The sequence below is a fragment of the Halichoerus grypus genome, chromosome 1 (genome assembly GCF_964656455.1).
Source record: "Halichoerus grypus chromosome 1, mHalGry1.hap1.1, whole genome shotgun sequence".
Lineage (NCBI taxonomy): Eukaryota > Metazoa > Chordata > Mammalia > Carnivora > Phocidae > Halichoerus > Halichoerus grypus.
The window spans coordinates 80,348,019-80,904,901 of record NC_135712.1 but is presented as its reverse complement, the minus strand read 5'-3'; the positions used below and the strand labels follow the sequence as shown (position 1 = coordinate 80,904,901).

The 556,883-nt window shown below is 43.0% G+C and overlaps 3 protein-coding genes across 9 annotated transcripts; 1 reads left to right on the top strand and 2 right to left on the bottom strand.

Moving 5' to 3' along the window:
- The first annotated feature begins 96,527 nt into the window (after positions 1 to 96,527).
- Positions 96,528 to 442,634, top strand: VPS8 (VPS8 subunit of CORVET complex). Of its 7 annotated transcripts, XM_078068205.1 has the most exons (48): positions 96,528 to 96,709; positions 143,928 to 143,982; positions 204,874 to 205,118; positions 206,058 to 206,126; positions 212,748 to 212,878; positions 218,442 to 218,535; positions 222,084 to 222,116; positions 223,078 to 223,132; positions 231,677 to 231,801; positions 233,819 to 233,905; positions 236,250 to 236,317; positions 237,552 to 237,705; positions 237,812 to 237,871; positions 239,146 to 239,253; positions 243,028 to 243,108; positions 246,169 to 246,339; positions 252,791 to 252,865; positions 253,960 to 253,995; positions 255,098 to 255,188; positions 255,630 to 255,676; positions 256,629 to 256,718; positions 276,764 to 276,810; positions 285,791 to 286,013; positions 289,759 to 289,848; positions 292,804 to 292,855; positions 305,900 to 305,942; positions 307,373 to 307,445; positions 307,738 to 307,857; positions 321,402 to 321,473; positions 324,494 to 324,613; positions 325,885 to 325,941; positions 329,183 to 329,265; positions 329,994 to 330,078; positions 330,842 to 330,940; positions 344,076 to 344,165; positions 347,430 to 347,476; positions 362,735 to 362,882; positions 366,820 to 366,909; positions 370,185 to 370,227; positions 373,911 to 374,014; positions 378,849 to 378,930; positions 379,291 to 379,373; positions 389,766 to 389,846; positions 391,505 to 391,674; positions 393,908 to 394,073; positions 411,106 to 411,156; positions 439,411 to 439,491; positions 441,925 to 442,634. In XM_078068205.1, the coding sequence occupies exons 3-48, from the start codon at positions 204,966 to 204,968 to the stop codon at positions 442,072 to 442,074; spliced, it is 4,278 nt and encodes a 1,425-aa protein (XP_077924331.1). In that variant the 5' UTR covers positions 96,528 to 96,709; positions 143,928 to 143,982; positions 204,874 to 204,965; the 3' UTR covers positions 442,075 to 442,634. The 7 variants fall into 7 exon arrangements, with proteins under 7 accessions (XP_077924331.1, XP_077924330.1, XP_077924334.1 ...); XM_078068204.1 differs by lacking the exons at positions 96,528 to 96,709; positions 143,928 to 143,982 and adding an exon at positions 192,971 to 193,048; XM_078068206.1 differs by lacking the exons at positions 96,528 to 96,709; positions 143,928 to 143,982 and adding an exon at positions 203,507 to 203,528.
- On the bottom strand, positions 107,069 to 108,839 carry MAGEF1 (MAGE family member F1). The gene has a single exon (XM_036122534.2). It carries the CDS (start codon positions 108,571 to 108,573, stop codon positions 107,599 to 107,601), a length of 975 nt encoding a protein of 324 aa, XP_035978427.1. The 5' UTR covers positions 108,574 to 108,839; the 3' UTR covers positions 107,069 to 107,598.
- A 16,096-nt stretch (positions 442,635 to 458,730) lies between the features above and the next one.
- C1H3orf70 (chromosome 1 C3orf70 homolog) lies at positions 458,731 to 544,795 on the bottom strand. The gene is made up of 2 exons (XM_036070002.2): positions 544,354 to 544,795; positions 458,731 to 463,674 (listed from the first exon to the last, which is right to left on the bottom strand). The coding sequence occupies exons 1-2, from the start codon at positions 544,547 to 544,549 to the stop codon at positions 463,118 to 463,120; spliced, it is 753 nt and encodes a 250-aa protein (XP_035925895.2). The 5' UTR covers positions 544,550 to 544,795; the 3' UTR covers positions 458,731 to 463,117.
- Between the last annotated feature and the right edge of the window lie 12,088 nt (positions 544,796 to 556,883).

Here is a 556,883-nt window from a genome sequence, read left to right as displayed (position 1 = left end):
CCAGGTAGGCAGAGTAGTCCCTCCCTCAGGAACTGGAGGAGGGGACTCCGGGAATGGGGAAATGTGACACCCCATCCTGAAGCCAGCTGGCACCTCCAGTTTGCACAGGGACTTGTTCTGGGGGCTGAGGGCCCTGCCCCACCCCCACCCTTGGTGCTGTCATAAAAGGGCAGGCAGGGGCAGGCTGAGGAGTAGCCCCTTGCCCCCCAGAGACTGACTCTCAGAGCCAGAGTTTGGATGTGTATGTGAGTGTGTTCGTGTGTGTGTGTGTGCGCGCGCGTGTGTGTCTGTGCATGCACTGGCCTGCACAGAGAGCATGGGTGAGCGTGTAAAAGCTTGGCCCTGTGCCCTGCAGTGGGGCGAGCTGGGCCGTCAGCGGAATAAAGGCAATAAGATGATTCTCTTGCCCCTTCTGTTTGCACCTCCCGAGGTGGGATTCCCTCATGCCCTCAGATTCACAGTCACTCAGTGCCGGCCCTCTTCAGAATTCCCTGGAGTCTTTTGGAGACCAGACTTACTGCATCTAACTTACTGCATCTTGCGCTTCAGCCTTATTGCATCGAACCTCTGGGAAGTGGGCAGTAACAGGAGAGCAAACTGCCCCGGAGTGCCTTCCTGCTAAGGCCCAGGTGTTCCTGGGGTCAGGACAGACACTTCCCAGTCGCCTGGTGTTTTACAGAGTCCTTTCACACCCATTGTCTCTGAGGGAGCTGAAGGTGTAGGGGCCAAGTGACCTTGGGACACAGAGGGCAAGAGCCTACACTGGCGTTCGTATAAAGAGGCTAGCTCCTTTCAGCAAACATCAGCCCAGAAGTGCAGCTACTCTTTACTGAGCGCTTACTACACTCCAGGCACTGGGCGAAAATGCTCCATTTATACATGGATCTTATTTAATCTCACAACAACCAGCCAGGGACGGAAGTATTTTTATCTCTTCTTTACAGAGGAGGAAAGGGAGAGGTTAAGTAACTTGCCCAAAGTCGCTGAGCCAGTAAGTGAGGCCTGGGGCTGGGATTCCCACCCAGAGACTGCCTGCACACTTGAAAGGTTCAGAGGATAAATAACAAGAACCAGGAAGAGGATTAGGAAAACAGCTTCTGGAAATGTCAAAGGAGAAATTGTGGGGGGCGCTCAGAGGCCCCTTGGATACAGAAAGAGACCCGATTGGGGGGGGGGGCAAATGCAGTCCTTTTTCCCAGTGTCAGGAGGGACCCTCCAGGCAGTAAACCTTTTCTGGGCGTGGAACACGTTTCCAAGGTACACGCAAACCCTAAATTAGAGGGTCTCGACCAGACCCGGGAGGGGGAGGGGCGTGGGCAAAGCCTCGTAGATCTCGGGGTTCACGCCTCGCGGGCCCGCACATCTCCCAGACGTCTGGCAGGGCAGAGTTCTCGGTGGGGCAGGTAGCGCGGGGTGGGGCAGCCGCAGGCCCGGAGGCGCGGGGCAGCTACTTCAGGCGCAGAGCAGCAGGCCTGCGAGGCGGCCGAGCGCGGAGGCTGCGGCTTCGTGCAGCGCCGGGGCGGCTGGGCGGCGGCCTGCGAGCCGGGAGCGGGGGCAGGGGAGCGGACGGCGCGCGGGGCGGACTCCCGGCCCGCTCCCCTGCCCTGCGGCTGCGCGCTCCCGCGCTCCGCTGCTCCCGCCGCGCCCGCTCCTTAGTATTCCCCCCACGGAGCCGAGCGCCGCGCTGCAGCGGCTGGCCCGGGGGAGGGGCGCCCTGCCAGGCTCTGCCCGCGGCGGGGCGGGGGTGGGGGGGAGTTCGGGAGGGAGGTGGGCACGGAGCTCCAACGCCGAGCCCTCCAGCCCCGGCTGGGGACTGCTGAGAAGGGAGTGGGGGTGTGTGTGGGGGGGTCCGAGGTCGCCTTGGGCCCAGGCGCCGGAGCTGTCAACGGCGCGAGGTGTCGCGGGCGGCCAGGGGAGGGGACGCGGAGCTGAGTGGCGTCCTGCACACCCCGCGCCGCATTCCCGGGCTGAGGGTTCAGATAAAGAGGAGGGGCGCCCCCAGCGCCTGCTCAAGTGTCCACTTCCTGGTCCTGAGGCTCCGAGGTGAGAGAGGGCCGGCGGCCCATGTGTCCTGGACTGCCCCCCTCAGCGCCCTACCCATCACTTTAACAGTCTTAGCGGGAGTCTGGGACGGGGGCTCCGCCCGCAGAGGTAAGGTATCGCCCCCTACTGGGTCCGCGAGGAGGGCGGGCTGGTGGACGTTGAGCGCCGGGGGCGGAGTGGGGGCCAGGAGCGGCACAGAGGCGGCACTTGGGTGTGTGCGCCCCAGGCGGAAGATTCCGAGGGAGGTCTTGAATCCAGAAATCCGGGGTAGGTAAGGTATTGTGTTGGATGTGCCCTGTGCAGCCCACCGCACACACCTCCCTCCAAGTGTGTTCAGATTTGTACTCCCCTGCATACACACCTCTCTCCTTTCACTTAACCCCTGAAACAGCAGACAGGGCCACGCTGCACTTACCCAAGCCATACCCACAGCAGGTCCCCAAGTCACCGCCTTTATTCAGGTTCACAGATTCACACGTCCTCAGTGGCAGACCTTCCCGTCCCAACCATCCAACCTACACAGGCTAGAGCTTCCATGACCGAGAAGGGGTGGGAGAAGGGATGCAAAGACCAGAAGCGCTAAAGCCACCCCCCTCTTGAAGGCACCTGCTTTGGTGCATTCCTACCTGGGCGGCCTAACCCAGCCAGCCTGTGTGTCACGGGGTGGTGGTGGGGGGGGGGGTGTTGGGATGAGTCCTCAAGATCTCAGAGCAGGAGTGCAAGGAGGGGTGGGGAGTGGTTAGTGCAGAGAAAGAATGAGGGTACTCACGAGGGGTCTGTCTGGCTTTTCTGGCAGCAGATAAGGAATGAGAGGTAGTGAGGTCTTACTCTGCCCAGTCTTAATTACACACTCCTGGGGGCAGAAAATTAGATCTTCCAAGTTAGTGCTTGAAGAGGGAAGCCAGTAGGGGGGCGGGGGGAGGTATTGAGGCTGGGGGAGGGGCAGCTCTGGCGAACCTGCCTTATCCCATCTGCCTCAGAGGGGCAGTTGCGGCCCAAATGACCCATTTCATGCCCCTCGCTGTGCCTAACCTCAGAGTACAGACAGGTAGGGAAAGTAAGGTGCTCTAGGCTGTACTCAGCCCTTGACAGTATCCCCCTCCTCCAGGGTGGCCCCAGGGAGAGGGACCTGCACAGCAGCCCCTAGATCTAAGCCTGCGTGGCCAGACCGTGAATTAGCACCTGGAAAGCTGGGGTGACTGTGGGGTAGTGAGTGGGAAGGGCTGCAGACTTAGAGTCAAAGCCCAGCTTCCTAGTCTGTGACCTTGGGCAGATTGACTTCTCTGTGCCTCAGTGCCCTCATCTGTAAAAAGGTATAGTAATCCGTCCAACTTCATGAGATGGTTACAAACATTCAGTCAGTGAATAAACGTAAAGGGTGTGCCAAGATCATAGGATGTACTAAAAAATATCAGCTAATATTTTTATTGGTAGTTTAAAAGTTAAAATTAGAAGTTTAAATAAAATATAGGAAAAGATAGGAAAATGCTGACTAGTGCTTGATGCATACATAGCAGGCACGGAATAAAGCAAGGCCCTTGGGGAAATCCACTAAGCCCCTCTACTCACAGGGTGCCGGACACTGTGCTGCAGGCTTAGGCCAGGCCCTGGCCCACTTCCCGGGGTAGGGCTGCTGGGGCCTGGGTGGTTGGAAGGCAGGGAGGGTACAGGACCTTAGGAAGGGGTAGAGAATGCACGTTGTGAAGGGAACGTGGTTTCTGCATTTCTCCCCTTAGCACACTGTTCCCGGATCTGGCTTGGGGTGGAGGGCTCCTTCTCTCCAATATTCATTCATTCTTCAAATATTTGCCGGATATCTACTATGGACCAGGTGTTGTGCTGGGCACTAGGAGTTGGTGATGAGCAAAAATAGAGACAGCCGCTGCTTCAAAGAGCTCAGTCTAATGGGGACATGGATGCTATTCAAATAATCGTACGAAGAAAGGAATAAAATTACAAGTCAATGTAAATATTAATGGGTGTGGGACCAAATCACAGCTCTAGAGACCTGACATAGTCTTGGGCAAGGCTGAGGGTCCTCTAACCAGTTATCTGGTTCCCAGGAGGGGGAGCCGGGGCCCCCATTACCAACCAACTCCCCTTAACCTTTCAGTATCTGACCCTGAGTATATCTTCATTCACTCCCTCCCTCCCTCATTCATTTATTCAGTTGGGCCCTTCCATATGCCAGTCCCAGTATATGGAGTTGAGGATATGGAGGTGAACCAGCTACAGCTCCTACTCTTTGGAGGTACCCACAGCTCAGAGGGGATCACTGATCTCTAAATCAGCCGATGCAATGTGGTGTGGTACGTTCTACAGTGAGGTAAGCACCAGGCACTGCAAAGAAGGGACCCAGGCTGGAAATTCTGTCAAAGAAGGCTGCTTGAAAAGATGACCTAAGTTAAGCCTTGGGGGCTGTTAGCAGTTAGCAGGAAGGAGAAGGAAACATATGCAAAAATCCTGGGGCTTGTACGAGTAGGGCAGTCTAGGGGCACAGAGGCTGTCCTAACTCAGAGGATGAGGAAGGAAGAGGGTCAGGGACATACAATGTTGACTAAGCCTTCCCCTCCTTGTAATTCATCCCCAGCTAAGCCGGCAGCTTCTCAAAGCCCAGAGGGCCAGTCTTGGGCACCTAGAACCAGTATTCTAGGACTCCACTCCTTCTGTAGCCCTCTGCTCTACCTCTTCCCCGCTGCGAGGCGTATTTGTCCACAAGCGTTTCTGAGTACACGATGCGTTCTATCCCTGTTTCTACAGAAGAACTCAGAAAGATTACATGGCTTGCCTGAGGTCACAGAGCCAGTCAATGGCAAAGCCAAGATCTGAATTGGACCTAAGCTGTCTACTGTTCTGTGCTCTTCCCACTGCATCAGGATACCTTGGGAGAGGCCCTAGGGGAACCTCGGAGCACTGCATCTGGATGGCACACCCAGGCCCTTCCTGGGCCACTTCAAAATGACACTCTGCTCACCAAGGAGGGGGCTCTGCACACACGGGCAAGGGCTACCTAAGCTTTCCTTTTTCAGAGAGGGAAGGAGAGAGAGGAGAGCCGGGCCCCAGGCACTAAAGGCATTTGTCAGGAGCACAGTCCAGGAATACATAGGGTTGCAGCTTCGGGGTGGGGGCACAGGTTTGACAGGCAAGCAGCTCTGTCCCTCCACTGTTCCTCCCTGCCCCTCTCTGTTTCTCATTAGTTATTCCCGTCTCATGGAGCAGGAATGAAAACAGACTCGGGATCTGGCTGAAGGCCTGCTGTGACATCAGCCCATAGGTGGCTGCCTTGACCCTGACTACTGGGGGCTGGGGAAGACCCTGTTCCCCACTTTGTCCTGCCATGACAGGGAGAAGGAGAGGCAGGAAACAATTCTCCTGAACCCCTGTCCCTTCTCTGGGCACTGAACGTGGGGCAGGGGAGAGAGGTGGTACTGGCCTGGAGGGACCAGGCAAGGGTGTGTCTGCAGGAATGTGAGGGGTACAGAAACTGGCTTTCCCCAGACACCACGGCCTCCCACACACCCTGCCCCTCCTGCCTGTACCGCTCCCCTGTACTGTTCCCCCAGTTTCCTCTCTGCTTACCTTTGAAGGCACCTCCACTGCTGAATCTTCCCTTAGGCTCCCTTTGACCCATCTTCACCTCCTTCGTTTTTCCTGAGCTCACGTTCATAGTCAGGCTTCTTCTGGGACTTGGTACCTGGCCCACCAGCTTCTTCTCAGCTCTAGCTTGACTTCTCACCTCCAGTGATCTTTATCATCTTCTTCTTCTTCTTCTTCTTTTTTAAAGTAGGCTCCATGCCCAACATAGGTCTTGAATCACGACCCAAGATCAAGGGTGGCATACTCTACTGACTGAGCCAGCCAGGCACCCCCTCCAGTGATGTTCATTCCCAATTGGCTTCCAACATCACATTGAGCTACACATGGACCCTTGTTATCATCTAGCCATCTCCAAGATTGGAAGTCTGATGCCCCAGGCTCCCACCACTTCCTCCTGTCTGCCCAGTTTTGAAATCTCTGGTCCCCAGACCCCTTTTTCTCCCCACCTGGAGGCCTTCTGGGGTACACTTCTCTCCCTACCCAAGTTGGGCTATTCTCACTCCCAGACATTGCCACCGTGACCTCTGTGACCCATCCTTTTCTTGTTTTGCTAATTTTTAACAAAATTCTCTGATAGCAGCTGGTGCACTTTCCTATACTACTCGAGAGCCCCCAGTTGCACCTTCTTCCATTCTCACCTCCTACTTTACTAAAATAACACATCCTCTCAACAAACACCTGTTGAGATTTCCTCTTTGCCAGGCACTGAGCCTCAGGCAATGGAGATAAGTGAGCTGCCCTCAAGAAGCCTGCAGTCCGGTGGAAGAGAAAGACAAGTGACAGGGTGACATAGAAATATTCCAGGCGTCACTGTTGGATTTTGAGTGACATCATGAGAACAGTGTCTTGGGAAGTGAGGTGAGACAGGTGTGGGATGCACGGGAGGACACAGAGATGGCAGCAGGAAGGCAGGGAGGAGGCCACAGTGTAGGTGAAGGGTAATAAGGCCCTACGTGGAGATGGGGTGAGGAGGAGGTGCTGTAGAGATGACAAGGAGGAGGCAGGTGTAAGGGATCTTGCAGAGGTAAGAAGCAACATGCTTAGTGACTGCCAGGATGTGGGAGGGGAGAGGCAGAAGTCTGAGCCTGGGTGATTCTAAACATTGGGCATTTAGGTGTACTTTGGCACCATTTATAGATTCAGAAAGTACAGGAAGAAGACAGTGTGAAGGCGAACAATGGGTTTGGTTTGAAGCTTTCCAGGAGAGATGCCCAGTAAGCCACTGTATATGTGGATCTAGAGCTCAGGAATGAGGTCTGGGCATGGAGGCCAGGGATGAAGTTCAGAGAGTGGGTGAGATGGCCTACAAGAGCTATAGAGCGAAGAGACCAGGCCGAGGTGTGTGTGTGGGGAATGCCCCCTCACTGCTCCTATGGGCATCCTTCATGCCTCTCTGAGAGTTCTCATCACACTACATTGTAAATGTTCCTGTTTGCCTTCTCTGCCTTGCTGTGTGCTCCTTGAAGGACTACCACATCTTTATGATGCATGTTCCCCAGGAAGATGGGCCTGGGTCTGGCGCAAGATAGGGGCTCAGTAATGCCTGGGGGAATGAAAGGATAGTAATAGTTATGTGTTGAGGGCTTACTGTGTGGGGGCACCATTCTGAGTGTTTTACGTTTAGTAATTCATTTACTCCTTAGGACAGCTCTCCATTTCCAGTTCTCAGTTGAAATGTACTCTTATCATTTCCATTTTACAGACGGGAAAGCTTGGTTAAGAGAAGTTAAGTAACTTGTCCAAGGTCACAGAACCAGTAAGTGACAGAGCCAAGATTTGAATCCAGGTAGTCTAGCTTCAGAGCTGATGCTTTCTACTCCCACACTATTCTGCTTCTCAAATAAAATCTTAAAATAAGAACGTCTGCTATGATTACCATTATTGAATGTTTACTGTGTTGGGCACTGTGCTGAGAACCTTATTAGATTATTTAATTTAATTCCACATAAATAAGTTAATAGATGAATGTATTGATGGGTGGAGTAAAATGTGTATGTACATACGTAGGTATATATGGGCAAGTGGATGAATGGATGGGTGAATGAATGGGTAGATGAGAAAGTAAATGGAAGGATAGATGGAAAGATGAATAGATAAGTGAATGTTTATACAAATGAAGAATAGTTGGGTGAATGAGTGATGGGTAGGTGAATGGATATGTGGCTGGATGGGTGGCTGGATGAAAGGATATGCAAGCAGGTGTATGGGTGAGAAAATGCATGGATGAATACATGAATAGATGGAAGAATAGGTGAATGGATGAGTAGATAGAAGGATGAATAGAGAGATGGAAAGACTAATGGATACACAAGCATAGATGAGAAGATGGATAACTAGATGAATGGGGTGATAGATGGATGAGTAGATAAATGAAGGTGAATGGAAAGATGGATGAATGGTAGGATCAATGAATGGATAGACAATGGATATATGGATGAAAGGATGAATGAATGGAAGACAACTCGATGATTAGATGGCTGAATGATTAGATGAATGGATGGTTGGATGGATGAGTGGATGTTTAGGTGGTCGAATGGATAGAGGAAAGAACTCCTATATTTAGGGCTATAAAAGAGAATAAGAAATGCACAAATTATGGCCCCTACCTTTTCCCTTAGATACATCTATGCCTTCTCCTGACCATTTCTTCCACATTGGTATATAGAATCTGTCCTGCCCTACCCACCACTCCCCTAATCCCTAACCAGGCACCAAAGCCTGGTCCTCACCTATCTACCATCACCCCCAAGTACAGAGACATTCTGGAATGGATTCCAGCCATCCTGTTTCTTTTCCTGCTCTTCTGTCTTGATGTCCAGGGAAATGACCAGCCAGAGAAAAGGCAAGTGGTGATTGTGAGGGCTCCTCCCTCTATCCCCTGGTGTGTCTTTAATAGGCCTAACCCTGGAGCCCCAGGACCCAAGCAAGATGCCAGGGTTGGAAGGTTGTGATTAGAGTGGGAAATTAACAGGCATCGCAGAAAGTGTTAGGGGCACAGTGTCAGGGGGAGGTGTGTTCTGTGGGGCTGGCAGGCCAGCTATATCTATTCTCAGGCAGAGAAGGGGTTTTTGGAAGAAGGAGCATTCAGGCAGACTGGAGGGAATAAGACCTTGCTGAGTCTGAAGACAGTATCCACTTCTGAAGGCATCCAATTTTAAGTCCTCAGCTCTATTACGTGGGAACTGTGTGACCTTGGACAATTCACTTAGCCTTTCTGAGTCTCCTTATCTGCAAAATGAACTAATAACATCCACCTCCCATGACCACTGAGAAGATGAAACAAGATGATGCAAAGAGAGTGTGTGGCACATAGTAGGCCATTAATAAAATGCTTTCAAGAGGTAATAAAGTATGTAGATTTCATTTTGTTTTCTGGAAAGATAAACTCAGGAACCTCTGTTCTGTGTCTGTTTAGGAAGAAGTGTGCGTTTGGGGGGATGATTACATCATGGGTCTAGGGTCCCCATGGCTTCTGGGTACCAGCATAGCCTCATGGGAAACTCCTTGAGAAGCCGTGTCCTGTTTCCTGTCCCCACAAGCTTGGAAATTTCCAAGGCCTGAGGAGAAAGAAATAGTGTCAGGGTGCAGGTGGGAGTGGGAGCTCGTCTTGGAACCCCTGAAGAGGGTAGACCCTCCCCAGAGCTCCTGACCCTCCTTTTCTGGGCCAGGCGCCAGCAGGCAGGGCACCCAGCTCGGTGCTTAACAAAAAAGAGCTGCTTGTTGTGGAGGATGAGTCATGGAGACCCTAGAATGGCCTTGGGACGAAAGAGGGGGAGAGGGTTCCTCCCCAACCCAGGAAAGGGCCTTCTCCCACAGCCAGATCTCGGTGTGGGGCATGGGGATTAAAGGAAGCCAGAAACTTGTATTTGTACCCTTCCCTTCCCACTGCTTTATTTCACTTCTCTTGTCTCATTTTAGCTCTACCGTGTTTATGTTTTCAGATGGAAGAACAGAGGCTGGGACTCTTGCCTTGGGTTTCAGAGATGTCTGTGATATTGAATAGCTGGACTTTTGACTCTGCTGGAGATACTTTTGCCTCCTAAACTGGGCTTGTACTAGGCTTCAGCACAGGATATATGAAGGGAGGAGAAGGGAATGAGTAGGTCTTGTATTAGACTTTTTATGTAGTTTCATCCCCATAGCAACCCTATGAGGTTGTAAGGAAGACAGTATTGCCCCATTTTACAGATAAGGAAACCGAGGCCCAGAGAAAGAGCATATCCAAGGTCACATGCCTAGTAACAGAGCCTTTGTTGAGCCCAGGCTGCCTGAGACTTGATAAGAGTGGTTGGTACCTTAGAGAGGGGACCTTGATGACAGGAAACCCACAGGGTCCTAGAAGAGGAGGTGAGGCTGTAGGGGCTCGGGGAGGAGCCGGGTGCTGTTCTGTTTGACTCGGCACCAGGGCTCCTGGCTCCACGTGCGGCTCCCTGCCGGGAGCCCCGTTCTGCGTGCATGAAATGAAGATGCTGAACAGGTGCCAACAGGACCATACCCAAGCCCAGCCCCCACCCGAGGGCTCAGGAAATGACACACCTGAACTGCAGAACAGATTGTTGGACCCATCTCCAGGATCACCTCCCGGGGGAGGGGTTTGCAGATGGTTGCTCAGCTGCCCCCGGGAAGGAGGAGGGATGAGGAGTGCCCTCCAGGCTGACCCAGACGTGGCAGCGTGGGGTGGTGGACGTGGCAGCGCAGGGTGGTGGACGTGGCAGCCTGCGGGCCAGGGGGCTGCCGCTCACGTCCTGCTGAGTGATCTTAGACAATTTGCTAAATATCTCTGGGCCTCCTACCCCTCTTTGGTAAACAAAGGGAGACATTTTCTTCTGCCTACCTTCCGGGCAGAGGGCCTGGAGGAAGAGACCTCCTACCCCAAGGGGCTCTGACTCTGGGTCAGAACAGAGCCTCCAGAAGGAGGTCAGGGAATAGAATCTCCGCCTGATCTCTCTGTTGGTAAGAAGTGAAAGAAGAATGGAACAGCACCCTGGGGGCTGCCTGTAATTTTTTTTTTTCACAAGTCTGGCTGTGCATAAGGGGCAGCTTCCTCTTGACACCCTTTCTCTGGTATCTGAAACAGAGCTTTTCCTGTTCTTGGGGGCTGGAGAATATGTTCAGGGGCAGGCAGGGAGGGTTAGTAGGATGGCATTCACTCTATTTTGGCAACTAAACTCTATTGCAGGCAGGGCTGAGCTCTGGGCTCAGATCTAGAACATCATCTGCTCCTGGCACAGGTAGGGTGACTGAGGCCCCAGAGGAGACAGCCAGCAGAGCCTGAGCTCCCACATTCTCAGGCCTGAGACAGAGCTCGGAGCGGCCAGCCTGTGGGGCCTCCTGTTTGGGCTTGAAAGCTGTGTGGAGGCCCGGAGTGCCCAGAGGGGAAGTGGGGATGGCCTGTGTCATTTCAGATGGGGGGCCTCCCTTCTCCTTCCACACCAACCTTGGCTGAGGCAGCAGCTCGGGCAGCAGGGAGGCTGGGGGATGGGAGGGCAGAGCTTTGTAAAGGAGGAGGAAGGAATTCTGGTTGGAAATCATTCAAATGAGGCTATGAAACCAGAACCCAGTCTCAGAACAAATTGGCCAGATTTGGCCTGGGGGGAGGGGGCTAACAAGGGGAGTGGAGGATGCTGGGCCCAGGCTGAGGGGGAGGGGCTGGACAGGACTCCCGTTGTGTGTTCCCAAGAGACTAGGCTGTGATGGGTAGAGGGAGCAACCGACCCCCTGCCGTCCCCTGGGCTGCCTGCCGAGACATAGGAGGGAGAAGTCAGGTGCCCCCGCTGCCCTTCTGGCCTGTCCTGGGGGGAAGCTGTCCAGTCCCTCAGAGACACTCTCTAGGGCTGCCCAGCTCTAACCCAGCGACGCCCCTCCCCTGTCCCTGTTCCTGCCCTACCTCTGAAGCAGAGAGGCCCCTGGGACTCCCCATCTTACCAAGTCCTCACTGAAAATTTTCTATTTCCCTTTTAAGTCCCCTGTGTTGTGCTAAGCCCAGGATGCAAGGATGCACTCAACAGAGGGCAAGGTGGGAAGGAGTCCATTGCTGAGCCTTTGAGGTGTGACTTACAAAATGGATTTTCATTCCTTGTCCTAACTAGGGAGGTGTCTGGGGGCGGGGGGTGCCCTGGGCAGCCTGGGGAATGCCTCTCCTTCCCAGGCAGAGCTAGGGATAGCCATGGGTCGGAAATGAGGGGAGGGTGAGCCGGGGGGGGGGGGGGGGGTTCACTGCGGGGCCAGACAGGGGCTCGCAGCAGAGGAAAACCGAAGCCTTCAGAGACTCATCAAAGGAGCTGCTGTGTGAAAGGGGCAAACTTGGAGGGGTCACCCAGGTTCACGCAGCCTGGAGAGGGATGAAGGCCTAGTCCGATGGGGGGAGGGGGAGGTGCCTGGGGCTGAGAGAGGGAGTGGCAAAGCACAGGACAGTAGGCTCCTCGTCCAGGGCTAGCTGCGGGCAGAGGTTCGTCAAGCTCTGTTCTCAGGAGAAACTTCGTGTCTGCCTGTCGTGGTCTGGGTGTCTGGGCCCCTTCTTAGGGAGGGAACAGGGTCCCTCAGTCACCCCACCCCCATACCTCCATATCTCTATGCCTCCTCAAGGGCCAAAATCAAGTCTCAGAGCCAGCTGGAAGCAGGACTCAGACACAAGCCATGACCCCCCTTCCCACCCTCCTTCTGCCCGGATCCTTCCCTGCTCTGACCCCAGCCCTGGGGTCTGTCTGGCTTGCTCCTCCTCCAACACTATCCCGCCATCATGCAAGAGTCTGTCTTTGTCCTACCTTCTGTGCCCACCTCCTCCTTTGTGACTCAAGTCCCTCTCCATGGAGAGGGACCTGGAGACTGATTGGGACCCCCTTTCCCACTTCTCCCTGAGCCCACTAGCCAACGGGAAAACCTGTTCCCACCTACCTCCAGTGTGGGGGTCTCAGAGGCCTCTCTGCCCTTCTCCCTCCTAGAGTCCTCTCTGCTTACCCTCACTATGGATTCCCAAGGGTCTTCACCAACCTACCCCCTTAGAGTGTGGGTCTCAAGTCTTGTTCACTACTCTGGACACCCCCACCCACCTCACCGAGCTCTCAGAATTCTCTCTGTCCTCCCCTCACCCCAGTGTGGATTTGCAAGTTCTGGTCTGTGCACTCCCCAATGGGGGCCCTAGAAGAAAGACACTTCTGAGGGAGGGAAGGGGGGGCAATCAAGGCTCAGGATGGGAGGGACCTCGGCTTCTGGCCCCTCCTTAGGGATCAGGCTGGGCCTGGACCTCTACTCTCAACGCCTCCTCTCGACTGAGGGGCCACTGTGGCGGGTAAGTGAGCTGGAGGGGGATAGGAGGGGCAGGGGAGGTGGGGGAACCGGTCTTGTGTTGTTCTTGGCTTGGAGCCCCCAGCCCCAGGGAAATCCTGACTCTGTGGAAAACTGAGCAGGCAGTCAGTCAGGGGAGGAGGAGTTGGAAGAGGAAGAGGAGGAGAAGGGGGAGGAGGACCAAGGGCTCAGGGTGAGGTGGGGGTAGGGGCTCCTCTCATAAATCAATCCCACCAGCTCTCAGGCCTGACAAAAACCAGAGACCCAGGGTCCCTTGGGGGCTGCAGCAGCGGAGGGGGGCACAGACCATCCGATGGGCTGTGCAGGAGGGAAGGCTGAAATGAGGGGCAGCATCCTGCTCAGAGAGCCCTGCCTCAAGCCCCCCAAAACAACAGGTGTGTGTGTGTGGCAGGGGGAGGGGTCCGAGAAAACAACTTCACAACTCCAGGAGCTGAACTAGGGTGGCTGTGACAGATTGATGGGGGCAGTGGGCAGCGGGGAGGGGGGGAGGGCTCTGCTCAGCAATTCAGAGCACTTTTATTGCCCTGAATTCTGGCCTGGTTCAACTCCCGAGAAGCCCTGTGACTTGAGACGCGTTGTTTCACTTCTCTAGGCCTCAGTCACCTCAGGGGTATGAGGGTGTGGGCTTGGTCCAGTCCCCTGACACCACACTACAGCCTTTCTCAGTGCTTGGCGGAGGAAGGAATGTCGCTCTAGAGCTGGCAGGACGGTGGTTAGGTGTCTAGGCTCTGCCCTTTATTACCTTTGGCCTTGGGCGGGCACATAAGCTTTCCTATCCTCAGTTTCTGCATCTGTCAAATGGGCATAATCATGCCTCCCTGGCCGGACTGTGATGAGAGTGAAGGAGATAATGTATGTTAAGTGCCTGGCAGGGCAGATTCTCAGTCAAAGGCTGTTGATTTTGTGTCTGCCTCTTGGGTATTTGCAAGTCTCTCAGGCTTCCAAAGGACCGCTTCTCTCCTTTATTACTCAAGTATTCATAATGATCAAGTGGCCCCAGCTCCCAAACACAGAAGCCCTCACAGACCCACCCCCTCCGTATGTGCCACCACTCTGCTCCCACTCATCCTTCCTGCCATGGCTGCTGTTTTCCTGAGCTGTAGTCCCACTTGGCCACCACCCCGATAGGGACACCTGAACTCTGGGCTCGTGCCTTGTGGGCCATCACCAAAGGTCTGGGCTGTGGAAGGAGGACGCAGCCAGCGCAGTGTGGCCAGCCATGTGCACCAGAAGATCGGCCACCCTGCCCTAACGGCCTAGTCCTGCCAGCCATGGGCCTCTTCCTGCAGGCGTCCAGTACGGCCTTTTCTCGGCCTTCCCCTCTGGGTCCTCCTCACAATGTCCCATTCCTGCCTCCCACTGCATCCCCATCCAGATTCCCGTGGCTTCTGTCAGAGCCCCTCAGCATCCCCTGCTGGACCTGGGCCTCATCCCCTTTCAACCAGATCCCCATGATGATACAACTAGATATTTCAACCAGCAAAAGGGGTTGACTTTTTTTTTTTTTAAGATTTTATTTATTTTTTTGGCAGAAATAGAGAGCACAAGCAGGGGGAGGGGCAGAGGCAGAGGGAGAAGCAGGGTCCTCACAGAGCAGGGGGCCTGACTCTGGGATCATGACCTGAGCCGAAGGCAGACGCTTAACCAACTGAGCCACCCAGACACCCCTAGAAAATGTTTTCCTTGCAACTACATTATATTATTATTTCCCAGGAAACTATCTTTGACTAACCCAAATTCTGCACTAAGCTCCCCTGGTCCACTCCCAGAATCACCTCCTTTTCTAGGCCTCAGGAATCTCTGGAGGGCAGATGTGGTTTGTTAGGGAGTGGACAGGCATTATATGGGCTACTTCAGGTCTCTACTCTGGAGTCTGAACAGACCCACTGGGTTGGGCCATGCCAAGGGCACAGCTTGGGGTGAGTTGGGAGGGGGCTGGTCTGATCCCCCTTGAAACCTCTAGCTGGGGTTCCCCTTTCCCAGGAGGCCTTGCTTTCCTCTGGAATTTCATACCCTGATGCAGCGTCAAGGGACTGTGTCCCAAGATGCACAGGACAGTGGAATCAGAGGCCGAAGAGGGCCTGGAACTTGCTGGGTGGCTCTGGTGGGGACCAGACTACTGTTGTCTGAGGTGTGGGCTCCCCATGGTGAAGGAAGTGTGAGAAGCTGGAGGAGAGCAGAGGGGATGGCTGCTGGGTATCCTTGTCAAGTTTAGAGTACCTTCACAAATCTGTCTCCTCTACTAGATGCCAGCCCCCTGGGCCCCCTGCTGTTATGAGGCCTCATCGTCACTTGGGTCACCCCAAGGCTGTGAGGAGATCAGCCAGGTCCACCGGGACTGTCTAGAGAGATCATTTCTCAGACAACAAGTTCCTCACTCTGCAACCTCCCTGGCAGGTGATCATGCAGTCTCTGCTTGACCAATCCCAGGGATGGGGCACTCATTACCTCACAAGGCAGCCCCCTCTAGGTTGGGTAGCTGAGATGATTGAAAATGGAGAATCCAGCAAGTATTTACTGCCAGTCCTCCTGGGGGAGTGAAGAGGAGGTCAGGGAGCCAGCTGTGGATGTCTCCATGAGGGAGGGAGGTAAGGCAGGGTTGCCTATTTGGGGTGAGGCCTAGGGTCGTGGAGAAAAGGCTCAGGCCTAGGAAGCAAGAGATGGGGTTTAAGTCTTTGTTCTGCCATTAACTCACTGTTTGGCCTTGAGGGAGTCCCTCCCTTCCCTGGGCCTCAGTTTCCATAACTGTAATCTTCATGGGGCTGGGCTTGGGGACTTCTAAGGGCCCTGCCCCTGGCGACGGATGCTCTTCCGTAAGTCTATGAATAGCTGGCACAGAGGGATCAGGTCTTGGTCCATGGGGGCCAGGCTGGCCCAAGAGTGCTCAGAGAATGGGCCCTGTGTGGGACAGGACAAGGTTCCCTTTCATTTCATGAGGTCTTGGCAGCTGCCCAGGGCCCACAGACTCTCCCTCCTGCCAAGGTCAACCCAACCCTGACCTGGGGGGCACAACTCCCTGGGGCAGTTGAGGTCAGGAGCTCGTAACTTGGGAGAGGGAGCCCAGCGCAGAGGTTCAGACTCCTGTCCTCTGACTGGGGTGAGGGTCTCTGGGAGCCTCGTGTTCCTGACAGGGACCCAGAGTCCTACCCCACCCCCCTGCAGTCTTGGTGGTCCCTGGAGAGACTTCTGCTGGCCTTGACGTCAGACAAGCCTGGTATAGAATCTAGACCTGCCACTTACTAGCCCAGTGGCCTTGGGCAAGTCACTGGCCCTCCTCACCTAGAAGTCAGGGATTCTCATTTCTAGCCTGCACGGTTGCTGAGAAGATAAGGCTCATGAGGCGACAGCATGCGCTCCACGCAGCATGGCGTGATGACCAGTATCAGAGGCCCAGCTAAGCAGAGATGGTCACAAGGGTCAGGACGAGACCGGACTCTCTCCCTGCTGCCTCAACCCTCTGTCTTTTCGTCTGTTTGTCCATCAGGGAATGGGGGACTTCCAATTCTCAGGCCCTAAAATCTGTACAATTTGAAGCAGTCAAAAAAATTCTTCACTCTATTTGTGCCAAGAGGACACAAGGGCCTGGCCAGGCCTAATGGATTCCAGGTGCCCTCGGTGCCCTGCAGAGGCTGAACCTGCGCACTGGCTGTGGCTATGACTTCCCCGGCAGGCTGGGAAGGCTTGATAGGCCAGACCTCTCCAGTCCCTCCAGCCTCTGAAGTGTGGAGAGCTGGGACAGTGTAGCATGGAGAGCTCCCCACGAGGGTGGGCCAGCCGGCCCCGTGGTCAGAGAGCCTGAGCTGCAAAGGCGGGAGGCGCTGTGCCCACCCCCAGCAGCACACATGGGGGTTTCCAGGCTTTTCTTCCCCACCTCGGCCCACCTACCCCAGTCAGTTCTGAATACCTACTGTGTGTCTTGTCTGGACCTCAAGAGGTTCTGGGGTTGCTGGGACAATTTTCACAGACTAGTCAAACTCCTTCTCACAGGAGGCCAACTGTGAGTGACCTCCCAGAGAGGCTCAGGAAACCAGGTGGGAGCCCTGAGGGCATGAGGGAGGTTTCTTTTATTACCGTTATATATTAATTATCGGGTTATATAATCAAAGTGACAGCCGTCCTTTATTAATGGTGAACCTTGGGCTGGGTACCGTATTCAGTGCTTCTCCGTACCTGAGTTCATCAAATCCTCACAGCCCTCCATGGCAGAGGCTCACTCAAAGAACAGAGAGGGGACAGGAGGCTCAGGGATACCAAGAGCCCTGCCTGAGGTCACCCGGTCAGAAACTGGCTGACGTGGGATTTGAGGGCAAGGCTGTCTGACCTCAAGACCAGACCTGTCCAGCTCTACTGTGCTTTTTGCAGGCTGGTCCTGCCCTTCCCTAAAGAGTCAGGGACAGCGCACGTGTCTAAGTGTGAGTGTGTATGGGAGGACCAGGTCAGAAGGCAGAGCAGCAGCGATTTTTCCCTGGGGCCATGCCAGAGGCTCTCACACTCATCAGTGAGGCACACTGTCCCTTCTCCCCCAGTACTCCCAGTCGCAAGCCTCAGCCCTGACTTGCTACCCGGGCAAACACCCTCACTCCCAGCCTCCTCTCCACCTCTGGATTGGGCCCTCCCCAATCCTGAGCTGGCTAGCAGAGGGGACTGTTGGCATTGGGGCCACCATCTAATCACCCCACTCCCACCCACATCATCAGCTGGACCCTCTGGGACAGGCTGGGCGGTCACCATTGGGGAAGGACTGGAGACCCACTATAGAATTAAAGGTGGTGTGAAGGCATGATTGCAAGTGGGCAGTTGCCTCAGCCTGCCTGTTTGGGTAATTATTAGTGATAATTTTTAGCCTCTCTTGTCTTAATGATCATCCCATACATACAAACTTCTTATTGCTGTAACCAATTTGTGTTTTTTTCAAGATTTTATTTATTTATTTGACAGAGAGAGACACAGCGAGAGAGGGAACACAAGCAGGGGGAGTGGGAGAGGGAGAAGCAGGCCTCCTGCCGAGCAAGGAGCCCGATGTGGGGTTCGATCCCAGGACTCTGGGATCATGACCTGAGCTGAAGGCAGACGCTTAACGACTGAGCCACCCAGGTGCCCCCACAACATCAATTTGTAATGATAAATTTATTTACATCTATTTAGTTAAATCTGTCTTCCTGCTGGACCGCAAGCTCCAAAGGGGCAGTCTGCTTTCTGGTGGATCCCCAGGGCCGGGCACAATGTTGCCACATAGCAGGTAGTTGACAAATCTTTGTTGAACACCTTTGTGGACGATGAGTGTAATAGAGTCAGTAGGAAGCTAAGAAAAGATAGGTCAGGACCATGGAAGGAGGCCAAGAAGGGGACGAGGTATAGAGATGAAGCTTTTGGAGTCTGTCTCTGGAGCTGGGGTGGGACTGCCCCCCTGAAGCCAGGTGTGGCTGGGCTCGGGCCCCTAAGCCTTAGGGCCTGTTCCCCTTCTGAGCTGAACCTCAGGAAGGCAATCAGAGGGAGCCCGTGGACTCAGGCCTCTCTTGCATCTCCAGACCCTCACAACCGAGAAGGACCACTAACCACCTTGTTTTGCCCTCCCACTGACCCTCTAAGAAGGGAGTTTGAGAAGGACCTCAATATTTGGGCCACTTTAGGGAGGGCATGGAGAGCTGGTCTAGACTAAAGCTGAGGATGGGACTTTTCCCAGCCTATGTCCCTGTCACCTCATCACCTCATGTCTCTAGAGCTGTTGAACACGTGACACATTCTCCATCCCTCAAACTCCACTCTTAGCCCCAATATTCAGGGGGCACAGAAAGGGAAGATGTTAGGAAGATCTGAGTTCAAAGCCAGCTCTACTACCACTTTCTCACTGGGAGACCTCCGGCACACACAGCTTCTCCAAGCCTCCAAGCCTCTAGAATGGAGATGCTAATCTCCACCTTGCCGTGTTGCTGCAGGGTTAAACACGATCACGTGTGCGGGGCTCGTCCGGTGCGGACCACTAAGTGGGCACCCAACGAAGGCCTGGGCTCATTCCTGCTCGGCCACCAACTAGCTCTGTCACCTTGGGGAGGATGCCACACTGCTCTGGGGCTCAGCTTCATTTGTCAAACAAGAGGGTTGGATCAGATCATCTTGAAGGCCCCTTCCAGCTCGGACTTGCTTGGTTCTATTCTGAGCAGGGAGCCCCACCTCTGGGGCAGGGGCAACATGAACATTCTTTCAGCTCAGATTCAACCCAGGCACATGCTTGCCCGGCCCCATCCCGCACATTTAGCCAGTAGCGGTTGCCACACTGGCCACGCCCTTGGCACCCCGCTGTTCCCCCACGCCCACCCCCACCCCACTTGCCAGGGCCACAGGTGGGTGGATCCCTTCTTGTGGGCGGAAGGAGCCTGGGAGGATAGAGGAAGAGAATTGGAAAGGAGAGGGAATGGGAGAGGGGTTGGAGGAGAGTAGCAAGGGGAAAGAGCAGGGCAGGACCTCGAGCCCTGGGGAATCCCAGTTCTGCCACTTTCTAGCTAGCGGTGTGTGTCCTTGGGCAAGCGACTTTAACCTTTTAGAAGCCTGTTTCCTCATCTATGGACTAATAATAATAACAGCAATTTAAAATCCCATTGGGTTTTTGTGAAGGATAAATGAAATAATACGTATCAAGTGCCTGGCATTCTACAGTTTCGTTCCCTGGGAGTGGTTGGGACAAACACCCTTCCCCGGCCTCCGGGGAGGGGCAAGTTCCATGAAGGCCCTGTGGGGGCGCTTGGGCAACTTTCCCGCAGGCCTGCGGTCCTCCGCTCGCAGCCGGAGCCTCCTCCCCCTGAGCTGGCAGCCTGGGGTCCTTGGCGGGGGAGCCCCAGCCCGCAGAGCAGGGGGAAGGCTGAGGCCCGAGCCAGGCCCCCGCCCCCAGCCGCACCGCCTTTGCCTCGGTACCAGCGTCTTTGATCTGCAACCTTCAGGGGGATTAAGAGTCTGAGAGCCCCTCTCCCCGGGGTCCCCCGCTCCCAGCCGCCCTCCCTCCGGGCTGACCTCCCAGTCGGCGGCCGGGGCTGGGGGCTGGCTCCGCCGCCGGTGGTCCCCGCCGCGCCTCCGGGCAGGCCACTTGGATTACAAGGGCAGCAGCGGCGGCTGGCGGCTTCGGGGAGCCGGGGGTGGGGGGGTGGGGGTGGGGTGGGGGGTGGGGTAGGGGGCCGGGGCCCCAGGGGGCGGGGCGAGGGGAGGGGCTGGGGGCGGGGAGGGGCTGCGGCGGGGGTGGCGGGGGGACCCGGCGCCTCCCGGCCATTTTGGCCGGGGAATCTGTGCAAAGTGTGTAAAAAGAAAAACTCTCCGGAGGAGGACGTAACCTTTTCTTAACATCTGGGGCTCAATTAGCTAATGACAGCAAAGCCTTCTCCGGTGTCGCTGACCCCTGGGCAGCAGCCCCGCTCCCCCACCCCCGGTATTTATACAGCTGCGGCCCCTCGCTGGGACGCGGGGCAGGGGGCTTGGCTGGGTTATCTCAGCGGAGATCCGCCGCCCACCCCAAAAAGAGAAAGAAAAGGCTTAGCACACGGTCCCACCCACCGGCCCCGCAGCCCTCCGCGTCGAGCTCACTGTCTCCCTCTCCCTCTCCCGGCGCTTCCCGTGGCCTCACCGCCCCCCGCCCGCGTCTCCTCTCCCACTCCTTCTTACCCCCCTCCTGCCCTCCTTCCTTTCTCCTCTCCTCTCCTCTTTTTGTTGCCTCTCCCTCTCTCCTCTCCTTCTCCCTTTTTCTCCTCTCTTTTGTCTCCTTTCTGCCCATCTTTGTCACTCCTTCACTCTCCCCCTCTGCTCTTTGTCTCCTCCCTTTCTTGCCCACCACCCCTTTGCCCGTCTGTCTGTCTGTCTTTTCTCTCCCCAGCGGCCTCCCCTCTCTAACTCTGAATAGCTCCCTTGTTCCTCCTCTGGGTTCCTGCCTCTCCCTCTCATACCAGTGCTTCCTCCCCACCTTTGTCTCTCCCTGTCTCAACCCCTGAATGCCTCTCTGTCTGTCCTCCCAGAGGTGCATCCTGCCCGCCCTCGCTGCCAGGCAGATATCCCCAAGGGGAGCAAGCGTAGTGCTGGGCCACCTCTGGGCCAAGCATCCTTCCCACTGCAGGGCTGGGCAGGCCTGGGGCTGGGCACTTGCCGACTGACCTGGATCTCCAGTGTGGGAAGTGTGGGAGAGCTGTGTTTGAGTCACCAACTCTTCATGGTTAGAGCCAGAGGGGATCCCAGGGGCTTCTCTAAATGTCCTGCCACTCCAGCTCCTGGGATCTCTACTTCCCTGCCACTCTGCCCACTCCACTCCACCCCACCCCAGCACCCTGCCTGGTATCTTGAGCCCAGATGCAATGCAGACACACACTTTCCCTTTTGTCTTCTTTCAGCACAGTTAAAACAGGCCGGAGTCTTTTTTTTTTTTTTTTTTTTAATTCACCAATACTTAGGAAAAAAGTGATAAATGCAGAAACTATAAATAGCACAAAATAGTCATGTCCAAAGACATTATAGAGGAGCAAAGAGCACAGGATTTGGAATGCGGAGCTGTGTTCAACTTGGAACTCCGTTGTTTAAACACCTCTGTAATCTCGAGAAATCACTTGAGCCTCAGTGGCCTCTCTGTAAAATGGGGATGACAGTAGCTATTAAACAATAATGAGATTTATTGCCCGTAAGACGGCAGCCCCAGAGAAAGGGGAAGTTCTCTCAGTATCCCCTTTTGTTTTCCTGGAGAAAATCTTGGAGTCTAGTATTTTTCTAGGATAGTTCTGTGTTCCAAAATCCTACCTCTTTTCTTCCAAATACACCTGAAAGTCTCACGACCCTACTCCTCTACTCTTCCACTCCCTCTACAAGCGACCCCTCGCAGAGTCCCTTTCGCAGAAACCCGCGGAGAGCTAACATTTGCAAACAATGGAGGTGGGAGGAGGTCCCAGAGTTCAGGGGTTGAAGCTGGGTAGGAGCCTAGGCTCACTCTACTGGGGCTGCGGCGGCCGCCTGGCATGCGGATCGTGAATCCTCACGAGAAGCAAACGCAGAGGGTACTACGGCCCCTGATTTACACCTGGGGAAACGGAGACGCAATTGTTCAAGTACCGCGGCTACCTGCGGGCAGAACCGGGACTGGAACCCAGGGGTCTCCCCTTCAGAGCCCAGGAGGGTTTCTCCGCACGGGTAACGGGTACAAGAGGGACAGGATGCTCGAGGAGAGAGGCACAGCTGCCCCACTTTCTGGGAGCTGGGGTAGGTGGGCTCCACCCTCCGACCCCGAGTGCAGGCGGGAGGAGGCGGGGACCGAGGGTGGGGTGCGGGGCGCCGGCCCCTCCGCCGCCCCCGGGACTGGCTCCCCGCGCGCCGGGCTAGCTGCCGGCACCGGATGGAGAGTCCCGAGAAGGCTTAATTTGCAGGAAGACATTCTCATCAGATCTCGTCTCCGGCGGCCGAGCGCTGCTGCCGGGGGTCGGGCCGGGCTCCTCCCAGCACCCCTCCCCCCGGGCCCTGGCGGGACGAGAAACAGAGATGGTGGCAGCAGAAACCGGAGCCCCCGCGCCGGAGCGGCCGCGAGGGGCCGGGGCCTTTGAGGGCTTCGCTGCCTCTTGCCAAGGTCATCCAACCCCTCCCACGCTCGGGCCGTGCGCGCCGCGTGCTCCCGGCAGCCGGGGGCGACGGGCCGGAGGTGGGAGTCCCGGGCCGGGCAGGCCGGGGTGGGGCAGGGGCCGGGCCTCAGCGCCCGCTGCCAGTCCCGTCCCAGGGCAGGTGCTCGGAGACTCCTGGGCTCCGGGGAGGCTGGGAAGGGGTGCTGGGGCCAGAGGCTGGGACCCAGGCGGCGGGGTTGACTCACGCGGGCGGAAATGGGAGACTAATTAGGGACGTCTTTATGCTAATATGCACCTGGCTGCGCTTCTCTAGGGCCGAGAAAGGGGGTAGAAAAGAAGGGAAGAAGTTCCGGCGAGCCGGAAACTTCCGGAAGCACTTGATTCCAAGATAAAAGAGTACTCGGCTCTACTGCTCACCCGCTGTGTGGCTTTGGGGAAGTTAGTTGGGGACCTCTGAAAAACAAGGAACGCAGGGCACGTCTTTTCCCAAGCTCATTCAGCAAAGAGGTGGAAGTCTGGCCCTCAGGTTGCTCTCGGAGGATAGAGGGGAGATGGGTTGCAGGAGGGGTGAGGAGGAGGTGTGTATCAGAAGGAAGAATCCTGGCCGATGCAGAGCGTCCGAGTTGCAGAAGACAGGAGCACGTTTCCAAGGGCCTGTGCCTGTCTCCACCGTTGCCCAGAGGTCAAAGTGAGGGGGCTGGGGGAGGGAGGCTGAGCAGAGGTGCCCAGAGAGATGGCAGGAGGATCAGAGGGAGGTGGCTTGGTGGTAAAAGAAGACGGGAGCTGGGGTGGGGAGCAGGGTAGAGAAGTGGGTGTTCAATGGTGGCACGCACCTGAGCTTAATCATAAGGTTGGGATGGCAGGGAGGACTGGGTTAAAGATGCCGAACGGAAGGGGAGATGACTGATGGGGTCGTGTCCTGAACAAGGGTGAGGGCTGAGAGCTAGGGCACAGGTAGGAAGGAACGAGAGACACACTGGGGTGGGGGAAGGAAGAGGACATTTTGACCTGGAGGGAACACTCCTCATGGAGCTTAGTCAGCTCAGTGTTGGGGGAGGACTCAGTGTTGTCACTGAGTGAGGAGTAAGTGAACCTGGGAAGAGTCTGCTACGGACACCCTGTCAGGAGGAGGGTAGGGATGATGGAAGGGCTGATGAGCAGAGTTGCAGCTGAGGCTGGATTACAGGAATTTGAAAGCAACGTAAAGGAAACATTTGTGGGGATGGGAGAGGGCCTGGCCGTTCCTGCCACGGTCTTGCACCTTTCTATACATTGTCTCATTTAATGCTCGTCACAGAGCGCAGCAGGTGTTATCATCCCATTTTACAGATGGGGAAATGTAGGCTCAGAGTGGTGAGGAACCTTGCCCGAAGTCGCTCAGCTGGTGACGGTTGAAGGCATGATTTGAACCCAGGGCTGTCTGCCTCAGAATGGAGGCTGCTTCCAGTGTGCTCCGCTGGGCAAGAGACCTGACCCCGGGGTCTCAGCAGTGCTTCCTTCCCCAGGTGTGGCCATCCTGGGCACTGACCCATTTGGCTGGAAGGAAGAGGCTGGGCTTTTGACCCAGTGCAGCCTGTCCTGAGCCAGCCTGAACTTAGCAGGAAGCCTCCACCCAGCTGAGAGGAGGGGGAAAGGGTGGACTTTTTTTTTTTCTTTCCCTAAATGAGATCAAACCATATATGTCATTCTGCAACATGCTATTTTTTCTCTTAATATTTCCATGCTTATGTATGTATATGTCTATTCAATTTTTTAAAGTTGTATAGTACTCCTTTATTCCCCTCCCTCTGGACATTTGTATTGTCTCCAAAGTTTTGCAGTCACAAACAGTGCTTACGTGCACATCCATCCTTGTAAGGATATCTTTGTGCAACCAAGGGTATTTCTAGAGGATAAATTCCAAGAAGTGACATCACTGGGTCAAGAATATGCTCATTTTAAATTCTTATTGTTAGTACTGAACTTCCCTCCAATGAGGCAATGTCAATTTACACTCCCTCCATCAAAATAGGAGTGTGCTCATCCTTTCACATCCCTGCCACCAGGTATCATGTAGTATATACATGCTTGCGATCTAGTGAAACAAAAAGTTTTACACTTTTGTTTTCATTTTGGTTTTTCTGAGTCAGTACAGCTCAGCCAAAGGCCCCTTAGCTGAAGAAAGCATCATTTGTGAAGACCTGAAGAAGAGCTCAAGAATGAGTAGCAGATTCAGGGCAGCTCCGAGGAAGGACTTAATGCCAGGCTATCAGGACCTAGGCAAGGGGGCGCAGCATTCTGTTCTCTGGGCACGTTCCTATGCTCTGGTGGATCAGGCACTCTCAGAGCTCTGAGTGAGGGCTGGCTACGTAGGGTCTCCTGGCCAGCAGCCAGATACCCACTGGTGAAGCCTGGTTCTGCACAGGTTACAGGAACAAACTAACAGGCTGTCTGGGGCACAGGAGGGCAGGTTCGAGGGAGGGTGCAGGGAAGAGGAGGCTCACCAGGATCTAGGTGCTAAATGAAAACTGGGAGAGCCATAGGCTGGAGAGGTGAATAATGGGAAGAGAATGGGACTCCAGACTCTGCTTAGCAAAGGTGCCGGGTGGGAGTACCCTCCCCTGACCCATATATACTTCTGTCCACAGCCTGTTCATAATACCATAGCTGATATTTTTTTGAGTGCTTATTATGTAATAAGGCAGTGCTCTAAGCATTTCAATTTATCGAATAATTGGATCCTTGCAACAGTTCTACAAGATAGGTATAATTATTATCCCCATTTTATAGATGAGGACACAGAGGCATAGAGTTAGGTTGCTTACCCAAGGTCACACAGCTAAAAAGTGGCTAAGCTGGAATTTGAACTCAGGCCACAGGGCTTCAGAGTCCATGCTTCCAGCCATCACCATGCATGACTTCCTATGGCCTTCCTTAGCTAATATAATAATAACTACCATGAATTGAGAGCAGACCAGGCACATTATGTTTTTGTCTCTGATGCTTACAGCAAGCCTATGTAATAGTAAGTGTTACCCTTAATTTGAAGATGAGAAAGTAAAGTTCGGAAAAGCTGAATACCTTGGCTAAGATCATGCAGCTAAAAAGAATTTGAGCTAGATCTGAATGAATCAGAAGCCCTGCCCCTTCCACATCATCCCAGGGCCTTTTACAACATAAGGAGAGGAGAACTCACACAACCACAGAATGGTCAGGGCTGGAAGGATCTCTGAAACCATCTAACTGCAATCTCTCATCATAGATGGAGAGATGGAGGGTCAGAGAGGGTACTTGCCCAAGGTTACACGGCTGATCTCAGAACAATAGCACATCTCCTGGGCTCCTGGTCTTCTCTGGGGATGAAAGGCTTTGCGTCATTTTTGTAGAGAGGAGAGCACATGTGAGTGCAGCTTGGAGGGAGAATCTGTGTGTGTGTGCGTGCTTGCTTGGCAGGTATGAGCAGGGAGCTGTAGGCAGTGCTTGGGAAAGCCCTCCCTCATCAGCCGGGCCGACTGGGATGCAGAGGGGCAGTTTGGAAGGGGAATCTGGGGGTGCCATTCTTTTCCTATAATTAGAACCTGGAAACTTTCCCCTTCCCCTTTCCCCTTTTTACCCCCTTCCCACCGACCCCCAATATACATGACCAACCTGCATAAAGCATAAACTGGTGTCCTGGACAGAGCTTTTGAAGGGTTCTAAGAGCCTCCCACCATCCTGGGTGACCCAAAGACTGCCATTTCATCTTATTGGGCCACATGGTAAGTTACCCATTGCCCTTCCCAAGGGTACATGTAAAAATGCCAAGTACCCTGGGACCTAGCAACATAGTGAAGAGGACATAGCAATCATTCACACCTTCCTGTGAATTAATTTGTTAGCTAGGACAGCGTGTCTCAAACGAGGTTATCTATCCTCAGAATTCCTAAGTTCTCTGAATACTTTCAAAATTTGGATCCCACTGGTATTAAAATATCTTAGCAGTTGTAAGGACAGGACTCTGAGGTTAAACGTTTTCATGGACGAAGATTTCAGTTCCTTAAGTTGTTGCACCAACGTGGGCCTGGGAGCCACTGGGAGCTCCCAGATGGGATCTATGAGAATACCTTTCCTTGCGAGAGGTCTGTTCCTATGCAAGTTTGGGAGGCTCTGTGCAAGGATCATGGTGGCGCAAGCTCTGTTGCAGGGGGCCTTTTAGCCCTGGCATCATGTCTGCCACTGTGCTGGGGCCCAGAAATCTGGGTTCTAGTCTCAGTCCTGGGGTCACTTGGGGTCTCAGCTTCTTCAGGTGGAAAATTCACTCGCTCTTCACTTGGTGGAGTATCCTGGGTGTCAGACCCGTGCTGGTTCCCGAGAGGGATAGGAGATGAGTGAGGTTTAAGCCTATGAGCTCCAGACAAGCTGCTGAGGGCACTGAGCCTGACACCCTCCCGTCTGATGGTTCAAGGCAGAGGGTAGACAAAGCCTAGCGGTCTAACTTGTGCTTTCTGGGCACAGGGGGGCTTTGTGACAGAAGTGGCTTTGAGGGGCACCTGGCTGGCTCAGCCAGTAGAGCACGTGCCTCTTGATCTCGGGGTCGTGAGTTTAAGCCCCACATTGAGAGGAGAGCTTACTTAAAAAAAAAAAAGTGGCAGTGGCTTTGAGCTGGGCCTTGAGTGGGTTGGTGGGGTGGGCTTGTGGACAGAGCCGAGGTGTGAAGTACATTTAGGGGACCACCTATAGGACCTTGGGGATTAGCTCATCCAGCTCTCTAGGGTACATGAGAACATCATGAGGCCCAGATTGGTTCAAGGGCTTTCCCAAGGTCACATGGCCAGTTGGGACCATGCAGACAGCAAGGAGGTAGGCAAGAATGTGTTCAATCTGGAGCCGAGTTTACAGCCTCAAGAATGTTTTCAGGAAGTCCAGCCCATGCTGGCGACCCCCTCTTACACCACACACTCCATGAAGCCCACAGGGGACTCCAGCAACCCACCCCTCTGCGGCCTCCAGGGCTCTGGAGGCCCACTGGCCCACAGACCTGGGGGTATTTTAATTTTATTTCCACTCAACAAAACAGCCACATCCTGGCAGAAACCAAAGTGGAGGGAGGTCTTTAGCCCACTATTCCCAACCCCTAGTCTTTGCAATAATAGAACTCAGATTGGAAAAAGGTGTGAAAGTCAGAACCCGCAAAAGTCCTGCCCAGACCCCTCACTTGCACAGCTTCCTGGGTGGGGGGGCTCCCAGGGCCTTCAGCTAATGGGGGCTCTTGACGGCCTGTCCCCACTTGGCCCTGGGAGTCTTTCCTCTCCTTGGCTGGGGAGGGGGTGCTCTCAGACTGTGCCCACCCCTTTGGGCTGGAGGAAATCCTCCTCTTGCACAGGCCTCTGGGGGTCCATAGCCTTCCATCCTATCTGGGCAGAGGGGGCTCATTGTCCCAGGACTAACAGGATAATGGTAAGGCAGTCAGAATGGGGCTGAACGCAGAATGGTCTGGAGTCGTGCCAACTTCTCTCAGCAAAGATGTGGAAAGAAGAGGCTAGTGTGGGTGTCCATCAAGGATGTCCAAAAGCATGGCTGTGAAACCCGGATTTACCATGTCCTGTCTAGGTTTGGTTGCTGCTGCCATGACCACGGCCACCATCACCACCTCCACCTCCAGAAACATCTCCACCATTATCACCACCCCTCACCCCCACCCTTCACCTCCCCTAATCCTTCTGTCGCCTGCTGCCGCCCACCCCTACGGCTGCCCAGTGTGATCCATCTACACTACATAGAATATAAAGGAACTGCTATTTGGGTTAATCCTCCAACCCCTCTTCATTTGTCCAACCCCAGAAAGGCCCAACTATAGACCCCATTTCCCCAGTTTTGCTTTTGAGACTTCTCATAGAAGACAAAATTAAATGCCGTGCTCTTTAAGTTAAGGAAGATTATGTGTCTCTTGCCGTTCCTGATTTACCAGGCCCATCATTCTGTCCTGGAAGGAAATTGGATTACTCTGACAGAATGTGTTCTTTGGAAAGCAGTGCTGGTTATTACCTAATTCCTTATGACCTAGTGTTTGCAGATTGATTTTTTGACGACGTGTCCCAGTAGTTTTCTATTATAGCAGCTCGGCTGATGGGCCCAGCACTTCCAGAGGCATCTGCTTTCTCCCCCAGGTTTAAAAAGAGGCAAGGACAGGCTGCCTGGGTCTCCCTCTGTCTCCAGGCTCCTCACCAGTTCTCCATAAATCCCCTCAGAGTGAGAGCTAGGGATCTGACTCCACCTTGGGCCAATTCCTTAAGTACCTAAGCATGTAAGTCATCAGGGCCTGTGGATGTGAATACACAAGTTCTTTCCTCATTCCCTCTTGGCTTCCTGCCTTCTCATGATCCCATGCAGTGCCTCTTTCAGTTTTCAGATCACAGCTGACCTTTTTAGGCTAAGAAAAAAATAAAAGCCTCTGCTTTTTTAGTGTCCTTGCTTATGGGCTTTCTCTCCCCACTCAAAAGGAGCCAGCAATCTCCTTATCCCCTTTCGTTGGCCTGTTATAGTTAGAAAATGTTTTTCTCATTCTTTTGCCGCCTTGTGCAAGTTGTATCTCATTTCTTTCCCTGAACGACTCTTCTGATTTTATCTCCACAGCCTTTTGTTATTTTTCTGTATGTACCCCTCCTTCGTAACCTGGCCTGATTTCCACTTTCTTTGGCACGGCCATTTTCATTTTAGTTCTCTGGGAAGCTTTCTGCATAACTAGCAAGTAATCTCCGGACCTCTTTTAGCTGTTTTATGCATCAGGAGAGTTTCACTCTCTTCTCCTAATTTTGTTGCCTTATGTGGAAATGTCCAATTCTCCTTAGAGAGAGCCTCTACTGGTTCCTCAGCTCAGTATTTATGCTTTTCATCTTGGTTCCCAAAGTTGGTGCGGAAAGCTTTTAGAAGGGGCCAATTTCTGGATCTTGTCTGAGTTCCTGCTTTTTCTTCCCTTTCTCTCGGGTGGCGGTCACCTTTCTCATGTGCTCTTCCATCCTCCAGCAGCGTTAGTGTGTGTCACACCTAGTTGGCCCCTGCTCCCCAGGACACATACTGGGGTAAGCACAGGGGACAGGGACTAGCACCTGGATGCTGTCGCTGGTGCCGAGTTTGGGTGTGGGCACTTACCAGGAATGTTTGGTTACCATGGAGGGCTCTCTGTGCGCAGGGACCCATTTGTTCATTCTCAGACTCCCTCGTTCCCTCTAGCACTTCTGTTTTTGTCTCGCGCCCTGCCAGCTGCAGGCTCACAGGGTGGATGGGTCTTCCCGAGACTCAGGGTGAGGACGACCTGGAGGAGTGCACTGCCCGAGTATGGCACACAGACCTGAAATCAGACTAATTACAGGGAAGTGGCCATTGCCGGGCGTGAAGACAATGGTGTGTGCGTGATGTGCTCTGCTTCTGTACTGGGGGAGGTTTCTCCAAGAAAACCACACTAGAGCAAGGTCTTTAAAGTTAGGAAGGCATTCGCCAGGAAGGGGGATATAGAAGGGCATCCCAGGCGGAACAAGTTGACACAGAGGCAGAGAGGACGACTGGGACTGGCCATGTGGGGCGGGCAGAGCCTCTGTACTCCATGAGGGCCCGTGGTCTTCCCGGCTCCCCGCCATCTGGGCGGATCTTGTCAGGATGGCCCTGCCGAGGCCCCTTTCCTGTGCCTCCCCAGGGGCCCAGTGCTCCCAGTCGTCTGCCATTGTCTTCAAACTTGCCTCCTCAGTGAAGACTTTCTCCACCCAGCCTGGCCGACCAGTGTCCCTGCATCCCTGAGAGGAGACTCAGGACCTTATCCCTTCCCTCTTGTAATGGCTGTGACAGTGGGACCTCCACGAACCCTTCTTGAATCCCTCCCCTGACAAGACAGGGCTGTACTCTCCCAGGATCCAGCTAAGCATCCTCTACACTCTAGATTAAATTTTTAAAAAAGATTTTATTTATTTATTAGAGAGAAAGCGGGAACACGAGCGGGGGCGGGGAGGGGCAGAGGGAGAAGCAGACAGACTCCCCGCTGAGCAGGGAGCCTGATGACAAGAACGTTGACAACAACGTCCCAGGACCCCGGGATCATGACCTGAGCCAAAGGCAGACGCTCAACTGACTGAGCCACCAGGTGCCTTTGGATTCAATTTTTTTTTTATGTCTAGAAAACATGGAAAATACAGATTAGCAAACATTTAAAAATAGTTTCAAAAATCACACATAATCCCACCATTCAGAGTTAACCTTGTTGACATTTTGATGTATATCCTCCCAGGTGTGTAATTTCCTTTAACAAAACATGTAGTCAGCAATATGGGCCTCTGTCAGAAGTACATGCAGGTCCCCCTCTTATTTTAAACTGCTACATAGTACTCCACTGCTTGTGAACCACTGTTTATTTAAACCTGGAAGCTTGACAAATGGTGCGGGCCGGCTGAAAAAAACAAAACCAAAACAACCTTCCTCCCCTCCCCCCCCACCCCCAGCCATTGTAGACTCTCCTGCATTTTCTTTCTTTTTTTGATTTTATTTGTAAGTAATTTCCCCACCCAATGCGTGGCTCAAACCCACAACCCTGGGATCAAGAGTCAAATGCTCCACTGACTGAGCCAGCCAGGTGCCCCGATTCTCCTGCATTTTCCATGTTCTTTCGGAGCCCAGTGATTCAAAGGCTATGGAAAGCCCTGGTTCCAGCGTCAGGAGATGGGAGTTTGAACATAGCCTCTTTTCATCCATGTGTGTGGGTCTCGGGTCAATCCACACATCTCTCTGAGCCTATTTAACATTTTGGAAGCATTTAACACAACTGACCACTCTCCCCTCCTTGACCTCCTTCCTCCCTCTGGCCCCTGTGATGACACCTGCCACCTCAACTCTTCTCTTGTGTTTTACCTTTCCTTCATAGTTTCCTGAACTAGAAGCTTTCCTTCTGACTAGCATTTAGATGTTGGTACTCCCCAGGGCTCTCTCCTTCCTGTCTCTTCCCATACAGGTTGGTCCTTTCAGATGACCCATGTTCCATACGTCTGAGGACCACACTCTCTCTGGCTCACCCTCTTCCCGGAAATCTAGATCCACATAGTCAATGGCCTGAAGACAATGGAGACCATCACAAACTCAGTGTTTCCACGTCTGAGCTCAGTCCTCCTTACTCTCAACCTTTATGTTCTCTTGGAGTCTTTGTCTCAGTGACTGATGCTATTCTTCCTAGTGAGAAGCCAGAATAATGAGATGGGAAACGTCTTTCCCTCCCAGGCCCCTCTCAAATCCATTGCCTCAAACAGCCTTGTTCCTGCCCTCAGCCCTGTCCCTCCTCAGTTCCCGCTCTCTGCCTCAGTGAAGGCCCTGGGATCTTCCTCCCGGACTGTGCCCACAGCCTTCTCACTGGTTCCCCACTTCCAGATTCTCCTAGAACCCACCCACCAGGATACTTTTTACCAATCCTTTTTTTAAAGTTGAGGTATAATTTACACATAATAAAATGCACATATTTTCAGTGTACAATTTGACACTTAACATCTGTGTAACCAGTACTCTGATAAAGATGCAGAAAAATTCTATCATCCCTTCAAGTTTCTTGTGATCCATTTCAGCCAAATCCTCTCCCCCGGGCCATCACTCCACAGACTGCTTTCATCAGAGATTAGTTTTGACTATTCTATAGAACTTCATATAAATGAAATTATATAGTTTGTATTCTTTGCTTAGCAAAATGTATTCGAGATCCCTTCAGGTTGTCATGTGATCACTTAAAAGTGAATATTTTGGGGCACCTGGGTGGCTCAGTCGGTTAAACATCTGCCTTCAGCTCAGGTCATGATCCTGGGATCCTGGGATTGATCCCCGCCTCAGGCTCCCTGCTCAGCGGGGAGTCTGCTTCTCCCTCTCCCCGCCCTCACCCCCACCCCCGCTCGTGCTCTCTCTCTCAAATAAATAAATAAAATCTTTTTTTAAAAAAGTGAATATTTATTTAAGTCAGTCTCCTGCTTAAAACTTCAGTGGCTCCTCACTATCCACATTCCCGGCCGCTGCATGATCTGGCCTCATCTTACACACTGCCCGTTCTTTAACTTTAACCTTTAAGAATACTGAACCATTTGTTCACCTGCACAAACATAGCTTTTCATGGGCTGAGTCTGCTCATCTCCAAGTCCGTTTGCCTAGTGAACGCCTACTCATCTGGCAGTGCTCTGTTCAGACATAGATTCTGTGAGGGTTTCTCTGACCTGTTCCCACCCCCAGGACAGAGTCTGTCAGCTCCACTGTAATGGACTGTGTCCACTACTCTAGTCACCCCTGAACCCCCGCCCTTCATTGATTGAATGGATTCCTTTCTTAAGCCTGACTCCTGTGTCATGTACATTAGTTATCGTTGTTCCCATTACACTATATGTGTTTATGTAATTGTGCAACCCCTTGGTTATGCTCAGAAGGATAGAAAGATTCATTCTGTTTCTAGAAATTCTTCCTGTGGAAGATACTCCCGTTGCCTACTCAAGACCTATTCCTTGCGGTCTTCGTTGCTAACAGACCTTGATCTTGTTCAGGCAGACATGCGCCCAGAAGTACGTTTGCCAGTGATTGGTTGAGGCGTGGTCTAGTTCTGACCAATGAGACATGAAGGACTAGTCTTTAGAGGGCTTCTGGGACAGGTTTTTCTCCCTGAAAAGAAGAAATGAGAGGTAAATAGCCCCTTGTATACCTCACCCTTTCCTCTTGTTTGGGACACTATTTCGTGAGGGCATGATGTTTGGAGCTGTGGCATCCATCTTGCAACCATGAGACAAAGGTCAAGAGAAGCACAGAGACATGGATTCAGCACTGCGGCATTATGGAGGAACTAAACAAACCCGACATCCCCGACTTCTTGTTGTGTGAGGTAATTAAATGACTTGGTTGCTTAAGACACAATTAGTTGGATCTTTTGATATTTGCAGCTGAAGGCATTCTTAACTGATACATCTTGTGAATGAACTTTTTGTTTTGAGATAAAAGTTTGAAATATTATAGAACCTATATATATATATATATATTTTTTTTTTTTTTTTTTTTTTGAGAAAGAGAGCATGTGTGTGTGCAGGGGGAGGGGCAGAGGGCGGCAGGGAGCCTGATGCGGGGCTAGAACCTATGCAGTTTTATGAGATTATGAAGCACTTAGTATCCAGATGGTGAAGAACAATTTGTACTTTCCCCCTCCAGTGACGGTACCACCTCTATGTGTACCTTGCGTGAGCCTCAGGGAGGCTTTCCTTTCTATCCTTGTTTCTCAGTCTTTCGACCTCTTGACCCTCCCTTAGGAAAAAGGAAGAAGCTTCCCCTTCTGGGCCTCTGACCTAGGCTCTCATTCACTTAGTTACATCTAGTTTTCCCACAGTAGAGCTGGGGAGAGAGGGTTTCAGGCCCCAGGTTATCTTCTTAGCAACCCACCAAAAAAGGTTTTGTTGCCCTATTTTGTAGGAAAGTTGAAAGTCAGATGAGTGAAACCTGACTGTGGTCACGCAGTTAGAAAACGGAGGAGCCCCACAGGGAGGTCTGTCCAAGCTCCTCGTCTTTCTGCCTTGACACCCAGCCTCTCCTGGGCTTAAATCGTGTCAGAATCTAGAAGGGGGTAGTGCCACGTTGCTTTGGGGGGCAGCCATGAAAGTGCCCCGCTCAGGTCTTCTGCTGCAGGGAGTTTAATTGACCAAGGGCCCCAGCTGCTGTGCCTTGGGCGGAAGCCACGCTTCCCATGGGCCACCCCCCGCCCGCCATCGCTGAGCACAGCAGGGGCACTAAAGATGGGCCCATTCCTGAGAGATGCAGGCCTCCTCCAGGGACGACTTTAGCTCAAGGACTCCTGTTGGCTTGGCTGAATCCTCCTTAGAACCGTGCTGCAGCCTGAGACTCTGTCCATCTGACCGTCCGTCCTTCCCTCTCTCCCTCACAGACATCAGACCCACGGCACGCTTTGACAGTTCCATGCTTCTCTGGCTCGCTTCTCTTTTTCTTTTATAGATATTTCCACAAATAAATCTCTTGCATATACCTAATCCCACCTCAGGGCCTGGCTTCTTAGAGGACCTGCACTAAAGCGCTTTGGTTTTTTTAAACCCCTAAAACTCAACCTGGCAACGTCTACAGAAAGCACCTGGCACGTGCTGGGCCGTTCCTCTTCTCTCTTCCTCAGTGTGGGAAGGTGTTAATGGTGGCTATGCCGTGAGGCTGTTCCCGTTTCCGCTGGGAGCAAAACGGACCACCCCATGACCAGGAGAATTTGTGCATACCTGGAAACCATACAGCCCGAGTTCAGAGAGCCTGAGGCACTCACCTAAGGAAACACAGCTCACGGGCAGGTGCTGCATGTGTTCACAATGGTGTCTGGAGTGGGGCGACAGGCAGAAGGCGTGAGGAGAGCAGCCCCTTCCTGCCCCTCCCAGCTGACTTCCCACGGCTTCTCCGTGTGTTTTGGTGCCATGGCAACTGGTGGTGAGGGCTGCATGTGGAAAGTGAAGCTTAACCTTAGGACACTGGGGAACTAGATGGGTCTAGAAGATACTAGGTCCATGACCTTCTGGCCTCCCAGCCTTGCTCCAGCCTGGAGACACCACCCAGTCTAGCCAAGCCTTTAGTCATCGACATGTGCCTTTCTCTGTTCACACTCACTGACTATCCAGCCAGATGGTTTCACCTGATTGGCCATCTTAGCTCTGATTCTGGAATGCTCTGTTCTCTTATGTTTGTCTAAATCTTCTACATCTCTCAGGGCCAAGTTCCAATCTCACCTCTGCCTGGCAGCGCTCCCTGATTTCCCTGGCCCACAGACTCCTTTTCTTCCTCTGAACTTGTCTAGCACTTATTGTACTACCTGTAGCATTCACATTATGACATTTGGACTTTGTCCCGATCTAATTCGACAAGCTCCTAATATGTGCTAGATACTGGGCTAAGTGCTGAAGGCCCACCTGTGTATCTTGGGGCTAAGTCTGGCCCCTGCTCGTTAGATTTCAGACAGGACAGTAGCGGGACCATCTAGCTGCTCTGGCTTGATGACCAGGAAACTGGGCAGGACAGAGGGTGTGGGTTGCCGCTTAGTAGAGCTTTGTTTCTGAGTCCAGACAGGTCACTGTCCAAGTCTCAGCTTTCTCCGCAATAAAAAGTTGATAGTACTTACCTCACGGGCTTGTTTTGAGGAGAAATGAGGTAATATATGTAAAGTACCTAACACAGTGATTGACAGTTTGGTTCTTTGACCCTCTCTCCATGCCAACCTTCTACCCCGTACCCCCGTAATCTACTGAAATGAAAACATTGCGTTCTCCTCTTCCTCTTAGAACTGTTCAAAGAACTTACTGTCCTGAGTTGTCGACTTAAATAAGGTGCTCACGATCCGGTGTTTTCACACACTTGCTCTCAGTCAATCCTCCGTCAGCCCTGGGACAGGAAGTAGTATTCCTACTGCAAACATGTCAGAGCCACAACTCGGAGGCTGAGCCCCACCCAGAGCACAGCGCTAGGAAGCAGCTGAGTTCGGAGTTGGTCTCAGAATCAGACCTGAGACCGAAAAGCAGCCCTAAGTAGAGAGCCTTTGGGTGAGAACATGTGATACTGTGAAGATGTCACTTCTGCCCAAGGAATTCTATAAATGCGACATAATGCCAATCAAAATCACAACAGGATTTGTGTGTGTGAAATGTAACAAGCCAATTCTAAAACTAATCTGGAAGAATAACTGTTGGAATAGCCAAGAAATATTTGAAAAAGAAGGACAATGAGGGAGACATGCCCTACAGATAACAAAACACCGCCCAGCTGTACTAATTACAGTGGTGGTGTGCTGGCATGGGACAAGACACACGGATCAAGGTCACAGAACAGAGAGTTTGTACAAAGAGGAATTCAGTGTGTGGTAAAGTGGCATTTAAAAGCAGTAGGGAAAGGATGCGCTCTTTGATCAATACTGTAGGGACAATTGGCTATCCTTGTGAAAAAGCAGAAAGTTGATTCCGGCTTCATACTATTCACTAAATAAATTCCAGATGGATTGGAGAGCTAAATGTGAAAAAACAAAGCTATAAAACTATTAAAAGAAAATATAGGAGAATTCACTTATAACCTTGGGGTAGGAAAGGCTTTCTTTAGCAAGACATAAAACACAGAAACCATAAAGGAAAAGACTGCTAACATTGATTATGTCCAAATCTAAAACTGCTGCATGACAAAAGACACCATAAATACTGTTAAAAGACAAGTGACATCTGCAACATATGCAACTGGAAGGATTACCATTCAGGGTATAGAATGAATGCCTGCAAAGAAAGTAAAAGATAAACCACCCTAGAAAAAATGAGTGATCGTTGGGAACACATAGCTCACCTCAGAGGAGCTGCAGATGGCCAATTAAATGTCTAACGGGCTCCGCCGCTCTAGTCATCCAAGGAATGCAAGTCAAACAACACTGAGTTAACATTTTTCACTCACCTGAGCTGCAGAATTTTTCAAAGATTCTCAATAGCTACCGCTGGCAACAATTTCAGGGCAACAAACACCCTTTTCACCGTTGGTAAGAATGGAATTGGTCTGGTGTTTGTGGAGCTGGGTCTTGCAGCGCCTTTGAAAAGGTAAAATGTCCCAACTCTTTGCCACTGCAGTTCCACATCTCTGCCTGGAGACATGCTCCAGCCACACAAAAGAGGCCCGGTCAGGGGGGCCAGGACGGCAGTGGCGGAAGTGTGGACAATCAGAAACGACCCAAACGCTCATTCATAGAGAAAGAGCTAACTCCCTTTCTGAATATCCGCATTAGCGATGGTTTTCTAAGGTCCAAACAGATGAAGTAGACCTCTGCATCCTTCAGTGAAAAGGTCTCATTAGGAGAGAGGAGCAAGTCACAGAACAGTCTGGCTCTATCTATGTAAACACAGACTTTGAAACTGTGTGCATGAGGAAGAAGATTCTGGAAGGGTACGTACCAAGCAGACAATCCTTGGGGAGGCGAGTAGGATGGTGTAGGAGCCAAGGTGGGCTTTATCTGAAATATTTTAATTTTTTTTACAGTAAGCATGTGTACATGTATTACTTAAATAATAATAAATTTAAAATAACTATAAAGACTGACTCTTATTCAGTGCCCAGCAGTTTGTGTCCCTAGTTTTCAAGCCTGAACCTGCTGGTGCCCCCCTGTTGCTTGGATCGTATGCCTGGTTCCTAATTGCACACATCACCTACCCTTCACCACCTCTATCACACTGGGTTCCTCGTCTGGGTTCTCAACCTGTGCCACTTGGTCTATCATAGTCAGGAACAAAGGGGGATTGCTCATGGCCCTTGCTCCAGAAAAGCACATGGTCCAGCAAAATAAGAACTTCAGGGGCGCCTGGGTGGCTCAGTCATTAAGCATCTGCCTTCGGCTCAGGTCATGGTCCCAGGGTCCTGGGATCGAGCCCCACAACCGGGTTCCCTGCTCTGCAGGAAGCCTGCTTCTCCCTCTCCCACTCCCCCTGCTTGTGTTCCCTCTCTCGCTGTGTCTCTCTCTGTCAAATAAATAAATAAAATCTTAAAAAAAAAAAACAGGAACTTCAGAAAAGGTGTCTTGGGAAAAACCAAGGAAGCCTTCCTAGAGGAGGTGGCATTTGAACTGAGGCTTGAAAGATGGGTCATATTTTTTTCCAACCCTGCCCCACCACACACATTATGTTACAAACTACATAACACTGTTACAGAAATTTTGAATGACAGAAAGAAAAAACACCACCCATAATCCCATCACCCTAAGCCAATAACTTTTGTGAATTCCCTTCAAGTCTCTGTCCACAGGGCAGGCATATGGTAAGTATTGCTACGGACCGAATTGTGTTCTACAAAATTCATATGTTGAAGCCCTAAACCCAAATGTGGTACTATTTGGAGATGGGGTCTTTGGGAGATAAAATTAAATTTAGATGAAGTCATGAGTGTGGGGCCCTCATAGTGGGATTAGTGCCTTCTAAGAAGGGGAAGAGACACCAGAACTCTCTGTGCATACACCTAGGAAAGGCCATGTGAGGACATAGTGAGGAGACAGCCATCTGCAAACCAAAGAGAGATCCCACCGGGCATGGGCCCTGGGGCAACTTGACCTCTTGGACTTTTAGTCTCCGGAACTGTGAGAAATAAACTGCAGTTGCTTAAACCACCCAATCTATGGTATTTTGTTATAGAAGCCTGGGCTGACTAAGACAAGTATGCAGTTTGAATCATGCATTTGATTATATATATATATATTAAAGTTTATTTATCTATATATTTTTTTAAAGTAATCTCTATACCAAACATGGGGCTCAAACTCATGACCCCGAGATCAAGAGTCACATACTCTTCCAACTGAGCCAGCCAGGTGCCCCCATATGTTCTGTTTTTTTAATATAACTTTATATCATAGCCCTTTTTATATTATTAAGTGAAATTTATAACAATCACTTTTAATGGCTGTGCAATATACCATCCCGTGAGTGTACTATGATTTAACTGCTCATTCCCCTACTGTTGGATCTTTAGGTTGTTTCTTATTTCTAAAGCTGCAGTGAACATCCTGGAGCATGTAGCTCCTCCCACCCCTTGGGTTATTTCCTTGGAACAAATAAATTCTCAGAAGTGGAAATACTGGGTCAAAATTTATGAACATTTTTATGGCCCTTGATACATGTTGCCAAATTGCTTCTAAAAGTATAGTTCCAGAATACACTGAGGGCTTTGTTAGGCAAATATGAGAGGTATAGAAATGGGATGAGGGTCCCAATTCCAGGAAACAGCCTGTGTGAAGGTGCATGGACCAGGACTTCTGTGATTTATCCCTTGAATGCCATGACCTGGCTAAGATGGAGAATTCTGTGGCAGATTCTGTTGGTGGCAAACTCAATTAGCTATTCTCAATCACCTTCTTGCTTGTTATTCTCTCACCTAGAAGGTAACAGCCAGATAATCTGCTTCCCAGCTTCTTTTTCAGCTAAAAGTGACAACATGACTCCATTCTGTCCAAAAAGATATAAGGAAAGGCTTTGAGAAGAATTCCTTCCTTCCTTCCTTCCTTCCTTCCTTCCTTCCTTCCTTCCTTCCTTCCACATTTTCAACCTGCTTATCAAATCTTTCAACTGGGAAGTTGAAGGCTTCTGATTTCTTGATTAAGGGGGAAAATGCCATTGGTACCGTCTCTCCTTTCTTCTTGCCATGAATGCAGATGTAATGGCTGGAGCTGCAGCAGCCACATTAATATCATAAGGCTAGACAAGCATGAGGACAAAAAGCCAACCTACTGAGGGTGGCAGAAAGGCAAGACAGAAACTGGATCCTTGATACTACTATTTAAGTGGCTGAATCAATACCACAATCACCTTCTCTAATTTCCTGTTTTGTGGGAGTAACAACCCCTTATTTGACTGAACCATTGTTAGTCAGATTTTCTGTTGCTTGTGGTCAAATGCTTCCTAACAGATATAGGACTCTACCACCATGCCCTATCTCCTCAGACAGTACCCGGGATTCAGATTCTAGTCCCATTCCACTAGAGTTTAATGCTGTCTTGGAACCGGAGAGTTGGATTTCTGCAGCCTGGTACATTTACTGCCTGCCCACCCACAGTCTGGGTGGTGTCCCTTTTCTAGCTCAAGATATTCCCAGCAGGCCTCCAAGTCTGAGGCTTGCTCCTACAGTCTCTGAGCCCTGTTTGTTTTTTCAGGAGCAGCCACCAGGCCAGGACCTTGTGCTCAGGGTATGCCAGTCACTGGCTCCCTTTGAGGTCTCAAGAGAATCCTGAGCCAAGAGTCTTGGATTCTGGATCTTTCCCTTATAGTCCTATGGTCTTGGTCAAGTCAGTCTCTCTGAGCAAAAATCTCTTCATCTTCTTCTGTAAAATAGGGATGATTGGGGTTGCTGGCAAGATTTAGAATTGCAGGGGTGCCTGGGTGGTTCAGTCATGATCCCAGGGTCCTGGAATCGAGCCCCACATCGGGCTCCCCGCTCCAAGGGAAGCCTGCTTCTTCCTCTCCCACTCCCTGCTTGTGTTCCCTCTCTCGCTGTCTCTCTCTCTCTCTGTCAAATCAATAAATAAAATCTTAAAAAAAAAAAAAGATTTAGAATTGCAAGTCTGTAACATGGTGGGTGCCTGAGAAATGTCTTCCATGTGAAGACAACCAAAGCTCAGAGAAGAACATCAAGGAGCCTAAATCACGTAGCAGAGCCGAGGAGAGACTCAGCATGCCGAGTCTCCATCAAGGTGCGAACCCGTAGCCACGTGGCCTCCTCTGTGGAGGCCTGGTGCCTGGAGTGATGGGTGCTCTTCCCTCCTCACTCAGAACAGAAACTACAGCCGAGGTTTGTCCCTGGGTGGCAATCCAGTGTGCGCCGAGGGTGGTGTTTACCCCCTTCCACAACAGTCTCGAGAGAAGGGAGCCTCCCCTTCTGGGCCACGGGGCCTGCAAGGCCTGCTGAGACCTTGGGAGGCTGGGTGCTGTCCCCAGGCCCCCAGGGTGAAACCAGAGCCCCCCTGCTTCCCGCCCAGCGGCCGGCATCAGTTGGGCCTGCTCACCTCCCTTTGCACCAGGTCTGCAAAACTGCCCCCACATCTCTCCTGCACATTCCCAGCTGACAATTTGAGGACTACATTCCCTAAGCCAAAATTAGGACATGGCTCTGTCAGAGGATTCTTTCCATGGCTGAATGTATTTATTTGAAAGTTCTTATCAAGGAATAAAAATGAACTCTGCCAGAGGTTTAATGAATCACCTTAATTGGAAGGCACACAAATATGTACAACAGGGCTGTCTTTGCCACACTAATGATGTCAGGAGAGCTTTCTTTCTCAACAGCTAAGGGCTTGAAGTCTTGGGCCCAGGGATAGAAGTGGAGAGGTAGATGGGGGTGGCCACGGGCAGAAGTCACCTCGAACAAATTCTCCCAAACTAGCAACTTTTCCACAGTTTTTAAGGGGAATATAGAGGCAGGATGATTAGTGAAAGCAGCGTGAAAAGATATAAGTAGATGCAGTATGAGAGCAAGTCCTGGGCCACAGGAGCAGGGGATCAAAGGGCTAGCATTGTCGTTTTATTGACCCCCCCCCCCCCCCCCCGCCAAGCTTGCTAGCCATTCAGGTCCTGTACCCACGCCCACCCCGGACTGGCCTCTGCACTAGGGGGAGACCAGGTTCCAGCCCCCATAGGCAGAGTTTCCATCTACCTTCAAAGTCGCCTGCAGCCTAAGGGAAGGTGGGCTAGAGGGGAAGGGAGGGCTGTGAGGCCCAGGATGAAGGCTCTTCTCACGGCAACATAGCAAGGTTATTCTGCTGGAGTGGCCACCGTCCCAGGAGAAGGGTGGAATTCCCTGTAAGTCTGCTCATCCGCACACCCGACTTAGGGGACACACAACTCATCCTCCCTCCCCAGTCTTTCCCACTCACCAGCCTCTCTGAGAAAGCCGTGTGTTTGGGAGAGAGACACCTGCATTCCGGGCCTGACTACACCCCTGCGTCCTGTGGGGAGGAGCCCATCAAGGGATGCTTGTCACCTGAGGCCAGGGGAAGACATGGGGCCCTGGGTACAAATCCCTGTTCTGCGTCTTTCTGTGTGACCTTGGTCAAGGTACTTAACCTCAGTGAGCAACAGTCTCCTCATCTGTAATATGGACCTAATGACTTCCTTTTTTTTTAAAGATTTTATTTATTCATTTGAGAGAGAGAGAGTGAGAGAGAGAGCACAAGCCAGGGGGAGAGGGAGAGGGAGAAGCAGGCTTCCCGCGGAGCAGGGAGCCCAATGCGGGGCTCGATCCCAGGACCCTGGGACCATGACCTGAGCTGGAGGCAGCCGCTTAACCGACTGAGCCACCCAGGCGCTCTGGACCTAATGACTTCTACCTTAGATGCCTGATCACATGTGCAGAGCACCCATTTCATTGTCTGGCACATAGTAGGTCATCCATAAAGAGTGATTATTAATGTGTAAAACCATTAAGACACATAAAAGTATAAGGGATACCAACCCTAATAATAATTATACTAATTATCCCATTCCTCTTGTTCCCTGAGGCAGAAGGAGTCAAGGAGAGAGGACCGTCACAGCCCTTCCGGCCCTGATGCGAGCCCTCCCCATCCCTCCTCCGGCCCCGCCCGGCCTGTTGTCCGCAATGCACACCAGCCGTGGCAGCGATGTCGTGCGCGCCCACAGGGAGACCCGGCAAAAAGCCCTGCTTCCGGCTCATCGTCTGCACTGGCTCCACATGAGCCAGGCTGGGCAGGCGGGGACCCCTGCTAGATGTCCTCAGCCGGGCCTAGCCTCGCAGCCAGACCCCTCTGTCCTCCCCCCACCTCCTCCAGCCTGGGGAGGGGATGGGGGGGCGGGGGGGAGCACGAGGGGAACATCTTAATTTCTCCTGCTTCTAATCAGCACAGCTGGGAGAACCAGCAGGCAAGGGCAGGAGGAGGTGAAAGGCCATGGGCCTAATCTACAAGCCCCCCAGTCCCCAGAGCCCAGCTTCCCTCCTAACAAGCCATGCCGCAAACAAATTATCTTTGCTGTTCCTGGGAAATCTGCAAGTACTTACGCGTGTAATTAGCGTCTGTGCCCGACGCCGGCAGTTCAGGTGAACAGGCCACGGCTACCCAGTGCCAGGCCGCCTGTCATCAAAACCAAAGCGGCCGCCAGGGTGCTCTCGGGTGAAGACGATGTCAAACTCAATCGGGCCCTCTCCTGGGATGGGGTCCCCAGGAGCTGGCGCACCCTGGGGCCTCTGAAATGCAAGAAAGGGGCGGGAGGTGGGCAGAGCCCAGCCTTTTCCACATGCGTCTGGCATCCTGAAGCCAGGGCACCTGGAGGGCCTGAGGCCTGACCTACTGATGCTGAGGCCCGGGGCCTGGGGATCTGCATTTTAAGCAGCTTTCCAGGTGATCTGATGGACAGCCAAAGTTGGGTAAACAATGGATGATCTCCAAATCCCCTCTCTCGGTGGAGTAGCGAGAAGCGTCATTTCCTGAATGCTTTCTAGGTGCAAGGCCTTTATATAGGAATAGGTTATTTCATTTAATTTTTCATATCTGCAAGAAAGGTATGACCCTCCCTTCTCACACAGAGAGAGTAACTAATTTGCCCCGAGTCACATGGTGGCCGGCCTGAGTCAAACTGAGGTACGCCCGTCTCCAAACCCTGTTCCGGGCCCCCCGCCCCCACCCCGGAGTGATTTCCCACTTGAAGCTACTTGCTCCGTGCAACAGGGAGGTTAAGTGGAGTCTCCCCGACACGGCATATGGAGTGGCAGTTCCCTCTGTCAGAGGGGACAGCGAGGTGTGACACGGAAGGCGCTGAGGTGTCTTTTTGTTCCTACCAGATGGGGGAATCTGTTCTCTGCTTTCTGCTCAGCTCGGGGAGTCACACGCAGCTCTCTACGGGGCACCTGTTTGCAGAGCAAGAAGGAAGGTCCAGAACAGGCAAACATCTCGTGCTGGGAACAGGACAGAGAGCAGAGGCTTAGCAAGGAGCCCGCAGAGGGAGAGGACCCCCCCGCCGTGGCCGCAGGCTGCTGGCGATTTCGGGGAGAATGGACAGCTGAAGCAGCCCTCCTGAGTGCAACCGACAGAGCTCGCCCTTAAATTAACCCGGAGCGTGCGCACCCTTGGAGGCTGTGGGGCAAGGCAAGGCTCCAGAGCAGCCAGCGAGGCTGCGGGGTTGGGGGGGAGGGGAGAGGAAGGAGCGGGGGGGCGGGGGCGGCGCAGCAGAGAGTTTGGGTGGACAGTGTGCAACGAGGTTGCTTCTCGCCTGGATAGCGCAGAGACTGGGTTTTCATCAGTTGCTCGGTGAAGAGGAAATCGGAAATTAATATCAAAATCCCACTGAGTAGCGTCCATAGTTTCCATATGTAATCATGCTTGGCTTAGCCAGGTAGTAAAATGTTTATGATTTTCTTTCCAAGGTTGAGTTTAGTCATTCTCAATGAACCATTTAGTTGGTTTCATAAAGTCCTGTATTAAAGAACCCATCTAGGTGATGTTCCAGACAGATGGATACCTGGGCTAGGTGGACCCTCCTGGCTGCTGAAAGCAAGGCCTGGGGCCCAGACCTGGAGGGTTCTGGGAAGACGCCATCCTCCCAGACGGCTGCTTGGACAAGGCTGGGGCGCCGCACACGACACGACCCACCGCTTGACAAAGAAGACACCGTACATCTGTTTGGGGAACCTCTCATGGCACTTGTGACTCACATACAGGAATTCCAGTGTATGCCCCCTCTCCCAACACGTGCTTTCGGTAAACTGAGGCATCGCTGCACTGCCAACTAGCACCTGCAGTGGAGGTGGGTGGGCGAGGTCCTCAAGGTCAGCAAACGCTGGTGGTTGTTCTTCCTGCTCCGTCCTGGAAAGGGCAGGAAGGGCAGCAGCCTGTTGGTGCCCCCCCCCCCCCGCCGCCCAGCCCCCATCTTCAGCGCACTCTCCGCTGGAAATGCCGAGGCGGATTTAAAGACCCACACGCACAATCTCCTCACCATCTGCTGGGAGCTGGAGGCGATGGGCGCAGTTGGGCAGGCTGAGGGCCTGAGGATCCCATCATCTGTCTCTAGAACACACACACACTCACAGACACACATTCATGTGCATACACATACACACTCACATGCAGACATACACATTCATACACGAGACTCATATGCAGACCATGCACACACAAAAACAGACATGTACGCAAACTTATATACAGAGAGACACATTCTAACACACGCTTGTGAGGACATACAGGTACACGGACCCTAACACACAAGTCACGCCCTTATATGAAACACACACACTCCATATCCTCAGACACACCCGTGTGCACACACACATTCCCTCCTTCGGAGGGGACAAGGCAGCCTCTGAACTGCCCTGCGTGTGGCCGCTTCATGGTTCCAGGCAGAGGGAGGCCTACCCCCCCCCACCCCCCCCACCTTGGCCGCTCACCCACGCCGGGACCCAGCCTCCCCCTGCCTGTCCCGTCTGCCCTCCCACACACCAGCAGCCTCTCTCACAGCAGCATGCTCCCCGCCCCCGGCCCCTCCAGCCTCTAACCGCCCCCCCCCCCCCCCCCGCCCACTCACACAGAGCACACAGAGCATGCTCTCTCTCTCTCCCTCTCTGCTGGCTCGCTGTCGCACAGGGCTGCTCTGTCTCCCGCCTCCCCCAGGCACATCCCAGCCTGTCAGCTTGGCCCCCGGCCCCGGCTCGGTCCCCGTCTCAGGCAGAAGCACACACGGCCCTGTGCAGACACTCTGTGCCTGTCTGTCTGTCTCCCGCACACGCGGGACAGCCTGAGCCCTGGCAAGTGGAAGAGGGTGCCGGGCCTGATGGAAGCTGTTATTCTTAGTCCTGTCACTGAACACTCCCACCCCTCCCCGACTCCGTCCCTGCCCTGCCTGTCACCCTCCCCACGAGACAGAGCCAAACCTGAGGCCAGTGGAATCCCGCATCTGTGGAGAGGGAGGGAAGCTAGTAGGGGATTGTAGCCCAGCGCTGAAAGGGAGCAGAAAATGGGATTTATTTTTGCTGCCCCCCCACACGTACACTCTGCCCCCAGCTGCTCAGAGAGCAGTTGTGTGGGGACTGTGGAAGGGAATTTGCATTTGAGAATTCTTGTTGGTTGGCCTGAAACATTTAGTGTGTTGCTGATCCAGTGTGTGTGTGTGTGTGTGTGTGTGTGTGTGTGTGTAGGGTGCAGCCATGTAGGGGGCATGAGTAAGAAGACACAGAGGAAGCAGTACTCAAGACAGGGCACCAGGCAAAGTTTCCTAAGCCGTTTCTTACCCCTTTCTTGCTTTGGAGCTGGAACCAGCCATAAATAGATCAGACCCACGCTCAGCTTCTGCTCAGTCCCCAGGGTTGCCAACTCCCAGCCCCCTCTGTGCCACCTGGGTCCTCTCTAGGCTTTCGTACCTGCCAGGAGTTGAAGAGGGGCCCAGGAGAAGAGAGCTCTACCCCCAGGAAGTCCCATAGGTATGTCAAACCCAAAGTACCTGGTTTTTTTCCTCTAAATGCCACCTCTTCTCCTGTGTCCCCTTTATTGGAAACTTCAAACATCCCCACCTCCTTCCCTGCCTTCCCCTTTCTGGCTGGGTGTCAAAATTCTACCACAGCCAGTGTCCTCCAAGTGTTCTCTTGTCCCCACTCCCAGGAGCACAGCCCTGGTCGGCCCTTCTTTAGCTTTTGCCCGGACGATTGCAGTAGCTCTTAGCTGATCTCTTACGCTTAGTCTCCCTCCTTGTCAGTCCATCCTCCAAACAGCTGCCAGTGATGTGTTAAAAAGTAAAAACCAATAAAACCTGACAATGTCACTCTCCTGCTCAAAACCCTTCCCTGGTAGCCAGCAGGTAGAGGAGAGACCCCTCGGGTGGCCCGCCAGGCTCCTCGTTCTGTGCCTTGTCCCTCACAGCTCCGTTCCCCTCCACACAGGGCCGGTTCCTGCCTGAGCACAGCAGGCCCTTCCGTGCCTCTCTGCCGGGCCACATACCCCGCAATGCTTTTCCCCTCTTCTTCATCCCTGGTGAAAACCCTGCCTCCCTCCACCTACCAGCACACGGATGGTTTTTAATCTTCTCGCTGCCGTCAGATGCTTACACAAACCTTAATTCTGGCCCGTACACTACTGCCCTTCCCGGGTCCCTTACTTATTCCCACCTCCGTGCCTTTGCCGGTTCGGGCCTCTCCTCTGAACGCCCTCTCCACGTGACTCAGTCCTGTCCGGCACGAGCCTGACCTCTCCGACATAGACTCCCGCCTCCCCCAGGCCCACACCAGGTCTCAGATTCTTATGCCCTGTGTTGTGCTTCCCGTGTATGAGAGTGGAGCCGCCTCAGCTGGCCTGCCGGGGAGCCCCCGCGGAGCTCTGAGTGGCGCTGGGCTCACAGCCAGGGCTCCGGGACTCAAAGGGGGCTGGGAGGGGTGTGTGTGTGTGTGTGTGTGTGTGCGCGTGCGCTGAGTTCAAGTCCGGGAGAGGGGGAGAAAGGCGCCCTCAGTGGGTGCTGAGTGAATTTGGGCTGCAGCCCCCTGCGACCCCAGCTCAGGCGGCAGGGCTAGAGTTCACAAGGGCTGCTCTCACCTGGCAACTGCTGGTAAAGCCTGTCCCCAGCCATGACACCAGAGGTAGGGGTCTCTGGCCAGGCTCTGGCTCTGACATTGGCCTGCTGAGAGTCCAGGAGAGTGAGAGGCTCAGAGGGGGAGAGGCAGAGGCAGAGGCTGGGAGGCCTAGGAAGGGACTGTGGGTGAGACAGACAGACGCATGGTGACAGAGAGAGGGACAGGGCGAAAAAGAGAGGGAGATAGATACACAGACACCAAAAGAGAGACCAATAGACTCAGAGACAGACTGAGAGACACCGAAAAAGGCTTAGAGACACCCAGATAAATATAGAAACAGAGGCACAGAAAGGAAGAGCAAGTTCGAGAGATAAATAGAGGAGACAGGAGCGCCTGGGTGGCTCAGTCGGTTAAGTGTCCAACTCTTGATTTTGGCTCAGGTCATGATCTCAGGGAGTTTGCTTGGGATTCTCTCTCTCCCTGTGCCCCTCCCTACCCCTCTAAAAAAAAAAGAAGAAGAAGGGACAAAAAGGGAGATAGGCAAAGAGGGCAGGAAGATGCAGCCAGAGGGCAGGGGACGGTGTCGGGAGAGACGCACACAGACAGACAGACAGATGCAGGGTGCGGGAGAATCTGAGAGAAGGTGGACAAACCCATGGATGCATATAATGGAGGAAGCCAGGAAGTCACCTAAAGGGACAGAGAAGGCGTTGAGGGGAGAAGGCTCCAGCCTGATGCTTGGAGGGGCCGGGGCTGGTGTGGGGGCACTAGGAGGCCAGACCCTGTCAGTGAGGCTCCTCTCCTTGGCTGGGAGCTGGGGGTGCAGAGCAGGCTGAAGAGGCAGGCCTGAAAGCAGGGCTGGCTGGAAGTCAGAGGAGAGCCTGGGGCCAGCCTTGGCCCCTTCAGGATCTAGAGCTGCCCCTGCAGGGGCCCCAGGACAGGGGACCCAAAACGGAAAATGTCAGGGGGCGAGAACCCCCCTGAAGGCTTGCCTTGAAGTCAGATGGCCCAGTGGCTGCTGGGTCCAGAGGAGCTTCCTGAGCATGGAGCCTCTCAGCTCAGCAGGGAGGGAGCTTCTGGGGAAGCAGGGGGCTGAGCCCCTTGGAGACTCTCGCAAGGATGGGGCCCATGTCTGTGCCTAAGCCCCGGGGAGACTCCCCAGGGCCTTGGCCTTGCATCCCACTATTCCACCACTCAATACAGAGAGCCCATTGGAAGTCCTCCCTGCTGTCTAATTCAGATACCTCCCACTCTAAATGCAGCCCACTCAACTCTTTAAGAGGCTTAAAAAAAAAAAAAACACAACAACAACAAAAAAAACAACTCTACTGAAATTCTGAAATGCCACAGAGTGCTAAGACAAAGACCCCTTTCTATACAGTTCCACCCCTCCTACACCTCTTCCCCCCTCCCCACCCCCTTCCTTACTGCGGGCTAAATTGGCAGTGGAGAGGTTTTGAGTCAACAAAGCAGCGGGCTGGGGAAGGGAGCCCTGAAGGGGATTCCTGTCTCGGAGACATTTGCTGACAGCAGTTACTGTGACAACAAGGAGGGCCTGCCACAGACCCCCAGGCAGCCCCTGCTTCCTGCCAGTGGCCCCTGCCCAATTCCAGCTTCCTGGGCACTGCCCCCCATCCCACTGCACCCGCTTATTCACTCCTTTATTCTGTCATTTACTCCACAATCTTTGGATACCAACCATGTGTCCGGCACCTGCTTGGCTGTCTCATTCAGTCCTCACTGCAACCCAGGAAGTGGTCTGTTGTTCTCCCTTTAACAAAGTAGAAAGCTGAAACCCCAGAAAAGTGAAGTGACTTGCCCAAGGTCACACAGATGATAGAGCTGGGATTTGAACCCAGGTCTGTCTGAATTCCCAAATCAGTGTGTGGCCAGAAAGCCAGGTGCCAGGTGGTGAGCTCCTTGAAATCTGAGACTTCACCATCTTTAAGCTCTATATCCCTAGACTGTGCCCGGGGCCTGCACACAGTAGGAGCTTGGTACATGCTTGTGGCATGAACGTTAGGTTATTGAGGGGGGGTGGCAGGAGTCAGCAAAGGTAGGAGCCTTCAGAAGAGTGGGCCTTCCGGTTTGGAAGCAGCCACACCCAGATCCTGCAATCCATGTGCTTCTGGGCATGCACAGAGGGCCTACTGTGCGCCAGGCACTGTATTAGGACCCCTGGATACGAAGATTTAAAAAACTCATGTGTGCTTTGCCCTAAAGGAGGTCTTTGTTTAGCTGGGGAGACAGACACATAAACAGATGGAGTTAGCGGTGCTGGAGAAATAAGTATGAGGTGCTGTGGGATTCCAGGTGGAACAGGGGCCTCCATGTGAAAAGCAAAAACAATAAAGGCTTTTATAAGACAATGTAGAAAAATATCTCCATGACCCCAGGGTAGGGAAAGATTTCTCAAACAACACCCTAAAATAACACTAACCATAAAGGGAAAGATTGGTACATTTGAGTGCATTAAAATCAAGAAATTCTGTTCTTCAAAAGACACCGCTGAGAGAGAAAAGGGAAGTCCCAGTGGGGAAGAGATTTGCAACACATTCAGCCACCAAAGGGCTCATCTCCAGAAGGTGTCAAGACCTCCCACAGAGGATGATGCGGGAGACTGACGACCCAGTGGAAAAACTGGACTGCGGAATTGAACATCGAAGGGGCCAATAAATATGTGAGAAGGTGTCTGACCTGATTAGTAATCAAGAACATGCTAATTCAAATCCCAGTGAGACTGCATTACGTACTCGCCAGATGAGCACGCATGGAAAAGTCTGCTCAAACCCAGTCCTGGTGAAGCTGTGCAACGAGGAGTCCGATACCTCTTCGGTAGCAGCCTGTCCGTGTGTAAGGCGACAGGTCCAAGATGGCACGCCTCAAAGGCGAATGCGTGTAGAAGAGTGTTCCTGGCAGGCGTGGTTCACGAAGGCCCCAAACAGGAACCAAGACACAGCATAGCCTGGGTAGCCAAGTACAGGCGAAGGGAGGGAAGAGCACGGTGGATTCCGCCTGAGGGGCTGGGGTATCTGGGAAGGTGACCTCTGAATGAGCTCTTGGAGGGTGAGGTTTCCTAGTCAAGGAAGAGGGAGGGAGAGCGTTCTAGACAGAAGCGTCCCCGAATGCACAGGCGGGGTTTCCCAGCAGTTCCCGTGGGTCCTGGAGGCAGCGGGTTGGGGTGGCAGGCAGGGAGGCAGGAAAGGCGAGCGGAGAGGGCTTGGACTTGTCCATGTCGAGGCCTCTGTGAGCCATCACAGGGTGTTTGGCTTAAATACAGAAGCGGGAGTGAGTGAGGAGCAGGGAGCCCTTGGAGGGGGGGAGACTAGTTGGAGGCCATTGCAGAAGATGGTACAGACCGGAGAAGAGAGTGGCTGCGTGCCGGGTGGGTCTGGGCACCATCTCTGAGACGGATGGATGGGATGTGGTGACCGGGGATGGGGGATGGGGAAGGAGCTGAGGTGACTCCCTGGTCTCTGGCTTGGGGCGCTGGGTGCATGGGGATGCCCCAACGGAACATCCAGGGCCCGAGGAAGGAGCGAGGGAGGGGTTGGAGGTTTGAGGGAGGAGCTAAGAGCCCTAGCTGGGGACATGTGGCTTTGCTGTTGCTACAGGATAGAGAGGTGTCCGGGACAGCAGGACAAGCTTGGACACGGAGCTCCAGATAGCAGAGCCATCGGAGCAAGAAGCCATGCGTTCAGATGAGAAAATTCAGGGGTACAGGAGCCAGGGCAAGACAAGCGGTCATAGGGGGAGTCCTGGGAACCAAACACAGAGGCAGTGGGCAGAGGAGGAGAAGTGAGCGGCAGAGACAGGGAAGGGGCGCTCAGAAAGTAGGAGGTTTGGAAGAGGGCGCTGGTGTCCCAGCAGGCTGAGAGAGGGCTGGGGGTCTGCGGTGTGAAAGCAGGGTATTGCAAATGGGGGGTTGGGTCTGGATTAAGCCCAAGGGAGGAGCAGAGGGAAGTTGGGGGGGGCTCTGGTCTGAGGATCTCTGTTTTCTCTGATAAGTCTGTGTGAGGGAGGGGCAGGCCGGAAGCCTGGGAGAGTGGTGAAGGCTTAGAACGGGAGCTGACCATCAGGGGCCCAGCAGCCTGGAGGGCCAGGCTGACGTCAGGGACCATAAATCTGGAGTGGCACCAGTTTGCACGGTTGGGTGATTTTCCTATGCGTTCTCGCAGCCTGGGAATCCTGATGGGGAAAGCAGATGACTGGAATCCCCCAGGGCTGGGAAAGGCAGGGCCAGGGGGTGTGGGAATCGAGGGTGCCAGGGGGAATGAATGATGTGGCCGATCACAGGCAGGTCGATAGGGGAGGAAGAGAGTCAGGAAGGAGCTGACAGCCTGGCAGAGTGCCTCGTTCATAGCCAGTGCTCTGGTCCCATAGTTGAATGAGCAAGACAGAATGGCGGAATTGGAGAAATCTCAGTGAAAGGAGACCAGGTTTGATGGGAAGAAAAGAAAGAAGTTGTGGTCCGAGAGGGGGATATTGAAGTTTAAGATTTTATAGGAGACATTCCAGGTGGTATGTGGGTGGCTGAGGTGAGGAAAAGAAGGTCACTGAGGATGGGGAGGCAGGGGAGCCAAGATGTGAGGAAGTTGGGGTGTCCATGTGGACATTCAAGTTACCCGGGATGATGGCAGAGGATACAGAGGAAGACTATGAGCCAGTGACCAAGTCCTCAAAAGTTGTCGGGTGACCTCTGGGTGGATAGGTGCTATCGGCCGGGTTGGGTGAAGAGTATAATGGCTGGATGGTGGGACCCTGGAGGTCTGATTTTGAGTGGGAGAGGAAGTATAATGGAGGAAGGTGGGAGAATGCCGACTCTTACCCCAGCCCGGCTGGCTGCCTCTTGCAGGCTCACCTGCTCCCTCTCTTCTTGGCCTTCATTGTTCTTTGAGTCTGAAGGACTCCACTTAATCCTTGCGTATATACAACTCCAATACTTGCTTTTCTCCCCTCAAAATGGTAGGGCAGGACTTTGCCTGTAGAGTGGATTGTGGGCCCAGTCATATTCTGAGAAATGGGCCATGTACGCAGCACAAAGGGGCCTGGACGCTACAGCTTGGGCTATTGATGGTGGAGCTATTCTGGATCAAGCTACGCCACCTGCCAGGCTTCTCTGCCTCTTCCCCATCTCCTTGGGACATGCAGAACTTTTCTACCCTTCAACTCCCACATGGAAAATGAAGCCAGGACAAAGAAGTGCTGAGTGTTAGGGCACGAGCTAAGGTGCGGGGATATCAAGCGTCATGGTGGCTCACTCTGTCTAAAATGCCTCAGCTCCTGTAGCCCCTATTAAGATCCTGCTTGACCTTCAAGGCCCCGCCAGGAGGTGTCACCTCCTTTCTGATCTCCCCTTCTCAATGTCAGTCACTTTGATAACAAGATTCTTGGTCCTTCCATTTTGCATTTGTGTCCACCAGTCTTAAAGTTGGTCGCTAAGAGTGTATTTTCTATACAACTTCATTCTTGAAGGCAAGACTTCTGAAGGGGCCATGGGGACAATTAAGGCACAGCCTTTGTGGGAAGGAGCTTGCATTCTGGTCATACAGTCAATGAATTCTGATTGATTTCTGGTTCTGAAGGGCTAGGACTTGCAAATAGAAGGCTGGGAGAAGGGTGGGTAGAAATTACCCTGAAACCATGTGGAGAACCTTTCAAGGTTAGAGGCTACACCCAGGGATCTGGATGCGGCCGTTAGGGGGCAAGGGTCAGGACTTCTGAATTTTTAGACACCTCAGGTGGTTCTGAATCTTACTTCTAGCTGGGAACCTCTATCAGGGAAATATAGTTAAACATGCTGGGGACTGACAAAGGAAGAAGAGAAAAACTACATTCAGACTGGCCACATAATGGTGACAGTCATTCATGAGCCCTGCGCACAACAAAAAACTCATCACTGTGAAGCATAATAACAATTGGGCACGTCGTTCGAAGGTCCCAGCTCATTTTTTTTTATGTAGGTGACATTAGCTTATGGCTCTCAACTTCTCGGGACTGGCCTGGCTATTGTTGCCCAAAGCACCATGCGTTAATCACAGCATCTCTCTCACTGGTTCTCCTCCCGACTCGGTCTTTCAATCTTTTGGCTTCCAGAGCGGGGTACCCAGGAAGAAGAAAATTAACGCACACCGAGCTCCTACCATATGCCAGGCACTTGAAACACTTATCTCTTTTCATCCCCAGAGCTTCTATGTTGGGGAGCACCGTAGGGAAAAAAAATGGTTCAGAGCAGTGACCTCTGCTGAGCCAGGTTCAAGCTGAGGCCCTGAGGTTCACCAGCGTGAACTTGGAGCAGTCTCTTCCCCTCCACAGCCTCAGGGTCTTTCTCTGTAAAATGGGGCTAAGTCAGTTTACCTGGTCGGGCGCATGGTGAACGTGTGACACATTACAGCTCGTTCTTGCCATTTCCTCCATTTTACAGGTGAATGAGCCGAAGCCCAGTAGCTATCCGTACTGGCACGCAGGTCTGCTGGCTGGTCCAGGCTCTTCCCTCCACCGCGCCACCTCAGGGCAGCATGGCCACCTAGGGAATGTGTGCCACCGAGGGGAGCTGGGGGTGGGGGCGGGGAGGAGCACCTGTGGCCGTTAGGACTGGCTTTTATGAGCGCCTTCCACCAACTGGCTCCCTCCCCCAGGTCTGCAGCACGGTGAAGTTCTTCCTGTTTGCTCCCAAGCAGATGGTGCTGGAATCTCTCTACACCAACTCCCATTCATAAATCACGGCCATTCCCCTGGTGCTGGAGCAACCGTTCTAATTACAGTGGGGGAGGTGTGCGTGTGTGTGAGTGTGTGTGTGTGAGTGTGAGTGTGTGTGTATATGAAGAGACTTAGACACTGCTGGCCAGAAGATGCACTTCTTTCCCATTGTGGGTACAGCATTCCCCCCTCTCCGCCCCTCCCAGTCCCCCCTGCTTTATGAGGGAAGCTGGAGGTCTGAGGCCTGAGAGGGGAGGCCCTGGTGGGAGTGTTTCCTGCTTTGGGTGGTACCCCCTCCCCCACCAGAAGGGACCCTAGGACCAGGCAGCCATTTTTACCTCACACTTCCTGGCCCCAGGTACTGGGCATGATGGTAGGGCAAGGGGGAGGGTAACTTGGCAGAGCCCCTAGTGTGTCCCTGGTGTCCTGACAGGTACTTGAGAGGTTGTAAGGGGAATGGGGGTTGGAGATAGGGATGGAGACTTGGTCCCAGTCAGGTCAACTCTTATCTGCCAGAGCTGAGAGTGAGTGGAGGGCTGGGAAGACAATGACAAGCTTGAAGGAAGCCAGGCTGGGGACCCTTGCTGGGCACCATAGCTTAGACCCCAGTGCTCTCTGGGTCCCTTATCTCAGGCCCCCAGGGCTGTGTGTGAACATTATTTCCATACATAGTCATACACTGAATGGGCAAGTGAATTTGGATACTGTTGTGGATCTGGGGCCTCGTGCTTTTGTGCGTCTGAGCAGTCTGTAAATGCTAAATCATCGTATGTGGCGTCCATACTAGTGTGTGAGTAGGAATGGGCCCGTGTGGGTGGGGTAGAGATCTGATTGTGTGTTTGGGTAGAGAGAAGAGGGTCGTAGGGAGGGGGTGTCTGTGTTTAGGGTGGGAGTGGAGGGGCTGTGTGTGTTAGAGACCAGGTGAGCAGGTGTGGGGTCTGTTGTTTGTCCAGCCTGCACGTTTTGGGACAGTGTGATGCTGCATGCCCAAGTCCCGGTTCCCTCTACCCCTTCCATTCTGAGCACCTGACTATGGAGGCTTGTCCATGGGTTTGGATTCTCTCCCTAGTCCCTGGGGCTTCACTTACAAATCTGAGGCTTGAACTGGCCCCTTGCAGTTTGCCATGACAGATGGAGGTGGGGAGGGGACAAGGGCATCTCCCCAACTGGGGCAGGCCAGGAGGGGGCATTCAGTCCCCAAACACCCCCACCCAGAGACAGTGGCTGCCCTGGGGGCTCAGGGCCGACCCTCAGTGTCTCTTCTCCCCAAATCCTTCCCTTTGTCAAGGGACCCCAGTAAACGTGATAAATGTGATTCTGCCTAGGACCCTTCTCTGGGTGAGTCTACCTTTCAGGGGGTCCTCTTTTTCCTTCTCCTGCTCCCAGAGAAATCTGAGACTTCACCTGCCTGTGTTCCCTCACCTGCCTCTAGCCCTCACCCCAGTGTTAGGTGGCACATGGAGGGGAGAGGGGTACAGTCACCAAAACAGAGGGTCCTGAGAGGGAATGCTTTATTTGCCCTGCCCTCTTCCTTCCCCGCTGCTCACCTTCATCCCTCAGCACTCCCCTAAGCACCTCCAAGCTGTCCCAACAGAATACAAGTGACACACTTGCCACTTGCCTGCTGTGTCTCCAGCCACACGGTCATTGTACTTCTCTAAGACTCAGTTTCTTCATCTGTAAAACGGGGATTAAAGTATTATTGTAAGGACTGATGGAGGTAATGCATATGAAAGTGGCTAGAAATGATGAAAGGCTATATTCATGCATGTGCCAGCTATTATTACTGCTGGTTTTTCTTTTAACTAACCAGCACTATCCATTTCACGGATGAAAAGACTTGACCCTGTGTTGCTCCCAGGCTTTTTGCCAGGAGCCCAGCACTCGTTCGTTACCCAGCCCTCATCCCAGTCCTTAGCAAAGAAGAGGCCCCCCTTGCTATGACTTCCTCCACCTGCCCCACCTTGCCTACTTTGAAAACTCTTAAGTATCTTTCAGGCAACAGCTCAAAGGGCACCTCCTCTGGGAAGACTTCCCTGATCCCGAGCGAGTTGGAGTCTCCTCTGCCAGGCTCCCCGGCCCTATGAGCACATCTTGTGGTGGCTCTTATCAGCCGGTCTGTAATTGTTTGTTTTCCCAACACTGTTTCACAATTACCATGCAATTTACAAACACTGACGGTGCAGTGTGATCTAGCTGCTATAGCTACTGTTGAGGTCCCGCCCAGGTTCTAGTTCCTGCGGGGTCAGCCCTTCCAAGGTAGAGCCGCCCCTTCCCCCAGCTCTTACCTGTGACCTCCCCCATCCCAGGGTCTGACCTAGAACCTGGCTCCAGGAGGCTCTTGGTAAATGGTTATTGACTGAAGAAACACATGAATGAGGGAAGGAGTAGAGACGCGGAACAAGACAGAAGGAAAGAGATGCTTCTCGTTAACATCTCTTCATAAAAGCCAGCGAGTTCCTATATCCAGCTGGTGTCTGAATTGGGGCTGATCATAAAACAGGGAGGCCCCTGAGGCTGAGGGCGGCTGGCTGGCCAGTGGGCTTTATAGGGCGGTTTTATGGACTCAGCTGAGATGTGGTGATGAGAAGCCAAACTTTAAACATCCTCTTAAAGTTCGCTTTCACTCCCTTGGGGTCTGCGAGCTGAACAGTATTGAGGAGAGGCCTGTTGAGGAGGTGCCAGTGGAGGGATGAGGAAGATAGCATCATCCACAGGGACCAAAAGGAAGTAGGCAGGAATCACAGCAGGCAGGGTGTCGGTTAGACACGAGGAAGGACTTCCTTCTGGGGCTGGGATGCAAAGAGCAGGTGCACGTGATGCGGAGGGGAGCAGGTGGGCTGACTTGCTACTCTTCAATTTAAGGGGTCCTTTCGTGTTTCCTTGCTGCAGCTTCCCTGATCTCTGCTCCCAATCTCACCCTGCTGTCTCCTGACCTCTCCCATTTCTGAACCAGACAGAAGTTTCCAGAAGGAAAGAGGAACCCAGGTAAGTACCAGGATCTGCTCATAGACCATGAGCCTGGGTGAGCCCCATGCCAGCCAGGCCCGTGAGTGCAGGGCCCATGGCTCCCCACCTCTGTTGTTCACCTTGTGGGAAGGAGAAAAGCAACCAGCCTGAGCAACTGAAGAAAGTGCTGGGGAGGGAATTAGAGCTGGAAAAAGGTCAAAGAGACAAGGAAAGAGAAAAATCCAAGAGAGGAAATAGTGGAAAAGAAATGCAGGAAGGGGATTAGCATTCAGAGAGCCCACAAGGCAGGCTTCACTGAATTTATGCTGTTTGTCTAAATGGAATTGGAAATATAGCAGAAGAGTTTGTCTCTTGGAAGTTCTGGCCAATTTGGTCCACTCTCTGCCATCTCTGCTCATTTTGAGTTATTGTGCTCATTGTGTCAAGTATTCATTCCCCAAAAGTTTATTGAGCATCTACTGTAGGCCATTCTACAGTCTTGCCACTAACATTTGCAGGACTCAGCACAAGAGTACTAACAGAGACTCACATGCCATGTGTCTAAATGCCTAAGATTTATAAATCAAGCTGGCTACTTCCCATAATGAGATGGGCCTTGCACACATGCACTGAATACTAACTTACACATCCAAGCGCATCCACAGTTTCCAAAATCAGGTGGCACTGCACCATTCTTCGGCCTCCTGATCTCCAAACGGGGATAGAAGCCTATGCTAGCCCTACAAGTAGGCTCAGGAGCGGGGCCTTTCGGGCCTGGGTCTAAGGGTGGTACAGCCAGGAACCATACAGGGGCATCTATCCAAGGCTACAGTTTTCCACTGTGCATTCTGAGTGTATCATTCTGCTAAAATATCACCACTTTTCATTGTCAACTCAGCAAAGGCCCAACTCCTTACTCTGATCTGGCTTTAAGCTTTCATACCTGATAGCAAACTTTTCCATTTACAGTGTTAAAAAGACTGTAAAGCCCACTGGGTGGGGCACTTGGGTGGCTCAGTGGGTTAAGCCTCTGACTCTTGGTTTTGGCTCAGGTCATGATCTCATGGGTCATGAGATGGAACCCCTGGGGAGCCTGCTAGAATATTCTCTCCCTCTGCCCCTCCCCCCACCCTCGGGCTTCCTGCCCTGCAGGGAGCCTGCTTCTCTCTCTCCCTCTGCTGGTCCCCCTGCTTGTGCTCTTTCTCTCTGTGTGTCAAATAAATAAATAAATAAAATCTTAAAAAAAAAGAAAAAGGAAAAGAAAAAGAAAACCACAGGCCCCAAATAGTGTCACTTGGGCCAAGTCACCAAACCAGGGCTTAATACAGGAGGATGACCTGGCCAAGCTTCCCCATCCTTAGAGGAGTGTTGGCGTTTTTGTTTTTGTTTTTTTTAAAGATTTTATTTATTTATTTGACACACACACACACACACAGAGCACAAGCAGGGGGAGCAGGAGAGGGAAAAGCAGGCTCCCCGCTGAGAAGGTCCCTGGGATCATGACCTGAGCTGAAGGCAGATGCTTAACCAACTGAGACACCCAGGTGCCCCAGGAGTGATAACATTTTAAAGGTGGGCAACCTCCACTCGGAGGGGTTCCACGCTGGCCTGGGGTTCCCCAGCTGGCGAAAGCCTTGAACCCAGGACTGGCTGATTCAAGCCCAAGGCAGGTTCTAGGCCCTGGAGAATGCAGGGCTCTCACCTACTGGCGCTGGGGCAGAGGTTCCTGGCTTGGTCCATGTGAGCTCAAGTAGCCCGGGTTGTCCCCAGGGCCTGGTGTCCTTGTGGCCAGTCTTCCCTGGACCTGCTTTCAGAGGCTCGGCTTGTGGCTAGCCGGTTTGCTGGCAGGACTGATGGCTATCTCTTAGGGAATGGAGAAGTCAGAACCCAATTAAAGGCTTTTCAACTCCTGCCAGAGTCCTCAGCCACAGAGAGGGCGCCCCTGGCTTTGGGGGCCCGAGGCTCATTCTCTGGAAGCCGCTAGTCGTAGCGGGACTGAGCAGCCCCCTGCATGCCGAGCTCCTACCGGCCAGCAACGATCAAGGTCAGGTCAGGAGGGGCACCACTCTGCCGCCCCTCTGCCACCTCTGTGGCCTGGCCCTGCAGGGGCTGGAGGGGCTGGAGGGGAGATGGAGAGGCCCTGGACGTGGGAACGGGGCCCCACAGGACTCCACCCCATCCACACCCAGCTGAGTGGGTGAGTGCCTGGGTGAGGTGGGGGGAAGGGGGGCTGTTCCTCCTTCCTCGGCTTGGCCTCGCTTGATTCCCTGGTGCAGGAAAAAGAGGGAAAGGGAAAGAACAGCGATTGAGCACCTATCCTGAGCCAGAAGCTTTACATACATTAGCACATTTAATCCTCCAGCAACCCCGAAGGGAGGATTATTATCCTCATTTTACAAGTGACAAAAATGAAGTTCAGAGAGGTTAGATGTCCCACTCAGGCCCACACAGCCAGTGAACGGTGGAGCATGGATTCAGACGTGGGTCTGCCTGACTCCCAGCCATGCTCTCTCGCTCTGGGGGAGGATGGCTTGACCACCGCCCCCCCCCCCCCCCCGAACTTCCAGGCCCGGGGTGTTCCCAGGCACACTCCATGTGTGCATATGGCCTCTGGAGGCCTAAGCCTCCTGACTCTAACAAAGGCCCTTCAGACATTTCCGGACACTTCCCACCCCTGCTCTGGGGTCCTTGGGAAAACCAGGTTGCCTTTGAAGGGGCCCCCCAGGCCCATCAGCATCTCTACTATTTCACACTTTCCCTTCAGGATCATCAGATGAGGAACAGCTGGGCCTGCAGATTTATTAGGGTTTTGCAAGTGATTCTATCCGTTCTTCCGTCCCCAGCTAAGCTCCACCCCCGCTCCCATTAGTAGCCTCTGGAAAGCCAAGAGAACTCCTTTGTCAATGCCCCAAACCCACAAAGCTGGTGTAATTCTTGCCTCTCTCACTCCTCGCACCCGGCGGGAACCGGCCATACATCTCCCCAGAAACACCAGAGAAAAAGAGAGAAGAGAGAAAAAAAGCAGAGCGATTGGGGAGGGTGGGGATGGAGAGGGAGAGAGAAAATTCTACCTCTCTGTTTCAGAAAACAGAACACAGGACAGCCCTGGCTGGAGAGACAGGAGACCCAGATTTTCCTCCTGGTTCCATCAGCTGGGTGGCTGGAGTCAAGTCATGTGATCTCTCTGGGCTTCAGTTTCCTCTCTGTCAATGCGGGACAGTATCCACCCTGAGTACCTAGAGGGGGAGGATATGAATGTGAAGGCCAGGGCTTTGCAATCTCAGAAGGCCTGTCCCAGGCCCTTCTCGTCTCCAGCCGGCACCCGGAAGCAGTAGGTGCTACGCTAATGTGTGAACCCCTCAGGGTGGCCCAGCCTCATACACTGAACATACAATGTGACCATGGAGTTTTCCCACTCACAGCCTTCAGAAACATTGAGCATTTCTCATTTTTCCCCCACTGACCTACACCTGTGTGACATGCATGTGTGGGAGCCTGTGACGGTCATGTGACACGAGGAGAGCCAAGGGGAGGAGGCACAGGAAGCGGTGGGCGCTGGGGCACAATATGAACATTCAGCGCCAAACAAAAAACAAAAGGCCGCAGCTACCCCAGGGGTCAGGGTTCCACGTGTAACCAGTTGTCACAGGTACCACTTGCAAAAGCTGGCCAAAGCCCTCAGGGAGTTGAGCGGAGGCCCAGACTGATGATGATATTTTAATAATGAATCATTATTAATCATTCTAATTATTAAATAAAATATATTAATATTTGATTAACTATTAAGGTACTAATGATGGTGCTTATGAATTAGTAGCTCCGAATGATTGCGATAATCATTGCAATAACGCTATGCTGAAGGAATTTTTTTGCCAATAGACAAATCAGAAAGCAATCAAGGTATATACCTGGGATTGCAGGGCTGATAGGTAATGACAACAAAAAGTAAGTAGACAGGCGTCCTAGGGCCGACTGTCAGCCTTGACCACCAAGCATGGCCAAAGGGCTCCGTCACAAGAAGGCTTTGTGCAGCCCTGGCCCAGCCTCTGGAGCCCACAACAGCCGAGGCAGGAAGGCGGCCAGGGCCTGGGAGCGGCTGAGCCTTGAGAGTGGGCGCTGAGATGCTAGTGAAGGAACTGGGGGAGTAGGGCCAGCGCAGTGACTGCGGAGAGCAGAAGTGCGAGCCAGCAGAGGGTGATGTGATGAGAGATGGGGGGTGAGAAGCACGCTGAGAATTGGCAGCAGAAGAGCTCTCCTGAGCTTTGTGCCAATCCTGCAGCCAAGTATTGCAATATAATCACCAGGTATAAAGAAAATAGAAATAGGGTCTCCAGGCACCTGGCAACATGGCAGGTGAGGAAGGCAGAAACTGACAACATGGAGAGATGACTGAGGTCCAGGGGCAGCGTGAGGCGCACCTACCCCTGCCTGCAGGAGCAGGGATGGGCCGCTAGAACCAGAAAGACAACCATGCCTTACCCCTGTAATTAGGCAAAATGCTTACTTTAGTTGTTTAGTGAAGTTGTAGTTGACTCTTTGGGTGATTTGGCTATTCACCAGGAATTCTGTAATTCCTTTGTTTTAAAGTCCCCACTTAAGAACTTCAACCGGGACTGGGGTGCCTGGCTGGCTCAGTCTGTAGAATATGCAACTCTTGATCTTGGGGTTGTGGGTTCAAGCCCCACATTGGATGTAGAGCTTAGTTTGAATAAATAAATAAAACTATTAAAAAAAAACCTTCAACCAGGATAGACCTGCCTACAGTTGTGTCCAGGCAGAACCATTCATGCTGTAGAGTCCAAAAAGGGACATCCTGATCAATGGATCCTGACCAGGGACCTTGCTGAGTTTGGAATTCCCCAATAGGGGTGAGCAATCCAAAAGTTAGGATAAGCCCTGCTGTCTCTTGTATTGGGCAGAGAAGCAGGGTCACCTGATAGAACTGGGTAGTTACACAGCCAAGAAAGAACTCAGCACTTTTGTTGACCAGCCAAGAAATCAGGAGATGGAAGAGGAAGATTTGGGGTGATGGCCCTGATTCCCCTGCTAGAGATGGCTTTTAGGAGTTATTCAAACCTGCTCTGAATTCTTCCAAGATCCAGTTTGTCCAGGTCTTTAACCTACTAGAAATGGCTGTCAGCTTGGATGTAGGCAATCTAGATGGATTAGACTGGAAGGAGAGGGCATTTTCCAATATTCAGACATTGCCTGTTGTGGGAGGGGGCTGGGATCGGGGTTCACACTCTTCTTGGCTTGAATCCCCAGAAACCTAACGGAAGGCTTTGCCCTGTCTTTTTGTAATCGTGCTTACCGTGTGGTGTTAGAAGAAAGGTGAATGCACAGAGGAGGCCGCCATTCTTTGTTGTAAAATGGGAAAATGCCTATGACCTAAATATCCCCCAGGGCCCCGAGTCTGTCAGTGAGTTCTAGTGGTGCCCTCCACTGGGGCCAGCTTGCCAGGAGGATGTGCACACAGTAGGTTCTCATGAGCACGGGTGCCCTCCCCTCGTCCTCCTAGCCTGAGCCCAAATAACCCATTTAAGGTTATTGAAACAGGTCAAGGCTCACTGGCAGATTTGCTTAACCTCACACCATGTTGGGTATACACATTCCTTACTCTAAATAACGGTCACTCGTTCTCCCCCTGCCTTGAAACAACAGGCATTTCATTCACCTCAGCTGGCAGCGCCCGGCAGACTGGCTAGCTGGCTCACACAGGTTGAAAAATGCTGTGGCTTGTTCCTGCTCGGTCTCTCCTCCTCCTCAGCTCTTCTACCAGCCACATACAAAAATCTGCCCCATTACTCGATTATCACATTTCATATGAAATTAGGTATTGCAGGTCTCCTGTTATTCACTTAGCTCGGCACAGGCTGAGGGCATGACTCAGAGGCACTCCCAGTTTCACCTCTTTCTAGTCATGGCCTCCTCCTTTATCCTGACCCTGGGGAGACCCTGTCTTGTCAGGACACCCTTCTTCCCCCCGAGGCTTGGGTTAAAATACACTCTCAGGTCCCTTGGTTCCAGAACAAAGGGCCTTTTCTGACCAGCTCCAGTTCCACCCCTGTGAACCCTCCCTCCCCAGTGTCTCCTGGAAGTACCCAGATGAATGACCTCCATTTGCCTCCCTCATGGTGTGGCCTGGAGCCCTGTGGAACAGCCCTGTGCTTACCCTGGCTCTGGCGGCTTTTTCATTCTTCTCCCTGTCACGAGACTAATGGTTTCTCTAAAAAGCCTCAGCACTCCGGGCTGCAGTGTCAGCAGCTCTGGGTGGCCCAGCACATACTTCCTCCAGGTACACGTGAGCATGCTGAAAATCCTGGTCCCACCCGCACATCCCCGCCCGGTAGCCTCCCCCTGTTCTACTTTGCAGCCTTCACATTCTCAACTCCCACATTTACATTTCATTGGAGTCAACCCCAGGCTCTCTGGGATCCCCTCATCAATCCACAGTGATGTTTTTGGCTATACCCCCTGCCCCTGGAAATGATTTCCCACCACTCCAGATGCAGACACGTGGACCTCCTTCTCTTCCCAGCACACTTTCCCTTCTGTGCCCAACTGTCCTCAGAGGTGCCAGGAAATGCATTTGGGGTTCATTTGCTCATTCAGCAAAGTTGTCTAAGTACCTACTATGCATAAGACCACATCCCTTACCTTCAGGGTTTATAATCTAAGAGGAGAGGAGGAGAGATGAGAAAAAACCCATAACTATAACATAGGAGAATAATAATAACACAGGAGTAATAACATGGGAGGAAGTGCCTCTTTTGAGGGACAGGATGCTGGTGAGGCTTCATCAGCATATCACTCTGGGAATTCTGGGTTATCATGTCTAAATGCCAAGGACTCCTAAGAAATTTTAGAGAAAACTTTGTGTCTGATAATCAGGTCTCTTGTCTTAAAGACAAGAATAAGGATGAATCAATTGTGGTTCTGCCCTGTGGACCTGGAACTCACCATCAGCTAGAGGGGAGTGAAGGAATATTGAAAACTCCAAGTCCCTTTTGATAAGAATAAGCTGAATCAACTTCCTAAGAAAGCCTCTTCTAATTTTGAGGTTCCCTTTGGCAATGAGCCCTCTTAATGGCTCTGAAGTCCATGAGACTATTTGAAGCAAAAATTATAACATTGTCTTGTGGGTTTTATAATGTATGTAGATGAAATACATATGATAACTATAGCATAAAGGATGGGGGTAGAGAGTAACGGACCTTTGTGGTTGCAAGGTTTCTACATTTTACTTGAAATAGTAACTCTAAGTGGACTGTGAAAAGTTAAGGATGTATATTATAATCCCTGGGGCAATCATCAAAAAATTAATGCAAAGAGGTATAGCTACAAATCCAATAGATAAATTTAAATGGAATTCTAAAAATCCAAAAGAAGGCAGGGAAGGAAGAACAGAGAAATAGAAAACAGAGGGGGCAAATAAAACTAAATGTAACCATACCAATAATTACATTAAATGTTAATGGACTAAACATTCCAATTAAAAGGCAGAGATTGTCAGAATAGATAAAAAAGAAAAAAGACCTATTTGTAGTCTACAAGAGATACTTTAAATATAAAGACACAGATATGTTGCAAATAAATGGATGAAAAATGATATACATTCAAAAGCTGGAGAAACTATATTAATATTAGGTAGAATAGACTCAAGCCAAAGGATATTACCAGAGATAAAGAGGGATATTTTACAATGGTAGAAGGGTCAATTCTTCAGGAAGGAAAAACATAACTATGTATGCAACTAATAACAGTGCTTCACTCACACAGTGAAGCACACATTGACAGAATTAAAGGGAGACACAGACAGTACCATAATCAGAGGTGGAGATTTCATCAGTAAGGGTGGAGTTGTCTGATTGCACATCTGGGACCAATGGGTTTGGGAGGCCATCCTCTAGGCCAGGGCTGGGCTGTGGGCTGTGGACTGTGGTGAAATGCCTGAAGGAAGAGGCCGGGAGAGAGTTAAGCAGCAGTTCAGCAACAAAGCCTGGAGAGATTCTTTGAGGATGCAACATTAATGGTTCCAGGTGATTTTTATGGACACCCTATGGCTCAGGCCCCACTTGAGGTGGGGAAGAGGTGGTTGAAGGTATTGAAGCTGGTTCTGAAGATAGTGGTAATAAAGCCCATGTGGCCATGGTCACTCTGTTGGCTGTTCCAGAACAGGATGCCAAGTAGTAGAGTGGAAAGCAACAACGGAAGCCAAAACAAGCTTCACTCATTTCATTATTAGCTGCTCAGGATCCCTTTATAATATACCTGATGATGCGGGCTCAGGTGTCAAAGACTACAGCAAGAGCTAACCTTATCCGTAACTGTTACCAAGACTGATGGGGTCTGGAGAAGCCAGAGGTAGCCCAGTATTTCTCACGCTGAGTATGCATCAGAATCCCCCGAAGGGCTTGTTAAAACAGATTGCTGGACCCATACCCAGAGTTTCTGATTGAGCAGGTATGAGGTGGGATCTGAGGCTGCTGCTGCTGGTCTGGAGATATTCTTGGAGAACCACTAAGGTAAACAAAGTGCCAAGGGGGCCCAGAAGAGGGAATAGGCCTTTGGCACACTGAGTCAGCATAAAAAGTCATAGTTGGAGGTCAGGGTGAGGGGCCTGCCAGCTAGAGGAGAGTCGAGAAGATGGTGCATTTCTGGGGCTGAACTGGAATGTCCATAGAAAGAGCAAAGTGGAGAAGCCTGGTAAGGTGGACCTGACTTAGCAAGGAACAATACAGGTTCAGAAATCAGATACGTAATTGCAAATCCTGATTCTGATACAAATTTGTGGCATTACCTAAAAGGGGTTACCTAGTCTCGCAGAGCCTCAGTTCCACAATCTGCCAAGTGGGGCCAATGCTAACGGGTACTGTCCGGATGGTTAGTGAGGGAGCGCACGTAAACGCCCGGCATAGGGTAAGAGCTCAGTTAATCAACGCCGGGCTGTTGCTGAATACAAGACTAAGGATTTGCAGGCAGCAGAGAGAACATGGCTGACCCATCTGTGGGCTGACATTGAATCAGGCCTGGGCTTCAGCCAGCTAGTCAGTAGTTTGTGAAGCCCTTCCTGAGGACACGGGTCTTTTGGCTCAAAGAGTTCTGGGCCTCCTGCTCAAGTTCGGTCACTTTCCTCTAAGTCAGGTTGCCCCTCACCTCTGCCCTGCTCCATCCTTCCTGAGCCCCTTGGCAACCAGGCCGGGGAGCTGAGGCCGCTCCACCGGGGGCCCAAGCAGAGAAGCTGCAAGCCACCTAGCCTCCAGATTTATTCTCCTGGCTTTGAGTTAGCGGGCATCCAACAGAGCAAACAGCAGCAGCTTTGGGATTTCTTTTTTTAGAGTAAGAAGCGAAGGGGATTTAGTCCATCTGCATTAAGGAAAGGGAATTCATTCCTCCCCACCCCCCCCCCCAGCCCCACCCTGTGTTCTGAGATAAAATGGTTCATTTCCATGAAAATTGAAACTCAGAGAAGCATCCTTGCTGCAGTGCCTTTTGGACTGTGAGCTTAAAGGGGGGTGGAGCCCTGTGCCCCGGACAGAGAACCGTGCTTCTTCCTTATCTTCTCTGGGTACCACTGAAGGCCCCAGTGCATGGGCACTGGCTTCTGAGTGGCCCTTGGGTTGTTCTGAGCCTCGGTGCTGGCGGCTCTGCAGGAATGTAGGGGCTGGCTTAGATCAGAATGAGGTTTCCATAACCCTTTGGAAATTGCATTCAGGCTCCTTTCCCCATCTTCCGTGGGAGCCAGCTTATTCCCTGGGCCACTACCCCTCGCCCCAACCCCATATAATTCAAGCTTACTTTTCTGCTTCTTACCAATCCACCACTACGGCCTTTGCATGTCTCATGACCATGTCCTTTTGGGGTCTTCCCATGGAGAATGGACAGGGACAGAGTGGGCAGGCACTGATCCCCAGTGGCTAGAATCTCCCACCCTGGGACTCATCCACAAGCAATTCTGACCCCTTAATAAGGGTGCCTGGGCCCCCAATACCATCTCAGTTAATCCCCATCCCCCCCACCCCGCTTTCTGTCTTTGTGGTTTGAATGGAGCTCAGGATAAAGCCAAGCTTGGTCATCTCGGGGAAGCATTGTTCGTGGTTGGAAATCATGAGTAAATTTTGAAAAATAGTCAAAGAAAATCCTGCTTAGGGAAGCAAGTTTCCCAGCAGGGGGAAAAAAAGCCAACTGGCAAAGTCCAACAGGAATAATCAGAAATAGTCTCTGGATTATTCACCTTTGGTATCACCCACCCCCTCCCCATCCTTCCCTGAAGCATGGGTAACTGAGAGATACCCACATTAAGGTGATTGTTTAGGAAGAATCAACTTGGACTTGAGGCCAAATTCCTGAGCAGTTTCCACTGCAGTCCAGATTCGCTCACACTGCCTTCTCCAACTCCTTCTTCATCCAAATGCAGTTCACATTATGCATCTGCTACCTGGGGGCTGTTGGCCCTGGCAGATGTTTGCAGCAGAACCCTGGGACCGATCCAAGGGTTAGACCTTCTGGGCCCTGCGTGGGGAGGTACAGCTTAAAGGTGTAGGTGGATTTATCTCATCGGCCAAGTATTGCCTGAGTGAGTGTCTGCATGCACAAAAGGGCAGTGAACTCCTCTCACTTAGCCTTGCAAATCAGTCCCCCAACTTTCCCAGCCCATGTGGGGGTATTTCCCTCCCTTGGGGCTGAGTAGAATAAATGAGGCAGCAGCTCAGGTGGGAGGCGGGGGACCTGGTTCTGAACTGGCTGAGTCATCCCGCTGGTCCTCCCCCCTCTCCCCACCCTCTGCCATAGCTTTCCTTTGGCTCCATCTTCCCTTGCCCCAAGTAGGCATCAGCCTCCCTGTCTCCACTCTCCATAGAGACGCCTTCTTCAAAAGCAAATCTGAGCATGCAAATGGCTTGGGATTTGCACACAGGGACAATCAGGTACAGAGCTTTGCAGAGGCCTGGAAAGGAGATTGTAAGGGAAGGCTCAGCCCGGATTAGGCCCCGTTCTTAGTCTAGGGGGGGCCAGGGGGCTTTCTATCTGCAAGTATGGGTTGGTCCCTGCTGGTCCAGGTTGTGGTCTGGGGGAGACGCCTCGCCCTTAGAGAATGTTAGCACCAGAACCACATGAAGTACTTAAGCCCCATGCTTCCTTTACCACCCTGGGGGGAGGAGGGTGCTCCTTTTGGAACCCCTTCAGTGTGCACTCTGCTCAGTGGGGCGTGGTCCTCCAAGGATGCTTGTGGAATGACTCTGGGGCATCTGGAATGCAGCAGGGCATGGGGGTGAAGGTGGTTCACGGTCCTTTCGCAAGCCCTCCTCCACCTCCTTGGGACCCAGGAGTGGCAGGGTTTTTGAGGTTTGACAGGCTTATTTTTAGTCCGGATTCTAGCTCACAAGCCCAGTTGCTTTTCAGTTTTGCCTAATTTGGGCCAGGTTGTGGTGGTGTCTCCTAGGACCCTGGCTTGGGCTGTTGAAGGTCTGAAGGACATGAGCTGTCGGGCAGGGAAGTCCCAGCAGCTTCCGGTCCTAGGGCATGGGCAGAATACAGCCTCATCAGCCACCCTGGGGCCTGGGCCGGCCGCTCCAGTTGGAAGGGGAAGGAACCTGGGCCTCCCAGCACTGAGCCTTTGGTGATTTGGGGTGGGAGGGGTGTAGACTTAACATCCTGTTTAAATTTGGCACTCTGTCACATTTTTAACAGGGGTTACGACCCACCCTCCTCCCTTTCCCAGGCCTATCCTTACATGTTCCTCTAATCAATTTTTCACTTCTGGCTCTAATTCGGCTCTTCACCTTGGAGCTTTGGGCCTGACCAAGGGAGGAGCAGTGTGATGATCAGTGTGATTTCTTGAATGCTGCCTCTGAACAGAGCTGACCACGGAGAGACCTCCCGTGGAGGGAAGCCCAGCAGCCGCTGGGGCGGGGTGGGGGGGACACGAAGATGGGCCCTAGGAGAGAGGTGTAGAGGAGGGTGATAGAGAGGAGAGGAGAGTCAGGGTGGGGCTGCGTTTGGGAGGGCACTGTGTTGTCGCCCGTGTTGGGGCTAGAGTGGTGGTACAGGAGGTCTGGGAGGCAAGGCCAGGAGAGAGGGGAAAATGCCTAATGACAGCCAGCCCCAACCGCCCATGAGCCCGGGTCCCCGGCCCACCGGCCATGTGGCAGAGGCTCTGCCGAGCAAACACCCAGCCCCTCTGTGACTCCCGGGCGGAGGAGCCCACATTCCTGCCCAGCAAAGGCCGCTTTAATCAAGGCTCCAGATCCTTCCTGCAGCCGCCTGGGGGGGACTGTAACGCTAAACACATTAGTGTGTGAGATTGAAAGGTAACACATTCTCATGGAAGCCCCCGGAACAATGGGCCTCGGGTCTGGGTTTCATTTGGAGGAACTGTGCGGTGGGAATTTCTCTAATCAAATAAAAGGAAAAATGAAAAACTCTATCGTTCGCAAACTTTAATGCTCTTAATTGCATTAATTTGAAAAACATACAAGGTCTTTCTGAGCGTGGTGTTGGAGCCCGATAGGAGAGGAAGCTCAGGGGCTGGCTGGGGAGAGGCATGGGTCTGATGGCAGCAAAGGGTGCCTGGGAGAGGTGGCTCACCCCCCTGTCGCCCCTCCCAGCCCTGGTATTTCCGGGGCCTCAGAGGTGGCTGAAGAGCCCTGAGAGCCCCATCAGGCCACTTGGCTTGGACCTGCTGCTGTCACTCACTCTTCATCTGCCCAAACCTGAGGGGGGAGGGCAGATCCTCTCTGTTCTGTCAGCACCCACGGCCCAGGGCCAGCTGCTCATCCTGCAACACACCCCACCCTGGATGCTTCCAGAAGCCCAAATCCCAGTCTGCCCTTTCATTTCCATTTTCCCCTGTAGGACCTACAGGAGTTCACCAGCCTTTCCCTCTGTCTCCGTGGAGGATGGAACAGAAAGAAACCACCTGCATGAGGGCCCTGAGTCTGTCAAGATGTGGTTTGAGTTCCCTGAAGCCTGAAGGAGTCCGAGCGTTCGCTTTGCTGCCGGGCCTGGCGCTGTAGGCGTCAGTCCGGCCGCATTTCTCACGTGGAGTTCAAGGGCCTCTCTGGTGTGGCAGCTGAGGGACGATGAACCGGGCCCTGCGGAGGGTTGTGGAGCTGAGGCACGGCCCTCCTTGAGAAGCTGATGAGAGCTGGAGGCTGCTCCTCAGAAAAGTGCAGATTTGTGCATGTGTGTACACACACGCACACACACACGAACGGGCTTGCACACGACTTCAGAGGTTTCACAAACACCTGTAACCCGTATCCGTGTGGGAAGAACCAGTTTACACCCTGCTCCTGAGTCTTGGCAAGGACACTGGCTTGCTGGAAGTCCTTCTGCGGGGAGTGGGATTCCAGGACCGAACCGAGGGGTGAGGATGGCTCTCTGGAGTTGAGGAGGACCTGAAAGGCTGATGTTGAGGCATGTGACTCACAGAGAGATGGACCAGGCTCTGGGCATGTGGAGCTTTAACCCCAAGCCCTCCATTCTCAACCTGCGTGACCTTGAGGCAATGAACCTTCTTCTGTAGGAACAACGTCAAGCCCACCAGGGCTGTGGGGAGTAGTAAATGAGGTACGCTGCATGCAGGGCAAGCAGGAGGAGCTTCGTAAATGTTGGTTCCCCTCAGGCCCTCGGTCTTTAGGTGACAGTGGGTGGAGTGAAGACTGTGTGTCCATGGAAGTTACAGGGTTTTGTGTTTAGTGGCCACCAGAAAGGGTCCTCTATCCATCCCACAGTTTTCTCCCTGAATCACTGTTGTCTTATGGCTCCTTCAACCTGAGATTCCTGTCTCATCATTGAACTTGTAGTGAGATCATCTCTTCTCTCAAGTGTCACCTCCTCTGTGAAACCCTGAAAAATCCCTGGGAGGACTGATTTCCCCCGGGGGAGCTAGGCTGGGGATGTTATTGTTCCTATTCTCCAGAAAACTGAGCCTCTGAGAGGTTTGTTGACTTGTCCAAGGTCACACAGTGGCAGAATCAGGACCCTTATACCCGATGCTGGCCCCCATTAGCTAGCACCGTGCTAGCGGTGAGCCCAGCATGAGCCCAGCACCGTGCTAGTCACTTTGGATATGTGTGCCTGTTACATTTTATAGAACCCAAGTGTCTTGGCTCCAGGTCCACATTCTTTCTTAGCACCACACTGCCTCCCAAAGACAAGGATGGAAAACCAGGAGGCTCCCAATGTTCTTTTTAAATCTTCCTTTGCGAAGAATTCTGTCAGCCATCAGCCAACACCACTTACTCAGGGCTCTGGGTGTGGACTAATGAGGGACACAGTTCTTGCCCAGGTGGAATGCAGGCTCCCAGGGAGGCCAGACCTGTAGCCCTCCAGGGGGAAACGAGAGAGAGAGGACAATCTGTGTCCCCTAAGCATCCCACTCTCATTTCTGCCACTAACCAGCTGTGTGATGATGAGGAAGGACAAACCTCAGTTTCCCTGTTTGTACCACAGGGAGTGGGAAGCATAAGGCCTTCGAGGACATTCCCAACCGTAGGACTCCAGGATTCTGTGACTTCTGAGAGCACGTGGGCTAGCAACGTCCGGGTGCAGGGAAGCTGCGAGCAGCTGGCGTTCTCACCAAGGTGCCTTGGTCTGCTCTAATCTTGCAGTCTCATTGTCTGCCCGAGCTCAGACTCAGGAGGAAGGGCTCATTGGGGATAAGGGGAGCCCTGGCTGAAGATGATTTTCAAAAGCAAGGATGTGCTCAGGTTAAGGGGGCCTAATGGTGTGCTAGGGAGCAGGCAGATGTGCTCCCTAAGCTGGCAGATGTGATTTTTAAAGAACTTCTGAAGGCAGAGTCCTGGGGGAGAGAATCTTGTGGCCTCATCTCTTCTGTGCCCCAGCACATGCTCAGTGACTTATGAACATGACCTGATTTAATTCTCCCGCCCGATCTATTGGGAAAGAATATTGCGCTCCTCCCCCCACCGCCTTCTCCAGCTCCCTCCTTCAGAGCAACTCAGAGGCCAAAGCAGCCTAGGAGGTGTGGAAGGTTATCTGGCTGGGAAGCCACAGAGCAGAGATTCAAACCCAGGCCCGGCTGGTGCCAATGCCTAGGCCCTGTCCACCCCACCATGTCACCCTGCGTCTCATCTCCATCGGGCAGGAGCGCAAATGACACAGCTGGCCACTAAATTTCAACCCCGAGGATACTCAGAGAAGAAAACCTCAAATGAAAGGGTTGCAAACTGAATGCTCGTGAGCCTCGGTCTAAGCAAATCTAGTATACCCAAATCTAAAAATAGCTCCTTATATTGGAACTCTTTCCCATATGAATTCATTCCCATATGAAAAAGAATCACTGGTTCTTTTCTTCAAGAAGCCAACTCCATTAGTGCATTAAAAATACGACTCCAGTTGCCAAATGTGATTTCATATGCAATCCCCTCTCCCCACCCCCAGTCCCAACACACTTCTCACTCCTGATCCCAAAGGAATACTCCGCCTTGCCTAAAGAGAGGTTCGCCTCCAGTGAGGGGGGCTGGTAATCAACATGGCAAACACATGTCCTGGATTTTCTGAGACTGGCTCACTTTCTAATATTAGGTTTCCATTGTCCCATGAGAACGCTTGGAACGATCAGGCCTTGGGGACTGATGCTTTGGTTCATAAAACGTGGAGGACACTGTCCTAGCAAACCCATTTTCTAGCCTGGCAGGGCTGAAGGACAGGCCTGGTCAGAGAGGGGGTGATGTGGGGAGTCCAGAGAACTAGCCTATGTGGTGGGCTGGCTATGGGGTGAGTCAGCTGAGAGGCAGCCCCCTGGGTTCCTGGGATCTATTAGTGAGCATGCCATGCAAAACACGCAGGCTGCAAATATCCTGGGCTCCCTCACAGGCGCTCCTCTGCCTGGGAAGTGGGCGGGCAGGACCTGGAAGGTAGCCAGGGAAGAGCAGCTCCATGATTAAAGGGTTGGAGACCAGGACTTTTGAAGCAAGACTGGGATGGCTGGTTATTTATGCATTCAGCTCTGGGCCTTGCCTCCAACCGACCCCACCCACCACCCAGCAACTCTGACCCGCAACCCAACTCTGGGCTGCACGCTGGGCTCTGGGAGAGTGGCAGGGAGGGCAAGGATTTCCAAAACCTTGACTTGAGGACTTGGAGTATGTTGGCAGGGGCTTTAATGTTAACACATGCATCATGACTCTTCCCAAAGAGCCCTTGGGGTAGGAGTCACTAGCCCCATTTTGGAGTGGAGACACTTGAGTTTAAAATGCTTTGCTCAAGGTCACATGGCCAAGTAGAGCCTGCACCCAGGTCTTTTTTAAGTTTTCATTTTAATTCCAGTTAGTTAACATGCAGTGTTATAGTAGTTTCTGGTGTACAATATAGTGATTCAGCAGTTCTATACATCACCTGTGCTCATCACAACAACACAACGAGTGCCCTCCTTGATCCCCATCACCTTTTAACCCATCCCCCACCTACCTTCCCTCTGATACTCAGCAGTTTGTTCTTTGTAGTTAAGAGTCTGTTTCTTGGTTTATGTCTCTTTCTCTCTCTTTTTTAAGGACCCAGCTCTTTGGATTCCCTTTCATCTCAGCAAAAACAGACATGGCAAAGGGTGAGATAGAGAAATCTGACTAAATCCCTCCAATGACTGGGTTGTTGCCCCAGCATTGTCTGTGTGTGAAAATAAGAGTCCTTAAAATAGTAATGAGAAGGAGGTTGATGTTACGTACCACTTATTGAACAGCTACTACATGCTCAAGATCACAGTATGTGATCCTTACCACAATTTCCAAGGTAGGTATTATAATCCTTGTTTTGCCGATGAGGAAACTGAGGCTCCAAGCATTACCTGAATTGCTCATGGTTGCAGAACCAGTAAAAGTCAGAACCAGGATTTCAACCTTCACTGTTTGGTCTTCAAAGCCCACAATCCTTCCATCCCCCCATGCTCCACACGAGACCGATGTCATGGTTGCTGGTACTGCTGTATCATTGGAAAGAAAGCGTGGGGCGTGACTGCAGAGCATTCTGGGAGCATTCTTAAAGCCAGGGCGGGTTATCCCAGGCGCTGCTGGCTGACCAGCTATTTTCTAGAGCCCTACACTAGCTCATTCCCATGCTTGGGCTCATTCTGTTTCCTTCCTGCATTAAAAATCTTTTGTGTGGTTCTAGGGGTGCCTGGGTGGCTCAGTCCATTAAGCGTCTGACTCTTGATCTCTCCTCAGGTCTTGATCTCAGGGTCATGTGTTTGAGCCCCATGCTGGGCTCCGTGCTGGGCATGGAGCCTACTTAGAAAATAAATAAATAGGGGCACCCAGGAGGCTCAGTTGGTTAAATGTCCGACTCTTGATTTCTGCTCAGGTCGTGATCTCAGGGTTATGGAATAGAGCCCCAGTCAGTCTCCGCACTCAGCAGCGAGTCTGCTTCTCTTCCTCTCCCTCTGCCACCCTCCCCGCAACTTGTGCCCGTGCAGGCGCATGCTCTCTCTCTAATAAATAAATAAATAAAATCTTTAAAACAAAAAACAAAACAAAAAAACTATTACAAAAAGAAAGAACTCAGGACTAGGAGTCCCATAGGCTGGGTTTTGGTAGCCTTGGTCTATGGATGCCTGTGTGACCTTGGACAAGTCAGCGGCCCTCTCTGGGCCTCGGAACTGGCCAGTGGGTTTTCCACTGGATTCAGGAAATACAAGGGTCATTAACAGAGGGTCTCTGACCTCCAGGAGTTCCTGTCTAGAGAGGAATGTAGTCAGGTAAGTAGATCATTGTAAGCAAGACGGTTACTTCTTTAGAAGGATGGATAGCGCATTGAGGGGAAAGAGGAAAGAACAGAGAAGACGGTGACCAACCCTGCCTGGGGGAGGCAGGGAAGATCTTACAGAAGAGGTGACATCTGAATAAGGATTTGAAGGATGAGGCAGTTTGTCAGACAGAAGAGTGGATGGAGGTACCCTACTTTGGGGTTTGGTGGCCTGGATTCATCACCTCACCTCTACCTCTATTCCTGAATTCCGATAATGATGTGCCCTGGGTCGCTACTTGGCTGAAGGTATCCTGGCACACTTTAAGAAACCTCAACTCAGCCACCATTTAAATCCTGGCAAAACTCAGTGTGAGAGCAGCTCGCAAAGGAAATGGGTGGTAAGATTGGAGCAGAAACCAGAGAAGCAGGCCAGAGGAAAGGGTTTTAAGAAGTAAATATTCAAAAACACTAAGAGCTATGGGATCAGGAAAGATGAGGATGGTGAAAAGTAAGAAAATCATTGGAATAAAGAAAAAAGACTGGAAGGAAGTATGCCAAAATGTCCATAGTAGTTTCCTCGTGGGGGTGGGATCACGTATAGGTAATCTTTTTTCTGCTCCTCCCTACAACTCTGTAACTTACCAGTTTTTTTCTACAATGAAGCATTTATTTGATAACCAAGAACAAGAACGATTGAAACTTGTTTAGAAAAGAAGTCACTGGTGACCTTGGCAAGAGTAGCTTCAGTAGAGTTTGCCGCCAAGCCAGATTGCAGGGCATTAAGAAAGTGGCAGGGGGTGAGGGAGCGGAAGAAGCATGCGAGGAACACTCAGAGCAGTTTGGCAGTAGATGGAAGGACAGGGATGATACCTGGAGGCAGCAGGGCCAAGCAAAGATGTTTGTTCTTTATTCAGTGTGGGAGGGACTTTTTAATGGTAATGAAATGTCCTGAGTTAAAAAAAAAAAAAATCAAGATCTTATAAAGGACTTTTGTGTCTCTTCTGGAGGTAAGAGACAGAGGGAGAAAATTTATTGGAATTTCTGGGACTTTTTTTTGTGGCTTGTGGGGACAACAGAAAAAAAATAATATGAAACTAGGATTATCTCGAAACATGTAGGCTTTGTGGCTGCTGAATGTTGGGTGGGTTTGGTTTCCAACTGGGAAGGAAAGAACAAAGGAAGGTGAAGATAAAGAGGATGCAAAGAAGTGGGGGGACACCCAAGCTTACAGCAGCATCATTTACAAGAGACAAAAGCTGGAAGCAGCCCAAGTGTCCGCTGATGGGGGGAATAGTTAAAATGTGGTGTGTACATGTGATGGAATATTATTCAGCCTTAAAGAGGATGGAAATTCTGAAACATGTTATAACATGGATGAACCTTGAAGACATGATGCTAAGTGAAATACGCCAGTCACAAAAGGACACCTGCTCTCTGATTCCACATGTACAAGCTTCTTGGAGTTGTCAGACTCAGAGAGACAGAAAGTAGGGTGGTGGTTGCCAGGGCCTGGGGGGGAGGGAGGAATGAGGTGTTATTGTTTAATGAGCGCAGAGTTTCAGTTTTGGAAAATGAAAAACATTCTGCGGGTGGAGGGTGGTGATGGTTGCACAACGTCGTGAATGTACTTCATGCCAAAGAACTGTGTGCACAAAAATGGTTAAAGTGGTAAATTGTATGTGATGCATATTTTACCACAATCTTTTAAAGTTAAAAATACGTAAATAAGAAGAATTACGAAAGCAGAAAGAGGAGGAGGAGCAGAGTCAGGGGAGGTGGGGAGATGTAGGACTCCTGGAAGGCAGAACTGGGGGCCTGGTGTCCCAGAGGGGATGCTTTTGGAGAAGTGCAAAGGACATTTTGTATTCAGAGCAGAATGAGTGGGAAGAGTGGGCGGAGAAATGGAAAGAAGTGTGATGGAGTAGGGAATGGGATCAGGTACCCAGAAGGATAGTCTGCCCCCATGTGCTGTGATGGCTAAGGTTTAGAGAGCAGGTTAGAATCATTCATGCATTCATTTGCTTGGTGAGGTGTGACTCTCGCACAAACAGGACCATCAGCATATACCCAGCGCCTTCATGTGAATGAGAGAAAAAGCACTCCACCTCCTTCCTGGCCAGACACGGCCTCGAGGGCGCAGGGCTTAGGAAGTAGACAGTACCTCTGAGGGAGTGGGGATCTCAACCCCTACCTGGCCGCTCAGCCGAATGTCTTTACACTGCAAACAACGTACTCAAATGTACCCAACGGCCTGTGTACCAGGCACTGTGCTGGACCCTGTAGAGTTCCCTGAGCTATGGAAGTCCCCGCCCGTGGTGCCCTGAAGTATCCAGTGTTGTGAGGATTGAGGGAGCAGAAGAAGAGAGGAGAGGCAATCAGTTGGACAGCATGGCCTTGAACTCCATGCACTTCGCTTCTGGGGGCCTCTGAGGGCAGGAAGCGGAGATGCAGAAGATGACAGGAGTGAGTGGGGCTGGGGCGCCGGTACCGCAGACCCTCTGCAGGTCACAGGCACAGGGACGTGGGAAGGACCACACTGAAGTAGCTGATCTGAGGTCTAGGCTTGGGAGGCAGCCTGGTCCGACTGGGGAGGAGGGCCCCGAGGAGAGCAAGTATGTGTGAGGTGTTTAGTCTACTTATCCCCCGGAGGAACCGGCGGGTAACAGTGGGCGCCCTGGGGCAGCGCCGCCTCTCCGTACCAAGCTTGGTCCGCAGGGATGCATGGTCAGCAGCACTGACTGCTTCTGGATCATCCCTAGGGCAGGATGCCTACAACCAATTTTAACGAGAGGTTGTCTCACCTGCCCATTGTATCTGGTATGATCTGCCTTTTTCACTATCAGCACAAGATAATGATCTTCAGCCTATATGTGTCCTGGGGTAATAGATTTTTGGGGTTGGGGAGACCAGGGTTCAAATCCCAGCTTTCAGCTCTACAATTTATAAGCTATATAACCCCGTATAAATTCAATTATACCATGCCCCAGGAGCTATAAAGATTGAATGTACAGCACCTAGCACAAGGACTATAGAAGTTAATAAATGCTCGGTAGATGTCATTTCATATGTGCGTGTGGGCATGCGCACACATACTCTTTTTGGAATGTCTACATCAGTAAGACCAATGGGCCAAGGTAACTGTTGGGCTGGCTCAAGCTTCTCTCTGTGGTTGTACAGAACCCCATTCTGTTTGATTTGTCTTAGGTCTCTTTTCTCCCTTCTGGTTTCCTCTCCAAATCCAGTGAGCTTAGAGATAGGGTTGCCTCTGCTGATCATGGCGGGGCCTTTCAGAGCTTTAACACCACAACTTGTACTTCTATGGTATTTGTGGTGAAGTATGAGGTAGAATGCTGACTGGTACACTGTAGTGAGGTAGGGAGTACTGTAGAGAGGTGAGGGACCTGCGCCGAGGTGGGGTGCACCGGGGGAGGTGAGGGACCTGCGCCGAGGTGGGGTGCACCGGGGAGGTGAGGGACCTGCGATGAGGTGGGGTGCACCGGGGAGGTGAGGGACCTGCGATGAGGTGGGGTGCACCGGGGGAGGTGAGGGACCTGCGATGAGGTGGGGTGCACCGGGGGAGGTGAGGGACCTGCGATGAGGTGGGGTGCACCGGGGGAGGTGAGGGACCTGTGATGAGGTGGGGTGCACCGGGGAGGTGAGGGACCTGTGATGAGGTGGAGTAAACTGGGGGAGCTGATGGCCACTGAGACGAAATGGGTACAGTGGTAAACTGAGGCCAGCTGTGGGGAGGAGAAATGCTCTGGTAGGGAAGTGTGGCCCTCCACAGTCCTATTTGTTTTTCCAAGTCTACTCTTCCACTCTTAAATTAGACTTCTCCTGGACAGGCTCCCTTCCCTAATGGACCTAAAAATACCGCTCTCCAACAGACACCACCCTAAGAAGAGCCCCGTGACCTCGTGCCCCTGCCCCTCCCTGCCAGCCCTCCTTGCTGCAGGACAGTGGTTCACTTTGTACGGAGCCCACTTCACCAGGTGTGGCCCTGGCACTGAACATGGTCTGACAGATGGACGAGCCCAGTAACGAGCACACACGAGTCGATTCAGCACACATGCACCGAAACCTCCCAGGTGTCACCTGCTGTGCTAATCTCTGGGGTTGCAGAGCTGAATAAAGGCTGGTCTCCACTCAAGGAGCTCAGTGTGGTAGGGGACATAGACCTCCTGGATTCACGGGGGCTTAGAGTGAGGCTTGAACCACATACTCAAAGCACAGAACAGACAACTAGCTCTGCCTGGGAAAGTCTGGTAAGGCTTCCCAGAGGTGGTGACCTCTAAGGTGGGTTTTGAAGGGGGAGTAGGAGTAGAGAGCCCGGGACCAGGCATTCTAGGTTAGCTCTCAGTGGTTCTGGAAGGTTCTGACCAGTGTAGGTGTGTGTGTGTGAACCTCTAGAGGTTCTCAGGGACCTACGGTGCCATTCCAATTTGCTGAAACCCATGGGGACCTCACCAGGGTGATAGGGGCTACAGTGGGGTTTAGCTGTTTTTATTTAGAGGGAGGCAGGAGAGGGTTGGTCCGAGAACGCGGCCATACCCATCTCTCCCAGTTGTAATCAATTCATTGCCAGTCAAGGGAGGAGGAAGGGACGGAGAGAGGGGAGGAGCTGGGTGGGCTGGGCTGGACTGGCCTGGTCCTGGAAGGACTGGCCGTTGGGAGGATGATGTTTATTTGACTATGGTGTATATTTAAAGGTCTCAGTTACAATGGGCCCCGGGCGCTCTTTAACAAGCTGCAGCTGTCCGGTTGCTCATTCACTTTCCTGACATCTTCTCTGAGCGGTTCCTGGGGAAGCGGCCCGGGGGCCTCGGAAGGCTGACAGCTTGCCCCGAGCGCCGGAGCCATCGTGATGAATGGTGCTGCTGCCCCATGCAGGCGCACGTCTTCCTGGAACAAGGCCTGTTTGTGTAAGACAAACAATCCCGATCAGCTCCGGAGAAGGCCCCTGGTGGAGGCCCCGGCCTCACCTGCCACCACCTGCCACCACCTGCCACCGTCGGCCCCTCTGCCTCCCTTGCTGGGAAAAGTCACTTCCAGGCCAGTGGCTCTAGGCACTGTCCTCAGATGGGGACAGAGCGGGATTTCTAAGGCAGCATGTCTTCGGAGAGAGAGAATTAACCCGCCACAGGGAAGCGGCTAAGCAGGCAGGCGCCACGGGAGAGCAGGGACTTCGGTGGCCGGTGTCTGTTCTCCGCTGCTCTCTACATGTGTCTCTGCTCATGTTACACCTCTCTTGGCCTTAAGTCCCTCAAAGATAGAAAAGGCCAGTTTGTCAGATCGACGGTTCTCAACCCTAGCTGCACACTGGGGCCACTTGAGGAACTCTTAAGAAATATGCCCAGGCCCTGCTCCCAGAGATCTGCTTAAAGTGGGTTTCAGAAAACTCCATTCCCTCCCCCACCCTGCCAAGTCTTCACGTGATTGTAATATGCAGCCGGGGTTCCAAGCCATTGCTTCGGGTGGTTCCCAAGGTCTGACTCCAGGGCTTATTAGGCCTTCCTTGAACATCCCCGGTTCCTAGCAACCACCTCCAGGAAGCCATTAATCTGCAGAATGTGAGCCCCCAGATGTCCCTCCTCTAGGACTTCCTCCTGAACAAACCCGCTTGGACTGGAGTAGGAAGGGACCTCAGAACTCAACTGGTCCAAATTGGCTTGAGCAATGGCAAAACCGAGGAATCCTCTGTGCAAGCAAACCTAGCCCCCATGGAAAGGGGTTCGTATCTGCAAAGCAACAAGGTGGGAGATTATTCTCATCTGTAATGAGGATGAAGAACAAGACGGGAGCACTGGGATTATAACTTCGCCCTGTCTTCCCACCTAGATTGCAAGACCCTTAAGAACAGGCGTCAGATCTCCTGGTTTGGTTTTGTTATCCTCCTCCTGACTTAGCATTCCGTGACTGTGTGGATGGACCAACAGACAGCTGCACAGACGGATGGATGGGATGAAGATGGAGCCATCCTTGTTTGTAGATTTGACTGTGGGTCCCCTGGCCTGCCATCACCACTGTCCCTGCTGTGAATAATGGCAGGACAGGGACTGAGGGAGGCACTGAAGGAACCTGCTGGCCTTGGGACTAGGGAGAGGGCCGGTAATAAGGAGTAAGCATCCTAATCTGGTCTTTACAGACTTGCTGCAAATGGCAAAGCCAGATTACATGCCTGTGATACTCCGCTGTGAATTCACAACACCCCAAGCCCAGCGGAGCACAGCCAGGAGTTTCCCTGTCCTCAGAGGTCATTTGGCCTAAAAAGCCATTTCTGCCAAAGGAAGAATGTGGTTCTGCACATATTGGATGGGGAGGAGAGGGGCCCAGTGGGGGATGAGGACAAGACTTAGAGCCATGCACTGGGTCTGAGGAACCCACAAACTCTTAGTTCCTCAAAATACTGCTCTCCACTCAACCCGCCACCTGTTGTGGAGCCCACCCTTTGTTGAGGGTGCAGAGGGCGAAGAGAAAGCCCCTGCCCCCAAGGAACTGACAGTCAAGGAGTGGAGACCATTAGGCAAAGAGCCAAGTGCTAGTGAACCCCCGAGGAGAAAATGCTGGCAGGTTGGGGACATCAGGGATGGCTGCACAGTGAAGAGGACATTTCCGCTCAGTGGGAGTTCTTCAGGGTAGGTCCCAGGAATCTGAATTCTTTTTGAAAATTCACCAGGGCATTCTGTTGTGCAGATAGGCATAGGAATCTTTTGGTTCGTGATGGTGGGGAAGTCATCACAGATAGAGGGGGCTGCATGTGCAAAGGGAGGGAGGTGACCCAGGGGCCACACAGGAAACGGCAACTGGTCAAATGTGTCTGGAAGCCAGTTTATTTGGGGGAGAGAAGGAGATGTGACTAGGGTGGGAGGATGGACTCCAAGTGCCTTTTTGTTAAAATAGTCTAAAATAATTCCCCCAGGAAGCAGTAATCCATTTCAATCCTCCTCCTGCGGTGCTGATTTGCCCAAGTTGCAGGGAGATCTGGTGCCGATTACCAGGTCTCGGTGCATTAAGTAATGCAACAATAAAATTTGGGTCATTGCAGCACAAAGTCCCCTTTATTTTGACAAGTGTAGTTTTTACTCTGAAGTGTTATCATAAATAATTAAATTAAACCAGTAAATGGCTTGTAGTATGCTTTGCTGAAGTAACAGAGTCTCTGTAACCCCAGATACTGAGCCACTCCTTTGGGGGCTGCTTGGCTCAGAAACGTTTGGGAATTTGTCAGAGCTCAAGGGTATTTGAACGAGTCAAGGGAGAGGGTAGAGCAGAAGGCTCATCTCATTTCCCTGCTGGCCCCCTTTCCCATTGGTGCGGGTTCAGCTGTGCCCCCCGCCTGTCATCTGACCTGCGGTGGCTTGACTCCTGAGAGGAGCTGCTCCCTAGCCCTGAACTGGCCTGGGCTGGAGGGGCCAGGGGGCCTAGTACACAAACTGGCCAGTCCTTTATTTTTCTTTCTTTTCATAACCTTGCCCATGCACCAGGACATCGATAAGTAGATGCTTTAGATTTTAGTAGGGAGGGCTTGCAGGGACTATCAAGACCATATAACTCCCCACCCCTACCTGTTATTCCCTTATAGACAAGGAAACAGAGGCTCAGGGAAGGGAGGTGACTTGCTCTAGTGTTTGTTGGCTGATGGATAGGGACAAGCAACATGCAGAGTGAGTGGAGAAGCCTCAGACCCAGAAGGACGATGTGCTAGAGGGACAGGGGCTGGAGCGCAGAAGGCAGGGAGAAACAAGTGGCCGTGAGGTTTGTGGGAGGGTGGGAGCTTTGAGCCACGTTCTCGGGGGGCATCAGGATGAGACCCTGAGGAATGATTGCCAGAGTCCTCAAGCATCCAGACTTCTGCCCACTGCATCTAGACAGTTCTTACATAAAGCAAGGGAGAAGCCAGATCTTTCCAGTAGAGAGGGAAAAAAGGTGCTGGAGAGAATACCCAGAGGCAGCACATGTTGGTTAAAAGCAGGGAGAAGTTTCCAGACCCTCCTCAAAGTAAGCAGATGGCCTTTCTCCTCTTTTCCACCCACTCCGCCCCCCTACCCATACTAGGCCAACATCCTGCCTGTGGGACATTCAAGCATCCGTTTCCCTCGTCCTCCCCAGGGTCTTCAAGAAGGTGGCAGCTGGTAGCTGGTTTGGAGAGGGGTGCATTCCCATCACCCCCTCCTTTGGTGGTCTCCTAGACCTGTAGGACTCCATGCAGGGACGCTCCATTCTTAGAGCCAGAACTCCCAGCAAGAGTTCCATTACCTGGGCTCCCTCAGAGTCCCAGGCCTCTTCCAGGAACTCCCAGCCTTGGGGCCGAGCCAGCTCTGAGGCAAGCATCGCAGACGGCTATTCTGGATGGAGGAGCCCATCAGAATGAGGTGCCTGACAGCACATGTGGCCTTTCCGCCCCGCCCCCCACCCTCCCCAGACCGGGTGTTTTTCATGGCGCCTTTGGTGGAAAGGAAAGCATGTTGTTCTAACTCCATGGAACACTGAGCTATGTAAACAGTAGACCTGGAACTTGGAGCAAAAATTACCTACAGGGCAGGCAGAATCACACCAGAAATCCCAAAGAGGAGGCGGCAGAGGCCCCAAGGTTCCAAGGTGGCGTTTACCAGGATACACACTCAGACGTTGGTGAGGTGTTGGGTGGTGTGGACTTTTGCCCTGGGGCTGTGGAAGAAGGGTGGTGGAGGCCTGGCAGCCTGAATGGTGGCCCCTTCTCTCTCCCTGCCGTGCAAGACATCCTTCAGAAGGCTAGGGACAGGGGAGGGGCAGTGAGCTTGGCTGACCTGGAAACCTTGTCAGCTGCTGCCCGGCTCACTGGCACTAGGCCACCTCTTGGGCAGTGGTGGCAGAACAGGGGTGGAGAAGGAAAGGTGACCTGCACACCAGCTGGGGTCTGACACTGCCCCTAGAAATCCACCACCAAGCTGGGTCCTCAGGGAACTTCTGAACTGTCCTCCCCTCCGAGAGCCTCTCCCTCTTCAGAGTCTCCATCTATTCGGGAAGCTGGCTCTGAGCCCCGAGGCCCAGCTGGGGACCCTCTTCTGCACCCCACTGTACCCTGTCACGCTCAGACCTTATCATCTCACGTCTATCTGCTTAAGACAATTTGCACTGGACTGTAACTGATTTGTCTCTGTGCCCACCGCCATACATAGTAGGTGGTTAATAAATGCTTGTTGAACAGAACAGGGCCTCTCTAAACCAGGCCTGATACATGGGGCCTTGGCCCGGAGGGAGCAGTTCGGGGAGAGGCCAGGGAGGTCCGAGCCCCGTGCACTGCCCTCAGCCCAGCCCGGTCACCCATCTGTCCCCTGTCACAGTCAGAGCCTGTCTCCTCTTCACTGAGTAGGTCTGCAGCTACTGCGTTCCCTCCCTGTCGACAGGGTGCGGATGTGTGTGGCCAGGTTGGGGGTGGCCCACGGCCCCAGTCAGTGCCAGGGCTCACCACACCCTCCTTCTTCCCCCTCCCACCCCAGAGGTGGCTTGCTGGGCCATGTGACAAGGAGCCAGCAGAATTCATTTAGTGAGAAAGGATTTGCTGCTTCACCTCCCGCTCCTCCACCCAGGCCAGAGAGTGCCTGGGTGCCCCTCCTGCTCTCTCTCCCCTTGGGCCTTTCACCCTCTGATCCACGGAGTGGGGAGCGGTCACGTGGACCCCCAGCTCTCGACAGGAAGCTATCGGCACCACTGGCTCGTAGGGCCAGCTCCCTCACCGCCTGGAAGGCAGGCTGCCTTCCCCCAGCCCAGCTCACTGAAACCCAACCCCTCTTCCCAGCTGCAGCACGAAAGAGCCCCAGGCCCGGCCTTCCCGGGGGACCCTGCAGCCTGCCGATCTCACGGTCAGGGAATTTTCCCCTGTGCAGTGTTCCAAGCCAGCAGAGCCTCCAGCACAAAGAGCAGGGAGAGACAGCAACCGTCTTCCTCGCTTCACCAACCTCTTCCCCCCAGTCCGGAGGCAGGGGAGACCCAGAGGACAGAGACCGTCCTTTCTGGGGAGGCTGGAGCCTTGGGAAGCCATCCCTGGAGGGGCCCCAGCCCAGATCAGTTTACAGCAGTTCCCATTTCTTCCAGCTCTTCCCCCCAACCCCGCCAACCCTGGCCCTGACATCCCAGTGGCCACGCTTGGCGGGCAGCCTGTGTCATCGTCAAGCCTGCTCAAAAAGGCCTCCCATGATCCAGACAGAAGGGGACTGCCCCTGGGCAGTGGGAAGCCGCTGGTTCCAGAACTCATCAATCCCCTTACCTGGATAAAAATCTATGTACGAAAGAAAAATTGGGTTTTTTATTGTTGTTCCTAAAAACAGACTCTTTCTCAAACTCTGCTAATAAACTGCTGTCAAGCAACAATCCTGAGAACAGTCCAGAGACGACCCCTCAACCCTGATGTTGCTTTCTGCAGTTTTCCGTTAGCCACGGTCAGCCGTGGCCAGTTTGGAAGCAGATGACCCTCCTGACGACCCTCGGAAAGTCAGAAGTAGCCTAACACTAGGTCACAATGCCTACAGTGCCCGGATGTCCTTCATCTTGCTTCATCTCATCACGTAGGCATGTTACCACCTCCCATCACCACAGGAACAAGGGTGAGTATAGTCCCAGAAGATATTTAGAGAGAGAGAGAGAGACCACCTTCACATAACTTGTTACAGTAAAATTGTTCTATTATTACTTAATGCTGTTCATCTCTCACTGCGCTTAATTTAGAAGCTAAACTTTATTTATTTATTTTTTTTAAAGATTTTATTTATTTTTATTTGACACAGAGAGAGAGAGATAGTGAGAGTGAGAGCACAAGCAGGGGGAGCGGCAGGCAGAGGCAGAGGGAGAAGCAGGCTGCCTGCTGAGCAAGGAGCCCGATGCGGGGCTCAATCCCAGGACCCTGGGATCATGACCTGAGCCGAAGGCAGACGCTTAACTGACTGAGCCACCCAGGCGCCCCATAGAAGCTAAACTTTATTATAAGGATGTCTGAACAGGAAAAACATAGGATCTATAGGGTCTGGTACAATCTGCAGTTTCAGGCATCCATGGGGGTCTTGGAATGGATCCCCTGCAGATAAGGGGGAGGGGGGACTACTGTATAATAGAGAAGAAAGATCCAGAAAGCAAGGAATGGTTCAAACCCCAATTTTACCACTTACTACCCAGCTGTAGGGACACACCAAGTTACAGTATACACAAAACTGAGCCTCATTTCTCTCTCTTGTAATACGGGACTACTATCGTTTGCCTCCATTCACCTAGCAACCATGAAGAGCCTACTATGTGCCAAGCCTTAAGTCAGTTGCTGGAGACGGAAAAATAACAGGATCTCCACCCAAGGGCGTCACATCAAATAATGTGTATGAAGGTGCTTGGATAACTGAAATGTTGAAATAAATAGATGAGGGCCAGCTGTAATTATCTCATTAACGGTCTGTGAATGAGGCTGCTAAAGCGATTCTTACAGTTCTTAAAAACAGTTTTAAGTAAACCAGACTTGCCTCTGTAAACTGGCCTGCACTATTTATTTGCTTAGCAAACCATTTCTTCATAGATAGTGCAAAAGGAAAGATTTCAGACCAGCCTGAGGCTGACTTTATCCCAAATTCAGAGTCAGTGGGGTCTGAATTAATTAGGTCTTTCTGTAGCTTAATGTATAAACCTGGGCTCAGGAAATTTGGCCTTTAAAGCAGGTGCCCTTTCAAATGAGGTGGGTTTCATGTGACTATTTTAACTTCAGCTCCATTACCCTTTATGGGCTGCAGCGGGGAGGGGGGGATGGATCTGGTGTAAGTCTGCTCCCGTGAGTGGGAAACCAAACCAAAAGAGCGGTAAAACAGTGTTTCTCAACCTGTAAATTCACACTTGCAGCCATTGCCTGGGGTCTCCTCCAGCCCCTTGTGGGCAGGGGCCAAGGTTCCCCATCCTACTTACGGGGCTAGTCGCCTGCTGGGGTCTCCTTCTTCTTTGGACTTTTTCCCCAGCCCAGCTTTATTGAGGTATGATGGACAAATAAAATTGTATATATTTAAAGTGTACAACACAATGATCTGATATACATATGTATACATTGTGAAATGATTACCACAATCAAGTTAATCAACACATCCATCACCCCACATTGTTTCTTACCTTTTATGGGGTGAGAAGGCCTAAAATTTACTTTCTTAGCAAATTTCAAGTATACAGTACAGTATTATTAACTATAATCTCCATGCTGTACATTAGATCCCCAGGACCTACTCATCTTATAACTAAAGGTTTGTACCCTTTGACCAATACTTCCCATTTCTTCTACCTCCTAGCTCTTGGCAACCATCATTCTACTATTTCTAGGAGGTTGACTTTTTTTGGATTCCACCTATGAGTGATACCATAAGTGTTTGTCTTTGTCTGACTTATTTCTCTTAGTATAATGCCCTCTACTTTCATTCATGTTATTGCAAATAATAGGATTTCCTTCTTTTTTATGGCTGAATAACAGTCCATTGTGTATATATATCATATATTATGTATATCTGAAGTGTATATATATCTATACGTATACATATGTCACATGTTCCCTATCCATTCATCTGTCAATGGACACTTTATACCTTGGCTATTGTGAATGATGCTGCAATGAACATGGCAGTGAAGCTTTCTCTTCGATGTAGTGATTTCATTTCCTTTGGATATATACCCAGAAGTGGGATAACTGGATCAAATGGTAGTTCTAGTTTTAATTTTGCGAGCAACCTCCATACTGTTTTCCATGATGGTTGTACCAATTTACATTCCCACCAACAGTGCACAAGGATTCCCTTTCCGTCACGTCCTGACAACACCTGTTATCTCTGTCTTTGATAATAGACATCCTAACGGTTGTGAGCTGATATCTCATTGTGGGTTTTATTTTTCCTTAAGATTTTATGTTTAAATAATCTCTACACCCAACGCAGGGCTCCAACTTACAAACCTGAGATCAAGAGTTGCATGCTCTACCTACTGAGCCAGCCGGGCGCCCTTATTGTGGTTTTGATTTGCATCTCCCAGATGATTAGTGATTAGTGAGGGTTGAGTATCTTTTTACATAACTGTTGGTTATTTGTATGTCTTTGAAAAAAATATCTAGGTCCTTTGCCCATTTTTTAATTGGGTTACTCTTTTTTTTTGCTATTGAGTTGTGAGAGTTCCGTGTATATTTTGGATATTGACTCCTTTCTGGATTTATGACTTTCAAATATTTTGTCCTATTCCATAGGTTGCCCTTTCATTTTATTCCTTGTTTCCTTTGCTGCGCAGAAACTTTTTAGTTTGATGTTGTCCCTCATTTGTTTATTTTTGCTTTTGTTGCCTGTAATTTTGGTGTCAGCTCCAGAAATGAATTGCCAGGACCGATGTCAAGGAGGTTTTCTTCTAGGAGTTTTACAGATTCAGGTTTTGTGTTTAAGTCTTTAATCCATTTTGAGTTGATCTTTGTGCATGGTGTCATAACATAAGGGTCCCACATCATTCTTTTGCATGTGGCTGTCCAGTCAGACTTCTTCTGGCTGGTGGGTCATCTCCAAACTCCCTAGCCATCAGGGTCATCTCGGCCACTGGGTCACAGGTCACTCTCTCGCTTAGGAACCTCTTGGCTAATCCTGAAACTCCTCAACCCGCCCCCACCCATAGGTCTTTCCCACCGCCTCTTACTATCTGCCCAGGGGGATTCCAGGTCAACTGTCCCTTCAGCTAGTCCAATACTGTAGCCACCAGCCACATGTTGAGCCCTTGTGACCAGTCCAAACTGAGATGTGCGGGAAGGTGTAAAATACCAGATTTGGAAGACTCAGTCTGAAAAAAGTCATGTAAAATATCTCATTCATAATTTTTATTTTTGATTACATGTTGAAATAATAATATTTTGGATATATTGGGTTAAATAAAACACACTATTAAAATTAATTTCACCTGTTTCTTTTAATTTTTTTAACATGGCTACTAGAAAATTTGAAATGGCCCCTATTCATGGCTCCCTTTATATCTCTGTTGGACAGTGCTGTTCTAGGGCATCATGCGTAAAAATTGCCTAGGCAGATTTCAGTGGCCTTTCTAAACCTCTCCTTCCCTTTGCTTCAAATGGAATCCAATGTACCTCCTTCCGATGATTCTTGGGAGAACCTGGATGAGCTGAATTGTGCGAGCACCTAGCATATCCAAGTTAACTCAATGCATGCTGGGTTCCTTACCTTTCCCTTCCAAATCTCATTTCAAACACCTCCTAGAACAGGGGTTCTCAACTCCGAATGCACACAGATTCTCCTGGGCAGCGTTTTAAAAATACACCCAGCCCTGGGCCTCATTCTGGCTTTATTGGCCTGAGTGGGGCCTGGGCATTTACATAATTTCAAAGCCTCCCCACCCCCACCCCGCCCCATCATTCTTATGCATAGCCAGGGTTGAGAAACTTCTGCTCTGGAAGAACTCACTCCATCACCCCTCAATGCTCTGACCCCCTTGCTTTATGTAGCGCCCCTGTCGCATCTTACATGTGTTTTGTGCTACTTTAATTATAACCAACATTTCTGAAAGCCTACCAAATGTCTGGCACTTTCCATATATTGTCTCTAATCCTTACCACAACTCTGCAAGGTAAATTAGATTAACCCCATTCTGCAGATGAGGAAGCTGGGGCTTAGAAAGGTTAGAGTAACTTACTTGTTCAATAAGTGGAGGGGAGCCATGGGGAAGCCTTCAACCCTGCTAAGTCTGACTCCAGACTGCGAGCCATTGACCACCTGCCTACACTGACTTCATTTTAAATTCTTCAGTAACGAGAATATAAACTTCCGGGTGCAGGGATGGTTTCTTCCTGCTTGCAACAGGACTTATGATTCATTCAGCACCCCTTGATAAGTACTGAATAAACCTCAGGGTGTCTGTTTGAGAGCAGCCCTGAGCAGACTGCTGGGCTGGACCCCAAAGTGGGGATGATTGGGGTCTGTGCTGCACTCTAAGCAGTGGGCCATGGCGTTTGGGGGGTACCCTCCCAGGCAGGCCCCTAACAAGGGCAGGAAGGCTCTGGAAAGGACAGCAGGCCCAGGGGCCTGATTTTTGTGCTTCCTGGGTTGCTGGCAGGTGACCCAGCCCCACCCCCCACGGTACCTCCCCTGCTAAAAGGACCCCTCCCCAGTCTGCCACAACCAAGGGCTGCCTGGATTTTCTGGACCACCTCTGAGTCCATATAATTTTATTCTTTTCAAAATAGGTGGTTTATGAAAGGCTTGGCTAAATGTGATTCAAGCTTTCTACTTTCGTAAGACTTCAAATACAAGCATGCTTAAATCAGACGGTGAAAGCCTTTGTCTTCACTCACAGGACAGACTCACATGCAGCCGTGCAGAGGACAGGCCAACTGCAGGTGACATGGGAAGAAAATTGTAGTATCATGACAAGTGGTGGGAAAATCCAGATGCACATTCTGGAAATGGCATAATTACAATTATTAAAAGCTTTAAAAATAAAAAAGAGGTGGGAGATCAGGGAAGGAACTACGCGAGAATGTTACCAGGGGTTGTGTAGTGGTGGTGAAATTACAGATAAGTCTTTTTCTTCTATGTGCCAGATTTTCGGCAATACGTCTATATGGCTTTTATAATAAATGGAAGGAAAAATTCCTTTGGGGTGACCCATCCCAACACAAACCATAAGTCTGATCTGCACTGCTTCATCCTCTCCCTCAGTCCAGGCCACCTCATCCCTACTCCTTCCTGGGGGATGACGCCAACAGAGCTGGGGATGCGCAGCAGGCCACCCTGGGGAGCTGGCCAGCCCCTTCCCTGGCATGAGGACTTGGACACCTTTTTCCACAGCCAGTCTGGGAGTGGAAGCCTGAAGGGCTGTGTCCTCCTCTTCGAGAGCAGGGTCCTTTGGCCTCCATAATCCGATTCCTATTGTTCTGCAGGAAGGGATGTGGGAAGGCCTCCTTCCGGAACTCCCCAGTGCCCCCCCAACATTTGGAGACAAGTCACCCTGGACATTTGTCGCAGTCGGGCACAAGGGCAGGGCCACCTTGTGGTCCGAGCCTGGTGTGTGCAGGGTACGCCAGTGTCCAGAGGTGCAGTTCCTGAGAGCAAACCATCTTCCTTTCCTCTTAGGTTCTCTCTCTCCATGGGGCGCCTGGGGACCCCACCCAGAAGCTAGCCCAGCCCACCCTGCCATGTTTGGGCCAGCCCACAGAGAAGCAGCCAGTGGGTAGAGTGGTTCTGAGCTTTGGGCCCAATCAGACCTTGTTCAAATCTTTTTTTTTTTTAATTTTTTTATTGTTATGTTAATCCCCATACATTACATCATTAGTTTTAGATATAGTGTTCCATGATTCATTGTTTGTGCATAACACCCAGTGCTCCATGCAGAACGTGCCCTCCTCAATACCCATCACCAGGCTAACCCATCCTCCCAACCCCCTCCCCTCTAGAACCCTCAGTTTGTTTTTCAGAGTCCATCGTCTCTCATGGTTCTTCTAGACCTTGTTCAAATCTTGACCGGTTTGGCCACTAACTAAATGAGCAATCTCAGGAAAATGACATCTGATCAGAGCCTCCTCTGAAAAATGACGCCCTGTCTGGTGGGGCTATGATTAGGGTCAAATGAGAAAAAATGGACAGAAGGCAACTAGCACAGGCTTTACCAGCAACAGCTATCGTTGGGATTTCTGTCACCCTGGGCCCTCCCGAACTGGGCTCCTGGGGTTTGGGGAGGACCTTGGGGTTGGCCCCCCTTTTGGTGCTTTGCTCTTAGGGCCCTGCCTGTGGGGCTGGCTTTGGGGAAGTCACGTGACTTCAGGTTGGCTACCTACCCCTCCTTTTCTCCCTTTCTGTATGTCTACTTGGCTCTGGAGGAGTGAGGTAGGCCCTGAGGGAGAGCACCTCACTCTTCTTTAGGGGGTTATAATCCCTGTCCTCTTGCTGGAGGGTGGATGATAATGGTGCCAGGGCTACCCTCACCCTGCCCCATCCTGACCACCCCCAGGCCCACCCTGGCCACCCCCCACTGCAGGATCAGGCAGCAAGAGACAGAGACTCCAGTCTAGAAACATACACAGGCTTTGTGGGGGGACTTCTGAGGGACAGTGGCTGTTTTTATAGCACTTGCAGTTCTGTAATACTCATCATAATAATTATCATTATTGTGTGGTGCTCTGTAGTTTACAAAAGCACTTTGTCATACCTCATCCTGTTTCCTCCTCTCCACAAACAACCTTGTGGGGTGATATTGTTATCTTCATTTCACAAATGAGCCGGCTGAGGCTCAAAAAGAGTAAATGATGAGGATAGATAGGTGATAAAGTGATGTCTCCTGACCGAGAATCCTGGAAAGTAAACATGGTAAATGGGGTGGAGGGCGGTGTTCAATGACAAGTCTCTCGGGGCCTCTCCCTTTGTTTTGAGACCTGCACACACCAAAAGGAGGTCCTTTCTGTTCTCCCTTCAGTAGAGAAAGTGTGAATCTGATTTACGTGGAGGTGGGGAAAACAGAGGGGGAGGGGAGGTAATTTTCCCCAGGTGCTGGGTTTGAAATTAATAAGCTGAGAAGGCAGATGCCTCCCTGCCGTGGGTGGCGCTTCAAGCATGGGGGGGTTTGCTGGCCCCACACCCGGGCCCTGTTAGGTGGCCCCCACCAGGACATGACCCGGGCCTTCCCACAATGCGGCCACATTCCTGGAAGAGAACAAAGTTCTCCTTTCTGGTGCACCGCTGGCCCTGGGGGCAGAGAAATCTCTGGAAAGGCTTTCCAGAGAGCAAGACCCCCCACAGTGCGCAGAGGGGTAGGAAAGGAATCCCTTCTTCCAGTTGTCCCGGCGCCTGGGTCAAGGCCCGTGTCATCTACCTGCCAGGATGGAGGCGATGGGGGCAGACTCGCTAAGAGCAGGCGAGAGCTGCTTGCAGATGGCCAGTCCTCATTTCCCCGCCTGCGCTGCGGCGAGAGTGCTGGCCCAGGGTCCCCCACCACCTGTGAGGCCCAAACCCAGTGACAAACACTCGCTTCAAGAGCCTTTGACTTCCACGTTGCTGTGGGGTGCCTGGGGGGGGGCGGAATTGGGGGAGGAAAGGAACACCTGGACAAAGTGTCCCAAACCAGCCGTCACTCACTTTGGCCACTGCCTGTCCCTCTGCCTTTGTGGCTGGGCCGGGCCGTGTGGTGGGACTATTTATGGCATGCACAGCAGGGGCCCAAATGTCCCCTGCAGCCGGCCAGCTTCCCAACGTGAAACCCTAGCCCCGAGGCCCCGGGCCCCTTCCCGGGACGGCAGGCAGGCAGGGCCTCACACTGGTTCCTGGAAACGTTATGGCCCTGCTCCCAGCTCTGCTTCGTGCCTCTCCCAGGGATTGCTCGAATCATAAAATAAGGCATTATAATAACAGTTATCATTTATTGATCACCTACCGTAAGCCAGGCACTGTGTGAGGCGTGTCATTTCTATCATCTCATTAGTCACCACCTTGCCCCGTTTGTTCGATACCCTGCTTTAGACAGAGGTATGCTATGTAGAGAGCAGGTATATTGTTTCTCATTCGTTAAATTTGTTGCTGATGGATTTGTCTATACATCTATTAGTCTCTATCATTTTCAAGGGAAAAATTTATATTGTTTGGCTTTGCGGCAAACTTTCAGAAGCCTCCGTCTGAGCCAGGCTGCTGGTGCCCACAGTGGGCAGGACCTCTGCAGACATGTCATCTACAATTCATAAGCATCTTTCCAGTTTCCAGATGATTCTTTGCATCAAGGAGGCTGTATTTTAGATGTTTCTCTAGCCTGTCTTTCCCTTGCTCAACAACCGAGGCCTTTCCTATCAGAACTGGGGGGGGGGGGGGGGGTGTGGACGTTCTGAGTCCAGCTACAGATTGGTGGGTCATGGTGGCCTTGGCTAGCCCTCCTCCCAGCCACTGGGGTCCTGGGACGCTGCCCCTGCCGGAGCTGCCAGGAGAGCGGAGGGTTTGCGGGGAGGGCTGTTGGTGAAGGGTGGGAATGGGGAAAATTCCTCCAGCTGGTGGCAGGAGCTGGCTAGCCAGAGGCCTTTTTCACGGCCCAGTGCAGTGCGGCTCTTGTGTTTATGAGCTTTGTGAGAGTTAGATCGCTCTGTATTAGCCACAGGTTTTTTGGGGTCACATCAAAGGTTAGAAAGCCGTGGAAAAAGTTCTTTCCCCATGAATCACACTTCCCAAAAATGTAATTCTCTGAGAGGAGCCAGCTTGCTTTATAGAGCTGACAGGAGAAAGGGGATAGCAGGGGCTCCTGGGGGAGTTTTCCCGAAGAAACCTTCTCTGAAAGGCTGGACAAAGGAATTCTCAGAGAGGAGGGGAGTCAGAGGAAAAGAAAACCTCACTGGGATCAGGTTGACGGACTAGCCTTTGGGGATCGGGGTGAGGTGGCACAAGGGCCTCAGATGCTGCTGGCCTGGAAGGGCTGGGGCCCTGCATCGCTTAACTCCAGGGAGCGCCCTGGCTTGTACAGTGCACAACCTGCACAGCCATGCAGGACAATCCTATCTTGCCTTGTTCCCTCCTAGATGGATTGGTTATCTTTTTAATGGGCTGCCATAGAATCCTCTAGATGGTCATAGAGTATAATTATCTATGTTCTTTCCTGCACCCCAGCCCCAGCCACTTCATAGTTAGGCTTCTGAGGACAGGGCCCATATCTTCTTAGCTTTTGCTTTCCAATCTGGCATATAGTATATGCTCATTAAATGTGTGTGGACCAAATAAATAAACATTGTTAAAAGAGTTCTTCTAGCATTTGGGGACTGGGATGGCTAACTCAGAAGAGCTTTGATTTCTTTGAAGAAAAAGTACTATCCAAATATACCCACTCCTTCAAGACCCAGATGGACTACTACCTGGTTTAGGAAGCCCCCGTGAGGAATTTTTGTTCACTTAGTCCCTCTTTCATTTCTCAAACACTTATCAGCCCCTCTCTCAGGCACCATGAGGGGCTGCCCTTGAGAAACCCAGTCGTGGTGGGATGACAGATATGCATGCTGGTCGTTAGAGTAGGGTGGTCAAAACTGTCAGAAAGGCCCATATGAGGCGTGGGCAGGGGCTACAGGGCACAAGGAAGGCAGGGGCTCATCACTGTCAGAATGGCAGGCTCTACAGAGGGGTGAGGGGCAGGGCTTGGAGGAGGGGCTGGTGAGCAGACATGGAGGGAAACGGTCTTTGCTCTGCTCCTATCTAGGCTTTGGTTCTCTTGAGCACAGAGATGTTAAGGGTCTACTCCAGGGTCACATAGCTAGTAAGTGGGTCTCAAACCTGATTCTTTGGTTCCATATCTTGTGACATACCACCATCTCGCTTTCTGTGCTGGAGCCTAGGCCTTAATAAGGCATCCATCCAAAAGCCTTTGTAGTCTCCCAGAGCATTTGATGTAGGATGAGTCCTCACCAATGGGCATGGAGTTTATTCCTGCACCATCCTAGGGACCTATGCGGGCCTCCTTTTATCTGTGGTTGCCCTGTTAACAATCCAGCTTGTTCCCAGCTCCTCACCTGTCTCGCTCAACAGTTTGATGCTCTGCTGACCTACTTAGCAGCTCTCATACTTCCTGCTTTGTTCCCCAGGACCTGCCTGGCTATCTCTCTCATGGTGGATTATTTCGGTTTTGAACCCTTGGGCACTTCACCTCCAGCTTGTCATGGGGCCCTGGGGGCTTCAGTTCCTCCAGGTCTGGGCACCTCACTCCACCAAGCCTCCTGCAGTGGCCAACCCCAAACAGCGTACCAGCCCCCTCTCCCCGCATCCCCCTCCCCCGCTGCCAAATACCCCCAGCCGTCTCCTCTGCCAGGACTCCTTCTCCTCCCTCAGCTTACCAACTGTGACGCTGCCCATCCCTGCCCACTGCATTGCAACAGCCAGACAGCCTTGATTCCAGTCCTGCATCTGCAGGTCTTCAGAAGTTCCTTAACTTTCCTGAGCCTTGTTTTCCCATCTGTAGAATGGGAATAATACCTCACAGAAATATATGGACACTAGTCCTGTACCTGGTACATGACTTAGGAGTGAGAGTTGATAGCAGCTACTGCTTATAAAAGCTTTTCTTTTCTTTCTTTCTTTTTTTTTTTTAAAGATTTTATTTATTTGACAGAGACACAGAGAGAGAGAGGGAACACAAGCAGGGGGAGTGGGAGAGGCAGAAGCAGGCTTCCCGGCGAGCAGGGAGCCCGATGTGGGGCTCGATCCCAGGACTCTGGGATCATGACCTGAGCCGAAGGCAGACGCTTAACGACTGAGCCACTCAGGCGCCCCTAAAAGCTTTTCAACAGCTTTTCATTTCGGCTTCGTCTCTCTTAAGCAGAGTGAGGTTAGGTGTCTACTCCAAGGTCTCCTGGCTAGTAAGTAGGTCTCAAACCTGATTCTTCACCTCCAGATATTGTGACATACCACCATCTCCCTTTCTGTGCTGGAGCCAAGCCTTGATAACTTGTCCATCCATTGGTCCCGTTTGACCCTGAGGTGTGCAGAGAAAGCTTGAATTCACCTATTTTACAGGGAGGCAGTTTGGGCCCTGTGCAGATAAGCGAGTTGCCCACATTTGCACTGCTCATCAGGAGGGACCCAGGTGGGAGCCTGTTTTGATTCTGCATTCTGTGGCCTCAAACTACATCTTCCCACCTCTTTTCCTCCACTGTCAGAGCATCCCAGCCCTCTCCTGAGAAAGTCCTCTCTCCCCATGCGCAGAGTATCAGTGAGGCTGGTCTGGCTCTCTCCATGGCCCGGAGCAGAGAGCGGCGAAAAGGACCCTCTAGATAGGTCTCGAATGCCGGCGCTTTGGGAACTGAAGAACACAGCGCCTGGAGCCCTGGGAAGGAGGACGCTGCTGCTTGAGATCCCCTCTTCATGCCCGTGAGTCAGCCCAGACTGCTCTCCCCGCACCCACACCCCGGCCCCTGGCCAGAGCAGCCCTGTGGCCGGTTGGCGGCTGTCGCCCAGCCCCCAGCCCCCCCCGCCCCCCCTCCCCGGCCGCCAAGGTTGGCAGCCTCGTGGCCACGCTGCTCGACTCTGCGCCTCTCCTTCTCAGTTTATTCCTTCCAGATACACAGTTGCTGCTTTTTATTTGGATCACTTTCCTGCGTTATGGTATTTCGGTTGTTTTTCCAATGCCCCCCCCCCCCCCCGCCCCCCGCCTTTCCCCCCGTGGCAGGATTCCTAAGAAGACTAGTTTCTGGAGAGAGCGGCGAGCACATCTGCTCCGTAGCTGCAGCATTCCAGCAGGGCCCCGTCAGGGGCTCGGGGCTCGGGGCTCGGGAGCCGGGCGGCGGAGGCGGGCGCGCAGGGCCCAGGGCGCCGGGCAGTTGAGGCCGGTAGCGGGCACGAGCACTGCGGCAGGCAGGGCCGAGCCTCAGGGCCCGTGGGCGCTGCCAGGGCCCGTGGGCGCTGCCAGAGCCCTGCAGCCGCGCTTCGCCAACGGCCCGGCCCCTGTGGCTGCTGGCTCCCTCGGCTCAGGTCTGTGCGTGCCAGCCTTGCGCCGGGACAGAAAGCGGGAGCCTTCGAAAATACCCTGGCCTCAATCTTTAAAAAAAAAAAAAAAAAAAAGAAAAGAAAATACCCTGGCCTCGTCTCCTCTTGTCAGCAGCTCTGAGGGCTGCGGGTCCCACGTGTGGCGGGTGTGGGAGTCCGCGGGGAGTGTGGCGGCGCACGTGCGTGTCCCAGAAAGAGTGCGCTGGTGGCACGCAGGCTTGGGCGTCACGGGGCGTGGGTTCGAGTCCTGTCTTCCCCACCTACAGCTGCGTCCGCTCGGGCACGTTAGTGTGAAGGCGGGAACTCGTCCCTCACAGCAGTGTGAGGGTTAACGGGCCGATACATGCAAATGCCTCCTGGTACATAGTAAGTGCTCAGTAAATGTTTTCGTTATTATTATACCTGCATGCGGATAGGTGTGGAATTTAGTAGATTTGGGGTGTGCTTCTTGGACTCTGGAGTGTGAGAATTACCCCCGGAGCTTGTTAAAAGTGCTGGATTCTGGGCCTCACCTGCAGAGATTCTGATTTAGCAGGGCTTGGGCAGGCTCAGAATTTACTTTTTTTTTTTTTTTTTTTAAGATTTATTTATTTATTTGAGAGAGAGAGAGAGAACGAGCAAGAGAAGGGGAAAGGGAGAGAGAGAATCTCAAGCAGACTCCTTGCTGAGCTAGGTGCCGGACATGGGGCTTGATCTTAAGACCCTGAGATCAGGACCTTAGCCAAAATCAAGAGTCAGATGCTCAACCGATTGAGCCACCCACGGGCCCCCAGAATTTACATTTTAATTCAGAGGCCCTGGTGATGCTGATGCACTAGTCTGGGGTCTGATCTGGAATCGTCTGAGGTATCTGGGTCAGTCGGTCCTTGAAATCCTGGGCTCTGGTACATCCATCAGAACAGCTCTGTCAATGTGACTGGAGACTGGGTGAAGGGGTAGAATGGGATGAGGCCAAGAGGTGGGCAGGAGCCACCCCAGGTAGAGCCTCAAGGCTCTAAGGAATTAGGGTTGTTGGGGTTTTAATCAAGGGATTGACAAAGTCCTACTGAGTAATTTGGGTTGGGCCAGCCTGGTTTACAAACCCAGGGCACAGCAGATGGCAAGGAGGGTGTAAAATTGCAGTTTGCTCAAGGCCAGTGTGGCGGAGGGTCTATGCCCTGAAAGCAGAAGAAGCAGTATCTGGAGAGAGAGAGAGAATCCTCCAGATTGAGCAGCTGCGCCAACCGCCTCCTCCCTGAGGCCCAGCATCGGAGCTGTTGGCAGAGCATCCAAGCAGGGCCCGGGCTCCGTGAGCCGAGTGCCTCAGCGGCCGAGCCAGGCCGGGGCCGGACTGGAGGGCATGGCTTAGGATAAGCTGGCTGTGTCAGCTCATCCACTCAGGAGCTTGCAGTTTCTTGATTTATTTTTCTCTGCTTTCTCTCTTAGTAAAGATCTTTCAGAAGAATTCTTTGTTTTGACTGAGCTGGGAAAGAAGGAGGTGGGCTGTGCTGAAGCCAGTTGCCCGCTGCAGGGAGGAGGCTGGGAGAGCAGCTGTGGGCCCATGAGGCTGAGGTCTGGGCAGCTCTGAGAGCTGGGTCCCTCTCCCCTGGGATCTCCTTTCAGGTGGTGAATTTGATATGTCTGTAAGTGCATGTGAAGGTGAGTGAATGAGTGTGTGTGTGTGTGTGTGTGCATAGATTAGTGTTATATACGTGTGTATTCCTTCAATTCATTTAATAGTGGCCACAAAATATTTACTGAGTGTGTCCTCTGTGCCAGACATTGTTCCAGATGCCTGGGATACATCAGTGAGCAAAATGAAGATCCCTGCCCTCAAGGAGCTTACGTTCTATGGGGATTTTGTACATCCAGAGGGGATGGATGGGCTTGTGTGTGTGTCTGTTGCGCATTCATAGGTGAAGAATGAGGAAGAATACATGAGTACACAGGCAGACCTGGGTCAGGAACCATCTGCCATTTTCCAAGCATATGATCCTGGGCCAAATACTTAATTTTTCTGAGCCTTAGTTTTCTATGAAATGGGAAAATAATGTCTTTGTCTGACAGTTGTTGTGAAACTAAAGGTAAAAATACCTGGAGAGCTCTAGGCAAAGTGCCTGGTCTATGAGAGTTGCCAAGTGATATTTTTTCTTCATGTCTTCCATGGAGTCGGAGGAGATATATCTACGTGTGTGTGCCAAGTTCATGTTTGTGTCTGGGTGAGGTCTGAACATGTGGGTTCTCCCCAAGTGAGAACCTCTGGTCCTCGGAGTATATCTTGTGCTGTGGAGATGTCTCAGGTCCGATTAAAGGTGTGGTGTTGCCAGGAAAGTTCCTTTCTAAACAAGAAGGTCTACTGGAAAGCAGGGAGAGAAAGGTTACTAAGTCTGGAATCCCATGCATTGGCCCATTTAAGCCTTGGCTTGGGTCTGTCATAGTCCTTCCAGCTGCAGTGTGACTCTGTTGTTTGAAGTTCTGTTTTTAACGCACATGGAGAATCTTGGCCAACCCTTACTTGACACCCAGCTGCAACAAACTGCAGCTTCTCTTTCCCCAGTTTCGTGACCCCCTGGCCATGCCGAGACCTTCTTCTTAGCCCCCCCAGATCATTCATAGAAGTAAATCTAGAAGATGGATCCAGAACCAGGACCCAAAAGACAACTGTGGGGGCAGGACTGCATTTCTGTGTAATCTGTTGGGACTTTGAAGCTCCTTGCTTTCTCCCACATGGCCAGGAGAGAGGTGGGTCGAGTTCCTGTTCCCCTCCTCTAGACACTTTCCCACTCAGAAAGTCCATGGTTTGGGCCATGTGCTCTAAGAGGCTGACTCAGAGCATCTACCTGCAGCCTCAGTGTCCCTCCTCTGTTCCATCTCTAAGTGTCCATAGGATGTCCAGCTGAGGAGTCGAGACTCAATGTGCCTGAAGCCATATCCATCTCTTGATCCCAAGCCAGCTCCCTCTGGGCGTTCAGCTGTTCTGATGAACAACTCCAGTTTCTTCCAATCACTCCAGCTTGAAATTGCTGAGTCATGCTTCATATGTCTTTCGGTTGCATTTCCCACAGCTAATCGGTTATCAAATCATTTCAAGTTAGTCCCCCAACCAGGCCTTTGCCACTCCCATTCCTGCTGGTCAGACTGTCATCAGCTCCTATTTGGTCTCCCCCTTGGCCTCCCTGCCCCCAGCTTCTCTCTGCTGACCAGCCAGTCCACCTTCCTAGAGCACCGCCATGTGTTCGGTGCCCACCTCCGCCACTGCCCCCCACTGCTCCCTTCAGCCCCAGCGCCCTCTCCTCTCCTCCACAGACTCCACTCCAACCTTCTGGTCCCTGGACACTGTGCACACTCCTGCTACCCTACCTTTGCTGGAATTGTTTCCCTTGCCTGCAATCCTTTTCCCCATTCCAACATTTTGCCTAAATCCTAGCCATCCCTAACACTATATAACTCTCCTGGTTTTGGAAACATTCTGAGCAGGGGCACCTGGGTGGCTCAGTCGTTAAGCATCTGCCTTCGGCTCAGGTCATGGTCCCAGGGTCCTGGGATCAAGCCGAGGGTCGGGCTCCCTGCTCAGCCGGGAGACTGCTTTTTCTCTCTTCCTCTTCCTCTAGCCCCCACCCTCAGCTCATGCACTCTCTCTCTCTCAAACAAATAAATAAAATCTTAAAAAAAAAAAAAAGAAAAAGAAAAAAGACAACATGCTGAGCAGGTGGGAAAAGAGGGGAGGAGAGAACTATAGTTGCTAGCAGTTTGCTAGAGGGAGAGCATTTAGTTCAGGTTTGGGGTAGCCTTTTCTTTGGGGAAAAGCAACATAAGCCTGAAAACATGTAGTCACTGTCAGCCTGAATGCAGATGTTCACTGTTCTGGTTCAGCAACGTAAGTAGCCATGCCTTGGAAGAGAGGGACTGCCTTTGCGTTCCTATTTCTCCTAAGGTTTGAGGAGAGGAATTGCGGAGGAGGGGGAAGCCTGGACTGGTCCCTGTACAGGAGACTTGACTATTTTCAGCTCAAGTTTGGAGAGTTACTTGCAGGAGATGGCAAGCATAGATAAGCAGGCTTCCAGAGGAGGTTGGAGAGGGTCTGGCACTGTTGCTTTGGGACCCAGGGGACATACCTTGGCACAGAGTGGGGGAGCAAGATACTCTGTCCACCCCTACAAAGATGCAGCAGCTCTCTAGAATCCTGGGGGCATCACAAGAGGTAGCAGTCATGGATATGGCGGGGGCGGGCACCCCACAAGGAGCATCTCCAGCAGAGGTTCCTTTCATGGGCTTCCGTGAGCCCTGCATGGTGACTGCTGTGGGTAGACGAATTTGTGACATCATTGGAGATGCCCCATTGGGAGCTCCCAGAAATATTTGAGGGAAATATTGCAAGGAATGGGGCTCACTGTCATTGTAACTCATTGTTAAAGTAGCAACAAATCATTTATACCCTCAGCAGGTGAAAACGAAATACACTAGCGATAGATATAAAAACCATGCTGCACCATTAGCCATGATTGCCTCTGGGTGCCAGTATCCCCGAGAGTTCATATTCGTCTTTATATTTTTACGGAACTTTCCAAATGTCCCACTACAAGCATTTGTAATTAAAAAAACAAAAGCCATGAAGAAAGAATATTTTCTCTTTCCTTCCCCTTCTGGGCCCAAAGGCAGCCTCAGCCAGGCCTAAGGCCAAAGGCCACTGTGGTTTCTTCCCCTGCTAGACTCCTACAGCGATTCTTGGGTGCAGACTCGCATCCATTCATTGTTTTAGGCCCTTGAGCCCGCTCCTTCGGGGCAAGGAACGCATGGCCTTCTCCTTGACCCCTGCCGCTCGGCTCACTCTGCTTTTGGGAGCTATTTCTCAGCACCCGCTCGGCCCTCACACTTGCTGTGCCGTCTGCCGGCACCCCCTCTTCTGCAGTCCCCCCAGACAGCTTGTGGGCCCCCTGCTTATCACCTTCAGTTTTGACTCGGATATCACTTCTCAGTGAGGCTTTCCCTAGCCAGGCAATTTTATTATTTTATTTATTTATTTTTAAAGATTTTATTTATTTATTAGAGAGAGAGAGGGTACAAGCAGGGGGAACGGCAGGCAGAGGGAGAAGCAGGCTCCTTGCTGAGCAGGGAGCCTGATGCGGGACTCGATCCCAGGACCCTGGGATCATGACCTGAGCCGATGGTAGATGCTTAACCCACTGAGCCACCCAGGGGCCCCAACCAAGCAATTTTAAATTGCACACCCTGCCGGTACCCTTTCCCTGGTCCGGCTTCATCTCTTCCTATGACACAGATCTCCACCTGCCATGCTATGTGTTATACTTTTATCCTTTATTACCTGTCCCCTTATACTAGTATGTAAGCTCTGGGAGCGCAAGGATTGTTGTCCCTTTTGTTCTCTGCTGTAATTTCACTACCTAGTATGTACAGAAGATGGACTCTGAGAAACAGACTGAGGGTTCTAGAGGGGAGAGGGGTGGGGGATGGGTTAGCCTAGTGATGGGTATTAAAGAGGGCGCGTTCTGCACGGAGCACTGGGTGTTATACGCAAACAATGAATCATGGAACACTACATCAAAAACTAATGATGTAATGTATGGTGATTAACATAACATAATAAAAAAAAAAAGATGCTCAAACAGTATTTGTTGAATGAGTGAATACATTTTATGATACTGATAGTTACCACGTACCAGATACTGTGGTAGGCGCTTGTAATCCCGTCATTCAGTTTTCACAGATTTTGAGGTAGGTAGCATTCTCTCTGTTTTAAAGATGAGAAAACCAAAGCTCAGAGAGGTTGGGTAGCTCCGCGGGAGCCGCATGCTATCACGCGGCAGGGAGTGGGACTAGAATGCAGGTTTGTCTGCTCCAGGGGCCAGGAGCTTTCCATTTCAGCTCTCCTCTGTCCCCCTGGTTCAGGTAATGTGGCTGTCCCTCACCGTGTTCGACACCCAGTAGGGCTCCTGAATATTCTCAGGCTGAGGCTGCTGCTTCCCTTGCACGAATTCCCTCACTGCTGGGACCACAGAGCTGCTGCTTAGAGGTGTCTTTGCTCAAAAATGGGCTCCTCTCCCTTCTTGTGACAAAAGACCCATAACCCTACAACCAGAGAAGCCAACGTGCCCCTCTCCCTCATCACTGCCTCTACTCTCTAGCCTGCGAGCTCTAGGTTACCGTATAAATGAGCAGGATGAGAGCTTTTCTTTCCTTCTCTCTCGGCCCCATTGTCCCAAAGGGAGGTTGGTCGCTCCCCTAAGAGCCTTCTGAAGACCGGAAGGGTGGAATGCCCATAGGAACCCAGAAGAATTAAGTTCAAGTTCTATATCTGCCGCTCACTAGCTATGTCATGAGCTTGGGCAAGTCATTTAACGTGTGCACTGACAGAATGGAAGGAATTCTTCTTTCCTGCTGGTTTCCCTATTGCATTGTAATATTGGCCAGTGTAGGACCTGCCTCCCGAGGCTGTTGTGCAGATGCGTGAGACAGTGCAGTTGTCACGCTTAGCACCATGCCTGACACATAAGGCTTAGGAAATGCGGGCTGTTATTGTTACCGGTCATGACTGGCTTGGGAACTGGGTGGGGTCTGCATTGCATTCAGTCGGTAGAATGTGGTGTGGGCTGCGGATTATAGCTGACCACTACTTCAATCACCCATTAAACTTTCTCCTAGAGTTTCACACTTCTGAGTTTGGAATTCCTTGTTCAAAGTCACATAGTCATGACTTTTAAAAGGCCTTGATTAGGACGCTTGTCAGAATACCTAACCTCCCTAGGCAGTACACTGTGTTTCTGCTGGGAGGTGATTGTTACCATCTCTGCCGGGCTGCACGGTTTGAGGAATAATTTGTACAAGCATCAGTTGCCATCATGACCAAGGCAAGGAGCATAATTATCTCAAGTGGGAACTGTGATTGAGCCTGTGAATTGCGGCCTGATTTACAGGGGCTATAAATGAGCTGCCTGCCACCTCAGGCTCCATGCGGGCTCCATGCTGGGGCTGTAATCAACCTGAGCCTGTTTCCAAACACCCATTCTCCAAGTTCCGGTGGGTCCAAAGTCCCCACCCTGGTAAGTGTCAGGATCTCTGCGGAAGCTGTGGCTGAACTGAGAACTTCCCATTGGCCGTTTTCAAGGGAATTTCCTTTCCTGGCATTGCTTCCCAGTTGTCGTATAATAATAATAAGTACGGTTTGAAGTCATCCATCTGCCCCCACTCTCCGAACAGCAATGCCCTGCTCTCCTCACCCGGTGTTTCACCCGACACACACTAGTTCTGCTTGTGCCTGAAGGAGGGCGAGAGAGGGGATCCGGGCCATTCTTCTCCCTCGTGTGAATGACCATAAGCAACAGGAGGCGTTCGTCATCTCTTGCCCTCGCCCTGGCCAATGTCTGCTCTACACATGGGCCCAGAGGCCAGACTTTTAGTACTTCTGAGAAGCCGATGATGACATTTGTGACATGGGAGGTCTTTCATGCTGAGGCAAGGGTACGAGTTCTGGCAGCCCTTTGAGCCATGTGCAAACAACGCTGGGAATCATATTCGCAGGCCCGCAAATGTTATTTGATTGTTCCATGGCATGGAAGTCTTAATTTGAGGCTTAGCGGAGAGAACAGACTAAAGTAGACTGAGGCAACATGGCCTCTAAAGGGCAAAACATGCTGAGTTTGAGCAAAGAGACACATTCTACACGTAGTCAGCACTCTGAGCACACTGGGGAGAGAGTAAGCAGAGCTGGAATCCGTTCGCAGATAATTCTTCAACTTTATTTTAGCTTCCTTTTTACCCTCCTGCAGGCCAGCGTCTTGTCATAATTAGCCTGGCTACGCAATAGTTGTTTGTATCTCCAGAGAGACGGCAGTGTTTAAAGAAAGAACGTGAGTCCAGAGACAGATGACCCAAGTCTGGAAGGACTCCCACAAAAAAGGAAATGTAAAATAGTGAAAGTCAAGTTTTTGACTCAGACTTTAGTTCTAATCCTTATTATACACTATCTGTGAGACCTTTCCGGCTTTTCTGACTCTCTTTGCTTAGTGCAAAATGGAACAGATATGTACCCTGTAAAATTGTAATAAAAATCATCAAAAGATATGTAAAGCATAAAAAAGCTGGCTTCCCTTAGGTATTAAATAAATGGCAAGAATTACCGTCTTGAACATCTACAAAATGGAGGTGTTTAGTAGTACCTCCTTTGCAATGTGGTTGTGAAAAGCAGGGGGGGAAATGCCTTTGGTCTATAGTAGATGTTTAATAAGTGGTACTGTTATTAGTCCTGTCCTTGCTAGGTGTTAGCACATCCAAATTTCAGCAGAGTCACATCTGGTACAGGTAAAACGGGGGAGGGGGGGCGTATTTCTATGCTATTTCACTGCCATAAGGACTGCAATGGGAACTGAAGATAATTCTACAGGCCCTGCTTGTGTTTTGGAATTGTGAGAACTAAAATCACACACAACATACCGGAAGCCAGGAATGGGGAACAATGTGCTAAAATGAAACACATTAGACTGGGGGGCCAGGGACTTGTGACCTTAGGCAAATCACCAAGTAATCTGACCCTCAGGTGCACACACTGCTGGTGAGAAAATACAAATGCGAGAAAATATCACTGTTATTGTTCTTTGCAGGTAAAGCCAGTCTTCCCACGTTAATCTCTGGAACCCAGCAAAGTCCTTGGCATATAGTGAACACTCAGTTATTTGTTTGTTTAATGAATTATAAACTGCCCAGAAGTCATCTTTTCATTCATTAGTAAACTTTTTTGCCCATAAGCTTATAGTTTCGATCTCAGTCTGGTTTGCTGGATCCCTGAGCCTGTGTCCCAAAGTATTTATTTGTATTCCACACCAACCTTAACATAGTCAGAAATGTTATTTGAACACAGCTGAAAGCAGGAAAAAACTGCCAGTAAAGTGCAGAAAAGCGGCTCTTCTGTATATGGCAGCTGCGGGGGTGGGGTAGCTTCACAGCCCCCTCTACACCCATCTCTGGTTTGGTTACCACTTTCCCTATTATTCTCTGTATCTTTTCCACAGGATGTATCCCCAGAGTGAAAGTGGCAGGCATTGCAGAGGCTTGAGCGGCCATGTGGATGGCCCTTCATGGCTAGTTAAGAATGAGAGCAATGCCTTACTAGTCTCCTCCAAACGGGAGGTGGCAGGTGGAAAGCAGCACGTAGAAACAGGGATGAGGGCCCTAGGCTGCCTAGTGCCAGGGGAAAAATCTTGAAGTGGAACTTCTCGATAGTAAGGGACATCACATGTACCCTCCACCCACAGGACACACCGTTCCTGAATTGTTACAGTATTTGGTTTGTGACAGCTTTGATAGAAAGCTGTTGAGAGAACGGAGATGGAGGGACCACAACACTAACAGTCATCACTATGCACTGGAATGAGTTGTTCTGGAACAAGAGCCCTGGCAAAGGTAGGGTGTTTTCCAGCTCCACCATGAATCAGGTCTTCTTCCCATGTTATTGAGGGGCACCTGTGCCCTTCAGTTATTCCCAATACCATCTCCCACCCCTAACTTCTGCTTTCCCTTTCCCTCCCCTCCACATGCCCCATCCTTCCCCCTCAATCCCCAAAGTCTGACTAAAGGTAATTTCAGGCAAGCCTCACCCAATCAGCCCAGCTGGGTTAGGGGTCCCTCTGCAGCCTTCAACTCGCTGCTCTGTAATTTCTGGTTTATTTTCTTAATCTCCCATTCCAAAATGTAGGACTTTTATCTTGTTCAGCATTCTATCCCCAAATGCCCCAAACACCACACAAAAGAAGATGCTCAGCAAATGTTTAATTTATTAAGTGTACCAGGGTATAGTTCTAATTTATTGTATTTTCATTTTTCTCTAGATACTGTAATAGCTAACAAATAGAGGTACAGGTCAGTCTTTTTTCTTTATACAATATAGACAAAAAGCACTGGGAAGCTAGCCACCAATCAGCTATTTTTTTCGTGGTACCAGATGATCACACTGCTGAGTTCCTTGAAACCATTAATGTACAGCGTTACAATGCTGCGTCATTTGTTCAAGATCACAAAACAAAAATGTAAAGTTTTCGATCCATTTTACAAAACCAGCCAAACGACAACAAAATCCTACAGGAAAAAGTAGACCAATCTCATTTATAAATACCAATTTAACAGTATGTAAAATATAACAAAACATAGCAAGATACAAAACCTAAATCCTAGTTACACAAATACAACTTCTAATTAACGACCTACCCCCAACGATACTGCTTATGACTCCGACAGTAGCTTTTTCATAACCACGAGGACCCCGCTGGCCACCTTTCCACCAGCCCTCACCACGGGCAGATACCAGCCCTATCACTGGCCCTGGCCCTGGCCCTAGCCCTAGCTCTCATACTGGCCTCAGCTCTGGCCTTGGCTCTGGCCCTGTCAGCCTCGTCTGCCAGGGCCTCACGGTACTGCACTGGCCAGTGCTGGGGTTCTTTCTTATGGAGTTTGGCCACGAACCCCAGGACTTTCATCTTGCTGATTTCCAGGTTGCTCCGGGGACCCCAAGAGAATTCACATTCCGGCGGATCGGTGTGAGGCACCTGCCTGTAATTGAGGTATCGCTGCTGCACAAAATCTTCCATAATCAGCCTCTTTGGGTACCCGAAGAGGAAGTGATACTTTGAGGGGCGTACCCCCAAACGACGTAGCATCTCCCAGACCTGTGTCTCCCTGGCACTATTACCTTTCATGTAGATAAGGCCCAAGATCATTATTAAGAGACCCAATCTGGGGCCATCTCCTCCCAGATCCTCCTCCTCCTCCTCCTCCTCCTCCAGAGCTTTTAGTTTGTTGATCAGGATGTAAGTGTGGTGCTTGCGGCCAAACTGTTTCAGCTCGAAACCAAAGACATACCGCAGATGCTCTGCGGCCCTTGCGATGATCTCAGGGAACAGATCCTTCAAGTCTCCGATTACGTATTTCACCATCTCGGAGCGAGTGATGGGACTCTTCTTCTTGTCCTTCACCAGTAGGAACTGCACCAGCTCGGCCACCGTCCGATCCAGACGGCGGTAGGCCCTGCGCCGGGCCAAGGCTTTGGCTGCCAAGGTCCTTGCGCCTTTTGGGGTGATGGCTGAGTCCGCAGCCCCCTCCTCCCTCCGGGCGCCAAGATCCTCCATGGGGGTCTCTTGCAGGAGGGGGCTCGGGACCTCTTTCTGAGAGGCGGTCAGGGCCTGGGTCTCACCGTCACGGCCGCCATCCTTCTCCCCCTCGGCCTGAGGGATGGGGAGAGCCCCGTTCTCGGGTTTCAGCAACATGTTTCAGGCAGGCAGGTGCAGAGCGCGTACACGGGCCAAGGGGTGTGCAAGCCGCTGCGCAAATCCCGGCGGAGGGGGGAGACAGAGCCTGCGGCAGCGGGAGGAGGACCAGGAGAGAGGTCAGAGAGGGCTTTCGGGATGCCGGGCTGCACTGCAGAAGACTCGGGACCCTTGCCGCAACGCCGCCGGCGCCGAAGACCTGTGCGCCGCCCCGGCGCAGCCTCAGTGTGCACCCGCGCGCCGGTTCGCCGGGCCACTTCCGGCCAGCTCAGCCAAGATGGTGGCCCCGGGGCCACGCGAAGCCCCGCCCCTTCCGGCTCCCTACGGGTTTGGGTTTGCACGCAGGGGCGGTGGGAGGTGTGCCCTCAGCGCTGCCTTTTAGGCTCCAGAGCTGGAGGAAGGTAATCAGTGCTTTCTCGTCCAGGGCATGCAGAATGGAAAATGTTTCCATGGACAATGTTGAAATAGGGATGGCGTTCTAGCCACGTCTTTTCAGCAAATGCTTATTTTAAGTGTGTGTATCTGGGATTTTGAGTGATTTTACTGGCTCAAGTGCAGAGTGCAGGGAGATAGGGCTGTGAGGGCCAATCAGGGAAGAACTTTGCACAGGATACTAGGGAGATTGAAATTTATTCTAAACATGATGGGAAGCTACTACTGGGAGTTTAAGCAAGGGAGCGTCCGGACCAGATCTCTATCTTTACAGTCTCTCTGATGGCAATGTGGAGGATGGTTTGGAAGTAGGGACGACCAAAAGCTAGGAATCCAGCTTGGAGTCTTTTTATAGTGCAGAATAGGAACTGAGACTTGGTTTGTCTTGTTCATTGGTGTATCCCCAGCGCCTAGAACAGTGCCTGGCACCTACAGGCTCTCCATAAATATTGTAAAATGTAGGATGAGGTGGCAACGATAGCAGATTCTACAGGGGTGAAAGGAAAATACAGCTGGCAGAAATACTGACTGATTGGAGGAAAGGGGAGATTCTTTGACCTAATCAAACGTAACTACTCCCATTACTTTTTATCTTTTTGCATACCCCCAGTTCTTTCCTCTCTCCTCACTTTCTCTCCCACCCTCCTTTTTCCTCCCTCCCTCCCTTCTTCCCTTCCTTCCTCCCTCCCTCCCTCCCTTTCTCTCTGCTCTCTCTCTTTTATTTCAGGGCTCAGCTTAAATGTCACTATTCCAAAGCCTTCCTTAATCTCCATGCATGGAAGTTATTTACTGCCATCTCTGAATCACCATAGCAATTTACATTTATTTAGCATCCACTTATATAGCCCTTATTATATCCTAGGCTCTGTTCTAACACTTTTCAAATATTAGTTTGTTTAATTCTCATTGAGGTACTGTTATCATCATCCCCATTTTATAGATCTGTCTTTCCTATGGCATTTGCTATTTGCTCGCTATGTAATCTTGGGCAAGTTACCTAAATTCCCTGCCCCTCAGTTACCTTTTCAGTAAAATGGATATAATAGCAGTAACAACATTATGGAGATTAGGAAGTAATGCATATAAAGTATTTAACGCAGTGCTCAGCACATATTGAGTGTTCAATAAATGTTAGCTGTTATTTTATTGTATATTTTTAATGTGCTGATACTGTGCTAAGTGTTTACATGTATTAACTCATCTAGTCATAACAGCCCTGCTAGATAAGTGGTATTATTACCCCATTTTATAAGTGAAGTAACACAGAAAGAGGTTAAGTAACTTCCTCAACATCACATGACAGATTTGAACCCTATAGTATGACTCAAAAGACGATGCTCTTAACCACGATATTAATAGATGTTAATTATTATTATTGACCATACTCTGCTTTGTATTATAATTATTTTTGTGCTTATCTTATTACCCTCCAAAACCAAACATCCTAAAAGCTAAGGCTATGTCTTTAACTCTTGAAGAACCCCTCAGAGTCAGCACTCAGTATATAATTGTCACTGAATAAATGACGAAAGGCTTTTTTTTTTTTGACAGGAAATAACATTTATTTTAAGTAAATATCTGACAGTCAGATTTTTCTAGATGTAATCATGAGCTCTTCACTTTAAAAACCTCTGAAAATGTATACCCATAAGTATCTGATTTAGAAAAACTGCAAGTGTGTGAATGAAGCAGAAGGATGTTTATTACGGTCTAGCTTGAGGCTGTTACTAGTTTTCATAGTGCCAAACATCCTGTGTACAATATAATTTCATCCTCACAAATCCCTATTAAGAAGGTATTTTTACCCTCATTTTACCAATGGGGAAATAGTCACAGAAATCACCTGCCTCAAACCAATCATCTGTTAAGAGCCGGACTGGAGACGAGAACCTAGAGCTCTCTCTTCTGAAGACTGTACTCATGACTGTCTTCACGTACTCATGCTGGACTGCCTGGTTATCGGTTTCTCCTGAAGGTAGAGAGAATCGCTCCTACCTAGAAGGACGTGCTAGAGATAAAAGAGTTCATTTACGTATTCTCTCAATCCAAGCATTGTCAAGAAGATATGCAGGAGATAGATGCATGGGAATGAGCATACAAGAGATACACTGAATGGAAAGAATTTTGAGGGACAAATTTGCAGTAATATGACTGGATTTTAGAAACTGAATGAATAATGTAATACTACACATCAAAAAAAAAGGAACTACTGATACAACATGGATGAGTCTGGCAGACATTACGTTGAGTGAAAGAAGAAAGATACAAAAGATTACGTACAATAGGATTCCATTTAATTGGATGTTCAAGACAGGTTAAACTAATCTATGGTGATAGAAATTAGAACAGTGGCGGTCTGGAGTGGGGTTGACTGGAAAGGGGTATGTAGGAACTTTCTGGGAGTGCTGAAATGTTCTGTGTCTTGATTTGGGTGTAGGTATTCGTCAAAACGTGTCAAACTGTACCCTTAATATCTATGCATCTCACAATATATAAATTATACCTCAAAATTATTTTTAAAAGATTTTTAAAATACTAAATGAATAGGCCTTTGGGTATAAGAGGTGGGGGGGGCGGCATAAAAGGTGAATGACTTTGTTTTTACCATTTGCCAATCCCTGGATGCTACAGTGTTCTACCGGAAGGGACCTAGACAATCATTTTTACCGTTCTGATCCTGCCTACCTTATACAGGACCAGCAGACTTTGGAAACAACCCTTACTTAAGCTATTAGAAGGGAGGCAATGCATACCTCTTTGTCTGGGGAGCGAAGCAGCAAAACAAACACTTTGATGACTATTGCTTGAAACCTTCCTGAGGGAGGATCTTTCATAGCCCAGAGTAGTCTTTGAAAGCCCACAGTGCTTAGCCCCTTTTAGTCTGCAGAAAGGGATAAGGGAGTTACACTGGAAAGGCAGAATTGCAGGATGAATTATCCTGGAAATGTCCAGCACTCTGTGGGTGTAGAAGAGGTGTGTCCCAGAACAAAGCCCTGAACTGGGTCAGAAGTCCTGAGCTCTGGTGTCCCTCCTCACCCACTCATTTGGTGACACTCAACCTCTTTGGGCTACTGTTTCCTCATCTGTAGGCCTCCTTGCTTGGCCTGTCCCCACAGAATTATTTTGAGGTTAAGTAAGATTATAAATGTAAACATACTTTTAAAGTGCTCTACATTAAGAAATATAAAATGTTACAGACTTTTTTTTTTTAAAAGATAAGTGGTAGAAAAATCTCAGTAATGAGTGTGACTCGTCTCTCATGCAGACGTTTTGGAACGAGTTTACACATTCCTGGTTGAAAAAACCGTCTGGCCAAAAAAGATTAAATAAAGAAATGTCAAGTCCTGACACTCCTTCTAAGGCCAGTGAACGCTTTGGTGGGGAGCCAGGGTTATCTTGTTGGATTCCTTCTAAACTTGGCACTAGAGTCCTCCAAACTCTTGAGTGCCTTCTTCACAGAGATGCTGAGTAACATGTCACCCCAGATTTGAGTGAGTCCCCGTCTGCACAGGTGCCCGCGCCTTCGCTATTTCTGCCGACAGTTTTGACAGCCATGCAAGCTGATCCGGCTCAAAGAAGGGATCAGAGGAAGAGCTTTGTCCCGCATTCCTGGGCCAGGGTGGGGGGAAAAGGAGCTCAATTCTGTTACAGCGGAATGGGCAGAGCGTGAAGCCGTGGGTCCTGGAGGAGCGGCTGGGACTGAGGCAGGATGGCTGGGCGGATGATTCGACCTGACTTGGGTAATGAAAATTGTTTGTTACTGTTTGAAGAGCAATTGTGCAAGCAGCAGTGCTTCTGTGTTCGGCCGCCTGTGACCACCGGTATCTGTAACCTAACACCCAACGCAGAGGAGGAGCAGAGCCTGGCCGGCGGGGGGAGGAGAGAGATGCGGGGGGGGGGGGATGGCGTGCACAGGGCCCCCTTCTCCCTCCTCCACCGTCCCACCCCCTCTCTAAACCTCGAAGGAGAGTTGGCGAGAAGGCATGTGCCACCTGGACACAATGAGACCCAGTGCGAGGGGCAGGCGTGAGGCTGGCTGCGAGCCAGGGCCCTGGTCTGAATGGCCGTCGCCAAGGGACTGCCAACAGCCCATCTCTATCCCTGAGGGGCCAGGCGGGGGCCCTCAACCCCCAGCCCCGAGGCCCAACTCACGCCATTCGCTGGCCGTGATCAGAATGCGCGGGACCCACGGGCTTTGAGCAGCTGAACAGAGCCGTTTCCCCTCGGCGGGCCGCCGGTTCGTTTGGATTAGAGCAGGCTCTCCGGAGTCCCTTTGTTGGCTGCTTGTTATTCCGCACGCACGGAGCCCTGTGCATTCATCTTTATTAGTTCTAATTGCTTCCCTATTCTAATGGGATCTTGATATTCCCATACAATTGAAAGGAAATGTATTCATTAAAATAATTCTTCTCCTAACTGCCGCTTCAAGCTGCTCCTCTAAGTGACATTGTCTCTCTAGCCGTAGCCTGCTGAGGCCTCTTATTAAGACTCTAGTCAAAAGCCAACTTTGGGCAGCAAACTTTCCTTGCAGGAGTTTCCAGACACTGAAGAGAGGGCACTTTTTAATCGGCTCACACACTGAAGTTGGAGGCCAGCTGGTATAATTGGGGGTGCTGCTCTGGGGGGCTGGGGGGAGAAGGGCTCGCCTACAGCTCTGCCTCCCATAACAATGACCCCTTTCTGCACACCAACCGGCTAATTTCGAGGGCTACCCACACCCCCCCGTCATCTGTGTGAAACTTCTTGTTTATGCCACAAGCAGTTACTAGGTGTGTTCTAAGTGCGAGGCGCTGAGTAAGGTGCCGTGAGAAGTGTGAAGACCGAGCCGTAGTCTCAAGGTGTTTATGGTCTCCGTGGGTGGCTCCCAAGTCCCGGTCCCTAAAGTGAGGCAGGAGAGGAAAGGCTGGGACCGCTCTCTGTATTCAAAAAAGCTTAATAGGATAGAGAACTTAGACAAGCCGGCTGCTATTCCATAAATGTGTTTGGTTTCATAACCAAAATCTTTCAAGCCGTGAGATCAGGGGGGTAATACAAGAAGCTTCTTTGGGACATTGGGAGCCATTGATCCATCTGTGGGGGAAAGAAACCATTATACAAAAGAATGCGTAAACCTATGTTCTTCCCACGAGTGATGCAAATAACATGCTGGAGGAGTTGGGAGGAGGGGAAGGGAGCATGTGCTGGGTCCTACATTGTTGTCCGGATGGGATTTTATCCCTGTAACAGCCCTGCCAGAGAAGCGCGATTATTCCCCATTTTACAAATGAGATCGAAGAGGAATTAGGTGCTTTGTCTCGTGTCAAGAGCTGGAGGTTCCAAAGCACAGGCTGTTTTCAGGGCATCGCGTGATCTGCCCCGTTGTATCTGTCAGGAGCACACCGGGCAAGAGCCGTCAGAGTTCAGTGTGGAAGGTGGCGTTTGCGTCCCCTTGAGGCCTTTGGGGGTGCAGTCAGCGCACAGAGTGGGGTGCATGGGAAGCAAACGTCTGAGGAGCACAGAGGCCGGGAAGAAGCTGGAATATCGGGAGATGACGAGAGTCCAGGTGGCCCAGTGACTGGGGAGCGTGCGCCAGAGCAGTGGGAAGGAGGCAGAGAGGCGGGCGAGGGCCGAATTGTCAGGGGCCTAGCCTGTCGGGAGTTTGGATTTTAGGCTACAGGTACTTCTCCAAGGAGGACCCCTGAGCCTCCAGATAAACACAGTATCTCTTCCAGGAGCGCCAATGCTCCTTGAGGTGAATAATTTTAAGCATCTTCATATTAAAGGAGATTCAGATACATCATGGAATAGAATGTGCAATTCTCATGAGTTTTTAAGAGGAAACAGAAGCCTTCAAAGAGCGCTTGGGTGTGCCGGCAGGGGCTTCGGGCTGCGCGGTCCCCTGGGGGCACTGAGGGCATTGCTGTCGTCTGCTGTTGGTGTACTTCAGCGGGAAAGTTCGAGAACTACTGACTTGGGATAAAATGTTTTGGTTCCAGGAATAAAATAATTAGCTATATTTTCAGAAGGGTGGCAGGGGCTTGGAAGATAGATTGGACAGGGCAGGGACTGAGGGCAGGAGTCCAGTGAAGAGAATGTTGTGGTTAACTCTCAGGAGACAGGAAGGGCCCAGAGGGCTGCCCGGGGCCTCAGAGCCCGCCTCTCTGCCTTGGCCTTTCTGGAGGGGGGCCATCCAAAAGAGCCCACCTCCCCCCACAAGCCTCTCGTTCCTCTTGAGGGGCTCAGCGATTAGGAGGCTGTAGCAGAAGCAGCCAAAGGAGGGCCTGGGCCAGGAGCGGCCCCTCGCAGACGACCTTCGTGCCCTGGTCACGTCACCCACCACACTGCCCGCCAACCACCTCGCAGCCCGGCAGGTTTGCAGCTTTAACTGCCCCTCTCCTTTTGGAGGGGTGACATTTTTTAGATGGTTTAGAATTTGTCTTTTTTTTTTAATTTTATTTATTCATTTGAGACACAGAGGTAGAGATTGAGAGAAAGAGAGAGAGAGAATGAGCAGGGGGAGAGGCAGAGGAAGAGGGAGAAGCAGGCTCCCCACTGAGCAGGGAGCCCGATGCGGGGCTCCATCTGAGGACCCTGAGCCAAAGGCAGACGCTTAACCATCTGAGCCACCCAGGCACCCCTAGAATTTGTCTTTTAAAGCATTATTTTTTTAAGCATTAAAAAGTTTCTTAGTGCTTTATTTTTTCTCATTTTAGAAGGGATTGTTTATTGTAGAGCACTGAAAAAACCTTGAACATCCAAAAGAATAAAGCAAAAAATACCTATAATTCCACTACTCAGGGGTAACCACAGTTAACAAATACCTTGTTGTGTATCCTTCCCCAGTTTTTCTAAGCATATACATTTTAATTTTTTAGTGGAGTTATCTAGTATATGCTGCTTTATATACATATGCTATATATTTCTTTACATACTGTGCATCTTTCACACTAATAAATATTTTTCTGTAACAGTGATTTGTGATTGAAAATATTCCACAGACTCCCTGTTACCTTTATTTATTTTTATTTTTTTAAGATTTTATTCATTTATTTGACAGAGAGAGAGCGAGCACAAGCAGGGGGAGCAGCAGGCAGAGGGAGAGGGAGAAGCAGGCTCCCTGGTACGCAGGGACCCCGATGTGGGGCTCGATCCCAGGACCCCTGGAGCATGACCTGAGCTGAAGGCCGATGCTCAACTGACTGAGCCACCCGGGCACCCCTCCCTGTTACCTTTAAAGCCTATTTTTACGTACTTAAGTTGTTTTAAGTTTTTCTTTATTACATACAATGTGATGAACTCACTTGTGGCTAAATCTTTCACAAGGCAATATTACAAATAGTATTTCCTTTTATTTTATATTATACAAATAACCACTTCATTGCAGAGAAATGGAAGTTAAGAAAAAAAGTAAGCACCTGTCTTCCTACCATTCAGACATCATACCTATTTACCTTTCAGAGCCTATCCTTACAGATTTTATTCTATGCACGTATTTATATCTGTACCCAAATACATGCACCCAGTAAAGTCTGTAAGTCTAGTATAAATATATTTTTATGAAAATAACACTGTTTGCCAACCTGCTCTTCCTTCTTACTATATAATGATTATCCTTGTCATTTGGCAGTGTTCAGTATTACTTTATTGCTTTCTAATAACACATTGTATAAGTATACAAACATTTCTTTGTCCTGTGGTTCCTCATTTGAATTTTTTCCGCAGCATTCTTTTTTATTTTTTTGAGAGAATTCTTTAAATATTCAGGATGTTAAATTTTTGGTCATTTTGCAAATTTTTCCTGGGTTATTTATTTTCCCTTGAGGCTTGTTTAAGGCAAGTGTTTTTCTCTTTATTTTGTGATTATAGAAATAAAACATGGTCATTGTACAAAAGTTAAAAAATATAGATAAAAAGAAAAATAATTAAAATTAAATAACCCTAAATCCTCCTAACTGGAGATAACCACTATTAATATTTTAGAATGTATCTTTCTAGGTTTTCCTTTTCCCCGATATATATAAGAAAATGGCCATATAGATATGATTTTTTTAAAAAGACAAAATTCTTCTATATATATTTCTGTGATCTACTTTATGCACTAAATCCGTTTTGAAAATCTCTCATGTCAACACAAATGAATCTGAACCATCATAGATTAAATTAAGTTTATTTTAAAAATAGACAATACTTGGGGTGCCTGCCTTGTTCAGTCGCTAGAGCATGTGACTTTTGATCTTGGGCCCATGTTGGGCAGAGAGATTACTTAATGGAAAAATTTTTTTTAATAAAAAATAAGATAGACAATATCTTAGTTCAAAAATAGTTCAAAAATCAAAACAATATAAAAAAGTAGATATTGTGGGGTGCCTGGGTGGCTCAGTCGGTTGGGTGTCTGCCTTCAGCTTGGGTCATGATCCCAGGGTCCTGGGATGGAGCCCCTCGTCAGGCTCCCCACTAGGTGGAAAGTCTGCTTCTCCCTCTGCCTGCTGATGCCCCGGCTTGTGCTCTCTCTCTGTCAAATAAATAAATAAAATCTTAAAAAAAAAAAAGTAGACACTGAGAATTCTTGCTTCCATGCATGTCCTGCTTCACCTGGTTTTCTTTTTTTTAAACAGACAGGGTTTTATTACTTTCAGGTGTACAATATAGTGATTCAACAATTCCATACATTACCTGGTGCTCATCACTAACAAGTGCACTCCTTAATCCCCATCCCCTATTTCACCTGGTTTTCTGATTTCCCCTCCCACAGGTCACCGCTTTTAATAGTTATAATGTTCTTTTTTGAAAATACAAGCAAATGCAATTATGTATGCCCCATCCTTTCTTACACAGAAGTTAGCACACTATATGCATTATTAGGCACCTAAACAAAACAAAACAAAACAAAAACCTAATAGTATACAGTGGAGACTTTTTCTTATCACTACATAGAGAGTTTCCTGTTATAACATGGTGTAGATGGACCATAATATCTAACCAATTTCATATAGTTGGGCATTGTGGTTATTTTCAAACTTTCAGTATTACAAACAATGCTATAATACATGCAAATTGTAATTTTTGTATGTGTGCTAATATATTTGCAGGAAAAATTCTGAAGGTGAAATTGATGAGTCAAGGGGTAAATATATAAATAGCATTAATAGAAAATGTCAAATTGGACTTCATAGGAGTATACCATTTTGTATTCCTACAGCATTGTATGAGGACGCGTGTTTCCCTACAACTTCCTCCCATCGGTGTATTTTGGATATGTACAAATCTGATAGGTGAAAAATGGGTATATCATTGCAACTACAATTTACACTTTCTTCTTATTAACGAAGTTGAACATTCTTTCATGTGCTTAAAAGCCATCTGTTTTTTTTGTTTTTTTCCCTGAAAACAGGTATTTTTTCTATTTGGTTATTGGTTTCCTTGATTTACATAAATAAATTATATATTATAGTGATTGACCCTTTGTGAAATGATTTGTGATTTCTTTTCCTCCAGTTAGTCATATACTTTTTTTAAAAAAATTATGGTGCTTTTATCATACAGGAATTTTAAGACTTTTATACAGCTGTACTTATCAGTCTTTTATTTCATGATTTCTGGATTTTTAATCAATTAAAAAGGTCTTTGGGGCGCCTGGGTGGCTCAGTCGTTAAGCGCCTGCCTTCGGCTCAGGTCATGATCCCAGGGTCCTGGGATCGAGCCCCGCATCGGGCTCCCTGCTCTGCAGGAAGCCTGCTTCTCCCTCTCCCACTCCCCCTGCTTGTGTTCCCTCTCTCGCTGTGTCTCTCTCTGTCAAATAAATGGATAAAATCTTAAAAAAAAAAAAGAAATAAAAAAATTTTTTAAAAAGTCTTCACCATAAGATTATAAAGGAGTTCTATTATTCTAGTAATTTTTAAAAATAATTTTTAAAAATTTGAGTATAGGTGACACACAATGTTACATTATTTTCAGGTGTACAACATAGTGATTCAATCTTCTGGTAATTTTATGGGTTTTTTTTGTGCATTTAAGTCTTGGATCTAGCTGATGCTTATCCTGGGGTACTGTGTAAAAAACTGGCCCAGTCTCTCTATCTTTTTTCCAGTTAGCGAAACACCATTTATTAAAAAGTCTGTCTTTGCCTCACTGATTTGATATTTAGCATATATCAAATTTTCATATATGTTTCTGTCCCATTGGCCTATTTGTGTATATAGCATCCTTTTTGGTAGCTGCATGGTATTGCTTCTTATGTATATAAAATACTTTATTTGACAAATTCATTTTTATTAAACATCTAGGTTGCTTCCAATTTTTCAAATTCCATGGAGTGCCTCAGTGAATAAAATCCTTGCACACATTTTATGTATGCCTTTGTGTTTAAGTGGATCAATTCTTTCCCTTGGATAAATTTTATACATGGAATTACTGGGTCAAAAGGTATGTGCCTTCTTAGGCTTTTTTCATACATCTTGCCAAAATGCCTTCTAGAAAGATTGTACCAATTTACACTCCCTCCAACAATGTATAAGTGCTGATTTCCCCTCACCCATGCCAACTCTCAGTATTATCATTCTTTTTAATCATTGCCAATCTGATCAGCAAAAGAGAAAAAAGTTCTCTCATTGCTGTTTTAATTTGCTTTCTTTGAATGCTAGTGAGGTTGAATATTTTTTCAATTTATGGTGGTTTTTGATGTACAGAAGTTTTTAATTTTTTATGTAGTCAAATCTATCAATCTTTTCCTCTATGGTTTCTGCTTTTGTTGACATATTTAGAAAGTTCTTCCCCATCTTAAGATTATAAAATATTCACTTATTATTTTCTTCTAGTACCTTTATGGTTTCATTTCCATCTTTATCCATCTGGTATTAATTTTGATGAATGGTGTGAGCTGGGAAATAACTTGTATTCTTTATTTATTTATTTCCCAAATGGATACCCTGTTCTTTCATCACTGTTAAAAAGCATATATTTGTGTGTGTGTGTGTGTGTGTGTGTGTGTAACTATTCCTAAAATGAACATCTTGAACAGCTGGATACTGAGGGTAATCCAGCTCTAGGCTTTGGGTCATCATTAGAAATATCAGTTATCATACTAAACAGGCACATACTGCGCTTTCCAACATATGTGGGCTTTTGAGCCAAACTGACCAACATTTGACATTCAAATTCCAGCATTGCATCTCCATGCTTGGGCAACTTTGAGCAAGCTCATAATCCTCCTTGAGTCTCCATTTCTTCATCTGTAAAATGGGGTCATAATACTTATCTCCTAGGGCTGTGATGAGAATTCAATGAAGTAATGTGTGTAGCAACTGTCAACATATGCCAACATGTCACAGACAGTCGACGCGCATCACTTGTCTTTCCCAGCCCCCCCCGCCCCCGCCCCCGCCCCCGCCATCTCATGATCCCCTGAGGCTCTTACTGTAAATAGGATACGCTGGAGAGGGAAGGAGTTGAGTGCTGTGTTTGCTTTTTATAGGCTTTCTATCTTTACACTTGTGATCAGACTCTCATTTGTTATGTCTTGCTGCTTTTAGTGTTGTTTCATTAGCAGCCTTTCTCTCCCCTTCTAAATATGCTGCTTTTCATTTTCTACCAGCTAGGAAACCAGACAACTGGATTGTTAGAAGTGTATATAAATTAAGAGTAACTGGGATCCGAGTGAGGGCCTGAGGGCCTCTGCTGTTGTATAATGTAGTGGTTCCCAAGTCTGACAGCACATTCAGATCACCTGGAGAGCTTTTAAAGCATAGCCACGCCTGGGTCCTATCCCAGACCAATTAAATCAGCATCTCGGGTGGTGGGGCCCAGGCCTGGGTGTGTTTAAAAAGCTCTGCAGGTGATTCTCACTTGCAAGTGGGGCTGAGAACCCCTGGCTGAGTGCACTGGCTTTGTGAGATCTGTATTCACACCTAGTGGTCTCCCATTCTGGCTCTTTCCCAAAATGTGCCTCAAGTTGGGGGGGTGGGGTTTGCTATGGAGCAGAAAAGGCCAGCTTGTGGAGATGTTAGGGATGTTCTGGAGGCTGCTGCTTGCTGAAGAGAGCAGCTCCAGTTCTCACGACTCCGTCGCCCAGAAAGTCACGTTCCTCTGGACGTTCGGAAATGATGTTGGCAATTTCTCTTAAAAAAAACAGAGCTGTCCCAGTCTCCTCCCTGATGCCTCCCGCCTCTAGGGGCTTCCTGGGACCACCATGGTTTTGACTCCTGAGGAGAGTAGGAGGCGATGAGAAACGAATCTTGAGAAGATACCTTGAGGTTTATTTCTATTTTGTTTATTTGCTTACATGTTCCCTTTTTCTCTTGGGCCCTTCTCTGTCCCCCAAAACACATGTAGGTGACACATGTCAAGCCTGATTGATTCCCAGCTTCAGTGGATCCATTGTATCCATGGCTGGAGCCACCCTCTCCCAAAGGCAGGCTCACCCCCACCAACTGTTGGTGGACCTACTCTGTTACCTGGTGAAACAGATACAAGTGTGCTCGATATGGCCCACGGGATGCCTTAACATCAAGTCTCTTTGCTATGAGATCAGCCTTCATCTCCTCTCATGCTCCAGTTTTGAAAACCTGACTGTGGGCTTAGCCCATGGGCTTGAGTCTCCTTCTAGGTCTCTCCCTGGTTCCACCAGACCCAGTGGGAAGGAGTCACCGCCTTTCCTAATGAATTAAAATCAACTCCTCCGAGCTTAGCAGTGAAGGGAGAATCTCTGTGGAGAGAGGTGCCTGGAATTTTCCCTTGGGGTTTCTCACTCCTCACTGACAACTAGTTGTGTCCCCACCTCTAATATACACATACACACACAGGGAAGCCATAGACTAGGCTGGATCCTTCAGACCAGCCTTTATTGCAAGTTGGTGATAACAAAAGAGAAATAAACAGAGAGTAACATGACTTCATATAATCTCACTGACAAGATATGACTTGATCATGAGAGCGCAGGGCCTGCCTCCTCCTCTTGAGGGGGCTGCCTCCGCGTGGTGAGTACCACCACAGCAGCCCTGGCCTCGGGGCAGAAGCCTGGACAGCTGCCCCTTTGACAGCTGCCCCTTTGAATGTTCACATGGATCCACCAAAAGAATGAAGCCAAGAAGCAGATGAGAGTTCCCCTTCTGCCTGGTGCCACCATCTGAATTTAGTTTCCTGTCTGGGGAGCTGCCTCTTCCTGGGAGGGTTGACATGATTGCATCTTTTTTGTGAGAAATGGGACCTTGGATTCAAGTAAGGCCTTCTGGACCATCAAGACTGTATGCAGGAAGGAATGGAGTGGACACACGGCAGCTCACCTAACCGCCTTGACTGCTACAAGTGTGGCTTTTTTTCTTTCCTAAGGTACGTTCAGTCGAGAGGCATAATGTCCCAACGCTGTGAAATACTCTGTGGTGTTGATTCACCATGGAGCCGTAGGTGAGCAAACCAGTGGTTATTTAGAGAGTGCTGATGATACACTTTCCGAAGAGGTCCAATAGTTGTCTAGAGGGAGGAAGATACAAGTGTCTGGCAGTTTGCTGAGACTTTTCCTCTACCTGGAAGTCCGGGTGACATAGATCTGCCTATTTGGGTGCTGATTTCTTCTTTACACCCAAGAGAGACCTTGTCCCCATGCACTGGGGAATGGCCTTAGCCTACAACCCCAACCAAACAAACAGGACACAACAAAAGACTGGGGCCAGAGTGCAATGTGCTCACCCACTTACCTAATGCTGTCTGTCTGGTTTGTGTTCCTGGAGGTTGTATGGCTATCATTCTTTGTTCCTTATCAGTCCGATAACCCTATAAACTCTGGCCCAGTGATCCTCCGTGGAGTCAGCGCTGCCCCCTAGAGGCATTTTAGAAATGCATGCTGTATTTCTGTTGGATTTGTTGACGGTGTACTACTTGGGGAAGGCAGAGGGAATCGGACTTCTTGCCTTAGGTGGGCCCGTTTTGTACAGTGAAGATTTGTCCTGCACTTCAAATGACCCTTGAATGCTCCACCAGACATTCATGTAGGTAGAAAATCTCCTTACATTGGTCTGAGCCTAGAATGTAATTCCATTTTGCATGTAAACACAAAGTACTTTTTGCAGTTTTAATATACATTGACTTTTTCAAAATGCGAACGTCATATAAATCAGAGAATACTGTGTTTTAGGTTTACCGAGAGTTGTTCGCCCTTTCAGGAAAGCACAATACCAACAGCAAAATGCTCATGGTATTTGAGTTGCCAAAAGAGCACACCTCTGTTCATCTGTGTTCATACAGATCTGTATGAATATATAGTACTTACTTAGTCTTGTTTCAGAACATCAAATCTAAAGGAGTACCCATAATGTTCCAGTCAATATTTTTTACTTCTCTTAAATTCAAACGTATTCATGATAAGTGGGTATAATCGTCTTCTATCTTCTGGTGTAGTTACACTCAAACATTTACAGATTAAAATGTATTATTTTAGTCTAAATTATTTCCCTTTAGTTCTGTATCCTATAGTTATAGCAGTATATTGATTCTTTTAAAAATTATGTGTGTAGGTGGGTTCTATTATCTCTAACTTTCATTTCAGACAGTAAAGTTGGCCTCGTTTGCTATAAAATATTCGCTGTAAGCAAGGAGTATCGGGTGTGCTGGGATTGGGCCTCGCCGCTCTAGGCAGCCTCCTGGAGGGTGTTTTGTTTTATCTAATTTTCACAATAGCTCCGTGAATAGCTCTGTTCCTACAATGACCACCATTTTGCACAGGAGGAAACTGAGTCACAGAGACATGAGGTAAGTTGCTGCAGGTCACCTATCTGGAAAAGGTGGGGAGCCAGGCCAGAGAGCCTAGAACCCTCTCACGATACCAGGTCACTCTTCTGCCTTTCACCCACTAGATCGGCCCCATCTCCCTTGATTTGTCCAGGTGCCCAGGGCCTTTCTACCTGGAAGCCCATTCTCTGGCCTTGCCAGGCCTCTTACAGGGCTCAGCAGGGACTCAGACTGGAAGAAAAAAATGACTTTTCTCCTTTGGGTAGAAGCTCAGCAGAGTAAATCCAAGGGAAGTGTCTGGCATCGAGCAGACCACTAATAAACTCTGTGGAGTGAATGAAGGACTGAGTGATTCGGTTGTGTTCTAGGGAGAGTGGAGCTGGGTCCTTCAGAACAGCCACTGGGCTTTTAATAATTTATTTCAGTAAATTGATGTGAGCTTTCCAGGGGTTGACACTAGGATCAGAGGGTTCCCAGCTCAAGGATGGACACTTCCATTGTCTCCCCAGGGGCTGTGGGAGGCTGGCCACTCTTTTTTTTCCCCCCAGGAAGCACAGCTGTTGAAATAGGAACCAGCACATGTTTCTCACTCTTTCCCCATACTCACTGACATGGGTTCCAGGCCCTGGAGGTGGGTGTTTTGTAAATAACAGCCCTTCTTTGGGCCCTTTGGTCTGGAATCTGACTCTGGCCCCGAGATACCAGCTCCTAGATTAGGCAACCTGAAAAGGGATGCTGCTCTGTGTTTCTTATGCATCTTTGGCAGGGTCTCACTTGGAGCTGCTGCTTCTTTCCTTCATTCAGCAAATATTTTCTGAGCTCTTGCTTTGTGCCAGATACTGGGGTGCAGGAATGAGCCACAACACATGGTCCCCACCCTCCAGAAACTCAGATTTAGGACAGAGGACTGACTTTCGCAGCAAAGTGCAGAAAGAGTGGTGACAAAGGAATATATGGAGGCTCTGGGAACCCAGGTCCGACCCAGACTGGGAAGAAAAGGGAAGCCTACCTGGGGGGGTGGGTGGGGTGTCGACTGTGCTTAGTCCCAAGGGAAGGTTATGATTTAGCAAAGACAAAACATATTAGGATCCCAACAGAGAAGGAAGACACAGTTAAGTTGGGATAATGTGAGGAAGGTTTGTGTACAGAGGTGTTATTTGCAAAGGTGTGGGTAGCCGGCTGGGGGGGGGGGCGGGAGTGGGGGGGATGCTTTTGGACTCTGGGAGGAAAGTCATATAAGTACAGGCCACCTTGATAGGAGTGACCTCCCATCTGGGACCTGCCAGCCTGATACAACCTCACAGGGAGGGATTACATACCCTATCCTCACTCTTTCCTATCCTTGACTCTCTGCTGGTGCTCCCTATTGGCCAAACCTAACCAGAAGCCCGAGAGCACTGGGGTTTGTGGATGTGATCCTACAGGGCAGTCTCTGGGGCATGGAGCTGGGCAGGGAGTGCATCTGAGAGGCAAGCAGAAGACATTGCACACACTCGCTTGGGGAAGGCATCCCCTTGCAGAGAACTGTTTGTGAAGTCCCAGAGGTGGGGGAGAGGCTACCAGTTGGGGAAATGCATTCTTTAAAGCTCTGGCGCGGCCTAGGGGGGCTGTGAGAGTTGTCCATCAGGAAAGGCCTTCTATGGCCTTCTGAGCAATTTGGAAATTTAACCCAAAGGCAAGGGGTTCGCTAAAGAGTTTAGGCAGGAGGTGATGTGATTAGATTGGGGTTTTAAAATGGCCACTCAGCCCCTGGCGTGCAGCTGATCTGGAGGCATCACTTTGGACTAGAGACGGCGAGGCCTGAACCAAGACAGTGGCAGGGGAGAGAAAAAGAGGTGGATGGATTTTGAGAAACTTGTAGGAAGTAGGCTCAAGAGGTGATGAAGAATTGGATGTGGTGGTTGAGAAAAAGGGAGGTGTCAGGGCAGTGCCCTGGTTTTTCCCCTTGGAGCTCAGGCAGGGGAGGGAGCAGTCTGGCTGTCCAGCTGTCACCTCGTGGGCTTTCCTTTCTGGATTCAGAAGAAGGTTTAGATGGGCCCTCATTAGCAGGACCTTTGCTTTCACGGGAGATTTGCAGGGGCTCGCTCGTCACGCCACAGGTTGGCCTCACTTCACCTGTTCTGGGAGCAAACCGGCGCAGAGAGCAGAAGACCCCCCTCTGCTGCCACCCTGGGGTCTCCTGAGCCGGGACCTGCTCCCCTCCAAACTCCTGCCCTTCCCATCTGGAGAGAGGATGTGTTTTCTTTTAATGTGCTTCATTGCAGGGGCAAATGAGGTCCAGCTGAGGGGAGGGAGCAGCACTGCGGGCAGAGTACCGCTCGGGGGAGCTGAGGCGAGCACTCGGGCCGTCAGCCCTAGTTTCCTTCCCCGTTCTTCTGAAGGCCCTGTCCCCAGAGGTTCCTCGGTCCTGGCCAGCAACTCCGAGGAACCTGCTCCGCGGTAACAGGTCCCATTCCTTGGAGTTCTCTGCCCAGGAACCTGGAATAATTTTCTTTTGTTTTAGAGGGAAGTGCTGAGGTAGTTCTTTCGTGTTCTGAGAACTTGGGTAGTCATGGCAACACAGAAGGGTGGGGTGGGTGAGGTGGGGGCATTTCGTTTCAAATGCCAGATTAAAGGAAAAACTTCTTGGGAGTTTGCCTCATTAAGACACAGCTGGATGCAGGCTTGCCAGAGGATTTTCTGGTTCAGGATTTTGCCCGTTATATTTTGCCTACATTTTCTCACCTGATGGGCAGTCTTCTGGGTCTTCTCCCTGAGAGTTTTGGCTCAAAGACTTCTCCAGGAATTTCAGCCCATTCCTGGCAGGAGAGTTGGTGGGAGTGTTTCTTTTGTTCCTGTCTGGGGCCCTGTCCTGTAAGCCCTTGTTTTACAATGGGACCTCAGCTTAAAAAGGAAAAAAAAGGTAACGTGTTTACTGAGGTTTTTGTTCCGCCTGTGAACGGAAGGATGTTCACTGAGCAGCCGGTTTTGCTCTGCTCTCCCCTTTGGGTCCAGGATCTTTCTCCCAGAGTTTCACCTGGCCCAAGGACCACGTGGAGTCCAACGCTGGCCCTGGCTCTGGGGTCCTACAGGGGATCCCTCCCAACTGCTGTCTGAGGGAATCTAGGAGAAAATGAAGGTGGAAACGTTTAACCCAGAGACAGAACTCAAGTGTTTTTTTTCCTGAACTGCACTGTATATCCTGACTTGAGGCGACTTCAGCATTCTCCTTTGCTGGGACTGGACTCCCCACTCCACCTCAGTCCAAGCCTTCTTTCCCAGCAGGGAATTTCAGTTCCAACCCCAGAAGATACTCAATCACGTGGCAGTTGTCCAAATGTTAGCTCAACTCTTTCCCCGCACCCAGTCACCAAGTCTTGTCATTTATTCCTGCAAAGTCTCTCCTAGGTTCACCGTGTTATTAATGCTCTTATTAACAACAGCCCCAATTATTGAACACTTACTGAGAGCCAGGATTTCGACGTGTCACCTAATTTAATGGTCACCCAAAACCCTGCGAGGCAGGTACTATTATTCTCATCTTACAGAGAAGGGAGCTGAAGACCCAGAATGCTAATTTGTCTGGAGCCCATTAGCTGCTAAGCGGTCGGGCGGCGTCTGTCTGTCTGATGCACACCCGTGTCCTTTCCACCACGGCAGAGCGTGTATCCTGGGCCACCACCCCGGCTTTCCTCCCCTCCCACAGATCATGGCTAGCTCTCTGCACAGGCCCCACACCTCATTTCCTCCCTGCTCCAGCCCAGCCAGCATGGAGCCTCTGCAAGGTCTTCCTCGGGCTCCTTTCATTGCTCCCCTACTGGGCTCAGTTTCGCGGGTACAGAGACCACAGCTGTTTTGTTCGCCGCGGTGTCTATGGAACTTAGTCCATAGAAAGTAAGCAGTATATTTACTTACTTTCTGAGTCAATAGAAAAGGCCTCTTTCTTCCACCAGCCCTTCCCTTATTTTCTGTTTTTGGGTCCTGCCCGGCTGGAGCCGCTGCTACCCTCCACCATCGGACGTGGCTTACCTGGTTCCTGAGCCAATCCTGTCCGGGCGGCTGGGAGCCTATCAGAGCATGCGGGCGCCTTAGCAGGGCCGTTCCTGTGGAGCTCCCACAGCTCTGGACGCTTCTAAGTCTGCGGGGGGAAAGGTTTTCTGCCGTGAGAGACCCAAGATCTGGGGTACAGGGGGTGAGTCCTGGGCCCCGATATGCCCCCGGATCCCATCCTTCCTCACCTCCCTCACATATCAGCCTCGTCTATAGAGTAGCCATTTATTAAGCACCTACTGGGTCGGACACTTCACATACATTATCTCCTTTAATTGTCATAAAAACCTCAAAAGATAGATACTAGCAACTCCATGTTATGCCTGAGGAAACTCAGGTTTGAAGAGATTGCATCACTTGCTAGGGGATTCACAGATAGGCAGAGGTGGACGGGCCTCTGAGCAGGGGCTTATCTGAGGTTGGAACCTTTGTGATTTTCCTTCACTGCCCTTCCTCCCGGGGCGGGCAGGGCTTCTGGGGCATTCTACCCATCAAACCTCTAAATCCCTCTCCATTTCCTGGGAAGCCGACAATCTCAGGAGCTAACAATCATAGTTAGAACAGGTACAATTTTGTGGGCATCTGTATATGCCAGAAGCCCCACAAAGGACCTTATTTAATCTTCAGCCCTATGAAGTGCTTGCAAGGAAACAGAGAGACGGTAAGTGCTGCCTCCCATGTTGCATGTCCACGCAGGTGAGGGAGCGGGGATGCAAACCAGGGCTGTTGGAGTCCAAAGCTCCTGCTCTTTACTACTCTTGCAAAAGCTGGCGGATGGTGCTTTCCTCTCCTCGCTGCACCCCACTTCTAGCTGAGGCCCCGCTGCCCAAAACCAGGTTGCCCCTGCCTTTCAGCCTCTGGACTCCTGCTGCCTATCCCACCTGCCTAACGGACCAGCCTTCCAGCTCAACCCGGACCGCGGCACGTTGGCTTGGCCCTCTGGCCGACCTGGCAGGCAAGCCAATTCCTTTGGCCTTGCTTCCTCCACAGCCCAAACTCTGCCCTTGCCTGTGTGCAGTGGTCCCTGTGTGATTCTCACCACCCGCCACCTCGACGGGCTAGGAGAAGCTGCTCCGACACCTCATGGCTTTCCAGGGTGGTTTGAGTGTGTCCAAACTCTTCTGCTTGGCTTCCTGGGCATCGTGGAGCTCCCCGCTTCTATCCACCACTGACAAGCCTTCCCTGTGGCTCTGGGACCCCACATTCTGGGGCCAGTCCCTGTCCTCAGCAGAGCCTGGCTCAGGGCTTTCTTGGGGGCTCCCAGCTCCCTTGTGACCGGCTGAATGCTGATTCTGCCCCATCTGCCATTCAATGCCTGCCTGAGTCCCCCTGCATTGACTCCTGCACCCTGCCTCCCTCAGCCTCCCCAAAGGAGGGCCCTAAATCTCAGCATGTCCCCACAAGCCCGGGTCCTGCCTCCCGACCCTTGTCCGGCCACTTCTCTTGCCTCACCTGGTGGGATATCATCCAGCCTTTTTTTCCTCAACATCTGCCAACTTGGACTCTGCCCCACCTAGAGAAGAATCAATCACTCAGCGAACAGTCTGTGCTTTGGGCCCACGTGCAAGACGTGGTATGGGGCACTGAGACCTCCCAGCTGCCTCCTCCTCCCAGACCCGCTGCCATTTGTGCCTGGTTTTTGCTGTTCTACTAGATTGCACCACAGCAGATCCCCCTCCTCTCTCCCCACCTCACCAAAGGCCTCCTAGGCTCTGAAGCCTGCTCTGAGGCTGTAAGGCAGGGCTTTCCAGGGTTCTTTGCACACCAAGAAAAGGGTACTATTTGTGTGGCAAACTGGGGTAAATGGAGGAACGGCTGACAGCCTAGGAAGAGCTAGCTGGGAGGTCCAGACACCTCAGGCTTGGCTCCCGGGGCTACAGGGATGGATGAGTCTCTGCTCACCTGGAACCCATTCTCCTGAGAAGCTCTCCTCTAAGCCATGGCAATAAAAAGAGTAACTCCTTTTTATCGAGTGATTCGAATGTGGCAGGGGGTACGGTGGGCATTTATACTGCCTCTGGTCAGCTCGGGTAGGTCATCATTACATATGAGGACCCAGGCTCAGAGCCTCTCAGCAGCTTGCCCAAGCTGAGCCTCTCTGATGTGCTTCAAGTCGGAGTCATGGGATTAACCCTACGGCATTCCTTGTTTCCCCTAGAGGGGCCCATCTTGCAATGAAAGAGCTCTTGGAAAGCAAAGCTGTGTCTGATTCCTATCTGCATCCGCACCCTGCCTAACACACGGCAGGTGCTCCGTGCTCCCTATTCTCCGGGTCCTTCTGGGAAGGCCAAGGTTCTTCAGGTGCAGCTCTCGCTTTGATCCCAAAGGAGTCAATACAAATGCCTTCCCCGAGGCAGGCCAGACCCCTTATCTGGGGAGGCTGTTTGGGAAGAGGGGCTGAGCTGCCACCAAGTGGCTTGGCGGCTGTGGCCCTATGGAGTAGAGTGTTCCCAGGTTAGAGGCCGTAGGAGTCCCTACCTCTTTGCTCCTCCTCAGTGAGGTCTCTCCACACACTAATGTGCCTGATCATGGCCTCAAGGACTCTTTCCCACTTTAGGTATTGAGAAATCTTAGGTGTCTCTATCTATAAAGCTAATCCTGTCTTTATACCCAACTCCTCATGGCAACCCACGACAATCTTGAGAGAGGGAGAGGGTGGGGGAACTGAGAAGTGGGTCCTGTTCCCACACTCCTGCCTCTTCTATCGCGTATAATAGACAGTGTGAGGTCAATGTCGCCCTAGGAATTGCTGAGCTGGTCCCATTTCTCCATGTATACATGGTGAAGCCAAGGCCAGGAAAGAGGAAGCGTGTCCTGCAGGGTCACACAGGGAGAAGAGGCAGAAATACCTTGACTCCCCATCCCGTGCTCTGCCCATAGATCTGGTTGCCTCAGCACCAACTCTGTTCCCAAAGCACTGCCACCCAGTTTGGGGTTCTGGAGTTTGCTGATTTTTCTCAGTTGCTTCTTGGTTGGAGGATTCGGCCCCTCGCCTCTGGGAGTGGGCATTGGCGGGTAAGAGGACTTCAGGGCAAAAATTCAAAGGTGCCCGTGGGTCCTTGTTGGCCCTCGCAACCTCACCAAATGGCAGTTGGCGCCCATGTGGCTCACACTCCCTCCGTTCCCATGGTCTGGAAGCCCAGTGGGGGGACACTTGCCTCTACTTTGAGGACTGTAGTTGCTATGGGCCCATTAGTGGCGCAGACTTTCCATCAAGTAGAGGTCTGGGCTCTTTGGCCAAGCCGAGAGCCTGGCCTGTTCTTCAGCCTGACGGGACCAGTAGGGTTAACCAGGAGTTGCTCTCCTCTTTGTCGACACCATTTCTTCCAGAGGGAAGGAGCAAGCTTTCTGCCATCTACATATTTTCAGCTGAGTTATATTTTGCATAAAGTAAACTTAGCAAACAGAGAACACAGTGAGAATATATTTGGCTTTGAAACGTCAGTGCTCTGACAGGCATTTCCTATTAGCTATCTCTGAGCCGACCAGCCGGGCTGGGTTTTGCTTAAGTGGCATAATTCTCCAGCAGTGGAGACAGCTCATTCATTAGTCATTCCAAAAGCCAAATACAAAATATCCTTCTCTAAGCCAACTCCACCAACCAGCTCTGCAGCCGGGCGGAACAATGAAACTATCTTGCTTCCCGGGCCTGGCAAAGGTCAGCCCGAGAGCCACCTGTCTGCCTAGCTTTGGAGGATGGCTTTGGCTTGGGTTCTTCCTTCCCTTTGGAACAGGAAGGACCCATCTTCCTCTGGTTGGCAGAGGCCCGGGGAGCCTTTCAAAGGGTGGGCTCCATCCCATTTCACTACTGAGTCATTTGCAACAGCTTAAAGCTCTGATTGAATGCATTCCCTTTTGTTTATGTTTGTTTGTTCCCCGCCCCCCCCCCCCCCCCCCAGGTCCTAGAAGCTAAAGGTACCGGTTCTAAAAGGAAGCAAAGGAATGTGTCCCTTCCTGCTTGGGTCTCTCAGCTGAACTTAGCCCTTCCTTGATTGGCACCTTGCGTGTTATCTCTTTTAATCCCTGTGCAGTGAGGGCTGATGTCCCCATTTTACAGATGAGGAAACAGGAGCTCAGAGAAGTGAAATGATTTGTCAAAGGTCACACAGCCAGTGTTCAAAACTGTCAGGCTCCAAAATGAATCCTCTGTCCTCTCTTTCAGGAAGCTTCCTTTGGGATGATTATCTGAATTTAAAATGAAAATATATGTGGGGGTGAGGGTCTCCTCTCGACTTCGGAAGAACTAAGCCTGCCATGGTGTCCAGGCACCCAGGGTAGGGTGCATTGAAAAGCCAACCAGGAAGAAAGCCAGGAAGGCATGTTGCTCTAAAAGGAAGATTGAAAACACCCTGGGGTGGGAGTTGGGGTGGGTAGTTTTGATGGGGGCAGAGCTTGGTTTGAGGTAGGCCAAGAGCTGGGACCAGAACAGGGACAGAAAAGGGGTACTTGTGGTTCTGTGGGCCAGCTGGGGATTCCACACATGCCCCACTGAATGGGCCATCTGACCAAGCCTGACCAAGCAGAATGCCAAGGGATAAAGACTCTACTAACATCCAGTAACCAGGGGGAACACCAGAGCAATACCGAGAAAGTTCCTGCGCAGAGGTGAAGAGCCGGAGGTTGTGACCACAGCTGGGGGTTGGTGTCGGACTCCCCGGAGGGTCTAATTAGCACTCCAGGTGCAGAGCCCGAATAATGACAAACACATTCACAGGTGCCCAGGCCAATGTGGGGGGGGGAGGGGGAGACAGGTCAAATCAGAGGTAAAATATATATACATAAGTTAGGAGTGAGAATTCCCAGAGTCCTTCCAAAGCAGACATCCAAAGCTAAAACTCTTAAGTGGTGCCCTCCTCAGCCAGGCATTAAGACCTTCCTCAGGCTGGCCTCAACTCACCTCTGTAGTATCATTTCCCATCCTCCTCTTTCTGTCTCAAACTATTTGTTTTTTTCCAAACACACGTAGCACTTTTACTCTATAGCTCTTCCACACGCTATTTTCTCTACATGAACGTCATCTCTTCCATCCATAGCCCTACCTAGCAAACTCCTACTCACCCTTCAAAACCCTGCCTAAATGTACCCAGAAGCCTCCTCCATCTTCCCAGGATAACTTTTGTCTGTGTTCCTGACCCTTTGTCTATAACTTTAGTAAACTGTCAGAGACCCTGTCCAATTTTATCCCTGGATTCCCAGGACCCAGGGGAGCGATGGCATTTAGAAAATACTCAAATCAGTTGATAAAGCAGTGCAGCCTGAATGGCTATGAATTTGAAAACATGTGCCACAGAATCATTGTGCCTCAGACCTGGAAGAAAATCTATGGTTGATCCAAGTGAACCATATCTCTGATGTTTGAACCCTTCATCTGTATTCCTAGCCTGATGTAAGGTACACAAACCACCTAATCTAGTAACTGGCATATATTGGATGCTTAGCGAATGGTAGCTGTTGTTGTTTCTCAGGGACTCAAAATGGACCTAGGTGAGTCCAGAGAAAAAATACTGACTCTGGAGTCAGGGCTACCTCTAAGCTCTGCCTCTAAGACCCCAGATACTTTGGACAAGTCATTTCAGCCTTTCGAGATTTCAGTTTTCTCATATAAAGAGTAAGGAATCTAACTAGGGGTGCCTGGGTGGCTCAGTTGGTTGAATGTCCAACTCTTGATTTCGGCTCAGGTCATGATCTCAGGGTCATGGGACTGAGTTCTAAGTTGGGCTCCATGCTCAGCGGGGAGTCTGCTTGAGATTCTTTCTCCCTTCCCCTCTGCTCCTCTCCCTGCTTGTGTGTGTGTGTACGCCCGCGCTCTCTCTCTCTCAAATAAAGAAAATCTTAAAAAAAAAAAAAAAAAAGAGCGAGGGATATAACTAGATGTCCTATAATTGGGTCCCTTCCAGCTTTAAAACCAAACCAAAACCAAAGCCAACATCACCAATAGAACTTAGGGACTCCAGCTCTGGTCTTCCTGGTGTGATCTCTGATCAGAAACCAGGGGATCAACCCTGACCTTCCTGGACTTCTGGGGGGTCTGCTCTTCCCACAGGCAGTGCCAATCCTCCGGGAGACAGAAACTGCTCCTTGTCCCAACTCCTGGCCAGTCATACCTTCTTTAACATTCTGGAGCGGGAGGGAGACAGTCTGGCATGGAGCTTGTGGCAAACTCCCTCTTTCTCCCCAAAACACCAGCTATGATTAGCTGCATCTTCACCATGAAACTGCAGGGGTGTGTGCGGGCGAGTCACAGATGTTCAGTTCACATTTATAGAGTGCTTGCAGGGTGGGGGGGGGTGCTTTGTGGCTGTCAGAAGCACCCCAGTTCCCTTTCCCTACCCCAGCAATTGTTGAGATTTTAGGACCCAAGTACTTGGGTTACAGCTTTTAAGAACCTTCCTCTGATGACTCCTAGCTCCTAGACAGCTCCTTCAGCCAGATCTCTGTCGTTTCTGGCAGGTCCCCTGGAGGTGGACAGGGACTTGCCCCTCCTCCTATCACGTCCCCACCCCTCCCAGGAGGCCTGTCACAGGGTCAGACCCAGGCCTGAACGCTCTCTCTCTTGAACCCCTCTCTCCCTGGTCCCTACCATCCCTGGGGCTACTGCAAAGGGATCAGGAGATCTCTCTAGGAGCGGTGGGTTTGAACCTTGCCACCTTTAGGGGCCCCTGTTCCTACCACCCGTCCATACCCTAGGCTCATTCTGTGACTGCTGATGGCAGGCAGGGCTGCAGCCAGTGGCGCAGGAGTCCCCGCCCCTCTGAGCTGGGCACTCTATTCCCAAAGGTCCCCCCCACGCTGCCTTCCCATCCCGAGATGGAGGACCCTGAGCTGCCATCAGGAGCTGGGAAAGAGGTGGAGGCCTCTTAGGTGGAGGCATCCTGGCAGGCAGGCAAGTCCCAACAGGCGGCCCAGGGCTGTGGCATGCAGACAGTGAGTCACCTGGGTCCCCGCTGCTTACTGGACAGAGCCCGAATAATGACAATAATAACAGAGACCCAGGGTGCTGTTATTAACTCCCACCTCTCCTCCCAGGGTGGTATCTCCTCCATCCATCTGACAACCCTCAGGGGCAGGGAGGAGCTGAGGGCAGAGATTTTGTGGCCCTGTCTCAAACAGGGGGAAACTGAAGCCAGAGTTATTCTCCACTGAACCTGGGTAGTCCTGAGAAAAAGACTCTCCTGACGTCAGGAGAGTCCTGCGTGGGCCCACAGTTAGTGGTCCTCCGCACGGGCAAAGCTCTGGGCTCGGAGGGGGAAAGAACCTCCCCCCGCTTTTAGTTCTGCAGTCTATCCTCTAACCCTTACTTATAACATCCCTAGGGGGTAGGGATGCTTATTATCCCCATTTTAAGGATGAGGTGCCTGAAGTTCAGAGAGGTTAGGTAACTCTCCCGTGGTCATGCAGCAAAAGAGTGGCAGAGTCAGGATTGGAACCCAGGTTGGTCTGACTGTGCCTTCTCGGCCTCCTGTGCGGCTGTGCATCCACAGTCAATAATCCCAGGGTCTCCAAGGCTGGCCTCCTAGACCTTTGGGCCTGGCCTTTCTCCATGGCCTTCCCCTTCTGGACTCACTCTATCTCAAGATTAGGGCTCTTCCCAGGGATCCCTGGAGGTCAGCTTTCATTTTCATCTTTGAGCAGCCGTGGAAAAGTAAAGACTCAACACTTTAATTTTGGGGTCTTAGTAATTATCTGGTATCCACCGCCCACTCAACTCTACCCACTACTTATTATAATAACAACAATAATAATTTAGAAAAGCAGTGATGATGCTCACAGCATTCACAGATCCCCCTTCGGAGGCTGGACGCACACACAGAGAGCCTCACCCTTTTGAAATTTCAGAATGCCCCTGGATTTGGGAGTCAGGACTATTGGATTCTAGCCTTAGTTCTGGCAAGGAGGCCCAAACATCATACGGCTGTGCGAGCCCCTAACTCCCTCTGTGCCTTTGTTTTCCTCTCCGTACAATGGGTTAATAATCTCTCGAGACGATGTGCTTTAAGCTTCTTGAAAGAATGTCGTGGTCAGAATCTTTTCTTTAAGCATCGCCACCCCGTATTTGCCATCCAAAAGGACCCAGGAGTCCGATGCCTCCGTGAGGCATGCTCTTCCTGTTCTGGTCTCTCCCTGCTCTGGCCGCCCACCCCGTGGAAAGGGTGCGGGGTCAGGGCTGGGTGGCGGCCGGGGGCAGGGGCTGATCCCCTGGCTGCAGCGGGAGTCTCGCTCTTCCAGCCCTCATCCTCCACAGCTGCCTCTGCCAAGGCCCTGGAGCTAGAAGGAGCGAGGCCATTGCCTGAGTGCAATAAATGCTTTTATTAGTCCTTTTATTAATGATGGTTGGTATTTGTCGAGAAGCTGGGACAATAGTTATTCCAGTAAGAGGATATTAAGCTCCCGCGGACAGACCCTGTACATCTGATGTGCCCTGGCCCCCACTGTCCCCAGGCACTGCTTTATTACAATGCAGCACACCCCTGGCCTTCTAGCAAGTCCAGGGGAGAGGAGTGGGGGGAGGTAGGGGTAAGCTGGCGTCATTAAACACACAGGCCTTTTCAGAGGTTACCGTAAGCCAATAGCAGGAAGGTTTTCTTCCCCCCTGAGAGCTTAGGGAGACTGTGATTTTTGTATTCTTTTTTTTTTTTTTTTGCCACCTCTGGGCTCTTGGCTATTTTATAGCTGGAGCTGCTCATGATGAGTCCGTAGAGGAGGAGGACATCCTTGAACCATTTGTTAAATTTGAGACCACTCCTGTTTTTTGTTTTCAGCCATTTTGTATTACCTTTTTTTTCCATTTTTTTTTTTTAAAGATTTTATTTATTTATTTGAGAGAGAGAGAATGAGAGAGAGCACATGAGAGGGGGGAGGGTCAGAGGGAGAAGCAGACTCCCTGCCAAGCAGGGAGCCTGATGTGGGACTCGATCCAGGGACTCCAGGATCATGACCTGAGCCGAAGGCAGTCGCTTAACCAACTGAGCCACCCAGGCGCCCTACTTTTTTTTTCTAAAAAGACACACTTACAGTACTTACTATATGCAGGCAGGGTTCTGAGTGCCTCTCAAATACGGCTTTATTTACTCCTCATGATGTTCCTATGAGGCAGGTATCCCTATTTCATGGATGAGGAAATTGAGGCCCAGAGAAGTTAAGTGTCGTGCCCAAGGTCACACAGCTAAGTAACAGAGCCAGGTTTGAACCCACAGGCAGTTGTCTCCAGAGTCTGTGCTCTTTATCTGAAATTTTAAAACTGAGTCTGAAAAGAACTGGGAGATGTTTCCAAAATTCATCAGCTTTATTGTGTTAACAGAGGGAATTCGCCATTTTCCTGTAGGGGATAGTATAAGTTATAATAGCAACCCCCAGAACCAGAGTAGCTGTGAATTGAAAGGATCTGATCTACTCCCCTGGCGAATACAACAATTCTCTCTGCAGCATCCCTCATCTGTGATCCTCCAGCTTCTGACGGAATACCTCTAGTCATGGGGAATCATTCATTCATCCGGCACACCATTCTAGCTTTGGACGATTCTCATGGTTAGGAGAGAAAGTTCTTCCTCGGGCTGGACCAGAATTTAGCTCCCTGGAACTTATTCTCATGGACCTACTTTTGTCTTCTAGAGTTAGGGGCAGAGAAGCTTTATCTCTTGTGTACAGATTGGTCCTTAAAGTCCTTGAAAACAGCTTTCATAACCCCTTAAATCTTTTCCCTCTTTGGGGTTACACTTCCTTAGTTCTTTCATAGTCCTTGTTTGTTACAATTTCTAGATTCTTTATCTTCCTGTTTCTACTCCTCTGATGCACGAGAGTTTGTCAGTGTTCATCCTAGAGTGGTGTCAGAAGGAAACACAACACATCAGGGGTGGTCCAGCAGAGCCAAGGAGAACAGCATCATCACCTCCTTCTTTTGTGCTTTACATTTCCAGGGATGCAGCCTGAACTTGCTTTAGGTTTTTTGAGAGTCACATTACACCCTTGACTCCTCTTGAGCTTGCAATGCATGTGGAGCTCTGTTAGCTCCATCTTCCAAATTCTGAAATTCTACAGCCGTCTTGTTTTCTTGAACCCGAGAGTGGGCCTTTACGTTGACCACTAGTACATGTCATCGTGTTGAACTCAGTTCCTTGTTTCAAGCTATGAAAGTGGACGTGGAACCTTACTCTTTTACCTTATTTAGTGATTCCATTTTGTATCATCTGACATTCTGATAAATATGCTCTCTGCGTTCCCATTCAGGTTATCACCAATTTTTTTTAAAGCCGAATAAGAGATTTTCCAGGGTTGGGTGGAGAAAGATGAGGCAAAGCTGGAGTGACGTCAAAGGGATGTTTTCTGTTTGGATCAACGTGAGTGACCAGCACTGTGCACTTTCTGGGGAGGTGAGCGGAGTAACCAGGTAAAGACTCGTACAGCATCACTTCTGCGTCAGAGCCTGTGAGCCATGACGAGGCAGGAAGGCAAATATTGATAGCTTGGTTCATAGATCTGATTGTTTCCTACATGTCTATCCTCTGCTGACAAGGACTGAGAGTTGAAATGGAGGGTGTATGAAGTGGAAGCAAGGCCCTTTGTAAGGAGACGGACACAACTCCCAGACCAGAAAAAGCCAGGTGATTGCTGTGAGTGTTAAGACCTCCAGAAGTAAAAAAGAAGACCTTCTTGGAGCAGAGACAGAGCTAACAAAAAAAGAGCTTTAGCAATGCTGCATGGACTTTGAATACATTTTTCTCAGCTCAAAAAACCATTCCCTTCTGTCATTCCTTAGAGGTCACACCTAAAAGCCAAAAGAATCAGACTGAGGCCACATCATTGGGGTTCACAGCGGGGGCTCTCTGCTTATGCCAAAGGGTGTTGGAAATCAATTTAATGTTTCAATCTCGCTGCCAGGAGCCCTTTAAAGAACCCAGCCCACTCACACCACGCACCGCAGGAGTATATTTTTAACTCTCTTCCTAATTGTCACCCAAACTGTTCTCCTCCTTGCCCATTTTGACCCAGTCTTTTTATTCTCTAACTCCCACCCTTTCTTCCCCACAGGCCCCCTCCCCACCCCCACCAGGAGTCTGGCACACTGTGGTGTCCCAGGCACCTAAGTTGGATATAGGGACTGTGGTAGATTTTGGTGCTTAGGGGATGATTGTTGGTGGCTGAGGTTATGGGATTTCCAAGACAGTCATGAAGCAGAAGTGGAGCCAGGCTGCCAAGTCCAGGTAGGACAAGGCTAGAAGGCTGAACTGGGAGAGAGCATGGGACCAAGTGGGAGCCAATGGCTGGGGCAGAACAGAGCTGCGGACACTGAAGAACTGATGAGTGGGCAGGGCTTTTATGGGGCTCCTGTGGCCCAGGCAGAGGCAAGCTTCTTGGGGTCAAGGCCCAGGCTAGGGGAGAACCTCCCTAGCTCTGTGACTCCCTGTTATACACTCCAGCCCTCATACCCAGCTCAGACTCTTTCTTGCTCCCATAATGCACTGAGACTCTGTCTTAGTCTGTTTGAGCTGCTATAACAAAAATACCATAAACTGGGTGGCTTAAGCAACAGTGATTTCTCATAGTTCTGGAGGCTGGGAAATCCAAAATCAAAGCCCCAGCTGATTCCGTGTCTGGTGAGATCTTGTTTCCTCGTCCAAGATGGCTGTCTTCTCTCTGTGACTTCATATGGTAGAAGGGGGCAAGAGAGCTCTCCAGGGCCCCTTTTCTAAGGGCACTAATCCCATTCACGAGGGCTCCATCCTCATGACCCAGTCATCTTCCAAAGGCCCCACCTCCTGATACCATCACACTGGGGATTAGATTTCAACCTATGAATGGGGGGTGGGGCGCACATAGAATTTAGTCCATAATAGATTTTATTTCTTTATTTGAGAGAAAGAGAGAGAAAGAGAGAGAGAGCATGAGCGGGGGTGGGGCGGGGTGTGGAGAAGGGCAGAGGGGGAGGGAGAGGCAGACTCTCCACTGAGCAGGGAACCCAACGCGGGGCTTGATCCCAGGACCCTGGGATCATGACCTGAGCCGAAGGCAGATGCCTCACCAACTGAGCCACCCAGGCACCCTGAATTTAGTCCATAATAGACCTCTTGGTCAGTTTGCTGAACTTGACGTGCTTGATCCATTCTCAACTGGGTAGGTACATCCCTTCCTCTCAAAGGGCTCATAATTGTGGTAAGAGAAGTTCCTGCCTCAGCTCACTGGAGCCCCACTAGGTGGACCACCCGGCCTGGCCTCTCTGCTTGGCCCCGGGGGATGGCAGGGCTGGGGGTGGGGGTTGAGTGGGGGTGTGGCTGGGGGGGACACTTCCTGGCATCAGGCACTGTGCCCAATAAGATCTGAGCTCAGACAAACAGGGAGGCCAGCCTCAAAAGGATGGAGACTACTTATCTGCACAGAGCCAACATTTCCATTAACTTAGTAAACTGAGACCTTTGTTCAGTTAAGTCATTAAAAAGAGGATGAAAGTAAATGGCATGTGTCCTTTGGTCATACACATGGAGGGGGCCCACAAACGAAAAAAAAACCCTACAGTTTGCCTGGATGGAGTATTTCACTTTACAACGTGCCTTTCTGTCACACCGGTCTGGTCTCTGTCAGACCAGAGGCCTTATTTGTCATTATGATTATTTGCTATTATTAGGCACATTCTTACTTGCCTGTGGTCTTCTTCTTTCAGGTCCAGGCTTGTGGGCCTATGTTAATTTGCAGGGTTGAGTTATTTACATTGTATTATAATCTAGTCTATCAATTTCCTACACTTTCCTCCTCAAGATGATCACTAATTTAAAATGAATTAAATTCCTAAAGGCAGGGGTGGGGGGAGAGGGGGCAGAATCGGATTTGAGAAGAACTGTAGGCTTCTCTCTGTATTTTGCCTCAGCGTCCTAGACCCCAGCGGTAGGAGCAAGTGGGCATTCCCACTCTCGGCTCACTCCAGCTCGGAAGCAGAGAGAAACGGGAAGATAACACAGATAAAAACACCAACTCCACCCAAGTGACTCAAATGAAGGCGCGTCTCTGAGTCTTTGTGTTTTCCTGAAACTCGAGGTCTGAACATAGATGAGAACTGTCCAGCTACCTGTGCTCCAACGGGAGCCCCAGAAGTCTCCAGAAAGCCTCTGACCCGTTCCCTTCCCGCTCTGGCTCTGTTTCCTTCTTTGCTGAGGGTCCCTATTTGTCAGAGCAGAAGAGGATTGCATCAGTCAGTTTTGAATCAGACGACACAAAAAATAAGTGACAGCCCTCCTTGGAAAGGAAAAAAATAGTGGTGAATTTTTTTTTTTTAACCACCCCTGGCTTGTTAGGCCACACAAAGTATGTTACGGAAGGGGGCCGGTATTTCAGGTATATAAAGGGACAGCAATGTGATCACTGAATGGGATGGGGGTTGGGTAGGAAAGCAAGGGCTGGATTCAGCCTCACGGTTCCCCTTCTCCCCCTGCAGGTGAGAAGAGACACAGCAGAGACAGCAGTAGAGCGGTGTAGGGAGGGGTGGGGAGGCGGAGGGACGCAGGGGTGTGTGGGGGGGGTGCAGGTGTGCCCCTGAGCACACTGCTACAAGGAGGAAGCAGAGAAAGGCGCCCAGGATAAGAAAAGAAAAAGGGATGGAAGCTGAACCAGAAAATACTCTGGGCAATAATGTGAGAAGCATATGCTGCATTCGTCCACTCCATACGTATTTATGGGCTGCTGCTCTGCGCCGGGCATGTTCTAGGCTCTGAGGTTACAGCAATAAGTGAAATCCAGCCCTTGCCTTCAGGGAGCTTAGGTGCTAATGTAATACATGGCAGGCACTAACAGACATCATCGCATTTATCGACCCTGCAAGGTGGTTACTACCATCCCCCTTCTATAAATGATGAAACGGAGGCAAAAAGAAGCGGTAAATACTTGCTGAATCTCACAGTAGAGCCAAAATTTGAACTCAGGTCCATCTGAGTCCAGAGCCCCTGCTTTGAACCACTGGAACGCGATAGATGCACCTAGTAGGGAGTCCTGAGCGAAAGCCCATGGGCCCTGCCTTAGTTGTTAGATCTCATTGGACAGACCAGTTTTCCTCCTCGAACCTCAGACTCGCCTTCTGTAAAAAAAGAGGGGTTGGATTAGCTGATCTCTGAAATCGCTTCTCGCTCTGCTCTAGTGTTCTGTTATTACGGGGGAAAAAAATTCTATATTGGTACCCTCCCCCCTCCCAGGTACCTCTTGCGGAGGTAAGCAGAAGCTCAGTAGATGTTCCAAAAGAGGTGGACACCCAAATAATGTTTCCTACGCTGGGTTCCAAGGGTTTCTTTCTAGGGATTCTGGAGTTTTCCGTGAGAATTTTGCTTTTGTGAATCAGATTCCTTGAGGGAGAGAGAAGCTCCAGAGAGAAACAGCTCTGGGGTTGCCCTCCAGGCCAGCAGAAGAGGGAGAGAAAGGGGGTGGGAGGGAAGATGGGGAGGAGGGCCCGCTGGAGGTCTGGGGTTCTTTTTTTGTTTGTTTTTTAATACCTAGCCAGTCGATACCTTGCACAGGTCCATCCCACCTGAGGCTGGGTGAGGTGGAAGGCAGTGGGCCCATCTGAGACCCAAGGCTCAGAGCCTGGGAGGGTAGGTGTGGTTCAGGATCTGCGAGGTTCAGGATCTGCGAGGATCCAGCTAGCCTGTTTGAGGGAGGAGGGACGTGTTGCCAAATGGTAACATGTGACCGAGCAAGGTGAGCCGGGTCCCAGTTCTTCACCTTAACCCTGCCTCACCTCGCCTGACCGGTCAACCGCTCTAATGTGAGCTTTGTTGGCTGGGAAAGTGAGGCGGCAGGAGTCTGGCTCGCCCAGTGGCTGAATGCAGCCCAGGTCCCCCTGATAAGCTTAGTCAACTTATTAAATTACACAGGAAAAATCGAGATGGAATATTAATTCTGCACACCTCTCCTCTCTGCCTGGGGAAGCTGCCTTCCTGGGTTTCACTTTTCAAAGGCTGAAACAGATACGGAGATTTCGCGCTGAATTAAAGGCGAAGGGTGCTCACTTCAAGTCTTTTCAACACCGTTTTGGTTCTGAGCCTTGTGGAGCCAGTGGAGACCCAGTCGCCATCTGGCATGAGAGGCGTTAACTTGGAGTCTCTGGTCAACTCTAGACATCAGATTCAGAAACAAAGAGAATTAATTTCAGAGGCCCCCTTAGACAGCCCCTCCCCCCGCCCCAGCCTGTAATTTGAGAGCCCATGTAGTGACTTGCTAGGTATTAAAAAGTTAGGTCTGGGAGGTCACCTGCAATGCAGAACGCCAGGTGCCAGGGCTCACCCCACAGGGCAGGATTATCTTATCAGCCAGGCTGATAAAACCGGGAAAGTCTGGCCATAAGGAACAAATATTTATAAGCCCAACACCTTTCAGTCCCTAACAGATTAGGCACAGACTGTGAACAGGAGCAGAGGGTGAGTTAGCAATGTACCATGGGCATCAAAGCCTGGTTCCTGATCAGAAACCTCCTGGGCTCGTCCCGTCTCATTAAGAAAGCCCGTTGAATGTCAAACTGTTGGGGAGGCATTTTCACCTCCCTCCCCTGAGCCTCCTGACAGCCTGGTGAGAGCTATTATGACCCCATTTTACAGTTGAGGAGACTGAGGTGCAGGGGTTAAGTGATTTGCCCATTGGCCCGGCTCGCAGGTGGGACTTGAACTCAAGTCTTGTGAGTCTAGATCCTGTGTGCTTTCCACGCTGCTGCTGCCCTGGTGGCCTTGACTGGTTCTCACCTGGTCGCAGACCCTGCTCACTTGCAGATGAGACAGACCAGAATCACATGGAAAGGTAGAAGGAGACGGCCCCCCTATGACAATGCTCCAGGTTGCTATTAAATAGCTCTGGGCCCCAAATATGTAATCCTTCCTGGTCTCTCCCAGGGCTTGGAATTCATTCTTTTGGGTCCCCAAGTCTTTTCTGTTTATTCATTCTCCCTGGGAGAAGTGATTAAATGATTAAATGCAAATGAATTAGCATGAGAGGCCCTTGGTGTCAGAGTAGGAGTCACTGATTGGAGGGGTCACTGATTTGTCCTAGTGTGGAGAAGGGCGGGGGGGGGGGTGTGGACCCGGAGGAAGCCCCCTCCCTTGGGATTCCAGGTTTCTTCTCTGCCAAAGACAAAGTCAGACTAGATGATCTCGGACAACCCTACTGTTTGGACCTCTCAGGCGAATTCTTTGGGAATCAGGAGCCCCTTAACACTCTTTTCTTTGCATCCTCAGCCACGAGAGTGGGAGTGTTCGAGAGGAAGCAACTTCTAAGCTAAGAGGAGAAGAGGTGAGTGGCTGGGGTCAGGACCGGCCGTGCAGAGGCCTGAAGGTGAACACAAATGTGTGTGTGTGTGTGTGTGTGTGTGTGTGTGTGTGTGTGTAACCACGGGCCTGAAGCTTGGGTTACAAGAGGGTGAGAGGCAAGCCTCGAGAGAGAAGCAGGAGTCTTGTAAAACCGTGTCAGGGAGCTTGGGCTTTATCCTAACAGCGGTAGGGAGTCAGGAAGGGTTTAAAGCCAGGAAGTGGCATGACATTTGTGTCTTAGAAACTGGTGCAAATGTGCAGACTAGATTGAAGTGGGGGCCCAGAGAAAGCAGATGGGGGGGAGCCCAGGAGGAAGGGCAGTGGGAGAAAGGCTCCAGGTGGACTTATTTCTGCTTCCCACCCCTCTTCGTCTGCCCCAGGCTGGACTGGTGGTCATAGCCGTATTTGTGAGAGTGGTACTAACGGCTACCATCTACAGAGAGATGCTTCCCCTGTGCCAGGTGCCGTGTGGGGTGCTCTGCTTGCTTTGTCTGATTTAATCCTCATAATAACCCGAAGAGGTAGGAAGTCATACCACCCATATGTTACAGATGAGAAAACTAGGCTCCGAGAGGCCAGGTGCCTTGCCCTGGGTCACACGGCTGGTAATTGTAGCAGCAGGACACAGGCAGAGATGCAGCTCATTCCAAAGCTCTGGCTTTTAACTACTGGATGTCCTGGCCCCTGCCGTTGGTCTGCACTCGCCGATGGCAGGATGGAGGCCTCCTGGCCAGCTTTCTGCGGCAGAGGAGAACTCAAGCAGTCATCGTGGGTACAAATGCCACTTGCTGTGGATCTTCTGTAACGCAACTGTGGGTTGTGTCTGCAGAGGGTGTGGGGTCTTTGGGAGTGTTTGGGCTCCCAAGGCTAGTTCGCCTTTGCCTTCAGGGGAGAAATGGAGCCGGGAGTGGGGCCGACTCTGGTGCTCATGACTCTGCCCTTCATCCCCCTTTTGTATGAAGGGGACTCTCAGAAGCCATGGAGCTTCGGGAACTATTTCCCAATCCAGAGGGGAACCAAGAAGTCACACTTCCCAGAGGCTGGAGAACATAGAGGGAGAACGGCCACCACCTCTGTCACATGCTGCCTCTTCCTAAAGGGGAGCAGAGCTCCGTGTCTGGGTCAGGGAAGCCTGAAGGGCCCCCCAAGGTGGGTAGAGCCGGGCAGTGCCCCCAAAGGCCTGGGTGGAGAAGGTCAGATGGTCATCCCTGATCCCTCAAAGTCCCTGGAGGCCCTCAAATGAAGTGATGAAATTCACCCACTTCTAGCCAGTGCTAAGGAGCAGGGAGGCTACTTGCTGAGAGCTTGAAGTGCAGGCTTCTGGACCCTATCATAAGGAGCTGCGTAACCGTGGAAAACTTCCTCCCCTGCTCCCTGCACCTCCATTTTCCCCCCTGGATGAGGTAAACCCTATATCCACCCTTCCCCCAGCTCTGGAGTCTGTGTATCCAGGGCCTGGATGATGAGGCTGTGGTCCACGCTGGCTGGCTTCACCACCCTCTCTAGCCATCAGAGTCTCTCGGGGCCACTCTGGAGCCAGGCTGGACAGCAGGCTGCCCCTTGGGCCCTCCACAGCCCGGGGGACCCCTGCCTGCCCACCGTAGGCCAGCATCCTGCCGGTGCCCTGCTCTCCACCCCACTACCCCGTAAGGAAACCAGCCCAGCGGGATTTGCTCTGGCAGTTGGAAGACAGGGCTGGCTTACACCTGCAGCAGGGCACACTGATTAATTTATTTTGCATCATTTTGCATTACCTGGCTCCAGGGCCTCCAGCTTGACGTACAGATTTATGTAAAAGAGACCCGTCATGCAAATGAGCCAGGGCTGCCACTTGTTTTAGTAACAGGCAGGCCTGCCCGCATCACTGGTTCCAGCCCGGCTGTTCTTCCCATGGCCCACTGGTTCGCACGGGCCGAGGAGGTCCATCCCCCCACCGTGCAGCCCCTGTTCTGCTCACAGCCCCGGCCAGATGAGGAGGCAGCTTGACAGCGAGGTTAGAAGGAGGAGGCTAGAAACCCCGCTTCCCTGAGGAGTTCCTGGCTGAGCTCCTCGTTAAGAGACGGGAGATGGAGGGATGAGCACAGGAAACAGAGAGAGGCAGACAGGGATTTGGAGGGGCCCAGAGACAGAGCTGCGCCTAAAGCAAGCACAGAGAGGGACAGACAGATGGACAAAGAGCGCACAGAGAAAGCACGGGGTCGGAGAGGGTGAAAAGCCAAGAGAAGCAGAGGCAAGAGACAGAAGAGGTGGGACACGAGGAGGGGGATGCTAATGGGGGGGCGGACGCCAAGAAAGGAACAGATTTCGGAGTTGCTGTGGAGGAAGAAGTGAGGAGATAGCAGCAGCCTGGCTGGGGGGAGGAGAAGCCAGGGAGGAGATGGTGACGTGGCCATGACGGCTTGATGTGGGGAGCTGGGGAAAGGAGTCCCGGGCGGAAGGGGCAGGAGAGACCTGCAGGGAGAGACATGGGAGCCGCCCTCTTAGAAGCAGGCAGAAAGCGTCGCTGCCACCTCGTAAGCCCTTGATTTGCATCCGTCCATCTCTATTTATACGCATGGAGCTATAGACACAGACGGATATAAACCACACGGGCACACATGGGCCAGGAGAACGCACTCGAGAGCCGTGTCAGGCTCTAGAAGCGAGTCTGGGAGGTTATCTCGGACAGCAGTGTGCAGTCCTAGAACAGAGGAAGGTTCTCTCCTTCTCAGAGGGCCTGGAGGAGAGTTCGCACCCCCCACCACCTCCCAGCCACCCTATGTAGCCCCCAGCACCCCCCGGTGCCAGAATGCTCCCTCCGTGCCTGTCTGGGCCAGGCTCCCCGGCTCTGTCCTTTGAATGCGCTCCATCTGAGCATGAAAGCAAGTGAGCAAGTGGACAAGTCAAAAAGGAAAGAGGAGACCGTCTTGTTCCCGCAGCCTGTTTGGCGGGAAATTGGCTGTGTGGCAACCAAGGGCTGTGTGTAGGCCCTGGGTGGGTGGTCTTGAAGCACAGTGGAGAAGGCTGGGAAAGCGCCCTGTGGCTCCTGAATAATCTCCACTTGCCCCACCCAAGATCTCCAGGATGGAGACAGGAGGGGGTACGTCTTCAGTTTCCAAGAGGGCAGCCCTGAAGGTGTCCTCAGGGACCCAGCAGCCCCACATCGTCTTTTCCCGGGAGAGGGAACTCTGACCCAGAAAGGTCCAACAGCTTGGTCGGTGCAGAGGTAGGCGAGGGGGATTTTGCTAAGCAGCTGTCTTTCCTCCAAATTGTCCCCCTGGCATTGGTGATCTTCCCCTCTTTTTCTGTAATTCCTCTGACTCGCCCACGTCAGTGCTGGACACGCTCACAGCCCCCTGAAGAGTGGACGCTACTTTTACTTGGAGACAGATGAACTTTGTGCGTGTTGTGAAAGTTCTGGGTGCACTTCTCACCGAAGCCCCAGGAAGACATAAGGCTCAGCTTAGTACCAGCTGTACTTGCTGGTCCCACAGCAAAGCCAACAGACAGCTCAGCCCAGTAAAAGTGTGTCACGTGCACCCCTGGATTTCACCTGCAGAGATCAGCTTTCAGATGGGGTCTCCCAGCACCCAGCGCATCTCTGGGAACCCCTCCATCCCCCATCCCTCCACATTCACACAGAAGTGAAGGTCAGCTCCTCGGACTCACTGCCTGAGCCTGATCCAGTCCACCTGGTTCAGCCACGGAACATCCAGCTCCACTCTGGCCCAGTCCTTTGGGTCACCCTAGCCAGCGTCAAGTGTCACCTTCATGTTAATCTCTAGTTCGTTGGTTTTTCACCTCGTGGGGTGAGAGATCGTTTTGAGAATCTTATTAAAGCCATGGAGGGTTTTTTTTTTTGTTTTTGGGGGTTTTTTAAAGATTTTATGTTATTTGATAGAGAGAGACACAGCGAGAGAGGGAACACAAGCATGGGGAGCGGGAGAGGGAGAAGCAGACTCCCCGCTGAGCAGGGAGCCCAGATGCAGAGCTCTATCCCGGGACCCCGGGATCATGACCCAAGCCGAAGGCAGACGCTTAACCAACTGAGCCACCCAGACATCCCTGGAGGTGCTTCTTACAATAATGTCCATATTCCCAAGATTTTGCATAGTGTCAAGGGATTCATGCACTCTCTGAAGACTGACGGAAGAGTCCTCCTGGCATCTTCAGGCCTTAGGGAGCCAGTGTCCATGGGTGGAAGTCCCAGGACCCCACTCGTTTCGGAGGGAAGGTATAGACAGCCCTGACAAGGTGGCATTCTTGGACACTTTCCACAGAATATCTTCTTTTCCTCTTTCTGTCTCAGAGATTCCCTTCTGGGCAACTATTTCTTGCATGTCAAAAGTCAGACCTAAGCTACACTATCCCCTAGTTACATATCAGAGAAGCTCAAATGACACATAATCCAAAACTCATTTCTACTTTCCACTGGACTCTCTCTCTCCCCTCCCAATGACCCCCTTCTCACTCAGTCTGTGACCCTGACTCCATTTTGCCAGGGCTCAGCTGAGCACCAGATCCTGAGGTGGCTCCAGAAGATGAGCAGAGTAGGTGACGCATTTGCAGAGTTGAAAGCTGGTACGTCTTGTCCCCTCATCAGCCAAGGGAGACCGTGGATGGCCACATTCTCAGAGAAAGGGCCTCTGAGGTCAAGAGTGGGTGGGAAGAGCAGAGAAGCCAGAGGAGAAACTGGTGGAGGAGGGGGCTACCGAAGTGAGGTTTCTTTCTGCAGATTCCAGCCTCTGAGCACTGTCCCGCCCCCCACCCCCACCCCAACCCCACTCCTTTCCCAAGAGCTGGTGAGAGGAGGTGGTGGGCTGCAGGCCTTAGGCCCAGGCAGGAGGAGCTGAGAGGCCTCTGCATAGAGGGGGAATGATGGGAGGGCTGGAGTCTCTGGGGGGCCAGGGCAGGGTAGGGGCATGGGAAGTTCCTTGTAGAAGGCCCAGGACTCAGGGTGGGCTGGGGCTCAGAAGAGTGAGAGCAGGCCCCTCGCTGAGGGGGTCTAGCCAGGATGTGGGGTGGCCCAGGCATCCAAAGAGCCTTTAGATGGAGAAAGCTGCTTAATCTTCCCCTGGAAATCAGGAAGTTGGAACCCACACAGCTGATTAGGGGGCCAGAGGAGCAATTTCAGAAAAAAGATGAACAGAATTAAAGTCGGCTCAGAGGGGAGTAGAAGAGAGGGAGCCTGGGGCAGGTGGGGGCGGAGGGGGTGGTCTCAAAGCCCCCCGCCCCACACCCTGAACCCAGCTAGGAGGGCTTTTGGGGAGGAGGTGGGGAGCCTTGCTGGGGTGGAGTGTCCGAGTGAGAGTCAGGCCTGTCGTCCAGGTGGGATTCCGAGGGGGTGAGGGTCAGAGTAGATGGGGACTACTCTGGGGTTCCGAAGATCATGAACGAGCTCGGAGAGGGGGTAGCAAGAGGCCAGGAATGGAGCCCAAGTCCAATTTCCATTCCAAGCAGGGCCATTGTGGGGGCAACTCTGCGGTGGGTGCCTGGTCCTCTCAAATGTCCCTTTCCTCCAGGACTAGAAACTCCAGCCCCAGCTCTTCTGGCTAAGAGGGCAAGAAAGGGTATGGTGGGTGGGTTATTACGAGCAGAATGTGTCCCCCAGGCCATCCGGGGGCTACTGTCCCAGGAGACCCTAGGTGGAAGGACAAGGACAGTCCTGGGCAATGGTCTTGTCCTGCTTCAGGTCTAGACAGGTGCTCCTGGGACCGGGGGACAGCCAGGTTCAGGCAGAGACTCTGGAGACTGCCCTGCTCTGCTGCTTGCTGCCCTGCTCACGTGCTCATGCATAGACTGCCCCCCCAGCCATACTAGCTCGCATAGTCCCTCCCCGCCCCCCTACGCATGCACACTTAAACATACATTTAAATAACTTGCAGACGTATATTAGCAAAAACATTCCATCTGGGCTGGGATTTCTCTCATTGCTTTGAATTCCCCTGGGTTTTAACTTGAAAAAAAAAAAAAAAAGGAAGAGGCAAAGATTTGACTAATGTTGGGTTAAGGTTTTTTTCTTACCCCTTTCTTTCTTGGTTACTGACTGCCAAGAATTTATGTTTGTAAAAGGAAAAGAATTAACTGTGTTGATTAAGAGGCAAACTCCCTGGAAATGTTCTTTCTTAACCCTTTGGTACCTTCTCAGTGAGAGATCCTGGGGTTCCCTGGGGCAGGGCATGAAGTCCATCCCCGGGCTGGAGGCCCAAAACCTTTTGAGGGACTAGTCCTCCCCAAGGAGGGAGGCGAGCCGTGCCCTTCTCGTGTTTGAGTGTGAGTGTGTGTGTCTATGAGCAGATGCGTGGTAGGTGCTGGGAGAGTCTGTGTGTGAGTGTGGCTTCCCTGAGTTTGCGTGCAGGAGAGGAATGTGTGCTCGTGTGTGAGGGTGTGCGGGCAGTAACTGTGAGTGCGTGTCCCTCAGCAGGTGTGAGGTGTGCTGGGAGCTTCTGTGGCCTGCTGGCTGTGTAGTAAGACCCAGGCAAGTGAGGGGACATTCACTTTGACCACATGAGCAGGAACTGATTTGTCAGGAGCAGGGGCCTGAAGGGCCCAAACACAGAGCGGGGAGGCAGAGGGCTGGGGGTGCCGAGGCTTCGACTAAGGAAGCAGGTTCTTTCTTGCTATCTAGCAGCTGTTACCATGGGCTAACCACAACTCAAGGCTAACCCTGGCCATTTGTCAGTGTCCTTGCGTAGGGAGCAGGGGGTGGGGACTTTGATCCCTTTCCAGCTCAGCCTGAGCACCCACGAAGGGTCGACCCCACTCCCTTTTCCCTTTGGCAGCTTCCCAGGCTCTTAGGAAGAGCCTAGGTTGCATGACTCCCAAGAGGGTTGAAGCCTCTGGGAAAAGGGGGAGATGGACCTGGGGCTGTAGGGTCTGACCAGAGATAGGATGTTGCGGGGAAAAAGAGAACAGAGAAGAGCTTGCTAGAAGCTCAGAGCCTCATGCATTTGCATCCAGCATTACAGAACACTTTGGAGGTCCCTGAACCCTCTACCTGGCCTCACTCCTCCTGGACTTTGCACAGGCTGTTTCTCTCCATCTGGACGAACCTTCCGTCTGTCCTTTTTTTTTTTTTAAGATTTTATTTATTTATTTGACAGAGAGAGACACAGCGAGAGAGGGAACACAAGCAGGGGGAATGGGAGAGGGAGAAGCAGGCTTCCCGTGGAGCAAGGAGCCCGATGCGGGGCTCGATCCCAGGACCCTGGGATCATGACCTGAGCCGAAGGCAGACGCTTAACGACTGAGCCACCCAGGCGCCCCCCGTCTGTCCTTTGTTTAGCCAATTCCTACTTGTCCTTCAAGACTTAGATGCCACCTCCTCTAGGAAGTCTTCTTTGCTGCATAACTTAGCTGTCCCCCTCTTACATAACAACACCCTGGGCACACAGGCACTTTCCATATGGTGTAATCCTTACATCTTCTTGTCTGTCTCCCCCACTGGACCCGACCCTCCTTGAGGATAGAGACCCTGTCTTCTTCATGCCGAATCCCCGGTGCCCAGCACCGTGCCTGGCACACAACCTGGGCTCAGTCAATGCTCGCCAAGTTAGATTTAAGGCCCTTGACTGCTGAAATCGGTGTCAGTCCCTCCATAGGCTGTGATCTAGAGAACAGACACAGGGTGAGCTAATCGCTGAGGGCTGGAGGACAGAGAAGAGAAGGTACTCTCAGAGCGGGGTGGAGAGGACAGAAGGCAAACGTGTATTAGGCACGCACTGCATGTCAGCACTGCCCCCCAGCACTGCACCAGGCATCGGGGGGTTGCTGTTTCACTTTATCCTCTCCTGCACCCTGTGACGGAGGTGCACCCACCTCATCTGACAGATCAGGAAATTGAGACTAAGAGAGGTGAGGTGCCTTGCCCAAGGTCATACGGCTGGTATAGGCCGTACTGGTCTGTTGAGCCCAGAGCTTATGCTTCTCTGAAACACTGTGCCATGTTTCATGAAGGTCATGAGTTTTGAGCAGAGTTTTGAAAGATGAGAGGAGGGCCTGGCTGAGAGTACTTTCGGGAGTACTCAGATTCATAGAGAAGGATCTCAAGCTCAGGCAGGTGGAGAACGGAGGGTTCCCAAAGAGGATGAATGGGGGCCAGCTTGTCCCATGAGCTCACATAAGCTACTATGTGACCACGAAGCCAGGAGGAAACCAACATGGCAAGGGACAGTGCCACTGTGGAGGAAGGCACAGAACAGAGAGCAAAGAGGGGCTTCCAAAAATTAGATCGGAAGCCCCGTCTTGAAAGGGCAATGGGGGGCAATTTTCAAAAGGAGCCAACGCAGAGTGCTTACTGGGGGACAAGCCCTGTGCTGAGCCCTTTAATGCATTTAATTCTTAAAACAAGGGTTTGAGGTGGGTTCTACTATTATCCCCAAATACCGATGAGTTAGTGGAGGCCCAGAAAGGTTAAGTAAGCTGCCTAAGTTCCCATAGCTGGTTAGCGATAGACCTGGGATTTGAACCCAGACAGTCTGATTCCCGAGTTCATGCTCATGGCCACCCACCAAGGAAGGAGATCATGGCTGTGGAGGGTCCTTAACATAGAGGGTCAGGCTGGCAGTCTGGGAGTGTGATCGGATCTGGTCTGAGGGATAGGAGCTGTCGAGCTAAATACTTAAACTCCAGTCTGATGAGTTAGGAAATCACTTGAGGCTGGGGAACACTTCAGAGTCAGAGGCAGGGACAGAGTCTCTGATGGTCCAAACTTTCTCTGTGCATTGGAAAATTTGTCTTTGCTTCGGGGACTTTGGGGGTCACCACTCCATGAACCCTGTCCTACCCCCCATGAGGAAGCCCCAAAAGGTTCCTTTTAGGCTACTTCTCCTGGAGAGCACTAACCTATTTCCTCTCCCTCCCCAGCCCACCTGTGAGGAGGGGATCCAAGCCAGAGACAGCAAGCAGGCCCTGCCTCTGGTCTTGCCCTTATTCCTGCTGGACGCTTGCTGCCCTGGGAGGACTGGGCACTTTGCTGCTGGGGACACCTCCCTTTCTCCATTGAGGCAGATCCCCCTGGGAAGGGGACTTGCAGCCTCTTGGTAGCTCAGCTCTGACCTCTCCCTAATTAGATGGAGACTGCCATCTCCCAGTCATGCTCCTTTGTGGTCTGGGTGAGTGGGTGTCACTGTCCCTGGCCAGCCCCATGCCTCTGTCCAGAGAGTCCATCCAACCCATGGGGTGACTCCCATACTGTCCTGGTCTTGTGGTTTGGGGTTTTGGGGATTTTTTTTGTGGAATTGCTTTCTATCAGGACACCAAGAGAGATTCTCTTGGACACCCATATTCAAGAGACACTTTCTACCCAACTTTGGAACTATGGGTCTGGAGGGAACTGACATTCTGGGATCCCCACAGCTTCTCTCATAGTCTCTAGCCATCATCCCCCCATGAGGCAACAAATCATCTTATAACATAGCCTTGAAAAATCCCCTTAAATTGCCCTTTACTTTGTTACAACACGTTATAGTCCCCAAGCATCCTTGCATCCTCAGCCCAGGGGACCCTCTTCACATCAGCCCTGTAAGGGAGATAGCTCAGAGATGATCAGACCCATTTTACAAATGAGGAAAATTAGGTCACATGGTTGCTGAGTCACATTGGCTACACCGTTAGATTTCATGGACTTGGGGGTGGCCTCTGGGTCGGTGCACTCAAAGAGACGGAGGAATCTGAGGGATGAGTGATCATAGTTTCTCTGTGCCCAGAATGTCCCACCTTGAGTCACCTGCTTTTCCCTGACCCTGACCAAGACACCAGCAGCTTCCCTGCTGAGTGGTGGTGACTCATCTCCCTTTTGCCACCTCCCCAAAGTACTCTCAGCCAGGCCCTCCTCCTGGCTTTCGCAGGATCTGACTCAAGGTCCGTTTCAGGCAGGCAATATCTGTGGAGCCTTCTGGTGTAAGGCCCACATTGAAAAAAGAGGAGGCATTTGAGAATTATTCATGAAAAGCAGAACGCCATGAGCAGCATTTGGACTCTTCAGGGAAAAAAGAGATAGGGCTACAGGGCTGGGGGCAATTACATAACAGCATCGTCAATTACATCCTTGTGTGTCTTTAGCATCTGCTTCCAAAGAGCTTTAAGTACCTTTAGGTTTATTAGGCTATTTGATCTCATAAAAGTCCCACAAATAGGTGGTGATGGTTATTATCATCATTTTATAGACAAGGAAACTGAGGCCCAGAAAGGTGTTAGGTGATTTGCCCAAGGCCTTACAACAAGGGAATGAGGAATAAGGCTGGGTCTGTCCTATTTCTGGAAGTTTCTCTAGGTGTTTCATGCATGGGACTCCCTTTTTGGTGTCTACATTCCTATGAGGTAAGGTGTGGACGCAGGAGGTAATTGGCAGCAGGTTCGGAGAGTTCTGCACAAGGTCACTCAGAAACAGTGAGTCAGGCACCATTATATTGAAGTCAGTTTCCTCTTTCACTTCCCCAAACAATTGTTGGGGAGCGAGCTCACTTGTTGCCTATTCAAAGATCAGGAGTTATTTGCACAGTCGCCCCTGAAGGTTTTAATAGTAGTGGTGATCTAAAAAAGAGGTCAGCGCTCCTACCCTGGGACTCCTGCCCTCTTGCCCCACCAATGCCCCCGCCAGATGGGGGATGTCCCCGCTAGCCCTGTCTGTTGTCACAGCCTCTGCACTGATTTCCTGTCCTCTGGTGTCATTCTCACTCAGTCCTCTCCACGACTGGTTTTCCGAAAGCTCTTCTCACCTCTCATAAATAGTGGAACCCCATTACTTCCAGCCTCGGCTTGGCATTCAAGGCCCCACCCAATCAGGTCCCAAACTATCTTCCCAGGCATGGATCCTCCCCTTCGTCCTCCTCTTCAAAACTCTGTCTTCAGCCAAGACTGTAGGACTTGCCCGGGCATGCATTGTGTTTCCCCAACTCCACAGTTGACCGCCACATCATTCTCTTGGCCTAGAAATCTGCTTCCACCCTCTTTGCCTGCTGGATTTCTATTCATCCTTCAAAACCTATGACAAATGTGACTTCGTTTATGAGGACCTCTTGATTCTACCACCGGGAAATGATCTTTCCTTCCTGGGATGTCTCATTTGTTTATATAGGTCTCTACATAAGCAATTCTTAGATTGTGTGTGTTGTGGTGATGGTACAAAGCCTTGGGTGTTTGTAAAGCTTCAAAGATTGCAGAATTCTGCAATCTTGTGTGTGTGTGTGTGTGTGTTTATGTTTTGGTATGAAGGGTGAGCACAGCTATGCAGAACACTTGAACACAAAGAAGGGACTGGACATTTACTGGGTGTGGAATGTGTCAATCACTTCTGCTCTGCCAATGAACATAGAGCCAGATGTCTCCCTCAGAGGAGAGAGAATGCTCATTATAAAACGTATAAACACACTTGGAGGAAGAAAGAGTAGAGAGAGGAAGGAAGTGAGTAAGTGTGTATGGATCATTCACTATATTCCAGGCACTATGTTAGAGAGGAAATTTCATGTGAACCATGAGCTCACTTAACCCTTACAATGGCGCTGCAAGGTAGGGATTATTGCCCCCATTTTGTGGATGTGTCATTTGAGAGTCATGTTCCTTTGGAAATAGGCTTTGAGAGGAAGACCTGAATGCAGAAGATTACTTGGAGAATGCTCATGGAAGAACCTCCGTAAGGGGGTCATGGGAGCAGGACTGGGCAGAGGGAGAGGTTATATGGCAGTGGGGCTGCCCAGAAGCCTCAGCTGCTCCCATAGGGCATGCTAAAGCTTGGGTGGTCCTTCAAAGATGTCCCCATTGAGGTAATGGGACACCTATAGGGCATGCTAAAGTTTGGATGGTCCTTCAAAGATGTCCCCATCGAGGTAATGGGGCTGGGTCATTGTACCCCCTGGAAAGGGGCATAAATTAGGCAAGACAGTTAGCTCTTTTCAGCTGAGGGCAATTCCTAGGAGGACAGCACACACTGCACATACACCTCCAGACCTGAGAGGTGCCTGTCCGGCACATACAGAACCCTGCTGGCCAGTGGAGGGTTAGGGACTGATGTCAGGACTATCTTGGTCTTGAGGCACTGGGTGCCTTTCAATTCATCTCAGAAGACAGCCTGGCCACCCTGTGCCCAAGATGCATCTGCAGAAGGCCATGCCCAGAAAGTTCACAGTGGAAATCGCCCCACGAAGAAAAAGGTCTCCCGTTTTTATGAAAGACTTTGGGTGGATCCGGTGTCAGATATCGCATGAGAAGGCAGGTTTTGCTCAATCTAGTTACTGATGTTTTCTGTTACTGTCTAGTTCCTCCTCTTTGGAAACTTTGATGGTGGAATCCAAGCATGACATTCAAAATATTTAACAACAAGTAACACAACCTGGACAGCTGGAGTGGGTGCTGGCAGTGTGTATCCCAGCTGAATCCGAATCAGACCTCGTAGCTGCTGGAGGACAAGGCTGCCTCTCCCCGTTGAGTGCCACGCACTGAGGAAGAACCTGGGAAGGGCTTTCTGCCAAAAACAGAGGGATGTGGGTCTACCGATTATACTGGGCATTTGGTCCAAGATGGAAGTATTAATTTATGCTGTAAGCTTCTCCGTTTTGTAAGGACTGTGTCTTATTCAGCTCTGTATTCCCCCATACCTAGCAGAGTAAAATTTGTTCCATGAAATCTGTATGACTCTGGGCAAGGCACCATCCTGCTCTGTGCCTCAATGTTTCCATAAGATGAGAGGTTTCCAAACCCTGTTGCTCCTTGATCAGGAGAATCTGGAGAAGCCCCTTCTGGAGAAGGGAGGTGAGTGGGCCAGGCTCAGGGCCTCTTGTCCTGCTTTAACCAGAACAACTCGCCTTGTATTTGTTTATGCTTCCATACGGTTTCACTTAAACCAGCATTCCTCAGCTAAAAACAAAGCCTGGGAACCACTCGGCTGCATATGATATCTGAGGTCCTTACACAGAGCTCTGACGTGCTCAGATGTGAGTGAGCGGATAGACAAATGGACAAATGAACAAACAGATGAATGGATGGATGAATGAATGAATGAATGACTGAACGGACGAACGAACAAACGCTGTGCACCTAGCTAAAGCAGGCCGGTCCTTGGTTACACCGCTCTGGCCGGCAGATGGCCGGTGTCCCGGATGGCTGGGAATTTACACGGGGCTAGATCAGAGCTCTCCCCATACCCTGTCAGTTGCAGGTTTCTGGGTCCACTGCAGCCACAGATGAGGCGTCCTCCCTCCAGGCGCCTTGGATGCCACTGGATCTGACGGGCACTTGTCTTCTTTGACTTCCGCATACGCTGACTCAGCTGAAAGATATACTGACAACAGCAGCACAGGCCACTGGCAGGTTTGGCAACAGACTCACTGGCTTTTCTCGGTGTGCGTCCCGGGGTGGGGCACCAGGTCTGGCTTGCTTTGGTTCCCTTCCATCCCAGGAAAAGGACTCCCGATTTGGCCTTGCCTTCCCTCCCTCCCTCTCCTTCCTTTCATTCCTCTAAGGCAGTGGTTCTCCACCTGGGCTACACATTGAAACTGCCTAGGGAGACGTAAAGATTACAGGCGCCCAGAGATTCTGGTTTCTTGGCGTGGGGTGTGGCCTTGGCAATAGGATTTGGAAAAAGCTCCTCGGGTGATTCTAATATGCAGCCAAGGTTGAGGACCACTGGTCTGAGAACATGGAGGAGACATCCAACTCCGGCCTAAACCATTTCTAGCTGCGGGATTCAGATATGTCTGCTAGACTGGGGGAAGCCTGGGGCACGGGCATTTATTAGCGGTGTGGGGAAGGAAAGGGAAATGGAGGGAGATACACTCACTGCACCCCTGCCTCTCCCTACCCCAGCATCTCAGCCCTGCGGAGACAGAGGCCTCAGAAGCAGCCAAGGGGGGGGGGGGGTTCACAGGGGCTCCTGTAAGACTCAGAGAAGGCAGCCTTGTTTGGTGTCCAGGTGACAGGGTGTGACAGAAGGGGAAGGGCACGGGACCCCCTGAGGTTCCAGTGCGCCAAGGATACCAGGTGGGCAACACCACCCTTTTGGGGAGCTTTGAGACAAGGTGCCAGGCATGGGCGGTGGCCTTCTGAAGGGCATGCCAGCAGAAAGTGACCATGGGCCGCATGGCGTCAGAGAGCAAAGGGGGGGGACAGGGAACACTTGGTAAGACGTGGCATCCACTCTTGATGGCGTCCTTTTCACAAGCACATGTGGGGCGCCCCCAAGGAGTCCTGCACATCACGGGGTAAGCCTACGGCAGATGGGGGCAAGCGGCCCCCGGACTTATGAGATGGTGAGGCCTGTAAACACGTGGGTCCCAGACACAAGCCACAATCATGACACCGGGAGTGACGGTGCGGTGGTAAGATACTCCCAGAGGTGTAGCAGAGAAGCCGATGTTTGCCAGGATGCTGTGAGATTGCCCCCGCCGGGTCAGCGCCCCCGAACAGCCCTCGTGCCATGTGCTCACTGTCCAACCGGGGTCCTTGCAGCTCAAGGCTTCTCTGCATGTGTGTTCTCGAAGTGAATTATTTGCCTTACTTCCTGTGCAAGCTCTTGCTCTCTCTCCTTTTAAATCACATTTTCTCCTAAATTAGAAAACCTCTTTAATTGTTAGCAGGAGCTGGGGTTCTGCTCCTTGCATGGACAATATCATTAAACATTGGAAAATAAACAAACTGGGGAAGTTTAAGACACTTTCAAACCCTTTGCTTCCCAGAGGGCGTCTGGGGCCCCGGGCAGGACAAGGTTCTGCTGGCCTGGGTTTATACTGTGTTGATGACTTGACCCCTCCAGCTGTGAGAAGCCAAACTGACAGCGGGGTTGTTTTTCCTGAACTTCGAAGGATCGCAAACTTGATTTGGGAGGCATTTGCGCTGATCTGCGCCGAGGTCTCCAGCGGCTGCACGGTGCTTCCTCCTCGGGCAGAGTGCATGACGGGAGTGGGCCGGTGGCTCTCCGAGCCAACAGCTGTTGTAAACCATCTCTGTCCTCCCGAGTTCTTCCACAGGGCTGGGGGAGGAGAGGAGAGCCGTGGGAGGGGGTGATGTGTGAGAACATTTCTTTCCATCTTGCTGAAATGTGAGTCTAATGAAATGATAATGAGGTTGTGGCCTTTAAGCTCCATTGAGCTTCTTGCGCATTGTGATTTTACCCAGAGTGGGGCTAGTTTTTGAAATGATTAAAACTATGGATTCCTAGGCCTGTGTGGCTTGAATTGGAATTCATTAGAGGCCCAGAGGTGAGGGATAAACATTTCTCCCTAGTTCAGCCAGGAAACAGACCCTATCTTGTGGGACCCTCCGGCCAGCCCACCCACCTCCCCAGCAGGACCCCTGGCAGCACGACCGGCTGGTGTGGGAACGGCAAGACAATAAATAGCACCCAGCATCCACAGGGCGACGGGTTCTGAAGGTCCCAGCAACACATCCCAGCCCATTTTCCGGGGACGTCTCCCTCATGTGGGAGAAGGGAAGTTCTGAGTGTTTAGTCTTGGTCCTATTTTCTTACAGGCATGTTAAGTGAAATGTCTTCTCTGTGAAAAGAAACACACAGAAACACACTCCAAAGTGTGACCCAGAAGAATGCTGGAAGGAGGAACTCCAGCTGGGAGCGGCGGCTGACACCGTGGCCTGAACTTGGATCTCTTGAGCTCCAACTTTCTTGGGAGAGAAGAAAACCTTGCCTCTGATTTTTGTTGTCACCACTGTGCTGGCTCCCAAGAGCACAAGATCACTCCTTTCAGGTTCTAGTGCTGGTTCTCTAGAGCAGAGATAGGCTGCCATCTTTAAAAGTAACTCTACCTTAAGAACGGTAGGGAGGTTCCTCAAAAAATTAGAAACAGAACTACCAGCAATTCTACTTCTGAGTATTTACCTGAAGGAAATGAGAAAAATAGCTCAAAAAGATGTCTGCACTCTCATGTTCATTGCACCATTATTTACTATAGCCAAGGCATGGAAGGAACCTATGTTTATTAATGGATGATAAATAAAATGTGAGATTATATATATAAAATATGGTATGCACACATACAGAGGAATATTATTCAGCCATCGAAAAGAAGGTAAACTTGCCACGTGTAACAACATGGATGGACCTTGAGGGCATTATGCTAAGTGAAATAAGTGAGAGAAAGACAAATACCATGTGATCTCACTTATATATGCAATCTAAAAAACAACCACCCCCTACCCCCCGCAGCGCAAGAAACCCGAAACAAAACAAAAACAGAACTGAGTAAAGGGGGTCAAAAGGTACAAACTTCTAGTTATAAAATAAATAAGTTAGGGGATATATATGGTAACTAATTAAAATATTGAATTTCATGTTCAAAAAGTTGGTAAGAGAGCAGATCTTAAAGGTTCTCATTGCAAGGAAAAAATTGTAACTGTGGTGATGGATGTTAACTAGACTTATTATGGTGATCATTTCACAATATACACAAATATTGAAAGATGTATATCTGAAACTAATATAATGTTATGTCAATTATATCTCAAAGAAGAAAACCCTTACTTCATATCAAAGGAGGCCAAAAAGAAAATAATTACAGAAAATGTCGACGGCATAAGGATGGGCATGTTTCCAAAATATGGGTGTCCTGTTCTACCTTACGCTGTTTTTAACTCTTTTCTTGCCTTAAAGGGCTAAAGCAATTTATATACACTTGGCTGGGCCCCCTGCCTGTGTTCCTGTGGAAGCCACCGTCTTAAAACTGGTCAATCTCCCATCTTAATATCTTCTCTAACAAGCCCAAAGGATGGCATTCTAACAACTCACCTGGGGCTTCCTATTCACATGGAAGTTCTGGTCTGAAGAGCAGGCTTTATCCACAGCAGACTGGGAGTAGTGTAAATGACTTAAGGAGACAGGGTGCTGTCCTCCAAATGGGGAAAGCAGCCAGGCAAAAGTCCCCATTGACCTCCATCCCCTCCTTCTTTTATAGCCTCACTGGGCAATCGTGGTCATAAAACGTGCACAGCAATAGTTATATTCAAACTGGAGCATCAAGGTCCGCCTTCAAGGTCACATGCACCACGATCATGTCCACGTTTTGGAAATGATGTGCTATATCTCTAATTTTCCTGCTCACCTTTTTACAAGTCAGCTCAGGCATCACCATCCTGAAGCCCTCCCTAAACAACACGAGTGGGGTACCTTTCCTCCCGCTTTCCAAAGCTCTCTGGGCATCTAGAGAGCTCGTACCACACTGTGTCATTATTCACGTCTATTTCTCTTTGTGGCTCCCACTAGACTGGGGGCTCCTTGAAGGCAGGGCTTACATTTTATTCCTTTTTCTATCTCATTACCCAGCACAACATCTGGCCCATAACATATCTGGGCGGATGACTGCTGGGTGAGGGAATGAAGGAAGGAAAGGATCCATGATGGATGTCATTTGATTCTCAGGACAACTTTGGGAGCCGGGGTGGGGGTGGGGGGGCAGGAAATGAGCTCTGATTTCCTGGGGGGGTGGGGTGGGGTGGAAGAAAGAAACAAGAAAAGGAAAAAGAAAAGAGAAAAGAAAAGAAGCGGAGCCTCCAGGAGGGTAGGGGACTGAGGCAGGGGCCGGAGGTGTGCATTTGGCGGCGCGCGCCTGCGCAGATTCTCTTCAGGCACTAGGCTGTTGGAGAGTCTCCCCCGAGGTGCTCCTCCTACGCAGGTGGTTCCCGAGCGGTTCCTATCAAGGTCCCTTTTATTACCCCCCACCCCCAGCACCTGGGCTTTGAAAGATTTGGCCTAGCAAATGAACGGCAATTATGCAGTAATAATGACTCCATTTTCTCGTTTTTATTAATAAAAGACATATGCGACACGCCACTCAGCGCTTGCCGTTGAGAGAAAACGAGTTTCCCCCACTAGGTGAACAGAATTGCGCCCGGAGGCAGACAGCGCGCAAACCACCTTGCCTGGCTCGGGCTGGGAATGTCGGGGCTGCACTTGACAGCGGGCGCTCGGTTCAGCCCCCAGCCGGCCGCCTGCGCTGCGTCTCTGAACTTCGAGGAGACAGGGGCCCTTTCAGCTGCTCCCAGCTTGCCTTCCCGTGGCTGCTGGAATCAGCAGACCCTGACTTCTGGAGAAGCGTCACTGCGATGTGTCAGCTGCTCTGGGAAAGCCCGGAGGGATGTATTCCAAGACCTGTCAGGAGAAGGGGTTTACGGTCAGTTAGGAACTGTAAACTCCTTCCCATGGAATTGTCGGTGGAATTTTAATACTCTGTCTCCCTCCGTCTGGGCGCTTCCTTCCACTCTTGGCCGGCTCCGCCATGCATATGGAGCAAGGCTCATGTTTGAGGGTCCCCAGGGATGGCACACGGCTTCACTCGGTCCAAGTGTCACAGCTGAGTACAGGAGGTGAAGCTCAGACAGGAGCCTTCCCAACCGCCGCCCGCCGGTCCGTGGGCCTTGGCAGGCCTCCCTGCCGTTCAGTTCATTTTGCGGGGCTCCTTCCCTGTCGAAGCAGCCCTGAGGCCCTGCACGGGCCTGAAGGGAGGGGGCAGAGGGAACGCTAGCCTGGCTTTCTTCAGGCAGCAAACACTGAGGGCCTCTGTACCGAAGGCCCACTATGTGCTAGGCAGCGAGCTCGGAGCTGGGAAACAAGAGGGACACTGTTCCTGTCCTCAGGGTGCCCCTTCCTGCTCCTATGCAGTTCTGATCACCTCACAGACGGTAAATAACAAACAGGAAAAAGGGGAAAGGGGGGGAAGGAAGAGAGAGGAGCTGGCCGGGAGGAAGGGTTGTGGTCAGGAACGACCTCGGGAGAGAATGAAACAGAAAATCCGCCTCTCTGAATGATTTGGGAGCCCACGTCACCCCCCTTCCTGCAACATGGCTCTCAGTCCTCCTCTTGGTTCTCCAGGTGACTTGTCCCCCACATCGACGCTGATTACTCCAAAGCCCCTATTTCTTGCCCAAACTTCACTTGTGAGTGTCAGAGCCCCCATATCCAACTAACTTTACCTGGAGGTCCCAGAGGCAAACCATCCATGACCAAACTCACCATCCTCCGTCAGTTACTTAATTATAATCTCTGATTTCCTCCTCCTCCACCAGATCATGAGCAATCTGAGGCTAGGCCCGTGTCTTGGTTACCTCTGTGGCCCCAGCGCCCAGTATAGCCCCTGGCACATGGTGGGCGTCCAGGAAAATTTGTTGAAAATGACCAATACCACTTCACAGAAGAGGCAGCACCTATAGGATCAGCTTCCCTCCTCTCCCCCTGACTCTCCTCTCATCCGTTTCCCAAGGAATTACCATCCCATGACTGCAACTCTCAAGACTGTTTTTTTAGTAGAATTAAAATGGAACCCGTGTGGTATCTTCATCCCACAGGGAATCCTTTGACCAATTTTGGGTTGGAAGGGGGCTGTGAAGATTTGCCTTTCCATCCTAAGTCATCACGCACAGGGCTGGATTTGCATATGTTAATATAGAGAACTGTAGCGATTTAATGAGAAGCAGTGGGCCATGTGGGTGAGCAGAATTCCTCAGAGTATTTTTTTCAGATGTCTTAATTCACTCTCTTTGTTGTATTGCGGCAGATCCAGGTGTTTGGATTGAGTTGGTCCTGGTCCCCACTCCCCTCCCCCAAATCTCTGAAACCACAGATCTTTCTAGATGCCAGACTCAGCTTTCTGTCCCGAGGGTGATGGGGGGAGCATTCTGCCCACCTGGGAACACCCGCCCCCCGCAAGGAGATGGCCCCAAGGAGCCGGCCCCAGGCCACAGAGCCCAAGCCCAAGGGTTGGGGGTGAGGGGTGTTCCTGTGGGGGTGGGGAGGAGAGGATAGAATTCCAGAGACAAGAACCCTCTATGGAGACAGCCCGCTGGGCTTCCAGCCCTCCATCTGGGTTCCACTAAAAACACATTTTGCGTGTTTCTGTTGTTCCTAAGTCTGGGTTTATTTCAAGGGGAAAATTATAAAGAAACATCTCTGCCTTTATTTCAACAGCAGCTTGTGCTTGGGTAGATTTTCATCTGTCTGGCCTGTCCTGCCTGAAGGTAAGAGGAGGGACTAGGGTGGGGTCCCAGAGAAAACAGACCCCAAGAGGCTCCTCTCCAGAGACTGAAGCTCTAGGTTCTGCTTGCTGTCAGTGTCCCAGACCAGTGGGTCCATCACCGATTCTCACCTGTCCAGCTGTTAGCAACATCCACGGCAGAGGAGAGCCTGGTGGTTTGTGAGAATGAGAGGTGAGAACAGGGAGGCACAGAGCAAGGAGAGAGATGCTGCGGCTGTCCCACCTGGGAAATCTCCACAGACAAAGGCAAGTGACAGTGTCCCCACAGGTATTCGAAAGGCTTCCTCTTTGAGCCCAGGGCAGCGTTTGGCAGGTGACCACCCAGGCGAGTCTGAGTTTTGCCCTGAGAGGAAGCCAGAGGTGGTAGAGGCCCATTTCAAGGATTCAGGTTCTAACCCAGTCTGAGTAGCCCGAAGGCTACCCAGTGTTCCTGAACCTGAATCAGCCGGCACGTCAGAGAGAAGAAGGATGAATGTTATAGCTAGAAAGGCCCTTAGCCACCTGGCCCAATGCTTTCATCTCACTGATGAGGAGGCAGGGCCCACGGAGGGGAAGCTACTTGCTCAGGCCACACGGCGGGTCAGCGAGTGGGCCAGACTCCATCCCAGGCTTTGGTGCTGTCTGGCACTTCTCTGCCATGCTTAGTGGGCTAAATGGACGGCCAGATCTCCACGGGCGGCGGGGGCTGTGGGCAAGAGCTCTTATAACCATGCCATGCATGGGCTTACACGTCCATGTGCACACAGCACGCACACGGTCCCTCGGACTTTGTCAGCAGAGCTCATCAGTACGCACCCCTCCAGAACAACCTGGTCCTCTCCTCTCGGACACTCAGGCTCCAGGCAGACATGGGAACTCAGAACACTATGGTACATACGGTCCTGTCTTTGCACCGAGCTGGTGTCAGACACAAAGGGGGAATTCTCAGCCCAGGCCCTAGGCCCTGGCCTTCACCCACCAGAGAGCTATTCTTGCAGAGCTCGCTCTCCCTCCGAGAAGGGCCGCTGCAAGGACTCAAGTCGACCTGCTTAGGAAGGATTTGATTGCCCCCTGGTGGCCATGTGTGGCATCTTCGGCCCCTGCTCCTCAGTGCCTCAGTCTGTCTATTCATTCATCAAACAGGCAATGAGTTCCCCGCTGTGGGCTAGGGAAAGGAGTGGCCAGTAGACTGTGGGAGATTGATATGCAAAGCAACAGTTACAATGAAGCTTGATTAATGCCATTATAGAGGTAAGCTTAGAGTACAATAGAAGCTAAGAAAGAAGTGGGTAGGTCGGTGTCATCCCAGCTTCCAGGCAAGGAACCAAAGATTCCTCAAGGGGTGTGGGAGGATCTGCTTCCCAGGCTGTGCATAAGCAATCCATAATTAACATTCATTTGCCCAGGAGTTCACAGGTCACCAAAAATTTGCACTTGCATTTTCTAGTTTATCTTACTGATAGTCTAATGAGGTATATATAATTGTCCCCATTTTACAGATGAAGACACTGAGGCTCAGAGCTGCTAAGTAATTTATTCCAAGTCATTTGTAATTCAATCTTACTTGATTAGTACAGTTTCCAAGCTACTCCAACCGGACCAGACAGCCCATGGGGAAGAGGGTACACCAGGCAAAGTTTGAGGGTGGGGGTTGACCAGTTCTGCCACAAAAAGATTGGTAAGTTAAGGGTTTGAACAGCTAAGTGGGCCCTCTCCCATCCCTCAGGAAGCCGGGTTCTCTTTTCCCAGAGCTGCACAGTGATGCCTGGTGGGCCTCACCGGGCAAATGCAAACTGGAGAGTCCTGGGCCGGGTGGCTACATCACATGCTCCTCACATACCTAGAAGTGATGGACATGGGAGAGGGACAGTTGGTTTCCTCTTCACGGCCACTGGGCATGTGGTGGGATCAGAGCTTGGGAGCCCAGGATGAGCACCAGAGGCCCTGCTGGAACCGTGGTAAGGTTGGCCGGCTTCGGGCTGGGGCGCAAAACCCTAGGAGGAGCCTCACGGCCCTCCGCTGCCAATTACCTGCCGCAGGTCCCACTGGACTCCCTATTGAGTCCCGTTTCATCCCCACCACAGACCTATAAGGCAAGGAGACTCAGAGAGGTTAAGTAAAAGTAAAAGAAGAAGGAACAATTCGGGGCAGCTATTTAAAAGCAGGTGGAGTAAAATGGCCAACAGCGGTAGGGGGAAATCATCCACCCCTGTCAGCGCTGGAGACCGACCTTACATTCCTGGCTGAGGGGGTTGTGGGTCCACTTAGGCTCCCCTCTCCTCCTCATGCCCCAGAGCCAGGTCCTCAAGGGGTCTTGCTGACTCCATCCCCAGAACCTTCAACAACCCCGCTGTGGACCTGGGCCCAAATCCTGTCACTCTCTGCTTGGAAATCGTCCGATTCCCAATCGTTCACTCTCTCCTCCACACAGCCTCCCTTGACAGGGCAGGACCACTCTCGGTCCCATCCGCTGGAGTCCCTTAGGATGGGTCTGGACTCCAGGATGTACAGACAGGTCTCGGTGTTGGAGTGCCTCTGGGAAGAGGCAGTTAAAGGCTGCGGAGAAAGAGCAGGACCAGAGAGGGGTGAAGAGCCCCCCAGTGTGGTAAAGCACCGCCGTGGCCTTGAGTGTGAGCGGCCAGGCAGACCGACAAGGTGAGCCATGGCGCGTGCCAACATTTAGGTGGGAGATGACGTGAAGTCCCTGCTGGGGCTCCGAGTGACTTGCACTTCCCCCACGATTCTAGGCCTGTGTGTTTTCTAGTGAGCTATAAAATGGCCATCCTAGGAAGCCATATATTCCAAGGGTGGGACTCAATGAAGAAGGTCCTTTGGACCAAAGAAATTGGCAGGGGGATGAAGGATCTAGATTCAATGAACCTTCACTGGGACAGCCGACTATGGATTCAACACCGTGATAGGCACTTGCTCATATTGAGTCCCATTTCATCCCCACCACAGACCTATAAGGCAAGGAGACTCAGAGAGGTTAAGTAACTGGCCCAAGGGCACAAAGCAGTAAGTGACAGCCTGAAGATTCAAGCCCAGACTGGCTCATTCCCACGCGGTTTGTTACAAGAGCATCTTCGGACTTTGCTAATTTTGGGGCATGCTGTGGAGACTTCCACGAAAGAGTCAAATATTTGGGAAGCCGAACGTTCAAGGGAGGGAGTGCCAGGTATTTTTATGTAAGCAGATTGCCCCTGCCACGGCGTCTAATTTCCCTGCCAGCTCGGCCCTATCCCAGGACGCGTCTTCTCTGGCACGCATCTGGTTTTGCCAGTGCTCTGTGGAACAGCATTTTCAAGGACTCCAGCGCTCCCCAGGCATACAAATGTCTCTCCTTCATTTTTCCTGTTAAGCAGATTTAAAGAATGAACTAAGAATCTTGGTCACCATTAATTTCACAGCCTACAATTATTTGCATCCTTTTTTTGCTTGAGTCATTTTAAAAAGCCCTTATGATTCTTTTAATCCCCTTTGGTAGAGCGATTCCATTCTGTTCTCTCTTAACCTCCTCTCTCCTGAATGTCCCCCACCCCCCACCCCCACCATGGAAAGCTTTAAATAATGCAGCAAATTCTTGTTTCATTTCCTTTTCTCTGTTTCCAGATGGATTTTTCTCCCCAGAGCATCCCTGGGAATCATTTCTGTCAGATGCTTCACTGGGTGTCCCTTGGTTTTTACACTCATCTGTCCCCTTCCACCCTCCCCCCACACCACCCCCAGCCCGAAATTGCAATTTGCTATTTTAATTATAGCCTCTCTTGCCACACTTGAGGGTTTTTTCTCTTTGCAGTCCTCTACCTCGCTTAGATTTTAATCCTTTCTTCCAGTGCAGAGAATTCATTAAGATTTCTAGATTCCTCCAAATTGCCTTTCTTGACTGTGAATAATTCTTCTTAGTCTATGCGTGATTCTGATTGTTCAGATGCTGAATTAAGGTGCTGAGCAGTGGGGTCAGGGTTGCCTGCATGAATTAGTGGCCCCATTCAAGTGCAGATTGAATCACCGTCCCGAAGATGAGGTGTCCCTGGGTCTGTCTGGTCCTTGTAGTTCTGGGGCTGACCTTCTCCAAGACCTGACAGTGGCCCTAGGGCAGCTGGCCACATGCCTCTGCCTCCCTGGCCAGCTGGTGAGAGCTCCTGGGACTGTCTTTGGGTTCCATGAGTCTCTGCTTGTTGGCTGGACTGGGCTGGCCTGGACCGCAAGCCATCCGGGTCACCTGCCGCTGTTTCCCAGGTGCCGGCTGGGCCCGTGAGCTGAGGCTGCAGCTGGAAATGAGTCTGGGCAGGAAGTGAATGGGGAGATAGCCTATGTCACTAGGAAGCTGATGAGGGGAGGACCGGAAAGCAGTTCTCCAACACATTCCAGGCATAGAAGCTGAGCTACTCACCGTGAAGAGGAACCACTCGAAAGCTACCACCCATCCTGTTTGGGCTCACAAACCTGTCCCTGTTCTGTCCTTTAAGCAAGTATGTAGGTCGGTACGAGTGAAGGTCATTTACTGTGGGAGCCTGTAAACCTCAGTTTTGAGCCTGGCTCAATCGGAAACATGGGGCCCTCCAAGGTGGCCTAAAAGCCCCTAGGGAAGGGTGGTACTCCTACAGCTGCGTCACCTCAGGGCTGATGTGATGCAATGGCTGTGAAAGGCCACTGAAGGGCAACGGTGATATCATTACACAGGTGAGGACACGAGAGAGATGTCATTCTCTCGTTTGCTCATTTCCGACCTCGTTCTAAAAGGGATCGGAGGCCAAGGACCCCAGCTGGAAAATGGACCAAGGAAAAATGCTGTTGAGATCCTAACGTGTAAGATAATGTCTGAGATTGTCTCCAGTGGGGGTAAAGGAAGTGAATAGGAGGGTGGCCCTGTAAGGCCAGGTGAGTAGGGAGAACACAGAGGTGGAAGCCCTAAAGGGCCTGGTGCAGGATCATCAGGAGGAGCAGAAGGAGCAGGTGGGGCCGTGCATTCCTAGGGAACTAGTCCTAGAGAGTTGCTGCGTTGGGAAAGAGCAGGCACAGACCTTCCAAGACATCTGGAATACCAAATAAGATGGCAGAAAATGAGGCAAATAAATGGTTCCAAAAGCTGGGATCATATCATTCTGCAACCAGTGCTGATGGTGCTAGGTACGCTTTGCATCTAATGCTTTTAGGTATGAAGGATTTGTTTGTATGTCTCTTATATTTCCTTTAATAGTTCAAAGGCAGTAGCTGTGCCAAAGAGCGACTTGGAAAGGTATGTTTTGCCCTCCTCATCTTCATTAGTCACTCCCTCAAGAAACACTAACTTAAGATAATGCTTTTTGGACATAGGCAGTCAATGTCTTCTTCATCTTATGTAAAATGTGACTACAAGCGCCATTAGAAATGTTGTTGTTTTTATTGATCTGTAAAGAATCAGCTGAATGCCCACCACAGCTCTGAGACAAGTCCCCAGTTCCGGCTACCAACCAGACTGCTGTTTCTAACTCTCTCTAAGGCAGGAAGCCTGGTCTCCACTCCGGGGGCGTTCCACAATGCATCTGCTGAAAGGAGAAGCTCAGAGTGGCCTGGGGCCATGCAGGATGAGTTCATAGCATAGTAGAGATTTTAGCCAGGCTGGATGCAGAAGAGGCTCAGGTACACTTCCCTGGGGAGGAGGGCAAAGATGGAGGTGGGGGAGAGTCTGGCTGTTCAGGGAAATGTAGGGGTTGGTCTGTCAGAAGGGAAGATATCTGGGGCAGAGAAGTAGAAGATGAGGTTGGACAGATCGTGGTACCAGATCCGAGGAGGCCTCGCATGCTGGGTGAAGGAGATAGGTCCGTGTCCTTGAGCAGGGCCCTCCAAGCTGGAGTGAAAATCAGATGTTAGGAACATTGGTCACATGGAGGATACACTGGAGGGTGGGACTGGCCAGGGAGGTCCATAGGGAGGCATTGGCTCTGAGTCCAAGGGCCTGGACTAGAGTGTATGGCATGGAGATGAAAGGATAAAAAAAACAAGTGAACTGGAAAGGAAATGACAATAGGAGAGGACAGCCCCAGAGTGAGAGGATTGGAAAGTTACAAAGAGAAAAATGCCCAGGAGCAGGCCCCAGGGGTACTTGATCATCCCAGATGACTTCCCGGCAGGGGCTGGTTAGTTAGGCTAGTTACTGCTGTCCATCCCTTGTTAATGTGTGCACAAGAAGAGCCAAGAGGCTTTCCACAAGCCTCCCCCAGGAAAATGGCCCATTGAGGCAAGTAGGGGTTAATGTGGTCTGCAAATACACTGAAGATGAATCCTCAAAATACTTTAGTGCGGGGTAAAATGTGATCAATTATTCACATCGGAGAGTGTAATAAACAGGTTGAATCTGTGGCACTAGGCCTCTTGAGCTGTATTTTACACTTAGGTCCTCCTTTTATTCCTCTTATTTAATCATTTTCAGAACACCTGACTTAAATAGATGCTTCAGGTCCCATTTTTCCCCCTGCAAAAATAAATTATATCATACATTCATCTCATGACATTCTGACATTTACCATAGTCTTACATTAAAATAAAGATGATTAGAAAGCAAAGAGCTTGGTAATGAGGCACAGGAGGAAGTTGAAACACACTTATCCTAAGGTTACCCCTTCCAGCCTTCATGGAAGAAGGTCTGTTCTATAGAGAGTCTTCAGAAAGCTCGTTTGCATATGGGATACTCCCCATTTATGGTTAATCTGAGGGAGTTAAATCTGTTCCTTTAGAGCTGACAGGGATGCTCTCTCCTGCAGAGTGGGGTGTCTGGGTAGAGGTTCTCATAGCCCTCTAGGTGTCTGTAAAATGTATAATGAATGGGGCTTTTGTAGCCAAGAGCCTCCCACTCATGGGCAACCTTTCAATGGCTCCAGTCCATGATGGCTAATCACCCTGAACAATGGTGGATTTGCTTTACCTTCCTCAGGCAGTCTCCCCAAAGAGGCACAAGCCTCTATGAGTAGAAGGTTCTTGGGGAGAGACCATTTCCATCATAGTTCCACTGTTTGGAACTTAAAGTGGGTGGGAAAGTGCTAAGAGACCGCAGGAGCAAGAGGGTAAACTAAGGTGTGGCTGAAGGATGGGGAAGAGAGCGTAGAGGGGAAGAGCGGGGAGCTGGCCAGGAAGTGGCAGACTGAAGAATTAAGCCCAAGGAGAGAAATGACCCCTGGAAAAAGGCAAGCTGAGGTGGAAGGAGAGGAGCAGGGAACAGCAGGGTGGGAATGAACTTTGGGAGAGAGAATTAGGCTTGCAGAAAGCAAAAGGAGCCAGAAAGGAGGGACATGGGAAGGGATCAACAAGAGAAAGCACCGGGAACAGTGTGGGAGTCAGCGTCCATCCCCAGCCATTCTGAGGAACCAAGTGAAGGGTCATGAGTTGTCATCTATTCTTCTCCCAAATCTGCTTCTTCCTGCATGAAGCCGGATGCAGACACACACGTAGGAATAGTTTCTGATTTCTTCATTGCATTACTCTCTATAAAGTACTTGGCAAACTCAAACTGCTTCCTTCCTTCCCTACTCTGATGTTCGGGGTATGCTCCTCTCCTCCACTGCAATAGCCAGGCTGAGCAGGGCATTGTTGATGTTTAAGTATAAATATGAGACAGATGGAAACTAATGGGGTCTGCAAATGCTAACGAAGTGGTGGTCTCTCTGTGTGTTGAAAATGGGGTTTCGGTGCCCTGGGCAGCCCATTCAGCACACCCTGCGAGATGTGACAGGGCCTCTGACCAGGACTTGTTTCAGAGGGAAGGGATGGCATGGATTGCAGTGGTTGGGGCAGAGCACTGGGAGCCTTTTCTTGCAGAGGAAGAACTGTCAGCAAATATTTAGAAGCATGTTTCTTCTGGACATGCAGCAATGACTACAGAAATTCCAGATTTGGGGGCGGGGGGCATTGTTCGTATGTACTATATTATGTAAGAAATCAGAGAGAGAGAAACGCAGCCCACATTTCCCAATGGCTATGCAATGTGAAAAGACCAATTTTTTTTTTTTTACCACTGAGGTGAGAGGTACCTGATGTCCAGTAGAGGTACGTACCAAGGCAGTGGGAATGACAGACCGAAGTAACCCAGCATGCCTTTCGGGAGGCTGGCTGGCAAGCCCGGGGCAAGGAAACATCGAGCTGCAGCCCATGCCACCGAAGCTGCTCAAAGAAGGAGGGTGTAGCTGTCTGTGGGCTCCGGGCGTGGAACCCCCCACAGTCCTGCTCCCAGCCTCCCAAGCAGGTTCATCAGAGCTTCCCTATGAGCGGTCCTCACGCTAGATGGTGAGCCTGGACGTCAGACTCCCCCGGGGCAAGACGGTGCTGAGGACAGCCAGGGCCAGAGTGGAAGCCTGACATGGGCACCCTTAGCCACGCAGGCAGAGGGCCGCCAGGCCACCTTGGAGCACAGTCCAGTGCAGCAGAGCCATGAACTGGAAGAAAGAAGTTTCCAGCGCTCCCTCTCTGCAGAGCCCTTCTCAGTGTCTCACTTAAGGTTCGTCTTTAATTTCATTTGAAATGAGGTCCATTTTTACTGAGCCTACATTTATTTCTTTTTTAAGATTTATTTATTTGAGAGGAGAGAGACAAAGATAGCAAGTGGAGAGGGAGGGGGAGAAGCAGGCTCCCTGCTGAGCAGGGAGCCCAAAGCGGGGCTCGATCCCGGGACTTGATCCCAGGACCCTGGGATCGTGACCTGAGCTGAATGCAGATGCTTAACAGACTGAGCCATCCAGGCACCCCCTTAGCCTACATTTAAAGACTGGCCCTCCAGGAGCTCCCAGTCCAGTGAGTCCTGTCTGAGGGACAGATGAGCGATCTAGTCATCTCTCATTGAGATTAATGCGTGATGGCCATTTGGGCAAGGTATGGAAGTGGCACAGAAGAGGGAAGAAATGGTTTACTTGGGGGATAAATAATTAAAAGCCAGCAAGCATTTATTAAGTATTCACCAGGCTCCAGACACAGTGCTAGAGTCTTCCATCGATTAACTCCCTTAACGATCAGAAAAACCCAATGAGGCAGGTCCTATTGGTATTCTTGTTTGACAGAAAAGAAAACAAAGGCACAGAGGGTTTAGAAAAGTGACCCAAGTTTACATAGATAGTCCGTGGGAAAGCAGGACTTGAAGCCACTGCATTCAGCTGACCTCCTAAGATATCAAATGAAAAAGGAGTTTGCCTGGGAGAGAAGGCAGGGGAAAGCATTGCAGGCAGAGGGAAGAGCATGCACAAAGCAGGAGGGCATGAGGTCCCATGGCATGTCCTAGGAATCGTAGGCAGCTTGCTTTTGCAGGGGCATGGAGGGTAAGAGCAAGGAGGGGTGGAATGTGGGGCTGGAGAGGCAAGCAGGGGCCAGACCATGTGGGTCTGAGAGCTTAGGCTTCACTCTCTTGTCGTGAGGCATCCTTGGAGGGTCACTGGGTCAGATACACTCTTAACAAAGACCACTCTGGCTTCTGGATGATTTGAGTGTTGTGAGTGGAGAACAGTTGGGAGGTTGTTGTAACAGTGAATAAGTAAGACAATGAGGAACTGAATGAAGGTAGTAAAGGGGCCAGTTTTTTGAGAATTCGTTTAGAAGATTGAGTCAACAGGCCTTGGTGGCTGATTGAGAGAGAGAGAGAGAGAGAGAGAGAGAGAGTGTGTGTGTGTGTGTGTGTGTGTGTGTGTGTGGCGGGGCGGTGGTGTGTGTTAGAGGAGTGAGGAGTGGTGAGGATGAGCCCTAGGTTTCTGGCTTGGGAACTGCTCTGGCCACCAGTTGAGACAGAAAGAGCAGATTTGTGGGAGGGTGAAGGTAGGGAGCCAATAAGTTCAATTTTGGACACGCTGCTTTGGGGGTGCCAAGGGACTCCCAGGTGTGTAGAGAGCAGCGGGCAATTGGATACAGGGATCTGGATGGCCTTGGCCACTGTTGCATCTTCTCGGCCCCATCCTGCAGACAGCTCCTCCTCGGGAGCACAATGACAGGAAACATGAGACAATAGGATGTGGAGCTGTCACGGCTGAGTGTGATTAACGCGGAAGAAATGGAGTCAGTATTGGATGGCCACAAAGTGCTCTGTTAGCCACAGCAGAAAGCCATCAAAGAGGACAGGATAAAGGTGGTAATGGGTGCTCAGAATATTCACTCCACCAGACAGTGGGAATCCGTAAGTGGTGCGGAGAGAGAATTCAATAAAGGCGTGATTATCTTTAATTTTTAGTGCCAATTTTAACTCAATGCAATGAAAATTTGTTGAACCATCATCATTTTCATTGGTTCAGCATGTATTGAGCACCAACAGTGTGCCAGGTGCCTTGATGAGAGCTGGGGATATAGCAGTGAAGAAAACAGACAAAAATCCCGCCTCGTGGAGCTTACCTTCTGGTGAGAGAGGGTGCGGAGACAAATGATAAAAAAAAAAAAAAAGAAATAAAATAGATAATATTCGGGTATCCGCTAGCTTATACAGCATTTTCATGCAAATTAAGGGAAGGCCACTCCTCTGGGTTGAGGCAACTCTGTGCCCGGGGACACAGCTTAGGGAGCAGAGCTTGGGCCCACTCTTTCTCCCTCAGCCAGGTACCAAACTCACATGCCTTTTATGTGGCAGCCCTATAAAGAATGCCAGTCATACGATGGAGATATTGAAAATAGGGGAGACCGGTGGTAAAGGGGAAGGGATGCTGCAATTTCAAAAATGAGAAAGCCTCCATGAAAAGATGACATTTGAACAGAGACTTGCAGGGGATGAGTAAGCAAGCTGTGTGACTCTTTGGGGGAAGAGCATTCCCAGGCAGGGGCAACAGACAGTGCAAAGGCTTGAGACAGGAGCATGCCTGGCATATCTGAGGAGCAGCGGGGGGGGGGGGTGCGGGGGGTGCTCGGACAGCAAGGAGCTGGCTGGAGCAGGGAGAGCAAGGGGGGGAAAGCAGGCAGACGGGATCAGAAAGGCAGCTGGGGGCCAGATATTGCCACGTAGGGCCATTGTAAGGACTTTGGCTTTCACTCCGAGTGACATGGGAAGCCTTTGAAGGGTTTTGAACAGAGGAGGGACATGCTTTGACTTATTTTTAATGAGCTCCATCTGGATGCTGGGCTGCAAACACAGTACAGGAGGGAAGAGCAGAAGCAGGGCACTGTGGAGGAAGCTACTACAGTGGCCAAGGTGAGAAAAGATGGCGCCTTGGACCAGGGTGGGGCAGCGGACGAGGTGAGGACGAGGTGAGGATTCTGGACGTATTTCATGAAGCCAACAGAATTCGCTGGTGGACTGGATGGGAGGGAGGGTGGCCGGCGGGCGGGGAGGAAGAGAATGACTCCAAGGTTTCTGACCTGAGCAATGGAAGAACAGAGTTGCCATGCCTTGAGAAAGAGAAGGCTGTAGGAGGCCACACGATGGGGCCAAATGTCAAAACTTTTCATTCGAGCACTGATGGGAATGTGCAAACGGCCCTCCCCTGTAACGGGTCCTGACCCTTGCAACAAGCCCACATTACCCAGGACAAAACCGAGACCCAGAAAAACTTGCCTGCACCTTGCCTAGCTAGGAGGAGACAGAACTAGGATTCAGAGGGATCTGTGTGACTGATGCCATGCTCTTCAGCCCATACCACATTATCTCAGAGAATCTCTTCCCCATGTGGTGGTGGTAGGGGGGGTGTGTGCAGACAGGAGCCAGACCTAGCTGCTCAGGAGCCAGGGAGGTTGTGTCTCATTCACCTGCCATATCCCTGGCACCGGGATTCAGTTGGAGGAACCAGTAAACAGCACTCCCCTTCTCAACTCGGTTTGGGACCTGTTGAGAGTCATGCAGATAAAAAAATCAGCTTTATCTTTGGTAAACTTAAGGTAGAAAATGAGGCTGAATGCGTGGCCATGGTGGACTTCCTGATGTTGCTCCCCTGAGCTGAGCTGGTGGAACTTGGACACTGCAGGCCTCTTCTGGAACCATCACCTAAAGGAGCAATCCAAATGCAGGTGTTCTGCAGACGGATTGGCTCCAAGAGAGAGAGAGGGAGAGGAATGGGTCGAACTTGGCATGCTCAGGTCTTTCTCCCAAACTTGCTCTTAAATAAATCTCTGCACCTCTCATAAGGAGCATGGAAATGAGGTACCCACTCCCCAAATCTGGTACACAGTAGGTGCTCAGCAAGTGTTTGTGCCTTTTTTTTGGTATAGCTAAAATACAAGCAAGCACTTAGTATCTTGCAAAGACTGTAGAAGGCAACTTGCATACACATTTACTCCTCGTCATAAACCTCTGAGGTAGGCACTAGTTTTGTTTCCATTTATTAAATGAGAAAATGGAAGCATTGAAAGGTTAAGTACTTAACCTAGTACTTAAACCAGGCAGTTTGTCCCAGAGTCAGAGCATGGAATGAGCACACTGACTCCCCTCATGTGCTGGTAAAGATCCCACGTGATAAGGGTGTTATTAGACCTTAGTCTAAAGTGTGCTGGGAAGCAGATGACCGAGCAGTTAATTCTGCCTGGAGTTAGTGTGGGAGGCAGAGGGGGTCATGAACAGTCACAGAAAGAAGGTGCCAGCTGACATGGGTCTTGAAAGACAAGTAGGGATTTGTCAAAGGGACAAGATTAGGGGAGGGAAGAAATGATGTTCTGGCTGGAGGGAACAGTGTGGGCAAAGATCCTGAGCCTTGAGCTATATATGGTGTGTTTGGGGAATAAGGAGTGGACCAGATGGCTCAAAATAGAGATCACAAAATGGCAGCACACCCCCCAAATTCAAACTGAATTTATATATATATATAACACACATATATATAATATATATAACATGTCAGCTGTCACCTTCTTGTATTTTGTGTATATATATATAGATGTATCTATATCTATATATATCTTTGAATTGTCCAAACACTTTAAAAATGGGTGATTTTGCAGAAAACTCTGGACTTTTGACTTTTTTTGGAAAAACCAGAAGATAACCCCAGGTTTCCTTTCACATATGGCCACCTTTGTCAGGAGCTGGGAAGCGGCTGCCTCCTTCAGGTGCACATGGGTGCCTTAGGTTCGTGACATCCTTACCACTCCCTCGCACTCCTGGGCCCTGGCCTGCTTCACCCATTTATTTAAGTAAGCTACCTGGTTCCTTCGGGCTTTTGAGCTTGCAACCCTTGGGCTAGATGCTCGGACTTCATTTTGAAGGGCCTAGAGTGCTATGCCAGGACTTTAAATTTTACCCTAAAGGCAACCAATCCCAAGTCTTTGAAGGTTATTAAGCAGAGGAGCACAAGATCAGAGGACTACAAAAGACAGGGTGGATGGGAGAAAGATGGAGGCCATGTTGAAATCATTAGGCGCAGGGGTCCCAGCGGATTCTTCTGGAGAATTCCTCTTCTGACTGAAGCAGCCCTTGCTCCAGGAGAGTTGTTGCTGTGGGCGCTGGACTTGGAGTCAGAGGGCTTGAAGTGAAAAAGAAGATCATCCTTTCAAACACCGTTACCCCCACTTCTGTGGTAAATCCTGTCTGCTTAGTAAAGAAGAAGAAAACAAGCACACACCTGGGTCCAAATCCTGGCTTTGCCATTCGCTCCCTGGGTACCTACCTCTGGCAAGCCACTTAACTTCCGTGAACCTCAGTCTGCTCAACTCTAAGCCAGGAATCGCATTACCCGATTGGCAGAATGACCGTGAGCATGGAGTGAAGAAAGATGTTTGAACATGTGTGTAGATGGTAGAGGTCCCAAGGAGAGTGGAGGCTCAGTGGGATTGAGATCATAGGAAGACCCCACGTGTGGGGGTTGGCTCTGAGAATGTCAGATGTCTAGAGGCGGCCCAAACGCCCGAGTAACAGGGTTTCTCTCATCTTGGGGCTTTCAGGAAAGATAGGCCACCTCGAGCTGCATGAACGAAAATATAGGCATAAGGACTTATATCCTCTGCCTCTCCCCACCCCCCAACACACACACACAGACACACACACACACACACACACAGACACACACACACACAGGAAGTTTGGTACAAGAGCAAAAACCCAGCATATGGTTTGATCTGGATTTGGTTTCTTGGGTGGAGGGTGGGGTACCCAAACGGCCTGTGTCCTGCCCCAGCATCTCAATGACTTTGGAGGTGGCGAGACCAGCTTGGTCCCAGCCTCTCCCTTCCTCTTGCCCTTCTCTGCCCCGCAGCTCCCTCCCTCCCCTCCCCCACACCATCTCCAGCCCTGCAATTCATCACAGCTCTGTGTCCGCGCCCTTTGTGACCGCGTTTCTCTGCAGCACCACTTTTGCATTTTGATGTTCAAACAATATTTTAGCCAATGCGTGGCAGCACTTGGAGGCTGTGCGAAGGCCTTTTACATCTGTTACTTCATTTGATCCTCACCAGGTCACTGTCAGGTAGGCAGGGAAGATATTATTAGCAGGTGATCGTCAAACTATTTAGCAACCAATATACTCGGGGCCCAACCAATTGGAATGGATGCAGGCCATAGGGCTAGGAGAGTGTCCTCCCTTGGTGGAGGGAGGTCCAGGAAAGGGAAGGGTCCCAGAGTTGGGACCAGGAACGGGGAGGCGAAGCGGGTCGGATCTGAAGCACTCAGGGAAATGGCTTTCTGCCCAGCAGTCTGGAAGCATCTCTGTCTCTCAAGCATCTGTAACCGCACCCATGCTTACGACTGCCTGTGACTATCAGTCCAATCGTGCTGATGTGGGAATTGAGGTCCAGGCGCGGGGACAAATAAGTGGCCCAGGGTTAGAGGTGAAAAGAAGACCAGAAGTTAGGTCCCCTGACTGCACGGGCAGAGGTTTCTCTACCACCTCAGAGTGCAGGCTGAATGCAAGAGCTTTTGTTTGCCTCTCGGCCTCCCGGATGACAGCACAGCAGCCTGGAACACGGGCGATTGCTGCTCTTGAAATATGACCTCTGACCCCACGCTTCTCTTCACATGTCTGTCACCACACCTTATCTACTCACCATCTCCTCTGTCTCACCCTTGAGTGTGTCATGATTCTACCCCTGAATTCCCTCACTTGACTGTCGCATGGATAGTCTTTGCTGATCCCCATACCACCTGCTATTTATCGGGCTCAGAACAATTGCCCAGAGACTCCCTGAGGCCCTCATTCCTCTCCTGGGCTGCCCAGGGGACGTCTCCCTGAGGCGTCCTCCTAGCTACCCCCCCTCTACGTACCCCCGAGTGGTCTCACCACCTTCTCCTCCCAAACTTGCTGTCAGTGTCTATAGACCATAGAGGAGTCACCTGGCAGAAGACCCACGGGCAAGTGCCCCTTGACGGCCATCCTCCTGCCGTCACCTGATGCTCTCAGAAACCCCAAGTGAAGGTCAATTCAGAAGTCAAGGCTGAGGCTGGGGTCTGATCCCCCCAGCTCTTGTCCCACCCTGAGATCACGATCCTATTTGCCTTTGCACTGGCCCGGTGACTTTTAGGTGAAAGTCATTTTAATTTTCATTAAACGAATACAATGTTTAAAAAGTCCTGCTTTAAAAAGGCGAAAACAGTCCTACTAAGTAGGTACCGCAAAACAAATTGCTCCTTGCTTCATTCTCCCCACCTCTGATTCCTGCTTCTCAGAGGTAATTGCTTTCAACATTTATTGCTGTTTCTATTCTGTTACCTCCATTTTCCTAATAGTGGTAAATGCTTACATTGTAATTTTAGGTTTTTCCACGTTAGACATTATCTATTGACTTCTGTCTCAGACGCTCTCAGTGCCCCACCTGTACCCCTTAGACCTTCCCATGAAGCAGTCTTCCTTACTCCCAACCTGCATGCCTGTGCCCGAAGGCCTTGGGGCTCTGTCCCCAGGAGCGGCAGGCTGACATTCTAGGAAATGAATATGCCATCTCCCCCACCTCCAGCAGCCCTCAGCTAAAGACTCTCAGGGTCTGGTGTATAAATACTTCAGCTCCCTCCGCCTCGGGTGGAATAATTCTGAGGTGTGTGTTTTGCCTCATTTCCCAGAGTCTTCCCAGTGGGAATAAGATGCAATCACTCACAGTGGTGTCGGGCCTAATCCCACACTCCTTATTGCTTGTTTTGCCTTCCCTGTGTCACCTTCTCTAAGTGTCCCCTGCACTTCCCAAATAAACTGCTTCCAGCAAATCCTTGTCTCAGGGTCTGCGTCTGCGGAAATCCAAACTAAGACAACTTCCATCGGAAGATGGGGACTTACCTTTTTTATAGGCCCTTTCCCTGACACACACACACACACACACACACACACACACACACACACACTCCTCTCTCTCTCTCTCTCCCTCCCAATATTGTTGAGGATTTTTAGTTGAATCAACGCTCAGTGTTTACATTATTATGACTAGGTAAATATTGCTCATAGCTGAGTGACATAATAAACTATGTATGATTACATTTCTTTTTTTTTAATAGTATTTTTCTCCTAAGGTTGATAATTGCTTTTTTTTTCTTTGCTTAGTTTTCTATGTACTTATCACTAATTCATTCTTAATCTTTCTTATAGGCTAGAACTCTATATAGTTAAATAAATCATTTCTATAAACATGTTGCATTATTTTCTTGGAAACTTCACTCCTGAAGCCTGAGGTTTTCCTGTTTCAATCTGGATTGGTTGCTTTCTGGGGTTTGCTGCACGACTGTCATTCTGGAACTTCCTTCATCATCTTTCTAGAAAGTTCTTCAGTCTTTCTCCTATATTAGATTCTCTCCTTTTCTTGGGTTTTATGTCTTCTTTCTTGGTTTATTCCTCATTATATCCTTTAATAGCTTTATGAGAATGGATACATCAGAGATATTTTTTGAAACCTGGCATGTCTGCAAATAACTTTGTTCATGTTTTATTGACAGTTTGACTGGCTAGAAAAATCTAGATATAAAATAACTTTCTTTCAAAATTTGGAAGAAATTGCTCTATTGTCTTCCAGCTTCCATCCAGCATTGCTTTTGTTTGTTTTTGTTTTACTTTATGTAGTAATTTATTTGAATGATATGTTTAATATTTATACATGGGTTGTTTTAGTAGCTGTTTTATAATATGCTTATACATTTTTGTATTTTAAGTGCCTTATATATTAACTCCACATTTTTTATTTTATGAATTCTTTTTTTTGGTAATATTATTGAGATACATTTTTGGATTTATAAAATTTACCCATTTCAACTGTACAACTTAATGATTTTTACCAAATTTACCAAGTTGTACAACCATCATCACAAACCAGTTTTAGAATACTTTCTAAATGTATATTTTCTAGAACAACCCATGAAGATCTCTCATGCCCTTTCAGCATTGCTTTTGAGAAGTCTGATATATTCTGAACCCCAATCCTCTGTATGTGGCCTGATATTTCTCTCTGAAAGCTTTGAGGATCTGCTCTTTATTTCTGATGTCTGAAATATCACAGTGATGTGCCTTAATATGATTTTTTAAAACTGTCCTAGAAAAAAATTTAAATTATTTCTTTGGCAATTATTTCCCCAAACTTTTCTCAATTTCCTCTTTCTGGAACTCCTGTTCTAGTAGTGAGCCTTCTGGAATAATCCTTTAGTGTTTTTTTCTTTTTTCTCTTACGAGTTCTTTTTTAAAAAAAATCTTTAAGTGTTTTACTTTTGGGAAACTTCCTCAAATTTTTTCTTCTAAACTTATACAACTAAAAAATTTTAAAATCTTAAAAAAAAAATTTAGCTATCTTTATTTCCAAGAGTCTTTGAAAAAAACAAAAACCTCTAAAGTTTCTTTTTTCTATAGCTCCCTGATCTTGTTTCATATGTGCAATGGGTTTCTTTCCCCCTAAGGATATTAATTTTGCTGTTAATTTTTTTAAAAATTCTCCTTAAATTGTCTTTTTCTTCTGAGTACATTGAAATCTCTTTGTGTGTGTGCAAGGCTGGTTGAGTGGTGGACCACACTGCAGGCTTATCTGGTAGGCCGATGATCTTTTTACTGGACACAGCTCCCCACCCCCAACCAGATGTCAGTATCTGGGTCATTCTATTGGGTCAGTTGGCTTACCTAGTAGACCCTTCCGCAACCACTTTCCTCTAGAATGTAAGCCAGGCTTCCAGCGTTCTGGGAGCCCAACACTGGAAGAGGTGGGTGGTCACATTGTTCAGGATGGAGATTCCCACTTAATGCTCCTGTTTTCAGTATGGTGACTTAGCTCTTCCATCTGCCTTGCCTGGTGTCTTCCACAAGACCAGAGCCTCTCTCCTTTGGCCTCTCCAGAGAGTATACCTCCGTATTTTGCTGGGGTGAATAGAGAAAGCCATGTGGATACAGGGCTGGGAGAAAGAAATCAGACTTTCAACTCATACTTTTGTTTTCAGCCCAACTCCATCCCATCGGCTGTCAGGTTACCTGGCACCTCTATTTTCTAAATGCTCCTATTTGGTTTTTTTGTTTGTTTTTAAAGATTTTATTTATTTATTTGAAGAGAGAGACACAGCGAGAGAGGGAACACAAGCAGGGGGAGTGGGAGAGGGAGAAGCAGGCTTCCCGCCGAGCAGGGAGCCCGATGCAGGGCTCGATGCGGGGCTCGATGCGGGGCTCGATCCCAGGACCCTGGGATCATGACCTGAGCTGAAGGCAGACGCTTAACGACTGAGCCACCCAGGCGCCCCTGTTTTTGTTTTTCATATCAAGTTGGCTTCCTTCTTGAAAACTTCTCTACCCCCTGCCTGCCCTGTAGGCGGCTTTCTTGTCTTTACTAAGTCAGTCAATACTCATCCAACCACTATTCATTGTCTAAATTTTTTTGACATCTTCCATCAGCCATTGTCTCTTCTCTGTTCCTAGAGTTCTTGTGGGTTAACACTTTATTCATTTACTGTCATTTTAGGAACGGAGTCAAATGCATACATAGAATGTGCCAAGTCTAACCAGAAATTCCCTTCCTGTTCTGCTGCCACACTCTTAAGCCTGACTCACACTTCCAGTCTGAACTGCTTACTATTCCCCAAACAGGCTCACTCTTTCTGGCCCCCTTACCTTTGCTAATAAAGTTTATAGAACGCTCTCCTCACCTTCCTTGTGTCCTTCAATATCGTATCCATGAAAACTTCTCCAATTGCTACTGCTAGAAAAACATCTTGCCCCGCTAATGCCCATCACGTCTCACCTCTCCCAAAGGCACCTCCTACCAAATGGTATGTATGCCCATCACCTCTCCGATATAGGTTCCTTGAGGGAAGCAACAATGTCCTAGCATCTTAAGTCCCTTTCAACCAGCACACTATCCTTGAGTAACAAGAACCATAATAATCAAATGTCTGCCCTCCTGTGCACATTTTTTTAATGTGCCTTTTAACCATATTGGCTTCTAATATGGTAATTCTGCATGGTAGAGTATTAGCTTCAATTTTTAGATTGAGGAACCTGATGCTCTGAGATGTTAAACAATTTGCCCGAGGTCTAAAAAGAGGCAGAATCAGAATTCAAATACTGTTCTCTCCTTTTCTAAAGTCCAAATCCCACCTGCTGTGTTTGAGTTATCTTTATCTTTTTTAATTTTGTAAGTTACCTTCATTTTATGAACTTGGGTAATTAACATTTTTATTCCAACTGTGGGCAATTCCCACCACTCTGGAAGTATAGGTGCATTGTGGTTATCTTTTTCTTCCAAACCTTGTCCCTCAAGCTAAAGTCTGCTCTCTTCCAAACAACTAGTGATAACTAAGGGTAAGGGCATGGGCTCTGAAGACAGATTTAAGCCCAGACTCCTTCACTTATAGCTATGAGTGTGGTGGGCAAGTTACAACCTATCTGTGCTTCAGTTTCTTCCTCTGTAAAATGGACTTTTATAGTAATAAGGTTATGTGAGATATTAAATATTATGGATTATGTGTAAAATAATGAATACCTAATGATCCATAATGATTAAATCATTTAAGTTAAATATTAAATATTATGTATTAAGTGAATTAAATACATGTAAATTCCTTAGACAAGTATGTACTCATTAATGCTACTATTCTTTTCATGTATTTTATCTCATTTAACTTAATTTCAAACCAACTTTATCAGGTAGAAATTATTATCCTACCTTTGCAGTGAGGAGCCTGCTATACAGATAAAAATTAACGTCTGACTCTAAAATCATGTTCCTAATGACTATGCTACACAGCCAGAGATAGATGATATTTGTGGACATTTTTCAGGCTTTTAAAACTTGGTAAATCTGTGAACAAGAAGACAGTGGACACCTTTGGTCTCCAATGCAAGTCTAGAGAGAACGTGAGAGTATCATTACTATGTTGGGATATGAGCTACCCTGGGCTGAGAGTCAAGAAACCTGGTCTCCAGCCCTCATTGCTGTGAGACACCTCCCTCCCTCCCCCCCACACCCTCCCCTGGTCCCAGTTCTCTCCTCTGTAGGATGAGGGGGTTACACCGGCCAACACCAAGAGCCCTTCGGGGTTCTCTTGCATAGGCTCCCAGCAAAGCCAGGGTGTTATCTGCTGAATGCCAGCACCATCTGGTGGCCACGGGCCATAACCCAAGCCCATTACCTCCCACTGCCACCTGGTGGCCACCGATGCCACATTAAGTTTGCCTGGCATTTCAAATTAAATAAATAAATAAATAATCAGTATGTTCACACACGTTATCTTTATAGCAACCAGTTAAGATAGGTAAGACAGGTGTTAGTACTGACTTTTACTGACAGGGAGCTCGTGCTGGAAGAAGTGAGATGATGAAAATGGAGTCATACAATGAGCTGGTTGGTCGGCAGAGCCTGGCTTAAAAGTTTCTGGGAGATTAAGCTACCTCTGAAACAGATTTAGCAGATAATTATTGAGAACCTACCAAGTGCAAAATGCTTCCCGTAGGTCATTTCATTTAGTTGGAACATACAAATGAGACTCAATGTGGTTAATTCACTCAGCATATGCTGTGGCAGAGGTAGGATTTGAACTCCGAGTCTATAATTCTACCCAGCCATATTTATCCTCCTCCTCAATGCCTGGGGCTGGTGCCTGAAATAACGAAGACTTTTACTCTCCAGAAATCTGTAATTCCTCTTCAGGATTGAGTCCCTAATTTTTAGCTGGGCTGATAGTCCCCCAGAATAAAGACTACATTTCCCAGCCTCCCTTGCAGCTAGATGAGGACAGGCCTGGTAAAGGCAATTTCAGGTAAGAGTCTTTGAAGGGAGGGGGCATAATTTCCTTTGCTGGCAGCTTCTAAAATGGCTCCCAGTGATCCCACTTCCTGGCAGTCATACTCTTGTATAATCCCCTCCCCTTGTGTGTGGGCTGGAGCTAGTGCTTCTAACAAATAGGATGTAGCAAAAAATGATGGGACATCACTTTCAAGATCAGCTTATCTGTGACTTTCATCTTGCTCACATTCTTGATGGCTCTTCTTGTTTGCCTACTTGGATGAAACAAGCTATTATGGTGTGGGTTGCCTTATTAAAGAAAAACACAAGTGACAATGAACTGAGGGCATCTCTGGCCAACAACCAGTGGGAACTGAGGCCTTCAGTCCAATGGCCTGCAGGAAGCAAATCCTGCTGATAAGCATGTGAGCTTGGAAGTAGATCCTTCCCAATTTGAGCCTTGAGATGTCTGCAGCCTGAGCCACCACCTTGATTGCAAACTTATGGGAGATTCTAAGGCGAAAGACCCAGCTAGCCACATCTAGATTCCTGATACAAAAACTATAAGATAATACCTGTTACTGTTTTTTGTTTTTTTTTAAGATTTATGTATATATTTGAGATAGAGACAGTATGGGAGTGCTGGGGGAAGGGCAGAGGGAGAGGGAGAATCTCAAGCAGACTCTGCACTGAGCATGGAGCCCACTGTGGGGTTCGATATTACAACCCTGAGATCATGACCTGAGCCAAAATCAAGAAACTAAGAGTAGGACTCCTAACTGACTGAGCCACCTAGGTGCCCCATACAAGTTACTGTTTTAAGCCTGGTATTTTTAGAGTAGTTATACAACAATAGATAATTATATACCTTCTCCTCCTTTTCTCTTCCTGGACAGTTGGAAGGTGAATGCAATGGTTGGAATGGATGTCTTGGACTATGAGATAGACTTGGGAATTGAGGCCCTCCATTGTGCAACAGTGAGACAGGAGTCTGGGTCCTGATGCACTGGAACTTTGCTATCATTTTGAATTTTCTTTCAGTTGAGCCCAACTCTTCCTTTTTTGTGTTAAAGAGGTAGTGTGTATCCTTCTATGTAAACAAGGCTATCCTCATGCAAAATGGTGAAATAGGTAAAATTTGCCTTTGATGCTTTTGTTGTTTCTGCATCTCCTCTACTCCTTTCCTTGCTCTTTCCCTGCTTTAATGCCCAGTCCTCTTCAGTGCCTGCCTAGGATCCCCTTTACAGCCCAGGTCCCAGACCTGGACTTCCCTCTCCATCCATTTTTTTGTTCCTGAGTTCCAGCAGGACTCCTGTGATGCTTATCCTCAGTTCAAAAGGCTGATCAATGCTGTACTTAGTTTTTGCAAAAGTATGGGTGGGGCTGGAAGACAAAATACTCTAAGCAGATTTCAAATGATGGCATTTCTGGAATTGTGAAATTATTAGAAGGAGAAATGCTTTTATTTTTTTTATTTTCTTTTAAAGGTTTTATTTATTTGACAGAGAGAGAGACACAGCGAGAGAGGGAACACAAGCAGGGGGAGTGGGAGAGGGAGAAGCAGGCTTCCCACGGAGCAGGGAGCCCGATGCGGGGCTCGATCCCAGGACCCCAGGATCATGACCTGAGCCGAAGGCAGACGTTTAACAACTGAGCCACCCAGGTGCCCCAGAGAAATGCTTTTAAATAGTGAGATCTCCAAGTGTCTCTGAATGGAATGCACATGGGCTGCTACATACTCTAAGGCTGAAGGGAAGAAGGATATGGGAAGGCACTAGACTGAATGGGTGACAACTTGTTGTCAAGAATACAAAATGGCAGAAAATATAGATATTATTTATTTTATGACTTTGGGAAGTAATTTATGACTCCTGAATCCCCTACCCCTTCCCCCCACCCACTGCTTCTTTTTTTGTTGTTGCTATTCTAGAAATGTTGGGATACAAAATCTGATTCTTGCTAAAGGTCAGAAGAATTTGGCCTTTGAGCTCCCATAATTTATTTCTATTATGGGTCTTAATAAGTATTGCATTTTCATTGTTTCTTGCTGGCTAGAAATCAGGGGCTATTTCTCATATCTGTGTTCGTGGCACCAAGCACGGTGTCTGGCACATAGTGGATACCAGATACATGCTTGTGTATGCTGTAAGGGGGTACTTTATTCCTCAAGAAGCATCCTCAGGTCCGTGACACCCTGTGTGACACCCCTTCCACATACAAATATAGACATTGCAGAATTCATTCATTTATTTAATAAAAAATTATGGAGCTCCAACCATATGCCAAGTACTGTTCTAGATGCTAGGGATAAAACCATAAATGAAGCAGACAAAAATGATAAATTTTCATAATGCCTGTGTACCAGTCGAAAAGACAGAAACTTAGTGGATGAATAAGATATATAGTATGTTGGACTACAGTGAATACTATAGAGAAAAATGAAGTTTAAAAGGGCAGCAAGGGAATGCTAGGAGAGGGAAGGGTGGTCAGGGGAGACCTCATGGAGATGATCATGGGAGGGGCTGTGTGTGCTGTGCAGATATTCTGAGGGCTCCCCTACACTTCTTGGCCTCCCTTGTAGTAAAGCAGGGCCAGGTAGCTGGTGCTGGCCAATGGACTATGAGCAGAAGGGGCACATGTCACTTCTTGGCCAATGCATTGAGAGCTAAGGGGCCTTTTCCATCCCCCTGCCTTGGAGAAGTTGGAGGCCATGTTTTCAGCTGAGAGAGTCACCCGATGGAAAGAACCTGGGTCCCTGAGACTTGGATGGAGAATACTCCTCCACCATTTACCTTGTATTTATTGCCCTGACTAATGCAGTGGCATTTGAGCAAAGCCCCAAAGAAGGTGAGGGAGTGAGCCACGTGGTTATCTTGGACCGGGTGCCGGGGGGGGGGGGGGGGGGCAGGTATTCCAGGCAGAGGGAACCTAAGAATGACATCGGAATGAGCTTGAGTAACTTACAGATACCCAATTTCACTTCTCTTGGATATTTTGACTCCATTAAGAACTTTGTATATCAGGTTCCTTATTAAAAGAGGCCAATTTATCTTGTGATTGTGAGCAAAGAAAAAAAATGACACACTAACCCATCTCCCAGTCTCTGAGCCTTGTTCCCAGGTACCAGCCATTTATTCCTTCAGGACAGATGTGGCTTACTCACGATGCAATGTTAGTAGCAATGTCTGGACCATGCTGTCCATCCTCCCTGCTGTGGGGAGAGCTGGAGGAGAAGGACTGTGTATGGGGACATCATCCAACAGCAACAGTCCTTGGGTGCCGCTCCCCGTCTAGTTCTTGGCCCTCAGAACAGCCAGCCCTCGCTGACTCCCATGCTCCCAGGCTCCTACATCGCATGAGGCTTTTTTCTCATCAGTTAAATTTCTCCTAAGACCAGTTCACAGAAGTTCCATTTTAATTACTATCTGTTCAATGGCTATGTCTTACTTAAAAAGAGAAGTTTAATAAATCCAAACATTCTCCTGTCTAGGTCTTACTGACCTGTACAAAGTTAACTTTGACGAATGGGACATTTTAAGCCAAAACATACTCTCTGAACCCTAAACATAGTATAACTTTTGGTACTCTTTCCAAAGGCGAGAAAATTATCACAACGTTCTGCATAAAAAAAATTCCAATATAGAAGCTGGCACCATTTTTACCTTTTTATTTTTTATGTGAACATACAGTGTTATAATTATTACCTTTTTAAGAAAAATTCCACTGCCTATGTTTAGATAATTACAAATGAAACTTTAAGAAACCTCATATATCAACGTTGCTCAAACTTAAATAATGCTCAGCTTCCTTGTAAGGGAGAAAGATTCTCATAGATCTCTAAAGTCGGATTATCTTGTATGATGTTGCATACATATACAATTATATGTATATGTATGCATATATATATTTCCATATGTATGCATATATATATATTTCCATATATATATAAATATTTGGAAACACAAAACTAAGGGAAAGACCCCTTATTTTTTTAAAAGATTTTATTTATTTATTTGTCAGAGAGAGAGGGAGAGAGAGCGTACAAGCAGGGCGGGTGGGAGAGGGAGAAGCAGACTCCCCGCTGAGCAGGGAGCCCGATGCGGGACTTGATCCCAGGACCCTGGATCATGACCTGAGCCAAAGACAGACGCTTAACCCAATGAGCCACCCAGGCGCCCCCAAAGACCCCTTATTTTTACAGATTTTTGTGTATCTATTGAACCAAAACAAATTGATAAATTAAATACAGACAAGGGGCACCTGGCGGGCTCAGTCGGCAGAGCATGCGACTCTGGATCTCCAGGTTGTGAGTTCAAGCTGCATGTTGGGCTTACTTAAAAAAACCAACAAAACAAAACTATCAAATGAGGAAACTAAAATGTATAATGTTGATTTAATGTAAGGAATGATATATTGCTAAAACCAAATTGCCCCTCACAACATATTTTACCGATTGCAAGAGCACAGATATATTTAACCACATAACTCGTGAGGACTCAGTTTTCCTAATAACTTTTGTTTGTACAGTACACCAAAATATAATCTGGCTATAACTTGGTATGACCACATAATTTATTTTTAAAGTCCCTCTCTGTTGTTGTTTTTTTTCTCATAAGTCTGCAACAATTCACTTAGTTCTATTTGCTAATCACATATCCAAACATAGACAGTGAAATTGCATTCCCAGAATAACTATAAAGGGTTGATAAATTTATAAAGATATTCCATCTTACTAGTAATTCAATACAAATTAAAATGAGAGGCATTTCCTCTATCAAATTGGGAAAGCTTTTTTAAAAAGATAAAATAAATGCTGATGGGTATATGCGATGGGCACCCTTGAGCTCTTCTGGTGAGAAAGAAAACTGGCCTGACCTTTCTGGAAAGCAATTTGGCAGAAGGTATTCACAGGCTGAAAAGCTTTCAAAGCCTTTGAGTCAGTAATTTCACTTAAAGGTTTCTATCCTAAGGAAATAATTTTTAAATGTGGGCAAAGATCTCTGTATAAGGATGTCAATGTTCTTGGTAGCAGGAAAAATATAGGTAACCCCCTAGATGTCGAGAAATAGAGAAATAAACTATATTATCAACAATTATGTAGCCATTACAAATAATACTTGTGTCAACTTTTAATAACAGTGGCTAGTGCTCAAGATATAACACTGAACAAAAAAACAAAAACAAAAAAGTATATAGAACTATATATTCATATAGTTCTCTTATGTCAAAAAATATAAATGTGTAAAGAAAAAGGCTCAATGAAAATAAGCCAAAATGATGAGTGCTGTTTCCTGAAATGTGGGTAATTTATACTTCACTTTTTGTATTTCCTGAATTTTCCAAACTTCATGTAATAAGCATACAATATTTTCATTTTTTAATTAATGCAAAGTCTTGTAAATAATAACATGTCAGCTTAGACTGTCTTAAAATAATTCTTATTGTGAGTTGTAATCACTTTCCTACAACATCCAGCAAGGGTCCTAGATTTACTTCCTAGAGTTACACAGAATATGTCTATAACTGCTGTACAGATAATTTAAAAAGGTCAGTGAGCAACCTTCCCCCACCTCCCATCATCATAACCCAGCCCCCCCATTTCTGCCAATTTCCTTTCTGCCTAACACTTTTAACAGTTCCCTGTTAGACACAGTTTCTGATCTCACCAGCCTGCTTACTCTGTTCAGCCAGGCTCCTGTTAAATAGTTTTCCTCTAAAAATATGATACTGAGAACGGAAGGCAGGTCTTCAGACTTCTAAAGCACAGCTATAGTCATGCCATTCCTCTGCTTAAGAACCTCCAGAGCCTCTTACCAGAAGAGCAGACACCCCCAGCTTGGCGTTCAATGTCCTCCTGGATCTGGTCCCAGTCTTTCCAGCCTCATATCCTATTGTACCTTTAACACATTCTAAGCCGTGCTTTCAAACTATGGGTTGTTATGCATTAGTGAGTTGTGAAATCAATTTAGCAAGCAGCATTAAAAAAAATAGAATAAAATATAAAATGCCAAGTTACATTGCATATACTAAAGGCAATTACTGACTAGGATTTACACACAAACACATACACATGCTGTGTGTGTATGTGTATACATATATGTATATACATATATATGTGTGTATATAAATATTATAAAATATATAAAAAGTATAATATATATTATATATGTATATAAAACTGTGTATATTGTTAACCTGAAAAACAAAAGTTATTTTACCAGCAAAAAATGGGTCTATTAGGGAATAACCAAGAATTGTAGTTCCAGACAAGAAAGCTATGGTAAAACTATAGGCAAGTCCAACAAACCCAAGGAACTTATTTGATGGAGAAGAAGGAGGAAGTTGGGAGGGATTATTTTGAAGGAAAGTCCATTGGTGAAAAACAGGAGTTCAGGTTTTTCATTGGCTCAGTTTCAGGGGTAGTCGATTTCTTGTAGGAAATGCAATGTACATCTTTCCCTGTTGGGTCCTATAATTAATGATTCTCTCCTGTTGAATAGTCTTCTTTTTGGGTCTGTATGTAATTGACAATTCTTCCTGTAATTAACATTGAGTAGTAGTTGGCTCCCCCTTCCAACCTCCCCTTTTAGCCTCTTGAGTCCAATTTAGTGAAGTTTCTTTTCTTTTCTTTTTTTTTTTTGAGAAAGAGAGCAAGCAAGAATGGGGTGGGAGGGTGAGAGTAGGGGAAAAGGGAGAGAGGGAGAGAGAATCTTAAGCAGGCTCTCGAGTATGTGGGGCTTGATCTCATTACCCTGAGATCACTACCTGAGCAGAAATCAAGAGTCAGACACTTAACCAACTGAACCACCCAGGCGCCCCTAGTGAAGTTTCCCTATATTACTCTCTCTGTATAGTGAGCATGTGTTTGGATATATATATATATATATATAGTCATAGCTGAAATGTATTTCTTACTATAATGATCAAAAAAGTTTGAAAGCCACTGCCCACGCCACAGCCACATCAAGCAGCAGCTAGTCCTCAATCTTGATTTGTACTGTCTTTGATCCCATTGTTCCCGCAGCTAGGCATTCTCCCTGCTCTCTGTCTACTGAAATTCTTTGGGGGCCCTAATAAGATACCACCTCCTCCCTGAAGTGTTCCATCATATTTCCTCATCTGTGATCCTAAAGTGATGGTCTCATACCTCTCTTATACCACTCAAAGCAGCCTGCCTTGCATTGTAGCTATGTCTATATACGGAGTGCTTAGACAGAGAGTGTCAGAGGGGCAGGGCTGTGTCTTACTCACTTCTGGGTCCTTTGAAGGCCCAGAAGTATAGTGAGCCTAGCTGATGTGCAATAAATATCTGCCCAACTGAGTATTTTCTAAATGGCCTTCCAGGGGCAACTTCTGTTCTTCCTCCATCCATTTTCTTGACTAAGGCCCCAGCAGGCATAAGATCTATGCCTTGGGCCTAGTGTTATCTACAGTGGTGGCTCTAAAATCCAGGCTGTCCTGAAAGCTTTCATCTTTCTTCAGGAGGAATAAGAGAAATAAACATACATTTTTATCCCTTTAAAAGATATCTCCTTTATTTGAGCGTGTGTCTTTCCTATATTTTTGGTGTTAAGATGTATTTTTTGTGGATCAATGTTGATGATAAGTTAGAAAATAATAGTTGGTTTTTAGTGCGTATTTATTGTCCTTATTTGGCAAAATGAAAAGCTGGCAATTCTATGTCTGTCTTTAAAAAGATTAAGTAAAAATCTACTGGTTGCCAATTCCAAAATCTGGGAATCAACTGTCCTTTCTGGGCTGGCTGAAGGTAGGTTCACTTTCTTAAAGGTCAGATGAATTCATTGACCTGGGGCTGGAGGAGAGTTTCTCTTCCCATTTCAAAGACTGCTGTTTATTCGTCTGTGCTTCCATTCTCCTATTCCCCAAGATGTTAATCACCCATTAAATCCCTGGCGTGAGACATTGTATCTCTGGCCCTTTAAATAGGGGCGTGGTATAGAGGGGCGGACCAGGGTGCGGGGAGGAAAGCGGAAGCGTGGCCATCAGTGGTATATACTGCGCGTGCGTGAGGCTACAGCAGGGGGCGGGGTCACGTGGGCCGGGGGTCCTGGGCTGGAATGGCTGCAAGCGCAGGTAACGAATCTCCCGGGAGCAGGCCAACGGGGTGGGGACAGTAGTGAGCCGCTGTCCCCCAGGCGGGAGGAGGACGCACGCCGGGTTCCTGAGCCTCGGCCCTTTCCCCCGTGCGGCGGCGCGGCCTCGGAGTGGCTGACGGAGCGGCCCCAGGCGGACTAACTGGACCGGGGCTCAAGGGCCGGGTGGGGTTGACTTTGGGGCGGAGAGGCGTGTCCTGCGTTTGGCCTGCAGTTGGGTCAGGAGGTTTCCACTTGTTCATAACGAATGTGGGGCTGAGGACAGGTGCACCCGCTTCCCTGATTGTGAGACTAGGAGGTGGATGATCACTCTCCTCCCCAGGACCGAACAAGTGTGCAACCCGCCTTTCGGGCCCGGCGCACAGGTGTGGGCTCGTCTGTCCCTCAAAGACTGGGATGAGTGTGCTCCCCAAGTGTGAGGCCGAGGCCTAGATCAGGTGTCCACCTCTTAGGATTGGTGCGCACCCTGTGAGGCTGGTTCCAGTTTGTCTCTGCCTGCAAGCTGTGCTCCAGAGTGAGAGCAGGAGGACAGGGGGGTCTCTAAAGTTTGAGGCCACTCCTGTGTCCTGGTTAGTTCTCCCAAGTGTGGTACCCGGGAAAAGAGGGAGACAGAGCTGCCTAAAGTGTTTGGGTTTGCTTCAAAGGGAGGTTAGGGTGGGATGAAGTAGGGTCAGCCCGGGAGGTTCCATGGCTATGGGTTATCAGGATCAGCTGGGAGCCTTCTTCAACTAGGCATGCCCCCTCCATAACCTCCTAATATTAGACTCATATAGAATGGACCAGAAGTCTTGCGTCCTCTGCATGCCCACCCTCTACCACACAACCCCCCCCCAAAAAAAAAGAAAACACAAAACAATCATGGATGTTGACTTGTGGCCCCAACTCCAGATGTCTGTGATTGGGAGGTAATTACATGTCAGGTGTGTGGCACCAACTCCGGATGTCTGTGATTGGGAGGTAATTACATGTCAGGTCTGTGTGTTTGAAGTCTAATACAAATGGGGATGGAGAATCTACCTGTGTTTGTGTAAGACATGGGTTTGCTCATGGTTAAATTTAAGCAGAGAAGAGATACTGAATCCTCTGGTAAAGCTGGCCTGTTCCATAGAAAGCAGAGTAAAGATAGGTGGGGGAAAAATTCTGGTTGAACTATAGGCTTTATATGTCAAAGAGAAATAGTTATATGTGAAAAAATTCTTTCCAGAGCTCTAAGATAATAGTATGTTGATTATCCTTTATTTTCTTTGTATCTGGACCAGCATCAGTGGTTGGATGTTTTTTGTCTTCATGAGGCATCATGGCACTTTTTAGCTATATCTCACTCTTTCATAAAGATGTCAACCATTGTGATACAAAATGTCAGTTATGTATGTGAACGAAAAGTGAGACGTTTTGAACTTAAGGAAGTATGTTTAACTTTCGATCTGTTTATAGTTGTCACAGAGGTTAGATTGCCTCTTGAGCCACAGCTTCAGGTGTAATCTGTATATATTTGTCAGATCAAACTGTTCTAGTCTTTTTTTTTTTTTTTTTTAAAGATTTTATTTATTTATTTGACAGAGAGAGACACAGCGAGAGAGGAACACAAGCAGGGGGAGTGGGAGAGGGAGAAGCAGTCTTCCCGCCAAGCAGGGAGCCCGATGAGGGGCTCGATCCCAGGACCCTAGGATCATGACCTGAGCCGAAGGCAGATGCTTAACGACTGAGCCACTCAGGCACCCCCAAACTGTTCTAGTCTTAACTGAATCTTGAATTTATGTTTGCATTATCTTCATTCTATTAGCCCCTGTGTTAACATCTTCCCAGAAGAGAAAACTCCTCTACCTTCAGTAGTTACAAATTCCAGGGAAGGACAATGATTGGCCAAATGGATACAAGAATGTCCTGTGCCTACTTTTCTGGCTAGGTAGATAGGATATTTGATTGGCAGCACAACTAAAATTACTTGTTTGGTAATGTGGAGGAGGAGCAGTTTTCCAAAGGAAAAATGGTGAAGGAATGTTTTAACTGTAATCAAATTTGTTTTTCCTAGCAGTTGAGCAAGAAGTTTCCTTTTGCTCTTTACAAAAAAAAAAAAACCTCTTGTGACTACGTCCTTCTTGACACCTAACCAAGAGAAATTGAGGTGACAATTAATTGGAAGTTAATTAAGATGAGTTGGAAAGCCACCATGTACTCAACCTACAACTGAATGGAATCCTGTCTTGTGTGCATTTAACTTAAAGAATTCACTCATACCAATTTAGTGAAGAAGAAGGGGAGTATATGTCAGCCTACACAAGGCCCATGTGCTTCTTAGGAGAAGTTCTCTGAGGGGTGGGTGGATCTTTGAAGAGTGATTCTTTTTTTTTTTTAATTTTTAATTTTTTAAAAAATATTTTATTTATTTATTTGACAGAGACACAGAGAGGGAACACAAGCAGGGGGAGCGGGAGAGGGAGAAGCAGGCTTCCGGCCGAGCAGGGAGCCCGATGCGGGGCTCGATCCCAGATCCTGAGATCATGACCTGAGCCCAAGGCAGACACTCAGCTGACTGAGCCACCCAGGCGCCCCTGAAGAGTGATTCTTATAATAGTAGGGACTTACTGAAAGCTGGAAAGAAGTGATTTTTTTTTTTCTCTTTCATTCATTTTACTTATACACATATAAAACTGATGAATAATATTAGGCTTTATGCATAACAGATACTCGTAGACCTAGTTCTTACTATTGTTTTGTATGTTGTCGTAGGGGATTAGTTTTTTCTTTTTTAGATTGTGGCTGAAGGTTGTGCCTGACAATTCGTAATAATAACTTAGTAACATAATAGTAACAGCATCATGCGACCAGACCGGCAGGTCTTAGGTACTCTTCTTTTCCTCCACTTTTCTTTTTAACATTTGTTGTTCTATATGCACTTCCTGAATTTTAAATGATTACTCTTCTTATTTAGACATTTGCTAAGAGAAAGAGAAAGAGAAACAGAGGTTTGGGCTTTTTCATAGTGGCAGCTCTGAGCATTGTGGGCCTAAATGTGCCTATTCTTGGAAAGAAACTCAGGGGCCAAGTGTGCATCTCATCCAAGTACGTAGTAGCATTGTTACCTAACACATGGTCTGTTTCTGAAGTCCATGAGTAAGGTGAAACTTGAGTACCCCTGAAAAGTACCTGGGAAGGAGTCATGGTGGAGACTGACCTATCTCTCAGGATGTGCAACACAGCCGGGTTTTGCTCTGTGTTGCAACAGCGTACTATTTGTTATTTTAAGCACAGGTGAAATGGATAATTATGTATGAGGCATTCAAGAACTGAGACTGACCAAAAGGACAGCAGATACCAATCTCCTATCCCATGCTCACCCTGAAATGTATAGTATTGAGTGTGGAATGGTGTGCAGAGTCCCCATTTCTGTGTGAATCATTTCTTTTTTTCTCTTTACCTTTGCTGAAGATAAATTGAATTCCTGTAAATGGAATGGACATATGATACATTTCCACTGTTTCATCTTGACTTTGTAGGCTGAATTAATGTAAAAGAACACAAAACATCTGAAATTGTGGAGTTTGTGTCATGTTATACATGAACTAAATGATCATTAAAAAAATCAGTGTTAAGGATTGTAAAAAATCTCATCTAGGTGCAAAGAATGGAACTTGCAAGGTGGTAGGCTTTTGGGGGTAGAATGACTAACCCTATCTTATTTTGAATGACCAGAACTGTTATTTGAAGCCCTCGAAGCCAGTGATTCAGTGTTGCTTGGCTGCTTATGGGGGGAGGAAGGGAGGGATTGGTGAGTTGATTAGCACTAGGAATACAGTGGTGAACAAGACAGATCTGGTCTTTGCTCTCCTGGAACCTTATTACTTTCCTTCCTGAGGGAAGGCAGTGGTGGTCCAGACACTGAAAAAATGATTGCAATGTGACAAGTTTAGTGAAGAAGGAGAACGATGTTATAAGTGCATATTAACAGGGAACCTAGTTCAGTTGAGCAGGACAAAAAAAGGCTTTTTGAGGAAGCAGAGTTTTAGCTGATATCTGAGGGATGAATATGATCAACAGTAGTTGACAAGCCTGATTACATAAAGGTAGAGCTCAATTATAACTTGGCTTACTATGGCATAGATTCCTATAGGCTGTGAGTCAAATAATATCCTATGAAGCTTAACAATTACAGGTAATAAAACTGACCCATTTAATTTGCAACACAGGTGTTAGTCCTGTCTTCCAATTCTTGTGTTAATCAGTAAATATTTATTGAACGTTACACACCTATGCAAGTCAGTGAGCCCAGTGATGTGCAGTATACAAAGAAGCATGGCTACATTTTTCTTTCTTTTTTTTTTAAGATTCTGTTTGTTTATTTGAGAGAGTGAGAGAGAGAGAACATGAGCAGGGTAAGGGGCACAGGGAGAAGCAGACTTCCCACCAAGCAGGAAGCCTGACACGGGGCTTGATCTCCCCAGGACTCCAGGACCATGACCCAAAGCGAAGGCAGACGCACAACCAACTGAGCCACGCAGGTGCTCCACATGGCTGCATTTGTATTGTATAGTTGGGGACGAGAGACATAGTCACATGGTGAGTTAACTAATGAATCAATATGAGGAAAGCGCCAAGGCACTGTTATAAAGAAGACATGCATTCTAGATTCAGAGGATGCTTAGGGAAGGAAGGTGCCTGGAAGGAAGGAAGGAAAGAAGGAACTTAGATAAATGGAGAGGAAAAGGAAAGGGAAGGTGAACTAGTGTGAGCAGACATGGATAGAAAGGGGAAGCTCTTCTTGAAGGATTTTGAATACAGGTTAATAAGTTTAGTTGTAAAGGAAGGTAAGGTCAGCTCATGTGATATCTGGAATCCTAGGCTTAGAATTTGGAATTTTATTATTATTTTTTTCTTTCAAATTTTTATTTCAATTCTAGTTGGTTAACATAGAGTGTAATATTGGTTTCAGGAGTAGAATTCAGTGATTCATTACTTACATACAACACCCAGTGTTCATCATAACAAATGCCCTCCTTAATATCCATCACCCATTTAGCCCATCCTCTGCCCACCTCCCTCCATCAACCCTCAGTTTGTTCTCTGTTGTTAAGAGTCCCTTATGGTTTGGTTCCCCCCGCCCTCTCTTTTTTTCCCCTTCCCATATGGTCATCTGTGTTGTTTCTTAAATTCCACATGAGTGAAATCATATGGTATTTGTCTTTGACTGACTTATTTCACTTAGCATAATACACTCCATCTCTGTCCACGTCATTGCAATGGCAAGATTTTGTTCTTTTTAATGACTAATATTCCATTATATGTATGTGTGTGTGTATACAGACGCCACATCTTTATCCATTCATCAGTCAATGGACATTTGGGCTCTTTCCATAATTTGGCTATTGTTGATAATGCTCCTATAAACAATGGGGTGCATGTACCCCTTCGAATCAGTATTTTTGTATCCTTTGGGTAAATACTCAGTAGTGCAATTTCTGGGTCATAAAGTAGTTCTATTTTTAACTTTTTGAGGAACCTCTTTACTGTTTTCCAGAGTGGCTGCACCAGTTTGCATTCCCACCAACATGTAAGAGGGTTTCCCTTTCTCTGCATCCTTGCCAACATCTGTTGTTTCCTGTGTTGTTAATTTTAGCCATTTGTGGTGGTATCCTATCATGGTTTTGATTTGTATTTCCCTGATGATGATTGATATTGAGCATCTTTTCATGTGTCTGTTAGCCATCTGGATTTCTTCTTTGGAGAAATGTCTGTTCATGTCTTCTGCCCATTTCTTAACTAGATTATTTGTTTTTTGGGTATTGAGTTTGATAAGTTCTTTATAGATTTTGGATACTAACCCTTTATCAGATATGTCATTTGTAAATATCGTCTCACATTCCGTAGGTTGCCTTTTAGTTTTGTTGATTGTTTCCTTCACTGTGAAGAAACTTTTTATTTTGATGAAGTCCCAAGAGTTTATTTTTGCTTTTCCAAGGTCAAAGAGGTTTCTGCTTGTGTTCTCCTCTAGGATTTTGATGGTTTCCTGTCTCACAGTTAGGTCTTTCATCCATTTTGAATTTATTTTTGTGTATGGTATAAGAAAATGGTCCAGTTTCACTCTTCTGCGTCTAGCTGTCCAGTTTTCCCAACACCATTGTTGAAGAGACTGTCTTTTTTCCATTGGATATTCTTTCCTGCTTTGTCGAAGATTAGTTGACCAAATAGTTGTAGGTAGAATTTGGAATTTTACACTGTAGGCATGGGGATCTGTTCAAAATGAGTCCATTTACTAGAGAAAGAGAATAGAAAACAAATAGAGGTTAATCATCTGTTGTATTTTTCTTCACAAAACAAACCACGAGAAGACCAAACAAGACAAAGAAATGGAAGAAGAGAAATACTTGATTGGGAAAGCTGGAAACAAAGTGGGAATGTAATATTCTTTCCGTATCATGATTTCATGATACCTTTTTGGGGATACAGTAAGTGAAAAAAACAAAATTTGATTCGACTCACCATACTGTGAAAGGTGTCTCATATGACACTTTTAGGAGGAAAAGAATGCCAGTGAATTAAATAGGATCCTGGAATTTGAGCATGGTAGGGAAGGTCTGCCAAGGTAAAAACAAAACAACTACTACAACAAAAAATTGGTAGAAGAGTTCTGTATTAACCCAGCCTAATACAGGTCACATTCTGGAGTTCTTATTCCGTTCATCCGTGTTAAAATGGGGTCATTGATGTTTATATCATACATATATTTATTTTTAAATGGTCCTTGAATCTATTACTAATTGGTTGGGAATAACCTTATTAAGAGGGAATAGCCTTCAGAACTGTCAAGATGTCAGATAATCTTAAATCAGAACTATTAAAATATTAGTTTATCAGTGCTCAGAAGAGGACAACATACTGGGTAATCCTGATTCTATGACCTACATTTTTCTGTCGGAATAATGTGATTTCATTCTGGGAGAGACTAAGAAACCATTGATTTTAACGATTGTGTCGTCTGCAGGTACTGTCCAGCTTGGCATCCGCCATAGGAACACTAGATTGCAGGATGGTCGGGTGGAGAACTAGTTGTAGAATTTAGTCTTCAGAGGAAATTATCAGTAGTTTATTGCCAACCTTTGTCCTGGGATAGCACTTAAGTGGTATCTGAAAGTAGTGTCTGCATCATGTGTAATAGAAGTGTCCTATATTAAGCAGTTCATCATTGGTCTGTGTATTGGAATGAAGAACTTGCTCAATAAATATTTGGGCAACACCAAGTGATGAGGGAAGGATTAGTATTTCAGAATGTTGGCAATGGGTCCAGAGACAAATTAATTGAAGTTTGTTAGTGTAGTCATTTCCTATTCCTGCTGTAACAAATTACCACAAATGTAGTAGGTTAAAAAAAAATACAGATTTATCATTTTACAGTTCTTTAGTTCACTAGTGCACTAGACTAGCACTGGTCTTACTAGGTTAAAATCAAGCTGTGGCAGGGCTGGGGTCCTTCTAGAGGCTTAAGGAGAGGATCCTATTCCTTGCCTTTTGCAGCTTCTAGAGACTGCCTAAATTCCTTGGCTCCTGGCATCCTTCCTCCTTCAAAGCCTGCAATGTAGCATCTCTCTGACACTGCTTCTTCTTTTTTTTTTTTTTTAAAGAATTTATTTATTTATTTGTTAGCACAAGCAGGGGGAATGGCAGGCAGGGGGAGAAGCAGGCTCCTGCTGAGCAAGGAGCCCAATGCAGGACTGGATCCCAGGGCCCTGGGATCATGACCCGAGCCGAAGGTAGATGCTTAACCAACTGAGCCACCCAGGCGTCCCTGTGACCCTGCTTCTGTTGTCCTATCTCTTCTCTGACACTCTCTTTTGCCTCCCTCTTCCACATTTTAAGACCCTTGTGATTATATTGAGCCAACATGGATAATCTCTGCAACTCCAGATCCTAATTTAATCACACATGTGAAGTTCCTTTGGACATGTGAGGTAACCCAGTCACAGGTCCTGAAGATCAGGACAGACATCCTTGGGCACTACTATCTTGCCTACCACAGGCAGGTTCAGGCACAGCCCAATTTCTAAAAAATGTGGAGACACTGCTCCAGTGAACTCTCCTTTTCAAAAAATACCTGAGTGTGGTATCTTTTGATTCCTAGGTCTATTTGGGTTGAATAAATTTGCTGAGTAACAGAAAGGTATAATTGCTGGTAAGTGATAAAAGAGGAAGTTGATGCGAAAGCACAATTTTAGAATGACTTGTAGTATATCAGACTTATTTTCATAATTAGACTTTTTTTCTAAGGCGTCTCTGATGCTTTGCTGGGGGCTGTACTAGTCTTAGATAAAACCCCTACATTTAACTGATGAAGAAACTTCTAATCTGAGAGCAGAAGTAAGTATATCCTTCCAATAAGGTATCCTTATGATATGCTTAGAACTAGCTAGACCTTTACAAAAGTACTCGATCTTGTTTCAGGATCTTTAACTTGGAAGAATGTGGAAATCTTGAGGAAATTTTAAATGATAATAGCAAATATTTCTTGAAAACCAAATCTGTGTCCAGGCATTATTCTAAATGCTTTACAGTCATTATGTTGTTTATTCCTCACAGTAGCTCTGCAAATAGGTAGTTGCATTCTAAGACGCAGGACTCTCCGTTTTAAGTGATTTAAAAAAAGAGAGAGCGAGCGAGCGAGTGTGTTGGGAGAGGATGCTGGCGTAGGTAGCCAAATTGCCAGAATGCTGCGGCCAGAGCGAACGTCAGAAGACTAGAACATGGGGTCCTGAGTGGTATCAGGGTACTCTGACCTCTTTGGTTCTGTTTGTAGGTTGATTTTATTCTTGCTAGAGAATCTGTTCCTAGAATGTAAAATCTGTTCGTAGAGGTGGATCTCCAGTGACAAGTATAGTAGGTGTTTAGGTGTTTAGTTGATATATATTGAATAAATGACCTCCTTTTCTGCAGAACAGGGTCGGGTGGAGGGTGGGGGTGCTGCTCGCCCTTACTATTCGTTGTTTAGAGAACAGTGGAAGCAGCTTTTCCTCACCAGTTCCATTTTAATGAATCCCAGTGAAGCACTCTGGCTACATTATGCACTCTCTGTTAGTAGGGGATTTTTGATTGGCAGCCTCCACAAGAACCACATGGTTTGAAGGAGCCCTGCCCCCAGCAAGAGGTGCTGCTCTGGGCAAACAACACAAATGGCCACAATATTTCATCTTAAAAGGTGTAGAAATAGAGGGGCTCAGAAAGGTAGACAAATTGGCCAAGGTCACAGATAGGAACTGGTAAAGCCCAGATTAAAACCTCATTTTAATGACTCTGGCTTATGTTCTTTGCACTTTGCCAGCATATCACAATAATAGGAGCTCAGTGAAGTGGAGGCTGGAAATGGAGTAGGGTAGCATGGCAAGATGGTGCTCTTTCTTCAGGGGATGCTCGATCACATAAAACTTCTCGAATGTGGTATTGGTGTTCACAGATGCTGAGCTGCCCTGAGAACCTCTTAAGTAACACCAGATAGGAGGTATAAAAAGCCAGAAAAAAATTGTTTTACTTCCTGAGTTATTTTGCAAAGACCAATGTGAAGAATGAAATGTTTTCAGTTATTAAGTCATTTAAGTAAAAGTGGGGTTTTTTTGAGGTGTGGCTATTGTGGTCTTTTCCATTATTCTTTTTTTAATGTGTAAGAATAAAAATAACTGTCCTCAAGAATCACTGAATGTGAATTAGATTATGCTTGTTTGCAAACATTCCTTGACTAATTGTAATCATTTTTCCTAAGTGGTACAAATAAGAGAATTTTATTAAGAAGGAAATTGTCATGAGTCTTCTTTGAAGAAAGGCATATAAGCTCATATTGCTTCTGCCCTTGGCTCACTGCAAAAGGAGAAGTACATTTAGTACCTGAGGTTGGAAAGCTACTTTCAAATGTTGCCGGAAACAGAGTGCCCTCAGTTACGTCTTCTAGGAATGTATTTGACTATCATGTGTTTGTAGGACGGAGCCTTGGAGTCTATTTCTGTAACATGTGAAAGAAATTAGTCTGTATTTGGTAATATACCAAATGTACTAGCTAGAAAAATTGGTTTCAGCTCTTTAAAAATAAGTCTTCATAGTCTACATGTCTTACATATAATAGATGCTCATTTCTTTTAATCTGATAAAAATGAAACTTTGCACAAAGTGAAATTCATCATAAATACTAAAAAAAGGAGCCTAATTGGATAAAATTGTCAGTGAATTTTGGGCATTTTTTTTTTAAACAATACCAGCAACTAATTTTCAACTCCTTTTTATTTCTTTCTTTCTTTCTTTTTTAAAGATTTTATTTATTTATTTGACAGAGAGAGACACAGCGAGAGAGGGAATACAAGCAGGGGGAATGGGAGAGGGAGAAGCAGGCTTCCTGCGGAGCAGGGAGCCCCATGCGGGGCTCGATCCCAGGACCCTGGGATCATGACCTGAGCCGAAGGCAGACGCTTAACAACTGAGCCACCCAGGTGCCCCTTTCAACTCCTTTTTAAACAGTTAATTCTTTCAGTGGCTTAGTTGTCAGCCTTTCCTTTGCCTTCACTTCATTAAGGAGTGGGATTGAGAGAAGTTCATATGGTGGGCCGTGGACAGTATGTAGTTTGAAAAAGCTTCCCATAGAGAGTTACTGCATGTGGCTGGGTACTTTTTTCCCCATTGATTTGACAGTAATAAGTTTTTGTGACCAGGAGAATATTCAGTCACAATTTGCTTGACCTAATCACTTCTCACCATAATTTATGAAATAACTAAGAAATGCAATGTCAGACCTTTGTATATTGCTTATGACCTCATATATTGTTTTGTATATTGCTAGTCTAGAAAACAAAATGACCTTTGTTTTTACTGTCATTATTACTATGGCGTTATTTCTGTTTTCATATTTTTATTTCTTTATTTCTAAACAGGCAGAGCTCAGGGAGGGACTTCTAAAAATTTGGCCACTTGTAGCCTAATTAGAACACAAACTAAAAACACTTAAGAACAAATTTAATCATTAAACTTATAATTATTTTTTCCTGAATATGTTTTTAGTTTTCTAGAGATTTTGCAGGCAGTTGTTTTCTCTTTTGCAAGTAAACAAAACTCTTTTTGATACGGCATTGTATCCTTTAGAGCTATGAAATATATAAAACATTTGCATACTTTTTTTTAGTATTTCAGTTTTCTCTGCGAATGTCCATGTTTTTCTATGACTAGCTTTCTTCCTAGAAATCCTAGAAATCCCTAGTTGGCTGCGGTCTTACTTTATTCTGGCATCATTGTTGTCTCCCGTAATCTGAACGCTTAGGTTTGCTAGTGTCATATTAAGTGGCTAGCTATCTGTCCTGGGTCCTCTGTGTCTACACAAGCTCCCTGAGACATCTGTGGCCCTGGATGGATGCCAACGGCAAAACTGATTTGTATGCTTTTCTCCAGGGGAACTGGAGATCTACTCTGAGGTTTGGGAGTATGAGGGAGGGGTTAATTGCAGTTCTTGGCACCAATTTACCCTCATGCTGCTAAAACATAAATCTGGATGGTACCAAGTCTAGTGGCTGACTAGACTTGGCTTACCGCAAGTCTGTCACTATCACCAGACTTAATGACTTTGGGTGGTGGGCGACTTCCCAGACTCCTGAATTAGATGTTCCTCCTTTGTGCTCCCATAGAAACTCTCCCCCAATATCATACCTCAGACCATACTGATTTCTCTTTGCCTTACAATCAGATGATTGATGAACAATCAGTTTCCACAAAAGTCTGACCACGTAAGTCTTTGGAATGTCCAATTGAGGAAATCTAAATAATGTATATTTTTTCTTTTTTGAGAAGAGATCATTCAGGTCATCATGATCTAAGGCCAAAAATCAAAACAAAACAAAAAAAGACTTGCTTGGATTGACTGAATTATAATTATTATAAATATGGAAAATGAACCAGACCATGAAAATGTGGAACAGAGCCTCAGTGCCAAGACTACTGAAGAAGAGCTGAATAAGTCTTTCAATCTTGAAGCTTCACTTTCAAAATTCTCTTACATAGATCTGGACAAGGAACTGGAGTTCAAAAATGATCTGGTAAAAATGCAGCTTTTGTTAAGATGGTTAGAGCTATGACCTAAAGACTCAATCTGTCATTTTTGCATGAATTAATAGAAGTCTGTGTGCAGTTTTATGGGATAATATCACTCTTCATTTGTGTATGTCATTACCATTTATGAAGCACTTTAACGTACGTTCTCATCTGAGCCTCACATACTCTGATAATCCATTTTAAAGAGGAAGAAGCCAAAGTGCAGCTGGCTATGTTAAATGATGCTCAAGATCATAGAGCTAGTGCTAGGTTTAGAAATCTTGTGCAGTGATTCTTAAAAAATATTTTATTTATTCTTTGAAAGTAGGCTCCACACCCGGCATGGGGCGCGAACTCATGACCCCAAGATCAAGTCGCATGCTCTACTGACTGAGCCAGTGAGGCGTCCCATGTGCAGTGATTTTTTTTTCCCATTGATTTGATAGTAATAAATTTTTGTGACCAGGAGGATATTTAATCACAATTTGCTTGACCTAATCACTTCTCACCGTAATTTATGAAATAACTAAGAAATGCAACGTCAGACCTTTGTATATTGCTTATGACCTCGTATATTGTTTTGTATACTGCTTTCTACACTTAGAAAATTGGGGCTTGTCATGAGACATGCTGTGTTGTCCTGTTTAGAATGCACATGTCAGAGTTCATGAACAAAAGCTTTCTAGACAGGGCTGTCAAGATGGTGCCGTCAGTGTATATTTGTCTTTGATAATCAATGAATATGTGGATAGGATAAGAAACAATTCTGTAGTCTTTTGACCTGATCCTTACTACCATGGATCATCGAGTTGGCTCTCTGCATGATCAGTTTGGTGATATGTTTGTCTCTTAATTGGTAATGGTTCTAATAAATTTAAACACCCTCACAATATTCTAAGAGGGAAAGCAGCGTTATATGAAAATAATTTCTTTTCTCTATTTAGATTGATGACAAAGAGTTTGATATTCCTCAAGTTGATACTCCTCCAACACTGGAAAGCATACTCAATGAGGTAAGTGTATATTAATGATCACGGTCATTTTATGGAATTGATTTTAATGCTTTTGGGTTAATTATAGCGTATGTATCTAGATCTGCACCGTCCAGTATGGGAGCCACTAGTCACATGTGGCAATTTTAATGTAAATTAATAATAGTTAAGTAAAGATTAAAATTTCAGTCTCTCAGTTGTACAGGTGCATTTTAAGTTCTCAGGTGAAATGCGGCCAGTGGCTAGTCCAGTGGATAGCACAGGTGCAGAGTATTTCCATTGTTGCAGAAAGTACCTTTGGACAGCACTCATCTAGGCTGTGAACTTCTCAAGGGCGGAAGCCATGTGTTGTTCATGTCTGTGCCCAGTACAATGCCTTATACTTGGTAGATTTGAGAAAACATTTTAGTAAGCAAGTTGAAATATTAAATTCACGTCACTTTTGAGATTTGTATTATGTTTCAATAATGTCATCTCTACCAGTGATACTCAGATAGCTCATCCTCTGATACTAGAGAGCAGCTGCAACCTTGAAATGCACCTCATCATCCTTCTGTGTAAAGGGAAAACCTCCACAGGGTATCTTATGAGTACCATCTTTGTTAAAAAGTTTCTCAGAGTTTTGAAATGATGTTATTCTTTTCTGAATTAGCAGGTCAGAAAGGCTTTATAAAGGAATTTTGTGGAAGTAACATGTTGGTGAAGTATGGGAGCTTTTATGTACCTGGCATCTGCTGACAATTCTTCAACTCAGTCTTCTTGATCTTTTAAAAATTTGCTTAAGACTCCTTTTGGAAGTTTTAGCTTCAAATTTGAGAAAGATTTTTAAATGCGTGAATCTGTTTTGGATCCATAGTTTTCTAAAAGATAATGATGCAGAGGTTCTCCAAAAGAAATGCCCGCTGAATGAGTTGGGTCTTGGTCTTTATTACTTTTACCCCTATACTTTGGGGGTTGTAGCCAACACTTTATAGGATGCAAACTACTTCTCTTTGTGAATTGTATCTTTTACTATTCTTGTATGACTTTGATTTCTGTTTTTATATCCATTTGATGTTGCTGTTACTTTTAATATATTTTAACTTAGAAAATGTGTGATCTGTGTTAAGATGTAGCATTTTAAATTTTGACACAGAAGGCTTTGGTCAATGAAAGAATAACTGGTTACAGTGATACTTATTTACTGCTTTCTAATAGAGAAGAAATCTTTCATTTAGAGATGAAGAGATTAATTTTAGTCAGTTTTGTTAATGTCTTAATCATATCCTCATTTCAATTATTTTACTAAGTGTGAAATAAAAGTAAGCTTAGAAGGTTGTATATAAAGCCATATTTGAACATATTTGTATAAAAATGGCAAAGGGCCCCTGGGTGGCTCAGTCAGTTGAGCATCTGACTCTTGATTTCAGCTCAGGTCATGATCTAAGGTTCATGGGATCCAGCCCTGCTTGGGCTCCACGCTCAGCGGGCAGTTTGCTTGAGATTTTCCCTCTCCCTTTACCCCTCCCTCCAACCCCCCCCAAATAAATAAATAAATCTTCAAAAAAAATGGCAAAGAAAGTGGTCATATGAATGAAACTAGTTCATAGTGAAGAAAAACCATCTTTGCACAATTTAGTTATCTATGAGTAATAGTAAGTATGGTCATTAGTGGTTTACTGAGAAGATAATAATAATTCTATCTGAGAAGATAATACCATCCTCACTAGTAATTTGCATGTCTCACATATTTGCTCATAGTGTTAGATGCTGGGATTATAAAATGCTGTATGACTGTCTCTGACTTTGAGAGAGAAATAGGACTGGACATTGGCCAGCCTTCCCATCTCCAAGGAGCTAGGCAGGTGGATAAGTGAAAGCAAAAATGAAATTTAAGTTGTAGAACCGTATGAAGGCTATTGGGGGAAAAGTATTAAAATGATTTTAAAAAAGAAAAAAACAATGGAAAGGGCAGAAGTACAAAATGTGAATAAGCACTTGTTCCGGGATATGTGGGTGCACATATCGTATAATGTTCATTAATAGGAATCTGCCGAGAGGTTGGGAAGAAATGGACATCCAAGATGTTTTATAGACTGGAAAGCTAGAGATTACGGAGACATCATGAATCTCAGAATTTAGGGCATGAAATAATGGCAATAGGCCTTGTCCTTGTCTGAAACTGTGCTACCTCTGAGGTTTTTAATTGTGAAGTTCCATTCTCTAACCATATTCACCCCCTTGCCTCCCATTTTCTTACTTCCTTAAACCTGTTCTTTGACCTAATCAAGACCGAGTGTCTTGTTTCTTCCTAGTCTCCCAGTCTGGGTAGTTCCTGCTTCACTTCATTTCTACTGTGCAGCCAGATACTTATTTTGAACTTTTTACTCAAGTGTAGCATACATAGAGGAAAAGTACACAAATTGTGTGTAGCTTGGTGAATTTTCACAAACTGAATGCACTGTGCAACCAGAATCCATATGAAGAAATAAAACATTACTAATATCCCAGAACTTCTTCGTGTGCCCCTTTAGTACCTAACCCCAGGATAATCACAATCCTAACTTCTACTAGCATTGATCAGCTTTCTTGCTTTGAACTTCATATAAATGGAATGATAGAGTATGTACTTTTGTGTGTCTGACTTGTTTACCTCAATATTATGTTTTTAGATTCATTCATATTTTTGTATGTAATTGTTCATTCCCATACATAAAAAAACTTTTTTTAAAATTATTTATTTATTTATTTTTAAAGATTTTATTTATTTATTTGACAGAGACCGAGACAGCGAGAGCAGGAACACAAGCGGGGGAGTGGGACAGGGAGAAGCAGGCTTCCTGCTGAGCAGGGAGCCCGATGTGGGACTCGATCCCAGGACTCTGGGATCATGACCTGAGCCGAAGGCAGCCGCTTAACTACTGAGCCACCCAGGCACCCAAAAACTTTTTTTTTTTTAAAGATTTTATTTATTTGTCAGAGAGAGAGAGCACAAGCAGGGGGAGCGACAGGCAGAGCAGGCAGAGGGAGACGCAGGCTTCCTGCTGAGCAGGGGGCCTGATGCAGGGCTCAATCCCAGGACCCTGGGATCATGACCTGAGCTGAAGGCAGCCACTTAACCAGCTGAGCCACCCAGGCATCCCCCCATACATAAAATTCTTTATGTGTATACCATTATTTATTCATTTTACTTTTGATGGGCATTTGTGTAATTTCCAATTTCTGATTACTATGAAAAGTTGCTGTGAGGGGTGCCTGGGTGGCTCAGTCGTTAAGCGTCTGCCTTCGGCTCAGGTCATGATCCCAGGGTCCTGGGATCAAGCCCTGCATCGGGCTCCCTGCTCCGTGGGAAGCCTGCTTCTCCCTCTCCCACTCCCCCTGCTTGTGTTCCTTCTTTCACTGTGTTTCTCTCTGTCAAATAAATAAAAATCTTGAAAAAAAAAGTTGCTGTGAATATTCTTATTCACATCTATATATGTATGCATATACATATACACACACACATTTCTGTTGGTTTTATACTTGGAATAGGAGTAGAATTGCTAGGTCATGAGATACGGGTATGTTCAGCCTTAGTAGATACTGCCACAGGTTTTTTAACGTGGTCAGAATAATACATACTTCCAGCAGCCCAATATGGGAGTTCTGAATACCATATGCTCATCAACTTTTGAATTTTCTCCTTTTCACTTTATCCATTCAGTTCTTATAGGTGTGTAGTGATACCACATCATAGTTTAATCTGAATTTCCCTGAAAACTGATGAAATTGGGTGCCTTGACATAGGGTTGGGCCATTTGGATGTCTCTTCCGTGAATTGCCTTTTCATGTCTTTTGCTCACTTTTTTAAAAAAACTTATTTATGGGAATTCTTTATATGTGATGTATATAAACCCCCTTTTTTTTTTTTTTTTAAGATTTTATTTATTTATTTGACAGAGAGAGACACAGCGAGAGAGGGAACACAAGCAGGGGGAGTGGGAGAGGGAGAAGCAGGCTTCCCGCTGAGCAGAGAGCCTGATGTGAGGCTCGATCCCAGGACCCTGGGATCATGACCTGAGCCGAAGGCAGACGCTTAACGACTGAGCCACCCAGGCGCCCTAAACCCTTTATTAGATATATGTATTGCAAATATCTTCTTCCATTCTGTGGGTTACTTTTTCACTCTATTAATGGTTTATTTTGATGAGCAGAAGTTCTTAATGTAGTTCAGCTTATTTTGTTTTTCCATTATGGTTAGTTTTTTTGTGTGTCTTATTTTAAGAAAATTTTGAAAATTCCAAGGTCATGATGATGCTATCTTATTTTGTTTTAAAATCTTTCTTTTTTCTGCCTTTCAAACTTAGATCTGCAATTCATTTGGATTTTTTTGTATATGATGGTGTGAGGTATGAGCCAGCACCATTTACTGAAAAAAAAAAAAAAGTGATGTCACTTTTGTTTTAAATCAGGTGATGATATATGTGTGGGTCTGATTCCATTGGTCTTTCTACACTTGCTCCAATATCACATTCCAATGTTTGATATAATGGGTTTTGATATCTAATAGTCTCAGATCTTTGTTGTTGCTCTTCAAGATTGCCTTGGTTATTCCTGGTCTTTTGCATTTCCATGTAAGTTTTAGAATCACTTTATTAGTTTACATACAATGACACATACACACACTGAAATTTGATAGGATTATGTAGATTTTACATATCAGTGCAGGAAAATTGATATCTCTGCTGTGTAGATAGTAATTTTAAATTCAGCCTTATTGATAGGCTTCAATTCTCTTCTTTCCTTCACTTTTTCTTTCATGTATTCTGTAAGCCCTCAACCCTGGCTTAGTTTAACTGATCTGTTTTCTTTAATTACATCCCAAGGCTGCTTAAGAAAATCAAATAAGATTCTGATTGGCCCTCTTGCTTAAGCCCTTGGTGCTGCAGTTCTGATTTCTAGATTATTTCCTTTCCCTTTTCCCTACAGTAGTTGTTCCACTCTACAGCTCTCAAGAGACAATCTCTCCTTGTTAATTCTAGCCTTTTTCTTAGCAGACGTGTGTGTGTAGATACCTGAAAAGCAGTTGGAAATACGGGCCTAAACCTCAAGAGAAATGTTGATACTGAAGTTTGGAGTCATTAGCATGACATGGGACTTGAAGCTATAGGTATGGATTAGCTCCATATAGGAAGTTTATGAACTTGGAAGAGACGAGAGCTAAGAATATAATTCCAGGGAATAGCATCAATCAGAGGTTGGGCTGAGGAGAAAATAGAGAACATGACTAGTAGAAGAGGCCTCATAAGTTGGGAGGAGTAGCAGGAAAGAGATGTACTGGAAACCAAGGGAAGAGAAAGTTTCAAGACTTAGGGAATGGTCAGTAGTGTTAAATGATGCCGAGAGGACAAGGGCGTGCTGACTGAAGATAGGCCAGTGGATTTGGCTAGTACCTTCAGCAGAGGTGGTAGTCAGTAGCTAGCAATGGTGGAGAGTACAGATAATGAGTTGAAATTGCTCTCATATAGGCATCGATGGAAATGGTAAGGCAGAATGCAGTCCAACCGAAAGAGGAGTATGCTCAGAGCATTTTTCTTTAATGTCTGTTGCTCGGAATCACCCTGTTCAAAGCTAAACTCCTCATTCTGCTTTATCTGCCATTCTGCTTTCTTAGCTCACAAGTATCATCTTTTGCCTGGTTGTTCAAGCTAGAAACCTTGAAATCCTCTTTGATTTTTCCCTTACCTCCCCACCTCCCAGCCCCCACCTTTTAAATGGTAACCAGGGACCTTGGGTTTTCTCATAATGTCTCTTTCATTTTTCCTTCTCTTGACCTCTTCTGCCACATCCCTAGCCTCCACTCTCCTCTTTTTCCTTGACAATGCCTTATCTTCTTAATGGTTCTTAATAGTTTCCTTGCCTCAGTCTCCCCCAGTACCCTCACCCATCTTCCTACTGCCCCATTTATCCTTGTAAAAGGTGGTTCCCATCATGTGTGTCTACTTCTTAAACATCTTAGTTGCCTTCCTGCTGTCTACTATATATAGTACCCTAGTTCATTAAAAGTGATACATGTCTGGCATTGAACTGGGCACTAGGGAATATAGTGGTAGACAAGGAGGACATGGGCCCTGCTGTCACCTGGCTTAATGGAATATAAGGCTTTTTACAGTTTGGGTCCCAGCTGATCTTTCTAGGATCACCTCTAACTCCTGCTCATATATTTGAGGACTATGTCCTTTTCCATGAGCAAAATCCATTTTATGAAATCACTGTGCAGATGCTCTTTCAAGCCCAGGATGCCTTTCTTCTGTTTGTCTATTTCTCACGGCATACTTTTGTAGTAAGGTGGTATTTGTTTTCTTCTAATTAGCCACTGGCTGTTAGTTAACTCGTAAAGCATCTATAGAGGTTTGAATTTTAAAAAGTATTCTGCTAACAATAATTTGCATAACTGCTTCTTCCTGCTACAAGGAAGAAATTTTTGGAGTGAACTCTTTATAGAGACAAAGATCTATCTAGATTAATTTTCTCTTCTATGCCTCTCTGATCAATAATAATGCATGGAAAAGAGATAAAAAAGCAGAAATAAGCACGAGTGTTTTCGAGAAACACGTTAATGCCTGTCTGCCTTATAGGGTATTTGGAATTGTGAATTTATTGATCCATATTCTTCCAATTTAGACTGATGATGAAGATGAGTCTTTTGTTCTTGAGGATCCTACACTGTTAAACATTGATACTATTGATTCTCACTCCTATGATACTTCGTCTGTGGCAAGTTCAGATAGTGGTGACAGGACCAACTTAAAAAGGTAAGTATTCACTTAAATCACACTTGCATATGGTTGCAGTATTGATCATTTAAAATGTAAATATGTCTTTATGCTACAGTGTGGTCTGCTGAAGCCCTGCATAGGGAATAGAAGGCCCACTTGGGTGGAAATAATATGCTTATTAGATCCTAAAGATTTGGGCACTGTTGAGGGGAGAAGCTAAAAAGGTGGATGCCATGGGGCACCTGGGTGGCTCAGTTGGTTAAGCGACTGCCTTCGGCTCAGGTCATGATCCTGGAGTCCCTGGATCGAGTCCCGCATCGGGCTCCCTGCTCGGCAGGCAGTCTGCTTCTCCCTCTGACCCTCCCCCCCTCATGTGCTCTCTCTCTCATTCTCTCTCTCTCAAATAAATAAAGTCTTTAAAAAAAAATAAATAAAAATAAAAAGGTGGAGGGTGCCTGGGTGGCTCAGTTGGTTAAGCGACTGCCTTCGGCTCAGGTCATGATCCTGGAGTCCTGGGATCGAGTCCCACATCAGGCTCCCTGCTTAGCAGAGAGTCTGCTTCTCCCTCTGACCCTCCCCCGTCTCATGCTCTCTCTATCTCATTCTCTCTCTCAAATAAATAAATAAAATCTTTAAAAAATAAAAAAAATTTAAAAAAAATAAAAAGGTGGATGCCATGACCACTGTCCTCTGCACCCCCAGTAGGAAGCCCTAATAGCAGCCAGGGGCCCCCCGGAAGCAGTAGAGCCCTAGGAGGGAGCACGAGTCCAATTTGGCACAAATTGGACTCGTGGTAGAGTCCAATTGGTAGTGGACTCGTGGACTGTGGTAGAAACATGGAGTTTGTTCACCTCGCCACCCTTATGCTCTCTGCACTCCCCATCCCCTTCCTCCCACTCTCTAAGGTCAGATCCAGCATTCCTTCATTCCCTTGGAATGGGTTCAGAGAAGAATCACAAAATGATTAAAGATTTGGGAAAAGGACTTCTAACCCTAAATAACTTCATTTTGGCTGCTTTTCACCTCCCAAATTCTTGGAGAGCACATGAAAAGGAAAGCGAAGTGGAGGAAGCGTAATGTAAATACTTTATTGAATTCATGTGTAACTTTAATGTTGATAAAGTCATGTGTATTTTTTCTTTCTTAAATTTTGCCTGTATTAGTGCTGTCTTCTTTAGCATGTCAAGTCTTGTGGGATAGGGACCATTGCTGGATATATTAACCTGTTCATCACTATCTCCTACAAGTAGATAAATATGTTTTTTCCCTCAGCTTTATTGAGATATAACTGACATATAACATTAGGCAAATGTAATGTGTACAGTGTGATTCTTTGATACACTATTTATTGTGAAATCATTACCACAATAGGGTTAGTTAACACCTTCATCACCTCACATAATTACCATTTCTGTTTTGGTAAGAACATTTAAGATCTACTCTTTTAGTAACTTTCAAGTGTATAACACATTATTGTCAGCTATAGTCCTCATGCTGTACATTAGATCCCCAGAACTTATTCATCCTACAAGTTGAAGTTTGTACTCTTTGACCAACATCTCCACATTTCCCTCACTCCTCAGCCCCTGATAGTACTGTTCTTTAGTCTTTTTTTAAATTCCACATGTAAGTTAGATCATAGAGTATTTGTCTTTTTCTGTGTGACTTACTTCATGTAGCATAATGCCCTCAAGGTCCATTCATGTTGTCACAAATGGCAGGATTTCCTTCTTTATCATGGCTCAATAATACTCCTGTGTGTGTGTGTGTGTGTGTGACCTCTTACCTTTACCCATTTGAAGATATTTCCATTATCTTGGCTATTGTGAATAATGTTGTAATGAACGTGGCAGTGCTGATATCTCTTTGAGATAGTGATTTTGTTTTCTTTGGATATATACCCAGAAGTGGGATTGTTGGATCATATGGTAGTTCTATTTTTAATATTTGGGGGGGACTTCCATACTGTTTTCCACAGTGGCTGCACCAGTTTATATTCCCACCCACCAGTGCACAGGGATTCCCTTTTCTCCACATCCTCACCAACACTTGTCATCTCTTGGCTTTTTTTTTTTTTTTTTTTTTTTAAGATTTTACCTATTCATTTGAGAGAGAGAGTGAGAAAGAGAGAGAGAGCGAGAGAGAGCATGAGTGGGGGCAGGGAGAGGGAGAAGCAGACTCCCTGCTGAGCAAGGAGCCCAATGCAGGGCTCGATCCCAGGACCCTGGGATCATGACGTGAGCCGAAGGCAGACGCCCAACTGACTGAGCCACCCAGGCGCCCCTCTTGTCTTTTTGATAATAGCCATTCCAATAGGCGATATCTCGTTGTGGTTTTGATTTGCATTTCCCTGGTGATTAGTGATGCTAAACAGTTTTCCATGTACTTATTGGCCATGTGTATGTCCTCTTTGGAAAAATGTTCAGATCCTCTGCGTATTTTTTACTCAAATTGTTTGGTTTTTTTTTTTTTTTTTTTTTTTTTTTTGCTATTGAGACAGTAGTCTCCCTTTTCCACAGGGGATACATTCCAAGACCTCCAGTGGATGCATAAGACTTGCAGATAGTACTGAATCCTATATAAACTATGTTTTTTCCTGTATATACCTACAATAAAGTTTAATTTATAAATTAGGTAGGTAAGAGATTAACAACAACAATAATAAAATAGAACAATTATAGGAATATACTATAATAGAAGTTATGTGAAAGTGGTCTCTCAAATATTTTATTGTACTATACCTACCCTTCTTATAATGTCTTGAGATAATAAAATGCCTATGTGATGAGATGAAGTTAAGTGAATGACATATGCATGACACTGAGTTAGGCTACACTATTGACCTCCTGACAGTACCTCAGAAGGAGGATCATCTGCTTCTGGATTGTGGTTGACCACAAGTAACTGAAACCATGCAGATAAGGGAGGATTGCTGTATTTTTTGGATATTAACCCCTTATCAGATAAACAGTTTACAAATATTTTCTACTATCCCATAGGTTGTCTTTTCATTTTGTTGATTTTCTTTTGTTGTGCAAAAGTTTTTTAGTTTGATATAGTCTAATTTATTTATACTTGCTTTTGTTACTTGTGCTTTTGATGACCTATACAAAAAATCCATTGCCACGACCAATGTCAAGGAGCTTTTTCCCTGTGTTTTCTTCTAGGAGTTCTATGGCTTAGGTCTTATAGTTAAGTCTTTAATCCATCTAATCCCTATAATTTTTGTGAGCGGTGTAAGATAAGGGTACAGTTTCATCTGCATGTGATTATCCAGTTTTCCCAACACCACTTTATTAGAGACTGTATTCTCTCCCCATTGAGTGCTTTTGATTTCATTGTCAGATATTAGTTGAGTGTATATGCAACTGTTTATTTCTGGGCTCTCAGTTTTGTTCCACTGGTCTCTCTGTCAGTGTTTATGCCAGTACCATACTGATTTTTGTTTTGTTTTTTTGTTTCATACTGTTGATTACAGCTTTGTAATATAGTTTGAAATCAGAAAGTGTGATGCCTCCAGCTTTGTTCTTCTTTCTCAAGATTGCTTTGGCTAATTGGGGTCAGTTGTGTTTCTAAACACTAACAATGAAATATCTGAAAAAGGAATAAAATAATTTATAGTAGCATCCAAAACGATGAAATACTTACGAATAAGTTTAACCCAGGAAGTGAAAGAGCTGTACGCTGGAAATTATAAGACATTGATGAAAGATATTGGGGACACAAATAAATGGAAAAATATCCCACGTTCATGGATTAATATTGTTAAAATGTCCATACTCCCCCAAACCATCTGTAGATTCAGTGCAGTCTCTATCAAAATCCCAATGGGATTTTTCACAAAAGTAGAAAATCCTAAAATTTGTATGGAACCATGATAACTTAAATGATTTTGACCATCTGGTCTCTACCTGCTTCAAAGATATGATGTCTTTTAATGAATCAGTCACAGGAATAAAAGGCACAACATAAGGAATACAATCAGTGATACTGTAATAGTGATGTAACGGGACAGCTGGTCGCTGCACTTGCGGTGAGCATAACATAACGTATAAACTTGTCAAGTCACTAAGCTGTACACCTGAAACTAATGTGTGTCAACTGTACTCAAATTAAAAAAACATATATGGTGTCTTTTTTTCTTTTTTTTGCCTTATTTAATGTCAGAACTCTTTTGCATAGCATCATTCTGGTCCCTGCTTACCATTTTGACCTAATCTCTAAGCACCCCTACTCCCATCCTCCTGGTCCATGCCTTTTGTGTACTTACACTCCCCTCACACACTGTGCACATTTACATCTTCATATTTCTGTTTGTGCTTTTTTGTTGCCTGCCAGACTCCTACTAGTTATCCATCAAGGCCAGGTCAGACATCTTTTTTTCTGTAGCTGTCCCTGATATCCCCCTAATAAATAAGATGAAACTCCTCTTTATTTCATCTCTGTAGTGCTTTACCCATGTTCTTTCCTAACATTTATCTTTTAAGATTAAATTACTTATGGGGCGCCTGGGTGGCTCAGTCGGTTAAGTGTCGGTGTTCAGCTCAGGTCGTGATCCTAGAGTCCCGGAATCGAGCCCCGAGTCGCGTTGGGCTCCCTGCTCAGTGGAGAGTCTGCTTCTCCCTCTGCCCCTCCCCCTGCTCCTCTGCTTGCTCTCTCTCTCTCTCTCTCTCGCTCGCTCGCTCTCAAATAAATAAAATCTTAAAAAAAAAAAAAAAAAAGATTAAGTTACTTATTAGTCCCTGTAGTAGGCTGCAAGGTTCTTGAGACTAGGAAACTTGACTTACTTATTTTTGTATCCCCAGAGCATACTTTTAGTCACATAGAAGAGGTGCTCAGTGTTTGGTAGAAAATTAAAAATTATTTTTTGTACGATGATGAGTTGGGTAAGTGAAAGGAGCTGTTAGTAGGAGCAGCAGAGATAGAATAATGAGTGGGGAATTTGAGGTGCTTGGTGGAAGAATGAGAGAGGGCAGTTAAAGATTGGAAGGCAAGAAAGATGGGCAAGGTTGGACAGTAGGTAGAGGTAATGTAGACATGCAGGGCGGGATAGGCCACCTTCTGGTGAGTAGTAGAACCTCTTGCCATAGTTTAAGGTGAGCGAGGAACAGTTTGAATCAGTGAAAAAGGAATGGTGGCTTTATTCATTTCCCTGCTTGTGCTTCTCTGAGGTTTAAGGTGGGTTTAGTACAATATCTTAATGTAGGACGGTTAGACTCTATACCTCATTGCAAACAGAGCTAACAAATTACAGTCAGTGTTTTCTACTTTTCTTTTTTTTTTTTTTTTTAAGATTTTATTTATTTATTTGACAGAGAGAGAGAGGGAGAGCAGGAACACAAGCAGGGGGAGTGGAAGAGGGAGAAGCAGGCTTCCCACCAAGCAGGGAGCCCAATGCAGGGCTCGATTCCAGGACCCCGGGATCATGACCTGAGCCGAAGGCAGACGCTTAACGACTGAGCCACCCAGGCGCCCCTCTACTTTTCTTATTTTTATATGTGTTTTGGACTTTCAAAGCTTTGAGACCCTGCTTTTTCAAAAAATTTTTTTATGTTCTTCAACATTTTCTTTCTTTCTTTCTTTTTTTTTTTTTTTTTAGGAAGAAGAAATTACCTGATTCTTTTTCACTCCATGGGTCAGTTATGCGACATTCACTTTTGAAGGGAATTTCTGCCCAGATAGTGTCTGCAGCTGTAAGTATTTTGTTCTCTTCCCCAGATTTGTAACCTGCAATGGCATAATGAAGTAGGAATGAGCATAAAACAAAGCACAGCACTTCTCTTGGCCCGAGGCTTAAAAAAAAAAAATAGAATCTGGCTTTCATGGGTCTTGTGTGATTGTTTTTGACTCATAAGACATGGCTACACATCTTGACGTAGAAATTAGTGCAGCCATGAAATAAAGGTCTGCTCAGAGTCTCTGGTGTGCCTAAGTGAAATATGGCAGCAAGCCTAAAAGGAACACTATCTGCCTTTTCTTTAAATTCGTTTTCAGTTTAGTTGCCATCTTGTGTATTTGGTTGAGTTAGAATGCTTGTTTTCTTTAGTCTTTTCATATGGAGACATGATTGATCAGAATCTTTTACAACTGAGTGATTTTCTTGTAATTCCCAAAACTCTTTTCATGTACCTTATTTATTCTTAGAACTTTGAAAGTAAGGAAAGCCATATCCTGTTTTACAAATGAGAAGAGAGGCTCAGAGAGGTGATATATTAACTTGTCTTACATCATTAGGTTAGGAGATAGCAGAACAATTACTCCAAATTGGAGTTTCTGGCTCTGCTGTAGTGCTGCTTTGTTGTGAAATGGAGGTAGTATTGGTGAATGTGGCCAGTGTGTAATGGCTGGAACAGAGTATCTGTGGTCTTCTTTGAAAATTTTTTTAGAGCACTGAGTTGATGAAAAAATTTTAATAGATCACCAAGACAATAGGTGCTGATTCTGGTATGTTTTATCAAATTTTCAAAGCCTATAATTCTATGTGGTCTTTCAGTTTTAGTTTTCTGAATTCATTGTGTAGATCTTATGTATAATAATGATGATGATGACAAAGATGACATATTCATATCCCAGGAACTTTGACTTTTTAAATGTTTTCATAGAGCTTAATTGGTATTTTGCATATTCAGTTTGGACAAAGTTTTAATTTTCCAGAAGGGTAAGAGCTTGATATAGGAATGGCATCACGACATCGTAACCACATTACAGTTGTCAGATTTATCCAAGAAGACTTCTGTTGCAGAAACCAAACCAAACCAAACAAACAAGGCAAAATGGAAAGAAAGTGTTCTCTATGGGCAGTTGGTATACCCTGACCCAGCTTATATATCATGAAGTCAATTTAAATAGAGAGATAGTCAAACCATGGAGGGAACCTGGGCAATTGTCCTTCCTCTTTTAGGTGGAGAGTAACTCAGATTTGCTAGAATGGGAACCACCTGTTGAGGATTACATTTCCATGACGTTTTCTGAATTTAATCCTTATGTAGGTGATGAAATTCATTCCTTTCAAGATCAAGATGAACCAGAACAGTCATTTGACCCACCTGTGCAGTTTTAAAAATATTTTGAATAATGGAGACTGAACTAAAACTCAGACACTGAACATTGATTAGATAAATCTGTTATTTAAAAGGGTTTCTTCTCCCTCTTGAAGAGGAGGGAAAAATTCTAATAAATCCCAGAGTGTTTGCATTCTATTCTTATTTCATTGCTATGGCTGAGCTCCTTTGGTCTGTTAAAATGAAAACTGCTTTTCCTGTGACAGTGCTCATACTCTGCTTTCCTAATGTTGGATTACCAGCTCAATTTAAATTGTATGCTTTTCTGTGATGGTTGGTTTATTAACATGTAAAGCTAGTTATATTTTGGGGTATTTCTCCTGAATAGTTGTTCAATGATACCTTCAGCCATGTGGATAGTGATAGCGATGTTAGTAGGGTTGCCTGGGGCCTTGCTCATCATGGCTTTGTAGTCCATGCGTGGATGACACTTAGGAGAGATGAAACTTTTGGAGTTGTGAATGAAGGTCATAGCTCATTCACAGATAAAAGTACTATGACAGATGACTATATTTTAAACTAATTCAAATTAATTTTAAAGGGTATTTATCACTTTGATGATCACCTAAGATAGTAGAGATACCCTAGCACAATGTCCCAAAATGTGTCCACTATATAAGAAGCTCCTGACATGCCGATTAAAATGCAGATTCCTGGGCACCGCCCCAGACCTACTGAATTGGCATCTTTAGTAGTATAGCATAAGGATCTGCATTTTAACAGGTATCTTAGATGATTTTAATATAGCCTGGCTTTTGAGAATCACTACTCTAAGATGTTGCAACACCAGTACTAAATTTCTATAATCTCTAAAGTGCTTCCCACATCTCTGGTTTTGTAGCTTTTATTTTTTATATATTTTTTTTATTATTTTTGTTTGTTTGTTTTTGAGCTTTTAAAGTAAGCTGACTTCTTAATGAAATCAGAAGTTACTTTATGTTCTTCATCTGCTCTCTCATTCTTTTTCCCTATCCAGGACACAAATCAATCATTCATCAAATATTTATTGCATGCATCTTCATTGTCAAGCATGTAAACTTAGGTATACTTTATACACACATATCCATACAAGGTTGGGTATATCCTGCTATCCAGAACATTGAACATGGCAGCCTTGTGATTGCTCTTCCTTATATTCCTGTGCACTGAAATAAGTTTCTTGAGTTAGTTCCCAGGAAGCTCTATAAAGTTGTATAAAATAGATTCTGCCTTCTGAGAGATTCTAATAACTAGTTGACCACATTGACAGGGACAGACAGAAAAGAAATGTAGAAGTGATATTAAAGGGCCTGGCCTGGGAACTGAAGCTGAGTTTGAGACACAGTTCTTAACGCTTCTTGAATAATCTTGGGCAAGTCAGTTAAGTTCTTTAAAACTTCTATTTTCTTAATCTGGAAAGTCAGAATAATACATGTTTTATCTGTCTCTTGCAGTTTGAGAATCAAATAGTGTAATATATGTATGTGAAAGCTCTTTGCTACTAGTGCTAATCATTGTAAGCTCTTATTATTCAAAGTTATAAAAGCATCAAATAGATACCTTTACGTTTATATGATACTTTACCTTTAATTTGATCCTCAAGACAACTCACTGAGGTATATAGGGCAGTATTTGCTATTTCCTTTAACAAATGAGGAGACTAATTACCAGAGGGTTAGAGAGGGTTAGGTGACTTTTCCAAGGTCATGCAGTTACTGTACAGAGTTAATTTTTTATTTTCTTATGCTTGAGGACTGACTGAATACACCCTACTTGGGTTTAATTGAGGGGTTATTGGATAATCGGCTGGATAGGAAGCTTAGAGGAAGAATATTTTAGCGAGTTTCCCTTTTCTAAAATCTTTAGGTACTGCTATCATTTTAACTTATAGTGCTTAGAGTTTATTCACATTATTGAAAATGGAACTTCTTTCCTCTCTTTTTCTTTGTTTTCATTTATAATCAGTATCTTTCCTAAAGCATTTGTTAACAGTTAGTAGAATAAAATAATCCACTCTTGTGCTCTTTATATTTTGTTGTTATGTGCAACTTTTGTGGTTTCTCTTAGTTGGGGCCAAAAATGAAGGTTCCATCTTTTGTCTGAATTGATTTGGATCAAAGTATATGTAAAGAGAGGGGCTTATATCATTTTCTGTTTAAAAATGAGAATATCTTTTCAAATACTCTTTTAATTTCGCTTAGGACAAAGTGGATGCTGGCTTGCCTACAGCAATTGTAAGTACACTTTAAATAATCCTTTAAAGGTAAGCTTGGGTTTGATTGGGTTTTCTTAGATTTATTCTTCTAATGTTCAAAGTTATTGCGTAAATTATTATAATAAAATCATAGGTCATTTACTGTTAGTAATCAGATTTAAAATTTTTCCGTATTGAATGTTCTCTTCCTTTCTAGTGTATTGTTATTCTTCAGGCTTTTGTTTGAGAAGCATATAATGGAATAATGATTAGCCTTTTCCAGGTTTATTTATATGTGGTCTTCCCATGCCCAAGTGAATTTGCTCCTTCTGTAATTTGGCCTCCCTTTGGTTATAAGGGAGTGGAAAACCGCATTTGGTGAAATCACTTCGTGGTAAATAGTACATTTAATAGTTCTGAACTCCCTTGCCAAGCCTGCCAAATAGTAAATCTGCGGTGCGATTATAGAGAACTGGGGGATATTGAAAGCACACTAGTGCCTTCTTTGCTTGAACACTTCCAGCTGCCTCCTGTAGCTTTCTTATTAGTTAGTCAGTTGGTGAGGAAGTGGGCTGAATTTTGAATATTTCTGGTGCCTTTTGGCTCCTGTGAATAAACTGAAGGGCTTTCTCACCCCTTTCCCACACCTCATAGCTGGCTTTTGGTGGGGAGCATAAGTGCCTCTTACTTTGTCTGGACCCCTGAATTTTTGGTTTTTTTAAAATTGCTTTAGAGGACGCTAAGTGGTGTGTTTTTGCCTATAATGTTGAACATATGATATTTTGATATTGTTACCCTTGGAGTAAATTTAGAGGGATTCCCAGAAATAAAACGTCCTGAGTTTCATTTCCCGTTTTGCCTCCTAGATGAAATTCTCCGTATTTATAATAGTTGGTATGTCATCTGGTGCCTAAAGGAAAGAAGACCAACAAATTCAACATGGATTGTTTCAAGATCCTTGATGTAATATTTCAAAATGTAATCTTCCCTTTTGTTCTCAGGCAGTGTCCAGTCTGATAGCTGTGGGTACATCTCATGGATTGGCTTTAATATTTGGTAAATTTTCTAAGTACTTTCCTTACTGTAGATATTAAGTATCCTTTTGGATTTTATATCTTTTAATAGTTGTAAACTGTTCCTTGTGGAAAAAATCAGAAAAACTTGAAAAGTAGCAGTCAGTAGGTTTTTTAAAAAATTTATTTATTTATTGTCAGAGTGAAGGAGCACGCATGCGCATGCTTGTGCACAAGCAGGGGGAGTGGCAGGCAGAGGGAGAAGCACGCTCCCCGCTGAGCGTGGAGCTGGTATGGGATTCGATCCCAGGACCCCGGGATCATGACCGGAGCTGAAGGCAGACGCTTAACCGACTGAGCCACCCAGGTGCCCCAGTCAGTAGTTTTGTAGTTAAAATTACTTGACCCAAGTTCATTCTGTTGCTCATTGCAAGTTTTTCTCCTCCATGAATTTATAAGTTATCACATCCTATCTTTTGACTCTGCAGACCTAGACAGAAGGAATATAAAGTTGAAAGGGACCTTGGGTTGTCCTCTTGTTTGCCTCAGTTTGTGGTGGTGGTGATTTTTGATTCTAAATCATATCCTAGCAGGTATTCTGAAAGATCTTCAGGAAAAGAGATTCACAGGCTTTCTCAGTAATTTTTTTGTAACTCAAACTGATAATAAGTTCTTTTTCATTTACGTTTTAAATCCCTCTAACCTTAAAAATTTCTATCCTGTAATCACATTCATTTACTGGTTGAGAAGAAAACTTAACATTCATTTGTATAGTAGATGGATAGTCTTAAGTATTTTCTCTCTTTTTTTCTGCATGAGACTAAATAGTCCTAGTTGCATTATTCTTTGCATTACTTTTGAATTCAGTACTATGAGCAGAACATCTTCTGTTTTTTTATTTAAAAACTATTAGATACATTTTTCCATCATTTTTAATGTTCTGCATCTTCAGTCTTCTGCATCTCTCTTAAATGGAATTCCCAATAAGAGTGTATTTTAGTAAGGAATCTACAGTGTATTATATAAGGATTACCTGGGGACACTTTAACACATAGTACTACATACATAGTACTACATAGTACTACATACATAGTACTACATAGTACTGCATACATAGTACTACATAGTACTACAGTGCAACAACTTAATCTCTGTTGGCCTTGCATCATTATTTACCATATGAATGAAAAAGTGGTTATTTTCCCTTGTTTTTGAACAATTTGAATTCTTTTTTATAAATATGCTAAAAATCTTAATTATCATGTGATTTTAACACTTAGTCTTTTAAGAGGTGATTGATTTAAATAATAGAGTTTTATTGTTTGGGAGTTGGGAAGAATGAACACAAAATATAATTCTCTTGAGAGAACTTTAGAATGGATTCTTTGAATAATAATTTTTTTCTTATTTCATAATTGATATGTGTTCATAGTAGAAAATTTCGATGAACAAACGGTTGAAGATATAAAATAACAAACTCTACCATCCAGGAATAATCCCTAACATTTCTGTATGGCCCTCTAATCTTTTTTTTTTTGTACGTGTGTGTGTATATGTACACATCCAAAATGGAATCATGTTAATTTGTAACTGGCTTTTTCATCATAATGAACATCTTTGCATGTAATTATTCATCTGTAACATCATTTTTAATGGCTACATAGTATTCTTTTAAATGGATTCACCATAATTTACTTAACCATTTTCTACACTAAGACATTTGGGTTGTTTCTTAAAAAACAGTATAGCAATGAACATCTTTGTAACTGCATTTTTGTGCACGTGATTACTTCTTTAGAACAAATTCCCAAAGGTGGGGTTGCTTAAGGACAGTTGCTTATAAACATTTTGTTTTTTATTTTTATTTTTTCCATGTTTCATAATTAAATAGGAACATTTTAAACACTTCTGATAGAATCTAATCGCTTCTAGGAAGTTTTACCAGCCTCCTTTCCTATCAGATGTAAGAATGATTATTTTCCTGGGGAGGCATAATTGGTGTTAGATTGAAAGGATTTGGGGAAAGGATCTTAAAAGGACCTTCAGTTTAGTGTCCTTATTTTACAATGAGGTGATTGAGAACTAGAGAGATTAAGAGAGATACACAGAGCCAAGTTCAGAATCAAGAAATATTGAATCCTAGGTCAGTGCATTTTCACCATTCTCAATAATTCTGTCCTCAGAGAAAAGGAGGCAGATTCCAAGATATATGAAGAAAAGAATAGAAGAACTAAGATGAATGAGAATCGAGTATAATGTATATGTTTATCTGTCAGAAGAATGTATGTTGAGTTTTTGTTCCCACTTAACCAGTGTTCACTTTTCCTCAGCTCCATCCTCTTTAACATCCCTTCCTTACCACAGGGTTATAGGAATATGTGTCTGTTTATAATCAAACCCATGTAGAGCTACTGCAACAAATTAAATGAATACTTTAAAAATAAAAACCCAGGGCGCCTGGGTGGCTCAGTTGGTTAAGCAACTGCCTTCAGTCAGGTCATGATCCTGGAGTCCCTGGATCGAGTCCCGCATCGGGCTCCCTGCTTGGCGGGGAGTCTGCTTCGCCCTCTGACCCTCTTCCCTCTCATGTGTTCTTTCTCTCTCATTCTCTCTCAAATAAATAAAATCTTAAAAAAAAATAAAAATAAATAAATAAAAAAATAAAAACCCAACAGAGGAGAACAGTACATTGTCTTTTGCTACTGTCTTCTGCTACTGTCTTCTTAATTTCCTTGGGCCTGCTTCTTAATTTTTTCAGGTCTCAACAGCTTTGTTGTAGATATGATGAAATGGTAATCTTTCATTACAGTCTCATGGAAAAGGAAGTATGCCAAAGTGAACATTTTGAGAAAGAATCATAATTACCTGTTTTGCTTTGGGTTTGTTTTTTTTTTTTTTAGGATTTTATTTATTATTTGACAGAGATAGAGAGAGCGAGCACAAATAGGCAGAGCGGCAGGGAGAGGGAGAAGTAGGCTCCCCGCTGGGCAGGGAGCCCAATGTGGGGGATCATGACCTGAGCCGAAAGCAGACGCTTAACCGACTGAGCTACCCAGGTGCCTGCTTTGGGTTTTTAATCATGCAGTTAGTAACTTTTACTCAATATTTTTTGTGGGAATCTGATTATTTGGACAGTGAGTTTTAACAAATGGATTAAAATTTGCCTGAATGACAGTAACAAATGGCAAAGTGATGATACTATGAAGTGTCTAGATTAGAAGTCTGGGTTAAATCTGATCTCATTTAAATATCTTTGTTGATCATAGGAAAAGTGTAGCAGGAAGAATTGTACTTGTTTTAAGTCAACATTAGATTCTTTTTGGAATAGAGGCCTGGGTCATTAAAATAGTGATCATTGTAAGCTTCTTTTTTTTTTTTTTTTTAAAGATTTTATTTATTTATTTGACAGAGAGAGACACAGCGAGAGAGGGAACACAAGCAGGGGGAGAGGGAGAGGGAGAAGCAGGCTTCCCGCCAAGCAGGGAGCCCGATGTGGGGCTCGATCCCAGGACCCCGGGATCATGACCTGAGCCGAAGGCAGACGCTTAACGACTGAGCCACCCAGGCGCCCCTGTAAGCTTCTTAAAGGTGATGTATATTGCCTATTTTAATGGACTATAGGTATGTGATTATTATTATGTATCTTGGTTTTTTTTTCCTATAATATAGGATCTCAAAATTCAGATCTTCGGGCGCCTGGGTGGCTCAGTTGTTAAGCAACTGCCTTCGGCTCAGGTCATGGTCCCAGGGTCCTGGGATCGAGTCCCATATCGGGCTCTCTGCTCCGCGGGAAGCCTGCTTCTCCCTCTCCCACTCCCCCTTGCTTGTGTTCCCTCTCTCACTGTGTCTCTCTCTGTCAAATAAATAAATAAAATCTTTAAAAAAAAAAAAAAATTCAGATCTTCATAAAGATGTGTCCCTATTCCAAGGCCCTTAGTTTCCTATTTTTTTTGGGTTGTTGGTATACTTAAGTAGATTATCTTTTTGAAGTTACTTTTATTTCTATCAAACTTCCTGGACTTGGAATTATTTACTGTGCTATGATTTGGATATTATGCATTTTCTCTTTCAATAATCAATACCTGAATATAATCATAAATTGGTTAATCACATTTAGTATCATTCTCAGAGATAACTAAAGGTTGTCACTTATACTTTTGAAATTTTACCTGTCTTTTCTCTGAACTTTTGAACTGATTTCTTGCTTTTCTCTTTCTTTTGATCTTTTCTCCATGGATTCAAAGGAAAAGGTATAGTAATTTTGGTTTGCATGAGTGACTGTTTTTCTTTTGACCTTTTTAGTGTTGAAAGAGAATGCTGTCAATTACAGTTGATGCCTTCTTATGAAATGCTTACTGAAAAAAAAAACAGCTAATTGAAACTGGTTAAAGCAGGGAATGTTAAAAATTATAAATATTTGCATACTTTCAATGTTTTATTTTGATTGAAAATATACAAATACTGATTTTCTCCTTAATCTTTTGATACAGTACAAAGCCTTTTCTTTGAGTTTGTATCTGCCAGTTGGAGGTCAGCAGCTCTTTTTTTGTAATAAACTGCATCAGTAATGCATCACAAAGAATTTGCACTTTTAATTAAAAAGAAAAAAAGGTAGAAGCTTAGGCACCTGTGAGTCAATTGAGGAGTACAAAATTGTAGATTTTTTTTTTTTTTCAAAATTGTGGATTTTTATCAAACAGCTCTTCAATCTTTGACCGTTATCTTGTCCACATCTTATTTCATGACAGGTTTTCAAAGAAACACCTTTACCAAGTTTTTCATGAGCATTCATTTAGTTTTCATGGAAACAATAGCTCTTTCTTTTTCACTCTATTTCATCAGTTCACCTATTGTTTAATTAAGTTTTTAAAGTCCAGTAACATTACAGTGGCATGAGCAGGTTTAGAAAAAAAATGAGCAGGTTTAGAACACAGCTAGCTTACTGTAAGCATCAGCATTCTAGATGATAGCCAGTTAGCCATGGGAATTCACTGTGTCCCAGGCTTCCGTCAGTGAGCTTTATAGAGGGGATGAGGACTTTAATTCTGTGTGTTGGGTGGAGGTCAGGTAAAGGGCTTCTACTGTTTCATGATCTTTAATGAAAAATGTTTTGTACTACCTCTTTTCTTCTTTTCTTTTGGTCTTATAGAATAATATGTACAAAGGGTAAGAAAAGAGTAGTATTGAAGAATGATGAATGCTGGCAATAAGAGAGCTCTATACACACGATTAAATTTGATTTCTTCTAGGATCTAGTTATTTCCTTCTTTGAAGGTCTTTGGGAACTAGTTAAAACAAATTAGGGATGAAGAAGTAGAGGATTGGGTTAATTTTGGTATATAGAAAGAGCAGAAATTCTCTTGAAGTATGTTCAGATTTAGATTTTATGGCTATTATAGATTTATACATTACTTCTGGCTTTTCTTTCCTATTTAGCACATTACTCTTAAGCTCAGAATATGCTGAGGAGATCTGCCCTAAGCAAAGTATACTTTGAAAGATAGACTAATAAAAGAAATAGGTATAATTCATTGCAGTGTTTGTGATAACTAGGCTTCAAGTTGTCTTAATTGGTAAGCTATTATTAATAATTCCTTGCATTTTTGTAACATTTGATAGTTTTCACATTTTTCATAGGCATTTTCTTATTTAAGCTCTGTGCCAACTCTGTGAAGTTTATAGGAAAGCTGATAGTCTCATTTCATATTTCTTGCCTAGAGTTATTTGCTTTATAAGGACCCACTCCAATTTTTTTTAAAACTAAGTTGACAATGCCAACCAAATGTGATTTCATGTGACTCTGTAAATGAAATTATCTGTACTGCTAATTTAATGGTTTCTCCCAACAATAGATAAAGCAGACTTCGAGAGTAGGGGAAAATAGAATTTTTCCTTAAAAATTAAGGTGATCAAGAGCTCCCTGGCGGAGTGCAGGATGGAGAGCTCTGATTTTTTTTTTTTACCTCTCTTGCTTCTGTCCAGGTCCTTCTGTTCTTTCCATATAACTTCAGAATTCAAGTGTTTGGAAGAGGTTTATTTTTATTTTTACCAAATACCCTTTTCCAGAAGTGTCCAGAATAATCTGGGGTACGGAATGTTAAGTTACCCTAGCAGAAGAAACCTCTCCCATAAGATTCTGATTTCTTCTTTACACAGAAATTCTACCTTTTCTGAATTTAGTCTAAATTGCGTGATAGCAGGTTTGTTAATATGGTACCATAAATATAGAATGTATAAAGACAGCAGTAAGAATTGACAAATATCTTTTTGGAGTTAAAACCAGAGTACATTTTATACACTGTCCATCACCTCACTGCTGTGCTTACCATATAAAGTGACATTGTAAAGATAACAAATACAGTGTAAAAATCAAGGGAAAAAGTTAATGTTTTCATTAACACAGTCCCGTGGGATGTAAATTTCATACATATTTCAGGAATGACCAAGCTTGATAATTTGGTCCCCTGTGTTGCAGCTAGTTCGTAGTACACAGGACCCATAGGAAAGCAGACCTGTTTCGGTTTTTAATCTAGAAGTTTTTCTTCCTCTCTTTTATTTCCTCCCTTAATGGTACCCTTATTCTTTATCATATTCCCTCATTCTCCTATTCTTACTCTCCTTGAGTTATAAGAATACTTAAAATAGTCTAAAGTGTGAACTTTGTTAAATCTGAAAGCAGTAGTGAGTGTCTTTAAGTATTGGTGGATCAGAACTGTGTACCGTTTGGATCTCAAAGCACAGATTACAAAGGATCCCAGCAGGATGCTATTTAGATACTGCTCTGTGCCTGGAAGGCTGGCAGCCCAAACTCATGGGGTTCTTTGTGAGGCTGATAGGGAATTTCTGTCTTTGTCCTCTTACTTTCATTCCATCTGTTGCCTCCACACACGACCCAAAGTAGTGGTCTATATATATATGTATATATATATATATAGAACACTGTTGCCTAACGATCCTATCTTGACAGTTTGCAAAATAAGATATGTGGATAAATCCACTAACTGTATGAGGCATCCCTGACAAGTTATAAGGATCATGGATAACACTGTTTTGGCAGACAATTTCAGTAAAGCAAAAATAAAATGAGGTGTTGTATTCAGAGTTGGGAAAATAGAATAAAGGAAATTTTAATAATTTGGATCAAATTGGGAGAGGAAGAAAAATATGTGAGGAAGGAAAAAATCTGTCATTTTAATCGTTCTAGAGGTGAATAAAGATAATGGCATTTTAAATACATCAGGCCTTATGTATTTATGAATTTTATTCCTTTTTGAATATTCATCTTAGAAGGCTAAAAGCCAAGATGATTTCAGAAAACATTGAATATTTTCTGTGTGCCAGATACAGTGCATCCATTAATTGTGTCAGAACTCCTTTGGGAGATGGGGATTGCTATTTGAGCCAGTTTATGAACACAGGAAAATGTTCTTACAATATTCACTTTGGATGGGCAAAAAGTCTACATAGTATTACTCCCTAGATCTGAGAATGAATGTCTTTAGGTTCTTTCTGATAACTAGATTTACTCTTAGAGAAGGAAAATTTGCAAATGTGGAAGCTATTCAGATGATTGTCAGATGCCTCCTGAGTGCAAGGCACCGGGCTAGGTATTCTGGGAGTGTTAGTTCACTTATGATCTTAGCCCTTAGAAATGACATGGTCTAATAGTGGAAGTAAGACATAATTATCTCCAAAGAATAGCATGTAAGTAGTTAAGGGAGGCACAAACAATTGCTGGGTGAGTTCAGAGAACTCCAGATTGTGCAAATATGGTGAGTTTTTTTTCCCCCTAAACAGTTAAATTTTGTAGGCATGCCTCCTTATACTTGAATTTTTTATTTCATTGTTTTCAAGTGGGTACAATAATGAATTCTACACAAAATAAGCATTGCCTAGGAGAAGTCTTAGAGGAATTTCTTTTACTTACTAGATAATAAATTTTAATAAATATTTGAATGCCTCCTGAAGAAAATCAGAATTAAGGCAAGATCCTTACCCTTAAATAACTTAATCTAGTAGAGATTTGAACTGTTTGCTTTTAGCATATCAAATGTTGATGCTTGAGAATAATTTTCTTAAGTAGTCTAAATATTTACTCCGTAATTTTGTTTGCACTGTTAATTTGCCTAGGAAACCTTTTCTTTGCGGATAATATAAATGTAAATTCAGCCAAATTCTGAATTAATAAATTTTGATTTTTGAAATTTTAAAGCTACTTTAAAGGGTGGTATTCTCTGTAACCTTGCATCCTGTAAACAGCAAGAAATACAATTTTAGAATGAGACAGATGAAAGATCGTTCATTTGTTCAAAGAGGTAAAGATTACTTATGGATTTTTTTTTACTTATCATTAGCAAGTTCTGTATTCTTACTTGTAGATCTTGGTTTTTCTTCATTCTTAGTGTCTAATTCAGTGCCCAGCATCTACTACATGCTCAATAAATACATTAAAATGAATATAACTTCATCCTTTGATTCTTTTGATTGTTGCTACCTCCCAAGCCTTTGAAAACAAGCTGATACTAAATACATATTTTTTCACTCCTTTCATTTCTTTCACCTGATTTTACAAATCTGCTTTCTTTAGATCAGAATCAAGCTTTGCGACTTTGTCTGGGTAGCACGAGTGTTGGAGGTCAGTATGGAGCCATCTCTGCCCTCAGTATCAACAATGACTGCTCAAGACTTCTCTGTGGCTTTGCTAAAGGACAGGTAAATGTGAACTTTATTTTATCCATAAGACAATGTTAAAATCAATTTTAAAAAACCTAGTATCTCTGTACCACCTGACACCTGTCAAAATGGCTAAAATTAACAACACAGGAAACAACAGATGTTGGCAAGGATGCAGAGAAAGGGAAACCCTCTTACATGTTGGTGGGAATGCAGACTGGTGCAGCCACTCTGGAAAACAGGATGGAGATTCCTCAAAAAGTTAAAAATAGAACTATAGTATGATCCAGCAATTGCAATACTAGTTATTTACCCAAAGGATACAAAAACACAGATTTGAAGGGGTTGATGCACCCCGATGTTTATAGAAGCATTATCAACAATAGCCAAACAATGGAGAGAGCCCAAATGTCCCTTGATTGATGAATGGATAAAGAAGATGTGGGTGTGTGTACACACACACACACACACACACACACACACACACTGGAATATTACTCAGCCATCAAAAAGAATGAAATCTTGCCATTTGCAACTACATGGATGTAGCTAGAGTGTATTATGCTAACTGAAGTAAGTCAGAGAAAGACAAATACCATATGATTTCACTCATATGTGGAATTTAAGAAACAAAACATGAACATATGGCAAGGGGAAAAAGGGAAGCAACCCATAAGAGACTATTTTTTAAAAGATTTTATTTATTTATTAGAGCATGTGAGCAGGGGAGGAGCAGAGGGAGAGGGACAAGCCGACTCTGTGCTGAGCAAGGGGCCTGATGGGGGGCTCGATCCCACAACCCCGAGATCATGATCTGAGCCTAAACCAAGAGTCAGATGCCCAACCGACTGAGCCACCCAGGCACCCTTAAGAGACTCTTAACAATAGAGAACAAACTGAGGGTTGTTGGAGGGGAGGTGGGTGGGGGATGGGCTAAATGGATGATGGGTATTAAGGAGGGCACTTGTTATGATGAGCACTGGGTGTTATATGTAAGTGATGAATCACTAAATACTACGTCTGAAACCAATATTATGCTATATGTTGACTAAGTAGAATTTAAATAAAAATTTGGAGGAAAAAAATGAAATGTGATAACACTGGAGCTAGGAGAAAAGCATGGGTAGGACAGATGAGGGCACTAAGTATGTACAAAGCAGTTGTTTAGGCAAAATGCAAACGCAGCTATTACAATCCATTTGTTGATATTTGGGAATTCACTGCATTGAGTTCTGTACATGAACTCATGTTGGCATGAGTATCTGGATGTGAAAATAAACTTGCATTAAATTTACCCAGTTTGATTAATTAAACAAACAAACTAGTATTTCTAGATCAATATCTCAGAGACCAAAAATTATAAAGTGACATGTCTGTAGAGCTAACCTTAGATCGCTTGGTCTAACTTTTGTTCAGTTTTTAATAATTGTTATCAACTGAGCCAGAGTCTGTGATTTTTAATATCTTAATTTATGAGTCTATATAAGTAAATAGCTTTTACAAACCGACCAGGCTGTTATATCAAAATTTACTTCCTTATAGTAGCATAGGTAATTGTTGCTGCTTTTTAAATACACTATATTCTCTTTTCTCTATTCTCATTACTGTGTTCCTGGATAACTCTTAGAATTGCTTTCTACTTCTGAAACTGGCGATAAGTTTTGGCTTTTCTCATGTGATTTATACATCACTAGTTGGTTTGGCAGTGAGCCTTATAATTTTTACCAGTGCTAAAGAGATTGACTCACTGAAGAAATTTTTTACTTCTTTTTTTTTTTAAATTTTTTTTATTGTTGAAATTTTTTACTTCTTGGTATAAGAACAATGTTTAAAATCTGAAGGGAAAAGTAGGTAGGGCAGGATGAAGGGGAGATGAAGATGGAATAAAAGGCCCTATGCTTTAATGGATCTACAACCTTCGATTATGTTTCAACTTCATAATTTTTTGCCTGCAATGTTTATAGACCAGGGATGGGTTATTTCAGCCACAAGGCAGGATACTTAAGTCCAAAAAAGAGCAATAGATTGGTTTTTGAAGCATTTAGTTGTCTTATAGATCACGATGTGGGATCTGGCCAGTGGAAAACTTCTGAGATCAATAACAGATGCTCATCCTCCAGGAACAGCAATATTGCATATTAAGGTAATATCTTTTTTTTGTCTAATAATTTTTTATTATATTTGTATATGCATTTTTAAGCACATTTCTTTATAAATGGAATCCTTGAAAATGAAGTTTTCTTTGATGAGCCCAATAGGATGCTTTGCAGGTTAGAACTGGAGATGGGCTAGCTACCTTGGTAACATTCAGCTGCACGTTGGGTTGACGTCTAATAGAGCAGCAGAGAGAGTAAACCGATATGATCCCAGACCAGAGGTTGGCAACAGTACCCTGCTGAAAAATCATATGGAGATTAAAAAGTTCTTTTTACCTTTTGTTCAGTCCCCCAGCATTGCTCTGTCACACTTTGTTGGGAGTTACCTGAGGTTCGAGGCGCCAGCTGTGAAAGAACCAAGGTTTGCTTTATGTTCAGAAACAGCTCTGTTGGTTTATTTTCTTTCAGGCCTCTAAGGGAAGAGCATTAAGATTTGAGTCTTGGCTTTCTCCTTACAGGTCTGAAAAAAATAAGCCAACTTAGGTAACAGATTTCATTTATAAATACAATGTGAACTTTGGTTTGTGTATGCTGTCAGGCCCGTGTTCAGAAGCATAAAAGGTAAAGGACTGTAACTAGGGAAGTCTAAAATCAGATCTTCTAGATTTTAATCATGTACACATTTGGTTGCTTAGCTGTGCAGACCTCTCTTATCCATACATATGCTTTTTAAAGTCTGTAAGCATCTGGAGTTTATGTGTCTGCATCTAGGTTAGTTACATAAAAGGCTTTTGTGACAAAGCATCACTGAAGCATTTAGTAACAGTGAAAGCAACCAAGACAAGTAAGAGTAGAATTTCCCCTTTTTCTGAACATCATGGCAGTTTTTCTTGACCTCTTTTCCTATGGCATGTTATAGTTGTTTGTGTTTATGTCTTCTCTCCTTTAATAGATGAAGATTTTTGAAACCCGAATCTGTTTCTCATTTATTTTTGGATTATGCATGGTAGCTGCTCAATAAACGTTTGGTTGAAGGGATAACTAATTGGTGGTGTTTGTAAAAGGACAGTTCATTTACTGAAAAAAGCAAAATCCTTGAGAGAAACAGGAAACAGAAGAGGTAAAGGCAGAGAGGAAAGAGAAGAATGCAGCTGAGGTTAATAGCATAGAAGTAGTAGCCATTGTGATGCTTGGGATTGGTGGTAAAGGCGTTGCATGCAGACACTGTAACATTGGAATAAGAGGTAGCAAGTGATACATATGTGATTGAATACTTCCAGAGTCTTGGCTTGACAACAGCCACTTGCTCTTTAGTACTCTTACTCATTGTTCTCCAAACTTAACCCTATATCCCAGCAATAACAACTTGGGCTTACATCCTTAATGCATATATGTGTGTGTGTTTATTTATTTATTTAAAAAATACTATAAATGTACTGTACTAATATTTAAGGACATTACAAAACACGCAGATAAATAGAAAATTAATTAATAAAAATGCAAGTTCAGTTGATTTTTCTACATTCCAGGTATATACTTCCCACTCTGGCAATTGCTCCATGAGGCCTTGAGAGCAAAGGTGTGGGTCTTCTTTGTTATGCCTGTGTGTGGGAAGAATAATTTTACAGTAGTCTCCTGTACCTCAACTGTCCCTAAGAGAACCAAAGACATGACGTTTAGGATGGCTCACGAGCCTTTGGGGTTAGGGAGACCGGTCACTCTAAGTGACTCAGGTTACTCAGTTTGTATCCTACAGCGTTCACATTTACCATACCTCATAAACCCTTAGGACTGTCTGTCGTTGTGAACGTTAGTTGTTATTTTGAGTTTTCCAGAGTAGGTAATAATAACTGAAGTATACTCTGTCAAATAAGATCAGGAGGCAGCACATATTTGGAATCGTTCCATAAAAAGTATTAAACGATTTTAAATATAGTGGATTAATTCTTCAGTTAGTCAGAAAACGTACAGAAGTTTATTTCCCAAAGATAGCAAATATCTTTTACTGTGTCTTTGTTCTTGAAAACGAGGCAACTGCAAATGTATCTAGCATACCCTATTCAGTTTAATAGCAGCTTAGAAAAAGTTAATGTTAAGAACCCAAGTGGAGAACTTAAGGGCTTTTATGAGTCATAGTTTGTATTTTTCTTTGATTCTGATGAAAGGTGGGTTTGCTTTTTTAAAGCCTCAGTTTTTTAAAGATACTGAGCCATTTTTATTCTGAATATGGGTAAGTTTGTATATTTAGAATGATGAACTAAATCTAGGTGATTTCAAATGCTACTAAATGTGTTTGTTTTTAGATTTTTAAGATGTTATAATTTTTTCCCTTTTTAATACTTCACTGGTTGTTGAAAAATCTCTAAGAAAGTGAATTTCTTCTCTGTTTAGTTTACAGATGATCCAACTCTTGCAATTTGCAATGACAGCGGAGGCTCTGTTTTTGAATTGACATTTAAGTAAGAGACTAAAGGACATTTGTTGACAAATGCAATGGAAAGACTAGCTGTGGTTTAATGACTTGATGTTGAACATGAAGAGGTCTGGAAAACCCATGTGATTACAGATAGGTTATGGCTGTATATTATGACTTGGAGAGGCTTATAGAACATTTGGAGATCCAGGCCTGGCCACCCAGAATTCTTTCTCAGTAGGTCTGAGTTGGGATTCTGAACTCCTGCTCCCCAGGGAATTCATACGAGATGTCAGTCTTGGGAACTGTAATTCTGGAGTATGTCACTAATTTCGGTTTAGGCCCCAGGCCCAGTTGATTATAACCCTAATAGGTATAGGAAGGTTTTTATTGCCTTGGAATTGCCCTATTTCTCTATAAGAGTGAAGACTGTCTAGATACATGGGAGGATATTTATAAAGCAGAGTTGTTTTTTTTTTAACAAATAGAACATAAAATTCAATGCATATTGTGTTTCCATAAGTTCTCAAAGTAAGGACTATGTTTCTTATATTTCTCATACTTTCTCACATTGCTAAGCCCAAAGTAATTGCTTACAAAGTACTATTTATTCTACTAATGTTTAGTGAGCATCTCCTATGTGTAGGCATTGTTCTAGGCACCAGACTTGCAGCTGTGAACCAGACAAGGTTGCTACTCTAATAGAACTTACATTTTAGTTGGGGCGGGGGTAGGGACATGATAATAAATGAATACATAAATGAAATAACTTCAGATAGCTATGAGTGCTTTGAAGAAAATAAGACCGTTCAGCTTGCTGGAGTGCACTTGAGGATAACTCAGGAAGGTAACATTTGAGCAAAGACTTGAGTGATAATCTGGTCAACAAATGCAAAGATCTAGAAGTGTTCTAGGCAGAGGGATGTTCAAGCACAAAGGTTTTGAAGTGGGCACAAATTTGACTTGCTGGAGCCACAGAAAGAAGGCAGTTGTGGCTGGAGTGTGACTTTGTTAGTAGTGGGAAAAGAGTGAAGGCGGGAGCCAGATCATATGGGACCTTTGAAAACGTGGTAAAGACTTTGGATTTTATTTTATGTACAGTGGCAAGCCATTGGAGTGTTTTTAGGAGAAGAGTGATAAATCTGACCTAGACATTACAAAGAACCTGCTGATTTTCTATGGAAGAATAGGAGTTAGAAGGCTATTGTAGTCCATGTTAGAGATCATAGCGCCTTGAATCATTACTAAATCAATTCTGAATTTTTTGGTTACCTTTGCAGGAGAGTGATGGGAGTGAGAACGTGTGAATCTAGATGCCTGTTCAGTGGTTCCAAGGGTGAAGTTTGCTGTATTGAGCCTCTCCATTCAAAGCCTGAGTTGAAAGATCATCCCATCACACAGTTTTCCTTATTGGCCATGGCATCCTTAACAAAGGTTGGTTGGTATATTTAGAAGGTGAAACTCATAACTTTTAGAGGCTTTGAATACCAAAAATTTGAAATTATAGGGTAAACATTAAAAATACATTTTTCTTCTAAAGATACTGGTCATTGGATTGAAACCATCCTTGAAAGTGTGGATGACTTTTCCCTATGGACGGGTGAGTAAGCCTTTCCATCTTATTGTCAAAAAGACCATGTCAGGAGGGGGGAAATGACTTGAAAGTGGTGAATTCTGTGAGATTATCAGAAAACGAGATAGAATGGAAGTCAGTGCTCCAAAGATCATTGTCTGGACTTACCTCGATGTGACCCAAAGCAGTATAAGCTGGTGACTGGAGCAGTACAAATCACGAGGTCTGTACTTTCTTACTTTTATTGTTTTAAGTTGTTCTCTCATAAACTGCTGCTTTGATACTGAACTACTGCTAGAGAACACCCACCATAAAATCTAGCATAAATTGCTGCTGCATAGTCTTTCTTTTGGCTTTTGCCTTTAGTATTTTACTTTGGAGGATGATACTTCCCAGCATCTATGACACATACCCCAGTTTCCCTCTCCTTTCCGGCTTGGTTGTTTTCAGAGAGTTGTGATCTTCTAGTGTATATGTGAGGAGAGGTATTGATGGGATGAGATGGAGAATGATGGTACAGAGCCATGACTAGTTGAGAACACATCCCCTGTGCCAAGGGAGACCACTCTTCTGTTTGTTGGTTGGTACTCCATTATCTCTGGGCCTCAGGGGAAGCACATCTGCCCTTTCAGATGGCATGGCTAGCTTAGATTGCCATTAATGTTTCTTAGGTTAGCTTCACTGGCTAACTGAGGTTTATCATGGTGGTGTATGTTTGCATTTTTTTGTATGTTTTTACTGGTATTTTTTTCCAATATTAACATTTTCAAATAGAGAATTAGAAAGAATTTTACATTGAACATCTGTATACCTACTATCTAAATTCTATCATTAACAGTTTACTGTACTTTTTTTATTAAATATCTCTCTCCGTCCACCCATCAAATTATGTTATTTTAAGTGTATTTCCAATAAATTGCAAAAGTCAGTACTCATTTGCCTTAATATTCAGCATACATTATGTTTAGAGTTCAATATTTGTTTCTCCTTTGGTGTAGCATTTACTTACAGTGAAGTGCACAGATCTTGATCATACATTTGCTGAACTTTAACAAATATATATATTTTTATAACCCAAACCTCTATCAAGATACAGAACATTAGCATTAACCCAGAAAGTTCCCTCATGACACTTCCCAGTCAGTCCCTGCTTCACTGGAATTTTAATGAGAAATTGGGAGAAGTTTTATCAAAGAACACTAGTCAGATGCTCTTTTTAATTAGTTTTTTCTTTGTCCTGCTGTCTGTTAACTGTGGTGTCTTTTTTTTTTTTTTTCTTTTTTGGCCTTTTCTTCACTTAGATGGATCCTTCCAGTGTTCCATTGCTGGCCTGGCACTTTGTGGCAGTGCATAATTATGTGAATCCCATGCTTGCCTTCTGCAGAGGAGATGTTGTTCATTTTCTGTTGGTAAGTCCTGATATGATGCTAGATCTGTTATAAAGTCCTTTATCATAATATTTTTTTCCTGATTCACTAGTGATTTACTATTATGTCAAAGAAATATGCTACTATAATTCTTCGGAGAGAGAGCGATCATTTAATTTTAATTTTAGGCTTTAATGATTAATATGGAAAGCAATTGATCACCTCAACTCCATGCCCCTCCATGGTATATTTCTCAGTTCATCTCCTTTGAGTAACAAATAATTAATGGTTTATGTGTGTGTATAAATATACGAATGTACATATGTCTATTAATGACTTACCTATCTACATAAAGTGTATTTATTAGACAACAGGTATCATTGAGCACATACTGTGTTCTCTACACTGATGGACACAGAAGCAGTTGAAGGAAGTATTAAACATAATTTCTTCTTTCACACAACTTCAAATACTGTTTTAGAAACAAAGCCAGTATGCTCATTACTACTAGGGAGAACACTATGTTTAGGGATTCAAGTATGTGATGAGAACTAAAAGTTGATAAAAGTTCAGAGTATAGAGAGATTGGTATGGACTGGATAGGCCATGGAAGACTCTATGAAGGATATATAGCAAATACTGCAGGAATGGTGGATATGCATATTAGGGGAAATAAGATGAACTGAAGTTATAGAGGTAAGAATGTGCCCACAAAATCTCTTTTTGGTTTCCTAGCTCAGTGAATCAGGGACACCACTGTCCACCTAGTTTCTCCAGCTGGAAACCTAGGGGTTGTCTTTCAGTTACCTTTCCCCTCATTTCTGCTTCTTCACCACTTCCTGTTGACTCTCTCTCTCTAACATCTGAATTTACTCCCTTCTTGTCTCCCCCACCGCTGTTTCCCTAGCCTAAATCACTGACATTTCTTCTGTGTTGGCTCTGGCATAGCTTTCTAACTAGACTCTGGCCTCAGTGTCTTTGCATATGCTCTAACCTCTGCTGGGCAAGGTCTGTGCCCTCTTCCACTTTAGTCTACCTAACTCATGATTAACATTGCCTTCCTGACTTCCTGAACTGTTTTCTGCTACATAATACCCACAAGACCTTCTGTCTTCTCCTTTGATAATTTTCAGTACTTTTAAAATTACTTTTCTCATATTTTTCTTTCTCATTAAGTGAAAGCTCCATAAATCTAAAGATTCAGCCACGAGGACAGTGCCTGTATATAGTAGATGCTTAATAAATGTTCATAGAATTAATGAGAGTGAGAAACCTGTGGAAAATCAAGTTGAATATATGGTGTAGATTTAGATAAGGGGTGGCACACCATGGCTGTTTTATAAATAAAATTTTATAACTTGTTTTATAAATACAGTTTTCTTGGAACACAGTCATGCCCATTTGATTATGTATGATTTATGCCTGCTTCCATGCTACAGTGGTGGAATTGAATAGTTGTGACAGAGACTGTATGGTCCACAGAACGTAGAATATTTATTTATTGTGTGTCCTTTTACAAAAAAAGTTTACTGACCCCTGATCCAGATTTTATAATTGGCCTAGACTAGGTAATGAGGAGTTGTCACAGGTTCTTAGCTAATTAAAGAGGTAAAGATGTGATTAAAGTGGTATTTTAGGAAGAACAGTATAAAGGTAGCAGAAAAAATAGATTATAGGTGATAGCGGGGAAATGGAGGGTTTTGCTCTTGTGCCAAAGCAGGTATGAGGTCTTTAGACAAGGATGCTTGGTTGCAGTGAGAGTGAAGGATGACATTTTGAAGGAAAGACGAGGCTTCTCATCTTACTGGATCTGGGAACTAAAGGACATAAATGAATCTTTTGTGTTTCTGACTGCATTTTAGAAGCATGAATTATTTGAAAAGCTGGGGTTACAGAGGATTTGAATGTGTTGAGTTAGAAGCGAAGGTGGGATTCTTAAGTGTTCTCTCAGGGAATGTCCTCTGGGCAGGCAGCAGTCCAGGTCTGGAGTGCAAATGAGAATTTTAGGGTAGAGAATGTCGTTGAAGCCGTGAAAATCAAAAGCCAGAGCATACGTAGCCTTGGCAGGTACTTACAAGAGGAAGGGAAAAGAAAAGGAATCAAAAAAGAATGTTCCAGTAAAGGCACATAGGGGTAGGAGGGGAAGTAGGACAGTATGGCCTCACACAGGAGACAAAGGAGAGGCTTCAGGACAATGTCAGCTCCAGGGTAATACCATTATTAAATAAAGATCAAGAGAGAAGACCACTGAAGGTAAGACCACTGAATATGCAAGTAGTTGGGTTTTTTTGTTTTGTTTTGTTTTGTTTTTTAAGATTCATTTCTTTGAGGGATTGAGAGAGAGAGAAAACTAGTGGGGGTGGGCAGAGGGAGAGGGAGAAGCAGACTCCCCGCCGAGCAGGGAGCCCAATGTGGGACTCCATCCCAGGACCCTGGGATCAGGACCTGAGCTGAAGGCAGAGGCTTAACCGACTCAGCCACCCAGGTGCCCATGCAAGTAGTTGTTGATTAGAAACTTTTCAGAGGACTAGTCATCAGTGGAATGGAGGTGGAAGCTACATCGTAGAGCCTTGTTAAAGAAATGGGCGTCAAGAAGAGCAAACTTATATTCATAGTGTTTGGCTGCAAGAGGAAAGAGAATGGTTAAATATCTGTAAAAAGCAAATCAGGGAAAGGCTTTTTGTTTTTGTTTTTTATTTGAAGATGGAAAAGTCAGAAACATGTTAGATAGCAAAAGGAAAAGTGCCCTTAAAAAGGAGTGAGTGAATATGCCAGCAAGGGAGAGGTAATAGTAAGCAGGGTGGAGGGGGTGGGATTTAGATTATGTATAAGTGATCTTCTTTAGCAAGGACTCCAGCGAATCACAATAGGTGAGGTTGGCATTGTTTTTTTGTTTGTGAAACACTTTCAGTATATGCCAAATAGGGAACAATTTGGTGTTTATTTTGCCCTGGGTCACACGGCTGTAATAGTGGAACCGAAGCACAGGCCTCTAGAGCACATGCTCCTACTAGCACATCGTTTCTTCCAGGGCAAGTGGCTTAGTGAAGCAGAGATGAGTGTACGTGAAGGGCCTGCATTAGGAGGGCTCCGTTGTTTGTTCAGGTATCTGGTGAGGCCAACACTGTAAGTGATGGGACTAGAAAACAAAGGGATTGGGGCTTGAAGGGAAAGGAAGCCACCTAGGACGCCAGTCCGGGAGAGTGTCAGGCAGCCCAGGTTGGCTAGGATGTCCTGCATTTCACAAGGGTCAGAAGTACATCGGGCTCTCTTCTGCATGCTCTGTCACCTTGGAGCGGAAGCAGGGAGAGCAAATTATAAGGGTGCTGAAAGATTAGAGAGGATGTAGGTACACATATGTAAATAAACTGTTGACACTTGAGGTTCTCTTGGGACATTTTGGGCTGTTTGAGCTGTAACAGTATACTTCAGAAAAGTCTAGTTTTGTCACTGCAGCTTTTTTTTTTTAATGGACTTTTTGACTTTATCATACCATGTGGTCAATCCCATTTTATGCTTTAACTCTAGCTGAGTACAGTCACTGCTGGGATGCGGTTAATTTGTTCTGAATTATAGCAGAGTGCACACACGTTACAGGACTGAGAGCCAGACCACTGACCAGATATACCTCACATTTTGTACAAATCATGGTGTGAATGACTTTTTTCATTTGTGTAATAGTTTCTTTAATTGTCAGTACTTTGGGCTTATCCATACTGTGAATGGAACTCATTTTCTAGGTGGAGTATAATTAAGTATCTACAAAAGCCCCTCAAAACATAGCTGGTATTTAAGTTGTTTTTATTTCACCATCAGGTTAAGAGAGATGAGTCTGGAGCAATACATGTTACTAAGCAAAAGCACCTTCACCTCTACTATGATCTCATCAACTTTACTGTGAGTATTCAGATTAATTTGCCCCATTTATCTCATGTAATTGTTTTGAGACCCTGTGTATTAGCACTACTAGGATTTCTGCCATGAACCCTGACATTTGGGATTATGTAAAATATGGACAGAAGTAATGGAGTCTGAGTTTGGTGTAATGCCACATTACTTTTTTTGGGGGGGGGGACGGGGAGAACAAGAGAGAGGGAAGGGAGGGGCTGAGGGAGAGAGAATCTTACCCAGGCTCCATGCCCAGTGCGGAGCCCAACACAGGGTCAATCTCACAACTCTGAGATCATGACCTGAGCCGAAATCAAGACGTTTAACCCACTGAGCCACCCAGCTGCCCCGATGCCACCTTACTTTTAATTGCCTTTCAGCCTATGTCCTGCTGAACAGTGACAGGGTCAGAAAAAGTTTTCTTTGATGTCCTGATTAGTTCAGAGGGGAGTTCAGAAGAATTTGGGTGGGTTTTTTGAGGATTGTTGCCCGGCTTTCTTTGTAAACACGTTTTTGTTCTCCTGAGCTTGTCCTAATTGGTTCAGAAGTTTATCTAATTTATTCTTTTTTTCATGGCTAAAAACTTTGGCAGAATTTTCTCTCCACCATACATCTCCGTTTTAAGCAACTTTTGGGTTTAAAAAAGTATTTCTTTTTATATCAGTTTTTTTTTTTCAAATAGTGTGTCAACTTTGCAAATACTGTAATTGTAATATTTCTGGGTTTCTGTCATTAATGCTTTTGGCATATCAATATCCACTGAAACATTTTGTATATGCATGAATATAGGCAACCCTAAATAAGAGACAGAGCCTCATTTTCCTAATAAAATGGCTAAAAAAATTTTTCCTCTAACTTGATAATATGTAACTTTTAAGGATATAGATGAAATGGATCTTTTATTTATAATATACAATTTATTTAGTTGCACATTGCCTTTTAATCTCACAGACAGACTATTGATTTAGAAATGATACTTTTTTTCCATATACATTTCATGAAATATTTTTGTTCAAACTCTTCTCATGAATGTAAGACATCAGTGTCTTTGTCATCACCAGGACTCCTGTTGGATTAACACCGTTTCCTAGAATTCATAATTACTTCTGTTTAAGATGTTTGAGATATGGCACTCTTAAAATCTGCATATGATTCTGTCCCTGGGAAATTTTCCCTCAACCACAAGTAGCCATTCTCCCCACAGTAGGGCAGTAGTTGTTTTCATCTGTCCTCTGGCTCATCCATGATGTGACAGTAACTGCATTGCTTTATAAATTACCATTAAAAGGCTCGTTTACAACAATGTCAGCAGTTGCAGTTGTGAGGGTCTAATCTTAGGAATAATTGCTAAACCTGCTGACACTCTGTTATTCTCTTTTAACCAGGTGACCTTTGATGGCATCTAAAAACTAGTACTGACTAAGGTTGTATAAGGCTAATAATGTGTCTTTCCTAAATGAGACTTTGTTTTTTTTAAATAATCAAGAAAGCACCTTATAAGAGCTCTTTGTAAATGATTTGAACATCAAACTCCCTGTTTTCTGAGAGAGAAATTTTGGGGGGAAAAAACAGAACAAAACCCTTCCCTTATAGTAGCCACAATACAGTGATAAGGGTGTATTTTCACTTATGTTAAAAGTAATCATTTTAACTTGGTTGTTTTTGATATGGGAGTATGCAAATAATCTCTGATGACATGGAATAGGTCATATAAAGAAAACAACATGAATACCAGAGAGAGAAAGTACTTTATTCTGTCTAATTTAGAATTCTAATTGAGCAGATTTTAAAACTGCATTTATTTCCTGGGGAGGGATTGAAATTTTTTAAAAAATTGTTTTGAAAAGAAGAAATTGTAGGGGCGCCTGGGTGGCTAGGTCAGTTGGGTATCGCTTCTTGGTTTCAGCTTAGGTCATGATCTCGTGGGTCATGAGATCGAGCCCTATGTCAGGCTCCACGCTCAGCCGGGAGTCTGCTTGAAGATTCTCTCCCTCTGCCCCTCCCCCTACTCACATGCACACACTCTCTTGCTCTCAAATAAATAAATCTTTAAGAAGAAAAGAAGAAATCATCCATAAAACCCAAGAAATTTATCAAAATGGCATCCTTCAGAAAATTTTTAATATTAAGTTATTACCTCTGAAACTATAATAGTACTTATTACAGAAAATTCAGAATATAGAGAAATAGAAAAGCAAGGAACTCCCCCATAATTGGTAGGGAAGTTTTAAAGGAAATATATATTTTAGAATGCTTCTATTTTAAAGTATGTATTATGTAAATGCTAACAATTATTTGACGACCTAGGTTTATGAGGTTTATTTGCCCTTTTATTTAACTAATGTGGAAAACATGAGAAATGCAGTTTGTCATTTTGCTTAAGTCATTTGTGCCAGTGTACCATTTAAAGAATTTTACTAAAACTAATATATACTGTAATATATGTGTTAAAGCTCTTAGTTACCTTTTTGATTTTTATTATTTATTTATTTATTTTAAGATTTTTTATTTGACAGAGTGCACACAAGTAGGAAGAGTGGCAGGCAGAGTGAGAGGGAGAAGCACACTCCCCGCTGAGCAGGGAGCCCAATGTGGAACTCGATCCCGGGACCCTCGGATCATGATCTGAGCTGAAGGCAGACGCTTAACTGACTGAGCCACCCAGGCACCCCTATTTATTTATTTTTCGAGAGGGAGGGACAGAAGGAGAGGGAGAGAGAGAATCTTAAACGGGCTCCACCCCGCTGCGGAGCCCACGGGGCTTGATTTCACGATCATGACCTGAGCCGAAATCAAGAGTTGGATGCTTAACCAACTGAACCACCCAGGCACCCTTCTTAGTTACCTTTTTTTAAATACTATGAGTCATTTCAACACTGTCAGAACTCAGAACTGTGTTACGCACTATTACCCACTGCTGTCTAGCCACTACAGTCACTGAGTAATTCTTGGTGTGATTTTGGGTAAAATCGTCAATATAATTTAACTGAGTGGCCAGGCTTTCTTTTTGTCCTCAATGATTGTGTGGGATGGGCCTCACCTTTTTTTTGCGGTGTGCTTGATTTGCAGTGGATAAACTCACGCACGGTTGTGCTCTTGGACAGTGTGGAGAAGTTGCATGTGATTGATCGGCAGACTCAAGAGGAATTGGAAACAGTGGAGATCTCAGAAGTTCAGTTGGTCTATAACAGCAGTCATTTCAAATCCCTAGCCACCGGAGGAAATGTTAGCCAGGCACTGGTAAGGGTAATCCATTATCTTAGAATTGCTTTGATAAACTTGGTATTTTCTTGTTTTTTGTTCTAGAAATTGGAACTGTGTGAAGTTAGTTATCTTTATGTCTAGACTGAAGTGGATATGGGTGTGTTTGTAAGTATTCAGGAATGTAAACTAAAACAGTAATTCCTGTTACCTTCTGTTCAGAAATGTGGCTTAATTTAATACCAAAGAATTTTAACTTTTATACTGAAATAATGAAATGAAATTGAAAATTTGTGAGAAAGAAATTGTAAAAGCAGAATATTTTAGAAAGTTTAAAATGGTGGCAATAAGCCTGATAGATTTAAGGGATGAATGACTAGAGATAGGTAGCCTGACTTGGGTGATTGTAAAGCCTCGAGCAGGTGTGGTGGCTGTGGGCATTAAAAGATCAAGATGGCTTTGAGAGAAAGAAAGGAGAGTCTTTAGGAATAGAGGATGGATGAAATGTAGGAGTCTGGAGAAAAGGAAGGCACGCAAGTATTACCTTCGTATTAACTTTACTGTATCTTAAGCAACCACAATGATGGCCTTTAGCAATTTATGCAGATAGTTTACAGTTGTGATTTCCTAAACCAGTAATCGTAAGCAGGAAATTTAGAGGCTTTCCTGGGTAATTTCTTGAAAAAAGATTAGTAATGATGTTCATATTTAATGAGACCTATGTGATATGCAACCATTGCTCAAATCTCCCTGAGGTATTAGAACTTCAGAGTTTAAAAAATATATGAAAGGGTCTTCCAGCCACAGAATTTAGAAACCAAGACAATCCAGAATAAGAAATGGTAATGCAGTAGAATTCACTAAAGACTAATTACTATCCCACACTTAGGTATTTTCTTGTGTCTGAATGGTTATTAGAAATGGTGTTAGACTTTGAACTTGCAGTTTTGACCAAGATGGAATAATGGGCGCTAGATTTACTTTCCTTTATAGAAGAAAAAAAAAACTTTTCAAATACTGGACATCAGGCAATGAAGGACAGCAATCCCTGACAAAATGGGAAACAAGTGACCTGAGCCCTATGATTATCCTAGCTTCTGGCCTAGAGAGAGTTTTCCAGGGTATAGCTCAGGGGTGAGGAACCCAGCTGGAGCCTGAAGGACTCCATAAGCTGAGACTGTGGGAAGACTAAGGTGGGTTGAGTTTGCAGGACCAGGTACTGGAGAGGAGAGCAAGCACTATACCTATGGTTCCCCTTGGGTATTCAGCAGACTGCTGATCAGCAAATGCTTATCCTTCCCAAGGTCAGGGAAAGAATTATTGGATAGGTTTAGAAGGAACTGTATCCAGTGCTCACACTGGCTTGTTTATACCAGCCAGAATGGAAAACTTCATGATATATAGGGCATTGGGTAGAATACTTAGGGGCATCTTGCCTCTGTAGTGGCGAGTAATTAGGACCAGAGTAAACACTGTTTTGGTCCCCACTACAAATCTTAAAAATAGGACCAGAAAGAATCAAACTGTTTTCCAGGCAACTTTAACTACCTCACAAAACAAAGCACAGGAATATTAATAATAGAGAAATTTCCAGAACCCAAGGTAAAATTCACAGTGTCTGATATTCAGTCAGATTACTAGGCATGTAAAGAAGAAGAAAAACACAATTTATAGTGAGAAGAAGGATCAATCAAAACTGACTTAGACGTGAAACAGATGTTAGAATTAGCAGATAAGGACATAACAGTTATTACAACTATAGTCTATAGATCCAAAAAGTTAAGTAGTGACGTGGAAGATACTAAAGAAGATGCAAATCTAACTTCTAGAGATAAAAATTATTAGTGCTTGAGATGAAAAATGCCCTGGATGGGATTAATGTCAGAGAGTAGACATGGTAGGAAAAAACATGAGTGAACTTGAAGATATAGCAATAGAATCGATCCAAAATGAAACACAGAAAAAATAATTTAAAAAAATATTTGTGACCTGTGAGACAGCATTGAGTAGCCTAATATATGAGCAGTTGGAATCTCTGAAGAAAAGGAGACAAAAAGAAATGGAAGAAATAGTGGTCAAAAACTTTCCAAAACTATAAACACAAATTTTCAAGAAGCTCATTGAACCCAAGCACAGGTAAAATAAAGGAAACCATATATAGATTGATCAAAATGAGTGGTAAAGAGAAAAAATATTAAAGCAGCCACAGAGAAAAGACATATTAAATGCACAGGAGCAGCAATAAGTATGAGAGCAGATTTCTCATCAAAAACAACTGGAGTAATCTCCAAAGATATACACATGGCCAACAAGCATAGCCAAGATGTTCAACGTCGTTCATCATTAGGGAAATGTAACTCAAAACTGCAGTGAGATATCACTTCATACCCACCAGGCAGGCAGACATTCACAGGTGTTAGTGAAGATGTGGAAAAACTGGGACTGTTACATGCTGCTGGTGCGAAATGGTACAGCTGCTGTGGGCGATTCCTCCAAATGTTAAACATATTCATAAGGATTTATTTGAGCAGTTCTACTCCTAGGTGTATACCCAAGAGAAGTGAAAACATATGCCCACACAAACACTTGTTCACAAATGTTCATAGCAACATTATTCATAATAGCTGAACATTGGAAACAATCCAAATGTCCACCACTTGGTAAATGGATAAACAAAAAGTGACTTAGCCATGTAATAGAATACTGTTCTGCAATGAAGAGAATGTACTACTGACACATGCTACAACATGGTTGAACCTTTTCAAAAATACTATGTTAAGTAAAAGAAACCATATGGAAAGATTGTTTGATTCTATGAGATGTCCAGGAAAGCCAAGTTTATGGAGATAGATGTAGATTAGTGGTTGCTTGAGACTGGGAGTAGGAATGAACGTTGACTGGAAATGCGTACAAGGGATCTTTGCGGAGTGATGGAGATGTTCTAAAACTGGATTTTGGTGGTGGTTGGGCAACTGTAAATTTATTAAAAGTTACTCAATTATACATTTAATGAGTGAATTTTGTGGTATATAAATTATACCTCAGTACTGTTATTTAATAAGAGCAATTGACAGTTTAAAACAAAAATAATATATTGTAATGTTTATGATAATGCAGAAGTAGTGTGTATGACAAAAATAATATATAGCAGCAGGGAGTGGGGCATAGAAGTATATCATTGTAAGGATTTACGTTATACATCAAATTGTATAATACTTAAATGTAGAAGGAGATAAGTTAAAGTTACGTAAACACTAGAGCAGTCACTGAAAAAGAAGTGGTATAACTAAATAAGTTAATAGTAGTGACACAATAGGATGTTAGAAAATATCAAATTCAACGAAGCATAAAAAAGGGAACAGACTAGAAAAAACAGTTAATAAGAAATCTAAACCCAACCATATCAATAATTATAGGAAGTGGAAATAGTCTAAACATTTCAATTAAAAGGCAGAGATTGTCAGACTGGATAAAGAAAAGCAAGAACTAACTCTGTGCTGTCTATAAAACATATTAAGTACAGAGACACAGGTAAATTAAAAGTAAGATGATGGAAAAAGACATACTGTGCAAACTCTAATCATAATCACTAGATTTCAGAGTAGGAAATATTGTTAAAAATAAAGAGAAATTTCAAATTGATAAAAAGGGGTTACAAGAAGACCTAAGAACCTTAAAGATTTAAGTATCCAGTATCAGACCTCCAATATACATGAAGCAAACACTGACAGAACTGAAAGGAGAAACCAACAAATCCACAATTACACAAAATCCCTCTCAGTCATTATTAGAATTAGTAGAGAGAAAATCATTAAGGGTATAGAAGAGTTAAACACTGTTGACCAACTGACCTAAGTGACATTTATAGAATATTCCTCTGAACAAAAGCAGATTACAAACTTTGTTCAAGAGCATGTGGAACATGCACCAATATAGGATATATGCTAGGCCTTAAAACAAATTTCCATAAGTTGTTGAAGGAATCATCAGGGTAAATCTGGAAAAAAACAAATATTTGGAAATTAAACAACTGAGTCATGAGTCAAAGAAGAAAGCTCAGAGTAAATTGGACTGTATTTTAAACTGAATGAAAATGAATATATAACCTATCAAAATCTGTGGTCTACAATTAAATCAGTTTTTTAAGGGTAACTTACAGCATTAAATACTTTAGAAAAGAAGAAAGATCTCCAATCAATGCCCTTAGCTTCTGTCTTAATTAAGGAAAAAGAAAAAGAGCAAAATTAAAGTAGATTGAAGGAAAAATAAAAAGGTGAACACAAATCAGTTAAATAGAAAATGGACAGATAGTAGAGAAAATCAAAGAAATCAAAAACCAGTACTTTAAAAGAGAAATAAAATTGGTAAACCTCTAATGAGATTAATCAAGGAAAAGAGAAGACACAATTACCAGTATCAGTAATGGGAGAGGTGTCCTGACTGGAGAGTCTATAAATATTAAAAAGATATGTGCATAACTTGATGCCAATAAATTCAACAACTTTTGATGAAATGGAAAAATTTCTTGGAATGCACCAATTACCAAAGCTGACTCAACAAGTAATAGAAAATCTAAGTGACTGTTGCATCAGTTAAAGAAAATGATTGATTTTCTGTAGAGAAGCTCCAGGCCCAGAGAGCTTCACTAGTGAGGTTTGTTATATTTAAGGGGGGAGAAAAGCCAATTGTACACAAAAATCTTTTAAAAATAGGGAGCAAAAGGGAGCACATAACTTTTATAAGACAGATAATAAAATCAAAGATACTACAATAAAGAGCACTATAGACTAATGTTCTCATAAGCATAGAAGTAAAAATACTTAAAATATTAGCAAATAGAAACCAGCAATGTATAAAAAGTAATAAATTATGATCACATGGTGTTTTTCCAAGGCATGCAAGGCTGGTTTGGCATTCACAATCAGTATAATTTACTGTATTAGTTGATTATAAAAGAAAAACCATAATATCTCAAAAGACAAAAAGCATTTGATAGAGTTCAATATCCATTTCTGAGAAAACTCAGCAAACTAGGAATAAAAGGAGTTTTTTCAACCATATAAACAAGGGCATTTATAAAAATCTTACAGCTAATATATCTTATATAGCTATATATCTTATAGCTAACATCGTACTTAGAGTAGTATTGCCCAAAAAAACCCAAACCAAAATCAAAGCAAAAGACACTGATTCTGATCAAGCATCTTCTAGAGAAAATATGGAAGACAGAGAAACATGTTAAAAGATTCCGTGTGGATGTAATTAGCAATGCAATCTAGATAGTAGGAAACTATGGAATAAGTATTCCAGTTTCTCAGTAAATTTCAAGGAAAATAAAGGAGTGAGATGGAGACAAAACCTATAAACTTTTAAAGAGCATTAAGAGACAGACCAGCCAGCTCCGATATGTGTCCCTTTGTTGGATCTTGATTTAGACACACGAAATGTAGAAGAAGCAAAAACAAAACAACAAAAACCTCAACAACATTTGACATAAATTATGAGACCATTTGAAATCCAAATACTGGATATATCATAGTGAGAATTTTATTTTTATTTCATATTACTGATTTTTAAAAAGTATGCTAATGAAGTTGTTGTTATGTTAAAAAGGACTTATTTATTATGCATATACTGAATTTTTATAAATGAAATATTCAAAATCTGAGAATCATCTCAAAATTATACTGTGTAAAGGAGAGTCTGTGGGAGTACAGGTGAGACAAGATCGGTGATGATCTTGTAATCGATGAGGCTGATTAATGGATGCGGAGTGTTCACTGTATTATTCTCCTTACCTTTGTATATATTTTTAAATTTCATAGTGAAAAGTTAAAAATTATCATGGTTATCAGTTACTGACCATTTACATACTTGGAGACATTTATAAATATTAACATAGTTAAGTTTCATGGAAACTGCATGGTTTTTCAAAGATGGGAAAATTGAATGTCGGAAGTTTGAAACTTGTTTAGGGTAGGGTCATACCTTAAGTAACAGAGTCAAAATTCACAATCCAAATTTATCACACAGTAGGTTTTGTTTCTCTTTTGCTGGGCTAGGCTGACTCCCATATATTATGCTGCTTTGTCTTCCTGTTTCTCCTTGCCTTTTAGGTTGATGTTTATTTCAAAGAACTTAGAGGTTACCATTTTCAAACAGCCTTGGTCTTTGCCCGAAACAGTGAATGTCTGTCTTCCAATAATGGGCAGACTGCCACAGTTTCCCTTTAGATTTAGTAAGTTGGCATATTCCTCCCATGTCTGTGTTATTCTGAGAAAATAAAAAGACCGTATGTAAGCAGGGAATTAATTTTTTGCACTTTGTCTTTTCTGCCATTTCCACTGACAGACTGGCACTTGACTGACATTTTTTCCCCACAATTTATGGGATAAAACTATGTTGACCTAAAATGTCTGTGTACTTGACATTCTTTAAAACTTAATGAGACTTCTAATGCATGTAATTTTAACTTTTTTTTTTTTTATAGGCTTTGGTTGGAGAGAAGGCTTGTTATCAATCCATCAGTAGCTATGGTGGTCAAATCTTTTATTTGGGGACAAAAGTAAGCTCTTCTACTCTGTAACTTGGCATTTGTGTCAGGGTAGTTGCGGCTGAAGGAGGTTTCTGGTAAAGAGAGCTGTGCATTATAAAGTGAATATTGGTCAGCAGTAATCTGAAACTTTTAGGGGAGATATATATATGGTTTTTTTAAGGGGAATTTTTTTTGGGGGGCGCCTGGGTGGCTCAGTCGGTTAAGCGGCTGCCTTCAGCTCAGGTCATGATCCCAGGGTCCTGGGATCGAGTCCCACATCGGGCTCCCTGCTCGGCGGGGAGCCTGCTTCTCCCTCTGCCCGTTCCCCTGCTTGTGCTCTCTCTCTGTCTCAAATAAACAAATTTAAAAAAAAAAAAGGGGGGGGGGAATTTTTTTTTTTCTTTTAAGTAAACCCTACATGCAATGTGGGTCTTGAGCTCACAACCCCAAGATCAAGAGTCTCATCCTCCAACTGACTGAGTGAGGCAGGGTCCCTTTTCAGGGGTTATATAGTTGTGATCTTTAGCTTATTTATTTTCTCTACTTTTAGACGTATTTTTACTTTCATTTAGGTTATCATAGGATGCTTATTTTCTTGATTCAAGGACATACTTTCATAATCTTCACATTTATGTTTTCATGACCAGGAAGATACCTTATCATGTATATTTGTCATATAATTAAGATGTCCTTTAGCTTAGATCAGCTTAGGATATATTAAAATGCATTGAGGTGTTTGACTTAGAATAGAATCACTGGAATAGGAACTTTTTTGTATATCAATTTGTTCCTTGCCTTTTTTTTTTTTTTTTTTTAACTTGGAGAAATATCTCTTCATTATTAAAATTCAAAATAATGTCAGTTAGTATAGGGATTTAGGGCATTCTTTGTTCCTTTCCTGTGGAGTTAACTCCTTGGACAGTACACTTAGTGACCATTAAATGTTTGTTTGATTTACTCTTTAATGTGGGCCCTTGAAAACCCTTTAGTAGATACCTCTAACTGTAGTGTGAAATATTTTTCCTTAGAGAGATGTAAAATGAGATGTGGGACTGGGACAAATATGTCTCCCAAATGAGGCTGTTAAAGATGATCATTTTAATTACAGTTTCTTTATTTTCCAGTCTGTTTATGTGATGATGCTGAGAAGCTGGAGAGAGGTGAGTTTAAAGTAATTTTATATGTTAGAGCTGTTGAATTGATAGCATCTTAACATTTCTGTTTTGACTTTGCAGGAAAAGATTATTTGGATTTGTGCTTTTTAATTTTAGAAGTGTATATCAGAATCACTATTAGGTACTTGATTTGATAAAACTGGCTATAAATTAGGATTACATTTAGCTACATATATCAGAAAATTTAAAATAACAGTGGCTTCAACAAGATTTCTTTCTTATGTAAAAACATTCTGGAGGTAGGGAGCCTGTGGCTAGTGTGGCAGCTCTCTGGTCTTTAGTATACTATCCTGTTCCCCCATCCTTGTGTGTGAATTCTTGTCTCTAGTTCATTTTATGTTCCGGTATGGCTGCTGGAGCTCTAGCTGTGAAGTCCACTTTCCAGGCAGGAGGAAAGGGAAGAGAAGGGCTGGCCCCTGCCTTTTAAGGTAGACCAGAAAGGCCAAACAACACTTCCACTTACCTGTCATTGGCCAGAACTTAGTTACATGGCCCCAAAAAAGTGGCTGCAAGGGAGTCTTAGAAATGTCCTTAAGCTGGTATATTGCTGTCTCAGGTACACATGGGATTTGTTGCTAAGGAGGAGGGAGTGAATGGATGTTGTGATAAACAAGTAGCCATTTTTGTTACAGTGACGTTCCAGCTTTTGCCTTTTTTCATATTTAGGCCTTGTGGCTGCCTGTATTAGCCCATACAGTCACTGTACTATCCAGTGTGTTAAGGAAATAAGATAGTCACAGGGATGCCTGGGTGGCTCAGTCAGTTGACCGTCCAGCTCTTGGTTTTGACTGATGTCATGATCTCAGGGTCCTGGGATAGAGCCCCGCGTTGAGCTCCGTGCTCAGTAGAGTCCGCTTGGAATTCCCTCTCTCCCCCTCCCAACCCTGCTCGTGGGGGACGTGCTCTCTCTCTCTCTCAAATAAAATACAAAATCTTAAAAAAAAAAAAAATATGTATAGTTACATGGTTATTGGAATAATTTTAGCTGTTAAGCAACAACTTTTGAAAAGGTATTAGGTAGAATAGGAATTCCAACTGGTAGTTGGTCGAACAAAGGGGTCTAGCTTTTCTCATTTATTCATTTTAGAGAGTGGATCATCTCCTGAAACAAGATTGTCTTACAGAAGCCTTGGCTCTTGCATGGTCTTTCCATGAAGGAAAAGCAAAAGCAGTAGTGGGTAAGTTAACAGAGTACCAGTGTAGTAGACATTGTTTAGAGTAGAAAGAATAAATAATAATATTAATAATAATAAACACTCATAGAATACTTTTTAGCTTAGCGTTCAAATATTTTATGAACAAGATGTTATCAAACCTTACAGACTTCCATTGAAAAAGGTTAATGACGGGATTTGGAGTTTTAATGTCGCTTTTTAAATTCTTTCATAAGAAGAATTTACTGTTGGGATAAAAGGGAGGTACACTGATATGTTATCAGGTCCGGTAGATGGGAGATGGCTCTTATTATGGCATATTATGAAAGAACTCTGGCCATTGAAAGGTACACTTTTTGTTATAATTATGTTTATTGTTAGCACGGGTTGTAAATAGAAGACCACAACAGTTTCAGTCCTTAAGATGTGGACTTTGTTTTTATGCTGGATTTTGCTTCTCTGCAGGATTATCCGGGGATGCCAGTAAGCGAAAGGCTGTTGTTGCAGATCGAGTGAGTATTTTAATAGGGGCTTTACTTGGGCACAGTACAGGTTTGCTTTTGGTATTAGTTAATAATTTGGGGGCACAATTAGGTAAATGGCTACAGTCAAGGAGAGAGTATATAAAAAAACAAGTCAGAATAGGATTCCCTGGTGTCATCCTGAATGCTTTTAAACTTTCTTATCACCTTTCCTTTTTTCCCTTGCTCACTATGAAGATGATAAAATTGTAAAATAGCCAAAAGACAGCAGAAAGGAGGAGGGAGAAAGCCAAAGATCTGGATTATTTCTGAGCGTAATTATAGCCCATAAAAAGTTGACATGTGTTAGTTTTCACAAACAGGTGATTATGAGAAATAGAAACACTACATGTGTGTTTGTGTTGCCTGAAGTAGCAGAGAGGGCTGTTGTATTATTGTTATTATTATTATTAATTAGCATTAATGCTAATATTTAATGTTGGCTTTGTTTTCCCAATCTAGACCTGGTTGACTCCATTTATTATATAGTCATTATTCTTATTGTGCAAATGCATTGGTAAAAATTATATTTCAAATTAGTGTAAGCATATAGAAAACATGAATAGAAATCGGTCACTCTTGCAGACTCAGGAATAACTTTCTTGGCATCTGCTAAAATACTTTAGGAATTTGTGTTCTGTGTTCTTGAGGGAAAGACCTACAGCAGAGCATTTCTGAAGAGCTTGCCTTCAGTTTTTCATTTCCTGAGCAACAAAGATACCACTGAGGTCTAGAACCTGGAGATTAGCAAATTAATAGTAGCCCTGAGGCTGAAAGAAATTAGTCTGGGGTTAAAAATAATGGGAAATAAGGCACTAAAATTTTAAATTGTATTTTTAATAAAGCTTGATTCTGTGTTATTTAGGAAGATCCATGTATATTAAGTATTGAAAAATATTAGAGGTATGTTTTGATTTTCTATACAAGGCTGTTTTCCTTACAGATGGTAGAAATCCTGTTCCACTATGCAGATCGAGCTCTGAAAAAGTGTCCAGACCAGGGAAAAATCCAAGTGATGGAGCAGCATTTTCAGGTACACCTTTGCACGTGCTTCTAAGAGACATTGCTATGAAAAGGTCTAATACTGCTCCTTCGTATTACTTGAGAATGGGACTTTCCTGTTTTAGTTAAACATTTTTCAGCATTCAGAACTTTATTTCAGGGCTTTTGGAGCATTCTAAATGATGCAGTTTTGAAGTAACAGGTCACATGGGAACAGCCGCCTAAAATGTTGTGGAGTGTTGGTGCAGTTAGCTACTTAGTGCTTTGTGGAAGGAAAGGATGTGTCTATAAGGATGCGTACCTGTGAAGTGACACCTTACAGTGGCTGACACCTTGCTGATAACTAACATTTTTGTTAACTAGGCTAGTTAGAGAAGAGGTGTACTACCAGGATTTAAATTTAGTTCTAGGAGCACCTGTGATGCAACAACAGATTGGTTACCCCCAGAGAAAGATCTGTACAATAGGCGAATGAAAGGTCTATAGTTTCTCTTGGAGCTCAATGAAAATGGAAGGCAAGCAACTATTTAAAGACCTGTACAACTTTTATTATGTGAGTTGTACTGTTTGTAGTGATCTCCAGTTATATTTATTGCAAATCTCTGTTTGTCCTTCTCCCATTTTTCGAGCTCCCTTACCCTCCCTTCCCTGCCTTCACTTTTAACAAAAATCGGAGGGTCAACAAACATTTTCTAAAAAGGGCCCGATGGGAAAATTTAGGCTTTGAGAAGGGGCCATGTGGTCTCTCACTTATTCTTCTTTGTTTTCTTTCTCTTTTTTTAAACAGCCCTTGAAAAATTTAAAAACCATTCTTAGCTATGAGCCATTCAGAGACAGGCTGTGGGCAGAACTTGGTCCGTATGGCAAAGTACACAGCCCCTGGCACTGGGCGTACAGTGTGTAAAATAGGCATGGTCCTTGCTATCTTAAGTTTGCGGTCCAGTCAAAGAATTTTTCTCGTGTACATTAATGGAAATACTTAGAAGAAATCTAGGGGTTTTGATGTTCTGAAGAGCAGGCACAGCTTATATATTTCCATAACTCCATTCGATGCTAGTAACTTTGGAAGACAAGAATAGATAGTGCAGTTAAGAGCTGGAGGGTATGAGCGGAAGATTTGGTTTCCTGAGCTGTGTTCTTTAATGCTATGGTAGTGGTCTTCTGGCAGAGTAACTTTTATTACTTTTGGGTTGTAGGCTCATTAAATTTATCAGTAAAGTAGAGGAATAAGCCCCAATAAAATTATGAAATCAGATAACTTAGGAGGAAGGCATATGGCAGAAAGAAAGCACTTGGGAACAATACTGTTTGGCACTAATACCTTGTATATAAATAAATTTGTATATACCATTGCAGTATATATAGAATACAATATTTTAACAAGGGGATGTCTATTACCAAGAAGTGATGGGATGGTATTTATGAAAGAACTCTGGCCATTGAAAGGTACACTTTTTGGAAAGAAACCTCTAATAGGGAACGCTTGGAGGGCTAATGAGGGGTGTGTGTGTATATGTGTGATACAGAAACCACTGTGCTGGGGAAGAATGTGGCAGAGAGCTGTAAAAGAAGAAAAAGGTGGTGTTCTAGTGGAGAAATGCAAAAGAATCTTGCATGACAGGGACTATAGATGACTGTTTCTAATCCAGGTTATAAAATTTACAGAGAAACAAACTGTAATAGGGGTGTGTTCTTTAGATATACATTGGAAGTTTCATTCTGCTAAAAGTATCTGCTACAATTTTTGATTAATGATTGAGTCTCCTAGAAGGTAAAGGAAACGGTGGAAACCATTATTCTGGATTTACTTTTTACCAATGATTAGGGAAATAGAACGGATAGACTCTTGAGGGGGAAAAAAATACCACTTTATTTTAAAGATTGTAATAATGTTAAGAAATAAGCTCAGCTTGAATCCTATGTTTTAGAAAGCACATGTTTCAGAAGAAAAATATGGGCACAATCTCATGGTTATAGGCTTCAGAAAACAAATGGGTTCACAAAGAACAGGAAATTCTTAAATTTTGACATAATAACCACAAAAATTCAAAAAGAAAGGAAATGGGAAGGAATGTTGAGAGAAGTATCTGTCTACAAAGCACAGACCAGCTATGAAAGATGGAGAGAGGCAGATAATCAAAGATATATGTCAAAGGCATCATGAACCTATAAGACTGTCGGAAAGGAAAATAGTCCCCAGATTGTGCCTACCAAAATGCTGAGGGCTACCCATAAAGGGATTTTGATCAAGATTCACTGAGTATCTACTACATGCCAAGTACTATGTGAAGTTTTTTTTTTTAATATAATTTTTATTTAATTCTCACAAAAACCCCATGAAGACAGATGCTGTTTTTAATCCCCATTGCATGGATGAGGGAAGTTGAGCTGGAAAAAGGTGATTTTCCAAGGTAGCATTGCTGGTAAGTGGTGGGCCAGTACTCCCATCTAGGCCTTTCTGGTTTCAGAGCCCAGCTCCTGACTAACTGTTCTTTTATACAGTTATTTTCAGAGCAAGTGCAGGGAAAGGATCCATGAGAAAGGGTGACTGATATTAATAGGTGATCAAGAATGAGAATTAGAGCAGACGTCTAACCCATTTAATGTTTACTGTGTGGCAGACACTGTTAATGCTTTACACGTAGTAACTCATTTCATTCTTTCATAACTCTGTACGGTGGGTAGTGTTGTTATTCACACTTATAGATGAGACTGAGGGACAGAGAGGTTAAGTAACCTGTTCCAGGTCACCCAGTTCATAAATGATAGAGCTGGGATTAGAATCCAGGAAGTTGGGCCTCAGGGTCCACATCTGGATTGCTATACTCTACTAAAGAATAGCACTTCTTATTTTGCTTCTATTTTCATGAGCAGAGAAAATGGTCTTTAAAGTGGAAAAGCCTAGTTAAAAATATATATATGTATATTTTAAAGATTTTATTTATTTATTTGAGAGAGAGAGAAAGAGAGAACATGAGAGGGGGGAGGGTCAGAGGGAGAAGCAGACTCCCTGCTGAGCAGGGAGCCCGATATAGGACTTGATTCTGGGACTCCAGGATCATGACCTGAGCCAAAGGCAGTCGCTTAACCAACTGAGCCACCCAGGCGCCCCGCCTAGTTAAAAATATATTAAAAAGCTGAAGGCCAGCAAATGTGACATATAGTTCGTTGCATAATGATTGTTTAAATCTCAAAACCCAGTGGAATTATAACTCAGACATTGTTAGGACAGTCTGTCGCTATTCATAATTTTTAAGTAACTTTGGATTCATTTTTAAATAAAGTATGTTCAGTTAAGCCTGGATGCCTAAGCAGAGGAGACACAATTTATTTCACTCAGGAGAACAATTTTATTCTGGAAAAGGTGATCTTCAGCCCATTAGAATGAGTGAAATACATGTATGGTTAGCCACAAATCTGCCATTTTAAGTGTTCAGTCTTAAATAGTTGATCATGAAATCATTAAATAGGTTGACTCTTAAAGTGTATTTTTTTTTTTAAAGGAAGAGGACTTAGGAAAGTATCCACTGATAACTCCAGTGTGGTTTATGAACATTTTCCATGAGTTCCCTTGAGAACGACCATGTTAAACTCATAAATTACCTTTTTGAAAGGAATATGAGGACAGAATGTTCATGGAATGCCTGTTACATGATACCTTGTTTTCATTCAAGCATTTGTCTAAATTTTCCATTATCCTAATGGCTGAAATAAATTAATGAGTAGTAAATAGATTGGTAAATAGTAAATAGATTTGCAGCTAGATAAACATCCGTACCCAAAAGAGTATTCTTTGGTGGCTTAGTATTAATTGCATTTTAGGGCTCTTTCATATCCAATTTTTTATAATTGATTTGGATGAAGATATAGTGAGTGGCTTGTGAAATTTAGGTGGCACCAAGAATCAAGGTTCAGAATGATCTTGACAAAATGCCATCAAAATTGTTACGAGATGAAATTTAACAAGGATGAACATCAAGACTGCATTAGATCCAAATAATTAAATTACATGAGTACTAGATTGGGAGAATCTTGCCGGACAGGATTTCAGTTGACCACAAACTTAGCATGAGTTAATAGTGTGTGAAGGCCCAGAAAAGGTAAGTAATAGTCCTACTGGGCTACCTGTTGGAAATAAAAGTTCTGAGATACTTTATGGACTATTGACAGATTAAGCTACATCCCACAACCAGGATGGTGGGAGATTTAAAGAACAGCATTTGAAAAAACTATACTGGGTTTGTTTAATCTGATGGCTAAGTAAGTGGAGACATGCCTGCCTTCAGATGATGAAGGCCTCCAATATGGGGGTTTACCATATTGTAGCAGAAGGAAGGCTAGTATCAGTGGGTAGAAATTAGGAGGCGGTGTATTTCAGTTTAAAATTACCTAGGGAAAATGTAAAAGCTCTTGGATTTATGTGCCTCCTACTGTTGAATGTTTTGAAATAGAGGAAGACCAGCAGACCAAAGACTTTCTTTGTGGGGTGGGAAGATCTGATATTCTGTATCAGTGTGAAGCATAACCTCTAATCCAGTTAGTGGAAATTTCTAGTAAGACTGGTTTCTATTTCAGTTAAAATACTGAGAATTTATATTTTACCAGCAGGTGGCACTCGTTCCTGCTGCCTCAATTTTCATCTTTGCCTTTGATGAGGAGCCCCACCTTTTCCTTAGAGTCAGGATATATAATACCATTCAGTATTTTTGCTTTTTTCCAAAGACCAATCAATATTTTGTCCTTCCTTAACTATAGAAAATAACTTTGGGATCTCGTAATATTTTTGATAGGCTGTGGCTTTTATTTATCTGAGAAAAGATTTGAACCTATATTTGTATAATAACTAGTAGGACTAAAAAGAATTAAATTAAAGTGTTCTCTGTCTCATACATCTTGAGCCTCACCGTTTTTTTCTGGTCAAGTGTTTTGCATCCCAAAACAAAGTCAAACAGCAAACAAATCCCTTCTTAGCCCCATGCCATCCCCAATAGCCTGCTGCCTCTTGTTTGCACGTCCTTTACGGAGCCAAACATCTTGTAAGTGTTGTCTTCATTACTCACCACCCTCTCATTCCATGGCTGTAAATTCAGTGGACCCTTTTATCCTTGCTCTTAGTGGTCCTCAATAGCGTTCAACACAGTTAATGACTTCTTGAAACAGTCCGTCCGTTTGACTTCTCTGGTGTCCTACATTTCAGGTTTTTTCTCTCTCTCTTGCTGCTTACTGGCTTGCTTTGTTCCTTCTTCCTTCTCTCCTTTTAACCAATAACCATTAGAATTCTTCACAATACTCTTTTATTTCGGAGTCAGCGCTCTCAAGATGTTGTCTGGACCATTTATTTCAAAATCACTTGAGAGGATTGGTTAACAGTGCTTTTTCTTGAATTATTTGCTGGGTCTGCTGAATCAGGCTTTCTGGGATTGGTGATAATGATTTGTAATCAGCCCCTGAGGTGACTCTTAAGCAGGTTAAAGTTTAAGAATCATTGCTTTCTCACCCCGTAGGTGATATAGACAAAGGACTATCTTACCAGTATTTCCAACCTAGATTGTTTTCTAAGTTCTGAGATCCATATAGTAAGTTGCCCATTTACATCTCCACCTGGATGTTTTAGAAGTACCTTAAACTCAAGAACATCCCCTCACGAAGCCTTTGCTGATGGCCCCTATTTTAAGTGAATGGATCCACTATATACCTAAAACAAGTTGAATGATTCTTATCTTTCACTCGTTCCTGTCGATTCAGCCCCTTGACTGTGTGCCTACTCTGTTTACATCATGCCATCCATTCTGCCACCATCCTGGTGCAGGTCACTATCATCTCTTGGTATATTACCGTAGCCACTTCCTGTACATATTCTTACTGTACTTTATTCTAGAGAGAAGCGTATATCAAGTGTAGACATGAGGCTCTCTGGGTTTTAAGATATTTTAAATTCCCTAGCAGTTTCTGCATGATACATCCTCACCTGTCTCCCCCTAATTCTCTGTATCCCTACCATACTAGAGTTTTCAATTTCTTGACATCCCTATTCTCTCTTAACTCAGAGTCTTTTCCCATGGTGTTCTCTCCACATAAAAATTCTTTCCTGTTTCTTTTTAGCTTAACCAGCTCTGGTTTATTTTCAAGTCTGAGCTTAAATGTCACTTCCTCTGACTCCCAGATTAAGTCAGGTGCATTTCTTTGTAAAATACCATGCAATTAAATTACTCACTCAGTATCAGTCTTTCCCAGCTAAACTTTGTAAGTCTAGGAACTGATTTTTCCCAGCATCTGGTTTAGTGCCCTTGACTTGAGAAATATTTTTTGACAGATTTTTTTTTTTTAAACATGTATTTATGTCGTATACAGTGTTTGTCTTGGGCATATGTGTGTGTTTTTTACGTAGGCTCCACTCCCAACATGGGGCTTGAACTTACAACCTGAAGATCAAGAGTCACATGCTCTACCAACTGAGCCAGTCAGGCACCTCTTGGGCGTATGTTTTAAATCCAACTCTGGGAGGTTTGAACTGAGAATAGAACTTAGTGTACACAACACAGATGTCTATAATCATGGCTAATATTATTTGTGTGCTGTGTGTCTGGCAAGTATCTCATTTAATCTTCATAACATACTTGAGTAATTATCCATTTTACAGATGTTTATAGGTGTAAACAGACACACAGAGGGTTGATTAACTTGCCTAATACCATACAACCAGTAAACAGTAGAATCATGATAGGCACTCAGGCTGTCTGGTTCAAAGAGCCTTTACCCTATACTCTGCTAGGTTTCATGTGCACTTTATATTCTTTGATTATCTCAGACCAATATGTTGTTAAGTAGCTCACTTTGAAAAAGAGAGGACTAAATAATATATAAATTTTAGGAAGATATTGAAATGTGTAAAAAAGTAAAAATACAAAATGAATGCATTTTAGTATAGTCATGGTAATCATATTTGAATGATTGAGGACCATTTTATTCTTCATCTTATTGGTCATCCATAGCATTCAACACAGTTAATGACTTCTTGAAACTGTCCCTTTGGCTTCTCTGGTATCAGAAGTCTCTACTAACAGTGTTCTAAACTCAGAAGCTTGTCAATTAACTGTGGAAGCAGTTTCATGTATTTTGGGATAGTTTATCTTGCTACACTCCATGTTTGTTTATGAAACAAGGTAGAGGTATAAATAAACACGAGGCATTTTAATAATATGAAGCAAGCCAATAGGATTTGAAAAATAATGTAATTTTAAAAGATCTTAAAAGTAAAGCCTTACATTAATTGTTCTCAGGCTCTCCTTCCTGCTTTATTTTCTCCTCCATGAGAAGCAGGTCATTCAAGGCCATGGTTGTAGCCGCTATTGGCATATGTTTTTGTATTAGGAGTTCATGCCAAAGAGTGGACAGAGACTAAAAGCTGAACACAGAGTGATGCAATAGGAGCCTCCGTCTCTAACTCATGCTTCCTTGAGGTGATTTGAGGAAGGGACAACAGCGTTGGTGTCTAGCACACCACCTTATCCCTGAGGCTTGATTAACATGTTGGTTGTGGGGAGTTAGGTCTTTCCTAGAAGATTTGTTTCGTTATCATACCTGGAAAAAAAGAAGGAAAAGTACACACACAAACACATGTACAGAGAGACACTTATACCTACATAGCTGCCCGTGGTGTTTGTATACTGATACCGGAATATAGCTGCCTGCCTCTGATAGCCCGTGGAGATAGATCTATTGGTCTGTGTATGTGTGTGTTTAGGAGTGCTTATGTACTCTGGTATATATATATATTCCAGGCTTTGTTAAAATTTTGAATCATTTTCAAAGAATGCAGTTTTCATTACCTGACTGACTTCTAGAATACAAATTATGAGAATGAATGCCATTACTCCAAAAAGCAGAGGAATCTGCATTTGCTGGCTCATTTCTTTTCACATCATCCCTATGAAAGAGGGAAAGCCAGAGATGTTATCTTCAGTTGGTAGATGGTAAGATAGTCACAATGCAATAAAATGATCTCTTCACTCATTCAAACAATTGACAGGCTTAAATTTAGGTTTTCTGTCTGTCAGTTCAATGTTTTATTCACATATCTATTGCCTTCTTTAATTTTAAATATATACACTTATCAAGAGAAGTAATTTGCTGTGACCACTTTATAGCACTGTGCATTGAAGAAGAGATTAGAGAAATATTTACTTTTTTTTTTCTTCTCTTTTTTTAATTTTGGAGACCAGACTTTCAGCCATTTTTCAGAGGCATTCTGCCAGGTTTTGAGACTGAGAGGAATATTCCTAAAGCAGGTATTTCTCACTGTGATTGTGTTGAAGGACTTCAGGCAGATAGCCACAAGCAGCGTCCAGCACAGGCTGAACTTAATGGAAGAAGGGTCAGAAGTTTGCATGTAGGCCCTTGATCTCCATGCATAGACCAGGTCTGACTGGATGGACCGAGGTTTTGCTTCAAGAGAAGGACCTGTCCTTTCCCATTTTCCTTTCTTTTAGGGCTTTTGTGAGAGCAGCCTTCCCAATGGGCTAAGTGGGGTGATCGTCTGAGCTTGGGCACCAGATGCTCAGGGTGATCGTATACTGGGGCGCCTGGGTGGCTCAGTTGGTTAAGCGACTGCCTTCGGCTCAGGTCATGATCCTGGAGTCGCAGGATCGAGTCCCGCATCGGGCTCCCTGCTCGGCAGGGAGTCTGCTTCTCCCTCTGACCCTCCCCCGTCTCATGCTCTCTCTCTCAAATAAATAAATAAAATCTTTAAAAAAAAAAAAAAAAAGGATGATCGTATACTAGTCCTGGAATGTCCGCTGCCTACCTCTGTGCAAAGTTGGGTCTGTGCTTAGTCCTTGCTCCTGGGAGATGGAGAGCTACTGATCCCACCTAGCTTATTTTCAGGCATCTAGGAGATTGCCACCAGGGGTAATCCTCTGGACAATCTAGTTTGTCTCTTCATAATTAGATACTGGAAAGGAAGGTTTAATATATGGAAATAGATTTGGCTTTAATATTTCATCTTGTTTATAGTTCTAAATGTTCAAAATTGATAAGGACTTGGTTTCTTTAGGAAGCCAGTGAAAGCATTAATTTGAGTAAGATAGCTCTATTTAAGTGAGTTGAGAACTATGTGTATCCTCTTTCTTTTTTTAAAATTAATTTTGTCTTGGGATAATTGTAGATTTACATTTAGTTGTAAGAAATAATACGGAGAGATTCCAAGTACCTTTAATGTGGTTTTCCCCAATGGGCACATCTTGTAAAACTACAGTACAACTGTATATAACCAGCATACTGACCCATATAGTAAAGATATAGAACATTTCCATCACCAGAAGAATCTCTCATTTTGCCCTTTTATAGCCACACCTTCTTTCCTCCCATCCTCATCCCCTTCTTAGGCCCTGGCAACCTTTAATTATTTCTATTTATATAATTTTGTCATTTCAAGAAGTTATGTAAATGGAATTATATAGTATGTAGGCTTTAGGGATTGGCTTTGTTTTTTTTTAACTCAGCATAATTCTCTGTTGATTCATCTAGGTTGTTGCATCTGTCAATAGTTTGCTGCTTTTTATTTCTGAGTTTATACCCTTCCTACTCTTCATTTAGAACCACATTACACAGTGTTATAATTTTTGCTTCAATCATAAAACATAAGAAAGCTCAAGATAAGGAATGTCTATTACATTTACCCTTGTTGTTGCTATGTTCTTTCTTCTTTCCTGATGTTCCAAGGTGTCCATTCTTGTTTCCTTTCTGTTTAGAAAACTTTCATTAGCCATTCTTTGGGGGTAGTTTTGCTGACAGTAAAGTCTCTTCATCTTAGAATGTCTTGATTGCCCCATCATGCTTCAAGGATATTCCACTGGACTTAGGATTCTAGGTTGACAGTTACTTACTTTCAGCACTTGAAAAATACTGTGGGGGCGCCTGGGTGGCTCAGTCGTTAAGCGTCTGCCTTCGGCTCAGGTCATGATCCCAGGGTTCTGGGATCGAGCCCCACATCGGGCTCCCTGCTCCGCGGGAAGCCTGCTTCTCCCTCTCCCACTCCCCCTGCTTGTGTTCCCTTTCTCGCTGTCTCTCTCTGTCGAATAAATAAATAAAATCTTAAAAAAAAAAAAAAATTAAAAAAAGAAAAATACTGTGCCACTTGCTCTGACCACCATGGTTTCTGATGAGAAATCCAGTTATTCAGATTGTTTTTCTTATAGGTGTCAACTCTTTCATGCCACTTTGAAGATTTCTGGGTTTTTTCCTTTTTTCTTTAGTTTTCAGAAGTTTGAAAATGTGTTTGGTGTGGATTCCTTTAGATTGATCATACTTGGATAAATCTGTGTTGTGTCTTCTGCCAAATTTGGGATATTTTTGGCCATTATGCCTTCAAGTACTTGTTCAGTTCTACTCTTTATCTTTTCTTCTTCTGAGACTCTGATGACACGTTAGGTCTTTTGTTTTAGTCCCATAGGTCCCTGAGTGTCGGTTCATTTTATTTATTTATTTATTTTCAGCCTGTTTTCTCCTTCAGATTGGAAATTTCTGTTCTTTCTTCCAGTTCATTCATTTTTTTCCTCGGAACCATCTATTATGCTGTTGAGTCCTTTGAGTTTTTTAAAAATTCAGTTACTGTATTTTTCAGTTGTAAAATTTCCATTTGGTTCTTTTTATATCTTCTATTTCTTTGATCAAACTTTCTATATTTTTATTTGTTTTAAGATTGTAATGTTACTGAAGCAGTTTTATCATGGCTGCTTTAAAAATCTTTGTCAGATCATCTGACATCTCTGTCATTTTAATGTTGGCATCTCTTGATTATCACTTTTCAATTCGGTTTGAGATCTTTTTGTCCTTGGTATGATTTGTGATTTCCTTTTGAAACCTAAATATTGTGGTGTTAGGTTGTGAGACTCCAGATCTTATTTAAACTTCTGTTTTAGCTGCTTCCTTCTGATACTGCTCTGACAAGGGAAGGGGTTCTACCTTCTTACTGTTAGGTGGGGGTAAAAATACAGGTTCCCTTCCATTGATACCTGATAGAGGGTGCTCATCCTCACTGCTGGACAGAGATGAGAGTTCTCCTTACTAAGTCTTCTCTGATACTTCACTGGACAGGGATAGGAATGCCTCATTACTGTCCCTATGTGGCCTTCATTGACACATGGTGAGAGTAGCATCACTACCACTGGATTGGGCATTGGTGAAAGTTCTGATTCTCTTATAAGTCTCCTCTGACACCACCCCTTGGGCCTCATGACATGAATTCCACTAGCACTCTCCATGTGGGAGGAGGAGGGATTGGTCACTGCCTTGTTGGGATTGAAAGTCCTCACTTTCTTAGACTTCTCTGATACCATCCTGCTCAGTGGAGGGAGAATTGGGGTACCTTGTTATATGCTGTGGAGGGTGGAAATCTAGTTTTTCCACACAGCTTTTGCTGACATGGGTGGGTGTATTAGTCAAGGTTTTCCAGAGAAACAGAACCAATAGGAGATATATATAGATCTCTCTCTCTCTCTCTATGTATATATATAGAACCACATCACACAGTATTAAAATTTTTGCTTCAGCCATAAAAAGTGTGTGTGTGTGTGTGTAGAGAGAGAGAGAGAGAGATGATGATGATGATAAGGAACTAGCTTACTTGATTCTGGAGGCTGAGTAGTCCCAAGATTGTCAGTTGGAAAGTTGGAGACTCAAGAGAGCTAATGTGTAGTTCCAGTCCAAGTCTTGAAGGCTTGAGAACCAGGAGAGTCAATGATGTAGTTCCAGCCTGAAAGCTGGCAGGCTTGAGACCCAAGAAGAGCAGATGTTTCTGCATTCCTAGGGAGGGCGACCTGCTATACTGAATCTACTGATTCATATGTTAATCTCATTTAAAAATTTGCATACAGACTCGCCAGAATAATGTTTGACCAAATATTTAGGTACATTGTGGTCCAGCCAACTGGACACATAAAATTAACTGTCACAGTGGGTGTGGGGCCACGGTTTTTTTCTGTGGTATTTGGCCAGAATAGAGCAGATTTTTTTTCTTTGTAGAGCAGATGTAAGTTTTTTGGGTTTTTTTTCTTTCTCTTTTGCAAGATTCCTTTTCTGTTTTTTTGGCTAGAGAGAGTAGCTTTCATTAGAGAGTAGCTTTCATGAGCCTTTTTCTGCCTGTGTGCATGGGCATTTCCCGGCTGCCAAACTTCTTTAGTTCCAAGTCTGGGATATATGGTAAAAAGGAACCAGGGAGCTCACCACCGTGTCGTTCCTTAGGTCCTGAGATCCCTAGTAGGTCTGCCTTCTTCCATCTTTCAGAGTCTTCTGTTTGTGTTGTATATATTGTCCAGGGTTTTTAGTTACATTAGTAGGAGAGATAGGGACAAATATGTCTGCTCTAGTTCCCTAGAAGTGGAAATCTCCTATGTGTCCTCTTTTCAAGGCATTTGAAGGTTCCTTGGATAACGAAAGAGAAGGGGGTGAGCAGAAATTTAGAATTGGAGAGAGTTTAGGCCAAGAGAACTAAGAAGTGCTGCAGGGAATGGAAGTTGGTTAGTGGCACATAGTAGAGATTCGCAAAGAAGTAATTAAAGTCTACACATGTATTCTAAGACTAAACCACTTGTAATAGTGTCACAATTCTTAATTTTTAATCTTAGTTCTCTGCTTAAGGCCCCTTCAGTGGTTTTCCATTACGTTAGAATAAAGTCCAGAATCTTGCACATTGTCCCTTCCTCATCCAGTGCCAGTCTTTGCTTTCTGTGCTCTGGTCACACTATTCTCTCTGTCTTCAAGGTTCTCTACTGTCTCTTATGTCTGGACTCTCCTTCAAGTTACTGTTCCCTCTCACTGGATGGCATGTTCTTACCTATAGTTTGGTTGGTTACTGCTGTCTCTCAGATATCCATTTAAATGTCCCATTCCAAGAAAGGCCAACTTAGGTGAGGCCTCCTTGCTATAAGTTTCCCTGGCATTTCATATTTCCCCTCTCTTCACTGTCATCATACTTCATTGTTAACTACTTTAAAAAAATCTTTGTACCAAACTATAAGATATGTATGTTTTGTTAAATCTGTATCATTAACACCTAGCAATGTCCCTGGTCTATAGTAGATGCTTTATATAAATATAAATATGGCTTAGACATATTTGTGTATATCCTTGTCTCTATGTTATAGCTTCTTATTTCTGTAATGTTGAGATTGACTATACATTGTTGTATTACCTGTGTCTGTTCTTTTTTAAACATTCAGTTTAATTTTTTGTATTAATTATACATTTGTATGATTTAAAAATCAAAAAGTATAAAAATGTATACAGTGAAAAGTCTGTCTCCACCCTGATGCCATCTGCCCAGTTCCCACCTGCCTCTCACCATTGCAACTAACTTTTTATGCATATTTCCAGATTTTCTTTACGTAAATACAAGCAAATATACACAGGTTTAACCACCCACCCATTCATATTTTTTCCTTTTTTAACACAAATAATAGGAAACTATATTTGTGATTTTGTCATGTTTTCCCACTTAGTATATCTTGGAGATTTTTTTATATTGGTTCATGGAGAATGTCTTTTTTTCACTTTGGTAGTTGCATAGTATTTATTTTTTTATGCTATTGTAAATAGTATTTTTTTTTTAACTTCAGTTTCAGCTTGTTTCTAGTATATGGAAATGCAGCTGATTTTAGTATATTGAACTTCCTTCCATCCTGCAATCTTGCTAAACTCCTTCTTTATTAGCTCTAATAATTCTTTGTATATTCCACCAGATTTTCTACATAGATAATCATGTTGTCTGCAAATAAAGACAGAATTAGTTCTTCTTTTCCAATCTGGATGTCTTTTATTTCTTTCTGGCCTTATTCCACTGGCTCTAGTATGACCTCCAGTATGATGCTGAATAGAAATTTTGAGAGTTGACATCCTTGTCTTTTTTTTTAAAGATTTTATTTATTCATTTGACAGAGACACAGCGAGAGAGGGAAGACAAGCAGGGGGAGTGGGAGAGGGAGAAGCAGGCTTCCCGCTGAGCAGGGAGCCCGATGCGGGGCCAATCCCAGGACCCTGGGACCATGACCTGAGCTGAAGGCAGACGCTTAACGACTGGGCCACCCAGGCACCCCGACATCCTTTCTTGTTCTGGTGTCAGTGGGAAAGCATCAGTCTTTGATTTATAAATTTGATGCTAGCTATAGTTTTTCAAAGATGCCCATTATCAGGTTGAGGAATTTCTATTCTTAATTTCCTGAGATTCTCTTATTTTTAGGAACAAATGCCATTGACTTTTGTCAAATTGTTTTTCTGTGTCCATAGAGGTGATTATATAGTTGTTTTTTTTTTTAATTTGTTAATATGGTGAATTGTATTGATTGATTTTTGAATGTTAAATCAACCTGGCATACCTGGGATAAAGTCATGTGGTTAATATGTATCATCTGTTTTATAAGGACATCTGTGTTCATGAGGAATAATGATCTGTTGTTTTCTTTTCTTGTAATGTCTTTGTGTAGTTCTGGTATTGGTGTAATCCTGGCCTCATAGAATTATTTGTGAATTATTCCCTGCTTTTCAACTTCATGGAAGAGTTTGTGTAGAATTGGCATTGTTTCTTCCTTAAATGTTTAATAGAATTCACCATTGAAAGTATCAAGGCCTTGGGTTTTCTTTGTAGGAAGGTTTTTAACTACCGGTGCAAATTTTTAGGAGGTTATATATTTCTTCTTGAGTAGGGTTGGTGTTTTCTATCTTTAAAGAAATTGGGCCACTTCATCTAAGTTGTCAAACATATTGGGAAAAAGTTGCTCATGACATTTTAATTACCCTTTTTATGTCTGGAGAATCTATAGTGATGTCATCTTGTCATTCTTTATTTGGTTAATTTCTAATTTAATTCCATTGTGTCAGAGAACATACTTTGTATGACTTGAATCTTTTTAAATTTGAAACTTGTTTTATGGCCTAAAATACATCATCTATCTTAGTAAATGTTCTGTGTACTTGAGAAAAAATGTATATTTTGATGCTGTTGGATGGAGTGTTCTAAAAATATCAATTTACAGATTTATTTAAGGCTATCAATTCAATATGTATCACTTTCATTATTTTATATATAATCTTCAACTTGGTATTCTTTTGAAGAGTTTTAGAGAAAGTTTATTTTTAAGTGGATAAAGCACCTTATTTTCTGATAGGTGATTACTTTCTGGTTTTATTGTATCATGATCAGGTAATGTGTGTACTAATGCTACCTTTTGGAGTTTATTTGGATTTTCTCTGTGGCCCAGGATATGGTCAGTTTTCATTAGTATTCAATGAGCATTTGAAATACAGTGCTTTGTGTGTTTTCACAGAGAATAGTTCATTATCAATCAGATTTTTTATAGACCTTTTAAATCCTTACTCATTGTTTTCCACCTGATTTCTCATGGATGGTAAGAAGTAAAGTGCCTTTTGGATTGTGCTCTTTTCTCTATTTTTCCTTCCATCTTGTGCTTTATGAATGTTAGCATTGTATAATTTAGTATGTACTATAGAGTAATTTAGCTTATAGAAATAAGTTTATCTTCATTATGATTTATTTATTCATGTAATTGCCCTTTTAGCCTGAATTTTAGTTTATCTGATAGAAATACCACACCTTTGATTTTTCTTTGCATGGTATATTTTTGCCTATCCTTTTATTTTCAATCTTTCTGGATCACTTTGTATTTGTATTTGTTTACTACATAGAACTGGGGGTTTGCTTTTTTGAGATTTCAGATTTTTTGCTTTTTTCAGATTTTATTCTGAAAATCTTAAGTGAGGTAAGCCAAATGTATTTTGTTTTTATTTTTTTAAGGAAGCCTTTCACCACTTACTCTGTTTTTATTTGTGCATGTACTGCTGATATTTGGGAATGTGTATTTAATTCCAATGATTACCTTTAGGATTATAGCTAAAGGTATAGTTCCCTTGATCCTCTATTTCTTTGGGCATTGTTCCTTGCAGTGATAAAATTAGCATTATATTTTCTTTTTCCTTTCACCTCAACTCCTCCTTCATTACCACATTTTAACCATTATCTCAGTATTTGCTTTTATACTGTTAAAACAGGCTTTTAATTCCAATTATAATTGTGAGATTTAAAGGTTATCTTTTGACTACTACCTTGCAGATGAAGCCAGTGAATCTTTTCTACCTCCCACCTTCTTTACTTTCTCCTCCCTGTCTGTCTTAATATAAATCTTTTACTCATCGTCAGAGGATATCAGTTTGTTTTACTTTTGCTGTTAAATGTAGTTCATGCTTATCACCAGAGTTTTTGCTGTGGTCTCCCTGGCCATTTCTTGGTTGCTGAAGCTGTTTCATGAAGAAAGGTTCAGGAAAACAATATTCTTTTGAGTTGTTACATTTTCATATTGTTGGACTCTAGTTTTTATTTTGAAAAACATTTTGGCTTTTCTTAAGGATCTTGAAGATACTGCTTTATGACATTCTGGCATTGAGTATCACTGTGGGGGAAATCCTAGGCTAGGCAGATGTTCCCCGCCTCCCCCCCGCCCCCCATAATTAACTGATGATTTCTTCTGGCTGTTTCTTTACTTGTTGGAATCCAGAACTTGACTGCACTGGGTCTCGGTGTAACCATTCTACGCCATTTTATCCCTAGCATATGATGTGTTCTTTCAATATCTAAATTTAAGTCTTTCTCGTGCACGCACTCTCTCTTTTTTTTTAAACTTTCAGGAAAGTTTTCTTGAATTGTATCTTGAACTGTTTGTTCTATTGCACTGCTGGAGTTTTCTTATTCAGGGATTCCAGTTATACATATATTGACGTTTTCTCTTTCATTTCCTCCCCCGTCCTCCCTTGTCCTCTTTCCTTCCCCCTCCTGTTTCTCTCCCTCCCTTCTTCTTACACACCACCAAATACTTTATTCACTACTCATTTGTCTGCAGGCTGGATGTCACCCATCACTGTACTTACTGTTTAATTAGGAAGATAAAGCATCCTCTTATTAAAGATACCAATGATATCCAAATTTCTAAATGCAATAAACACTTTTCAGATCTTATCCATCCTCAGTGCTGTATTAAACAGTGATGATCAATCACCTTTCCTTTTTGAAGTTCTGTATCCTTTAGCTATCTGTGACTGTGTGCCCTTCTGATTTTTATACCTTTATGGTTGTTCTTGAGTTGGATTTCGTTTCTATCCTCTGACCATATCATAACTATTAGTCTTAGAATTTAGTTCTTTGTCCACTGGTTTCTAGCTCTATCTATTATCCTGGGACAGGTTTATTCATATACATTGTTTCCTCTTATGACTTAGAAATCTATAATTCTTTTTTTTTTTTAGTAATCTCTACCCTCAGCATGGGGCTCAAACTCACAACCCCAAGATCAAGAGTTGCACGCTCTGCTGACAGAGCCAGCCAGGCACCCCTAGAAATCTATAATTCTAACCCTGATGTTTTAGATTACTGAATTTCTGATTATTCAACATCAAAGTAAAGATGTTCCTAAAATCTGCCATAGTCCAAACTGCACTTAGCTTCTTTCTTCTAACACTTCTACCTACATTCCTTATCTCATTTTGTGACATCTTCACTTCACTCAACCGTCACTTAAGCTAGAAACTTAGGGGTTATCATAGACTCCTTCCTATACCGTCCAGCCCACAACCAATCTGTCACCAAGCTCCAGTTTTACTTTATAAATATCTCCTAATTCTGTCTGCTGTTTTTTAGGTCTACCATCACAACCCTAGTTTAGTCCCCATTTCACTTTGACTGCTGTGTAATAGCCTTCTACCTTCAGTCTTGGTTTTCCAGATCCTCCCATCATAAAATCACTTGAGTGATCTGTGCTCAGTGTATGAATCTGATGATTTCACACTCCATTAATCTCTCTAGTAAGTGTATCCTTAGTACTTAGTACTAGGCCAAGCACTTCTTTAATTTTTGCATTTAATAATTTTAAATATATTTAATAGTTTCTCATAATACTTAAAGTTTTAGGAGTCTACCTCTGCTATTTATAGTTTCTTTTGCTGTTTACTCATGGTGAATTATTTCATGTGGTGCTTTAAAATTTTTTGTTTTGAACATCAGTCGAACTTATTTTGCCTGTGTTAAGTACTGTCTCCAGAGAAATTTTGAATTTGCTTTTTTCAAATGCCCCAGAGTATCCTTTTTCAGACTCATCTTTTAGGTTAATTTCTTGGCTTGATTTTTCCTATCCTAAGGAGATAGTGTAAATTCAAATCTCAAATCCACCTACAAGCAGGATATTGGTTATAGATTCTTACAGAGTACAAATTTACCCCCACTGAGTCCAGGCTGAGACAGACGATCTTTCTTGTCATCTTCCTGTGCTTATAGGCAGATTTCCCTCCCTCTTTTCTTTTCACTAAGGATGTAGCTTTTCAAGAATCCTGGTTTTAGGGGGCTCCTGGGTGGCTCAGTCGGTTAAGCGTCTGCCTTCGGCTCAGGTCATAGTCCCAGGGTCCTGGGATCGAGCCCCGCATTGGGATCAAGCCCTGCATCGGGCTCCCTGCTCCGCGGGAAGCCTGCTTCTCCCTCTCCCACTCCCCCTGCTTGTGTTCCCTCTCTCGCTGTGTCTCTCTCTGTCAAATAAATAAATAAAATCTTCAAAAAAAAAAAAAAAAGAATCCTGGTTTTAGGAAGATCTTTTCTTCAGTCTCTTATGTTGCAAGGGTCTAAGGTCTCAGCTTCTTTCTGACATTAAAACCCAAGCTCTTAATGTGACCAACAAATGTATAAGACAGTCTCAGTAACAGCTTAGGGCTTATTGCTTTGGTTTTCAGTTCCCTTTTCATTTTTAGACTCGTATTGCCCTTACTTTCTTAGGAACTCAGCTGTGTATTGTAAGGAATGTTTATTAAATTTCCCCCCAGCATTTCTAGGGAGATTTTTTTCCCTCCAGATCATCTGGCCCACTGTATTCTCATACAGGGTTGACACTTGCTGTAGCTCTAACACTTTTCACATTTTTCACATGATCTAACACTTTTCAATTATTTTAGTTCCTGTTTTTGAAGAATCTAAATAAGATTTTAAATCCTGTTGTAAGGAATATTGATGACTAAAGGAAGCAAATGGAATCTTTTCAGGGTTGTAGGTCTTTCTGATACCTCTCTCAAATAGTAAGGGTTCCTCAGTTTTATTTGTTTTGCCAAACAAGTGTTAGCATGTAGTATTCTCTTCTTCACATAGTGCCTTCTCCCCTGGTGGGATTTTTTCTACCTAGAACTTAGGCCCTCTAGGATTTTTTTTTTTTTTTAAAGGAAGCCATTTCCCTGCAGCCAGCAGAAAATGAAAGAGTACTACTGAAATCTAATGCTTGGTTACTTGACAGTTTCCAGGAATAATAAGCTTCTGTTTCTCCCTCAAACTGTTTCTCTTAAAAAAGGCCAAAATTATGGGTTGTCATTCACTTGATACAAGTCTATACAAGATGAATTTAAAGCAATCAAAATGTTATGAAACCGAGAAGTTAAATCAACCTTAAAATAGCTGGTTTGGAGGATTGTGACAAAATATGGACAGCCTTAATCACCTGAGCCACCAACAGGACCAGCTGTATTCTATTATCAATCTGATATATTTTCTTCATATTTTTTTCTTTTTCTTTGCAAATTTTCTTTATTAAGGTTGTGAGATAAATACCTAGTTTTCACCTAAAGTTTGTTATGTTGTTGTAAACTCTTTGTAAATTCATAATATCTACATAATATTTTATTTAAACAGCAAATTTACTTAACGACTTTCCCATGTTGTATATTTAATTCCAATTTCTTCCTCTCCTCCTTCTCCTGCTACTTCTGTTATAGATCTGCAGTGAATACCTAAAAATGCATTAAACATTTTTTTTTTTCTTAAATGTATTTAGGATAAATTTCCAGATAGAATTACTGGGTAAAAGTCTTTTCACATTTTTAAGATTTTTGACACATAGTGCCAAATTACTTACCAAAAGCATGGTATAAAGTTATATTCTCCCAACAATTTACCAGTGTCTTAAGCAGACCACTTTGATTATGTCGAACCAGGGGTCCATGGGACAGAGGTGTGGTGCTGATAGTTTCTTTATGGTTTTTCTTCAGGACATGGTGCCTGTCATCGTTGATTACTGCCTGCTGTTGGAGCGAAAGTAAGTATACAGTGCCTGTCAGATTCAATTATTTTGAACCCAGATTGCCTCTTGTTTATATTATAATGTACTGTTATGAAGTCTATGAATTTGGGTATTTTTTTTAAGAAAGTTTAATTTACAGGGGCGCCTGGGTGGCTCAGATGGTTAAGCGTCTGCCTTCGGCTCGGGTCATGATCCCAGAGTCCTGGGATCGAGCCCCGCATCGGGCTCCCTGCTCAAGTGGGGAGCCTGCTTCTCCCTCTCCCTCTGCCGTGCTCTCTGGCTCTATCTCTCTGTCAAATAAATAAATAAAACCTTTAAAAAAAAAAAAAAAAAGAAAGTTTAATTTACAGAAATTTGATTAACAATTTCCGGTCCATTTACCTAGTAAAACTAACTTTTCCAAAATAGATGCTGTGGGTTTATCAGCTATATGTTTGTGTGGCCGGATAGTGGAGGCAAACATAGCTAACAAAAGAGCAATCCTACTAAAAGATCTTAAAAGTAAAAGTGTATGATTCATGTCCTGTAAATATATCCTCTTTTATGAACTATCACTAAAACAGTTTTACACACCACCCAAAAAAGGGCAAAATTCAGAGTGCTTCTGGTGTTGGTTTTTAGAGCCTTTTGTTGAAAAGATAGCAGTGTAAATACACTTTGATTTGGCTTTGTTGGTTTAAATAGTAACTGTATAAATTAACCAACCTTTGCTAGCTCACAGTTTTTTCACACTTAAAATAATAGCTCCTCTCTTGCCAGGTATTGTCGTAGGCCCTTTACATTAATTTATCTAATTTTTATAACAGTGAGGTAGGTATTATTATCCTCTTCATTTTACATAGGCGGTTCCAGAGGCAGAAAGCCATTAAAGAACTTGGCCAAAGCTAACTCACACTTCTTTTGAGGAGCAAAGATGGGATTCCAATTCAGGCAGTCTGGCTCCTGAGTTCTTGCTCTTAACCTTAAACTAGTTTGTTTCTGAGTGGTAGACAACTGTGAGGATCCAGTGCAGATACTCCTAAAACCCTGTACAGCACTGACCTGACTCATAAATTTATGTTCAGGTAGCCTGAATCATAAAACATTGGATCATACTTTGAAAGTACGAATGTATATGAATATTATCAAGAGGGCAGTTATTTGCTATGTCAGACCATTAAGTCATGAAGAGCTATAGTTTCTGTTAAGTCCATTCCAATGTTTCAGCTATAAAGTGTTATATGTTACTATCCAGTGGAGTATGTTGTGTTCGTGGTTAGGATATCGGTGAAAACATTGCTTTATGTTACTCATTTTCTCCTCTATGAGGGCCTAAGGGAAAAATTTCCCTCAGGTCTACTGCCAGAAATACTTTTGCGTCTCCTGAACAGCTAGTTCACTTTTAGCTAATGGGCAGTTAATTGTATTGCTAATTAACTTTCCTAGAAAGCTAAGAGCCATGATAGCTTTTCGTAACTGTAACTTGGTTTTCTCTTTACCCCACTTTTCATACTCCCTTACTTTTATTTATCTTTATTTTTTAAAGCAGCTCAATAGTTTATGGATCAGTTTTACATATTTAATCCTCATAATTGCAGTGTAAGGTAATGTTTTTCTCCTTTTCAGATGAGGAATTTGAAATGTAGAGATGTTCCTAATACTAATAAGTACTGGAATCAACCCAAATCTTCAAGTTGACATAATTATGAGATAAAATAAAGTACCTAAGACTGAATTTTGTTTAGAGTAAGAAGGCATATCTTTGTAAAATGGATTATTTCCACCTAGAATGGTACCTGGCACAAAGTAGTTATCCAGTACCTGATGGATGAATTAATGAAATAATTCTGCCTCTTGGTTTGCAGGGTGACTTATCTTGAATATGTGAATACTACTCTCACAGTGATGTAAAGTTAAAATGGTCCTACTAGTTGTAAGATGAAGGATTATATAGGGAAAATGAAAAAATAGGTTCATTCTTTCAGAAATACTCATTTCCAAAATTTTCTGAAAGAGAAACTTTTCTTTTTTATATGATTTGAAAAACAAATATTTCCAATTTTATGTAATCTATGGACTGGCTGAGAATGCAATAATTACTTCATTAAATCATAGCCTATAACCTGGAAGATAAGATCTGGTCTAGATTTTTACCAAATTAGGATCTATTTATTATTTTTTTGCTTTTACCAACTTCTTTCTTTCCATTAAATTTCCCTGACTCCTTAGTATGTTCTCTTCTGGGCTGTGTCAGAAACAAATACAGTATTTGTTGTTGGAGATCTCAGAGAGAAATACCAGCAGTTATAATATATACCTAACCTCCAAAGGGAAGGAAGATCTCAAGGGTCCTTTTCCCAGCTCTTCCCTCTCTCTCTCCTTCCTGCCACTCATACATACTAGATATACTAGATACACTCATACATGCCTAGATCCAGGGCCAGGGATATTTTCCTGGGACCGTAGTGTAAATAGTATGACTTCCTTCTCTCTGGATTCCATTTTCAAAGGCTGAAGACCAGGGCGCCTGGGTGGCTCAGTCGGTTAAGCGTCTGCCTTCAGCTCAGGTCATGATCTCAGGGGCCTGGGATCAAGCCCGGAGTTGGGCTCCCTGCTCAGCGGGGAGCCTGCCTCTCCCTCTCCCCCTCCACCCTGTTCATACTCTCTCTCTCTCAAATGAATTAAAAAAAAAACAAAAACAAGAACAAAAACTTCAAAGGCTGAGGACCGGATTGTACTAGAACCTGCTTCTGCTTGGGAGTAGTCCAGCATATGTGTTCTTAACTCTCTTTCCCCCACTTTTTCTGTTCTCAAGATTTTAGTAAGGGCAGAAGGGACAGGGCAGCATTCCCAGCAATGTAAGAAATGCGATACTAGTTATTGGGTCAAATGTTACCTTTTGTGTTCTAGACTGTGTACTTTTATGCTTGCTTAGTTCTCACCATCCTGGCTTTTCTTTTTCATCAGAAAGATCCCATATATGGGGTCAAATAGGCCAGTTGATCAACCTCAATTCTTTGTGTCTAGGTCATCTTTCAGTCTCCTTCCATTCCAGACATGCAATGATTAAAAATAGATTAGATATGAAAACTCTATGTATACTTTAAATAGCTCAGTGTACTCACTCTCAAATGGTAGAGTTTTTATCATTTTTTCTTAGAGTTGCCATAGACAGTCAGGTTAAAAGTGCTCAATTCCCTAGGATAAATTGAAGTGGAGGATTAAGATGTATGTAGCTTCAATCCAGTATGATATATTTCTTCCTAAGCTGGACCCTCTCTTTATGCCATCTTCTTTGACATTTGGTTCCATTAATGTGGAGGGTCTTCTCTTCCACATTCCCAAATTTTTGAAATATCTGAGCCATTAAGATTGCTTTAAAGAATGCTTAGATTGGGGGCACCTGGGTGGCTCAGTCGGTTAAGCGTCTCCTTCAGCTCAGGTCATGATCTCAGGGTCCTGGGATCGAGCCCCCCATCAGGCTGCCTGCTCAGACAGCAGGGAATCTGCTTCTCCCTCTCCCTTTGCCCCTCCCTGTCATGCTTGCTCTTCTCTCTTTCTCTCTCTCAAATAAATAAATAATCTTTAAAAAAAAGAAAGCTTAGATTGTGCATAACGCAAAATTTTACAAAACATAATCTAGTTCTCAGCTAATTTCAGGTAATTTCCTCCACTTCTAGGGTCATCACTTAGACACTCAATCCTGGTCCCCTAATGCCTTTTATCTTAATATCTTCTGATAGAGTACATTGTTTTTATAGTCACCCCTTTTTCACACACAGTTTCTTATATAAGTCCCAATTATAAACAAAATACATATTCTGAACTGATTTTAACTGAGTACCACAACCAGTGCACTATGATCACTGTTACTTCAGTGATAATTCATAGAATCCCATATCCAGCAGTAACAGTAATTGAACTAGTGTATATATGTATTCCCATTTGTACTTAAGAATTCTTTTATAGTGTAAAATCCTTTTACTGTGGCAGGAACCACATTTTTTTTTTTTTCTCTTTAGGGCATACTGACCTGTATGTTATAGGCATCTTTTTTGGTTAAAATTGGCTTTATAGTCTTTTTGTGAATTGTTTAAAATCAGAAGTGACAGGAAATTCTGTTTTTGAAGACTTGTACTTTTATTTTCATAATTTGATTTCTTTCACAATTTACTTTCAATTTGGTAGTGTATATTTTCTTTTTAGTATTAGACAAAAGGTACATCTTCAGCTTTATGTAGGACATTTAATGATTTGTCATTTTGCCTTTAAAACGATAGGCATAATTTCAGTTTATTTTGAAAATAGGTCCACCGTTTATTTGAACTATAATCATAATTTTGAACAGTGTTTAAAAATAGGTTCTGTGTTTTTGTGTATGAATTATATCTCAGTAAAGCCATTATAAGACAAAATAGGTGCTGTGTGTAGATGATCTTGACCACTTTGAGCTTGTATCACTGTAAGCAGATATCCAAAAAAGAAGCCATCATTCAGATGACTTGAATTATATATAAATCTGAACCAGAAATATTTGTTAGATCTAAAGTGAATCTGAAGTGGTCTTTTGATAGCCAGGGTGTTTGTTCATTCTTGTTCAACGTCAATATTATTGTTTGAGAAACAGAAAGATCGTAATTATCAAGCATGGTTGAGAAATTGGATGTTTTAGATACTGTTTTCTTGATTACTGCATGTTAATATTTTAAACATCAAAGCTAGGTGAGGGTGCCTGGGTGGCTCAGTTGGTTAAGCAACTGCCTTCGGCTCAGGTCATGATCCCGGAGTCCTGGGATCGAGTCCCGCATCGGGCTCCCGCCTCAGCGGGAGCCTGCTTCTCCCTCTGACCCTATCCCCTCTCATGCTGTTTCTCGCTCTCTCTCTCAAATAAATAAATAAATAAAATCTTAAAAAAAAAAATTATAAAAAAAAATAAATAAATAAATAAAAAAAAGCTAGGTGAAAAAGATGCCATGCCTTTATTTTATAACAGCTGTATTGAAATATAATTTCAGATACCATAAAATTCACCCTTTTTAAAGTGTACAGTTCAGTAGTTTTTAGTATATTCATAGAGTTATACAACCATTAGCAGAATTAAGCTGTGCCTTTTTTAAAGGAAATCTTCACAAACTGTGATACTTATATCAGAAAATAGAGCAGTTTGAACATCATTTCTTATAGTTCATTTGAACTTTGCCATTACTTTTGTAAATAAGGAGAGAAAGTTGATTCAAGTCAACTTTGAATTTATTGAGTCCTGCGTACATTTACAGGGGATTTATTTATTTGGCTCCAGTTATATCCATAGTAAAGACTGGCAAGTTTTTTTTTTTTTTTTTTTTTTTAAGATTTTATTTATTTATTTGACAGAGAGAGACTCAGCGAGAGAGGGAACACAAGCCGGGGGAGTGGGGGAGGGAGAAGTAGGCTTCCCGCGGAGCAGGGAGCCAGATGCAGGACTTGATCCCAGGACTCTGGGATCATGACCTGAGCCGAAGGCAGACACTTAAGGACTGAGCCACCCAGGCGCCCCAAGACTGGCAAGTATTAAGGACTGAGGCTCTTGCTCCCCTTCTGACAGTCTGGCTTTGTACTGATAATCAAAGCTGAGTTCTTCACATGCTTAAAATTGCAAAATTGATAATGCACAAAGTGAATTTGGCCATTTTCTCTATCAGTTTGAAATTATGAATGGTAAACCCCAAATAATGTCTTTAATATACTCATATTAATGTAAAGTGATGTTATGTAGAAAGAAGACCTCTTTGGCTCTCTGTTACTCAGAATGGACTTTGTATTGTACTGGCTACAGGATGGCCAAGTTTGAAGCGATAAACAGCAGTTTTAAAGTTAGGACTTCAGGAAACAAAGTCAGCACCCTCGAGTATAATTCCGAAATATAGAAAGAAACACAAGAGCTAAACACTTTTTTTTGGTATGTACTTTTCTTTCTTCCTTCTTGCTTGATGCTCTAATAAATACTCTCCCAAAATGATGAGAACATGTCTTTGAATTTTGTTTTATTTTTACTTTAAAGTAGGGATACCAATAGGAGTTGCTGAGTTTTATTTTTCTTACTTCTTTATTTATAGGCTCTGACTGGTTAAGAAAGAAACATATAGTTTTGCCATTAATCTTACCAGCATTACATGCTGCTGTTTGTTACAGGACTGCCTGGTTTGTCACCTTTTATGCTCTGTTTACTGAATTTTTCACTCTTTAATTTTCCTGCCTAGGGCTTTTGGTGTCGAACTAAAATATATAATTATCTTCCCTAGCATGTTGTTAAAAACAACATTACAGAGTGGAAGGGCTAGCAAATATGGCATTTTCTTTATATTCATTAGAGTTACTTTGTTACTCTTTATCTTTGTTGCAGTAAAGTTTCATTAATCTCAGTTTCTTTTACTTCGTTAGTAATTGGTAATCACAAAAATGTGATGGACTATTGATTAAAATGAAACTAACATGAAAAATATGAAGCAGAGGGGAAAACTGATGTAAAAATTACATTTGTGGATATGAGGAAAAAAATAAATGGATATGGATTTCCCTCCCAGGATATTGCATATACTGTTTATTGAAAAGTGGCATGTGGTTCTGATGCATTTGTAGCCAGTTCTCTTAGCATCTGTCCCATTCCAGGACTTCAGCTGAGGCAAGGACCCCATCCTGCTCCTTCCAGAATCTTTCTTGACCTTTTTATGGAACTTGTCACGGAACACCAAACCTGCAGATGAACCAGCTACCACTTTTCACAAGTGACATGATACACATAGGAAGAGATAACACATTCAGTAAAAAATAGTCTTAACAGATAAATAGAATTAGCACAATTCTTTTTTTTAAACGATTTATTTATTTATTTGAGAGAAAGATCGCACACGTGCGAGCCGAGGGAGGAGCAGAGGGAGAGAATCTTCAAGCAGACTCCCTGCTGAGTGCAGAGCCCCAACAGGGACTCAATCTCAGGACCCATGAGACCATGACCTGAGCACAATCCAAGAGTCGGATGCTCAACTGACTCAGCCACCCAGGTGCCCGAGCACAGTTTTTCTTATTAAACAACAAAGGGAATGAATGAATCGGTGAATGATAACAAGGTAGTACAATGTATGAATGGGAACATGGAAAACATTTAATTTTGCCAGTCATCAGAGAATTAAAAACAGTGATATTATTTAATTTATACTTAAAAAAAATTTATGTATTTGACACAGAGAGAGAGAGCACAAGCAGGGGGAGCTGCAGAGGGAGAGGGAGAAGCAGGCTCCCCACTGAGCAGGGAGCCTGATCCCAGGATCCTGAGATCATGACCTGAGTCAAAGTCAGACACTTAACCTGAGCTACCCAGGCACCCCTCATTTACACTTATTAAATTACCTGGTAGAAAAACCAAGCATAATTGGTGAAACTGTACAATTCTACATTGCTGCTGGCAATGTAAATTGGTGCTGTGATACTTTCTGAAGATGATTTAGTAATACATTTCAAATGCCACAAAATTTTTCATATCTTTTGACTTACGATAAATTTCTTTTCTTTCTTTTTTTTTTTTTTTAAGATTTTATTTATTTATTCGACAGAGAGAGTGAGAGAGTACAAGCAGGGAGGAGTAGTAGAGGGAGAGAGAGAGAAGCAGGCCTCCTGCTGAGCAGGGAGCCTGATGCGGGGCTCTTTCCCAGGACCCTGAGATCATGACCTGAGCCGAAGGCAGACACTTAACCATCTGAGCCACCCAGGCGCCCCTTAAGATAAATTTCTTAAAGAAGAATGACTAAGGAACTAAGTCCCCCAAATGGGAAAGACTATATGTAGATATTCATTGTGACATCACTCATGATAGTAGAATACTGGAAGTAAGTGATATATCCAACACTACAGGAATACTTAAGTAAATTCTATTGTTTCAGTATGGTGAAATGTTGTGAGTTAAACAAATGGTAAATTTAGAGAGTAGGTAGTATCTTAGAATGATGCTTCTTATATAATGCTGCGGAAAGTGGAATTTGGCATTATATCTCTGAGTATAAAATTATATATGGACTATTTGCAGAAGAAATATGAAATAAATAAAACAATTATTGAGTGTGGTACATTTAGATTAATTTAAAAAAATTTGTTTCTGCAATAAGATAGATTCCAGATATATATATTTTTAAATAGTGAACATTTTCTCCCTCTTTGTCAATAATCACCACCTAAACCCTTTGGGAAGCAAGGGATAAGAACTAGATAAAGAAACATCTTGATGCTCTAATAATCTTACCATGTAATGCTGGTAAGATTAATGGCAAAACTATATGTTTCTTTCTTAACCAGTCAGAGCCTATAAATAAAGAAGTAAGAAGAATAAAACTCAGCAACTCCTATTGGTATCCCTACTTTAAAGTAAAAATAAAACAAAATTCAAAGACATGTTCTCATCATTTTGGGGGAATATTTATTAGAACATCTGGAGATCAGTTGGGAATATTTAGATATCAGGAAAGAGGAAAGGATAAATAGGAATAGTCTTTTTTTTTTTAAAGTAGTCTCTGCACTGAATGTGGGACTCAAACTCATGACCCCAAGATCAAGAGTCACCTGCTCTACTGACTGAGCCAGCTAGATGTCCCTAGGAATAGTCCTTTTTCATATTTTTCTACTTCATCATGTTCATTGTACTACCCACTGACATATCACCATTGTCTTTAAGAAACAGTGTGCCATAAGAGATTCAACATAGGATTTAGGTCAGAAGGCTGAGTTCAAATTCTGATTCTATCACTTGTTGGCTATGTGACTTTCTGCAAATAATTTATTCAGCTTTTCTTGGTTGTAAAAATATTGGGGGAATTCATTAAGATACTACATGTAAAATGTTTTTCACAGTATAAAGCTCTATGCAAGTATTGTTACTGTTTTTGTTAAACTTGTCAGTTGAAATAGGAAAAAGAGGAGAAACAGCAGACTGAATTTAGTGAATGCTCAGAATATTCCTAAAAGTGTGTTTTTTCTTTTTCTGTTACAGGGATCTTTTATTTAGCCAGATGTATGACAAACTAAGTGAGAATTCAGTGGCCAAAGGAGTGTTTTTGGAGTGCCTTGAACCATATATTTTAAGTGATAAATTGGTGGGAATGACCCCCCAGGTAATGAAAGACTTGATTGTTCACTTCCAAGATAAAAAATTAATGGAAAATGTGGAAGCCCTCATTGTACATATGGATATCACCAGCCTAGATATTCAGCAGGTGAGTTTATAGAAAATTTACTAATATACAGAATAAACATCATTCCTTTATTGCTTATACTTATCTGACTGATTGGGCCCCATTGTGCCTTCCATCAACCCCATTTATTTACTGAGCACTTTTGGGAAGATGTTTCTTAAACTTGTATTTGTCAGTATATTTCTTAGGACTGTTCTTTAATGAAAGCTGGATTATGAACTCCTACAAGCCAAGAGTCTTCTATTTCTTTGACATCCCCCACAGCACTTAGCATAAAGTTTACATTTGGTAGTTGCTCAATAGATGCTTATTGACTGATCCTTCTTCATCCATTTGTTTATTCAGTAGTACCAGTTTTCATCCTGCAAGTGAATTTCAACTATGAGTACTTTTGCATGAATTATAGAGTATTTTCACTTCTAAGAGTATGAAGCCATTTTTCAGAAAGCTACTTTGTGTGTCCAGAGTTGACAACTTCTATGCAGTGAGTTTTGAAATGCACAGCATACTATAAGAAGGAAATTACAGGATGTCTTAGCTCGATCAGCCAGCCCGTTGTTTTTAAACATACCTCCAGTACGTCTGAGGTCTCTGCAATAAGTTTCAGTCTTAATTGAGGAGCAGTATATACTTTGGCCTTAGACATTTCACTCTTGTTGAGTTCCGTGTTAAGTGCTAGTAATGGGCATGCCACTCCTACAAAGGCACAGAGGTGCAAAGATGCTAATAAGTAAGCCCTGTTGAGTTAAAATATGGATGACTTAAAAGATCTTAGAAAAACCAAAAGTAGTTTTTTGTTTTTTGGTTTTTTTAATGTGCAAAATCACATAAAGTGAAGGGCTTGGAGAAATGGTTACTGTTTTCTTCCTGGAAGCTCTTTATGAATGGCTGTGAGTTTGCAAAGTAAAGCCAGATCCTCTTTAATGTATGCCTTTCTGTTGTATGGGTAATTTAGCATAGTCTTCATGTCAGGTAATAGTTCCAGTGATTTGAGAGCATGTTATCAATCTAGTTTTATTTATGTATCACCAGTATAAGAGAAGTTTCTCATTTCTTGTCTTCCCAATATTTTTAGCTTTTCCCCAACACTATATAAATATGCTCTACTCTTTTTTTATGTTAAAACAATTTTAAAAATCTTCTTTTCAGTTTTCCTTCTCTCCATAGGAAGACTTCTTCCCTGTGGGTTACTGCCCCCAAGTCGCTCTTCCCAGTCACAGCCAGATGTCTTGAAAGCATTGTCTAGGTTGTACTTCCATTTTCCCCACATCCTAATAACTTTTCAGCCTTGCTTTCAATGGAGTCAGCAGTGCCCTTCCTGTCCACTGTACCAAGTCATATTCTTACTCTTTCAGTAGCATTTGTTTGTTAATTCAAGAAGCATTGATTGTCAGGTTCCCAGGATGCTTCAGTGACCCTAGTGGACAACGCTTATCCTCTCAGAGGCTTACATTTTATTATTTTTTTAAAAGATTTTATTTATTTATTTGACAGAGAGACACACAGTGAGAGAGGGAACACAAGCAGGGGGAGTGGGAGAGGGAGAAGCAGGCTTCCTGCCCAGCAGGGAGCCCGATGCGGGGCTCCATCCCAGGACCCTGAGATCATGACCTGAGCCGAAGGCGGACGCTTAACGACTGAGCCACCCAGGCGCCCCCAGAGGCTTACATTTTAGCCAAAAAGTTTGATAGTAAACAGATAAACCAGAAGTATAAAAAAATAAGTGTTATGTTAAAAGTCAAATAGGTAGTACTGTAGAAAGAGGATGTAAGGCTATCTTAGATTGCTTAACTGTAGAAAATCTTCCTGAGGAGGTAACATTGAGTCTGAAATCCGAATGACAAGAGGAAATCAGTAATGCAGAGATCTTGGAGAAGATTGTTCCAGGTAAAAGCAACAGCTAATGCAAAAAAAAAAAAAAAAAGGCGTCGAATGTTAACGTTACAGATAAAAGGCAGACAGGCTGGGAGCTTGGTTGAAAAAGAGAGGTAGACCTTTCAAGGCAAGGTATAGATTTTTCCATTTTATTCTGAGTGCTCTGGGAAATCATTAAAAGGTTTTAAGCAAGATGACTCTGGTTTACTTTAGGGATAACAGAATGAAGGTGGGAGCCAAGTACAGAAGAAGTAAGGAGATTAGGTACTGGTCCAGGAGATGGTCCTGACCAGAGATGGTCACAGTGAGATGGAGAGAGATGACTTGATTTTGGATATGTTTTGGCAGTAGGGTTGATGTGCTGATGAATTGGATGCAAGGGTGTAGAAGTGTGGGAAAGAAAGAGTTTAAGGACGACACTTAAGTTTTTTGGCTTGAGATAAAGGTGGATAGTGATTCCTCTAAGAAGATTGGAAGACTGGGTAGGTCTAAGTTTGAGAGACAAAATGAGGAGTTCTGTTTTGCCATTTTATTTTGAGATAGACATTCAGGTGAAGATATCAAGTAAGTGGTTGGATATATGAGTCAGAGGGGAGGTAAATGTGTTACTCATCAGTACAGAGATGTATGATCACAGCACTGGCTGAGAGAGGGTAGTGAGAGAAGAGAAAAAGGCCCAGAACATGCCTGAGTCTACGAAGACTCTTCCATGACACTTCACTTCTGTTTTTCCTCTTAATTCTCTGGCTGCTCCTTACTCTCCTTTACCACCCTCTCCTCTTCTACTTCAGCCCTCTTCCCTTGTCACTCTGTATAACATATCCCTCATAGGAACAGAATATAGAGTACACTGTAAGTCATCGCTGTTCCTCTTCTAAATATTTTCTGAAATTAATTTCTCTCCATCTTTAAACACTTCAAGCTTCTTGCTGCCTTGAGACTTCATCTTTACTGCTTCAGCCTGCATAGTCCTTAGATTCCATCTCTGCTTTTGGCTCGTATGCATGCATTCTTCAGGCCCTCGCTCAAATATTGCTTCCTCAGGGGTGACCTGCATACTCTATACACCAAATCAGGTTCCTTTGTAACACATCACATTTGTAAATGAATTAAATGTGTAATTGAGTATCTCCCCTAGTTTTAGCTCACACTGTTTTGTGCCCCTCCCTTCTTTTGGTTAGTGTCCAAGATGAACAGTAGTTCTGTAAGGGTAGAGACTACGTCTGGGTTTGTTTGATCCTAGCAGTGGCCCTGACTATAGATGTTCAGTTAAATAATTTGTAGAGCTGTTGTCCAAGGGTAAAATGAATATGGAAAAGGGGTAGATAGAGAAAAAAATAGACATTGGGAATGTTTAAAAGTAGTATTGAACCTCCAACAACTCTTACCCTGGCATTGTGTTTGAGTACTGTTGACCCTTGAACAACATGATTTTGAACTACACAGGTCTGTTTATATGTGGACTTCTTTCAATAAATACAGCACAGTAGTGTAAATGTATTTCCTCTTCCATATAATTTTCTTAATAACATTTTCTTTTCTCTGTCCTACTTTATAGTAAGAATACAGAATATAATACGTATAATGTATGAAATTAAGTGTTGCTTGACTGTTATCAGTAAGACTGCCCGGTGACTGTAGGCTATTAGTAGTTGAGTTTTGGGGGAGTCAAAAAGTTATATATGGAGTTTTGACTGTGCAGAGGGGTAGGGAGGTGTCAGCATCCCTAACCTCCACATTGTTCAAGGGTCACCTGTACTTCAGTTTTTTTCAGAGAAGGACTAAGAAAAATTAGGGAAGAGTATTCAAGATTTTCTCCACTCTTAAAGCTCTAAGGAAGATAATTGGTGAGACCCAATTGTATGGAATAAGCGACTCTTCCTTTTTACAGGTAGTTCTCATGTGTTGGGAAAATCGTCTGTATGATGCTATGATCTATGTCTACAACAGAGGCATGAATGAATTTATAAGTCCAATGGAGGTAAGATACTTCCCAACTTGGACACATATTTAATATTGTCTGTTAATAGCTTTTTCCTATTATCCATTTGCTTTGAATAGTTTGTTTTCATCCAGTCGCTTAATTCCTTGTAGATTTATTATTAGACTTATACCCATTTTAGCTTGGGAATTTAGGTAGCCTTTAATTTCACACCTTCTGCCATTGCTTTCTTTTTTATCTGCATAAGTAGGTATTTAAATCCCAGGGAACAAATAGATACAATTAAAGATAATGCTTGCCTGTTAGACTTTAAGTTTTGTTTTTTTTCCTCCCTAAGATTTTTGATGTTATAGTACATTTTCCAAAAGGTATAAGAAATTTATTTTATATACTTATTGTGTGTAGTAAATATACTGTTGAGAAATACTCTTTGTAGATACATTGTGCTGGGGGAGGGTCCTGATAACAGTGAAAGATCATTATTTGTTAATTACTGATTTGTTGCTTTTCCCAGTTCAGCGTTTACAGCATGCATTATAATTTACTCTCCCTATCGCTAAAAAGCATTTGGGCTTATTTTAAAAAGAACCAAATGCCATATCCATCTTGTTATTTGCCTTAAATTGAGGACAGAATATAGATAATGGATTGTGGATATATGTAGTACCCTGCCAGCCCATTGTTTTATTACAATGACTAATTACCTGGCTCACAAGAGCCAGGCATCCAAGCAACTTTTTTTTTTTTTTCACATTTAATGGCCATCCAAAACTATCTTCAGTATTACTAAGCCAGCAGTTATCTTGTGATATTTCAGGCTTCATTAAACACACTTAACTTGGTACGTGAGTATCACTCTAATTCAAAACTCCTCCAGTTTTGGTTGCACCTCTCTTCTCTTGGTCAGTTTCCAGAATGAGTGCCACAGCCCTCTTCCTCTGGTTTTGACGCTGATTGTGTGTCTAGTTAAATAGTCTTTACATTTAACACCTCTCAGCTGCTTCCCCAGTACTTCCCTGGTAAGAGCTGTCAGCCGTGTCCTCAGTGAGATCCAGGACCTCCCTGCACACAAAAAATGTTTTCTATCTCACTACTAAACCACAATTAGGAAGAATTAATGCAGTTTCTGTGAGATGCCCCCATCGGATGGCCCACTGAGGGAAAGTCCCGAGAAATTCCCAGAGAATCTGGGGAGAGCCCTGGGCGGACAGAGGTCCCCATATGGGCCATCAAATGTGAGGCATCCCAGTTATGGGGGTCTCCTGATCCTGTGGGGGCATCCACCAAATGTGGGGTGCCTGCTTGGATGGGGGCCTGTGGTGCCCGCAGTGAAAGACTTCACCTAAGACAGAACAAAAAAGAAAAGTGTTTTGAATACACTGCAAGGGAGTAGTGGGCAAAGGAGAGACTTCGACAAGACAGGGGTGAGGGGCCACAGTTATAGGGTGGAGTGAGGGAGTATGGGGATGTTTGGAGTTTTCTCTTTTTTTGGTAATCTTACAAACTGTGCCTTCTTGTAATTGGTCAGTTAGGGCCTGTGGCTGTTTCGAGGTGGGTCACTTAATGAGACTGTTTGCAGTCAGCTCAGTAGTAGCTCTGGGCCCTTTTACCTTGATCAGATTTCCATTGCTCAGCCCTTTGCCTAAAAGCTGCCTCTACAATTTCTAGTTTTTCTCAAAGTAATCTTTAGAAACAGATCCTGATTCAATACATTCTGTGGTGATAAAAATGATTGCAGGGTTTTTGTTTTTAGGGCTTTTTAAGTTTTAGTTTTGTGTGTTTCATTCCTCAAAGTCTGGTTTGCATTTATACCTATACATCTCAGATGGACTGCTGGCCTATTAAGGTTGACTTGTTTTGTGTTAAGAGAAGTTTTCAAGTTTAATGGTTTTCTGAAAGAGCTTGGTATTAAATAGTCATTTGGAGAGGTTAGCTAGCAATGGGAGGTTAGGGGCGCTCTGTGATTCCTTTTTTATAATTTTCTGCCCACAAGGAAATCACTTGTCCATGTTTAGTTATTTTTGTACTTAAAGAGGTCTAAATTAAAAGGTGTCCTGCCTCTTGAAATTTTCTAGGTTTTCTAGAATGACAGTGGTCATCACATTTGAGATGACTACCACAGTTTCTGATGAAATCTTTCCTTAGTTCTACCTTTGGCTCCTTCTGAGGTAAAAGTAGTGCCTTGAGTTGAGAGTAAAGACTTTTCCTCTCGCAATTTAGGTCCCACGGGTAGGGGGAGGGCTGCGAATTAATTGGCAAAAGACCGATTAACAGCAGAAAAGATAAGGTTTATTCACACAAGTGCTAGGAGCACTTAGTAAAGGGTACTTTACTGATTAGACAGAACTAAAGGTTTATATACCGGTTTGGCAAAATGTTGGGTAGCGGGAGGGAGGGACTTAGGGTTTCCCTGGGAAAGAAAATATGGATTGGTTTTTTGGGCTTTTTGATGCTAATGAACAGTTTAATTTGCATTTCCCAGTGCTAAGGGTTTGTTCTCTCCCAAACAGGTGACTCCCTCTGAGGAAGGCCAGTGTAGTTTTGTCATCAATCTTACTGTGTTTTCACAGGCTATGCTTAAATTTACATGTTTCCTTTTGTGTCTGCTGTTGTTCAGATGTTTTCATTTTAAAGTAATCTTCATTACCATTTTGGTAGGCTATTAATCCCTTCATTGTCTTACTATTGTTTTTAAATAAAGCATTTTGAATAACCTAAGGATATTTTATATCAGAAATTACAATCTCAACAAAGACCTTCATCTAACTGGTATTTATTAAATGGTTTCTTTGAGTGAGGAATATGACAATTGTCTCCCAGTGATCCTTCGATAATAGTTCGTAGCCACATTAAAAGTTTTATATTTAATCTCAATAGCAAATACCTAATTCAGTCAGAGAAAGGTGATTAATAGCATAAGATTCTTGATTATGTTTTTGAAAATATTCTTTTTTAAAAATGATGGTGATTGTTTTCTTTTTAATTTTAATGCAGAAACTTTTCAGAGTCATTGCTCCTCCTCTGAATGCAGGAAGGACGCTAACAGGTATAAATTTTCTAAGTCTTGATTTTTTCCTTCTCTTCATAGTTTAAGATATTTAAATTTCATAAAATTGACCAATTTTATGTGTACAGTATGAATTTTGATAATCGTATATAATCATATTACCACCACCATAATCAAACTATAGAAGGAGCTGAAGTTCCTTCATACTAAAGTTAGCCCCTGCCCCTTTATACTCCAGCTTTTCCACCCAGGCAAACCTCCAGGCAGTCACTCTCTACTTTCTGACACTACTTGTCTTGTAAATGGACTCATACAGTAGGTAATCTTTGGTGCTTTATTTCTTTCACTTAGCATAATGTCTTTGAGATACATCCAGGTTGTTGCATGTATTAATATTTGTTCCCTTTTACTTCTGAGTGGTATTTCACAGATTGAATATACTGTCAATTGTTTATTCACCAGATGATGGACATTTGACTTGCTTCCAGTTTGGAGCTAAGTAATGTTGCTACAACGTTTGTGAACAAGTTTTGTTTCTAATGAAACTTAGGAGGAAATTATAGTCTAATGCAATTCTAAGAAATGACACAAGAGATCATGTATACTCTTTACCCAGTTTCCCCCAGTGATAACATCTTGCAAAACTAAAAGCACAGTATCACAACTGGATATTCACATGGATAAAGTCAAGATACAAAACCGTTTTATTACCACAGTATCCTTTATATTGCCTTTATCCCACATCACTGACCCTAAGCTGTGAATACGTTTTTGTGTGGGTGTATGTGTTTATTTTTCTTGGGCAAGTACCTAAGAGTGGAATGGAGAAGATTATATGGTAAATACATGTTTTACTTTCCAACGTAGTGCTACTTGGTTTTTCAAAATGACTGTAACATTTTGCATTTCTGTCAGCAATATGAGACTTCCAGTTGTTCCATATCCTAGCAAACACTTGGTACTGGCAGTCTATAAATCTTTGAAAAATTTTAGCCATTCTAGTGGGTGTATGATGGTATCTCGTTGTGATTTTAATATTTCCACAATGGTTAGTGATGTTGAACATCTTCTCATGAGCTCTTGCCCATTCACATACACACGAACACACACACACACGTTTGTCTGTATTTTTAATCAATTAACTCTTTAGCACTTTTTTGGGATTAGAGAGGAGGTATTCCTGGACTTCGTATTAGTGGGTTGTAAAAGTTCCAAGTGAATGAATCCCCACCAGAGCCTGTGAGTTCTTTATGTGGTCTGGATATGAGCCCTTTTTCAAGATACGTTTTGCAGAATTTTCTTCCAGTCTGTTGCTTAGCTTTTTGCTTTCTTAAACATGTTTTTCATAGAACAACAGTTTTGAATCTTCATTAAGTTCATTTTATTCATTTTTTCTTTTGTAGTTTTAGACTTTTGGTGTTTTAAGAAATCTTTGTCCAATTCAGTGTCATAAAGATTTTCTCCTGTGTTTTTTCCTATAAATTTAATAGTTTCAGCACTTATATTTAGGTCTGTAATCCATTTTGAGTTAATTTTCCTATGGAATGCAAGGTAAAGTTCAAGGATTTTTTTTTCTCATAAAGCTATCAGTTTCTTTACCACTTTTTGAAAAGATATCTTGTTTCCATTGACACCTTTTTTGTTAAAAAAAAATTGGCAGAAATGTATTTTTGTCAAAAATCAATTGAGCATATATGTATGGGTCTCTTTCTGTACTCTTTCTGTTCCCTTGATCTATATGTCTGTACTTAGGCCAGGATTATACTGTCTTGACTACTATAGCTTTATAGTAAGTCTTGAGATCAGGTACTTAAATCTTCCAACTTTTTCTTTCTCAAAATTGTTGTGACTAGTCTAGGTCCTTTGTCTTTACATATAACTACTGAAGTCAACTCATTGCTTCCTTTTAAAACACGTATTAGAAATTTATTTGAGATTGCACTTGACCCTATAAATTAATTTGGGGGAGATTGCCATCTTAACACTGTTGAGTATTCTGTGAATGTGATCTGTTTCTCCATTTATTTTGGTCTTTTAAAGTCAGTTTGGTTTCCCAATTCCCAAAATTTCCCAATTTCCCAGTTTCCCCCAGCAAAAAGGCGGCTGGGATTTTGATAAGGATGCTTTGAATCTATAGATCAATTCGGGGATTATTGCTGTCTTAACATCATTAAGTCTTTCAATCCATGAACATAGGATATCTTCCCATTTATTTAGGTCTTGTTTAATTTCTCTCAACGATGTTTTGCAGTTTGTCAGTGTGTAAGTCATATACTTCTTTTGTTGGATCTATTCCAATTTTACTTATTTTGGTGCTATTATAAATGGAATTGGTATTTTAATTTCATTTTTGGAATATTCTTTGTGAGTTTATAGAAATGAAATTGATTTTCGTATATTGATCTTATATCCTGCATTCTTGCTGAATTCATTCTAATTTTTTAAATGGATTTGTAGAATTTTCTGCATAGGTAAGATCATGTTATCTGTAAATACAGATAGTTTTATTTCTTCCTTTCTAATCTGAATGCCTTCTATTTCTCTTTTTTTTTTCCCTCTAATTGGCCTGGTTAGAACCTCCAATACACTGTTGAATGAAGTGGCAAGAGTAGACATCTTTATCTTTTTCCTGATCTAAGGGGGAAAGCATTCAGTCTTTCATTATTAAATATGATGTAAACTGTGGGTTTTTCATAGATGACCTTATCAGTTTGAAGAAATTTCCTTCTTTTCCTAGTTTGTTGAGTGCTTTTAATATGAAAGAATTGGATTTTATCAAACACCTTTTTCTGCATCTATTAAGATAATCTTGTGGGTTTTGTCCTTTATTTTATATGGTCTGTAAGATTTCATTGATTTTTATACGTTAAGCCAGTGTTACATTGTTGGGATAAATACCCCTTGGTCATGGTGTATACATCTTTTATAGGTGCTGTTGGATTCAGTTTGCTAGTATTTTTTTTTTTTTTTTTTTGAGGATTTTTATGTCTATAAAGGATATCCTTTAGTTTTATATTCTTTTCATGTCTTTTTCTGGTCCTAGTATCGAGTATACTTAATACTTGGTATACTTGCATTATGGGATGAGTCGGGAAGTGCTCTGTCTTCTGATCTTTGGAAGAGTTTATGAAGGATTGGTATTCTTTTTTAAATGTTTGGTAGAATTCAGGGGTGCCTGGGTGGCTTATTCAGTTGAGTGTCTGACTCTTGGTTTTGGCTCAGGTCATGATCTCAGGGTTATGGGATTGAGCCCTGGGTTGGGCTCCATGCTCAATGGGGTCTGCTGGAGATTCTCTCTCTCCTCTCAGCCCGTCCCCCCACTCATGTGCTCTCTCTCTCTCTCACCCTCCCTCCCTTTCTCTCCCTTTCTCTGTCCCTCTCTCTCTGTCTCTGCCTCTCTCTCCAAAAATGAATCTTTTAAAAAGGGGCACCTTGGTGGCACAGTTGGTTAAGCGTCTGACTCTTGGTTTCAGTTCAGGTCATGATCTCTGGGTCGTGGGATTGAGCCCTGGATTGGGCTCCTTGTTCAGTGTGGAATCGGCTTGGGTTTCTCTCTCCCTCTGCCCCTCTCCCCCACACTCACATGCGCTCTCTCTCTCTCTAAAATAAATAAATAAATCTTAAAAAACAAGTTTGGAATTTGGTGGAATTAGTGAAGCCATGTGAGCCTGAGATATTCTTAGTTGGAAGTTTTTAAGTTCAGTCTCTTTGCTTGTTATAGTCTGTTCAGATTATCTGTTTCATTTTGAGTCAGTTTTGGTATTTCTAGGAATTTGTCCATTTCATCTGTGTTATCTAATTTGTTGGCATATAGTGCTTATGGTATTCTCTTGTATTCCTTTTATTTTTATAAGGTTAGTAGTGATATATTTTATTTCTGATTTGAGTAATTTGAGTCTTCTTGTTTCTTGGTCTGTCTAGCTAAAGGTTTGTCAGTTTTGTTGGCCTTTTCAGAGAACCAATTTTGATTTCATTGATATTCTTTATTTTCCTTTCATCTTTCATTTATTTCAGCTTTAATCTTTAATATTTACGTCCTTCATCTTACTAATTGGGTTTGATTCACCCCCCCCTTTTTTTTTTAGCTTTTTGAAGTGGAATTTTAGGTTATTTGAAATCTTTTTTCTTTTTAAAAATAGGTATTTATACCTACAAATATTCTTCTAAGTAATGCATTAGCTGTATCCCATAAATGTTGGTATTTTGTGTCTTTATTTTAATTCATATCAAAGTAATTGCTAATTTTCCTTGTGATACTGGTTTTTTAGAAGTATGTTATTTAATTTCAATGTATCTGTTATTTTCTCACTTTTCCTCCTCATACTGATTTCTGATTTTATTACATTGTGGCCAGAGAACATATTTTGTATGATTTCTATCTTTTTAAATTTACTGAGACTTATTTATTTTTTATTTTGAGAGAGAAAGAGAGAGCCGGGGGAGGGGCAGAGGGAGAGAGAGAATCTCAAGCAGACTCCATGCTGAGAACAGAGCTGGACGTGGGGCTTGATTTCACAACCCTGAGATCATGATCTGAGCTGAAATCAAGAGTCAGACGCTTAACTAAGCCACCCAGGAGCCCCAAGACTTATTTTACAGACTAACATAGGGTCTGTTGTGGACAATGTTCCATATGCACTCGAAAATAATGTGTTGAATATGTTTTGTTGTTGAGTGGAATGTTCTGTAGATGTCTATTGGGTCTAGTTGGCTTATAGTTTTAAGATTTCTATTTACTGTTCATCTTCTGCTAATTGTTCTATCCATTATTAAAAGTGGATTTGTGAAGTCTCCAAGTATTACTGTTGAATTGTTTATGTCTTTATCAGTTTGCTTCATTTTATTTTGGCACTTTCAGTGCTTCAGCAGGTAGCTTATAATTCTGCCTTTACCTTTACTTCCTGCTGGTGCAGAGCCTCAAAGTCTGCCATGAGTAGATTAGGTCTTTACCAGGTCTTTCCTGGATATGTGTACAACCCTGTATGTCCTTCTAGAGTTCTGGAAATATGTTGGAACTTTTTAAAGCCCCCTGCAGACTCCCATTCTCCAGTTTTTCCTTTTAAGCTTTTTGTTGAGTTTATTGGTTCCTTCTGGTAGTACCACCTCTGGCACCTGTAAAGTTAAGTTGGACTGTTTTTGACAGATGTCCTGGGTGGGGGCAGGGGAATGTGGATAGTGCTGTTTGCATTGAGTAAGCTCTGAGTCAGGACAAAAAAAAGACAAGCCTTGAGAATGGAGCTTCTAAGTGAGCTGCCAAATAGGTCACATATTTATAGTTCTCTGAGGTTGAGGCTTTGGGGGAGCTCCAAACCCATTTTATTCCTTCAGGTGGCCACTAGGTTACTGGTTTGTGCAAGGCTGTTGGTTTTCAGAGCTATGGTAAAACTGGGGAAAAGGGGGATAGGACTAGGTAACATTAAAATGTCATAAAGCTCACAGAAATAAAGAATACCTTTGATGGGCTCATTAATAGACTGGACATAGCTGAGGAAAGAACCTCTGAGCTTGAGGACATAACAACAGAAAGTTCAAAAACTGAAAAGCCAAGAGAAAAACACTGAAAACAGAACAGAACATCCAAGTGTTCTGTGGGAACTGTGGGACAACTACAAAAGGTGTAACATACACATAATGGGAATATCAGAGGGAAAAGGAAGAAAGGAACAGAAGCAGTATTTGAAGTAATAATAACGAGGATTTCCCCGAATTAATGTCAGACACCAAACCACAGACCCAAGAAGCTAGGAGAACAGTAAGCAGGCTGAACATCAGCAAAACAAACAAACAAAAAAACCCCACACCACACCTATGCATATCATATTCACACTGCAGAAAAGATAAAGATTCTGAAAGAGGCTAGAAGAAAAAAGAACCTTACTTGTAAAGGAGCAAAAATGAGAATTACATGTGACTTTTTAGAAACCATGCAAGAAAGAAAAGAATGGAGTAAATATTTAAAGTGTTGGGAACAAATATTTAAAGTGTTGAGAGAAAAAAACCCATCAACATAGAATTTTGTACCCTGTAAAATTATCCTTCAACAGTGAAAGAGAAATAGACTTTCTGAGACAAACCAAATGGAGAGAATTTGTTGCCAATAGACCTGCCTTATAAGAAATGTTAAAAGAAGTTCCTTAGAGAGAAAGAAAATAATATAGGTAAGAAACTCAGATCCAAGAAGGAGCATCAGAGAATTAATAAGTGAAGGTAAAACAAAAATGTTTATTTTTCTTATTCTTTTTTTCCCAGAGAATTGTAAAATGTACTATATACATATTGCAGCTTTTCATGCCATCATCGTCACTAATGATTATTGATACACAGCAGGTGATTTCATCAGCCCTGTGGACTGGCATCCAAATAGAGTCTTATGCAGCAGCAACATAGGTGCTGCTCCCAGCCAGAGAGTTTACGTGAGTTTAACTTGAACAGGACTATAAAGGAAAGCAGTTCCAACACCAAGAAAATAACATAAAAGTGACACCACCATGGAATCAGGCAGGCAAATGAGAACACATGTCCTTCTGGGCTTCTATGGCCTAGGAAAATTTGAAGTGCAGTTTCCAGAAAAAACAAACACAAAACAAAACAACCGACTTTATCCCCTCATCCTTGGGCTGTTTTATGGATCTGGAAGTTTTGTGTTGCATATAGAAAAAATTTCTGAAATTCAGTTCACAGAGGAGACAAGGACAGGAAATGGACTTGGTTCTTCCCCTGCCCTGATGTTCTCTCCACATGGGGGGTACAGGGGTGGAGTTTTATCTCTTTGCAAAAAACACTGGACTTTGGGTGGGGGTACAGACATGGATGGCTGTTAGTGCCCCTTGCTAAGTCAGTCTGCAGAGACCTGGGCTTTGTAGGGGAAATGATCTTCATCAGGAGGAAATTTGATTGACAAGCAGGGAAACTATGAGGACTAGAGAAAGCCCATCCTCATCCCCCTCCAATCAGCCACTACAGAGAACCCTAAACTTTTTACTGGAAAAAGGGGGCTTCCTCAGGGGTGCTCAGTCTTTTCAAAGATAATGGCATGTCAGCCAATATCTAGAGGAATGAGTGTGCCCCCAGAACACACCCCCACAGAGAAACCAAGAGCTTAGCTCCAACAGCAGTTCCCAGAAACATGCCCTCTGGTTTTCTTGGAATGCGCCCCAACTTTGACAAGCTGCTCTGTCATAAGCCTCTGCAAATGGCATCCCCTGGGCATGAATCCAAGGGATGCTGTGGCATTGAGGCATGAGCTGCAATCCTGGGGTATGATTGGAGGGTCGTGCTCTGCCCTTCAGCCAGCTGAGGTCATGAACACACTCTCCTGCTTCCTTCTAAACACAGCAAATACAGACCACACCACGAAGCAACAAGATTCAAACAGTTTGGCTCAAAAAAACCTCTGTTTTTCTTTTCTTTTTTTTTTTTTTTTTTGATCTATCAGATAATAGTTCAAGATGATAATAGCAACAATGGATTTGATTATGTGTGTACATATGTGTGTATGTTTATGTATAAATGAAATGAAGGACTGCAAGGACACAAGGTACAGGAGGGAGGAATTAAGAGTATTTCGTTAGTATAAGTTAGTTATACTACCTGTGAAAGCAGTATAGTGTTATTTGGATGTAGATCTGGGTTGGTAGTAAATGTATGTTGCAGACTGGAGAGCAACAACTAAAAAAAGGATGCATAATTGATATACTAGGAAAAGGGAAAAATAGAATTATATAAAATGTTCAGTTAAAACTGCAAAAGGCAGAAAAATATTGAAGACAAAAATATGAATAAAGAATATGGACAAGAAATAGAAAACAGTAACAACATGGTAGATATCCACATATATCAGTAATCATTTAAAATGTCCATAGTCTAAATATACCAATTAAAAGAGAATATTAGAATGGGTCAAAAAAACAAGACTCAACTAAAAGTTGTGTATAAGAAACCCATTTTAAATATAAATATAAGGACACATTAAATAAACAGAGAAAGATATCCACAATAACACTAATTAAAGGAAAGCAGGAGTAACTATATTAATTTCAGACAGAGCCAACTTCAGAACAAATAAACTTATCAGGGATAACAAGGGGCATTATATAATGATTAAGGGATTAATACTTTAAGAAGACATAACAATTCTTAATGTGCATGCACCTAACAACAGTGCCAAAATACATGAGGCAAAAACTGATAGAATAGTGAGGAGAAATAGATAAATCCACTATTACAGTTGGAGATTTTAACACCCCATATCAGAAATGTACAGATCCAGCAGGCAGAAAATTAGTAAGGACATAGGTGAACTCAGCAGCACTTTCATTCAACTGGATATTATTAACATCTGTAGGCTATTTCATCCAACCATAAAAGATTACACATTCTTTTCAAGATCATGTGAAACATTTACTAATAAAAGAGACCACATTCAGAGCCATAAAACACACTTTAAGAAATTTAAAAGAGTAGAAATCATACAACACCTGCTCTTAGAGCACAGTAGAATTAACATAGACAACAAGGTTGAAAGAAAGCTGGAAAATTCAAAATATACATAGAGATTAAGCAATACACTTCTAAGTAACACGAGACAAAGGAGAAATCTCAAGAAATTTAATATTTTTAATTAAATGAAAATACTTGTAATATGTGAGATGCAGCAAAAGCAGTGCTCTGAGGGAAATTTATAACATTGAATGCATATATTAGAAAAAAAAGAAAGATTTAAAATCAATACTCTAAGGCTTCTACTTTAGGAATTTAGAAAAAGAAGAGCAAATTAAGTCCAAAGCAAGCAAAGAAAAGAAATAATAAACATTGGAGCAGATATCCATGAAATTAAAAACAGGAAGTCAGTAGAGAAAATTGTTGACTTTTTTGAAAAGCTATTTCTTTGAAAAGATCAGTAAGATTGATTAGCCTCTAGCCATATCAACAAAGAGAAAAGACACAAATTACTAGTATTAGAAATGAAAGCGAAGACACCGGTACAGATCCCATGGATATTAAAAGGATAAGAAAGGAATATTATAAACACTTACATGTCCACAAATTTGATAACCCTCACGAAATAGACTAATTCTTTGAAGGATACAAGAAGAAATTGATAATCTGTATAAGCCTATATCTATTATGGAAATTGAGTCAATAATTAATAACCTTCTTGAACAAAAGTGCCAGGCCCAGATAGGTTTCACTGGTAAATTCTACCAAACATGTAAGGAAGAAGTTATACCAATTCTCTACAATCTCTTCTAAAAGAGCTAAGGGAATACTTCTGACTCAATCTGTGAGGCCAGCATTAACCTAATGCCCTAATAGCAAAATCAGACAAAGATGTTATAGGAAAAGAAAACTTCAGACAAGTATCTCTCATGAGCATAGATGTAGAAATACTCAATAAAATATTAGCAAATTGAATTCAAGAATGTATAAAAAGAATTATTCACTACAGCCAAATAAGACTTATCCCAGGTATACACGGCTGCTTCAGCGTTTGAAAATTAATTATTCCATTCCATCAGTAAGGAAGAGAAGAAAAATCTCATGATCATATCAACAGATGCAGAAAAAGCATTTGACAAAATCCAACATCCATTCATGAAAAAAAAACTCTCCGTAATTGAGGAAAACTTTCTCAACTTGATAAAGAACATCTATAAAAAAACACTACAGCTAACATCATGCTTAATAGTGAGAAATTTGAAGCTTTACTGCAAAATCAGGGTCAAGGCAAGGATGTCCCCTTCTCACTGCTGCTTTTACATCATACTGGAAGTCCTACCTAATGCAAAAAGACAAGAAAAGGAATAGAAGGTTATATAGTTTGGGAAGGAAAAAATAAAACTGTTCATAGGTGACATCATTTATGTAGAAAATGTGAAAGACTTGACAAAAAAACTCATGGAACTAATAAGCAATTGTAGCAAGGTTGCAGGATGTAAGGTTAATATACGAAAGGCAGTTGCTTTACTATATACTTGGAATAAACAAGTGGAATTTGAAATTATAAACATTACCATTTATATTAGCACCCTAAAAAATGAATTACATATGTATAAATATAACAAAATATGTATAAAATCTATATGAAGACTACAAAACTGATGAAAGATATCAAAGAACTAAATAGATGGATATTCTATGTTCATGGAGTGGAACTCTCAGTATTGTCAAGATGTCATTTTTTTTCTCAACTTTATGTACAGATTCAGATGTAATCCCAATCAAAATCCCAGGTAAGTTATTTTTTGGATATTGATAAACTGATTCTAAAATTTATATGGAGAGACAAAAGATCCAGAAGAGCAAAGTCAGTATTGAGAGAGAAGAACAAAGCTGGCAAACTGACACTACCCAAGACTTTGTGTAACTACAATAATTGAGACAGTGTGGTATCAGAAAAAAAAAAAAGAAAAAGAAAAAGAAAAACAGGTGAGTAGAACAGAATAGAGAGTCCCAAAATAGACTCATAAATATAGTCTGAACTTTGACAAAGAAGCAAAGACAATACATTGGACAAAGGTAGTCTTTCCAACAAATAGTGCTGGGACAACTGGACATCCACATTAAAAAAAAAAATTGAGACACAGAATTTACACCCTTTACAAAAATGAGTCCGAAATGGATTTTAGACCTAATTGTAGAATGCAAAGCTAGGAGAACATCTAGAATATAGCATAGGAGATAATTGGCTGTGGTTACGGTGATGAATTTTTAGATACAGTACCATTCAGTGAAAAGAAGATACCATCCATCAAAGAAATAATAAGCTGGACTTTGTTAAAATTAAAAACTTGTGCTCTACAAATGACAATATCAAGAGAAAGAAAATAATCCACAGATTGGGAGAAAATACTTGTAGAAGACTGTTACCTGGGGTGCCTGGGTGACTCAGTTGTTAAGCGTCTGCCTTCGGCCTAGGTCATGATCCCAGGGTCTTGGGATCGAGCCCCGCATCAGGCTCCCTGCTCAGCGGGAAGCCTGCTTGTCCCTCTCCAACTCCCCCTGCTTGTATTCCTCCTCTCACTGTCTCTCTCTCTCTATCAAATAAATAAAAATCTTAAAAAAAAAATGTTACCCAAAGTATACAAAGAACTCTTGAAACTTAGCAATAAGAAAATGAGCAACTGGATTTAAAAATGGGCAAAAGATCTGAATAGCCATCTTACCAAAGAAGATACACAGAGGTCAAGTAAGCATATGAAGAGCTATTCAACATCATTAGGACATTAAAAATTAAAGCAACGAGATACCACTACATGCCTATTGGGATGGCCAAAATCTGTAAGACTGACAACACCAAATTCTGGCAATGATGTGGAGCAACAGGAACTCTCATTTATTGCTGGTGAGAATGCATAATGGTACAGCCACTGTGGAAGATGGTTTGGCAGTTTCTAACAAAACTAAACCTACTTATACTGTATGATCCAGTAATTATGCTCCTTCATATTTACCTAAAGGAGTTGAAAACTTATGTCTACACAAAACCCTGCACACAGATGTTTATAGCATCTCTCTTCATAATTGCCCAAATTTGGAAGCAACCAAGATGTACTTTAGTAGGTGAATGGGTAAACTGTGGTACATCCGTACAGTGGAATATTATTCAGCACTAAAAAGAAATGAAGTATCAAGCCATGAAAAGACATGGGGGAAACTTAAATGCGTATCACTAATGAAAGAAGCCCATCTGAAAAGGCTACATATTATATGATTCCAATTATATGACATTGTGGAAGAGGCAAAACTATGGAGACAATAAAAGAATCAGTGTTTGCTAAGGGTTGATAGGGATGAGTAGGCTGAGCACAGAGGACTTTAGAGAAGTGAAACTGTTCTGTACAGTACTGTAATGGTGTTTGTACATCAGCATGCATTTGCCAAAACCCATTGAATGCACAACATTAAGAGTAAACCCTAATGTAAACTGTGGACGTCATGTGATGATGTGTCACTGTAGATTCATTGATGATAAGAAATGTACCACTCTAGAGCAGATGTTGATAGTGGAGGAGATTGTGTGGTGTGGAGGTAGGGGACGTATGGGAAATCTCTATACCTTCCTCTCAATTTTGCTTTGAACCTAGTGAAACTGCCCTAAAAAATGAAGTTTATTAATTTTTTAAAAGTTTGGAATTGAAGCAGTATGTGATTATTCATATAATTTCGAGCAATTCAAGTTATTTGGACTTAGAACAACATGGATTTGGAGTATTTAGAAAGGATGACTGATTAAGAGATGTACACTTGCTTGCATTATGTCCACTATTTGTATATCAAAAATAAAAACTTCAGGGGCGCCTGGGTGGCTCAGTCGTTAAGCGCCTGCCTTCGGCTCAGGTCATGATCTCAGGGTCCTGGGATCGAGCCCCACATCCAGCTCCCTGATCGGCGGGAAGCCTGCTTCTCCCTCTCCCACTCCCACTCCCCCTGCTTGTGTTCCCTCTCTCGCTGTGTCTCTCTCTGTCAAATAAATATTTTAAAAAATAAATAACTAAATAAAAACTTCAGCTTATCATCATTATTACCAATCACAAATTCTTATAATCTGCACACCATAAGAATTACTAATCACTTTATCCACTCTTGAGTCTTCTGCTCTGTTCTCTGTTGCCCTTGACCCTTTGGCCTAAAACTAATCTATGTCTCTTATTTTAAACATTTGTGAACAGTGGCCTTCTCAGCCCTAGAGCACAATAGGTAGTAAGAGTCCATGTTACAGATGAGAAGACATTATAGTTATAACTTAATATTACTTAATTGGTCATGATCTTTAACTCATCCACTCATTGCCTGTTCTACACCTTCCCCTGGTCCCAAGCTATTGGTTAAGCCAACAATGCATAGGTCTCTACCCTCAGATGTATGCCTTCTACTGTACCCTTGTTTGACTCATTGATTTTGTATCTGTGAAAAGAATCTAATGGAAATTCTAAAAACAAGAATGAAAGTGGTCTTATCCCAAATCATGTATTATTTAGGAAGATACCTTAATTGCCAAGTTTCATTTTTTTTTCCCCACATAAAGATTATATTTCTAAAAGGTTTGAGAGAGAATTGCTGAAGATCCTTTTTCTATTTTAGATGAGCAAGTTGTTATGGGCAACAAACTTCTTGTATATATTAGGTAAGAGATTTAAAAAAAAAAATTTATCTGTGTGTATGCTCCTTCTGTAATTTCCCCCCTGTATTCTTAGAGATACTGTCATCTCCTATATGTATAGTGCTTTTCATGTTTCAGTGTTTGCATGTACAGTGTGGTTCTCAACCATAGGTGATTTTGTCCCCCATTGGTGAACCCCCCACTCCCCGATGTTTGGCAATGTCTGGAGTCATTTTTGTTTGTCACAATCAGGGCTGGGGGAGAGATGCTGCTGTCATCTAGGGGGTGGTGGCCAGAGATGTTGCTGAGCATCCTGCAGTGCACAGGATAGTCCACACAACAAAGAATTATCTCTGTCAAAATATGAATAACGCTGAGGTTGAGAAAGCCTGGTGGTAGAGTATTTTACTTTTACTACTGACAACTCTGTGGAATATGTGTTGTCTCTATTTTATATAAAAGGACAAGAGATGTGTTTAGATCATGAAAAAGTTAGTGACAGAGGTTAAGCTGTGAAATGTTTATCTCCTTACTCCTCGAACAGGGTTCTTTCCAACAGACTAGGTAGGCTCAGAATTGTGTCCTGATAGAACTTAGATAGCTAACTGGCTGCCAGGCTAGCAGGCAGGAAGGTGACAGAACCTGCCAGAGCATTATTTTAGCCCCTATCTAGTGTCAGTGTTAACTTTGAGACCTATTTCATACTTGTTACATTGATTTTTTTTGGAAGAACATTGCAGCATCTACCTAGTACTGTATCTGTACTTTAAACTTCTTAAAATATGCTGTCTGTAATCCAACATTCAAAATTGATGACTAGGTCAAAAAAGTTTAAAATCAGTGCCCCCTCCCCACCCGAAATGAGGACATATGCAGAAGACATCTTTATAGTTCAGCCCACAAGGCATAATCCATAAAGCATTAGCTATAAGGAAGGTCTGATTTAGAGGTAAAACTGTACAGTTCATTTCTCATCAGGTTCTCCTCTCCCTGAAGACTTGTCCTATTGTGGACATTTTCCAGACATTGTTAACCCAGCTCATTCCCTGTCTTTAATCACTGTTCTTAGAGCCACTGGTTTAAAGTCTCTGAGAACGTTAGGCTTTTCACCGGTAAATCACCGGTAAAACCGGTGCCATTAGGTTTTTTCTGGTGCTGAGTGTGAGACTTTCCGATAGTCTGTTCTTATTCCTTCTTGTCCACTTGATGTGGCCTGGGTTTTTCTCAGGAAGAATAAGAAGAAATGAAAGTGCTTATACTCTGTCACAGGGTGTGTTATTTCACCACCATCCCTGTGGGCCAGTTTCTGAACTGCCTCTCATCTTGATCAGGTCTGAACTTGACCTGACAAAAGCTGAGCCTGCTTAAAAATCAAATGAGTATCTTGGGTTTGAGAAAGAATGTGTTCTCAGCCCATTACAAGTCACCAACTCTTTCTCTTTCTTTTCTTCTAGCTGTTGTCTTGCAGGCCGAGCCTATCCCCTTGGTGACATCCCTGAAGATCTTGTTCCCTTGGTTAAAAACCAGGTTGGTGCTATTTCCACGGCATTTTTATGATCTGCACTTCTTGTTCAATGCAAGAAAGATGAACTGTAATTGAGGGTTACACGTGAGTCAGGAGCTATCTGCGGTGGTAGGAAAGAGCCTCCACACCATCACTGCAGCCAGGAATTAGAGCTGAGACAGGTTAGAAAAGTTATAACATGGTGGCAATTTGAACTAAATTCGACCTGCCTTTATTTTGTCCAACTGGGAATCGTTGCTTCAGCAATATACTTTGTAAGGAGAGAAAATAATCAACTTTTCTTTCAACTTGCAGGTTTTTGAATTTCTGATTCGCCTGCATTCAGCAGAAGCTTCCCCGGAGGAAGAAATCTACCCGTATGTTCGGACTCTGCTACATTTTGACACAAGAGAATTTCTAAATGTATTGGCACTGGTAAGAGATAATAAGATTTTAAGGTATTTTTAGAGGAAACAGGGTGGTAAATTTTTTTTAATAGAAGGATGTGTATGCAGGTATAATTTTTATGCCCTAGCAGTGAGCAGTAAACATTTCCAAATGTTTAATTTTGTTGTGCCACCCCTATTTCCTAATTCTTTATCTCCCTTCCTTCCCTCCCTCATCCCTCCCTCCCTTCTTCCCCCACTGCCCCTGTGTCTCTCTGTCTCTTTCTAACACATCCTTATCAAAAAGTTAAAGCAGTATTAGATGTGTGGTACATTTTTTGGTTTCAAATTATATTAGTTGACATACTGAATATGGAAGAAGCCTCTGAAGGACATGTAGTGGTGATGATAGTGGAAGTCAATGGAATTTCAGTGGAACATGGAAGCTTCCTGCTGAAAAAACAACCTTATACCTATTTAATTAAAGATGGATTTGGGTGAGCCAGGTTCTCCGTGAAAATGCCCCCAAGGGAATAATTATATAACACATAATATATCTTTCCAATTAAATAGTATTATAGTGTTTTTTAAAAAGCTTTTGATAACATGGACAGGGTTTATATTACAGTGTTTAGTGAAGCAGCAGCCTCACAAATGTAAAAGACACATGTATATGTTATATATGCACAGTATTTAGAGAAAAAAGACCAGAAGGAAATACACCTACATATTATTAGTGATTAACTGTGAGATGGGGCAGATTTCTTTGACGAGCATATAGTACATTTATAAGTTGAATAGTAAACTGTTAAATTAAAAAACAATGCCCGTGAGAAGGATAAGATTCCCAATTATATTATACTTTTAATTGGTTTATTTGAATATCTGACTTCAGAAGTGGTAATTTTAATTGCACAAGAAGAAGGGAAAAGAAACTTAGAAGTGGAAGTCCGATCTAGTTAGTTTAAGAAACCTTAGAGAACCTAAGGGTACTTGCTATCTGGCATGTAGGAAATGAGAAACAGAAAATGGTGAGGCAAGGGGTACAGAAAGAGTGGTAGAGAGCAACAAAGAATTCTAAACTCATTTTCGTTTTTTGAAGGGCTCTGGTAGCACTGGAGACCATTTGGAATTGTGCTGACTTCTGAATTATGATATGAGGATTGATAGTAAGGCGGCAGTGCAATCTCATTTGCTTAACAAATAGTTGAGTGCCATCTCACGTGGTCTGTACTGCCTGGGGGTGCACCGCGGGCTTACAAGCTATAAAGCCTGCACTGGTGGAGGAAGATGTAGACTTTGGGGTCAGTAGTTACAGCGCAGCATAGAACATGCCATTGGAGAAGTGCAGGATGCCACACACACCTACGAGAGGAATCTAATGGAAGGTTAAGGAAGGTTTCTTGTATGGAATGATGAACATGTGAGTCTCAAAGGATGAATAGAGGTTAGGTTAAGATTAGGGAAAAATATTCTAGGTAGAAGAACAAGGTGTGTAAAAAAGCCTGGAAACAAGACAGAGCAAGGTAGGCTCTAGGAATTGGGGGAAAAAAAAAATCAGTATGACCACATCTCGAAGTGTAAGGAAGCCTATTTAAGAAACAAACCCAAAGAGGTAGGTAGAGACTGAGTGTTGTAATCCCTGGTGAGAAGTTTGGACTTTACAGCAGAGCAGCAGGTAGGCGCTAAACCTTTTAGGTAAAGGAATATCATGATTTGTAGTTAAGAAAAATTTCCTCTGATTGTTGTATGAAAATGGGTTGAAATAAGACAGCTTTGGAGGCAAGAAGATCTGTTACCAAATTTTTGTACTAATCTAGGTAGAAGCTAGGGGCGCCTGGGTGGCTCAGTCGGTTAAACGTCTGCCTTCGGCTCAGGTCATGATCCCGAGTCCCTGGATTGAGCCCCACGTCAGGCTCCCTGCTCGGTGGGGAGTCTGCTTCTCCCTCTCCATCTGCCCCTCCCCCTGCTCCTTCTCTGTCTCTCTGCCTCTCGAATAAATAAATAAAATCTTAAAAAAATAATCTAGGTAGAAGATTAAAGGTGACTTGAATTAGGGCAGTGACACCAGGGATAATAAGACATGAAAGGATTTGAAAGATATTTTATGAAGCCAGTTGGCCTAAAACTTAGGGCTTATTGCACAGTTGGATGTGAAGGATAAGACAAATGGGAAGCATTTGGGGCGCCTGGGTGGCTCAGTCGTTAAGCGTCTGCCTTCGGCTCAGACGCTTGGAAGTGGAAGTCCTGGGATCGAGCTCCGCATCAGGCTCCCTGCTCTGCGGGAAGCCTGCTTCTCCCTCTCCCACTCCCCCTGCTTGTGTTCCCTCTCTTGTTATCTCTCTCTGTCAAATAAATAAATAAAATCTTAAAAAAAAACAAAAACAAATGGGAAGCATCAAAGACTCCTAGATTTCTGACTTGGTTAACTGGATGTATAGTGGTTTATTTATTCAGTAGAGAATAAGAGGAGAAACTGGTTTCTTAGGAGATGAGAGGGTAGGACAGGGTTGTGGTGAGGGGTAGGGGGAGATACAGATATTAATTCTCTTTTGGACTTAATGAATTTGAAATGCCTGAAAGACATGTGGAGGTTTTCTTCCATGCTTGTATCAAGTGTTGGCCGCAAGCCCAAGTACCAGAGCTGGTGAAATTGATAAGACCTAGGATCTGAAATCCTGGATTCACCACCTATTTTGCCATGATTGATTGATCATATAACCTTCCTAATTCAATTAATATATCCTAATAAAAAACATCTTCAGGGAGACAAAATAATTTACGTGACAGATTTTTAAATCACATTTTACCACCTTTTTTTCCATTTAGGAATATTTTTTTCAAGTAAAGTTTTTAAATTTAGCTTCCTTGACGTACAATTTAAGCAGAATGTAGTTCGTCCATTTCAAGAGAAGAGTTTGACAAATGTATACAGTGTTGTGACCTCTCCTACAACCTAGATACGGAACATTTCTATGACACCAAAAAGGTCACTTTTGCAGTTTTGTAGTTAGTCCCAAACCCCAGCCCCTGGCAATTACCAATTTGCTTTCTAACACTGAAATTTTGCCTTTTCCAGAGGTCATATAAATAAAATCATATGCTTTGTAGTTTTGGGGGGCTTCTTTCACTTAAAATAATGCTTTTGAGATTTATTAGTGCTGTTGCTTATATCAATAGATTGTTCCTTTTTTTTTTCTTTAAGTTTTTATTTAAATTCCAGTTAGTTAACATACAGTGTATGTTACTTTCAGGTGTACAATATAGTGACCCAGCACTTCCATACAGGACCCGGTGCTCATCACAACACGTGTGCTCCTTAATCCCCACCACCTATTTCACCCATCCCCTGCCCACCTCCCCTCTGGTAACCATTAGTTTGTTCTCTAGAGTTAAGAGACGGCTTCTTGGTTTGCCTCTCTCTCTTTTATTCCCTTTGCTTGCTTTTGTTTCTTAAATTCCACATAAGAGTGAAATCATACGGTATTTGTCTTCTCTGACTTAGTTTACTTAACATTATACTCTCTAGCTCCATCTGTGCCATTGCAAATGGCAAGATTTCATTCTTTTTTATGGCTGAGTAATATCCCATTGTGTATATATACCATATCTTCTTCCTCCATTCATCAATCGATGGACACTTGAGCTGTATCCATAATTTGGCTGTTGTAGATAATGCTGCTATAAACGTTGGAATGCATGTATCCCTTTGATTTAGTGTTTTTGTATTCTTTGGGTAAATAAATACTCAGTAGTGCAATTGCTGGGTCGTGGGATAATTCTAATTTTAACTTTTTGAGGAACCTCCAGTACTGTTTTCCATTGTGGCTGCATCAGTTTGCATTCCCACCAACAGTGCAAAGGGGTTCCCCTTTCTCCACATCCTTGCCAACACCTGTTGTTTCTGTGTTGTTGATTGTAGCCATTCTGACAGGTATGAGGTGATATCTCATTGTAGTTTTTGATTTGCATTTCCCTGATAAAAAGTGAGGTTGAGCATCTTTTCATGTGTCTCTTGGCCATCTGTATGTCTTCTTTGGAAAAATGTCTATTCATACTCCCATTTTTTAATTGGATTATTTGTTTTTTGGGTGTTGAGTTTTAAAAGTTCTTTATGTATTTTGGATACTAACCCTGTATCAGATATATCATTTGCAAGTATCTTCTCCCATTCCATAGGTTGCCTTTTAGTTTTATTGATTGTTTCCTTTGCTGTGCAGAAGCTTTTGGTTTTAATGTAGTCCCAGTAGTTAATTTTTGCTTTTGTTTCCCGTACCTCAGGAGACATATCTAGAAAGAAGTTGCTATGGCTGATGTCAAAGAAGTTACTGCCTGCGCTTTCCTCTAGGATTTTTACGGTTTCAGGTCTCACATTTAGGTCCTTAATCCATTTTAAATTTATTTTTGTGTATGGTGTAAGAAAGTGGTCCGGTTTCATTCTTTTGCAGGTAGCTGTTCAGTTTTCCCAACACCATTTGTTGAAGACACTGTCTTTTTCCCATTGGATATTCTTGCCCACTTTGTTGAAGATTGTGGGTTCATTTGTGGGTTTTCTATTCTGTTGCATTGATCTATATGTCTGTTTTTGTGCCAGTACCATACTGTTTTGATTATAGCTTTGTAATATAACTTGAAGTCTGGAATTGTGATGCTTCTAGCTTTGCTTTTCTTTTGCAAGATTGCATTGGCTATTTGGGATCTTTTGTGGTTCCATACAAATTTTAGGATTGTTTGTTCTAGCTCTGTGAAAAATGTTGTTGGTATTTTGATAGGGATTGCATTAAATCTGTCAATTGCTTTGGGTAGTAGACATTTTAAACAGTATTTGTTTTTCTAGTCCATGAGCTTGGAATAACTTTCCATTTCTTTGTGTCATCTTCAGTTTCTTTCATCAGTATTTTATAGTTTTCAGAGTACAGGTCTTTCACCTCTTTCATTAGGTTTATTCCTAGGTATCTTACTGTTTTTGGTGGGGTTGATTCCTTAATTTTTCTTTCTGCTGCTTCATTATTGGTGTATAGAAATGCAGCAGATTTCTGTATGTTGATTTTGTGTCCTGCAACTTTACTGAATTCGTTCATCAGTTCTAGCAGTTTTTTGGTTGAGTCTTTAAGGTTTTCTATATATAGTATCATGTCATCTGCAAATAGTGACAGTTTTACTTCTTCCTTACCAATTTGGATGCCTGTTATTCCTTTTTGTTATCTGATTGCTGTAGCCAGGACTTCCAGTACTAGGTTGAGTGAAGGAGGTGAGAGTGGACATCCTCATTCCTGACCTAGAGGAAAAGCTGCCAGTTTTCTCCCATTTAGGATGATATTAACTCTGGATTTTTCATATATGGCCTTTTTTATGTTGAGCTATGTTTCCTCTAAACCTACTTTGTTGGGGGTTTTTATCATGAATGGATGTTGTACTTTGTCAAATGCTTTTTCTGCATCTATTAAAAGGATCTGTGGTCCTTATCCTTTCTTTTGTTAATGTGATGTATCACATTGATTTGTGAATTTTGAACCAGCAACCCAGGAATAAATCCATTTGATCACAGTGAATAATTATTTTTAATGCATGGTTGGATTTGGTTTGCTAGTATTTCACTGAGAAATTTTGCATCTGTGTTCCTCAGGAATATTGGCCTGTAGTTCTCTTTTTTTTGTGTGATGTCTTTATCTGGTTTTGGTATCAGGGTAATGCTGGCCTCATAGAATGAATTTGGAAGTTTTTCTTCCTTTTCTATTTTTTGGAATAGTTTGAGAAGACTAGGTATTAACTCTCCTTTAAATGTTTAAATAGATATTAACTCTTCTTTAGAATTTGCCTATGAAGCCATCTGGTCCTGAATTTTTGTTTGTTGGGAGTTTTTTTTATTATTGATTAAGTTTCTTTGCTGGTTATTGGTCTATTCAGGTTTTCTATTTCTGCCTATTTCAGTTTTGGTAGTTTATAAGTTTCTAGGCATTTATCCATTTCTTCTAGGTTGTCCATGTGTTGGCATGTAGTCTTTTGTAACATTCTCTTATAATTGTATTTCTGTAGTGTTGGCTGTTATTTCTCTGCTCTCATTTGTGATTTTACTTATTTGGGTCCCTTTTCTTTTTGATATGTCTGGCTAGGGGTTTATCAATTTTAATTTTTTCAGAGAATCAGCTCCTGGTTTCATTGATCTGTTCTATTGTTTTTTTTAGTTTCTATATCATTTATTTCTGCTCCAATCTTTATTATTTCCTTCCGTTTACTGTTTTGGGATTTGTTTGTTGTCCTTTTCCTAGCTCCTTTAGGTGTAAGGTTCCATTGTTTGAGATTCTTCTTGCTTTTTGAGGTGGGCCTACTATGTACTACTATGTACTTCCCTCTTAGGACCACTTTTGCTGCATCCCAAAGCTTATATTGTTGTGTTTTCCTTTTCATTTGTGTCCAGGTATTTTAAAGACTTATTTATTTATTTATTTGAGAGAGTGAGACAGCGAGCAAGGGACCACAAGCAGGGGGAGTGGGAGAGGGAGAAGCAGGTTTCCTGTAGAGCAGGGAGCCTGATGTGGGACTTGATCCCAGGACACTGGGATCATGACCTGAGCCAAAGGCAGACGCTTAACAACTGAGCCACCCAGGCGCCCCTGTGTCCATGTATTTTTTAAATTTCTTCTTTGATTTCCTGGTTCACCCATTCATTGTTGAGTCGCATGTTGTTTAACCTCCATGTATTTGTGGTCTTTCGAGATTTTTTCTTATGGTTGACTTCTAGTTTCATAACGTTGGGGTCAGAAAAGGGGCATGGTATGATTTCAGTCTTTTTGTATTTGTTGAGGCCTGTTTTGTTACCTTAATATGTGATTTATTCTAGAGAATGTTCCATGTGCACTTGAAAAGAATGTGTATTCTGCTGTTTTAGTCCATCTGGTCCAGTGTGTCACTCAAAACCACTGTTTCCTTGTTGAGTTTCCGTTTAGATGATCTGTCCATTGATGTAAGTGGGTTGGTAAAGTCCCCTACTATTATTGTATTATCATTAATTTGTTCCTTTCTGTTTGTTACTAATTGTTTTATATATTTGGGTGCTACCATTTTCAGTGCATAAACATTTATGATTGGTATATCTTGTTGGATTATTCCCTTTATTATTATATAGTGCCCTTCTTTGTCTCTTGTTACAGTCTGTTTTAAAGCCTAGTTTGTCCAATATAAGTATTGCTATTCCAGCTTTCTTTTGACATCCATTTGCATGATAAATATTTCTCCATCTCAATTTCAATCTAAAAGTGTCTTTAGGTCGGGACACCTGGGTGGCTCAGTCAGTTAAGCGTCTGCTTTTGGCTCAGGTCATGATCCCAGAGTCCTGGGATCGAGTCCCACATGGGGCTCCTTGCTCAGCAAGGGGCCTGCTTCTCCCTCTGCCTGCCTCTGTCTCTCTGATAAATAAATAAAATCTAAAAAAAAAAAAAAAAATTAAAAGTGTCTTTAGGTCTAAAATTAGCCCCATGTAGATGGTTCTTGTTTTCTTATCCATTCTGACACCCTGTGTCTTTTGATTGGAACGTTTAGTCCATTTACATTCAGAGTTATTATTGATATGTATTAATTGCCATTTTATTACTTGTGGTTGTTTTGGAAGATTTTCTGTGATCCTTTCTTGTCTTTTTTTTTTTTTTAAGATTTTATTTATTTATTTGACAGAGAGAGCGCGAAAGAGGGAACAGAAGCAGGGGGAGTGGGAAAGGGAGAAGCAGGCTTCCTGCTGAGCAGGGAGCCTGATACGGGGCTCGATCCCAGGACCCTGAGATCATGATCTGAGCCAAAGGCAGTCGCTTAACCAACTGAGCCACCCAGGCGCCCCTGATCCTTTCTTGCCTCTTTCATGTTTTGCTGGTTTTCTTTAGTGTACATTTGGATTTCTTTCTGTTTATTCTTTGATGTTTATTAGTGGGTTTTGATATTGGTTACCATTAGGTTTGTATATAACCTCTTCTGCAAATAGCAGTCTATATTAAGTTGATGGTTGTTCACATTTGCACCCATTCTTTTCTCCTCTCCGCACATTTTGGGTATATGGTATTATATTTTATATCCTTTCGTGTGTGTGAGTTCCTTGACCGAGTTTTGCAGAAATATTCATTTTTACTGCTTTGTGTTTCCTGCATTTATACTGTCACTTTTGTTTTCTCCTTTCCACTCAATATTAAAGAGTCCCCTTTAATATTTCTTGCAGGGCTAGTTTAGTCATCACAAACTCTTTTGGTTTTTGTCAGGAAAACTCTTTATCTCCCCTTCTATTCCAAATGGTAGCCTTACTGGATAGAGCATTCTTGGCTGCAGATTTTTCCTATTCAGCATTTTGAATGTCTCGTGCTACTCTCTTCTGGCTTGCCAAGTTTCTGTTGAAAAATCTCTTTCAACGGAAAACCCTAGCCTAATGGGTTTTCCCTTGTAAGTTAATGACTTCTTTTGTTGCTTTTAAGATTTTTTCTTTATCACTATATTTTGCAACTTTAATTTCAGTATGTCTTGGTTTTGAGCTGCTTTTGTTGATTTTGATGGGAGTTCTTTCTGCCTCCTGGATCTGTATGTCTGTTCCCTGCTCCAGATTAGGGAAGTTTTCAGCTATTATTTCTTCAAATAAATTTTCTGCCCCCTTTTCTCTTTCTTCTTCTAGGACTCCTGTAATATGAATGTTACTATATTTAGTAGAGTCACTGAGTTCCCTGAGTCTATTCTTGTTTTGCATAATTCTTCTTTCTCTCTTTTGTTCGGCTTCATTGCTTTCTGTTACTTTTTCTTCTAAGTCATCAGTTCATTCTTCTGCTTCTTCCAGCCTGCTGTTCATTGCATCAAGTGTGTTTCTAATCTCGTTTATTGGGCTCTTCATCTTTGATTCTTTTTTTAACTCTTATATGTTTGTGGTAAGGGTCTTATTGATGTCTTCTATTCTTTTCTCAAACCCAGTGAGTATTCTTATGGTTGTTACTTTAAATTCTCCATCAGGCATGTTACGTATATCTGTTTCACTTAGATCTCTGCCTGTGGCCTTATCTTGTTCTTTCATTTAGGATAAATTCCTCTCTTCACATTTTGTCTAAATTGCTGCTGCCTTGGGCGCCTGGGTGGCTCAGTCGGTTAAGCTGCTGCCTTCAGCTCGGGTCATGATCCCAGGGTCCTGGAATTGAGCCCCACATAGGGGCCCCTGCTCAGCAGAGAGCCTGCTTCTCCCTTTCCCTCTGCCTGCTGCTCTGCCTACTTGTGCTCTCTCGCTGTCAAATAAAGAAATAAAAAAAATCTTTAAAAAAAAAAGTAAATTGCTGCTGCCTTATAAGTGTTAGAAAAGCCAGTTATGTGTACTGCTCCTGAAAGTAATGGCCTTACGATGAAGAGGTCATGTAGTGCCCAGGGCCTGTCACTTCAGGGAATTCACCAGTGTGCACTATGTGTGCTCTGTTGTGTTCTGGCTGCACTATCCTGCAGGCCAGTCATCTGCAGAGGCTCTCCTTGCCTGCTTTGAGGAGTGTTTCATCCCTGGCCTGAATGTGGCGAGTTTTAACTAGGTGTTCTCTGATCTGCTTGTGAAATGAGACCTGTCACCACCTACACTGGAACTGAGGCCCTGCAAAACTCTCTGGTCAGGTGACAGTGTGGGCAGGGGTTTATGCTGATCTTCTTGGGGAGGGGCCCACCCACCTGGGACTGAGGCAAGTGTGACTGGGAAGGGCAGTTCTATTAGAGCACATAAGGGTGGGGCTTGGTATAAGCAAGTTAGGCAGCCCGTGTAGCACTGCACTGCTTCCTGCAGGTGGCTCTGTGTTTATGTGGAAATGGCACCAGCCAGCTCCTTTGTTTCTGAAGGGATATGTCCATGAACGTTGCCTCTCAGGGATGTGGTCAAGACTGGCAAATAATCTCCCACTGTGTGCCCCAGGCACTCTTCAGATTGCTGTTTCCATGATATCTGCCTCCAGATTGTTTGCCTGCCTTCTCTCCAGGAGTAGTGCAGTACCTTCTAAGCTCTATCCCAGCCAAGCCTGCTGACCTTTAAAATTCCAGGCTTTAAGCCCTGCTGGTTGCAAGAAGTCCTAAAATTCAGCCCCTCTCATTTTCCAAGCCAGTGGCTCTGGGGAAACATTCTCCTTGTGCATTCCCCTGGGTGCTCCTTCCCGCCACGCCCCCCCGCCCTTCTCTGCGACCTCCCTCCCGCCCCTTCACAGCAGCTTCAATCCGTTGCTCCCCTAAACCACATCTCCACGCTTTATGCCTTCTTCAGTGTAGCCTCTTTTCTCCCTTTAGTGGTGGAGTTTGTTCTGTCAGTCTTCAGGTCAATTTCTGGTGTATGTAGGATGATTTGGTAGTTATCTAGTTGTATTTGTGGGACTAGGTGAGCCTAAGGTCCTTCTACTCTGTCGCCATCTTCTCCCAAACCAGGTTGTTCCTTTTTATAGCTGTGTAATTTTCCATGTTACGGATATACAGTTTGCTGATCTGTTCACCAGTAGATGGTCCTTGGAGTTGCTTTGTGTTTTAGGCTATTATTAGTGTGGACATATATTTCTGTTTCTCTTGAGTAAATCTCAAAGGATAGAATTGCTGGGTCATTTGTTAAATGTATTCTTTTACTTTGTCAGAAACTGACGGGCTGTTTTCTAAAGTGGTTCTACCATTTTACATTCCTACTAGTAGTATAGATGAGTATCAATCAGTTCCTTCATCTCACCAACACTTGCTAGAGTTGATCGTTTTAAAATTACCATTCTAAAAGGTGTGTAGTGGTATCTTGTGGTTTTTATTTAATATTTTCCTTCTGACTAATGATATTAAGCATTTTTTTTCATTAAAATAGATCAGTAGAGAAGATATGTTTGTCATCCATATATTCTCTGGTGAAATATCTGTTCAAATTTTTTTAAAGATTTTTTTTTATTTTTTATTTGACAGTGAGAGAGACAGCGAGAGAGGGAACACAAGCAGGGGGAGCAGCAGAGGGAGAGGGAGAAGCAGGCTTCCCGTGGAGCAGGGAGCCCGATGTGGGGCTCGATCCCAGCACCCTGGGATCATGACCTGAACCAAAGGCAGGCGCTTAACGACTGAGCCACCCAGGCGCCCCTGTTCAAATTTTTTTTTTTTTAATTGTGTTTATTTTCTTGCCTGGTTTTGAAAGTTCTTTACAAATTTTAAATACAAGTTCTTTGTCAGATTACATAAGCTTAGCAAATGTTTTCTACCAGTCTGGTTTGTCTTTAAAGACTAATAGTTTTGTTCTAAGATATCACTCAGAATTGACTGTTCTGGGTAATTTTTACCATGTATACTGTAGGCCTTTTCAATGTGTCAATTCAAGTCTTTATTTCAAGAATGTTTTCTTGAGGGGCGCCTGAGTGGCTCAGTCGTTAAGCGTCTGCCTTCGGCTCAGGTCATGATCCCAGGGTCCTGGGATCGAGCCCCGCATCGGGCTCCCTGCTCCATGGGAAGCCTGCTTCTCCCACTCCCCCTGCTTGTGTTCCCTCTCTCGCTGTGCCTCTCTCTGTCAAATAAATAAAATCTTTAAAAAAAAAAAAGAACGTTTTCTTGAATTACAGATTTAAATGCTTTTTCTGCTTCATTATTTTGTATTTCATCTTAAACTGCAGTTATTTGTATATTGTATTATCTTTATCTGCTATATTTGTCACCTTTTCTCTGATCTCTTTTACTTTATTTAAATTTTATTTTCTTAGTTCTTTTCATTTATGTTTTCTATTTCTCTTACTTTACTTTTGTTCATGTCTTTTCTCCCATGGGTGGCTTGTATGCCTTTGTGCTTCACAAACTATGTCATTCTCCATTAGGACATCTTTGCGTTATTCCTGTTACCAAGCATTGTGTAAGTAGAAGCATCTTTGTGGAATGATGATGTTTTAACAGTGATGTGCCATGTTAGTGGCAGCTGTTAACTTCAACCAAAATATGTCATTATTTATATCATAATATTCATACTGTGGTATATCACCACTTAATTATGTTTATAGAAGTAAACTTTCAATATCTGTTTCAAAGCAGTGAATATATGCTGCCGAAAAGGAAAATGGATAAGAAATTCTTTTTTACTAGCTGTCACTGCTGTTCCTTTTTATACATATGTTAATTCTCCATGATTTGCGTTTTAGTTGAATAGCACTTGTATTAGCAGATAATACCTTCTATTTGTATCTGCACAGTGACATCTTACTTTGGCAAGATGGGGTGGGATAGAAGTATGTGTTTGTGTTAGTGTGTTCATGTTTGTTGTTTTTGTAAACCTGCAGAGAGAACTGAGAGACTTTCTAGTTCACCTTAGAACTAGGCAGGGTAATATTTAACTCACTTAAACATTAAAATATCTTCTGTTTGAGTTTCCAGATTGAGAGTTCTTACGGTCTCCTTGGTAATTCATCTCAGCGTTTTTAAACTAACTGGCAGCAAAGTAGTCTAGTTGAAGAAAGAGTTTAAAAAAAAAAAGATTTTGTTTTTCTCTGTCATTAAGTAGACAATCGAGCATCCATTTGTTTAAAGCACTTAGTGTGTGTCAGGAAAGTAGAAGGAAGGGCATGCTAACTGGAGAACATCATGAGCAGAGGTACTTGGGAGAAGTTAGGGAAGTTCAGGGCCCATTTAAAGAATAGCAGTATTTTGGTTGAATGTAACCGTGATGTAGTCTTGGAAGTTCATGGCTGTGAAATTCCTTTTTTTAAATCTACTAATTTAATTTTTAATGGGACAATATATAGTTTATTTTTTTAGGAAAATAAGCAGTGAATTATTGCTGTATGGATTCAAACATTTCTAAGACCCACATGTGCTAAGTGAAAACCATGGGAAAGATATTCAAGTCTCTCATCATTTTTATTATTTAATAAATAATTTCATTTCAATTTTTTGGTAATAAACACAATTCTTATTCTCATATATGCATTTTATAGGTATTAGGTATTTTCAGAATCTGATGCTGTCATTTACTTTGGTGCATGTTCTGTTCAAAATATATTTGGCTCTACTTGCCCAGGGACATAAAAGGGCTATACTTGGCAGTGTTTTGAAAATAAGATACCTAGTCCTTGTATGTGTGTAGGCTTGAGGATTTCAGCATTGTGACAGTTTTACCATAATTTTTAGAAAATGTCTATCATTGAACATCATTTTTTTTTAGTTGTCATGGAAATGATGAAAGTTATTTTTCAGGAAAGTTAATAAACTGTACTTCAGTTATTATTTCCAAATAGCATAGTTGGAATGATGGCAGAGCATGTAACATGTAGTTCATCTTCTCAAACCCTTATTCACAAATTGCCTTTTGTCATTAGTGTTTTTTCTTTTTCATTGCCTGTGAACTTTCTCAAATCACTTTTTGGTTGTATGGCAGTTGCTGTATTTTTATACTTGTTATTCATTTTTAAAGTCCCAGGATACCATGCAATAATAAATGCTATAGCTTTCTACCTAACTTGCTAAAAGCAACTTACTATTTAAAGGTATATAAGGAAAAACCTGATGAGGAATGGTTACCTTATTTGGGATTTTACCTGTTAATAAGAATTTAATATCTTGTTTCCTTCTAAAATGTGCAAATAATAATAATTTTTTAAAATTTCTTCCTGTTAGACTTTTGAAGATTTTAAAAATGACAAGCAAGCTGTAGAATATCAACAACGAATTGTGGATATTTTGTTGAAAGTAAGTATTCAGAGAACAGATGTCTTTGTATTGATGTTTGTTTGTTTGTTTGCTTGTTTGTTTTTAGGGGGGCAAGGGGCACAGGGAGAGGGATAGAGAGAATCTTAAGCAGACTCCATGCCCAGTGTGGAGCCTGACGCAGGGTTCAGTCTCATGACCCTGAGATCATGACCTGAGCCAGAATCATATACTTAACCAATTGAGCCACCCAGGTGCCCCTGTATTGATGTTTATTTTAAGAAAGTTGAATTGTTTTATAGCAAGTTCTAAAATGATCTTATTTAATGAAGCAGTGTGTTGAAATCATTTAAATTGTGATATCTTTGGGGGCACCTGGGTGGCTCAGCGGTTAAATTGTGATATCTTTGTCTTCCAAACCTGAATGAAATACTAATCATTCTTTAAAAAAAAAATTTAATTTATCTCAGCTGTAGACTAGATAGATATAGGATATAGGGTACTGCTGTGAAATGCATATTGTGGTAGTTGCTATATTGGTATGATTATGTGAAATAATAGTGACTAACTTCAGAATGCTTTGAGAAAATAATTAATGTGAAGAATCTTCATACCAGCATTGCTGTGTTGCTAAGGTGGTGCTCTCATTTGACTGGGGCACTAAGATGATAGGTACAACTTCAGAATGATTAGAGGCACACTGAGAGGATCATCTCAGTTTAAATCTAACTAGATTCAGTCCAAAGTTATTTTGAGATCCACTCTGCTGCTAATGAATGAATGCAGAGACAGATTCTTTTCCTTTCCATCTGCACAGCTTGGATAAGGCCAGTTTCTTCTTGTAGTTGAAATCTTAGAATCTTGTCCATTTGGCTGTGAAATGGAGATTTCTTCCTCTTAGCGAGTTTTAGATTATTTTGGAGAAGAGACCAAAATTAAAATGTTCCTAATTATGTATGACATTAATGCATTACATTTATAATAGTTCTTTATAATTTTAAAGCACATTTATATACCTTATCTTATTTGAGCTGTTTATTGACGTTTTAAGATAGGCAGTGATGAGTATGAGAATAGGATCGCTAAGTCCCCAAATAATGCCAGTTTGATCCAGGTAGGTGGTGTGGAGAATTTTTACTTGGATTTCCTAAATGGTCTCTCTATACCTAATCTTGTCCTCCTTTAATTTGTGATCTTGCCTTTCTTTTATTCTTCTGTGGCTACCTATTGGATCAGTTGGAATTAAGTTCTGCTGTGAGAGAGATTCAAAATAACAATAGTTTAATTGTGAAGGGAATTTATTTTTCTCATAAAAGTCTGGAGGTCAGCAACCTGTTCTAGTAGAGTGGCTTCACAAACTTATCAGGGATGCAGATGCCTTCTGCTTTAACTGTTGTTATTCTTAGTATATGGTTCCTGTCTTTTGGTCCAAAATACCTTCTTGGGCACCAGCCATCACCTCGACATTCTAGCCAGTCTGAATGCAGAAAGAGATGAAGAAGAGAGTTCCCTCTCTTTAAGAAGACTTTTTAGAAGTTGTATACTACAATTCAGCTTATAACATATTGATCAGAACTTAGATACATTGCTTCTCAGCTGCTAAGAGAGACTGAGAAATGTACTCTTTATTATGGGTGACCATGTGTTTAGCCTAAAATGAGGAGTTCTGTTTCTGAGTTAGGAGGGAAGAGCAGATGTTGGAGCACAAGTACTAGTTTCTGCCATACTCACGTAAAGTTGTTGAACATGACATCCAAGATCCTTCTGTATTTTCTGGTCCCCGATTACTTCTCTATAACTGCTCTCCTCTCCTACCCCTAACACACCCCCTGTGGCACACACACCCTCTGTATTATGAACTTCTCAACCATATTAAATTATTGCAATTTACCAAACTGTGTCATCTTTATGTCTTATGTTCTTTGTGTGCATTTTCTTTCATCCTGTCATGCCTTTCTTTCCCTTTCTCTGCCTAGCAAATTCCTAACCATTTTCCAAGACATAACTCAAATATCATCCATGAGAAACTCTTTTAGAATCCTTTCCACACTTTCAGTTTGATTAGTTGCCCCTTCTCCATGTTCATACAACACTTCCTGCTACACATGGCACACTGTATGGTAATTGTTTACGTGTTTATTTTCCTGCCTGCAGTTTCCTGTAAGCAGAGACTGTGAGGATTTTTTTGTGTGTGTCATTGTTTTAACATGACCAGAATATGTCCAGCACAATGCCTGCGTGCTGGTATTTCCTATTTCTCTTCTTTATCCATTCATCTATTGATGGAATTTAAGCTGCTTCCATATCTTGGCCATTGTAAGTAATGCTGCAGTAAACATAGGGGTGCATATATCTTTCTGAATTAGGGTTTTTGTTTTCTTCAGATAAATACTTAGAGATGGAATTCCTGGATCACACTTTTTTTAATTTTTTGAGGAACCGCCATACTGTTTTCCACAGTGGCTGCACCAATTACATTCCCACCCATAGTGCATGAGTCTTTCCTTTTATCCACATCCTTGCTTAACACTTGCTATTTCTTGTCTTTCTAATACTAGCCATTCTGACGGGTGTGAGGTGGTACATCATTGTGGTCTTGACTTGCATTTCCCCAATGATTAGTGATGTTGAACATCTTTTCCTGTGCCTTCAGGTTACCTTACTTTTAAACCCCAGAACGACTCCCTTCTTCCGGTGTTGGTAGGCAGCTTTTTGGTAGGGTTACTTAAATGTAATTTAAATTTAACTTTAGAAGGATTCTCTTTTAAGAATTCCAGAGGGAAACATGTTTAATATTTCTTTGAAAGCCACCTCTGGCAATTCAGTTCTCATACAAATTGTGCCTAGAAATATGCGAAAAATCACTAAAATGTTTTCCTTTCGGAATATGAAAGTAGTTTGTGCTCCTTCTCTAAAATGGCATCGAACTCAATTGTTGCACAGCCTATAAAAGAATCTTTTCATGAGTCTTCAGTAATGAGGCTTCCCACCACCTTTCTAATGATACAATTTTGTGTCAAACCAGATGGTATATTGAATAAATGGTCTCTTTTGCTCACCAGGTTATGGTGGAGAATTCCGATTTTACTCCCTCACAAGTAGGGTGTCTCTTTACATTCCTTGCCCGGCAGCTTGCAAAGCCAGACAATACATTGTTTGTAAACAGAACCCTTTTTGATCAGGTGAGTGTTTTTAATGATGAGAATTGTTTTCATTATGTTTACTGTTCATAGAAAAATTGACTGGACTATACATTTTTTTAATATAATAGCCTAGTGGGTAAATATCTTATCAGGTAGGAGCCTGTTCTGGTTTTAATTTGGATTAAATTAGTTGTTTTTTTTTTTTTAACGTTGTGTCTGGATAGTATGATTTTGCCTAGTAACTTGCTATCTTGGGAGTATGGCTTGTAGAGATTGGCTTATAGAAATTTTTTTCTCTATTATTCTGTTGCTCTAAATTGCCTAGAATTGTTTGCTCAAGAATTTTTGAATTTAAAAGTCACGCATCTCATTGGTAGCATGTCTATGATGTTGATCATCTGGAAGAGAGATCACTATTAGAAAGACTGAATTTCCTTATAAATGACTTTGACTCTGAAGGTATCTCCTAATCCCAGTTAAATATCTTCTATATATCCACAGGTGGCAAAGAAAACCCTTTTTATCTGGAGAAAGTTACCAATAATGACTAGCATTTATTGAGCACTTCATAATACCAGGTTCTGTTCCAGGGTTTTTTGTTTTGTCCTAAAGATTTTATTTATTCATTTGAGAGAGAGAGCACAAGCAGGGGAAGTGGCAGAGGTAGAGGTAGCGGCAGGCTCCTGGCTGAGCAGGGAGCCCGATGCGGGGCTTGATCCCGGGATCATGACCTGAGCCAAAAGCAGACGCCTAACCGACTGAGCCACCCAAGCGCCCTTGTTCCAGGGTTTTATATGTATGTGTTAACTCATCGCCATTGTAATGGTAGTCCTGAGATTGGTATAGTTGTTACGCTCGATTATGCAGATGAGGAAACTAAAGCCTACAGAGGTTATGTCACTCATCCAAGTCCATACCTAATAAGTGTTATTAGCGATAAGTGTTGTTATTAAGTGTTAATGAGGTTAAGACTCAAATTCAAGTGGCCTGACTCTATAAAGTCCATGCTTTGCTCAGTCCTTGGTATCAGGGATCTTAAGGTTAAGGTGTGCGGACGGCACTGTCTTCCTGCCATGTTTTGGAACAGTAATGATAAGACAGATACATATTAAGGTGTTAACATACTTGAGCCAGCTGTGCCATGTAATAGGCCAGTCAGTGAGGAAGATACCATATATCTGTGGTGTCTGTTACGGCCAAGTGTGAATGAATTGATGATATTGAAAGGGTAGTTATTGTTGTTTTCATGACTACAGTGTTATGGCATCCATGTTAATATCCAATAAAGAAAATACCTTTTCTTTGACCAGGTCCTTGAATTCCTCTGTAGTCCTGATGATGACTCCCGACACTCTGAAAGACAGCAGGTATGAACTACTGGAACTCTGCTTGCTAAAGGATGGGAAAGAGGACAGAATAAGCTAAAAAGAACGCTTCTGTGCTAGACCTCATGAAACGTAAGGGAAAGTAACTTGTGCCAAACTCTAATACTAAGCTGGATAGTGGCAACCAGGAAATAGTGTGGATGGTTGTTAGAGGTACCTTTGTAAAGAATTTATATCAGACTAAATTCCTAGGCAGGCTGGACCTGTCTTGCATCCAGCATGACACCAAAGAGAGTTACTCATCCTTCTCCATGAAGTAGCAGCAGTTGACACCTGTTGTGTCCTTTCTCCCCGGCCGTTTATCTGATACCCACTCCTAGCTGCTATGGCTTTGAACCAGAAAGGCTGCAGGATCCCCTTCAACTTTAAGGAATGTTCTGTAGCCCCCCTGCATTAGGGTAAACATTGCTGGGGACTAGAATCCATCTGTCCCTCCACTAATCGCTGTGAGATTGTAACTATTTGATTACCACTTCTTTCTACTTAGGCCACTTTCTTGAGCATCTCTTGCAGGAGTACGATTCCTTCAAAGCTTACCTACTATAACTGTGAGCACTAAGAGAGCCTATTTAACATTGATGGCCAGAGTTTGTCAGATAAGCAAGCTACAAAATAGAGGTACTTTGAGAGCTACGCTGGTGTTTTTTTATGGTAATAGCGCTCAACAGCTGGAAGGTTGAGACTCAAAGAACATAGGATAGCAACAGTGACCCTTTTCTCTGCACAGCTGTGGCCCAGTGACTGCTGCAGACTAACTTGGGGCGAGAACAGCTGTTAAATTTTGGTTATCTCAAATTATATTGAATACAGAGAATGTGGACCCCTCACTTTGCCCCTGTTTCTCTCGTGGCAGGAAAAGTGAATCATGGTATGCATGGTGTTTATATAAAATGATAAACACTTTTAATATAAATAATTAAACAGAAATAAAAGTCAAATCTAAACATAAAAGTCAAACTTTGAAAAGTAATCCTCGTATAGTAATGCTCTGTTTTTGGAAGTCCCCTTTGAGACTAGGTTTTTTTCTCAACTCATTTGAGAAATACAGAAAACTGATGCAGTAAATTGCTCAAGTGCATAACTAAAATTAGAACCCACTTCCATCCCTTCTAATCCAGCACTCATGTATCATGTGTTATATATAAAAATGTGTGTCTGCAGTATTTTTGAGTGTTTTCTGGGGTATGCTGCTAAAATTTTACAACTGCTTCCCCAGGTGTAGTTCTGATATGAATGTTGGTTGATATTTTCAGTATTTAAATGAATAAGATGAAGGCCCAACAGTGAAAGCATGACAGAACCTCACACATTCATCAGTGAAGTGACTTCTGTGCTCAATCAGTTCTTGAATACTAGAAAAATAATTCCTTAGTTTTTTGTGCTGTTCACAGTATAATGACTATGACATGCACACTTTTAAATTTGATTGCCTATTTTCATCACTCTCTTACCCAGGGATTGCAATTTTTTTTTTTTGTAAAGGGCCAAAGAGTAAACATTGTAGGCTTTGTGGGGCACATGGGCTCTGTGTCACGTACTCTTCTTTTTGTTTGTTTTACACCCCTTTAAAAATACAGCAACACTTGATTTTTACAGCATTTGCTAATTTCCATAGTGTAATACTCCCCTCATGGCTGATTTCAGCCTACCAACATGATGTTACTAAACATAGAACTGGGAAGAGATGTCACACCCCTATATAATATTTCCACCCTACAGATGCAGTAACTAACCTCAAGAGCATACATAGTAAAATGTAGTAAAATAATTAGGAAGTGGTGAGTTTTGCATATTAATTACTTTTTAAAATTTTAATTATTATTTAACAATTGCTGTGCTCAACAACTGGCTTACACAATTCCTGAAAATATAACAGTCAGCTCTGTTCAGTTGGTAAGACTGGCTTCAGCAATGACATTTCTATTATGGTATTCCAAACTGAGGCTCCCAATAGATGGGTTCACTCCATAGTTCTATATAACAGTACATTATAGTGCTCAAAATAGACTGAATTAGGGTTCTGAAAAGTAAAGTATGGATAGGTTTCATTTCTTCTCCCCCTTTTTGTCTTTCTTTAGCTTGAAAGTAATCAGTTTCCTGTGTTAGAAAAATACTTTGTTAAATGGTTTCCTGAAGTTCTGGAAGGGGCATATTACTTTGGATCTTGAACTTAAATATAAGAGAAAGCTTCCTCAGTTGTTCTACTGACTATGTAATGATTCTGTTATCTTCTGAGGTTTATTTAAAAATACTGATGATTCAGTCTCAACATCCTAATCACTTTTTTATTCATCTGCTTGTTGTGGTAAAAATCAATTATATGAACCCCAGTGTTTTTGTTTGTTTTTATGGTAAAATATATATACCATAAAATTTATTTTAACCATTTTAAGTGTATATTTCAGTGGCTTTAAGTATATCTCATTGTTGGGCAACCATCATCACCATCCATCTTCAGACCTTTATCTTCCTGAATTGAGACTCTGTACCCATTAAACAATAAATCCCCATTGCCACCTTCCTCAGCCCCTGACAACTACCATTCTACTTTCTGTCTCTGTGAATTTGACTACTTTGGGTTCTTCATATAAATGGAATCAAACTGTATTTGTCCTTTTGTGATTGGCTTATTTTACTGTTATGTTTTTAAGGTTCATCCATGTTATAGCATGTGTCAGAATTTCATTCCCTTCTAAGGCTGAATAATATTCCATTATATGCATATACTATATTTTGTATATCCATTCCTCCATTGGTGGACATTTGGGTTGTTTCCACCTTTTGACTCTTGTGAATAATGCTGCTGTAAAAAACCCCAATGTTTAAGTAGAGAAATTAACATGTAAACATGGATACTACCTGTGGACAATAGATTTTAAAGAACCATGAGACATAAAAGCACCAGATAAATATATGGACATTTTTGGCTTAGTGGAGGGTTAATTAGATATTCTAATAAGGCTTTATTTACAAACACCGTGGCATTCCTTCCATGTTTGAAAAATAGAGCCATTTATCTTTTTATAAGACCTAATTACAGTATCATCATCATTATAATAGTAGTTTTCTGGTACCTCATACATGGGAAAGCCAAGCCAAAACATCAACTAATAAGGACAAAAAAAAAAAAAGTTATGGTTTGTGTGGCTGAATGGACTCTTAATGGAGCTAGTAAATAAAAGTGGATTCCAGAGTGTTTTACTTGTTTATTTTAAATGTTCAGGTCCTTTTAGAATTGCTGCAGGCTGGAGGCATAGTTCAGTTTGAAGAGAGTCGGCTCATCCGGATGGCAGAAAAAGCAGAATTGTAAGTGGTTTTTAAGTTATACATTAATTCCCATTTACTAAGTTATACTTCTCTAACTGGAAGCCAGTTGATGCATTGCCAATTTTTAATTAAGAAAGCTATGCAAATTACAACAAAAAACCTAAATGCAAAAGTTTTTGTCTTTCAAGTCTAGAAATTAAGTAACATTTGCAGAAATTAACACTGAGTAAATTTGAAGTGCTTGTACATTTGTTTTAGTATGAAAATGAAGTAAGTCTTATGATTTATAATTTTAGTTTTGTTTACTTAAAAGTTCCATTATTTTATAGATTTTTGAGTCACTTATTCATACATATTCTAAACAGTGCAGAATTTAACATACCAAATAAGGTACAATATGTTAACACTATTATTTATCTCATTTGTTGAATATTTCATTTCTGAACAGAGAAACTTCACATAGTTAATTGATAACTCATATATTAACTGTTTTTATGTAACACATTGTTGCTTTAACACTTATTTTGTACCCAGCTTTTAAATTTCTTATAAACATAATATCCATGTTCAGCAGCATTTTAAACCTGTATTTAGAGGAATGGCAGATACTCCTCTCCCTTAGATACTATAACTTCATTTCACAGTAGAAATCACACCTACTATATTCATTTTTCCTAATACTAACCTCTGTAAGCAAACTTCTTGAAACAATAAGCTAATAACTGCCTGCCTGTTGGTACTCTGAAGTTTTTCCTTTTATGTTCTAGCTATCAAATTTGCGAGTTTATGTATGAACGAGAACACCAATATGACAAAATAATTGATTGCTACTTACGTGACCCGCTAAGGGAGGTGAGCTATGATACTGCTTTACCCTTTTTTCTTACTCAGTCCTCCCCTCCCCTTATTGAGTAGAAATAACTATTAAGTAGGTATAGCTATTCAGTAGAAATGTTGGGACATGTGTTTGCTGATTCAAGGTTTTCTTCATTTATTCACCAGGTTTTTATTGAGTGCCTACTATTAGCCAAGTATACACTGATCATTAAAACAGATATATTTGCTACAACTGTAGAACTTATAGTTTAGTGATGGAGACTGACAGTAAGGAAACCAAATACTTAATTACAGATGTGATGAGTGAAGAGAAAATGGGTGCAACTTGAGGAGATACTGGGGAAACTGACTTCTACAGAGCAGCCAGGGAAGGTGACATAGAGACTGAGTTTTGGAATTTGAGGTGAAGCCAGTCAAGCAAAGAGCCAGCAAAAAAGTATTCCAGGATAGGGACAAGGATAATAGAGAAGGGCAAGAGTGATGTGAGATGAAATTAGGAATGTGGATAGGGTCCACCAAAGATAAAAGTATATGATATTCCCTCATTTGGTTAGTGAAATTGAGACCAAAATTAATTGGAATGGATTTGCAACTTCCAAGAGTGTACTCTAAACATTAAACTCATTCTCTTTAGTGTCAGTTTTCCAGCAGTTTATCTACAAATGGTTTACCAGCTCCAAATAATAGATACTTACCAAGACCAGTACAGATAGTGGATAGTGACTGACTGTTGCTTGAGTGAATTAATGAATAAGTTGTATTGTCTCGTGTTCTTCAGGAAGAAGTCTTTAACTACATTCACAATATCTTATCCATTCCTGGACACAGTGCAGAGGAGAAGCAGTCTGTATGGCAGAAAGCAATGGATCATATAGAGGTGCTGATTCAATAAAACTTGTTAAATTTCCCCATTTGTATGGATAGCTCCCAAATTAAGTGTATGCTAACTAAGTAATGGCAGGTGTCATGTTAAGTTGATCTACTTGAGGATTAACATCTTTTTCAGATTATTTCACCTTATATTTGTATTCATAAAGTCCATGTCCTATACAATTTATTATATCATGACTTCTGAAAAGAACCCAAGTTCAGTCAGCCAGATGACAAACTGGAATATTAGTGGGTTCTTAGAACCTTAGAATGGCTCTGAGAGTAGTATTGGTCTTCCCCCCCTAAAATGTGATAGGGAGCTGTTCACCCCAATCACCCAATGGAATTTTACAAACAGTACTCTAATGCATTGTTCTCTCTGATGTATTTCTCTCTCCTATGTAACAGAGTGATGATTCTGATTTTGTTTATGTGTGCTGTGTTACAAGAATACAGGAGTTGACTTTGGAGCAAGAACTTTTTTTTAAAAAAACAAGCTTATAGATGGCTAAATGGAGAGACTAATACATGTGTGATGAACATGTGATCGCAGTGCATTCTAAAGAGGGGCCCCAAAATCAGTCCTCACGTTAGTACCTTAGATTCATCATGTACACTGCAACAGAATTAGCAGGTTTTTTGAATCTGTTCTGTTTTATGGATCACTAATAATTGAAAAAAGAAAGTTTAATGAAAGATGCTGAGGTAATACTAGTTTTGGAGATAACAAATCTACAAAGTTTTTTTCCTTGTAGCAAGGATCAGCTGATGGGGGAACTTCTGGTAATGGGTTTAGAGATGTGGTGAAAGATATGTGATTATTTGGTATCTTTAAAAAAAATGTTATACATATGGAAAATGATAAAAAAGAATGAGCTCTGAAACTTTGAGGAAACATTGCTTGTTACGTGAGTTCTTTGTTCTAGTTCCTGACCGTTTTAAAGTTTAGAGAGATAGGGAGTGTGCACGGCATCTTATGTGAAACATGTGCTGTGAAGGGTGGGGCAGTCCGTCACCAGATATGTGGTCTGAAGTAATTGCTACGCTTTTTCATCCGTAGGATTGAGAACATACATGTTATTTAATGTTACCCTATTCCTGCTAACAATAAGATGAATCTATCTTGGTGGAAAGAACCCAAGAAAACCTTTCTCGATTTTCATTTGTATCTTTTTTCCTTTAATCATTTTGTATTCTTTTTCCTTTCATCAGTCCCTTTTGTCTCCATAGTTGCATTATGGCTTCTTATTCATTTCACTTCATCTGCATTATGCAGTGGTTTGAGCACATGGACTCCAGACATCCGAAAATGAAGCTATGTCTCTGCATAATGTGAAATGTGATGAATTAATGAGTAAACAAATGACTCAGCAGAAAACTCATACTGGAGAAACAAGAAGTGTTTTTGCTGCACAATTATTTCTGCTGATTGTTTTCCCCACATCTGCACATTTTTTCACCTTGAACTTTTTAGTATCTCTTTAAGGCCACAATTACAAATATATAGACTTTTTTTGAAGAACTTCTGTGGCTTCAGTAATGTGAATAAAATCAACATTCAGTGTGTAGGGGGAAAAGTACTCAGAGTTTTCTGACAGTAGACACAGTGTGTAGATTAGTGGTTCTTCACACTTTGGGGGTTATAGACCTCTTATGAGAATCTAATGAAAGATTTGGACCCATGGTGCATAAGATTGTGCGTGTACACAGCTACATAATTTTGTTTATGATTTCAGGGATCCACAGACCGCCTAAAAGCTATTCTTAGACTGGGTCTGTGGATTCCAGGTAAAGAATCTCTAGTTTCAGTGGTTTTTCAAATATGGACAAAACATGTTTCATTAGATTTTTAAAAATATTTTTCATTTTGGGCCTCCTGGGAGGCTCAGTCGCTTGAGCATCCGACTCTTGCTTTTGGCTCAGACCATGGTCTCAGGTTCAGAGATGGAGCCCTGTGCCAGGCTGTGCGCTCAGCAGGGAATCTGCTTGAGATTCTCTCCCTCCCTCCTCCCCCCAACACCACTCATACACATGTGCACACTCTCTCTCTCTAATAAATAAATAAATCTTTAAAATATTTTTCATTTTGAAATATAGAAAACATCCCCAAAAGTGCATAAAACAAATGTGCAGTTTAATAACACGTTTAAAAAAGCAAACATCCTAGGCCCAGATCAAGAAATCAAGTTATTTCCAATACCCCAGACTCTTTTTGTGTATCCTTTCCTGATCACATTCTCTTGCCTTCCCTGATATGCCCAGGATCCTGGTTTTTCTGATAATTTCCTGCCTTTCTATATACTGCTACTTCACGTGCCTACATCTCTAAAATGACATGTTTGTTTTGCCTTTTTCTGAACTTTACATAAATGAAGTTCTACTCTTTGAAGTTAGTACATTTTGTTGTAGGTAGCTGTGGTTCATTTTAATTCTTGTATTCCATTTTACAATTATATTAAAATTTATTCATTTCTACTGTTAGTGAACATTTCTATTATTTCTAGTTTTGGGCTATTAAAAGAAATCCATCCATGAGCATTCTTTTTTTTCTTTTTTTTTTTAAAGATTTTATTTATTTATCCAAGAGAGACTGAGCAAGCAGGGGAAGTGGTAGGCAGGCTCCCCACTGAGCAAGGAGCCCGATGCGGAACTTGATCTCAGGACTCTGGGATCATGACCTGAGCCGAAGGCAGACATTGAACCAACTGAGCCACCCAGGCGTCCCCATCCATGGTCATACTTATACATGCATCTTAAGCACAGCATTTCTTGAGGGCAGTCTAGCATTACAGCATCAGCTGAGAACTTAAAAAACAGTTTCAGGGGCACCTGGGTGGCTCAGTCGTTAAGCTTCTGCCTTCGGCTCAGGTCATGATCCCAGGGTCCTGGGATCGAGCCCCGCATCGAGCTCCTTGCTCGGCAGGAAGCCTGTTTCTCCCTCTCCCACTCGCCCTGCTTGTGTTCCCTCTCTCCCTGTCTCTCTCTCTGTCAAATAAATAAATAAAATCTTTAAAAAAAAAAAAAAAGGCAGTTTCAGTCTTCGCTTCAGACCTAGTCTATCTGAAACTCTGGAGGTGGACCCAGTGGTATGGTTCAGTAGGCCCTCCAGGTGATTTTGATGCATGCTAACATTTGATAATCTCTGCTCTAGGGGCATATAATTGCCGGTTAATTGAGATAAATACATTAAACTTCACCAGATGCCTGCATTGTATGAGATTTTCCATTAGCTCTGTATCCTTGCTAGACTTCAAAATTTTGCCCATCTAGTGCATGTATAATGATATTTTATTATGTTTGAAATTTACATACCCTTAATTACTAATGAGATTGATAGTCTTTTCTTGTTTATTGGCCATTTAAATTCCCTTTCTGTGATGTGCTTGTTGAAGTATTTTGCCCATTTTTCTATTAGAATGTCTCTTGTACTTATTGATTTATAGGAGTTCATCATGCATCCTGGATGTTAGTCTTTTTTCAGTGATATATATTGTGGATATCTTCCACTCTATGGCTTTTTTCAGTGGTTCTTTTTAAGAAAAGTTCATTTTTTTTTTTTAAGTAGTCAAATCATCAATTTTTTCCTTCTCTACTAAAGGAGAAATTCTCCTATATTATTGTCTAAAAGCTTTCTTGTTTATTTTGTTTTTGTCTTTGAATCTTAGGTCCACTTGAAAGCAGTTTTTGTACATGGTATAAGAGTGGTGTCCAGGGTGCCTGGGTGGCTCAGTCGTTAAGTGTCTGCCTTCGGCTCAGGTCATGATCCCAGGGTCCTGGGATCGAGCCCCACATCGGGCTTCCTGCTCAGCGGGAAGCCTGCTTCTCCCTCTCCCACTCCCCCTGCTTGTGTTCCCTCTCTCTCTGTGTCTCTCTCTCTCTGTCAAATAAATAAATAAAATATTTAAAAAAAAAAAAAAAAAAAGAGTGGTGTCCAGTTAATTTTCAAAGTATGGATGTCCAGTTTTCCCAGCAACAGTTATTTTAAAAAGTTGCCTTTCCCCATTGCTCAGCAGTGCTACTTTGTCATAAGCATATCAAGGATCTATATGTTTGATCTGTTTTTCAGCACTCTATTCTGCTTTACTGTTCTGTCTCTCTGCATCAGTGCCACACTACTAAATATTGTTGTTTTATAATAAATCTTGAAGAGAGTATTGGCTATTCTTGACCTTTTATACTTTTATTTATTTTTAAATTTTAACTTTAATATAGTTAACATACAGTGTTATGTTACTTTCACGTGTACAGTATAGTGATTCTACAATTCTATACATTACTCAGTGCTCATTTGTGATAAGTGTACACTTAATCCTCTTCACCTGTTTCACCCATCCCCCTACCCCTATTCCCTCTGGTAACCATCAGTTCTCTATAGTTAAGAGTCTGTGTTTTTGGTTTTTCTCCTTTCTCCTTTGTTTTGTTTCTTAAATTCCACATATGAGTGAAATCAATCATATGGTATTTGTCCTTCTCTGACTGACTTATTTCACTTATTTCACTTAGCATTATACTCTCTAGCTCCATTCATGTTGTTGCAAATGGCAAGATTTTAGTCTTTTTATGAGTGAGTAATATTCCATTGTGTATATATACATAACTTGACTGTTGTAAATAATGCTGCAGTAAACATAGGGGTGCATATATCTTTTCAAATTAGTGTTTTCATATTCTTTTGGTAAATACCCAGTAGTGGAATTACTGGATCATATGGTAGCTCTGTTTTTAATTTTTTTATTAATGTATTTTTTAAAAGATTTTATTTATTTATTTGAGAGAGAGCAAGAGCGAGAGGGATCACAGAGGGAGAGGGTGAGGGAGAAGTAGACTCACCAGTGAGCAGAGAGCCCGATGCAGGGCTCAATCCCAGGACCTGGAGATCATGACCTGAGCCACCCAGGCGCCCCTATTTTTAATTTTCTGAGGAACTTACACACTGTTTTCCACATCAGTTTGCATTCCCAACCACAGTGCACGAGGGTTCCTTTTTCTTCACATCCTCACCGACACTTGTTTCTTGTGCTTTTTGATTTCAGCCATTCTGACAAGTGTGGGGTGATACCTCATTGTAGTTTTGATTTGCATTTTCCTGATGATAAGTGATGTTGAGCAACTTTTCATATGTCTGTTTGCCATCTGTATGTCGTCTTTGCGGAAATGTCTGTTCGTGTCTTCTGCCCATTTTTAATTGGATTATTTGGTTTTTTTAGTGTTGAGTTATATAATTCTTTATGTACTTTTGATACTAATCCTTTATTGGATAGGTCATCTGCAGATATCTTTCCCATTCCGTAGCATGTCTTTTAGTTTTGTTGTTGATTGTTTCCTTTGCTGTACAGAAGCTTTTTATTTTGATGTAGTCCCAATAGCTTATTTTTGCTTTTATTTCCCTTGCCTCAGGAGACGTATGTAGGAAAATGTTACTTACAGCCGATGTCAGAGAAATTACTGCCTGGGCTCTCTTTTAGGATTTTTAGGGTTTCAGGTCTCACATTTAGGTCCTTAATCCATTTTGAGTTTATTTTTGTGTATGGTGTAAGAAAGTGGCCCAGTTTTATTCTTTTGCATGTTGCTGTCCAGTTTTCCCAGCACCGTTTGTTGAAGAGGCTTTTTCCCATTGGATATTCTTGCCTCCTTTGCCTAAGAGTAATTGACCGTGTAATCATGGGTTTATTTCTAGGCTCTCTATTCTGTATCTGTTTTTGTGCCAGTACTGTACTGTTTTGATGACTACAGCTTTGTAGTATGTTTTGAAATCTGGGATTGTGATGCCTCCAGTTTTGTTCTTCTTAAGGTCTTTTGTGCTTTCATACAAATTTTAGGATTATTTGTTCCAGTTCTATGAAAAATGCTACTGGTATTTTGATAGGGATTGCATTAAATCTATAGATTGCTTTGGGTAGTATGGACATTTTAACAATATTGGTATTCCCAGTCCATGAATGTGGAATATCTTTCCATTTGTTTTTGTCATCTTCAGTTTCTTTTATCACTGTGTTAAAGTTTTTAGGGTACAGGCCTTTTACCTACTTGGTTAAATTTATTCCTGGGTATTTTATTATTTTGGGTGCAGTTGTAAATGAGATTGTTTTCTTAATTTCTCCTTCTGCCACTTCATTATTAGTGTATAGAAATGCAGTGGATTTCTATATATTGATTTTGTATCCTGTGACCTTACTGAATTCATTTATCAATTCTCGTAGTCTTTTGGTGGAGTCTTTAGGGTTTTCTATATGTGGTATCATGTCATCTGCAAATAGTGAAAGTTCTTTTTCCTTACCAAGTTGGATGTCTTTTATTTCTTTTTCTTGTCTGATTGCTGTGGTTAGAACCTGTAGTACTATGTTGAACAAAAGTAATGAGAGTGGACACCCTTGTTGCCTTCTTGATTTTAGAGGAAAAGCTCTCAGTTTTTCACCATTGAGTATGAGGTTACCTACAGATTTTTCATATATGGCCTTTATTACATTGAGAAATGTTACCTCTGCACCTACTTTGTTGAGGGTTTTTATCATGAACAGATGTACTTTATCAAATGCTTTTTCTACATCTATTGAAATGGTCATATGGTTATATCCTTTCTCATTGATGTGATGAATCACGTTGATTGATTTGCAAATAATGAACCACCCTTGCACCCCAGAAATAAGTCCCATTTGATCATAGTAAGTGATTTTTTTAAGTATTGGTGGATTCAGTTTGCTAGTATTTTGTTGAGAACTTTCATATCTGTATCTATCAGAGATAGTAGCCTGTTCTTTTTTTCATAGGGTCTTTATCTGGTTTTGGTGTCAGCAAATACTGGTATATCCTCATAGAATATATTTTGAAGCTTTCCTTCCTCTTCTACTTTTTGAAGTAGTTTGAGAAGAATAGGTATTAACTGTTCTTTAAATGTTTGGTAGAAATCACCTGTGAGGCCATCTGGTCCTGGACTTTGTTTGCTGGGAGTTTTTTGATTACTGATTCAATTTCTTTGCTGGTTATGTTTGTTCAAATTTTCTATTTCTTCTGGATTCAGTTTTGGGAGGTTATATGTTTCTAGGAATTTATCCATTTCTTCTAGGTTGTCCAATTTATTGTCATATAATTTTTCATAATATTCTCTTATAATTGTATTTCTGTGGTGTCAGTTGTTATTTCTCCTCTTTCATTTTTGATTTTGTTTACTTGAGCCTGCTGCATTTTTTTTTTTTTTTTGATGAGTTTGCCTTAAGGTTTATCCATTTTGTTGATTTTTTTCAAAGAACCAGCTCATGGTTTCATTGCTCTGTTCTATTTTTTTTTAGTTTTTTTTTTTTTTTTTAAGATTTTATTTATTTGACAGAGACACAGCGAGAGAGGGAACACAAGCAGGGCGAGTGGGAGAGGGAGAAGCAGGCTTCCCACAGAGCGGGGAGCCCGATGTGGGGCTCGATCCCAGGACCCTGGGATCATGACCTGAGCCGAAGGCAGACGCTTAATGACTGAGCCACCCAGGCGCCCCATTTTTTTAGTTTCTATATCATTTATTTCTGCTCTAATCTTTATGTCCTTCCTTCTACTGTTCTGGCTTTTGTTCTTTTTCTAACTCCTTTAGGTAGAAGGTTAGGTTGTTTGAGATTTTTCTTACTTCTTGAGGTAGGCCTGTATTGCTATAAACTTCCCTTTTACAACAGCTTCTCCTGCATCCTAAAGATTTTGGACCATTGTATTTTCTTTTTCATTTGTTTCCTTCTTTTAAGATTTTATTTATTTATTTGAGAGAGAGAACACAAGGGAGAGAGTATGAGCTGGGGGAAGGGCAGAGAGAGAGAGGCAGAAGCAGGCTCCCCACTGAGCAGGGAGCCTGACATGGGGCTCAATCCCAGGACCCCGGGACCATGACCCCAGCCGAAGGGGTCACTTAACTGACTGAGCCACCCAGGCAGCCCTGTTTCCATTTATTTTTTTATTCTTTGATTTCTTGGTTGATCCATTGATTGTTTAGTAGCATGTTATTTAACCTCCATGTATTTGTGGTCATTCCAGACTCTTTCTTTTGGTTGACTTCTAGTTTCATAGCATTGTGGTTAGAAAAGATGGATGGTATGATTTCAGTCTTCCTGAATTTGTTTGGACTTGTTGTGGCCTAACTTGTGATCTCTTCTGGAGAGTGTTCCATATGCACTTGGGGGAAAAAAAAATGTGTTTTCTGCTGTTTTAGGATAGGTTTTGAATATATCTGGATGGATATATGGATTTCCATCTGGTGCAGTGTGTCATTCAAAGCCACTATTTCCTTGTTGACTTTCTGTTTGGATGATCCTGTACATTGATGTAAGTGAGGTGTTAAAGTACCCTTTTACTGTATTATTATCAGTGACTTCCTTTCTGTTATTAACTGCTTTATGTATTTGGGTGCTCCCATATAAATATTTACAGTTGTTATATCTTCTTGTTGGATTGTTCCCTTTATAGTTATATAGTGTCTGTTATTTGCCTCTTGTTACATTCTTTGTTTTAAAGTCTAGTTGTCCAATATAAGTATTGCTACCTTGGCTTTCTTTCACTTTCATTTGCATGGTAAATGCTTTTTTATCCCTTCACTTTTGATCTGCATGCGTCTTTAGGTCTGAAATGAGTCTCTTGTAGGCAGCATATAGATGGGTCTTGTTTTTTTAATCCGTTCTGTCATCCTGTGTCTTTTGATTGAAGCATTTAGTCCATTTGCATTCAAAGTAATTATTGATAGGTATGTATTTACTGCAGTTTTGTTACTAATCTTGTGGTTCTTTTTGTAGTTTTTCTCTGTTCCTTTCTCTCATGCTCTCTTCTTTCATGGTTTGCTGGCTTTGTTTAGTGGTATACTTGGATTCTTTACTCTTTTTTGCATATCTTTTACTGGATTTGATTTGTGGTTACCTTAGGTTTATATATAACATCTTATGCATATATTAAGTTAATGGTCACTTAAGTTTGAACCCATTTATTACTCCTTTCCCTTCCAGGTTTTAGGTGTATATGGTGGCATACTTTATATCCATTTATTTTGTGAATGCCTTGACTGATTTTTATAGATATATTTTAATGCTTTTGTATTTCCTACTTTTATTTACTGTCTTTCTTTCCACTCAAAGAGTTCCCTTTAACATTTCTTGTGGGACTGTTTTAGTGGTGATGAATTCCTTTAACTTTTGTCTGTCTGGGAAGCACTATCTGTCCTTTTATTCTTTTTTTTAATTTTTTTATTATTATGTTAATCACCGTACATTACATCATTAGTTTTTGATGTAGTGTTCCACGATTCATTGTTTGCGTGTAATGTCCTTCTATTCTGAATGGTAGCCTTGCTGGATAGAGTATTCTTGGCTGCAGGTATTTTTTTTCTTTTAGCCTTTGAATATATCATACCACTGTCTTTTGGCCTTCAAAGTTACAGCTGAAAAATCAGTGATGGTGTTATGTGGTTTCCCTCGTACATAACTGTCTTCTCTTGCTGCTTTTAAAATAATCTTTTTATCAGTCCTTTTTGCCCTTTTAAATACTGTGTGTCTTGGTGAGGACCTCTTTGGGTTGATTATGTTGGGAGCTCTCTGTGCCTCCTGGATCTGGATTTCTGTTTCCATCCCCAGAATTGGGAAGTTTTTGGCTATTATTTCTTCAGATAAATTATCTGCACCCTTTTCTCTCTCTTCTTCTGGAATCCCCATAATGTGAATGTTCTACTTGATGGTGTTGCTGAATTCCCTAAGTCTATTTCCGTTTTCTTTTTTTCCCTCTGTCCTGTTCAGCTTGATTGTTTTCCATTACTCTGTCCTCCAGGTCACTTGTCTATTCTTCTGCTTCTCCTAGTTTACTTTTTATTTCATGTAATATATTTTTAATTTCAGTAATTAAGTTCTTAATCTCTGTTTTGTTCTTTTTTATATTTTCTGTCTCTTTGTTAAGAGTCTTACTGAGGTCCTCCACTCTCTTCTCAAGTCCAGTGAGTATCTTTATGACCACTAATTTAAATTCTGTATTAGGCATATTATTGCTTTCATTTAGCTCTCTTGCTGTGATTTTTGTCCTGTTCTTTCATTTGGGACATATTCCTCTATCTCTTCATTTTGTTGAACTCTCTGTGTCTGCTTCTGGGTGTTAAGAGAGTCAGCTATGTCTCCTGCTGTTGAAAGTAGTGGCCTTATGAAGAAGAGGTCCTGTAGTGCCCTGCAGCGTGATGTCCCCTGTTCACCAGAACCTGGTGCTTCAAGGGGTCTTCTATGGGTGTTGCATGCATCCTACTATTGTAATTGAGCTGCCTTTGCTTTTAGTCCAGTTATCTGCAATAGCTCTTTGCCTTTTGTGGTCAGGGTTTGTTCCCTGTATTGTTAGTGGGTCATTCTGGGGTCACCTTGGTCTTAAGGTGAGTTAGACCATGCGTTTGCCAGAGATGTGGTAGCCCTGAGCTGCAGGAGACTACGGAAGTGGGGCATGCAGTGCTGGCAAGGTCCACACTGGCAAGAGGGAACTTGCAGCTGCTGGGGATCGAGGCAGGCTAGGTTGGAGGGGTCAGATTCGTTGAAGTGCCCTGGGGCAGGATGCATACTGTTAGCAGGGTTTGTGTCGGTCTGCTGTGGGAAGGACCTGGAATGGAGACCTGGCTGAAGGAGGCATGTCCACAGGAGAGCTGGGGTGCAGTGGTGGTGTATGTAAGTTAGTTAGAGAGTATTGGTGCTGTGCTGGTTCCTGCAGGTGGCTGTGTGTTTATGCTGGGGGGTGGGGGGGAGGGAGGAGCAGGGGAAGGAAATGGTGCCCATCAGCTCCTTTGTTCCTAGAAAGGTCTCCGAAGGATCCCTGCCCCTCCAGCACATGCTCTGAGATTAGCAGACAAATCTCCCTCCCCTATGCCATATGCATTTTTCAAACTAATGCTGCTAATGTTGTATCTCCTCAGGACTTGTTTTTTGTGCCGTCTCTTTAAGGGCGGAGACTCAGTCTCCTCTCACCCTCCAGGCTCTCTCACTAGTCTACTGATTTTCAAAGTTCCAAGTTTAAAATCCCACTGATTATAAGTTTTCAAAGCCGTGTTATGGGGATTCATCTTCCCATGTAGGCTTCCTGATGCAAGAGTCTGTTTCTCTCCCCTCTCTGTGCCCAAGGTGTCCATCCCTCCTGTGTTTAGTCCCGTTGGTCCGTTTAGCTCCCTACCATATCTCCACCCTTCCTACCTGCTTCAATGGGGTCTCTTCTCTATATTTAGCTGTGGAGAGTTTGTTCTGCCAGTCTTCAGGTCATTTTCTGGGTAATTTACACTAATGTAGGTGTTATTTAGTTGTATTGGTGGGAAGTGGTGAGCTTAGGGTCCTCCTACTCTGCCATCCTCCCCACCTATCGACCTTTTATACTTTTAAATATGTTATCAGCTGGTCATAGCAAAACAATTCTTTTATCCTTATGATAGTGACAGGGACTGCACTGAATCTCTCAGTTATTTTTAAATTTAATTGGCATCTTTACAATATTGAGTCTTCCAGTCTATGACCATACGGTATAAGCCTTTATTCAAGAGCTTCTATAAAGGTTTATAATTTTCTCTATAGAGATTTTCTATTCTTCATTAGATTAACTGTCACAATTTCATATTTTCATCATAGCAATGCTATAGTTAATGGTTTTTTTAAAATGTTTATTTCCAATATAAGTACAGTGTTTACTCTAAGGATTTTTATGGAAGTCTTCTATTTCTGGTATGTTAACAGTTTTCTCATAAATGAGTTTTTTCACCTTTTCTTTCTTATTCTATAGTTATGGTGAATCTTACTGGTATTAAACTAGCCTTGAATTCTTGGATAAATGTAACTTGATCCTGATATTATCCTTTTTAAATATTGTTGGACTTTGTTTTTATTTAGGATGTTTGTATCAGTGTAGTTCTTTCTTACATTGTCCTGTTGAGTTTAGGTATCAAAAATTTTGCTAGTCTCATAAAATGAGCTGAAGGGTTTTTTTGTTTTGTTTTGTTTCCTATTCTCTGTAAGAGGTTAATTAATGTTGGCATTATTTCTTCCTTAAATGGTTGCTAGAACTCACCAGTGAAGCTCTTTGGGCCTGGAGTTTGCTATATAGAATTTTTGAGTATTCATTCAATTTCCTTAGTGGTTAAAAATCAACGCAGGTTTTTCTAATTGTTAAGTCAGTTTATTAAATGACATTTTTCTAGGAACTTTTATCCATTTTGTCTAAATTTTCAAATTCTTGATATAAATTAATCCATAATAATTTATTTTTAATATCTTCAGATCGATGGGTAATATCCCCTTTTCATTTGTGATCATTAGCTGTGCTTTCTCTGTTTTGAGATGTATTCTATAAAAGTAGTATAAACTACAGTTACTTGTATCTGCTCATTATTATTGAAGAGCAGGTACTAATACAGAAATATTAGATATATCATGAATGTTGCAGTCACAGTAACTTGTCTCATTTTCATTTGAGAATTTACCACGTTGATCTGTTGTTGGTCTTTGCATTTCAGCCATGTAAACGTGCAATTGGAAGGAAAGAAGAGTAGGTCACAGAAACCAAGTTAGAAGAGAGTTTCAAGAAGATAAGTAGCCAGTAATGCCTAGGAAAGTTCAAGGAGAGGGCAGATTGGAAGTCTTAAATTTGACAGAAATAGATCTTATTAACAGTGGTTAATAAACAGTGGTCAATCTCTTTGTCTCATTTAAGACTTGTGACCTTAAATTGTTTTAAGACACTCCTTGTTTCAAAATCTACCAGGCATCAGGCGTAAAGTTTTCAAATTCTTAACTGGAAAATTGAAACTATACTTTTTTTTTTTTAATTACTTCAAGTTATTACTTTAAGCTCAAGGGTGAAATTCACTGACAGGAAATTTGGGAAAGCTTTTGTTCCTTCTGTTTATCCTGTAGATATCAAGGCTTAAATCCACAGTTTTAGTGCTTTCATTTTCTAAGCATGAATTACCTTTTATATCAAAATCTGATTTTTTTACCTGGCATATTTCTAATTTTGTTCATTTGCAATGTGCCTTTAAATTGAGACCTTACATTGAGGTCTTCTGAAATGCAGTATAGAAGCTCATGAAAATACTGAAGTAGGTAATCATGCTTCACATCTATGGAAATTCTATTTAAACTTAACATAAAAGATCATTTTATCTTTTCCTTTCACTTTAGGAACTTGTATCCCTGAGGCCCTGTAAAGCTGCAGAGCTGGTTGCTACTCACTTTTCTGAACAGATTGAAACAGTCATTAAAAAACTTCAGGTAAATATTGCAAAAATATATTGGGAAGAAGCATCTAGTGGAGAAACAATTATTGAATATCCACCTAAGAACTTTGATTGTAGTAATGTCTTCAATACAAAGTTGCCATTTAAGCATTTTTTTTACACATTGTGTGTGTGTGCACGCGTGTGCGTGTGTGTGTGTATTTGGGAGCAATTGTATGATGATCTCTGCATCTGGAAAGGAAAGAGTGTATCTTTCTGCATAATACATAGTAATATCACAGAAACATTTTTAGAACTATGCCCTGTACTTAATCTAGAATTAGTAATCCACAGAAGATCCCCCCTCTTTTTTGTTTTTTGTTTGTTTGTTTTTTACTATAGGAACTACAGCTCTATTCTCTTTGAGGTTGACGTTATTTATTATTTATTCAGACTTTTGTCTCAATTTGGGTTAATGCTATTTAGAATTTTTCGTGGAAAATCTTAATTAGAATACAGTTATATTAATGTCAAATATTGAGATGCTCAGTTTGAAGTATTATTTAGTGACCCTAGTATTCCACTTGTCACTATGATTGCAGTGCTGGTAGTGCGTTTTGCTCACTGGTGTTAGGTCCACAAGTGATAGAGGTAGGGAATAGGACAATGACAGCAACATAAAGCATGACCTAGAGTCCTCAAGTGCCCATAAGTGTAGGAGGGGATAACTATGCAAGAGGAAAACCAAAGCATTGAGTGGAGGGCAGCTGGAAGGAGAGACAAAGATCTGGAACTTATTAATTTAAACACTTATCACGGCCTCACCATGTACCACAGTATGGTAGGCCTTGGGTTGCAAATAGGAATGCAGCCTTTTCTTTAATTTTCCATGTGGAAGAAAGAAGCACTTATATAACCATGCAAGGTTATAAGTGCTACACCAGACACATGGAGAAAGTGTTACAGAAGCAAGAGGAGAGAGTGACTGACTGAGGCCAGGCGAGAGCTCCCAGACATGCCTGGGCTGGGTCCTGAGCGATTGGCATCAGTTTTCTAGGCAGAGAATTGAGACTAACTTTCTAAATAGAGGATTCTGGGTATGTAAAGACTTGAAGGCATGAGACAACATGCATATCCAGAGAATGGCCAGGTCTGTGACTATGACGTCCTGGTGACAATGGTGGGAGGAGCATTCAGGTAAGCCAGAAAAGTTCTGATGGAGGGAGGAGTTAAAGGTATAGAGGCTAGAAACTAGAGTTTGCACTCTGATACTGAACTGTCTTATGTGTAGTGCTAAGAAATTATACCATATCTTCTAGATAACCTAGAGAATTACTGAAGTTTTTCAGCAAAAGGACATCATTAGATTCATTTTACAGAAAATTAACTTTATAGTGTGGGGAGTGGACTAGCAAAGAGAGCATATGGAGAAGAGAGACCACGTAGACCAGTCAGTTAGAAGGTGAAGGCTCTAGGCAAAAGATGGCGAGGATGGGGACTAAGTCCGTGGCAGTGATGTGGACGGGTTTAGGATGTGTTTGTGAAGTAGAACATGTAGGGCTTAGAACTGAGTCGAAAGTGATAGGAGAGGTTAAAAGTGACTCCCAGACATCGGGCTTGGCTGTCCAGCATGATGAGGTCCGTTAACTCAAGATAAAGACACATTCATGGATTCAATAAATATTATGTGCCTGCTGTGAACCAAAAACACTGTTATGTGCCAAGGATACAAAAAACATATACATGTATCCCTATGCTCAAGGAAGAAGACGGATAAGCCAAAAGACAGTTGCAGAATAATTGGACTTGAATGATGATAGAGCATTGCCCAGGATACTGAGGAAGTACATGGAGAGTCATCCAGTCCATTCTAGTGATGAGGACAGGAGGACGCTTCTGCTACAACTACTCTCAGTCCACAGAGCCTCTCTGCTCTTTAAAAGTCAGCAGTTTCTGATATAGCTCCTCATCTTTAAGTGTTGTTACTGTCATTTAAAATGTAAGGCTATCCAATGCAGGGCTTTCTATTTTCCTTAGTCTCTAAAGATCCTTAGAGACAGGCCAAGTAAATGAATATAATGTCACTCATTAGACAAACATAAAAAAGCTGAAGTGTCATGGATTTTTTTTTAAAAAACTGCCTATTTGATTGTGGAGTGCTTGTCGAGTTGTACACATTTCTTTTAAAGAAATGAAGTGTTTATTTATTGCAGAGATTTACTGAATATGAGAGAATCCCACACAAATTTTATAAAGTACCTTTCTTGGTGGCAAGAAATATGCTTCTGACCAATTGTTTTGAGAATTCTTGAAATGAAAAAGAAAGCCAGAATATTAAGTTATAACCAGAAGGAAAGTCATATTTAAATAAAACAAAATGATAGACCAGGGAAAAGATAGAAAATCAAAGACTGATAAACATATCTTAAATGTCTTCTAAATTACATTAATCCTTTTCGGTTTTGAGTTCTGTGCTTTATACAGGTGAAGTTTGAATATATCCAAAAATAAAAAAGAAAAACTAGCTATAATTTTTGCTTAGCTTTCCTAAGAACTTAAAAACATTATTTTATTCATATAGTATGCTTAGCTTTCCTAAGAACTTAAAAACATTATTTTATTCATATAGTATTTTAAGGTATATCTCATTTAATTCTCACCTCTACCCTGTGCGGAAGGCAGAGAAGATACTGCTGTTCTCTTTTTCACATAAGTAAACTGAATTGCTAAGAGAGTCAGTGATTTATACAAAGTCACACAGCAAATAAGTGGAAGAAGCAGAACCCAGATTTTATGGCATACTGACGGCTAACATGTTGCAGTGTGTTCTCTTCTGTAGCTGATTACATTGAGGAGTTAATGAACTTTTCTGGTGCTGCTTGCTGTTTGGGCCTCAAACTCCCACCCTACTTAGGTTATCTCACAGTAGGCTATCCTCCCAAGAAGAGGACCAGGTAAGGCAGTGGGAACCCCTCAGTGTAGCTAGAATGCACTTGTCAGCACGGCAGTTCAGAGCACCTGCCATTCCCAGGTCCTTATGCTGAGAACTGCCAAGGGATGGATCTTAGTAGAGGGCTTTTTTTTTTTTTTTTTTGAAATAATAAGGCATTTGTGTTTCTTCTACACTCAAAAATGGAATGTGTGACAGTGATTTGAATTACTGGGAGGAAATGACCTCCAAATGACTTGAGAATTTCTTAGATCTCTACGGAGGACTTAATGGAAATTTCTGCACTTTAAAGGGATATTCTAGTTTGGCATAGTTTTAAGAATTTGTTTTTAAATATTTAATTGTATTTTTAATTGTTTTTCTATTCAGAACCAGGTTTTGCTTTTCAAATTTTTGAGGAGTCTTCTTGACCCAAGGTATGTTAATAAATTTAAGTTTTTTATTATACACAGATGAAAAATCAAAGGACATAAATTGAGGTTAAGAATACTGGCCCATTGTGGGGTGCCTGGGTGGCTCAGTCAGTTAAGTGTCCAACTCTTGATTTCAGCTCAGGTCATGATCTCAGGGTCCTGGAGCTTGCTTAAGATTCTATCTCTGCCCCACCCCACCCCCACCCCCCCCAAAAAAAAGAGAAAAAAAGAAACTGGCCCATTGCATCCAAATAGTATAATCAACTTTTGATTTTTAGTGTTAGTTTGAGTAATAGTTTCATAGATTATACCAAAATATATGATGAAAGTAGATTATATCTTGAGGGAATACTTTTCTTTGCATTTGAACATGAGCATACATGTTGAGTTGTTATCATTGTAAAAAACAATAGTGAAGCCAGGCCATGAAGACATGTTTTAGGAAGAATCTGATGACCAGCTAGCTTCTGCCTTTCTATCCTGACTTCACCGCTTCCTGTTCTGTATTCCATGCTGTGGATTGATAGCTTTACTTTCAAAGTAAATAGCTAATTCCCAGCTCACCTCTAAATTTATTCCCTCTTAAATCCTCATTTGAAGTGTTAGTTTTAAATAACTTCTCATGGTGGTGTGAGAAGCAAAGTTTAATCTTTTTTTTTTTTTTTTCAAGTGCTACTGTGGTACTCATCAAATAAAACTAACCCAGAGAGATGATGAGATTAGTAATGGATTTGTAAGCAAAGCAGTTCTGTGTGTGAGATCTTAACATTTTGCTGTGACTAAGTGGACTAATTGGGAGTTGAGTGGAATAATATTTAACATCCTCTAACACAGTCACTCTGTCTTAACTAGAAGTATGTGTCAGAATCACCTTAGAAACTTGTAAAAATACAGACATCTGGGCCCAAACCCACAGAATCATTGTGGGTGGGGATATTTTTGATGTACACGCAGAGTTAAGCAACAGTGGCGTGAGTGTAATATTCCAGTATGACAGACTTTCGCGTCAGACATACAAACTTTTATGTTGTGTTTTAACGAACACTAGCCATTGAAAACAGTAATTTAGTTACTTTAGTGATAATCTCAGTTTGGGTTATTCTAGTATTCTGTGCTATTTTTACATACCAAAATGCCAGTAGTTTTGTTGATTGTAATAATTTTCTGAAATCTTAGTCATTTAAATCTAGAGTAAGCTGTGCTGCATTTAAGTTCAGTCATCCAGATGTGCATATGCAGATACTTAGAAGAGCAGTCTGACTACATACCCCGCACCCCTGTTCAAGACATCTTCAAATTATCAGTGTTTTAGCTCCCTGTTCTCAGAATATCAAATGAGGCTAGATACCTTTATTTTTATTTCTCTTAATCATTTGGCTCTCCCTCAGAGCCATTTTCAGCCAAGGTCTATTTCTATAATGAATGGATAGAAACATCTTAGATCAGTTGGGGGCCGGTGGGGAAAAGATGGGGAGAGCTGGGGACAGAGATGTGAAAGAAGAGTGGAGGTTCTGGGCAGACCGAGGAAGGACCCAACTTAAGCCCCAGCCCTTTCTTCAGATCCTGTGCACCCCTTTTCCCATGGCCCAATTCATTCTGTTTCTCTCTTGTGGAACATCCATTCTCCTCGTCGTGTGGAAATGTTGGGGTTCGGAGCCTCAAGAATTCTTTCTTGAGACGTCTCCAGTGCTAAAAGGTGTTTTTATAGCACGGGACAGGACCCTTAAGCAGAAGGGGCTGCCCTGAGATTGTGAGGAGAAGCTGATTGTATACTATGGAGTTGGGGGAGGTAAAGACAGGGATGTTTCCAAAAGGATTTTCATATGCTAAAGAGGACTCTCGGGATACTGACAGCCTAGCTATTGTCAAGCTAAGGTTGTTTTTCCCTCTAGCAAGACATTAATATTAACATTGGGAGTTCCTGGAAGAATGTATATTCTGCCTGCCTCAAGTATTTGTCAATGGACTGCAGGTTATAAGAAAATTTAATTTCATCTACATTTCCTTTTTGCCTTTGTTCCCCACCTCACTTGAACCTGGAGCCTCTTCCCTTAGAATAATTTATTTGATCAAGTCCTTTTTCCCCCAACCATCCTACCTGGAGAGACCCAAGCTAGAAGGACAGAGGAAGTTCAGCTTTGTGCTTGGCCTTTTCTCACATGGAATACAATACTGAAGATGATATTGACCAAATCTGACTTTTTATAAATAAAAAAATACCAGTATTAGGTGATATAAATATCACTAGGCTATTACTCTGAATGACTGATTTTCCATCACATTTCAGCCTTTTGAAATAAATATGCTTTTTGACTAATCTGAAAAAGGGATTAGAGTCTTGTCAGGTTCTGGGAAACAAGGGAGTATGGAAAAGATACTTAGAGGAAAAAGAACAGCAAGAATAGGTAAACTGGGCCTGCCTGGCAGTTTTCACTGGCAGATAGTGGAGACTGTTTTTTTGCCTTTGATTCTTCCCTTTCTGTTCTTAAGTAATAGTTTTTTTTGTTTTGTTTTGTTTTTAAACAGCTAGGTTCTCCCCCCACCACTCAAGAAGCATTTTGGCAAGTAAGGAAAATGAAAGAAAACAGTCATTTTCAGATGGAGACTTTTTGTATATGTGTGTCATGTCAGAATATTGCCTTTTTTTTTTTCTTTTGCCCACAAAATCTGAGTTAATAGGATCCTTATATATACATTTTTTATTTAACATTTACAAGTGTTCATTGAGTTGTTTTTGAGGGGGTAGCCTTTTATTTTGTCAATACATTTTTAAAGGGACAAATCATCTATTTGAGTTATTATTTATATTTCTCTATTGTCTTTATTCAATTTCTTTATGTTATCTTTGCTATGTGTATAATGTCCTCAGTAGAATTAATTGATCTACAAAGATATTGGTGGCATCTGTACATAGATAGATAGTTTTTGGCGGGGGAGTTAATCCTACAGAAGCAAATTACTTGCCTGAATTGAGGCCAACAGCTTGGGAGAGAACGGATTTGCATTCCCTTCCAATTCCCTTCTTTGGGACAGCTGCTGCATAAAGCCCACCCCACCCCCACTCCCTGTGTGCGCTCCTGCCAGGCCAAGAATTCTCATGGGAGTTCTCCTGATATATTTACATCCAGATGTAGGCCTTTTGTGTAGCGGGGATGTTTGAAGGATAATACAAAAGGACATTGATGGTTTTTGTGGGGCTTTGAGCTGCATGAGGAATGAAGAGAATGTGCGAGTATATTTATATTCACAGTATTTTCCTCAGTACACTTCTCTTGGTAATGTCGATTTAGCTTTTGTTAACCATGTCCTGGAGACCTCTGAAATGTGGTGTGATTTTCTTGTAGAAAAAAAAACACATAAAAGTCACATTGTATTTCTAATCTTTAATCAAAATAAACATTGAGCATTGCTAAGAAAATGAACTTTGCCAAGGAGCAAAACATAGATTATGGAAATGGTTATATATTGGATTTAAGTTGAACCTATGTTTCTGTGGATAATTTTGAAAGGATATTTTAACATATTGACACTCATTGTTGAAATAGCATATTTCAAAATTAAAATAAAAACTTAGAATGTTATGGGGCACCTGGGTGGCTTAGTAGGTTAAGCGTCCGACTCTTGATTTCAGCTCAGGTCATGATCTCAGGGCCATGAGATCGAGCCCCACCCCCCCACCCCCCCAGTTGGGATCCAGGCTCAGCAGGAGTCTGCTTGAGATTCTTAGCCATCCCCCCACCCCATCCCCCGCCAGCGTGCGCACAAGCACACACACTCTCTCTCTACAATAAATAAAACCTTAATAATAATGTATTAGGTTCGTGAACTTTGACATAGGAAAATTCATTTCTGCTTGAGTGACTTCCTATGCTTGTCCAGGCTTACTACCAGATATCATATTGTTAGGATAAATTCTCTTCTACACTTCAGAGGTTCTTCTGGCTGGACTAAGAATCAAATTGACATGAGTCAGATTAACAGGAGAAAAATTTTAATTTCATATGTATGAAAACCCCACATGCATGAGAGTTTCAAAGACAGAAGGGTAAAATCAGATACATATGTCATCATGAGCTAAGGAATGGGATATAGGGAACTGGGGCTTCAGAGGGGAGGAGGGCAATTCACAGGGCAAGAAGAAGAGCAGATGTTTAGTATTTAGATATTTGCCCTGCCATACAGATGGGTCACTCAGATAAAATTTATCTCTGATAATAACTCTTACTCTGGGAAAGTCTCCCAATTTAGGTTCTTTTAGGTAGTTAATGGAGGGGCAAAAGTTTCTCTTTAGCTCACAGGGCCTTGATTGCCTTTAGCTCAAAATAGTCCATATACCAAAGTAACACGTTTTGAGGAGACTTGTTCTGAACCCTTCAGTATCTTTGGTTAGTATATCGCCAGCAGCTCAGGTTCAACCTTTTAAATCATAACATATCATTTCCTAATCTCCGGGCCTTGCAGATGGATGGATAGATGGATGGATGGATGATAGTAAGCAAGCAAGAAAGAAAATAGTTTACATATGTTTATTTTTTATTCCTTTATTCAAGACTTCTTTATAATGAAATTGGTGTCTGCTAAGTACTGTGCTAGAGGTTGAAATGGCTCAAAATAATACTCACTTTTTCTCAATCCAAACCTGCTGCTGCTTTATTTTCTCTCGTAGCAAATGGCATTATCTGCCCATTTATTTCATTTAACAATTTACTGAGTAACTACAGCATGCTAAGCATTCTGACAGGCATGGAAGATGAAATAGTGAATAAGATGGGGCCCTGCCTTGAGGGAATTTACATTCTAATGGAGGAAATAGATGAGTAAGCAGGCAATTACGTTTAAGTGTCTTAAGTAAAATTCTGAGAGTGATGATGGATTCTTCACTTCGTTTTACCTACTCCAGTCTCCACCTTCTCAGCCACAGCACACAGAACCAGTCATGACATCAGCCTCTCGGGTACCCCCTGTATATGGGGGGCTCCTCTGCTCTGTGCCCTACTGCCCTGGTGCAGGGGCACAGGATCTCTCTCCTGATCCCTCCTGCTGGCCTCCTAACCAGCCTTCCTGATTCTTCTCCTTCCGTCTCTAAGCAGGCAGAGTTCTTCTTCACAAAGTTCCTTCTGTTCCCTTATCCAAGGCAAAATACAAACTCCCCATGGCCCTTGTTGATGTGATTCAGGCATATCTATCCAGCTTCATTTTCTTCCTTTTCCCCACTTCTCTTTGCCCCTGTATTCCTCGGCAGCCCTGGCCTGTGTGTTCAGAGGAGGCACTGCGTGTGGTCGTTCCTCCCTTTGCATATGTGTTCCTCCCTGTTGGTCCACTTTGTTTTCTCGAGAGCAATTTAATATATGTATTGTATATATATATTTAATTTATATATGTTATTAAGAGCTCTCAAGTTATACATATGCTTTGATCCAGTGATTCAGTTTTGGAAAATATTTTTTAAGGAAATAGTGTGAAAGAAAAAAGTAGTTAATATTAAGATACCTGTATTAGCATTTACATAGTGAAAAAGCTATTTTAAAAAGAAGATGGGGAAATAAAGGCCATATATGAAAGACCCACAGCTAATATCATCCTCAGTGGGGAAAAACTGAGAGCTTTCCCCCTAAGGTCAGGAACATGACAGGGATGTCCACTCTTACCACTGTTGTTCAACATAGTATTAGAAGTACTAGCCTCCGTAATCAGAGAACAAAAAGAAATAAAAGGCATCCAGGTCAACAAGGAAGAAGTCAAACTTTCACTCTTGTCAGGAGACATGATACTCTATGTAGAAAGCCTGAAAGACTCCATCAAAAAAATTGCTAGAACTGATACATGAGTTCAGCAAAGTTGTAGGATATAAAATCAACAGAAATCTTTTGACATCTATACACCAATAATGAAGCAGCAGAAAGAGAAATCAAGGAATTGATCCCATTTACAGTTGCACCAAAAACCATAAGATACCTAGGAATAACCTTAACCAAAGAGGTAAAAGATCTGTACTCTGAAAACTATAGAACACTTATGAAAGAAATTGAGGAAGACACAAAGAAGTGGAAAAACATTCCATGCTCATGGATTGGAAGAACAAATATTGTTAAAATGGCTATAGTACCCAAAGCAATTTGTATATTGAATGAAATCCCTATCAAAGTAACACCAACATTTTTCACAGAGCTAGAACAAGTAATTCTAAAATTTGTACGGAACCAGAGAAGACCCTGAATAGCCAAAGGAATGTTGAAAAAGAAAAGTAAAGCTGGAGGTGTCACAATTCCAGACTTCAAGTTATATTATGAAGTTGTAGTTATCAAGACAGTATGGTACTGGCACAAGAACAGACACCTAGGCCAGTGGGACAGAACAGAGAATGTACAAATGGACCCACAACCATATGGTCAACTAATTTTCGACAGAGCAGGAAAGAATATCTAATAGAAAAAAAGACATTCTTTTCAACAAATGGTGTTAGGAAAACTGGACAGCCACTGGCAGAAGAATGAAACTAGACCACTTCCTTACACCATACACAAAAATAAATTTAAAGTGGTTGAATGACCTAAATGTGAGATAGGAAACCATCAAAATCCTAGAGGAGAACACAAGCAGAAACCTTTTTGACCTTGGCTATTGCAACTGCTTACTAGACACATCTCTGGGGTGCCTGCATGGCTCAGTAGGTTGAGCGACTGCCTTCAGCTCAGGTCATGATCCCAGAATCCTGGGATCGAGTCCCACATTGGGCTCTTGGCTCGGCGGGGAGCCTGCTTCTCTCTCTGACCCTCTCCCCTCTCATGCTGTTTCTCTCTCTCTCTCTCTCTCTCTCTCTCAAATAAATAAATAAATAAATAAATAAAATCTTTAGACACATCTCTGGAGGAAAGGGAAAACAAAAGCAAAAATGAACTACTAGGACTTCGTCAAGATAAAAAACTTTTGCACAGCAGAGGAAACAACCAACAAAACTAAAAGGCAACCTACAGAATGGGAGAAAATATTTGCAAATGACATAGTGGATAAAATCTATAAGGAACTTACCAACTCAACACCCCAAAAATAAATAATCCAATTAAAAATGGTCAGAAGACATGAACAGACATTTCTCCAAAGAAGACATACAAATGGCCAACAGACACATGAAAAAATGCTCAACATCACTTATCATCAGGGAAATACAAATCAAAACCACAATGAGATATCACCTCACACCAGTCAGAGTGGCTAAATTTTAACTCAGGAAACAACAGATATTGGCAAGGATGTGGAGAAAGTGGAGCCCTCTAATGCTGTTGGTGGGAATGCAAACTGGTGCAGCCACTCTGGAAAACAGTAAGGAGGTTCCTCAAAAAGTTAAAACTAGAACTACCCTATTATCCAGCAATTGCACTAGTAGGTATTTACCCAAAGGATACAAAAAATAGTGATTCAAAGGGGCACGTGTACCCCCTGATGTTTATAGCAGCATTATCAACAATAGTCAAATTATGGAAAGAACCCAAATGTCCATTGATTGATGAATGGATAAAGAAGATGTGGTGTGTATATATACACTATGGAATATTACTTAGCCATCAAAAATAATGAAATCTTGCCATTTGCAATGATGTGGATGGAACTAGAGTGTATTATGGTAAGCAAAATAAGTCAGTCAGAGAAAAACAAATTTTAAGGTTCGGTGTGGCTTTTATAATCCTGCCCTTTTCTATTTATGTTACTATTTTTTACTCATTGCTTTTATTGCCCTTGTTTTTTGTTTCTTTTTTTTTCTTGGTATTCTACCTTTGGTTTTAATAGAGCATTTTATATGATTCCACTTTTTTCTCTTAGTATATCAGTTGTATATTTTTTTAGTGGTTTTCCTTCAATTTGCAATGCACATTTATAACTAATCCAAGGCCAGTATCAACATCATATTACTTCATGCATAGTGTCAGCGCCTTATAACAGAGGATTCCTAATTCCTCCCTCTTGTCCCTTATAACATTGCTGTCGTTCATTTCACTTATCCATAAGCTATAATCACTGAATACATAGTATTATTGTTTTGGACAGAACGTTTTCTGTTAGATTAGCTAAGAATAAGAAAAATAAAACATTTTATTTTGCCTTTATTTATTCCTTCTGTAATGCTCTTTCTTTATGTAGCTCCAAATTTATGACCTATATCATTTTTCTTCCTTTTGAAGAACTTCTAACATTTCTTGAAAGGCAGGTCTGCTGATGACATATTCTCAGTTTTTGTCTCAGAAAGTATTTTCTCCTTCACTTTTGAGAGATAATTTTGCTGGATACAGATGGATCTAGATACAGATGGATGGGTTTTTTTCTTTCAACACTTTAAATACTTCTTTCTCCTCTTTTCTTGCTTGCATGGTTTCTGGAGAGAAGTCTCATGTAATTCTTATCCTTGGTCTTCTATAGGTAAGGTGTTTTCCTTCCCTCTGACTTCTTTTAAGATTTTCTCTTTGTCTTTGATTTTCTGCAGTTTGAGTATGAGAAGCCCAGTTACAGATTTTTGCTGTTTGTCCTATTTGGTGTTCTCTGAGCTTCATGATGGGTAGTTTGGTATCTGTTATTAATTGGGGGGAAATTCTCAGTCATTATTGCTATAAATATTTCTTCTGTCCCATTTTTCTCTTTCTTCTCTTTATGGTGTTACCTTTTATACTTGTCCCACAGTTTTTGGATATTCTATTCTTGCCCCCAGGTTTGTTTTTTTTTTCCTTTGTATTTCATTTTGGAAATTTCTATTGACATGTTACTGACATACCTTGAAGCTTACTGATTCTTTTCTCAGCTGTGTCCAGGCTGTTGATGAAGCCATCTAAGGAATTCTTCATTTTATTCAGTGTTTTTCATTTCTAGCATTTTCTTTTGATTCTTTCTTAGAGTTTCCATTTCTCTACTTTACCCATCTGTTCTTACATGTTATTGCTTTTTCCTTTATAGCCCTCAGCATATTAATCATAGTTGTTTTAAATCCTGTCTGATAAATCCAGCATCTCTGCCATATTTGAGTTTGGTTCTGATGCTTGCTGAGTCTCTTCAAACTGTATCCTTGTTTTGTTTCTTAGGATGTCTTGTAACTTTTTATTGAATGCTTGAAATGAGGTATGGCATAAAAGGAACTGAAGCAAATAGGCCGTCGGTATGACTTTTTATGTTTATCTGGCTAGGAGTGAGGCTGTGCTTACTGTTTACTATAGCCATAGTTGTCTGAGGGTGAAAGTTCCTTGGGTGTCCTTTTGTTTTCATGATTGTCTTTGGGTTTTCCTAGAGAGTTTTCCTAAAGTCTGAGCTGTGTAGTTCTTTCAATTATATTTCTCTATTATTATATAGGCGTGCCCTGTTGATGTGGTGGTGAATTATGGTGAAGGGGAAGCATTCTGTAGTCATAGATTAGTGTTCACTCTTTTGGTGAGTTGTATCTCTGGGTAGTGACCCTCCCAAGGACTTCTCAGTAGCCCCTCTGCCCTTTAAGTGAGACAGGAAGTCTAGAAAGGGCAGGACTTGGGTTATTTCTCTTCCCTCAGCTTGTTTAGGCTCTAGTAAAATAGTTTTCCTTGAAGGCAGTTGTATTAGCTTGCTAGGGCTGCCTTAACAAAGCACATGACTGTGTGGCTTAAACAACAGAAATTTATTGTCTCCATTTGGAGGCTAGAAATCCAAGATTAAGTGTTGGCAGGTTTGTATCCTTCTGAGGGCTGTGAGAAAGAGCCAGTTCCATGTTTCTCCTCTAGCTTCTGGTGATTTGCTGGCAATCTTTGTCATTCCTTAGCTTGCAGAAGCCATCACCCTGATTTCAGCCTTCATTTTCACATGCATTCTCCTTGTACGTATGTTTGTGTCAAAATTTCCCCTTCTTTTAAGGACACAGGTTATGTTGGATTATGAGTCCACCCTCCTCCAGCATAACCTCATCCTAACGTAACTAATTACATCGACAAAGTTGCTATTTCCAAATAAAATCACATTGTGAGTTACTGGGAGTTAGGACTTCAACATATGAATTTGTGGGGGACATCAGTCCATAACAGCAGGCCGTGTTAAGAACAAAATGCTCTGGATGTATTTTTAAATGGCTACTTTTTTCTCTACTGGAAGCATGACTGGATTTTTCTCCAGTCTTCACAGTGAGAACCTGGTGGCTCCTCGAGGTAAAATTCATGAAAGTGTGGGAACTCCCCCCCCACTAAGACTTGGCTCCCTAGAATATTTAACTCTTAAGTTTGTCCACACTGAATCTCTGGCATTTTGTCATTTACAGTTTACATTTTCCTACCCCAGTACTGGCTCCAGCAGCAGTGGTTTCTGCTCTTGGCTTCTACTCCAGTGAGCTCTGATTATTTATATCCACTTGTCTGTTGCTCTCTAATTTAGGGGTGGCAGTTTGCCCCATGACCTCAACTCTCAGGTAGATCAAAGACGAGGTATTGATTTTCAGTTTGCTCAGCATTTTTCCTGTGAGGATGGAAGTGTTAACTTTCAAGCTCTTTACATGCCAGACCAGAAACTAAATTTCTTTGTTCTCTATATGTTCAGAATTATATGTGGATATCACATTAGATTTATGGTAGTCTGACCCAGCATCAGTTCAAAAACTATTTCTGAAAACTGTGTAAAGAATGTCCCTGTAGCGGGGTCACGGAACTGCATCTCTTTTGTCTCCAATTCCATCCATCACTTTGGGGAGAGAATGGCATCACGTGTCTCATCCAGACCTGAAAATTAGTACCACACTGAGGTGGCAGGACCTGCACCTTTCCAGTCTTTCTTTGACTTAGGCTACATTGAAACAATTCTTGCTAGTGGGATTACTGGCAGATTTTAGTGTTAAGGAGAGCTTTGCAGTGGCAAGAAAATACACATTGCAAATAATCTCAGAGTTCTTATTACCATTATTAATAGTGGTATTTTGGAAAAATTGTTTTAGCTAACCCTGTGAGTTTTTAATTGAAGTCTGTACAGCATTGGAATGATCCAGGTACTCTTTATACTTGATAAGGTTATGGAGCTAAATTAATTTTCTATGAAAATCATTAGGCTCTTATTTCTGTTAGCTTATAAAAGCCATTTTTACTGCTTATGCAGGAGAACATTCAAAACAATACTTTGTTTTTTTGTGAATATCAGAGGTAAAAAGAATTCTATTAAGATTTGGTGGGGCGCCTGGGTGGCTCAGTCATTAAGCCTCTGCCTTCAGCTCAGGTCATGATCCCAGGGTCCTGTGATCGAGCCCCACATCCGGCTCCCTACTCAGCGGGAAGCCTGCTTCTCCCTCTTCCACTCCCCCTGCTTGTGCTCCCTCCCTCACATTCTCTCTCTCTGTCAAATAAATAAATAAATAAATAAATAAAATCTTAAAAAAAATTTAAAAAGATTTGGGGAGGACATTTTGACACTTGATTAGTAGTCATACTAGGGAAAGGGAAAGTGAACAAGTTCCCTGCAGATCTAGCTTACATCTGCTATTAACATTGATTTGATGTGGCAGAATCTTTGCCATTAGACAGAATGGTGCACTTGTCTGCTTTGGTCTGTGCCTCATACAAGTTGATAAGGGAGTGTGGTTGTTCTCTGTGAGGAATACTGGCAGCTGTGCACAGAGTAGAGGGCCATCCTGGAGATACGCACTATTACATTCTTTCTTGCGACAGGACATGTTTCCATCTAAGCCTCTCCTGTCCAGTTTGTAGGACATTATTGTTGGTACAATTCCATATACATTTTGTAGGTATTGTCTTTGCTACCTTTAAGAATCACACTTAACAGTGTTGCCCAGGCAGATTGGCACATTCATTTATGTTTAGTTCAGATGACATGGGATTACATTGTGGCTTTTTTTTTTTTTTTAAATTGGAGGGGAGGGAGGGGCAAAGGGAGAGGGAGAGAGAGAGTCCCAAGCAGTGTCCATGCTTGGCGCAGAGCCCAATGCGGGGCTCATTCCCACAACCCTGATACTGTGACCTGAGCCGAAATCAAGAGTTGGATGCTTAATGAACTGAGCCACCCAGGTGCCCCTACATTGTGGCATTTTTAACCTGGAATGTATATGGAAAGCTGGAAGTTCAGCTTAACAGCCTTGTAAAACAACATGATAAGAATGAAAACTACAGGGAGAATAATTGCCTTTTGTGTGTTTTGAGTGATGCATTTGAGTTCTCAGTCTAAAAGGTACCAAGTAGTCATCAATATGCCACCACCCAGATTTATGGGGATGAGCAGGGAATTCAAGCAGTCAGGATTTAGGCTAAGCTGAGGTGGCCCTAAATTGTCAAAACAAGTTACAGGGAGATTGTGAAACTCTCTTCCTCAGAAATTTTGAGTAGTCTAGACTGGCCTATTTTTGTGCAATATTTAGAGTGAAGGAGAGAGACTAGGCTAGACTTTCTTCATCCCCATGCAACATTTATTTTCTTTGTCAAATATTTTTAAGAGAATTTGAATTTTAGAGGCATTTTAATGATGTAACTTATTCAAAACTGATACATAGCTTATCCTTCCCCAGAAATAGCCAAATGTACAAGATCATAATTCTGAATTATTTTTCACAACCTGAGTAAGGGTGGATGTTTTCCCCAACCTGAATTTTGGTGCATGGTGTGTGTGTATTTGACAAGCCATATATATGCTTTCTTTTAAAGCTGGCAAGAGTAAAGTCTTGTGTGTGCCTTGTAAAAGTTTACCTTTTATATATACTTAAATGTCCATATCCTATAAGTCAGGGCTGTTATTAAAGTACTAAAATTAATATTAAAATATTTTAAAAGTAGATAAGATTTAGGTCTAAAATACATAATTTTGATCCATTAAAGTTAGCAGTGGCAAAGCAGGTAGCTAATAGAAGAGTAACAGAAGTAGCTTGGATAGAGAAATGGATATAACAAATTGTATTTATGTGCAAGACTGGATAAGCAACAGTCAGAAATGGATGTAAATTCATTAATGTTAGCTTATTTATTAAAGTTTTGATTATGTTGATGTTGCCTGGTCGTCTCCCAGCAGACATATTATTTTCCTCACAAATGAATGCCTCAAAATCTATTTGTCTGAGAGATTTGCTTGGTTTGATGCATATTCACATCTTCAGTACTTGTAAAGAATTTTGTCAATAAATGTTCTGGAAAGAATCACATACTGGGATTCATTGGCAGGTGCTTACGTCTAGTCTTAATTTGCTCCATAGTCTTGCATTTATAAGACATAATAACAGAAGTCTGATGTAGATAAAATATTAACACTGCCTACAATGTGGTATAAACATCTGAAAAGAACACTGACGCACTTTAACGTCGAGGATCATTGATCAGCATTCCCTTTTTCTTTTACTGAGCGTTCTCTTGAGACAAAACCTTACTCCTACATAAAGAACCATCATTTCCCTGCATTATCATGTGCACTTTCTATTTTGTCCATGTAGAACTTTCTGATAGGATTCATTCGTAGCTCAATCTGACTTCAGAGCCCTAGTCCTTGTAATTCTCACCCTTCTATCCTGTATTTGGTTCCCTTTTTCCGAAGGCAATCCAGTGCGTTACAGCCAGTCAATTCAGTTCTTAGTCAGTGTACATTTACTGAGTACTTATTTCTTATGTGCCAAGACTATCTGAATGCTGGGAGACATTGAATGCCACACAGCCTTTGCTCTCAGAGTGTGTTGTGTAGTTGGGACATGGACACTTAAAAAGATAATTTTCAAATTCTGCCTTCCCAGAAGACAAGTTTTGGGAAGAACTAAGGTGATGGTCTACATAGGGAATAACCAGTTACCAAATTCTGTGTTAAAAGCAGTTGTGAAATACAAAAGAAAGAAAAGAGAAGAAAAAAGTAAGAAAACTTGATCTTAGAGATTTACAGCCAATTTGAGGACACACTGAATTAGCCCATCAGCAAGTATTGACAGCCCCAAGCAGCAGAACTTAATTAATGAGTTCATCGCTCAACCTCTGGTCCGGATGGAGTGTCACAAGACTCTTAATTTAGGAAAGATTTCCTATGTCTAAATATAATTCCTCTTTCTGTAACTGAGGTCTCTTACTAGTAAAAATAGAGCTATTTACCATCATTTGCAGAGTATTTATAACCTCAGATTAATCTCAGTGGAGTCCAGAGATTGCCGCCCGTGACTGTTGGTGTGCTGTGCCTGGGTTACAGGTGTACGTGGAGACCCATCCCCTCAGCTCTTGGGGCACCCATAGTCCCCTGTGATCAGTCTTACTTTACTCTGATGGGCCATACGAATACCGTCCTTCTCTGTGTGCCATGATGTGAGAAAAGTGGAGAGGGGTTGCTTTAAACCATCTGCCTTAACATTTCTTCAGAAGGCTAGTTTCCCAAGCATTTTTGTATCTTATTAACCCTATTCTGATTCTTTATATAAAGAGCTTTAGTTGGGGAATCTTGAAGAGAAGATAGGGCTCTCAGAAGGAACTGACTTCTTTTGAAGCTACAGAGATGATTCTTGTTCTGTGATGAGCAGTAGTTGATTTTCTAAATAGTTCTCTTTGGCCACTGGTAGTTGAGTGTCCACCATGATAAAACTAATACTCATTTCTCTAGCCTTTTTTTTTTTTTTTAAGTAAGCTGTACGCCCAGTGTGGGGCTTGAACTCACAACCCCAAGATCAAGAGTCGCATGTTCTACCGACTGAGCCAACCAGGTGTCCCAGTATCTCTAGCTCTTGGTGGGCGTTGTGAATAGTGGGCTTTGTGAATAGCTGACATACAAGACAAATGAACACATAAATACTGTGTGCCCTATTATTCATCCACTTTTTAAATATGTTTTAACAATACCTAAATAATTAGCCCTTACAACATGCAGGGCACTGTTGCAGGCTTTAGGAATTCATTAATGAGAAGGTACCTGGTGTTTACCCTTCAAGAGTTTATTGTCTTTATTAAGAAAGATAATTAAAGAAGTAATTACACCATGGTGTGATTGGTACTATGAGTGAAGTATAGTAGGGACACCTGTTAAGACTGGAAGATGGCTTAATATATAGAGTTACTCGACTTTGGTATTTAGAGGAGCTTTCACTGGATACCATTTCCTTAATTATTCAATGTAAACTGAGTACTGTTGTGATGTATATTGTCTCTGATGTAATACACGGTTCACCCTAACAACCTAAGTAACAGTGAGACTTTGAATTCACGATTTACCTCACCAGAAGGTAGTCTTCGTTTCAAGGTTTACATACTTCTTACCTGTATCCTTAATTATAGATACGATGAAATAATGCTTCTCTCTTGCCGTTCATGTTTTCAGGGAAGGTATTCATGTAAATCAAGAATTGCTGCAGATGTCTCCCTGTGTTACGGAGCAGTTCATTGAGCTGCTGTGTCAGTTCAGCCCAAACCAGGTTATAGAGACACTGCAGGTCCTTGAGTGCTACCGCCTGGAAGAAACCATCCAGGTAAGACCAGTAATGTGGAGCAGACAACAGTAAACGCGTCCTAATCATTCACCAGTTTAAATATGAGCAGAAGGAGACTCACACGTTACATTACGTAGCCCCTGGGATTGAACCCAGATAGTCTGACTCCATAGCGCATGCTCTCCATTGTGCTGCCCCTTAATTCTAGTAAAGTCAGAAACAACACGTGTCCATCATTGTTATTAATCAAGTTTCACAGACATTCTAACCAGCACAATAAGCCTAGAGGAAGGAATACAATAAAATATTAAAAGGAAAAACCAGGGTCTTGTTTGCAGGCACTGATGGTTAGATAGTCAGTCCTGTTGTGCTTAAGACTTAGGCTTAGTGGCGGCCGGTAGCCTTCGGCCGGTCATTGCCTTGGACCCCTTCCCTTGCTTTCTCCTGTGTCCAGATGAAGATGACTGTGCCTGTGCACACATGTGTACATGTACACGCATACATATTCTAATCTGTGAGAGGTCCCCCACTTAAGGTTTGTTTTTAAGCTACCATTTTCTCTCCTTGCTGTTACTGTCAGTACTCATGAAGCAGTAGCCTCTGTTCTCTGTACCACCTCCTGAACGGCTCACACACTACACATTTTACCTTGTGATATATTTAAAATGTGCAGAATGTCAAATATCTGTGTAGATTTAAATGTTCACATTTTGCCACACTGGCTTCAGATCTTTGTTGTTTGTTTTAGAAATGAAGCACCCTTTATCTGTCAGTTCCCCTCTGTCCCCTGAGGTCAACACCATCCTGAAGATGGCAAGCGGAGCCTTCCCCTCCATGTTTTTTATTTTCCCTATATATGTATTTACCTACACAATGCATGATACAGTCTTACAGTTTTTAGAATTTGTATTAATGGTATCATATAGTACATAATCCCATTGCAAAATTGCTTTCTTCATTAAATTTTTCAATTTATCAGTTTTATACATGTAGATCTAATTCATTCATTTTAATAGTCCTATAATATCAATTGAATGAATGTGCCACAGTTTATTTCCCTATTAATAGACACTCCTATTGTTTCTAATCCTTTACCATTATAAACAATGCTACATTATACATCTTTGTACCAATCTTATGTGCTCATGTGAGGTTTCTCTAAGTAATTATCTGGAGGTGGAATTCTTAGACAATAGAGTGGCTTATTCTGCTGTTATTGCCAAGGTCATCTGTTTGTTTCTATTCTTATCATCTGTGGTTGGTATTTGCTGTTTTTCCACATTCTTGCTGATTCCTAACATTTTTAGGCTTCTTAATTTTTGCCAGTGTGATGGGTATCATTGATTCTTCATGACATCAAACATCTTTCCATATGTTTAATGACTCTTTTGATTTTCTTTTCTCTGAATTATCTGTTCATATCATTTGCCCATTTTTCTATTGAGTTTTTGCCCTTACTGATTTGTAGAAATTCTAATTTCTGCATCTCTAATCCTTTGCTGATATTCTGTGTTGGAGATGCCTTCTTCCAGTCTGTTGTGGCAAGTCTTTTAACTTGGTTTTTAGTGACTTCTATTTTAATTTATCAGTCTTTTCCTTTAAGGTTTAAATTTTTGTATGTGAGTCTTATTTCCTTTTCTACTCTGATGGTATAAAAGATATCCTCTTATATGAGTTTTATACATTTAGGCCTTTAATCCATCTGGAATTTATTTTTATAAACAGATCAAGAGAGGGATTTATACATTTTTTCCCTGTGTGTATAACCAGTGGTCCATGTGGTATTTTGGTGTCCTTACCTCACTGATCCATAATGCCATATCACTGTATACCAAACTCCCAAATAGACGTAGATCTGTTTGTGGGATCTGTTCTGTTCCTTTGGTCATGTCTTTCCTTATACAATTTCCACATATTTTAATTAATATAGCTTTACAATAAGGCTTATTATTTGAAAGAAGAGTCTTCCCTCATTCTTTTTCTTTAAAATTCTATGTCTACTTTTAGGCTCTTACTATTTCACATCAAATTAGAAATCACATTGTCAGGTTCCTTAAAAAAAAAAAAAAAAAAGTCCAGTATTTTGATGAAATACATACATTGAATTTTAGATGAATTCAGTCAGGGAAGATTAACATTTCACAATGTAGAGTCTTCATATTCAGGAAACTAGTTGTCTTTTTAAAAGCCTTTGATGCTCTCTGGTGAGATTTCAGTAACTTTTATATGATATACAAAGTTCTTACATATGTTTTTTTACATTTGTTCCTAAATACTTACATTTTTTGTTAACAGTGAAAGTTTTTTGAAATGACATCTTTTTTGATTGCTGCTGCTGTATGTTATTAATTTTTGTACATTGTTTTGTATCAGAAAGAATCTGAATTCTTCAAATAGTTTCTAGATTTTTTTTTTTTACAACAGTACTACTTTCCAAGAATAAGGGTAATTTGGGTTTTTTTTCCTTTTCAATCTTAACTGTTTTCTCTCTCTTATCAGATGTGTAGGAGCTCTAGGATACTACTGTATAGAAGCAGTGACAGTATGCATTCTTGCCTTGTCTCTGATTTAAAAGAGAATGTGTCGGGGCACCTGGGTGGCTCAGTCGGTTAAGCATCTGCCTTCGGCTTGGGTCACGATCTCGTGGTCCTGGGTTTGAGTCCCGTGTTGGGCTCCCTGCTCAGCGGGGAGCCTCCTTCTCCGTCTCCTTCTGCCCCTCCCCCTGCTCATGTGCTCTCTCTGTCTCTCTCACTCTTTCAAATAAATTTAAAAAAAAAATCTTTAAAAGGGAATGTGTCTAACATCTTACATTAAATGTAGTGTTTAAGATTTTGATAGATAATTTTTATTAAAGTTCCTTTCTCAGTTTGAGTAAGTGTTTTGTTTTTGTTAAGAATGGGTACTGGGCGCCTGGGTGGCTCAGTCGTTAAGCGTCTGCCTTCGGCTCAGGTCATGATCCCAGGGTCCTGGGATCGAGCCCCACATCGGGCTCCCTGCTCGGCGGGAAGCCTGCTTCTCCCTCTCCCACTCCCCCTGCTTGTGTTCCTGCTCTCGCTATCTCTCTCTCTGTCAAATAAATAAATAAAATCTTAAAAAAAAAAAAAAAAAAGAATGGGTACTGCATGGGGCGCCTGGGTGGCTCAGTAGGTTAAGTGTCTGCCTTTGGCTCAGGTCATGATCCCAGGGTCCTGGGATCGAGTCCCACATCAGGCTCCATGCTCAGCGGGAAGCGTGCTTCTCTCTTTCCCACTACGCCTGCTTGTGTTCCTTCTCTCACTGTGGCTCTCTCTGTCAAATAAATAAAATCTTAAAAAAAAAAAAGAATGGTACTGCATTTTATCAAATACTTTTTTTGTGTATTTATTGAGAGGGTCATAGGTTTTTCTCCTTTGAACCTGTTAATATGTTATTTGTGCCTCTCTTTTTTCTTCTTGCTAAGAAAGTTTTATTCTACTTTATTAGTCTTTTCAAAGGCTATTTTGGGATTTGTTAAACTTCTGTATTGTTTTCCCTTTGTTTCTTTTCAGTAGCATTATTTTCTGCACTTCCTGTCTTTCATTTCTCTTCTTAGCTTACTTGGTATTTTGTTTACTTATTAGAAACTCTTAGTTTATTGATGTTTATTAAGATCTCACAAGTTGTTATGTCGTGTTTCATTGCCATTTTGTTTTAAATATTTTCTGGTTTATGTTGTTCCTATTTATGTGTATGTGTTACCTTTTCTCCAGTGGTTATACTCAGGTAAATGACAATTTTAAATCAGTGAAGAAAAAAGTGAATGAACATGGTTTAGTTAGAACTGGGAAGATGGGCCACTTATAAGACTAGAAAGTAAAAAATTTCATATTACACCAGACGGACAGTAGTGTACTACTGAGGTATGAATTTATTATTTATTGTCATGTTGTTTTCATCCTTAATAGGATCCACAAACAAGGTTTGTGAACAAAAATCTTTATCTTTTCTTCTTTCCTAGATTACCCAGAAGTATCAACTTCATGAAGTCACTGCCTATCTATTAGAAAAAAAAGGAGATATTCATGGTGCCTTCTTAATAATGTTACAGGTAATATTTTACTATATTTGCTTTGTCATGTTTCTTTCCAGCCCTCCATTCATCAACCCATCTTTTTTTTTTATTGAGATATACTTGACATGTAATACTGTGTAAGTTTTCATCCATCTTAATCTCTTGTGTGTCAGAGTAAGTTGCAGACTACTACATTTTACCACTGAATATTTTTATCAAGACTAGAGTTTAGTCATTGACTAGAGCTCAGCATTTCTTTTGGTATTTTTTTTAAAGTGAAATTTACATTTAGTAAAATGCGCAAGTCTTAAGTGTATCATGTACTGAGTTTTGACAAATGCATGCCCCTATGTTCCTAGTCCCTAACAAGGTAGAGAACATTACCTTCACCAGAGAAAGTTCCTCATGCTCCATCACACTCAGTTTCCATTCCCATACCCCCACACATAATCACTTTTCTGATTTTTTTCGCTGTGAATTAGTTTTACCTATTTTATACACTTATATTAATGGGTCCTTCAGTAGTACTCTTGTATAATTCTTCTTTCAGCGTGATATTTTTGAGATGTATCAGGAGTTTGTTTCTTTTATTACTGAGTAGTATTTAAGTGTATGCATATACTACAGTTTATCCATTCTCTTGATGATTGACCCCTGGGCTATTTCTAGTTTTTGGCTATTAAGAATAAATCTACTATGATCACTGTTGTACACAAATGTTTTCATTTTCCTGAGTCAATACCAAGGAGTGGAATTGCTGGGTCACAGGATAGGTGTAGGTTTAGTTTTGTAAGAAATGATCACACCTCTTTCCAAAGTGGTTATTCTTTTACATCCCCTCCAATAACGTATAAGAGTTTTGGTTGCTACACATTCTCACCGACAGTTGGTGTTTTATCCATTTTTTACAAAAATTTTTATCTACTTTTTAAATTGTTATAAAATATATATTACAAAAATTTACCATTTTGGTGTCATTAAGTATATTCACATTGTTGTGCATTTATCACCACCATCCATCTCCAAAACTTTTTCAGCTTCCCAAACTGAAACTCTGTGCCCATTAAATAATAATCCCTCCCCAGCCCCTAGTAACCACCATTCTTTCTGACTCTATGAATTTGACTACTCTACCTCATATCCATGGAATCACACAGTATTTGCTTTTTTGTGTACATTTATCATAAAGTCTTCAAGATTTATCCATGTTGTAGCAGGTGCCAGAATTTCAGTTTTAAGGCTGAATGGTACGCCATTTTATGTATATGCCACATTTTGTTTATCCATTCGTCCATTGATGGACGCTTGTATTTCTTCCACCTTTTGAACATTGTGAATAATACTGCTATGAACATGGGTGTACAAATATCTTTTCAAGACCCAGCTTTCATTTCTTCTGAGCATATAACCAGAATGGATTTACTAAATTAAATGATAATACTATTTTTAATTTTGAAGGAACTGCCATATCGTTTTCTGTAGTGGCTACACCATTCTACATTCTCATCAGCAGTGCACAAGGGTTTTAATTTCTCTACATCTTCTCCAACACTGTTTTCTTGGTAGTAACCATTTTAATGAGTATGAAGTATTATCTCAGTGATTTTAAATATTATCTAGCTAAGGATTAGGGATATCCTATTTATATTAAAAAAAAAAAAAAAAATTCCGTATTGGCTTCTAGTTTTTTCCTAGCTATGTAATCACTAAACAGGCTAGGAAGAATAGTCCACAGAGGCTTTGTGTAGGCTCTCAGCCTCTTTTAATGTGTAAGTTACCCCTACATCTCTTTTTTCCTTGCAGTTTATTTGTTGAAGATACCATGAATCTATTTTTAAAGGATAAATTAAAAGTATTCCTGGCATGAATGGGGGAAAGAGAAGAAGGATATCCTTGCAGGGAATAAGACCATCATTTACAAAGGCATGGGAATACAAGAAATACGAACTGCTAGGAGAGAATCCAGCAGCTCAACTAGGGCTCCACTATCAATGTATAGGCAGACGAGGCTAGAAGCAAAGGCTGGGTCCAGATTTGGGAAGATTTTGTAGGACACCCTAAAGAATTAGGACAAATTTGTTATCACACCGGATCAATTAAAGGTTTTTAAGCAAAAGAACTGACATGATGTTGTTTCATGAAGACTGCTCTGGTAACTGTAGGAGGATGGGGGGCCTACAGAGAAGAGGGAAGTAAAACTTGGGGAGGAAGCAGAGAGCACTTGCGAGGCTGTGTAGTACAAGTAATGAATCCATGAGGCTTGAGCTAGGGATGGTGGTGGTGGTGGAGTGGGGAGAGAATTGGACTTGAGAACTATTGATCATTTGAATATGGTATGGAAGGAATAAGAGGGAGTGGTTAATGACAGTTGTATGATTTTTAGCTTTACATTATTAGCCTGTAAGGGACCTCAAGGAAAGGAGCAAATTTGGAGTAGAAAGGATATATTAAGGTCAGCCTCAGTGTATATTAAGAAGCCTTTGAGGGGCACCTGTATGGTGCAGTCACTTAAGCGTTGAACTCTTGGTTTCAGCTCAGGTCATGATCCCCAGGGTCGTGGGATTGAGCCCCACGTGGGGTTCCTCACTCAGCGGGGAGTCTGCCTGAGCTTCTCTTTCTCCCTCTCCCTCCACCCCTCCCCCCACATTCTCTTTCTCTGTCTCTCTAAAATAAATAAATCTTTAAAAAAAAAAAAACAACCTTTGGAATATCATTTAAGGCTTTCTAAGGATCTAGTATTTGGTATAGCAATGGACACTGCAATTGCATATTTAGAGGTATCACACTCAAGGCTGTGCCCTATGCTCTGGAGACAGACTTTATGTTCTTTTTTTATTCCCACCCTTCCCACCCACCCCTTTTTCTCATAGCCCAGTATGAATTTGATTCCCTTACCCAAAGTCTGGATAAATCCTACTCCTATTACTGTGCCTAGAGAATGTTATTGATGACTGTATGATGGTAAAACAGAAGCAGGAGTGGGGAAGGATAAGTGACACTTGATATTTTGGGTCCCTTCCAAAACTGCTAGCTATGCTTATGTATACACAAGAATTCTCTTCTGAATGACAGTAAGGGACCATTCCTTATAACTTGGTTGTTTCTTCAGGTTTTTCCTTTAAAATGTTAGTCCGGGTGATGGGTATAAAGGAGGGCACATGTTGTGATGAGCACTGGGTGTTAAAAAAATAAAGAATTAAAAAATAATAATAAATGAATTTAAAAAATAAAAAATGTGTTAGTTCAAGTATTTTTGGATTAGGTAACTGTTTCTTTTTACCTCCTGCATTTTTTTTTTTTTTACCTCCTAGAGACTACAAAGCAAACTTCAAGAGATAACACATCAAGATGAAAGTAAGTTCTTGAGTGTAATTTGCAATTATTTCTTCCCATGGACCCTGTGTTTTAAAAGGTGTTGTCTAACAAACTGCATTTATTAAATAATAATTACATTGATTTGTGTAAATACTTTAACATGGATCTCAATTTTAGCTCATTTTCAAGAGCTCATAATAGGAAATCACGTAAACCATTGTGGCTTTGTGATGCCAGGCGTCAGTGGCATTCAGTATACAGGAAAGTAGGCACTTTTCACTGAGAGTGGGGTTTTTTTGTTATATTTCTGTGCCAGGTTTTGGTTATATATAAATGAGGTACATAACTAATGTCCTAAAAGTTACTATAATGTACTGAGCAATAGCAAATCAGAGCTTCTAATCAGTAATAGCCAGTGTTTCTATAGTGAATTTCTATAATTTTAGCACAAAGCAGTAAAACTTGACAGTGTAGAATCTTAGATGGCCTTGTCACAGACAGATAGAAAATTCCCATTATTTTCCTTGACATTTTAGAAAATAGATTCATTTTTTTAAAATTGTGGTAAAATATACATAACACAAAATTTATCATTTTGATCATAAGGGTCCAGTTCAGTGGCATTGAGTCCATTTACATTGTTGTGCAACCATCCCTAGCATCTGTCTCCAGAAGTTTTTCCACTTCCCAAGCTGAAATTTTGTCCCCCTGAGACAGTTAATCCCATTCCCTGCCCCCGGTCGGTCCCTGGCACCTACCATTCTGCTTTCCCACTCCGTGAATTTGATGAGGTGCCTTCTATAACTGGAATCGTCCCGCATTTGCCCTTTTCTGTCTGGCGTGTTGGCCTAGCAGAATATCTTCATAATTTATCCACGTTGTAGCACATGTCAGAATCTCATTCCTTTTTAAAAAGGCTTGAATAATATTTTGGTTTATGTGTGCACCACCTCTTGTATCCTTTTGTCTGTCAGCAGACACTTCAGTTTCTTCCAGCCATTGTGAAGAATCCTGCAGTGAACATGCCTGTACAGGTGTCTTTCTGACACCCTGCTTTCGTTTCTTCAGGGTGGATTCCCAGAGTGTTATTGCTGGATTCAATAGTAATTCTCTTGTTAATTTTTTTTTAAAGATTTTCTTTCTTTATTTGACAGAGAGAGACACAGTGAGAGAGAGAACACAAGCAGGGGGAGTGGGAGAAGGAGAAGCAGGCTTCCTGCCAAGCAGGGAGCCCTAAGTGGGGCTCGATCCCAGGACCCTGCAATCATGACCTGAGCCGAAGGCAGCCGCTTAACAATTGAGCCACTCAGGCGCCCCTCTGTTGTTAATTTTTGAGCGGCCATTACACTCGCTTCTCCAGTGGCCGCATCAATGTACTTGGCCGTCAGTAGCGTACCAGCAAAGGTTTACGGTCTGTCCAAGCCCTCACCAACACTTGTTCTTTTCTGTTTTCTTGGGAGTAGCCATCCTCCTGGGTGCCAAGTGGTAGCTTAGTGTGCTTTGGCTTTGCATTTCCCAATTGACCGGTAATGGAGAGCATCTTTTCACGTACTTATTGGTTACTTGTGTGTCTTCTTGGGCAAAGTGTTTATTCAAGTCCTTTGCCTGCTTTTGAATAGGGTGATTTCTTTTCACATTATTGAAATTTTCAAAATAACTCTTCCAAAGTTCACTCGATAGGTGATTTTTAGATTGTCCTACCTTTTTAACACATCAGCACATTTCTTAGTCCCCCTTGGCCCACACATTTCCTTAAACTCCTTTACCCTAATTCTCTATAAATTACATTCATCTGTGTTTTCTATGGCTAGGTCCTAGGTGATAGGGTCTGTGTTATATCTGAATCATTTTGTATTGTATGGCGTCTTTTTGGAACCTCAGTAAACAGTTGGTTGTCCCATATTTAGTTCAGCTAAACATTTAATTATTATTTTTGTACTGTTAATCTGTTTAGTCAGTTTATGATAGATTTATTGCATTTATGATATTTTTCTTGTTGTTAGAATAATTTTTGCACACATTACATGAGAGATTGAGGGAAAAGAAGAATGTTTTCCCAAAACCACTACAGTGTTTTGCAAGTGATATGTGTAAAGAAGCCAGTTCTTTGAATTTAAATTTCTTTGAAGATCAATTTTTCAGTAATAGTCTCATGTCCACTATTTATTCTCAGATTTAATTTTTTCTGTGTGCCTAAGAATTTTGGAGGGTTTGCTCATTGCAAGACATGGTGCTAGTATGGGTTATACACAGATGGCTAAAACACAGCTCTCACCCAAAGAACTATAGTCTTGTGAAAGAGACAGATATGTAAATAAAAACTTTGAATGCTGGAAGAATCAAGTATTAGAAAAGAGATACAGTGACAGTGGCAAATGATTGTGAAAAATTAGGGAATGATTTGTGACTGATGAATCAAAGGTAATTTGTGGAAGATGTGACCTTTGAAGTAAGCCTGGAATGATGAATAGAAGTTTGATAGGGAAAAGTAAGGAAAGGGCATCTGGGCTGAGGAGCACATGAGTATGAAAGTACCTGGCCAGGAACTCAAGAGTAAGAGCGCAGCGGTGTAAGAGCACAGAGGGTGAGAACATGAGCCAGATGCTTACTCGGGTCAGAGGTTTACTTATGTTCTGTTTTTAAAACTTTGAGGCCTTTAATGATTTTTATGGATGAGACTGATACATTTGCTTATGACAGTATAAAAGAGAATGAGGGAGGCAAGTATTAGAAGTCAGAAGTTTAATTAAGAGGTTGTTGCTGTAATTCACAGGAGGTGAAGAGCACCACAGGGTAAAAGGCATGAGCATGTGAGGGCACAGAAGTAGAATCAACAGAAGTGGCAATTTATTTGGACGTGTGGGTGAAGCGGGGAGGGAGCATCAGGGATGATGAAGATTTATAAACTGACTTAAAGATGATGGTTTCATTAACTTAGTTTGGGAAGTGAGAAAAAAAAGTGATTTGGTTTTTGTGCATATGAATTAAGGTGCTTGCAGGACATCCGTGTAGAGATGGATAGAGTCTGTGGAAAGTTCACCCTGCAGATGATGAAAGGAACGAGGACTGCAGGTGTATATTTGGAAGTTATTAGCAAGGACCTGAGAGTTGAAACCACAAGAGGAAGTGAAGTTATTGGAAAATGAAAAGGAGAGGGCCCAAGATAGTATCTTGGAATACTTACATCTAAGAAATAGAGGGAAGAAGAAATGGTAGAGTAAGAAAGGTGAAAGGTAATCTTTCTGCTGACTAACCCACAAACAGATAATCGGGGCTGTTCCATAGCTAAAGCATATTAAAATGCTAAGTGTGATGTGCTTTATATGTCCTGTGAATCTGAGGCATTTACATGGAAATAAAATTACCTGTTTTTAATCTACTAAGCATTGGTATCATGCTTATGGAAGATTTCATAATAGAAAACCAGGGCGCCTGGGTGGCTCAGATGGTTGAGCGTCTGCCTTCGGCTCAGGTCATGATCTCAGGGTCCTGGGATCGAGTCCCGCATCGGGCTCCCTGCTCCTTGGGAGCCTGCTTCTCCCTCTGCTTCTCTCTCTCTGTCTCTAATGAATAAATAAATAAAATCTTTAAAAAAAAAAAAAAAAAAAAAAAATAGAAAACCAGTGCTATGCAAAGAAAAAATAGTTTAATTTTTTTACAGAAGCTCTGAGGATCATCAGTAATATGTCCTTAAGTGTTGTTAACAATTTTTCTGAATCTAGAGACCAAAGAGGAGCTCTCATTGAAGGATGTTGAAGATACCATGGTAGAGACAATTGCCCTTTGCCAGAGAAATTCTCATAATTTGAACCAGCAGCAACGAGAGGTAGGAGAATGACTACTTAGGCATATCAGAGTCTGTTCTGATCTGAAACTAGGAATTAATTCTATTTCTGCTGCCCTCTCAGCCACCTGAGTTTAATTCAACTGGATTTTAATCACTGTTTAGTGCTCCCGGGAGTATAGGCCTCCTAAAGTTATTGTGAGGAGTGCCTGTCCTCTTTGTTCTCACAAAGGGCTTTATGTTCCTAGATCTGGCTGTGCTGCAGAATTCAGGCGCATGAATGCTAGATGTCCTTGTGCCCTTTGGACTGAGATTTTGTGTATTCCATGTAGTGATTCTGTGGATGTGTCGTCATTTATCATCTCTTCTATCCTCTGGGGAGGAAAATGAGCATGAGGAGCTAGAGGGAAACCCTCAGGGGATACAGAGAAAGCTGGAGAAGGTCAAAGAAGGCTGTGATGTAGTTTCTCTACCCTGGCTGCACATTACAGTCACTTGGGGAGCTTTGAGAAAATCCCAGCACTCAGGCTGCACCCCAGAACAATTAAATTAAAGTCTCTGGATTGAGACCCAGTGCTAAATCTTCCCACATGATTCCACTGTGCAGCCAAGGTTGGAACGACGGCTGTAACAGATTCCAGACTGCCAAAAGGAAGAGCACAGAACTGAAGGAGGTATGGCTGAGCACCTGGTGCAGGTGGGAGTTACAGCAGGGAAGCAGAAACTGAGGGGGCGAGATGTGACTTGACAGCCACATTCTGCTGCAGTTTTCTGAAGAAAAGTTGCAGCGTGATATGGCATCGTAACTCCCCGGTGCCTGCCCCTCCGGCTGCAGCCTCTGACTTGGCACCGCCTAAGCCCTTTCTCTTCCTGAGGTTCTGACATGGGAAGTAAGGCAGATTTTTTTATATCTATTTAGCCATACGTGTTACAGTGAGAATTATAAACTTATTTTTGTTTTCTGTTCTTTTGAGTTGGGTAAATTTCTACTTTACATTTTTGTCTATGATTTTTTAAGGCCATACATTTCAAAAACCCTTCAGAAGATAAATTGTGTACAACAAGCACATTTACATAATAGAGGTGATTTTTTTCCTTATTAAAAAAAAGTTTTTTGTGTGATATACATACTCATTATTTTTTTAAAATCCTGCAATACAAAAAGTTACACAGAAGAATGTTTTTTAAAAATTACCTTGTAAGATCCTATCGCCCAGAAGTAACCGTCATTATCATTGGGTGACCATCAGTCTAGATACTTTTTATCTGCCAAGGTTGACATAATTTTAGAAAAGTTGGATCAGGAAATGCTTGCTTTTACAAATAAATATAGTATTCAATCTCAGGAAACTTTCTGAATAAGTATTTCTTCACCATACTATCTCTTAATTAATATCACTACAGCCTAAAAAACATCTGAATGACTGTAATAGATTGGAATCATTGTTTATAATTACATTTCCATTTTTATAATATCTGTGATGCCAAGCCAGTAAGGAAATTTACGTGAACTCAGGTTTGCTCCAACCTCTCTTCTCCATCCCTCTTAATTTTAATTAGTTATGTTATTTTACCTCATTGAGGCTAATAACACATACATTCTTTTCTGTGTCCACAATTCCCATAAATTGTTTAATCTTTTGAAAATGTATTATGGGTTTTTCAGCAGTCCTTTTGCCATGATTTTTCTATTCCTAAGTTTTTATTTTCATTTATCTTTTGGTTGGCTGGGTGTATTTGAACTTGGTTACATTTTTTTTTTTTTTTTTTTTAAGATTTTATTTATTTGACAGAGAGAGAGACAGCCAGAGAGACAGCCAGAGACAGAACACAAGCAGGGGGAGCGGGAGCAGCAGGCTTCCCGCAGAGCGTGGTTCCATCCCAGGACCCTGGGATCATGTCCTGAGCCGAAGGCAGACGTTTAACCATCTGAGCCACCCAGGCACTCCTGGACTTGGTTACATTTTGATAGAGAAACATAAAAGGGCAGAATTCTTTAAGCTGTGTTCATACATACTTAATTCTAAGTCTTTTTCACTTTTCAACCCTTCCATCTCCTCTCCAATATCTATTTGATACTCCTCCATCTTCTCATGGAAAATTTAAGGAAAAAGGATAATTATGTTTTGTAAGTAGGGCTGTTTAGGTTCACATAAGCTGAAGTGTGTCCAGATTCACATGTATTAATGGTAGAATTAGTTATAAAAATCCATGCCTCCAGAACTCTAGGGATTATTCTGACTATATCTGAACTCTGTATCTCTTAATCAGAGACAGGAACAATGCTTCTTTTGATGTGGCAAAAGGAAAACTTATTCGATCTTTTTTTTGTCTGAGTTGGAATTTGTTTTAGTAAAAATATTAGATGTTAGACTTCTACCTATCCTTTGAAATTTTCACTTCTCTGTGGCTGTTGTTACACCATTCACTGGCTGCGTGTAAGAGAAGTCTGTCTCTCCCTGTCTTACACACACACACACACACACACACACCCTCCAACAACTGGTTTCTGCTTTGTTTCTGAACGAGTTTCATAATAACAAAAATATTTGAATGTAAATTTTATATAAATACTATCTTATGTGAAAAATGCTAGACTGATTTTATATAATACCAGACATTAAGTGTGGGGGATTTTAATGGTGGTTTGTCTTGATTCTCTTTGTTTTGGAGAGAGTGAGAACAAGAGCTGTTGCCACAGACACTCAACTAACTAGAAGATTGGAAGTATTCGAAAGTCTGACAATGGACCGTTGATAATACCTCTTTCCAGAAGTTGTCATCACAAGATTTAATGTTATGAGTATTTACTTAAAGCAGACTGCAGGAAATTGGGCTATTAGTCCTTTCTCAAGTTGAATCTCTACCTGTCCTGCCTTTATATATCTGTTTACGGGGCTGCCCTAATACACAGTGATTACATATAACGAAGAGTTTGGCTTTGTTATGCATATAATTCCCTGAAAAGAAAGCTGTTTATTACACAGCATAAGAAAGGAATTCAGGTTTAGTTTGTTGCTCGCTGTCAGGGGATGGTTCGTGTGGAGATTTAATTAGAGAAAAATAATTCCTCTGTGTAGAGTATGAACATATCCCGTGGCTATTACCTCTACAACCATGCTTCCCCCAGTCTACCATTTATAGTCTAGAAACAGCTAATCTTTACAAAGGTAATTCTTCTAAATTGTCTGGATTAAATAAGAAAATTTAAAAATCAGATTTCTAAACATATTAAATGTAAAAACAAAAGGTAAGCATATATAATTAAATTACACAATTAAAATTAACTACACAGAAATAAATGATGTGGTTATAAAAACATGTTAAAATAGGCAACTAAAAGGTAAGCTAAGTAAAGCTATCTAAAAATAAAATATAAGACTAAAAATTCACGAGTACTAAATAAATTAAAATTTCAATAAAATAAAAAATTGCCAGTATGTAATATAGTTAAAACCAGTATCTTGAGAACTTGAAGAAATACATCAAAAGTTATCAGTATAGGGGTGCCTGGGGGGCTCAGTTGGTTAAGCGACTGCCTTCAGCTCAGGTCATGATCCTGGAGTCTCAGGATCGAGGCATCGAGGCATCGAGGCATCGGGCTCCCCGCTCAGCAGGGAGTCTGCTTCTCCCTCTGACCCTACCCCCTCTCATGCTCTCTCTCTCAAATAAATAAATAAAATCTTTAAAAAAAAAAAAAAATGTTATCAGTATAAAATCTTGGGCCTTATAAAACCTTAAATGGGAGGGAACAGATAAAGGCTTTCTAGTAGAGCTCTTCAGTTGGAAGGTCACCCAGTGGAAAAGTTACAGGACCCGCAGTCTGTCCCCCTTTGCCTTAAGAGGCTCCCATATCTCCAGTGCCATAGAACTTGTACTGGGTCAGGTGGTGGAGTACAGAACATGCCCTCTTCTCTAAATAACCACTCTTGTTCTCCTCTGACCTTTCTTAATGACTCCCACATGTTTGCAGGAATAGATTCCTCTCAAGACATAGAGTTAAGGCCTTTGTAAATGATTGTCCAACAAGAAACCATGTTTGAAAGTTTAAAATGTATTAGTTTGATTTTTGATTAAAGATCCCCACCCCCCCCAAAAAAAGGAAGAGCACAGAATTTGGAGTCAGAGTACTGGTTTACTGGTAGTATGATCTTTGGCAAATTACTTTTCTAAACTTCAGTTTATCTCAAGTGAAGATCATTCTTATTGTACAAGGCTGTTATGAGATTGAAATGAGAAAGTGTGTGTAAATCATTTAATTGAGGACCCAACATAATAAGAATAAATAAGTGGTGGGTCTATTAATTTATCTCCTGATGTGGTTGGAAATGTTAATTGAAATAACGTTAACTTCTACTTCTGGGTCTATGATGACTAAGGAAATACAAAACAGCGCTTTGTAGAGGAGAAAACTTTGGACAGCCTTTATTCATTTCTGTTGCTTGATGTGGCTGAAGAGAAATGGGGGGGGGTAAGGTAGCAGAGGGGTCAGGTGGTCCTCTATCCTCTCCTGCAGTACAGGGGGTCACTTAGACTTGGTCAGTGGTGCACATATAGCATGGTATATCAGAACTGGCTGGTGGCTCGGCCCTGTCTCCTTTGAACAGGCCTTCTCCTGAAGCACAGAAGGTTGCAGTTCCAAGGTCTAGACTTATTTCAGTTTCTTTATTTTCCCAAGGCGTGTGGTAAAGATACCTGTTCTAGCTGTGGTCATTGCTTCTTACTGTCTTGTCTCTTCCCAGTCAAGTGTTCTATCTTTCCTTTTTAAAAGGTTTATAAACAAATGTATGTGAGAGGTACATCTCAACCTGTAAAACACTATGCTGACGTTAATCTTAAAAATAACAGAGCGCTTTGGTTTCCTCTGACATTATAGGCCCTTTGGTTTCCATTGTTGGAGGCAATGATGGCCCCTCAGAAGCTGTCTGGTTCAGCTGCACCTCATCTACACCCTGACGGTAATTACATTCATCAGAGTCCACCTATACCATCACCCGTTTTTATCTGTGAAAAATTTTCATTATGATACCTTTTCCCAGTATCATAGTCTTACTGTTTTTCTTAATGAAATCATAGTATAGTGTTAATCTCACCTTTTACGTTCAGTTCTTTCTATGGCACCAATTCTGTCATTTGTCTTGAGTAATAGTGGCTTTGTTACTTATCAGCAGTTACCTTTAAAATATCCAACTGGCCCTGGTTAGCTAAGTTTCTAGGAAGCTTTTATATAAATCCACCCTTTTCCACTGACTTATAGGGAAAACCAAAACCTCTTATTTTAAACTAACCTTAATATTAACATTTTATTATTTTAACAGCTCTGAAATCTTTGACCATGCAAGTTCTAAACAGCATGGCTGCATTTATTGCCCTCCCATCAATCTTGCAAAGAATCTTACAGGTGAGTTAAAAGGGGAGAAAATTCAATGTTGATCAGTTTCAACTAATATTCTAGTTATGCTTAAATAACAAATTAAGCTAATGTTCAAATGGGTCTCTAGAGTAACGCAGCTGAGTTTTGACCTTGCTGACTATCTAACTTAACGACCGTCTTCCTTGAGCCTTTCCTGGTGCTCCAGGAGTGTGGGTTTGCCTGGCACACACTGGCGACCTTCTGTGAGGATGTGCAGCCTTCACGAGTTCCCTGGCATCTGGGGATTCAGATATGCAGGCTTCCTGTTCATGTGCTAACTGGGAGAGAACCACCATTTATTTCCAGCTAATTGTGCTTTTTTAGATTAAAAAAAAGATAACCTACACATTAATATAGGCATTTCTTAATCATTGGTTGTAACTTAGGTTTTCCAACTCATCATAAAAAAATTTTTTTATGCCCAGCACTTATCCCCTATTCTAAATTCTACCCAACTTTGTATCCACAGTCTTTGTAGGAAATATCATTTCAGCCTATTTCCTTCAGCAAAAAGGCCTGAACGTTCCCAACATCATCAAAAGAACACTAAAAATACCCTAAGATACATTTTTCGAAAAATCTGTGAACATTCCTGGGGAAACAGCAGGAATTATCCTTAGAATCCATTTTGTCTTCCTTCATTTTATGCAGCATAGACACACACACACACACACACACACACCCCACCCCCCCAAACCAAACCAGAACAACCCACCAAAAAACAGTACTGTGATGCCACTGGTCTTTATAATTAATTCTCAAATGATTTTTCTCCCATCAAGAATGTCCCTGGCAGGGGCGCCTGGGTGGCTCAGTCGTTAAGCATCTGCCTTCGGCTCAGGTCATGATCCCAGGGTCCTGGGATCGAGCCTCGCATCGGGCTCCCTGCTCTGCAGGGAATCTGCTTCTCCCTCTGCCTGCCGCTCCCCCTGCTTGTGCTCTCTCTCTTGCTGTGTCTCTCTCTGTCAAATAAATAAATAAAATCTTAAAAAAAAAAAAAAAAGAGTGTCTCTGGCAGCTCTCTTTTAAGACTTGCCAAGCTCAACTTGCATCTGGTATGAAGTGTCTGGGCCTTTGCTGGTACAGATTGCTGCATCCGCAGGCTCTCATCACAGTTTAGGCATCTGCACACGCACTCTCTCATTTGATCCTTATCATGTGGTGGAAAATTCTTTGATAGAAACTACTTCTCTTATATCCGTTTTAGAATATGTTAGTCATAATGTTTTTAATCATATACAAAGTAGTAGTTCCATAAGGCAGAAATACTTTAATTTACCAAGTATAGAAAAAATGATACCTTAAAGTCAAAAGTGGCTTCTCTCTCAGTGTATGCATTTTGCTTTATGTTGAGCTTTAACCACACTTTGATACATAAATTACAATAAACAAAAATCGATTTTTCTCTTGGCAAAAGCATGCGATTTTTAAAAATTTTGTTTTTCAAGGCTCCTAACTTTGATATTAGAAAATCTTCACTTTATTTTGAGTTACACTGGCACTTATTTTATTTTTTTATTTTTTTTGGCATTCATTTGAATTGTATTCTGAGCATTTTCTACCTTCAGTGGTAGAAAAGGTACCTTCCACCTTCTACTCTCACTAACCAGGAGGGTATGCTCTTTCTTAAATTCCTCTTTTGCATGTTTGTGATTACTATAATAATAACTCTACCTTATACTTGTATAGAGATTTTTATTTTTTTCAAGGTGCTTTCACAGATAGTATCTCATTTGAAGCTCACAACAATCTCTTCAGGTAGGTAGGGCTACTACAGAAATTTCTGTTGATGAAGGAGGAAACTGAAGTATAGAAAAGTTAGTACTTGGTCTGCTGTTAGTGGCAGAACCCGGGCTACCACGGAAGTCTCTCACCTCCTAACTTACGCTCTTTCCTATTACATCGTGTAAGCTTTTCAGTTGTTTTAGTGCCTGGTCTTGTGAGGAGTTAACTAATTTGTTTATTAATTATATGTTACCCTGTTTGGTCATTTCCTATATAGATGAAGGGCTTAGCTCTTGTCCTAAAAGAGCTTTTATGAGAGACAGAAAATGTTCTGATGTAACTATTCTTTGGGCTCTAAGCAAGTAATGGTGGTCACCTGAAGGATTCTCTGCTGTGAACCCCACATAGGGTGATTGCCACTTTATCCCTGCATTTTCAGGCCATGTGATTACAGCAGGAGCAGCATCTGACAGCAGGACCCTGACTCCACTAGATTGACTCAGGGTGAGCAACTGGCCTAAGCAGGGCCAGTCAGTGCCTTTTCCAGGAAATTATAGAACTAGACTTGAAAAGGACGAATGAGCCTCTCTTCAGGTCTCTACGTTATATAAGGTACAAAGTTCAGCAACTGACAGTGACTGCTTTTCCATCATGTGGCTGAAATAGTAAAAAAAGTTACAGAGAGGAGAAAAGTAAAGCAGACACACAAAGAGGAGAATAGACAAGATGCATGAAGAAGAGAAGACACCAGGAGAGGATTCAAGACACAGGGAGAGGAGACGTGGCATTTGATGCCTGATGGCATTTGAGTCCTTCATTGTAGTTCTAAAGGCTCGCCTGCATTCCTTTGCTTGGATCCTTGAAACAGCCCAGTATCTTTACAATAGTTATGTTTTTTTAATAAGTTGGAATGAGTTGGGTTTCTGAATATATCTAGTCAAAGGAGTACCAATAAAAGTATATCTGAAACAGACTGGGGAATTTGGGAAGATTTCCTGGAGGAGGAAATGTCTGAACTGAATCTTAAATAGCCAAAGGAATTAGGGGGAAAAAGGAGATAGGACTATTCTAAGCAGAGTGAACTATATATACAAAGAATGTGAGGTAAAACATGGTACATTTGGAGGAGTTGCAAGTGTTAAGTATGCTTGGAACATAGGACAAGAATAAAGGTGAGTCACGGAGCTGAAATTTGAGAGACTGGCAGGGACTGTGTTCTTAATTCCTTTGTGAAACATAAGGTAGGACTTTGGATTTAATTTTAACATTAGGAGATTCTCATCAAAGGATTTTAAGCAGAGGAATGATGGGATGACGATTCTCTTTAGAAAAATCATTCAGCCAATATGTTATACAGGATAAATTGGAAGGGATCAAGACTGAAGGCCTAGAAATACCCAGAATGTAATAGATCCTCAAAGTTTGTTAATCAAGTTTCATAGAATGGCTAGGAGAAGATGGATTTGGAAATTAGTAGAATCCACTTGACTTTTTGACGTTTAGAGGTAGGGAAACGTAAGAACTCATGTTTCATGTGACTAACAATGAGCAGTGGGGAAATATGAGACTGAACTTTATGGGAAGAGGTAAAAGTGGAGACATAGACTTGGAAGTTGTCAACACGGAAGTGGTAGTTCAGTTCTTGAAACTAGGTGAACTTTAGGAGGAAACGAATTAGTGAGAAAAGCAGAAGGCTAAAAGTAGAGTTCTTGGAAACATTTAAGAATCAGGTCTAGGGACGCCTGAGTGGCTCAGTCGGTTAAGCGTCTGCCTTCGGCTCAGGTCATGATCCCAGGGTCCTGGGATCGAGTCCCACATCGGGCTCCTTGCTCAGCAGGGAGCCTGCTTCTCCCTCTGCCTGCCTCTGTCTCTCTCTCTCTGATAAATAAATAAAATCTTAAAAATATATATATAAAAAATAAATAAATAAAAATATTAAAAAAAAAAAAAAAAAGAATCAGGTCTATTTACCGATTTTTATTTACCATTAGAACGGAAGGACCTTCGGAATAAGACTTTACTTTGCTAGTATTCTTATAACCATTACCTAGCCCAGAGGCACCTGGCATATGGTAGGAACTAAATATTTTTAGAGTGAATAAAAGTCAAGGGTGGAGGGATTCCACTTCTGAACCAAAATAGAGTAACAGAGACCGGATTTGCCCCCTTGCTTGAAACAACCAAAAAATTGGACAAAGTATATGAAATGTTTTCAAAAAACTGGATATCAGGCAATCAAGGTCACTGATAACTAAGAGACAGGAACCAGACAAGGTAAGCCCTATGTTTGCCCCAGCTTAACGTCTTGAGAGACTTTCTAGGCAATAGTGCAGGAAGGGGGATCCCAGCCAGTTTCCAACATATTCATTGCTTTGAGGAGATGGAGCTGAGAATCAAGAGACCGAGGTGGCCAGAGTTTGCAGGCAAGTACCAGGCAAGAGAACTCTGGAGATGTGCAGAAGGCCCCCCTCTCAAGTATAAGTGCTTGATCTGAGGAAACTAGGCCAAGGAAAGAACCACCTGGAAGGTTCGGAGGGAATAATACTTGCACTCACACAGGGCCAACAGCAAGACTAGAATGAAGACCTCATAATGCACAGAACATGGGGTGGAATACTCAGAAGTACTCAATAATGGGAAAAGGCCCTAGACTACACACAGCTCCAGTCATGCCTTGCAAATCTTAATAGCAAGACCTGAAAGGATCATACTTTCCAAGTAATTTAACTGCATCCCAGAACAAAGATTAAAGATACTCCTAGGAATACAAAAATATCCAGGTCCCAACAGTGTAAAATTTATAGTATATGACATTGAATCAAAAATTACAAGGTATTCGAAAAAGCTGGAAAATGAAACCCAGATATGACGTTGGATATTAGAATTAGCAGACAAGGACACCAAAACAGAAGAAAAGATAAGTGAATTTGAAAACCTAGCAATACAGACTATGCAAAATGAAACAGAGAAAAGTGAATTAAAAAAGAATTTGTGAGCTCTGGGGCAATTTCAAGCAGCCCAAAATATGTGTCCTTGGAATCCTGAAAACAGGCTGTCAGAAAAAAAAAAATACTTGAAGAAATATTGGCTGAATATTTTTCAGATTTATTGAGAACTATTAGCACACAGATCGATAATCCCAAACCTGAGCAATATGAGGAAAACTACAAGGCACATCATAGTTGTTCAAAATCAGGTATTAACAGAAAAGCTTAAAAGCAGCCAGAGAAAAAAGACAGGAATAAAAATAAAGATGACAACACATTTCTGCCAAACAATTTTAACCACTTTGACCTAGTTGACATTTACATATCAACTGTAACAGCAGAATACACATTCTTCTCAAGTTGTACATGGAATATTTACCAAGATAGACTGTTCTTTGGGCTATAAAGCAAATGTCCATAAATCCAGTGTTTTGGATTTTAACCATTCTAATAGGTGTGTAGTGGTCTTACTGTTTTAATATGCAGTTCCCTAATGAACAATTACTTTGAACACCTTTTTATGTGCTCACTTGCTATCCGTGTATCCCCATTATTTGGGTTGTTTATGTTTTTTAATTGTTGAGTTTTAAGAGTTCTTTGTATATTTTTTATACAAGTTTTTGTCAGATATGTTTTGCACATATTTCTCCCCGTTGGTAGCTTGTCTTTTCATTCTCTCAACAGTGTCTTTTCATTAAGCGGAGGGTTTTTTTAAATTTTAATGAGATCCAACTTTTCAGGGACTTTTTTCATGGATTATGTATTTAGTGTTGTATCTAAAAACTCATCATTCAAACCCAAGGTCACTTAGATTTTTTTCCCATGTTCTAGAAGTTTATAGTTCTGCATTTTACATTTTAGGTCTGTGATCCATTTTGATTTAATTTTTATGAAAGATATAAGGGCAGTGTCTAGAGTAATTTTTCTACATGTGGATGTCCAGTTGTTCCAGCTCCAGCACCATTTGTTGAAAAGACTATTCCTTTCTTCATTGAATAGCCTTTGCTCAGTTGACTCTATTTATGGGGGTTTATTTCTGAGTGCTCTCTTCTTTTCCAGTTATCTATTTGTTTGGTCTTTTGCCAGTGCCACATTATCTTGATTATTGCAGCAGCTTTGTAAACCTGAAAATCAGGTAGTATCAGTCCTCTGACTTTGTCCTTCTTCAGTATTGTGTTAGCTATTTTGGGTCTTTTGCCTTTCCATATAAACTGTAGAATCATATTGTCTTTATCCACAAAGTAACTCGCCAGCATTTTGATTGAGATTGTCTTTGTCTGGTTTTGTCTGGGTAATGCTGGCCTCATCAAATGAGTTAGGAAGTGTTCCCTCTGCTTCTGTTTTCTGAAATAGATTGTAGGATATTGGTATAATTTCTTCCTAAATATTTGGTAGAATAAACCAGTGAAACCATGTGGGCCTGATGCCTTCTATTTTGAAATGTTATTACTTAAGGATTCAATTTGGTTAAGAGACCCAGGCCTGTTTATTATCTATTTCTCCTTGTGTGAGTTTTGGTAGATTATGTGTTTCAAGTAGTTGATCTGTTATATCTGTTATCAGCTACTCTAACCAGGAGTTTTTATGTTCTTGGGTTTTGGGGTGGTTTTTTTGTTTTTGTTTTTGTTTTTTATCTTGTCCCTTGTCATCATTTTTTTTCATTAGTCCCAGTTTCTAATCCACTGCCAAGTGTTCTCCACTAGAATATTTTCTAGATTATTTCCTGTGTTCCAGCAGAGTACATGGAACATAGTATATACTCGATAAATATTAGCTGGCTCAATCACCTCAGTAGTTCTCAGCAGTTCATAAAGCACTTTTGTGTTCTTTATCTCCTTTGACTTCTGTGTACATTAAGCTGGGGAAGTAGTGAGATCCCCATGTTGCTCGTGAGGAAAGTGCTACATTAAATACCTTTCCTTAGCTTACTCAGTTATTAAGTGGCCATAGCTGGAACATGAACCTAGGTCTTCCAACTCCAAAGTTTAGGCCTTCTGTACCTACCATCAGCCCTGGCGTATTTCAGATCCACCTCCCTTTATCAGGTCCCCTGGAGAGAAGAGAGGGAGTAACAGTTATTTAGACTGAGCAGTTGCTCAGCAGTTACTGTTTTTCCAGAGGAGATGTTCTCATGATAAGAGGTTCTCAAAGGTCTTCTTGACCTCTAAATATTTATTCAGACTGATGCTTGGAACCTGAATTGTGCAGCCTTCTTCCATGAACGGTAGATGATAGGTTAGTTGGGAGTGTTTTTAAGGGACCATATTTATGTTATATAGATTCTGCCTTCACAGTTTGCTTTTATTGAGCTTTCCTCTATGGCAAAAAGTAATTCTTAGCTTCTGAGAAGCTGTTTGTGACTGTCTTACTGAGGAAATTAAAGCAAACAAATGATTTATATGCTGACCTACTGAGGGCATTATTCATATTTTAAAGTAATGCTTGATTGGGAAAGATTTTAATTACAAAACAAACCACATACATGCTACAGTGGGTCCCAGAAAGCAAGAGCAGGGAAAAGTGGCCATCCATCTTTTTCTAAAGAGCTTTTTAAAAACCAGGTTTACATGAAGTGCCCAAGTGTACTTTTCTTTTATGGTTTACAAATAAGTTGAAGAGAAACCTCAGCAGTTATTCATTGCTGAAGAATCTGACATCTTTGGAAAATAATTTGAAAAGCTAGTGGATTGTGTACATGCTGTGCTAGAAGCCTTGAGCTCCCTTTTGCACTTTATAATTTATGTGTTGTCCCAGCATGAGGTAATTTTCATGATTTTGCCTTTAAATTATGCATATTAAAGTGAAATGGACTGATACAAATATAGACATGACCTATAAAGATTTCTTCCTTTTCCCAGAATTTAACCTTTTAAAGATCTTTTTAGTCTCCAAACCATCCTTGTCAGAAACAAATGACAGAGCTTTTCTGTGCTAGAGCTATATTAGTGTATTGAATGCACGTATTACAGTAGATAATATAATGTGCTTTTTATAAAAAGGTATTACACTGTCCCTTGATACTTTGAGAAATAGCTGTATTTATTAAGAGCTGACCAAAAGCATAATTAAGCATAATTAAGTTCAGAAGCATTAACAAGGATCTATCTCCATGCAAAAAAAAAAAATTAAAAGAAAAAATTATCTGGTGAGTATATGGCCTGAGTTGTTTTTCTAATAAAAGATTAGTCTGAGATATCTAAGGTCTGGCCCTTTATAAATGGTCTGCACATGTTTGACAGGTAACTTTACCTTAGTGACACATTCTCTAGCTGTGAAACAGAAAATGTCCCCATTAAGCTTCAGTGATGGTTTAATCCAAACTTGTAAACGTGTTAATTAGTACACAAATACAGAGTTTTTCTTGCCTTTCATTTCTCAAGCATAACCTCAGCAGCAGGGACCAGGAACCTATGGCAGACAATCTTGTGCTGCTCTAGACCAACGAAAAGTACTAAAAACTGATCTCGGTTAGAAACTACTCACCCAGTCTTCCAAGAGCCATCATCAGAGTCTAAAAGAGAAAAAGAAGTAAATACTCCGACTATGTGCTATAAGAGCAGGAAGACAAGATTTCTTCTCATATTTCTGAACCTCTCTCATATGTTTTTCCTGCTTTACAGTCTTGTCTAAACATCTGAACTCACTTTTAACGCACCAAGATTTTTTTTTAAGATTTTATTTATTTGAGAGAGAGAGAGAGCATGCATAAGCAGCAGGGGGCAGAGGAAGGAGCAGACTCCCCACTGAGCATGGAGCCTAATGAAGGGCTCCATCCCAGGACCCCAGGATCATGACCTGAGCCTAAGGCATATGCTTAACCGACTGAGCCACCCAGGTGCCCCTAATGCACCAGGATTTTAATAACAACCACTCCCTAAGAAGTAACCAGAATGTTACCCATATTTTCCAGCAAACATTAGCTTATTATTTACTTTATTAGTTTATGTATCTATACTGGGGAGACCAATATAACATGTTAATTAAAAACATGGTTTCTGGTATGCCTGGGTAGCATAGTCCTTTGGGGGTCAAACTTTTGATTTCGGCTCGGGTCGTGGTCTCGGGGTTGTGGGATCGAGGCCCATGTTGGGGGGCTCAGCACAGAGTCTGCATGGATTTCTCTCTCCCTCTCCCTCTGCCCCTCCCCACTGCGTGCTCACTCACTCTCTAAAATGAATACATCTTAAAAAAAAAAAAAAATACATGGTTTCTGAAGTACCTAGATTCAAATCCCAGTGTATCTGCTTACTAGTTCTGTGATCTTAGGGAATTTTACTTAGCCTTTCTGAGCTTGAATTTCTTCATTTATAAATGTTCTGGAAGGAATGTAATGATATGGCACATATAAATAGCAGCTATTTTCATCATTGCTGTAGAGTTGGACTCCCCTTTTTGGCATGGGAGAGTCGTTTATGTCAGACATAACCTCATATTAGAGTAAAGTAATAGACTTGACATACTCAGTTATTAGCAATGTTTTAATTATAATTCTCAGCCTAGCCAAAGGTACAGTAAAATGAGCACACAAATACGCTGATGGAGATAAAAGTTGCATAATACGACTTTGTGGTAGAGCAATTTGGCAGTATATATCAATACCCATAAAAATCTTCTTTGAATCTGTAATTCCCTTTCTAGAAATCTCCTCTAAAGAAAGAATCAGAGATTCAGACCAAAATTTACAGCTACCAGCATTTAACAGTCATGAGTGGGATTTGGGAAGGGGGAGGCAAACTTAAATGTCCAACAAGAGAGAATGGTTGAATGACACGTGGTATTTTCACGTGATTCATACTCTCTGGCTGTTAGGAAATAATTTGATGATACTGCTCACAATATACTATCATGAAAGTATGTAAAATACTCAAATTCTCTACACTAAGAAATACATCTGTCTCTCTTACGCTTTCTCTCCTTTCCCAGAAACAAGACTAGAAAAAATGTGCATCAGAATATCAATAGTGTTTATCTCTGTGTGGCTGGATTTGTGGGGGTTTTTTTGGTCTCTTTGTTTTATTATTTGTTTCTGTACACTTCAGTGTTTTCCAAATTGTACATAATAAACAAGTTACTTGGCGTACCTCAGTGGAAGAGCAGTGGAGGAGAGAGTGGGTGTCTAGGTATCTGTTGTTTATCAGTAGTAACTTGATTGAAAAAAGCTTTGGAAAACTGAAAGCTGCTCCTTGGATCCAGAAACTAATCTACTAAACTGAAGTCTTGCCTCCTAAACTGAAGCAATTTAGTTGATGGGGGCCAGGAGGTGGCCCGATGTGGGTCACAGGAAGGGTTGTTGGACAGGTTCTGATATTCAGGTGAACGTTGGTTTTAATGTAGCAGATAAATAAGGGTGCAGAGAGAGACAGGTGATGTTTAATATGAAGGAGAGGAAGCTTCTTGCCGGAACAAAACCAGGGTGAACTTTAATGAGACTTGCAAAAAAGATTGTTAAGTAAGGGGCTTGTATCACTTAAATTTTATTTATCTTTTCAAAATATTTGTGATGGCCAGAGGGAAACCGATATGCATTTCCCCTGAAAGGTTCATAGGAGAATAAATACTTTGTGACTGTGGGAAAATGTTTGGGTATTCGGCGTTCCAGATAACTTATATATTAATCTTAAAATACCAAGAACAGAATTATAAATTTTTGCCACTTTTTTCTAATTAGGATCCAGTTTATGGAAAAGGAAAACTTGGAGAAATCCAGGGACTTATTCTGGGAATGTTGGATACCTTTAACTATGAACAGGTAAGCTACTTTCTATTTCTAAGGCTGTCCTAAGGTAAAAAGAAGCTATTTCTTTTTTCTTTGCACCTATACTTTTTCTTTAAAAATTCCTGTCTATTTAACGGAAGTTTGGTAGATTGAAGTGTATGCTTTTTAAAAAGTTTTTAAATCTCTTGGTGTATCTGTGTATACACACACACACACACATAGATATTCTAGAATGTGGAAATGCATCAAATTTGGACTCATTTATTTGATTCATTAGCAACGGAACAGTTCTTTTTTTCCAAATGAAAAGTGTAAGAAACTTTCTGGAAAAATAATTTAATGCAAAGATGTAACCCATGAAAAGAAAGAGTCAGCCTGAGTATAGAAAATTGCAAAAAAAAAAAAAAAATTCCTTTTCTTTTAAACATTCTGAAGCAGATAGTTGCCACTAACCAAAAATGGTCATTAGTTTTCCTTTAACTCAGAACTGTCTATAGCATTAGTTCCCAATAGGAGCCAGCATGGTATACAGATTTTTTTTCTTAGTATACATCAAAGTGACTCATGAAGCCACCTAGGAAAAGCACCATTTAGGCATGTTAGATACAGTATCTACTTTCTTAATAATCCAAGAGAAGAAAAGAAAAATTGGGGGTGACAGAGCTTTTCTTACGGTGTTTAAGAACAGTTTTGCTCAGTGTACCCAGTGAAACAGACACCCCTGCAGGCCTGGACTCCGTGTTGGCAGAAGGGAAGCTGAGGGCAAGGCAGCAAGTTTTTGCAGACTCTTCGAAGAGGAGGAAAAGATGGGGTTGATTGGAAAGAATTGCAGTGGTAAGACCGTTAGACCTAAAAATTCTGCATTACAGATAAAATTAAAGGACTAGCAAGGAGGATGGGCAGTATGTCTTCTCATTTGGGACTGCACATCTAAATGATATATATGAATGCTGAGAATTAGGTAGTATAAAAACAATACTTCACAAGTACACAGAGCCTTAAAAGGACTTAATGTGATAGCTGTGAAAATGTCTTTATGTGGCTTACTGACAGATGTCACAGTCTTAAGTAGATTCAAATGACTTGTAAGTGCTGATCAGGAAAATGTGATCTCTCCGCCCAAGGGAGATGAAAACTGAGTAATGGCCATTAGCTTTTTCAGTGAAAGGTTATTTGAAATATTGCTACAGATGCAGTTTCTATTAAAAACAAAAAGCAAACAAAAAAATGGGATTTTTTGGTTGTTTGTTAACGCTTTGAGTCATTCAGAGGGAACTTAGTATGGAAATGTAATAAATAAATAGGTTTGGCTTTATCTAGTCATTCGAAAGCCATCAGTACTGAATTAAGCCACAGAATGGCAGAGCACACGTTGCTCAGTAGAAACTAATGACAGCCTTTTAATAAGTATTTTGAGAATCTTAATGTAGGCAGTTGCCATTACTTGCACAGCAAAGTTAACCACTTAAGTTTGGGAGTATTTGGTGTTTATCAATGGTGTGCCTTCATAGTATATTCTAACTTCAGTTGTTTGTGGCTGAAAACTCAACAGTGCTATTCCTCCCTCACCCCCTCTGTCTCTTTCACTTAATAAACCATTTGTGTGTGTGTGTGTGTGTGTGTGTTGTGTGTGTGTGTGTGTTGTGTGTGTGTGTGTGTGTGTGTGTGTGTGTGGTTTTGGTCTTTCATAGACCCTGCTGGAAACAACTACTAGCCTTCTAAACCAAGATCTCCATTGGTCATTGTGTAACCTGAGAGCTTCAGTCACCAGAGGACTGAATCCCAAGCAGGATTACTGCTCTATATGTTTGCAGCAGTACAAGAGACGCCAAGAAATGGCTGATGAAATCATTGTCTTTAGGTAAGCAAGAGAAAGGAAATGTTATACAAATGGTGTGTGACATGTATGGTATTACCAGGCAGGGATACACATGGATACACAGCCCTAGGCAATCATTCTAGCAGTGAACAAAACAAGGCAAAGGTCCTGTCAGAGACCTTAACATTCTGTGTAGGGGTTGGGAGACTATATGGGTGGAGACAGTATAAGATGGACTCTGGAGCCAAACTTTTTGAGTTCAAATCCTGATTCTACCACTTACTTCCTGTGAGACTTTGGACATGTTATTTAATCTCTTTACATCTTAGTTTCCTCATCTGTAAATTGGGATAATAATGATCCCTTTTCCTTAGGGTTTTGTGAAGATTAAAGGAAATAAATTATATAAGACACCTGTAATCATGCTGACATATAGTAAGCATTATGTAAGTGTTTTAGCTTCTATTATTATAGACACAGGAAGATTGGTAGATTTGATGGTTGGAAGGGGAAGAAGTTCTCATCACACGGAGTCCACTCTTTCAGCACATATTTATTGAGCTCATACTGTATGCCAGGCACTGGTCAAAGGGATGGGGTACAGTATGAACAGAACACAGGATCTGTTCTCATGGAGTTGACCTCCTAGTAGTGGGGACAGACAAACAAGTAAAATGCCTGCTGGTGACTATGGTGGAAAAAAATAAGACATGTTAAATGAGAACAGTGTTTGGTGGGGGAAGATATGTTTATATAGAGTGATCAGGGAAAGCATCACTGATACGGTGACTTAAAAGCAGACAATTTAAAAATTAATAAAAATGTAATAATCACCTGGAATAAAATAAAATATGGTGTAAGGGAATGTTGGGAGCTACTAATTTTGAAGGAGTAATTAGGGAATGCCTCACTAGTTTAGTGACATTTGAATAAAGACGGAAGGGAAGTGGCCATGCAGTATCAGGGAGAGAGTGCCCGAGGCAGAGAATCAGCAAGTGCAGAAACCATGAAGCTGGAGTGTATCGGTGAACTTGAGGAGTAGTGAGTGGGTAGGCTTGTGTTGACAGAGCAGAGTGAAGGAAAGGAAAGATGATAAGAGATGGCTTCAGAGGAAGAACAGGCCAAATCACGTAGGAACTGGGTCATTATAAAGAGTTAAAAGTTCTACTCTGAGATGAGAAGCCATTGGATGGTTGAGGATAGGTTTGACATGATTTGGCCTATGTCTTAAGGATCACTTTGGTATGTTGAGAATGGACTACAGAAGGTCAGCGGTGAAAGGAGGGAGACCAGTTAGGTTGTTGCAGTAATCCAAGTGAGAGATGGCCCAAGGTGGTAGTAATGAAGTAAGAAATGGTAGGATTCTGGATATATTTTGAAGGTAGAGCTGATAAGATTTGTTTATAGATTGGATGTGAGTTGTGCAAGAGAATGGTCAAGGATGATGCCAAAGTTTTTGGCCTCAGAAACTGGGAGAATGTGGTTGTTTTTTATTGAGATGTGGAAGGTTGGATGAGAGCCATGCAGTGGGAGTAGAGCAGGATGGAAATCAAGAATTTGGTTTGACACACTTGTTGCCTATAAGACATCCCATCTGCATGTAGGTGGTATCGTGAAGCTATGGAACCGGAAGTAATCACCAAAGGAGCAAAGCATAGCTGTAGAAGAGAAAGAGTAGAGAAAGACTATAGAAAAGAATTGACTTCTGAGGTGGTCCAACATTTCAGGTTGGAGAAGTGAGGAGGAATCAGTATAGATGATTGAGAATTATATTCAACACTCAGTTCTGGGAGGCTCATTTAGTAATCAACAGGGAATTTCTTCTTATGAATAGTGTAAGAATTTAATGTCGTACTGACATTTTCATAAATACTTAATCAGATCACAACTGTTGCCTTGGATTTGATGAGACAGACCACTCATGTTGTCATCAAGCTACTTAAATCATTATGATTTTCCCCAATTGCATTTTTATACTATCTAAAAATATTTCATAGTTTGAGAAATGAACAGAAGTTCAAGTCATCTCCCAGGTTGTTTGCAGTCAGAGTACTGTGATTCTGTTCCTACTGACAACTTGAGTGTACAAATATGTGTGTCCGGATTTTAAAAGAGAGGACAGCAAAAAGTAAATTTCCTTTCTTCCTAACTGTGTAACAGTCAGTGTGTTCCAGCTTATTGGAAATCTTTATCACTTATAAATACACTCTAATATAGCATATGTTTGTGGATTTTATGATGAGAAAAGTGCAAATTGGTTGCCTTCATTTTGCAGCTGTGGCCATTTGTATCACTCATTCTGTCTGCAAAACAAAGAGTGCACCATAGAGACTGAGGGGCAGACGAGATGGACATGCTACAAATGCAGCTCAAGTAACAAAGTGGGGAAATTAAGTGAAAATTCATCTGAAATTAAAACGGGGAAGACAGCCCCATCCCAGGTAAGACTTGTTTTCATGGCAACACGGAGTTAGTCTTTTCTTACCAGTGTCTTTCAGGCCTGGCCCCATTTTTCTTGTAGGCCTCCACAAATTTACCTAATGGGTATCCAGTGCATGACCTCTCCTGTTCAGCCCGGTTCAGTATTTGAAGAGCTTCTCCTCTTTACCCCGCACTGAAAAACAGGGATTTAGGAGCAAGAGAAGACATTTCCTGCCCTTCAAAAGCTTAAGATCTAGTTGAACAGAGGGGATGTACACCCATGAGTTGGCTGAAGACCCTTTGACTGAGTAGGCGGTCAGCGAGTACAAATGCTGTAGTCCTCACAGTGTCTGTGTGCTGAAGAGTGCGGAGCTGTCACCCTGAAGTGGGGCCAGTGGACAAGGGAAGTACACATGGGCTCTGTGCATGGTTTCCTCAGCTGGGTACCTTTCTTCAGAGAATGGCATGCAGTAGTGTTCATTTGAGAAATTTTCACTGCCTTTGGAATCTGACTAATGGAGTAGATACAACTTCTGTTCATTTTACAGCCTCTCTTTTCTTCTTCTTAGGCAGTAGTGCGGTTGAACTCTCCTGCTTAACTTTTGGGAGAGCAGAACTTGACAACACGAGGGGCCCAGTGTGAAGGAGGAGCTGTTGCTAGCTGCCATGACTTGATCATTATTCTGTTCTCGATTCGTCTCCTCTTCAGAGTGAGAAGAGGTGTCACATTTGCTGTTTTTGCTCCTTCCTCTGTGCCCCCTATCCTGTAGTTGGCCTTAACATCACTTCGTGAAAAGTTGAACCTGTTGATTTTCTCTCTGTTTCATCAGCTTTCAGTGCTGTTTTAGAAGCAGACCCAGAAAAAAACTCTGGCTTAGTTTCTCCCAGATAACAGTTCAGAATTTTTATACTCTGGTGGTAGGCATTCGTTTCTGTTCATCCAGTGTGTATGGCACAGTTTGCCAGGCACTGTGCCAAGTGCCGGGGGCCAGTGGTAGACAAGACATGTTGTCTTGTGGAGTATGTAACCAGTGAAGTTACAAACACAGGTTCTTTCTGACACCAAATATGTGGCAACTTTTCCAACACCAGGTCTGACACTAATTCTGTCAATACTCTGGACACCAGCAGGTGTCCAATAATTCACTTCTGACACTAACTACCAGGAGCTGGCATCAGATTCCAAAGGTTTAAGGATTCATTCACACAAGACTACTCTCACTTCAAACACCAGTTGCAAATGGGATGCCCCAGTTACCCACCCTTCTTGCTGACTTGACAGAGTCGGAGGTTCCCATGATCAACCCCCTTGATAATTCACTAGAGCAACTCCTAGAACTTAGGAAAATGCTTTACATTTACCTGTTTATTAAAGGATCCAACTCAGGAACAGCCAAATGGAAAAAATGCACAGGACAAGGTACGGAGAGGAGAAGGATGCTTCCATGTCCTCTCCCAGCACACTACCTCCCCAGTACCTCAGTGTGTTCCCCAACTCAAAATCTCCTTGAACCTGGCCATTTCAGGGTTTCTGTAGAGGTCTCATTATGTAGGCATGATTGATTAAATCATTGGCTATTGGTGATTAAACTCAATCTCTAGCCCTTCTCCCCTCCCCAGAAGTTGGGGATCGGGGGGCAGGACAGGGGATGGTAGAGCTGAAAGTTCCCACCCTCTAAGCATGGCCTGATCTTTCTAGTGACTAACCCACAACCTGAAGCTATCTAGGGGTCCAGAGATACCAGTCATCCCATTAGTATATAGAAGGCACTCTTATCACTCCAGAGATTCCAAGAGTTTAAGGAGCTATGTACCAGAAACCAGGGACAAAGGCCAAATATATATATTTTTTATTATGCCACAAGTATTTGCAGATGAACTATGCTGTAAGAGCAGATAATGAGTAGACTTAATCAACATGGGAAATCATGGAAGGCTTCCTGGAAGTGCCATGTTAGCTGCCCCTGAAGGAAAAAGGAAAGTAAGCTAGACAGATTTAGGTGCAATGGTAGGTAGAATGAGGGATACTCTAGGCCAAGGGAACAATATAGATAGAACAAACATAGCATCTCTGCTGTGAAGCTAGACATTGAGCATGACTGGACCAACAATATGAGAGAGTGAGTGGTATGAGGTGAGGCTGCTGTGGTAAACAGGAATCATATTAATTACTCTGATGATTGTACCAGAGAAACAAGGAGGATATGGTGCACCTGGGTGGCTGGGTCGGTTAAGTGTCTGCCTTCGGCTCAGGTTATGACCCCAGGGTCCTGGGATCAAGCCCCATGTAGGGCTCCCTGCTCGGTGGGGAGCTGGCTTCTCCCTCATCTCTGCAGCTCCCCCTGCTTGTACTTGCTTTCTCTCTCTGTCTCTCTATCAAATAAATAAAATCTTTTAAAAAAAACAAAAAAAGAAACAGGATATTGAGGGGTTTTAAGGAAGGAATAATATCTGATCAGAGTAGCATTTTTTTCCAGAGCAGTATTCTTAGAATACTCTAACTGCAGTGTAGAAAGTGAATTGAAAAGGAAGTAAGAACAGATGTAGGGAGACCCAAGAATAGTGAAGCAATTTAGAGGAAAGAAGTGGTAACTTGTACTAGAATGATAGAAGTTGGGATGGAGAAACTACTACATATTTGAGATGTGTTTGAGATGCACACAAACATCAGAATAATTAATATGGTCCCTGCCTCACCACCTGCATCTCAGACCACTCCCTTTTCACCCTCTCATCCAGTCACATTCACCTTCCAGTTGCATGCTCTTTTCTGCTTCACTGCATTTAATTGAGAGAGAGAATTATTAGGACTTGGTGATAAATAAATTTGTTGGATGGGGCAGGTAAGACAAAGGGAGGAGTCAAAAATAGTACCCAGATTTCTTACTTCAACAACTGATGGATGATGGTACCATTTACTGAGATAGGAAGCAATAAACAACAGACTTGGGAATAAGAGAATTCATTGTTGAATTTAGAGACTTTGGCAGGACATTACAGGTAAAGATGTTCAGTGTGGTTTCCAGATTGAAAATTTTATTAAGTAGTCATCCGAAATGCTTCCTTGTTTGCATTTAGGGAAGGAAAGACAGGTCTTGTGATTTCCAGCATGTTTCCAAGCTGAATCCGAATGCTGATGGGGAAACCATTATTTATGCAAATTCTTACGTCACATCTTGGGGCATTTTAGTTTTTTTTCCTCTTTCAGTTATAGCCTATTCGTAAACCAACTTGTGATTGTGTGCATATGATTGCTTGGATATTATCAATTAAATTTTTCTTTCTTTCTAGATAGTCCTGAGCAGCTAAAATAGACCTTTTTCTCCTTTTTAAAAAAATAAAATTATGTTTTATGCATGTAATTACATACTTTAATACATACTTTACAAACAGTAAAATTTACCTTCCATGAGTTTTGACAGTCACCTTTACAGTCAAGATACAGTATTACCACCTACTCTCAAATGTCTCCCATATCTCTTTGTAGTCAACCTTTCCTCCGCTCTCAATCCCTGGCAACCACAGACCCATTTTGAGTTCATTTTTAATAGGATACAAGATAAGGATTGGAGTTCATTCTTTTGCATGTGGATATCCATTGAATTGCCTTTGACTATGTATGTGTAGGTCTATTTCTTGACTTTCTGTTCTTCCAGTGGTCTGTATGTCTGTCCTTTCTCCAATACTGTGGTTTTATAGTAAATGTGAATATCAGGTAGTATGAGTCCTCCAGCTTTGTTCTTCTTACTAACATTTGGCTATTCTAATTCCTTTGCTTTTCCATATAAATTTTAAAATCAGCTTGTCAATTTCTACAAAAAAAGTCATACTGGGATTTTATCAGGATTGTGTTAGATCTATTGATTGATCAGTTTGGGGAGAGTTGATATTTTAACAATATTGAGTCTTCCAATCCATCAACATGGTATATCTATCAATTTATTTCAGTCTTTTTGTTTATTTCACCAGTGTTTTATAGTTTGGGGCATGTAAATCTTACCTGTTTTGTTTCTCAGATTTATTTCTAAGTATGTAATGACCTTTGATGTATTACATATTTTACTGTTTTATATTTTGCTTTCTAATTGTTCACTGATAGAATATAGAAATGCAACTATTTTTGTATATTGACCTTGTATCCAGTGACCAGTGACCTTATAAAGCTTACTAGTTAGTACTAGTATTTTTCTTACTAACTTGAATTTTCTACATAGACAATCATATCATATGCAAATAAAGACTTTTATTTCTTCCTTTTCAATCTTATGCCTTTTATTTTTTGCCTTATTGCATTGACCTTCTGTATAGTGTTGAATAAGAATGGTGAGAATAAACCTCTTTGCCTTGTTATTGATCTTGGGGGCAAGTGTTCAATGTGTGATGTTAATCATAGACTTTATATGTGTAACCTTTATATCATGTTTTAGGAAGTTCTTTCTTATTCTGTGTTTGGCTGAGAATTTGTTCCTAAATGGGTGTTGGAATTTTGAAGCCATTTATACTACACTGGTTGCCTTGTACCCACATCCCCACACCTCATACAGCGAAGAAAGACAGTAACCTATTTCACTGACTTTCTGCCTGCCTTATCTCAGAGCACCTAGAAAAGGGGAATTATCTTGAAATTGGACCTACATGTCAAAGGCAACTTTATTTCTGAAGCTATCTGAGGCTGTCCCATTCTGGGAAGGGAGGAGAGATGACTCAACCATTTCATTGTTTAGGAAACTCCAGTAAGATTACTGGTCAGATCCTCTTGGAAATCTTTGATACTTCCTAATAATGAAGCAGTGATTCTCGAATCATATGAAGTATGATTTTCTTCTAGCTGTCTGTGTCTCTTATTTTTGTTACTAAAACATTGTAAAAAGATCTAGTGGATTGGTAACACAAGAAGGAAAGAGAAAATGAAATTTATCAAGTATATGCTGTAGATGTGTTTATGCTAATCTTCACAATTTTACGAGGGTGATACGTTCCCTATTTTACAGCTGAAGGAACTCTGTGTAGCTCAGAGAAGGGAGGCCAGTGTTTGAACACAGTTTGTATAGGACCATCATCACCCCGAGGTTTCCTGCCTCTAGCCTTTTTTGTTTTTAGCATCTGGCTTTATTGAAACCTGGTAAGACTGATGTTTAAAATACATCCATACCATATTGGCTGTGCTAATTAAGATTTCTTACCATGTGTGAGCCATTCCATTTTTAATTATAAAAAATTTTAAAATGAAAATACTAATTTTGTATATGATGGCTTTTATTAAATTTTATTTCATGGAAGTTCTACTTTGGGGCACCTGGGTGGCTCAGTGGGTTAAGCATCTGCCTTCAGCTCAGGTCATGATCACAGGATCTTGGGATTGAGCCCCACATCAGGCTCCCTGCTCAGTGGGGAGTCTGCTTCTCCCTCTCCCTCTGCCCCTCCCCCACCCTTGTGCACACGCTCTCTCTCAAATAAATAAAATCTTTAAAAAAGAAAGAAAAAGAAAGTTCTCCTTTGTTCACTTAATTTCCTTTGAAAAAAATCTATCAACCGTGGTCATTAAGTTCCTAGCCAGTGCATGGAGGAAAACAAAATCAAGCTGAGATTGCCTATCAGCTCCCACTCGTTGCTCTCTACTCCCAGGAGATACTGAGTGCATTTGAACCTTCTCACTGCCTCTCTAACATGATCTTCAGTCAAATCGCTTTTTGTTTCATTCTTTTCCAAGACTTTTGATGATTTTTTCAGTTTCTGACTCCAGCTCAACAAGATGCAACAGTTACCCTCAAAACTGTGGTTTGGGTGGATGAGGCTTGTCTTCTTGCTGCTCCTTACCTCATTTCTGTTTTGCACGACTAGTCAGTATATATGTGTGTGTGTGTGTGTGTGTGTGTGTATATATATACACACACACACACACATATATGTATATATACACACACACATATATATGTATATATATATATACACAATAACTCTGACATATTAGTTGCCTCCCAACAGCATGTCTACACAGACATGATGGGAGATATTCCCCCAGAAAGCCTGCTCTCCTCTGGAATAACTACTTTTATTCCTTATGAGTGGGAAAAATGACTCAAGTTTCTTTCTTTCCGTATCTCCTCTCCTTGCCTCAGGTTTACAACAGCTCAATCTGAAATGTTTAGATCCATAAATAGATCTTGCAAGTCTATCTGATTCTCTAGTTTGCTTTCAGTACATATTACCCACAGATGAACTACACTGGAGAAATTAATTTCAATTGAAGTACTTATCATTCTACTGTATTTTCTCAACAAATGTTATTCCCATATACTATATAATATAATGTAATAGTTTTCTTGGATTATTAAATTTTCTTTGCTTACCCTTTATTTTTTTTTTTTTTTTAAAGATTTTATTTATTTATTTGAGAGAGAGAGAATGAGACAGAGAGAGCACATGAGAGGGGGGAGGGTCAGAGGGAGAAGCAGACTCCCTGCCGAGCAGGGAGCCCGATGCGGGACTCGATCCAGGGACTCCAGGATCATGACCTGAGCCGAAGGCAGTCGCTTAACCAACTGAGCCACCCAGACGCCCTGCTTACCCTTTATTAAATTTATGGTAGTGAATAACCATCTTCCTTGGCACTGATGAGCAAGAGAAGAAATTAACTTGCTATTCATTTTTAAAATGATTGTTGATCAACAGGCAACATGCTATAAATTCAAGGAAACATAATTGAAGATTTACTAGATTGTAGTTTTAACATTACATTATTAACGGGGCTTAGAATTCTTGAGAGCTGGTATTAAGCTAACACTTTTTTTTTTTTAGATTTATTTATTTTAGAGGGAGAACACGTGAGTGGGAGAAGGGGCAGAGGGTGAGGGAGAGAGAATCCTCAAGCAGACTCCACACTGAGCATGGAGCCCAATGTGGGGCTCGATCCCAGGACCCTGAGATCATGACTTCAGCCAAAATCGAGTCAGACACTCAACCGACTGAGCCACCCAGGTTACCCCTAAGTTAACACATTTTATGTGCCAGAAACATTCAAGTTGTTGTTCCTTTTAAAACTTAAAACAAGAGCATTTAGAGACTCATTAGAAAGTTTTATAACCTATTGCTTGATACCTTTACAGAGTTGGATAAATCATCTCTTGTTGGTAGAAAGGCATGTACATTAGTCAAATATCAAAGTTGGTTTTTTTTCCCCAATAAGAGGTAAATATCTGAGGAGAAGGGGATTGGAAATAAACATATAGCCACCTCCTCATCTTTTAATAATCAGAACAGGAAAGAAGTAAATGAAATAAGCTGATACTTTTCTTGGTACTTTGAGTTGGTTTTATTTCTTGATTTTTAGGGTTGTCTAAGAAAATGTTTTATCTTTTGGAGTACATTTATAAGTAATGTCAGAGGGAAGTATTTATAACTTCCAAGAAATTATTCAGTAAATGACATCTATTTGTGCTCACTGGTCATAGTTTTCTGTTAACCATTGTCCATTGCTTATTTAGTTTGGATTCCCACTGTAAATTAGAGATTTGGTTTAGAGGCTGTTTACTGAAACTGGCACACTGGTATTAATGCCTGTGTTCATTTGTCCATTTTTAAAGAATGTTAGTTCCCCGTTATAAACAAGTTAGATGAAAATTAAATGCTAAACAGTGAAATTTCAGTGTTTGGTGATAGCAGCATTTCTCAGAAGAATATCCTATAACTTAAATTTACAAGTTAAATGAGGGTTAATGTATCTTAGAAGTGCAGAGAGGTGATAAATGATCCTAATTTAAATGAATCTGTTTGAGGAGACTTTTGCCCATTTTCTAGTAATCCTGTTACTATACCCGAGTATTTAGTGATTCATTTGGGCCAAATGCTATATTCTTGGGACTAAGTATACATTATTGAGCAACCCCCCCCAAAACAGAAAATATACTTCCTACTATTATGTAGCTTAGCATGTAGGAAGAGAGCTAGACAATAACTAAATTGTAAACAAACTATATCAAATCTGTAATTCCAAATTGTGATAGGTTGTGAGTGCTCTCAGGGGGAAGAATAGAACATGGGAAGAATGGGAACAATAACATGAGGGGAACCTGCTCCAGAGGGTGGTCAGGGAATCTCCATTTCAGAGGTGGTATTTAAGCTAAGATCTGAAAGATAGAAAGGTACCAGCCATGTGAAGATGATCCACGCAAGAGAACAGTAAGCAGGAAGGCACTGAGGAGAGGAATGACTTGTTCGAGGAACTGAAAAAAGCTCAGTGGCTGGAACAGAGAAACTAAAGGGGAGCGTGGCAAGGAATGAGGTTGAAGAGGTAGGCAGGACCATGTCCTGAGGAGCCGGGAATGTCTGGTGAAGAGTTTACTTTTTACTCTTAAAGTAGTAGGCAGCATTGAAGGGTTTGTAACAGGGGACTGCTATGATCCATTTCCTCTGATTGTGGAAAGTGGATAGACAGCCACATCGCAATGAGCAGCTCCATGGTCACCGCTGCCGGCGCAGTTTAAAAAATCAGATGCTTCAAGTCTTAGAAATTGGCTCACTTCCCTTTGATCCAGAAAAGGCTTGTGTCCAGGAGACCAGAGGATAACAATAGTACCCAGAGAGTGTTTCTAGTCTTTATGTCGAGCTGAAGCCTTGATAGGAATGTGGGCAAATGTCATTTAAAAAATTCTATTGTTCAATGAAATGTGAAAAATGTTCAACTCTACCAGTGATCAAAGAAATACAATTAAAACAGCAATATGATGCCATTTTTTAAACTTAGTAAACTGGCAACTTTTTAAAAATACACAGTAAACTGTCCTACATTTCAAAATACATATGCATTTATATTGATAAGGATGTGAAGAGACAGACACTTTATGCATTACCAGTGGGAGTGCCTATTGCTACAGGTCTGCAATCCCTTATCCAAATCCCTCTGACCAGATAGGTTTCAGAATTGAGAATTTTTTTTGATTTTAGATTTCATTTTAGAAGGTAATATAGGGACTTCAACTTCTGACAGGATTCATTTGGAGTTTCTCGGGGGAACATGGACAACATATATAAAACTGTGGTTCTCAAGACAGTGGACATCAAGCAGTGAGGGAGTGTGACTCCTGAGAGATGAGAAACAAATAATGTAAGCCCTAGGTTTGTCCCTAGTGTACTGCCGGGAGAAAGTTTCCATGCCCTGGCACAGGGAGGGGAAACCGAGGCAGAGCTCACCAGTCTCTCAGAGTTGAGGAGACAGAGCTGGAGTCCAGGGGAGCAAGGTGGCTAAAGTTTACAGAACAGAGTACGGACAGGAGAGAGTTGCTCCGAGATCTGCAGAAGACAACTTTCAGTATTAAGTTTTGTCCACTGTGTGAGGAAATACTGGAAGCCAGAAGAAGAACCACACAAAAGGATTAGAGTAGCAGTGCCCCCAGATTCACACAGAGCCAGGAGTAATGCCAGCCGGGGGCACTGCATACATACTTCACAGGGCAGCACTGACTACTAAGTCCTGTCTGAACCTTAGTATTGATGAAAAGTTAACCCTAGACTAATCGCAGCTTTGATCCCACCTAACAAAGCTTAAACACAAAACCTAAAAAAAGATCAAATTATTTCCAAGTATTTTTTTTTTTTAAGTTTTATTTTTTTGTAGTAATCTGTATATCCAACATGGGGTTTGAACTCACGATCCTGAGATGAGGAGTCACATGCTCTCCTGGCTGAGCCAGCCAGGCGCCCCAAATGATTTTCAAGTATTTTAACCACACCCCAGAACAAAGTTCAAGAATATGTTAAGGATTACGAAAGTATTTTACCCAACAAGGTGAAATTCACAATGTCTGGCATTTGATCAAGAAAGCAGGAAAAATGCAAGTCATAAAGAGGAGAAGAAAATCAACTATATGACATTCTGGAGAAGGCAAAACTATAGAGGCAGTAAAAACATCAGTGGTTGCCAAGAGCTAGCAGGGGAAAGGGGTGAATAAATGGAACACAGAGACTTTTCGGGCAATACTGTAGTGGTGGACATATATCATGACACACTTGTCCAAACCCATAGAAGGCACAACACCAAAAGTGAACCCTAATGTAAACTGTGGACTTTGGGAGATAATGATGTGTCAGTGTAATGTGTCATCAATTATAGCAAATATAGCCTTCTGATGGGGAATGTGGATAACGGGGGAGGCTGTGCATGGGTGGAAGCATAGGAGGTATGCAGTATTTCTGTACCTTCCTCTCAGTTTTGCTACGAACCTGAAGCTGCTCTAAAAAATTGTCTTTAAAAAAAGCAATCCATTGATCGCTTCTCGGCCTTTTGGCTAAGATCAAGTGTAAAAAAAGCAATCCATTGAAACAGACCCAGAAATAGCACAGATGATAGAATGAGTAAACAAGAACATTAAAAGTTATTATAATTGTATTCCATGTGTTCAAGAAGCTAGAGGCAAGACTGGACATGTTCGATAGAGATGGGAAAGTTATCAAGTCAGTAAAACATCTAAAGATTAAAACTCCAGTGTCTGAGTTGAGCACAGTGGATAGGATTAACAGCATAATGGATATTGCAGAAGAAACAATTGGTGAACTTGAATATACAGCACAGCAATTATCCCAAATCAAATACAGAAAGAAAGACTGGAAAGAAATGAATAGAGCACCAGTGACTATGGAACAACTTCAGGTAGCAAAATACTCCTGTAATTGGAGTCCTGGACGAAGTAGGGGTAGGGATCATACAGAAAAAGTATTTGAAGAAATGTAATACAGAAGAGTTCCAATTCTAGTAATGGCAGGGTAACCTGTATTGGACAGCCTTTCTGCTAAACAATTATAAGCTCTAAACAAAATTTGAAAAATTTGTTTAGAGAGCAAGCAGAAGTTTCTGATGGCTGACTTCTCAAAAAAAAAAACAAAACACAATAAAATGGCAACTTTGAAGTGCTAGAAGAAAGGTAATATGGTACATATTGTTACTACAGAACATTCCCAATGAGGTCTAGGGCAGCATCCCATAATATGTGGGATAAATAAAGACTAATTATTAGCCTTACTTCACTTCAGGTCAGGTTTTGCTGTCAGTGCCAAAAGTTTAAAAAAATACATTTTTTTGTTTCAGTGTTTCTGGGATTTCAGAATTATAGGAAAAGGGGTGTGGATCCATCTTCCTTGTCAGGAGAAAAATTGGCAATATGTATTTTTAAATTTCCTACACCCTTTGAAGCAGGGACTTATATGTGCAATCGAAATAACACATCAAGAGTGTGTGTAGCAAGTATTATATGCAAGATGTTTATGACAGCATTTTTTAATAAAAAAAGATTTGAAAACAACCCAAATGCCCCAGTAAACTTCCAATAGTTGGTGAAAATAGTCACAGTATATTTATGCAATAAAGGGACTGCTTAATAGAAAAATCATGTTATGGAAGAATACGGATGTGAAATAAACATTTTCAACAGGTAACATGGAAAGATCACAAAAACGGTGTGATTCCAAATGTTAGTAGTAGTTACTGCTGTGCAATCAGATTGTGATTTTTATTTCCTTTGTTTTGCCTTTTAGTATTTTCTAAATTTCTGTTTGTGAACATATGTTCCTTTTGTAATCAGAACAGTCAAGGTGATAAGGAAGGTATTCTTACTGCTATTAAACTTCAGATCAAATTGCTTCTCTAAGTCAGAAATCATTAACAAAGATCACAAGAGTTTAGCATTATTAAGGCCATAGCTTAATAGATCATCCATATCCCCAGATCTAGTGTGTGCACACCTGCATTTAAAGTGTCTCTTTCAAGCTGCATTACCTGAGGCATTTCCAGAAGGAATCTCGTTAAATGAAAAATAAGACTTTTCATGAGTGATGCTGAACCATTTCTGTTGCCACTTCAAACACTCTCTAACTTAATCTCCAGAGAACAGCTCTCTCAGATAAATTGTCCAGCATCACATCTAGTTCTTGGCTTGTTTTTAAAAATCTGCAGATTCTTTCATGAGGTCATTTTTTAAGCTTAAATATCTACTTTGCTTTGAAAATCTATTTTCTCCCTTTTCAAAAAGAGCATACCAGGAGTTAAAATTGGATCATGTTTAGCAAGCTACATCATACATCTGGAGTGAATTCCAGAGTATTAATGTCATGGTATGTTAAAGCAAAGACTGTCAAGTCTAATTTTTGCAGACCTGCTAAAACCGAAAGGACAATCTGAGCAGCCAGCAGTTCTGACCCCTGAGCTGAGGTATGTTTTCTAAAGTTATTCTGAAAGTCAGAGGGGAAAGGCAAAAAAAAAAAAAAAAAAACCCAAAAAACAAAACAAAACAACTACAACATGGTCTTTTTTGAATAGCTTGATGCCCCAGTGATAGGAAATGTGTTCATCATCTGTACTGGAGGCTCTTAGAATTAGACTGTCAGAATCGAAGGAGCTGGAGAACTTGAATCCAGTTGCTTGCCTAATACTTATACCTCTGCTACATCATCCTAGACTGATCCTGTCTACTGTCTGTTGGGCTGCTTGCAGTAAGGATTGTATTTTTCCTTGTAAACTAACAAGTTGCTATTCCAATTTCAGATACTAATCCCTGTGTACTTCATATTTGCTAGAATTCATTGCTGACACCATGTGGACTTGGAGTTTTCTTTATGAGACAATTAGATAAGATTCAATTTCTTTAATAAATATAGGGTTATTCATATTTCCTGTTTCATCTTGGGTCCATCTTTGTAAGTTACTTTTCAAGGAATGTGTCCTTTTAATTTGTCACATGTGGGGTGCCTGGGTGGCTCAGTCTGTTAAGTGTCCGACTCTTGATTTCTCCTCAGGTCATCATCTCAGGGTCTTGAGATCAGGACACCACAGATCCACTGTGTGTGGAGCCTACTTAAGATTCTCTCTCTTCCTCCTCCTCTGCCCCTCTCCCCCTAAAAAAATTGTCAAATTTATTGGCATAAAATTGTTCATAATAGCCTCTTTTAAATGTAAGTATTGCAGTATGTAGTAATATCTTTCATTGCTGATATTATTGGTTTATATTCTCTTGATCAATCTAAATAAATTTATCAGTCATTGATATTTTCAAAGAACCAACTTTTGGCTTTGTTAATTTTCTCTAGTGTTTGTTTGATTTCTGTTGATTGATTTCTGCTCCTTCCTTCCTTCCTTCTACTTAGATTTTACTTTGATTTTCTTTTTCTAGCTTGTTAAATTGGAAGCATAGGTCCTTCATTTTAAACCTTTCTTATTCTCCAGTGTAGTATAAAAAGCTGTAAATTTATTCCTCTAAGCACTGTTTTAGCTGCATGCTACGAATCTCTTTAAATGCTTTATTAAGGTATAACTGATATTAAATAAATTTACATGTACAAAAGTATACAAATAAGACATGTATATATCCTTGAATCCATCACTATAATCAAGGTACTGACCCTCTCACTGCTAAAAACTTAGTTTCTCCCATCTGTTCCCCGGGAACAACCAATTGGCTTTCTGTTAGAATAATTTGTATTTTCTAGAATTTTAGATAAATGGAACCATCAACTAAGTTCTTCTTTCACTTAGCATAATTATTTAAGATTCCTCCATGTTGTTATAAGAGTTCATTTCTTCTTACTGCTGAGTAGTATTGCAATTTAATGCATATACCATGATTTGTTTATGATATCACCTGTTGATGATAGGTGTTTCTGGCTGTCCAGTTTCTGGCTGTTACAGATGAAGCTGTTCTGAAGATTTGTGTACACGTCTTTGTATGGACATATACTTTCATTTCTCTTGGGTAAATACCTTTGGAATGGAATGGTTGACGAATATGGCAAATATGTGCTTATCATCTTAAGAAGCTACCAAACTGCTTTCCAAAGTGGTCATACCATTTTAGTTTCCTACCAGCATTGTATGAGGGTTCCAGTTCCTCCACATCCTTGGTACAGACTTTTTAGTTTCGGCTACTCTAGTAGGTGTGTAATGGTATCTCATTGTGTTTTTAATTTGCATTTTGTGAATGACTAATGATGTTGAGCATGTCCATACACCTTTACAGAAATGTCCAAGTCCTTTGCTCATGTTTTTGATCAGGTTGTTTGTGTTTTTTTTGTTGGTGGTTGAATTTTAAGAGATCTCTGTATATTCTGGATATTAATTCCTTATTTTGGATATTTATCCCATATCATTTGCAAATATTTTCTTCCATTTGATGAGTTGCCTTTTTATTATACTTATGTATTTGGTATACAAAAGTTTTTAATTTTGATGAGTCCAGTTTGTCTATTTTTTTGTTAATTGTTGCTTGTGCGTTTGGTGTCATCTTTAAGAAATCTTTGCTAAATCCAAAGTCATGAAACTTTTCCCTGTGTTTCCTTCTAAAGAAGAGTTTTATCGTTTTAGTTTTTGCATTTAGGTTTTTGATCCACATTGAATTAGTTTTCATATATGGTGTGAGGTAAAAGTCTAACTTCATTCTTTTGCATATGGATATCTAGTTTTCTAGCACCATGTGTTGAAAAGACTGTTCTTTCTCCCATTGAATGGTCTTGGTACCCTTGTCAAAAATCATTTGACCTTATATGTGAAGATTTATTTCTGGTCTCTCTATTTCATTGGTCTACATATCTGTCTTTGTCCCAGTAGCACAATTTTGATTACTGTAGCTTTGTAGTAAGTTTAGAAATTAGGAAGTGTGAGACCTCCAACTTTTGTCTTTTTCAAGATTGTTTTGGCTATTTAGGGTCCCATGAGGTTCCCTATGAATTTTAGAATGGATTTTTCTGTATCTTCTACAATGCCACTGGGATTTTGATAGGGATTGCCTTGAATTTATAGATTGCTTTGGATAGTGTGAACATCGTAACAATTAAGTCTTACAATCCAGGAATACAAGATGTTTTCTTTTTGTCTTTGCCTCCTTGGCTCAGTTTATTCCTAAGTATTTTATTCATTTTGATGCTATGGTAAATGGAATTATTTTCTTAATTTCTTTTTCAGATTGTTCATTGTTAGTGTACAGAAACACTGATTTTTTGTGTGCTGATTTTGTAGCCTGCTACTTTATTTAATTTGTTTATTCTGACTGTTACTTTTGTGGACTCTGTAGAGTTTTCTACATAAAACCTGTCATCTGAAAATATAGTTTTACTTTTTCCCTTTCCAATTTGAACGGCCTTTATTTCTTTTTCTTGCCCAATTGCCCTGGCTAAAATTTCTAATACTATGTTCAGTAGAAGTGGTGAAAGCAAGCATTCTTGTTTCTAATCTCAGAGGAAAAGCTTTCAGTTTTCATCACTGAGTGTGATGTTAGCTGTGGGTTTTTTTATACACGGCCTTTATCGTGTTGAGGTAGTTTCCTTCTAATCCTAGTATTGAGTGTTTTTATCATAAAAAGGCAAAGAATTTCTGCATTGACTGAGATGATCGTATAGTTTATTTTTCCTTAATTCCTTAATGTGGATATCACACTTACTGATTTGTATTTGTTGAAGCATCTTTGCATCCCAGGGATAAATCCCACTTGATAATGGTGTGTGATCCTTTTAATATGCTGTTGAATTCAGTTCGCTAGTATTTTGTTGAGGATTTTCCATCTTTGTTCATCAGGGATATTGGCCTGTAATTTTCTTTTCTTGTAGTGTCCTTGTCTGGCTTTGATATCAGGGTAATGCTGACCTCCTACAATGAGGTTGGAAGTGTTCCCTTCTCTTCAATTTTTTGGGAGAGTTTGAGAAGGATTGGTGTTGATTCTTTGAATGTTTGGTAGAATTCACCAATGAAGTTATCTGGACCTGCACTTTTCTTTGTTGGGAGGTTTTTGATTACTGAATCAATCTTCTTACTAGTTGTTGGCTATTCAGATTTTCTCTTTCTTCATGATTCGTTCTTGGTAGGTTGTGTGTTTCTAGGATCTAATTTCCTTTTGATTTCTTCTTTGACCCGTGGGTTATTTGAAAATGTAACTTACTTCCTAAGTATTTGGGAATTTTTTAAAGATCTTTCTTTTTACTGAGTCTAAGTTACTTCTAGTGTTATCAGAGAACCTTCTTTAGTATGACTTGGATCCGTTTAAATTTACTGAGGATTATTTTATTGACGGGAAATAGTCTGTGTGGTGGTCCATGTGTACCTGAAAAGAAAGTGTATTCTGCTTTTGCTGGGTGGAGTGTTCTATAAATGTCCAACCGATCTAGTTAGTTAATTGTGTGCTGTAAGTCTTCTAAATCCTTTCTAAATATCTGCCTACCTCTTCAATATATTGAGAAAGAATGGCATGGAAATCTCTGACTATAAAATCTTTTTCTCCTTTCAATTCTATCAATTTTTATTTTATGTATTTTTAAAGCTATTAGATGCATTGATATCTAGGATTGTTATGTCCTCCCGATGAATTGACCACTTTATTATTATGAAATGGTCTTCTTTATCCCTGGTATTAGTCCTTGCTCTGAAATCTAGTGCTAGCAGGGTATATCTTTGCAAGCCTTTTGCTTGTAACATATTTGTGCCTTTACATTTAAAATATGGGTTTTGCATGTAACATGTAGTTGAATCTTGCTCTTTTTTTCTGATCTGACAGTCTCTTTCAAACCTCACATATTTCAGGATACCCCTATACCATCAGTCCTCTCTTCCTTGAGCTAAACATCCTTTTATTATGGTTTGGCTGATACTTTTTCTAAATCTTTGGCTATTTTATCAAATTCTTTTGTGCATGTCTTGCTTAAAAGGCTGTTATGTCACAAAGGTTACTTTGAGTTGGCCTCTGTAAGAAATGCTGACCATTGCATATTGCATCAGTTGATTAACGTTGTCAACAAAGATCTGTATCTATTTGGTTCCTCACCATTTGGTTAAAACCAGTCTCGGCCATCTGTTCTACTTTACTTACCCTAATCATATTTTTATCTTGGCTAACTACTGACTTTTGATCTCCAGAAAAGTTTCAAAGGGACTTAACAACAACAACAAAAAATCTATCGTTGTTGCTCTGAAAATGTCTGTTTTATCTCAGTTATACCAATTCTAGTTGAGTTATTTTGAGTGTGGGTCAAATAAAACTAGATTATAACTAAAAGGATATTAAAGTGTTTGCCTTCTTTTTCTAGGTAAAAATGTCTCCTTCTTGTCATCCATCCAAAGGAGATTCTACTGTTAAGGTGAGTTTTTTAAAATTTATTATGCTTTTATTTTAATTCCAGTATAGTTAACATACAGTTATATTAGTTTCAGGTGTACCATATAGTGATTCAGCACTTCCATACATCACCCAGTGCTCATCATGACCAGTGCACTCCTTAATCCCCATCGCCTATTTTACCCATCCCCCTTCCTCCTCCCCTCTGGTAACCATCAGTTCTTTCTCTATAGTTCAGAGTCTGTTTCTTTCTCTTTTTTTGCCCTCTGCTCATTTCTAGAAGATGGTGAGTTTTAAAGGCACAAATCCACCTTCCTCCTTCTGTGTGTTTATTATCCTCTCTTGAACAACTTTTTCAAAATGACAATGATTTTTAATCATCTCAGTGCTGTCAAAGGTTCTTTCTGATTGGATACCTTAATGACATATCACCAGAATTCCTTAGCTCTTCCAGGAAGCCAAATGGGGGGTTGGGCCTGGCATCAGTCTCCTGGCAACTAAGAACTTTCATTGTTCTAGAATTCCCATTCTCTTTACCAGGCAGGTATCCTGATCAGTGAGTGGTAGCAGATAAAAGATATTCTGAGGAGGATAGTCTAAGGTATTCTTTCCCTACTAATATGCTTCCCCTCCAGATAGCTGTGCCAAAGAAAACTGGCCCGAGATACTAGCATTTCATACTGCATAAGCAAGTGCTCCATAAATCCTTGTGGGATGGAACTCTTACCTGTGCCACTCCAATCCCTGACTGGAAACTTTGTAGCACAGAAAGGGTGTGAGTCTTTCAATTGAGTGATTCTCAGATGGTGTCGCGAGAACCAGGCCTAAAATCCTCTTCTGTATACAGCTGCAACAGTGCAGTTGAAATGTGGTAAACAAGCTGACATTTTTTTACTGTTTCCTTTTACCACTTTTATTTTGCTGACAATAAGTGTCCCTGGATGTAGGTTTTCTTTCCTTGCCCTTTTTATAACTTCAGCCAGCATCCATGTCAGTGAAGAATTGTAGAACAAAAATAACAACTCGCTGGCTCTGTGACCTGACAGCAGGTTCTAGCTTCAGAGCCGTGTGCCAAAACTGGGTCCCTTTTCTCCGCCTGTAGGATCCCCTGAGACGTTTTTAAAAGAAAAAAAGAATGAAAACAAAATATGTTATCCAAAAAGCCCTATTCCATGCTGCCCAGGAAACTCTCTTCCATTTTTGTGGGGACCACAAGGGCAGGCAGACTGAGACGATTGCTGCCGCCTGGAGCCACCACGCCGTGACCTTAGCAGCGGGGAGGGCTTGAGTCACCTGGTCTCGCTCCGTAAACAGATGAGGAAATTGGAATCCAGAGGGCCGTTTTTTTGCCTAAGCTTTCAAGTGTTAGCTATGGGACAAGCTTCTAAAGTAGAGGTTAAAAACGTGCTTTCGATTCAACCAAACATGGGTTCAAAGATTGACTCTCACTTATTTATCTAAATAACTTTCTTTCTTTCTTTTTTTTTTTTTTTTTTTTTAAGAGATGGGGGATGCAGAGGAAGAAGGAGAGAGAGAATCTTTAGCAGGCTCCACACCCATCATGGAGCCCAATGCAGGGCTTGATCTCACAACCCTGAGGTCTTTTTTTTTTTTTTTTTATTCATTTGAGACACAGAGATAACAGAGAGAGAGCATGAGCAGGGAGAGAGGCAGAGGGAGAGGGAGAAGTAGGCTCCCTGCTGAGCCAGGAGCCCGATGTGGGGCTCAATCCCAGGATCTTGGGATCATGACCTGAGCTGAAGGCAGATGCTTAACCGACTGAGCCACCCAGGCGCCCCAACCCTGAGGTCTTGACCCAAGCCAAAATCAAGAGTCAGACACTTAACTGACTGAGCTATCCAGGCGCCCCTAGTAGAATAATTCTCTTAGTCAGCCTTTCTGCTTCCTCTGCTGTAAATGATGGTGCTACCTCTCAGAAGTATCCTGAAGAGTAAATGAGATACTATTTAAGGGCCTAACACTGTGTTTGACACACAGTAAGTCCTTGGTAAATTATTGACACGTAGTAGGGACTCAGGTATTACTGAAACTGGTGTTAAAACACAAATCCCCCAATCCTAGTTAGATGTCCTGTCACTTTATTACTGCTACTTTGTATTGTCCATTCAGCAGGTATTTCTGTATGTAGATACTGAGCTAAGCAAGGGACTACAGAGATGAAAAACACAGTCTTTGTTCTCAAGGACCTCAGCACTTATTGGGGAAGGTAGCCATGTAAACTGACAATGACCATACAGCGTGACACATGCCATGGAAGGTGCACAGGGAGCAGAGAGGAGAGGCTGTGTGGGATGACTAAGCAGATTTAATACAACTCATATGTTCCTATGGTGAAAAGCCCAATGAAGAAGTTTGAGAAAAGCTTTGTTACTACATTATAAATAAAGCAAATCCTGCCATACTTAAAGATGTTTAAATACTCATTTAGAAATAGCTTCATGTAACCTATTTGTTAAACTTGGTAATGGCCTAGCTGTCTGTCATTTTAGGTGTCATAAGTAGGATTCTCTTACTCCTGTAATCAGCATCAGACAAACAGAAACTTCCAAAGCCAGTGACTGGACACAGGTGGCCCCAGGTGGCATTCCTAAGTGATCAGGTACAGACTTACTCACTGTCCATGCAAGAATTGGGGCTATTTCTAAAATATTTTATCCAGATATATCTTGGATACATTTTATTTTAGCAATGAGAGCCCATCTTTCATATCTACCATTCTGATTAACAGACATTAATTTCACCAATGGAAAAATTTCTGGGTTTTTTGAGCTAATGAGCAAAATCTTAGGTTTTGGTCAATAATGAACAGTCAAAGAACTTTGAGTAGCTGCTTTTGGGAATTCATATTAGCTAGCAGTCTCTGAAATATGGATTCTTGGTTAGGACCGCTGACTGTCCCTAAGTTGAAGCTTAAACTAAATAGCACATACTTAATATCACACTGTTATGATGTCTAGAATAACTTTAAAATACGTATTGAAACAGGTTCCTCTCCCAGACTGAGTGGTCAGGGAAGGCTTCTCAAAGAAGATAAAGCTTGATCTAGTGTTGAAGCACAAGGGAAAGGGTATTCCAGGTAGACATGGGTGAGTACAGGACACCTCAGAAATGGAGATGGTTCTGTATGTCTTAAATATGGGAGCATGCAGAGGCTTGGTGAAATGAATGGGAATTCATATCACAAAAGAGCACTACTTTGTGAAGTTTGCTTTTTATCTTGAGGATAAGGGTTTCTGTCAAAGGTGAGATTAAAGGCAGAAAGATCGATCAGAAGAATAGACAGTGTCCAGGCAAGAAAAAGGTCCTGAGGCTGTGCTGTATTAACGGAATGAGGAGATAAGGTAGATTCAAGTCTTACTTTTTCTCCCCCAAAACTCTTTCTGACACCTTAAGTGTGAGCCAGGTGTCCTTCCCGTTTGGGGCTCTCTCATAGCACCCTGAACTAGTCCCCACCTACCGACATGTTTACCGGGCTCTGCTGACCTTGCCTCATTACTTCTGTGTCTGCCCCGTCGGAGACTGCCTGCCTCGGGACGGCACACCAGCGTGTCCGACTTGTTTGCTCTCGTATCCCTAAGTGTAGAACCAAGTAGGCAGTCGGTAGTTGTCGAGTGAAGGAGAGATACGTGAAAGAGATTCCACAGGATTCATAGCTGTTTACGGGAAGTGAGGGGGGAAAAAGAAGTTTCTGGGCCTGAATAAAGAGAGAAAGAACAAATGAAACCTCATTGCTGTCTCAGGCTTATAATCCCAGTGTGGTCAGTCCCTTGCTGTTTGAGCGGTGTCAGCAGTATTCTGAGTGAGACCAGTGTGAAACTGAGCACCTAACTGGTACTTCCCTAGTTGTATATGTGGTTTTGTGTGTCTGTTTGTGTGTTTGTGCGTACATATATATGGACATCTACACGTATATTCTAGGTATCATCCTGGAGCTACGTTGTCAAAGTTGCACTGACAGATGGAGGCCCCAGCAGTGTCTGTTGAACAACTGACTGCCAAAATGACGTGTAGGAAACACGAAGGAGCAGTAGTGTTCTTGATTTGAGCCAGAGATTCTCTGTTGACCAATAACCGAAGAAGGTGCTTGGTGACTGTGTTGTCCGTATTGGCTCTGGCAAGAGCTGGACGGAAGTACTGAGAACAGAAGCCACTTTCTGTAGGGTTCTGCTTAACTTCCCGGGATAGCTGTCCCCTGTAGCAGTCGCTCTTCCACTCTGCTGCCACCTGTCAGAATCTAGCAGATTTTATGAGCATGTGTACACAACTCTTCGCAACACAAGCATTTTGCCTTTTAGATAGTCTTTTAGAAAGCTCTGGATTAGAAATACTGTATATTATATATGTGTGGCATATAAAATTTGTGTGTAATATTTATCTTACGTATATAAAATTTCTTCTTAAGTGGCTCTGATAACTTCAGTAAAGTTAGAAGATACACATGCTTCTCTAGGGCTTCTTCAGTGTTTGATTATGCATGGCCGGAAATTTAAAAATCAGGAAGCATTTTGCTAAGATAAAAATTCCTGTAAAAGTCCCTTGCAATTAACTCACTAGAATAGATTAAAACTGGAGGTGTTGATAACGTTGGAGGTGACAGATGATTTGAGAGAGTTAGTTGAGGGCAGCGTCAGAAACCACTCAGCTTTGACACGTCTTTTCTCGACTACTGAAGAAACACCGACGAGGAGCTTGCAAGGTTGGGATTTTTACATGCATGGTAACCAGGGAAAGCAATTTTGTCTTACATCTCAATCACAAAAGCTAGTTATACTCCCCGAGCCGTCCCCTGTTTTAGATGGGCTTCCTCTGCTGGTGTGTTTGCAGAAGCCTGAGGAGTCAGGAGCTCTGGTTAAAGAGTATCCTCAGGCTGGTAAAACCCACTGGAAGAGTCCACAGTTGAAGGTCTTCCAGAGTGACTTCTTCAGCTAGGGACAAGGTACTGGGAGAGGTAGAGTGGAAAGGCTTTCTCATAAGTCTGGGGTAAAGTCAGTGAATATTCCACATGCTTCCAGATGCCAGGTCTGGGAAGGACCAAGGTCAGTGAAATACAGTTCTTGCTGTCAGCACATTTCCAAGTGAGTAGTGACTGAACTGTTGGATTTAATAGCCAAACCTCCCAGAGATTGATGAGCAGTTCCTTAAGTATTCAAGTGTATTACAAGAATTTGGAGCAGTTTTTTGTTTGTTTTGTCCAAGTGTTCTGGTGAGGTAAAATTTTTAGAGTCCGTTCCCAGTCTTGCCACTCATGTCCGGAATGTAGACGACTGCACTCACTCATGATTTTTACTGAATCATTGGCGGGGAGAGGAGGGAACTGGGGGGCGGTATTTTTAAGGGGAAAAGCCTCACAGAGCCACAGTTTCCAGAACAACAGAAAAAGCTGGCTGCAGTGTCTCTGCTGACTGGCCCCTCACGAACAGAAAGTGACAGCCCTTGACGGATGTATGCTGCCTCTCTCCCTGTTTTCTTAGTAGGACTTAGATCCAAAGGTGACTTCCATGCCTCTGTTGATTTAAACAAACAAACAAAAAGAAACCAAGGACAGGATTTAGTGTTTGTTTTTGCATAGACAGGGTGGAAGATCCCCACAGGCCAGGTGCCTTTTTATGCTGACGTGAAGTAGCTGGGGTGCGGTTACCTCCAGGCAGCTGAAAGATCTGGAAGGAAGCATAGGCATTCTTTGCAGTTCAGAGGACAGAACTGGTGCTGGTGGGTAGCTGCTGGTAGATGGAGATGTCAGCTCAGGTAGGAGAATTTTCCGATAGTGGAACAGGTTGCCTTGTGAGATAGCACGTTATCTGTTACCGGAGGTGTTTGATCCGCGCAGGATGGCTGCCACTCAGAGCTGTTGCAGAGCTTTTCCTGCAGTGGGGGAGAGGTGGGCTGGTTAATTGTTAGATCCCTTGCTATGTTAGGATTTTATGAGTCTGCAGTTGTATTAAACTCAAATGACATGTTCATTGATGTACTGGATGATTTCATCTAGCCTGAACGAGTAGAGTCTATTTAAAAAAAAAAAAAAAAAAACTTGGACTTAGGGAAGGAGAGACTTCATTCAAAAGAATAATTACAGAAAGAGGAGGGGGCTTTTGCTATGAGAATGTTCCAACCATAAGATCCACAAGGGTGTCAAAAAATCAGGCAGGGGCACCTGGCTGGCTCAGTAAGTAGAGCATGTGACTCTTGATCTTGAGGTTGTGAGCTTGAGCCCTATCCCACACTGAGCGTAGAGGTTGCTTTAAAAAAAAAAAAAATTAAGCAGAAAGGAATTTTTTTTACTGGGGCCAGTAAACAGGTAGAAAGAACCAGATGTGGGGGAGTAGGTAATAGATAGTTGATTAGAATTGTCTTTCATGTGGCCAACTGATTCTCGGAAGGGATCATTAAGGATTGTAAGCTGGCTCAGGTTGAGGGTGGATCAAGGGCTTGGGGGAGGGAGAGAAGCTTAACTAAAGTTTGGTCATCAGTTAACAAACATTTGTTCCATTGAATCAGGACAAACAGTTCTGCTCATCTTTTAAGAGGCCAAGAGTGGATATTTGATGGGCCTGTGTCTGGCTTTGTCATAGATGAACCTGGTGGCTTAGTGGATTTTGTCTCAGACTTATGGGGAAGGGTGGTCTTTGCAGTAAGCTGTTTCCCACAATAGGGTATGGGGATTTCCTTAACTACAGCTGTTCTTCAGGAACTCAGGGCTCAGGTGAAGTATAACATAGTCATGGGTCTGACTGAGCTGCCATGTTCTTTCCTTACTCCTCTCCATGAGTATGATCTGAAGTCCATGGCCAGGGCCTATCTGAAACCTGCTTACTAGTCCTGTAGAGGAAGAGAGTGTTAGCTGGAAACAGTTATAGCGGAGGATAGTGGTGACCACTTGCTTGTGGTATTCACTCTTGCTGATGATTGGGCGTATCTTCTGGCCTAAAAAGTAGGACTAGCTGAGGGTTTCAAAGAATCTCAGAGTTCTTACCCAATGTACAAATCTACTCACCAATTTCTTTTGTATTAATTGAATATTTTTTAATGTAGCATTTGGATTTCTTTAATGATATTTTAAATTAATGGACTTTTTTTTTTGAGAGAGAGAGCGCAAGCAAGGGGCAGAGGGAGAGAGACAGAATCTTAAGCAGGCTCCATGCTCAGCACAAAGCCTGACGCAGGGCTCGATCTCATGGCCCTGAGATCATGACCTGAGCTGAAATCAAGAGTCGGATGCTAAACCATCTAAGCCACCCAGGCACCCCATTAATGGACTCTTTTTTTTTAAGCAGTTTTAGATTTATAGAAAAAGTGAGCAGAAAGTACAGTTCCCATACATTTCCCCCTCCATTTTCCCGTTATTAACATTTTGCATTCCTGTGGTACATTTATTACAACTGATGAGCTAACATAGATACATTATTATTAATGTAAGTCCATAGTTTACATTAGAGGTCACATCTTGTGTTGTACATTCTGTGGGTTCTGACAAATGTATAATGAAATGTAGGCACCATTACAGTATCATGCAGAATAGTTACACTACCCCAAAAATCCCATGCTTCATTTATTCATCCTTCCCTCCCACCCCCCAAACTTCTGGCGACTGCTCATCTTTTTACTGTCTCCATAGTTTTGCCTTTTCCAGAATGTCGTGTAGTCAGACAGTATGTAGCCTTTGCAGATTGGTTTCTCTTACTCAGTGATACCCATTTAAGGTTCCTCCATGTCTTCTTGTGGCTTGATAGCTCATTTCTTTTTAGCTTTGAATAGTATGCCATTGTCCGGATATACCAGTTTGTTGTTCATCCATTCACCTACTAAAGGACATCTTGGTTGCTTCCAGGTTTCAGCAGTTGTCAATAAAGCTACCATAAACATCCATATGCAGGTTTTTGTGTGGACATGTTTTCAGCTCATTTGGGTAAATACCAAGGAGCAACTGCTGGATTGTATGGTAAGAATGTTCAGTTTTCTGAGAAGCTGCCAAACTGTCTTCCAGAGTGGCTGTACTATTTTTGCATTCCCACACAGTGAATGTGAGTCCCTATTGTCCTACATCCTTGTCAGCATTTGGTGTTGTCTGTTTTTGGATTTTAGCCATTCCAGTAGTGGTGTCTTGAATGACATTCGATGTTGAGTATTTTTTCATAAGCTTATTTACCATCTATATCTTCTTTGGTGAGGTCTTTAAATGTCTTTGAGGGGTTTTTTTCCTGGTTTTTGTTTTTTGGGTTTTTTTGTTTGTTTGTTTGTTTGTTTTTAGTGGTGCTCTATGGTTTACCCTATACATCTTAACTTTTCTGATTCAGCTTCTGATTTAAACTAGCTTAATTCGAGTTATACATAGAAGTGTTACTCCTATTTAGCTCTATTATTTTTTCCCACATTTTGTGATACTCTTATACATGGTATATCTGTTAACGTTACAAACCCAACAATACATTGTGATAATTACTGCTTTACTGTCTTAGCCACTTTCTTAGCCCAGTAAAGCTTTGTTCCTGCCCATTTCCTTTGTGCAAATATATTGCATTTCTGCATGTTATAGGCCAACGTTACATTATATACGTATTATTATACAGTTCCCTTCCAGTTCTTTTTACCAGTTCTTTTTTGGTTTTTCTTATGTGGATTTGAATTGCTTTCCACTAATGACTGTGAACAGTGACTAATGAACTTATATTAGTATTTTTTTTATAAGGTGGGTCTGTTAGCAACAACTCCTCTCCATTTTTGTTTACTTGGAAAGTGTTTCTTTCATCTTCATTTTTGAAAGATAGCTTTGTTGGATATAAGATTACTGATTGACAGGTTCTTTCTTGGAACACTTTGAATATACTATCCTGTTGTCTTCTGCCCTGTCTTGTTTCTGCCTAGAATTCAGTTATTAATCTTATTGGGGTTCCCTTATAAGTAACTGGTCATTTTTCTCTTGCTGCTTTTCAAGATTTTCTCCAAGTCTTTAACTTGTAGCATTTTTACTGGGAGATTTTTGTGGATCTCTTGGCCTTTGTCCTGCTTGGAGTTTGTTGAGCTTCCTGGATGGGTAGGTTACTGCTTTTCTTTTCTTTTTTTTATTAAAGATTGTATTTATCCATTTGAGAGAGAGAGAACATGAGCAGGGGTGGGGAGGGCGAGGAAGAAGCAGACTCTCCGCTGAGCAGGGAGCCCAATGCGGGGCTCAATCCCAGGAGTCCAGGATCATGACCTGAGCCGAAGGCAGATGTTTAACCGACTGAGCCACCCAGGTGCCCCTAGGTTACTGCTTTTCAATGAATTTGTGACTCTTCAGCCACAATTTCTTCAAATATTTTGTCTTCCCCATTCTCTGTCCTCTTATTTTCTTACTCCCATTATGTATTTGTTGTGGTACTGATGGTGTCCTGTGTTTCTCTGTTCAGTTTTCTTCACTCTTTTTCCTCCTAATCTTCAGCTTGCATACTCTATTGATTTATCTTCCAGTTCATTATTTCTTCTGCCAGTTCAGATCTACTGTTGAGCCTCTCTCCTGAATTTATTTTAGTTATTATACTTTAAACTCTAGAATTTCCATGCTATCCTTTTTTGTAATTTCTCTTTATTGATATTCCTTTTTTTAAAGATTTTATTTATTTATTTGAAGAGCGAGAGAGAGCATGCACCTGTGCACACAAGCGGGGGGGGGGGAAGGGCAAAGGGAAAGGGAGAAGCGGGCTCCCCGCTGAGCAGGGAGCCAGCAGACATGGGGCTTGATCCCATGACCCTGGGATCACAACCCGAGCTGAAGACAGACACCCAACCTAGTGAGCCACCCAGCTGCACCTCTTTATTGATATTCTGTATTGGGGGTGCAACATTGCCATCATACCTTCCTTTAACTTTTAAAATCACACTTTCCTACATTTCATCCATTTCCTGTGTGTGTGTTTGTGTGTGTGTTTTTTTAATTGTTTTGGGGGTTTTTTTGGTTCTGTGAGTATTTATTATGGCTGATTTTAGTGTCTTTCTGTTACATCTAACATCTGGTTACTCTCTAAGGCAGGTTGTGTTATCTGCTTTTTTTTCCCAGTATGTGATCACACTTTTCTATTTCTTTATATGCCTTGTAATTTTTGGTTAGAAACTAGATATTTTAGGTAACGTAGCAACTCTGTGCATTGATCCCCCACTCCTGGAGTTATTCTTATTTGCTCCACTCTACTCCAGGCTGCTGCAGCCTAAGCTATTATTATTATTTTTAATGACTGGCCGGGTTATTTTAATGAAGTCTATTACCCTACCCATCCCCAAGTGTTAAGCCTCTGATATTGCTCTTTGGGAGACACGGCCTTGGGTTTGCCCACAGACAGCTAGATGGCAGTGGTATTGGTAAAGGCTCTCTCTTTTTCCTTGGCCAGACCAGCTGTTAAACTCTACTGATTCCTCTGTTGTTTTCAGCAATGCCCCGGGTGCATAAATTGCACTACACACCGATCCAGCAAAATTGTGACTCCTTTGAAGGGATAGTTTCTGAGGTCTGTTTTCAATATTTGTTTTGACCTCCTTATTGGGGGCACAACCCCTCCCCCCCCCCCCCCCCCCCCCCCCCCAGCTATCATTTCCTCGGTTCTCTTCTACAGAGTAGCTGGCCTGGTGCAGGTTGTATCTACATTAAATCCACGACTCTCCTCCCAGTTGCCTTTCACCACAGTCTTCACTGTTCTTAAGAATACTCTTAGGTTCAAACTTCTCCACACTCAGTTGCAAATGAAGTCAGTTCCTTTGAGAAGAGATTAGGACCTGTTTTAGTGCCTGCTTCTCCCCCAAGGAGTAATCTCTGAACCAGAACTCTGTATAACGGCAAGCCTCTCTCTGAATGGCACACCCACTTAGGACTTGAATGCTTGTTGGAAGAGGGCACAGCCTGAGGTCCTCTTGGCCTTTCCTGTGATGGAACCACTGCCTCACAAACTGGAGCAGGGGTGATCAGAGAGCCAGTTTTTTGTAGTGGACAGCACCCAGGATGAAGCCTGTATTCCATGGGTGGAGTTGGGGTGGAAGAAGGGAGCCCCCACCACTTCTTGACTGTGCTTGCCTAGGACTTAGCCTCAGCAGCAGGCAACTGGAGGCAAGAGGAGAAATGCTGAAGTCCTGCTTCTACTGGAAAGAAAGCCCTCCAACTAGGAGCTTGGGAGAGAAGGAGCTTGGTGTTCTTGGCGGTAGCAGTCTGGGGTGGAGTCTCTACCTCACTAGGCTGGGGTGGGAGGAGGGAGCAGTCTTGGTTCAGAAACCGCATGCTTGCCTTTCTTACTGATTCTACATTGATTTTTTAAAATAGTTATTTCTTCATTTGCTATTTGCCCTTAGGACAATTACCGAGGTCTATGAAGGGTTGGTTTTGGGGGTGGTGTGTGTGTGTGTCTGTATCTATCTGTAGAGATATATATATAGCTTCAATGGTGAAAAGGTCATCAGAGCATCTCATGCTGTCATGCTAGTAGACGTTGATCTCTCTCCTCATCCATTTCTAACAAGCAGTGGCCAACTCTTAGTGAAAACCCTCTCCTGAGGCAGGACATTCCATCTTCGAAAGATATTCCTTTTTCTGGCTGACACCTCTCTACCTATTGATCCTGGCCCTTCTTCTGGAAGCCATTAGAAAGATACCTCATTCCTTTTTTATATAGCAGCCTTCCCAGTGCTTTCTGTAGGTGAAGTCCTGAGTCTCCAGGCCTAGCCTTCTCCTGTGCAGGCAGGACATTCACAGTTCCGTTCCTCACTCACCTGTCCCCACTCACACCCTACCTCTTCTGCTCCCACCATGCTACTTCAGGGCAGGTCAGCTTAGAGCAGAACAAGATCATCCCTTTCCTTATTCTAGGTTCTCTAAATGAAACCAAAGGCACATTAGATTTTTAGCAGCCATTCTGCACGGTTGACTCAATGAACATGTTGATAGCAAGCTCCTGATTCTGTTCCCACACGCCACTCACGCCATCCTGTGTAACTGCTGTTGGTTTCTAGAGCCAAGTGCAAGACTTGTCTTGTATTGTTTCAGATTACCCCTTTGGGAATCAAGTTTTTTCATTCCATGCATTGGCCTCTTTTATCTTTATCCAGCTAACTAATAAAATATTTGTATAAAGCGGAGCCGGGGTAGAGCCCCACAGAGACCTAGATAACATTACTTACTAGTCACCAGGCTCTGTTAATTGAGAGTTAGTGGGTGTGATTTTTCTGCTTCAGATAGGACACCCCTTCATGAACGTTGCCATTATTTTCAGAGTGGAGTCAGGCCATAGGAGTCTCTCACAGTGGGGCTGTGTGTGGGGCCGTGTCCGAGCTGGTGGTTGCTCTGTGTTCCATCGTGGTGCCCTCTCGGTATATGCGGGTGAACTCCCTTACCAAAGGAAGTAATGTCCCCATGGCTGCCATCTCCTTGGAGTTTTGGACCCTGCCGAAGTTCTGTGTATTGCTCAGGTTAGAAATGGGCCTTTCCCGGGCGCCTGGGTAGCTCAGTCGTTAAGCGTCTGCCTTCGGCTCAGGTCATGATCCCAGGGTCCTGGGATCGAGTCCCACATCGGGCTCCCTGCTCTGCGGGAAGCCTGCTTCTCCCTCTCCCACTCCACCTGCTTGTGTTCCTGCTCTCGCTATGTCTCTCTCTGTCAAATAAATAAATAAAATCTTAAAAAAAAAAAAAAGAAATGGGCCTTTCCCTTCCAACAGTTTCCTGACAAAGCTCTTAGGCATTTCCTACAGTACGAGGCAGGGGTCTTTTTTTCTCTTCAGTATGTATGACAGAGCAGCTAACAGCCCATTATTTTGCATTAAAACAACTCAGTAGGCCGTTCTTAATTGCTCTCTGCTGAATGATCACCTATTTGTAAAGGTCGTAGAATCCAAACAGCAGAGCTTTGCAAGGTTTGAGCTGCTCTAATGTATGTGTTGTTCTCGAGAGGCTGATCTACTGTTACTGCGGAGTAGAGCTTTCTGTCTGGACTACTTTCCCAAATCAGTTCACGTGCCATCCCTGAAAGCTCACGCTCCTTTCGTAGTATCAGAACACGGGGTTGAGTCTGTTCAAGAAACAGTGAGAAGTCTTTGGGTAAAGTAGAAGGAAAGGAAAAGATGAAGATGAAATGCAAGCTGGTGCTGAGTGCAGTCTGTTCTCTCGGACAAAAGCCACTGCCGTGGGTCTCTTGTGTTTTGTTGTTTTCCGTACATATCTAGGGGCATTCTAGTTGTGATTTACATTTGGTTCTTCTCTTGTGCCATAAATAAGTTATAGCTCCCTGTTTCTTTTTTTTTTTTTTTTAAGATTTTATTTATTTATTTGACAGAGAGAGAGACAGTGAGAGAGGGAACACAAGCAGGGGTAGTGGGAGAGGGAGAAGCAGGCCTCCCGCTGAGCGGGGAGCCCGACGTGGGGCTCGATCCCAGGACCCTGGGATCATGACCTGAGCCAAAGGCAGACGCTTAACGGCTGAGCCACCCAGGCGCCCCATAGCTCCCTGTTTTGTGTGAAATACCTACTAATGGTAGATATTACTCCAGATACAGCATATTCTGAAAAGGAGAGACTCCTCTCTACATGGTTAAGTCACGTAACTTTTTCATTTATTGACTAAGTCAGTTAAGACTACCTTTTTATGGTACTAATTGGGGCAGTCCATATCTGTCTCTAGCAACTTCTCAGCAATAGAAGAGAAAATAAAATTACACAGAAATATCTCTGCAATCATTGGAAAGAAGAAATTCTCTAATTCCAGTGTCCTCTCTCTGCATTTCACTTAGCTCCGAGAAGCCCTCTGTGCTTTGTGTTTACCTCAACGGTGTTGTCATTCCCCAGTCAGTGTGTACCTCCACTGTTCCAAAAGTCTTCACCAACATTTATATATTTATAAATACGCTTAACGACTGAGCCACCCAGGCGCCCTGTGCTGATCACCTCTTACTCTGAATTCTTGTGAGCAATTCTTGCCCATTCTTCATTTGGCACTTGGCATACAGTACCTTCTGTTATTGTTTTTGGTGTCTGGCCTAACTTTCGAACTTGTCATTTGTTGTTTTTCTTAAATGTGTTACACCTCCCCTCGCTCCTCAGCTGCTTTGAGGCAGCTTTCAAGACGCACACAGCAGAAAAGGACAAAAGTGAATTACTGAGGGTGTCCAAGAAAAATGAAAATATATCTGAGTCGAATTCAACAATAGCTTAAAGCATTTGGGGAGGAGGAATCTTGAATGAAACCTTCTTGAAATCTCCACGACCTAAAACAGGATAGTTTAGTGAAACTGGAAAGTATGTAAATCATTACTGTAACGGCCCAGTGAAACCCACGTGTGCATTGCCTCAGTTTTTGTCGCTCACATTCACCCTGGTTCCCAGGAAGAAAGTTTTATGTGTACCCAGGATATTGATTCCTTACAGTTTACACGGTCAAGTCAGAAATACTTGGTAAGGACCACAGCGGTTGCCGTGAAACTCGCTGATGAGAGCGTACGCAGGCCTGTGTGCGGTGAGTAAATGCCCGCGTCCTTCACTCCCAGACCTCGTAGTCCTGGGCAGGCACCGCGGGACCCAGCACCCTGCCTTACCTGTATTCTCCTCTGTTACTTCTTCCCGCTCTTCTTTGGGGTTATTTGACCATTTTTTAAATATTGATTTTGATTTTTCTATTGCTTTTATAGCTATATCTCTCTGCTTTTTTTTTTTTTTTTTTTTTTTAGTGGTAGCTGTAGGGATTACAGAATACATCTTTACCTTATCACAATCTAATCAGAGTTAATATTTTACTACCTAACATAAACTATAGGAACCTTGCAGTGCTATAGGCTCATTTACTAACCTCTCATCATCTAGTTCTTTTTATAGTTTCCATTTTTCTACTGGGGTTCCCTCATGTATTCATTTATTAGGTCCATACTTTAAATCTTTAAACATATTTATAAAATAGATATTTTAAATTCCTTGTCTGCTAACCCAGTATCTCTCTGCCATCTCTTAGTCTGTTTTTATTAGTTGCTTTCCTGGTTATAAGTCCTGTTTTCCTACTCCACTTATCTGGAGACTTTTGATTGTGTGGTAGGCATTATGGACACTGTGTTGTAGAGCATCTGGATTTTATTGTCTACCTTTAGAGACTTTTGAGTTTTGTTCTGGCAGGTTACTGTTAAATCAGTTACATATTTTTTAGGCTTATTTTTAAGCTCTGTTCAGGCAGGTCTAGGATACCCTGCTCCTAATACATAGCTTTCTGATAATCTCATTGGATACCCAGGGTATTTATCAAGGTCTTTGCACTCTAGCTGGTTAGTATTCCCATGTCTTCCAGTACTCTGCAACCTCTAGAAACTCCATTTAACTCACAGCTCCCCAGTACCTGTTCTCTGCCAGGCTTCTGGAGTCTTGCCCACATATGTGCAGCTGAGTATTAGGCCATAAACTTAAGGGGACTCCTGTATAGATTTTCAGCTAAGCTTCCTCCTCTTCGGATTTACCCACTGCCCAGCCCCAAACGCCCATCTCTAATTCCTCAGTTCAGCAAGACCGCCATGCTCTACTTGGGCTCTCATCCAGAAAGTGTCTCCAGATAGAATTCCAGGGAAATGATGGGACTCTGAATGTTTCCCTTCTGCCGAGGATTACAGTCCCATTCTGCCTTTTGTCCAAAGTTAGAAAACAACAGTTATATATATTTTGGGTGGTTTTATGTTATTATGGGAGAGCTAGTCTAGTTCAGTACCATTACTTTATAATGGCAAGATTTGGAAGTCTCTGTAGTTTGGGGGGAGTTTTTTAAAGTACAGTAAACAATAGCTTAATTATAACTTTCATTCACTTTCCATATTATCACTTCACTTCCTGCCCTCTACCTTCCAACAGCCATGGTTTTTTTTGTTTGGTTGGTTTTTTTATTTTTTTTTTTATTTTTATTTATTTATTTTTTTTATTTTTTTTTAAAGATTTTATTTATTTATTTGACAGAGACAGACACAGTGAGAGAGGGAACACAAGCAGGGGGAGTGGGAGAGGGAGAAGCAGGCTTCCTGCTGAGCATGGAGCCCGATGTGGGGCTCGATCCCAGGACCCTGGGATCATGACCTGAGCCGAAGGCAGACGCTTAACGACTGAGCCACCCAGGCGCCCCTGGTTGGTTTTTTTAAAAGATTTTATTTATTTATTTGACAGACACAGCACGCGAGAGAACACAAGCAGGGGAAGTGGGAGAGGGAGAAGGAGACTCCCTGCAGAGCAGGGATCCTGATGCGGGGCTTGACCCCAGCACCCTGGGATCATGACCTGAGCCGTGAAGGCAGATGCTTAATGACTGAGCCACCCAGGCGCCCCCCCAACACCCATGTTCTACAGAGAGAAATGGTTCAAAAGCTCTTCTGTCTTTTGGACAGTGAATTGACATCTAAAATAACCAGAGTACAGCCACAACGCATCAGTTCTCTTTTTCTTTTGATTTGTAATTACATTGTTAACTTGTATTGGGTTTTGCTAATTTCAGGGTTAAGCTTGCTTTTCCATTTGATTCTGTAGTCCTCTTGTTATCAGATAATCATTTTGAGGTCTGTGTAGTTAAGATGGGCAGGAATACTAGAACTGAAAATGTTTCAGCAATCATGGCTCTGATAGAAAATCATTAAGGACCCTGCCCTCTCAGAAGAGCTCTTTGTCATAATTGCTAGCCCACAGTGGCATCCATCAAGATAATTGTTCGACTTTATTCTTAAGTAGGCAACAGTTAGATAATCAAAGGGTAGTAAGCCTTAATTACATATATGAAATGAATGCTTTCCCTGTTTTTATTTGTTTTTAATAAGGTCACTGATAAGACACAGGAGGATTTCTGACTAGCAATAGAAAAATGCCACCCCACTAAGAAGCTTTCTTTGTAACTCCACTTCCCATAAAAATAAATCTTACCAGATTTTTTTTAGATCTTCCTTTCCTGACAAAAAGGAAAGACCATAATATACCACAATGCGGGAGCCTAAGTTTGCACAGGACAGTTCCCTCAGGAAGGAAGGAGGTAGGGGTCCCAGCCCAGTTGTCATCCATTTTATTTCCCAGGACTACCATTTTTTATTTGCTTCTAATGCTGCAGAACACTGGAGGCAGCAACATCCATCAGTTATTTTTTAATGTGTTTGAGAATTTGAGTCAATGACCAACCTTTTGTAATAATAATAATAATCCCGTCAAGATAATAGGGAGGTTTTAATGCATTTGACCAAAGAACGATATTTTTTAAAGTTGAAACTACATTCTACAGTTGCCTAAAAGTTTTTGAAAGTCCCATTTTTTTTTAGGCATAATGAGATTATTAGCTTTTGCCACCACAGGTCTTCCCCAGGTTGTTGCCTTTCAAAGCAGGTTAGGCAAGGAGTAGCCAAGCATGGACAGGTGAATATACGGGTATCAGAGACTTCAAACCCATCTGGGGACAGTTATTTTTGTGAGGGAGCAAAATGGGTAGACAAGCCAAACAAAAATTACTGTGTTCCTCTACTTAATGACACAGCGTGGCACTAACATTATGGATGGTCCCACCAAGGATCCTGCTGGGGTCTTCAGATACATGCACTCCGGGCACACTGAGCAGCTCAGATGACCCATGGGAGGTCCCTATTACCTTATACCCCCCATAGCACCTTACGTTTGTCTGTACAACAGAGAAAATACATACATAGCCTACTTCATGAGGCTCTTATGAGGGAACTGGAGTGGTCTCTGGCGTTATTCTAGTTACTTTTTTTTTTAAGATTTTATTTATTTATTTGACAGAGAGCACAAGTAGGCAGAGCAGCAGAGAGGGAGGGGGAAGCAGGCTCCCGCTGAGCAGGGAGCCCGACGCGGGGCTCGATCCCAGGACCCCGGGATCATGACCTGAGCCAAAGGCAGCCGCTTCACCGACTGAGCCGCCCAGGTGCCCCCTATTCTGGTTACTTTCATGTTTAATGCACACATTAGCCAAATGTATGCATTAGCCTTTATTGTCTCTAATTGACACATGAGAAAACTGACCTATTAGATGGTCTAATCCTATAGCCCACTATCCCACGTTGGTGACAACTAACATCAAGGATGTTGAGTTGTCAACTAATTAGCGTCAGAGCCAAGTTCAGAATTTCTTCTGTGATGGCAGAAAATACTCATGAGCACCTAGTGTATGCACAAACCTGTCTTCACATTGTTGTGTGTGAGGTCTCTCACTGAAGAACTTAGCTTTAGTTCTTTTTTTTCCCCCAGTATAGTTAACATACAGTGTTGTGTTAGTTTCAGGTGTACAGTATAGTGATTCAGCAATTCTGTACATTACTGAGTGCTCATCATAAGTGTACTCTTTAATCCACTTTAACTTTTTCACCATCCCCACCCTCCCCACCCTCCCCACCCTCCCCCCACCTCCCCTCTGGTAACCATCAGTTCTCTGTATTTAGGAGTTTGGCTTTTTGTCTCTTTTTGTTGTTGTTCATTTGTTTTGTTTCTTAAATTTCACATATGAATGAAATCATACAGTATTTGTTCTTCTCTGACTTCACTTAGCATTATACCGTCTAGATCCATCCATGTTGTAAATGGCAAGATTTCACTTTTATGGCTAAATGATATTCCATTGTGTGTATATACAGACACACGCGCGCACACACACGCACACACGCACACACGCACACACACACACACACACGCACACCATATCTTCTTTATCCATTCATCTATAAGTAGACATTTGGGTTGCTTCCATAATTTGACTGTTGTAAGTAATACTGTGGTAAACATAGGGGTACATATATCTTTTTGAATTAGTGTTTTCATATTCTTTGGGTAAATACCCAGTAGTGGAATTACTAAATCATATGGTAGTTTTATTTTTCAGTTTTTGAGGAACCTCCATGGTTCCACAGTGGCTGCACCAGGTTGCATTCCCACCCACAGCACATTAGGGCTCCTTTTTGTCTACATCCTTGCCAACACCTGTTGTTTCTTGAGTTTTTGATTTTAGCCTTCTAACAGGTGTGAAGTGACACCTCGTTGAGGTGTTGATTTGCATTTCCCTGATGATGAGTGATGCTGAGCATCTTTTCGTGTCTGTTGGCCATGTGTATGTCTTCTTTGTAGAAATATCTATCCATGCCTTCTGCCCGTTTTTTAACTGAATTATTTGGGTTTTTGGTGTTGAGTTGTATAAATTCTTGATATATTTTGGATACTAACCCTTTATCAGATATGTCATTTGCAAAAATCTTCTCCCGTAAGTTGTCTTTTAGTTTTGTTGATTGTTTCCTTTGCTATGCAGAAGTTTTTTTATTTTGATGTAGTCCCAATAGTTTATTTTTGCTTTTGTTTCCCTTCCCTGAGGAGACATACCTAGAAAAATGTTGCTACAGCCAATGTCAGAGAAATTACTGCCTGGGCTGTCTTCTAGGATTTTTATGGCTTCAGGTCTCATATTTAGGTCTTTAATTCATTTTGAGTTTTTTTTTTTTTTTTTAATTTATTTATTTGACAAAGAGACAGCAAGAGAGGGAACACAAGCAGGGGGAGTGGGAGAGGGAGAAGCAGGCTTCCCACGGTGGTTGTTACTCCTTTCACATCTTAGCCCACTTAATCCGGCATGTACTTCCTGCTGCCGTGAAGTCACTATGTTCTTTTTCATTGTGGTACTAAAGGCCTTGGTTTTTAGGGGTATTTTCTAGTCAGATACTCGTCCTCTCCATCCCCCACCGCAGGCGCCCTCTGCCCGAGGGCTGCTCACTCTGGGGCCATCGGTACTGCGCCACGTGAAATCTCCTTAACGGATGTTCTGCCAGGTGTTTCCCTCCTCTCTCCAGGCAGCCTAGCAACGTCCCTGCTTATTTTGTCCTTTCATTACCCAATTCGTTATTAATTGTGACCTATTGAGAGAGTGGAGGCATTCGGAGATGAGGATGAGTGAGAGGTCAGGGTTCCGTCTGGAGCAAAGTGTGTGTGGAGGGGAATTTTAGGAAAGGGGTTTCTGTTTGCAGGGTGGAAGGAAATGTCGCCTCCCTCTTATCTCTGAAGCCAGGGTTTCATTTTAGGCAAAACATGAAGGACCTCGAGTTTGAAAGAGCTTAGGTAGTGGCAGAAGTCTGACTGAGGCCTGTGAAAGAAAGATTTCAAAGTGAGGCCAACAGCAGGAAGGGAGAAAAGTGGGAAAATATGGTTCTCCCTCCACTCATCCCACTCCACCTTCAGCTCCAGCCCCACCGGCAAGTTACAAAAATGCCAGTAGAAGGTTCCTGGAATGCAGGAAAGACAAGTAATTATGTTGCAGAATTATATGAAGTGTCCCATGTCTCTGGCAAACTAGGTTTGGCCTGCTCATGTGGGAAGACCAGTAGGAAAAGAAATGTTGGGGTTTTGATTTCGGGACCTTATGTATTGTAGAGATTCCGTGACTGCCCTCTCTCCATGGGTGGTGTGGGAGCCTTCGGATCCAGGATCCCTGACATTATTATTATCATCATCCCTGTTCCTAGGACTCCCGCCCTCGGGGTGGCGGCGGATCCCGGTGGCTTTCCTATCTCGAAGCTTGACGTGCTAGTTGAATCCTTGGATCCTGAAAGCCCTGGGTGGTTTGCTTCCTTCCAGCGGCTGTAATGACAGCTCTGCTTTGCACCCCGTGTGAGTCTCAAGCTTTACAATGTGCCGGCGCCGCACATTAGCCCCACGTCCCTCTCCCCGGGGCTCTCCTCCTTTTCCGCGGCTTTGCTTGAACGCAGAGCGCTGTGGGTCGCTTCCAGGGCCGTCACTGTTTCTCCCTCTGATGTTCAGCCACAGTTTAATTTTCAGCTTTTATCACTAGACTTCATTACATGGGAAGAAGAAAATGTGCTCTGGCAGATAGCATCGAATGTGTTTTCCCTTCTCTTCCAATTGGAAAATCCTTCGTAATCAGTTCTCAGCAGGTGGGTTAGAGGGTCTGGGGACACTAGGCCGGGTGCTTCGTGTTTGTGCATCTGCCCCACTGAGACTGCGTTCCCATCTGGTTGCTCCCACTTTGGTGTTGTGCCTGATGCTGATTTTGCAAATCCCTTTCTCTGTCCAGCATCTTAGACCGACTCTTCTTTCTCGTCAGGGCTGTCGTGGGGCTTCGTGCCGGGATCTCCAGTGCCTGTAGTTGGTTGCCCTAGTTGGCATATGATTACGCCATAAAAGCCATGAGTAACTGCAGTAAATGTTACTTTCTTACTTGAAACCTTCATGCCCTCAAACGCCTGTTACCCCCCGGGAGCCTTTCCTGAGTGGTAGGGTGTGGCCCGGGGTGGCACTGCGTTCGCTAGATCAGAGGGTAGACCTGGGGGGGCACCGTGACCCGCCCAGGTGACGCGGGGAGCTGTGACAGGATAGAGCTCAGGGTTCCTGAGTCCCAGCGCACTGTTCTGTCTTCCAGGGCACTTCTCTTAGGAGTATAGATCGCTGCCGTGTACTGAACATCCGGTAGGTGCCAGGCCCATACTGAGCTCCAATCCTCACAGTTCTGTAGAGTTTACAGAGAAAGACAGAGACTGAGAGAAGCTAAATAAGCAGGCCAGAGGCATTCAGCTAGTTGTTGCAGAATCCATATGGAGCCCAGGGCTGTCAGAGCATGCGCCCTGTGTTCTTCCTGCGTCTAGAGGGCTTGTGAAAGCTCCAGGGAACTTGTAGCAAGGAGAAAATCTGCTTGCTTGCCCTTGCCGTCCCTTCCTCCATCTGATAGCAGATAAGTCGTTCCCCCGTGCTCCATGCCGAGTGCAGCGCTGGGCGCCGGGAAGCAAGAGACAAGAGGCCCTGTGTTCTGTTCTGTTCTTTTTTTTTAAGATTTTATTTATTTATTACAGAGAGACAGCGAGAGAGGGAACACAGGGGGAGTGGGAGAGGGAGAAGCAGGCTTCCTGCTGAGCAGGGAGCCCGACGTGGGGCTCGATGCCAGGACCCCGGGATCATGACCTGAGCCGAAGGCAGACGCTTAACGACTGAGCCACCCAGGAGCCTCTAGAGTGAGATTCTTTTAAGATAGTGTTATAGACCATGATGTCCTGGACCGTAGTTGGAAACTATCGATCGAAGTTGTGTATATTTGGAGAGGACTAATGGTCCCTTAACACTTAGTGAAAGGTTCTCCTAAACTTAAATCTGATCAGTTATAGTCTGTTAAATTTAGGCTGTGTTATTACTCCAGTTCAACCATCTGTATCTTGCTCAAAATGTAGCTTACTGCCTTTCCTTCCTTTCTCTTTGTTTTACATAAGAGAAGGAACTTTAAAGCCAATAACCATAATTGCTGTTCTTTAGTAGTTTTTATACAGATTTTTTTTGTTTGTTTCAACTAAAGGAATAGCAAAGAGGGTGATGGTGACAGTAGTTGAGGCCTCAGGACTGGCAGTACACTGTTGTTTAGGATAAGCTTTGTTTTTTTAAGATTTTATTTATTTGAGAGAGAGAGAGAGCGAGAGAGACAGAGCACGAGTGGGTGGATGGGTGGAGTGGCAGAGGGAGAGGGAGAAGCAGGCTCCCCACTGAGCAGGGAGCCCGATGCGGGGCTCAATCCCAGGACCCTGCAATCATGACCTGAGCCGAAGGCAGACGCTTAATGACCGAGCCACCCAGGTGCCCCAAGGCCCTGTGTTCTTAAGGCTCCCCCCCATTCCCCGTTCTCTCTCTCTCTGTCTTCAGCATCCCTTCCGTTGCCACGTTTGCCAGTGTGGACAGCACTGTGCACTAGGGTCCCCTGTCTTTCCCTCTCGGCCACGTGAGGACTAGGTACGCGGGACCCGTGTCCCATCCCAACTGGGTCTGTGTGTGGCGCCCGCAGGGCCCTCCCATGCCCCCTCCAGGAAGTCACACCAAATGAGGACTCAGAGCGTCCTGGCCAGTTACCACGTGCTGGAGGCCTTCCCCTCCTCATCCCAGCCACTTCCTGTGGCACAGCTCTTCTCTTATCCCCTGTTACAAAAAAACAAAACAAAAACACAACTAGCTCAAAGAATAGGCAGCTTGCCTATGAATGTCATCTAGTGCCCGGTGAGGCCAGGTTTGGGCTCGGGCAGCCGCTGCAGTGTCCCAGGCACTTGGGGAGCAGGCCCGGCCGCCCCTGCACAGGCCGCGGTCACACTGAATGGCTGTGTCGGCACTAGGAAGTATTGGGGAACAACAGAAAGAGGCTTTTAACTACAAGTCCTGCTTGCTTGGTAAGTTTTCCTGTCTTCTTAAAAGGGGTGGTACCTATATTTTTGACAGTTAAAAATAATCCTCTCGGGCGCCTGGGTGGCTCAGATGGTTAAGCGTCTGCCTTCGGCTCAGGTCATGATCCTGGGGTCCTGGAATCGAGTCCCGCATCGGGCTCCCTGCTAGGCGGGGAGCCTGCTTCTCCCTCTGCCTCTGCCTCTCTCTCTCTCTCTCTCTCTGACTCTCATGAATAAAAAAAAAAAAAAAAAAAAAACATTAAAAAAAAAAGAGTTAAGTGAAATAGCACCTATTGTCTGGTATAGAGGATGCTTAATAAATGTCACTTTAAAAAAAAAAAAAATAATCCTCTCCCCAGAAGTGAATTAAATAAAATGAAATTGGTATTTTCACTGAAATACAGGACAAACACGCCAGAAATCACAAAGAATCTTTACAAGTTCAAGTTCTTGAAAATAGGAAGACAAATGCCAGTGATTTCACGCTGGGCCAGGAGAGCCCAGTGGCTGCCTGCTCAGACACCTAAAATGGACAGTTGCGGATCAGCCAGGATATGCGATTGTTCAGCAGCTGTTTTTTGAACGTTTGCTGGCTGTAGAGCGTGGGGAACGGAAAGGAGACAAAGATACAGTTCTGATGTGCAGGGAGCCCCCAGTCTGACAGACGAGACTGATACACAGAGAATCACCCTGTGGTGAGTGCGACGTAACGGCGACGCACGGGCCCGTGGAAGCCGATCTGTTGGCAGGACGGGCACACGCAAGGGGCATTCTGGGCAGAGCGCTGGCTTCCGTGTCTCACGTACAAAAGTGTGATCTGGGCCCAAAAATGCTGTCGCGTCAGGGAGATTTTGATGGTTTATGTAGATGATGGGGGAGCATGTTGCAGACAAGGCCTGCCCTGGCAAATAAGCAATATATGGTATGAGATATCTCCGGAACCTCTCAAGCTTTGCTTACCAGCACTGGAGGAGGTGAAATCTTTTTGCGGGGTTTTAATGTCCCACAGATTCTGGGGTATTAAACCCCTCTTGTTCATCTTTGTACCGCAGACCCGCTACTAGTAGGGACTCCAGAGATATTTGTTAAACCCGAGAGCTGGATCTTACGCATGAGGCCTGGGGGGGATAGGGCAGGAGCCTGCATGGGCAGGAAGCCTTCGGTGGACAGGTGAATTCCCAGAGGCCTGGTCCCTCCCCTCACGGCCTCCGTACCGCACTTCTTGAGCCTGTAGAACCGTGGAAAGAGAGTACAGAAATCCCTGCTTCAGTGATTAGTAGTCATTTCCTGTATGCTTCCTTTTGAAAACTACAGTCTTATTCCAGGAAGGCTTTTAAGACAGGTGAGCATCTACTAGGTCCTAAGCGTGTCTACAAATAGCTCACTCATTTTGCCTCAAATGACTTGTCTTCGCTTTACCACAGAGCCAGTATGCCCAGCCAAGAATAGGGCATGTCCGTCCTCTGGCTTCCGGGAGGGTTCCAGGGCGGCCCCGGCAGCTGCTCCTCAGCTGAGTGGCTGGTGGCCCGGGGTGATGGCTTGCGTGGTACGATAGGACCTGTAACCCTCAGGTACTTCACACCCATGCAACAGCCACATTTTTCCATTCCTGAAGGACGTCATCTTTGGAAACCCCTTCCTGTGGTATTTCCAAGGAGTTTAAGGGCATAACAGAGGACTAAGGCCCTGAGAGGCCACCCCGCACACTTCTCTGGGCAGGTCGTGTTGTTTGCAGTCATGGGTCTGTGTGTGTCTGTGTCTCTGTGCTTCCCATTTGTTCTCCTGGCAGAGGTGGCCTAGGGTTTATAAGGTAAAGGCCCTGTTTGTGACCCTTAATTGGTTATGAATTTTTCATTCCTATTAGGCAAGTCTCCTAGCCTTCTCTTCCTCAATTTACACAATCCCCTTCCCTTATTTAGTAAAACAGATGTAGGGCTTGCAATTCCATAAGATTCAGAATAAACCATGTGGCAGGAGCATCCTTATTAAACTTTATTATATCCAAGGGTTGCTACGATGCATGCGAACCTAGTATGTTGAAAACCAACATCCCTGATCTGTGGGTGCCGTAGGAATAAAGAAATGCTAATGGAATGGATGATTTGGTACAGCGGAATCAGTAGGAGGTAAAATACCTCGCAACCTGAGAGTTTCCTGTTACACAGGACTCCGGACAGGAAGTCTCCCGCCACCCTGAGCCTTTCTAGCAACACAGGGTAGCAGCACAGTGTAGACTGGGGACTGGCATTCTCAGCACTGCCTGCGAGCATGTTAGAAACCCAGCACCTCAGACCCCACCCCAGACCTGCCACCTGGACTCTGCATTTTAACAAGATCTCCCAGGGATTCTTGTGTACATTCAGATCCGAGAAGTACTAGATCAGAAAGCATGAGTTCTGCACTTTCTGCCTCAGTGAGCAAACCCCCGGGGGCTAGAGTCATTTATTCTATGCCTAGAATAGACTCATCTGCCCATAGTATTTCCTGGGGGGTGAAAGCAGGATTCTCTTTTTAGCAGTGGCATTTTCTACTTATGACCTGACCCTCACTTTCCCAAAATGATTTGAGTTGGTTTCCAAAATACATCTAGTAGGATGAAATAAATAAATGAGGAAAACTTTATTATAAAACTGGGTTATAACTGCATACATAAATGTTTGCCACAAAGTCCTAAGCAGTTGCTAGTTGTACTAACCATTTAGCCCTGAGCTCCATAGTGATAAAAACAAAAAAGAAAATACAGTTATTAGCAGGTCTGTGTCCAGTACAGCTTTTCTCAGCAAGGTCTGATGGGAATTTCTTAAGTGGGTCACCGTTAAGTGGCCGGTACCATCCACACTTACGTAACAAGTACAATAGTGCATTTCACGAGATTTTTTTTTTTTTCTTACAATATTCCTTCAAGGCAAAGAGCTGTTTTATAAAAGTACCTCTATAAGGAGAGAGCTTTTCTGGCTCTTGCTGCTTCATCAGATGCTAACTTGGCGTTTAAACCTGCTGTGTAACTAACCTGCCTTCCCCTCACCATAATCCCCCCCTCCACTCCCTTCCCTAGTCTACTGCTGACTTGTTTCTGTCTGGACCTCCTTTATGAAACACAGAGCAACCGGGGAATAAGCAAAGGTGACATCGGGGTGGCTGGGCCCTTGTCATATGGCCTGTGGCAGTGGCAGGCCCCACAGCTGAGGCTTTGAATGGCCAATGAAAGGCAAGTATCACCCTTGTCCTCAACCCGCCCCGCTCCCCAGTTTATGCCAGTGATGCTAAAGGGATATGGGAAATCAGGTGGCAAAACCATGTTTTTTGTTAAGTATCTCGAAGGTAATTAAGTATTTTTTCTTGTTTTGCTTTGTTTAAGCTAGGTGTGTAGTGTTTCTCAGACTTTCTGATCATCTTGAGCTTGGGTCTTCCCTGTGTATTTTACTTAGTATCTGTCAGAAGTGTGATACTCCACACACTCAATCTCCAAGAATATGATCGTTTTCCTACCAAATTACAGAGAAAAGGTGTCTAAAAAGTGTCAAGGCAAGTTTAAACATTCTCAGAGAGTGATCTCTCCATGTGTCTGGCAGACCCAGAGACGTGGAACAGAATGAAAAGCAGAGCCTCTGTGGGTCCCCTCTTCTCTTTTCTGGCTGTTTTGGATCGTACTGTCCTCCTCAGGATTTCCACTGAGCAGCCTTGTCCTCAGCCATCCCCACATCACTGAGGGCGCCAAGAACTAAGGCATTACCTAAGTGGGGCACCACTATGGGGTTCCAGGGGCCCTGAGATGTGAGCCTTCTCTCTGATAGCTGCCTTCTGGACCTTACAGGAGATCCTTTTCGCCTGCTCAGGAGGTGAAGTGGTAAAACAGCTCCCCACTAGGCTAGCGTGAGTGATTTCAAGGGTAGTGTTTCTTTCATCTCTCTGAGCTCTTAGTCCCTTGTTTCCCCTTAAGGATAGTAAAAACTTTGAGGAAAAGAAGCAAAGTCCTTCCTGGAAGACAAATTATAAATTTATGTAACCTCTGTGTAATGCTTTTTTTTTAAAGTTCAGAATCCTTCTTAGGGGGACAAAATGGACATGACCGTACCTTCCTCATAGAGTGGCACCCTGTCACCATCCAGACCCTTCGTCACTGAAATCCTCCTTTACAGATACATTCATTGTGTATTTAGTGATGCTTTTATTCATGCCAAGAGAGGTTCATGATAAATACAGAACAAAGGCCTCTTTTTACTAATCTTACACATAAGCATAAAAACACCTGAAAGCAACATTTAAGGGGATCTCTAAATTGTAGTAATAGAAGCTAGCATGTACGGAGCCCTTGTGAGGTGCCAGGCATGTTCACGACACTTTAAATCTGTATCTCATCTAATTGTCAGTGAGCCCGTAAGGAAAGCATTTTCTTCTCTCACGGGTAAGGCCGTTGAGGCTCAGAAAAGTAACTTACCTAAGGTCACATGGCAAGTTAGCATCAGAACTGCTCTTCCAGTTTACCTCAGACTCCAGAGCCTCTGGCTGCCTCCCCGGGATCCCACTTCTTTCCTGTGGGTAAGAGCGTTGGAGCAGACCCACCAAGAGGAGACGAGAAGCACAGGATCGGCGTGCCCACCACCGTGGCAGGCGGAACAGAGCCAGACAGCTATAGAAAGAAGTTAAACTTCACCTCTTCCAAAAACCAGTAGACTAACCTTGCAACCCCGTTAGGTGGCTGCCAGCTTGATCACGAGACAGGGAAAGGACGTGATGTAATTACAAAGCACCCGCCCGGCCGCCTCTAAGAAGCGGTGTCTTTGCCCCCGGCTTCGGCCGCGGGTACGGGAGCGCAGCCTGGCCGGAGCCAAACTGCCCCGCACGGTAGAGGCAAACGGGGGTCCCGAGCCCCGAGGGGAGCTTGTGTGCGGAGACCCAGAGAGACCCGTGGGGACAGTCCCTCCACAGGTCAGCCTGCAGAGTGGCACCGAGGGGCTGCGGAAGGCCGTGCCTGTTTCTCATGAATGTTCAGTAGGGTCTCGCACTGCTGCCGCCTGCAGCTCCTCGGAGAGGCGTGAAGACCGGCTTCTGGCTCCGCACTGGCCCAGCGCAGGGGCCGCCCGCGCGCGGTGGTCACCTTCTCGTTTCTGATTTCCAGGCAGCCTCGGAACCCGTCCTGGACCCGCAGCAAATCCAGGCCTTTGATCAGCTTTGCCGTCTCTACCGAGGAAGCTCCCGGGTAATGTTTTTGGGGCGGCTTACATTTTATTTCCCAGTTTATAACTACTGTTTGGGAAGGGTGGCGTCCTCCGGCCCTCACCCCAGCCACCGCCTCAGTTTGGAGCCCTGGCCCCGGGGAGCCCTCGGGAGTTAGCGGAGGACACGGAGGAGGTGGCCAGAGCTCCGTCCCGGCCGTGTGTGTACTAATGACGGCCCCGTCTGCGCCGGCCGAGCGCGTTTGGCCATGAACACGACCGCTGAATGACGGGTACCCGAGACAGACGTGGGAACGCGGGCCACCGGGGCGCCTGCCTGGAGCCTGTCTCCGGCGTCCTCCTCTCTCCTGCCGTCCTTGGCTCGGGGCACCCACTCGCGTGGTTTAGCAGGGCTGCTCTGGCTTCCCCGTCACCACTGCGCGCCGGCTGGCAAGGTGGAGGAAAAGGAGAGCAGGAGGAAATAAACTGTCCAGACGGTTCTAGAAGGTGTAGATCTCATTTCTGTTGTCCAGAACTTAGGCGCCCGACTGCACCTGACTGCAGCGGACACTGGGCAAATGGGTCTTTATTGCCGAGGGCCAGGGGCTGAAATGACTGGGACCCGTCCGGAACCGTAGAAGAGGACGGCCCGGGAGAGCTGCTAGCGGTCCTGCCCCCGCGTCTGTCTGCGCGCCCCCCAGGCACGTCCCGAGGGTGCCCGATAACTCCCTCCACCTGTTCTTCCTCACCTGCTGCCTGGGCACCCCAGCCAGTCACCCAGAGCAGAAGCCTGGCGGTACCCCTCCGCTCCCCAGGGAGCCCCCGGAGGCGGCATCTCCGTACCTCCTGTGGATTTCTCCCCTTGCCCTCCAAACTCACAGAGGCCACTGCAGGTCTTCTGTCCCTGCTGCCTGGGGACTCGCTCCAAACCCCAGTGTCTGGTCACCCCCTTGTTAAAACTCTTTCCTGCCTCTCATCCCCGGAAGGTGGAGTCCAAACTACCACCTTCTCCACGTCCCAAGTCCTACCTAGACTCCAGCCGGGCCCGATTTGTTCTCTGCGCTCCGCTTGAGCTCGCGCACACTGTGTGTGGCTCTGCTTCTGTGCCTGGACTCCCTGGCCCCCTCCCTGCTCTTCTGCAAATACCTGCTGGGGGGGTGGGGGGGCGGTAGCCCCGAGGAAAAGCGGTGTTCCCTCTTGGAGAGTTGGTTTTTATTCCAGGAAGCTTCCCCAGGGGTCTCCAGAATGGGGCCCAGCGGCTTTGCTGAGTTCTCAGCCTCAGCCAGGCTCTGCCCCATGAGTTGGCTTTCTGAGCCTCCTAAGGAAGCTCTGCTTCAAACTGTGGAGCCATTATTCACTATTCCTTGATTTCTAGATCACAAAGTTACAGAAGTAGAACACAGATCTTCTCTTAGGAAATAGAAAATATTTTTTCAGTTGATCTTTCTAAACCTCACAGTGTCTGAATGTGGAAGAACTTTGAGTTTATGTAACATCTGTTGCCTGTTCTGTTCCTAGTCTTCTACGGAATTGTTCTTAGGGAGAACTTCACAGGCTGATGGGCAGCTGAGAGGGTTAGAGAGGATGAGAAGTGGCAAAGATGGGGCTCTGTGGACCAAGGGACATGTGTCTCCCCGGGCCGGGCCCTCAGTGCGAGTCCCGGCAGGACGACGTGAGCTGTGCGTCCCTGGCCGGCTGAGTAACTCGCAGGTGGGGCTCCTGAGCCAGTGTCGTCGGCTGTGCCCTAGAGCGTCGCTGGGGCCGGAGTGCTTTAGATAAGTGGGCGCTTTGAACTGAGAGGCCCGTCTGCTGCGTCTCCAGTTCCCACAGTCACTGGTAGTGAGTTTTCCACAGAAGTGACAAATGGATACATGTGGCCCTTGCGTCGTCACTGCCTGGATGGAGAGAGAACCCCTTACCGGCTAGATCAGCAGAGGACAGAGTTCCTGGCAGGGTGGGTGAGTAGGAACGGGTGCCAGACCAGGGAAGGCAGGACCACAGGTGGCTCGGCTAAGCAGAAATTGCCCCGTGGACCTGAGGTTGAGTCCTGCGCTACCACTCAGCGCTGAGTGACTTAGGACACGTTAACTCTGAGGACTCTGCGTTTTGCACGCAGAGGGTTCTTGTGGAAGGTTAGAAACCATACACACGTAGAGGACGTAGCATAGCGCACTCGTTGCAGTGACCTTGCACTAGTAGAAGTTCCTGCGGACGTGGGGTCCGGAGCCTGACCCAGACCTGCCGGCCCTGCCGTGGCTCACGGCTCCCTCCTCACAGCTGAAGTGGGGGCTGGGCAGGTTACACGGGAGACGTCAGAGCCAGGGATCGTAATCCGGGGTCATTGCCCTGGGATCCAGAGCCAGTTGTATGCTTCCCTGCGGTGCAGCCCCGTCCCTTGTGTATGTGAGGCAGGGGAATCAAGGCTCCTCCACCTCTGTCCCACACACCGTGGCTGATGGGTGTCCTTTCTTTTGCAGCTGGCTCTGCTCACCGAGCTCTCCCAGAATCGCAGCAGTGAGAGCTACAGGCCATTTAGCGGCTCCCAGAGTGGCCCTGCTTTCAACAGCATCTTCCAGAATGAGAATTTCCAGCTGCAGCTCATTCCCCCACCTGTGACTGAGGACTGAGGCCTCGTGGGGGGCCTGGCACTGGAGACCAGACACGATCCTGTTGCAGCCAGGGAGGGACCCGTCTCTAACTGGCTTGGCCCCTCCGCCTGCCCCCTTCTGAGCCGAGGTGGATGTCCGTGCCCGGGCCTTTCTCCACGCCCGTCATCCCCCGGGGAGACTCCCTGTCTCTCCCAGGATGTTGCAGCAGCATCAGTTCACCGACCAGTTGATTTTGTTTGCTTATTCAGCAAAGGAATGTCTCATACTTCCATCCAGCTTTTTAAGAACATATGCTTTGCTCTTTGGGACTTTTTCCAGTTTCCCTGAAGCCTTGAGAATAGATGGGAGTCGGGCAGATGGCATTCAGGAGTCTGTCCTACTTGGTCCCCTCCAGCTGCTGGGTAACATGGAGGAACTCGAGCTATGGCTCCTGTCGGGAAGACAGAACAGTGGTGGGCCAGGCAGCAGGAGAACTGAAAGCAAACACCTGGGGGCAGGGCATCGCCCTTCTGATGCGTTTATGTGAAAACCCATTTGAGTGTAAGCTTTGCCCTAACAATAAATGCCTCTGTGTTTAAGTTCTGCAGGCCTGCTGGCCAGCTCTCAGTCTGTCCAGTCATGAGGGACATTTAGAGCCCTTTTTGCCACAATTCAGTTTTTTGGGTTTTTTTGTTTTTCTTTTTTAAGATTTTATTTATTTATTTGACACAGAGAGGGAACACAGCAGGGGGAGTGGGAGAGGGAGAAGCAGGCTTCCCGCTGAGCAGGGAGCCCGACGCGGGGCTCGATCCCAGGACCCTGGGATCATGACCTGAGCCGAAGGCAGATGCCCAATGGCTGAGCCACCCAGGCTCCCCCACAATTCAGTTTCATTAGTTCAAATTCAACCCTCTTTTACAGAAAAAAAGAAGCTGAGACTCACATGATGAATAATTTAACCAAGGCAGCACACACCTGAAATGGCAGGGGGGCTTGTCAGTTAAGTATCCGACTCCTGACTTCCACTCAGGTCGTGATCTCAGGGTCGTGAGATCGAGCCCCACATGGGGCTCCGTGCTGAGCATGGAATCTGTTTAAGATTCTCTTTCTCCCTCCCTCTGCCCCTTCCTCCCACCCCACCCCCCCCCCCAGCTCTTAGTGCTCGCTCGCTCTCCCTCAAAAAAGAAAAACGGCAGAAAAAGTTGAGTTCAAGATGGCAGTGTAACAAGATCCTGAACCCGTCTCCTCCCAGGGACACAACAAATCAACAACTACATACGGAATAATTCCCTCTGAAAGGGAACTGAGAATGGAATGAACAGAGCCTCCACAACAAAGACTGAAAGGACAACATCAAGCTGGGAAAGAGGCAAAGACACGGACTTGCCAGGGGAAAACATCAGCCATGGGGAAGCACAAGTGTGTACGGAACTCTTCCCTGAGGAGTGAGGCATTTGAGCTTTACATCAAATACACCCCAAACCTTAGATCCTCCACAGGAGATCAGGAGAGATGAGCCCCCAAAACACTAGGTTTTGAAAATCAATGGAGATTATGTCCAGAAAAACAAACAGTAAAAAATGGAAAACCCGCTCTTAAAGAGCTGAGGCACAGACTGTCCCCAGAAACCAGTGCAAAAACACCGATTTAGAAAGCACATAGACTAAGTAAAGGAGACCCATTTATTAACCTTAAAGCATCTGCCAAAGAGACAGGAAACAGCAGATTCCCCCTGGGGGCTGAGATACTGGTGGGCCATGTTGGAATTCTCCGTCTAATCTGCTAGCCCCAGAGAGGTTACACCCCACCGACAGCCCCACCCAAACACACTGCAGTAGGCCTGACACCCCGCAGTCGGGCCAGGAGCCACCTGCCCCCCAGAGTACCACAGCCATGGCCCAGCACAGTAGGAGGGGGCACACAGCTCACGTAGGGGACCAAAGGAGATTGTCCTCCTGCATCCCACAGGACACCTACAAAAGGCCACTTCTTCAACATTGAGAGAGGCCACTGACTCGCCCAATACTTAGAAACGTGGAGAGTTAGGCAAAATTAGGGGATAGAAGAATAGCTCCAAACAAAAGCACAAGACCTCAGGAAAAGAACTAAATGAAACAGATTTGCAAACTACCTGATAAAATGGTCATAAGGATGCTCACCAAACTCGGGAGAAGAATGGATGAGCACAGAACTTCAACAAGGAGAATATATAAGAAAGTACCAAACAGAAGTTATAACTAAACTAAAAAATACACTAGAGGGGTTCCACAAGAGACTGAAGTAGAAGAACAGATCAATGAGCTGGATGAGGAAGAGCAATGGAACTCACCCAGACAAAGCAACAAAATGAAGAAAATTTTTTAAAAAGTGAAAATACCTTAAGGGACCTTTGGGTCTTATCAAGCAGAATAGAATTCACATTACATAGATCCCAGAGGAAGAAAAAAAGGGCCAAAAAAATTATTTGAAGAAATAGTGGCTGAAAACTTCTCTAATCTGGGAAAGGAATCAGACATCCAGGTCCAGGATAAACCAAAGAAAACCACACCAACACACATTATAATTAAAATGGTAGAAACTAGGGGCACCTGGGTGGCTCAGTCAGTCAAGCGTCTACCTTTGGCTCAGGTCATGATTCCGGGGTCCTGGGATGGAGCCCCACATGGGGGTCCCTGCTCAGCAGTGAGTCTGCTTCGCTCTCCCTTTGCTCCTCCACTCCCCCCCCCCCCGCTTATGTTCTCTCTCTTTCAAATAAATAAATAAAATCTTTTTTAAAAATGGTAGAAATTAGAGAATCAGGAGCAGCAGGAGGAAAAACAACTTGCTATATATAAGGAAAACCCCATAAAGCTATCAGATTTTTCAGCAGAAACTTTACTGACCAGGAGGAAATGGCATGACATATTCGAAGTTCAAAAAGGAAAAAACTTCCAACCAAGAATTCTCTGCCCAGCAAGATTACCATTCAGAATTTAAGGAGCGATTAAGAGATTGAGAGATTTTGCTTTCCAGATAAGCAAAAGCTAAAGGAGTTCATCACCACTAAACCAGCCCTACAGTAAGTGTTTTAAAGGGATTTATTTAAGCTGAAAAGAAATGGCACTAATAAGGAAGCATATTAAAGCAAAAATCTCACTGGAAAGCAGTGCCTGGCTAGCTCAGTCAGAATAGCGTGCAACTCTTGATCTTGAGGTTATGAGTTCAAGCCCCACACTGGGTGTAGAGAAAATATTTTTTAAAAATCTCACTGGAAAAATACAACAAACCTAGTGGATCAATCACAAGGCAAGCATGAAGGTTAAAAGACAAAAGTAGTAAAATTAAGGAAGGTGGTCCAAGATGGCAGCAGAGAATGACCCTAAACTCACCTCCTCCCACTGACAAAATTTATATACACCTACGTAGAGAGCAATTCATTCAAAAAAACTGAGGGCTGATTGAACAGCCCAACAAACAGTAGAGGGACCACATAGAGAAGACTAGGAGAGATGGAGACATGGTAACCATGGGAACACACCCCCCCCAGTGCGATAGGGAGGTCACTGAGGGTCCCAGTCCAGACTCCCCTACCCTGAGGCACAGTAAAAACAACAGTGGCTTAAAGGCTAATTAGATTATAAGCGAAGCAAATCCATTTACTAACCTTAGGGCAGCCACCAAACTGGCAGGGAACTGCTGGAACTCTCCAGGGTAACAGGCATGGTCCATGCCATTTTTTACACTCGCCCTCCACCTTGATAGCATAGGCAGGAGCAGGGTCCAGGCGCTCACACCAGCCTGTTAGGACTGCCCCAGTGCACCCTGGACCCCTGGCCCACACCAGCTCCAGCCATCCCCCTCAAGATAGCTCTGGCGCAGTGCACTCTGAGACTACCCCCTCCACTCCCAGCATCCACCCAACCCAGTCATCCCACCAATACAGCCCCAGTGCAGCACACCCAGGGATTCCCTCCCAGCCCATGCCCACTGTCCTGCAAGGGCCCCAGGACTCCTCTGGTCTTTGCACATTCCAGCCATCTCACCAGGATGGCCCTGGCATGGTGTACCCCAGGACCCCCAGCCTGCTCCAGCTCCAGCCAGCCTGCCAGGGCAGCTCTGGCATTGTGCACCTGGGGACTGCCCCCAGGGTGGCCCTGACAAGGCACACCCTAGCTCCCCCAGCCCATGCCCACTTCGAATCCAGCTGTCCCATCAAGGTGGCTCTAGCATGGTGCACCCAAGGACGCCCTGGCGTGTGCTCACTCCAGCTATAACCACTGTGCCAAGGCAGCCCTGACATGGAGTGAGTGCCCTGAGATACCCCTCCACCCCAGCCCACAACTGCTTAGCTCCCGCCAGCCTGCCAAAGCTTCCAGTCACACACAGTCTCTACAGGAAATGCTCCTACACGAGGCCACTCCTTCCAGACCAGGACAGGTAAGTGTTCCTCCTAATTTATAGAAAACAAACAGAAAATCAAAATAAAATGAGACAGAGAAATATGTTTCAAACAAAAGAACAAGATAAAAACCCCAGGAAAAAATCATAATGAAATAGAGGTAATTCATCTGACAAAGAGTTCAAAGTAATGGTCATAAAAATGCTCATTGAAATTGGGAGAAGAATGGAGGAACACAGGGAAAACTATAACAAAGAGAGAGGAAATATAAGAACCAATCAGAGCTGATGATTACAATAATTCAAATGAAAAATACACTAGAGGGAGTGAACAGCAGATAAGATGATGCAGATCAGCAATCAGAGAATAGGGGAAATCACCAGAACAGGGAAAAGACACAAGAATTTAGTAAAAGTGAGGATATTTAAGGGGTCTCTAGGAAAACATCAAGTACAATAATTCACATTATAGAGGTCCCAGAAAGAGCAGAGAGAGAGAAGGGGGCAGAAAACTTATTTGAAGCAATAATGGCTGAAAACTCCCCTAACCTGGGAAAAGAAGAGGACATTCAGGTCCAGGAAGCACAGAGTTCCAAATAAGATGAACCCAAAGAAAGCCACATGAATACATTTATAATTAAAATGGTAAATGTTAAAGAGAGAATCTTAAAGGCAGCAAGAAAAAAACCAAATAATCATATACAAGGAAAACCCCATAGGACTATCAGCTGATTTTCCAGCAGAAAATTTGCAGCCAGAAGGGACTGGCAGTATATATTTAAAGCACTGAAAGTATTCAACCAAGAATACTCTACCTGACAAGATTATCATCTAGAATTGAAGGTTCCCAAATAGGCAAAAACCAAAGGAGTTCATCATTTAACCAACCTTACAAGAAATGTTAAAGGGTCTTAAGTGGGACAGAAAAACTATAACCAGAAATAGTAAAACAAATGAAAGAAAAAATACCACTTGTGAAGGCAAATACATAATAAAGGCAGTGGATCAGCCACTTACAAAGCTAGTATGAAGATCACAAGACAAAAATAATAAAATCAACAGTAACTACAAGAAGTTGTTAAGGGATACACAAAATAAAAGATGTAAAATAGGACATCAAAAACAAAACTAGGGAGGGGGAGTAAAAATGTAGTGCTATTAGAATGTGTTCAAACATAAGCAACTATCTGCCTAAAACAGATGTTCTGTGTTTGTTCCAATATATAGAAACCTCATGGTAACCACAACCAAAAACCTATGATACACAAAAAAGAAAGAGAAAAGAGCCCAAATAATATTGAGACGAAGAAAGGAAGAGAGAGAGGAAGAAAGAGAAAGAGAAAGAAGAGAGAGGATAAAAAAAGAGAAAGAGAAAAGGAAGGAAGGACAGAAGGAAGGAAGGAGAAAGGAAAGAGAGAGAGAGAAAGAAAGAGAAAGGAAGAGAAAGACAGACAACCACCACAAGGGAAGAGACCAGGAGAAGAAGGAACAGGGAGGAACTACCAAAACAGCTGAAAACAACAAAACGGCAATAAGTAGGTACTCATCAATAATTACTTTCAATGGAAATGAACTAAATTCACCAAAAAATGCAGGGTGGCTGAATAGATTAAAAAAAAAAAAAAGACAGCCGGGCGCCTGGGTGGCTCAGTCGTTGAGCGTCTGCCTTCAGCTCAGGTCATGATCCCAGGGTCCTGGGATCGAGCCCCATATCGGACTCCCTGCTCAGCCGGAAGCCTGCTTCTCCCTCTCCCACTCCCCCTGCTTGTGTTCCCTCTCTCACTATCTCTCTCTCTCTGTCAAAATAAATAAATAAAATCTTTAAAAAAAAAAAAAAGGCAAGAACTATCTATATGGTGCCTACAAGAGTCTCACTTCAGATCTAGAGATATGCACAGACTGAAAGTGAAGGGATAGAAAAAGATAATTCCATGCAAATGGAAATGAAAAGAAAGCTGGAGTAATTATATGCATATCAGACAAAACACACTTTAAAACAAAGACTAATAAAAGACAAAAAAGGCATTACATAATGATAAAGGAGTCAGGGTGCCTGAGTGGCTCAGTCAGTTAAGCATCTGCCTTCAGCTCAAGTCATGATCCCAGGGTTCTGGGATCAAGCCCCAGGTTGGGCTCCCTGCTCAGCAGGGAGTCTGCTTCTCTCTCTTCCTCTGTAGCTCCCCCTGCTTGTGTTCCCTCACTCACTCTCTTGCTCTTTCTCAAATAAATAAAATCTTTTTTACAAATGATAAAGAGTTCAATCCAGCAAGAAGATATAACATTTGTAAATATATATGCACCCAACATAGGAGCACCAAAGTATATACAGCAAATATTAACAGACCTAAAGAGATAAATTAAAAGCAATGCAATAATAGTAAAGGATTTTAATACCTTATTATCATCAATGGATAGATCATCCAAGCAAAAAGTTAATTAGAATATATTGGTCTTAAACAACACATTAGACCAGATGGACTTACTAGATATATACAGAACATTCCATCCTAAAGCAGATGGAAGGTACATGGAACATTTTCCAGAACAGTCACGTGTTGGGCCACAAAACAAATCTCAGTAAATTCAAGAAAATTTAAATCACATAAAGCATCTTTTCTGACCTGAAACTACAAATTAATTACAAGAGGAAAATGGGAAAAACCACAAAAATGTGGAAATCAATTAACATGCTACTAAACAACCAATGGGTCATCAAAGAAATCAAAGGAGAAATAAAAAATTACCTAGAGACAAATGGAAACAGAAATAGAACATATCAGGGTGCCTGGGTGGCTCAGATGGTTAAGCATCTGCCTTCAGCTCAGGTCATGATCTCCAAGTCCTGGGATCGAGTCCCACATCCGGCTCCCAGCTCAGCGGGGAGTCTGCTTCTCCCTCTCCCTCTGCCCCTGCCTCTCCCCATGCTTGTACTCTCTCTGTCTCTGTTTCTCTCTAATAAATAAATAAATCTTAAAAAAAAAAAATAGAACATATCAAAATCTATGGGGTGCAGCAAAAGTAGTTCTAAGTGGGATGTTCATAGCAATACAGGCCTACCTCAAAAAAATAAAAATCTTTCTTTACACCTAGAGAGTGTAGGTGTAAAGAACTAGAAAGAACTAGAAAAACGTCAAGTATTAGTAAAAGGAAAAAAATAATAAAGATCAGAATGGAAATAAAGACTAAAAGGACAAAAGAAAAGATAAATGAAACTAAGAGCTGATTCTTTGAAAAGATAAACAAAATCAACAAACCCTTAGACAACCCAAGAAAAAAGAGAGGACTCAAATAAATAAAATCAAGAATGAAAGAGAAGTTACAATTGATACTACAGAAATACAAAGGATCATGAGACTACTATGAACAATTATATGCCAACAAACAGGACAACCTAGAGGAAATGGATAAATTCCTAGAAACAATCTTCTTTTTTTTTTTTTTTAAAGATTTTATTTATTTATTTGAGAGAGAATGAGAGACAGAGAGCATGAGAGGGAGGAGGGTCAGAGGGAGAAGCAGACTCCCCGCCGAGCAGGGAGCCCGATGCAGGACTCGATCCCGGGACTCCAGGATCATGACCTGAGCCGAAGGCAGTCGCTTAACCAACTGAGCCACCCAGGCGCCCGCTAGAAACAATCTTCTAAGACTGAATTATGAAGAAATAGAAAATTTGAATAGTCCAATTACTAGTAAGCAGATTGAAAGAGTAATCAGAAACCTCCCAATAAAGAAAAAAAAAAAAAGTCTGGGATAGGTTGGATTCATTGGTGAATTCTACCAAACATTCAAAGATTTACTACCTGTCCTTCTCAAACTACTTCAAAAAATTGAAGAGGAGGGAAAGCTGCCAAACACATTTTATGGGGCCAGTATTATCCTAATATCAAAACCAGACAAGGACACCAAAAAAAAAAAAAAAAAAAAAAATAGACCAATATCCTTGATGAACATAGATGCAAACATCCTTGACAAAATATTAGCAGATGAAATCCAACAATACATTAAAAGGATCATACACTATGGTCAAGTGGGAATTATTCCAGATATTCAAGGATCGTTCAATATCTGCAAATTAATCAACATGATACATCATCTTAACAAGATGAAAGATAATGATCATATGATCATCTCAATAGATACAGAAAAACCATTTGACAAAATGCAACATCCAATTATGGGTAAAATATCTCTCAACAAAGTGGGTATTGAGTACCAAAAGTGGGTGCCTCAACAAGTTGTCATATATGACAATCTTACAACCTAACATCATACTTAATGGTGAAAAGCTGAAAACTTTTCCTTTAAGAATGGGAACAAGAAAAAAAAAAAAACGGGAACAAGATAAGTGTGCGCACTTTTACCACTTTTATTTGAGAAGGTATTGGAAGTCCTAGCCAAAGCAACTAGACAAGAAAAAGAAATAACAGGCATCCAAACCAGAAAAGAAGAAGTAAAACTATCACTATTTGCAGATGACACGATGCTATATATATAGGATACCCTAAAGAATCCACCAAAAAACTGTTAGAACTAATAAATGAATTCAGTAAAGTTACATGATACAAAATCAACATACAGGGGCGCCTGGGTGGCTCAGTCGTTAAGCGTCTGCCTTCCATCTATAGCAAAGGTCTTTGCTATTTTCTATGACAAAAGATCCAAGAACACACAATGGAGAAAGGACTGTCTCTTCAATAAATGGTGCTGGGAAAACTGGACAGCTACATGCAAAGGAATTGAATTAAATGACTATTTTACACTACACACAAAAATTAATTCAAAATAGATTGAAGACTTGAATGTAACACCTGAAACCATAAAATTCCTAGAAGAAAACATAGGCATAAACTCCTTGATATTGATCTTAGTAATGTCTTTGTGGATCTGACTCCAAAGGCAAAGGCAAAAAAGCAAAAATAAACAAATGGGACTACATCAACTGCACAGCAAAAAAAAAAAAAAAAAAAAAAAAAACCCATCATCAAACAAAAAGGCAACCTACTGAATGGAGAAGATATTTGTAAACCATATATCCAATAAGGGGTTAATATCCAAAACATACAAGGAACTCATACAACTCAATAACAATAATAACAACAACAAAACTTGATTAAAAAATGGGCAGAGGATCTGAATAGACATTTCTCCAAAGAGGACATACAGACGGCCAGCAAGCACATGAAAAGGTGTTCAGTATCACCAATTATTAGGAAAATGCAAATCAAAACCACAATGATATATTCTTTAACACCTATTGGAATGTCTATTACCAAAAAGGCAAGAAATGACAATTGTTGGAGAGGATGTAGAGAAAAGGGAACCCTTGTACACTATTGGTGGGAATGTAAATTGGTGCAGCCACTACAGAAAACAGCATGTTTATTCCTCAAAAAATTAAGAATAGAACTACCATATGATCCAGTAATTCAACTTCTGAGTATTTATCTGAAGAATATGAAAACACTAATTCAAAAAGATATATGCACCCTTGTGTCCATTTCAGCATTATTTATAATAACTAAGATATGGAAACATCCAAAGTATCCATTGATAGATGAATGGATAAAGAAGATGTGGCATATTTACAAAGTGGAATATTATTCAGCCATAAAAAAGAATGAGATCAGGGCACCCGGGTGGCTCAGTTGGTTAAGCATCTGCCTTTGGCTCAGGTCATGATCCCAGCATCCTGGGATCGAGCCCCACATTGGGCTTCCTGCTCAGTGGGGAGTCTGCTTCTCCCTCTCCCTTGCCCTTCCTCCTCCACTTGTGCTCTGTCTCTTGCTTTCTCTCTCTCAAATAAATAAATAAAATCTTAAAAAAAAAAAAAATGAGATCTTGATGTTTACAACAATATGGATGGAACTTGTAGGTCTTATGCTAAGTGAAATAAGTCAGACAGAAAAAGACAAGTACTGTATGATTTCACTCAAATGTGGAATCTAAAAAAAAACAAAGCAAATAAATAAAACAAACTCAAAGATACAGAGAAAAGACTAGTGGTTACCAGAGGGGAAGGGGGTTGAAGGGTGGGCAAAATGGTTGAAGGAGTCAAGTGTTTGGTGATGGATGGTGGTGACCACTTTGTAGTACATACAGATATCGAATTATAAAGCTGTACACCTGAAATGTAATTTTTTAAGTGACAGATCAGGGATTTGAACTCAGAACTGTGATTCCAGATATTCCAGATGCTCCCTGCCCAAATTACATAGCAGGTTTCTCAATGAGCCTAAAATTAAAGCCAAAGGCACTTGATATTCTCAAAGCAAAATTTGGTAATTGCCCTTCTTCATTTTATAGTCTAAAGAGCAAAAGCTATTCTGAATATCAGAACTTCTGTTCAGATCAGGGCCAGTAAACAACAAATGACTCTTCTTTAGCCCCTGTCCTATTTTCCCAGTCCTTGAGTTCTTTAACTTCTCATTCCAGTCACAGTACCATTGAATAAATTACAGCATCTTTATATTCAGGTCATGCCTTCCTGAGAGTATACTCTGGATTGGATTTGAAGAGCCTCTCGTCTCTCCTGAGGGTAGATGAGAAACGGACTCTGAGTGCTGGGCAGCCCTGGACACTGGGGATGTGGCAGGCCTGAGCTGAGCCCCAGTCCCTGCCATCTGGAAGCCACCGTCCCTGTCCCTTCTCATGGCACTGAGCAGATGTTCTACTCTGCAGTGATGTCAGGTCCTGCTTCGAAGCAGTCCCTTAGGGGCAAATATTTGTCCGGAAGTATTTCTAGACTCAGCAACAGCAACGGTTCTGCTGACATCTCCATGGAGCTCACAGAGGGGACCGGGGGAGCTCCCAGGATCCAGGAGCAGACTAAGAGCAGGCAGCTCTGTGTCCCCCACTCCAGCCCCAGTGCTGAGCTCCAGTGGCTTTGCTAGGTCACATGCTCACCCCTTGGCTGTGACAGGTGGTAAAGGAGGGCTCTGGGGAGGAAGTTTCCATAGACCCTTCAGGTACAGTTTGGGGAGAGCATGTACCTGGTCTGAAGAGTCTCTTCTCACGCTGCCCCCCTGTGGAGGAGGAAGAGATGACCCTCTGAAAGGACATCAAGGCCCTGATGGGGGAGGGGAGTGGATTCTGGTTGGTCAAAACACGGCAGTATCCATCACAGCTTTGTTCCTTCCTGGTAAACAGTAAGTATTTGAATATTACTGTGGCCCACCTGAAAACGGTTACTCTCAGCTCCCAGCTCAGCCGAGTGCCCCTGCCCACTGTGTTTGCGCCCCCCCCCCCCACCGCCATCAAGGGGAGAGTCCCGCCCAGTTCTCCACAAACAGCAGAATGGAGTGCCGGGAAGAGTGCTGGGTTGCCACTCAGGAGCCCCACCACTGGCCCACATGAGAGCTGAGGAAGGCTGTCTGCTCTTCTGAAAAATAAAAATAAAAATGATCTGCTCCATCTATAGCAAAGGTCCAAGTGATGGGTGGGAAGACGCTTTCCAAAGGTAACACTGCCAACCAGAACCTTCTGTGGTGAGGGGGAGGGAAGGTGTTTGTGGAGGAGGAAAGCCAACAGGGGGCCTCATCAATGATGAATGCTTTAGTGAATAAATAATTCAGAGCTTTGGGGATCCTTTTAGAAACAGCATGTTTCCACTCAGCTCTGCCTACAGAAAATGTTTTTCCAAAGGTGTGTCTCCAGAATTAGATGCTTTTGACGTGCCCAAAGATTCAGGGAAGGCCTCTTCGTGTATTGTCCTCTGGGCAGCCCACCGCCAACTCCAGGCCCCAGGGAGTCAGAGCACCCTTGAGCTTCTGGAGGGCAGCCCTGGCTCACCAGCTTCCATCCCAGGGGCCCCTCCTTCTGCCAACAGCCTCCTCCACACGCTGATACTCTATGAAGCCTTGCACAGCTCCTGGAGGAAAATGGCAGTTTGACTCAGCCTTTGTCCACACTTGGGGGGGCTTCCTGTCTGTCTCCATCACTTGAGAGCAGAATTGCGTTCTGTACACTCCCGTATCCTCCACAGCACAGTGCTTAAGATATAATAGGTATCACCATATTTTCTTTAAAGTCACTTTTTTTATGGACAGAATGTTCACAAACCCGATGCGTACACCTGGATTAATTCAGTGAAGACACCTGTAGAACGAGCACCCAGATCAAGCAAATAGAAATGACCAGCACCCCAGAGGCCCCCTGAATTCTCTGTTCATCATGCCCTGCATGTTAACCACCATCCTGACTTCCAGGAGCATAGTTTTGCTTGTTTTGAACTTTATGTAAATAAAGTACATTATGTATGCTCTTGGAAGTGGCTTCCTTCATTCCAATTCTGTTTGTGAGATTTATCTTTGTTATTCCTTCTCATTGGTGAATAGTAGTCTATTATATGAATATACCATAATTCATCCATTGTGTTGTTAATGGGCATTTGAATTGTTTCCAGGAGGGGCCTTTTACCATTCTTCTTCCTGTCTTTTGGTGAACATATGTATGCAGTTCTGTTGGGTATAAGCTTAGAAATGATCTTGCAGGGTCAAAGGGTAGATGTAATTGACACCTTTTTGAATATACACCAGCCTGCATGAATGTCTACAGCTTCAGCGGGGGACGACGGGATAGGTACGACAGGAGATGTGCACCCCACCCTTCACCTGAGCTTGGCTTTTAGTGCACAGGCCCGGATATCTGCCTCCTGCCCCAGCCAGCAGGTAGGCGGTTAGCTCAGGAGACTGACAGGCTCTGCTTATGAAGCTGCTGGTCGGGCTGGGCCTCAGCTTCCCACTGGAGCTCTTCTCCAAAACTGAGGAGCCCAGTGGCCCCCGTTCCTGCCTGACATCTGTTCCCTCAGAACTCTGCACCATGACTACCTCAAAGGTCAGGATCTGCTCCTAATAGTCTGTGGGGTGCCATGCCCCAAGACTTCATGGTTTGCCCAACCCAGCCTCTTCTCTCTAGAAGGATGTGTCTGCCCATCACCCATCAACGTTCCCACACTATACTCTCACCTCCACCTGAGATGGTGATTCCTCCCTTCATTCCTCTTTGAGCACCCACTCCAGACACAGCAGTCCCCCAACCCGGGGTCTTCCCAAAAGCTTCTGGCCTGTGTGCCCTCTTAGAGTGGTATTGTGGATAGACTGCAGTGGCTTTTCCAGGTCCTTCTATAGATATGTGGATGTGCGTACATTTACTTTGTGAATTTTGGCATCACAGTTCACACAGGCAGATTCTATTTTTTTTTTTTTATTTGACAGAGAGAGACACAGCGAGAGAGGGAACACAAGCAGGGGGAGTGGGAGAGGGAGAAGCAGGCTTCCCACCGAGCAGGGAGCCCGATGTGGGGCTCGATCCCAGGACCCCGAGATCATGACCTGAGCCGAAGGCAGATGCTTAACGACTGAGCCACCCAGGCGCCCCATACAGGCAGATTCTAAACATGAGGGCAGGATCTCAGCCCTTTGTCTACTGTATGGGGCCCTGCTTAAGCAGAGATTAGACGTTCATGACCGGGTAATCACAGTCAGGGTCTACACAGTCCCGTGAAGTAAACTGGTCCCAAGGGGCAAGTCCATAGCAGATGATGACAGAAGGATATGCAATAATTAAGAAAGCAGTTGGCATCAAAGGCCCCACCCCAACAGGGCTGAGAAGGGGAGAAGGCAGAGGCAGCGGGTAACAAAAGTGCTACGATCGGAGGCTGTTTCCCAACGGAGTTCTTCGATCCAGGACCCACCTGAGCACAAGGCAGTGTCTGAACTCCCAGGCCAGACCCTTGTCCAGGTCAAGCCAAGCTGGGCAAAAAGCCAGAGTGACTTAGCAACAAGGGCAACATCAGGGGTGCCCAGGGGGCTGAGCTGTAGCTCACTGACGCCTCCACCTAGAGCCAGGGCCGGTCCAGACAGAGGTGGGCCTGGGCGTGTGCAACGGACCACCTCCGAGCCTCAGGCGTGGGGAGGACAGAGGCAGGTGCGCGAGCACAGAGGGAATAGGCCGAAGCAGCGGCAGAACAGGGTTTGACTGCACAGGCTCAAGTGAGGGCGTCACCCCAGCTGGCTCTGGACTCTCAGGAGACACGTGGAGCCCTGGCCCTGCTACTTACCTGCCACGTGGGACTCACTTACCTGCCTTTAGAGTTGACTTTGCTATTGGTTGCTTCCGCCATAAATTCACGAAATCATCATCTCCCGCCTACCACACAGTTTTGGGGTGTGGACCATAGGCTGACATCTGAGAAAATGCTTGGTCACATCCCCATTCAGATGTTGCTTCCTTCGCTGATTCACAGTGCCACATGGTCATCATCTTGCAGTGACACTCCAGATCTCTTTCTGGGATAAATCATCTAGGGTCTTACACTAGGTGATACAGAGGGCTAAGGTATCCCACGGAAGCCCAAGCCTTCTGTTCTCCCATCTCCAAATTCACCCGCAGAGCTTTAGGCTGGGGACTGAGAAAGACAGTAAGAAACAAATCCTCTGCTCTTTCTCCAACCCACTGGCGCAAGAACTTTCCATCCACGGTTGGAGGCCTGGAATGGGGTCACTGCTCAGTGGAGGCTGGTTAGTTCAAGGACACACACGCCCCAGTCCAGCCTTTAATCCCATCCAGCAGGTGCCCGAGCGGGTGAGTCACCGCCCAGACTTGTGCACTCTCTGCCTCCACCCCACACACCCTGCAAATGCTCCGCCTGCACTCACCGTCCTAGGACTCAGCCTCTTCAAAATCATTTCCTGGGTTTCTGATTATAAAGTAGTATCAATTCATTTTAGACAACTAGGAAAATTCAAAAAGGCAAGCAGAAAAACACCACTAAGAGCTGCCATGTTTGCTTTGCCTTGCTTCTCATTTCCATCAGTCCCCACACCTGCTCGGTTCCCGCAGCATCCCATCTGACCTCTGACTGCACCTCCTCGAACCCTACTGCGACAAGCCCGAGGCCCGAGGTCCTGCCTCACTGCCTTCGGTCAGCGCAGAACGGCTGGCACAGCAAGGGTTAAAGGCATTACCAGTTCGCAGTGATTGCACTGTAATGAGGACGAGATGCTAAATTAAAGTTTATTGCAGAATACAAGTGTATGTAGTCAGCATTTGTAAGAGGCTACAATGAGATGCCTTCTAGAACTTGGCAGTACAATTATGTAGAGTTGAGTAAAATGCACATGCAGATGAGATTAGCTGTCGGCAAAAGTCATTTTAAGACCAGTCATCTTTTGTGAAGGCAGAAACGGCTAGCCTGGAATGCTAGTCAAGATGTGATTAAACATGGCAGAAGCCACAGCCTCGTGAAAGCCCTGCAGCAAGACGGTGCGTGTGCTGGGGGTGGTCTGTGCGCAGCACGGAAGGGGGGAGGAAGGACGTCTGTTGGTGTTGCCGGGACACCGCCTGCGAGCAGCCCCACCGGGTGAGGCGGGGGGCACCAGCCTGTGGGCAGGGCTGCGCCGGGTTAGAGACGGGAACGGCACCCCCTCCGCCCTGCACCCAGGCTCCCCGGCCGCGTCCGGGCTCAGCCTCCAACTCCCTGAGCTCGGGAAGGGGAGCCACCAGAGCGAGCAACTCAGGCAAAGGGCCGAGAACGGGAGCTCCGGAGCCAAAGGAGCTGGGTTCCATTCGGACTCCGGCCCCCTACAAGCCGTGCCACCTGGGGCAAAAATACTTACTCCTTGAGCACTTTTCCGGATCTGCGAAATGCAGCGCTGAAATCTCCCTCAGAGGGCTGCCGGGAGGCTTACTTGTAGAGAGCAGCGAGGCTGGGCTGTAATTCCTAACAACCGTAACAATGGCATTATTGTTACTCATCAGCAAATTTATTTAGCAGTCCCTAGTAAGGTTATTCGATGAAACCCAACCCCAGAAGCTGCTCTTTTCTAGGTGTGAATTACCGAATTGAGCCTCTGGGTTTGCCACGCCGAGGTCTGGACCCTGGGCCTTGGTGACAAGTGACTGCACCCCCGGGACCTATGGTTAGAAGTGTCTCACACGGCATGTGTAAACCAAATACAAAGCTGTGGCTTGGTGTGAAATAAAGACTGGGGGGCGGGGTAAGTTTTATTAGTATAAACCTGATGTAGCCAACGAAAAAGTCCTTGTTACAAAGTGTTCTGGGAGTTGTGAGCAGTTGACTGTGAGTGTATTACCATTTTGAGTAATACTCAGCTGCGCTTCACAGTTTTTGTATAGTCAAGTGTGATGATGATGTAAACTGCGTTATTTCCTGGCACAAAGTAAGCACTCAATATACATGTTACACATTTCACAAATGCGGGTTTCTGTTTTTGTTTTGTTCACGATGCGTTATTTAAACCAGACAGAACCTCTCCAAAGAAGAAAGGGAGGGGAGAGAATACTCCAAACTCCAAAATATCAGATTTGAGCTGTTACAAAAGAAAAAATTACATTTATTTTACAAGTAAGTATTTTCCTAAAGTATTATACATAAAGGAAAGTTGAGCTGTCTGTAGGAAAACAATATAATTTTAGGAAATTACAGAGGGGTCAACATTGTGCTTAAAACTTTAAAATAGACAGGTGCAAAAACTAGCACAGTAAGTGACTACTGCTAGGTATGAACAGCCTTCGAAAGTGTATATGGACACAATGATGCAGAAGCTCAATATTCAAGCCCCTGGTGACCATGTGCTTTCAGACTTGTTCACACTAGTAAAAGAGCACCCCTTCAGTCCCAACAGAACTCCAAGCACTCAGAGAAACACGGCCCTTCCGCACGCAGTACAGTCAACTCTCCATTCCCCAGAATAATGAAAGGGAGCAGAGACATAACATTTTTAAAAGGTAAAGAATTTCAAAATTAATTTTGAGAAGTGCCCTTATGTTTGGAGGTGAGAAATACAACCCTGGAATTCACAGCACTGAGATGGTGAGTCCAACTCTCATTTCCTTCCCCTCTCCTCCTCAATGGGAAGAGACACAATCCCACACTGTTCACCAAAAAGCCTAGAATGCAACTGGCCTCTTCAATTCTGGCTCCCACCTCCCGTGGGGAGGGGAGTAGGAGAGAAAACTGTGAAAATGTTTCCCTCACATGAAAAGCCAAAACATGTCAATACAACTTGGCAAACAAGATGGAAAAATCAAGAGCTGACGTATAAATATCAGTTTAACTTGTGCTTGTTTCCCCTTGCCCAGTAGTATTTATACCGCTGAACATGCCTGGGTATTTTGACAGCTTTCTAAAATAGGTGGTGTCCTGTTGCCCAGATAGAGAAATTTGTATAAAAGGAGTTTGTTATGATTAGTCCCAAAGAACGGTTTCAAAGAGGCCAGGAAGTGGAGGTTAAGGTTAAAAAATAAAACCACCAGCCCGAAAACAGGATCTAATCCTAGACCAAATCTGAATAGTACCTCAGGACAACCACTTTGCGGCTTTGTTTTGGTTTCGGTGCTTTCATTTGGTTTGGTTTTGTATTGTATTACCTTGAAGTACACATTTTCCTTTTCCAGGAAAGCAATTGTTTTTTCTCCAGGGTTTTCTCAAATTCTTACTTCAAATCTTAAAAATTACAAGGTAAAAAAAAATACCTAGATTTGACGGTAAAGCCTTATTTGTTAATGTGCCAAAGAATTATGACCACAAAAGCATTTTAATTGGCTTGTCATTTCTCAGAAAAGTTATGAGCGTATTCAAACCATGAAAATCCTAAAATCAATGCTGGTTCGGTGAGAAAGCTACATTCCATACAGCACTGAGTTGGCATTGTCCACCTACTAGCTTTTACACCAACTTGCCGGAAGTGGGAATGGAGCCAGGTTTCCATCAAGGACCCCAAAAGCAGTTTCTCCATCCACACAGCCCAACCCTTTGCTCCAAGTGAGCAAACTACCAGGTTCACGCTATAAAGTTTTCATACCTGTCAATGGATAAGTATTAACCAAAAGACTACTTAACATGACTGTGTTTGAGGTCTATAATACATATTACAGTCTAAACATTTTCTAAAGTGCCTATAAATATACTTCTACAAATGAGCAATATAATATCAGGTTTACAGAGAAATTCTTTTATATAATATGTAACAGGTAGGCCTAGAATTTAAGTTGTAAATACACATTTTTATATCCTTATCAGTTGTTTTTGGAATGCAAGCATAAAGAAACAATTCTGGTTCAATTATATATGATTTCAGAGAATTATTAACAGTGCTAGGACAAAGAAATTCTTGCTTGTGCTTGTGTAGAAAAGGCTATTTTGAGATCCAGGAGCATCTGATATTTAGAATCCAATGGAATATCTCCAATTCTATAAAACAGTAGCAAGTGAAGCTTAGTGAGTTTTTAATTATAAAGAGATTGTGCAAATATTTAAAGTGATTATCAACCATTATTAAATCCAAAAATTCCGTTAAAATCATGGGTAATCTGAATGGCAGTTCAGGAGTTTAAAAAACAGGAACCTAGGCAAAAGTCATAGATATTACCAATAAAGGCCCCAACCCTGACACAACCAGCTTCAGAAACGTGGCCCTGTGACCACGTATTTCCATGGCTTTAGAGACCTGGTGGTTGACTCCAATCAGTTTAATGAATGGGAATGTGGGCCCAGAGTTGAGAACTGATAGGAGGGGTGTAGAGAAAGAAGACCCTCCATATGCCCACCTGGGGGCTTCAGTGAGCTCACCCAAAGGCAGGTGCACACAGTGGCTGGCTGCACCACTTGGCTCCCAGGACTGGGCCTTTATGCCCTCCTCCAGCCGGTGACCCCATCATGGGAGGCACTGAGAACCGCGGGCAGGCTCATCCGAGGTCTGTCCCTAAGCCATCTGGGCCGGGGAAGCCGCTCTCTGTGCCCCCCACCCCTCCACCTGCCCTCTCCTGTACCCTGCTGTTCCTGCAGCTCCTCTCACCCCCTTCCTGGTGTGACTTGTTGAGTCTGTACATTTCAGTAAGTGCGAACTGTATGCTGCATTCTCATCCAGCATAGGAAGTTTTAACTAACACTGTTTTCAAAGGAATACGCGTACTCAGCTTTCTAATCCCTAGGGATGTTCTGGGCACCTAAGCCTAACGAAGTGTTCTAGCCAATCACGTGAACTATACATACAACTAAAAAAGCAGACTCTGCCTAGAGTGATTTGTGAAGGATGCCAAATGGAGGCTTCAGGGAAGAACACAACGGGCCTCTTCTTATTTCTTAAAATACCAACTCATGTGACATAGAAGAGATGTGCCAAAATGTGGACGGAGCACGAGATAATGCTGCAAGAGCACACTCATGGTTAGGATACGAGACATATTTCTCTCTCTCCACCTCTGATAGTTCTGGTTTCATTAGGGCCATATTTTAAACTTCCTGGATTCTTAACTATGCCTTACAGAAAGCAGATCTGGAGAAATGGCAGATAAGCAACTCACACAAGAACACCTTGTATAAATGGAAATTAGGAGAATTCTGAAGAGAGCTAAATAAGAATTATTCACTATTTTGTGTATGTGAGAAAAGAGAACATGTACAACAGACTATGACTATTACTGTAGTAAAGTGAATGAATATCACACAAAATATTTTCTCCCGACTTAGCAGCAAACTATTTCAACTGCTTTTGCATTTGCATAAAAAAATCCATGCATCATACTGAATTCTAATCCATTTCTCACCTAAACCATTCTAATGCTTCATACAACCAAATGAAGCAGAATTAATCAAACCTATTAGATTCATTCCTAATCCCTAAAGGACTGATGTCTTTAGCATTTCCATGCTAACTAAAACTATTATTGATTTTTTTTTCTTAAGACGTCAGATGTGGCTGCCTCCTAAATATAATACCTATATAACTTCCTAAAAGTTTTCCCCGGATCTGAAGAACAATTAAGAAAAACAGGGAAACACTGAGGAATCCACCCAAGAGGCCAGCTCGCATGCTGCAACGTGTTCCCCAGCTGCAAGCTCTCCCCTTCCCCTGGCTTCCCAGAGCATTCTGCATGCCTTGGCACAGTCCTCTATCGGACTGCGGGCCCCTTCCCGTCAGGAAGCAGGTCTTCTTCAGTCTGCATCCCCCCGATGCACCCTGCAGAGCGTAGGCACTCAGCTAAAGCCCGACAGAACATGAAACTGAAGGTATCAGCTCTGGCTCCACCCCACGTCATGCACAGAATGCGGACACTGGCCATAACTAGGGGTTGAGCGGGGGTCTCCAGGAACCTCCAGAAGTAAGCCAAGGCAACACTGGCCCAGGCCCAGCAGGTGGTGGGGAGCAAGGAAAAGGGACAGAATGGCATCTACCAGTACACCCTTTGTTCCCCTCTCATGAGCTGATTCCCATTTGAGCTAACAGGGTAGGGGTGCCTGTCGGCACATCAGAAGGAATGCCAAGAAGGGTGTGTGTGTGTGTGTGCGTGTGTGTGCGTGTGTGTGTGTGTGTGTGTGTGTGTGTGAAGAACCCGCTCCTTCACTGCCTCCTTCACTCTGGGTAGCTCCTCAACCTGATCCACGATACTCTGTGATCATCACTTCATTGCTTCCAAAGTTCCCAGTGAAATTAAGGCTGGGTCACAATTCATGACACCAGATGCTACATAGAAAATAAGTCAAGATACAAAAGAAAACCATTTATAAGAAAAAGAATGTCTTAGTTATAAGACTAATGTAAGAGTGATGCTAATCAGCAGACCACTGAACTGCTACAGTTGTTAGAGAGGGGTAGAAAATACCAACTGCATTGGAAAAAGGATCCATCAGACAAAAGTACAAAGGCTCAGCATGGATCAGAGGCGTGGCTTCCTGCCCGGACTCTCACACGGTGGTTTCTATTGTCTCAATCACTTCCAGATCAGACTGTGAAGGGGAGAGAAGGGTGCACTCATCCGGCTCCCAGCTGCTCTCGGGACTGTAATCTTCCTCGGAACTCAGTTCTGCTCCTTCTTCCGTGTCCTCATCACACGATTCCACATAGTGAGCCCCGATTGCATTGATCCCGGAGTCCTCAGAACTTGAGGGAGAAGAGCAGTGATCTATTTTTGGTGTATTGCTCTCTCTTGAAATTAAGGCATCGTGTGCAGAGACCTCCTCGGGGCTCATTTTGTGGGAATGCGGCGCTGGCTGCTTCTGCACATAACACATCTTCCCATTAATGCATTTAACCTGATAGTTGTCGATGAAGAGGTCTGAGATCATACAGTACCTTGGTGAATCAGGGGGGAGGGGCGGCTGGAAGACAGATGCAAATTTCAAAAAGTGTTCAGTGAGTGACACTGAGATCTGAATGGTGTTTGTGGGTTCCCGAGGCTTCGCAGGAATCTCAGTGCTCGGAAGCTGCTCCACGGGGGTCATGGGCTGATACACGTATTTGCCTGTGGGGAACACCAAAAAGGTGGTTGAAATCTAAGAGTATGACACAAACTACATTAACGTAGCCATAATGGTTTCTTTCCGAGGACTCAGATGTTTTTAAAAATATTTCAATGTCAAAAGAAACTGGTAATAGAATCATTCAACATTGTTATAATCAATGAAAAATACAGCATGGTACATAATAACATCATGGTATTTTCATCTAAGAAACTCAACATTCAACAAATTTTAATTTATATTTATGTCTTTCCTAATACCTCTGAAGTGGGTATATACTAAAATCCTTACTTTACAGACAATTTTAAATGTTTTACCCCTCACACTATAATACCGAATGCCCACGATATAGTACGGTAAAAACACGCTGTAAAATAGTAGACTATAAAATTCTAATTCCATTCTATCTTTAATAATTATATATTAATATATGTGTTAATATATACATTTAAAAACAGGAGGACTATATACCAATTCATTATCAGGATTACAGAAGACTTCCACATTTTAGGTTTCCACGTTTTCATCAGAATACATATATACAAACAGATTTAATAGGTAATGGCCTGTAGGGTTGTCCTACCCACCAGCAAGGGTTGGGGTAAGGTAATAAGGTGTGAACTGATCTCTTTCAAGACCCAAGCTCATTCATGGCCCCATTAGTTGACGTTCTCCCTGCCACCAATTCCACTGGCACTAAGCAACCCAAGCTAAGCAGAAGCATGGGTACGGGTGGTGTAGGGGGTGACCGACTGGGTGTTTCCAGGAAACCAAGCTTATCTACAAACGTTCTGCTCTGAGCAGTGTTGCACATAGCTCACCGTAGAAGTGAAACCTAAATAGATCTGTCCCTAATGTGTCTCCTTCTTTGTTCTCTTTCACTTCACTCAACATTTTGCAAAGCCTCTCATGTATCAAGTGCTAAGGAAACAGAGATAGAGATGGGTCTGTACAGCTAAAATGATTTCAAAATAGAAATCTGGAAGTTAAAAAAAACCCTGAAAAACTGAGCCAGTCACAATTGTAGACACCATCTTGGGTTTTTCCTAATACAGTTGATTATCAGTCCATACTGTATCTTCTGCATATTTATGACAGCACGTTTTAACCTTAGCACTACTGCCATTTTAGACCAGATCATTCTTTGTTGTACGGGGGTGTCTTGTGCACCGTAGGATGTTTAGCAGCGCCCCTGATTTCAGATCAGAAATGTGAGCAGCAAACTAGGCCACAAACAGTGCAACATCAGTAATCTCTTAGGCTCAATTAGCCTGCCTATATTTTTTATTTCTGTTTCCTGACGACTGTACAAAAATGTACGCTTAGTTGTTATAATTTCATTGTAACTAAATTATGCGAAAAATATATTCATCTTCATTCTGGAGTAACACATGGGAAAGGTACACTTAAAACTGTTAAGCCTTTGGGTTCCTAGGTCTGCTTTGAAGCCTGGCCACATATATATATATATATATGTGTGTGTGTGTGTGTATATATATATATATATATATATATATATATATATATCATGCAAACCCTATATAGTCTGATAAAAATACAAGTGAGAAGAACCCATCACACCTGCCTGGGGAACTATGTTTCAAATATGCCAGGTATCTTTATTTCTTTGTTATCTATAAAACCAGTACAGTATTACTACTTGTCAAGAAAAGTTCAAATCAATAAGACTAATTAATAGTTTAGTACAGTAGGACCTCCACATCCAAGCATCACGGGCATTATCAGCTGAAGGGGCAAAGAAGGCAGAACTTCAAGCCTCCCCTCCAATCCTCCAGCCCCAAGACCAGAGAAAGATGTGTCCGGCAAGGACAGAGAAGGGACTATTCGCAGAACTTTGGGGACTGCTCCCCTTATGTTCACAGAGTGGTGAATAAAACATCCGGAATGGAGGCTGGTCTTTTCTATTCTTGGCTGGGGGACTGGTAGTTACTGAGTTCAGGAGGCTGTGGATGACAGGCACTCAAGAAATGCCTGTTGTAGGATGCTGATTAAGTTCATTCTGGCTCAAGGGACCTCTGGTTTAGTTATCCAGTTGTCACACTGTAGAAGTTCCTAGAAATTCTTCCTCAGACTCACAGGGTTCAGGACTTTATTTAGTCCAAAGGAGGGACTCCATGAAGCCTGACTTTGGGACTTCTGTAACCATCCTGTCCTTCCCCCTGCTCCCCGCCACCTCCCCCCCACCCCCGCCGGCCCTACCCTCCTCTTTCTTTTCCTCCTTTGTGCTTCTTCAAAAATTTGTTGCTCTTTCTCTTCATCTCAGCTCTTCTACCTCTTTCTTTCTCTAGTCCTGTCTTCTCCAAAGCTCTGTTTTTCTTCCTTGAAGTGTAGTAAAAGAAAGAGAAATGTAGCTGGGAGACAAAGATGTGCAGAATACTGCACTCCAGATTCCATCTGCTTCTACAAGTTACACCTATTAAGCGTGCTTACTCCGAGCGAGGGTGACAGCCCATTATCTGGTGATATGGGGATACAGATGCAAAGAGGAAGGCACAGAAGAAAAAAATAGTAAAGACGGCCAGATGAGAAACTAAGTTTAGTAAACATCTTTCAAACATCAATTAATTTTAACACTATACTGTTTGATTTTCTTATAGCACATACTTAACAGGAGAAAACAAACTTGTCTCAAGGATTTAGTTTTGTAAAGAGTCCAGAAGGGTTTGTACGTCGTTCCATTCCCCAGTAACTTCTGCCCTGTGGTATATTGTACTGTGAGTGTATATTTGTAATGATAACCCTGCAGCATCACAGGATTGTGAATTACCAGAGAAATTCAATGATGTGTGCAATACTGTACTTACTAAGGGAATAAAACAAACTACCATACTGCAATAGCAAGGACTGAAACAAAGGGGGGTTCCTGGCCACTTAGCCCGGAAATTCAATAACCACTATACTCTGTTCTCTGAACAGTCTTTTTGATTAAGGCTTTACTATGTTATTTAAAGAAATAAATAGATGAGAACTTTCAAAACTTAAATCTCTAAAATGAAAAGATATTCAGAGAGACAGGGCTTGCAGAATAGAAAGTAGAGAGAGTAAAAGAAAAATCTAGATATAGTCCAGCAATTCCACTTCTGGGTATATACCCAAAAGAAATGAAAGCAAGGTCTTAAAAGAGAGTAGCTGCAAAACCATGTTCATAGCAGCGTTATTCACATTAGCCAAAAGGTGAAAGCAACCCAACCGTCTGTCGACAGATCAATGGAAAAACAAGATGTGGAATATACAATGAATATTATCCAGCCTTAAAGAGTAAGGAAATCCATGCTACAACATGGATGAACCTTGAAGACATTACTGTATGATATCACTTATATGAGCCACTTAGATTAATCAAATTCATATAGGAAGAAAACAGAATAGTGATTGCCTGGGGCCAGTAGATAAGAGAGAACAGGGAGCTATTTAATGGGTATAGAGTTTCAGTTTTGCAGGATAAAGAGAGTTCTGGAGATGGATAGTGGTGATGATTGTACAACAATATGAATGTAATTAATACCACTGAACTATACACTTTAAAATCATTATGATGGTAAATTTTATGTGTATTTTACTATAATTTTTAATACTAAAAAAACCTGTGTAATTCACTGTATTAACAAACTGGAAGGGAAACTCCATATGATTCAGAATATATAAAGAATTCTTACAACTCAATAACAGAAAACAAGCAGCCCAATTTTTAAAAGGAGTGAGGCCGGGGTGCCTGGGTGGCTCAGTCAGTTGGGCTTCCAACTCTTGATTTCAGCTCAGGTCATGATCTTGGGGTCATGAGGTCATGATCTTGGGGTGGTGAAATCAAGCCCCACATTGGGCTCCCCAATCAGCAGGGAGTCTGCTTGGGATTCTCTCTCTCCCTTTCCCCTCTTCCTGCTCATATGCTCTTGCATGCTCTCTCTCTCTCTCTCTGGGGTAAATAAATCTTTAAAAAAAAAAAAAAAAAGGAGTGAGGCTATACAAGGGCAACGCCAGGAATCCTTATAGCGATGGAAATGTCTGTAATATGACTACATCACTATCAGTATCTTGGTTATGATAATGAACTACAATTTTGCAACTGTACTTGTTACTAGGGGGAAGAAGGTAAAGAATACATGGAATCTCTGTATTTTTCATAAAACTACATGTGAAATCTATCATTTTTTTCAAAATAAAAAATATAATTTAAAACAATGGGGAAAAAATCCCCATAGAAGTGATGCTGCACTTTTCAATGCATTTTATCAGGAGGTAACATGCTGCTGTTACAGATGATGATAACTTTGCACACTTGTTTAATGTGTCTAGGTTTCTCAATAAAGTTAGTGTTTTTCCTTTATATCTTAAGTACCTTGTGAAGAGATAACTTTGAGACTATGCAAATATCCCATTTGTCACCATACTTTGACCTACTAACTTTAGCATGCACAGGTGGGTCTGGTCTGCAATAATCACTACTATGGTGTTTGTCCAACAGTTATTTCCTATTTCCATCATTACTTCTATATTTATTAATTAGAATTCTATGTAAGCAAGAGCTGTTCCTTCTCCTTCAGTTATTTTTTCAATTATTTAAATTAAGCATGATTCACAATTTATTTTGTTCTATGGATTGTAATCCATTACTATCATTATTTACTTTGCTGTTCAAATGTCCCATATTTAACTCTGGGAGCTCCTTCATGTTAGTACCTGTGTCCTCTCAACATGCCCCCATCTTTTTTGGAGCCTTCCTTGCTTTCTGGTACTATAAGAGGTTACTGGCTTATCTTGTACTTCCCTGCCCCAGTCCAGGAATCAGCCATTTCTCCAAGGAGCCCTAGAGTTCCTTTTCTTAAGAACTTAAACACATTCTTTCTTTTCTTTTCTTTTTTTTTTTTTTAAGATTTTATTTATTTGACAGAGAGAGCCAGAGAGCAAAAGCAGGGGGAGCAGCAGAGGGAGAGGGAGAAGCAGAGTCCCTGCTGAGCAGGGAGGCCAACAGGGGCTGATTCCAGGACCCTGAAATCATGACCTGAGCTGAAGACAGACGCTTAACCAACCGAGCCACCCAGGTGCCCCCTAAACCCATCAATTTATCTGGAATCTTTTTCAAGGGCGCTGAAACCATTTTCTCAATAATGAAACTGACTACACAACACTAAGATCACAAAAACCAACTGTGATCCATAAGTGAAAAAGAAATTGCAGGGGCGCCTGGGGTGGCTCAGTTGGTTAAGCATCTGCCTTCGGCTCAGGTCATTATCTTGGGGTCCTGGGATCAAGCCCCAGCTCCTTGCTCAGTGGGGAGCCTGCTTCTTTCTCCCTCTTCCTCTGCTGCTCCCCCTGCTTGTACTCTCTCTCTCTGTTAAATAAATAAAATCTTGGGGGGAGGATCAAGATGGCAGAGGAGTAGGAGACCTAAATTTCGTATGGTCCCAGGAATTCAGCTAGATAGGGATCAAACCATTCTGAACACCTACAAACTCAACAGGAGATCGAAGAAAAGAATAGCAGCAACTCTCTGAACAGAAAGCGACCATTTCTGGAAGGTAGGACATTTGGAGAAGTGAATCTGAGGTGATATTTGCAAAGACAGACCACGGGGGGTGGGGGGCAGGGAGCCTCCTTCAGCTGGTTACCGGCAAATGATAGAGCAGCTGAGCACAAAATCGGAAATTTTAGAAGTCGGCTCCACTGAGGGACGTCGCTCCAGTGGCTAAGTGGGGGGTGGAACCCTCGCTGGGACAGTGTGGTCTCAGGACCCTCGGGGTCACAGAGAGACCAGGGGTGGCTGAGTGCGGCAGAGCTCCCAGGTATCGGAGCGGGGAAGCGGGCTGCAGAGGTGGAGCTGAGGCGCAGGCTCTCAGCTCGGGGTTGACATAAACCATGATCCGCGGCACAGTCGGGCCACTGCTCCTCCAGCAGGGACCCAACAAGTGGCAGATCCGGGGAGACTCCCCTTCCTCCCCCGGGAGGAGCGGCGCAGGAGCGCACCGCAGGGATCTGCTGGGTTTGGAGACTCCACACGGGGTTGTGTGCCAGAGATAGAAACACTCGGTCACAGGCCGGGTGAGCATAGAGTGCAGCTGGAGACCAGGGAGACAGGAGTGACTGACTGCTTTTCTCTGGGGGCTCACTGAGGAGCGGGTCCCCAAGTTCTCGGCTCCTCCGGGGCAGAGATTGGGAGGCTGCCATTTTCACTCTCGTCCCCTGAAGCTGTACGGAAAGCTTGCAGGGAACAAAAGCTCCCGAGAGCAAACCTGAGCAGATTACTTAGCCCGGACCGGCAAGGGCGGGGCAATTCCACCTCCGGCAAAGACATTTGGGAACCACGGCAACAGGCCCCTCCCCCAGAAGATCAGCAAGAACAGCCAGCCAAGATCAAGTTTACCGATCAATGAGAACGGCAGAACTCCAGCGCTAGGGGAATACTGCACATAGAATCCATGGCCTTTTCCCCCCTGATTCTTTAGTCTTTCAAAGTTAATTTTTTTAATTTTCCTTTTTTTTCTTTTTTTTTAATTTTTCTTTTTCCCTTTTTCAACCAACATCTTATCAATCCCTTTTTTAAAAATCTTTTTTATTTTTCACTTTTAGAGTCATATTCTATCCCTTCATTATAGTTAGCATTATTTTTGGTATATATATTGTTCTCTCTTTAAAATTTTGGGATACAGTTTCTTCTAAAAGACGAAAATATACCCTAAATCTCTAGTGTATGGCTTTGTTCTAGTCTCCCGCCTGATCACATTCTCTCCCTTTTTTTTTTAATTTCTCTTCTTTTTTCAACCAACTTATCAATTCCTTTTATAAAATCTTTTACAATTTTCATCTTTACAGTCATATTCCATCCCTTCATCATATTTATCCTTATTTTTGTACATATACAAGTTTTTCTTTCTTTAAAATTTTGGGAGGCAGTTTCTTCTAACAGACCAAAATATGCCCAAAATCTAGTGTGTGGCACTGATCGGTTCACCAGCCTGATCATATTCTTTTTTCTTTCTTTTTTCTTTCTTTCCCTTTCTTTTCCCCTGGTTTCAGGTCTCTTCTGATTTGTTTAGTGTATATTTTTCTGGGGTCGTTGTTACCCTGTTAGCATTTGGTTCTCTCATTCATCTATTCTCCTCTGGACAAAATGACAAGACGGAAAAACTCACCTCAAAAAAAAAGAACAAGAGGCAGTACCGACTGCCAGGGACCTAATCAATACGGACATTAGTAAGATGTTGGAACTAGAGTTCAGAATGATGATGATAAAGATACTAGCTGGGCTTGAAAAAAGCATGGAAGATACCAGAGAAACCCTTTCTGAGAAATAAAAGAACCAAAATCTAACCGAGTCAAAATCAAAAAGGCTATTGAGGTGCAACCAAAAATGGAGGTTCTAACTGCTAGGATAAATGAGGCAGAAGACAGAATTAGTGATATAGAAGACCAAATGATGGAGAATAAAGAAGCTGAGAAAAAGAGATAAACAACTACTGGATCACAAGGACAGAATTCGGAGAGATAAGTGATACCATAAGACGAAACAATATTAGAATAATTGGGATCCCAGAAGAAGAAGAAAGAGAGAGAGGGGCAGAAGGTATATTGGAGCAAATTATAGCAGAGAACTTCCCTAATTTGGGGAAGGAAACAGGCATCAAAATCCAGGAGGCACAGAGAACCCCCATCAAAATCAATAAAAATAGCTCAACACCCCGACATCTAATAGTAAAACTTACAAGTCTCTGAGACAAAGAGAAAATCCTGAAAGCAGCTCGGAACAAGAGGTCTGTAACCTACAATGGTAGAAACATTAGATTGGCAACAGACCTATCCACAGAGACCTGGCAGGCCAGAAAAGGCCGGCATGATATATTCAGAGCACTAAACGAGAAAAATATGCAGCCAAGAAAACTATATCCACCTAGGCTGTCATTGAAAATAGAAGGAGAGATAAAAAGCTTCCAGGACAAACAAAAACTAAAGGAATTTGCAAACATGAAACCAGCCCTACAAGAAATATTGAAAGGGGTCCTCTAAGCAAAGAGAGAGCCTAAAAGCAACATAGACCAGAAAGGAATAGAGACAATATACAGTAACAGTCACCTTACAGGCAATACAATGGCACTAAATTCATATCTTTCAATAGTTACCCTGAATGTAAATGGGCTAAGTGACCCAATCAAAAGACACAGGGTATCAGATTGGATAAAAAAACAAGACCCATTGATATGCTGTCAGCAAGAGACTCATTTTAGACCTAAAGACACCTCCAGATTGAAAGTGAGGGGGTGGAAAACCATTTACCATGCTAATGGACACCCAAAGAAAGCTGGGGTAGCAATCCTTATATCAGACAAATTAGATTTTAAACCAAAGACTATAATAAGAGATGAGGAAGGACACTATATCATACTTAAAGGGTCTATCCAACAAGAAGATCTAACAATTGTAAATATCTATGCCCCTAACATAGGAGCAGCCAATTATATAAGCCAGTTAATAACAAAAGCAAAGAAACACATTGACAACAATACAATAATAGTAGGGGATTTTAACACCCCCCTCACTGAAATGGACAGATCATCTAAGCAAAAGATCAAAAAGGAAATAAAGAGTTTAAATGACACGCTGGACCAAATGGCCTTCACAGATATATTCAGAACATTCCATCCCAAAGCAACAGAATACACATTCTTCTCTAGTGCCCATGAAACATTCTCCAGAATAGATCACATCCTAGGTCACAAATCATGTCTCAACTGGTACCAAAAGATTGGGATCATTCCCTGCATATTTTCAGACCACAATGCTTTGAAACTAGGACTCAATCACAAGAGGAAAGTCAGAAAGAACTCAAATACGTGGAGGCTAAACAGCATCCTACTAAAGAATGAATGGGTCAACCAGGAAATTAAAGAAGAATTAAAAAAATTCATGGAAACAAATGAAAATGAAAACACAACTGTTCAAAATCTTTGGGATGCAGCAAAGGCGGTCCTAAGAGGAAAGTATATAGCAATACAAGCCTTTCTCAAGAAACAAGAAAGGTCTCAAATACACAACCTAACCCTACACCTAAAGGAGCTAGAGAAAAAACAGCAAATAAAGCATAAACCCAGCAGGAGAAGAGAAATAGTAAAGATCAGAGCAGAAATCGATGAAATAGAAACCAAAAGAACAGTAGAACAGATCAACAAAACTAGGAGCTGGTTCTTTGAAAGAATTGATAACATTGATAAACCCCTGGCCAGACTTATCAAAAAGAAAAGATAAATGACCCAAATAAATAAAATCATGAATGAAAGAGGAGAGATCACAACCAACACCAAAGAAATACAAACAATTATAAGAACACATTATGAGCAACTATATGCCAGCAAATTAGATAATCTGGAAGAAATGGATGCATTCCTAGAGATGTATGAACTACCAAAACTGAACCAGGAAGAAATAGAGAATCCGAACAGACCTATAACCACTAAGGAAATTGAAGCAGTCATCAAAAATCTCCCAACAAACAAGAGCCCATGGCCAGATGGCTTCCCAGGGGAATTCTACCAAACATTTAAAGAAGAATTAATTCCTATTTTTCTGAAACTGTTCCAAAAAATAGAAATGGAAGGAAAACTTCCAAACTCATTTTATGAGGCCAGCATTACCTTGATTCCAAAACCAGACAAAGACCCCATCAAAAAGGAGAACTACAGACCAATAACCCTGATGAACATGGATGCAAAAATTCTCACCAAAATACTAGCCAATAGGATCCAACAGTACATTAAAAGGATTATTCACCACGACCAAGTGGGATTTATTCCTGGGCTGCAAGGTTGGTTCAACATCCGCAAATCAATCAATGTGATACAATACATTAATAAAAGAAAGAACAAGAACCATATGATCCTCTCAATAGATGCAGAAAAAGCATTTGACAAAGTACAGCATCCTTTCTTGATTAAAACTCTTCAGAGTGTAGGGATAGAGGGTACATACCTCAATATCATAAAAGCCATCTATGAAAAACTCAATGGGGAAAAACTGAGAGCTTTCCCCCTAAGGTCAGGAACATGGCAGGGATGTCCACTCTCACCACTGCTATTCAACATAGTACTAGAAGTCCTAGCCACAGCAATCAGACAACAAAAAGAAATAAAAGGCATCCGAATTGGCAAAGAAGAAGTCAAGCTCTCACTCTGCAGATGATATGATACTTTATGTGGAAAACCCAAAAGACTCCACCCCAAAACTGCTAGAACTCATACAGGAATTCAGTAAAGTGGCAGGATATAAAATCAATGCACAGAAATCAGTTGCATTTATATACACCAACAACAAGACAGAAGAAAGAGAAATTAAGGAGTCGATCCCATTTACAATTGCACCCAAAACATAAGATACCTAGGAATAAATCTAACCAAAGAGGCAAAGAATCTGTACTCAGAAAACTATAAAATACTCATGAAAGAAACTGAGGAAGACACAAAGAAATGGAAAAACGTTCCATGTTCATGGATTGGAAGAACAAATATTGTGAAGATGTCAATGCTACCTAGAGCAATCTACACATTTAAAGCAATCCCTATCAAAATATCATCAACTTTTTTCAAAGAAATGGAACAAAAATCCTAAAATTTGTATGGAACCAGGAAAGACCCCAAATAGCCAGAGGAATGTTGACAAAGAAAAGCAAAGCTGGTAAAATCACAATTCCAGACTTCAAGCTCTATTACAAAGCTGTAATCATCAAGACAGTATGGTACTGGCATAAAAACAGACACATGGATCAATGGAACAGAATAGAGAGCCCAGAAATGGACCCCTCAACTCTATGGTCAACTAATCTTCGACAAAGCAGGAAAGAATGTCCAATGGAAAAAAGAGTCTCTTCAACAAATGGTGTTGGGAAAATTGGACAGCTACATGCAAAAGAATGAAACTGGACTATTTCCTTACACCACACACAAAAATAGACTCAAAATGGTTGAAAGACCTCAATGTGAGACAGGAGTCCATCAAAATCCTAGAGGAGAACACAGGCAGCAACCTCTTCGACCTCAGCCGCAGCAACTTCTTCCTAGAAACATCACCAAAGGCAAGGGAAGCAAGGGCAAAAATGAACTATTGGGACTTCATCAAGATAAAAAGCTTTTGCACAGCAAAGGAAACAGTCAACAAAACCAAAAGACAACCGACAGAATGGGAGAAGATATTTGCAAATGACATATCAGATAAAGGGCTAGTATCCAAAATCTATAAAGAACTTATCAAACTCAACACCCAAAGAACAAATAATCCAATCAAGAAATGGGCAAAGAAGACATCCACATGGCCAACAGACACATGAAAAAGTGCTCAACATCGCTCAGCATCAGGGAAATCCAAAGTAAAACCTCAATGAGATACCACCTCACACCAGTCAGAATGGCTAAAATTAACAAGTCAGGAAACGACAGATGTTGGCGAGGATGCGGAGAAAGGGGAACCCTCCTACACTGTTGGTAGGAATGCAAGCTGGTGCAGCCACTCTGGAAAACAGTATGGAGGTTCCTCAAAAAGTTGAAAATAAAGCTACTGTACAACCCAGCAATTGCACTACTGGGTATTTACCCCAAAGATAGAAATGTAGTGATCCGAAGGGGTACGTGCACACCAATGTATAGCAGCAATGTCCACAATAGCCAAACTATGGAAAGAGCCAAGATGTCCACCAACAGATGAATGGATAAAGAAGATGTGGTATATATATACAATGGAATATTATGCAGCCATCAAAAAACCCGAAATCTTGCTATTTGCAATGACGTGGACAGAACTAGAGGGTATTATGCTAAGCGAAATAAGTCAATCAGAGAAAGACGTTATCATATGATCTCACTGATATGAGGAATTCTTAATCTCAGTAAACAAACTGAGGGTTGCTGGAGTGGTGGGGGGTGGGAGGGATGGGGTGGCTGGGTGATAGACATTGGGGAGGGTATGTGCTATGGTGAGCGCTGTGAATTGTGTAAGACTGATGAATCACAGATCTGTACCTCTGAAACAAATAATACATTATATGCTAAAAAAAAAAAAAGATAGCACGAAGGGAAAAATGAAGGGGGGGAAATCGGAGGGGGAGACAAACCATGAGAGACTATCGACTGAGAAACAAACTGAGGGTTCTAGAGAGGAGGGGGTGGGGGGTGGGTTAGCCTGGTGATGGGTATTAAAGAGGGCACGTATTGAATGGAGCACTGGGTGTTATATGCAAACAATGAATCATGGAACACTACATCAAAAACTAATGATGTATTGTATGGTGACTAACATAACATAATAAAATTTAAATAAATAAAATCTTAAAAAAAAAGAAAAAGAAATTTCATACATCTTGTTTCTTTTTAGGGAACCTGGTTCAACACTTTCAGCTGTTTCTCAACTAAAGGCTGATCAAAACCACTAGATAAGTAACTTCCATTATTCTTTTGGAGTCTGAGTTCTTAGCTATCCTGATTGTTCTTCCCCTTTGGTGTTTAGCAATAATGTGTAGTACATACTTTTTAACAATGCCTCAATAAGACACTAAAAAAGACATGTTCTCATCCTGGTTCTTTGGTTAAAAAAAAACAAAACGAAGAAGAAGCAGAAGACTTAATTACTTTCTCAAGCTCATGTAACACAACAGAAGTCAGTTCTAGGAACCAAGCCTTGTGCCCTATGTGTTCTTTATGAGGGTACTCATTACTTCATTACTATGGTTTAGATAATGCTCTTATTACTTATACTGTCATTCTCTACCATTAACTTCAGCTAATATTCCAATTTGAAACAGAGTGTAAATACATAGCAGATATATTTCCTAGAAAGAGTTTCTTTCTTTTGGCTTTAGAGCACAAAGGAAAGGGGAAAAGAATACCGAAATAAATGTAAAAAATAATTTATATGCCCTGTTAAGCTATTGTATGTACTTTATAAACTATTTTTTTAGAACAGTTGTGCATTTTGATTCTTAAAAAAGATCCTTTGGGAGGGAAATGAGCTTTTTGCTTTTACAGATAGTTTTAGGACTATTAAGTATGTGTCCCCTTGACACATGAAGTACTCTGCTCTCAGGGAATGCAAAGTAATTTTAAAATCAGCCTAAGCAAAATATAATTAGAAAGGTAAATCTACTGAAAAAAAAAAAAATGAGTGGCCTAAGGGAAACTGTGTCCACAGTTCAGTTCTTTGATTTTATATAGTGAATCACAATTATGTTTATTTTATTCCCAAGGGCATTCATTACACTGAAAGTAATGTTAAATATCCTTATTCAGCTATTTCTGCAATGTGCATTATTTACTGAGTAGCATATCACAAATTAAAAACAAAAGAACATATTTACTACATAAATATATACATTTATATATATTATATGTTTATATATAAAATATATCTTTTACTATAACCAATATTTTTTGTGGCCTTATCTGGCACCCTGCCCCATTGGCAGTCAATATGCCACTTCAATCTAGGAGAACATTAAAGTTTATATACTGCCCAATATGTTAAAGTCCCCAATCAGTACTTTATGCAAGATCGTAGTTTCTTCATTTTTCAAACCGGATAATCTTTAGTGCAGATTATGTGGAACATATTAATGTAAAGCAAAACCCTAGCGAGACAGGGTATCAGAAGCATGGATTATTTACTCATTTAACAAACATTTATTGACTATCTACCATGTTTATACTATTAAATCAGATGCTACAGAGAAACAGAAATATAACATGCAGTCATGCTTCAAGGAGCTTCCAGTCAAATTAGGGGTAGAACAAAACAAAGTACAATTAAGTCAAGAACTGAGTAAAACTACAAGAATATATACAAGGGCATTCACCAAGCAGCAGAATAGGATTCCAGGCTTCACTGAAGGATTTCACACGACTAGTAAAAGACATGAACCCAGGGAGGAGCACACAGAACAGCTCCAGCCCAGTTTCAGAGCTGGGAGTGTCAGGCAGACACTGGAGGTTCAGGGGGCTGATCAAGACAGCAAAGGCGACTGAAGTCCGTGAGGAAGATGGAGGGCAGATGGGGCTCAGACTGCAAGGCCAGAGTTCGTGTTTCGGTGACTGGTGAAGCACTGAAGATCACCGAGGAGGCACGTAACAACAACAAGAGAAAGATTTTAAAGAATTCAGTCTGGTAAAGATGTACAACTAAAAAGAAGATAGTAGGAAGGGAAAAATGAAGGGGGGAAATCGGAGGGGGAGATGAACCATGAGAGACTATGGACTCTGAGAAACAAACTGAGGGTTTTAGAGGGGAGGGGGGTGGGGGGATGGGTTAGCCTGGTGATGGGTATTAATAATGGAGGGCATGTACTGCACATGGAGCACTGGGTGTTATAAGCAGACAATGAATCATGGAACACTTAAAAAAAAAAAAAAAAAAAAAAAGATGTACAACTAGACCGAAGAGAGAAGAGATAAGTATTCAGAGGAGGCTATCATGGATTTTCACATATGATATTCTGATCTAAAGTCACATGGCTTGGTAAAGGAAGGAACACGGGAAGTCACTCTAGGAAGATGGCAGATCCTGGGGCTTAAGGGCAAGGACTGGGGAATCAAATGCATCTGGATATGAATCCCACGGACTCTGGGACTTATTAGCTGCCTGACCTTTATGAGATCGTTAACATCCCATGTTTCCCATTTCCTCAGTGTAAAAGTGGTTAGTAATATCTACCTTTAAAACGCTTTGCCTCAGTGTCTGGCACACTGTAAACATTCTATTACTGGTGTTACTTACAGAAGGCAGGGGCTGCCTACCAGTCTCCAAGCCACTCTCCTGGCTCTAGAGATTGCCACGTGTGCCCAGCCCTGCCAAGGCCATGACCACCGCTAGTCCTCAGTCTCTAGAATGCCCCGAACGCACCCAGTTTCCTGATTCAGCTTAACCCGTACACTTCTCTCTGACCACAGCTCTCTGCAACCCTATTACCTTCATCACCTAGCCCCCAAACCCTACAATCCACTTTTATATCTGCTTTCACTCCTCCTCAAACTAACATTTATTGAGCTTCACTTGTGTGCCTGGCCTTAAATTAGGGACATGGGGTTAAAACAGCCAAAAGACAGACCACATCCCTGCCCTTATGGAAGGGATATATATTTGAATAAATAATCACCCCGAAAGATATGTAATTACAAACCATAAAAAGCGACAGGCATAAGGTGATAGAAAAAGCAAAATCGGTGATTAGAAATTACATGTGGGATGTGTGATTTGGACCAGGGGAGAGTGGGGGTGGTGTCAGGCAAGATATCCTTAAGAAAATGACCGTATGTGGTACATGTCACCTCAGGACTGAGTGGGAGTTACCGGGCAAAGGAGGGAAGGGCCAGAGTGGTTGGAGCATGATGAGCAAGACAGAGAATGGTAAGAGATGAGGGTCATGGAGGCCAGACCATGCAGGGCCCCAGAGGCCATGTTAAAGATTGGGGATTTTATCTTACAGAGTATAAAGACACTGCACAGTTTTAAGGAAAGAGTAACATGACCAGCTTTGCCTTTCTACTTGCTTCTATCTGCTCCTCTCACAGTATGGGCACAGACAAAGCTAATCTGAAGCACTCAACAGACTTCAACAATTCAGCCACCACCCCTCTCCCAGCTTCCCACTCAGATCTGGACTTAAGTCAAATAGGTGAAGAAAGGACTGGAGGAAGTAGAACTTACCACCCAGCCACCAGGACTGGGCAGGAGCCCTTTACCAACAGACTTCTACAATTCCCATGGCTCTGAGCCACACTTTGACAGCCTGAGGTATGGGCAGGTGTTACAGTGAGACCTGCCCTAAATACAGCATTTCTGGAAGTGCCATAAACCAAGAACAGAGAAGCTGTTTGCCACATTTATCATTTTACAGAGCAACCAGTCTGAACAGAGATATAATGAAGACTCTGTACTTTTTTAAACCATGTTTAGTTCTACCTGAAGCCAACTCCTCTGGTTTAAGGGATAGATAGAAGCAACAAACCCCTGTGTATTTTAACAAATACCGACCAGCGAACAAGAGGGAAACAGAAGGGTAAAACACATCCCCCCCCATAATCCAAGTGGGTCTCACACACATCCATAAACAGCACAAGAGGAAAGGTAAGTATTAAGTTGTGAGGTATGAAAGCAGATATATATACAGTGCAGGAGCTCAGAGAAAAGTGAGGGCTGGAAGGGCTTGGAAAATATAGGATGTAAACTGAAGAGGAGCTAGGACTTGGACAAAAGAAAGTGGTATGCCTTGTGCAAAAATCCAGAGGTGGAAGAAGTGTGGGTTACTGGAGAGGCAGAGGGGTGACCAGCCTGACTGGAGCAGAGGGTTCTCCTACGACCAAGAGCGGTCTCACCACCCAGATAATCTGGAAAGAGAGCAACACCCTTCTCTTGCCTTAGAAGACTAGACATGATAGGAGCCACTCTGCTGAGTAAACTGGCACAATGGAATTCCTTGATTTCGTAGACACAGACGATTCCAGTGGGGAAAGAGCCCCTTCTAGGGCCAGAGAGTTCAGAAACATTGTAATAGGTAAGTCTGGCTAAAACAACCCACAGTTAAAATAAAAAAGGCAGAGAATGAGAACTCTCAGGCTTCCATTTCCTTTTTGGTGGCCAAACAAGGGTTTCATATGCAGGAGCAATATGTCTACCTCTTTCCACTTAATCTGAAAGTCCTACTATCCACTCAGAGCTGCTCTATAGGGCTGGTCTTAACACAGTAAATTGGTTAGAAAAGGGAGAGCTGAGGGAGTCTTCTCCCAAGGATGGGTTGGTCACTGATGGTGAGATGAAACATGAAAACTGTATGTCCAAGAAAGAAAAAGATGGCAGCTGACAGAGCACACAGAGACTCAACCAGTATGTATTAAGTGTCTGTACTTTGCAGTGCAAGAAAACACTGAGAAGCCTGATGGAGGGAAAGAGGAATTAATGGGAAAATGGCTGATTATGGATCATTACAAGGCGAGAAAAGCTGTATGAGTACTACCCTTTTTTACCTGAAGATGGATGATGAGGATGATGATAATAATAATAATAATAATAATAATAATAATAATAGTCATTATCTTTGATTTCTTTATAACAAACCTTGACCTTACGGGCATTTTATGTGACCATCTTAGCCGCCTACCTTTCTCTACAAAAATCACTAGCGTATGGTCTGAGTTACCCACTCCATGAACTGGGCAGCAGATTTCTAAAGCTGCAGTTAGAAAAAATTTGAGAACAAAGAAATTCCCTAAGGGAGGCAGCAAAAGCGGAGACCTAGAACGTGATAACCCTGGTGCGGTTTTCTACCATTCCACTAGCATACAGCTGGGTAGCTCTACAGATCCCAAATAAGTTATTAGCAGCCATTAATTCAATGCACAGATATTCCTGACAGACTAAAGCTAAGGGAAAAGGTCTAAGACATCTGTCACATTTATCTATTGATCTGGGGATGAAAAATTGAGAAATTCACAAGAAAAGGATGTTAACCAGTCAACCTGATCTAAGAAAAATAAGATCTTGAAGCATGTGAAGTATCTGCTTAGCACAGGAGCTCAGTAGGAACTCAGCTGACTAAACTTTTAAAAATGCATCTTTGTTAAAGGTTATTTTTGTAGAGAACATGTCTATACATATTCAAAAACCTCATTTTCAAATTTATATAAACCAATATGGCATTCTAGAACTTTTTTATTAATCAATTACAACAATGAAATGCATTCTAAATATCAATGAGATGTAATTTCAAACCAAATTATTAATAATTATATACGAGAATTTTTATTTCTTGATATAATGAAAGAAAACATGTTTTTTCTTTAATCAGTTATAATAATTACCATTTATTTCTCTTGGACCTGTGGTTAAGCTACCCAATTTTAAAAACAGTACCACTGGGAAAATCCAAAGAGTTAAGGAATAAGAAGTAACAAATTTAGTATTTACAACTAAATAGCGTCTCTACTTAACTACCCGCTTAACTACAGGCATACCTTGGAGAGATTGTGGGTTCAGTTCCAGATCACTGCAGTAACATGAATGGTGAAATAAAGTGAGTCAAATGGATTTTTTAGTTTCCCAGTGCCTATAAAAGTTATGTTTACACATTTCTGTAGTCTATCGAGTGTGCAATAGCATTAGGTCTAAAAAATGTACGTACCTTAACTAAAAATACTTTGTTAAAAAATGCTAACCAACATCTGAGCTTTCAGTGAGTTGTAATCACTAATCACAGATCACTCTAACAAATATAATAATGAAAAATTTGGAAACATTGCTAGGATTACCAAAGTGTGACACAGAGACACAAAGTGAACAAATGTTGTTGGAAAAATGGCACTGACAGACTTGTTCGACAAGCGTTGTCACAAACCTTCAATCTGTCTAACAACACCATATCTCCAAAGCGCAATGAAGTGAAGCACGATAGACAGAGGTATGCCCGTACTCCTGAATGGGGACAAGAGGCTCCAAAACCCAACTTGGAGCTTTGTTCTTAGACTACTTCTTCATGACAATAGTTGGGTTGTAAAATATATGGACGGAGTTGCTCCACACTTAACACTAACAGTAAAGAGTAAAAACTAGATTACAGTGAGATTATAAATGTGCTACATATTAACTGCCTCTCAACTCCAGATTTTCCCTTCAATATATGTTCTGCCATAATGCACAGCATTCTTTTAGACACATTTCCTCTACAGTCAGCATGATGCTAAATTTGCTCAGGAGAGGGTGCTGGAGGGACACTGCACACGTGAGGGGTCAGGGGTGAGGAAATCTGTTGGAGCTCTGCGCCCGGCAGGCACCCAGAACACGCAGATCCTTAGCAAAGTTGCAGTCTTGCCCTGGCCTGGTGATAGGCTTCCTGTGGCCCTTTTCACATGGAAACCACCATTCCAAAGGCCTTCTGCCTACATCATACCCTCCTGCCCACCCAAGCCTCTGCTCCCTCTACACACCCACACCCATAACTGCTGCCCGCCTGTGCCCCCCTGCACTCCAGGGGCTCGCCTCCTGCTTGCCAAGCAACTTCATACCAGTACAGCCTGGCAAAGCTGCAAACTTCTCTGCCACCCTGTGGGATGAACTATGCCTCCTCCAACAAAGGGCTGAACCCCCTTTGGGGGGCCTTGGGGAGGGTACTGCCTTCCACCTTTGTCCTTCCTGGGTATTTTCCCTCAGCCCACGGGAACCACACAGGTTTCCTTATATCTCATAGTCACTTACTTCTTAGAGTTTCATAATTTTTTATATTAAACTTCCTGTGTAATCTACTGTGTGGTTTCCATTTTCCTGACTGGACTTAAACTGATTCAGTGATCAAGTTCAAGGTGTGGGATTTCCTATAAGCAGTATTTTCCTAATTTGTCTACTGAGAAAATATAAACATTATATTAAGAAATTAAGTTGTATATATTTGGAACATAGACTAATAGATACTAAATGTTATGTATTAAAATACTAATAATTCTTTAAATGTTTACAATTGGAAAACTGATAAACAACTCTAATAATAATAGAGGAGGATATTAGAAGAATACACTCTAAAACCTGTTTTTTTAAAAGAGCATTGTTTTTGCTACTTAATATTTCTATATCAATAATTAATGTCAAAAAATAACACAACAGGGGCGCCTGGGTGGCTCAGTCGGTTAAGTGTCTGCCTTCGGCTCAGGTCATGATCCCAGGGTCCTGGGATCGAGCCCTGTGTTGGGTTCCCTGCTCAGCAGGGAGCCTGCTTCTCTCTCTCCCTCTGCCTGCCACTCCCCTGCTTATGCTCTGTCAAATAAATAAATAAAATCTTTAAAAAAATAACATAACAAGGAGAGCTTATTAAATACCCTTGAGTATTTTCCTCCAAAGGAATGACATATAAAACTACTGAACTAAAAGTGCTTTCCCTGAAAAAACAAGCAGGAAAGAAAATTCTGAACCAGCCTTCATACTAGACCAACATATGTTAATCTTAATTCCAGACTGAAAAATCCAGTGGGTAGGTTGGGAGTAACATTCAGCAGCTTTATGAATGAGAGCACATCATCAACGTGGCTGGCAGAGTATAGTAATACAGCTCTTTTCCCTACAGCCTGGAATATAACTGCCTAGGAAGAGAACAATGGAAACAGACAAGGAGGAATCACCCCTACCTGTAAAGCATGTGGAACATAAAATGCAGAATCAATCACTCGAGAAAAGAAATCCTGACTACATGCGACGTTCTAGACAAAACAAGCAGCATGGAAAGGAAGCCTAAGACATTCAGCACCATGATGGGCACTGTGGGAACTTTATACCTGTTTGCCTATGCTGTGTGTGTGGTAATTTAGGACTACAGCATATGCCTGTCTGGTTTTAGAATACTGATACATTGATGAGATTTGGTAATATGATAATACAGATTTTCAAGGCCAAATAAGATTTCTATGGGTTTGATGAATTTTTTAAAATTACCACTTGAAAATATAAGGGAAAAAAGACATTACCAGCACAAGTATGTCCCCTGCAGAAAAACAAAGTCACAGGCCTTTGAGAGACAGGCTAGAGCTAAAACACACTCCTGAGGACACCAGCCCCACAGCAAGGATGAGGCCTGTCCAGATGCAGCTGTTCTGATGTGCCTGGGATAATCTAAGCAAATAAAACCATCCTGGGTTGGGGTGCTACTGGGTGGGGTGCCTCAGTCGTTAAGCATCTGCCTGCAGCTCAGGTCATGATCCCAGGGTCCTGGGATCGAGCCCCGCACCGGGTTCCCTGCTCAGTGGGAAGCCTGCTTCTCTCTCTCCCGCTCCTGCTGCTTGTGTTCCCTCTCATCAAATAAATAAATAAAATCTTTAAAAAAAAAAAAATCCTGGGAACTATCTAACTATGCAGTTGGCTGGCTCAGAGATCCCCAACCGTTCTTGAAAGAGGCATACCAATTACAGATTTTTAAAGAAATATTGCTAATGAAGAACCAAATGCGGTTTCTTTTGTAGACCATGAGCTTAAAATGTTAGGTGAGATATTCTTGATGGTTTCAGAGAGATTAATGAGGCTTTTATTGCTTCTGTCTGGAATACAAAGCAGACCACATTCGAGTCAAAACAAGTATCTCCAAGAATTCATTGATTAATGCTAATAATTCAGAAAATCTAAAGTTCTCCCATAAAACCTCAAAGGATTACAAAATGATGTGATAAAGGCAAATAGCGTTTTCCTTTACAGTGAACATTTTAATGAACCCAGAGACAAAAAAGATGTATTACTATATTGTAATGCCTGAGGAAACTAATTACAAAACACTCATTTTACTGCTCAGTGGGTGCGATGGTTAATTTCATGTGTCAAGTTGGAGGGTATTTTTGGATGAGACTAACATTACACCAGTGAATTCTGGCTAAAGCATATTGTCCCCATATTGTGGGTGGGCCTCATCTAATCAGCTGAAGGCCTGAACAGAACAAAAAGACCAGCTTCCTTGAACAAGAGGAATTTCTCCAGCAGACTATCTTTGGACTTCATCTGCACCACTGGCTCTCCCGAGTCTCCAGCCTGCCAGCTCACACTGCAGATTTTAGACTCACCAGCTTCACAATTTTATGAGCCAATTTCTTGTATCTTTCTACATACATACAAATCCTATTGTTTCTGTTCTCTAGAGAACCCTGACTAATGCAGTAGGACTCAACTTACCTGTAGTGATAATAAGATACTGGCATGGAAATATAATCAAATATGTCAACTTTAATTTCCACTAGTAGGGAAAAATATCCAACTCCTTATTCCAGTGCCCTTGTTTCTCGATGATACCACCCCAAAAGGGGATCTTCTATCTCATCATCAACTGTCCCTCAGGCCAGCTGGTGAGAAGCCCCAGTCTTATTTCTTTTAAGGACATACATGCATGTATACTATATATTTTAAATAGATTAAATTATATAGCTAGGTCTAGTCTAATTCCCATATAACAAAATGATGGAATTCATATACATTGATGGGTTATTTTCAGATTTTTCCATCAGGTTTTCTAATATATATTGTCAGCATGATTTTTCCGCATTTACTTTGATTATCAATAATGTAGATTATTAAATGTTTTTAAATACTAATTTTTTCCCTGACATTATCCTTTATGCATTTTCATTCTGGTTGTGACAGTGAATAAGGCCAAACTGCATTCTAAGTCTTATGTTCCAATTCAGTGTTGTAAAATCAAATTAAAAGTATGTTAAGTACCTAAAATATTTTGAGTTATTTCACTTATTTTCAATTGTTTTGTTAAAGTAGTTTGAGTTTTGATACTGTGGTTCATAGGATTCTAGTTCAAATTTTGCATCCTTTTTCTAGATACACAGTGCCTATGTAACTCAGGATCATCATTAGAAAATGGCTGTCATTTCTATCTTGGGTAACAGTCCAGAAATAACAACTGCAATACAATGTGGCAAGTGTGGTAATAGGATGATGTATAGAGCACAGAGAAAGAACAAAGAAAGAGGAGAGGAATCAACCACAGGAAGGCAAGTGGTTCGGGAAACACTTGTAAGAGATGATGTCTGAGCTGAGTCTGGTGGCTGGAGGCTTGGTGGGGCTGGAAAAGATCAGGCATCCCCAGCAGACAGTGTGGTGTGTAAAAGCACAAGGATGCAGAAGAGCAAAGGTTTTCAGAGAATTAAAGCACTTTAGCACCACTTTAAAATGGTAGGTGTAAGAAGGAAAACAGCCCAAATAGATGAGCAGGGGCTTGGCCACAAAAGGCTGTGTTAGGCTATCCCATAGAGATTGGATATAGAGATTTTATCCAGGAGGTAATGGGGAATCACTGAAGGATCCTGAGTAAAGAAGAATGGGGCCCTAGAATATTCGTGTTTTAGAAAGATCACTCTGTCAACAGTATGAAGAAAGATGAAAGGGTGGGGAAGACAACTTAGGTTGCAGGAGAGAGATGAAGAAGAGCCTGCATTAAGGCAGTGGCAAAGGTGTAGGTTAGAAAGGGATAAATTCTGTGAGACTTGATCATTTGATATGTAAGGGGATACAGGATCTCAGGAATCCATAAGGTATTTGAGGCCATGAATATGAATATTATCATCCCTGACAATGTATGCTAAGAACAGTAATAATCAATTGGAGGGGGAAAGGAGCAGGACCTATGTGGGAACATATCAGGACCTCAAGGGGAAAGTATATGTAGTTTTAAAAAGCATGCTAACATCAGAATTAAAGTTTATACTTAGCAACTCAAGACATTTATTTAAAGGCTCAAGTCTGCACGGAGACGTACACACGTGAATGTACATGCATGGTTATGTACTTAATTGCCCCCACAGGATAACTGTTCGCTGAGTCCCTCTGAGGACCCATGTCTTTAACTCTATCTTGCCTCAGATGCACTTACATTCTAGGGAAGATACCAAAAGGATATAACATATAACCCATCATTCCCTCCCAGCAGTGCCTAAATTCAGGTTCCAGGGAAATGGAAACGGCCCAAGTTCCTCTCAATGCCCCCATCCACACACACACACAGGACAGAGGCAGTCCCAGGTTGCACTGAGTTCCTCAAGATAGATATGTAAGCTAAGCTCTAGTAGAGATCTAATATGATACCTAAGACTTGTTACTCTCTCTTCAAAACTAACTCCCTTGCAGCAAGATGTAATAAAAGGACACTAGGGTAATAGCTACATAATCAGTTAGGCAAAGGCCTGTTATACTTCCTATTTTATATCATTAAACAGCTCAATTACCATACCTTACTGATTCAAATAATAAGAGTGCTTTCCACCACTGATAGTTTCCCCTTAATTATGGGTCAGGGGGAACATTTTGTTCTGTGTCTAACATTATCCTCATTTTGTTTTTATTATTCTATTAATTTATTTTGAGTGTAGTTGGCAATGTTACATTAGTTTTAGGTGTACAACATAGTGATAAACTTGTCAAAGTTTATACATTATGCTATGATCACTACAAGTGCTATCATCTGTCACCATGTGATGCTATTACAATACCACTGACTATATTCCTTATGCTTTGCCTTTTAATATTATTCTCATTTTAAAATAAAAAAACTTTAAAATTAAGGAATTACTTAAAAAGTTTCCAATTTTGGGGGCACGTGGGTATACCAGAGAGAGTGCTGTTACTAAATACAACAGTAAATATTTTTATAGTGAATATTTTTTTTTTTTTAAAGATTTTATTTATTTATTTGAGAGAGAGAGCACATGAGAGGGGGGAGGGTCAGAGGGAGAAGCAGACTCCCTGCTGAGCAGGGAGCCCGATGCGGGACTCGATCCTGGGACTCCAGGATCATGACCTGAGCCGAAGGCAGTCGCTTAACCAACTGAGCCACCCAGGCGCCCTATAGTGAATATTTTTAAACAATGTATTTCCTTTTTTAAAAAAATCGGGATGTTTATGCAGTATTAGTAATGCCTAAGGCAGCATATACCCATATTGCAACTGGATTAAAACACTGAATAAAAAAAAATGGCAGGGGCGCCTGGGCGGCTCAGTCATTAAGCATCTGCCTGCAGCTCAGGTCATGATCCCGGGGTCCTGGGATCGAGTCCCTGTGTTGGGCTCCCTGCTCAGCGCAGAGCCTGCTTCTCTTTCTCTGCTGCTCCCCCTGCTTGTACTCGCTCTTTTTCTAATAAATAAATAAAATGTTTAAATTTTTAAAAAGGCAAAGACAGTTACGTGAGTAGAGGACATGATCATCACTGCTGTGTGGCACAGTCCATACGGAGCATGGCTTTGGAAGAGGAAAGGCAGTCGAGCTACCACTGCCGTCATATATAAGGTGTTAAACAGCTATACATTAAAATAAGTCTGTCTTCATGGTAACAGTTTGGAGAGGTTATGCTACTCTAACTACAAAAGTATTTCCTTTAATATGTCCACCCAACAGCTACTCTGAGGTCCCTAAAAAAATTCCCTGCCATAAAAGAACACAAGAGCAATAATGGATTGATGGAAAAGCTGTTTTAAAATTTTTTTATTTTGGGCACATTAGGTAACTCAAAGTAAAGTCAAGAAAATACTGATTTTAAAATTAAATTTACTAGGGCGCCTGGGTGGCTTAGTTATTAAGCATCTGCCTTCAGCTCAGGTCATGATCCCAGGGTCCTGGGATCGAGCCCCGCATCGGGCTCCATGCTCCTCAGGGAGCCTGCTCCCTCTCCCTCTGCCGTTCCCCCTACTTGGGCTTGCTCTCTGTCAAATAAATAAATAAAATCTTTTAAAAAAAACACAAAAATTAAATTTGCTAGAAGAGTATGTTTGCTTTGGGAATCTCCCCTAAAATTAATAATTCATTCAGCACACATTTATTTAGAGACCCCCCCCACACACAGGAAGGTTCTTGGCCTATTATAAGCTCACCCATTAAAACTTAACTATAAAGGAAGGAGTGCTAATAAATGACCCAAATATATGGAGGATTTTTTTAAAGATTTTTTAAAAAATTAACATAGAATGTATTATTTGTTTCAGAGGTACAGGTCTGTGGTTCACCAGTCTTAACACAATTCACAGCGCTCACCATAGCACATACCCTCCCCAATGTCCATCACCCAGCCACCCCATCCCTCCCACCCCCCACCACTCCAGCAACCCTCAGTTTGTTTCCTGAGATTAAGAGTCTCTTACGGTTTGTCGCCCTCTCTGGTTTTATCTTGGTTTTTTTTTTTTTTTAAGATTTTATTATTTATTTATTTATTTATTTGACAGAGAGAGAGCACAAGCAGGGGGAGCAGCAGAGGGAGAGGGAGAAGCAGGCTCCCCACTGAGCAGGGAGCCAAACATAGTAAGGCTTGATCCCAGAATCCAGGGATCATGACTGGAGCTGAAAGTGCACTGAGCCACCCAGACGCCCATATATGGAGGATTTTAAAAGAAGTGTAGCTATAAATCTAAGTGGTTAAAGTGTTACACTAGCAGGAGGCTGCATGGTGCAATGAGATACACATTGGTTAAGTTCTGGTCAGATGCTTACCTCAGTAAAAGGTGCAATTGCAGAAACCATAGGTTAAAGAATATGTAGAGGATTTAAACACACTGGCAAAAATCAGAAGTATTTTTTTAAAATCAGAAGTATTTTTAAACTTCAGTGTTTTATCCTATTAAAGAAAGTTTAACAACAAAAAAGAAAAAACTTACCTAGAAAAAAGAAGCCTGACAGTCATAACTTTCTAGTAGAGTATTTTTAAATTTTCTTTTGTTTTTATGAGTTTGTTGTGTTTTGATGAATACTTGATGAAGTGTATTCTTCATTAATGCTGATGAAGAGATAAACTTTTAAGTAGTTTTATTAAAAGACTGCCTCTTCTGGCTAATACCAGTGTCTCTGGCATTCCCTTTCCCTAATTTGAATTTGTAGCTTTTAACTGGTTTGAGGTGGCTTGTTTCTAAAGCATTCATAGAAATAAAAGGAGCCTTTGCTATTATCTAATCTAATCCTCTTATTTTACAGATTAAAAAGCCACGGTCCAGAAAAGTAAAAGATCAATACCCACTTTTCTTGAGCCCAACAAGAAATCTCATGAAATCTGTGTTAGCTTCCTATAGCTGCCATAACGAATCACCACACATCTAGTGACTTAAAACAACGGAAATTTATTCTCTCACAGCTCTGGAGGCCGGAAGTCCAAAATCAAGGTGTCAATAGGGCCATCCTCCCTCAAGGCTCTAGGGAAGAATCCTTCCTTGCTTCTTGGAGCTTCTGATGACTCCAGGCTTCCTTGGCCTATGGCTACAGAATTCCAATCTCTGCCTCTGTCTTCACAAGGCCTTTTTATGTCTTGCCTTCTGTCTCTTAGAAGACATCTGTCACTGGATGTAGGGCCCACCTGAATAATCCAGGGTGATCTTACCAGTTTAACTGAATTACACCTTCAAACACTTTTTTTCCAAACAAGGTCACCTTCACAGTTTCCAGGGGTTAGAATTTGGACATATTTTGGGGGATGCCGTTCAACCTATTAGAGACTCTAAAGAATAATCAATCAATTAGCAGGAAGTAATATCAGATTCTCTTTCTCTATGACAGAGAAGGAGTGAAGAAACAAAAGCGGAATTGGATGATAAAAGTAGAGACAGTGGTAAACGCTGAAGGTAGTAAGGGAACAAAAGGAGAAGACAGCTAGAAAAGGCTTCATAACTTTGTCAAAGATCAACTTCGAAATAAGATACCTGGCAATTCTACAAAAATATTGTATCATGCAAGTTGCATGCATATCTGCTGTGATTGTGAAACAGTCGAGTATTTTAAACTCAAATTTCTCAAAAGGGAGTCCAGTTTCCAAAACATGTTTTAATTGGGATATCCCTGGAACGCAGCCAAGGGAAAGACCCTGGTAGTCCTACATTTGCCAGCAGAGACAGCCTGAAGATGTACAACTTGGAGGCTGACTCACTCTTACTCTAAAAATACGTGGAATTTCACGTGTAGTGAAAAGTACGGATTTAAGCCTTGATGGAAAGCAACATGCTCAGGTAGAAGGTAAATAACAGCTTTTATCAATGAAACCCAAAGACTTAAGTGAACTTTATGCAGCTCTTCCTTTAGAAAAGTTAAGTCTTTGGTTTCCCTTTCTCTCAAATTCCTCCCAGTCCCAAGACTTTGGCAGGTGTCACTGATGACTTTTGTATCACATACATGGTAGTCCCCTGTGGCTCATTTTGTGACAATATTCTGACTCTATCAAGAAACTGAGTGGTCATTTGCCAGGTGGCTCTCATTCCCTTACTTCCCAGCAAGAATCCATTTTCTCTATTCTTGCTCTCTTTCATCCTGCTTTAGATTGGAAACACTCTGCTTCTATTGCCAAATAATTCCAGTATTCTCAAATTTCACTAGAAAACTTATTTCTGTGAAGTGTTCAACAAATAATTCATATTAGCATTTCTAGTAGCCTACAAAAATTACGCTTATGGTATTTACATATTTAACCTATTTTCATCCAGCTTACTTTAAGCATTTAAAAAATAATTATAAAATATTTGTCTTACACAAAAGTATAAAGAAAAATATAAAGAACTCCCAGTTTAAAAAACAAATAAAAAATAAATCTAGCAATATAGTTGAAGTCTCTCTGTTTATTCATTCCCAATTTCATTCCCCTCTCTCTCTCCCTACCCCATCACTGCCAGAGATAACTTCTACCTTAAACCTGTAACTATTTTTCATTATAATAATCTCTAGACTTTATATGTCTAGACTAATTAAAATATTTTACTTTTTTGTATAGTATATACTGCCAAACCAACTCTAATAAATAATAATTAATAATGATCATGGTACTTAAGAAAAATTCCAGAATCTGCAAATTCAGAAAAAAATTCCCATGACATTATTTTAAAACCTGAGTCACTGAACAGGAGTTAAATTTTTAACAGTTTTATTCCAAACTGGTAACTGCCATTTGACATGCACACAAATCCTACAGAGAACTGTAGCAAAAACAAAGTAGCATATCTAATATTTGCCTTCCTGTGGGAGCTTTAATCTAGACTAGAAAAAAGGGTACACAATATATAGAAAGTTAAAATGAAAGACAAATGAGAATCCTAAAGAATTAACTGTGCCATATTTTTTTGATAGAATTATAAGAATAGGCATTGAAACAAACATGATTGCCTAAAGAGAATATTCCTTGTTTCAAACATGGCTGAAAATAGCAGTGTCTTCATTCCTGCCTCATCTGAGATTTATTTAGGAAGAAGTTAGGAAAACCTTATCCAGTCATAAAATAATGGACAAGCATATAAGGGACTATAAATAACACTAGTAGAAACATTTAATGAAATAATTCTATTTGTTAGTCATAGCTTCAATTACAATTCATTATAAAACAGTGCCAAAAGGAAATTCCAGTTGTGATATATATGGGGGAAAAAAAAGACACAGTGGGCTATTAATACCAGAATATAAAACAGTAGTTAAGCCAACCCGTATTTATTAAGCACTTCTTAAGTGCCAGGGAGAGAGCTATGTAGGGCAGGGAAGGGAAAGGTACATAACTTAATCCTGGGAATATAATAGGCCCTGCCCTTACAGCTAGAAGCTGAAACAATAATTTAAATTTCAAATAATACTAAGTTGATTACTATAAAATAACTAAATGAACACAAAAATAACTAAAAGAACATAACTGGATTAAGTAATTTTGTCTCAAGTTTTATTTATATATTGAGAAATATTAGGATTACATTAAAAGGACTCAAGTAATTATTCAGAGATTTGAATAAATGGAAATATCCAAGAAGAATGAGTAGCATTTTTCCTGATATTCCTTACCACATAAACATATCCCTAGAGGCTACCTCTACAGTAAACTACAGAAATGAATTAAAGCAGCTCAGATTTTCAAGGCATTATAATTTTAAGTGGTAGCAATATCTAGCTTTTAATAATTAAAGATTCCCCATCAGACCTATCTAAAGTACTTCAGTTAAAATGAGTTCATGTATATGAAAGCAGCTAGCATCACAATTGCCAGACAGTGGATTCTTAGTAATATAAGTTAAAACAACAACAGCAATTAACCTTATCTAAGGAGCAATAGATAAAGGAAACTATACAACAGGCACAGAATTTTACTGACTGAAAAACCTTTGGAAGTGATCTTGTCTAACCCCTTAATTTTAAAAGATAGAGAAACTGAGGCCAAATAATTTAGCCAATTAGCACCAGAGCCAGGATTAAAATCCAAGTCTCCTAAAATAAGACTAGTGCTTTTGCAAATTCTTTTGTTGGGCTAAAGTTTTGGGAGGAAAAAAAAAAAAAAAAAGCCACCAAAAGCTTTGTTTTCAATAAGCAAATATTCTGGATTCTGAGGCAGAAAAAGCCCAGATTCTTACTCTAGCTGTCACTAATCATAGCCTTAGGTGAGTCACCAATTTTTGTATATAAAATGAGAAGATTAGACTGGATCAGTCATCCTCAATCTTGGCTATGCTGTTGAATCCTCTGAGTGGCTTTTTAAGAACAGCAACACCCAGGTCCTACCCCATACAGATTTTATTTTAAATGGTCTGGGATGGTTCACTGGCATCAATATTAAAGTTTCCCACGTGATTCCAATGTGTAACCAAGACTGAGGCCCACTGGACTAAATATTTAAAGGTCCCTTTTATCATATAAAATTTGAATTTATTCTTCCTTGTTTTGTTTGTAACATTAGTTAACACTAATGGGTATATTAGACACAATAAATGCACACAAATCCAGAAAAAAAGTCCCTTTTAGACTCTGTAGACATTCATGTATGTGCAAATTCTACACCATAATCCCTTAGCATTTATTGAGTCCTATTAAAAAGAAACCTTCTTCTTCCCTGGTGTATCTTTCTCTATGGAGGGAACTCAATTAGTATCAAATTCTTGGCCCTCTCAATCTATGCCTTTCCTCCCTCCATCCAAGGAGACAGACTGGTTTATTAGTTGGCAAATTTGGAGGAATACACTGTATATGCTTGGCTCAGCTCCCTCCATTCGCCTCTCGGGAATGAGCCAACCACAGAGATCACATTCTGACCTAGTTCTCTAAGTCTCTGTACTGGGACTCCTTTCAGTCCAATGCTGTATGACTGCTATAAGCCTTCTAATTCTGAGGTTAAGAATTTAGAAACCCACCAGGCAGCAAATACAAGCTGCAACCCTCTAATTTAGATTTTATTAGAAAAAGGTAGTATTTTGGTTCCCAAATATTTATTCTTATTTCTCAACTGGTTCAGAACTCAGTAAATGAAGAGCAATGTTGTTTCATTGGGCCCTCCCAGATAGCTCAACAAGGCCTACCCTATATTTGACAATACCACAGGAATACAAAGATGATATGCTTATCATTTGGTAATGTTCAGAGTGAGTAAATGAACAAATAAATATTATAGTTGTTACGAACTGAATGTTTGTGTCCTCCCAAAATTCATGTTAAAATCCTAACCCCCCTTTTGATGGTAATAGGAGGTGGGACTTTTGGGAACTAATTAGGTAATGAGGGTGAAGCCCTAATGAATGGGACTGGTGGCCTTATAAGAAGAGACACGGGAGAAATGATCTCTCCTCATCTGAGGTTACAGCAAAAAAGTGGCCATCTATAAACCAGGAAGAGGGCCATCATTGGAACACAACTGTGCTGGCACCCTGATCCTGAACTTCTAGCTTCCAGAACTATGAGAAATAAATATGTTGTTGTTTAAGCCACTCTGGTATATTTGTTACAGATATATTCAAGGAATGTATTTTACCTAAAGGAAGTCTTTCTTTAAAAAAGATTTTATTTATTTATTTGAGAGAGACAGATTGAGAGAGCGAGCATGAGTGAGGGAGAGGGGCAAAGGGAGAGGGAGAAGCAGACCTCCTGCTGACCAGGGAGCCTGATGTGGGGCTCAATCCCCGGACCCTGGGATCATGACCTGAGCTGAAGGCAGACACTTAACCGACTGAGCCTCCCAGGCGCCCCTAACCAAAGTAAGTCTTATCAACCTTGCCTTAATTCAGGGTTTTTCAACCATATCCTTATTAACATTTTGGGCTGAATAATATCTTCCCTTTTTTTAAACCACTTTGTTGAGGTTATGACTGACATACAAAAAGCTGTACATATTTAATGTATACAACATGGTGAGTTTGGAGATAAGTATATACCCATGAAACCATCACCATAATCTACTCATTAATCATATCCATCACTTCCAAAAGTTTGGGCTGACTAATGCTTGTTGGGGAGGGCTGTCCTGTACATCTAGTAAGTTTAGCTGCGTCCATGGCTCTTACTCATTAGATATGAGTAGCAATTCCCCCAGTTGTAACAACCAAAAATATCTCCAGACACTGCCAGATGTCCCCCAGGTAGCAAAATCACCCAATGTTGGGAACCACTGCCTCAATTTGATGTGTCAGGATGGGAAAGCAAAAGTGTGACTATGTGTTGAAAAAGCAAACACAGAATCATGGATTACGATAGCCAGAAAAGTCTTTACAGCTCAGCTAGTCCAGTACTTTGCATTTTTAAATGAGAAAGTACAGTTATGGAAATATTAATATTTATTGCAAGCCACTCATTGAGGCAGAACTTCTTACATTTAAAATCAGCAACCCTGTCAATAAAAATGCAAAAAGAAGCATAAGGTAGGAATTCCCTAGTTGTTTTTCCTCCTGAAAACAGTATTATTTCAAGAGTTGTGCCATATCACTTTAAAATATATGAAATACATTTCCTCCAATGCTTCCTCTTATAAAACCTGTGAGAAATCTTTAGAAGCCATGCCTACACTACTAAAGGTAAAAACCATGGTTCTCACCATGTGTATATCACAAATAAATACAGAAGAATAGCCACTGATGTGACAGAAATAAAGGAACTAATATATTAATAAAAAGTACAGAACCCATCATGTATTACTTGGCAAAGAAGCAAGTAGGTATTAATATGTAGTCTTGCCTCCTCTAACCTAGACTCCACAGTAACCTTTCTCAAAAAGATCCTTCTAAAACACAGATCTGATTATGTTTCCTTCAGCCTGGCTTCAAATCCTTCAAAGGATCACAATATCCATCATCTTCAAGATAAAAACCAAACTTCCCAGTTTCCATGATCCTGCTCCTGTGCACCTCTCCAGCCTCATCTCCTTTCCTTCTCCCATACATACCTTAAATTCCAGCCATTCTGTACTCCTTGAATAACTCTAAAGATACCCAAGAACCCATATTTAGTAAGCACAGGAAAACAAGTGAGATCAATACAACTGCATGTAATGCTTGTTTATGAACCCATCCTTCACTTGTCAGATCTGGTGTGACTTCCTCAAGGAACACTGCCCCAAACCCAACTCTGTTACATGTTTTCACAACACCATGGACCTCTCCTTCATCACATTTATCACAACTCTAGTTACAATTATTTGTGTGGTTATCTTACTCATCTCTTTCTCCATACAGACTGTAAACTCCAATAGGGCAGGAAGTATGTTTATACTTGGGACATACTGTCCAATATGTCCCCAATGTAGATTTCACTTATGCTTGGCATACAGTAGATGCTCAATGAATATTTATCAAATAAATAAATGAGTATTCTTTTACATCTCCAAGTCTTTTCAGGGTGGTATTTCCTATCTGTAATGACCCTCTTTTCCTTCTTTATCTGGTCAGTTCCTGTTTTCCTTTAAAACTCAGCTCAGCATCCTTCACTTAGGGATCATCGTGATCCCTAAGGCCAAGTGAGATACTCCACTTCTGTGCTCTCACAGCATCCTGGACATAGTTTATACAGCATGTATCTTTGACTGTAGTTTCCTCTGTACTTGTCTCTCTCTCCCTGTCTCTCCCACCAGACTGCAGGCTCCTTGAGGATAAGGGTTATGCCAATCATCTGATATGCTCTGCAGGCAGCACAAGCGCCCGACACAGAGGGGGCACTCAGTTAACGTTTGAATGAATACAGAGGTGCATACGCTGCACTTTACTACACAGGTTCCCACCTGTCTGCAGAAACCCCTGCTGAGGGAAAACATAAGGACAAAATAAAGCCCCAACATTTAAATTACACTACAGCTTATCCAGAAAGGACTGTGACCTAACAAAATTGCTTTTAACAAATTTTTACCAATATTTTCCTCGGTGTGCTTTAAGAATAACAAAACTTTACAGTAACAGAACACTAAATACAAATTTAAAAATAATTTAAATAATAAATCAGTTCTAAAAAAATAAAGTTAAATGTTGCACTTAGTGCAAGGTGAGTCATTTTAAAATAGTGATAGCTCAAGAACCACTCTACCATGTTATTCCATTACTGAAAGGATAATTTACCTTAAGAATTCCACTGCAAATAATGTTAACCCTTTATGGACAACGTAATGATATCTGTAAATTTTTCCTATGTGCTTATATTGAGGGAAGAGTTGGGTTGCTAAACAACTTCACTTTTCTTAACACATAGTCTATCCCTCTAGACTTCTGAAACAGTAAATGCTATTCCAATGATTCTTTAATAGACATATTAGAACAATATAAGGACAGAAGTTCATGTTATTTGGCTGCTTCTATCACAACTCATAAATGACTGCACATTTGCCCTGCTTATAAGCTAGTTTCTCCTTAACCAAGAACATGTGAAGCTTTCAAGAAACAAATAAAAGATTAATGCCAAGACACTGCCCTTTTCTCTACCTTACAACCTTATTTAAAATACAGTAAAATGAAAACTCAATGAAGAGGGGAAGGCAGGGATAAGACCTAAAAGAAGTATAATGGCAAAAAACTCAGTCTCATTCAAATCTGAATAAATAATCCATTGCCAGATCACTCTATTTTACTGAACAACAGCAACAATCAGATTATACTAATTTAGGAATTTTTGGGTTTCTTTCTTGTATCTGATGTGATTCATGAGGTAAAAATACTCTTCAATAAGCTGTCTTTGTCTAGTTTCTACTTCTACATGCAACCCATGATCTCCACTCTTACCCGGGGCTGGGTTAAAACCCCAGAGGCCCATCTCCAGTCCAAGTACTGTCTCATGGGCCTCTGGACTTTAACTTCCAATCCTGGAGTTCCCTCTGGCACCAGGAGATTTGCCTTTCCTGCCTTCAAATGTGGCTATACATGAAAAGAGTTTTTGTTGTTGCTATATTTAATCCAAAATTTATCTGGGTTTTCAGCAGGAGAAGGATATTCCTTTATCTTTGAATTCCATTATCTCACCTGGAAATTCCTTACTGTTAGAAGTTACTCTTCAGTATGTTACCTGTAGCATTAAAGTCCTCACTAAAGTCCCTTAAAAACAAAAGTATTAATTACTTTCTAAGCAGACTTTGTCCCTCTTCCCACCATCAATGCTTATTGATCCTAATGACTGACTGATGATAAATTAGCTCTAACATTTCATTTCCAGTTTACTACTACTTGATATTAGACATCCAATGTCAAATCTAAACACTGCACCATATCTCATGACATATTCAAATGTGAAAATGAACTGAAAAGACATGTCTGATTATGAAGTTTTAAGTTAGGTTTTCAATTCATCTAATTCTGAAATGGTCATGGAAGTATACCACTTCTCTATTTTTAGTTTTATGTCTCTTGGTTGTATTGCAGTTTTTAGAATTTCAGGTACTTTCAGAAAAATAAAGCTAAGTTTTATAAAGTGTCTTACAAAGATCCTATACTTGTGTGCGCCTGGGTGGCTCAGTTGTTAAGCGTCTGCCTTCGGCTCGGGTCATGATCTCAGGGTCCTGGGATTGAGCCCCGCAGTCAGGCTCCCTGCTCGGCGGGGAGTCTGCTTCTCCCTCTCCCTCTGCCTGCCGCTCTGCCTACTTGTGCTCTCTCTCTCTCTGTCAAATAAATAAAATCTTTAAAGAAAGAGAAAAAAGATCCTATACTTGTTCATATAATAATAGCAAAACTGCAGATTACTCGAGATGCAGGATTGCTAATGGGAAAAGGGTAATTTGGCAAGTATAAACACATTTCTGCCTAATGAAGGATATATGCAATGGAGCACGCACGCACACACACACACACACACACACACATGTATACATATACCATACATATGGTTATATAACTCCTAGAAAGAGCCAAATATAGAAAATTTGTTCATTCAATAAATATATACTATATGCCAGACATTGTATTATTGAATGCTAACCATTCAATAGAAAACAGATAAGACTCCTTTACCTTCATAAGATTGGCATTCCAATGGGAGATGGTAGAAAGTACAGGCATACCTTATTTTATTGCACTTTGCTTTATTGAAATTCACTGACATTGCATTTTGTACAAATTGAAGGTCTGTGGCAACAAACCTTTTTCATTTATTCTATTTATTATGGTGATCTGTGATCAGTGGTCTTCGATATTACTATTATAAACCACATCCATATAGGGCAGCAAACTTAATCAATAAATATTGTGTGTGTTCTGATTGCTCCACTGACCAGACATTCCCCTGTCTCTCTCCCTCTCCTCAGGACTCCTTGAAATATTGAAATTAGGCCAATTAATAACCCTACAATGGCCAATAAGTATTCAAGTGAAAGGAAAAGTTGCACGTCTTTCACTTTAAATCAAAAAGTAGAGATGATTAAGCTTAGTGAAGGCATGTCAAAAGTGAGACAAGTCAAAAGTTAGACCTCTTGCACAAAACAGTTATCCAAGCTGTTAATGCAAAGGAAACGTTCCTGAAGGAAATGAAAAGTGCTACTCCAGTGAATACTCAAATGATAAGAAAGCAAAACAGGCTTATTCCGGATGTGGAGAAAGTCTGAGCGGTTTGGATAGAAAATCAAAGCAGCCACAACATTCCCTTAAACCAGAGCCTAATCTAGAGCAGGACCCTAACTCTCTTCAATTCTGTGAAGACTGAGAGAGGCAAGGAAGCTGCAGAAGAAAAGTGTGAAGCTAGCAGAGGTCAGTTCATGAGGTTTAGGGAAAATAAGCCATCTCCATAACATAAATGTAAGAGGTGAAGTAGCAAAGTGCTGATGCAGAAGCTGTAGCAAGTTACCCATAAGATTTAGCTAAGCTAATTCATGAAGGTGGCTATACTAAACAACAGATTTTCAGTGTAGATGGAACAGCCTTCTATTGGAAGAAGATGCCATCTAGGACTTTCATAGCTAGAAAGAAAAAGTCAATGACTGGCTTCAAAGCTTCAAAGGACAGGCTGACACCCTTGTAAGGGACTAATGCAGCTGGTGACTTTTAAGTTGAAGCCAGGGCTCATTTGTGATTCCAAAAATCCTAGGGCCCTTAAGAATTATGCTAAACCTATTCTGCCTGTGCTCTACAAACAGAAAAACAAAGCCTGGATAACCACACATCTGTTTACACATGGTTTACTGAATATTTTAAGCCTGCTGTTGAGACCTACTACTCAGAAAAAAAAGATTACTTTCAAAATAGTGCTGTTCATTGACAATGCACCTGGTTACTCAAGAGCTCTGATGGAGATGTACAGTTAGATGAATTTTATTTTCATGCTTGCTAACACAACATCCATTCTGCAGCCCATGGATCAAGGAATAATTTTGACTTTCAAGTCTTATTATTTAAGAAATACATTTCATAACGCTATAGCTGCCAGAAATAGTGATTCCTCTGATGGATCTGGGCAAAGTAAATTGAAAAGCTTCTGGAAAAGATTCCCCATTCTAGATGCCATTAAGAACATTTGTGATTCATGGGAAGAGGTCAAAATATCAACATTCACAGGAGTTTGGAAGAAGCATATTCCAACCCTCATGACTGACTCTCAGGGGCTCAAGACTTCAGTGGAGGAAATAACTGCAGATGTGGTGGAAATATCAAGAGAAGTAGAATTAGAAGTTGAGCCTGAATGGCTGAAGTCTCATGAAAAAACTTTAAGATTTATTTATTTTATTTGAGAGAGAGAGAGAGCACGTGCATGCGTGTGAGTGGGGGAGGGGCAAAAGGAGAGGGAGAGAGAGAATCCTCAAGCAGACTCCCCACAGAGCGCGGAGCCCACCACAGGATCTGACACAGGGCCCAATCTCAGGACCCTGAGATCGTGACCTGAGCTGAAACCAAGAGCTGGCCCCCTAACTGACTGAGCCACCCAGGTGTCCCTCATGATTAAACGCAAATGGATGAGGAGTTGCTTCTTATGGATGAGCAAAGAAAGTGGTTCGTTGAAATGAAATCTATTCCTGGTGGAGATACTGTGAAGACTGTTGAAATGACAACAAAGGATGTAGACTATGACATCAACTTGGTTGATAAAACAGCAGCAGAGTTTGAGAAGACTGACTCCAATTTTGAAAGAAGTTCTACTGCAGGTGAAATGCTTTCAAATAGCATCACATGCTATAGAGAAACTGTGTATGAAAGGAAGAGTCAATCAATGCAGCAAACTTCACTGTCTTATTTTAAGAAATCGCCACAGCCACCCCAGCCTTCAGCCACCACCACCCTGAACAGTCAGCAGCCAGCAACATCCAGGCAAGACCCTCCACCAGCAAAGAGACTACGACTTGCTGAAAGCTTGGCTGATGGTTAGCATTTTTAAGCTATAAAGTATTTTTAAATTAAGGCATGTACATTTTTTAGACATATGCTGCTGCACACTTAAAAGACTATAGTACAGTGTAAACATAATTTTTTATGCAGTAGAAAACCAAAAAATTCGTTTGACTTGCTTTACTGCAATATTCACTTTATTGCAGTGGTCTGGAACTAAACTTGGGATATCTCCCCGTTATCTCCTGTATAGTAAACAAACATGCAAAGCAAATAAACAGAGATTAGGATTATAGCTAAAAGGAAATAAGCATGATTCTATCACAGATAGAAAGGGCCCATTCTAGATAATCAGGAAAGGCGTCTGTGAAGAAAAGACTTGAAGGACAAGAAGGGTATTTACTAGAAGTTTACAGCATGGGGGGCTGGAGGGCAAAAGAGTGGTAGGATACCAAGGGGTATGAGAATATTCAAGGCAGAGACAACAGCAAGAACTATGGTTTATACCAAGAAAGCATGTTAGGAGTTCCACAAACTAAATTAAGGCTAGTCTGATGTATAGCAGAGGAGGGAGAGTATTAACAAGATGTGTGAGACTGGAGAAATGACAAGGTCAGATCATGCAGGACAATCAAAGAAAGTCACAATACCAAACTGCATAAAAATGCAAAGCCCAACAATATACTGTCTACAAGAAACCTACTTAAAACATTAAGACATAACGGGTGCCTGGGTGGCTCAGTCAGTTAGGTGTCTGCCTTCAGCTCAGGTCATGATCCCGGGGTCCTGGGATCAAGTCCCATATCCGGCTCCTGGCTCAGCAGGGAGCCTACTTCTCCCTCTCCCCATACTCCTCCCCCTAGCTCATGCTCTCTCCCTCTCTGCCAAATAAATAAATACAATCTTAAAAAAACAAACAAAACAAAACAAAAAAACATTAAGACATACTGGTTAAAGTAAAAGGATAAAAAATATATATACCATATAAACATTAAGCAAAAGACAGCTGCAGTGACTATAATATCAAAGTAGATTTCAGAACAAGGGTAAAGGATAAAGGATAAAGAGGGATGTTACATAATGTTCCTTACATAAAAGGAGAAATTGACCAAGAAGACATAATAATCCTAAATATGTATAAACCTGACAACAGAGCTTCAAAATACATGAAGGGAAGTCAAACCCCTCAAATTGATCTGCAAAATCCAATCCAAATCCCAGGAGACCTGTTTTGTTTTACAAATGGAGAAGCCTATTCTAAAATATGTATGGAAAGAAAAAGGAACTACAATAGCCCAAACAATAAAGAACAATAAAGCTGGAGGACTCACAATGCTTGCTTTCAGGCCTATAACAAAACCACAGTAACCAAGACACTATGGTATTGGTGGAAGGGAATAGTTGGCTTCAGCATGTTTATAGCCAGTAGATTTTCAGCAGAGCCCAAGGCAATTCAATGGAGAAAGGAGTCTTCAACAAAGGGTGCTGATACAACTGAATATCCATGTGTTTTAAAAAAGAAATCTCAACTAATACCTAACACCATACACAAGGGATAAATGAACTTGAAATGGAAGAATCACAGAATTAAATATGAAATTTATACTATAAAGCTTCTAGAAGAACACATAGGAGGAAATATCTGTGACTTTGGAGTAGGCAAAGAATTCTTAAAGAGAACACAAAAAGCATAAACCATAAAAGAAAAAGTTGTCAAAATGGGTGTCATCAAAATTTAAAACTCCTTTCTAGACACTGCAATGAAAAGACAATCCACAGACTGGGAGAAAATATTTGCAAACACATATCTGATACATATCTGATAACCGAAATACATAAAGAACTCTCACAACACAACAGTAAAAAATAAATTACTCAAACAAATAAATGAGCAAATAATTTGAGAATTTCACCAAAGATTATACAGATGGCAAATAAATACATGAAAAGATGCTCAACATTGTTAATCATTAGAGAAATCATATTAAAACTACCATAAGAGGGGTGCCTGGGTGGTTCAGTCGTTAAGCGTCTGCCTTCAGCTCAGGTCATGATCCCAGGGTCCTGGGATCGAGCTCCACATCAGGCTCCCTGCTTGGTGGGAAGCCTGCTTCTCCCTCTCCCACTCCTTGTGTTCCTGCTTTCGCTATCTCTCTCTGTGTCAAATAAATAAAATCTTTAAAAAATAAAAATAAAAAATAAAACTACCATAAGATACTAGTACTCCCATATTTAAACAGATAATTTTTTTTAAATTGACAACAGCAAGTGCTGACAAGGATGCAGAGCAAAAGGCACACTTACTCATTGCTGTTGGGAATGCAAAACTGTATAGGCACTTTGGAAAACAGGTAAGCAATTTTGTAAAAAATTAACACACACTTATATAATCCGGCAGTCCCATTCCTAGATATTTACCAAACAGAAATGAAGATTAATGTCCCCACAAAAACATGCTTGCAAATGTTCGTATCTGCTTTGTTCTTAATCGGAAAAAACTAGAAACAACCTAAATGTCCAACAACTGAAGAATGGATAAACAAACTGTGGTACATTTATACAATGGGATACTAAACTGCAAAATATAGGAACAAACTACTGACTCAGTAAACAGTATGGATGAATCTCAAGAGCATTATGTTAAGTAGAAGCTACATATTATTTAATTCCATTTGTATAACATTCTGGAATACTATAAAAAGTATAGTAAAGGTTGTATATTATATGATTTCATTTATAAAATATTGTGGAAAAGACGAAACTATAGGGAACAAAACCAGATTAAAAGTTGCTAGGACTAGGACTGCAGACAGAGGATTGACCACAAAGGGGCTCGAGGGAATCTTTTGGGGTAATGGAAATATTCTACACCTTGATGTGGTGGTGGTTAAACAACTACATATATCTGTTAAAAACGCATAGAACTGTACACCTAAAAATGTGTGAATTTTACATATGGAAGTTTTATGTCAACAAACCTGATTCTCTAAAAGAGAAAACAAAGATCATAGTAAGTACAAAAGGGCACCAGTGAAAAAATAAAGGTAAAAATGATAAATATCTTACAATTCTATAATGCTCAACTTCTCTAAGCAGTTTCTTATATATTTTATCATTGTAAGACCATTCTTTAACTTACTAAGACCACTCTTTAATTAATTTCTTGAGTTTAAAAAATACCAAATGACATAATAATACGGTGGTCTGAGTTCAGGCTGCCAGTGTCTTAAACATAGCTAGCAAACTCTGACAGCTGAAAGCTCTAGGTCCCCTTTCTAGGTAAGACAGCTTACAGAACTTGTTGCAAGATGACAAAAAGAAGATGTGAGTCACAGACTGAAGGAACTGTCTTTTCAGACAAGTGAAATTCAGGGATAGGTGACAAAATAGCTGTAGAACAGGGTCATTACTGTCGGAGCAAGGAGTCCCAAATAACTTCTCTGGGTGCCTCAAGGTACATGCAGCTGACACGACAGACCTAGGAAATAATGTAGCAAACAGAAGTCACGGTGCACTGGGGAGGCTCAGAATGGACTTTCACATGTTTTAACTCATCTTCGAACAATGCTGGGAAATAGGCTACATCATTTGCAGTTCCTAACGCAGAACGAAAATCCAGGTCACTTGTTCAAAACTGAAGAATTTCAAGATGACAACAGCAAATAATTAAACTGAGCACAAAGGCCTTCTAAGGGTAGGGCGTATCCAACTGCCCAGTCACATGGCCACAAAACCAGCCACAGGGAGAAGGTACAGTCCACTGACAAATTCATAAACATGCAAGAGATCTCCTGTCCATTCACTTACTGCACTGATAATTATACCATTAAAATATTATTTTAAATCTTCACATTCGAATCTCCAGAGGAGATTCTATAGCTTTTTAAAAATCCATTTTACTGTGTCAGAAAATTCTCCAGGTATCTTTTATCTATCTTTTCTATTGAAATTCCCCATCTCCCTTATCTCATACCCAGGAATAACAGAAAATATCTTTCTATCACTGCCTGTAAGATGTCCCTTTTATATGCCTGAAGATCATTACCGGCCGTCTATATGGAACCACAGGATGTGAAAGTAAAAGTAAAAAAAACAAGCTAGAAAGAAATTAATCAGTTTAAATAGTGGGTCTAAAAACGAGATAATAAACAAGAAAGCACTATTAAAAGCTAAATGTGTGGTAGAAACATTAAGGTTTTTATATTTTTTATCTCAATTTTTAAGAAAAACACTAATTAACTTCTAGCTCCTTAAAAAGATATATAAGATTAACCTTACCGAAAGGGTCTAAGATCTAGAAATTATTCCTTATAAAAATACTTTTTTTACAGTCCAAGTAAATGGACCCCCCTCAGAAAGTCTATATAATCGACACATGGAGAACATGGAGAGCAGATCAACACAAGCAAAAAACAGAGACTGAGAAGATTTTTATGAGTTAAGGTCACGTGATGATTTGCCCAGATTTTCCCCTTAAGATTAGCTTTGATTTTTTTTTTAATTAGGATGCTATCACTGAAATACAAACAAAACTAGGTATAAACCTCTTATGCTTTCAGCTCTTATACAGCTACAAAGCAGAAGCTAATTTTCAAATGAAATACACAAGCAACAAAACCAATAATAATCAAATAATTAATTTAATTAATTTAATGTGACAAATAATGCTGATCTTTAGGCAGTTAACTGCTACTTAAAACCTGACCATGGTACTCATTGCCGTAGCATGCATTCTTTGAGAGCGTCAGCTCTCAAGACTTTAGTGAGTGCTTTTTATAAAATTATGAAACCAAATAAAAAGTGAAATTTTTCATCAAACCAGATGTAATACCTTTATGATCCACAAACCTATGAAATACAGTTAAGAATGTAAAATTTTTATTTCTAAAACCTAATCAAATTAATTTTAAATTATATTCTGTTGTGAATACATTTTTTTGTGAATAAATTTTTTAAAAGATTTTTTATTTATTTGAGAGAGAGAGAATGAGAGACAGAGAGCATGAGAGGAAGGAGGGTCAGAGGGAGAAGCAGACTCTCTGCTGAGCAGGGAGCCCAACGCGGGACCCGATCCTGGGACTCTAGGATCATGACCTGAGCTGAAGGCAGTCACTCAACCAAATGAGCCACTCAGGCGCCCTGTTGTGAATAAATTATTCACACTTACACCCTTCGTTTCTGGGATAACTAAGCAACAACTGTGGTTGTAAAAACAATGCCTCTAAAAACATTTCTTTAAATAAGGTCATGAAAAAATAGTGTACATCCATGTGGAAAGAAATATCTTTAATCCCAGAAATGATTCAAAAATTTATCCCTACCCTAACCTAAAAACCCCTTAAAAAGCCAATAAACAACTTGCCAATAAATCCCTATGTTCCATAACTTTAAAACAAGCAAGCAGAAACAACTAACATATAACCTGCCACATCTTTGAAAGTAGGATATAAGAAATGAGAATAGAAAAAAATCCTATGCCGTAATATCAAAACAACAAAAATGGCTCAAAATATATATGATTTGAGAATCCAGACACTAGGTAACTTCCTCCACCCTGCTAACCTCTCCAGATTAACTCATTCCACTTCCCATTTTCAGTGGTAACAAACTATATCATCTCAGACCCAGATACATAGTATCTAGCCAGAGTAGACCTTCCTTCCCTCTCCAAATCTGCTGATTCACTTAGTGGACCAGCCTAGTAAATAATGTTTTGGTGTACACATTTTCAAAGAAAGGGAAACAACTGTTTTTTGTTTCTTAGATCTTTTCTTCAAGTTTCTGCTCAACTAGAATAACAAAGACAAAGCACTGTGAAATTTTTCCTACACTGATTTTTACTTACATTGATACATGGTAGGATAATTGAGGGCATTCCTGACTGAGGTAAATGAAAAGAAAAAGTAAAACTCTCCAGGACAGACAATGAGGAAATAAAGATCTAGTACCCTCAGAGCTTGACCCACTCAGCTATTCTCCTTCAATACCCACACTCTTTATTCTCCACTTGTTCAGTTCAATTCAGTTTGATAACTACCCATTGAGTGCCTACTGTCTTCCAGTCACCTTTTGGGGTACTGGGGTTACAATATCATTAAAACACAGTTATAGGAATTTGCTTTCTGGAACATCCCTTTCCCAAATGGAATTTCCCTCAGCCATCTAGACCCAGATTAAGGACTCCTTCTAATCCCCAGTGCAGAATTAAGTACTCCATCCTCCGAACGGCTATTAACAGTTTTTATTTCTCCTAAATTCTGTGCTGCCCATTGTCTTATATCAATGCCACCAAGAGGAGGGTGAAGGGAAAGAGATAGTTGAATTCCAGTTCCATCAATTAATGAAGAGCTATTTAACCTTTAAATATTTAGTGCTTACCATATCCCACATAATTTTCTAATCCCTTTGTTCGTATTACCTTATTCAATCCTCACAATAACTTTATGAGATTGGTTGTATTATTACATTTTGCAGATAAGGAAACTGAGGTCCAGAGAAGATAAGCAGCTTACTTGCTCCCTGAAGTCACACAGCCAGTTAAGTGTTGGAGTCTGAATTTGAACCCAAGTAGTCTGACTGTGGACTCCATATTCTGAACTCCTATACTATCTGCCCTTCAGAATGAAGTACTGAGACCCACTTAGAGAGATTCACATAAGACAATGTACATGAAAGCTTTTAACAGTGTCTAGCCCACTGTAGGTGCTCATTAAATGTTAGTTTCCTTCCATCCCTAAGAGACTAAATTCCTAAGGGAAGAGGCTGTCTCTTACTCATATTTTGTCTTCTAACAAATCTAGCACTGTGCTTGGGAGATAAAAGGTGTTCAATAAATAAATCTAGTGCGCATGCACTTGACACAGAGGGACAAACTGTCCATATAAATGGAAAATGGTACTAAGCGAAGTAAGTCAGATGACAAATACTATATGATTTCACTTATATGTGGAATTTAAGAAACAAAACAGAGAACATAGGGGAAGGGAAGGAAAAAATAAAATAAGATAAACACAGAGAGAGAGGCAAACCATAAGAGACTCTTAACTATAGGGAACAAACTGAGGGTTGCTGGAGGGGAGGGGGGTGGGGTAACTGGGTGATGGGCATTAAGGAGGGAAATTGATGTAATGAGCACTGGGTGTTATATGCAACTGATGAATCATACCCTGAAACTAATAATACACTATATGTTAACTACCTTGAATTAAAATTAAATTAAATTAAATTAAAATAAAATAAAAATAAAATAAAATAAAGAAGAGCAGAAGGGTCTCTCCTGGAGCCAGTCTCTATCTCCACATGGGCATAGGAACAATGCTTTTTTATTTTCAAATTTAAGGTATTATTGGTCTAACAAAGTTCTCCTGTCCTATGAAGATATTGGAAAAATAGGAGAATTTGTCTTCTTTTACCCAGATATAGGGACAGCATTAGATAAGGAACAGGGCAGCAAGATCTATGATGCTAGTTAATAAGGGATAAATCAAAATAGAACCCCAGTAAACTCAGGATTCCACATTTAAAGTGAATTATAGGGCACCTGGGTGGCTCAGTCGTTAAGCGTCTACCTTCGGCTCAGGTCATGATCCCAGGGTCCTGGGATCAAGCCCCACATCGGGCTCCCTGCTCGGCAGGAAGCCTGCTTCTCCCTCTCCCACTCCCCCTGCTTGTGTTCCCTCTCTCACTATGTCTCTGTCAAATAAATAAAATCTTTAAAAAAAAAAAGTGAATTATATATTGGAGCTGTTGTGGCTGAAGTAAATAACTGTTTATATGGAAATTGCTGAGACCACTTATTTCTGAGTATTTTGCAACTTGCAGGTGAGAATAAAGATGTTATATTCCATTTAGGAGCCTATAAACTACTTGATGAACATAAAGATATACAACTTTTTAGTTCTCTCTACTTCCCATAAATAAATGTTGAACAAAATATCTAAACAATATCAGTTTAGAAAAATGCTAAAATTAATAGCCTTCCAGGGCATCCATGTGCCTTGGTTCAGCCTTGTATAAAGAGATTGTTTCAGAAGCAAATATATAATTACTGCACTACAGTGCCTAGTTATCTGTTCTCCTTGTCCAAGGAATCCCAAGTTTAGGCATCCGGTATTAGCACAATAAAATCAACATTCAAAATTTTTTAAGTGTTGAGTAACACTGTAGTAGCTATTTTAGTACCCCAATTACAAGTTAAAACAATGTTTCTAAGAGAAAGCTGTTGATGCTTGATCTGATCAATTTTTCTGAATCTAAAAGGCCTCACCATCCTCCCAAAACACTCCTTTATTGTTAGTATCCAGTTCCAATCCCTATGAGTGGAATAACTCAGATGGATATCTAGAAGCCTTTGAATCTTGGGGCCTAGGCCCTGCCTTCCTATTGTTGCTGTCCCTGTTGGCTATAAGCCTGGGTTATAAAGAATATAATGACAAGATAATGGTAGTTGCCAATGCTTCAAAGTATTACATTATTTCTAATTCTTGCAGTAACTCTACAATATACCTATTATCTCCAGTTGACAAATTAGTAAACTAAGATTCAAAGAAGTTATTTATCCAAGACCACCTAAATGAATATAAGTGTCAAAGTTAGAATTCAAACTCACATGTATCTGACAATAAAGACCATGTCTTCCCCATAATTACTGCCTTTTATAGTGTCTGTGTGATCACATTATCCAAACATTTATTTAAAAAAAGAAACTGTAGGGCGCCTGGGTGGCTCAGTTGGTTAAATGACTGCCTTCGGCTCAGGTCATGAACCCAGGGTCCTGGGATCGAGCCCCGCATCGGGCTCTCTGCTTGGCGGGAAGCCTGCTTCTCCCTCTCCCACTCCCCCTGCTTGTGTTCCCTCTCTCGCTGTCTGTGTCTATGTCAAATAAATAAAATCTTTAAAAAAAAGAAACTGTAGGGGCGCCTGGGTGGCTCAGTAGTTAAGCTGCTGCCTTCAGCTCAGGTCATGATCCCGGAGTCCTGGGATCGAGCCCCACATCTTCTGCTTCTCCCTCTCCCACTCCCCCTGCTTGTGTTCCTTCTCTCGCTTTGTCTCTCTCTGTCAAATAAATAAATATCTTTAAAAAATAAAATAAAAAAGAAACTGTATACACACAAAAATTATCTTCCTAGTACCTATGACAATACCCAATGACTAGGTTTTTTTTAAATGACTATGAAAGCAACAAACCTTATACCTCATTGTTAATAACCACTGGAAAGTCCATGAGGATGGGGATTTTTGTGTTTTGCTCACTGTTAAAGCCTCAACTTCTAGAACAGTACTTGGCATCATTAGGTATTCAGGAGCAATTTGTTGAATGAGTAACAAAAATGGTTGGGTTTTTTTAATAATTTAAAGCACCATGTTTTCTGCAAGACACATTTTGTAAATCTCTTTCAAGTCAGAACGCAACTAAAAGTGGAATATGCACAAGAATCAACAAATCAAAGAGTGGTTCTTGAAGTAATTAAAGAAAACTAATTTACAAAGCTTTACAATATCTCCAGAGTTCATATTCTGAGAAAATTGAATTAGAAAAAATAGACTTTAGCTTTGTATTAAATAATAAGGGTTCCGAGGTGGCTCATTCAGTTAAGCGTCCAACTCTTGATTTTAGCTCAGGTCATGATCTCAGGGTTGTGAGATTGAGCCCTGCATCGGACTCTGTGCTGGGTGTGGAGCCTCCTAAAGATTCTCCTTCTCCCTCTTCCTCTGCCCCTCCGCCCTCAAAAAATTAATAAAATACTGCAAATACAAACTGTTTGCTTTGTTGAGAGACTGTATAAAGACAACATTGAAGGTCAGGGAAGATCATAAGGGATAAACAGGTATACAGCCCGTGTGTTCACTATCACAGAGCAGACACTCTCCAAAAGAGCTCTTAGAAAAGCCAGGTATCAATATTTACACAAAACAAAATAGACTTTAAAACAGAGACTATAACAAGAGACAAAGAGGATACTATATAATAATAAAGGGGATAACCCAATAAGAAGATATAACAATTGTAAATATTTATGTACCCAATATGCACCCAAATACTTAGTTAGTAAAAAACATGAAGGTACTAATAGACAGTAATACATTAACACTAGGGGGGCATTAACACCCCATTTACATCAATGGATTATCTAAACAGAAAATCAACAAGGAAACAGTGGCTTTGAATGACACACTGGACCAGATGGATTTAACATATATTCAGAGCATTCCATCCTAAAACAGCAGAATACACATTCTTTTCAAGTACACATGGAACATTCTCTAAATAGATCACATATTAGGCCACAAAACAAGTCTCAACAAATTCAAAAAGACTGAAGTCATACCATGCATTTTCCCTGATCACAACACTATGAAAGTAGAAATTAACCCCCCCCTAAAAAATCTGGAAAGACCACAAATACGTGGAGATTAAATAACATGCTACTTAACGTAAGCACTGTGTGTACTGTGTAAGACTGATGAATCACAAACCTGTACCCCTGAAACAAATAATACATTCTATATCAATTAAAAAGAAAATGCTACTTAACAATGAATGGGTCAACCAAGAAACCAAAGAAGAAATAAAAAGTTACACGGAAACAAATAAAAATGAAAACACAATGGTCCAAAACCTTTGGGATACAGCAAAAGTAGTTCTAAGAAGGAAGTTTATAGCAATATAGGCCTACCTTATGAAGCAAAAAAACCTCAAATAAACAACCTAACCTTACAGCTAAAGGAGCTAGAAAATGAGCAACAATAACAACAACAACAAAAAAACCCAAAACCAGCAGAAGGAAGGAAATAATAGAGATGAGAGCAGAGGGGTGCCTGGGTGGCTCAGTCAATTAAGCATCTGCCTTCGGTTCAGGTCATGATCCCAGAGTCAGGGGATCTAGCCCCACACCAGGCTCCCTGCTCAGTGGGGTGTCTACTGCTCCCTCTGCCCCTTCCCCTGCTTGTGCTGTCTCTCTCTCAAATAAATAAAATCTTTAAAAAAATATATATTAGAGCAGAAATAAATGATACAGAAACCTAAAAAACAAAAAAACAGATCAATAAAACCAGGTGCTGGTTCTTTGAAAAAATCAAAACTGATAAACCTCCAGCTAGGTTCATCAAGAAAAAAAAGAGAAGGAACTCAAATAAACAAAATCACAAATGAGAGCGGAGAAATAACCAATACCACAGAAATACGAAGAATTGTAAGAGAAAATTATGAAAAATTATATGACAGCAAATTAGACAACCCAGAAGAAATGGATAAATTCCTAGAAACATATGATCTACAAAAACTGAAACAGAAAAACATAGCACATTTGAACAGACCAATTACTAGCAAGGAAATTGAATCAGTAATCAAAAAACTCCCAACATCTGTCTTTGGCTTGGGTCATGATCCCAGGGTCCTGGGGTCAGGCCTTACATTGGGCTCCCTGCTCAGTGGGGAGCCTGCTTCTCCCTCTGCCCCTCCCGCTGCTCGTGCTCACTCTCTCTCTCAAATAAATAAATAAAATCTAAAAGAAAAAAATAAAAAACCTCTCAACAAACAAAAGTCCAGGGCCAGAGAGCTTCACAGGTGAATTCTACCAAACATTTAAAGAGGTAATACCTATTCTTCTCAAACTATTCCAAAAAATAGAAGAGGAAGGATAGCTTCCACATTCATTTTATGAGGCCAGCATTCCCTGATACCAGACAAAGACACCACCAAAAAAGAGAACCCTATAGGCCAGTCAGTATCTCTAATGAACACAGATGCAAAAACCCTCAAAAAAATAGTAGCAAACCAAATCCAATAATACATTAAAAAAATCACTCACCATGATCCAATGGTATTTATTCCTGAGATGCAAAGGTGGTTTAATATTCACAAATAAATCAATGTGATACATCACATCAATAAGAGAAAGGATAAAAAAATATGATCTGAATAGATGCAGAAAAGCATTTGACAAAGTACAACATCCATTCACAATAAAAACCCTCAACAAAGTAGGTGCAGAGGGAACATACCTCAACATATTAAAGGCCTTATATGAAAAACCCACAGCAAACATCATACTCAATGGGGAAGTCAGGAACAAGACAAGGATGTCCACTCTCACCACTTTTATTCAACATAGTACTGGAAGTCCTCGCTATAGCAATCAGACAACAACAAGAAATAAAAGGTATCCAAATTGGTAAGGAAGAAATAAAACTTTCACTATTTGCAGATGACATGATACTATATATAGAAAACCCAAAAGACTCCACAAAAAAATTATTAGGATGGATAAATGAATTCAGTAAAGTCTCAGGGTACAAAATCAACATACAGAAATCTGTTCCATTTCTACATATTAATAATGAAGCAGCAGAAAGAGAAATTAAGAAAACAATCCCATCTCAATTGCACCAAAAATAATAAGATACCTAGGAATAAACCTAACTAAAGAGGTGAGAGACCTATACTCTGAAGACTAAAACACTGATGAAAGAAATTGAAGATGACACAAATAAATGGAAAAATATTCTATGCTTATGGATTCAAAGAACAAATATTGTTAAAATGTCCATACTACCCAAAGCAATCTACAGATTTAATGCAATCCCTATCAAAATACCAACAGCATTTTTTACAGAACTAGAACAATTCTAAAATTTGTATGGAACCAAAAAAGACCCCAAACAGCCAAAGCAATTTTGAAAAAGAAAATCAAAGCTGGAGGTGTCACAATTCCAGACTTCAAGTTATATTATGAAGTTGTAGTTATCAAAACAGTATGGTACTGGCACAAAAACAGACACATAGATAAATAGAACAGAATAGAAAATCCAGAAATAATCACACAATTACATGGTCAATTAATCTTCAACAAAGCAGGAAAGAATACCCAATGGGAAAAAGACCATTTCTTCAATGAATGGGAGTTGGAAAAACTGGACAGCTACATGCAGAAGAATGAAACTGGACCACTTTCTTACACCACACACAAAAATAAATTCACAAGGGATTAAATGCCTAAATGTGAGACCTGAAACCATAAAAATCCTAGAAGCGAGCCCAGGCAGTAATTTCTCTGATATCAACTGTAGCAACATTTTTCTAGATATGTCTTCTGAGATAAGGGAAATAAAAGCAAAAATAAACTATTGAGATTATACCAAAATAAAAAGCTTTTGCACAGCAAAGGAAACAACCAGCAGAACTAAAAGTCAATCTATGGAATGGGGGAAGATTTTTGCAAATGACCTATCTGATAAAGGGTTAGTATCCAAAATATATAAAGAACTTACACAACTCAACACCAAAAAACCCAAAAAATCCAATTTAAAAATGAGCAAAGACATGAACAGACATTTCTCCAAAGAAGACATTAGATGGCCAACAGACACATGAAAAGATATTCAACATCATTCATCATCGGGGAAATGCAAATCAAAACCACAATGAGATATCACCTCACACCTATCAGAATGGCTGAAATAAAAAATACAAGAAACACCAAGTGCTGGCAAGGATGTGGAGGAAAAGGAACCCTCTTACACTGTTGGTGGGAATTCAAACTGGTGCAGCCATTCTGGAAAGCAGGATGGAGGTTCCTCAAAAAGTTAAAAACAGAAGTACTCAATCACTGTACTCAAATCTGATAGCAAACCATTCGTAAAAGTCCCTTTCAAAACAGCCCAATACAACCACCTGCTTTTAAAAATCAAACAGTATCCCTGATTACAAGTTAAAAAGAAAAAGAGAAATAAAGAAAAAGAAGGCAAAAGACAGAAATAGTGATGTTATTATGCACTTTGTTTATAAAATAAGCAGTATGCTTAGAACTTGATGTAAGAAATTTACTTTCACATGGTGAAGAAGAATCTGAGACATCTTCACATGTTCTTTCAGGAATGTACTCTGGGATATTGCTAAGTACCCTCTTCACAATGTGACAAATACTGTATTTTCATTCCCCTGGCTTCTTGATTATTCCAGATTCCTCCATTTTCTGTTTTATGTGTGAAAGTAATTAATCCACCAGAACAGAAACACTCATGCCAAACCAAGGAATAAACTAACAAATGAAAGGTTAAGATTATAATAATTGAAGTAAAACTACAATTTTCAGATATCATAAAACATTTGAAGGAGCTTAAATTAATAAAAAGAATGGCTTAGAAATTAAAATGAATGAGCTCATACTCTATTTAGCAAACAATATAATCTGTGAGTTTGAGACTTTTCCATCTCTTTTTCTGAAAATGAATTTGTTTGTATCTGATTAGCCTTGTGAAGGGGAGAAGTCTAGAAAATGTAACTTTCTTTGTCAGATGATGTCAATGATTTCTTCAGTTTTTCCATTTTATGTAAAACAGAGAAAGAGACGCCTGCTGCAGTGGGAGAGGGGGCTCGGAACAGGCTACTTTCACTCTGTACTTCCCATCAAACCCTACTTTGTAGCATAGTTTGAAAAACTCTGAAACAGATGATCTCTAGGTACTTTCTTTTCTATATTCTACAGAATTTAGAGATAAGTTCTATCACACTGTGAATGCATGGTATTTCATCAAGTAATTTAAAATGGTAGCTGTGTTAAATCATTTAACAAATAGTCACTGGGGGCCCTCCATATTGATTACATTTTTAAATTCAATTACCTGTTTTTCTTTAACAGGAAGTTTCTGGGGGTGCCTGGGGCTCAGTCCATTAAGCAACCAACTCTTATTTTTGGCTCAGGTCGTGATCTCAGGGTCGTGAGTTCGAGCCCCAGGTGGGGCTCCATGCTCAGTGGGGAGTCCGCTTCCTCCTTCTCCCCCACTCCTCCCCTGCCACTTGCACACTCTCTCTCTCTTCCCCCCCAAAATAAATAAATCTTTTATTTATTTTTAAAGATTTTATTTGAGAGACAGAGAGTGAGAGAGAGAGAGAGAGCGCATGTACACACACAAGCAGGGCGAGGGGCAGAGGGAGGGGGAGAGGTGCTCCCCACTGAGTAGGGAGCCCAACTCAGGGCTCGATTCCAGGTCTCCAGGATCATGAACTGAGCAGAAGGCAGATGCTTAACCAACTGAGCCACCCAGGTGCCACTAAATAAATAAATCTTAAAAAAAAAAAGAAAGTTTCTAAGGATATAAGCTTGGCCTTTAAATTAGTAAATTTTTCAGAGATGCAATGACTGAATGAGATTAGTGAATAAATTATCATGTTTACACCCTTTTCAAAATAAAGGATTATCAAAATGATAGCTGCAGATAAAATGGAAAACTTTTCTTTTTTTTTTTTATTTAAAGATTTTATTTATTTATTTGACAGAGAGAGACACAGCGAGAGAGGGAACACAAGCAGGGGAGTGGGAGAGGGAGAAGCAGGCTTCCCTCCGAGCAGGGAGCCCGATGCGGGGCTCGATCCCAGGACGCTGGGATCATGACCTGAGCCGAAGGCAGACGCTTAACGACTGAGCCACCCAGGCGCCCCAAAATGGAAAACTTTTCATGGGGGCTCATATGAACCTGTAATTCTGTTTAAAGTAAATCCAAATTTAAATACAGAAATTAAGTACACTGATATCTTGAATGTAAAATACAAAGATAAGTATCACAGCTTTAGCAAACTTGCACAATTGAAATTTCACATGCACAATGTGAACTGTGTATCAATTCTAAAACAGCTCCTTGAGCTGCTAGAAACTGTTAATAAATCTTCGTTATTTGAGGCTTGATATTGTTAAATGATAAAATAATAAAAACACCTTACAGGTAGAAACAGTTAATATTAAATTAAAATTATAATAAAGGCCTTAGCTCTTTGGTCTAAATATGATATTTAGTATTATCTTAAAAAACAAGCAATAAGAATAAAACAAAATTTCATTTTTGGTACGTTCTAATAAACTCAGTAGTTCTTTAACAAAAAGCCATTATAAATAATAGCAGAGAGTATCTCCTGACTATTATTGTAAAAAAAAAAGACTAGCACCATTCAGAAATTATAGAAAAATAATTACCCTAACACTGGGAAAGAAGAGGAGTCATCTACAATTTGTACAAGCATACCCTGGAAATATTGCAAGTTAGGTTCAGGACCACTGCAATAGAGCAAATATCACAATAAATCCAATCAAATCAATTTCGGGGTTTCCCAGTGCATATAAAATTTATGTTTAACTTTTGATACTGTAGTCTGTTAAGTGTGAAATAGCATTATGCCTAAAAAAACAATACATACCTTAATTTAAAAGTACTTTATTGCTAAAAATGCTAACCATCAGCTGAGCTTTCAGCAAGTCATAGTCTTTTTGCTAGTGGAGGGTCCTGCCTCAATGTTGATGCCTGCCAATGATCAGGGTGGTGACTGACAATTTCTTAAAATAAGACAACAACGAAGTTTGCCACATCAGTTGACTCTTCCTTTAACTTGAGCACTTAGAGGCCACTGTAGGGGGTATTAGTTGGCCTAACTTCACTATTGTGTCTCAGGGAATAGGGAGGCCTGATGAGAGGGAAAGTGATGGGGGCTGGGCCAGTTGGTAGAGCAGTCAGAACACACAACATTTATCCATTAAGTTTGCCATCTTAGATGGGCATCGTTTGTGGCACCCCAAAACAATTACAATAGTAACATTAAAGATCACTGAGCACAGATCTCAATAACAGAGAAAAAGTCTGAAATACTGTATGAAATACCAAACTGTGACACAGAGACACAAATTGAGCAAATGTTGGAAAAATGGCACCAATAAACTTGCTCCACAGAGTTGCCACAAACTTTCAATTTGTAAAAAATGCAGTATCTGCGAAGTACTAAAGCAAAGTACAATAGAACAATAAAATGAGGTATGCTTGTGTTGTTCCCATATTGAAAATTGAGAGATCATAATTCTACAACAATGTGATTGCAATCTATATAAAATGTTCATTCTCTTAAAAAGCTAGTTTGCCAAATTGTATATTCCCTGAATTTAATCATGAGGAATTATCAGACAAGCCCAAGCTGAGGGACATCCTATAAAATAACCGGCTATGGGGCACCTGGGTGGCTCAGTTGGTTGGGCGACTGCCTTCGGCTCAGGTCGTGATCCTGGAGTCCCGGGATCGAGTCCCGCATCGGGCTCCCTGCTCAGCAGGGAGTCTGCTTCTCCCTCTGACCCTCCCCCCTCTCATGTGCTTTCTCTCTCTCTCTCTCTCAAATAAATAAATAAAATCTTTAAAAAAAAAAAAAATAAAATAAAATAAAATAACCGGCTAGTACTCTTTTAAGTATCAGGTCATGAAAGACTGAGGAGTTGCTTCAATTTAAAAAAGACATAACAACTAAATGCAACATGGTATCCTGGATTTGATCCTGGAGCAGAAAAAGGATGTTGGTAGTAGGACAACTGGGGAAATTTGAAAGTCTATGGATTAGATCAGGCATCAGCAAACCTTTGTATAAAGGGCCAGATAGTAAATACTTTAGGATTTGTGGGCCACATAAGGTCACCATCACATAATCCTTTGATTTTTTTAAATAATCTTTAAAAATGTACACAACTGATGGATTGTTAATTGCTACATCTGAAACTAGTGATGTACTATTAATTGGCTAATTGAATTTAAATTAAAAAAAAAGAAATGTACAATCCATCTTACAGGCCTTACAAAACTTATGCAGTAGGCCTGATTTTGATAATGATACTATAGAATATAAAATTAATATTAATATTTGGGGGAAATCTGGGTGAAGAGTGTAAACAAATTTTATATTTTCCTCAGTCTGAAATTATTTCAAAATGAAGAGTTAAATAAAAGTTAAATAAAATACAAATCCTGATTAGACCACTTCCATGTTCAACAAACAAATAAATAACTGACAACAGCAAAGACTAACCTTGGCCTTTTTTGACTTCCTTGAAACCAATCTTCTTCCCTTCCTAGGGATCTCCTTGCACCCTGTCCTCTATTTGGATCCAGGCTCTCTCTTTTCCTTCCAGTCCCCCTGAGTCCTTTACATAGTTAGTTCCTACCTATACTTCAGCTCTCAACTCAAGCATCACTTCTTCAAACAATCCTTTCCCTTTGTCACCCCATCCCTTGTCTTGGTATTTCACTCTAAATAGTCTCTCTCTTTCCTCCTTAATAGAAATGGCAGTTGTAATTAAATACTTCATTGTGTAATGAGTTGCTTAATGTCTGCCTCTCCTGCTAAAATATAAGCACCAAGAGAGTAGTAATCATGGGTACCTTGTTCAATGCTAGATTCCCAGCACTTAGCTCAAAGCTTTACATACAGTGGGTGCTAAATAAAATACTGCATGGATAGATGGAATATACCTATTTAGTGTAGCTCTACGTAAGGACAGCTAGGACAAAGAGGCAGAGGTCAGAGGTGGACTAAGAAGGGAGACTTCTCAATTTTAGAAATAACTTGCTAATGATTATACTGCCCAAAGATGGAAGCTGCAGCTTCCTAAGCCTCTAGAGAGGCTGATGACCATTTTGAAAAAGGGTTATAGAAAATATTCAAAGTAACAAGTTAGGCTCAGATGGTTTTTAAGTTTCTCCAATTTTATATTCTTGTTAATATTATTCACAAGCAATTAGGACCTTCATATGTTATATACCAAAAAATGAATTAACAGAATCATGACTATAAATCTAAGAATATTTTCTAAAAATAGCCATTATACAATGTAGGCAGAACAACATGGCTAACAAGACAAACATTATGCCATTTAACAAAATTAATAATAATAGAAGAGCAAAGTTAACAACTTGCCAGGGCAAAAGGGGGAAGCTCAAGTATAGTGAATATGTATAAATTATTAAAGGTACATACAACAAAAGGCAATTATTTTAACAACAAAGCTGACAATATTAATCTATTTAATCTACTTATTAAGTAGGCAATTTTTTAAAAAGATTTTATTTATCCATTCATGAGAGACAGAGAGAGAGAGGCAGAGGTGGAGGCAGAGGGAGAAGCAGGCTCCCCGCAGAGCAGGGGGAGCCTGATGCAGGGCTCGATCCCAGGACCCTGGGATCATGACCAGAGCCAAAGGCAGGCGCCCTAAGAAGGCAATTTTAGACTTGTTCTATTACCAAAATATTTATATTCAAACAAAAAAATTATAGCATACCTGTTCATATCTTTCTAAGTGAAGAGAAGACTACAGAGTAGTATTGATATGACATCCCAAAAGTAAAGTCTGTATTAACAATAAACAGATTAAACACAAGTAATATTTCCACCTTGGTTATACAATGAAAGCTAACCATCGCTGCTATTTTGGCTTAGAGACATTCTCAAAGTGAGCAACTAAAATAAGAGCCAGCTCCTCCTTCAGGGCACCTCTTAAAATATATAATCTTTTAATTAAGGTAAATTGGTATTACTTAAAAAAACAAACAAAAACAAAAAAACCAACCAACAAACACAAAAAAAACCCTCTATTTTTCTTGTTGATTTCTTCCTATGAAGTTATCTCATGTTATATCAATTATACAACAAAATGACCCTGTAAAAATATTTTTCTGGGGCACCTGGGTGGCTCAGTTGGTTAAGTGTTGGACTCTTGATTTCGGCTCAGGTCATGATCTCAGGGTTATGAGATCAAGCCCCAAATCTGGCTCCATGCTCAGCATGGAACCTGCTTAAGATTCCCTCTCTGCACCCCCACCCTCATGCATGTGCATGTTCTCTCTCTCTCTCTCTCTCTCTATATATATATATACTTTTTCTTTTTCCCTGAAGTTTGGACTAGAAATAAATATAATGAAGGAAATCTCTCAATATATGGTATAAAATTAAAATTTTTTTTCATACTTTTTATTCATATAATTCACATACTATAAAATTCATCCTTTTAAAGTATAGAAGCCAGCAGTTTTTAGTGTATTCCCAAAGTTGTGCAAATATCACCACTACCTAATTCCATAACACATTCATCACACTGAAAAGAAACCCCATACCTATTAGCAGTCACTCTCTGTGATTAATTTTATGTCAACCATAAAATTATTTGTTTTGTGATCATATTGTGCCTAGGTTAAACATTATTTCAGGGTGTGTTGGTGGAAGTGTTTCTGGATGAGATTGACATTTAACTAGATGGACTCAGTAGACTGCCCTCCCCCATGTAGGTAAGTATCATCCAATTCTTTGAGGGTCTGAAAAAAACAAAAAAAAAAGGAAGGACTTCACTACTTTTTGCTTCCTGCCTGCATGCTTAAGTTGGGACACCTCATCTTAGCCAATCCTCAGACTGGGATTCAAACCATCAGCAACCCTGATTCTCAAACATTGAGACTCAAAATGAATTACACTACCAGCTTCCCTGGGTCTCCAGCTTGCAGATGGCAGACTGTAGGACTTTTAGCCTCCATAATCACATGAGCCAATTCACTATAATAAATCCCCTTTTCTGTGTGTTGTATGGGGGGAGAGTGTGTGTGTGTTTTACAGGTTCTATTTCTCTGGAGAACCCTAAAACACTCTCAATTCTTCCCTCCTCCAGCTAGTGGGAATCATTAATCTATTCTCTATCTCTATGGACTTGCCTATTCTGGGTATTTCATATAAGTGGAATCATACCATATGTGGATTTTGTGGCTTATTTCACTTAGCACAATGTTTTCAAGGTTCGTTCATGTTGTAGCATGTACCAGTAGTACACATTCCTTTTTGTTGCCAAGTAACAGTCCATGTGTGGATATACCACACCCTGTTTATCCATTCATCAACTGATGGACATTTGGGTTGTTTCCACTTTGGGGACATTATGGATAATGCTTCTATGACATTTATGTACAAGTTTTTGTGTGGACATGTTTCACTTCTTTTGGGCATATATCTAGGAGTGAAATTGTTAAGTCATGTGATAACTCTATTTTTAACATATTGTGTAACTGCCAAGCTGTTTTCCAAAACGGTTATACCACTTTACACTTTATCAGTAATGCATGAGGGTTCAATTTCTCTACATCCTTGCCAATACTTGTTATCATCTGCTCTTGTTATTACTGCCTTAGAGTGGGTGCGAAGTGGTATTTCATTGTGGCTTTAAAAAGTAATTCTTAAATGATCTGCCAGTCCAAAACTGTAAGCAATCAAATGACTATCACCTTACCCAAATCAAAATAATTTTACAGAAGTTGTAATTTGACTCAAAAGTTAACCATAGTAAGTCTATGATAATTTCTCCATGATCTGAATGGAGGCACTTACTACTCAACAAAAAGGTACCAAGTAATAGTACCTTGTTATAGTAGAGTTTGCCTATAGTCTAATATCTGGTTAACAAGATAATTATTATACTTACTGCCTCTTATTATACTGAATTCACATGTGCATGTATTTATATTCCACGTTGTTCCAAAAAAGCTTTGAAGCAATTTTTAAAAAGACATACCATACGGTAGGAATTTTAAAAATAGATTTGTTTCTGATTGTATGGTTTACTAGGCAGCCAGGCTAATCCTCCTGCCAAACACAATTTTTAAATGCTAGAAAAAATTTTAATATTCCCACTACATTGATGAACTGAAAAAAAGTATGGAATTATCAGGCCAAAATCTAAATAAAGATAGAAACTTAGAGAAATTAGTGTATAAATGAACATGAAATTTACTTTGAGGATATGTGCAAGAATAGGTGAACCTGAGCTTTGGTTTCTCTGACCTTGTGGGAGCTTTGTTCAAGAGACAAAGCTTAAGGCTTACCATAAATAGTCTAAGAAGAAACTCCCCATAAAGTTGATATCAGTATTATAACACTAAATTAGAAATAAACATACTCCTACAGGAGTTTTACAAATCTGAAACTTAGACCATATGAGGAGAGAAGGAAGAAAAATGATAACTCATGAGCAAAAGCTGTCCTTTGACAGGTTTTAACCAAACTTCATGTTTCCTAGGTGGTCCAAATATGTCAAGCTATTTGTTTACTTTAAACCAATCCTGTACTAATATGCCCATAGGACAGCAAACAGAAACAAAAGCAAATCCTGTCTGGAGGAATTCCCACGGGTAACATTCCAAGAAATAGGTGCTCACAGGTAAAAAAAAATCACAAGATATACAAATGAACAAGACTCTTTGGAAATCCAGTAGAATCAGATCTACAAAACTTCTGGAACAATCAGAAATAGAATATAAAATAAGTATACTTGGGGCGCCTGGGTGGCTCAGATGGTTAAGTGTCTGCCTTCAGCTCAGGTCATGATCCCAGGGTCCTGGGATCGAGCCCCACATCGGGCTCCTGGCTCAGCGAGGAGCCTGCTTCTCCCTCTCCCTCTGCCTCTCTCCCTGCTCATGCTTTCTCTCTCTCTCTCTATCTCTGTGTCTCAAATGAATAAATAAAATCTTTAAAATAAAAAAAAAAAAAATAAGTATACTTATGTTTACAGAAATAAAAGGAATTGAAAAGATGAGTAAAAACAAGGTAATTATTAAAATGAGCAAGTCTTTTTCAAAATGACTATTTGATAAAGTACAAAATAGAACATCTGTAAAATAATACAGTAAGTAAAGTAAAAACTCAATGGATTAATTTAATAACAGCTTAAACCCAATTGAAAAGCTAGTAAACCAGAAGACATATCTAAAGAAATTACTGAGAATGCAAGATAGAGTGACAAAGGGATTCATGATATGAAACCAAGTTTAAAAGACACAGATAAATAAAGTGAAAATATAAAATTCATCTAATTAGAGTTCCAAAAGAAGGAAATAGTGAGAATAGGGAAATCATAAAATCTGAAGAGTGAAAAACATCAATTCACAGACTGAAGAAGCTAAATGAATCCCAAATAGGATAAAGAAAAAGAATAATGCATATAGACACACAATGAAATGTAGAACATCAAAGACAAAGAGGCTAAATTAAAAGCAGAGAGAAAAAAGATAACCTTCAAAGAAGTGACAAATTTACCACTGACTTCTCCACAGTAACAATGAACTCAGAAAAAAAGTGGAATGATATATTCAATACACTAGAAGTCTCTACTCAGTGAAAATATCTTTGAAAAATGGGGGTAAAAACAAACATAAATATGCCCAATGTCACTCATAACATGAGAAATGAAAATTTTAGCTATAATGAAATACCATTTCTAGGGGCACCTGGGTGGCTCATTCGTTGAGCATCTGCCTTTAAAAGGGCTCAGATCATGGTCCCAGGGTCCTGGGATCGAGCCCAGGCTCCCTGCTCAGTGGGAGGTCTGCTTCTCCCTCTCCCACTTCCTCTGCTTGTGTTCCCTCTCTCACTGTCAAATAAATAAAATCTTAAAAAAAAAAAGAAAAGAAAAGAAATACCATTTCTAACCAATCATACCAGCCAAAACTCAAAAGCTTGACAAAACACTCTACCAGACTATGAGAAAATAGGAATTCTTACATGCTGCTAGTAGGAAGACAAATGGTACAATCCATATGGAGCAAAATTTGGCAGTATCTAACAAAAAAATATGTATTCTTTGATCCAGCAACCCCACTTCTAGGACTTTACTCTAAAGATACACCACTACATGGGCGCCTGGGTGGCTCAGTCGTTAAGCGTCTGCCTTCGGCTCAGGTCATGATCCCAGGGTCCTGGGATCGAGTCCCACATCGGGCTCCCTGCTTGGCAGGAAGCCTGCTTCTCCCTCTCCCACTCCCCCTGCTTGTGTTCCTGCTCTCGCTATCTCTCTGTCAAATAAATAAATAAAATCTTTAAAAAAAAAAAAAAAAAAAAGATACACCACTACAAAAATACAATATATGTGCCTTTTATCCACTACAACGTTATTTGTAACAAAATAGGAGGAAAAAAAACCCAAAATGCCCAGGAATAACAAACTGGTTAAAAACCGATGGCACAAAATATGGGCGCCTGGGTGGCTCAGTTGGTTAAGCAACTGCCTTCGGCTCAGGTCATGATCCCGGAGTCCTGGGATCGAGTCCCACATCGGGCTCCCGGCTCAGTGGGGAGCCTGCTTCTCCCTCTGACCCTATCCCCTCTCATGCTGTTTCTCTCTCTCTGTCAAATAAATAAATAAACAAACAAAATCTTTAAAAAAAAAAACAAAAAACAAAAAAACCGATGGCACATATAGACACAACAGAGCACTATGCAGACACAAAGAAATAAGAAGGATCCCCATGAATGGTTATGAAATGGGTTTTTAGAAATAAATAGTAAAATAAAAAAGCATGATGCAGTAAGTAATAGAGTATGATTAACTCTGGTTTAAGAAAGAAGGTGAAATAAGAATGTGTATGTGTACATAAATACACAAATGTGTGTATGCACACATATAATACACTTACTTCTGCAGAAAGAAACACAAAATATAATAGAAAATTAATAAAAATGAGTATCTGGAGGAGGTGAATTGGAAGGGGGTGGAAGGTACAGAAATACAAATGAGATTTTTGTCAGTATTCCTTTATACAGTTTTGATTTTTGAGTACCTATCCAAAAACTAAAATCAAATCAAGATGATAGAGACAAATACTTCCAGGAAGATGAAGTAGACATACTTTTTCCTATTCTTCCTTACTAAGTACAACTAAAAACCCTTGACATTATATATAAAACAAACAGAAGATGACTCCTAAGAGGGAAGAAAAGGCTGACCACCTGGTAACCTCAGAGCCCAAGCAACAACATGGTGGTGAGTTCCCAGTTTTTTTGCGTGGATATGTGCCAGGCTTGGAGAAAATGTCAACCAAGGAAGCCAACGGAACCAGACAAAAGATGTCCCAACAAACGTCTGCTCTCTCTGGCCAAAGGACAAGGAACAACCTAGCATGACAGAAAACTTTTAGACAATAATCACTCTACTCCAACCAAACATCAGAGAAAAAACTGTGTACTCCACCCAATCCATGAAAGCAAAGACCAGGGGGAGAGAAAGAACCTGGACTTCTAATCTTGAAAAGCCCTAATAAGGTGTCTCAACACTCTAGCCAAGTGGTGTCAGAGATGTAGTGGAAAGTCAGGTAATGAGGTCATCCCTACTGTGGTGTCAGTGGAAGCCTCTTGGAGAGCTAGAACCCACTCCCACCCAGCACTAATAAGGAAAACTCCCCTGCATTAGGTGTCAGTGAAGGCTGAGGGTAGTATCTGGACTTGTATCTCTTCCTGGCAGTAATGAGGCAGTGCCCCCTTCCCTTGCTAGAGTGGTGTCAAAAAAAATCCGGTAAAAACTGAGTGTTTAAGATCAAGAGTCCTACAACATAACACAAAAAAGTCCAGGTTTCAACTGAAAATCACTTGCTGTACCAAGAAACCAGGGAAAACTCAAACTGAATTAAAAGTGGCAATCAACAGATGCCAGCACTGAGATGGCAGAGATGTTAGAATTATCTGACAAGAAATTTAAAGAAGACATTATTTCAAAAAATACTTCAGTGAGCAATTATAAACCTGCTGGAAACAAAGGCAAATAAAGTCTCAAAAAAGAAATTATCTCAGCAAATAGAAAAATTAGAACCAAACAAATAGGAGAACTGAAAAATACAGTAACTAAAACAGAAAACTCAGTGGATGAACTCAACAGAAGAATGGAAAAGGAAAGTTTCAATGGACAGGAAGACAGAACAATAGAAATTACCCAACTGATATTTACCCCAAAGATACAGATGTAGTGATAGAAGGGCCATATGCACCCCAATGTTCATAGCAGCAATGTCCGCAATAGCCAAACTGTGGAAAGAGCCGAGATGCCCTTCAACAGATGAACGGATAAAGAAGATGTGGTCCATATATACAATGGATTATTACTCAGCCATCAGAAAAGATGAATACCCAACTTTTATATCAACATGGATGGGACTGTAGGAGATTATGCTAAGTGAAATAAGTCAAGCAGAGAAAGTCAATTATCATATGGTTTCACTTATTTGTGGAACATAAGGAATAGCATGGAGGACATTAGGAGAAGGAAGGGAAAAATGGGGGCGTGGAATTGGAGGGAGAGATGAACCATGAGAGACTATGGACTCTGAGAAACAAACAGGGTTTTAGAGGGGAGAGGGGAGGGGGAATTGGTTAGCCCGGTGATGGGTATTAAGGAGGGCACGTACTGCATGGAGCACTGCGTGTTATACGAAAACAATGGATCGTGGATCACCACATCAAAAACCAATGATGTATTGTATGGTGACTAACATAACATAATAAAATTAAAAAAAATAATAATAATAATAAAAGAAATTACCCAATTGAAAGAAAAGAGAAAATAAACTTAAAAAAAAAAAATGGACAGAGCTGTCAAAGCCATGAGACCATAACAACAACAACAAAATCTAATGTTTGTGTTACTGAAGTCCCCGAAGAGAAAAAAAAAAGCAGAGCTGAAAAATGATTTTAAGAAATAATGACTGAAAACCTCCCAGATTTAGCTAGAGATGTATCATATAGGTTCAAGTACCTGAGCAAACCACAAACAGGATAAACCCAAAAAAATCTAGGCCAGGACACAACACATCCAAATTTCTGAAAACCAAAGACAAAGAAAAAATCTTAAAAGCAGGCCAGGAAAAAATAGTTCCTTACATATAAGGTAAAAAATTCAAATGTCAGAGAAGGAATAAATGACACAGAAACTAAACAAACAAACAAAAAATAGAAAAGATCAATTAAACCAAGAGCTGGTTCTTTGAAAAGATAAACAAAATCAATAAACCATTAGCCAGACTCATCAAGAAAAAAAGAGAAAGAACCCAAATAGATGAAATCAAAAACAAAAGAGAAGTAACAACAGACACCACAGAAATACAAAGAATTATAAGAGAGTACTACAAAAAATCATATGCCACCAAATTAGACAACTTAGAAGAAATAATTAAATTCCTAGAAACATACAATCATCCAAAACTGAATCAGGAAGAAACAGAAAATCTGAACAGACCAACTACTCGAAATGAAATTGAACTGGTAATCAAAAAACTACCAAAAAATAAAAGTGCAGGACTAGATGGATTCACAGGTGAATTCTACCAAACATTTAAAGAAGAGTTAATACCAGGGCGCCTGGGTGGCTCAGTTAAGTGGCTGCCTTCGGCTCAGGTCATGATCCCAGGGTCCTGGGATCGAGCCCCACGTCGGGCTCCCTCCTCAGTGGAGAGTCTGCTTCTCCCTCTCCCTCTACCTGCCTCTCTGCCTATTTGTGCTATCTCTCTGTCAAATAAATAAATAAAATCTTAAAAAAAAATAAAATAAAATAAAAGAAAGAAAGAAGAGTTAATACCTATTCTCCTCAAAATATTCCAAAAAGTAGAAGAGAAAGAAAGGCTTCCAAATACTATGAAGGTTTCCAAATTCTATGAGGTCAGTATTACACTGATACCAAAACCAAAGACACCACACACAAAAAAAGAAAACTACAGGCCAATATCACTGATGAACACAGATGCAAAAATCCTCAACAAAATATTTGCAAACTGCTTTCAACAATACATTAAAAGGATCATTCACTAAAATCAAGTGAGATATAATCCAGGGAGGCAAGGATGGTTTAATATTCACAAATCAATTAATGTGATATGCCACATTAACAAAACAAAGCATAAAAATTGTATGATCATCTCAATAGATGCAGAAAAAGCATCTGACAGAATTCAACACCAACTCATGATAAAAACTCTCAGCAAAATGGGTTTAAAGAAACATGCCTCAACATAAAGGTCATATATGAAAAAACAAAAGCTAACATACTCGATGGTGAAAAACTGAGAGCTTTTCCTCTAAGATCAGGAACAAGACAAGGATGTTCACTCTCACCACTTTCACTCAGTGTAGTACTGGAAGTCCTAGCTATGGCAATCAGACAAGAAAAAATAAAATAAAAGGCATTCATATTAGAAAGTTGGAAGTTGGGGCACCTGGGTGGCTCAGTCGTTAAGCATCTGCCTTTGGCTCAGGTCGTGATCCCAGGGTCCTGGGATCAAGCCCCGTGTCATGCTCCCTGCTCAGCGGGAAGCCTGCTTCTCCCTCTGACCCTCCCCCTGCTTGTGTTCCCTCTCTCGCTGTCTCTCTCTGTCAAATAAGTAAATAAAATCTTTTTTTTTTTTTTTAAAAGAAAGTTGGAAGTTAAACTGTCACTATCTGCAGTGACATGATACTATACATAAAACCCTAAAGACTCCTCAAAACACTACTGGAAGTAATAAATTCAGTAAAGTTGCAAGATACAGAATTAATACCCAGAAATTCATTGCATTTCTATATATTAATAACGAAGTAGCAGAAAGAGAAATTAAGAAAACAAATCCATTCACAGTTGCACCAAAAAGAATAAAAAGAATAAAATATCAAAATAAACTTAACCAAGGAGGTGAAAGACCTATACTGTGAAAACTATGAAACTGAAGATGATGCAAATAAATGAAAAGACATCCCATGCTCAGAGATTAGAAGAATATTGTTAAAATGTCCATACTACCCAAGGCAATCTACAGATTCAAAGCAATCTCTATCAAAATATCAATAGCATTTTTCATAGAACTAGAACAATAATCTTAAAATTTGTATGGAACCACAAAAGACCACAAAGAACCAAAGCAATCTTGAAAAAGAAGAATAGGGATGCCTGGGTGGCTCAGTCGGTTAAGCGGCTGCCTTCGGCCCAGGTTGTGATCCCAGGGTCCTGGGATTGAGTCCCACATCGGGCTCCTTGCTCAGCAGGGAGCCTGCTTCTCCCTCTCTCTCCCTCTGCTTGTGCTCTCTCTGTCAAATAAATAAAATCTTAAAAAAAAAAAAAGAAAAAGAAGAATAAAGCTGGAAGTATCACAATCCTAGATTTCAAGATATACTACAGAGTAGCTGTAGTACTCAAAACAGTATCGTACTGTTACACACATAGATCAATGAAGAGAATACAGAGCCCAGAAGTAAACTCACATTCAAATGTGTGCGACTCAAATGGTCAATTAATCCATGACAATGTAGGCAAGAATACACAATGGAGAAAAGACAGTCTCTTCAACAAATGGTGCTGGGAAAGCCATATAGCTATATGCAAAAGAATGAAACTGGACCACTTTCTTGTATCAAATACAAAAATAAACTCAAAGTGGATTAAAGACCTAATAGTGAGACCTCAAACTATAAAACTCCTAGAAGAGAACACAGGCAGTAATTTCTTTAACACTGGGCATAGCAACATTTTCTAAATAGGACTCCTATGGCAACGAAAACAAAAGCAAAAATAAACTATTGGGACTACATTAAAATAAAAAGCTTCTGCACAGTAAAAGAAATCATCAACAAAATGACAAGGCAACCTACCGAACGGGAGAAAATATTTGCAAATGATATATCCAATAAGGGGTTAATATCCAAAACATATAAAGAACGCATACAACTCAACACCAAATAATGATAAAAATCATTATCTGATTAAAAATTTCAGAGAACCTTTTTCCAAAGAAGACATACAAACATCAAACAGACACATGGAAAGATGCTCAACATCACTAATCATCTGGGAAATGCAAATCAAAACCACATTGAGATATGACCTCATACCCATTAGAATGGTTAGAATCAAAAAGACAGTAAGTGTTGACAAGGACGTGGAGAAAAAGGAACCTGTGTGTATCGCTGGTGGAATGTATATTGGTGCATCCACTGTGGAAAACATGTGCATTTGTGGTGTCAAAATATATGAGAAATCTCTGTATCGCCATCTCAATTTTGTTGTAAGCCTAAAAATGCTCTAAGAAACTAAAGTCCTAAAAAAAATGGATAAAATGCATTTCACCAAAGAGGATATGCAAAAGGCAAGTAAGCACATGAATGTTAATAGGTAAATGCAGATTAAAATCAAAATGAGTTATCAGTACACATCTATCAGAATGACTGCAATAAAAAGAGCAACACCACCAAATGCTAACAAGAATGTGGAGAAGAAACTGGATCACTCATACATTGTCGGTGGGAATATAAAATGGTACAATCTCTATGGGAAACAGGTTAGCAGCCTCTTAAACAACTAAACAGGCAACTAACATACAACCCAGCAACTGCACCCCTCAGCGTTTATCCCAGAGAGATGAAGACTTTTGTTCAAACAGAAAATTGTACACAAACGTTTATGGCAGGTTTATTTGTAATAACTAAAAAGTTGCCACACCAGATGCCCTTCCATGTGTGAATGCTTAAACTATGGTACATGTATGCCATGGAATACTACTCAACAATACAAAGGAACAAACTACTGATACACTCAACAGCGTGGATGAATCTCCAGAGATCATGCTGAGTGAAGAAAAGCCAATCCCAAAAGGTTACATACTATATGATTCCATTTATAAAACCTCCTGGAAATGGTAAAATTATAGAAGTGGAGAACAGATTAGTGATTGCCAGAAATTAATGAGGGGGTAGGCCAGTAGGGAAAATAAGTGTGGCTATAAAAGGGTAACATGAGGTAACTTGCCATGATGGAAATGTTATTTATTTCAGCTGTATCCAACTGATACTGTACTACAGTTTTGCAAGATGCTACTACTGGAAAACTGGATAAAGGATACGTGAGATTTCTGTATTATTTCTCACAAATGCATATAAATCTACAAATTATTTCAAAATAAAAAGTTTAATTTTTTAAAATGATTTTATTTATTTATTTGTGTGTGTGAGAGAGAGGGTGCACAAGCAGGGGGAGCAGCAGGCAGAGGGAGAAGCAGGCTCCCTGCTGAGAAAGGAGCCCAATACGGTACTTGATCCCAGGACCCTGGGATTGTGACCTGAGCCGAAGGCAGATGCTTAACCGACTGAGCCACCCAGGCGCCCAAAAAGTTTAATTTTAAAAAGATTTAAAAAGTGAACACAAAATTGCTTAGAATCAAAAAAAATGAACTTGGTTGCCACACAGAAAATTTTTTCAAGAAACTTCTCAAGACAGTGCTCTGACTATACATCCTTCCTGGGATATAGCCTAAAGACCAAAACATGTAAAGAATCTTAAACTTTATTCATCAGTTTGTTGTTGTTGGTATTGGTACTAATGTAATAATCCCTAAACTATCTTGTGTGTAGCTGAGGATAGAGGAAATGAATAAATATTATGATGTATTGGAAACCAGGGTTTTTACCCACAGAGAAGCGAGGTACAAATACGGAATGGGGAAAGTGAAGGATGGAAACACACACACACTCTCTCTCTCTCACACACACACAAACACACACACTTCCTAAATCTGTCCACTGAAAGGGCCTAAATACAGTACCATCCCAGTAGAAATAAGCACACCAAAAGCCCAGATAATAGTTCCCATGCCATTCATCACTAAAAGGAACATGGGATCCTTAGAAAAACAACAGATTTTTGGTCTGAGGCAGAGAAAATACAAGGTAAGCCTGGAACAATTTGTTCCAGAAAATAGGAAAGTACTCAAAAAATGATAGGGGCATGTCAAAAGGACACAGAAGCCAGCTTGAAGGGGCTCTCATTGGCCAAATTTAAGACAGTTTGAGCATCAAAAAAGTTATGATACTTAATTATAATATAATGAATAAAAAAGAACCAAGTTATCTATAGTAATACTTAAAAAAAGGGATGTAGGTAGAAAAGAAAAACCTCTTCTTTATAAAACAATGCCTTCAAATGGTAGAAAGAATGGCAGAATTAGAAAATCACCATTTTGGAACCACCAATATAATAAGTGATCCACTTAAGACTCTTCAGTCAATACTGAAATCACTAGGTTAAAGTCTGTTAGAGAAGAGGATATTCATTCCGTGTCAAAGTAGTCATCCCACAAATACTGTATTAAAAACAAAGGAATAAAAATTGTTTAAAAAAGAAAAGCAACAAAGGGGAAATGGTATCTTTTTTTTTAAGATTTTATTTATTTATTTGAGAGAGAAAATGAGAGACAGAGAGCATGAGAGGGAGGAGGGTCAGAAGGAGAAGCAGACTCCCTGCTGAGCAAGGAGCCCGATGCAGGACTCAATCCCAGGAGGACTCGATCCCAGGACTCCAGGATCATGACCCGAGCGGAAGACAGTCGCTTAACCAACGGAGCCACCTGGGCGCCCCGGGAAGTGGTATCTTTATAACGGACTTGTGATTATCACCTTAGCATTAGCAGTAGTGGAACAACTTGACATTCTATGTCTCCTCATGTGATACTATAAGGAGGATACAATACCACCTATGTAATAAACTCAACAAAAATGTTAACCTAAATCTAATCATGATTAAACAATTAAGCAAATTTAAAATATGAGACATTCTACAGACTTGGACTTTTCAAAAATTTCAGTGTCATCCCCCAAAAGTGTGATTATTCTAGAATGATTAAAGGAGACTAAAGTATTATAATAATGAAATGTGATCTATAAATCTTGATTGGACCCTGAATTTTTTTAAAAGTCAGCTATAGAAGTCATTTTTTAACAAGATTTTATTTATTTATTTATTTGAGAGAGCCAGAGTGAGAGCACAAGAAGGGAGAGCAGCAGAGGGAGAGGGAGAAACAGGCTCCCTGCTGAGCAGGGAGCCTTATGTGGGGCTTGATCCCAGGACTCTGGGATCATGACCTAAGCAGAAGGCAGATGCATAACCGACTGAGCCACCCAGGCACCTCCTAAAAGTCATTTTTTGACAATTAAGGAAACTGTATATCAGATGGCATTGCTGAGTTAGTGTTAATTATCTTAGATGTGATTAGTATTGTAATTATAGAGGAAAATGTCCTCATTCTTAAGAGAGGCATGCTGAAATATTTAGGTGAAATATCATGGTATTTGCAATGTTTAAATAGTTTAGGAAAAAGTATGTACGCATGCATGTATGCATGTAGACAGAAAAAGATAAAGCAAATGAGTCTAAACAATACCAAATTATTACACTCTTAGTGTTTTTATTTCACTGAAGTCCATTATAATGAGATACAGAGGAATAAATATACATCTCTATTACACCAAAATGTTTAGCTTTAAATGGACAGATTAAGCACTAGGCAAGTTAAAGGATTTGTCCTGAAGAGACTGTTCTAGGGCATTGTGCAGACACAGCTAGAGGGATTTATTATACATTGTTGGTACTCCAGATATTGCATGTTTTTGGCAGTGTACTTACAGAATACTGTTAAATATCAGAAAATTGAAGAACCAACAATAACAACAAGAGAAACACAAAACAAAAATTCTGTGAACTTGAGTAAGGTAATTTGCAAAGACTACAATTAAGTTGACTTTGTCCAGCATTCTAGCAGCCAGGACTACTTTATCAAGTAGTAATTTTGCCATTTTTCCATTTAAAATCAGCATTCCAAATGATGGCCAAGTATCAACCACAGGATCCTGACAAGGCTTCTAAATCATTCAAGTTAAATATATTCCATTTCATTTTAATACAATGTAACTTTTATAATATTCTGATCTTTTGAAACCTGTTGAGCCATATTTGCTGTATATGAAAGCTCTCTATTAATTGGTATATCTGATTAACCAGAAGTATCCATTGCTTAACAATGGCGGAAAACAAGACACAGAAGGGGCTTGGGAGTTGGAGCACACTGTAAGATTTCAGGACAAAAAGTAGATAGTCATCACATAATAACTATTACAAAATAGGCCTTCCAACAATGAGGGTAATAAAAAACTCAGTAATTTCTAAATGCAATATTCAAAATGTATATTTTTACTATCTTTGTTGGTTTGAGTGTTTAATTGAACAAATGAGTACGGTCACAAAGTGAATTTCAGATTAAACGAGGACATTTGTGGAAGGGGGAAGTTGCTAAGTTGGGGACTGATGATCATTACACTATGAGACTGGTACTATTATTATCCCCATATTAAAAGTGAGGAAACTGAAAGAGGTTAACTTCTCCCAAACCACATAACTAGTTAAGTGGGCAGAGCCGGGATCCAAACACTTAGTCCAACACCAGAGCCTGCCCTCAGGATGATTATACTATCTGGTATTTCCAATTTTTGTTCATTGGTTTTTTTGAGGAGGGCCTGATGCCACCCTTTACTGAATACCTTCAGTAAATACTTTGCTTGTGTCATTTAATCCTCACAACAACCCTGTGAAATAGGACTTTTATTCCTGTTTCACAGAGGGAACATTAAGGCTGAGAGTGGTTGAGTAACCTGCCCAAAGTTACACTGCCGATAAATGGAGGAACCATGATTCAAACCAATGTCTGACTCCATGGCCCTTGCCCTTTCTAGGATTACATTCTGCCTTCCTTGTTCTATGTATAAAACATTCCTTGTTTTTCAAGAAAGCAAATCTTCTACCAGATAACTTTCGATCGTTAAACACGTGTTCCTATTATGGTCTGGAATTAACAACACTTAATTTTTCTAAAAATGTTCTTTCTTGTAATTAATGAAATTCTACAGTATGAGAAAACAAACCTAAATAAAATGAAGGTTTTGGAATGTAGGAAATTATCCTAGAAACATCCTCAAAAGCTATCTAGTTCAAGTCCCTAAGTTCAACAGGCATGGAAGCCAGCAATAATTAATGGTATGCATGCAAATCTAACAACAACAAAAAGGGGTAGGGGGCTTGCCCCAGTTAGGGATCAGCTGAGGATATGAGATGACTGAAGCTTCATATTATACCAATACATTGTTAGTTTTTATTTTATTTTTTTAAAGATTTTTATTTATTTATTTGAGAGAGAGAGAGCACAGCAGGGGGAGCAGCAGAGGGAGAGGAAGAAGCAGGCTCTCTGCTGAGCAGGGAGCCCGATGCAGGGCTCGATCCCAGGACCCTGAGATCATGACCTGAGCAGAAGGCACTTAATCAACTGAGCCCCCAGGCATCCCCATTATTAGTTTTTAAAAGCACCATTTTACAGTGCTTACAACAACTCTGAAAATGCTCATATTGCATACAATTGCCCTTCTTTGAAAATCAGAAACCAGGGGTGCCTGGGTGGCTCAGTCAGTTAAGTGCCTGCCTTTAGCTCAGGTCATGATCTCAGAGTCCCAGGATTAAGCCCTGCATTAGGCTCCCTGCTCAATGGGGAGTCAGCTTCTCCCTCTGCTCCTCATCCAACTCGTGCTCTCTCTCTCACACTCTCTCAAATAAATAAGATCTTTTTTTAAAATGAATAAAATCTTTAATAAAATAAAAATAAAAAAATAAGATCAGAAACCATCCTCATTTTACTTCATTTACTTAATTCTTGCTTTTTCCAGAAAGAATGTAAAACAGCTGAAACTCATCCTCACTGTACCTTGAGTGGAACCAAGTTCACCCAGAGCCCTGGTTGCCAGCTGGTTTGAGAGATTCTGATGTACATTTACTGTATGCAGCCAAAGTGACTATATGTGACCATTGAAAAGTTTCCTAATCTAAAAGAGTAGGATAACAATACCTACCCCACAGGGCTGTTGTGAAGTTTAAATGAGCTGACCATGCATAAAGATGATGCCTACATATATAAAGATTACGTGCAAAAAGATATGCCTACATATAAGCACAGTCGTTGTTACTGTTGAAGTTGATGTGTGTCCATGATTGAAGCACCATGTGGGTGGAAAAAACCTATCACTTTTCTCTATCTCTAAAAAGCTTTGAGGAATCTCACTCCGAACTTAATGTCGCACTTGTCCTCTTAACATCTATATCCTCTTCCTTCAACCACTAGTCGTGGTAAGAACCCTCATTCTTAGGAAAAAACCTGCTGACTCCTTCATCTAGTCAAATGACCACTCCGTGGGTTTTTTGTTTTTGTTTTTGTTTTTTTTTCTGCTAGTTTTCACTGTCAAACTTTTTTTTTTGAAGATTTTTTATTTATTTGACAGAGAGAGACACAGCAAGAGAGGGAACACAAGCAGGGGGAGGGGGAGAGGGAGAAGCAGGCTTCCCACTGAGCAGGGAGCCCGATGCGGGGCTCGATCCCAGGACCCTGGGACCATGACCTGAGCCGAAGGCAGACGCTTAATGACTGAGCCAGCCAGGTGCCCCCACTGTCAAACTTCTTAAGTATATTTTCTGTAGCAACTGTTACTGATATGATTGAGATGCCGCTTAGGAAAAACAGCTGGCCTTACCCTGGGGAAGTCAGAACTTGACTCTGTGAGTTTCCCCTTAGTTGTACAGAAGCAGGAAAACAGAACAAATAGAATAACACAAAAACCACAATGCTAATATAGTAACTAATGAGAAGTGTATTTGCCCAAAGGTCCTGAGAGTTAAATTCTCTAATCAGCTCCTTCTCTCCCTTAAAGGAAATCTATAAATAGGAAACCAAATTATTGCCAAATATTTGTATGATAGTCCAATCATACAGACCAGATATTTAAGCTCTGGGCAGTATTATCACCTTCTCTGAACATCCTGAAAAAACACTTCCAAATTCTGCCTCTCCAATTTCCATTTTTCAGTATTTCCAAGCTGCCCATCCACCTTCTGCTGTGACAATCTTTCTTTAGATATGTTAATATCATCTATTAGACTACATCAAGTCCCACTCTTCCAGCTTTCAATCTGAAAAAGACAGACATCTTTTAAGATGTCTTCTGCAGAAAACTGAACTCATCTATTATGTGATTTTATTAAGCCAACTCTGAGTTCTGCTGATGGCACCAACATCATACCACGTACACTCCCCACCCACCCCTGTCACCTTCTAATCACTTTTTCTTCCTTAATTCTTAACTTAGATTAGATTTCATTCCCCATCACATCCTATGACCTCTTTATAGTTCTCATTCTTCTGTATTCACTTTTGCAACTGTTAACAATTTTCCACCCATTTCTTAACAACCTTCCCCATCACTGGCTTTAATGGAGCCAAAAAACGGCTGATGTACATACTAATTTTAAATCGTTCTGTAGAACCTATGGTGGTTAAGAGTCTAGGTCCTAGGAATCAGACAGACCTGGATCCAAATCCAGTTTCTACTTTTACTAGCTATGTGCCCATGGGAAAGTTACTTAACTTTCCCCTAAGCCTTTTTCCTCAACCGTAGAATGGACATAATGACATAATTGTCTATTTAGTGCTTAGCTTAATAAGCTTACTCTGGCACGAAGTAATCACTCAAAAAATATTAACTATAATTTTTGTGTCCTAATTCTCAGCTCCTGTCATTCTTTTTTTTTAAGATTTTATTTATTTATAAAATTTGACAGAGAAAGAGCAAGAGACACAAGCAGGGGGAGCAGCAGAGGGAGAGGGAGGAGCAGGCTCCCCGTTGAGCAGGGAGCTGGATGCGGAGCTCAGTGAGGGGCTTGATGCGGGGCTCAGTCCCAGGACCCTGAGATCATGACCTGAGCCGAAGGCAGACACTTAACCAACTGAGCCACCCAGGCGCCCCAGCTCCTGTCATTCTATTCTTCTCTTTCTACTTTGAAGAATTCAAATAACTGTGACTAAATACTGCAATTAAATATATTCCTGAAGTTACTGTTGCAGGATTAAACCTTTCACCCTCTTCTTCAGTAATAAAGAAAATCACTATTTGTATATTTTGCCAATATCTAAGAAATAACCTGCTAAAAACCGATTTAATCTTCATACTCTTTCTTTTCTTAAAGATTTTATTTTTAAATAATCTCTACACCCAACATGGGCCTCGAACTGGTCATATACCTTGTTGAAATCTGAAAGCATGGAGACCTGGAGGGTTGCCAAAGACCGGAAACAAGCAAATAAATGTAGATCTGATTTGTTTTAAAAATAAAGAATAAAAGAGAAAAGAAGAGAATTGACAACAATTATATGTGTGACTATAAATAGCCACACGCTCCACCAACTGAACCAGCCAGGTGCCCCTAATCTTCATAATCTTTCTTAAGACACTCATTTCCCTTGGCTTCTGCAATAAAATCTGCAAAAAAAAAAAAAAGAAAACCTTCCACATTTTTCTTCTCTCGCATTTCTTCTTAGACTCTACTGCGAGTTCATCCTCCTATACCCAACACTCTAAATGTTAGTGTTTTAAAGGGAAAGCCTAAGGATTTTCATTTCTCATACTACAGTCTCTCCCTTGGTGGTCTTCTTGCTTCATCATGGCCACAACTACAACCTAAAAATAAGTAAATGACTTCCATATTATCTTTAGTGCAGACCTCTCCTCTAAGTTCTAGATCCCTATACCCAACTGCCTACTGACATTACCATGTGATGACAAGGCAGCTTAAACTCAATAGATCCAAAACTGAATTCATGGTCTCCCTGGATTCATTATTCAAAACTGGATTCACAATCCATGTTCAGTCAAACCCTAGTCCATCTCTAGTATTTTGTGTTGTTAGTGAATGAATGGCACCACCATCTATCCAAGGAGCATTAGGCGGAAGTCTAGAAGTTATCCTTTATAACTTTCCTCTTCCTCCCTCTCTAAATCTAATCTATTCCAATTTCCATTTATGGATATTATTGTATGAATTTCTAATTTTTACACTAATACCAAAATAATCTCCCTTGCTAGTTTCATTCCTCTACTGCCCATATTATTACTATAATGTTAAGGTCTCTATCAACTGAAACTTTAGACTTCTCACCTTTCCTGTTCATCCCCCCCTTACATCTCAACAATCTAATGTATTATGCCTTCTAAATATTCTACTTGCTCTAGCCACAAAATCTACTTTATAATATCTGCATATGATTTATTTTTTCCAATCCCTCTTCCCTAGACAAGTCGTGTCTTTTTTTTCTCTCAAAATTCCTCTTGGAATCCTTCACTCATTAATTCCATCCAATATCACTCCTTATGGGGGAAAAAAAAGTTACATATTCAGGGCCACAGTTTATTTAACCCAATAATCTCTCTCTGACAGCGACACCTACAGAACATTTCATAGTTCTCCTCCCAGAAATAGTCCTCAAAATCTGCCATTATCCAAATAAACTATTTCCTTTAATAATACAAGTACCACATCTATGTATACATGTTTTATATATCTTTTACAAACATGTATATATTATCAACCTTTTCTATTTCATAAGGTTATGAATTTCACAACGTTAACATAAATCATATATAGCTGAACTTTCTTCATTTGTTTTGAAATACCTCTCTCAAGTATCAAAGTGGTCCTCTCATTTCAGCATTTTCTCATTTGGTGAACAAGCTGATCGTTTTTTCACCCATATCATTGTGATTTTAAAGGAATACAAAAGTAAATACAGCATGAATCATGTCCTTATACTCTGCTTAGAGGGCATGACCCAGCTGTATTAATATTTGTATCCCTAGTTTCCATAATAATGTCTCACAAAGAGAAGGTGCTCAATACACGTTCAACAGAATTAAAAGAATTTTGCTTAGGACTGATGTTGTAATGTTCATGAGTGCCAAAAAGAAAGCAGAACTTCTCAAATGTGTGAACTCTGCTTTTTTTTTTTTTTCAAGAAAAACGATATTTGGACTAAAAAAGGGTAGAAAGAATTGATTCCCAGTATAGGTGAGAAGACTGTAACAGAGCACCTTGCTGCTCTAAATGAAATGAAGCTCCTCGTGAATGTGATCACCGAATCACTGCTAGTGGAGGAAGCATGGAGACCTGGAGGGTTGCCAAAGACCGGAAACAAGCAAATAAATGTAGATCTGTTTTGTTTTAAAAATAAAGAATAAAAGAGAAAAGAAGAGAATTGACAACAAAACAGTCCAGTATACTCGGCATCAATCCTTTCCTAAATTCAGATTATTTATTTAAAAAACAGCTTCTAATCCCTTTGAAACAAAAATGGTAAGCATTTGTGGAACCAACTTAAGTAACCAGACTAATTTCCTTTTTTTTTTTTAAAGAATGTCGTTATAAATAGACTTATACCAAAAAGAAGCAATAAAAATAGTATCAGATTTCAACAAGGTAGGATTTCAACAATGTATATGACCAGGCTCTCATTACACCATATGGTTAAGATAAATATAAGGTGGATAACAGTACAACTAAGTGCCAGCTAATTATTTGAATGATCATAACAAGGAGTGTTTTTTCATGAAGTGCCATCAACTTGAAGGTCTGTTCTACCCACAAGGTTCAGGATGCCTCTCTGTGGCCCTCTCCTAGTCAAAAATGTTATCAATAATTTGAATGAAGATGCAAAAGGCTACTATACTACTGCCTTCATCCAATATATGGTTGACATGAAACTAGGTGGCACAAATATGTATTAAGAAAGAGCTGGGGGCGCCTGGGTGGCTCAGTTGGTTAAGCGACTGCCTTTGGCTCAGGTCATGATCCTGGAGTCCCTGGATCGAGTCCCGCATCGGGCTCTCTGCTCGGCAGGGAGTCTGTTTCTCCCTCTGACCCTCCCCCCTCTCTCTCATTCTCTCTCTCTCAAATAAATAAATAAAATCTTAAAAAAAAAAAAGAAGGAGCTGGGATCTGAAAAAACAATGATAAGCCAGATAAATGGGCTAATTCTAATTAAGATGAAATTTAATAGGGAAAAATATCTAAGGTATCAATCAGTGTCCAAAAAAAAAAAAAATACATATAGAACTGTGAGATGAGCAAGTCCCATGACTTAATTGACACATACGTAAAACAAACAAAAAAGGGGCTTAATGACTTTAATTGACAGCAGTCTTACTTCAATCTGACAGCAGCAAGCTCAGTATGATGAGGATTTCAGAAAAGCTAATGTGATGCTAGATGCAGCAGTAGCAGTATCTCAAACATGGGAGGCAGCAGTCCTGCTCGATGCTGGACTGATCCGACCACAAATGGGATGTTTTGTATCCTTCTAAGGGAGGGTCACAGTCTTCAAAGGATCATAACCATATTGGCACATGTTCAGAACAGAACAACCAGGATGCTCAGGACCCTGGATACCATTCCACAAAAGGAGAGGCAGGAGGGAATAGAGATTTATAAATAGGACAAAACAATGCCTTGAGAGGAAAATGATGGCTACTTTCATTGAGTCACTCAATGAACATGAATTTCAAATCTAGTTCAGGCCAGACACTGTGACAATGTCTGGGCATACAGAGAGAAGATAGTCTGTCTGTGGAATATTCATATGCTTATCTGAAGAGCTGAAAAAGCCATGTTCTGAAAAAGGATGAGACTGTTCTATATGATTTCGTAAGGTAGAAATAAGACCCATGGAAAGAAGTTAGAAAGTAACTGATTTCAGCTCCATATGAGAGTATTTTAAGAATCAAAGATGTCTTAAGAAGCTTCCTGAGAGGGGCACCTGGGTGGCTCAGTCGTTAAGCGTCTGCCTTCGGCTCAGGTCGTGATCCCAGGGTCCTGGGATCGAGCCTCACATCGGGCTCCCTGCTAGGCAGGAAGCCTGCTTCTCCCTCTCCCCCTGCTTGTATTCCCTCTCTCACTGTCTCTCTCTCTGTCAAATAAATAAATAAATAAATAATCTTTAAAAAAAAAAAAGAAGCTTCCTGAGAAGAATGCAAGGTTCCCATCAGGGATGTTGTACTTAGTGGAGAGACTGCTTAAATAAGACAGGCACTGAACTGACCATCTTTAATGTTCCTCGTATTCTATACTAGGACTCTATATTTCCCTAGGAAATGGACTCTCACCAGATTCACCGTACTTGTGCACTTCAGCATCACAGGTTTCCTACAGTTGCTACTTCCAACTTTGTACCCTGTCCCCCACTGAAATGATGCTTTATAATGGGGAACGGATCTGAGAGCAATAGGAATAATGAAATACATGAAGAAACTGAACCATCAGGACACAGAACACACACAAAAAATCAATATTGTTCAATGTAAAGAAAATGTAGGAATTCTCTATCCTTTTAAGACATAAACTCAATTTAAAAATATCTCACTATGTTCAATTAACGTAAACAAGGACTTGTCAGTGTACTGCATCTCTTGTTGGGAGCCATTTTTTTCTAACCAACAAGGAAAAAACAATTTTAACTTAAGATCACTTTGAGAATTTGTGTCCTGAATAAACATTCCAAAAACCTCCATTATAAGGGTATGTGGAAACTAAGTTTGTAACATATTTCTTTAAAAAATGATTTATTGGATATAGCAGACCTAATACCATGAACTAATCAAATTGTGGAATTCTGATTAAATGGCTACTTAAGTTTAATCCATTTAAAAAAAAAACACAGGCAAGATAAACATAGAGAAAAGGCCTAGCCCATTTAGTTCTGGCTTTTATAAATTGGTTTAATATCATTAAAGCTTACTTTCATTCATTTTATTTTGTAATTTTAAAACAGTCTCCTATATTGGCTCTATATGCTACAACTGGGTATTGAAAGAGTTCATCCTTCCAAACTGTTAATACCAACTTCTTAGTAGTATTACTAAGCTGTCCCTTACACTTTAGCGCTTTCTCAATTTGGATACAATAAATGGGCCACAATTCGATTATCAAGGGCTCTTTCTTCTAAAGAGCAGCCTGGAAAAGACAAAAGTGAGAAAGAAAGGAGAGCACGTTTAACCACCAGCCCTGAAAAAAGGCTTCCCCTCTGGCTGTCAACTCTGACGGCGCTCTACCATTTCTCAGCACACTGCCTGGTCATTTCAAGTAAAAAAAGAAAAAGAAACAAAAATAGATTCCAGTTTTCCTGGGACGGGGAGATCCCCTTTTGTAGAAGTGCCTAAAGCTATAGGTTCCCCATGGGATTTCATCTCGTTGCCAAGGCAGCGCCAGCAGAGGCGTCCGGCGCCAGGTCAGCGCCCTCCCGCCCGCCCGCCCGGAGCCCACGGTGGCCCCAACCATCAAAAGAGCAACCCCGGCCGAGCCCCGAGCCCCCGGGGCCGCAGAGTCCCAGCCGCGACCCCGGACAGCCTCGCGAGCGCCCCGGGACGGTGGCGGAAGGCGGCGAGACGCGGCTCGACTTACAGTGACACCATCCTAGGTGACAGCACCAGTGCAGCTTGAAGCACTTGCCGTGGCTGTGCGTGGCACAGATGGAAAGCCCGTCGCACGGCTGGAAGTCGGGTCTGCGGGCAGCGCAACTCCGCGCCAGGGCCTGAGCCTCGTCCACTTTCTCGCTCTTCCAACCCCGCTCGGGCGCCGACGCCGACGCCGCACTCATTTCCGCTCCCTCCGCGGAGCCGAGGCCGGGAGGCCGGGAGAAGCGGCGTCTGGGCGGGCAGGAAGCCGAGCCGGCAGCAGGCGTGGGAGGGCGCGGGCCGGGAGTCACGCCAGCGCGCGTGGCGGCGGCGGTGCTGCTGGTGGCGGTGGCGGCGGGAGCGCGGCGTCCCAGGCTCGCAGAGGAGCCGCCCCGAGCGCTGCGACCGGGGGCTGGGCCTGCCGCCGCCTGCCTCCCTCCGCCGCGGCGCGCGCCGCGTCCCCACGCGCGCGCGCGCGCGCACACGGGCGCGCGCGCCGACCGGCCCGGCAGGCGCCGAGCGTCGGTCAGCGAGCCCGGCCTCTTCACACACGCTGTCGGCGTCCCCTCCCGTCACAGCAAGTCCCTGACACACACAGTCATTCCTCCGAGACCGACGCCGACCGACAGACGGCCATTGTGAACATACAAGCGCCTCGGCAGCTTGTTCACAGGCACAGCAGCTTACACGCGCACTTCCCACACACACTTCCCGCCGAGCTGGGTCGTCTCGAGAACTCCACCGAGGGCTGTGCACACCGAGGACACGCCCCCCCGAGGCGCGTCTGCGAGCGAGGTGTTCTCATACACACAGCCTCTCCGCACACGCGGCTCACATTTCCCTCGTACACGCCTCCCAGAGTAGGCACAGAGGCCCCTCGGAGGCGCGCGCGCGTTCACGCCCGCGCGCACTCCCCCAGGCCATGCCTCCCGCTCCCGGCGCCGCCACTCCGCCACGCGCCAGGGGCCCAAGCCTCCCGCCCTGGGCCGCCGCGCCCGCGGGAACCGTTGCCCGCTGGCCCTGAGGGCGCCCTCCCTCCCCAGCCCCAGTGTCCATGGGGGCTGCAGCCCCACCTTGCTGAGCGGGGAAGTAACCTGGCGGGGGAGGGGTGGCTGTGTGTGTGTGTGTCTCTCAGAGAGAGAGATGCATTTGCGGTGCACAAGACTGGTGTGTGGAATGTGTTGCATGGGTGTGTAGTTTGGTGTGTATGTGGTATGTGGGTGTGTCTGATTGTTATGTTGAGTATGTGCGGTGGGTATGTGTGTGTGGTTGGAGGTGTTAAGTGTGTACGTGGTATATGTGGAATGTGTGTAGTGTGCATGGTGCGTGTGACCGTTACCTGGTGTGTGAGGAGGTGTGTGTATCCAGGAGAATGTAGCATGGATGTATACGACCAATGCGGAGTGTGGGTGGTGTGCATGTTTGTGTAGTAGAGTATCTGTGGTCTGTGTAGTCTGTGCGGTTGTGTATGCGTGTACACAGTGTGCGGGTGGATGTGGTTACATACGTTTTGTGTATATGCGCATGGTATGTAGTGACATATGTATTGGGTGTATGTGTATGGTACGTGTGCCGTTGTGGGACCTGTGACCGGTATGTCGAGTGTGTGTGCCCAGTGCATATATGGGCAGAGTTGGGTGTGTGTGGTACCTGTGGGTGTGGGCACACAAACAGGACTCCTGTCTGCCATGGACTCTTGTGTGTGCCTTTGTGTGTTAATGCCTGCCCTGGCCAGCGGGTGTGACTGGCCCGGATGGTGGCCGAGGCTCCTCCGCACGATCAGCTTGCCTTCTTCCCTCCTGGGGACGAGTTGCTCCAAATAGATTTTCCATGCCAGGCTCAGCTGCTGAGAACCCACCCCGGGCTGGATTCAGTGAAGAGAAAACAAACCATTTGCTCCCAGGGAGCATGGTTGGGAATTAGCATTTCCCTGCAACAAGGCCAGACCTAGCCTTGAACACAGAAAAGGAGGGGACCTACTCTCAGTTATTTGCCAACCGTTTTTCAGAGCAAAGGAAAATGCCTGTAATTGCCAAGGTTCAGGGAACAACAACAAAGCCTTTCAGTACAAATGCTGTGTGGGAACATGTTTATGCCCAGGTCCACTTTCTCTGTTACTTTATTCCTTTCCTGCTTTGCACTGACAAGGAGACTCGTCATGGTTTTGAAACAACGAAATTCATCTTCAAGCACAGAAAATCCTTGCTGCCATAAGCAATCTTTCATAATTTTCCCTTTTATTTAACCTTCGCTTGAGAAGGGAAATGTAATTTGCATATATCTGACTTGAGTGAAGTCTTCATTTATTAGGGGTTAGGGAGAGACTCAATTTAGTGGGAATGGAATTTTCAAGAAAGGTCAGAATCAAAATCACAAAATATGGTTCCCCCAAAACCTAACATTGAAACAGCTATAAATATGAAGCATCACCTCTTCAACTTCAGCCCCAGGTGCCCCTCTCCTGAAAAAAATCCTAATGAAATACATCCCTGACTCATAAAATCTATCTATTCTGGCTATCAATTTCACAGTCTGACCCACCTCAGAATAACATGAGTAAAAGGAAAACTTGGGGCGCCTGGGTGGCTCAGTCAGTTAAGCATCTGCCTTCGGCTCGGGTCATGATCCCAGAGTCCTGGGATCGAGGCCTGCATCGGGCTCCCTGCTCAGCGGGAAGCCTGCTTCTCCCTCTCCCACTCCCCCTGCTTGTGTTCCCTCTCTCGCTCTGTCTCTCTCTGTCAAATAAATAAATAAAATCTTCAAAAAAAAAGGAAAACTTCATCAAATAAATCCATAATCCATTATTGCTGTAGCAAGCCAACCCAGAATTTTTTGAACAAAGGGGGATTCCCATCTCTTCTACCCTATATCTCTCCTTCTCCAACCCATAAGCACTCTAATACCACCCATATTATATAAGGCCTTATAACAGAATCTTTACAGCATTTTGCTGATATTTAAACAGAATCCTTCCCCTGCCTTCTACTCTAGGGTGAAACATGGTAGAAGATTCTACTATATACGAAACCATACCATCTCAGCTAGTGAAAAATGAGCATGAGAAATAATGCAATACAGCACTTTAACCAGGAGGCAAGGTAAATTACCCAAATTCCCTGTTTTATGTTAGCCACATGATCTGAAGCTGAGAAGCCTTTACATTTTCTATAACATAAAACTCATTCCATCCCCTTGCCCTAAAGATACTATTAACCTCTACTGTCTGCAGTGGAGCTGGAGGAAATAAATGTCCTTTGACCTCTAAACATATATACTTACAGACTTCAAGATGTGCTGTCAGGATGCAAGTTTTTAAAGTATTAGTATGGAAAATATATACAAAAGTAGAGATGCTAGTATAATTAACCTTCTTGATCCCATTGCCTGGTTTCAATAATGATTAACTCATTCTTGTTTCCTTTATAGCTCCACCCACTCGTACCCCCACCTTGCCACTGGATTATTTTGAAGCAAATCCCAGACATCAAATAATTTCATCCATAAATATTTTTGCATTTATCCCTAAAACCATAACCCACAACATCATTATTACATGATAAGATACACTTTGATCATATACAGGTACTTGTCCCATTGGTGCTGACCACCTCTCCACTTCCCCTTTAAGAATGCTACCCTTCTGTCTGGAATTTTCCTCTTTCCTTCTCTTCCTGTCCTGCCTGCCTCTTCAGTTTATGTGCCACTTCCTCAAAGAAGCTTTCTCTGACCAACCTAGACTCTTATATACATTCTCCCTTCATATAACTTTAAACAAATAATTAAAGAAGAATTAAAGAATTATTGAACTAATATCTTTCCTCATTCTTCCCCTCCCCTGCCACAAACTGTAAGCTCCTTGAGGGCAAGAACATGGCCTCTGTCTTGTTCACCATCTTGTTCCCAGTTCTAAGCACAGAGAATAAATAATTGTTGAAGTAGTGAAAATTATTCCATCTCAGGCTCCCAAAGGCTGGAAAAAGTCCACCTATAGTAAAGTGTTTGCAAATATGTGTGAATAATTTGTATAATTACTCTTCCTATAACCACACCCTTGGATATTCCCCCACTGACTCTGAACTTAACTATGGGTATTAGTTATCTATTGCTATATAACAAGTCACTACTAAGTTAAAACAACTCCGTTTCTATGGGTCAGGAACCCAGGCATAACTTGGGTAGGTCCTCTGCTTCCAAGTTTCTCACAAGAACGTAATGAAGGTGTGGGGCATGGTTGCATTGTCACCTAAGAGGTTCAACTGGGGTTGGGTCTGCTTCCAAGTTCACTCACTCACTGTTTGTTGGCAGAATGGAACTGTTGGGCTGAGGGTCTCAGTTCCTCACTGGTTATTGGCTAGAGAGTTCTCTCAGTTCCTTGTCACGTGGACCTCTCAATGGGGCAGTGCACACACGGCAGCTTGCTTTACTGGCGCAAGCACACAGAAAGAGTCAAAGAGAGTGTCACAGTCTTTTATAACCTAATCTTAGAAGTGATATCCCATCAGTTGTACCGAATTCTATTCATTAGCAGCAAGTCCTGAGGTCTATGCCTCATACAGGGGAAGGAGATTACACAAAGACATGAATATCAGGAGGCAGGAATTATTGGGAACCGCATCATGTGAGTCGCTTTAGCCAAGGAGAGAATAGAAAACTTGGCATCGCAAGGATTTCCAAAGAGTATGCTCAGTGGAGTTCCTCTCTTTTTATGCTTGGAACCCTGAGAGCACCAGGTATACAAGACTGATGGAGGATGAAATGCCTTATGGAGGAAAATGAAGGCGCCCCACTTGATGAGCAGTCAATCTCCAGCCAATCAATGGTCTACCAACCACAAGAACTATCAGTGAAGCTCTCCTAGATCATCCTAGACCCACTAGCTGATCACAGAAGCATGAGAAAGTCCAGTAGAAATCTGCCAAGCCAGTTTTGACCTGAACAGCCACCAGGACACTCTACAGAATCAGGAGCTACATAAAGCAGTCGTAAAACCTGCTGTTTTGGACAGTCTCTTACAGAGTAAAAGCTAACTGACACACCCACTGATCCTCTCTTGTTGTAGGCAAAGTAATTGAGGATTCAAGAGGCTAAGTGCCTTGCTCATGTCACAGTAGAGCAGACATAGTGGGAAAAGTTCTCTAGGACCTGGCACTGGAAAAATGCAGATGGTTCAAGTCTAAGCTCCGCTGTTTTCTGGCTGGGAGACCTTGGCAGATCCCTTATGCTTTCTGGGCTTCAATTTCTTTATAAGCAAAACAAAACAGAAGGTTTTCCAGAACGTCTTTTTTCACCCAAAGCTCTGACTTGTCCATTTGGGTATATATAGATGGAGCTAGGGTTAAAATCCTTTCGGTGCAGATGGTCATTTGTGAATAATCAGATTTTGCCTTCCTATTCTATTGCACGTATTTGTCTAATGCTAATGTCAGTTATATCTATGTACACCAACAATTCTGAACACTTTGATAAATCAAGCCATTACAAATCAGTTACTTTTTGGTTGCTTGATTGAACCAAGCAACTAATTGCATCATGGTTATAAATAACCTGCTAGTAATTGGTTAATTTGTCATTTTAAAGCAATTAGAATAATGAAGTAGTTGGAGAAGCTTCCAAATGAGGTGCAACTGAATGAGGGGGAGGGAGGACATGACACCTCTTTAGCATTGTCACTGGCATAATTCAGACCCTTGTCATCCTCTTTAATATAAAGGAAAGAAGGGCAGCTTTAAGATCAGGCAGAATGGAATCAAAGCTCAGCTCCACTGCCACCTAGCTGGGTGATCTTGGGCAAGTTACTTGGCCTCGTTTCTTAAATGAGAATTAGAATTCCTAGCTCATACACTTGCAGTGAACACTAAACATGATAACATATGTGAAGAGCCTAGCACTGTATCTGGCACATTGCAGATCCTCAAGAAGTATTAGTTTTCCACTTCCAAGCACCCCAAATGTCTTCCCTGTCTACAGACTCTCTATGCTCCAACCTTTCCTTCAAAATGCTGAGAAGAGAACCCTCTAAAATCTGATCATATCATACTTGGCCTTAAAAGCTTTTAACACTTCTCACTGCCTGCTGAAAAATAATTCACACTCCTTTGTAGGCTATACAAAGCTCTCCCAGTGTCTTCTCCAGCTACGCTTCCCCATGCCTCCAAAGCTGTACCCCACTGGATTATTTATTGTTTTGTTTCTAGGCATGTAATATCCTCTCCTGCTTGCCTTTGTGTCTTCCCTCATCCTTTCCTTTGTCTCGAAGTGCCCAACCTTCTTTATGCATGCAATTCCTACTTTTCCTCCAAGTTCCAGCTCAAATGCTACTTGAAGCCTTTTCTTAGTTGCCTCCCTTCTCCATACTCAAGGACACACTGTGCCTACCACTTGGTACCTCGAACAGTGAAGCAGATATTGTGTATTTCCAGTGCCTGACACTGTGTTGGGTAGTAGGAGACTCTCAACAAATATTTTGGGATGGATACGTTAAAAGATTTCGGACTAAAACTTCATAAATAGCATGGAAAAGCAAAACATCTGTTTTTCAAACTTAAGCCCCCCAGAACTAAGAGATTCCTTTGGAGTCCTGGAAATTAAAAAGAAGCCTTACTTAAATAAACTTGCTTGTAATCTCATTGAATGTCTTACCTCTATAGGTGACCCGGGCTGCAACAACTGTCTGCTCAAAAAGGCATTTTAGACATTGCAAGAATGACAGACCCATAATAGAGAAATATTCATGGTCCCTCCCTAACGTTCTCATATGGCACCATGAAGGGCAGCTTTCCCACAAAGTATCCCATTGTGCCATCACCAGAGGCAAAATAGAAAAACAGACCGACCCTGAGCTGGTCCAAAATAACATTTCTTGTATTTTTACAGTGGTGGAAGTAGTTACTATTTGTGGATTGCCTTCATATGATTTTCAAAATTCACCATTTTATTCCTCAGTTTTTCTTTGAAAGGGATGCACCGGTTTTGTACCACTTTTTTAAAAAATCAATTAGAGAAATATTTTTATGTGTAAAAAAATTTAGTGGAAAAATCGACCTCCAGAGTAGGTTTTGAACATAAAGGGGGAGAGCAAAAGACCAGTCATTAACATGCCAAGCAATCAGCCTCCTGGGGGCCTCCATAAACACCCTCAGTGTTCAAGCCCAGTAACCACTGGACTTTTCTTGAGTGATGTGATGTGACACTAATAGAAGTAGGATCTGGGTCAATTTTGTGCTCCACACAACACAACCCGTTCTTTACGCTCTGACAGTCCACACTTACTTCTGGAAGCAATGGACCTAGCATAATTTTGAAACAGGACACTCTAACTTCTTTAAATGGTAGGATAACACATACATTCTGCCATTTCCATTAAAAAAAAATCTTTTTTCTTGATGATTAGCAATTAAAATAATTCAGCTTTAATCAGCTCATTTCAGTAAGCAGCTAAAGGCTCAAATGACAGTGAAGAGCAATCTGGAATACAATGACTGCCTAATGGTTTATAAGTGAGGCAGCTGAGGTAGCTCACACAACCTGTGCAGGTGCTGGGCCGTGGTCAGCACTCCATCCACACCCAGGGCCCCGAGCATTTAGGCAGTGTCCAACATACAGTGCTGGGGTCACTTATCCCCTCCACCCATAGCTAGTGAGTGTCTTCTATGGCCAGGCTCTGGGCTGGATGCTGGAGATCATTTAGAGGGGAGCTATAAATCAACCATAAGAGTATAGAAGGTAATTGCTTTGCTTAAGGGGTTTAAACAAAACAAACTACAAGAATAAGAAAGAAACAGATAAGTCTGCCTGGGGCCATCAAAAAGTATTTCAAAAAAGGGTGAGTTAGCACTGGTGATGCAGACAAGCTGGAATGATGTATTATGGGAGAAGGAACAGCATGCATGCCAGCAAGAAAGGCAAAGGGCTGTTCTGGAAGTCTGTCTTGCTTGAAAGTAATGTGGGCTGAAGGAGTGATCAGATGAGAGGAGGAACTGGTAGGCAGGGGCCAAATGATAATAAGCCCAACAAAGTTTAGATTTAGTCCTCTAAACCAGTAGTTTTTGAACACCTTGAAGCTAGAGGCACTTTGTTCATTGGAAACACTTATCAGAAAGCATAAGCGAAAGAGATTTGCAAAGTCCAGCTGCTTTTGTTGGGGCATGATACATGTTGGTGGGAATGCTGGGACTCCATTCGTTTGTAACCCCACAACACCAAAGCCAAACTACTGCTTCAGGAGGGGCTGGTTGCGGTAGGCAGCATCTAACATGGCCGCCAATGATCACCACCTCCTGATATTCACAGCCTGGATAATTCCTTCCGTTGAGTACACACTGGATTTAGCAACTCCATAAGTAGTGATGGAGTCACTTCTAAGATTAGGTTGCAAAGACTGTGGCTTCTGTTGCTTTCATCTCTCTCCTTCACTCTCTGAGATCTCACTCCGAGGGAGCCAACTGCCACATTGTGAGTGGTCCTCCGGAGAAGCCCACATGGGAAGGAACTGATATCTCTGGCCAACAGCCAGTAAGGACACGAAGACTGCCAGCAATCACATGAGTAAGCTTGGAAGCACATCCTCCCAGTTGAATCCTGAAATGAAACCACAATTCTAGCCAACACCTTGACTGGAGCCTTGTAAGAGACCTCGAGCCAGCTAAGCTACACCCAGATGGCTGACCCACAGAAATTGTGAGATAATAAGTGCTTTGTTGTTTAAGGCTCTACATTGTGGGGGCACTTGTTATGCAGCAAGAGATAACTATTACAGACACCATGGCGGAATTCTGAGCACAGAGCAACAGGATCAAGTGTGCATTTTAAATGCTAACTCTGGAATGAGCAAGCAGGAGACATTTGTTGGGACAAGACCAGAGATAAGGCAGTGGCTGGTCCAGGAGGAAGGTGAAGAGGGCCTGAGCAGTGGGGGTGGGAAGGAGGGGAAGTAGTATAACTACTGAAGAGGTAAAATTAATAAAACTTGACATTATTTGGTTGTGGGAGTAAAGGAGTTTCAGGGACAATGCTGGCCATCAGCTGGGGAACAAAGAGGAAGGAACATGTTTAGAGAGAAGGGAAAAAAGTTTAATTTGGGATGTGTGGCGATCAAAGTGGCTGAGAGTCATCCTTATGGGCAACACTGTTACTTGGAGGCATGGTACAAAGAAGTCTGAAATAGGGTGCTCTACATGAGAACCCGTACTCAGGAAACTTTACTCCTAGGTGCTGCAAACTGCAGTGCCCTTGTGGGGTAAGGAAAGAACACAAAGGAGAGAAGAGTTCTGGGTATAAAGTAATAGGGAGCGGCAGGCTCTGTGTTGAAATGCAAGGTGCCTGCCTTCCTTAAAGTATCAAAGCCAAACATGTTTGAAACACTGCTGTCTGCGGAGCTGACATCCACTTCAAGAGCAGCTGGTTTTAACAGCATTCCTGAGGAAGATGTCACAACAGAGCGAAAAGGCATGAGCTTTGGAGTCAGGCGGCACTAAGTTCACTAAGTTCAAATCCCGTCTCCACCACTTACTCACTGGTGCCCCTGGGCAGGTTACTTATCCTCTCTCCGCCGGCATTTCCTCAGCTGCACACAGGATTAAGAACACCAGTTTTAATGGAATTGTTGTGATTAAGTGACATAATGATTTTTAATGCAAAGGAAAGTTCCTGGCACAAAATAGGTACTTCAGGAATAGTAGTTGACATTACGATTGTGTTTTAATAATAATGGCCATTATCCCTCCCTGAAGGGCACTCCAACATACAATGGATTGCCCACCGTTCTGTGCAGAGAGCACAAGAGTCATGGCAGAGTGCCCACGCTAGAGCTCCGAGGACTCAGTGTCCAGGAGGGTGCGTGCGTATTGTGCGTGTGAGTTGCAACTACTTTAAGTAATGGAAAATTGAATGTCAGGAGGTACATGGTACAATAAGGGAAACCAAGAACAGAAGTCATGGTACATTCAGGCCTCCAGGAACTGGGATTTCAACCAAAGCAACCCTGGGACGATGGTAGCAGGATTTGACAGAGCTTCACCCCGGTGCTCCGGAAATAGGACTCTGCTATTCCCCATGTGTTGGTGCTCACGTCGCCGGTACGTTTGTTCTTTCTACTTTTTCTTTTTTCCACCTGATAGCTTCTCTTCTCTCATAGTGTCTGTTTCTTCCTAACTTTGACCCTATATAGTCCTAACCCCACCTCTTCTTTTCTACTGTAAATCCTTTCTAATTCAGTTCTTGAGAGGACCTACCTTCTCCTTTTCCCTTGCAGTTTGAACTGAGAATGAGGATCTGTTTCAACTACCATCTTAGCAGTCATCTACAGCTGAAGAAAGAGAAGGGGAAGTCATGCGATGTAAAACCCACCTAAACTTTAGCAGGACCCGTGGGTGGACCATTTCCTATAGAGGGGACTGCGGGCATGGAGGCACCATGATTGCCACGCCTGGTAGAGTGCATCTGTGAGCTTGTGTCCAGCACAGGCCAGGAGGCTGGAAGGCAGAGCAGATTTAAAAAAATAGGATACTGTTATTTTAGAAGTCAGTATGAGAGTATTATTCAGCCATAGAAGTGAAGGAAATCCTGCCATTTGTGACAACATGGGTGGACCTTGAGGGCATTATGCTAAGTGAAATAAACCAGACAGAGAAAGACAAATACTGTATGATCTCACTTATACGTGGAATCTAAAACAAACAAACACACACCCCTGAACTCACAGATGCAGAGAACATATTGGTGGTGGCCAGAGGCAGGAAGTGGGGAGGGAGAAGAAATGGGTGAAGGTGGTCAAAGGATACAAACTTCCAGGTATCAGGTAAGTAAGTCCTGGGGATGTAAGGTATGACACGGTGACTGTAGTTAATAATGCTGTATTGTATATTTGAAAGTTGCTAAGGTAGTAAATCTTAAAAACTCACACTGTAAAATAATTGGTAACTATGTGTGGTGATGGGTGTAAACTAGATTTATTGTGATCATTTCACAATATATACAAATATCAAGTATTAGGTTGTACATCTGGAACTAATATAATGTTATATGTCAATTATATCTCAAAAATAGTATTAGGGGCGCCTGGGTGGCTCAGTCGGTTAAGCATCAGCCTTCAGCTCTGGTTGTGATCCCATGGTCCTGGGATTGAGTCCTGTATCAGGCTCCCTCTCCCTCTGCCGCTCCCCTTTGCTTATGCTCTCTCTCTCTCTCTCTCTCTGTGTCAAATAAATAAAATCTTTAAAAAAAATAGTCAGTATGAAATTAGTTGCAGGAAGATGTCATGCAACATTACAACACTGGAAGCTTCTTCCAGGAGTCCCGCTTTTTTCCCCTCTGCCAGCTGATCAGGTACAAAGAACTACCAATGCAGTTAGCTCCAAGTAGAGTCTGTGGTGGATGCATTCAGGTTCTTTATACAGCTGTCTGGAAAATGAACCTCCGCTCTGCTCCAACGTCAAGGGCAAGGATAAGGCTTGTTTTCCTTCTCTGCTACTCAGTCCTGCTTGGTCTGGGTATGGAATCGGGGACATTACTGTCCTGAGCAGAGCTCATCCGGGGTGAAATAAGGGTAGGATCAAGTCTTTGCCCTCGCTGGCACTGGCTTTCCCCCAGGATGTTCATTCTCTACTTCCCGAAGAGAGGGCCAATCCCCAGTGGCAGCTGTTGTGATTTCCAGAAAGCACAGAACTGGGGCTTCCCTACCCTTCTCGCATCTCCCATGGGTGTCCATCCAAACGTGTATGTGCCTGTTTGGAAGCTGACAGGGCTAATAGCTTAGAAAGTGACTGAGAGGAGGGCGCCTGGGTGGCTCAGTCGGTTAAGCGACTGCCTTCGGCTCAGGTCATGATCCCGGAGTCCTGGGATCGAGTCCCGCATTGGGCTCCCTGCTCGGCAGGGAGTCTGCTTCTCCCTCTAACCCTACCCCCTCTTGCGCTCTCTCTCTCACTCTCTCTCTCTCTCAAATAAATAAATAAAATCTTTAAAAAAAAAAAAAAAAGAAAGTGACTGAGAGGAGAAATGTATGGATTCATAGATTGACAGAATTAGTTAAGTAAAACATCCCTTTTATTCCTTAGGAAAAGTGGAGGCACAGAAAAGTGACGAGGTGACTTGCCCAAGGTCATAAAACTACTCATTCCACAATCTATTCCTGTTGGAGAAGGAAATAGAAACCATATATTTCCAAGGCCCCTGCTCTTCCTTCCTCCTTAGAGGTGTGAAGACAAATGGACTTCTCCTTTTATGCATTTTAAATTTTGATTACTCCTTTTTGTTCTCTACCCACTGTTAGTTATTAGGGTGATGCTTCTATACAGACAAGGACCCAGCAATGCCCAAACCCTGCCTTTCCTGCTACCTCCCTCCCCTCCTCCCACCAGGCTCCAAGGAAGCTAAGCACAATAAATAATACAGATTGTGAAACAAAATACCTCTTTATTAACATGACCCAGGCACCCATACCCCAATGTAGAGCTCGCTGATAAAAAAAAAGAGTAAGTGAGGCCTTCTTCTTCTTGGGATTTCTCTGCCCTCTGATCATATGCAAAGATGAGGAAATCTAAG

Excerpts from the sequence above, each read along its gene's own strand:
- VPS8 (XM_078068205.1), top strand. The coding sequence starts at position 204,966 with ATGGAAAATGAACCAGACCATGAAAATGTGGAACAGAGCCTCAGTGCC. Across the intron at positions 305,943-307,372 it reads AAACTTCTTGTATATATTAG|CTGTTGTCTTGCAGGCCGAG; the intron begins GTAAGAGATTTA and ends CTTTTCTTCTAG. Across the intron at positions 378,931-379,290 it reads ACCTCATCTACACCCTGACG|CTCTGAAATCTTTGACCATG; the intron begins GTAATTACATTC and ends TTATTTTAACAG.
- C1H3orf70 (XM_036070002.2), bottom strand. The coding sequence starts at position 544,549 with ATGAGTGCGGCGTCGGCGTCGGCGCCCGAGCGGGGTTGGAAGAGCGAG. Across the intron at positions 463,675-544,353 it reads TCACCTAGGATGGTGTCACT|GCAAATACGTGTATCAGCCC; the intron begins GTAAGTCGAGCC and ends TGTTCCCCACAG.
- MAGEF1 (XM_036122534.2), bottom strand. The coding sequence starts at position 108,573 with ATGTTGCTGAAACCCGAGAACGGGGCTCTCCCCATCCCTCAGGCCGAG.